Source organism: Ictidomys tridecemlineatus, chromosome 9 (genome assembly GCF_052094955.1).
Source record: "Ictidomys tridecemlineatus isolate mIctTri1 chromosome 9, mIctTri1.hap1, whole genome shotgun sequence".
In the NCBI taxonomy this organism is placed as follows: domain Eukaryota; kingdom Metazoa; phylum Chordata; class Mammalia; order Rodentia; family Sciuridae; genus Ictidomys; species Ictidomys tridecemlineatus.
This window is the reverse complement of record NC_135485.1, coordinates 101,511,114-102,087,829: the sequence shown is the minus strand read 5'-3', so window position 1 is coordinate 102,087,829 and position 576,716 is coordinate 101,511,114. Positions and strand designations below refer to the sequence as shown.

Here is a 576,716-nt window from a genome sequence, read left to right as displayed (position 1 = left end):
TTGTCACCACCTAGAAGCCAGATAAAAATGCAGAATCTTGGGCTCCATCCCAGACCTCCTGGATCAGCATTTGCATTTAATGAGATCCACAAGTGAACAATAACTTAAGAGTTTAAGAAGTTCTCAGATGTATTATTTCTACAACAAGCCCGAGACAGAGGAAATCTTTGTAAGACTTTCTACAATCTCATCTGCCTAGGCCTTTGGACAAGCTTTCAATCCAGATGCCTCTCTGGGAATCTACCTAGTAACAGATCCCAGAGTCTTCTTGTTAAGAATTATCAAGCCTCCTATTCTCATGACCTATCTCCCATCCCATCTTCTCTTTACAACCCACAGGATTCTTGTTGGGTTTTTCTTTTTTTTTTTCTCTCCTAGTCTGGGTGGACTTTAGGTCCTGTGTACCCTTGGTCCTGTACATTTCATCTGTCCTTACTTAGGTCCACTAAGAACCTACTAAGAGCTTAATCCAAAGAGATTAGTAAACTACCTCCAACTTCTACTTTGCCTCAACCTTTAACTGAAGAAATTAAATAGAAGGACTTCTATATTTGAATTAGGAAAAAAGAAAGAAGCAAATGGCAGGTGGGGTGGGAAGGAGAAAACATTGATGAACTACCAAAAAAAAAAAAATTCCACAGCTCTTCTGTATAATGCAAATGTTTGAAGTGCATTTTCAGTAGCATGTTTCTGTTCATGTCACGTAGTGTGTAGATTACAAGAAATGAGGGCCTCGATTTGCTTTATCTTGTTCCCACATAGATGTTAGAAATACTTGTGGATAATTGTAATGGACTTAAAGCATCTCTGGCTTTGAGAGTCATCAACAAGAAAACAAGCTCATTCTTGTCCTCTAAGTAGAGGGGGGCGGCAGTCCAGCCTAACAGAGAGGGCTAACATGAAACTCTAGCACTTATCGACTGGGTGGCTCTGGAAAAGATCCTTAATTTCTCAACTCTTCTTCTTGTGAGTGAACATAATATCGATTAAGTGAGAAGATGAATGTAAACGTGAATTCAGTATAGGACATAGGATATACTGAATAAAGATGAGCTTCTGTTATTATTTCTGCATTACACTCACCTAGGCAACTGAAAAACTATGAGAGATTTTGATCTAGACATCTAGGATAGTAAATTTTATAAAAACTTAAATGGAACCATGAGTAATATTAATAATTTTTTCAGCAATTTTTGAGCATGAATTATATGCTACTTTCTCATACATTATCATCTATATTCCTCGTCACTTTTGTGGCTGTTTTTGTCTGTCTCTTTTACCTAATCACCAAGCCTGTTTTCTCTTTTCCCAAGAACACAGAGAGAGACCAGATGGGTAGCCACCCTTGCACATGGGTGGGACTATAGAACAGAGTGGAGTGGAATGTGTGAGTAACATGGCCTCCTCCATGGGCACCCGAGGACAGTATCTTAGAGATGCAGGAGCTCAAAGATGGAAAGAGCTGAGGATCTTCATCTCCTCCCCCAGGAAAGTCTCAAAGCAGACTAGGAATGACCATTTTCAGTCTGATATTGGTAGGAAATAAAACTCTCCTATGTTCAGTTTCTGGCTTGTATTTGCTACAGTCACTAATCTGATCATGATTAATTCATGTAAGAGGTTAAACAGTTTACCTAAGGACACACAGTCTATGACTGGGGACCAGGTATTCTAGGTTCCCACAGCCTGTGTTCTCATTCATTAAACACTACTGGAATCAAGATTCCCTGTAAGAAAACCAGAGAATGTCTTGGTGTTAGCCACCTAAAAAAAATTATGCAGAACAATAAATAGTAGCAGGGGATGAGTCTCAAACCTAGAAATACCTAAACTGGATTGTATTAGGAAGCAAGTGCATGATCAGACCAGTCACCAACCCTGGGTGTTCCCCACAGCTGTCGTCAGCTGCTCTTGGGAAGTGGTAATTTATTCGCAAAACAATTTTGCCTCCAGAACTTGTCATTGATTTTTTTTTTTGAAATCTGTTGTCAGTTTTACTTCTCTCTTCATGGGGTATTGAACCAGTGAATTGTGTGTTTGGAGCCTCTAATGAGGTTGGAAATGGTCCTGTGAAGTCACCATGGAGCTCTCACACCTCTAATTTGAGAATCAAGTTTGAGACGGGGCAGAGATCAGGAAATATTCTCAAAGTGCATGCTCACACTGGCAGCTGTTTGCCCAAAAGGCTCATAGGGCCTTTTCCTGACCAGAACCTTCAAGAATTAGGGCACATCTGTCTCCACTGGATTGAACAGATACTCTATACTCAAGTAAAATACAATACCTATGGTAACAGTGAACACTTGCATGCTACATTTCAGATAACAAAGTACTTTCCAGTGTATAGTTTTAGTGTCCCTGGAATGAAGGCATTTTATTGGTGTGATTCCTAAGAATCAGTGAAGTGATTTGGCAAGAGCAGAATAAAACAATGTATGAGCATTGGCCTCTGCACTCCAAAGCCATCATCAAACTATCGCAGCTCTCTGGGCCCAAATTCTCAAAGATCCTTGTCATCTCACAGCAATACAAATCAATGGGGCTGACTGTCACATTTTCAAATGATGGAAGCTGACCTATAAACAGAAAAATTACAGCCTCTGAGTGAAGGGGCTTTTTTTCACCATCATCTCTGCTCTCCTTCCAGTCCACTCAGGAGCAGTGTGCCAGGCTTGGCCCCTTCATATCTGCCAGGTGCCACTGCTTTGTCTTCATAATTCTGTGGTTTAGGTAGTGGTCGACATGGCTTGTGTAATTGATTTTTTTGTTGTTTTTTCAGCTTCCAAGTCAAGAAGCAGAGTTCTGCAGGCTCTGAGCTTTTCCTTCTGCTCAAATCTCAGCCTGGCAAAAGCCAAGTGAAATAACCCGAGCAGAGGGCAAGATGGTTTGCTCTGCTTTGCAACCCTCTCCCGGGCAATTCTCAAGAATATTTACACATGCAAAGGGGAGCATTCAGTTTATTATTTTCAAAAGACTCATTACTGCCAGTTCCATCTCCTCAGAGCTGAACTGTGAATGTGTCTTCCCACCTTACCACAGTATACGATTAAAAAAAAAAAATCCAAAAATGGGCTAAAAATATCTGAGCCAACTTTAGTGCTTCTGTGAGCACACCGGTGACATCCATGGTGAAGGCAGTGCCAACATTAAACCCCAACGTCATGCCTTGATGAGTTAATTGCCCTAATTGAACATTAAGTGCAATGGAGGAAAAGGGTATGTTAATGCACGAGGCTTTATTTGTTCACACATAAAATAAAAATGGCAAATGGAGATTTAACATCTCATGAAAATTTGTGCAAAGATAACGTTTAAGGAGAAATAAGAAGATTTGCAGATGGGGATGTCTCAAAAATATTCATGTTTCATCAGTTTTAAAAGAAAAAAAAAGAGGTAGGAAATAGAACTCTTAGCACAGTTCCATGTCTTTCCCACTCAGCCTGGGTTAGTGGAAAGAGTAGGAGTCCTAGAATCAGGAAGACCTGAATTTTAAATTCCTCTGCCCCTCTTATTGGTTATATGGTGATGGCCAAGACTTAATTTCTGTTTCAATTTCCATATAATGTAGTGTTGAGAATAATGCCTGTTTCTCTTGGGATATTTCAAAAATTAAATAAAATTCACACACATACACACACACACACAGGGCCTGGAGTCATTCTTAGTAAACAACAGGTGTTTAATAAATGTCACTTTCTCCCTTCACAGTGCACTGCATTGGAATACAATATTCCAATATTCTGCTTATTAGTATAATCAAAAAGTGGATAGAATTAAGTGGAAAGAAAATAGACAGTAGGTGGGCTGGGGATATAGCTCAGTTGGTAGAGTTTGTATTGCATGCACAAGGCCCTGGGTTCAATCCCCAAAACCATAAATAAAAGAAAATAGACACTAGAATTTGATAGGAAGGTATTGTAAAAGCTGGCCAAAGGTCAGTGTGCAGGTTAATCTAAAAGTGACAGGACAGAAATAGTGGGTTTCAGAGCCAGCTCCCAAGCAGAGGAAAATCCCCTGACACCTGCATTGTCCCCACCACAAATGGATGCTAATGAAATGAGAGACTATAGAGATTAGACCTTTGTTATTGCTGGGGAAAGATAATAAAACAGTGGCAACCTACCCAACTCAAGGTGGGCACAGCTGCTGCTTCTATAAATTTCATCTTAGGTCTCAGAGAAGTTGACTACCAGACTTTCCACTACTCAGCAGCATAGCACCAAGGGTGTCCAGAAAGCACTCATATACCACTCACCTAGACACCTACAACTCCACCTCCTCCTGGGAACAGAGGGATGATTGGCCTTGTTCAAGATTCATATGAGGCTGACCTCATTCTTTACATAAAAAGCATAGAATATTAACACAGCCCTGGACATATACTGGCAGAGGGGAGCAAAGTGTGCTGGCTCTACGGCCACCTCTATAAAGAAGGAGCCCGAAGGAGGGACCTTGTGTCATTCCTTATTTCTACACACTTCATCCAAATTTCTTTAACTAAAATGAAACTTTTACAGAAACTATTTTACTGTCAAAATTCGATGTAAGATCTTCAACAGTGGATGCAACAGAGCAATGTAAGTTTCCAGAACAAGAAGGGGAACTTTTCATTACGACAGTCATTGCGACTGCTCTTCACTTACCCTCTGACCTCAGCAACTCTCAGCCCTCACTTCCACTTCCCACAATGCCTTTTGCCTCCAGTGATTTACAGTGTTTATATACAAAGGAGTATTTTTGGTTTATAGAGAGAGTTTTTAAACCAATACCTCATGCTGTTTTATGTATCTAGCCTTTCAGTGACATTTTAGTATTTCTTTTCATGAGCTCCTAAAATATGCAGAATGCTAGATCTCTCCCCACTCCAATATTTCCACCCACTGGAGGACCCACCTTGTCTAATAATCCACTTGCCTTGATGTGGGCAAAACCTATGATGTGATGGAATAGTCACTCCTTGGTTCTGTTACATTATTCCCACATTTAATTATAGCAGGGGAGAGAGATTCTCCTATGGGTTTTGAAGAAAAATAAGAATATTTAGGGTAAGCAATGCAAGCTTCTGTTTTTAATTTTTAATGCATTTACTTTACGGTTTGGATGCAATAGGTCCTCGAAAGTTTCATGTGTTGGCAGCTTGCTGCCCAGAATAGTGATGTGGTAGCCGATGGAAACTTTTAAGATGTGGGCCCCAGTGGGACATCATTGGGCGCTACCTTCACTAGGGAATGCTGGTTTCCTGGACTGAGTTCTCTCAAGAGCAAGTTGTTACAATAGCCTGAACTAAACCCCCGAGTCACTCTCTGTTCTCTTCCTTGTGATATGAGCTCATCTGCCCACAAACACTCCCATTATTCTGATCCGCCACCAGGCCTTCATGACAGCCCAGCTGATACCAGCATCAGGCCCTGGATCTCCAGAACTATGTGCTAAATCAAGCTTTTTCCTAAAGTTAGCTTGCCTTGGTGCCTCATTATCATGATGAAAAGTTGACAACTACATTTTCCTAGAATATTTCACAACTGAGAACCTAGAGTTTGTTTTCCCATTTATAGAGGCAAGCAGACATGCCATGTTGGATGTTTAGTACAGCAAATGTCAAAGTATGTGTCTCAAGTGGGTCATCAGTGTTGGAAGCAAGTTTTGTAGAACATTTCAACAATTTATTTAATATCTCTGAGTTTCCATTTCACACTTTAAAAACTGAGATAATAATAATGATGGTGACAATGATGTTGATGCCTAGATGACATATTTGTTTTCAGAATTAAATGCAGTAATGCCTATTGATTGCCACATAGCCCTGTACCTCAAGGACAGGCAGTCCAGTAAGCCAGCTAAACTTGTTCCAGATATTTTTCTTTTTCATGGGAGAGAAGACCCATGCCAGACAAACTGGTGCAATGCAATACGATTCTGGAAATTGTAGTTCAAAGTTATGGAAGGACTCTTTGACATGCAGTGGTAGAGAAGGATGCTTTATTAAGACCTGCTACATGGCAGGGACAATACTTGATTTTTATTGTATAGGTTGGGAAATTTTAACATTATTATTCCTATTCTACAGATGAGGAAACCAAACCTGAAAGACATTAATGTCTTATAGCTAATGAGTGGAAGTTCTAGTGTTTATATCCACATCTATCTTATTTTATGTAGAATTCTGTTTACACAAAGAGGGCTTACATACAACTTGTAATTCACTATAAATTGGGCTATAACCTAATTAATCATTTATTACTTACTAATAAATATCTATGCCAACCATAGTTATAAGTGCATATGTTATTTAAAATTGAGTTAATTTTATTTTTTTGCTAGATTCCCCCAGCCATAGCAACTTCCTTTTCTGTTATGAGTTGAATTGTATTCTGTCAAAAAGATAAGTTGAAATTCTAACCCACAGCACTTTAGAACATATCCTTACTTGGAGAGAGGGTTTTTACATAGGAAATCAAGTTAAAATGAGGTCATTACGGTGGACCCCAGTCCAACATGACTGATAACCTTATAAGAGAGGGAAATTTGGACACAGACCCATGTAAAGAGAAGATAATGTGAAAAGACACAGAAAGATGACCATCTGCCAGCCAAGGAAAGAGACCAGGAACAGATTTTTTTTTTCCCTCATGGCTCTCAGAAGAAACCAAAATCACCTAGATATCAGACATCTACCCTCTAAAACTGAGGGAGAATAAACTCCTATTGTGTAAGTCATTTAGTTCGTGGGACTCTGTTAAGGCAGCTCAAACAAACCAAGCATCCTGTGTTAGCCAGCTTTCCATCACTACAAAGAAATATCTGAGATAACTGACTAGCAGAGAGAAAAGGGTTTTTTGTGGTTCATTGGAGGTTTCCAGTCCATGGTCAGCTGGCCTTGTTCCTTTGGGCCTGTGGTGAGGCAGCACATCATGGTGGGAGCATGTGGTCGAGAAAAGTGGCTCACATCTCATCACTAGGAAGCAAAAGTGAGGAATGGGCTGAGGTCTCACAGCCTCCTCCAAGATCATGGTTCTGATGACCTCAAAACCTTTTATGATATCCCCTCTTTTAATCGTTTTATTACCTCCCAATAAGCACCACGCTGGGAACCAAGATTTTAACACATGGCCTTTGGGGAAAATTTAATATCCAAATTATACCAACCCCCAACTTTTTCTCTGCATATTCTTTGTCCAAGTCATTGTATTCACTCAGCGGGCCTCCGTATCCACATTTTTCCTAAGTGATTATAGCTTTAGCCTTCTCTGTATGGGAAATTTTATTCTTTCTCTCTTTATGCATTTTGAAGCTTATTTATCTTCTGTGTTATCATTCAATGGCTCTATCACTAAAACACTTGCAGAAACAAGACTTAAACATCATCTTGAAATATATTTTATGAAGACAAGAAAAAACAATAAGTAAAGATGTATGTTTTCATGTGTTAGACAAATTGAGGATTGGTGAGAAACCTAGTCTGAATTGATTAGAGTTCATCCTCCAAAGAAATAAGCTACAAAAAAATCTATGTGAACATATTTTAAGAGAACTTTAGGAAAATCTGAATTTTATCCTGCAGCCATGAGAAGTAATCAAAAAGATTTCCAAGTTGTTGTTCTCTTTTGTTTAACAGGAGTATTATAATGGATGCAGTCTTTTGGAAAAATGCATTTGGTCATAGTATAAAAAGATTGATTAGAAAAAAGGACCACCATCATGGAGATCAGATGGGAGGTTATAAATAGTCATGGGCTGAAATATTAAGGCCTGGAATGATAATGATGCAATAGAAATGGGAAGAAAAAACATGTATATGAAAATCTTATTTACAAATAATCAATAACTCTTATAAGTCTTACTAGAATATAGGATGACCTTGAGTTCTCTGGGTAGAAGATGCAAACTTAATTTGCCTGCTAGTGAAAAGAAAAAAACAACAAATAACAATTAGCTTTCTCTGTATAACATATGCTATTTTCACAGGCCTGCTTGGTGAATAAAAAATATATTAATAGTTATTAATAAAACATTTCTGTTTTCTAGGTATAGGTTAGAAATCTTTTCTCAAATATAGCATGTGGAGTGTTTAAGTGTTGAATTGCACTTGCTTTTTAAAATCACATGCAAAGTATTTAACCTCTATTTTGAGGCAAGAGATTTATTCTTTTCTTCAGAAAGTGAAGGGAAATGTCATTTTTATTTATTAAGAGAAAAACCTGATTATGTTTACCTTGTGTTCACTGAACAAGTGTTCCTCTAGGCAAGTCAACATGTGAGTGTGTTCTGGTGCATACACACACACACACACACACACACACACACACACACGCACCCATTTACACCTGATCATACAAGATATACTAGAACTATATTATAAAAAGACTCACTTCTTCAGCACTTTTCAGGTACCATGAAGCTTAGCACATGCCAAATGATCATGTAAAGAAGAGCCAATCTCTTCTGTTATTTCTAAAGAATCCATTTTAATATTAGTTGGAGTACCTTACCCTGATCTGCATGAGCAACGGGGACAGGATAACAGTGGGAAGACTAAAAACATCTTATGTTTAAATCAATAATCTTAATTAAGGATATGTAATTCCTCAATCACTTTCTCCCTATCCCTTTCTTCCCTTGAATTCAAAGAAGAGAAGTTGACAACCAAAGAAAGCAAGAAAATGCTGCAGAAATGCCAAGGGCAATTGGGGATTTTGAAAAGGGGGAGCAGATTTTATGGATGGCAAACATTTGCTCATGGGAATGTCAATTTTAAGACTCTGGACATATTTAAAGTGCTGTCACTATCTGAAAAGTGACAAAACAATGTAAAACCCCCAAAGCCTTAAAGTCATCATTTGTTATTATATAACATCCCTAAATCTCAGATCATTGGATGTTACCTTCCCTGGACAAAAGTTCCAAGGTTTTGGCAAACTTTTTTTGCGAAATATTTGCTTAACTTCCTGTTTCAGCCTAGGCCAGGCAAGTACAGAACTTCCTCTAGTCTAGAAATGAAATTCTTTTCATTTCAGGGAAAAAGTATGAAAAGAAACAACCTTTGAAAAATGCTGATGAAATGTAACTTTTTCCCATAATAATCTTCTGGCATTTATGACAAAGATCTTCCGTTACTTACAACTTGCAGTGAATTTCATTCTTGGCGTAGTTGCAACCAAAGAACTGACAGCGGAGGGATATTAATATATCTCTGAGCAGTGAGGGAGCTGTTTTTCAAGTGAGACAGAAGCAATGAGTGTTTGGAACACCTCATACTTCAGTGAAATCCAATTTTCTCTTACAGGTTTCACGTAGTAGCAAGAAGGCCTGAATATTGCAATGCTTAGATTCTAACAGTGCATGAAACAGAAAAGACACTCTTCAGGGATGTTTTGTTTTTGTTACTTGTGAATGTAGTTTTATCTTGTCCAGTTCCAGTGAATTCTAACCACCAAGGTGAGACCTCGGATTTCTAATGATTTTAGAGAACTATATTTCCAGTAGTTTTACATATCCATCATGTTTCAACCATCTTGGTTTTGTAGACGCACACTTTCATGGATTTTCCGGTAAACTGGGTAATACTTTAAAGAAAATTCTTAGATGTTAGAAAAGGGGGGGGGTTCAATAAGATGACATGGCATATAAGAAAGGAACTATGTAAATTTTCTGGTAGGAAGACATTAAAAGGTTCAAAAAGCTTCAAGGATGGAATAAACACTTAATGGAATTAACACTTGTGTGTTAGCGCTGCAAATAGGCCCCTGCCTAGTCATGGGATCACCATAGGCTCACTGGGGCAATGTAACTTGGAAAGCCTGTATCCTCTATGTTAAATTTTTGATTCTAGGGGGAAAAAAATCAAACATAAAGAAGGTTGTTATGGCCAGTGAGGTATCTCAGTGGTCCTTTGTAAAATCTGCCATTATCAGTTAGATTTATAATCAAGGATTCAAATCTGAGAGGTAGCTCACAAAAGCATTTTTTGTCTTTTATGTGTGAGTTGTTGTTGTTTTAGCAATTGATAGAAAGTCACATTGTAAGTATGGCAAGAATTTGGGAGAACTTGAATCTCCCAAATGAATCTCTGTTCAGAAAAAATAATGTCTGTTAGTTGTAAGGAGATTAGAGGACCCTATTTTAAACTCCAGGTTTAAGATATATGTGAAGATAAGTCTTAGAAGGAAATGATCCACTTTCACGAGTATCTACAAATATGTGCTATATTTATTATGGTTCTAATGGCTGAAAATTAAAATCTGAACCAGCCCAAAGTGGGGTCTCAAATATTTTCTGAATTGCATCAAGAGCCCCCTAACTTTGAGGGGTGAACATCATCAGTAAATTCTTCAATTACTAGATAGGGTTCATATTAGTGATAGTATTATTTTATTGATAAAGAAATTAAAGCAGCCATGTCAATTATTATAGCAGTTCAATTCACAATAGCTAATTATGCAACCAACCTAGGTGTCCTTCAATAAATGAAATGATAAAGAAAATGTGGTATATGTATTCAATGGAATATTACTCAGCTTTAAAGAAGAATGAAATTACGGCATTTGCCAGTAAATGGATGGAGTTGGTGAATACCATGCTAAGTAAAATAAGCCAATTCCTAAAAACCAAAGGCCAAATGTTTTCTCTAATATGCAGATGCTAATTCACAATAAGGGGGGTGGGCACTAGAGAAGAATAGAGTTACCTTAGATTAGTTAGAGGGAAGTGAAGGGAGGGGAGGGGATAGGAAGGATAATAGAATGAAACAGATATTATTACTTTATGTATATATGTGAATGCATGACCAATATGATTCTACATCATATAAACTCAGAAAAATGGGAAATTATATCCCATCTATGTATGATATACCAAATGCATTCTACTGTCATGTATAACTAATTAATTTGAATTTAAAAAAATAAAAATAAAAAAAGCCTTGGCCAGATAGCTAGTTCATGATAAGGTGGGATTTGAACCTGGCAATGATGTATTAATAGCTGATTTTCCTCCTCTTGATATCAGATACCTTGCTACTCTATAACTAGTTGATTTGTTATTGGATACATCATCCTTGTTTAAAAAGGAAATTCTATAAAGATAGTGACATAAGATTTTCAGTGGCACCCTGTACTGGAAAATAAAATCCATTGAATCAAGGTGAGTCTAAAGAAAATTTTCCTAAAATTTGTGAATAATATCATAGCAATAGTTCAATCAACAGTTCACTAGGGCTAGGGATATAGCACAGTATAAAGCACTTGCCCAGCATGTGCAAGAACCCTGGATTTGATCCCCAACATCACAAGAACAAAAGAGAAAAATAAGAGTCAAACAAAATACACCATCTTTCAATACATGGACCTTGTTGCATGGTACAGGATGGAATAACCATTTTTCATCCTGAGTACATCAGAAACAATAATGAGTATCAGCAGAAATATTTTGGGGTATAATTATGCTCAGAGAAATAATAATTATTAATTTTGCAAAAAGACTTAGATATTGTTTGAGATAATGAACCATTTGCTATTCTGTTTGTTGTGTTGGCTGTTGAGTCTTGATTTTATCAAGAGAAGACATGTTGATGATGGCACTTAAAATGAGCAGAAGTCTGAAGTTTAATTAATGGTAGGATGTGTGTATTTTTTTTGTTTTAATTTTGCTATTCTGACCTATCAGCATTTCTGGGAGGAGAAATTAAACAGGCTTTTCCTCTCCCAGTAATTTATTCTAGTCTCTTCCCCTTCCTCCTTCTTCTACCTCATCCCACCGCATCACTGAAGAGGATATCTGGTCCACTGGATCTAAATATACTGAACTCCAACCACATTGCTTCCAAAATTTCTAGTAAAACTGATCTGTAGCCATTAGAAACATCCAGAAATTTTGCTCTCAAGGAAATCATGTTTTCTTTGTTAAATCCCAAGATGCCTGTAGGAGAACAAAAGGAAACCTGGTGATACAGAAACCTAAATGTCCTACCTAGCAGATATGATAATGTATGCTTTTTCTTTTTTTTTTTTCTTTTTCCTCCAGAGTATGAACAATCCTTGTGAGTTTTCCTCCTACAGAACAGAATGATGTAGGTTTCAGGCTGCTTACCACCCGTTCCTTGAGTTGTTCGGGAATGTGCTATCTCCACTAAAGTGTGCATTATATAAAACAGAACTGATTGGCCTGACTGTGGTGGTGAGAGGAGTCTGTATCTTTGATTAATCAGTATGCATGTTGAGTTGAAGATTAGCCACTTTTCTATATTCTTTCTAGGGAATGTAGAAAAATCAATGCTCACAAAGATGCTCTGATCCTAAACCCCACTTCCATTTCTTCCTCTACCTTCACTCATTCACAACACCCTTTAAAGATATCAGACAACTGTGGAATTGGTGCTCTGAAGTCAAGCCCTCTCTGTATCTTTCTGTCTTCTACATACACCCCCCCCACACACACACACACAAATAGACATGTTTTCTGCAGCAATAACCTAAGCTGGACACCAATAAGAGCTTTCATAGTCAACCACTGAAAAGAATCTCCAGAGAATGAGAGGTAGTGGGAAAGTATAAATTGTCCTGAAGTTTCTGATCCCTCTCTAAGAGAGGAGTTATGCTCAGCCAATGGGCAGCTCCATGTTCTTCATCCCAGGATTCACTTTCCAAACCCTATGTTCTTTCTTCTTGACCACAGGAATATCAGTTATCATTACACACTCAGTCTGGGTGATATGGGAGACTTCCTTTGGCCAAACACTACAGCCATAAGTTTTCACCAAAGCCAGCCTGCTCATTTGTCCTTCCTTTTCACAGATACACAGAAAACTAGAGTCCATCCAAGGAACTTGGAATGAGAAAAGAGATCAATTAATGTTGCAGAGACTTTGATGAGAATCTTGTAGTTTTTCTGGCTTTGCATGATCTCATAGATGCCTGGAAACCCTGATGAGAACTTCAGACGCAGAGATTTCTCCATCAAAGATCAAGTTTTGGCAATCATCCATTTTCCAACTCCACTGTACTTAGGTGGACCTCTTATATTTTAATTATACCAACTTTTACTTATTTAATAGTTTTTCACGCTCATTTGTTATAAACAAATATTTGCATTTCAAATACATAAAGGTAATACAGAGATTCTTAGATCATTCTAAATGAAATTTCTAGGTTTTTGTGATGCAAATTTATATGGTGGTCAAGCTTGATATTTTGGAAATGTCAATGTTTAATATGATCCTAACCTTTTTTTTTTTGTAGAGAAAAGCTCATCTTTTTCTACCCTCTCTAGACTTGCTGCTAGCCTTCCTTTCCCAAGGTTGAATTACAATCAGTTAAACATGAGGAAATTTTAAGTTGGGAATAGCCTGCCAATGAAACTCACATGGAATTTCAAATTCTGGTTTTAATCATTAGTTTTGACTTTTTCACTAAGTAAATCTTTATACCAGAATGCTCATGAGACAATCCTGAAGTATCATTAGCATAACTGTTGAGTCCTAGGGATTAGGAATAGCACAGGTCTGGGCTGACGTCCATCTGTGCCACTAACTAGCTGTGTGACCTCGAGCCAGTTTTTGTATTTACATGGAGCTCAGGTTGGAGCTCTCTATTTAGCTTTTGTGAGGATTAAATATACTAAGGCATGAAGAATGCATTATTTAATGCCTGGAACATGAACAGTACCCAATAAATATTACCTAATATTATTATATTATTAGTTATTCTTCTTCCCTCAAACATTAAAGAAACTGAACATACATCACTGAAAGAAAAATAGACTGGCACCAGAAATTTCATCAGAAAGATGAGGCTTACAGAAAGCAGAGCAATATTTTTCAAGTTTGAAGACAGTGAGATGTTTTTAATGAGTGGTAGTGGGAAAGTATAAATTGTCCTGAAGTTTCTGATCCCTCTCTAAGAGAGGAGTTATGCTCAGCCAATGGGCAGCTCCATGTTCTTCATCCCAGGATTCACTTTCCAAACCCTATATTCTTTCTTCTTGACCACAGTAATATCAGTTATCATTACACACTCAGTCTGGGTGAATTCTATATCCAGCCAGATTACAAATATGCCAGTGTCCACCAAAGACCACCAGGAACATACTTATAGTTGAACAAGATTGGGTTAATAGATCCTTACTGTAGTAAGGAAGACTTCAACTCATGGAGATCCCTGGGAAAATCTATATGAGAGTCTTAGGAGAGTTCTTGTTATAGGACTTAGGCTTGTTTTCAGAGATTTTGCATTGAGTTCAAGGAAACAGGAGCTTTGGTGCTGCCATCATGTAAGAATGATTGTACCAGTAGTTACCTTAACAATTTTTATCTCAGCATCAGATGAAAGGAAACAGAGAGGTCTAAAACTTAATTGTTATGGAAGTAACAGTCATCCATGTTAACTAAGAGAAGGAACATTGGATGTTTTTATGATTTTCTCAGTGTTCTTCTGTTATCTGTTCTTAGACATGCTTTTAGAGTGATTCTACTTTAATTTGCTTTATTATGATCAGACAGTGGATTGACTTTTGTAAGAAACTATATTCCCTGGGCACTCATCAGACCTCATTAACCTGTAGATCAACAAATTCAGAGACTTTGCACTGGACACTATAATGTCTGAATGAGGCTTCATGTACAGTCCAAGGCTTATTGAGGGAAAGCACTATCCATCCTATCCCTGCCCTCCCAGGGACTAAGGAGGTCTATGCTCAGAATGGACACTAGCCACTGTGCCTTTCTTTTCCCCTGAAGTTCTTTAGCAATCTACTCAACAATGGTGTTCAGGTTCTTCAAACCTGTCACTAATAAGGACATACAACGCAAAAAGGAAACAAAGGAGATGGCATCACCTACCTTAGGGGAATCTGAAAATGAGGGTGATAGATAACATTTTCCAAATAATTAATGTTTTAAAATTATTGATCTAAACTTTTATATCATAAAAGGATCAGAAAAAAAAGTGAAACAAAATAGGAGGCAAAAACTTTGAGAGAAAGGAAGGTGTGGAGAAAAAGAGAACACTTCTACACTGTCAGGGGGGAATGTAGATTGGTGCAGTCACTAGGAAAAACAGTATGGTAGTTTTTCCAAAAATAATTACCATATTACCCAGCAATCTCTTCGCTTGGTATGTAAACAAAGCAAGTGAAATCAGTATGTGGAAGACGCATCTGCACTGCCATGTTCATTGCAGTGTGAGTTACAAAAGTTAATTAATGGAAGTCACCTAAGTATTGCTCGAGGAATATACAAAGAGAATGTGAGGATATTGCATCAAGTACAAATATATGTACAAATATATATATATATATATATATATATAAACATGTGCATAGGCAGGATATTCATATACACAGACACACACACATACATATACATATGTGCCTTAAAAGGAGGTTATAATACCATTGTGACAACACGGATGTATACAGAGGATATTATACTAAGTGAAATAAGCCAGGCACTGAAATAAAAATACTATGTGATCTCAGTTAAATGTATAATATTGAAAAGAAAAAGTCAAACACAAAGAAACAGAGAATTGAATGGTGGTTTTAAGGACAGGGGAGGGAGGAAAAGGGGAGAGTCAGAAATAAGTTACAAACCAAAAGTTATGTAACATGAATAGGTTTACAGATCTAATGCACACCATAAAGACTAAAGTTACCAATATCATATTTCATACTGAAAATTTGCTAATAGAAGGTTTTAGGTGCTCTGTCCCATCATGAACACAAAACGTGGTGAACTATGAAAGGTGATGAATAGGTTGATTGACTTAACTGTATGAATCATTTCATTATGTATATGTACATCAAAACAGCATGTTGTGTCTCTCATACATATATAATAATTTTAAGAACCATAAATCAGAATAATTATGTTATAATATATCAAAAATATTTAATATTCTATTTTGAAATAATATAGCCAACTAAAATCAACTGTCATCTCAAATAAAACACAGACCTAATATAGAGTACAAAAATAAAGCCAGGCATGATGGTACACACCTATACTCTCAGTGACTCAGGAGGTGGAGGCAGGAGGATTGCAAATTTGAGGGCAAGTTCAAACCAGCCTCAGAAACTTAGGGAAGCCCTGTCTCAAAAAATTGATGGCTAGGGTTTTAGTTCAGGGTTCTAGCTCTAGTACTGAGAAAAAAATTTGAGTACAAAGATAAACATACTATCACTTTTATCATATTCTAAATATGAGAAATAGCTTCAGGATTTATGAATAAAGATTTGTGTCAACTTATTTAATTGCTGTGTTTGGGGAAAAGAAACCCACAAGATGAATTCTGAATCTGGGGAATAGGAGACAGTCCCCAAAAAATAACATTTGAAGACTGCATTTAACTGATTTGGATTGGCTTGAGACTTGGCTGGCAAGCTACAAAATGAATAGCAACAAACAGTGATGTGATGTTTTGAGCGCCTGATGAGGTGTCCCAGAAGAATTCATTCAATCTCGCTGAATGCACAGTTGAACAGCACCCTTTCTGAGGTCGAAACGATACAAATCTTCATAGAAACATTTTCAAAGTCCCTAGAGGATTTGGATTTTGAATTGAATGGGCTTTGGCACAACTTTCCTCTGTTTAGGGATTTTCTTTTATTTTTTACTTAAAAAAAAAAACAGGGGTGTAGGCAGCTCTCCAGTAAAATTAGTCAAATTTAACAAATGAAATTTCGTTCCTTTGCTTGTCTATTTCTATTTACAGATGAAATATAGGTATAAGAGAGAGAGAAAGCAAAGAAACTCTTCTATAAACTATGAAAGACATCCCAGAAGAGGGACATATGGGAGGCTCTGCCCAGGTGGCAGAGAGGCGAGTGAGGTCGATGCCCAAAGGTGAGTCCTGCCAGCTTCCCATTCTCTGCTGCAAGTCTTTAGGGAACTGAAAATTCACTTCTTCTGGTGAATTCTGTAGCCAATTAAATGTGAAAATTCTTTACACCTGTTCCTGTTCCTAAGGCGAAGAGATTCAACATAGGAGAGGACTACCACCATGTGAATCGCAAGTTGCATTCAGAAATTGATTTTATTCTGGTAAAATCATGCCATTAATCATGCAGTGCTTCAACTGCCCCATCTGTAAACATCAAAAATCTTTGCCTACACAGTCCTCACAGGATGGTATTAAGTCCAGAAAGTACTTTTCCATGGAGAAAGGAATTGCATGAACCCAAGATTTTTCCCAACCTAATGAAATACTGACTTTCCTTCAAATCTACGTGGGGATAGTATGATCTTCCAACATACCATCTACATTCCAAATATTATCATCAATATTGAAGTTCCTTGTATAACAGGGGTCTGAAAATTCTTCTTGATAATTCAGTCCCATATAATTATGTACCTGATCTAAAGAAAAATTAAAGGGTAGAAATCAGTAGGCAATTGAAGCATAATATGCACTCAACTAATTGTTTAGAGGTATAATTAACTAGTTTATATTACTGAGGTGAGGGGCATAAAAAAAGAATGAATAAAATAATCTCATTCCCAAATGAACAGTGTTACCCTACAGACCATATTTGCTTTGTTATTATGAGGTGTACTCAGTTTTTATTTGAACATGATGGTATTTTTCTGTGTGAACAAAAGATCTTTCTGCTCGAGCCAGTCTCTCTCTTCCTGATTTGTGTACAACAAGGATTTACCCTCCATGGTTCTGAACACTACCATGACCATGCACATGCCTTCCCTGTCCCCACCACCCCTATTCAGCACACACCAGAACCAGCATTTTTGCTGCTTTAAGTAAAGGACCCAACCAGAACAACTGTAGGAAGAAAAGTTTATTTGGGGACTCATGGTTTCAGAGTTCTCAACTGGTAGACAGCAGCCTCCATTCCCCAAGGCTCAAGTTGAAGCTGAACATTATGGCAAAAGAGTGTGGCAGAGGGAACCAGCTCACATGATGATCAGAAAGCAGAGAGACACTGTACTTCAGATATAAAATACATATACCCCATAGCCACGCCTCCAATGAACCACTTCCTCCACCTGCGTCAAGTTACCACTCAGTTAATCCCAGATGGAATTAATTCACTGATTAAGGTTAAAGCTATGACCAATCATTTCTCCTCCAAACCTGCCGAAGTCTGGCTAGGCACAATTCAGGAGCCACTTGTCAAAAGAAACTAACTTTATTTTTAGAACTACAAACGCCAAACAAAACAGCTCCTCAGGGAAAAAACCCTCAGAGCCCAACTGCCACCACTGGCTTCCACAAGCCTCTCACCCACACCAACCTCCACACCTCCCACCATCCTCCTGCTCTTGAGACTGATTGGCTGGGTCGCGTGGGCGGAGCCAAAGAAGTCCCCCAATGAGCAGTTCCATAGTCTGAAGGGCAGGGAAACAGCCCAATGAACATCACCACAGAGGAGCCAATCAGCTAGATGTTCCTGGGGCCGCTGTGAGCCAATCATCAGCTGGCATTCTGAAGGGCAGGGAAACAGCCCAATGAACATCACCGCAGAGGAGCCAATCAGCTAGATGTTGCTGGGGCCACTGTGAGCCAATCATCAGCCGGCAGCTGGAAGTTTGCTGGCAGCTGGAAGTTTGCTGGGGCCCCTGTGGCTGTGGCTCTCAACACAAACCTTCTTGCATTGTCTCACATGTGAGCTTTTGGGGGACATCTCCCATCCAAACCATAACAACTTGCAAGAGCAACCCTGGAAGCTAATGAGACCTTATGGTCAAGGTCAGAAGAACAGTTTCTGCTTAAACTCCCCTCCTGTTCTCTGGCTTTTATTCATTTATTCATTTTTTATTCATGTGCACTAAAACTTCCTAATCTTTTGAAGTCCTTGTTACATCAGCTCACTAATGTCACTAGTAATTGGTTATTAAAAGAAGACTCTAGTGCCTGACCTAACTTCCTGCCTCATCCTCGTCTAGGCTGCCCTGCTCCCTACCTTGGGTGTATCCATCAGTGTGAAACCCTTTCCTAGATTGCATGGCCAACCAATGCCTCCGCCAGACATCTAAGACCCCACCTAAAAGGCCCTAGGTTGATTGTTCCTATTACTTTACATTGATCCCCTGGATTCTTAGTTTTTAATAAAGTCAATTCCTTTTCATCCCTCAGAATTAACAAATTAGATCTTTTGTTTCTCCTGATGAGAGTCCTCTCCTTCAATAGAACTACTTTAAAAATCCTACCAATCTTTAAAATCTGGCCTAAATTTACTCGTTTTGTTTTCTTGTTTGTTTGTTGTTCTGTTTTTCATAGCAAACATTGTGATATCTAATAGTAGAAATACCCTGCATTTCCTTTTGAGTATCTCCCTATCATGGTTGTCATTGTCACCGTCATCTCCATCTTTGGACTACCTTAAAAGTTCTAAATTCAGGCTGGTACCACAAGTAGTATGTTTATTTCCAGTGCCCAACATCTATTAGATATCTATTAGATGCAAACTCCTTGGAGGCCAGAGCACAACTAGGAGTTGTGCATCATCTATATTAAGCCAGTCAATGACTGACACTCTCCTTCACTATTTTCTCATTCAGTCTGTAAATGACAAAATGAGAAGGAATGATGAGGGAGTACAGATGAAAAAAATCAGGGCATGCCAAAAATCAAAGTTCTACTGTCCTATTTTTCCCCTCATTTGCAAACTGATTCTATGCCTTTACAGCATGTTGTTTCATAGGAAAGAAAAGAATAAACTTGGGCAGGGCACTTTATGAAGAAAAATGAGGTGAACTGTGTAAGATTGCAAGAAAAAGGAAAGCCACTATTTTTTCTTGTTTTCTAGTTTCATGATTCATTCTTATCTCCATTTTCTACAGAAGACACTAGAAGAAGACAAAAGTATCTAAGTTTTAACAGATTAAGGGGGCGTCAAGTATGGCTCAGAATTCTTACCTAGCACACACACAGCCAGGGCTGGGCTCAGTCCCCATTACTGCATATACGTATATGGCAGATTTAATCCTGTCCTCTATCCCCGATGAGTTATTAGGAGATCAGTCAACCAGGAAGCAGGAATGGAGGGAAGTCCTGCTCCATCCTCCTAATATTTGTCTCTGTCCCTGAACTCACAACTGGTCAGGTGGGACCATGGTCCTTCTGGGATCTACTGGAACATACAATACCTTGCCATCAGGAAGACCCTCATGGATTCAAAAGAGAATCAAACAGATGACCACTGTTTTCCCAGAACTTTCACTCTTTAACATACTCATAGACTTCACATTAAATAATTAAATAGCTGGAAATGTACAAAATGTTATTTGCATATCACCCACAGGTGTCACAGTCAATCTTTTCCATTTAGAGGGGAAGAATCAACAGCATTGAGCACATATGTATTAAGCACTTACTAGTGGCATCACATGAAAGACTTTAGTATAATGCTTGTCACATATTAAATGTTGAATAAATGACAAAGAATTATAAATAGCCCCTTGTTAGGAAATTAGGTATTTCTCCTTCTAAAGTCTGCTTCTCATTTCACTCCAATTAGATTAAGGAATGTTGCAAAAGTCATTCCATCTTTACTGTGTTGATATACCATTCTTTTTTTAAAAAAGAGAGAGAGAGAGAATTTTTTAAAATTTATTTTTCAGATTTTGGTGGACACAACATCTTTATTTTATTTTATGTGGTGCTGAGGATTGAACCCAGTGCCCCATGCATGCCAGGCGAGTGCATTGCTGCTTGAGCCACATCCCCAGTCCCTGTTGATATACCATTCTTAAAAGCTTGATTTACAGACTAGGCCTGGTGATGTATGCCTACAATCCCAGTGACTCAGGAGTCAGAGGTAAGAGGATTTCAAGTTTGACTCCAGCCTCAGATAGTTAGTGAAGCTGCAAGCAACTTAGCAGGATCCTGTTTCTAAATAAGAAATAAAAAGGGTTGAGAATGTAGCTCAGTGGTAACACATCTCTGGGTTCAATTCTTTGTATGCAAATATGCACACACAAATAAAATAACCTTGATATTGTACAAAGTGTCAAGGGTCCTAAGTGATGATGGGAATCTCTTAAAGTTCCCTAGATTTGCAATTAAACTATACCAGTGATTGTACCACCTATATCTAAATCATCTGTGAAACAGAAATCATGGTACTAAGTACATATAACCTCTGTGAGCCTGAGGTGGGAGTGCAGACAGAGATATAGTCAGTTACTGGCAGGGAGAACTAAGGTATGTAAGTTGCTGCCTAGAAAAATACAAGACTCAATCCTTTATTTAGAGGCCTTAGATGCCCAAAAAAGTCATGAACTGATAGCACCTTCTTAAGCACTGATTCAAACCAGTGATTAACATTCTTCCAGGAAGCAGGTCATAGAAGAGGACAGGAGCTGCCTGCTTTCCACCTCTTAAATGCCCCAGTGGAGCTGCCCTTCCCACTTAGAGCTCAACTCAGATACAAAGGCACTCCAAGAGTGGACCTACTGTCACTGTTTCAACGACAGCCAAATGGCAGACCGCTGCTGCCTTTCTTTCAGTCTCATTCCAAACCCTCAACTTTATTACACCCTGCAGTCTCTAAATTGCTATGCAGGATTTTCTGAGGACTCGTCTGTGAGAACATCGTGGGCTGTTGGATGTGTGCACGCACTTACACAAATAAGTAATGGAGAGCTGGTTCAGGCAGGAGGACTTATATTTTTTTTCTCAAATGACATATTTGAACATTAAAAGCAATGTATTCTGTTCTCCTGCTAGCAAGAATAATGAAACCAGAGCATTGCCTTCCCAGCAGCTCTTGCCTTTGAATCGTGCAAACCAGAAATGATCCTCTGTTTGTAGGCAGTAACAGCCCCCAGAAGCTGCAGGAACATTGCCAAGATCTCTGAAAAAACCTCCACAGCTAATTGGGAACTGGCTTATTAGTGACACTTTTGAGAGTCAGGTTGTCATTGAAGAGAAACGAAGGGGAACACGGTGGGCGCTGTAGCCTGGAATTAGGCAGTGGGAGGAGGGCTGGTTCCTGCTCTTCACGGGAACATTGCTCTGTAATTTTCTCAAATGCTGTGCTCAGCTGCCTTGCAAAAGCATTGGATCTGGGGAGGCTGCAGGCAACACCTTAGCTTCCACTCTCCCTTGAACGGTGCATCCCAGGATCTGCAGTAGGAAAGCTCTGTGGCCATTTCAAAAGTGCCCTGAATTACTTACCACAACTGACAAAAACTAATCTCACCCTCTCAGTTGCCTTTGGACCATGTGCCTACATTCTTCGTGTAGTTAAGTGAAAGTATTCTATTACATAATCATTAGACAATTTCAGTAGCAAATAACCCCTAAGGCTTTATGTCCATAATAAAATCACAGTAAAAGGAGGAATGATTTGAAGAACTTTTAAAAAAAAGTTTTAATTAAGTCAAAATACCTGTCAGGTGAATAAATTAGGAAGCATTACAAAAAAATGCATATGGTTTCAATTAAAATCCTTGATTTATTTAAGAAGATTAAGGACACAGTGTCAGTTTTAGTCAAGCAGGTGCTGAACATATCTAAGTGTTGCCTCAAAGCTGCTGGTGAGATGTTGCTCTGATAATAAAGTGGGTCTTCACTGTTGCCTATTTACATCATGGTGCCTCATCTGGAAAACACTTCCTGATTTCTATGCTACTAGGCTATCCCTCACCCAAAAACATTTTTAAAGAATTGAACATAAGAAGACTCTATGACCTTCAGCATTAGCAAAAGAGCTTGTGTGGTAAGAACACACACAGCTTCTGTTAGTTGTACTCCCTACTGGGTGAAATGATGGGATATTGCTTCTGCCCTGTGAGAAAGAACAAAGCCTAGATGCTGGAATTAACTCCTGGAGATCCACACTGGGGTGGTGAACAACCCTGAGGAACTTTTTCTGATAGTACTCAAAGTCTACCTGAGCACAGAAAAATTGGAACGTGAAAAGCATAATTTGTAGCTACCTATTTTTTGTCTTACTCCATTAATCATCTATCTGATCACTTTCTGCAAATTCATTCTTTTCATAACCCACTCTAGCTTGTGCACATTCCATAATTCAGCTCAACTTGTGTGTGACATAGTAGATTCTCTCAATCTTAAGGTACTTTATTTCTCTCTCCAGCTCTTGCGCTGACCACCACATACACACACATGCATGCAGGTACACACACACATGCACACAATGCATTTTAGTAGAAGATCATATCGGGTTTGTTGACCATTTTCTTCTCTTTCTTCTTTGCTAGCAAAGCTTGCCTCCCACCAGAGAAGCTAAAATGTCAATTATCAACATTCATAGCTTTCAGAAATAATGATGTGTCACAGATTTAGGGTGGCCATGTGACAGTCATGACAGTTTGATACCGTTGTTGGATGAGGTGTGTCAGAATCCTGAAGCAGCAAAGTGAAGATGTGATACAATTCTAGAGCAACCATGTGATAAAGTTTATAGGTGACAAGTGACACAATTTGGGTTGGCTGTGTGAGACTGTTTGGGGTTAGCCATGTATCAAAGTACTTGGGTGGCAGTGTGACACAGATCTCTGGTGGCCATGGAACACAGACCTGGGATGGCAAAATGATGCAGTTGGGGGTGGGTAGGTGCAAAATTCTTGGGATGGCCATGTGATACAATTCTGGGATCTGTGTGACAGGAGATTGTGTGAAATGTCTTCGGTCACTGAAGTCTAAAGAATACTTGCTGGAGAACTTCTAGGAAAGACTCTAGAGCATGAGATGGAAAAAGACTTCACTGGGGCTGGCACTCCCACTTCTAACCTTTGAACAGACTGACAGAAGCACAGGATGATGGACAGTTGCAGCAGTCTTCAAGCTGCAACCATGGCTGACCTTTCATTCACTGGGGATGTAGACAATCGAAAGCTCCTGGAACCTTGATGGCATCCTGTGCAAGTGCAGCATCCACTGGCCTGTGTGTCCTTAGATTTCCTCTTGAGATAATAAACTCCTGGTATTCATGTCATTACACATGTGTGCACTGTTTAGTTATATCACCTGTATACCATTTCACTAAAATAGGAAATTGTAAGCATTTGCCTACAGAAATTAAATGTATTTTTTTTCTGGCAAAGACATGCTACTTTTTGATGAAAGTTCAGGACAAAATACCACTTTGAAACTTCATAGAGCATAATGTGAGTAATCTCCTGTAGTTATAAATAGGATGTAGGCAGAATCCCAGACCTAGAGTAAAGACACCAAGACTTTTTGCTTGAACAAGTAATGTGCTGAAGACTCTGTGGTAAGTAGGGCTATTCAATGAGCAACCAACTGGCACAGGAGGCCCAACGGCTTCTGGGAGATTAGAAGTCTCCCAATTCTTGCTCTCCACAGTTCAAAAACAGTGAAAACAACCAATTTGCCCCAGGGTATCTATACCTACAACAAAACCAACCAAAGAGGGGGTAGTCTCCCTAGGATTCAGTATAGATGAAGCTGAAAGCACTTTCCAATATCTATAATTTGTTAGTTTGCACAATAGTTGAGCATAAAGTCTAAATGCCTTAGTACTAACGGACAAGGTTGTGAACAAGCAAGTGTATAAAGAGCCAGTGGCCAAATTGTATCATCTGTGCAGGACATGGACATGAATAATGTCAACATTGGGATTACCAGATCGTTACTCCCTGGTTGGTTTTTGTAAATGCAAGTAGGCTGAATCCCTTATCCCAACTCACTTGGTACTATGAGCAAGTGGATGGTCTCCTGGACAAATTGAGAATGAGGAAATCTGAAGACAGAGTTAATGAAACTCTTACTAAAAGACTGGTAGAGGTCAAATAATTACCTCTAAATGAAAAAAAAAATGAAAGAATATCTCGGTTTTCTCACAGTATTGAATATAATAAATACATAAATATTTGCCTTGTCACATATGTGTCTACTTAAATATCCTTACGGAGAACTAAATGACAACTTTAAATTGCTCCAAAATAAAATAATCAATTGAGCACTTATTCTTTTCTAATATAAACTTTCTGATCTCTGCCAACTTGTCTTAAGAGAGGATTCTTTAACATTTAAATAACTATTCTTCAAGAAACTTTCTAAGGTCAAATACATGTACAAAATATTCCTTACATTTATACTGGTTGTTTGAAGCAAGCCTTCTGTAGCCTTGAAAATTCAGTATGAATATTCAAGATGATAAATAAATAGATATGACTCCTCTAATGTTATGTAAATACTGAGGCTTTCTTCAAAAACTAGTTTGTTACAGAACATGATTTGAGAAACACAGAGTTAGTCTTAAATATAATGCAAAGATAATAAATGTTTAATTTTTGTGTATATTTTTAAATTAAGGATTTAATTATTCTAAAGTTATTCTAATTATTTGGAATTTAACCTGTATCAACTGGATTATTACTCCTCAGAAGTCCCTTTTTGACATCACCACTTTGGAATTTTTAATGTCAATGCATGATCTTGATGGTTGGGGTAGTTTCTTCAAATAACTTTTCAAAATTTGTTCATGGATAATACATTTCCTAATTCCACCCAAATCTATGGCAATATTTTGCCTTTTGTTTTATTGCATTATATTCATCTTCGATGCATACAAAATCATTGGGTCCTCAGTCTTACTCTCATAATGCAACTTAAAATCTGTTATGTACTACTGTGTACAAGTTAGAAAAAAGTCTGGTTTTGTTCTTCTGTACATAACTATTGTTCAGGGAAAAGAGTGGGATTACACCTATGTTATATCCACAGCCTGTTTGTTTTGGTTTATATAATTTAATTTTTTGCTAGAATGTGTTCAATGTGGGCATCCAAAATAATTTCAAATTAAATTCGCAACATATTTTAAATCCATATGGTTCATTTACTGGAAGTCTCAGTTTGTTAAGGTATAGACATGAAAAGCATCTTTTTGATCCAATAATTGATACCTTCCCTTCACAGCAGTACTGGCCTTCCCTACTGTGTTTAGTTTCCTAATTGGCATCTAGGTTTGACTCAGTAAAATATTATATGTTCTAGAAAATCTCATTTTGGTTATTAAAAGATAAAATGCTTATTTTAACTTTGAATTTAGAAAATTCAAAGTTTACCCCCACTCACCCTATTTCTTCAGCTAGATTTGTGATTTTAGAGTTTGAGATGCAAGGGGTTGGAGAAAGTAGCTCTGTGAGCAACTCTTCTTCAGTAGAGATTTCCTTTAAAATTGAGGCACTGGAAAAACGGTTAAGAGGGAAAAAATTCTTACTATTGCTAACACTTGATTGGTAACTATTTCCTTGAATGCTTCCAAAACTTGTCCATGTTATATCATATATATATATACAAAAAAAATATTGTATTTGTGAAGAATACAGGGGGAAATCATGGGGGGGCAAAATTGGGGCCTCCATACAGCTCAGAAATAATAACTTTTTTTTTCAGTACTAGGAGTTGAACCCAGATGTGTTTTATTTTTTATTTTGAGATAGGGTCTCACTAAGTTGCTTAAGGCTTTGCTTAGTTGCTGAAGCCGGCTTTGAACTTGTGATCATCCTGCCTCAGCCTCCTGAAGTCAATGGAGTTACAGGCTTGTGCCACCAATCCTGGCTTAGAAAAATACTTTTATTGTAACACAACAAAATATTAGTACCATTGTTTCAAGGTATCCATGAGGGACTGATGCTAGCATTTCCTGTTGATGCCAAAACCTTTAGACATTCTAGTTCCATATCCAAAATGGAGGAATATTTGCATATACATTATGTATATCCTCTCCTATGCTTTAAATCAACTCTAGATTATTTGTAAAATCTAATATTCTATACATTCTATATAAATAGTTGTTATACTATAATGTTCAGAGAATAATGCCCCTCTCAAAAATCCCATCCATGTTTAGAAAAGACATAATTTTTTTCTGAATATTTTCTTTCTGTGGTTGAGTGAATTCATAGATACAGAACTCCCCCCACGGAGATGACTTTATTGGATATATGTTAAATATTGAATCTATTTATCCTTCCTCAATAAAACATTAATCATATTTTTAGTCAACTACTTGATTTTATCTAAAGAAAATGTTAGTACACCTTTAAAATTCTTCCCTCACATCCTTTTCCCCTTCCATTTCTATGCAACAACCTATGTATTTTCTGTCACTTTGCTTTGCTAGCCTTTTCTGAAATTTTATTAAAGTGTAGTCATATAATGTATGTTCTTTTTTTGTCCAACTTCTTTCATCTGCTCAGCTTTATCATTTTGAGATTTAGCCATGCTGTTGCATGTATCAATATTTAATTTTATTTACAAGAGTTATTATGTATAAATTAGCTTTACATTGATGTGACCAAAGTTCGTGATATGAACAACTTAGAGGAGGAAATATTTCTTTTGACTCACAGTTTCATAAGTTCTGTCCATGGTTGGCCAACTCCATTGCTTTGTCCATTGCTCTAATCCTAAAATGAGGCAGAATATCATGGCAGAGGGGCATAGCAGAGAAAAACGGCTCAGCTCATAATAAACAGGAATGAGAGAGAGAGAGAGAGAGAGAGAGAGAGAGAGAGAGAGAGAGAGAGAGAGGGAGGGAGGGAGAAAGGAGGAGGAGGAGGAGGAGGAGGAGGAGGAGGAGGAGAAGGAGGAGGGACAAGATATAGTTCAAGGACCTGCCCCGGTGATCTACTTCCTCCAGCCATGTCCAGTAATTGATTAAAATTATGAATCCCTAAAATGAATTAATCCACTAATGAGGTTACTGCTCTCACAATGTAATCATTTCACCTCTGAACATTCCTGTATTGCTTAACACATGAACTTTTGGGAGGACATTAAAGTTCCAAAATACAACATATTCTATTGTAGATTCACTGCTATTTGTTTGTGGATTCATCCATTAATGGTAAATTGGGGGTTTTCACTTTGGAGTTCTGTCTCTCTTTCTTCCCACCCACTGTTTTGCTCTTTGTTATGGTTTAGATATGAGGTATCTCCCAAAAGTAACACAATGTAGGAAAGTTTAGAAGTGAAAAGATTGGGTTAGGAGAGCTTTAACAGAATCTGAAAATTAATCCAGTGAATGGATTAACAGGGTAATAACTGTAAGCAGGTGGGGAGTGACTGGGAGAGATGGGTCAGAGGGGACATACCTTTGGGATTTACATTCTATTGCAGATGAATGGAGTACTTTCTGCTTCCAAATTGCCATCTTCTGGGCTGCTTTCCTCCTTCACAGTTTTCCACCATGATGGGCTGCCTTACTTTGGATCCAGAGCAATGGAGTCAGCTGTCTATAGATTAAGATCTCTGAAACCATGATTGTCAAATAAACTTTTCCTCCTCTAAAGTTTTTCTTATCAGATGCTTTGGTCACAAAGGTAAAAAGACGGACTAAAAGACTCTTCTTTTAGCTCTTCTTTTTCCCTTTTCTCTTCATGTTTTATAGATTTTTAAAATTAATTCTACAAATTTTATTGGCTAATTTTTCATCCTACATTACTATTACTCTTTCTTCTCTTTATTTGGTAGAGTCATGGTGATCATGCTTAATGCTTCTATCACATGCTCCTATATGGTTTGTTTTCAAGTTGTCATTGTTACTGGTGGTTATTCTTTCTGATTAAACAGTGCCAGGAATTGAACATAGCACTTTAAATATGTTGATTGGGTACTTTGATGCCAAGATATACCCCAAGTTGGGACACATAATAAAGTAAAAATAATTCTTTGAAAATATCCTCACAAGACTGTTTAAGAGATATCCATCCCAACAGATATATAAATTTCAATGTATAAGAACTGAAAACCTGAGAAAATAAGGTGATAAGACACCCCCAAAATTTTTAACCCCCCAGTAATTGAATACATATTTCTGAACTTGAAGGCAAGCTATACAAAGAACTCAAAAAGTTTATTTAAAACATGAATAATGAGAAATGAGCTAAGGAAGACAAAACAGATTATTTTTAAAAATGTCAATAAAGACACATAAATTCTAAAAAAGAACTAAAGAGAAATCTTGGAAATGAAAATGCAGGTAGTCAAATAAAAATTTAATGTACAGTTTTTACTAGTAGATTAGATTAAATGGAAGAATGCATATTAGGGTTTGAGATAAAGCAAATGAACCAGAACTTTCAGACAGTAATTTAAAAAACAAGAAACTATGAAGAGACTATGCAAGAGCTCTGAGGCAAGAAAGACAAAAAATTAAACACATCATGAGAAAGGAGGGGAGATACAAGATAATAAAATAGAAAAATTATTCAGTGAAAGAAAGCAGAAATTTTGCCTAATCTTGTAAGTGAGATGGATATGTAGGTACTGGAGGCATTTAAAACTCTAAATTGACATGACAAGAAAAGAGCTTCTAGGTTGGTTCCACAGTTTAGCTATTATGAATTGTGCTACTGTAAACATTGATGTGGCTGTGTCCCTGTAGTATGCTGTTTTTAAGTCCTTTGGGTATAGACTGAGGAGAGGGATAGCTGTGTCATTTTCCAAGAAATTTCCATACTGCTTTCCATATTGGCTGCAACAATTTGCAGTCCCACCAGCAGTGTATGGGTGTACCTTTTTCACCACATCCTCGCCATCAGTTATTGTTGTTTGTCTTCATAATAGCTGCCATTCTGACTGGAGTGAGATGAAATCTTAGAGTGGTTTTGATTTGCATTTCTCTAATTGCTAGTGAAGATGAACAATTTTTCATGTGTTTTTTGAGAAGTGTAGATGAATGGATAAAAAATGTGGCATATATACACAATGGAATATTACTCAGCAATAAAAGAGAATAAAATTATGGCATTTGCAGGTAAATGGAATGGAGTTAGAGAAGATAATGCTAAGCAAAGTTAGTGAATCCAAAAAAAAAAAAATGCCAAATGTTTTCTTTGATATAAGGAAGCTGATTCATAGGGATAGGGAAAGAGAGCAAAGGAGGAATAGACGAACTCTAGATAGGGCAGAGGGGTGGGAGGGGAAGGTAGGGAACATGGGGTAATTAATGATGGTTGAATGTGATGGTCATTATTATCCAAAGTACATATATGAAGACACGAATTGGTGTGAATATACTATGTATACAACCAGAGATACGAAAATTTGTGCTCTAGAATTTTAATGCATTCCACAGTTATATATAAATTTTTAAAATGTAGATGGGAGGGGCTGGGGTTGTGGCTCAGTGGCGAGTACTTGCCTAGCATGTGTGAGGCACTGGGTTCAATTCTCAGCACCACATATAAATAAATAAAATAAAGGTCTATCGACAACTATAAAAATAAAGAATTTTTTTTTAAGTCAAAAAAATGTGGTGTATATAACAGAATAGAGATTCAGTCATAAAGAAGACAATTTTGCCATTTGGATGAAACTAGAGAGCATCATACAAATTGGAATAAAGCAAACACAAACACATAAATACTATGTTTTATTTCATATGTGGACGCTAGATGAGGGGAAAAGAGCCTGTCATGAAAGTAAATTGAAGATCAGCAAACAGAAGAAGGGGTAAGGGGGAGAGAAAAGGGAAGAATAGGGAGAAAGTGAAATTAATCAAATTATTTTATTATTTTTTTGTAATTAGCAATATTGAAAGTCCTACACAACCAAATTTCATTCAAATTATATGAATGAATGACGATGCCACAATGAAACTCACTATTCCGTGTAATTCAAATGCAAAATAATAAAAATTTTATTTTTAAGTTTGTCACATTATTAATGTTGTAAACAGAATTATTTTTAAATTTCAGTTTGTAATTATTGCCACTATGTAGAAGCATAATTGAATTTGCATACTGACCTTATATCTTGAAAATTTGTCAAACTCACATTTTTGTCAATTACAGAAGATGCTCTACACTGATAATTATGTTATCTGCAAGTGAAGACAACTTTACTCTTGCCTTTCTAATCTAGATGACTTTCATTTATTATTCTTGTCCTATAGTGGTTTACAGAACTTCCTGTACAATGATGAATAGAAGCCATGACAGCACATATCTTCAATTTTCCAGAAGAATTTGTGCAGAATTGGTATCATCATTTTCTTAATTGTCTGATACAGTTTGTTAGTGAAACTACCAAGGCTTGGAGCTTTCTTTATGAAAAGATATTTTTACTAAAAATTAAATTTCACAAAGCAATACCATGAAGTCAGTAAAAGCCTCTGTTGGTTTACATCTCCACAAAATTTAGTGTGGTCATCTTGTTATTTTGTACATATTCTAATGGGTGACTAGTAATAGATAATTTTATTGTCATTTTCACTTGCTTTTCTCTAATTTATAATGAAGATGAGCATCTTTTATATATTTACTTTATATCTGTATATAAAATTGTTCAAATATTGGCCCATTTTAATTGAGTCTTTTGTCTTAATATTAAGTTAGAAGTGTTTGCAATATTTATTCTGAAAATAATAACTATAGTTTCCATGGGAGCAGAAAGAGAGATAAATGGGTGGAGAAAAGCAATGAAAGTATTGTGTACAATGTTTTAAAAGTGGATTCTTGTCATTGAATGTTGAAATCAGTAGAATGAAAGACACCAAGAGTGAACCCTGATATAAAAAAATGGACTTTTTGTGGTAATCATATGACATTATAGGTTTGTGAATATTAACAATTGTGCCATTTGGTGGGGGATGCTGAATATGCATGGGTGGGGTTGAAAATTATATGGGAAAACTGTACCTTCTTCTAAATTTTGTTTTGAACCTGGAACTGATAAGAAAAATATATAAATTATTCTAATTGTAGGAAAGTTTATTTTTAAAATTTATTTAATGTAGGATTATTGAGGTTATCTATTTCTTTTTTTCTATTTCTAATTTTTAATGTTTTAATTTTAAGGTGCATTACAGTTGTACATAATAGTGGGGTTCATTTTGACATATTCATAAATGCAAATACCGTAGTTTTCTCCATTTCAATCACCTCTACACCACCTTCCTCCTCTCCCAGTTCTCCTTCTTCTACTCTATTGGTGTTCCATGTATTTATTCTTTAATTGATGCATTATAGTTATATATAAAATTTCAATACATTGTGATATATTCACACATGCACCCAGTATAATTTTTTCAACTGAATTTCTCACTTCTTTCCCTTTCCCTCCCCTCCTTTCCTGACCCACTTGGTCCTATGCTTCTATTCTACTGCTCTCCCTTCTGCTTTCAGATCATTTATTTTTTAATTCTTTTTTTTCTCTTCATCTTTTGTGCATGACAGAAAACATCAGACTCTTTCTGATCTGGTTTATTTTATTTAGCATGATATTTTTCAGTTCCATCCATTCATTTACCAGCAAATGACAATCCATTTCTTATTGTATAGGTATTTAAAATTTTATCATGTTGTGTATTAAAATTTAAATATATGCAATATTACTTTTATTTTTTCTGATGATGATAATTTGTGTGTTCTCTGTTTTTATCTTGGTTTGAGGGCTATCTATTTACATACACACATGTAAATATATTATATATATTCATATATAAATATGTACAAATGAGATAGATCTAGATCTAGATATAGGTATAGATGATATCGATATAAACACAGATATAGATATGTAGGCAGTCCTTGGGAATTGAGTCCAGGGTTCAACATATGCTAGCAAGTGCTCTACCACTGAGCTACATCTCAAGTTCTATCAATTTTGTTAATTTTCTTATAGAAATGCCTTTGAGGAGTTGGGCATGGTGACTCACACCAGCTACTCCAGAGGCTGAGACTGGAGGATGGCAAGTTTGAGCCCAAGTGGGCATGACAGTGAGACTCCATCTCAAAGAAAAAATTAATGCTTTTGGCTGTTTTGGTTTTCTTTATGTTTTTCTATTTTCTATTTAGTTGTTTTCTGATAAGATGCTATTTTCTTTCTTTTATCTAATTTGAGTTTCACTTGGCCCTTTTTTTTTGTAGTTTGAGTGGAAATCAAAGTTATTTATTTAAAATCTTTTTTTTTCTTTCCAGTAAGCATTTTGAAGAATATACTTTTCCTTCTCAATACTTTAATCACATCCTACAAATTTTAATGTTGTATAATCATGTTGATTTATTTCTAAATATTTTAAAATCTATTGTGACTTCTTCTATAACTTGTAGGATTTTAAATTTATATTATTAAGTTTTCATGAGGTTGGGATTATAGCTCAGCAGTAGAGTGCTCGCCTAGTATGTGCGAGGCCCCAAGTTTGATCCTCAGCACCACATAAAAATAAATAAATTAAATAAAGATATTGTAAAAAAAAAGTTTTCAGACATTTGGATATTCCCTAGGTATCTTTCTAGTATTGGTTATAAATTTAATTCCAATGTAGTCAGCAAACATAATTATTAATTATTAATACAATTATTAATACAATCTATCTTGATAAGTTTAACACATCATGTACACTCAAAAGGATTTTTTATTTGATGGGTTTTGACAGAATCTTCTATAAATGTTATTTAGTTTAGTTATTTGTTGAAGTCATTTATATCATTACTGTTTAAATCTGTTATGTCATTACTGTTTTTCTGCCTACTGACTTCTATAAATTTATAAAACTATTAAAGTGTCTAACTACAATTATGGATAGGTCTATTTTTTCCTTGCAATCAGTCCTATCAGTACTTTTCCACATGTATTTTAAAGCTCTACTATTGGAAGCATGTATGTTTAGAATTATTATTTTCTTTTTATCAGTACATTTCCACATGTATTTTGAAGCTCTACTATTGGAAGCATGTATGTTTAGAATTGTTATTTTCTTTTGATGAATTGATTCCTTTGTTATAAGAAATAATCTTTTAAAAATCTTTGATAATATTCTATACTCTGAAATCTATTTCATGAGATATTACTATAAATATGCCAGTTTTCTTTTAATATTATCATAGTCTACATTTCCTATCCTTTTACTTCTCCTTTATTTGTAGCTTTATACTTTGAGTGATTTTCTAAAGATATGAGATAGAATTAAACTGCATTGAGATTTAACTTTATACAATGTGTATGCTTCAAATGGCTATGTGCAGTCTTGACTGAAACATGTTTTTTAATCTTGTTAACAGTCTCTTGCCTGCTCCTCCCTCCCTATGGCATCCACTCTCTTCCTGGTTCTGAATTGTCCCTCTTCTACTTCCAGGTCATCTTTTCTTTGTGTAAGATTCACATGAGATACTTGTCCTTGTGTGTATGATTTATTTTGCTCAACTTCATATCTTCCAATCCCATCCATTTTTCTGCATACAGGCTTTCTGGTACATGGTATAGCACATAATGTCAGGGTTTATTTTGATGTAATTATACAGGCACGGAATATAATTTTCTCTAAATTAGTTCCCAGTAATTTCCTCCTTCTATCCCCTGTTTCCTTTCTTCTGCTTTACTGGTCTGCCTTCTATTTATTTATAGTTTTTTTAATTAGTACTTTATGGATATACATAAAGGTAAAATTCACTGTGGTATGTTCACTTATGCACATATAGTTTGGTCAGTTTTATTCCACCATTCCTCCCATTTCCTCTTTCTCTTCCTTCTCCCTCAATATTTTTTTCTCCATTAATCTGTCTTCTATTTTCATGGGGTTCCCCCAACTTTTCCCCCACTTATTTTGGTCCAGTTTTCACATATGAGAGAAAACATTGACTTTCTGAGTTTGGTGAGTCTGAATTAATTTCATTTATCATTATGTGTTCCATTTCTATCCATTTATCATCAAGTGCCATAATTTCAATCTTCTTAATGGCTGAACAAAACTTTATTGTCTGTGGGTGTGTGTGTTTTCTTCATTCATCTGTTGGGTTTTGTGAACTGGGCTGCCAGAAACATTGATTTGACTGTAGCATTGTAGCATGCTGATTTTAGATTTTTTTTGACATATACCAAGGAGTGGGATAGCGGGGTCATATAGTGGTTTTATTCCTAATTTTGTGAGGACTCTGTACATTGATTTCCAGAGTGTTTGTATTAGTTTGCAGACCAACAAATAATGTATCAGTGTATATTTCCCCCCATCCTTTCCAGAATTTATTATTATTTGTGTTCTTGATAATTGTCATTCTGATTGCAGTAAGATGAAATTTTACACAGTTCTGATTTGCATTTCCCTGATTTCTAGAAATATTAACATTTTTCCTATATCTGTTGGCCATTCATGTTTCTTCTTTTGAGAAATGTCTGTTTAGTTCTTGTTCTTTTGCCCATTTACTAGTTTTTTTTGGTGTTAAGTCATTTGAGTCCTTTATATATCCTGGTTGTTAATCCCTTATCTAAGAAGAGGTGGCAAAGATTTTCTCCCATTCTACAGGATCTCTCTTCACATTATTAATCATTTCTTTTGCTTTGCAGAAGCTTTTTAGTTTGATGCCATCCCCTATTGATTCTTGGTTAAATTTCTTGCACTTTGAGACTCTTATTAATAAAGTTGATGCCTGTACCAAAATGTTGGAGTGTTTTCCCAGCAGTTACACAGTTTCTGATCTAATTCCTAAGTCTTTGATCACTTTCAGTTGACTCTGATGCAGCATGAGAGTTAAAGATCTAGTTTTATTCTTGTATATACAGATATATACTTTTCCCAAAGTTACTTGATGAAGGCTATCTTTTCTCCAACATGTTTTTGGCACCTTTTTCAAGTATCAGATGACTGTTCCTATGTGGATTTGTTTCTGTTTATTCTACTCTATTCCATTGATCTTCATGTCCGTTTGGGTTCCAATACCATGATGTTTGTGTTACTATAGCTCTGTAGTATAGTTTGAGGTTTAGTATTGTAATGTGTCTAGAATCATGTTTTTTTGCTCAGGATTGTTTTGTCCATTCTGGGACTCATATTATTCTAAATAAATTCTTTAAAGAATATCGTTAATATTTTGATGAGGGTTTGATGGAATTTGTATAACAATTTTGGTAGTGTGGTCATTTTGATAATATTAATTCTGCCCATCCAAGAATATGTGAGGTCTTTCCATCTTCTAAGCTCTTCTTAAATGTCTTTCTTCAGTGTTCTACTTAATTGTAGAAATCTTTAACCTCCTTGATTAGATTTAATCCCACATATATATGGAGGATTATTTTGAATGCAATAGTTTACCTAACTTCTTTCTCAGAAGATTCATTATTAGAGTATAGGAAAGTCATTAATCTTAGGTTTGTTGATATTCTATCTTGCTACTTTGCTAAATTTGTTTATCAGCTCTAAAAGTCTTCTGGTGAAGTTTTTCAGGTCTTCTAAACACAGAGATGAATGTCCTTAGCAAATAGATAATTTGACTTCTTTTCTATTTATATCCCTTTAATTTACTTCTCTTGCCTGATTGCTTTTGCTAGAATTTCAGGATTTTATTCAATAGGAGAGGTGAGAATGGAAATCTTTGGCTTCTTCCTGATTTTAGGGGAAATGCTTTGAGGGTGTTTTTTGTTTGTTTGTTTGTTTTTGTTGTTCTTGTTGTTCTTTTTCTGTTTAGTATGATATTGGCCTTGGTTTTGTCATAGATAGCCTTTACAATATTGATGTACATTATTTCTATTTCTACTTTCTTTAGTGTTTAAATATGAATGGATTATGGACTTTGCCTAATGCTTTTTCTGCATCCATTGAGGTAATCATGCTATTCTTGTCTTTAATTCTATTTATGACGTGTATTACCTTTATTTGTTTGCATATGTTGAACCAACCTTGCATTCCTGGGATGAAACACATTTGATCATGAGGTACTCTTGTCTTAATGTGTTTTTGAATGTGGTTTGCCTTTAGTAAGAATTTTCACATCTGTGTTCGTTAGGGATATTAATCTGTACTTTTCCTTCTTTCCTCTGTCTTTGGTATCAGGATGGTACTCATTTTGTAGATTGAATTTAGCAATGTTCTCTTCTTTTCCATTTAATGGAATAGTTTGAGGGGGATTAATATTAGTTCTTCTTTAAAGGTCTGAAAATCCATCAAGTCCTGGGCTTTTCTTTTTTGAAACGTTTTTAATTACTTTTTCAATTTCATAAATGGTCTGTTTACATTTTTTATATATTTATAATTCAATTTAGGTAGGTTATGTATGTCTAGAAAGTTGCTAATATCATCTAGATTGTCTAGTTTATTGGAGTATAAATTTTCATAATAGTTTTAACAATCCTCTGGATTTCAGAAGTGTCTGTGGTGATAGCTTCTTTTTTCTCTAATTTTGTTGATGGGTCTTATTTTTCTTTAGTTTGGGTCAGAATTTATCTATCTTGCTTTGCTTTTCAAAGAACAAATTCTTTATTTTTTGATTGATATTTAATAAAAATCCTTTTTCAAATTTTATCAACAAATTTTGCTTTCACCACTAGACAATAAAAGATCGATATCATTCTATTTTTAAAAGTTTAAATACTATTTATAGAGCTTAACAGTCTTTATTGTCAAATGCAACATGGAATTTTCTTGTGATTGATGAATGGTTTTGTTTGTTTATTTATTTAGGTACAGTGGATATCACCAGGGAAAACATCTCCAGACTTTTTTATTCTTCATTTTGAGACAGGATTTCACTAAGTTGTTAGGGCCTAAGTAGCTGAGGCTGGCCTTGAATTTGTAATCCTTCAGCTTCAACCTCCTGAGTTGCTGAGATTACAGACATGTGCCACCATGCCCAGCTGATGAATTGTTTTTAAAAACTTTTCTATATTAATTATCTCAAACTTGTATAAGAGCTTAAACTGTTCTGAGTAGATAGCTTATACCTAGTTTGAATACAACTGAAAGGCACATCTGTCTCAAATGAAAGAAAAATCAAATATATATAAAAGCAAAAATTCAGGGTGCTACCATTCTTGGTTTATACATCATCTTACTAGTATGTCTGAAACATTTACATATCTAGGAATTCCACTGTCTTCTTGGCCATAGTAGGTGGGGCCATGCCTTACATCTGGTTACTGAAGAAAATGTCCAGGTCTCCCTGGTAAAACCCAACACACAGTAGGTTGAGCATCAATTGCTGGCATCAAGTTATCTTGCTTGCTGATCTGAGCCCTAAGACCCTATTACACTTAAGCCATCTTCCCAAAATTTCTTTAACTAAAACACATATGGCTATAAGTGCCTAGACCATGTGCAATAATTACTCCAGGTTTTCCAAAGTCCCACTCTTTATTAATACCCATGTATTAAATATCCCTATACCTAGTTTCAAGGTGAAGAAAATACAGTTCAGCTTGACCTCTTAGGATGTACTCTTATAATGACACAATGTGTCACTTCACCCATTCTTATTGCTAAATTTTCCTTACCTGGAAGTGAGATACTTTTTCCTGAGAATTTCTAGATAATTGTCTATTTGCTTTTCAGATTGCTATACCAAAGTGTGGAAATGCAGACTACCCTACTCCCCTGAACTGATTCTTCAACTTTGCCATTTTTTACTAACCTCTTTATCAAAGTTTCAGCAATATAGCACAATTTTGTAACTTGGCTCTTACAGACAAGTAGCAGGGCAGGGAAAAATTTAGGCACTTTCAAATTTTTATTGAGTAGACATTGAACATATAAAATGAACCCTTCATTAAGCCTTGTTGGTTAGTGACTAGCCTCTGAAGCTGATATTGTTCTTGATGGCTCTTGTTCTTAGCTGAAGGTTTCAAAAAACCATTTCAGACAACCAAAAAAATGCCATTCAACATTTCATATTATCTTGTTATACCAGCATGCACTGATTTTCTCCTTTATCACAGGAAATTTTGTCTTTGTCTATTGATTCTATTCTAATTTTTTTTCTTAAGGAATACAACCAACTTCCGTAAGCCAGAGGTTTAACCTTTCTAGTTCATTCATTCAAATGTCCACTCCATAATGATTTATAAGTAGTTCCATGAATCATTCCAGGCATAAAAAAAACAAAAACAAACAAAAATAGACACTGAGGTAAGAAAAATATTCATGATCACTTTTCTCACCATTTTAAGAAGCAAAAATGATAGGTAATTAAAGACAATTCCAATTAAGTGTGATACAATAAAATATTTAGAGAGAGGATACACATAGGTTGCATCTATACCCTTTCCTAGTACAGGGCTTGTGATCACCCCAGTGTTTCACTGCATATTCCACTGAAATTCAGTTTCCAAAGTTTTTAACCAGGATTTCCTAATACGAGCATGATTAATTAAAGAACTGTCCATATGGTCTAACTCAGCTCTCCATTTTCTCCATCAAGTTGGGCAATCAGCTGATACAAGTAACTCAAAGCTCTAACCCTCTAATCCTGTGGTTGGTCTTTCTGGCATGGTCTATACCTGTCCTGAGTCACCTCATTAGCATAAACTATCAGGACTCACTATAAATATCACAGAGTTCTATCACTTAGGACATTCCAAGGATTTAGAGTATCCTCTCAAGAACCAAAGATAAAGATCAGATCAATTCTGTCATACCACTTTTCTCCAGGTGGAGATAGTTAAATATCTGATCTCTATCTAGGGATAGAGACAATGTGTTCCACTATTAATATATGGTTTTAGACAGCATTCATTTAATGTATTTTTTATATTAAGCATCTTTTTGTCCCCACTCCCTAATCCTATGATGAAAAATTCAATTACATTGAAATCAAATCCTCAGTGTACACTCCAAGATTTTCTTCCAAGACTCTTTAAAGATAACAAAGCCTATATGAGTAAAATGACAAGATGGAGGAATAGAACTCTTCATGAAAAGGCAGACATCTTGAATTTACACATCTGATATTCTTGTTTCTAGGCAGACATATATCCTTAGGCACTGAAATCAAGGTGAGCAATTAATATTCTACCCTTAACTGAGTAGAATATTTTATTTAAGGGTTTTCTCCATCCTGATGAATTGGCTTTATTTTTCTTTTTTTAGTATTTATTTTTTTAGTTGTAGTTGAACACAATACCTCTATTTCCTTTATTTATTTTTATGTGGTGCTGAGGATCAAACCCAGGCCCCTGCACGTTCGAGGTGAGCACTCTGCCGCTGAGCTACAACCCCAGCCCCAAATTGGCTTTATTTTTCATAGAAGATTTCCCTGAGGTTTTTGACAGTTGTCTTAATTGTCAGAAACGCTGCAGATTTTTTAATTTGAGTAAGAAGTAGGGGAAAACTGAGCAAGATGTGAACTAAACATCATTTCAAACTATGAACCCAAGAATATTTGTTTAAATTGCTTCTTTAAAAAGTGTTATAACACCTACTCATATCTCATTTTACTTTTTCAATCTATTAATTAAAAGTAGGGTCTGAGTTGTTATTCACTAGTAAAGTATACAGGGCAAAGTGGATTGATACAACTTTTTCACAAGAACATTCTTCTGCACCACATTGCTCTTGAATTCAGAAAAATCAAATCTGTACACAAGTACAGGCTCCCACTTCGTAAAACATTGTGGTTGATAATCTTAGACAAAAGACTTCTCATCCGATATATTTTAAAATTTGCCTTCTGTTTTTGTTTGTTTTATTAGAAATCTCAATTCAATGCTTATTTATAAATCTAGATCTGATCTCATGTAAAAAAATATAGTCACATACCAACCCTACGTCAACCTAATACTCTCCTTCTAGAATCTTATTAGCCATGTAACTTTCCCTGAAATTACCCAACAACTGGCATCATATTCTTTTCAGATTAACTCTCTGTAAGGTCACCAATTTTATGTCCCAGGAGGATGAATTTGCAGCTGTGCACTAAACAATTCATCAGGGTATGTGAAGCATGAACTGTTGAGTTTAAAGGTGAAAGATAATTTCAGTTATCACCATGAACTATCTGTATCTTATTTTTTAGGAAACCAACAGGGGGAAATATAATGCATAAAAATAATTTAAGCAACATCTGTTTTGGTCACTGTTAAAATTCTCTCTGAATCAACTGAAAGGACTATCATTTCTGTCATGTGTGAATACAGTGTTCTGTTCTAAATGGGTTAAGTACCTGCTGTAGAAGAACACACAGGAAAGGCAGATGGAAAAATAAAAATAGAAGATGGTTCAACTGTGAGTCTTACAGCCTGATTTCACACACACACACACACACACACACACACACACACACACACACACACACAAATTAATCCACAGAGAAACTTTCTCTGACAGGTTGTGATTAGGTCAACTAAGCATGCTAAGCATGAGTCTTTCAGTCGGTTCCCTGGGTAGCCAGTCACTGAAGTCTTTCTGCTTTACTTTTCTCAACTCATAATAATACTCATTCCAAGAATGTGGACTCTATAAAGGTAGGTACTTTATGTTCTTATTTCACGCCAATTTAAGCACAATAACTGCACAAACTTGACCCCTAATTAATAATCATTAAATCATTCACTCATCCATTTAATAAACATATAAACTGTTACAGGCAGCGTGGTGAGAGAAGTGTGACCTATGCGCCATCAGGGATATCACTTCTTTAATGAGAATGAGCACTAAAAAGAAGGAAACATGAGGTAAATATGTAGTACAACCTCTTATAATGGACATACATCCTAAAGGCCACAGGAGAAAGGATAGAACCATTAAGTTGCCTAAAATATTTTCAAAATATACCCAAAGAAGACCACATGAACTTGATCCTAGTGGACATCTGAAATATAACAAGTAGAGAAGAATGATAAAGATATAGCAAATGGAGGAAATAACGTGCTCAATAATCTTAAGTGAGAAAAGAGTTTCTCATGCTCCTGGGTCACTCAAAGTTCATTTGACAGCACAGAGAGATGCGGGGAGAATAACAGGAGAACACTCAGGTTTGGGAACTGAAAGCCGAATTGTAAAGGGATTTATATCTCACACCAAAGAAGTCTGGATGTCTCTTAGTTAAGAGCCATAGAAAGCTTTTAACAAGATCAAAATTATGGTATTGAACAAGGTTTAGTTTTGAATGTAGCTAAAGTAGAGGACTAAACAGAAAATTCTCACATCAATTCAGTCAAGAAATGATGGGAATATGTACCTAAGGCAAAAGTAGAAATGGAAAATAAATACAATTTAAGATATTTAAAGGGAAGAAGATTTAGTATTTGATGATTGAAAGATTATTTTTCAACTGTGTCCTGGACATGATTCTAAGCTCTGAGGATAAAACAAAGAACAAAGTTAACCAAGGAAGGCCCTCATTCCTGTGGAGCTCACAATCCAATGGAAGAGAGATAAGGGGGGGTTCTGTGGTGATCTGTTAGAGACATGGGTAGAAGGCCCATTAAACTGATCTCTGGCACTTGAGAGGTATCAGAGACATTCCCTGTAAGGACATGAACTGAGGTGATTTTGGCCAAACACCACTGGTGCATTGCAGAGAGCTAAAGACAGGATAACCATGACTAATCATTGGTTCAAGACAACACGTAAAAGTCAAGTGCCTTTTTAGTTACATTTAATATTCCTAACTTTCTGAAACTGGAGGACAAACAGAGCCAAATCCAGACCAGGTGCTGGATTCAAAGTATAGTTGAGCTTCAGTGAAGGGAACCTTCTCGATTCTGGACGTTCTGTTATCCCAAGGCGAGGGCTCTATTAGGCAAAGAGTATGACAGTAAACATGGAACAGGAATATCTATGGGAATACAGTGGGGAATCTTGAACAGCCATCCCCTGCTGAACCTTCTGGACCTGAAGCAGAAGCATGTCACTCTTCTCGGATAAAAAGTGGCCCTTCTTTACTTGAAGATCATGCAGAGGCAATTTACAAAACAATGTTTTTTTCCCCCCAGGATCTATTTCCCTGGCTCACAACTAGACAATAAGATGGGCCAAAACCTGGTACCAGGGAGCTAAGTCTACTGAGGAGGAAAAAAAGCTGCAAAATTTTGGCTAATTTGCATTGCCAAGAGCTGCATGCTGTACCCGGACCTGGACCCTGGGATGCTAGATGCTGAACATGAAACTGGATTGACAGTAAGGAGAGAGAGAGGAAATCAAATAACAGACCAGGTGGAAGCACTCAACAGTCAGAAGCATGGTGAGTACTGTTATCTCAACTAACAACAAGGTCAGAGAGTTAGCCAGGGTCCCTGACACCATGGTTTATACAACATCATTACCAGAGGCAAAAAGCACAGGAAGCCAATTATATATTGTGTAATTTATATAATCAAAAGAAATCCAAGTTTGATGGTTATAAGTCCAAAGATAATGACTCCAATAAGGAGTCATGATCCTTTGTCCAGTTTTTGGATAGAGCCAGTATTCTATCCCAGAACCCACTGACTAACAAAGAGGCTAACTCCCTATAATAAAAAAAAATATTATAGAAACACCACATTAAGCATATGAAATATTGATTCTCCTATTTTTTTTTAAACACCAAAGGGATTTATTCAGGAAACCATGAACTAGGAAAAGAGAAAAACTTGGACTTTTCAGGGATTGCTGAGCACAAGGTCTAAAGTAACTCTGATTCCTAAAGATGGAAAATACTGCTATGGTCCCCTATTAGAGTAGGGGACAAGAGGGGGTCATTAGTAAATGGAGTTCTGGTCAATAGTAAATGAGCAAGGCTTATAGTGGGACTATAGGATTCAAGTACAACACCCACAGTCTTATTCCTAGTCCCTGAATATATAATTGAGATGCTTTTTTCCCTCATCATCAACTCTCACACTGGCCTGTGCTACAAAACTTATTTTAATAGGAAAAGCTAAGTCAACACCTCTGCATACCTCCCCTAGGCACGAGAAAATATTTTAAAATTATTACTACATATATGGGGGATGGCAGAGATTAGTTGCAACCTCAAAACCTTGAGTCTAGGAATGCTGGTCAATATCAAGGCTATTAGGAGAAATTTCAAAGGAATCATGGGCATAAAAGCCTGACTTCAATGGATGCAAGAGAAAATGAGGATAAGCAACTTCTTTTAGGATGTTTGCTGCAAAAAAAACAAACAGGGGGGAAAAAACGGCTTTAAATGTAGATTGTAAGAGAAACGAAAAAGATAAAAATCTCTAGCTTTTTTGATTACGTATGTGTTTGCGTCATTAATTAAAACTAAAAATAGGCATAGGATTAGGATTAGGGATTTGAAAAAGGAAAATAATCCGTTTACTTTGAAGTCTATTTGGTTTGAATATTAAATTGCTCAATCTGGGTTAGCCACCATCAGGGACCATGGCTTTTAGAACAGGGCTGCCATCTCCAGGGCTAAGATGTGTAGAGAGAGGTGGGGGGTTTGCATAGCAGAGTGTGGGATCCAGGGGATGTGAAGTCTGATTTCCAATGAGAATAGGGCTGGCCTGTAGACAAGGGGAGCTAGGTCTGAGAAAAGTGATGTCAATATCTTGGGATAAGCATATTGGTGGTATCTTACGGCAGAGAGTTTCCAAAAAGCCCAGCGCAAGAGGAGATTGTGTTAAAAATAAAGCAAACAGCTAAGTCAATTTGAGAGCAACAACTGTGGTCATCACTTACAGAGTATTCCTCAGGAATGCCAATGGCTGGGCCACTGGAAAGATGGGATGCTTTTAAAGGCACAGACATTATTTCATGTTGCACAAATAGACTATCTCCACACACCTCCCACATCAGCTTTTCAGTCTATTCTTACTAATTTTGATCTGTTAGAAGTCCAATTCAAATAGCCCTTCTGTTTCTTTCATCAATATGATAAATACTGAGCTTTTACACGGGGAGAGAGATGAGATTGGTACAAATGATAACACGGAAAAAGAACAGATGCCTGAGGATCCAGAGATGCAGCTGGAGAGTCCTCACCTCTGTTATCTCAGAGAATTTAGAATTTGAGCAATTCTTTGGAAATATGATACAGTCTGTACAAGACACAATGAGTTTAAATACCTGGCTAAATGGATACGTAGGCTCAAAACCCAAGAGATACATTCAAAAGAACCAAAAGTGTTCTAGTACCAGAATCTGTCCAATTTGGCTCCTCTTTTCTTCCAATGGGGAAGAAGTCTTTCAGGTTTGTCCAGATTCTCCTTCAAGTCACAAAGCTGGTAACAATAAAGCCCAGAGAAGGCAACCAAGGAGATGGGGGTTAATCTACATCACAAGGAGCAACATCAGCGGGGGCTGAAGATTGAGGAGGAAAGGTCTTGAGAGCTCAGATTCAAGAACAGGAAATGGAAGCCTCAGAGAGCAATTGCTATCTGCTGCTGGATCCTCAAAGTTGCCAAAGTAGTGGCACCATTTTAACATCTGTTGTGCATGGAGAATGCTCCTAGTATATACATTTCACTGAGAGGGCCATTTAAAGTCTGAAGAATTTTATTACCTCAAGCCTAGTAATCATTATTTTTTTTTACTGCAATCTTTGCTAAACAGGTCTACAGAGTCTTTATTCTAATGAATATATATTAAATGTTTGCTTAAGCATACTGGATTGTTTGTAGCACCATCTCATGCCATATGTCATTCATGTGATTTTAATGTCCAATTTACTCTCATGTTATCACCAGGGAGTGTAACTTTAATTGTTATGGGGAAATTGTAAAGGAGGAAAAAATAAAGTAAAACTAAACCTGATGTATAATGTTAGATTTGTGCCAGGTAAGTACAAATGAAATAACAATGCTCCAATCAAATATAAGTTCTCCAGTAGTTTGAAAACAACAACAACAAAAAATTGAAAAAATGAGTTGCTGCATCATCCACGGTAATAAAGCAACATATCATGTAAAGGGCTCCTGTCTTAACAGTCCTCAATACATTTATCTTTCAGGTAGAGATACAACACTTTCATTCTAGTCATACAATCTACCCCATTAAATTGATTATGCTAATTTTAAATATATTATTTTAAGTTTGTCTAGGATTTACAAATTTATGGTGCTTTTAACATATGATTCATGTGTGAGCATGTTTTAGTAGCATTTTCATTAAAATGATTTAGGTTCATATGGGAAGAAAGACCTTTGCCTCTAAAAAGGAGCTCTTTATTACTTACTCTGAGAAATAACTGAATCACACCAAGCCACAATGTAAGACTAGATGAAAAAGTGTACTGAGACAGACACAGGCAATAGGAGGTAAATAGCAAAGATGTAGAAAGGAAGACAGAGAAGTATTAGAGAAAAGTAAAATGTTTTATAACTTTCTGACAAACCCACAGAAATTGTTATGCCCTTTGAATTCCAGATAATAGTATCTCAGAGTTTGAATTCAATAACATTCATTTATGTTTATGATTTTTTTCACCATTTCACACATTTATATAGCAGACCCAAATCGTAATTTTGTGTTTTGTCTAAGTGAGCACTACATTATCTAAATGTGAGAAGCATTTTGGTTCTCTTGGTAACCATAGTTTAAAATAATGTAGTTATATTATGAACAATGGGGCTGAAAAGTGACATAATAAGGTATTATCATGTTGTTATGGCAACTGGAACATTGCTGTTTAAACACCCATGAATTCATAATTTTAAATCACACCTAAGCAACAAAAACTGTATTGATAAGTAATCAATCTTTATTCAGTAATTTCTATTCATTTATAAGTTCTACTTGCTCCCTTTAACTCTTAATTTATCGCTTATGCAATGTGAATTTCTGAGTAATTACAGCATTCAGGTAATCACAGCATCCACATCTTCAGTCTGGGTGAAATTACAATAAGATTTTGTCCCTCTTCTTCTTGACTTATTCCTTGTCACTGTCCCTCCCCCTGTTCCAACTAAGCTGCAACCAAACTGAAATTCTTCTCTTCTCTGAACAGGCCATGAGCTCCCTACTCTTAAAAATGCCTCTCAAATGTTCACTCCATGAGTTCACGTCACTCCAAAGATTTCCCCCTAGATATCTTTCTGCTAAGATAGAAAAACCAGATTCAGCAAATAAAAATTTAAGAAACCAAATTAAATTTGAATTTCAGACAATAAGTTTTTCACCTATGCTCATATATTGCATAGGACATATTTACACTATATTTGTTATTTATCTGAAATTCAAATTTCACCAGTATCTATTATACTTAACAGCTCTGAAGCTAAAAGAACTCTCAGTGCTGTAGCTTTTAATTTGTTTTAAAGCACACCCTCTCCCTTTGGTAGGGCTAATAAAAGTAGAATCACTTATATAGAAAATTAAGACAATGGCCTAACACCTGATCCAGTCAGCCTTCAGCATAGCATCAAGCTCTTCCTCCCCGTGGATATCCTGAGTGTCTTTCCAAATTAATTGCCCAGTCTATGGTGCCATGTTGATTGGTTTTATTGTCTCTTTTTCTAAATTCTTCTTAGCTTTCTCACCTAGTCCTAGGCTCTGACTGATCACAACAAAACTTAAGCAACTATAGCCCTGTACTATCTCATCTGGATGGTACAGGAACGTGTTCCAGAAATTAGGTTAAAATTATCCTAGGTTGTGTAGTTTTGATTTATTGAGACTTGCTTTATAGCTCAGTATAGAATAAGATTGGGTAAATATTCTATGTACACTTGAAAAGAAACTGTATTCTACAGTTGTTGGATAGAGTGTTATATATGTTAATTAAATCAACATCATTTTAAAGTATTCTATATACTTCTCAATTTCTGTCTCTTGTTCCGTCAGTAGCCAGATGGAACAAATGTTGAAGATAGTATTAAAATCTTTCAAGAGTGGAAACTAATTTTGTGAGTATATTTTCCTATTTCTTAGCACAAAAGCCATATATATATATATATATATATATATATATATAAAATGCTTGTCTCTTAACATTACAATAAACAATAAACACAGGGGCAGAGCATCAGAGAAAATAAATTGCCAAGTTTGCCTAGAAAGGTCCATAAACAAACATGATACCTCTGATCACGTCTTTCAGCTCCATCTTGCAGCTAGCTGCTTGTGTACATCTCTTCTAAGGAAAAATAAGCAATATATGCATTCCTTGTTTTTTTTTCATTCAGACTGACGTCTCACATACTGTGCCCAGACTGAAAGATGGATATAGATGTACATGAATGTTCTAAGGGCATTCTTGAAAATTATCCTAGACTCTTCCCTCATGTTTCTGACCTGTTCTTAATCTCACTCCATCCTCCGTTCACCCTAAATTCTTGGCAGGCTGTGTCTTCTCCCCTCTGGCAATTTAGACTCAGTGCTTATAATTGGTCTCACTGGGGCTGTTCTCAGCCCTGTGTAAGAGATTTCAGTCCACATTCTAACTCTTTCCTGGACAGATTGTCTCAAATAGTATTGACCATCCTAATCTTATCCTCTCATGTCTTGGCTAATACCCCAGCCAAACTGGGACTGGAATGGAACACTATGTCTCTCAAAATCAGATTATTTCACAGAATTTGTATCTTTTCTGCTCTTCTTTGTGTACCATATAGGTAAACAAGAGCCCTGCATGGCTGAAGAAAATATGCTGAGAATAGTGCATAACTTCAGTGAAAAGCTAGTTGGAAAAATAAAATTTGGATTTTATTTAATTGTTGAAAATACATGGCTGACAAACAGCAACCGAGTTGACAGCTCTCCCGCTTCACGTTGCACTGTGTTTGTTTTATGACACTGTGCCATGTCTCACTTCTTCCAAACAAAGAAAATCACCAGGCCTTTCTGTTCTTGGTACCAATTTAACTGAGCACGTTCAGTACCATTATTACATGCAGAAAAGTGGGCCTACTGTTTTTGACAAAGATTTGGCTCCATTCTGTGACCACATGAACATATTCTGCAGCCACCTGTTATAAGAGCCAGCAAATTGGTCAGCAACTATTAACCTGACTTAACTCTATCAAAGTGCTTAAAATGAGATGGCAATTATGAACAGAAGAGTTGAACAACTCATTTCTCAAGTATTTTATCAACCATAAGCAATGTTACTGAATAGATCAAATGAGCATTCACAAACCCATTTCTTCTCTTTGCATAAATAGGTTCCAGGTTTAAAAAATTATTTACTATATGACATTTCCTCCTATATTGATATTCACCACAGCCTGTAAATATAGAGCAGTTGACGTTTTATATCATTTTATATCCACTCAAAAATGAGAATACAAAGACAAAATAATATTCAATAACCATTTGCCATCAGAAGCAAGGGATCCTTAGAGAAGAAGTAGACTATCCCATTGGGAATTGTCAGTGATCTAACTGGACAATTGACTTGGGCATGAACATATTTTGACTTTGAGCATGCAACTCAAACTCAGTAAAACAAAGCTTTTTCAGTAAAATAGGATAAAAACCTATATCATAAGATGTTGAAAATATTGAATAACAGCATATCAGCACATAAGAAGTTATAAATAGATGATAACTATTTCTACTGAACTTTGTTTTACTAAGTTTGTTTAGGGCCCATTCTACAGACATCAGTCTGAAGACGTAAGAATTAAAGTGGAAAAGGGGATACTTCAACCAATTGAGCAGGAAAGCAATGACAACCAAATTATAAGGTCACTGGGATTGGGAATTGAGTAGTACAATTTCTTGTGGAGGACTGGATGAATTGTTAATGATAGAGGCTAAGATGAGATTAATGATAGAGAAGAATCTGACGAAATGGTTTTGTGACTGACAATGTAACCAAGGATACTTCTCTGAAAGAATACCAGCTTCTTCTACAAATGCTGCCCCTGACTCAGAATCCTTTGGCTCTGTGGAATTTAAAGATGATTATGTAATTAAAAGGATTATCTACTTTGTGCCAAATTGTTCACACCCATAAACTTATTTAATTTTACAACTCTTGAAGCATTACTTCTTTTATAGAGATGATAAAAGTGAGCCTCATATAGATTAAATATCTTGTTTATGGTTTTATGGTTCATTAAAATCGGAGGCCAGGAAACCAAGGTCCATCTAACATGATAGCTGGATTTCATGCTCTGTAGATATAGGAATTATACTCATATTCTCTAATGTTGAGTGTGTTTCTGAGTTCTTTGCATAGAGCCATGAACTAAAAAGGGCTGACTCATCATTGAAACAAAGATTAGAAAAACTCTACCACTACACTAAGGATATCACATAAAAGTCAACTACCATAGAGAGTGGGTGGAAGATAAAACTGAGACATTCAAAACTCAGTCCTCAGTATGAAAGCTTAGAAATGTGAATTTGGGAAATCAATGCAAAATCTATTAAGTACTGGCAAAATCAGAGTTTGGAAAAAAGCAAACATAAAACTATCCCAAAGAGATGTCTTAGTATGAATACGAGCAGGTCTTCCATAGATATAATTTCTTCCAAAGAGGATTGACATTCAAACTTACAAAAAGACAGAAGGAGCAAACTACCACAAAGCATAGAAGCAATAAATATAAAACAATGGAAGAGATATTAAAACAAGTATATTTAAAGGGGTCAAATAAATAATAATAGAAATAGAAGTCTAAGCAAGAAGAAGATAATGTGGGGGAAAAAGCAGACACACTTTAGGTAGAACTAAAAGCAAATTCTTGAAATAAAAATATAGAAATCAAAAACCAATAAAAACAACTTAAATTTAGGTTAAGTAGCTTTACTAGATACAGATAAAAGAAGAATTACAGAAATGGAAGATTTGTAGAAATTATTTTGAATGCAGCACAGAAAGATAAAAAGATAGAAAATTTGAAGGAAATTAATAGACATGGAGAATAGAAAAGAATTCAGCAAGATACATCTAGTTCATCTTCCAGAAGAAAGTAACAGAAATAATGACATAAACACTGTCCAAAAAGATAAACTTTTTAGATTGGAATATTGGGAATGTCCAGTGAGTCTTGAGCAGAATTTGTTTAAAACAAACAAAATTCATACTTAGATTCTATCTAGAGAAACTTTAAAACCAGTGAAGAATGACTTGGATAATCATGGACAGGGTGTTGCAAACCTGGATGCTGAAATTATGATGGTCTGATGGATGAAGAAAATATGAATTTTTCACACATTCACTAAAAACACTCCTTTGAAATTAGGGTTAAATTGCAGTATTAAGAAAGTATTTATATTAGAAGATGAATTTTCAATGCTTATTTCTAATTATTTATCACGATGTCCCAGTCCACAAACTTCCATCTTAATGAAGCAGTATATATTAGGATTGTCTTGGGTTATTTGATCAAGATGGAAGCAAATGAAGACTCAATTTCTCATTTGCTTGCTTAAAAGGTCTCTTGGCTTTATGCAGAAATTCTTAATATAAAATGAACTTAAACTGAAGTTTTGACAAGTAAATTGAGGCAAATAAAGTTTATCTTGCATGTAGATTCTTACATTTCAAGTTCATGCAATATTTTCAATATGAACATCATTTTTAATTGAATCAAACTTCTGATATAAAAACTGTAATCAAGAAGAAGCTAAATATTGTATAATTTCATGAAATTTTTGATCATCAAAGCTAACCACTTCCAACAATTTAATATTTCTATAGATGCAGAGATAATAGAACACATTATACCTCTTCCCAATTTCTTTGGTCATCATTTTACTCTTATTAGACCCTTAATAAATCAATTTTAATATTATCATAGAGAAAGTAGTTTGACATTTTAAAGCACTTCTTTTTTTAATTTATTTGTATGTAGATACTCTTTTAATTAAGCATCTTTTTGGCACAGATAATCTCTAAAGGGCTCATCAGTTGTTTTTTTTTAACTTTCATTTAATTTTCTAAATATGAAACGCAGGACTCAGCAGATTTTTCACTTTCCTTTAATTTTCTAAAAATGAGATGTTTTAACTCAATTCTCTCAGAGGCAAATGAATGAAGTTAAGTGAAAATCATGTAGCTTCAAGAATTATAATTATAACTATAATTCCATTATCTTCAATGAATGCACAAATTGCCTTTTATTATCTCAACATTTCTCCTAATTGTCAGAATGCAAGCTTTCTCTTTATTTTACCACTTAAGGGCATCTATTCATTTCCCAAGTCAGAAATCTTGACTTTTACTCTTATTTTGCTTAGATAATTAAAGATAGAACTGTAAAAGTACTCTCAGAGTGTAATGTACAGCCGGGCATGGTGACACACGCCTGTAGTCCTAGCAGCTTAGGAGGCTGAGACAGGAGGATTGTGAGTTCAAAGCCAGCCTCAGCAAAAGTGAGGTGCTAAGAAACTCAGTGAGACACTGTCTCTAAATAAAAATACAAAATAGGGCTGGGATATAGCTCAATGGTTGAAAGCCCCTGAGTTCAAGCTCCAGTACTACCCCACAAAAGTGGTATGTACATAATTAATGTGAAGCATTAAATGCTGTTGAAAAAAAAAGAAAGAAAGAAAATAGTAATACTTTCATTTATACCTAGTTGTATTTAAGAAAAATACATAATGCATTTATTATGAGTGACACAGGCCCCTCACTCAGTTCAGAGGACAGAGTGAGAAGGAGTAGTACCTGGGATGGGGGATTGAGAATAGGGCCCTCACATATTCAATAGCAAGTGCTCAGTCAGGTACATTAACAGATCATGCCCAGTTCAAACTAAGTTAATGCTTGCTCAATAGGTAGTGCTTTAAAAAGATTCTTGCAAAGAAACTGTTGATTGAAAAAAATGCTAATACTGCATTTTTTTTTCAGTACCAGGGACTGAACCCAGGAGTACTTAACCATGGAGTAACATCTCCAGCCCTTTTTTGTATTTTTATTTAGAGAAAGGATCTAGCTAAGTTTCTGAGGGCCTCACTAAGTTGCTGAGGCTGGCTTTGAACTGTTGATCCACCTGCCTCAACTTCCTGAGCTGCTGAGATTACAAGCATGTGCCACTGCACCTGGCTAATACTGCATTTTTAATATGAACAAACTTCCTAATGTGAAACACATCACAACAATTTTAGCAATATTTAAAATCATGCAGCATCTTAATCCAGCAGTTTATTAATATCAACTAGCAATAATAGTATGTTTAAAATATACTATTTGAAATTGCTCATTTTCAAAGCATCTATACCATTTCAAACCTATATATTGTTGGGAAATATCTTTCTATTGTGCAAAAACTGACCAAGGCAATACAAACAAATCAATAATGTGACAAGGCAATATTTGTTTCTCTGTTAGCAAATACTATTTGAAGACACAAATAATTGCTAAAGATTAAAAGAAAAATGTATTAGAACCATTCAAGCTATGTGAGAAGTTATAGTGTCTAATCATATTGCAAATATTTCTCCAATGCTCCAGCTTATAGTACTTGCTATATCCTCTTTCAATAAAATAATATAAAATTACAATCTGTGATACATTAAATGATATATGTACTCCAAAATATATGTTCTCAAAAATAGTGCATAAACCCACTGATATAGTAGCCACTCAAGAATTCTAAAAAGGATCTTGGGAGAGGATCACAATAAGGCCAAACATGCAATTCAACATTGAATTTTGTTTGATAAGCCATTGTGACAGCCAACTGAAGAAACACACCAAAGTGCTAAGCTTGTCATTCAACAAATTAAATGTATATTTTAAAATTAGACCTTTGAATAGAAAGGTATCTTTACAACCGATGTAATAAAACATAGAATGACCATGGAAATTTTGTTCCATAGAAAGATTTCCTTGTAATCATGTAGTTCACACATAAGCATTACATAACTTCAAGTCAACTTTATATGTATATATATATATGTATATATATATATATATATACATATATATATATATATATATATATATATATAGAGAGAGAGAGAGAGAGAGAGAGAGAGAGAGAAAGTATTCTAGGTTTAGGTTTGCTTTCCTTCTGCTATTCAGAAAGGCACTATTGATATAATGTAGACATTAAAAAAATGTTTAATCCATCCATTATAAGTAAAGGTCACATTTTTACAGTGAATGAGAAAAATAAATGTTTTATTTTAAAAAGTGGAGCTACAGAGAGAACATTTGAAAATGGACATGTGAAATTATTTTCCTCATTATTTCTTTTTCTGAAAATGATGAACATCACATTAAAAGCACCATCCATATTTTTAAGAACTTGTTAACAGAATATTTCATGTGAAGTTTTGAAAAGTTTCAAATTAATTTGTAAAAAAAAAAACATAAGAATGCAACATCTCAGGCAATTAATTAATGGCAAAATGGCTAACATACACTGACATAGAAATTTACCAGAAGTTTAAAAAAATTTGCATAATCAATAATTAGAATTTATTGCTTTATTAAGCATAGTGAGTATATACCACTTGTATTTTAATTTTTATTCTTCCCTGCAGTAACGTTTTGAGGTATAAAGACCATATGAATTCTTATTGAAAATAACTTTAATTAAACTTAATCAAATCATTACTCTATCACTCTCTCTCTTAAGCCAGACATTTATATTTTGTTTTCAGTAGTGAAGAATATTACATCAGTCACATCATGCTCAAATTATTGTTTTCATGCAGTTAACACAATATTAATTTTAAATTAATGTTTATTCTCTATTTTATATTTAGAATGAATTTTATGTTTTATAATATATCATTAGAATTGGTACATAATATATAAGTATATAAATATGCATGTTTTGTGGGTGGGACCTTAAAAAATTTTCTAATGAAGGTCTGAAATCCATAAAGTTTGGTGATGACTTCTTCCTGTTCTTTACACATTGGGTGGGAGGGTGGGGTGGTACGGGGTGGTGTCCACCTCATGTTCTTTGGTGCATTCATGCTCTTAACCAACCAGTATCAATATCACAGAGCCGGGCTGCATTTTCCTTTGGGCAGAGAGGGACTGTTACCAAGCATAACAGTGAAAACCTGCCACTCCACTCTACAAATGGAAAAAATGGCAATGACTTGGTGAAAACACTCAAGGCTTTTGCAGGAGGTCATATTTCACTGGCAAAGATGACAGTGCGATTTTGCATTCCTAGGTAATTAAATGGGTTAGAAGAACGAACATCTTCTATTGGATTGTGGGAGGGGCCGAGGGAAAGGAGACATGGAAACACATTATTTTAAAGCCATCTGTTTTAGGCAGCTTTTCACTGCCATGACCCAAAGTCCTGACAAGGACAATTATAGAGGAGGAAAAGCTTATTTAGGGGCTCACAGTTTCAGAGGTCTCAGTCCACAGCCAGCCAGTTCCATTCCTTGAGGCTGGAGCAACTCACATGATGATCAGTAAGCAGAAAGAGACTCCACTCGTCAGATATAAAACATATACCACAAAGGCACGCCCCAATGACCCACCTCCTCCAGCCACACTACCTGCCTTCAGTTACCACTCAGTCAATTCCTATCAGGCTATCATAATCCAATCATTTCACCTCCAAATGTTCTTGCACTGTCTTACACACAAGGTTTTGAGGATCATCTTATATCCAATCCACAATGATCTGATTACTGAGGTTTGCTTAGAAAAGTGGAGTAAGCATGTGCTATGGAGCAGGATACATGGTTCCCAATTGCATTTGTAGTGACTTCATGCAACTAAAATAATAGCTTAATATCTATAAATTAATTTACCAGGTATATGTAAAGATGCCCAAATCACAAGATCATTGTCAGGATTACAGAAAGTAGTACAACATATGCAACATTCTGAAGCCTTTAACACATTGAATTTGCAAAACTTCAAACAATTTTTAAAAATCTTGAGTATCCGTATTACTTGCTTTTTCCTGCCTTGACTCAAGGGCGTTTCAGGAATGTGGGTTAAAGTCTGCAATAAGATGCATTGTAACATCCAGGGATCCCCCCTCCCTCTCTCCCTTTCTCTCTCTCCTCCTCTCTCATCTCTCTATTTATACCTACAGCTTCTCTGTGGTATAACTGACATGTAAAAATGGCACATAATTAAAGGGTGCAATCTTACGACCTTTGGGCTACATATATGCTCATAAAACCTTCACCACAATATTTAATGATGGTTTAGATATGAGATGTACCCCATAAGGTCATATGTGAGACAACAAAAGAATGTTCAGAGGTGAAATGATTAGAGTCTGAGAACTTTAACTATCAGTGGACTAATCCACTGATAAGGATTAACTGGATGGTAACTAGGCAGGTAGGGTGTGAATGGAGGAAGTAGGTTACTGGAATCATGCATTTGGGATTTATATTGTCCCTGGTGAACAGAGCTATTGCTTCCTGGTTGCCATACCTTGGCTTCTTCCTTCCACCATATCCTTCAGCCATGATGCTTTGCTACAGAGTTGGCTGACCATAGACTGAACTTCTGTAACCATAAGCTAAAATAAACTTTTCCAGCTCTAAGTTATTCTTGTTGGGTCCTTTGATCACAGCGATGCAAATCTGACTAAAACAGAAATTCACATAAAGGGTGGAGTCATTGCAGGGACTACACTGAACATGAGGTTCAGAAGACTTTGGCACTGGTCTGTGAGAGAAATTTTGAAAATTTTAGAGATGCAAGCTGAAAGAGTTTCATCATATTGTAAGTGGAACTTACTGGACAATTCTAGTGGGAACTCAGAAAACCATACTGCCAATCATGTAGACAGTAAAGACTAGGAGAAGAAGGACTATTTTGGAAACTGTACTAGAGGTCATTCATGTTAATTTGGGCAAAAATTTTGTTTATATTTGCCCATGTCCTGAGAATTTCTAGGAGGCTTAATTTAAAAGTGATGGATAAGCTGGGCACGGTGGCACATGCCTGTAATTCCAGTGGCTTAGGAGTCAGCCTCAACCACTCAGGAAGACTTTAAGCAAGTTAGTGAGACCCTGTCTTTAAATAAAATATAGAAAGGGCTGGGGATATTGCTCAGTGGTTATGTGCCCCTGAGTTCAATCCTTGGTATGTATGTGTATTGTGTGTGTGTGTGTGTGTGTGTGTGTGTATGTGTGTGTACATACTAATAAATTTGGTGGAGAAAATTCAAGACAGCACAGTATTCAGGTAGTGGCATGGAGATTGCTGGCAACTTTTAGCCAATTTTACTGTGATAAGCAAAAGCAGGAAGCAAAGCAGAAAATTTGAAAAACTTGCAGTTGGAAACAAAACAGAGGCTAGGGAAGTTGTGGTTGTTGAAGGTTAATATAGCCACCAAAGAGATGCTAAGTATTTCACCCAGAAACAATATGAAAGATAGCTCAAAGACATCTCAGGAATTAGCAAGACCACACCCATCTCAGGCTGAAGGGTCTAAAAGTAAAAATTCATCTCAGAAGAGACCATATGGGCACCCTGCTTGCACAATGGAGCTCAGAAAGCTGTTTCACTGTGCTCAGCCCAGGCACTCAGAAGTTGATGTAGACTTGGCTACTGCTTAAAACAGTGGCAGACCTTGGTATCTAACAGGTGATGCTGGTGCTATATGAATGCAGGATGCTAGAGTTAGAGAGTCATGGAGGCTTCCACCAAGATTTTAAAGGAAGGTCTGAGAGGCCAGGTAAAGTATAGCAGTCCCTGTGGGCCGCTGCGGAGAGAGGGATGCATGGAGACATGAGAAGGAATTGGAAGCTGCAGTAGTGACCCTAATTAAGAAATGCCACTAATGTGAAATGTATGCCAAGAAAAGCTTCAGGAGTTGAGCAGAGACAAACCAAGAGAGGCCATGTGGACTGCAACCATCAAGGCCATAGGGGTAGAGCTACACAAGCCCTTTGGAAAGAACATCAGAATACCATGTTCCCCAGATGATGGACATGCAGCTATAGACCTGTTTGCTTTCCTTTGATCCTATCCCCTCTTTCTATGCCCTTATTTCTCCCTTGTGAGATAGAAATGTTTCCTGTTCCAATATATATTGGATATACGTAACTTGCTTTTGATCGTGGCTCATGGAGAAGTTTGCCTTGGATATCAGATGCGAATTTGGACTAGGACTTTAGGGAATTCTGTAATTGTAAAGACCATGGGGATTCTTAGAAATGGACTAAATAGATTTTGAAATTTGAGATGGGCATAGACTTTTGAGGACTAGAAGCAGAACATTATGATTCAGATATATGGTGTCTCCCAAAAGCTAATGTGTGATACAATTCAAGAATGTTCAGAGGTAAAAAGATTAGATTGTGAGAACTTTAACCTAACCAGTGGATTGATTCAATGGTATGAATTAACTCGATGGTAACTCCAGCCAGGTAGGGTGTGATGAGGTGAAGAAAGTCACTGGGGACATGTGTTTGGGGTTTATATATTTTCCCTATCTCTCTGCTTCCTGGCTTTTATGTCCTGAGCTGCTTTCTTTCACCACATCCGTCTGCATGATGTTCTGCCTCACATTGGACCCAGTGGATTTGGTCAGCCATAACTGAACTTATGAAACCATGAGCCAAAATAAACTTTTTCTTCTCTAATTTATTTTTGACAGGTCCTTTGGTCACAGCAATATAAAGCTGACTAAAATACCATTCCTCCCAAAAGTTTCCTTATGCTCATTTGCAATACAGCCTTTCTGCCCCTTTTCAACCCTCTCCATCACCAGGCAAAAACTTGTTTGCTTTCTATACCTATAGACTATCTTATATTTTCTTAGAATTTTGTTTAAGTAGAATATATATCACTACTTTTTAAAAATCTGGCTTATTTTATCCAGTGTATTTTGAGATTCATACATCCTTTCTTCACTCATTTTCATTACTGAGTAGTATTCCACTATGTGGATATGTTACAATTTTCCCTTGACTCATCACTGGTCTTTGGAGTTAGCTATTACCAATAAAGATATTATGAATGTTCTTATAAAAATCTTTGTGTGGATTTCTGTTTCAATTTGATTGGGAAAAATGGTAGAAATAATATGTTCTATATTTTAAGAAATTGAAAACTATTTCCCAATGTGATTGTACAACTTTAGATTCCCAGAAGCAGTAGAAAATTTCTTCAACAACATTTGAAATGATTAGAATTTTCTGTTATACTCATGTTTAAACTTTTTAATTTTAGACTTTACAATCTTACATTGCATTTCTCTCAGAACTATTGTTATTGAGCACTCTGTTTATTAGCCATGCATGAATCTTCTTAGGTAACATTTCTATTCAACTACTTCACTAGTTCTTTACAGAACTGCTTATTACAAAATTTAAGTGTTCTGAAAGTCCTTCACCACATTTGCAATTTGTAGATCTTCTCTCACTGTGTTTAACTTGTTTGTCCAATTTCTTAATGGTATCTTTTAGAGAGGAACTGTTCTTTATTTTATAAAGTCCCACTTATCACATTTTTCTTCTAAGAACCAGACTTTTGGGGCTGGGATTGTGGCTCAGCGGTAGAGTGCTCACCTAGCATGTGTGAGACCAGGGTTCGATTCTCAGCACCACATAAAAATAACGGCATTGTGTTGTGTCCATCTACAAAAAAAAAAAAAAAAAAAAAAAAAAGATTCATGATTCATTCTCTCTCTCTCTCTCTCTTTCTGAAAAAAAAAAAAAAAAGAATTATACTTTTTACGTTGCCTCTAAGAAATCTTTGCCAAACCTAAGGTCACAAAGAATTTTCTCCTGTTTTCCACTAGCTGTTTGTTAGTTTTAGGATTTACATTTCATTCTGGGTCACACATGTTGTGTTAATTATTATATAATTTGTGAAAAGTAAGATAAACGAAATTTTGCTACAGGGGAGGGGTATATTTATATTCAACTTTTCCACATCATTTTTTTTTAATTACCAACTTTACCCCATGGAAGTACTTTTGTATCTTTCTATGAAATCAATTGGTCATATACGTGTAGGTCTATTCCTGGACCCTGTTCTGTTCCAATGACTGTTTATTTGTCCATCTTCACATAAATGGAATGTTGTCTTGATTATTTCAGCATTAAAGTAAATCTTGGGGCCAATATTATTAAGCGTTGCAACTTTGTGCTTCTTAAATTTATTTGGCTATTCTAGTACTTTTGCATTTCCATGTGAATTTTAGAATCAGCTTATATAAGGACATCATACAATGATTATTCTGGGACATGAATTATAATTGCAATCAATCTATAGATTGCTTGGGGAAAATTAGCATCATAACAATTACTGAGTCTTAGGATCCAGAGGCATAGGGTATCTCTTCATTTATTCAAGACTGCATTCATTTCTCTTAAAATATGTTATAGATTTTGCTGAGATCTTGTACCTGTTTTGTCACATTCATGTCTGTTTTATATTTTTATATTATAAATGATGTGTTTTAAAATTTGAATGTTCAGTTGTTCATTGCTAGTGTACAGAAGCACAATTGACTTTTGAATATTCATCTTGTACGCTGCAATGTTCTAAACTCATTTGTCAATCCTTGTTGTTTTTTTTTATAATCCCGTAGAACTATCTTTATTGATCATAGTGTCAATATATAAAGATCATTTAGTTTCTTCATGTCTAATATTAATAGTTTTTAATTTCTTCTACTTGCTTTTTTGGCTAGAACCTCAAGTGAAATATGAAACATATTGATTAGAGCAGAATACTTCAGATAGAAACACTCAACTGTCTTAACTGTTTAACATTAGATATAGATTTTTCTTAATTTACCTTATCAGATCAAGAAATTCCTAATCTAAATTTTGGTATTGCTTTTCTTACATCTATTGAAATTATCTCATGTGTGTTTCTGGGTTTGGTATGTGTGAGTGTGTGTGTGTGTGTCTCTGTTATGGTGAATAACACTGATTTTCAAATATTAAATTACCCTAGCATTTCTGGGATAAAATCTACTTGATTATAATGTGTTATACCTTTTATATATTGTTGGGTTTGTTTGGATAATATTTTTTGGGAAGTTTCTCTCCTTGTGAAATATTGTTTTTCACTATTCTTTTTTTATAATTTTAACTTTTATTCACATAAAAATTGACATATTAGAAACATACAGAACATTGTGCTCAACAGCAGTCTACATTCTTCTCAAGCACATGTGTTTTTCACTATTCTTAACATGCGTTTTCTGGATTTAGTATCATGGTAACATTGGATTCATAGAATCCATTAGTAAATATTGCTTCCTCTTCAGTTATCTGAAGATGTGTGTAAGTAGTCATTTTACACTTAAAGTTCCACAGAATTCATATTGAACACATCATGGTATAGAGTTTCCTTTCTATGTAGGATTTAAGGTAAACTTCAAATTAATAAGTGGACATTGAACATTTATATTATATGTGCATTCTTCAATAAGCCTTGGTATTTTGTAGCTTCCAAAGAATTTATCCATTTTATCCATGTTGTAGAATATATTGACATAAAGACGTTCATTTAATTCTCTGTTAGCCATCAAATACCACCAGAAAGTTAGTAGTGACTTCATTTTCTCGTTCATGATGTTGGTGATTTATATATTCTGTCTTTTTGCCTCAGTAGTCTGTCTAGGAGTTTATACATTTTTTCATTCTTTTCAAAGAGCCAGATTTTTATTTCATTGATTTTCTCTGCTATTATTCTGTTTTCTATTTTGTTGGTTTCTATTCCAATTTTTATGATCTGTTTTCTTTTTCCTGTTTTGGTTCCATTTGATCTTCTCTTACTACATTTTTAAGATGAAACCAAGGTTATTTATTTAAAAACATTTTCTTTCCTAAGTATAAGGATACAGTGCTACGAATTTCCCACTAAGTAATACTATACTGTGAATATATTCATCTGATATGTTTTTAATTTTCACTCCTTTCAAAATGCTTCAATTTTCATTTTGATTTCTTCTTTGAGCCACAGTTTGCTTACATAGTCCATTCAGCCATCAGTTGATTAATCCACTGAAGAGGTCAGAGCCTTCATAATTTAAGCACTTCCCCAAAGCCCCACCTCTGCAAATTGCTGCATTGGGAAGCAAGTCCTCAAATACATACATGAGCTTTTGTGAAGAGGCATGGTGGTGCCTGACTGTAATCCCAGTCTGATGCAGGATTAGACCAGTTTGAGGTCAGCCTTAGCAACTTAATGAGAACCTGAGTAACTTAGTGAGACAGCATAAATAAATAAATAAAATAGGCATGGGGATGTGGCTCAGTAGTAAAGCATCTCAATCTCTAGTACCAAAAATAAATAAATAAAAATAAATATGTGAGCTTTTGGGTGACAGTAGAGATCCAGATCATATAATATATACATACATATTATGATACTTGAGGTAATTCTTTTTTTAGTGATTTATTTTGGATAATGCTATTTATGTTTCTTCAAGTTCACTCATCTTTTCCTTAGTATTGTCTAATTTTCCATTCATTCCATCAAGGCACATTCAATCCTCATTGTTTGCAGATACCTATTTATCTGTGGTTAAAATTTATTTGTAACCCCCAAATCATTACATCAGTACCTACTATGTTTTCATAGTCATTTTCAATCAACAAAAAAAGAAAAAAAAAGATAAAAAAAAAACAAGAACAAGTTACACAACATATGTATTCCAAGTTGAGGTCAAGCAATATGAAGTTATAAAGCTCTGTCTTGCTATTTAGACACCCATACTATAAATAGATATCCTTTCTGAGATTTATTTATTGTCACTTTTTAAAATTTTTATTTTTTGCAGTGCTGGTCATTGAACCCAGGGCCTTGTGCATGCGAGGCAAGCACTCTACCAACTGAGCTATATCCCTAGCCCCTGTTGTCAAAATTTTTACATTTTTTATTTTTGTTGATAATCTTACTATTCAAAATAGTCTGCAGGCATAGTGCCAAAGTGCTGCTTAGTGTTCCTAAGCTGCTTTGTGCCTTACGGAGAAGATATGAGTACCAGAGAATCTTCATTCAATCATTTAATGCTGTTTAGCCATTAAATGAATATTAATGAATCAACTATGTATATAAAATAGCATGTCTTTAAACAGAAACACAAATAAAATATATTGATTGATTGATGAAAACTTTTGAGACCAGAAGCATGTAAAAACCTCCATCTATTCTCTATTTTGAATGTTTGCCCCTCCAACCTCAATTCGCATGTTGGAACTTATGACCCAATGCGACAGTAGGATGAGGTGGATGGAGTCTTCCGGATGTGATAGGCCATGAGGGTCTCACACTTATGGATGGGATTAGTTTCCTTATAAAAAGGACTGGAATAAGTTCATCCCCTTTGGCATTTCCTATGTCTTCCACCATGTGAAAACACAGTGCTGAGCCTGCAACTTGGTAGCAGAATGGGGCTCTTATCCTACACAAAAACTGCTGGTCCCTTGAGTTTGAGCTTCTCAACCCATAGAACCATGAGGAAATAGATTTTTGGACTTTATAAATTATGTAGGCTCAGGCATTTTGTTATAGAAGCCACAAGTTATTATTAAAGGGTAAGGAAAGAGTCCTCGTATTGATGTACAATGCCTATTTTCTTTCTATAAACATTCCTTTCACTTAATTGTGAATGTCTCTGTTCTATACTAGTGGGCTGAACATCTTCCTAAGTGATGCCAAGTGGACCTGTTAGGGTCCCAACAGGAGGTAGACAGAGTGAAAAAATTTAGAGAAGAAAGAGGCAAAGACATTCAAAGAAACCAGCCTCCTGGAACACACAGGGAAGAGGCTAACTAGACCATGTGCCTGGTGGAGCAAGAAGAAATAGTACACCTGATATCCTTTTATATAAGCATATAAAAAGAATTTGTGGCCACAGAAATGTCAAGAATATTGAAATTATCAATTAATCATTTGAGGATAGTTTTAAAAAAGTTTTAAAAACCATCTCTACTTTTTTTTATAAACCCAATTATTTTTAGGCTGAAAAAGAAATTATAATCATAATTTCCATTAAGAAAATATAGCTAATGAAGGAAAATGACAAGATTCAAAATACATTTCTATTCCTGAGAGACCTAACATTTTTTTCACATTCACTAGAAGGACCTTTTAACATATTACAAAGTGTCTTTCTTGATGGATTAAAAATCAATTCTGAGTGTCATGATTGAGCACTCAGCGCAATTTACCTAAATTTTATCATTCAGTCCTAAAAATTCCACTGTCATATTTGTTTGAAATATCACATTGAGGAAATATAACATGTACAGATGACTGAGTAGAACTCTATGTAGTCTTTTGGATACTTCATTTGACATAAACCAAAGGTTGTTTTCACACTTTGACTTGGTTTACTATTTGTGGCACCAAGATGATCAAGTGGAATCATTTACCTTTCCTCCTACCTAATCTCAGGTAGGAGGAGAGGTAACTTAACACTTGTTATGTATACTTTACAATGCTCATCACAGAGTAGTACACTCAGGTTTTTCACCGTAAAATTGTTGCAGAAGAAACACACACACACACACACACACACACACACACACACACAATCTCCTGTCTGTTAATTACTTATCTCATGGAGTCTTTTAAAATGGTTATATCACAATGAATTATGTTGGCAATAAAAAGATGGCTCATTTATAAAGTTCATATAAATGATGCATTGGGAAGGAGGTTTTGTTCTGGTTGATAAAAGTTAATCAAATGCAAGATAGCATAAAGCAATTCAGCATAAATCTTCCACAGAGCACTGCTTACGCCTCCCATCTCCCAGGTAGGGAGAACATTTATCTGACTATTTCTAAACTGTCCCAATAAATCTTTGATTAAGAGAACCATATCAAAGTAGCTGAATAATGACTTGTTTTTTAGAACTGTTCTAGTAAATATATTATAAATGGCATCTCAGTTTTTTCAATAGCCTGAAAGCAGAGACTTAAATTTGTGAGAACCACAAGTGAATGAAATAGGGAAAGCCTTTGTCCTAAATGCTGAGCTTATCCTTAATATGAGAGAACTTGCCACAAGGCAAAGAGGAACATGGCAAGATCAGGTTCTCTGACGCTTCCAAACCATTAGATTTTGTCTCCTTTCATTCCCAGAGTGAATATCAGATTCATGGGTAGTGGTGTTTGTAAGCCCAATGGCAAAAATTCTATTACTCTTCATTTCAGATACTGTCCAAAGACTGAGACAATAATTTCAAAAGATAACTTCTGCCTTTACTTAGGATGCTGAAAAGGAAAACAGAGCTCACTGAGTAGATATAGCTTAATGAATAGGAGAAAATGGCTATAGTTTGAAGACACATGAATCTAACCCATAAAATTGTTTGTTACCAAGTTTGTCTGATGTATCCTTTTGTGCATGGAAACATTATGCCATATTATTCAGGTTTTAAAAATTGTTTAAATGAGCATTTCACATGGGACTGATTGGTTTGAAGTATGATATTGAGAGAAAATATTTTATATATATCTTAACATTTTATTTTCAGATTAGAAACATATATGACTTCTGGTTATCACAAGCCTGGCAACCATTTTCCTTCTATTCTCACTAATCAGATACTAGGTCTTCATACTCTATTTGCTGATTATAATAACTAGAAGTTACAAAGGATTTTTCTATGCACCAAACTATACTTAGGACTTTCCATCTATTATTGCATTTAAGCCACAAGAGTCTTTGGGTTATGCAACCCCAAATCACAGAATGACATTCTTCTCCTGTGCACAGTGCCACTCCACAATTGCAATTGTTTATTTGTTTGTTGAATATGAGAGATAAAAGATAACAAAACATGAAATCCTCTTAGCTGTACTTCATTTTTAAAGCCAACTTTCTTTGAATATAATATACAAAATAAACAAAAGAAGTGCTTACTTTTGGAAGACTAACTACAAAAGAAAGGGGATAAAAATTCATAATAATAAAAACTTGCTCATATTGCATGGCATTTATAGTGGCTCCATGTTATCTTTGAAAAGCAAGAAACATGTCTCCTCTTTTCTCTCTCCTGTTGCATTTAATTAAAATGTGATCTTTTCTAAATTGCCTGAGTCACTTGGCTCTGCTGTGTATATTGCAGGCTCCACATATAAATTCTTTACCAGATTTTCCATTTGGGGAGGATTAACCATTTTGCAATCTAATTTCCTTCCAGCAGCATGTCTCTTGTCCTTTGTCAATATTCAGGAGGAAAAAAAAATTGAGATCTCCAAGGGCCTAACTCTTTCTGTACAAATGAACTCTCAGGTTAATCTTGGTGATTACTTTCTCTTTCTGCACCCTCAGGAGAGTTTGCATATGGACAATTTCTTCTCAAATGGATAAGGATTGAATCCTATCATCCCCCATGTGTTCTGCCTTTACCACACATGGCTTGTGGCAGATTTCATCAAACAAATTCAAGCCTCTAGGCCAGAACTGTAGTCCCAGAGATTTTTCTCTTGGATAAGAATCTGGGCTTTGATTTGGAACTTCCATCTTCTTGCTCTAGAGTTCTTTGACTATTAGTGTCCTCTGAAAATCACCAGGGTCACTTTCCTCATTCTTCAATTAAAGAATAAGAAATCCAGATGGTGAAATAAAACTGATGCATAGGATTTAATGGAAAAACCTGAACCATAACCTTTGTAATACGTGTCCACTGCTTTTTCTGCAAAACAGTTCTGCCTCATACACATGACTTTTTTATAATTTTTAAAAATTGTTGATATTAACTTTTAATCTATTGAAATATATCTAAGCAAATACTTCTATATTTCATCATCACTAGAAACAGTTTTCCACTTTTAACTTCTGTATAATAAGGATGAATCTAAGAAATAATGGTATCCTATTATTGCTTTAAGCAAGGCACAGTGAAGATATAAATGCAATTACCTATTCATGCACAATCTTTTTTGGTATTCTGTGAGCATAATTGAACAACTACAACCCCTTGACATTTGGCTGTAAAATCTCTTTAAGAACTTTTGAAGAATTAATATGTCTTAGCTGCTGAGTTTAATTAACTTTCTATCATATGATCAAAAAAAGATCCAGTATCAAAACTTGCAAAATGGGCATCATCCGTGTCCTGAAAGAATATATCAAAACAACAATGAAGAACAGCTACATTGTCATCACTCTTTCACTCTTGATAATACAGAGAATGAAATTGTTGGAAAATGCAGGCACCAGACACCAAGTCAAAAAATTATTCAAAACAGAATCTCTGAAGAAGTTTAAGGAATATCTTAACAAATGCATTTAGCTTATATATTCCATTTGTATGTGTACAGGAGTACTATATAATTAAAATCCCAATAAATTTAATTCTAAATTATATTCAAGTTTCAGGTTTATTGATACATCCAGCAATGTATCTTGCCATCAAATGATGGCAATTTGGATTTATCAAAATAGTATACATGCTTAGTTTTGAGTATATTATTGACTGGAGAAAAGGTCTAAGTCATATTCTCAGCCTGTAAGAAATCTAATTAAAAAAGAAAAACACAAACCAAGAAATTCTCAGCAATTAAGACACAACGTAATCAAGAATTAAATTTTATGATGGCAATCCTGTACTTGCTATTCATCAAAGAAAGCCGATCCACAAACCTTGTTTTGGAAGAGAATAAATAAGATATCCTCACCAGCCAAGTCAATAACATTGTCTCTGGGATAACAGGTTGAATAGGGCTACTATACACCATGAGTGCTCTACAGAGGCACCTGGCTGAGGGAAGGAATGGATGAAGGCTAGAATCTCACTCTTAGTAGGCCATCAAACCAAGGATCCTAGCAGGGACATAATATGGTTTGGGGAAAGCTATATTTTTACATGATTGACCCATACAGTGGCAACATGCTTTGCAATTCCCACTAAGGTGCCAGATGGGCTGTTAGAAGCCAAAGATGACAATACAGTCAATCTCCTTCTCATCCATTTGGAGATTAAAAGAGAGTTGCAAGGGAGGGTAGAAAGAGCATGACCAAAGGCTGATAGTGGAAAAGATGCATTGCAAATTCAGAAGAAGGTAAAGAGATTCTTGTTGAGGAATAGAGGGGACTAAGATTGAATAGAAGAATAGAGATTAGAGAGGGTCTTCAAGGACAAATCTCTGAGAAAACTAGACTGAAATGTGAAATCAGAGGATCTTATTTTTCCTAGGAATAGTTAATTGAACTGTAAATAAAGAACATATATTAGATTTTGTCTGCTAAATCTGAAAGGGTTCATCTGAGAAAAGACTGAGCAACTCTTATCCATTTGAACTTAATTCTAGTTAAAAGTAAGGAAAAATTTTCAGCTGTGAATATGGGGATAATGTAACAAAACAATGCTCATGGGAGAAGAAGATCATAGCATGCAGCCAGGACGGTGGTGAAGAAAGAGGCAAACTTGAGTCTGGAAGATCATCAGGGATGCACTTAGGAGTACTTGACCAGGTAACAGCAATAAAGGACAATGACACCCATGTCCCATGTTGGGTGACAAATCAGTGCAAATAATTGTAAATTTAGGAAAGCAAGATCAATAAGGGATGCTGAGAAGTGACAAGAGACTGTTTACTAAACTAGAGAAGCCTCATTAGTGTTTCAAAGGTCTATCAAATATAATCCTTTCATCTCTAGATAAACTCTTTTTTTTTCTTAAAACAAGAAGTAATAAGCCTAATAAAAGAAACCATCAGGCTCAGAATGTACATAGAAAACGTTGCTGATTAGCCTAAATGAAGACAATCTTCCATAAATGTTAAAGAAATGAGAAGTAAATATGTTAAACATTGATTTGCTTTACCTGCTCTACATTATTCTAAAGCCTTGATTGTACTATTCATTTTTCTCTCAGTGGGATGTACTGAAACCTCATTTTATGTTGAGGACAAATCTAATGTTCTTTTAAAGTCATGACAAATTGCACTGCACTTCAAGGAAGGCAGGTAGGATTGGGGTGGTGTAAGCATGCTGCAAGGGACCTGGAACAGGATTCCACCTGTAAAATAGCACAGATAGAGAGGCAAAAGGGAGGAGTGAGGAAAGGAGATTGAGCTGTCAGTGCTGGGAGAAAGGCTAGCACAATTAATACAACACAGTAAACAAGAGAAAGACAATAAAAACGCAGCTTCCATAAGTCAAATGTCAATTCTGAAAACTATGACATCAGCACATTCAGCAGCATGTAAAATTCCAGACACAGACAGCCAGCATCAGAACACCTGTTAGCAGGTGGAAAATGCTTGAGTTCCTTCAGGTAAATAAGGCAATGCAAAACCCAACCCTGAGCCAAAGTATAGGGATCATGTAGGCTACTGAATCTCAGACACACAGACAAAACAGGGCTTTGAGAATGGGAGCACCTGAGAAGCCTGACCTTCTGAAATAAGGCAGCTATAAAACTAGAATGGAAAGCACCAGAATTGAATGTACAACAGAGAGATTTCCACTGTCTTCAAGGAACCTATCCCACAGTGAAAACTGCTACCCAACACTGCAAAGTTCTTTAATTTCCCCAAGCCTCCATTCCCTCCTTCTTCATGCTAATGCTAAGCTATGTTGTGAAGTGAAAAAGAAAAACATATATGAGGCATACAGTCGCATAGAGGATCTGAAAGGTAAAACATTCCACCATCATTAGAAGAGGAGGGACACTTCCAGTTTTAGCATAATTTTTTTTCTTTAAATATTTTATAAAGTGTATGCATTAACATATTACTTTTCAGAGAAAATACATTTTAAATTATCTAACTCAGAGGATTGCCATGAGATCTCAACAAAAGTAATGCTTATCTCGAAAATGTGCAGTATGGAAAGGGTCACACAGTTACACTCCACGGAAGACAGTGCTGTTGTGATTTTATCACTATTGCTACTGCTAACAGAGAAGGAAAGGCAAGCACCCACATGGTTCATATGAGCACAGCGAAAGGAAAATAAAGGCAAAGACACAGTTAGGAGCATAAACAGCTATATTTAGATACAAGTGCTGAGAAGACTGACATGATTTAAGTTGAGTGGAATCCACCTAGGAAGGTCCCAGGGTGATGACATAGACTGAACAGAACTGAGCATGGGAAGGTATGGCTTATAGACAAAAGCTTGAGAATTACAAAAGTAGTTTAAGAGCTAGAGATTTAGTGATGACAACACAGGTAAGTCCATTTTCTGTTTAGAACAAGTCAAAGCATTTGTCCTCTGTGACCGGAAGATCCAGCAAGCCATGGGAGAGAGCCTCCAAGATCCTCCAGGAGAAAGGCATGAGGAAGGAAGCAAAATGTGGATTATTTATAGAGATGGACCCACTAACAGGAGGGGAGTGCTTCCCCTGCTACAATGCTGTATACAAAACACCCCACTCACAGAGCTTGACGCAGTGGTCAGAATGGTTCATCCAGCTACTCCTCACTCCCATCGGCCTCATGGAGGTGGCAGCAACGTCAGGCCAGGCTGCTCCAACCATGTGCAGAGTTCACCGGTATGGACAAGGAAGACCACTACTTTCTCAGTGTGGTTCCCCTGATATGGTGAGTACAAACTTTAGCTCTTGACACAAAGTGCTTTGTGTTTACACCATTTTCAGGACCATAGACAGGGCTTTTAGATATACCCCTTATTTTATTTTTTAAATTTTATTATTATTATTATTACTATTATTATTTTGGTACTGGGTACTTAACCACTGAGCCAGATCCCCAGCCCTTTTCATATTTTATTTAGCGACAGGGTCATGCTTAGTTGCTTAGGGCCTCACTAAGTTGCAGAGGCTGGATTTGAACTGGCAATCCTCTTGCCTTAGCTTCCTGAGCCACTGGGATTACAGTGCAAGTGCTGGGCCTACCACTTATGACATCTGGCTGGACCTACCACTTATAACACCAGCAGAGCCATTAACATGTGGATGACAAAAATTTCCAGATTTTCTTAAGTACTCCAATATGTTGTTCCCTTTCTTGGTCATCAGAGTGCTCTACCAAGTGATGAATTCATGTGACTCCCTGTTCACACTTTCTCCCATGGAGCACAGTCTAGGCCTTAGCTTTCTCTTCTCACACTCCTCTATCTTACCCTCTTGACTCCCTACTTTACAGTGTTCAGGTCCCCAGCAGCTTTATTTTCCTCTGTCAGCACATCAAGATACTCATCTGCATCTTAGGGGCAACCATCAGTCAAGAGATCCCTACAGGTTTTACCCAGTGCCTGATACTGGGTGTGTTCCTCAATACACTGAGCCTTCTTTTGGTCAGTACGAACCTAGACCCTGGGAGTTCATACCAGCAGGTTTCTCAACATGCTTTGAAGTCATCCTTTAACTTTGTGTATTTCAAAATAGAAACTCACATCAAGCCCCCATTTATGGTTTGGTGCCGCGACCCCTCGCCAGCAAGGAGGACATGACACAGGATTCTTCTTTCAGCAGTTTATTCAGGCCTTTACTTATGTGTCTCTGGAAGCTTCTCTCTCTAACCCGCACCCCCCAGCCTAATAAAGCATATCAAGCCCCAATGCAAAGCTGCCACGTGGATCTTTCTCATAGGGTGTTTTACAGCTACGTGCCATCTCTCCCAAAATAAGGAGTTGTTTATCACAGGCCACGGCGCTTATCAGCGCCATCTTGTAATGGCGACCACGGTCCGCTGACAGGGCTCACCACAGTTTGGGATGGAAATGAGATGCAAGGTGGCATAATGCCTATAAAACAACAGGTTCTACAATCCCATCTCAGGTTATGCAAACCCAAACTTTCAGCACAATTTTGTTTTTTTGTTTTTCGAGAGAGAGAGAGAGGAGAGAGAATTTTTAATATTTATTTTTTAGTTCTTGGCGGACACAACATCTTTGTTTGTATGTGGTGCTGAGGATCAAACCAGGGCCGCACGCATGCCAGACAAGCGCACTACTGCTTGAGCCACATCCCCAGCCCTCAGCACAATTTTGTGAAGTAGGAAAACATCAGTATCAGAATACTCCATTGAGGTTTGATGCAGACATGCTACAGAATAACAACATGGGAAGGACATGTGGATGGACTAAGTACTGATTTACAGATAAACTTGGGGACCAAACTAACTGGACTTGAGTGAGAAGACAGGTGATTGAGGTATAGTAGTCCTACAACATTATATCCTAGTTATCAGAAATTAGTTTAGTATTTTTCCCATTGGCCATCTCAAGCCTCAAGCTGAGGAATAAGTGATCATCCCTGTGGCAGGAGGCTCACGCTGTCATAATCAAATACCATGAACTAGAAAATTTAAATAACACAAACGTACTTCCTCACAGTTCTGGAGCCTGGAAGTCTAAGATCAAGGCACAGCCAAATTAAGTTCTATCCGGAGGCATCTCCTCTTGGCTTACAGACAGTTGTCATCTCACTGGGCACTCACCTGGCCTTTCTTTAGTCTGTGTACCAGTAGAACAAGAGAAAGAAGTCTGATATCTCTCTTTAAAAGGACAATGATCCTTTTAGATACAGGCCTCACTTTAATGACTTCATTCAACCTTAGGTAGTTCCTTAGGGGCTCCATCTGCACAGATAGCTTCCCTGGGAGTTAGAGTTTCAATACATGAATTTCAAGGGAGTATCAACATTCAGAACCTAAGAACCTATAAATAGAATGAGGTATAAGTAATATTTAAGAAGGCCCGTGGGAAATTTAGAAATATAACTTGACTATTAGCATAACATGAAATATTTGTTTTATAATTAGATGAGATGCTTTCCAAAGGAATACCAGGGAGGAGAAGGAAGATCATCTGGTTGGGCTATTTTTCCTAAAAAAAAAAAAAAAAAAAAAAAAGGTGTTGGTACCATAGGGACTAGATAATACATATTATGCAAGAAAGGGAAGCAAAAGGATTGCTGTGGTTAGGATCTAGAATGTTCCTTAAAGAACCATGTGTTCAAGGGTGGGGTAGTCGGGAATTGATTGAATCATGTGGACACCATCCTCACCAATGGATTAATAATGGATGGCTGAATGGACTAAGAGGAGAAGGAACCTAGTTAGAGGAAATAGGTCACTGGGAGTGTACCCCAGATGGTTTCTCTTTTCTCTGTCTCTTCACTTCCTGGCTGCCATGAGCTGAGCGGCTTTCCTCAGCTATGCCCTTCCACCATGTTGTCCTGCCCCATCTCGGGACCATAGCTACCCAGTTGGAGGACTATGGACTTGAAACTCTGAAACCATGAGCCAAAATAAATAATTCCTCCTTTAAGTTGTTCATATCAGGTGTATTTGTCATGGTCACACACACACACACACACACACACACACACACACACACACACACACAAGAAAAAACTGACTAACATAAGGAATAAGTGTTAGAAATAAGAACTTTGGAGAAAATGGACAGAAGTGGAGCTGGCAAGTTGAAAGAAAGCCATGCAATAACCAATATCATTTCACCCTATACCCTTAATTCACAAGATCATAAGTCTCTTCAGACCTCATTTAACACAGTGAAGAGACTAAGCTGACAATTATTTAAAACTAGGGTAATGTCACCCTAATAGGAGGTAGGGAGCATTTGGAAATGTGTGACAATGTTTTATATTGTCATGATAACTTCAGAGCACCATTTGCATGCTTGATATCTGCAATGCAAGGGACAGTCCTCTAGACTGAAGAGTAGTTTCATCTACATGTCAGTGGACACAGTCTAGATTTCTCTAAGTCTTAAGAAATACCTAAGACCTAGGGTTACATTATTTTTCTATTCATTCATACATACATTTGACATTAATTACGTTTCTGTGAAATATAAAGCAACTTGAATGGCCCAACATTAAGTAAGACATGGAGCTTAATTCAAAGAATCCATAATGTATAGAAGCAGACTTCATGATACTTTCTGTAGTAATTGAACAGATAAATAAGGAAGTGATTAATTAAAACTAGGTGAGAAGAATGGAGCACATCAGAGTAATCATATTTGAGCTGAGATGGAATGAATTAGAATACCAGCAAGTTACCATTGTGGTAAAAAGAGAGAAAGCCAGTCAGGCAGAAGGAACAAGAGCAAAGATATGAGAGTGTGTGTCATATGGCATAGGATATAAAAGATAGTTTGTGTAGGTGAGATTGGCAAGGCAGGTTGAGACCAGATTGTGAAAATATTTATAGGTCATTCTAGGAAACTCATATTTCAATTTGTAGAAAATTGAGACCTATTAAACGATTTGATGCAAGGAAGTAACATAATTAGTTATGAATTTAAGAGAAGGGAAGGACTACTTCAGGATACTGTTATTATTACAGAGAAGATGAGAACATTAGCAAAGGAGAAGAAGAGACTCAAGTATTTCAGATCTAAAATCAGCATATACTCTGTACATTGAGAAAGTTTATTTCAAAAAAATAATAGTGTTGAGTTTTCCAGAATATAGTAAAACCAGTTGAAGGTTAAAAAAAAAAAATTGGTGATACAAATATCTCCAACATTGAGGTTACTCAAGAACATGTAAAAGTCCCAGTGAAGGAAAAGTGACATGTAGCAATTTATTATGACAAAACTGCATGGTTTATGGCTTTTTTTAGGTTAAATCAAGCTTTACTACTGAATTTTTATCTTTTGTATAACAAGCTTTAACTTTATTTTTTATTTTCTTTTTAGGTATACATGACAGTAGAGTATATTTTGATTTAGTATACATATATGGAGTACAACTTATTCTAATTAGGATCTCATTCTTGTGGTTGTAGATGATGTGGAGTTTCACTGGTGGATTTATGTTAATTAGGAGTAAGACTATGTTTATTTTAACAGTTTCAAGTTCACTCATCTATGTTTCCTTCAAGGATTGATTGGGTTAAATCAGTTGTTATATTTCTAAAATACCAATGGATTCTAGAGAAAAAGTCTCTCAAAGTAATGATTTTTTTTTTTTTAACATGGGTTGTTTCTCTACCAACTTGGCTGTCAACTGAGTTGTTATTTTTTTCTCAGACCTTCAGGACATAGTCCATCTGTTCAGTAATTCCTTAGCCTAAACAATATGAATAGGATGAATAACAAAGAAAAAAGCCAGCAATATGGAGTGGTGGCTATCTTTAATCTTTACAATGCTTAAATATGAGCATTTTGTGTTTCTACCAGCCATAACACACAAAACAATATATCAGTCTTTTCCCAGAGAGAAACAATGTTGTTTTCCATTCTTCGTAAGCACCAGTGTTAATTTCAAGATTTGGTAAAAGTAATTAGAGTTCTGGATTGGCTCTGTTTTCATTAATTTCCAACAATGCTGACCAGATTCTTAAAATATATTCAGCTATTAGAAATACTATGGCGGGGCTGGGGGGGGGGTACCTAGTAATTCTGCTTGAGGAATCTAGGCAAGAGATTTCCACACTGGTTGAATTATAGACTCTGGCAACCAGTGGAACCATTTGTTCCCCTGTTTCTTTTTTGATTTCCAATTATTTCTAAACTCTCAGAAAGGAAGTTTTAAGTGTCAAACATGTTTGGTATTGATCATACTATTTTCATATAATCTTACTGTTTAATTATTTAAATATAGTGCTTATATATTAAAAAGGAAAATAAACATGTAAGACACAAATCAACTGTAGTCACACAGTCTTATTTAGGATGTGAGCTGATAACACAGAAGAGGTTCAAACTCAATAAACAAAAAGTATGATCATTATATACTATGTATTGTCATTCTAGAATTTCACCCCAGGATTTTGTCTCCTTCGGTCTTAAAGTATCGCTTGCCTATTCAAGTAACTCACATGCATTAAACACCCAATGTCCTTGAATACTTAGCTAGTCTAGGGCTATAAGACAATCAGAAATCTTTACAATGACACACACAGAAAAATCATAAAAGAATTATACTAAAAATGTTTTAACTGGTGGGATTCACATGGTTTCAACTGTATTTTCTTACTTTCTATTTTGAAATAATCTTAAATTTAAATGAAAAAAACTTCATAGAGTTCTCATATACTCTTGATCGTGTTTACTTTAATGCTGTTATCTTATATAATTCAAGTATAATTTGAAACTAATATAAGTTAAGTTATGGATCTTATTCAAGTTTCACCAATTTGTTCACTAATGTCCTTATCTGATCTAGCATACACACAAATATCCCACTTTACACTAATTGCTGTATCTCCTTGGTTTCCTCTAATCTCACAGTTACCCAATCTTTCCATGTCTCGAATGACTATAGCACCATTGAGAATTACTGGTTGATTTAGAATATTTGTAATTTGGGCTTAACTATTGTTTTCTCAACTTTAGTCTGAGGTTATACATTTTTTGGTAAGAATACCATAGACATGATATCTTCTCTATGAAATTACAGTTTGCCTGATGTAGATATATTTTAATTACAATGATGTTGATATTGAAAATTTTAAGTTGGTGTTTCTTAACTTTCTGTATTGTAAAGTATACTGAGTAAAATTCATTAGGACTTATACAAACTTATACAAATCTCCTTATTTCCTGGAATAAAAAGATGTTATACATGGTTCTTGCATTTTCCCTAATCCAGCTTCATAATCAACATATCTTCAGAGACATGGATAATCCAAAATCAAGGGGGCATTAGGTCTGCTCATTCCTACTGTACTCTCCTCTCCTCTAAGCCCTCTCAGTGGATGACAAGAAAAATACAAAATACAAGTGTATATATATTAGCTCACATATGCATATACATTTCTGTTTATCTCTGAATCTATCTACATGACTGTATTGAACATAAATTCACACTGGTGCCTGTAATATCAATCCAACATCACAGAGATTATTCTGGGCTTTTCCTATTCCTTATTTGGAAAATTTTCTTCAACTATAAGAAATATTGATCTTATTATCTAAAATACATTTTACTTATGTATATAATCATAGTATATATAAAAATCAGTTTCAGAATTAATACATATCACTATGAGAAAAAATGTACTGACTAGAATATACTATCTTGTATAGTATAATTTTTTTTGGTCTGACCTCATAGATACTGCTTTCTAAAATTTTTGTTATTTTCTTTCCTATCTCTACTTTTCTTTTTTATTAACTATATATTTTGATATCTGATAATATACATACATCATTGTGTGTGAAAGCATTCCTTATCAAAGACCACATTCTCAGAGGTCTCACATTGGCAGTAGGATAGGAATTACATGAGTGAAATAAAGTACAGTCAGCTCTTTGTATTCATCATCTTTCCATCTATAGATTCCATCAATGGAGAATGGAAAATATTTGAAAAAAATGCATTATATTGAAGATGTATGGAAATTTTTGCTTGTCATCATTTCATAGACAATAACTAGTCAGTATTATATACACTAAATCAGGTATCATAAGTGTTGTAGAGATGATTTAAGGTGTACAGTGTGGGTAATGTACAAATAGAATGACATTTTATATAAAGGCCTTGAACATCTGCAGATTTTGATATTGGAAGGGGACCTAGAACCAATCTCCTATGCAAAATAGGCAGGACTATGTTAAGGTGAGGTGCAATATAGGGTTCTTATGTTATTTTTTAAAATCTTATATCAATAACGTTTTTGTTGTGCTTAGCTTGTGTTTTCTGGTATCTCTAGATGAAGTCTCAAGGCTGCTTTGCAGTTTTAGCCAAATCCCTTTCCTGTTTCTTCCCAGCTTACTCATATTTGCCAGCACAGAAAATGGTCACATAATTTCATATCTGGGAAAAGTGTGGACATATCTGGACATTTCATAATCATAGAAGATAGTGTAATCAAGGATGTATGCTTTTCAATAGAAATTAAAAGTCAACAACATCTTCGTGTCCTTTGTAAAAAGTATATTCCAGGAAGATTTGGGACACATCATGACCTGCGAAGGTTTGTGTTGATAAATTTGCTCCCTCACAAACAAAATGATACATACTTGTTTTTTCTTATCCAAGTGTGACCTTGTGACGCCCAAGAAGATGGGAAACATCCAATTAACTAACCCTTCCTTTTACCACAAAGAAAAGTAACACTTGGTCATTCATTATATACGACAACCCAGACTTTTAACTCAAAACCTTCAATTAAAAAAAAAAAGAAAAAAAAAAACAAATAACTCATTGAAAGTTTTATTCCAAAATTACTGGCAATTGATTATAACAATTATATTTTACAAGACCAGTTTGTATTTTCTAATGAGGAAATTAATATAGAGACACCATTTTGTTTTAATCGTTACTTACTTGTCTTCAAACCAAAAAAAAAAAAAATCTGTGTACCAATATGCTCCCATTTTCCCTGATGACTGACTGCACAGAGCCCCATCATTTATCCTCTCTGGCAATAGTCAATGTGGCCAGTTTCCCTCCTGGCAGAGAACAGGAAGTTTGGTCTCTAGGAACTTCCTGAATCTAAATGGGGGACTTGCCAGCATTTTCAATTCATCACAATTCCAATTTTATTTTATTTGCATTTCAATTTCATCCCAATGCATTCCTGAAAATCATGTTAAAAGAAAGTAATATTTTGCCTTAGATGTCTGAGGCTTTCTTGCACAGTATCCAGATAAATCATATATATGCCCAACAATATGCCACAGAAGCAACAATAAAACAACAAAAAGCCCTTTATCAAAATGTACTTGTCAAGTGTATGTCACAGACCCCAGTGTACTAAAGAACACATAGGAAATGAAACTTTAGTGGAACTATAAAAGAGAAACAAAACTAAGATTAGTATACTGCATTGTCTGTAGCCCTAGTCATATGTATAATTAGCACTCATTTGGTTGACTTAAAGTTTAGAGGATTTGGAATGAGAAAAGTAGAGATTATGGTAGTGAAAAGAATTCAGATGTATACTAAATGACTCCACATCCATGAAGCTGAGAACATGCAAAAGTAACATACGCTGTTAGAAATTGAAGAAACTGACTTTTTAACAGAGGTATTAAACAGAAAGGGACAGAACAGTGACCCAGGAGAAATTTTCAAACCTATTTCAACATGAAACAATGAGCTAAATCTCATCTACTTATAGAGAAGGTACAAGGAATGGAACACTAAGTAGGTGGATCAGTGCCACAGAACTGGATGAAGAGAGGTGTTAAAACACCAGGCATATGCTCATTCCCTATAGCTGGCTGATCCATCAATCCTAATACTGCAATTCAAAGACATAAAACAATCAACAAGCATTCTTTTGGGTATCAGTTTTTACTGAAACCAGAAAAACAGATGTTTCAGAAAAACAGATGCTAACATTTCCAGGGGTCCTTTCTTTTGCTCTCCCACAAACTAATGCTCAAGTTCAGCCATTCTAAACCTAGTCTTATGTTAATTCAGTTCTACTGAATGGCTTTTCCATAATCCAGGGGCAGGGACCCTGTCAAAAATCTTTGCTCAGTACAATCCCTGACATTCAGTTGAGAATGTATCCTAAAATTAAAAACATTAAAACACAAGGAAAATATATACCTCTTGCAATTTGCAAATCTACAGAGCTTCAGCCATGATACACGCTTGATTCAGAAACAATGACAAGAACAATTGGATTCAACAAATTCACAAAACTCCACTAAGCTGCAGGAAAATGATACTTATTAGTCCAGTTCTCCTATTGAAATAAAATAAGCTAAGTAGGATAATGAACTGTTCTTAATGTTTATCTTATATAGTGAAGGTTGGTGTCTTAGTATCTACCTAAAAGCAAACCTTTTTTGAAGGTGAAAGAGATTAAAAGTGTGTGTGTGCAGGGTGTACTGTGTGTATGTCTTGGTATGTGTTTGAGAATGTTAAAAAGCATTGATAAGTAGGCTAATTGAGGAAGAAACAGTAATAAAGTACTTTGTACTGAAAAGATTATTTGTATAATTAATGAAATGAGTTCCACCTTTAGCTCTTTATTCCCACTACAAGAGAAACTACTCATATAATGAGAATTAATAAACATTCCCAAAAGGTACAAAGTTGTTAATCTCTTTTTCCCCCCCTTTGGAAAGCAGCCAACATCTAGTTCCAATCCTCGAGTCAGGAGGACAAATCATACTTTTTCAGAAAAATAAAAAGCTCTGACCCATATTTCACAGAAACACCTGTCAAAAAGCTTCAGGACAAGAGGGATTTTCCTCAAATTCAGTGTTCTTCTAAATACCTCCTTTTTACAATGTCTGGGTAAGATGCTGCAGTATGCACCCAGCATCAGCATCACCTGAGAAGTTAAAAACTCAAATTATTTCTCTCTGCCTAGGCCCCAACTCTAGGGAGAGAATCAGGTAATCTGGGTTTTAACAAGCCCACTTACTGACTATGAGGTGTGTTCAAGTCTGCGTTGTTTCAAATCAGTTCCACATTCTTCACCATCCATCTGCCAAAAGCAACTCTTTGCAAGTTGCTGCAAGTTCTCTTCCTACTCCTTTATTTTTTTTTAAGATAATTATTCTTCAAGGTAGAATCATTTGTCCCACTTTCCACGGTTGATGATATTATTTAAGCAGAATATCCTCTCCCACTAGCAATCATTAAAATATAAGAAAAATTTGTCTATCACAAAATGTCATCAGCATCTGTTAAATCACATCAGGTCTATTGAAAACACAGTAGATATCTACAACCCAATCCTAAGCATGTTTCCAAATGTTCCATAGGACCAACACCTCACCTCCAACACACTGTGCTCCCACAGAGATGGAAAATTAGCATGTAAGACTTCCCTGGGAGACACTCTGGCCATCTTACTGATTTCTACATAATAATACGGAGGAACTAGTTAGTGTGTTACATACCTGGAATGAGACCTTTAAAAAACAAACAGGTGTAACTCTTTTCCGCCTACCCTCTGGGAACAAATGATGTGAGTGATGTAAACCTGGAGCAGTGCTTCTGAAATTTTACCATGCCTCACGATCGCATGAGGGCCCTTAAAATTGCTGCTTGCTGGATCCTACCCCAGTTTCTAGTTCTGTTGACCTAGGGTGGCTTGAGAATTTGCATTCTATTAAGATCCTAGGTGACGCTGCTACCCCTGGGTCTGGTATCATACTAGGAGAACCACTGGCCAAAGCCATTAGCTTAGAGTGTGGTAAAGCTCAAAGAAGAAAACTGCTTCCCCGAGAGACCATGGAGAGGGAATGGCAGTTAACCAGGAACACTTGAACAATAAATAAAAAACTCCTACTGGTTTTGAACCAACGTGCTTTTGAGGGGCTATTGGGTTTTTAAATTGTTTTTTTAATCACAGTTTACTCTTAGCAATGAAATTCCCTAGAAAATTTTGACATCTTTTTAAAAAGGCTTTAATTTGTGCATTATAATTATACGTAATAGTGTGATTCTTTATGCCAATATTCCTACATGCATAAAACAGACTTTGCTCTAATTCCTTCCCAGTGTCTTCCCTTTCCTTCCCCTCCTGGCTCCCCCAATCCACTTTCTCTACTGTACTGTCTCCCTTCTATCATTATATTCTTCTTCATCATCATCATCATCATCTTATTCATCATATTAATTAGTGCATTATCATTATATATTATATTTACATATATGTCATTAAATATTATTATATTTACATATATACATATATGATTCTTTGTGGATATTTGGACATGAACGTAGCATAATTTGGTATATTTTGTTCCCCCGTATGTTCCCATGTGCTCCATTCCTCCCTCTTTTTTGATCCCCTTCTGCTACTGTATTAGCATTCCTTCTATTTTTGTAAGATCTTTCCTTTTTTAAAATTCATTTTAAAAAATTCTTTTTCTCTAGCTTCCACATATGAGAGAAAATATTTGATCCTTGATTTTCTGGGTCTCACTTATTACACTTAGCATGATGTTTCATCCTTTTAGCAGCAAATGATACAATTTCATTCTTTATTACAGCTGAGAAAAACTCATTTTCTTTATCCATTTGTCTGATGACAGCTACCTAGGCTGGTTTCATAACTTGGCTATTGTGAATTGAGCTGCTTTAAACATTGGTATGAATAGACCACTGGTGGGTATGAATTTATCACTGATTTTAGTATGCTGATCTAGGGGTTTTTTTGTTTGTTTGTTTTTTACAAATACCAAAGAGTGAGATAGGTAGGTCATATGGTGGTTCCACTCCTCGTATTTGGAGGAGTCTTTGTTCTTCTTTTAGAAGTGGATATACTAATTTTCAAACCCACCAGCAATGTACTAGTGGACCACTTTCTACACAACATCACCAGCATTTACTGTTATTTGCATTCTTGATGATTGCCTTTCTAACTGGAGTATGATCAAATCTCAGTGTAGTTTTGATTTGTATTTCTCTAATTGCTTAGAACATTGAACATTTTTCAAAGACCTAGAAATTAGACCAGAAAAACTGCAACTGCTACAAGAAAATTCAGGGTTAATGTTGCAGCATACTAAAGCAGTCACAGACTTCCTTAATAAAACATGTAACTCAAGAAATAAAACCAAAAATCAATAAGTGGCACACCATAAAATTAAAAAGCTTCTGCATAGCAAAGGAAACAATTATGAACATAAAGACCAAAGCCTACAGAAAGGGAGAAAATCTTTGCCAGCTCCTCTTCCAATTTAAGCATCTTTGAGAACTTACATAAGCAATATATTTAAAATATTCACTGATATGAAACAGTAGAGACACTACAAAACATACAAACTACACAATGACATTTTGTACTTCATAATGAGAAATCATTGATTTCTAATTTTTTAATCTTTTTGGTATAGATTTTTTTTTGTGTGTGTGCCTATCTCCCCTACAATTTCAACAAGATACTTATGAGTTAATTTTCCTTTTTGCAATAAAGTATTGTGTTCTGGCTAGTTTTTTTTCCCATCAACTAATATCTTTCATTGATAATAGCAGGACAATTTCTTTACTTTCTTGATGGTTAGCACAGTGCCTTGGCACATGTTTAAATCCAAAAAAAAAATAATTCATGAGATGAATGACAACAAATAAGTAGATGTGAAAAAATGAATAGATGAAGTTTGTAAGACTTGGCTTTTTGACTACCAGAGTTTAGGTTCCATTAAGTCCAATAAGTGCATTCAACTTATACTTCCTCCGTGTGTTCCAGGCACTGTTGCAATGGTGAGTAACAAAATAGTGAGTACAACATTAAGGTCTCTTCTCTCACATAGTTCAATCCCAGTGGAAATAGAACAAGCAAACTTTTATTAAATGCAATAGAGTCAAAAGGAAATAAATCAGAATAAGCAGAGTAAGTTGGTCGATTCACTCAGAAAATTTAAATAGGAGGGTGTTATCTAAGATACTTGACATAGACAAAAGTGCCAAGCAAACTTTATTTAACATAGAAAATGGAAAAATCTCTATCATGTTGGAAATACTTAATAGGTCCCTATACTAATATCTTTCACTTCACTAATGTTGAAGGAAAAAAGTTTTAAATCCATTTGATTTTGACAGAGCGTTTATTGATTCTCACAATTCCACACAGCAAAAATTTTGCTTCTGTTTTGCAATTTGCTATACCTTTGTCATTTCATCGTCAGCTTCTTTTTTAAATACTCTGACCAGCAATTGCTTGATTGAGAATAATGCCTGGGCTAAGAGCTTCAGCACGGGGGTAAAGGAAGACCTAGTTCAAGTCATTTAACTTTTGGCATCAAATAAGTGTGTTCTCGAAAAATATTTCATTTTTCATTAAATAAAGAAATGACAATAGTAATGGCTATTTCATACAATTTAGGGGAAAAATTCAATGAGATTATCATATAGACAAAATTTACATTTAAACTGTCATTAAAGTTGTGTGATTATAATGAGGACCTAAAAAATAAAAATGTGTTCACTAAGAGTGAAAAAGTAAGGCATTCATATGAAGAGTATCACAATTTGTGACCACAGTGGTAAAACCATTCTGGATTTTGGAGTTTTAAGATGAGGTCATTGTGGTGAGTGATTGGAATGAAGTGAGATAGAATAGAGTGTATAAGTCTAGAAAGGAGGATGATGGTATGAGCCAAGTGCCAAAGTTCTTAAGAATGTGGAAATAAGAAATCAGCAGTTGACTTTCAAAAAATAAGTGCTCTTCAATTACATTCCTCTATTACATGATCTAATGTTTTTCGACAGTCAACTAAACTGCAATTGATTAATTTATTAATGCCTATCTTCCTTCAAAATGCTAAGTTTCTTGAATGTTGGAACCAAGTATATCTTGTTCCAAAGCGCCCATATTTGTTTGTAAAATAAAGAGATGGATGGATATGGTCTATAAATGAATATGACATAGTACTAAAAATAAACAGCATCAAGATCAAGAGAGAGGAGAACTTTCAGGATAAAGTAAATAAGATGATTATGTGCAAAACAAAATTATCCTAAGAATACAGGATTTCTTAGTGATAGGTTACTCATTTCTTCCCTGTTTAATTTCTATGTCTTCTTTTCCAGATTCATAAACCACATCTTTATAAATCTGATCATTCATAACTAATTATCCTTTAAACAATACTAAGGATGCCCTCAGAATCTCTTAGCATCATTTAGCAGTGTGACAATACATATTATAATTTTAAATGATTGTGGCTTTGAACCAACAATACTATATCTAGAAATTTAATCCTACATATATATTCATTCATGTAAGTATGATATGCATATACAGATTCCTTTGCAAGGCTCTTTATAGTACCAAAAGACAAGAATGACTCTAATGGCAAAAATAGGGACTTTGTTAAATAAATAAAATAGCATATTCTTAAAATTGAATTTTACGCACCATTTGAAATATCCTGACTCCTAACTATATCCATGATGCACTGTTAAATAAAAATATGTATAGAATAATCAGTATAGAATGAACCCATTTTTAAACTGTGTTTGCAAAACAGAAAAATGCAGAAATAGGAAAACAAACAGTGAAAGAGTGAGAAGGTTCTGGATCATACCATATTCTTCTCTCTTTCTTCCCTCCAACCCCACACCCCCATCCTGTCAGTTCTATTGATGAGTAGTCATCTTTGGTGAGATTGACAATTTCATAGCATAACACATAAATGTTTGCTAAGATATTAGCCCCCCCCACAAAAAAAAGAATGGTTTGGCTTGTGAATATTTCCCTCTGAAGTCTGTGAGGCTCTGCAGTGACCCCAGCTCTGTACCACTCAGAAATGAAGGAGCTGATCCTATCCTTCACCAGGTGGTTCACAAGTGCTTCAGCATTGATATTTTTGGTGAAAGGTAGATAACAGAGATGAGCAAGCACTTGTGAAGGAAGAGAAAGAGGATCCCAGAGTGAGAACAGACAGGATCACTGGAATTAACTCCACCATGGGATTCATATGATGAGTGACATGAAGTAAATGCAAAGAAATGTTTTGCATCTCCCTCTGGACTTCAGAGACAAGCATGAATACTGGTCCACTCTTTCAGGTGCCCTTGGTGTAACAGAGTGTAAGATTCATGTGTTTACATACATGATCACACATGCAGTAAAAACATCTATGAAAATACACACTCTTATCAGTAATTATTTTTCTGGAAAGGTTAGTTGAGCTGCAGTGAAGATGGAGAAGCATTTGTGGGCTGCAGATTATAAAGAAATGAAGACACAAAAGGGGGGATTTTATTAACTTCTGTATTATTTGCATGATTTATAATGATCATAATAGCTCCATAATTTTTAAAAGGGGATTTTTAAAGCAAGCAAGCAAACTTCAACTCACCTGCTCAATTAGTGGGCCTGAGCAGGAGAAATGAGCTGTTTGTTTCACTTTCTTAACGATGGTCCACTCTGCCATTAGAGTTGTCCCCATGTTTGGAATGAAATGGTTCTGAACCTTTACCAAAAAAACAAATATTTGCTCCTTGTGAAAATTTTCATTCATCTGTGCAAATAAATGAAGTACATATGTTATAAATTTTCATAATCAAGTGGGAAAAAAGATTAGATTATGCCATATGTTCTCAGACATCTCATAGATCTCACACTATACTGATTAGCTATATTTTTTCATTGACAGAGCACCAGAATTTGTATTTTCTATTACCATCTAATTTAACTATCTTGAATTCTTTTAAGGTAAGAAATTTAGTGATTACCTATGGTATTCAAAGGCTCAACAATATAGTGAGCAAACTAAACAAATTAAACTTTTCACATAAATGGACTACCAGGATTTTAGAAGTTAAAGACACAATTAGCACTTAATAACTCATTGATTCTAGCTACAAACTGTACATTTCTATTTCTACATTAGATTGTGAGTGCTTAGAAGGCCAATGTAATCTTTTTTCTTTTCCTTACAACAGCTCCAAATGCAGTGTTGCGTCAAAAGTATACACCTCCTTGAATCAGCAGACTGAATTCATCACACACAAGAGATACACAACTGCTCTTCCTAACTTTTTCTGACCATAATTACTTGGTTTATCTACTGATAAAGTATAATGTTTTAATTCTTCTGTTCATCATTCTTTTTGTAAGTTTAATTCATTTGGCTGTTTACTATAATTTGGAAAAGCAAAGAAGAGGTAAAAATTTAACTAATAGATTTGGCACTGAAAATAACTTGAAAGAAAGATTAGTTGGGGGTTAGATTTTTAAATCAAGGCCAAGCAATCACAGCGCCTTAGACTATTGTTAACCACGACTTGGCGACAGTTAGGATCTAATTAGACCTCTTTCTTATTTCACCTGGAAATGCCCCTGCTGTTGATCCAACAAATGAGCAAGTGCCTAACCACAAAGTCATGGAAAATGTACCTCATGAGTATCATTTGCTCTTATAAATATTGGAAAAACTCTTATCGGATAATGGGTTTTTTAAAATATACTTTTAAAAGATTGGAATGAACATTCCTGTTCATTTTGACATGTGTTTGCATACCGTTTTTCATGTAAAACAGCTTCCCCATACTTCAGCTGCAGAGCCTGACTCCAAAATGCAAAACTCGTGACTGGGTGTGGGAGGGAAAAGACTAAAATTAGAGAAACCAACAAGCTCTAATATTAGGTATTTATTTTGAAAATGTCACTTCTAATGAAAACTAACAAGGAAATTCTTTAAAAATGAATTTGCTCCTTTTTTTTGTTTGTTTGTTTTTTATGTTGAAGTTTTACCCTACCCTAAATAAAAGAAATGGCTTCCTGTATGCATTATTTTTAGAGATACACAGTTAAATTTTAGAAAAAAAAATACATTGTCAACTTAGTCATGGAGAGGAAGAAAATATTTGGTCTAAATGGAGAAGAAACTGACCAGGAAGTAGGTGAAGCAAAAGTTAAAAAAAAAAAAAAACAAAAAAAAAAACCTAGAGTGATATTCTTCAATTTGTCTGAACCTTATAAGCTGCTCCCCATTTTCAGCCAAATAGTTAACACAAAAATTAGACATCACATACCGCATTTAGAAGGGGTACTGCATCTCCATGGTAACTGGTTTTGCTTAAACATAGCTCTGTATGTACGTACAGTCCAAATTAGCTACAGAAAAGAGACACACACACTCCATATTCCTGGAACTTAAAAAATACCAGCCTGTTGTGTTTTTCTTAAAAAATATCAGCCTGTTGTGTTTTTCTTAAGTGAGGTATTTGAGATCGTGCTTGTAAATGCTTTTTCTGAAAACTTTTCCTTTCTAGGTGTTTGTCTCTGATCACTTCAACTGTTATAATCCTGGAAATGATATTACAGATTAAATTTCAAATGATAACATGTGAAAGGGGTAATTTCTTTTTGCTTCTGGCTTTTGTCAGTAAGTTCCTAGTGCACGGAATCTGAATTGTATAACCTACCACTCTAACTTCCTACCTTTCAAATGCTATTTTCTTTGGCTTATCTTTGTGGAGTATTTTGGATCATTTTTCTTGAAAGATTAGCCCCAAATAGCATTTCCACCCCCACGGACTCCTCCTTATGATAAAATTGCTAAGAAAACAACTTAATGCAAATTAACAGAACTTTGAGAAAGAAAGGAAATTGCCACATTATGGTATCCAAACCAAGAAATGTCTCCAGCATTCTTCTAATAATTTTTGGTTGAGGAGTTATCTGAAAGAAAAGAAAAAAAGAACTTACAGTTTGAACTCCATTACATGACTCTGGGGAAAACGTGATTCTTTGTGCTTTTCAAGCCTCTTGTTTTTTCTGACCTTTTTTCTTTTGTTTTCTGAGAAGAGAATTTAAATGTGATACAGTTGGGAGAGATTACATCATTTGCTATTTTATAATTTTCAGGACCACCCTGGTTTTTTGGCACTAAAACGGCATAATTTCCGTAGTGTTAGTTAATATTTAACTTTTTAAAAAAGGAAAATTAATCATATTTCTTCTGCTGAATACTAGTGAAATTATCCTTCTGCCTTTGGCTACAGGATGGATTCACAAAGTTTGCCCAATGTCCATATCTATCTCCTTTCAATTTACAGGAAAATTGCTACCATTTAATTGAGCCCTAATTATGTGCCAGGCACTTTGTGGAAAATTAATATGCTGTGCTTATGAATTTTCACAAAATGTTGTAAAATTAGTCACTGCAGAAAAGGAAACCCATGCTCAGAAAGGTTGTCTTCCCTGTTCATAAATCGCAGAATTTAGATGCAAATGTAATTCAAGAACATAATTTCTCAACCCATTTCTAATGGTTCAACTAACTATGTACCAAGTATCAGCATATAAGGGCTTATCTATAGAGCACATTGTATTCTGGGTGTGCTATTGCTGATGCTGTTTAAGCATTAAAACTCACGCTTCTGTTGGAGGATCATAGTGGTGATCCACCAGAAGGTCTGAATCAAAAGTGAATACATCATCCATGTTTTCTTCTTCTGACAACCAAGACTCCATCGTGAAGAAATATTTCTTGAAAATTATTTAAGGACATGAATGTCTTGACCTCTGTATGGACTGAGAAGAATAAAGACAGATATGTGATTAATGGCAGTGTCGGAAGAAATGAAGCAATGGCCATGGAGAGACCCATGCTCTGAACTTCCTTAGAAAAGTTATTCGAGATAGTGGCAGCATCATCTGATTGGGTGAGATGGGATGAAGAGCTACAGTCTGTCCCAGGTAAAGAGACAAGGACACCCTGCTGTGACACCAAGTGACTGGCATAGGGGAGGGAAATCCTTGGGCATTTGAATGCCAGAGCTAGAGATGACCTTCAAGAATACTCAGTCCACGGGTTGCCACACAACATCCTGGAGAGGGTGTTATGCCCAAAGTCAACAAAGAGAGTTTCCCTTGGAGACTTTGGCTGAGGCAGTGCATCCCAACTGTGTTTTTCAGTCCATGTTTCCATTTTTATCTATTTTGGAGTTTCTGTACAGATTATTAGACAAAAACAATCTTAAGTTTTAAAACATTGGAAAAGTCCTTCTTGTATAAATGAAGACATTGAATTGTAGACATAATTCACCATTTTATATTTATTGTTTCATTAATGAGCAAATTTTTGGACATACTCCTTTTGATAGTAAATACGTGAATGACCAAGATATTGTACAGTGTCATGATTCATCTTTAGTAACCTGCTAAGAACAATGAACATCTGAGAAAAGAACAATGTACATCTGAGCTGAAGGTCGAGGCCTCAACTCTTCTCAAGTGTTTCACCATTATGTGCTTTGAGACTAATCAGTGACAGACACCTGCCTTTATTTTCTCTCAAGATAAAAAGTGCAATATTAGCCTTCTTTACTAGAAATAGACTCAAAAGGCTGAGCTGGAAGGTTGTTGTATCAAGAAGGGAGCAAGGTTAAAAGAAACAAAATTATATGTCAAGCAGAGCAATTTTTTGTATTATTAACTCAAAGCAGGAAGCTCTAATTCAGCCAGAGGATGGAAAAAAAAATACTGGACTCAAGTGTGAACTAACCCCAGGATTCTTTATTTGAAGAAACAAAAACAAAACAAAAGTAATTAATTAATTAATTAAGTTATCCCTGAGAAAAGTCTCCATAATTTAGAGCAAGAGAATGATTTGGAAAAACAGTTTTAGACCCAGACTTCCCTAGGTGTGAATCTAGCATGGCCGGGTCCCAGTTGTGTGCCCTGGACAAAGTTGTTCAGCCTCTGAGGACCTCAAGTTGCTCTTTATAAATGCCTGCAGGACTATGGAAGGATTACAGAGAACATGTAAAGGGCCCAGCACAGTGCCTGTCATTATTATTACTGTGCATTGTTGTTGTGGTTCTTGTGATTGGATCTAAAAACAAAAGTTCAGACTTAGAGGGAAGCAGCTATTATAACTTTCTCACAGTAAACATTTTTCTGACTTCACCCATTTTATTCAGCAGGGAAATTCTAATTATTTGGTAATGGATGTTTTGAGCACTATGGGGAAAATTCTGAAGCTTCTTAGCAAGAAAAAATGATAATACATGAGAGAATGGAGATGCTGCAAGAGTGGTAGCACAAAAGTTAGACATATGTGTGTGTCTCTGTGCTAAGAAAAGGAAACACGTGTTGAGCTCCAACTTTGTGTCCGATGTATTACTGATTATTCATGGAGGAGATTGGAGAAAACCATCAAAAACTGCAATGTTTTTGGCTGGTACGGAAATGGATGTTTGTAGAGCTTCAATGCAAATCCCAGTTTGCTATGGTAGACCTTCAGGAGATATGGAGGAAAAGCCATCAACTTAATGAGCAGGACTGGAGATCAGTGAGAAATTGAGAAGGAAGAATCTAGGTTAGAAAGGTAGAGTGTATCTTGACAGATGTCACCTGGTATGCTCAGCATTTGTTCAATCAGGAAAACGCCATTTCACCTCTTGAAGGTTTATGAGGTTTCTCAGTACCACTGTAAACTCATGAAAAAAAAAAACAACAACTTTGCATTAGGATAAAAGCAGGTTGAAGGTTAAACTAACAAGAAAAATATTATCTGGACAACTTTTCTCAATGAACCGCAGAGGTCTGGAGTCAGTGCTTTTAACTAGTGCTTGTGGTTTGAGGCTTAGAATAATGTCTGAGTCAAGAGACGCTCTGTTAGGGAAAAGAGTGGCATTGAGCATGATTGGGGAGGGTTTCCCCCAAAGTGACCTTGGTCACAGAGCATGAAATTAGAAACTTATGCATTTTGAGGGATTTCTAGAATAATGGACAAAATAATACAGAAAAATAGTACCTCATGCAGGTATAAGTTTTTTTTCTCTACAAATTGTTATATTTTTTGGAAAAATAACATCATTGTTTCTCACGTCAAGAGTCGATCAGGTTGACTAGCCACCTTTTAGTGGGTAGAATTAGAGTTTTAAAAATCTAAGCTGTATGGTTTATGCTGTGTGTGGAGGCCGGCAAGGTTGACCACATAGACTGAACAATGTAGGTTTTCTGTCATCTTGCACACAATGTGTCAGCTAGACCCTCCAGTTCTCCCAGGACAAGTTACTAATGTAATCTTTGTGGCTTCTGTTCTAAAGCTGTGCTACTTACTTTGGCCTTTTTTGGATGTAATTACATGCTAAAGGGAAGCATTTTTCTTTTGCAAGCAAATAGCTTAGGCTGAGTATATGAAACCACTCCATTTGAATAAAGGATTCATTTAATATCTTGAATTAAACAGGGTTAATGACTTGGTTCCTTCTGTGTGGTCCCTGAACATACCCAGGAGGGATGCATGCTGCTGATGCATTCCACAAGGATGGTACCTGGGGCAAGAGCATCCTGCAGCTTGGATGTGAAATCTTGGAGAAGCAACGTGCTGAGCATTCCAAACCACACTGGAAACTCAAGGTTACTTTGATCTCTGTGGATGATATTCTCCAGCACGCTGAATTAGCCATATCCTTTACAGAGTTAGAGTTCGCCTCTGTTTCCTGTGTTCCCCTGTCTCTCCAGGCTGCATCATCAACTGGAGTTTTTCAATGTACACTCTGTATTTTCTCTTACCTTAGCCCTTGGGTGGATTATGGAATCTCTCTTTTCTTTTCAGACTTCCAGTCTTGGGAATCTCACTCAGTATCTAATCAATGTGTCATGGACACTTTCAGCTATTTGGTTCTGCCTTTGGTCCATTCGTTGGCTCTATATTTTTATCCCTATCTATATTTGTGCTGCCAAGGCCATTCAATTCATCAAGACCTCATAAAGACAACTCATGACTACTGCCACTGGCCTGGACACTGTAAGCAGCCGTTGTCCAGCAAAGCCATGCTACACCAAAACCACCAGGAGTTTGAAGCCCTTACCCTTTAATCCTCTAATACTAGGGTTGTCATATTTAGCAATTGAACATATAAATGAACAATGTTGTATTTTTGATATGGAGTATCCCCCAAAAGCCCATCTGTAAGATGATACAAGAAAGTTTTGAGGTGAAATGATTGTGTTGCAAGCCTTAACCCAATCAGTGCATTAATCCCCTGATAGGGATTAACCAAGTGATTACTGAAGAAAGGAAGGGTGTGGCTGGAAGAGGAGGGTGCCTAGAGGTATGTATGCCTTTGGCACCTGTATTTTATCCTTGTTGAACAGAGCTCTCTCTGTGTGTGGTGCTGGGGATCAAGGACCTTGTGCATGCTAGGTATGCCCTCTACCACTGACTATACTCCCATCCCTGGATATAGCTTTTTTGAATGAACCATAGGGAACTCTACTCCACACTAAATACAATATTTAAAAACCCTTACTATCTTAAAATCATTCACGTAGACAGAGTGATGTGTATGTTTCTCCATGAACAGAAACTCACTTTCCTTTCATCTGGTTGCCTTATGAAACATGCATATGAAGCATATGTTGGAACCAAGGATGGAACTTCCTCTAAGTAGAATCTAAAAAGGATAGAGCAGAGAAGTCTCCTAACTGTGTCTCTACTGTATTTGACATGCATATTTTATGCTGTCCTTTTTTTTTTTTATTCAGTCTGTTCCTGAAAACCAAAGTGACTTGACTTATTTTTTACAAAAGTATTTAGTAACTTCAAGCTAAAGGAAACTTTTGGTATCTTGTGTGTTAAGAAATGTAATCTGAACACTCTGGCTAGGACCTTTCAACTTTCAGTTATATTTAGAAGGGAGCTTAGGTTCAGAAAAGAATCTTTCTACTGTAAGGATTCCTCATTTGTTGACTGTTTCTACCTTAAGCAGGTCATCTGCATTAAAAGATGATCTGGGAGTTAACTCTCCTTTCCAATAAGGAGACTTGGGTGGCCAGATGGCATATTTTGATTCAAAATACATTAGAACATGAGTTGCAAATGAGTTTCTAGTTACTTCCTGGAGCACCGTGTTAGGGAGACTTCTCAGGCCCCCTTCTGGCTCTGGAAACAGTTTCCTGATTGATCAGCCATATTTTCCATGGTTTCATGTTTGGAGAGAAGTGAACACGGGTCTTGTATTTAATGTTTCTATATTAGAAGCATAAGGTAACCACATGAGACTGGAAATTAACTTCATATTGCTGGGATAAGAGAGCATTATCTGTAACTGGCAAAGGCAGCTGCATCTCTTCCTCAAATTAATGAGCTAGGACATTTGCTTAGCAGAGAAGCACAGCTGCCTTTCCTTTATACTTTGCCATGTTCATTTGCAAAAACTTGTGCTATGACCAAATGCTGTGTCCCTCCTCTCAAATTCATATGTTGAAATTCTAGTTCCCTAGTCCCCACCTTTTTGAAGTGAGTAAGTCATAACGGTGAAGCTTTCACGAACTGGATAAGTAAAAGAAAACACTAGAGAGATCCTTGCTCCTTTCACCATGTGAGGACATAGTGAGAAGGCACTATTCATGAACCAGAAGTGAGCCCTCAGAAACTGAATCTACTGGTGCATTGATCTTGGAATTCCCACCTCCGAAATAGTGAGAAACAAATTTCTGTTGTTTATAAGCTACACAGTGCATGGCACTCTGCTGCCATAGCCTGAACATACTAAGACAACGTACAAAGCACACAGTTGCACATAGGCTTGCACATCATCTGCATATAATCTTAGCTCAGGGAAACGTGAATATATGTCATTAACACAGGTGGTGAACTCAATGCCTTTTTCCTCTCCATGTTCTATTCTATCAAAAGAGCCATGTCTATGTTGCTTGAACTATTGTCCTAAATTTATAAAGTTTTTAGGGAAATACTCTTTAAATTCTATTTCTGCCTAGCATCAGACATTGTTTTATCCAAGATCAATTTAGTTAATGGCAAATCAAACTCAGATCACCACTGTCACGTATGTAACAACAACTTTCTTTATTAAAGAACCCAAGCCCTGGGGTGTGCATTTTTCCCTATGTATTAGTTTTCCTGGGAAACCCCTCTGTCCTCATGCAAGCAGACTTGTGTGACTTATTAAGAAATGGACTGATTGATGCTAATTGCACCACATCCGTCTTGGGATTCCTGGGCAGAATTTCCATAATAAACTGGGTGAGGTTCAAAATGGGCAATTGATTGGTCATCTGAGAAACCCTTTGGCATGCAGGAATTACTTAGCTAGGAAATTTCCAAGCAATTTATTTTTCATCCATGAAGATTACCAGAAGTAAACCTGGGTAATTTCCAGTCCATATGATTCCATAGATAAGACAACTCTGCACTTTCACAGTACCATATATGATGAAGAGGATGTAAAGACTATTCATGAGTGACCCTCTGGACCTAGAAGCGTCAAGGGATTACTGAACTTGAAAATAAGTGCATCTTTCTCCCCTTTACTTTTACAGTAGCCTAAGAGGCTAAGATGATTTACGGACTAAGAACTTTACTGTTACATCAAGACTCACACAGCACTTGCAGTTAGTTGAGGGTGCCCTGTATAATAGCACTGGGAAGTGGGTAAATGGAGGTTGAGAGGCATCCTGGATCTCACTTACCAAGCCTTGTGCCCAGCTCAAGTCTTCATCAACCCAAGGAAGAGAAGTTTTCCATTAGCTAGTTGCAGCTCAGTTAAGTCACTAGTTCTCTGAATCTTCTGGATAAATACATATCCTTTGAGCAGATCCCAAACCAGATGGACAACTTAGCTTTTGAACAGTATTGATCCATCACTTTGGAAACCAAAGGGAGGTAAGATGGAAAATTAGGCCCATATGTCTGAAACACACTATTTTTCCTACATTTGTATTTCCCCTTGATAATAATAGAGCTGTCTGGAGTAAAGAAGGGGTCAGGATTAAAAGCACTATTTGGAAGGTCTCACTTTGCTGAGAGCTGCTGTGGTGTACTACAAAAGCACTCAGCACAAAAGACCCAAACCAAGGTTCCACTCTGCCACCCACGGCCTCCCTGAGTTTCATGGGAGAATAAAACAGAGGCTCTCTCTATATTTAAGAAACACTTAAAATTAACTTTTGCCTGTCAGTGTTTTAAATGTTAAGCTTTGTAAGCACATGCAGTATGATGAATACACTCTAAAAGTAAATTAAAAATCTGTACGTTCATATTTCTATGTTCCGGTTTTTAAATTTTGTGATCCTGATTTTAATTTTTTAAATATTTTAACTGGTACACAAAAACAGAAACATATGAATGGAGGTCCCATGTATTTGATATATGGAGACATCATGTAAAGTTTAAATAAGATTAAACATATTTATCTCCTCCAGCATTTATCATTTCTTTGTGATGAAAACTTTCAAAATGCTTTATGGTTCTAATCAGTTTAGCATTTTTTATCATGAAGGGACATTGAATTTTAATAAATGCCTTTTATTGATCCATTGATATGACCATATGATTTTCCTCTTTCATTCTGTTAATATGGCGCATTAGGTTTATTCATTTGTGTATATTGAGCCAACCTTGTACCTCTGGGATGCATCCCACTAGATCGTGGTGAGTAACTTTTTAATGGGCTGTTATATTCTGTTTGCTAGGATTTTAGTGAGGATTGTTGTTGAGGATATTCATGGGTAGTGTTCTTTTATGTTGTGTTCTTATCTGGGTTTGGCATCAAGGTGATGCTTTCCTCATAGAATGTATTTGGAAGAATGACTTCTTCCTCTGTGTTTTGGAGTAACTTAAGGAAAATTGTGAAGTTCTTCTTTAAATCTTTGGTAGGATTGAGCAGTGAAGCCATCTGGTGTTGAGCTTTTCATCCATGAGAGGCTTTTTATTAATGATTTAATCTTGTTACTTGTTATTAGTTTTCTATTGCTTTATCATTCCATGTTGGAAAGATGAACATGCCCAGGGATTCACCCCTTTCTTCTAGATTATCCAGTTTGTTTGTGCATGGTTCATAATAAATTATCTTTTGTGCTTCTTCTGTGTCATTTATAATATTTCCCTTTTCTCCCTTAATTTCTTTTTTGATTCTTCTTTTTCCTTTTCTTAGTGTACTTAAGAGTTTGGCTTAAAAAATATTTTTTATTATTATTTATTTATTTTTTAACATTATTTTGATGTTAACATGGATTGCTATAAACTCCCATCAGTACTTCATAGGTTTTGGTGTGTTGTATCTCCATTTTAATTTGTTTCATAATTTTTAAAAATCTTCTTGATATATTCCTTATTCCATCAAGTCTCCAAATGTAAGTTGCAACTTAACAACAACAACAAAAAAAAAATGAGACAATCAGTAAATTGGAAAAAAAAAAACTTCTGAAGAGAAGAAAAACAAATGGCCAAAAAAAAAGAAAAGAAAGGAAAAAAGAAAAAAAATGTTCAACAACCCCAGCAATCAGGAAAATGCAAATCAAAAGTACATTATTTCATCTCCAGTTAGAATGACAATAATCAAAAATATAAATAACAATAAATTCTGGCAAGGAAGAAAAGGTACACTCATGCATTGTTGGTAGACTACACATTAGTACTACCACTTTGGAAAGCAATATGGAGATTACTGAAAAGACTAGGAATGGAGCCACCATCAGATCCAGCTATCCTATTTCCTATTGTTGGTTTAATTTATTTATTTATTTTTAAATCAGCATACTATAGTGATACAGGTACTTCAATGTTTATGGCAGTGCAATTCACAACAGCCAAGTTATGGAACCAGTTTGGGTGCCTGCCAACAGATGCAATTAAGAAAAGATGGATTTGGGGTTGGGGATGTGGCTCAAGCAGTAGCGCGATCGCCTGGAATGCGTGCGGCCCGGGTTCGATCCTCAGCACCACATACAAACAAAGATGTTGTATCTGCCAAATACTAATAAAAATAAACATTAAAAAGAATTCTCCCTTTCTCTCACTCTCTCTCACTCTCTCTTTAAAAAAAAAGAAAAGATGGATTAATAAAACATGGTATATATACACAATGGAGTTTTAGCCATAAGGAAGAATAAAATTATGGCATATTCTGGTAAATGAATGGAACTGGAGAATATTACGTTAAGTGAAATAAGCCTGATTCAGAAAATCAAGGGTCCAGTGCTTTCTCTCAGATGCAGAAGTTAGAGCACCATAAGGGATCTCTCCCCCAAAAGATGTCACAAAAATAGGACATTGGTGGAGTAGAGGAAGGAGTCTGAGGAGGAGGGAAGAAGGATGAGAAAAGGAAAGAAATGTGGAATGAAAATGACCAAATTACCCTACGTACATATATAAATATATATGGGAATCTCACCGTTTTGTGCATCTATAAAGCACCAATTTAAAGAAACAATAAGTACATAGAAGGACAACCGGTAGAGTAGAGGAAGGGGAGAAGTGGGAGGGAGAAAAGGAGAAAAAGGAAGCACTGGGAAATAAAATGAAGCAAATCATATTCCATGCTTGTATGATTTTATTAAAATGAACCACAGTACTATGCATAACTATAAAGCACTAATAAAATTATTAAAAAAGATATGAGAAAAAAGAAAAACTGTACCTTGGGAAGTTAAAAACAAAAAGAAACAACAAATTGCCTATTTTCCATTATTTTTATTGTTTCCAAAGCTTATCTTTTATTGATTTCCTGCTTTAATGCATTTGTATTATGATCAGAAAGATACTTGGTATGATTGCAATGTTGCAAAATTGGTTGAGACTTGTTTTGTGGCCTATCATATGATATATCCAGGAGAATGCTCTATATGTTCATAAGAAAAACATGTACTCATCAGTTATTGGATATTTAAACAGCTGTAGATGTCTTTTATGTTCATTTGTCTAGGTGCAACTTAACTCTAATGTTTCCTTTGTTGGTTTATTGTCTGCATGATCTGTCCATTGCTAAAAGTGGCACATTCAAGTCCCTAACTATTACTGTATTGCCCTTTGGGTCTATTAATACCTGCTGAATATATTTGAGTGCTCCAATATTGAGCACATGTATATTTAAAATTGTTATTTTTCTCTTCCTAAATTCACTGCTTTATCATTGCATAAAGACCTTCTGTGTCTCTTTACTGGTTTTGATGTAAAGTCTATTTTATCTGATAGTAGCATGATTGTTTCTGCTTTCTTTCCACTTCCATTTGCATAAAATATTTTATTCCATTCTTGCACTTTTCATATGCACATGTCCTTAGAGATGAAATGAGATCCTTGTAAGAAATACATAGTTAGGTCCATTCAGTTCCTCTATGTCATTTAATTGGATAATTTAATTCATTGTATTTAACATGATTATCAATACATAAGGTCTTATTACAGATATTATGTAGTTTATTTACTAATTTTTTGTAGCTCCTAGGTTCTAGAAGCTCAGTCCATAGGTGGGACTATAAGAAAGTTCTTTTTCTCTTATGTTCTTCCTTGGTGATTAAGTGAATTACTCTAGTCATTTGTTTTGTTTACTTGCACATCATTTTTTTGTTTTTCTATTACAGATTTTTGGTTCATGTTTACCATAATGCTTATCAAATATAATTTGATTATAAGGAGAATTTTTGGAATGTTAGCAACTTAACACGATCATAGTATAAGAAAATAAACAAGAGAAAATATCATTGTAAGATGACTCCCCAGAGGTATTTCGTTCTTTTCCAATTTTTGATTTTTTTATATTCCATTTTATACCTTTGTATATTGCTTAACACTGAACATATTAGTGTAGTTACTGTTTTGGTTTTTAGCCTTTATGCTAAAGCTACGAAGGGTTTATGCCCCATGCTGACAACATTAGAGTGGTTTGAGTTTTCTGTATTACTTATCAGTGAGATTTTTACATCCTATGTCGTTTTTTTTTCCCCTGCATTCACATCTCTTTCTTCAGTTTTGAAGAGCTTCCTTTAGCACTTCTTGGTCTGGTAGAGATATATTCTTTCAGAGATGTTGTTTTAATCCACTTTTCTCACTGCTGTGACCCAAAGAACAATTTTTTGAAGAGGAAAAGTGTATTTGGAGCTCACAGTTTCAGTCCGTAGATGGCCAACTCCATTCCTCATGGCCTGGAATGAGGAAGAACATCATGGCAAAAGAGTGATAGAGAAAAGCCCCTGAGACATGACACCAGGAAGGAAAGAGAGAGAGAGAGAGCACTGCTCAACAAGGACAAAATATAAACCCCAAAGGCACACCTCCAGGGACCCACCTCCCCCAGCCACACCCCACCTGCCTATGGTTACCATCCAGTCAATCCTTATTCAAGGATTAACTCACTGATAAGGTTAAGAACCCCCCCTTTTAACCCAATCATTTCTCCACTAAACCTTCTTGTATTCTTTCACACATGAAATTTTGGGAAGCACCTAATATTTAAACCATAACAAATATGTTTTCTCTCAGTTTTGATTGTCTCAGAAAATCTTTATTCACCCTCATTTCTAAGGTAAACTTCGCTGGATACAGTTATCACAGTTGACAACCCCACCACCACCACCTGGCTTCAATATACTGAATATCTCATCTCACTCTCTCTTCTACTGAGAAGCTGATGTTAGGCAAATTGGGACACCCCAAGGGTCATTTGTTACTTTTCTCTTGCAGCCTTGAGAATTTTTTCTTCTTCTTTCACATGTGACGGCTTGATTGTAAGATGTCTTAGGGTAGACTTGGTTAACTGGTGGTCTTTAACCTTTAACTCTCCTGTACTTGGATCTGTGTATCTCTCTCTAGGTTTGGAGAGTTTTCTCTTATTTTTTCACCTCAAGAATTTTTCTGTGATTTTTAAAAATTGTTTCCATTTCTTTATTAGGTTTACTTGTTAGAGTACTGAGCCACTTCTGAGTATTTTTCTTAAAGCTCATTGAGTTTCCTTAAAACAGCTGTTTTCAATTCTTAGAGAGTTTTTTTTTTTTCCATACTGATTACTGTCTGGTCAGTTTCCAGAACTTCATTTTGAGTACAAGGTGAGGTCATATTTTCCTGAAAGTTTTTAATGCTTGTTGGTATGAGACATTATCATACCAACAAGCATTAACAACAATCAGGTATTTATTCTAGTCTGCTTAATATGGCTTGCTTTATGTCTGACTTTCTAGAAATTATAAGCGGTCTGCTTTTTTTCCCCTCTGAACCTATAATCAGTTCCATTCTTTCAGCACTAGATGGTGCCCAGGTCCCAATTTGCCACAAGTCTGCTGTTGGTGACTTGTCACTGTTTCAATACTATAAGGCAGTCCAAGCCCAGGTTTGTCCACATTATTTTGTTGGTATATTGTTAAGCAAGAAATAGAAGAGTAACTAGAGAGGGGAGTCTCTCCCTGGGGCCAGGATAGGCCGCATTAGTTCTCTCCCTGGGGCCAGGAGAGGCTGCATTCCTTGTCCATAATTACTGGCCTGTGGTCAGGCACTGCAAAATTCTTCCCTGGGCAGAAGTTACTATGGTTGGACTAGCCCCTGGCTCCTATGTCACATCTGTGGCCACTGAGGCCACCAAGCTGTGTCACACCCTGAGTCCAGCCACCAAGACTAATATAACACTGGGAAAAGACCAAGGCCTGTACTCCAATGGGCTGCCTGGGGCTGAGCAACATATTTAGACCCAGGGCCAAAACTGCTGTGGTAAGCCATAGGGCTGCTAGCTGAAATAGAAGTCCAACCGACTGGAGATGCAGGTCTTCCCCCAGCACTGGAGCTACTCCGAGGCTTTGTCCACAGGTGGGCCTGGGCATGGGCCTTCATGATTTTCCCAGTGTTAGGTTTCACAGTTCAGCCTTACATTTCATGGCAAAATCTTCTACTCTTTTCTACTCCTAGCAAATGGGGTCTTTCACCATGCTATGCTGCCCCTGGTCAGGGTCATATTGATGAAGGCTGACCCTGATCACCAGGGCTGCTGCTAAGCTGGGTCATATGTGAGTCTCCCAGCTGCAAGCATAGTCTCAATACACAAAGCCCATGCCACACATCACTGGTAGTGATGCAAGCTGAAACACAAGTGAGTCTGCGCCTCTTGGCACATTTACTCCTGAATCAAATATTTTGAGTTCTTGAACACAAAGAATACCATAATGTTGTGCAGAAAACTAGTGGGAGTGATGGCCCAAAATCATGGATACAAGTAATATATAGTAACAGATATAGATGAGTCCTAAGAATGTAGGGGAAAATTTTTTTGAAGGTGTAAACAAAGCATGCTGCAAGAATGGGAATAAAAGCCAAATGTCCTTAGTGAAATGACATCTGTGCTAAAGTGAAAACAGTAAAAGGAGTTGACCAGGTAAAAGGGCAAAGGGTGGGTACTGAAGAGGAAGTTTAAAAAACATGTCAGGTAAACATCATGTGTAAAGGCCCTGAGGCAAGAGCAAATAATTAAAATAAGAAATGATGTGATCCGTTTTAGAGAGCAAGACAGAGGCAAGAAAACAGAAGCATTCTTACTTGACATATTTTTATATGCATTTTCTAAGTATTTAAATGAAAAAAATATAAAGAATAATAAGAGGAACTCAGAGATATGAGGCAATGAGGTAACATTTGCCCAAAAACCTAAATGAAGTGAGGGAAGGAAGCATGTGGATGGTGAGGAGAGGGCTTTCCAATAGAGAAATCAAGAAGTTATCTGAAGTGAGAGCTGCTTGGTATGATTTAGGAAAAGAAAAGATACCACTCGGGCCACTATGGGGCAAGCATGTATTAATCTTCACAGAAAGTCCACCAGGGTTCTTTCGTTACCCTTGAATTTCAGTCATGTGACTAAATATAAAATTCTGTTGTCAGTTCTGCATTCATTTTGCTCAGAGATCTGCAGATTTCAGTTTTTCTTCTTTTCAGGAAATAATTTCATTATTCATATCAATAGACATTTCTTTTGCTATCATTCGCCATATGCTGACCTCTTTTTCTCTATATATATTTTTATCCTTTGTCGTTCACATTTTTTTTTCTGACATTGCTTCTAACTCTGTGGGTTTTCTTTTTTATTTTTGCAATTTCCAGAAGCCTACCCACAGAGTTCTTCTCTTTCCACTTGTGTTTAATTCAAATTGTTTCAATGTATGTTTAATGTTTGGGAAAAGGGCTTTCCCTCTCCCTCTCAATTCTTTCTCCCTGAGCTCCAGACTTTAGATCATTTCCAGCTCAGTCTTGTGGCTTCTTATTTTCTCTCCCTAATTACTCTGTATGTCCGTTGCACAGATTTAAACAACATCTATTTTCCCATTACAACTAAACTTAAATTTCCAGTCCAGCCCTATCCCTAACGACCAATATTCAACTTTCTAACAAATTCATTTCAAAGTGCACTGGCCTCTCAAACACTAGATTTTTCTCTCTCTCTCACTAGCTTTTTTCCCCATCTCTTTTCATTCCATAAATGGTACCACTCTCCCCCCCCAGCTGCTCCCACTAAAACCAGTATTTATCACAGGTGTCTATCTTCAAACACTTGCTATCATTCAGAGAATTTTGCATTCTGAGATCTGGAGAAAAGTCACCTCTGAGCCGCTAGGGACCATATTTCTAGTGGAATAAATGATCTGTCCCTTAAAAGGGTAAACGGCAATTTGCTTGGGATGAATAACAATGGTTTAGAGAAGGAAAAGTCATTTAGTTAGTGGCGAAAGTGGCTCTAATCCTGGATAAATTGAGAAGTCAAGTTAGAAATTATAAAGTGATCCATATTTAGTACTTTTGCATTAGAGTAAGAAAACTGGCTGGGAATATAGCTCAGTGGTAGAGTGCCTGCTTAGCAAATATGGTGGCGTTGGGTTGTAACCCCACTACCTCCCCCCAAAAAGTTATAATAAATTATCTTTATATCTTTTTTATTTAATATGTCCATAATGTTTAAGTGATTTTGGTGTGTTTGAGTTATAAGAGCAATTTAAAATATGTAATTAATCATTTATATATGTGATTTTTTAAGTTGAAAGTATAATAATATTTTAGGACATATTTAAGATATACCATATTTATAAATCTACATTATTAGAATCATAATAAAGGATTTCTTAAGTATTTTGTAAGTTTTTGGTTTTTGTTAGATAAATCATTGAAATGTTTAAAAGAAATATGTTAAAGGTCTAAATGAAATTTGAAATATTGAAGTCCTTAAAAGTGGTTATTTTCACTTTATCAAATCCATAAATAGAAAAATGGGACTTTAGGGAAAAAAACAGTGTTTTTAATCTGACTAAGTGGGAGTGCAGAAGGGACACAAAGCCCTGACTCAGTGCTACTTTTAACTGCCTGCTGCAAAGTATTTTTTTGACAAATATTTATTGAATGAAATATTGAGATTGACTTTGTCTTATAGAAATTTATAATCCTTTGTAGATCTAAGCATACAATATGACAATTTATTTAACAAAGATATAAACAAAGTTTTGGGGAAGTGAGAATTAAGAAACTGATTTATTTCATTAACCTTCACAGCAACCATGTACTTAACTATCTTTTCTTTTACATTATTGTTAACTTGTTCTTTATAGATACACATGACAGTAGAGCATATTTTGACACATTATACATTCATGGAGTATAACATTCTTGTGGTTGTACATGATGTGGAATTGCACTGGTCATGTATTCATATATAAATACAGAAAAGTTACGTCTGATTCATTTTACTGTCTTTTCTGTTCCCATCCCTCCTCTCTTCTTTTCATTATCCTTTGTCTAATTTAATGAATTTCTATTCTTCCACCATGTCTTTATTACGCTTTAGCATCTGCATATCAGAAAAAAAATTGGCCTTTGGTTTTGGGGTATTCACTTATTTCACTTAACATGACAGTCTCTAATTCCATCCATGCCATCAAATGCCAAAATTTCATTCTTCCTTATGGCTGATTAATATTCCACTCTGTATATATACCACATTTTCTTTATCCATTCATCTCTTGAGAGGAACCTAGGTTGGTTCCATAGCTTAGCTATTGTAAATTGAGCTGCTATAAACATTGATGTGGAGGCATCACTATAGTATGCTGATTTTAAATTCTTTGGATATAAACCAGGAGTGGGATAACTGTGTCAAGTGGTGGGTCCATTCCAAGTTTTCTAAAAACTAGAATAAGACAAGGATGCAGTCTTTTACCACTTTTATTCAACATAGTTTTTGATAGTCTAGCCGGAGCAGTTAATCAAAAGAAAGAAATTAAGGAACACAAATAACAAAAGAAGATCTCAAATCATCACTACCTGCCAATGACATGATCCATTTAGAAGACCCCAAAATATCCAACAGAAAACTTCTAGAACTCAAAAATGAATTCAGCAAAGTAGCACAAATAAAATTAACACCCATAGATCAATTGTGTTTCTTTATATTAGTGATCAATCAACTGAAAAAGAAATTAGGAAAGCTATTCCATTCTCAGTGGCCTCAAAAAATTATTTGGGAATCAATCTAACAAAACAGGTGAAAGACCTCAATGATGAAAACTACAGAACACTAAAGAAATTGAAGAAGACCTTATAATATGGAAAGATCTCCTATGTTCTTGGATAGGCAGAATTAATATTGTCAAAATAGCCATATTACCAAAAGCCCTATACATATTTAATACAATTCTATTAAAATTCCAATAACATTCTTCACAGAAATAGAAAAGGCAGTCATAAAATATATTTTGAAAAATAATAGGCCCAGAATAGTCAAAGCAATCCTTTGTGAGGAAAAAATGAAGCAGGAGGCATCACAATACCAGACCTTAAATTATACTACCGAGCTATAGTAACAAAAATGGCATGGTATTGGCACAAAAAACAGACATGAAGACCAATGATACAGAATAGAAGACACAGAGACAAACCCACATAAATACAGTTACCTCATACTAGACAAAGGCATCATAAGCATACTTTAATAACCTCTCCAACAAATGGTGCTGGGAAAACCGGAAATCCATGTGTAGTAGAATTAAATTGAACCCCTATCTCTCACTTTGCACAAAATTCAAAATGATGAAGGATCCAGGTTAATACTAGGAGCCTTGTCCATACTAGAAAAAAACACAGGTCCACTCTCCATCATGTCAGCTTAGAAACCAACTTCCTCAACAAGGCTCCTAAAGCACAAGAAGTAAAATCAAGAATCCATATTCTTGATTCTAAAAATCTTCACAGTAAAGAAAAGAATCAAGAATATGAAAAGAGATCCTACAGAATGGGAGAAAATCTTGGCGACCTGCACCTCAGATAGAGCATTAATCTCCAGGGTATATAAAGAACTCAAAAAACTTAACACCAAAATATATATATATATATATATATATATATATATATATATATATCACAATCAATAAATGGGCAAGCAATTGAACAGGCACTTCACAGAAGAAAAAATTAGTCAACAATTCTATGAAAAAAAATTTTCAACATCTAGCCATTAGAGAAATGCAAATTAAAACTACACTAAGATTCCATCTCACTCCAGTCAGAATGGCAATTATCAAGAATACAAGCAACAATAAGTTTTGGTGAGGATGTGGGGAGAAAGGCACACTCATACATTGCTGGTGGGACTGCAAATTGGTGTGACCACTTTGGAAAGCAAGTATGGAGATTCCTCAGAAAACTTGGAATGGAACTTAACTACTTCTTGGTGCTGCTGAGATGAAGCATCTGCATGGTCCCTCCTCCCGGGCTTGTTTCCTGGACTTTGTTCAGACAAAGGAATAGGAATTTTATGGCAGTGTTTCCTGCTCTGAGGAAGCTGGACACCTCATGGCATGGACCAACACTCTTGGATTTTATTTCTGAAACTGCCAGAGAGAAGCTGTTTCAAATTTGACGTGCATGTTTGATCTGGGACTACAGAAACCTTTCTCAAAAGCCCATTTCCATGTTAGCAGCATATTCAGAAGAGTAGATTGTTAATTTGATCAAATGTGTGAAAAATTCAACGTTTAAGCTTGGTGAAATTTCAGACTAGACCATGTTACCTCTATCCAGAAGAACCTTGCAGAAAAACAGCTTTGGCTTGTCTCCATTTCTATTTAAAAATAAACACATCTATTCCTCAAGTTGTAGACCAAGAGCTGAAATGGTCCATCATCAGATGCTCATCTAAGGGCACTATAGGAATTTTTCCAGAGCCCAACCATTGTATCCACTCCCCAACACCAATTTTACACATTGAAACCATTTGTAGAGTAAAAATACCAAATCTTCTCCATGCCAGACCTGACTCTCTTCCTTTGGTAATCTGTGTTTCTATGTGTAAACTTTGTGGATGCATCTGTTTTAAGTTACAAAAATATACCAAAAAAGTATTTTTTAGCAGGAAAATTTATGCATTTCATATTCTCACAGCTTGAAAATGGCCAAGTTTATTCTCTTGAATAGATGCTCTGTGGAAAAAACCAAAAGAACAACTCCAAAGCAATATTTTGAGAATTTTTGCCAGTCTTGGAGAATAAGGCGGCACATAAAAATAGACACATGTATATAACACATATGTTCATATTCTGGTAGTTCTGCTGAGATAGGGGAGATACTACAGATAATTCCAAATTGTCTGATGATTCAAAATGTTCTATTTTGGCTTGACATATGTTTCTATTCTAATATTTATGTTTTGGATATAGGTGTGTTTAATATTCTTGTATATAAAAAAATTCAAAGAAAATAAGGGAGACAGTAAGGTACCCATTGTGGCCATACAGAAGAAAAGGTTTTGTGCAGCACTGGTATGACTACTAGAAGGATCTCACCATCAAGATAGCATCATTGAGATTGCCATCTCCCACAGGTGCAGGAGGTAGGAAGAGTTGGATCTCTATGCAAGTGTCTTTCTTACCTCCTTCCATAGGAAAATGTGCCTCTGTGCTGGAACCCCAATAACCACACTCTTCCCTTGGCCTCAGATAGCTGAAACAGAAGATGGTTCTAGTCAAGACTAAGGACAAGCGAGTAGTGAGTCTCGGAGATGCATTTCCTGGAAGGGACAACAGAGATGATTGAGGAGTCCTTGATAGAGAGCTACTGTGTGCCTTAGGAAGTCCCTTACGATTTCCCAGCACAAACCCATAATCTCAGATAGTAATTGGTTTCCACTCACACTTCATAATGCCTGGTATTCTCTGTTAGTTCCTGCCCTGGGACTATACAGAAGCTTTCATGTAGCTTTAGGGCAACTCTGCCCACCTGTTCCTGTGAATATGCCCCACTCAGCATGAGTTAAAATTACACTGGGAAGACCAGCTAGCAAAAAGTCAGAAAGCTGTTCAATTTCCTGATTTTGTCTTTTTTACAACTTATCCTACCTGTCTGTGCATGCTTTCTTTCACTGATCCTTTAGAAATCTCTCCTTGAACCACACGATTACTTTTTATGCTGGCTACATTTTAAAATCCACTTTTTTCCTCTTTTTCTCTCATTTCCCATTAGTAAGCCAAGTATAAATCCAGCCCTAACTTATAAACATAGAAAAGAGATGAACCTCTATCAAGAAAACAAAAACATTTTTTATAAAATTGGGCATAATAAAGAATTGGCAGTCTGAAAATATAAATTCCTTTAACAGCTTAAGCACTTCCTTAACAAATTCCCACAATACTTTACATTTCTGTTACTACTTTTAATTTTTCTCAAGAATCTATATTTAATAATAAAAAATAAGTCAAAATTTATTATTCATTTTAAATCATGGCAAACCATGTTTTCTACACTATTTTTGTTGCAAATGTATAAAATTGTCAGATTGTGAATTTAATTAGTTTTGGAATGCTGATCTTGCCAAGCAGTAGTAGTTTGTAATGTTATATCAAAGAAAATCATATCCTAATATAAAATATCCTAATATCAAAATATCAAAAAATTTCAAGTACAATCATTTTACCCTGAAGTGTGCCCAATTACAAGTTTTAAAAATATATCATTTACGTGTCCAAGTTTCCCAATAATGTAAGTTTTTAAATTTTTCCCTTTCATTTTATCATCTATGGGGTAAACAAAATATAGTGTGAATTCTGTATTTGCCTTCATACTTAATAGAGAGCTACTGTGTGCTTTAGGCCCCAGAAATCCCTTACAATTTTCTAGTCAGGGAAGGCCACCTGAATACGTTTCAACTTTCTTGCACTGTGATTGACAGGGATATACAACAGCTAACTGCTCTGATTTCAGCCCCTAAGAATTCACTTCACATTAGTAGAAAAGCAGTCATTTTCATGTGCCTGGGTTTCAGAACTTGTCATGGCACATTTTGGTAAAATATAATTTAATCTAAGACTGTCATGAAAATCTACAACTATATACCTCTGAAACTAAAATTTTTATGTGCATAAAAAATATGTCCCAGAAGTTTTGCCAATGATTTTTCATTGACTGAGCAGAACTTGCTTCTTCAAATCCCTGGGGATTAAGTGTCCATATATAGCTACGTGGCAATTGAGCTCTGCTTGCACAGTGTAAAGCTTCCACGGAGTTTGGAAGTACTATAAAAGTAGACATGGTTTTCTTTAATTATTAAAATATCTGAAGAATACCATTTTCATGGCTCACCAGATAAATAGTTGAGATAAATTTTGTATTTAGGCATTCAGCAGTTTTATTAGGCCTTATAGCTAACTAATTTTTCTCAAATGGTCTATGCCTTGATGATTTCATCCTTAATTAATCTTGGTTTGTGAAGAACTAAGTTTAATTTCCAGAAAGATTATTCCAAAATTACTTTCACCAACTTTCTATTTTCACCAAACTTCTCAACTTTCTTCAATCTAAACACCAGGTCATTCTTTGAAAGTTCATTTTATTTAAAATAAACAAAATAAAACTGCACCTTCAGAAAAAAGTAAAATTTTACCCAAATCCTAATACAACTCACTAACTCAACAAATATCTGACTGCCTACTCTTTTCTAGATACCTAATCCAGATAAAGGAATAAATTGGTTATTGAGCCACCCAATTTGATAATATTTTCATTTAGCTAATATTTATTAAATTTGTCCTATGTTCTAAGTGTTGGTAATAGATGTACAAAAAAAAGATGGTTTTGTTTTGTTTTAAGCCTCAGCCCTTGAAAGTAGAAAAAATATAAACACAAAGAAATAAATGTCAGCCAGGTGCGGTAGCGCATGCCTGTAATCTCAGCAACTCTGGAAGCTGAGACAGGAGGATCACGAGGTCAAAGCCTGCCTCAGCAAAGAGAAGGCGTTAAGCAACTCAGTGAGACCCTGTCTTTAAATAAAAATACAAAAATAAGGCTGGGGATGTGGCTCTGTGGTCAAGTTCCCCTGAGTTTAATCCCTGGTACCCCCTCCCACAAAATAAGAAATGCACAATAGAAGTGCTGTATAAGTCTAGGAAAAAAAAAAAAAACGAAGAGGTGGGAGTCTAATTCATATGTGAGGCAATGACATCAGGGAATCTTCTCACAAGAGGCAAGCATTCAAGCTGACTCAGGCTTGAATGATCACTGGGAATTTTCCAGAGAGAAGAGTAGAGATGGGTGCTCCAGACAGATACACAGTATGTATGAATGTACAAAAATGAGAGAGTGAAGTATTTCAGTGAATGAAACAGAATGAAGAGTGTATATTGATTGGGAGTCATAAGATGTAAAGAAAGTCCTGAAATTCGAACCTGCTCAGGGATTCTATCCCTGGAAAATTGTCATATGATTTACCTGGTCTCCTAGTAAATACTGAGAATGGTTGGGTGGTATTTTTTTTTTTGCCTCTGTTATTTGCTAATAAAGAGAAAGTCCCAGGGCTAAGGTACCTAGAAGAGTAAGGGGTTAAGAGTGGTCTACACATGATTTGGAGGAAACAAAATTTTTCAAAAAGACAAAGAAGAGTTCTCGCCCCCACTTGACTCTTCGCTCATCAACAGAATGAGCCTCAGCTATACATTTCAAGAGGGCATCTGGAAGCCTGCCTGGGACTGCTTTGTGCAACTACCTCATGTTTTTTTTTTTTTTAATTATTTTTAATCAAAGGCATGACTTTTAATTGAGTATCAGTTAGTTTCTTTCTGCAGTAATAACCATGCACTCCATGGCCCCATCCAAAACTTTGATTTTTATTTATGGGAGTTATAAGTCATCAGTTTTAATGATGGGAGTTAAAATTCATCCCACAAGTGCATTTAAGGTAAGTGCAAAAAAGACTGAAACAGAGAGAGTTTTTAGCTGATTGTAGTGTTAATTAGATAGTAGAAGAGTAAGGGGTGGTACAGGGAATGGAAAGAAAAGATTTGGAGATACGTTGTCTAGACAGAATTTAGTAATTTAACAGATGGATGTAAGAGGTGGGAGAAAGCAATGAAAATCTCTGGGGATTTCTACTTACAAGTACGGAGATTAGCCAGTCTCAAACAAAATCCACACTGATCACTAATGTAATTAAATATTACCAAAGTAAAAGGAGAAATATATAAATCTCTACACATCTCCCATAACTGTGCAAATAAGACAAAAAAAGGAAAAAAAAGTAAAAAGAAAAAAAGGGCATATAAAAGATGTGAACAATATATTTTAAAAATTAATCTAATTGTCCTATATAGAATGCTGCACTCACAATGTCAGGATAGACTTTTCAAGTGCATTTGAAACATTTATCAAAATTGATAATAAGCTGGGAAATTGTCAGTTCTCTATAAACATTCCAAAGATTGTAAAAGTGTCAAAATATCTTTTTTATTTTATTTTTATTTTTATTTATTTTTTTTACTTTTTTGCTGGGCTTGAATACAAGGTCTTGCCCCACTAACAACACCTACAGGTTCCAGAATCTCTTTAAACCATAGTGGAATTAAACTAGAAAACAATAATATATCTATAAAATTTTTAAATGTTAAAAATTTTAACGTACTATTTTTAACAACCCATCAATCAGAACAGCAGTTACAATGGAAATTACAAAGTATCTTAAGCATCATCCAGGTAAGAATATAACATAATGCTTGCTCTGGTCTGCAGAAAAAGGGATATGCTAAGGCCTAAGAAATAGAAATGCTAAGGCCTTACCAGATATTTTTAAAAAGAAGAAGATGAGAAGATCACTGATCTAAGTACTTTTTAAAAAACTTTTTAAAAACCAAAATCATCCAAAGAAGTTAATCTAAAGAAAATAATCAAGATAAAAGAATTACTTAAAGAGACACAAATATAAAACAGAGAAGATCAATGAATAGAAATATTGGTCTATTAGAAATATTGATAAAACTGATAAGACTTCAGGAAAATTGATCAATATAAAAGTCATAAATTAATACCAAGAATCTAAAAGTCATTGTGAAGTTAGTAAGCTTTTACAAATAACATGATGCCAAACATTTTCAAATAGACATTTAAATTGATTAGGTTCCAGAAAAACAATCTATACCACATTGACACCAGACAAAATTAACAAAACAAAAAACTGTTATTCCAAGTCAGGCTAATTCTGCATTGTATATCCAGAATATACTCACAAACTTTATAATTTTTTTTTTAAACACAGAAAACCAATGGAAAGAGAAGCAAGTAACTTAAATAGAAACTTCTTGGGGGCTGGGGTTGTGGCTCAGTGGTAGAGCATCCCCCTACCATGGGTGAGGCTCTGGGTTTGATCCCCCCCAGCACCACATATAAAGAAAGAAAGAAAGAAAAAAAAAAAAACTAACTGTTGGCCTGGGATTGTTGCTCAGCGGTAGAGCACTTGCCTAGCATATGTGAGGCCTTAGGTTCGATCCTCAGCACCACATAAACAAATAAACTAATAAAATAAATTTTTTTTTAAAAAAACTTCTTAAGAGTGGACATTCAAATGCCAATAAATATATGTAAAAAAGTGATCAAATATTATTTTTTCTTTTAAAAAATGTTATTCTTTTTAGTTATACACTACACCAGTATACACCTTGACATTATTACAAAAGCATGGAACACAACCCATTCCAATCTGTCCCCACCATTCCCCTGTTCTCCCTCCCTTCCCCTAGCCTCCACTCCACAGATCCCTCTTCAATCCATTTACAGTTTACTTTCTTGTTGTTTATAATTAGTGTCCTGTGGTTGTGCCTGATGCTGAGACCCACCATGGCACATCCATGGATACATTTATGGGAAGTTTGGTCAGATTCATTTCATTTTTCTTTTGTTTTCCTCTCCCATCTTCCTCCTCCTCAATTCTCTTTGTCTACTCTACTGCTTTTTCCTCTATTTTGATGAAATTCCCTCTCCCTTTTTTTCCCCTTTCTTTCTCTCTCTCTTTTAAATCTCCCTCCTCCCATTTTGAATCAGCTTCCACATAGCAGAGAAACCATTCAACCTTTGACTTTTGGAGACTGGCTTATTGCACTTGGAATGAGATACTCCAGTTTGCCAATTTAAATCTTAATGAGATAGCAATAAAAATATTTGAACATAGCTAAAATTAAATAGACTGGAAGAATATAGACAATATGTCTATATTATTTAATATTAGCAAGGGGCTGGCATGGTGGTGCATGCCTTTAATCCCAGTGGCTCTGGAGGCTGAGATAAGAGGATCATGAGTTCAAAGCCAGCTTCAGCAACTTAGTGAGGCTGTAAGCAACCTAGTGAGACACTGTCTCAAAATAAAAATGGCTGGGGATGTGGTTCAATCACTGGTGTAATACACACACACACACACACACACACACACACACACACACACACACACACATATATATATCATTTTATTCATTCAAAATTTACAAGCAAGCTAAACCAACCTGTGACAGTAGAAGTAAGGAGAGAGAGAGTGTCTTCAAGAAGGGAGTTAGTGACTGAGAGAAGATTTCAGGAAGTCTTTTAAGATTCTGGAAATATTCTAGTCTCCTGAGGCTCTGGAAATATTCTATTTCTTTTCTTGGTGATGCACACAGGAATCTTCAGTTGGTGATAATTTACCAAATTATAGTACACTTTTACAGATGCACTGATTAAATTTTTGCTACTGGCCAAAGAAAAAGCAACATAATATTCTGCGCTGTTCTATGGTTTCATAATTCATTTGGTTTTCTTTTGAGTTTTTCCAAACGAATCTACCTTTTGAGATACAAGGGTTAAAATTTGGTTAATAAAATAGTCATTGGTTCCAGATAAAACATTAGACATGTTCATGAATTATTTAGTTCTATAATTTCAGGTTACTTTGCCAGAACAAATATGTGTGCCAGAACAAATACCCAGCTAGGTTAATGCCAGCTAGATTTCTTTTTTAAATTCTCACTTCAGAGTGCCGAACACTGCAACAGGACTGAATCAGTTAATTTTAGTAAATTCAAGTGGCCCTGCTGACTAGTTGTCTTGTTTGGATAAAGATTAAAATACAGGAGAGCAGATTCAGCTGATGGATCTTCTGTAGCTCTGACCCAGGGACCTTCCATTGTTCTCTGTCCTTCCAACCTGCTGCTAATGACATAGGAGGCAATAATGAATCCTCCCTTTTACAATAGAGATTAACAGGTGCTACAGAGTTTATCATTACCTAACTGGAAGTAAACAGAGTGGTATCATCAGAATATGAAGAAGGAATACATTTGAGTCATTCTGGGATAGTTAGATATATTATTTATTATTTTCTGAAGCAAGGAGTACTTCTAAACATATCTATTCAAAATTTATTCTTGACACTGTGAAGGCTGTTATATTTATATGTTCCAAATGACTCTATTTTCATTGTTATAATAAAATAGCTAATCCTGGGTCATGTATAAACAAAAGAGGTTTTGGGCAACCCACTGATTCAGTTCCTGGTAAGGGATTAATAGTGGATGGCATCATGGCAGGATATCCAGTGAGATGATGAGGGAATAAGCCAGAGTGGGAAGGGGCTGGTGTTGCTTTCCTTTTTCAGTAACAACTCTCTTTGAGAAATAACTAGGGTCTCATGAGAGCTACATTAATTTCTTCTGAGACCAGTGCTCCCAATGACCCAATTACTTCCCACTGGGATCCATCTCTTATGGATTCTGTCATCTCCCACATTGCTACATTGGGGACCAAGCTTCCAACACACGTATCTACCTTGGGAAAGCCACATCCAAACCACAGCAAAACATACATATTGATTCTTTATTTTTTTTTCTTACCCCTAGGAAATACAATTACTTAGGGAAATTTTATTGCTAGAGAAAAATTCAGAAGTGACACCTTGGGCCTCTTAACTGTGAGGGAGATGGGTGAAGAGGGAGCACAGAGTAGACACATCTAGACTCCTGGATTGAGGGTGGGGTTCTTTTTTCACACTTTCAATGGTCCTCCATCATCTTGGTCTCAGTCATTCAGAGACACCAAGACAAAGGAAGTCTTTATTTTCCCTTTGGAGAGAAAAATACTTATGATTTTTTAAACTGTGTTTCTTGCATGATACACCTAGTTTTTCTCTTCACTATGTACCCATCCCATTTTAAAGAAAATGCCTAGGTCCAGCAAAGGTGAATAAGGAGGTTCTGTTTTTATCCATGTCCATACTAGCCACTTCAGATCCTGGCAGGGCTAAAAAGGTAAAGAGGAGACACTGAATTTTCTGAAAAAAATGGAACCTCCTTCTCCTGTTTAATCTCCTTGGAATCAGTGTGCCTCTTTGACAGCAGCTGACTACACCCTGGTGATAAGTGGTGTGAGGGATATAAGGCATCTCCTAATGGCTCGACCACACAGACAGCTACTCTGTCTGGTGACAATTCTAAAATCCTCTTTCCAAATTGTAAAGTGTCTTTAAAATCTGGAACCGTTCTAACTCCTTGATAGGTCCAACTGACACCTGGGATTAAGGTCAGATACATCACGGGGCCCCTTTGTCTAAAGCTGTGATGACTTTTTGAACTGAAATAATGGACTGAAGGCACTGAGGCAGAACACAGCTCTCTGCAAACCCCCAGTGACATATTTACAGAACCAGGTCTGGCTGGAAACAAGGTGAAGGAAACAGTAACTTTAATTGCAGCCAGCAAAATGCAAAGGCTGGTTGGCTGAAAACCGGCCAAACTCTTACCATTAAAAAATACTGCAGTATTTTGCTGCCAGAAGGGGTGTTGGGACAAATTGCCAGAGGTAACTGTTACATAAGCCAGAACTCGCCCTGCCAATTAGCCAGAAACCATTGCTACATCTCTTCTGTCCAGAGTTACTCTGATAGGTCGTTTGCAAGTTGTTTAGCGGTTTAAGGACTATACCAGAAGAAATCGATACTTCAGTGGGACAAGAGAAATATACCTCCAGGACAAGCAGTTCTGTGGGTTTAGTTCTTCAGGGAGTGGTGATTCCTTCCCACTGGTTGGTGGTTTCAGTAAGAAAGCAAGATAAGCTCAGAGAACTCAGGCAAATGACTTTTTAAAAATTGCTGTAGGTCTCAGTGGAGCAAAGGTAGTAAAGCAAAGAAATGTGCCTTGGCTTGTAAAAAGGACGGAAGGAAAGGAAAAAGCCCATTGAATTACCTCCTTTTCTTCATTAAAAGATGCTTGCACTCTGATTAGCTCTGAGCTCTGCAGCAGTTCCTTTAGGACTTTTCTCCACAAGCAAATTAAAGGAAAGCACAGGGGATGATTGTCGAGGTAATACAGATGAAGCCTTCCCTTCATGTTGCAGCACTGGAAGAGGCGGGCGTGAGGGTGATACCTCCCACGCTCATCAGGAGGCACTAGCTACGGAGCCCTGCCACCACCTTCAGCTTTCTGATTCCAGCATAGGGTCCCTCTAAGAAATCTATTTCCTTTTTCCAGCATCCTGCCCCTTCCCACCCCACCCACACATACACTGACAATGGCACATCCGCAGTTTGTCCATTCACTGGCCACCTATCAAAGCCTCATTTTAATATATAAATTCTGCCTTGGCATCCACCTGCACAAATCCCTCAGGAACATTCTACTGCCTTTGATATTAAGCCTGAGCATGACACAGCAAACTCCACCTACTTTACAACCATTTTCTCTACCTATTCCCCCTAAACTCTGTATTTTAAGTAGAGGACAGTTTACAAGGCTCTGTGTGGCACATTCTAATGACCAAGGGAGTGTCTGTAAATCCCAATGTCCAACTCAAACCCTCTACCAATTATATCCAAATTCCGGGGGATGCAACTCAGCCATCAGTATCATTGAATATTTTCCTACGTTCCCAAGTTTGAGAACCAGTGCTTTAGGCCAGCTCTTACTCTTGCATTTTCCTAGATGAGAAGTGTGTTAGTTTACATTGTTGTCAAAATGTCTCCTGATCTTCTTGTGGGACATAAGTGTCTGCTCCTTCAACCCATCAGTTAGTGAACTCCCTTAGATTTCCTACAGCAACCGAGGCACACTTGCATCCCAGTTCATAAGGTTTTTTTTATCTTTTCCTCTCTAACTGGCTGAGGAAATCTTTCTGAGCAGGAATTGTTTCCTTTGTCTCTGTCTCCACAGTGCCTATTGAGGGAGGACAACAGTGCAATACATATGCACTCCAAGACTCACTGACTTCATCCTCCAGACTTTCCTTCCAACTTCTGGAAAGCGAAAATCTTTTGTTTAAAAAAAAAAAAAAGCAACTTCACAGGCTTCCTAATTTTAGGACATAATAGAGAAGAAAGACATGTGGAGGTTAAGAGCATCACAGTAACTTCAAGACTACCATTGTGCACCTGAGGTTTTGTTACTCTTGTTTGGGTGGGGGGCCATCTCCTTCTAACTTGCAGATCAAAATATTTAAGAATGGAATTCTCTAGTACTCAGTCAAGAATGTGAAGTCTCATAAACTGTTTGATTTCATGGCCTTTGCCCAAATGGATTTCATTCTTTTTTTTGGCAAGGCATGGTCCAAGATACATGAAAGCAGGAAGAAATTTAGATGAATGTAGATTGGGGTCTTGGGTTTCCATTAAGAGGAAATTCAGATCACTTCCAAAACCAGAAAAGGCTCCTGGACAAGATGCAAGAAGAACATTGTGAGAAAAGATCCAGTTTTAACAAAAAGAATACAAACATGGAAGCAATTCCTTGCTGGAAAGACATTTTAAAATTCTGAAGTCTGCAGACCAGGGCCTGCCATTGGAACTGGCAAAGAAAGAAGAAACAACTGACTTTCATTTTGGCTTTTGCCCCAGATGCGATTCCTTTGTGATTCCTGCCCAAAGTCTCTGAATGAGATGCCTCGTGTGTATTCCAAAGACTCTGTGTTTTGAGGCAAGCACGAAAGAAGACACCGCACGCTCTTCTCCTGTTCCTTCCAATGGAAAGAGTTTTAGAAACTGAGCTGCTTTGAACGATATGTTGATCATGTCGTTTGTTGTGCAACATAGGCAGCAACCTGATTATCCCTGCTTAGGAAAATCACAAGGATACGTAAAGGCAAAGTATAAAGTACAAAAACACAAATAAAGAGCAGTGTGTTTTCTTTGCTTTTCCTTTGTCCTTTTTGGAATTGTAAGAATGCTCATGAGCAAAAAATTCACACTTTTAGCAATATTGAGCTGTTTATGTTAAGGAGTTTCTGTTTTCAGGAATAAATATAGAAAGGCACAGAAACTGTTTCCCAAAGAAACTAATATTTGAATGCAAACATAGCTTTCAGTAATATCCTAAGCCTTACGACAGGTGTGTGGGCAATTAAAGATATGGGATAGAATACATATGAAGTGTTTTGTACAGCATGGATATGTGGTCAAATTTTTAATCATCAGTTTAGTACTTTATTTCTACTTATTCTTTGGACACAGTAAAATTAGCTTAAACTATATAAAACTACTTTTTGTATAAATCAAAAACTGTTGATATCAGCAATTACTTTAACTTACTGTCATAACAAATTGAGTTTGAGGTAACACAGACATTAGGTCCCAGAGATAAACGCAATCCTTTTGAATTTTGTCTTTGCATTTCAATATTTATCAACTTTAAAAATATATGGTTATTGCCATTTTACAGATGAAAGAACTAAGGGTTATAAAAGCTAAGTGAGTTTTCTAACAGCTTGTTAGAGGCAGAGATCCGGAAGTCAAAACAGTTGTGATTGAAACACCCAGGTCCTGCTTTATACCTATGGCTTGCTTTGCACTTCATATAGGAGCCAGTCAGGCTATTTCCAAGGACCTATTTGTAAGAGGTGCTAAAACATAAGAAATAATAGGAAATGAACTAAACCTATCAGAATTCTTCTCAGGATGAGTACTGTGGTTGGGAAACATACTTTGTTAGGCTGCATTGCTGGAGGGATTGGTGGTGAAGGGCTACAGTCCACAGAATGTGTGTGCCCTCAACTGCCAGCTGTCAATCACTCACTCACTTGCCCAGTGTGACTATACCAGAATAGTGCCTACTTGCCTACAGCTCACGTGGTGTGAAGTGAGTGTGGTATCCAGTTGATTGTCTCCCTTTTATTTACACTTTCAGAAGTTCTTCCAAATGAATCCCTCAATTCCCTGGTCTTCCAAAGGCTTTTGAATCAATATCAAATCTTAGGGTATGAAAAATGGCCCCATAAATGCCTTGCCCAGTGTAGATAGTTTGCTGTGTTTTGCTTTTTTGTATCCTGCAAATTCCAAATAGTTGGTCTAGTCAAACAGATACTTTATGCAAATTCGTCAATGGAAAAAAAAAACACATTTTGGTGATCAAATAACTAAAAGCATATTGAGGCAAAAGATTCAAAAACATAAAAATGTCCCTAAAGCCTTTCCCAGCTAGTCTTATTTTTCCACTGTTTTTAAGCCACTAACTCTTCTTCTAAGTAGCGTGAGAGTGTAAGCAACTTTCCAACTCAAAAACTACAATTGCTTCCCAGAGCACAAACATGCAAACTTTTAGCAGGAAACAGCACGCAAAAGGCAGCCTGGTCTCTAAAATCATTCATTAAGGCCAATCCTCAGAACTTTTGATCTTAATTAGCTAGACATGTTCCTAGGGCTTATTAGCAGGGCCATTTCAATTAATTTGACTTAATCACATTTCTTTTTTCTGGGATCTAGTTTTAGTCATAGTAACTTAAGAAGATGACTACAATCTTTAAAAAATACTTTATCACATGAAAATATTACTCTAAGCTATAAACACCATTTCCTGTGATCTGTGACTAAAAGTACCCAGTATGCTATACATGGTAAGCTTCAATTTCAGCATCTCATTTGATTCCTATGATCCTACATTTAAAAAACACAGTAATCAAAACACACTGACAACAACCAATCAGAATAGACTTTTGCCTTTAATAACTGGTCTCTGCTTATGTCTTTGTAATCCTTGATATTTAAGGTTGACAAGATTGAATAAGAAAGGCATAAACACTGCAAGCAAACTTCAGAACTTTCTTTTAAATTTAATAGTTAATTTCAAAACAAAATGGGTTGAATGCTTAGGCATTTGCATATAGCTTTTCCTTCTGTTCAAGCTTAGATTTGCAAAGAAATTACTGTGTAGAAGAATATGTATAGAACCACATAATTCTATGGGGTAAGTAACTTTTTTGCTTGTATTTATTTTCACATTCTGCGTTGATTTTAGAGGTTAATTCTCATAAATCTTCTGAAGATATGAGTTAATGGGCCCTCAAAGGATTGGAAAATCATTCAGATTGAACCACAACTAGTTAGGCTATAGTAACTTTTCTTCATAATTAATCTTTGTTAGAATGTGATTTTCTATCCTCATTTATGTGACAGTCATTAAGAATACAAATTCCTCTTGAAAACAGTTGAAAAATCTTTTTTTTTTCTATGATAATTCTTGCCTTCCTTTTGTCATGTTTTTACCTGGTAAATAGCATCAGGGGCCAAGACTTTTTGGCCCCTGAAATTCAGAACTTACCTCCAGTGTATTTGAGAGAGTCCTGGGTGAGGAGGGCAGAGTACTTCTCACTTTGTCTTTTCCCTAACTTTGGATCGGAATGAGACCAAATTATCTCTGGGGTCAGAATAAACCAGTAGCTTCCTCATTTTTATTTTCGTTCTCACCCTCTTTCACATACCTGGCCCAACTCAGGGAGGATGTGAAAATGCTGAGTACCAGACTGATGAGAATGATTTCCACCAACTCCAAGAAGGCAGCACAGTGATGGGCAAGTCTGCTCAGCCTTTTCCATGAAACACGCTTGGGCAGAGGATAAGCCTCTGGCACCCTAGAGGTACAGGGATGTCACACACTAGAAGGTATACAGGGAAAGGCTTTCAATGTGCCATATTTTATCATTAAAAATTTATACGGTTATTTTTTTAACATTCTACTTTAAAATCTCTGCCTGTTTAAATACAAACATATTTTAGATTATTTCCTAAGGAATCAAGTTGACTTACTCTGGAATTGAATTACTAACCATGAAATCATGTTCCAAGGATACACTCCAACTATTTCTATAAAATCCTGTGTCCTCTGGCATACCAGTTTGAGAATCTCAGATATAGATAAAGGGGAATTGGTAGAGAATAAGACCTACATTTGAACTCTGGTTCTGTCCGTAATATGCAATCTTGGTTATTTCATTTACTATCTATTCTCTATCCCTCCTTTTGATGAATGGAAATATTTTAACATATGTCAACTCTAAAATTCTATGAAAATTTTATTTTACAATTTTGTACATACTATCTTTAAAATAAATTAAATCACATTAAAAATCCCTCTAAAATTTAATGTTTCTAGGAATAAATGAATGGAGTAGTTGTGAAAACCCAAAGATTTCTTAGCAGTACTAAGAGTTTGTTAAAGTCAGGGAGTCTGATATAAAGCACAGAAATTGGTACCAGTGACTGATGATTCTGAGCTTCAAGATTTCTACTATTCTCTACTTTTTGCATTTCAGGTGATCAAGAAAAAAATATTTAGTAAAATTAAATATACATTTATTTTTTCCTATGGCAAAGACACTTCAAAGTATCTATCCTTAAAATATTCTGGCAAAAACACAAGGATGGCACTATTTGCAATATCAAAAGACTAGAAATAATCCACAAACTCATCACTGAATTACAGGTTGATTAAATAACGCCTTGTCCACATGATGGGGTACCATAGGGCTACAGTCACGACAGGGAAAGGATGTCCACATAGGTTGACTTTCACAGTATATCAAATGAAGGAACGATATGGGGGAAATCGTGCATAGTATAGTTCACATAAGAAAGGAATGAATAGAAACACACACATATGTACATAATCTTTAAATGGAAGGAAAACCCAAAACTTTTATTAGAAATAGTATCTGTGGAGGAAGGAGGAAGTTTGGTGGAGAGAACAAGCATAGACAAACTTCTTTGAATATATTTTTACTTTGCAAATATGACTGGAAATTTTACATAATTTTAGCATAAAAATTTTCAAAAACAGTGGTAAAAAGCAAATGCAACATTGGTTTAAAAAAGAAACAGAAAAAAAAAACCTTAAGTGTTTACCAAGTGGGTAGCTTAACTTCAAGGGAGAGATTATTTCAAGGAACTTTATAGCACGGTAAATTGATTACATATTCCTGGTGGTATATATAATCAGACGAAAAGGACTACATCAAAACAACAACACAAAAACTTAAGTTATTTTCAGTAACCACATTGTTGGAGACAGTGTTGGTATTCTTATTCTCAAATTACTGCACATGGATTGTGGCATAAATCAGATGGGTGATTATGTTGATTCATTAGGAACTCAGATTTTCTCTGTGGAAGAAAAGAGGAATGGATGAAAGATAAAGTCAAGTAAAAGCATTGCAGTCCTGGACTTAAATCAGAAATCTTAGTATACACTTATATGTACATTATCTTTGAAAAGAAGCTCTAGGTCTATCCCTGGATTAGTCTAGAGGCAAAAGTACTGAAGTGCTTCCATGATGCTTAGGTTCTGTATATTCCATTAACAGAAAACAAAGTGGCTCAGAGAAATGGCTGAATCCAGACCCGAAACAGGAAATGTACAAAACAAGCCAGGGATCTCCTGTTATATCAGGAAGTACTCAAAGACATGAATGTTATACCAACAAATTTCAGGAGCAGTGGCGTGCTGGAGCCAGGACACAGACTCATCAGAGTTCCTTGATGTTATGCTACACAATGGGTAAAAATTAAGTTTTTTCTGTTTCTTTTTAAACCAATATTCAGACTATTCTGACTCTGTTGTTAAAATATTATGGCTTCTTCTTTTTGTTTTCTTTTTTGAGAGAGAGAGAAAGGAGAGAGAGAGGGGGAGTCTGTTTGCTAGTAAGAACAGCTAGATAGGACCTAAATTGAGAAGGGAGCCACGAACAAACATTTGATCCTCAATAAGGAGACTATAGTGGAGGGAAACTCATCAAGTATAATTAAGTCTATGTGTTCGCAATGCTGTTCCCTCACACTAAAAAAAACCAAACCAAACCAAACAAGAGCAGCTCACTTGAAAATTAGTAAAGAAAAAGGTTCACATTTATTTTTTTTTTCCTGGAAAAAAATTATATAGGGTAGATAAAGGCCTGATAAGGAAAGATGGTCCTTATAAATATTTGCCAGCTAATAAATGATAAAGAAATGATGGAGTGTCACCATTGAACAACTCTAATTATTTAATGAGTTGGAGCAATAATCAATAATAGCATCCAACATGAAAAAGAGAATCAGATATTTACTTATCTAATAAATTCCATTCATGTAATAGTTTTTCTTCCTACACTCCCAAGTCTCTGCCCTATTCCTTGAAATTTAACCTCTGTAGCTATGGCAGTGTGTGGTGGGAGAAGGTCCCCACCAATCTGGTATCCTAAAATCCAGTGATGATATTAGCTCTCTGGAGTTTGCATGGACTCTGCAGCAGTGTCCCCTCTTTCAGGCACAGGTAAGTAGTAGGTACCCAAGTCATCCACATCTCTAACTTGGCTACAAATCAGGGTCCCCATGACTTCTTTCTCAAGTTTGGTAGTTTTCTGTGATGGCACAAAACTCAAGGAGACATCTTTACTTGTTTGTTATAAAGGATGATAAAGGATACAGATGAATAGCCAGATGAAGAGGTGCATAAAGCAAGGACCAAATATGTCCTGGGTACAAGAGTTTCTGTCCCCATCAAGTTGGGGTATGCCACCTTCCCGACACATGAGTTGGTTCGCCAAACCAGAAGTTCTTTGTATCTCATCTTTAACAAAATTTTCTTGAAGTCTGTTATCAAAGCCGGCATGTTTGATTATTACCCCAGCTCCAGCCCCTTTCCTGTCTCTGGAGGGTGGAGGTGGGGCTGAAAGTGCCCCTCTTCTAATTGTGCCTTAATTTTGTTTTGGTGACTGTTTCCCGGTCCTGAGACTCTCCAGGGGTCCACCAAGATTTGCCTCATGAGAAGGAAAGACACCAAGGAAATTCCAAGGTATTTGTGACCTAAGTGTCAGGACTGGAGTGAAAGACACTAGAACAAAAGATGTTGTAGCATTCTGAACTCTGGAAATTACAAGATTCTTAGCAGCTCTGTGCCAGGAACAGTACATATCAAAATAGCTCCATGTTTACAGGAATTACAAGGAACCAAGGGCCATACCAATTAAAACCACATAATCAGGAAATGTTAGACTGTTGTAAAAAGTAGTCTACAGGACAAATTTTTCAATATATTCAAAAACCGATTTTAAAAAAGTATAAAGAAAAGAGTGAAACAGTGTGCCTTCAAAACAGATGCTACAGAATAAATAAATTTTTAAAAGCAGTAACTGATTGATTGCAACAAACAATTGTAACATTAACTAATTGCAATGGGTGGACTTTATTTCACCTAATTCAAACAAGTAGAAGAGACTAAACAATTGGGAGACAACGAGGGAAATGGAAATAATGGCTATACATTGAATGTATTGAGAAATTATTAATTTCCAAAGTAAAAGAATAGAATTGTGGCTATGTTTTTAAAATTAATTCATATTTTAGTGATATGTGTTGAAATATTTAAAATAAAATGATACGATATACGGAGTTCACTTCAAAATAAAGAGTGAGCCAGGGTAGAAATAGGTAGGGGTATATAGGTTTGCTACTCCGAAAGTGATCCACCAGCTAGTAGGAGTCAATCATCTAGAATATAAGAAATGGAGAGTCTCACATCAAACATAGAAAATGCATTTTAACATTCAGAGTTGCTTCATATGTTTTTTGAAGTTTTCGAAGTTCTAGTACAACAAACATAATAGACCATTTTAAGCTGAGTGCCAGATATATTAGGATATTATATTTTCTATATTTGTATGTATCTGAAATGTTCCATCATTAGAAAAAAAAAACTTTTAGAAAGAAAGCCAAATTAGAAAGAAAGGAAGGTAGTTAGAGCCTGAATATTCCCAAAGTATTTTATTTCCCTCTTTTACTGTCTTAATTTCCCTTAGCCCCCTAGGTCTTCTACTTAACCAATAGCACATTCCCTAATTCACCAAGATATCATCACAGGGCACACTCCAAATCCCTTGAATTCTAAGGTCATTCTTCTGTGTTATCAAGGCTAAAAATCCAAGATCTGAAAGTAGTTTTTAATGTCTCTGATTCTAGAGCCATCTGCAACTTCCCACATTATAGTCCTTTCCAGGGGAGTTAACAGTGGGTGATGCCTTCCGCCAGGCATGATTTATGAAGCTTACAAGGGGACAGTGTTTTCCAGCTGTTTCCATGTGATGGCCCAAGTGCACTTGTCACAATGACCATTGTTCTTTCTTTAGTGATTTTTAAAAATATTTTAGCACCATCATAAAAACAATTAAAGGGAGGGGAAAATTCATCATTTTATTCCATGGTGTCCAAATACAAAAGAAAATGGGTTCAGAGGATCAGCCAGAGTAGAGAATAAGGAAAGGGAGCATCGTTTATTTATTTACATTTTCCACCATCTGTTTTAAGCAAGTTTATTTTAATAAATAAATGCATTTTCAAAGAGATTCAAAACAACAAAACAATTCACTTCATGTATACATTGTCCCAGATGATTAGTTTTCTCTCTTTCCCACCAATTTTATAAATAATTGCCAAATAATATATAAATCCAAGGTTTTTAGGGAATTGCCCTGTCCCTGTCCAGAAATTTTATAAGCAAACCCCTCAGTGAGTGTTAACCAATTCCATGCTTGTGTGTGTGTGTGTGTGTGTGTGTGTGTGTGTGTTGTTTTGTTTTGTTTTTTAGAATTCCTAATTTTTATTGGAGATCAAGCCTCTCTGAACCTGCAACTTTGCTCTTCACAGAATCAGGCCCCAAATATGTCTGGAACCCTGGCCTTTTCAGGTCTAGGCAAGTTCCTGCACTTGACTGGAGAAGAGACAGCACCTAAGCTCCATTCCTGATCAATCAGCCTGCAGAAAGCCCACTGCGCAGGAGGGAGAGTCTATTCCTAGGGGACAGGCTGGTGGAAAGGGAGCTGGTATCCAAGGGAGAAGCCCTGCCTTGCTGTGTGCAGCTGTCATTCCCACTGCTGGCACTTATGCAGGGCCTGGCAGCAGGCCCAACTGCCTGCAGCCAGGGCCCAGCTACAGACATTCTCCTTCGGCAGTAGCAGCAGCAGCCTCTCCTCCCCAAGTGGGCTCAGAAGGCCTGCTACACCTAGCATCCGCACCCTCCTGCCCCTACATCCTGTAAACATTGGCTCTGAAAAATAGCTACAATTAGGATGGTCACTGTGACCACCAACAGTGCTGCCTGACCAGCCACAGAGCAGCCTTCAGGGCCAAGGTGTTCACCAGCCACTGCCAACACCATGACCCCGCCCAGGAGTAGGTTAGCAGAGGAGCATTCCCGTGTCGCCAGTGGAAGTCGAAGGCTGATGACTGTGGTCACCCAGGCTCCAGTGAGACAGTTTAAACATGTGCCAGGCCCTGGGACCAGCATGGAGACAGCAGCCAAAGCCTGGAGCAGGAAACCAGCAGCAGCCCCTCAACTTGACTGCGCAGAACTCACCGCTCCATGGAGAAACCATTCCCAGCACCGGGGGAACAGGTCGGTGCTCCACTCACCCCGGAGCTTGGGGACCATAGGAGACGGGAGAGAGTTTCAACTTGGTGTGGAAGAACAGAAGCAGAGGTCTTGGAACCCTAAGGGCAGCTCTGCAGGAATCCCAGGTTCCAGGGTCCCATGACTAGATCAAGGGATAGGTACAGTCCTAAACTTTCCAGAGTCCAGAGGCCACTGGGAACACCTGTGCAGAAGGAGTAATTCGATTGGAAAAGGCGGGAACAAAGCTTGGGAGCGGGGCAGGGCAGGTGTGAGCTCAAGAGGGCTCTGGACCAGAGAGACTGAAGGCGGGGACACGCAGGCCTTTGGGGAGGCCTGGACCTGTCCTAGCGCTCAGGGAAGCGCTGTCCTGACCTGGAAGGATCCGGCCATTCACAGTTCCTAGAGGCAGTAAGCCAGAGGCCTGGGGAAGGCCCACGGTGGTCAGCCCTGCAGCCTCTGGTGGCCTCTGGTGGTCCAGGCGAAGGGGGCCCAGCCTCCATCCTGTATTCATAACAGCAGCAACACTCTTTTAACCACTTGGAAGAAGTAGATTTTACTAGTTTAGCTTCTTGCACATTGAGTTTGTAATTTTAATCAAATTTAGATTGATGCAACCACTGTTTCTTTACTTTTTTTTTCTTTTTTCTTTTTTACTGTTCACCCCTACTCTGTACTTTCTTTTTGAACTTTTAATTTTATATATATATATATATATATATATATATATGTGTATGTGTGTGTGTGTGTGTGTGTGTGTGTGTGTGTGTGTGTGTATTTTTGAGCCTCTTGCATCATCTACCACTCACAGATATTCCTTTTGTTTTCTTTTTTGAATTGTTTCATTTTGGGTAGATTCTGTTATTATGAATTCAATATAACTAATATTTTTCTTCTACACTATAACGTAACCTTCCCCTAATCCCGTTCAGTATACTTTTTCATCTCAATATTATAGTCTCTATTTCTAAAACGTTCATTCATCTTTTCTTTTTTAAAAATATATATATCTTCCATGTCTCTATTTAACTTTTGAACTTTTGAACATTTTGGCACTCTAGGTGTGCTTCTGCCTGCCTGGCTTCCATCAATATTCTTTAGCAATTGTTTGGAGATGTGTTTGATTTAGTTGGGTACCATACGATGCTTTTTTTTTTTTTTTTTTTTTTTTTTTTTTTTTTAGGATATGCTACATACATTAGAGCAGGGCTCAGTCTTAAGCCAGTGGTTTGACATTCCTGAATCAAGATCCTTCTGTGCCTACTACCCAGTGCATATGAATCCTGAGATTTTTTTCTATACTGCACCCTGTTCTTCCCTGGCCTCAGATAGTTTCCTCACACGCATGCAAGAGCAGATACTCAATCAAATACTTGCCAGGGACCCTTTGAAGATTTCTAGAGTTCTCTGTCTGAGCAGCTCTGTCCTCTGTGGCACTGCCTTATGAAATTGAAGCATTTGCTCTCCTGGATGAGAGAACTCTAACTTCACAACTCCAGGTGTCTGTCAGACTCCATGCTGGTCTCCTATCCCTGTGCCATGACCTGGACAGTCTCTTGAGGAAGTAAGCAAGGGCAGCTGTAGGATCCAACTATATTTTCTTCCCTTTCTAAAGGATCATGGTCCCCTTTTGTTTCATGTACAATGTCTTATGAATGGCTATTTTATATATTTTATTCTTTTTATTATTCTAGGCAGGAGAATAAATTCAGTTTCTGTTACTCCATTTGATTGAAAATAAAATCTCAATAACCTCTATTTAAACTATAATTGAAAGTGTATCACTTTTCTTTGAGCTATTCCACTTCTATTAGGTTATCTCACCAAGATTTATCCACAGATGGGCCTGGATGTATGTAACAAGATGTTCCTTACAGTAAAAATTATAATGGGGAAAATTAGAAACCACCAAATGTCCAAAATTAAGGGATTTAAATTATTTATAACAATGTTATTTAAAAATATAAGATATTAATCAGAAAGCAATCTATTAACATATTTGTTAGGAAAAAAAAGGAAGATCATAAAACTTTTGAGAGGAAAAAGTACCTTATGTAAAGATTAGCACATATAATATATAACATTTTTTTTTAAGGTTACATAACATACTTGTTTTCTATTGGAAAAGTCTAAGAGGTTATAGCAAAATCTGTTTATTTGCATGGTGAAATTTCTTTATTTTTTTATCTAACTTATACTTTCATCCCATTTTCATCAATTATATATTTTTATATACTTATATGTCATGCTACATTTTCTGAAGTTTAACTTTGAGACACAGAACTTACAGAAAACGTAGAACAATGGACTCTACCAAATAGCTTTTACCTTAAGTCTCAGTTAACATTTTTTGCACAAAAATTTAAGTTGCAAACATTATCGTGAAATATTTTCATCATATAGGCACATATAAAAAAGACTTTCAAACGCCTATGAATTTGGTTTTGGGGCACTGACTGTCACCTTCATTTAGATCACTTCAAGACAAATCCTTCTACCTGTCAAAACATACCTAGCCAGGTATGAAATGATACAAGCACACCCAACACCGTTACTCAGAGAAAAACAGCATTATCCTATACTAGTGGATGGGTGAGAACACACTATTCAAATACAAATAAAAGCATAACTAGAGATAATTTCGTCCTTCCTTACTCCTGTGGCAAAAACCTATGCTATCTACCTGATTGTCTCTGTCTGTAGCTTCTTACCTATTTCATTCCTCATGGTATCAATTCATCTTTAAACAACGTTGAGCCATGGGACCATGGGGTTAAGCACAGAGAAAAGAAATTCAAGAATACCAAAATATTTGATACTTGATTTGGATGACTCTGGGATATTTCCCAATTTGGCAAAAATAAGTATGGGGATATATGATTAGCTAGTTGTTATCCCCAAACCCATTTTATATGATCAGTTGAGCAGATAGATTTGCATTATACTATTTTGTTTTTCCTCGCTTAGATTTGAATCCTGTGTTGGCTCTGCATCAGGAAAAGCAGTCCTAAAATGCCATCTGCAGTTAATGCATTGGTTCTGTCACGTCCCCTCTACCCCTGTCTTTCTGTTTCAGTGCAGGTGCAGGGAACAATTCCTTTGTTTGCACATTCTTCTTAGTGTCTAGCCCCAAAGGGAAGATCTTTATGCAATCTTCCCTTATCCTAGAACCAGCAGGAGCTCTTGTGGCCCACATGCAAAGCACAGGGCAGGATCTGGGAGAGTTTACATGCAGACTTGAACCAATGGGAATAGCTGGATAAATATTCCTATCTCCTGGCTTTTGAAGATGCAGTTATGGGCATTTTTCACTTTTAAATTACATTAGCAGCTCTTTCCCAGGCTCTGCTTTTGAGAAACCCAAGCTGGAATTCCTTTCCCTCCTTTTATATATTTAATGCCTGGTTTACTAAAGGTAACTAGGTTTAACTTTACTTTCTTTATCAAATGCCCACAAGAACAAGAACTATGCCTGTTTTTGTTTTATCCACCACCACTCTTTTTTTTTATCTTCCAGCATATGAACTTGAGCAAAGAAATCCTAGTTTTTACACAACCAAACCAGCTGAAAGCAGTAACACAAACTGGTAATCTCAGCTACTCAGGACGCTGGGGCAGGAGGATTGCAAGTTCCAGGGCAGCCTGGGCAACTTATTGAGATCCCATCTCAAAATAAAAAATAAAGAGGGATGGGGATACAGCTCAGTGGTGGAATGCCCCTGGGTTTTGTCCTCCATATGAGAAGAAGGAGAAAAGCCTCAAAGCAACAAATTTAAGTGAAACAAAAGGAAACTGATTCATGATTTAAAAACATAATATGCACTTTTCTCAGAATTTCATAAACTTTACTCAGGAATTTTTTATTCGCCTTGTTAATTTCATAATAACTATGCTGTAGGCTCAAAAATCCAATAGCCAGGAGAAATTTGACCAGTTATCAGGATCTAATAAAATCCTTTGAAATTCAAAGCTTCCCTCATATTCAGACCATCTTTCTATATTTTAACATAGAAATGGTACAGAGCCATCCTTGGATTGGGAGAAGTTCTCTTACTTTGAGATCACTCGTGTCTTGTTCTATCAGAACACCCACCACCACATGCATTTCACATTTTGTTATTACTATGCTTGTTGTCTCTGTTGTCTGCTAAATTGCATGTACTATGCTTGTTGTATCCACCACCCCAGATATACACTTGGTTGGAACCAAGTGTATTATCTGTAGCCAGGATAGCCTAACTCAGTTCCTAGAGCTCAGTGGATCTTGATAGCTGATCACCAAATCAATAAAAGTGTCTTTTTCTTCCATTGAATCATTTGCTGTGCTCAGAATTAAGGATAACACAAGATAGGAAAGAGGAAGATGCAAGAAGAGAAAAGAAGGGAAGGGTTGTTAGGAAAAGGAAGGAGAGAAAAAAGAATGGGAGAGGAAAGGAAGGGAGAAAACAGGAGTCAAGTGGAGAGGAGTTCCTCATTAAGTAGCTTCACCAATTGCTGTTGAGTCTGAGAGACAATAGAAAGAAGAAAAAGTAAGGGCATTGCTATCCCAACCAAACAAAACAGTATGTAGAAGATAGCTAGACCATATTTAGAATGAAGTCTTAATACAAACTTAACCAACGCCTTTTTGTTCCTACTTCCTGAACATTTAGCAAGTACAGTTAGTATGTTTCCATGAACTTCTCACTTGTATTTATGAATATATATAGAAAGAGACATTACTTGTTCTTTTTCCATTTCACACTTTAAGAATGTAAAAAAGCACATTTTCACTTTGGTTCTGAAGAGATAATTTTGATAAAACAATTGTTGACTGTTTTGTTAAGCAATCTTCAAATCTATCATGGGAATAACTACTAGTTAGTCCATACCTAGACCATGTCATCTTCCATGTCTAACATGGTTTCTTCCCAACCATTGATTAAATGCACCACTTCCCCATCCTTCCAGTTTCCTTTCACCTAAAGAGTATTTGCCATTCTTATTGCTTCAATTCAGTGTGAGAATCAGATAAATCCTACAGATTCTTCTCTTTTCTCAAGTATCAAAAGACTGGAGATTCAAGTCTGCCTATTTTTAATTGAACTCAGAAGATAACTTCTGTGCAACTTTCCTTGTAAAATAATGAACACCTTCTAAAGTGGGTCAAATTTCAACAAGTGATTTAAATTTGGCCTCTGAGAATCAAATATTCTTTCTCAGTTTGTTATCTTCCATTCCTTAATGGACGACTTGGAGCGTGATTATTACTTTCTTTCCCAATAAAATGTAAGGATTATAGACAGCTTTCCTCATGGATACCAACATTGTACCCCCTTTTCCTTCTTGGATGGCTGTTGTATGTGTCTGGGTGGGGGAATGTGAGGTGAAAGTAGTGAAGCACAAGTTAAGGAGAGTTTTCAGAGTCTAGCACCCCATCATGTGTCTGTTCCCCAGATGCTGATGGCTCCCGATGACTTTTGCAAGCTGAGAATTCATCTATAAATTATACCCTCATGTCACAGTAAGGCTACTGGTGATCTGGATTTGTCAGCTGCTCATGTGTTATTGGTTACCATTCTGAGCGCCAGATAAGCTCTCCTTCGTTTCAGTTTATTATCTATTTTGGAGTCTTCTTCTTTTTTAATCAGATTCTATATTTCCTCTCATAATTCCTGACCTGTTGTCAATCTTATCCAGTATTGGTTTTTTTCTTCATTTTTAAAAATGTGTAGTAAGCAGGCTAGCATTGGCTTCCTGGACAGAGGCCTCTCATCTGCTAAAAGAGTCTCCTTCATGTATTACATGGTAAGCTGTATACATACTTAGGATTCTAGGAAATAAACTATAGATTCATTATGGTACATCATATATCTCCCATAAGACACTAAAGACTATTTGTGATTTATTCATTCATTCCTTAGATAGGTCTTGAGCACCTTGTTTGAGAACTGCTGAGATATTCTTTAAATAGCTTAGATGTTCATGTGTATATTGAAATCTGTTTTGAGAACACAGGGGCAAATGTGAGAACTCTTAGTGGCTAAATAAAAAAGGCACATTTATATCTATTGGAATAGAAGAGTGTCTGTAAAGAAAATTGTTCAATGGTTCAGTTGGAAAGGTACAAGTGACACAACTCTTTTTGAAATGCAATGGGCCAACTGGAGAAGCGCTCTGTCATAGAAGGACCTTGAGAGACCCTGAGAAGGCAGGAAGAAGGTCTGTGATGCAGGTTACAGGTGAGAGTGAGAGAAGATGGTGGAGCACATTGACCATGACAGACATCAGGTTCTTTTTGAATAGAATGGAACTTTGAAATCATTTATAAATGTTGAAGAGGCAGGAAGACAGATGAACCAAACTAACTGTGTTTAGAAACTATAGTGACTTATTCCTCCAAAGTCCAGAATTAGCAACACTATTTAAGAGAAAGAACTGTTAGTTTTGACTGTAGATTTTTCCTAGAATTTTTGCTAAGAATTCACCAGTCTTTCAAGTTTAATTTCTAAAGAAGAATTCTAGTTCACTGCCAAGATGTGCTTGTTTCAGCCTCTCCTTCAAAGCAATGACGCATGAAGACAAAGTCTTAGACCTGGAGTCCCATTTTCATTATTTTTTTTGTGTGCATTCGCAAAAGTGATCTACCAAACTTTTCTCATAATTAAATCATGACAAAGATATACTGGGCCATATGAGCAATTCTGCCTTCTAAATTATTTGAGTTATTTGTGTTTTAATAGTACACAAATTTGTGAGAGCCAAAAATTTGTGCTGTGTTAATAGCAATATATATATTTAAATACATATAAATATATTTATATAAAATATATAAATATATTTGCTCTTAAAATTTATATATGTATATATATATGTATATAAATCAACAAACACATGAAAAAATGTTCATCATCACTAGCAATTAGAGAAATGCAAATCAAAACCACTTTAAGATTTCATCTCACTCCAGTCAGAATGGCAGCTATTATGAAGACAAACGATAATTGTTGGTGAGGATATGGGGGAAAGGCACACTCATACACTGCTGGTGGAACTGCAAATTGGTCCAGCTAATATGGAAAGCAGTATGGAGATTCCTTGGAAAATTGGAAATGGAACTGCCATTTGACCCAGCTTTCCCTCTCCTCAAACTATACCCAAAGGATTTAAAAACATCATACTACAGGGACACAGCCACATCAATGTTTATAGCAGCACAATTCACAATAGCTAAGTTGTAGAACCAACCTAGATGCCCTTCAATAGATGAATAAATAAAAAATGTGGCATATGTATGCAATGGAATATTACTCAGCAATAAAAGAGAATAAAATCATAGCCTTTGTAGGTAAGTAGATAGAGTTAGAGAAGATAATGCTAAGTGAAGTTAGCCAATCCTAAAAAACCAAATGCTGAATGTTTTCTTTGATATAAGGAGGCTGATTCATACTGGGATAGGGAGTGGGAGCATGGGAGGAATAGACGAACTCTAGATAGGGCAGGGGTGGGAGGGAAAGGGAGAGAGCAGGGGGTAATTAATGATGGTTGAATGTGATGATCATTATTATCCAAAGTACATGTATGAGGACATAAATTGGTGTTAGTATACTATGTATAGAACCAGAGTTATGAAAAGTTGAGCTTTATATATGTAATAAGAATTTTAATGCATTCTGCTATTATATATAAATAAAAATAAATATTTTTTAAAAAAACGAACCAAAAATTGGATGTCAAAAGAAAACAATATTATGCCCAAAACTTAAGGCTCTAAACAGATGAAATACAGAGAGTGAGAATCTGGTGTGTACATCATTTGTAAGGATTGAATGTGGCAGAATTATGATTGCAAGCAACTCCAACAAACTGACTGCAACAGAAAACCAAGAGAAAAATAGAAATGTTGGAAGACTTGAGAAGCATCTGGAAGCAAGAACAATTAACCCAGTGTTTTCAGGGGACTTCCTTATGTAGAAAAATTAATTTTTCTCTGTTCTTTTTTTCAAGAACCAAATGCTTAAGGAAATTACTTTAATCGGTATGGTTGCAAAATAAGTTACAGATGAGATGTTAGACTTATGTGCTAAATTAAACACAGCTATGTTCCATCTTTTTTTTTTCACCTCCTATATTTATTGATTGAAGTGGCTTAATTTACATATATTTCCTACAAAAATGCCTTGGAAATAGGAAGTCAACAACATTTGTGATGAAATTAATTAACCAGATTCTAAGCCAGTTCCCGAAAGCATCAGCTCTGCCTTAGGACATAGTCTGAGAAAGTTTAAAGTGCCAATGTTCCTCACAAGAGAAAAAGAATATTGGAAAAGAAATTAAAACTCAGGGTAGATGGCCTGGTTTGTGATGGGAAAAGAGGTCAGGTGTAACATAGCATTCCATTTCATTTCTAAAGTGAAAAATGCCTACATATTGGCAGGAAAACCTGGTCTTCTGATTCAGCCAAGGAGGTCAGGTCAAAACTTTATTTTTTAAAAGAAATAGATCATGTAATCGGTTGCTTGAAAGTAATTGAAGGTTGGCACAATGGGCAAACCATTCCCCTTGAAGACTCACTCCTCTCAAATTGAGCAAATGTCAGAACCAGACATCAAAACCTAAGGTTTGTCTTCTAATTCTCAAAGACTTTATTGTGTGTGTTTTCACATGGACTTGTGTACGTGAACTTTCCTGGGCTTGTGTAAATGGTTCAGACCAGGCTGCCTCTGATCACTGAGCACTTAAATGGAAGCAGAAATCGTAGGAGAACTAGACTAGAAGGAATGCTTAGAACAGCAATTTGTAAACCTTTAGAATCTAATGTTTCATAATAAACCTTCTTTGCTTGGTGGTATTTGATTTTTGTTAGGTCTTTTCCTCCCTCCCTCCCTCCTTCCCTCCCTCCTCCCTCTTCCTCCCTCCCTCTTTTTTTCTCCTCCTTTCCTTCCTTCCTTTCCTCCTTCCTTCCTTCCCTCTTTTCTTCCTTTCCTCCTTCCTTCCTTCCCTCTTTTCTTCCTTTCCTCCTTCCTTCCTTCCCTCTTTCTTTCTTCCTTTCTTCTTTCTTTTACTGTAACTCAGGAGGGATTTACCATTGAGCCCCAGTCCTTTTTTATTATTTATTTTGAGACAGGGTCTCACGAAGTTGCTGAGAATCTTGCTAAGTTGCTGAGGCTGGCCTCAAATTTGTCATCCTTTTTCCTCAACTTGCCAAGTTGCTGGGATTATAGGCATGTGCCACAGTGCCAGGCTGATTTTTGTGTTTTTTAATATTCTAATTTACTTTCAATACTTAATATTAGCTCTCATTTGATGTTCAGTTCTGTGTTTTAATACTTATATAAATGCACATAACCAGAGAAATCTGTTCACAGAATAGTTCTATAACATCCAGAATTTCCCTTATCCTGACTGACTCTTTGACCCTTGTCCCTGCCCTAACCCCAGAGAACCATTGATCTATGTAGCCTGTCACAATAGCTTTGCCTTTGCCAACATGACATATAAGTGCAATCACTTGCATGAAATCTTTTGAGACTGGCATCTGTTGTGGGGCAAATCTCCATTGTTTCTCTGCAAATCTTGTGACAGCTTTTGTTGCCGGGCTAGAGGAACCCATTAAAATATGCAGCTCACTGCTGTTGGTGCTGCACTTTGCTGTACCTTTGTCTCTGACATAGGAGTGCTTGGTCTTCAGTCAGCATCTATTATACTATAATACTGTTACTTTTTAAGCAGGCAAAACCTCATACTTTCCACAATTCTTGATACTTTCTCCCCCATTTTGATTCTTATGTTAGTGTACATTCCAATAATGTATTAGTTTCTGCTGGCTGCTGTAACAAAGCACCACAAACTGGGTGGCTTAAAACAACAACAAAAATGTATTGTCTTACAGCACTGGGGGCTTCAAGTCTGAAGAAAAAGGTGGCACACTTCTTCTAAAACCCTAAGGGAATCCTTTCTTGCTTCTTCCTAGCTTTTGGTGGTTTTAAAAACTCATTTGTTGGCATGGGCCTGCAGCTGCATAACCCCAGTCTCCATTTTTATAGTCACATGATGTTCTTCCTATGGTGTCAGTTTTTATACAGCTATCCTTTCTTTTATAAGGACACTAGGCAAATTGAATTAGGGGTCCACCCACTTCAACTAATCACATCTACAATTGCCCTATTTACAAATAAGAGTAACATTCTGAGATACTAGGGGTGGGGACCCTGATCTATCTTTTTTTGGGAGGGACGGGTACCAGGGAATGATCTCGGGGCACTTGACCACTAAGTCACATCCCCAGCCCTATTTTGTACTTTTATTTAGAGACAGGGTCTCACTGAGTTACTTAGTGCCTCCCTTTTGCTGGGGCTGGATTTGGACTCATGATCCGCCTGCTTCAGTCTCCCGAATCACTGGGATTTACAAGCATGCACCACTGTGCCTGGCTTTGTGACCTATATTTTTTAGTGGAACACAATTCAATCCTTAACATGTAGTCTGTTTCTTTTTGTTGCTAAATACTATTTCATTAAATCGTTTGTACACTTTTTGTTTATATACAATTTGTCCATCAAAGGGCATTAGCATTATTTCCAGGTTGTGATAATTAAGGATAAAGTAGCTATAAACATTCATATACAAGGTTCTGTGTAAATACAAGTATTCTACAGTAAATACCTAAGAGTAGAATTACTTGGTTATAAGGTAATTTTTTTCTGAAACTGCTTAACCTTCTAAGAAACTGGTTTCTAGGTTGGTTGGTTATATTATTTTTGGATCTCCAACAGGAATGCATCCAAGTTCCAGTTGCTCTGCGTCTTTATAAGCATTTGATGTTGTCAGATTTTTTTTTTGTCCTGTGTGAGGGTCCACCCCCCCCCCACATTGAAATAGGCGTGTAGAGTTATGTCATTGTGGCTTTCATTTGTATTTCCTCAGTGAGTAATGATGTTGAGCATCTTTTTATATGCTTATCATCATCTAAATGTCATGTTTAAGGTGTTTTTTGCAATGTTTAGCTCATTTTAAAATTCATTTGCTTGTTTGTTGCTGAATTTAGACAGATTTGCACATATTCTACATACAAGTCCTTTGATATAGCTGGGATCTGAACACATTTCCTCCCAGACTATTATGTTTTATCATTTTCTTAACAATGCCCTTTATAAAGCAAAACATGGGAATTGTGATGGAATCCAATTTGTCACCAACTTTCTTTTATAGCTTATGCTTTGGGTGTCATAAATGTCAACTGTTTGCCTAGTGAAGGTCACAAATATATTGTTCTATGCTTTAATTTTTGGGTGAGGTAAAAGGTAGGGATTTCTGACAATGGATCTCTAATTGTTCCAGCATAATGTGCTGATAAATTATCTGCATTGAAATGTTTTTGCATATTTCTCCACTGACCACTTGTATGAGTCTACTTTTGGACTGTACTCTGTTTTATAAATTTATGTCTCTATCCTTTCAATAATACTATACTCTTTGGAGTCATATATATTTAGAGTAAATGTAAACATTGAGTAATGTGAGTCTTTCAACAATGTTCAACTTTGTCAAAAACTGTTTTGGGTATTTCACCTCTATATTTTCAATATAGATTTTAGAATCAGCTCTTCTATAAGAAAATCATGCTAGGATTTTGGATGGAGTTGCACTAAATCTATTGATTCACTTGAGATGAATTGACATCTAACTATATTAAATTTTCAACTCCATGATCTCAGTATGTCTCTACTTCTAGGTCTTTTTGATTTCATTCAACAACAAAATTTCGTAAGTTTTTGCTTCAGTTGTCATAAATATCTTAAAAGAATTTGAGAGAGAAACAAAGTCTATTATTCTTAACTAGATATTTACTGTCATCTCTTCAAAATATGCTTAGTAGTCATCCCTGTGCTATTTCTTCTGATTTTAAACTGTACATTCATAAACTTTCTCCAGCCCTTATTAGATGCCTGCTCAGAACAACCAATCAGAACCAAACAAAATGCTATAAATATTTTGCTTTTGCCTTCCACTCTCTAGATTTACTACACCTCTGCCAAGGTAGTGGTTACATTACTGCAGTAAGCAATAAATTCACCTTTGCTTTATTTATAGGTTATTTTGGTGTTATTTTCCAGTAATCAAACTGTGTTGTGTGAATAACTGATTCCAGGAGCTGTGAGAGGTTTTCTGTTTTTTTTTTCTTTCATTCTTTTTCCTTTTCTTTTCTTTTTTCTTTTTTGCAATAGAAACCAACAGAAGAATATTGTGAGGATGCAAAGAGGCTAGGTCCTTCATCATACTACTGATATACCAAATTAATCCTATGACCTAGTCTGTAGTCCCAGATGTCCTTGTCACCTAACTGTAAATATCCTTGTGGTTGGAGCATAGTCAGATATTTGATTGCTTGTGGCTGGCTTTCTGATACATGTAACTGAGGGGATGGCACCCTAGCTTATCATTCTCATCTCTCACTCCCCTCATTGCCATGCTTTAGCCAAGATGAATGACATATCTCCTCCTTTGCTCTTAACTTTTTCTCTCAGGCTGAAAGTACCCTCCATACTAGCCCCATCCCTAGCTTGCCCAACTTCTTTTTCATTACCAAGTCATCTTCCTAGGAAGGGTCAATCCAAATGCCATTTCTTTTAGTAAGTTTTCCTGACTACACATATACTCTCAGCCCCTGCCGTACACACAATCTTCAACTACAGAATATTTATATTAAGCATTCATGTATCTCAGCATGCTGTTGAACACCACAATAATAACTAAAGGTTATTGAATGTTTATTTTGTGCCAGGCATGATGCCAAGTACTTCATTTACATTGTCTTCTTTAATTGCCATGAAAAAAATTATGAAATGACTACTCTTTAAAACAATTCCTAAGTTTCTCAAGGCCACATAGTAGCAGAGCTAGAAAAATTCCAACTCTGGTTTAATTCTGGATCAGAATCAGTATGGAGTACATCACACAAAAGTGAGCATGTGTGGCAAAAACATTGATTTATTTTCACTGCTATTGCATATTGCAAGATTTAAGATTGTTTCTCAAATTTCATTGTATTGTGTTCTCTACTGGGCACTAGCAGGTGCCCAGTACAGAATTAATGAACAGTTAATGAACAGTTAATGAACAATTAATGAACAGTTGGTCCTTCCTCTGACCTCTAGTACTCCCATCCCTCCTCCTCAAGCTCCAGTAGGGACATCTTTATTAGCATTTGACCAGCCCTGTCAGAATGGTGATAAATTATTTCTTACTAAGATTTTAGTAGCTGACAATGACTTATAGTTTCCTTCTATAATATTAATAGATATTAAATTTTTTGAAGGTAAGTTATGTTCAATATACATTCAAAAAGCAAGAGTCAGATGGCAAATTGCCTCACATCCTGAAGAAGTTGACATATTATAGATCAATTAGAACTATTGTGAGGAAACCTAGACATCCCCAGAATTTGATAAAAAATTTTTGAAAGTAGAGGTTGAGCATCCATAATCTTAAAAATATAAAATCTGAAACTTTTTGAGTGTTTATAAGACTTGAGATGTTTGGATTTTGGAGAATTTCATATTTTCAGATGGGGGATGCTCACTGGTAAATTTTAAGTAACTGTTTCCAAATCTGAGACACTTCTGGCCCTAAGCATTTGGATAAGAGATACTCAACCCGTGTAACTTGACAAGAATATCTTAAGACTGGAGTTTAAGTCAACTTCGTGATATAATTCATTATATATAATTGTCAACTTAAAGCTTTGCTGTTCTAATGGAAACTTCTCAATTGATATCTTATATAGATGCTTAGTATGGAAAATCCATAAAAGAGCTACTGTAGCTGAGGCGCAGAGCTCAGCCCCCCTGTTAGTATTCCTGTGAACACAGGCAGCCAGGGCACAGGTTGCTTATCAAAATTCTGTTCTTCAAAAAATTGAGTAGTTGAATAGATATTTAGAATCTTATTGGTGAAGAGTAATTTAAATATGATCTAATTCAATCTCTTTGAAGACAGCCCTTTCTACCATGTCTAGTATGTGGCTCCTTCCATGCAGCATCTGTCAGGAGGTATTTGTGGCGCTGACTTAAATTGGCCTGGGTTTTAACTCTTCCTAAACAGGCAAAGCACTCACACTGTTTATTCTTTGAGTAAGCAACCTTTCTTTGCTACTGTTACTTCATAAGTAGACATTTTTTCTGACTTAGTACTATGTCTTTTGGAATAAGCACTCAATATCAGAGCTGTCAGGACTCCTGTTGTTCACCTTTATAAGTTTCTTCAGTTTTTCCTTGAAACACACTCTTTCTCCTGCTGGGTGTCTAAGTCTCCCACAGCCATTTGAATTTGTTGATGCTGCCTCTTGAAAATGCAGGCACAAGAAGCAGGTACATTGCCTCATTACTATGCATGGATTTTTTTGGTTGAAAAACTGAATTTAACATTAAGCGGGCTTTTCTGGTTAAACATTACCGTATAATATATCCAAAAGGAATATTCATGAAATAGAGGGAACAGCAGCTCAGTGTTAAGCCAGAAACTGACTCACTGCTGGATGCACTGTTGACATTTAACATTATCATGAAAACTCATATGTTGTTACAGTTGCCAGATGTTGTGTATGTTGTTACAGTTGCCAGATGTTGTGTGTAAGTGTGTCTGTGTGTAAAATAAGACTTCAGAACAGTGAGAGGAACACTGAGAATCTCAATGTTCATGGAATGCATATAGAGTGCATAGTCACAGAACAAAGAAAATGTTTAGGAGATCTCTCAATTGTTCAGTTCAAGGGCTTCCAGTCTTAAGGAAATGCTGATACCCATGTAGGGCGAACTGAAAGGTCTATGCTAGAAGGATCCGGTGAGAGAAGGAAGCAGTCAAATGAAAGTATGAGACACTAAGTAAGATCATATGCACTGTCCCAATTGTGGTGCTGAATTCATGTTGGGAGCCCTGGTTTCTGCCCAGGAGGTGGGTAAAGGGCAGCAGACTGGAGGGTGATTTTGTGTGTGTGTGTGTGTGTGTGTGTGTGTGTGTGTCCAAAGGTTCACTGGCATAAAGAATTCCAGAATTCAATAGTTTTTTTTTTTTCAAAAGTTAAGTGAGCTAAATCTAATCACTAAAACCTGGTGTGGAAGTATTGTACTTTTTGAAGAAATAACTTCAGCTCTGTAATGATTTCTTTGATAGACCAAAAGCTTAAGCAACAATATAGAATATTACTTTCCTAACCACTGACCAGAAAGACCAAGCAATACTCACATCAACTGCTTAGTTTAATGTCAAATGTTTATTTCTATGCCATAGTTGCCTTAGCACAATTTGTAAAAGAAAGGAATCAAAAAAAAAAAAAAGATTTTTTTTTCTTTTTGTCAGGATATTTTCTCCGCAACTGAAAGAAAGAAAATAAACACCTTGGTACCAGAATTACCATTTCTTTCACATAATTCTAGTAAGTTGCATCTAAATATTTTTCTTGGATATCATTTTTCTTTTTTAGAAGGGGAAAACATCCACAGGAAAAAATGTTTGGATTCAGTAGAATAAAGATGGATTGTCTTTGTCAGAGAATATATCTGGAACATCTTTGTTTTGGTACACTGTATTACTAATCACCATATTCTTATTATTTCATATAACAGGCATACTTTATTACATAAAACAAAGTGCACTGAACATGAACAATGTTAGAAACAAACTGAAATCTGGTGTGTCTTAAATCTTTCGGTGATTTGATATTAGTTGAAGCACAGGAAGGAATACAAATTTCATATCCATACAAATGCAACTCTCCCTTGATGAAAATGCACTTAGTAGCCTAGTTCCTTCTGCTTTAGGAGACAGGGCAGCCGATACAACTGAAACAACCTGATAACAAATAGATGTATTTTTTTTTTCAATAAAAAGGAATACTCTGGCTTCTTGACTGGTTCCCACATTCGAGAGAGCCAGAAGGTGGCATTTGCTTGTTAAACAGACTTCTCTCATCTGATTTGAGACACAAATCCACCAAGATTCTTACAGCAGAAGTAGGCACCACACCTCAAGGTCACGAGGCCCTTAGAAAGCAGCCTATTCAGGTAACTCTGCGCCCAGTTGGTGGTGGCCCAGCACCTGGAAGACGCCCTGGTGGCTGTGCACATAAATCCCTTCAGCAGACTCAGTCAAAGGGTGAGAGTTCTTTAAGTTCATGCACATTTTATTGAGTAGTAATATAAAATGCTTTTTCTTTTTCATTGTTACAAGTGCATGCTTTGATTGCCAACATTTCAGAAGTCAAATTACAAAGGCCAGGCTTTAGGCTGTAGTGAATTACTTGGGCACTTATACAATTGTTAAAAAATATGAATGGACTTTTGTTGTTGTTATTGTTGTTGTTTTCAGAATGAACCAGTTGTAACCCGTAACTGATATACAAAGGGGAAAAAAAGTGAAAAAAGTACATATTTTTGTGGCACATGACAGAACGGAACGAAATAACTAAACCGTTATGACGTTAACAGTTACCATGCATTAGAGTTTCACATGTAACTACAAACTTATTTAAATTTCACAAGGTTTGCTAAACATGCTAACCATCTATATGTGCACTGACAAGCTTATGTTAAAAACTTTTAAGAATACTCTCCCCTTTAGATTTTTTCAAAGCTTTTTGATTACAAAATTTCAAAGGCATTAAGCATTTTAGAGAATATAAAGTACGCCAGTATACATACATTTCCAGTATATATCAGACCACTAAGCGCATTACAGTCCCATACAGGCCGATACAGCCATTTTTTTTTTCTTAAAAAACATGCATAGGCAGATTTTTTTTTTTTTACAGAATATAGATGCTTTATCACTGTACTTAATATGGTGTCTTGTTCACTATTACTTAAAAATGCACCACTCATAAATATTTAATTCAGCAAGCCACAACCAAGACTTGATTTATCAACAAAACCCCTAATATAAACAGCAAAAAAGATAGGTGTAATTATTCCAGTTTTTTTTTAAACTTAAAGAAAAGATATTCATTGCCAAATTAATAAGATAAGTGTTATATGGAAAGAAGGGCATTCAAGCACACTAAAGAAACCTGAGGTAAGCATAATCTGTACAAAATTAAACTGTCCTTTTTGGCATTTTAACAAATTTGCAACATTCTTTTTTTTTTTTCTTTTTCTGTTTTTTTTTTCTAAGACTGCCTAATTCAGTTGATAGCCATTGTGACAAGAGTAGCAAAACATTATCAATAAATAGTCCTTATTTAGTTTGTACATCATTTTTGTTAAAAATGTTTGATGTCATCCATTTTTAGTTCTGCGACTGTAAACGTACAATAGAGTAAGAAATTAGACAAAATTTTCATGTCCAGTAACAGAATAAAAGGCCGTTCATTTACCTATCTATAAGTCCCCAATGAAGTAGGAAAACATGTTCATTCCCCTAACATTGCAGTATATACTAGCATTAGCTTCCTTTGAAAATTTTTTCCCTATAAGCATTTTTAAAAGGCATATCCAAAAGAGGTGTTTAATCACCACCCTCACCAAAATATAGTTTCTCTCTCTCCCTCTTTTTAATGATAGTGTAAACTGAATCCAATTCCTGGCCCCCAGAGCAAACAAGCTACCATCAGAGGCAAGAACATCCAACTGCTGATAGGCAGCAATCTCCCTCATGCCCTGCAGCTCAAAAAAAAAAAAAATTGTGAACAGGAAGTGGTCACTGAATATTGCTGCTATTACTGCCATTGCTGTCCGTGCCGTTAGTCTCTGAGGCGAGAGCTTTGTTGATGGAGTTAAGGTTGGCATCAGAGGGCATGGCATCTCTGCGAGGCGGCATCCTCTCGTTAATTCGGTCTAAGCCCTTGGCCTCCTCGAAGCTAGTGATCTTATGTTGTGGCGAAAATCCTTTGATAGCTAAACAGAAAATCATTAAAAAAAAGAGAAACAGGGTTAGCCAGAGACAGAAGAAGGGCACAGGAGGCGCATCAGGTGATGTTAGAGACTTCGCGGTGAGTGGGAATCCTTTAGTGGAGAACAACGTGACGGGACCTGAACACAAACACAACAGACTCCTTACCATACTTGGAGATAACCAAAGGTTTGAAAACAGCCAATGTCTCTTGCCAACCAAAATGTCCTCTTGAAGTTATTAAGATATATGCATTTCTCTTGTCTTCATGAAAGTTTAGATCAAAGAAACCCAAAGTGGATATGTAAAGAGGAAAGTGGCTTCCAGGGACAGGCCTCTGGAACCAGCATCAATTGGCCACATCCTTAGCATGGTTACCCACAGGGCCCGGATCTAGACAGACATGTCCCCCCTGTGACTCTCCCATGTGCTCTCCATGGCAAATTCAACAGAATCACTGTGTCTTCTATGCCTCAAAGTCCAACAATGGACTTATAGCAGACTGTAAAAGGAGCCAGAAAAGAAATCGACTTGGGTATGTCCATGCCATCTCAGAATCCCACAAAGCAAACAACTCAATGGTGTCGTTGAAAAAAATGAAGAAATTATAAACTCTTATTTTTGCACTCAACTTTGGAAGCATATAGAGTGGGTGACAAGTTAAGATAAACTCAGAAAAATCCATATCAGGTCACTATGTAGAGAGGCTTTGTCTGCCCTTCATCAGTGAACAGGTCAAACTGATGTTCATCTGGTGTCCAAAGCAAAGCTCTTTCTTAGTAGATCAATGTAGACATAAGTGGTGATTAAAGAAGAAAAGGGGGGAAACCCTCTTTTTTACACTTTTTAGCAAAAATGAATTGGACTGGTTTAGATCCTATTAGCAATTAAAACACAGAATTCTCAAAGTGGGCACAGTGATATTTGAGTTGTTTTCTAGTAACCCTCAGTACACTACAGATATAGGTAGGAATTTGTATAAGGAACTTAATGATTTTCTTCCAAGGATGCATCAACCAGTGAGCTGTAAATAAAATACCCAAATGTGGAACCAATGACATCAGTTTGCTTTACTCCCTGTGAAGTGCAAGACAGGTACTTAAGGGCCAATCACCAGTGCTGAATGAGGCTGCATCTCCATTGTGGATTAAGGACAATTTCAGAGTACCTTTATCCTCCCCACCTTATTTAGGAAAAAACGGAAAGCAGTTTCCAGCTCAAACTCTGCCAGCCACTCCTACATGAGTGCCTTTCATCAGTATGGATGGGATTCTTAAAAGAAAGATATACAAAGCTCATTACAATAACGATGAGAAATAGATTATTCCTTCTCTGTATTTTAAAGGTTAGCATAATGGTGATTAGTCAACCGTGAGAGGAAGTAGATGGGGTAATGGGGAGAGACCAAGGCCCAAAGCAAAGCTTCTTAATTTTTCTGTAATTCGGTAATAAATTGTGAAATAATAGAGCTGTTTAATGAGCACCCACCCTGAAAACTAACTCAATTATTTTGAAGAACAATATAACATCACAAAGTGGTACCCTACTCTTTTTCTAAACTACTTTAAATATCATTTCATCATCGTGAATGAGTATAAAACATTTGTCGCTATAATTTATGAAGCGATTTTATTAATTGACACGGCAAAAGTGGAATCTCTAGGTTGTAAAAGCCAATAAAGAGGGAGCGTAGAAGTAAAAATCTAGCTAGAACAATGGATGTTTCTGGGATGGGGCTCCATTCTAATCATTTTTGTCTATGCTGGATGGAGGAATGTGCTCTGCTGTAGTTGCTGGTCAGACAATGGGTATTAGCAATTTACATTGGTAGTATACTTAACACAACACAGAGTCACAGAAACCACAGAAAACAGCCAAACTATCAACAAGAATGCACACTGCAGATTAGAATTTGCCAAGAGGAATAGAGAATTCCCACATAAATAGCAGTTTGTTCACTGCTATTTAGGAAGCAGTTGTATTTTCTCTTACAGTGCTGTCATTTTCCCCTACCATATCCAAATCACGTACAAATTGTAAGTCTAAAGTGGCACGCTTTTACATCATATCAAAAGGACCATATGCAGACAATTTTGGGAAAAATAAGAAGTTATCTTGCAAGAACAAAATACAACTGAAGAATTTTGTTTTAAAGGGGAACTTCAAATTATACTTTATCAAATTGTCAGAAGATATGGCATAGATAATATTAAAATCTATTTTGATATGCAGTTCTCTCATAACCAGAGACTTAAAAAAATTTGCTCAAAACAGTTACATAGGGGTCAACTCTACTGTCCTTGAGCAGAGTTAGGACAGTTAGAGATGGTACATTCTGGATTTCCCCTCCAGCTCCTAGCACGGTGCCTGGCACAAAGCAGACACTCAGTGAAAGTTAATTAACGGAGCAATCGCTTGATACTCACTATTCTTATAATCGGCCACTTCCACAGGTGTCTAAGTGCATTTAGACACCTTATAATATTTTACTACTGTTAACTGTCCTATAAGTCTCAGTAGGTTAAAGTTGATAAGGCTAAACAAACCTTTTATCTCATACACATCTGTCTCGTCTTGGAATAATTTTAGAGACACGGAGTAACGCTGAACTATAACAAAGCACTATTCAAATGAACTGTTTTGGGCTACAAACTTCTGAAAGACTGGAAATTAATAAACTATCTTTACTCTTCCTTTTCAGTGCTGCCTGAAAGTGATTTGAGGGAGGGACATGGTTCAGCTCCAAGAATACTGTTTATGTGTCATTTGTCAAAACAGCTGCCATAACCCCCACCCCACATCATTCAAAATATATAAATTCCTTTTGTTTTCTGTGATTATACTAGGTTCATTGTATACAGAAGTCAAACATAGCTTTAAGGGAAAAAACAAACAAACAAACCATAGAAGGACATTTTCCCCTTTAAAGCAAGAACATTTTGGTTAATACTGAGCCACAACTGTTAGCCCAACACCCACACACTCTGTACAAGCTACAGCAAAAAAAAAAAAAAAAAAAAAAAATGAATACACCCAGCAGAGCCCTTATCTGTTGCAGGTACAACAGAAAGGGGACTGGCCAATTTACCTTCATCAGCCTCAATAGCCTCAACAGTAGCTGAAGAGAAGAAAGGGGGTGCAAAATGAATGAGAAAAATGAGCAGAGGATTTTTTTTTTTTTAACTCTAAGAACAAATCAGTGACGATCAAAGGAGCTAAGAGAACTAATGATCCTGTAAGTGCTGGATTCTGGCACAGACAACAAAACAGAAATGCTAAAAAGAAAGGAAAAAAAAAACACCACCAAAAAATGATAAGTTTAAGTTTAAGATTTGGCTACATCTATCTGAGTGAACTGCTTGGTTTTTGCTCAGTAATTAAATGACAAAAAAATTTAACCCTTTATGAAAAGACTTAGAAAAGTTTTATTTTACTTGGATTGAATTCATAAGGGATTATGTCATCTAAAATGTGCTTCTGTCTCACAGAACACTTTAAAATCTTTTCTGGATTTGGTGATTGATTTACTACTTAAAAAGACCAGACAAAATGGTAGAACTTGAAGCAGAGCCATGATATCAGTGAGACAAATCATACTATTTAATATTAAATGGTACTATTTATTTCCTACTGCCATGCAAAGACAGGGGATGCAAATTTAAAGAAAGATAAAATCAATGTGTTCATGTTCAAGAACATGTGATTCTTTAAATATAAACATTTGGGGGTAGGGATTGGCAAGAGGGTGAGGGAGAATGGAGAAAGGAAGAAATGATTGTCTGGACTTCTTTTGCCAGGAAGAACAATTTAAAATCAGTTTTCTTTTCCATATGGGAATATCAGTTTTGGAAATGAAACTCTCCAAGTGTTAAAAACCCAAGTGGTAACATGGCAGCAGCAGCAAGAATTCTTTCTATCTGCATTTGAAAGAAGAGGCAGCCTACATATTGAAACCTCATCTAGGAGGCGTCTTAAAAATACACTGAAACAGCATATTTCAGAGTCAGAACTTTTATAGTCCGTTGCTTTATGAGCAATTTTTATGATAAGGTCTGGGTCTATACTTTCACAGGGATATGGGTCCTTCCGAGTTATTAAGGCTAGTTGGTATTTCCCTAATTAAATGCTAAAATGCAAAATGTCTCCGTAACCCTTAAATGTTTAATATTAAAATTTTACCCCTTAACTTTAATTTGCATTTTTCTTATATTTTAAGATTTTACAAGTGGAGCAACTGCCAAATCTGCACTCTAACTTCCTTCTGGTACATTCTAGATTCCTTATGGCAAAAATAGAGGATGATTGCCACCAAGGAGAAGAGCTGAAGACCAAAGCACTGAGAAAGACCCCTTTGAGACAAGCAGAAGGGTGTCAGATGATGGGTTTTCAAGTTTTATTAATGTATGTGGTTTACAGTACATATTAAGTTTTCCAAATCTGGGGACAAACAAGTTTCCAATCCACATGTCTTTTGCCTGTCTGGAGTGTGTGTGTGTGTGTGTGTGTGTGTGTGTGTGTGTGTTTAACACAGGATAACACAAACCAATGGTTTTAAAATAAAGGAAAAGAAAATGCAATGACTGAAGTTAAAAATGCAGGTGGAAATCTAGAAAAGAAACAAAGAATTATAACAACTTAAGTAACTTAAGTTTCAAAAGTAAAGCAAAAATCTGGAACCACACCAGCACTGACATATTAGAAATATGTACTGCCCGCTATTAAATGCATCCTTCTAAGCAAATGAGGCCCCGAGTTTCTGATAATACACTTGCTGTGTCTTAAAATGTGCTTACCAGAAACTGTAGATTTCAATCAATTAGGTAGAAGTGCATTTTTTGCACATCTGATTTATCTATGCTAACGTTTTAGTGAGCTTTGGTGGAAAAATTTTTGTGTTTGTATAAATCTATTAAAATAAATAATGTCCAGCTATAAATTTAAGAGAGAATTTACTTTAGTACTTTGTATTGTCTTATCCTAATTTAAAATTCTTTGAATTTCTGTGGAAATTCGGAGTGATTTTGGAATAAATTCATCTGATAATAAAGAGAATTACTGTGATGCTGCTAGGATGTGATCATTTAGCAATACCGTATTCATGAAGTTGATCATTAGCCTTCATGTAGCATTGTCTAAATAATGTAACTGTAAAAATACCTGAATCTTCTAAGATGAAGGACAGGGATGGAAAAGAAAATATGAGAAAGATTCAGGGAAAGACACAGGAAAATATGAGGCTGAAATTATTTAAAAATGTTATAGTGTATTTTTCTTTTAATTTTTTTCTGTGGAAGTCAAATCTAATACCAAAATTTCCACATTTTAAAATTTTATTCTAAGTAATGATAATAATTAAAATTGATAACCAGACATTAAAAAGAGTGTGTAGCACCATGCTGTCTAACATGGTTGCCACTAGCCATATGTAGCTATTTAAATTAAATTTAATGAAAATTAGATAAAATTTAAAAATAAGTTTTTCAGTTGTATTAGCTGTATGTCAAGTGCTTGACAGTTATAAGCTACCAGTGACTTTTGCACAGATGAAGAAATTTCGATCATCACAAAATTTCTATGGTACAACACTGGTCTAAAGAACTGTGGTTTTCATATAGACTCTCTTAAAGGAAATACTGTAATTTCTTTCAAAAATAAAATTAGTGTCTTCTTTTTATTTTGGAAAGATAAACCAAAGGACACATAAGACTTCTAATATCTATTTAAGTGGATAGTGAAATCAACCTTTATATATTCTTAGATTGTTCAATAAAATCTAGTTATGGATGTGTATTTGGGTGTGCATATGTTTATTTCATCAATCAAAAAGATAACCAGATATCTATTTAAAATATGTAATTAAAAACTTATTTCAGCAATTGATTGGCTCTTGGTAGTCAAACCTGTTGTTCGAGTCTGCAAGCTGAATGAGTCTGCATATAGCTCAGCCTGCAAATGTAGATTCCTATGTTGATGAGGGAATGGGTGTAAGGGTTGTACTGCAGTAAGTGGGGGTGCTATTATCATGGACATGACTGACCAAACTGATGTGGGGGTTTCAGCCCTTCTTCCAGCCAAGAAGAACTGAAGACCAAGACAGAGCTTGAATGAATGGGTAAATCAGGGCTCTGGTGGCTCAGCTGGCTGTGATGCTCCAGGGTCAAGGTCATACCACTGGCCTGCTTACCGCTTTGCAGAGTTTGCTTCCCTCCAGAAAGCACTCCGCTGGGGAGCATGCCGGTGGGGGTTAAGCCTTTCAGTGTCAGCACACTCTCACTCTCTTCTCTGGAAGGCACAAACAAAGAGCAGGTGTTAGTTTGGAAGGAAAACATTGCATGTAAGAACCCACATTGGCCCTTGTGTTGGCTCTCTGGGATTTTTGTTCATTTGTTCATTTGTTTTACTTAAAATATACCATATTTTTTATACATTTACATAGAAGAGATGCTACACAAATGATGACGTTACAGTGTGCAATTGTGGAAATATAACCTCTTCTGAGTACTGAAGATACAGAAAATAATTCCAATTTTGTTATCGGATATCATATTACAAAGTGTTTGTTGTGTATCCCCCAGGATAACAGTAAACATGTTCAGAGAGAATTGTGCAGAATGCAGATGCAAATTTTTCAGCCAAGGCTCAGCAACAGTAAGTAGAACTGACTGGAAGGGAAAACCAGAATATATGGTAAATTGAGAAAAAAAAAAATTGAACTATGGATTAGATAGCCAGGGTTTACTTCCAGGGATCACTAAGGAATTTTGACAATACTTGGGGAAAACAAAAGAATAGCAACTAGTCAATAAAGCAAATGGCAAAATGTCTTATTAGCTTTTCCTTTTCAGCCACTTTCCCCACTGATTTGCTTATATAAAATTATTTTATTATCCACTAGGACAATTATTTTGCAATAATTTTAAGTACTTCAGTACTTTAATTATATTTATTCATCTTTAACACTATTAATCACTCTGATTTACTCATAGATTTCCATGATTACATTAGCATAAAATAAGAATAACCTTACATCTTTTCACTGCAATCCTCCATAAGCAGAAAATACTCCATAAGTTTTTTTTTAATTTATTTTTTAGTTTTTTAGGTGGATACAATATCTTTATTTTTAAATTTTTATGTGGTGCTGAAGATTGAACCCAGTGCCTCCTGCATGCTAGGTGAGCACTCTACCACTGAGCCACAACCCCAGCCCCTCCATAAGGTTTTATACATATACATTTGTGATGTTTGATATATATATAACTACTCAAAATTTTTACAGAGATTTCTAAATCTCAAAACTCCTCCCCAAATCTGCTACTTTCATATCAGTAGCCAACTCAGACATTGAAAATTTCATCTTTTAGCTCTTTGAACTTAAAGTATCACCCTGCAACTTCTTTCATCCTAATACTCTACCAATAAATCCTGATGGCTGTACCCTCAACATATTTCCAGTGCTGTACCACTTCTCAGAAGCTTACTCTCTCATTCCTTTGGTAAACAGCTTCATTGAGATACAATTAATGTAGCACTATCTGCAGTGTGTGATTCATTCAGTAGTGTTTTGCTTATTCAGAGAGCAGTACAACTACCACCATTATCAATTTTAGAACATTTCATCACTTACAAAAGAAGCCCTATACCCACATTAGCTGTCACTCCCCATTTCCTCCAGCGCTGTGTAACTCCTCGTCTACTTTCTACAGGTTCATTTACTCTGGACATTCAGACAAATGGCATCATACACATGTGATCTTCTGTGACAGTGTCTCTTGCCTGCTGAGAGCAGCCTCCCAATGGTTTTTTTGCTCTACCCTTGTCACATGCCTGCCCCTCCTCCAATAGCTATTCCAGCACAACAACCCCAAGGAGTCTTTTAATACCAAAGCCAGATCCTGTCACTCCTCTACTCAAAACCTCTAATGGCTTCTCTGAGAAAGGGTGAAAGGTAAAACATTAGCAAGTTCCATATGGGCCTTTAAAACACTAGACATCTAGTATTTTAAGCCCATGCTCTCCCTTCTCATTTGTCTCTCAGACTACATTTCCTATCCTGTCCACTTAGGGTCCCTCAAACACACCCAGTACACTCACCTCAGGGCACTGCACTTGCATGGAATCTGACCCCGGGTGTCTGTGTGGCTCACACCCTCTATCTCTTTTAAAAGTATTAGGGTTGAGCCAGTCAATCAATCATTGTGTACTTTCATGCAGGAATTTCACCCTTTGCAGGACTCTGCAATCAAATCACTAGAGGTCACACAAAGAAGAAATATCCTGAATGCTAAGTGGATTTGGAAAAATTAAAGAGGACTGCACAGAAATGTACTCATATTTATTTTCTTTTATATTTCAGATTCAAAATAAGGCCTTAGCCTCATGACTGTTTATTATTCATACTTAAATAACTTTGGTATCAAATCCTATATTAAAAAAAAATAGGACAGCTCCAACAATAAAAACCTACATTGCTCAGAAGATAAACTGAATTACTAGCTTCATACCTATAAAAGGTTTCTGTTAGTCTGGAGTGATTTTTTTCTCAATGTTCAAAATTTTGACTTTTGTGGCCAAAAGTAGAAAGGCTTCTTCTTCTTCTTCTTCTTCTTTTTTTTTTTTAATCATACCTTTGGGCTTAGACACCCTCAGGTTAAAATCCTGTCCTATGAGGTCAGGATGTTGTTTAACTATTTTGGGTTTCAGTTTCCTTATCTATCAAACCATATCCATAATTATAGGATTTCTTTGAGGATTAAGTGTTATACTTTATGTGAAAGCCCTGGTACCCAAGGTGGTCATTTTCTTTCCTTCCTTCCTCCCTCACCAGCTTTGCCTTTGACATTCAACTACATTCCTTACTTTCCTCACTTGTGACTCCCATTCCTGCCTCACAGGGAAGCCGCACCTCAGGTTTCTGGAGGCTTCATCATTTCTGAATTCCAATAATCTCTGCTGCATTCTTATTCTTACTGCTTTCTTTGCAGCATTTCCCACTGATGCCCGTGCCCCCTGTCTGGAAAGGCTTCTCATATCCAGGTTTTATAACACTTTATTTCTTCTTCTTCTTCTTCTCTATTATCCTTCTCAGTCCCTTGGCTGATTTTTGCCATCTCCAGCCCATGCCACACAAGGCTCTTAACCCTTAGAAACAAGGCTAGTGTGAGCTGAGATGTGCTGTAAGTGTAAATCACAGGTAGATTCCTAAGACTCGGTGAAAAAAATGGGCATGGAAAAATAGCTCCTTAATAGGTGGAACACTGATTCTATGTTAAAATGACTAAATTCTGAATCTCTGTGTTAAATATTTTGTACTCCTTTCACTGTGATTTCTAGAACATTTAAGATGACAGATGTGGCTCAGCTTACATTTCTATTGAAAAGGACTGGTCTGAGGATTAGTTTCCTGCTTCTGCCTTTCACTATTCGCTTTAGCAAGACCATCCTGTATACTGCTGTAGTGTTTTCTCCTCTCATTCAATCCTCTGTCTGCATTTCTAACCCTCCACAGTCTCTCTGAAGCTCCAAGGCAAAATTTCTAACTGCCTCTGCATGAATGTTCTGCCAAATCTAACTCATCTTTTAGATATTCAAATATTCAAATACTTGTTCTTTCTTCTATAGCAGCATCCTATAGATGCTGCTATAACCACATAGGCTATAACCTCTATAGAAAACCGTCAGAATATTTTCTCTCTCTTATCACCCCTTAAATAGGTAAAGGGTTTTATACAAACAACAGAATCTGCTCTATTTTTTTTTTTTTTGGTACTAGGGATTGAACTCAGGGGCACTCGTACACTGAGCCACATCCCTAGCCTTATTTTGTATTTCATTTAGAGACGAGGTCTCTCTGCTTAGCACCTCACTTTTTGCTGAGGCTGGTTTTGAACTTGTGATCCTCCTGTCTCAGCCTCCCAAGCTGCTGGGATTACAAGCATGTGCCACCATGCTGGGCAGAATATGCTCTAATTTTAACAGTAAAGAGATGGCTAAAAGGCTATTAGAAAACTCTCAGATCCAGAGAAGTAGACTTGTATGTTCTGTACCAGTGCAAATACCAGGACCCATCTACATTATGGGGTCAGCTCCATAAAATGCTCCCACGGATGCTGACAGCCAACACCTAGGCTCTCACTAATGCTGTGCAGTTATTCCCCAAAATACTGAGACAGAGCTTTTACATGGCTGGCTTTTCAGATTCCACACCTCACAGAGCAGTTACCTTCTCCACTGGCTGCTTCCTTATGGTGTTCAATGAGAAACAGAAACGTTATGTGTGTTCATCTAATTGGCAGATCCTAGACAACTTGCCTATACCTTATCTGCAAAGGCTGCTGAAAGACAGTTTTCTGGTTCCCCTATAATGTTGCAAATTTCTGAAACATGAGGTATGTGTTTAGTAGCTATATCGAACCATTCTGGACTACTGCCCGTGTTCATTCATCATGTTCTAGGCTTATAAAATCTTTTCAAATTCCTTTATAGATATATCCCTTCCTTTGCATTCCTTCTCCCACAGCTGATCTAACCTTTTGCTTGGATTACTTCAGTAGCTTCCTCAAACTGTTTCCTGCTGCCAATAAATCACCTTGCTAGCCAATCTTCACACTTCTATTAACACACACACACACACACACACACACACACACACACACATCTAATCATGACTTACAGCATGCCTCTCACCCTGGGAAAACCATTCCAGGACTCCTCCTTGCCTAACACACAGGGAAATCAACACACTTTATCACGGTTTCCAAGGCCTGTAAAGATCTGGGCTTTCATGCATTTTCAGCCTCATTTTTTACAAGATTCCTCCCTATCTTCACATCCTGTAAACTGGCCCTTCTATGTGCTTAGAATTCATCACCACGCTGCTGGTAGCACTTGGAATCACACGCGACCACCCAGTTCACTTTGGAGTAAGATTCCGCTCCACTCATGTGGAGTGCTGCCGGGGACAGGTGGTCAGCCTTTCCCAATTTCCTCCCTAAAGGCAGGTCACCGCAACCTTGTAAGCTTGCTGTGTAGGTTGCGGTTCAACGTTCATAACATGGGGCACAGCACCTGGCATTTAGCAAGCACCTCACAGGAGGATGCCACTGACACTGCTCTGAGGACGTGCTTTCGCCTCTTTCAGGAGCGCCTTTACCACAGGAACCCCACGTCCTGGAATCCAGCCTCTCCTTCACAGCACTCCTCCAATGTCAACCTCTTCATGAACATTCCCATTCAGGAAACAGAAAGGCTCCCTCCCGTCCAATACCACAGCAGAGCATCTGTTCACATATTTAGCAAACACTTCATAGTCTCCTATTAACCTACATGTCTGCCATTCCAATTTCGACTGCTAACTCAAAATGATTCCTGTTTACTGATCAACCATTACTTACTAAGCTCAGTTTACTTTTTTCTAGATATGATCCCCCTGCATACCACTACAGATGCTTTTATTACAGGAAAGCAGTACCATGCACCTTATTCTACATCCAATTGACATTTGTAATCTTTTAAGTCTTTGATCATCACTGGGTTCAAACAGTCCATTCCTTAATTAGGAATAATCATATCTTGTACACTGATATTCAAGGGACTGAGGGATCCTCCAATAGTAAGACCTATAGGATTCTATAGCATTGCTTCTACTACCATCATGGATATAAAAAAACTCACAATTTTTTTTAATATTAAGCAAGAATTCTCCCATTTTCCTAAGTGCAGTTTCATATGGAAATGATGAAGCCATAGAGACTTCGGATAGAAAAAGAAGAAAGAGCATTTATTGGTAGACCTAAGGCACAATAGGTGAGCAAGTATTGATGATGAGGTGTCATTTGACCTTCTGCTCTTCATAAAGCTGTTGAAGCCCATGTCTTCTTGCTGGTCCTCAAAACTGCTAGAGTTGTTCCACTTAAGGGTCTCTGCACTTGCTGTTCCCTTTACCCTGAACTGCTTTAACCTGTTCCTTCATGAAGGTCAGCCACACGGGCTCCAAGCCTCTCCTCAAGAGAATTCCATGTTGGCCGTACACTCAAGTCAGTGCCTTCTCTCCCACTTGCTGTACCCCTATATCACTTTATTTTTTTTCTATGATATATAATCAGTGTTTTAAATTTTATTATATTTATTTGTTGCCTGAATGAATGAGTCTGTTTAGTTAAAAATGAAGAGATGAGAGCAATGGTGGTCTCTATCTTTAAGGTGTAGGGAGTAAGGACACCCTTGATCTCAGCTCAACAGGCCTTTTGTGATTCCACTGGCTGTTGAGTTATTGCTGACTCGTTTTGGGTGTGTTTGAAAAAGGATGGTAATGATTTCATCCTTCTTGTGGCTTCCTGCTTTTTGCATCAAGTCACATAGTTAAGATAGAAATGGCAAGAGGAGAAACAAAAAGACCCTGCATAGCTTTTTTTTTTTTTATGAGAATTTTTGGAAAATCTTGACAAAAATTAGAACTTGAAATTATACAATATGAAGGTGCAGTATTTCCCAAAGCATTTCTGTTTTTCCTAGTGTATGTGAAGAAATGTGAACTGACTGTACTCCAAATAAACACACAATATTTTACAATAATCTTCTAAAAAAGAAATATAGTTACCACATATGATCTAGAAATAGTTGAATTTAAATAAAGTGAATTCCATTTAAGAAAATATTTGTTTTCAAAACTCAAGCTTAATAATAACAGCATGATTCATGACCCACTTTAAACAAACAAACTAGTATATGGGAACTAAAACATTAAATAACTTTTTTTTTCCTTTTAGTGATTAATGAGAATAATATGGGTTCACATGAACAGCTCATGGGTTGATGCTCATTTCCTAGAAATCTAGTGATATGCTCTGGATAAATTCATCTTTTACCGCAAAGCCAGAGTGAAAAATAAAAAGGATTATAATAGCTTTCCCTGTTTCACAAGATGCCCAACCTATTGTGAAATAAATGTTTTAAAATCCTGCAGCAAATAGAGGGATAAAATGTGATGCAATTGATTAACAGACAATTTCTTCAGAGAAATAATTTAGCAGATTGCAATGTAACTAAAGCAGTGAAGGATTCACACTATCATTTAAAAGGGGCAAAATAAAGAAGAGCAAATATATATTAGTAAAATGTTTAAATTACCAGATTAAAGTGTTAAAATAGTTATTCAGTGACACATGGTAAAATTCAAAACAGAAATAGAGGAAAAATGATCCCACCTGAGAACCGAGAACACTCTGGCCATCTTGCCTATTGCTCGGATCTTGTTCCTAATCACCTCCTTCCGGGCTGCAGCTGTTGCTCCTGTATTTTAAAAGAGAGTTTAGTAGTCAATGACGTTTATCTAAATGCAATTATTTTGTAAATTTATATAAGTAACAGAGTATAGTAAGCAAAATAAGCTTTGCTTTGTTTTTCCTTAAGAGGATTCATCTTTATGTCAAATTTGAAAATCTTTGCTTTGGGCCATGTGATTCTTGAGAAGTTCCCCAAATATAAAGGAGTAACTTTTGAGAATTCCAAAGGATCTGGAGTGAGGAAAGAGAGAGTATCTCAATTCAAAATAGCCAAGCTATGGAGCCAAACTTAACTGTCCTTCAACAGATGAGTGGATAAAGAAAATGTGGTATATATACACAATGGAATATTACTCAGCCTTAAAGAAGAATGAAATTGTGGCATTTGTTGCTCAGAGGATGGGACTGGAGAACATCAGGTTAAGTGAAATAAGCCAGTACCAGAAAACCAAAATCCAAATGTTTTCTCTGATATGTGGATACTAACACATAACAAGGATGGGTAGGGAGGTAAAGTATAGAAGTTCAGTGAATTAGACAAAGGGGAATGAAGGGAAAGGGGGAGATGGGAATAGGAAAGACAGTAGAATCAGACATAACTTCCCTATGCTCATATATGAATATATTATGCCAGTGTAAATCCACATCATGTACAACCACAAGAATGGGACCCTAATTGGAATGGGTTGTATTCCATGTATGTATAATATGTCAAAATACACTCTACTGTCATGTATACCTAAAACCCAAACAAAACAGAACAAAAAGATAGCTGAAAAAAATATCCTGAGAAGATAAGAGTAGGCTCTCATCCTTCTCTTTTATTCCCCTCTTCTGCCTGCAGTGCAACTTTTCTGCCAGGAAGAGTTGAGTCCCCAACACCTGTCACTCATTCCAGACTCCTGCTGGGAAAGCTACTTAGTAAACTGTTTTTTTTTTTTTTTTTTTTTTTTAAAGAAAATCTCCCTTGAGGTGATCAGACTGGGATGGCTCTGAACTTCCCATGTTCCTTGGAAGATGGTTTATAGTATTTACTGGTCATAAAACATTTGTTTTAGCACTTGATACTCCTTCATCTTCTGGCTGGTTCAAGAGCTCTTAGAGTAAGAAGTAGAAAGCTGAACTGGATTTAGCTGAGAGACAGAGGCACTATCTATGTTAAAAAGTTATGCATGAGTCTGTCCAGGTTAAGTTTTCCAACTTATTCCATTCTCTAAATTAAAAAGAAAATAAATCTATGTAGGCTATTGTTGTTAAAAGCATTTTCTTTTTTTAAACATGTTTTCTTAATATATGTTCTTTAATTCAACCATTTTGTATTTTTCTTAAGTTCTCAAAATATGTTTGGATTAAGAAACAGAAAAATACTTAAGACTTTATAATACAAAGTAGAAAAGGATAAAAAGTCCTTTGAATACCTTATATAGGACTTTATAGGAAGTGTTAATACAAGGAGATAGCCTTTCTTTCTACTGCCTCTAACAGATACACAATAAAACATTCTTTTCAAATAATATCATGATGTTCCTAATCTGGAAGAACAGTTGAATCACATAATTTGCTGAGACTGGAGTTTATAGATGAACACTGGTGTTATCTTTTGGTCTTTCAATCCATGAGAAGAAAAAATTTTCTGACCTTTCTTGAAGAAAAGATTTCTGCTATTCCTTTTGGCAGTTTTTATGAATGCAATTTGGAAACATTTTTATTCTTTAATAAGAGCCAAACAATTAATCCCCATGCTAACATTTATACAAGAAAGAAAACTTGCAACAACACGTTCAATTTTTAAATGGTTAGAGAAAAGGCCTCTGCTATTCTCTCCACTCCAAGAAAATGGAAACATAATGCCCCACTTTCTTTGCCTGGGTGGGTGAATTTCTGAAGGTGAAGCTGACATCTATCCATTCCACAGGTATGGAGGGGTATTCCCCAGAAGGTACGTAACAGCTAGGGAGTCGGCATTTCTCCAGCTTCCTTCCCTTAGACTTCAAAGAAACTCATATTTTTGTCCATTTCGTTCTCTCCTGTTGAAATAGTAGCATGACACCTATGCCTTACCTCCCAACATACCCAATAAATGGCACTTACTCTTGCCAGCTATTCTGCTGGCAACTGGGTGGAAAAAATTTAAATCCATGTGGGAGAAAGCAATTCTCCTACTCAGTCCCTGTGGCAATCAAGAACCATGGCTTTACTGGGTGCGTGGTGCACGCCTGTAATCCCAGTAGCTCTAGAGGCTGAGGATTGTGAGTTCAAAACCAGCCTCAGCAACAGCGAGGCACTAAGCAATTACTCAGTGAGACCCTGTCTCTAATAAAATACAAAATTGGGCTGGGGATATGGGTCAGTGGTTAGTGCCCCTGAGTTCAATCCCAGGCACCCTCCCCAAAAGAACCATGGCTTCTCATTCACTATGAGTTCACAGACTCATATCTACTAGTGGTGTGTGTAAGATTTCTACTTTAAAATTATGCTGAGAATTAAACAATATTTATTATCTATGGTTTGACATTAAGATTCTTTGAACAATAAATTTTGCCCTGGAGGTCATCTAAGAGGCTGAGTTCATTGTACCTGGATTTAATATAATGATCAATGATGAAGAAACTTGTAATGGATAACTTTAAGAAAAAAAAAGTGAGAAGGAAGTAATTTCCTTATGGTGATCTCCATATATATATTTAGTTATTCAGGTTGATGTTGTTTTCAGTCTAACATTGTGGTGTCACTATTTTTTTTTAGCTTAATATTTCCCACCCCTGCTGACCCAATCCACTTAGAGATTGTGATGCACCAAGCAAGGGAAGAAGAGATCTTGGCTATTTCAAAAACACTCTGTGGCCAGATTGTGAAATCAATCCAACAGACACAAGAAATGGAAAATGTGGGGGAAACTCCAAAAAGGGTGACTATATTTAGAAGTACAACCAGAAAAGCAGCAAGGAATGGTTAAAGTGTCTGGAAATAAGATTGCATATATTTAAGAGAAATGAGAAGGGAAAAACATAAATTTAAACAAATGAAAAGTATATGAGAAGAAGAATCTCACCAAGAATTTTCCAATGAGGGACTTACAGAAACCATAGAGCAATGGAAAGTAAGAATCTAAGTTGAAAAGAAGGTAAATGGAGAGAACTCTGCTTCCCAGCTCAGAGAGAGCTGATGCTCAGAAAAATGATCAAATAAATACTATATTTCAAGTGCAAAATGAGCATTCTGACAGAGTCATTATACTATTGCTTATATTGTCAGCTCAAATAGAGAGTATATAACAATATTAATATTTTATTATCTATCCATAGTTATATTTTCCCCCAAAATGGTGAATAATAAATTATAGAACTTTTCTTAATGAAAAAAAGCACTTTAAAATTTACCAATAACTCAGGTAAAATATTTTATTATCCATTTTATAAAATTAGACTATATTTACTCAAAAGGTCAAAAAATGTTAACATGGTCTATAAGAAGAGACATTAAGACAAGTCTCTTAATGTTTTATCCTGGGATCACCTTTAATATTTTCCAAATAATCCAAATCTAAATTAAACTCCTACTAAACACTTGCAACTTCACAAAAATATAAAATATGCAAATAAAATGTGTAGATTAATACATACTTGAATTTCAAGGAATAAATGTAATGGGATAGAATGGAGTTCAGATATAAATGTCCTGGTATACTTAGTATTGCTATTCCTAGTTTTGGTATTTTCCAGAGATCATGGCAAGTCCTCACAGCCCAAAATTGAATGGAAAGACCAAAAAGAAGAGCATGTTTTTTGGATTTTATAATCAACATGTAACTATAATGTCATATTATCATGTAAACATTCTTGGTACTGTTCTGATAAAGTTGTGGCAAGGTGCCACTGTAGCACAAATTAAAATTCAGTATATTAAGTACTGACAACACATAAAATATCTTTGAAAGAAAAACTGGGGTGACTTATTTTTTTCAGTGAAAAAAATATAATCTCTTATTTTCACTTGGAAGTTCAAATCAAAAGGCAGTATTTCATATGTTGAGAAAAGAATAATTGTAAGTAAAATTTCATTTTGTGTTTTCATTCATACAATTATCACTCTTTTTTTTTTTTTTTTTAAGTTTCTCCTTTCAACTTTTAAGTTCTGATCCTTTTATGCCTGGGGCCTGATACTACTCTTTTCAGAATCTAAGCAATCCTGCATAGTCAATTTTTCTCAACGTGGGGAAGGCTAATATACAGACCAAGGGAATCTTTAAAGATTTTCTTTAAAGTGTGTCCCTCCTGGCCTTAACGCTGCACCTTGCTGGCTTCTCCTGAAGGTTTAAAGGTTTCTGTGCCAAGTGGCCTCCTGAGTGAGTACTGCATCCCCACAGGGTGGGTTTCAGTCTCTGAAGGGAACAGGAAAGAAGACTGCAGACAGGAGGGACCAAGTGCTGTGGTGAGAGAGACTCACAACACGGGTATCTGCTACACATTACAGATGCTGGCTCTGTCACCCTGCTCACATTTACTACTGTGAGCTACTACTATGAATTCCTTAGTTTAAACTGAACTAAGAGTCTGAAGAAAATGCTATGTTGGATACAAATTCTTATCCAAGTCAATCATTCATTCATTCATCAAGTATTCATGGAATCCCATAACATACAGCGGGCATGGCTAGCAACAGAAATGTGAATAGGGCATGGACTCAGCTTTAGGAGATCAGGGGAAAGACAATAATAGACATTGACAAATGTTCCAGAGGAAGCAGCAGCAATGCGTTGGACCTGACAAGAAGTCAGCAGAAGATACTGAGTACAGCTCTTCTAAGCTCCACATTCCCTAACTTCATGTGGGGAGTTTGATAGCAGCCTGGGGGAGAATTTATATCATGGAAATCTGCAAATGCTATAAACCAGGCCATTTTCCCCTGGGAAGATGGGTTGTTAGACATTGAACAGTATGCCACAGGACGCAGGTGCACAAAAGAACTCTCACAGAAACAGTGACCGTCAAGAGATCTTGAAGGATCTTATTGAAGGATAAATAAACATCAAAAATACGGAGAATGAACATTCTCTAGAGAGAATTCTTAAACACATGGAGGCAGAAAAAAACCGTGTATGTTCAAACAATGGTTGAGAAGCCTGGTGTAAGCAAAGTTTAGGCACACAGGGTTAGTGTTTGATGAGAGGGAAATAGGAACTGGCCTGGGACTAACTTGTAAAGGCTTCAGCTGAGAACTACGGGCAAATAAAGAAATCGAGACACTGGCATATGCACAATGTGTGTACAATAAAATTTTGTCAGGCACCAAAACAGAAACAGTTGGATTGATGGATGGGTAGAGAGATAGATATACAAATAAGCAAATAGAGTCAAGTGTTAGTTGTAGAGAATAAATGGCGTACCTTGGCACTGACTGTAAAGTTCTTTCAACCTATCCATACTTATGCAACATTTTGCAATAAATGTGGAAATATTAAACTATAATTGGAAGAGACTTGGTTTTGAGGCAAGACACACACATACAGAGAGAGAGGAGAAAGAGAGAGAAGAGGGGGGATAGAGGGAGGAGAGGAGAAAAGAGAGGTCTCAATGTCCAGCCCTTCTTTCAGGTGATTGGGATAATGCACAAGCTTGCTGATAGAGGCAATGACAAAGTTTCTGCAGTCACCCTCTCACCACCCTCTTCTCCTGCTGAGAACCAAACTGGGAAGGTTTTGTTTTATAAATACAATACAATGGATTCTAACTAGTTTCAATACATCTTTACAACTGTAAGAAATGAAGCTGACCAGGTATATGAAAATTTATATTCAAATATCTTATGAAATAGAAATATCTTTTCTTATTACTAAAATATAAAATGTTGCTTTAAAAATTATCATTGCCATTTAATTATTTTCTTTTTCAAGAAAAGACTACAAAAACTTTTGCATTTCATTATTATATTGGCCTCAAATCTTTGGTTATTATGTAGGCTTCTTCTTAAAGTGTTTTTGTTGTTGGTATTGAGGATTGAGCCCAGGGGTACTGAATCACATCCTCAGCCCCTCTCCTCTTCATTTTTATTTTGAGAGAGGGTCTCACTAAGTTGCTTAGGGCCTCGATAAATTGCCTCAAATTTGTGATCTTTCTGCCTCAAACCTTTTGAGCTGCTGGGTTTACAGGTAGGCATTACTATGCTTGACTCTAATAATTTAAAATATTTTTAACGAATTCAATTATATCCATAGCATGTATATTTAAATAAAATGTTATATAAAACATGTGCTATGGTAATATTTCATACTTTTTCAGAGGAGAGAGAGATTTTGAAGTCTGCATTTGCTGGTAGACTTCAAATTTCTTTACATTTTTAATTCAAATTCTAAGAAAAAAATATATTTTTACCATTTACTGCTTTTCCAAATTCATTAAAAGTTAAAATTCATTTCAGTGGGAAACTATTATACTGGAAAGTAAAATTTTATCATGGATCATTATGAGTAAACCAAGTTTAGAACTATCTTCATATTTTATTCTTCAACAAATACAGCAAATACTGAATGTGAATAAAGAGTACTGATGGAATGAAGCACCAAGTGTTGAGATAAGAAATATGTTTTGTTATGTTACATTAAAGACAATTATGGGTTTGGTTTCTATCCAAAATTAATACCTCTAAAATATAAAGCAAAGGACACAACGTGACTTAAGATACATCTAAGAAACTTAAATAATAACTTCACTCCGCATCTTTCTATAGAAGATGATGAAAATTATAAATGCACAGGCTGTCCTTTTTGGGAAATTGTTCGTCCTACATTTGAGGTAAACCATGTGCTATATAATCCCTAAGTCTTAGCTCTCATGTCCTCTCATTCTTGACCTGGTTCAACAATAGCACACGTTGGGCTTCTATATTCAACAAAGGAATACTTTCCAGAAGTTATCTGGACATCCAGTTGTTTTTTCCCTTGGCTATGAGTTGTGACGTGTGCTTCACAACATTTTCCTACATCACCAGGCTCCTGAGTCATGAGTTTAGGGAGAGCACCATAAGCTCTGGGTAACTGAGTTGGCTCTCATAGAACAGCTTAAAAACTGTAGCCATTAGAATTTTTACTCAGGTAGTGCCAAAAGAATATTCTTTTACAAACATTCTACTCAGCCCCAATTTTAAATAGGCATAAAAATATCATATTGTAAACACTGTAACTTGAAAATGAAATAACTACACTGTTAATAATGATATATTTTAATTTTAGCAATGCATAGTCATCCATTTAAAGAAAAATTCATGAATGAGAACTTCAATGTTATTTACAAATCTCATATTATCCCTTTCTTCTTTGAAATTGTACTTCTACTTGTATTTCTCCAATTTAGTATACTACATATTTAAACTTTAAAATGTTTTTAGCACTATATGATTATTTTCTGTGAAAAATATGTTTAGAAATTTAAAGATGGTTTTAAAAATTTCCTGAGACAATAAAAGGATCTCAATGTTCAAAATTTTCTATGGAATAAATAGCTGAGTTATTATTTAGTTCCCAATTGAACTAGATGGCACAAATCTCTAAAACATGTTTACAAACTTTTAACAGGCAGAGCAATCATGTTTCATTGGAATGTATCTCTTAATGATAAAGATGAGGGGAAATTACAATGACTTAATTGAGGAGGCTTCCTAGATACTAAGTTTCTCCAACATCTCTGTTTAGTACTTTGAAGGTAGTTGCACCTCAAGGTAATGTTCACAGTGATTCTGTCCAGGGATACCTATGCCTTCCTCCTAAAATGGGAGAAGAAACAATGAGAAAAAGGTGATGGGAAAGGAAGCTGTGCTGAGGCCTCCAGCCTCTACCTCAGGCACATTTAAGAAGGACAATAGGAGATTGAATATGCCATGACGGAGCCCTTAAAGCTCTTCTTGAAATGTCCTGGGGTTATCCCAGAAGTACAAGTGTTCCAGCCCCCCAAACTGAAATTCTATTAAGAATTACATTACTCAGTTGCTAGAGGTGAAAGATGTCAAAAAATCTCTGACTAAACTTGGAAATCCTGAGCTACCATCTACGAAGAGTCAGTGCTGGTTAAATCTCATCCAAAGAGATTGTTCAGTATTGTCACAAGCAGCTGCCTCGGCACATGTGTAGGTACAGGAAAAACACCTTTAGGACAATAAAAATTTTAAAAAAAATTCATCATTTTTGAGGATCACTTCCTAAAATATTTAGAAGACTTTCTTGATTTGGATTCTAACTCTACTATTTATTCACCCATAGGTAATAAAATTGCAATAATGGCTGCTCACTTCAAGCCACTCCAAACCACACATATTGAATGTCTTCCATGTGTTTTTTCAATCAACTAAAATCTCAGGATGTCATAGAGCTCACAAGGGTGTGATATTTGGCATAAGGCTATTCTGTCTTATATTCCATTTTGAAAGCAGCAGAAGATTCTGTAGAATATATATTTTAAAAATAAGAATTCTCTTCTGTGTAATGGAATTCTTTTCTGTGTAATGAATTCTCTTCTGTGTAATCTGACCGAGATAGGTCAGATTTTTTTTTTTCCCCATCTTTCTGGTCATGAGCTATAATGAAATTCTTTAGATGGAAAGTTTTAAAAAATGTACAGACTACTCATGTGTCCAATCCTGTCATTATTTGAATAATTTCTACTTGGTTAAAAGCTACTTTCATTTACAAACTCTAGTTTGACATGCCTGCACTATTGTTCTCTGAGATGTTGTCCCTATTTGACTCTTTAGTAGAGTTGCAGATATTGACTATATATATATATATATATATATATATATATATATATATATATATATTCTGACTTGGTTGAAAATTAGACTCTACAATAGACTAGGAATCTTCTGTTGACTTTTCAAGAAGTAGTCACATTCAGCCTGTGCCTTACAAAGGACATTTCAGATTCTTTATATTTACAAAGGGAGAAGCTAATAGCAGAAAGTCACTGATTTTATAAAATGACAAAATAAAAACAGAACAAATAATAATTATCAAGTTAAAACTGTAGATTTATTTTCTAAGAGAGAAACAATCATAATGCCTGTCTAACCTATCAAGGACAGTTGTGGATATAGATGAGGCTGTAATAGGTTAAAAAGGTATTTATTGTAAACCTAATTGTCCTGGACAACTGTATGCAGACTAGAACTTAATTCTGAACTTGTGTAGATTTATAATTTACCCCATACAATGATATTTAAATGCCATCTCTGAAATTATACAAAAAGGGATGAATATACAGACATAGTAAAATAGTGTGCTTGTCTCAGGCTCTTTTCCCTTGATATTAAGCTAATCAGGCACCACAGGACTGTGCACTGATCCTATGCAGGGGTGAAGGAAAAAATGCAATTACTTCATCTGGAAGCAAAGAATGGCCCAGGCACTGACAAGTACTCAGCCTACCCTAAACAAAGTCATCTTCTGATGCTGTTTACAACCCAGGCAGGTTGTTTTACTAACACACATAAATTGCAATGAAGCTGTGTAGAAAGAGGAGAACTAGGGAAATGAGCAAGAGGTTCTGTTCAAAGATCAGTGCACAGGCATGCAGAGGCAACTTAAAGAGGCAGAAGAGACTTCAACATCACTTAAATATACAACTCTCTTTAAAGAAAGGGATGTGTCAGTCAAAAACCTGTCAGTTAGTCACTGAGGCAAACATTTGAAATGTGCAGGGACATTTGTCTAGGGAGGTACTGTCTAGAATCAATGGCCTTCAAGTCTTCTGGCCCTTCTATAAAGCGTCACACTGTACATAATTGAACTCATCACTTTTTTAAAAATTTTCAGTACCAGGGATTGAACTCAGGGGTACTTGACCACTGAGCTACATCCCCAGCCCAATTTTGCGTTTTATTTAGAGACAGAGTGTCACTGAGTTGCTAAGCGCCTCGCCTTTGCTGAGGCTAGCTTTGAACTTGGGATCCTCCTGTCTGAGCCTCCCAAGCCACTGGGATTATAAGTGTGCGCCACTGTGCCCAGCCTTCATCCACTTCTTTTAACATACCTAAGTACACTGGCATGTGAGATCCAGAAGAGCATATTGAAGAAAATCTGCCCTGCAGTTAAAAAAAACCTAGGTTTGAACCCCATCTCTCTCATTACTAGCTGAGCTATTTGTGGCAAATTACTAAGCTTCATTAAGGCTCACTCCCTTACCTGTAAAGTGAAGAATGTTTTACATATTTTATTTGAATTATATCATATAATCCTCAGAACAGAATCTATGAAGATGGTACTGACTCTTCATTTTACAAAGGGTAATTGTAAGGGACAGAAATGGCAAGTTATTCCCCCAGGGTCATCAGCTAGAAAAATGTGACCAGATCTAGAATTCAGTGAGGCAGCAGACCAAATGGTCTATTTCATGGGTGGCTGGAAGAATTAAATAAATGGTGTATTCTTATTCTCATCCTCCAGCAGACACCTGTGTCAGGTACTGTGCTACTTACTAAGGCACTTAAGCATTAGGCTTTAGTATATGGTAAGTACTCAAAAGGCTTGCTATTATTAAGAAGAAAAAAAATGCTTGTGAAGATATGAAAATTTCAGTTCTTCTAATAATTATGTTTCTCTCTGCAAATTAAATGATTGAGTATATGATCTCGGTGAATATCAAGCTGCCGTGAGTTATAGCCTGATTTGTGTTTTGTGCCAAGCATGGAGTCCAGATAATGGCAAATTACTAAGGGAGAATGTCAGCAGCCAGGATGCTGCTGACTGTGCCTTCAGAACCAAATGGACTACCCCAAAGAGATGCACTGGTGAAAAAGAATCAAGAATCAAGATTTCTATTTTTATAGAGTTCTGAGAAAAAAAATGGGAAAACAGTTTTATAACTTCTCATGAGCTAAGAATAAAGATGCAGAAATAAGATAGCTTTTTTTTTGAAGAGTGGAAATAGAATATCTCATAGAAAAATACTTTTAAAATTGAAGTTTCCTGAACATTGATTAAACTTTTCAGTGTAGCATTTAAATATGCCATCAAATCAAGCAATTACTCTGAAGAGAATGTTTTATAAGCCTAGAATCACAACTCTTTTGCAGTTGTCCAATTGGTATTGATTGGACAAAAAAAAATTGACATTTTTCATAAAAGTATAACTTTCAGGTTAAAACCTGGACGTTTAGTATGTTTACTATGATGAGAATGATGAACGTGCTGCCAGAAAAATGGGAAGTATGGATCTTTTTTGGGAACGGTACCAGTTTTCAGAAACTGACATTATCCACTAAAATTTCTCCTGGGAAGAATTCTATGTGCTCAATTATCTCACCTCTGCTTTTGAGAAGTGAAGTTGTCCTAAACCATAGAGAAATACATACAAACAAAGCCTTTACCTTCACTGAGAATAATACCTCTAGGTTTTGATGTCTTTCAAATAAATAATGCATTAAGGTTTATAAAACACATACTTATTTTCCTTATTATACAATCTGTTCTGTTATCTCAAATAAATATTATAAATAAATTTATGCTTAGATAATCAATAGCTCATATTTAGTGTGTTGGCTAATGCCATCATTAGTTGAAGAAAGGTTCTAATGCTAAGAAAGTCAATTGATTTTAAAAGTGTAAGATTATCATACATTACATTGTATATGTATATCATACCATGTATAGAAATACAGCATAAAACACAGAGAACTTTCAAAGCATTTTTTAAATGTGGGAATAATATTCTTACCCAGTGAATATAATATAATCAACTAACTGCAACAGGGGTATGGCTGTTTTCTAATACGGAGCTTATTCTGCAAAGTCTGAGCTTCCATGCAATGTGAAAATTATGCCAGGTAATTAAGAAACACATTTGTGCAAAGTCATGGCAGCATAATACATAGAGAAAGCAGTGCTTTGGATACCTACATTACTGAAACAAAATGACAGGCCAGATTTGGAACTGATTAAAATATGATGGCAGGTACATTGTTTGATAGTCAAGGCTGAAAACATCAGTAATTGTAAATGTGATGGGAATCATACATCTCTGCCATTCAAAGCCCATGCATTTTTTTTAGGTGTAAGTGTAATTAAAAAAAGTAGTCATCTCTCCTATTTACTTCCTACATGAAGCAATGAAATACCAGGCAACTGAAAAAAAATCAGCAATAAACTGGGAAGATAATTAACAAAAGACTTAAAAAAATGCTACCTTTTACAAAATATTAAATCTTTCTTTTTATATTTTCTTTTAACCCTTCCCCAGTTATATAATGAAAACTCAGTTTTTACAAAAAGGTGAGAAAATTTATATACATCCTTGTGTATAATTTTTTGGAAAAATCATATGATCTAAATTTCTCACATATTCATATATTTTAAAATGGAAAAATACATAAAAATATTTTTTCTTGAACTTATCAAGTAGATAAATACTAGAAAGATGTCCTCCATCTTCTTCTTTTAGGTATCAAATACTTTATTCTGATTTTACCATAATCACTCCCTAAATCTTCTAAATCTTCTGTATGTCTAGCATGTTTAAAATTGGTCTAATTCTTGTTCCACTAAACTCTTCACCAGATGAAGGCAGGGATACATGTGTTTTTATTCACTACTGAATACATAGAAAAAAAGATATTCTGTGAATATTTTTAAATAAATAAATGGAAAGAAAAATATAATATGTAAAATAAAAAATGTGATGTTAAAATTGAGGCATTCTGAATTGTATTTATTCATTTTATTGTTTCTGATTATTTCAATTATTTTGGGGCTTTCATAATAATACGATAAATTTTACTATTTGCCTGTTTTCAACAATCTGATGTCTGATAACCTCAGTCACTGTCTTTATATTTCCTTTTCTGGTCAGACTTATAGATCAGATTCATTTTTCTGTATTGGGTACACATTTTTAAGTAGCTTCCACCTTAGTTTTTGCATTTTCCTGATTCTTGTGCCTTCTCTCTGATCAGTCCTATTTTCTCCTTCACCCGCTTATCTTTTTTCCCCTCAATTTTTGGATATTTCCTACCACATTCACAATTTTGGAGGCCTATTCACCTTTAATAGATTCAGTTATGATTTAATTCCAAGGCTCTGTCACCCACCCAGATTTTTCCCCATTTCCAAGACTCCATTTCCAAATGCAGTCTGAGCACTTCCAGAGTTACATGTACGTCTATTCTACCCAAACTCATGTCCCTAAGAACTCATCTTTCTCCTGAAACTGATGAGTTTTTCCATAAATGCTATCCTAGGCACCTAGGTTTGAACCATCAAAATCAGCTCTCGTTTCCATTAACCTTTGTCTAAGTCCTGTGGATTTCATGCTGTGAAGTGATTAGAAAGTGCTTTTGAAAAGCTCCTTTTTAATTTCTTTTGCACCTCCTTCTTTGTTCAGTTCTAGGCACCTCCACTTGGAGATATTTTATTGAGTTCCTAAATTATACTCCTATTCATCCTTTGTTCAATGGAAATTGAACAAATCATTTGAACAAAGCATTTTTCTAGGCAGCATTTTCTCAAATACTGATTTTATTATGCTACTTGTCTCCTGAACAACCTTAGGTTAGACATCAATATGAACTGAATAAGGACCAGATCACCATTGCGCTGCTCAGGGGAGCTTTTTTTTAATTGTTATGTTGTGTTTATATCTCTATTTTAATTTCTACACTAAAATTTATCACATTCTGGGCTGGGGTGTAGGTCAGTGGTAAAGTGCTTATCTACCAGGTACACAGTTCTGGGATTGATCCCCAATTGTCAATTACCATTGGGATAATATCTTTTTTTTTTTTTTTCCAAGACCAGGAACCTGAAATACAGGATGCTAAAATGAGTTTCTCTAAGAAATCAGTAATTACAGCTACAAGAAGAGCTCTAAACTAATAGCTCTTTGTACTTCCAGATGCACAAAGCAGAGGGAAATTTCCAGAATGAAATTTTCACCTTTAATTCATTCACTCCACTTATATTTTTAAACTAACCAGTCACATTTAGATGTTGTCGATATTTGCCAAAGATAATCATTTGACTTTGGCAAGAATTCCTTTACTTTTAGCGTCCCAATGTATTTCTGCATGAGAGTTATTGATGCTAAGTGCCTTTTTAGTAGGTCAAACATTTGTCATGGCAGGCAAATAAATATAGTTTTTGTAGAAAATAATATGACCAAATCCCTACAGAGGCACTTATCATGGACCAATAAGATGCCATGTTAGTCCCACTAATTCTCAACACTGCACTTTAAAAAGTTCTATAAGACTTTTTAAAGCTAGACAGAACCAAATGATGAGACACTCTGGAATCTGTGATTTAGATATGAAGAATTACCTAATAACCTAAAGCAAGATAATTTTCTTGTATACAATTTAGATGGCTTTGCAAAAGGCTTACAAAAATCGGCTCCCATCCCATATTCAATAACTTCCCTGTGGTTAACATGAGGAAAAGACAAAAATGTGGACAAAGGATAAGAGCTCTACCATGTGGTTTTGCTCTTTAGTTGAAAGCAGAGACATAAATTCTAATTCAATATTGTCTTTCCAGTGCAGCCTGAATTATATTTGGCTTGCAATATATTGCTTTTATTTTTTTTTCTTTCCTTTCTTATTCTGCAGGATTTCAGTTTCACCTCTACTACTTTTCCTGGTTAGTGAGACTTATCATATATCAAAGTTTCAAACATAATTTATGTTTTAAAAATATGGTCTCAGAGTCTATGACTTTAAGGAACCTAAAAGAAAGTCCCAGATAAATACATATTCCTATCTCACCAAATCATCTCTAGGATTCTAAGGCTTACTACTAATTCAGGTTTCTTAACTATAATAATAAACAAGAAAAGAAAGCTTTTTGATGAAGATGGCTTCAATCCTGTCTTCTTTCCCCCTACTTTGGGATCTCTTCCTATTTCTTGGTTTAAAATGAATCTTCTTCATTAATGAGGATTAACTACCAAATGAGATTCATCTACTTGGGTTTCTTTCTTCTCTAAAATGTTCTAGTGAACAACAACTCTAAATTGAAACCAGACTGTCATTTTATCATCCAAAATCAGAAGTGGAAACAGGAAACAAAGACCCCAATACATATAAATTTGATCAGCAGAAGACATTCATTGGCATTAAACTGCTTCCATACTTTACAAGATAACAGAAGTTTTGTGTTTTATTTTCAACATAAAAAATATAAAACCAACCACAGGCCAATTTGAAACAGCAACTCTTCTCAAGATTGGCTATCAAATTCCTTCATTTGTAAGGCAGAAACTAATGAGAGAATCATGATGTGGTTTCAATACAGCAGAAAACTGTGTGAGCCAGAAGACTTTCTGTCTGCTCAGACATACCTAAATTTTTAACATGATGAAACACTTCACTTTGTAGACTAGGCTGAGGTTGAACAAGTAGAATAAACCTATTTCATTTGCACAGAGTTTCATGTGCAGGAATAGTGTGAAATCCATTTCTTTAAAAATGTTACATGATATTTTACAAAACTTTTAACAAAACAGACTAAAAAGTATATTATGTTTAATTACTAGTTTACTAGTTTATTTATTTTTTCCCATCCTGTTGGTTTTTTTGTAGTCTCAGGCATTGGAAAGATCAAGAGTCTGAGAACCAGGCAGATGTTAGTTTGAATTCCATCTGTTACTTTACCAGCTCTATGAACTTAGGCTTTAAATTTGCTGAGTCTCAATCACTTCAGATGTAAAATAGGGACAATAATAGTACTTATATAAAAAAGCTGCTTTGAAGATTATAGTTAATATGTTACCTAATAAATTATCTAAGACTTAAACAACTTATAATGATGCCCAACACGTAAGTGTTAAATTCTGTCATCTTTACATATCATCCCCATGAAATGCTAAAGGGAAGTTGACAGATGCTGAAGGGAATAAGGAGAATCCCTATTTGCTATAGCTCTACAGACAGTAAGAAGTCAACCTCATCAAATAAAAAAATGATGGACTGTAAAGGCATTATTACCTTGGACTTTTTAGTTGACATCAGATATGGGACAAATTTTGAGAAGGGCCTGATAGATGACTCACCAGGAGGTGGCCCCACTTAAAATGAACAGGAACTTAAGGAAGAGCATTAATTAAGTCCTTTGATGGCTGCTGACTCCTGGTTGCATCTATGCAGGCAATAGGAGGACCCTGGCAGGCAGACACAGAGGGCCAGCTCCCAGGGACAGGCTGCAGACTGCTTGTAGGAAGGGCAGGGTGGAAGAACTGGAACTTTATCCCAAGGTTGGAAATAATGCCACAAAAAGACAACTTCAAAACATGTGCTCAACAAATCGTATTTCCAAAGGGGGGAGTCAGATTTGTGGGGGGCTCAAGGTGTTCTTGGAGCACTCTGGAAGTAACTGATGGTTTTTATGTCATGTTGAATAAAGTGTTACGTCTCTTCCTCATTGCTCACATCAAAATGTGCAATGTACTAAGCTGAATATACTTCTAACTAAAAAAAATAGTTATTAGTTCCCCCTTTAATGGGCAAATTTATAAGACTTAAGCTAAAATATCAATGTCATTTAGAGGTCAAATCTTTGAAATAGGAGGGCAGCATCTGCTGGCCTTGACTTCAGCCCATTTCAGATTCTGGATCTGGAAATCCTTAACAGTTTAACTGGAGATGATCTTTAAACTGCCATCTATTTAAATGCTGGCAGACAAGACTGTACTAATGCTAGGAAATTCTGGATGTTCTTTATATGTTTTACGTATAATAGTTTCCAAATTTCATAGAGAGCCATCTTGGGTTTTATTATCACCTTATTTAGAGAGGATAAAACTATTCACAAAAGGCTAAAATAGAGCCTAAGATTTTTTCCCCATAGAACCAGCTTCTTCTTAATCAAAACCTATTTTTAGATGCATATAGAGCCTGTCCTTGTTAAACATAGTTTTTCTTCTTTACTTCCTTGAGGTTCTTTTTCTGGGAAACTTGAATCCAGTGTTTCTAATGGAAACCAGGATCTATAGTGCTAGTAGGTGCTGGAGTGTCCCATCAGCCAGAGGGACCCTCTCTTTTCAACTGCCTATCTCTTTCCTCCTGCCCAATATAACGTCTACACTAAAGACATAAAGCAAGAGATCAAGTAAATGTGTCTCTTTAGCCTGTTTACAGGAGACAAACCAACAAATTTTGAATAAGAGAATAAAAGACGGGGGAAAAAATTTCCATACTACTTGTGAAGCAAAATATATTATGTCCAAGAGACAGGATACCAAGGAAATGCCATCTACCTCCCCTAAAAAGTCTGTCTCCTTCTTCTCATCCGCAAACTGATAACAATTATATATAGAAAAGTAGAACTTTTAATGTATCTTAAACACTTCTAAGTATTCTGTTTTAATAATGCTTCAAAATTTTAAACATTAGTTGTATTCTATATGCCGACAAGGAAGATGACCTGTATTAAAGCAGAAGAAACTGTTCAGAAAAAGGAAGAACTGACTGATATTTAAGTTGACAGAAATGGACCAATGAAGAAAGCTGGAAAAAAGTAAAGAACACAGTTCTCATGTGTGCCAGTTGGCAAGACAGGGTTAGATCATCAGGACCATTTACCACCCTGCACTTGGATGGGGAAGAGTCATATTTCTCTGCAGGACTGACCTCAGACTTCAGGGTAGTGGAGTGTGCTCAGAAAGAAACAATTCTTTCAAGGGTCTTGAAAAAGGAAATGCACTCCCATAAGTGGAATTAACAGGCTTCAAGCCAGTTGCTGATGAGCACGGCACATTGATTGGAGGTAATTATTTGAAAGCAGAGGAAGTCAAAATATATCCTTACATGTAAGTGATTGAAGGGGTGTGTAAGGAGAGATGACTGGAAGTGAAGTAGACACAGAGTTAGTCTTGGTAATGTTTATCTGCAGGAATAACCTGTGCCATTAAAATGTGCAGGCACTTTTGGCCGCAGTACCCGACACATAATAGACACTCAGTACATATTTGCTGAGTGAATGGGTTCATAAATAATTACAAACATATGTATGCCTCCATAGTTCTATTCTACATTATTATTCTTATATTCTTATTTTTTACTCATACGTATTCTGTATACATAAATATTATATATTATATTCTTATATATTATATTATTATATAGTCTTATATTCTTATTCTACATATATATGTATTCTTATTCTACATTATTATTGCATATATTTATAAATATTGGCTATTGGCTAATGGACTTGATTAAAATAGAAATTTGTTAACAGGGAAGTATTCCTGTATTAATGGTTAATAATTTTGAGGATTTCAGTGTTCATACCACACCCCGAAGTGTAACAACTTGGCATGCTAAACACTTTGAACTGAGAGACATTCGGTTCAAAGCCTCAGAATCAAGGTCTTTCTGACCTTCTCCCATCCTGCTCTCTCTCATCCCTTTCTTCTCCCCTGAAGTATATAAAACAGAATTGCCCTTCCCCAAAGCAAGCCATAAAACCTAGCAAAGTTACTGTCTCCTTTATACTTTGAAGACCCTCATTCCACAGGGGTCTTGCCCTGTATGCAGGAGAAAGGAATCTAAAGGAAGTCAGGAACAATCTGAACAGGCCAACTCTGTTGGGCTTTTCCCCTCAGTCATTACCATTTGATCAAATCCTTTTGTCCAGTCACACTTTTATATGCTGCCCATGCCTCACTGGACCCCATAATAAAAACAGACATTATTTTTCCTTGTCTTTCTGGGTCTTTATTTCTGTTGTTTCCCATGCAACACAAAACTTTGCTTAAATAAATACGTTATGCTTTTCTTTTATGGACCTGACTTTTGTCATAGGATTGTCCATTGTGACCCTGATGATGGGTGAGCAGGGCTATCACACCTGTCCACCTTTACAAGGGTAAAAGGAATAGTGAGAAGCAGCTACTAGAAAATGTTGATGTTAGTGTACTTCCCTTAGGAAAGAAGTTTCTTCCATTGTGAATATATTATCTTTTAAGTGATAACACTATCCAAGAAAAAGTTAAAAAAAGAACAATCTGTATTTGGGGTAAAAATGGGAGTTCATAACCCACTTGAATCTAATGTATGAAATACGATATGTCAAGAGCTTTGTAATGTTTTGAACAACCAATAAAAAAAAGAACAAATAAAAAAATTTTTACAAAGATAACTATAGCAAACTTGGCTATATCATGAAGCATCTAGAATCTTGATGAAATGCAAAATGTCCATTGATTTTCTGCAAATTTCAAAACATATCAACAGATTTGCTTAAGTTCTCATGACTAAAACTTTATTCATTATCTCCATTTTCTCTTTCCTTCCCTATATTGCACATCCCCATACCCTTGAAATGTGGTATATGCTTCAAAAATAATATACAGGAACACATAATGAAGACAAGAGAAGTTACAGAAAGGAGGGTAAGCATAAGATGTTGGGAAAAAATTGAGAAATTTATATTTATTTATGTATATAAACTGTATATAACTGCATGACTTTTATTTATTTATTTATGCTCTATTTATATAACTGCATGGGTTTTATTTTATTTTTGCCTGAAGCTTTGGTATTTTGTATTTAAAGCTTTGACTGGCATCAAGATCAAGTAAATATTAAATCAGGCCACTCAGATACTAAATTTTAGAAAGGGCCTCATTCTCTTTTCATTTTACCCAAGTGCAGTTGTTAATGACATGTTAACGACTTAAATTCACCATAACATCTAGTTTCCCTCTGCCACCTTCACTTTATTTGTCTTAGTTTATAAACATTATCTGTTTACACATCCGTAACCAGACTGCAATCTCTTTAACAAATGGGTCTCGAAGGCTTCTTGGAACCTGAAGTGACCTATGCAGAGGAGGAACTTACTAAATGTCTGTGAAAATGAAATTCACTCTAGCACATGCCAACTCTACATTGTTGTTTATTTCCATTCATTTAGGTGTACTTTTGTAAGACCCAGAGAAATTTTTTTCCCTTCATTTTAACCTCACGGGATCTTTGTCTTTTGTAGAAAAAGTACTCTTTCAGGATAACTGAATACCAAATTTAAAAAAAAAAAATCACAACAACAGAAAACCTCTCATAGCTTATTCATACTTATTACTACAGATATAAAAAACTATTGGGGCTGACATAAGTACTAATAGATAAATGCCTTCTTTTATCTTAAACATCAAAATATTAATAACTGACAGGAACAACCCCACTAACGGACACATTCAAAAACCGCTCAATTGATGGTAATATGTGCCAGAGATAAAGGATGATATCTTTTTTAAGGATGTCAAAAAAACTCATTAGCAATTTGAGCTACAGAGATATGGTTCTTATCAGTACTGGGGATTAAACCCAGGGTTTACCAATAAGCTCCATCCCAGGTCCTTTTTCTTTTTTAATGTTTTACTTTGAGACAGAGTCTCATGACATTGTGAGAGGCTGACCTCAAACTCATGAGCCTCCTGTCTCCTGAGAAGCTAGGATTACAGATGTGCCAGCTGAAAGATGGTTTTTAAGGGAGTTTACTATTTAAACAATATCTTCAAAGCAATGGAGCAATTCTTTCATGGTTTTTGTTTCTTATGTTTTTTAAGAAAATAGAAAATAAAATTATGTTTTTCAATATCAATAGTATGTTGAGATTTAAACATAACCCAAATCTCAGAAATGTATGCTTAGGGTGAGCACTGAATTGCCAAGTTATTTACCTGGGAAATAGCATTAGTACAAAGACCCAGGACTCTTACCATCAAATCCATCTTCTTCCGACCCCAGTTCATCATCTGAGCAGATGTTGAGGACATTTACCAGCATCTCAGTCACTGGACAGGAAAGAAAATAAAATCCAGATTTTGTTATAACCTTAATTACTATTCTGATATTGTAAATCAACAAGTTTAGTACAGGAGATTCTCAGTGTACAGAATCACTTGCAAAGCAGTCTATATAAAATCCACATCATAAAAGACACAGACTTTCTGATTTTATGTAGACTCTATGTTTATCAAATTATTATCTCATCCCTATGAAATGTACTGCTAATATCTATCAGCTGAAGGTCAATAGAAAATGGATAAGTCAAGTATATGAATATGAATATCATATAAATCTGTGAAGATGCAAGTAGTTATTTTTTAATTTTTTATTTATTTGCAAAATGATTCTGCATGATCTAGATTAGACTACAAACTTGTGTTCAGTAGGGACTAAGTAAATTCAGATTTCATTTTTAATTTTTTTTTTACTCCTCCAGAGAGCCCAGCACAATGACAGGTATGTGGCCTTGTACTTAATAAAAATTTTAGATTGATGAATTAATACATTTGAAGTTGTTTTGAAAACATGAATCTTCAAGAAGAATGTTAGAAATTTTCCAAAAATGGCTTTAAAATAACTTAGTTATAGTTTAATCAGAAATTTAGTTAAGTATATTACAATAGGCTTACAAAAATAAAAGTATTATACACATACTCAGGAAATTAGTGCTGTATTATTCTTACACTAATGTAAATGGTATTACATTTAATATTTTTTGAAATTAGGTTGAGTTACTTTCTTTCTTTTCTATTTATTTATTTTATTGGGGATGAGCTCAGGGTGCTTTATCATTAAGCTACATCCTCAGACTATCTCCCCAACCCTGCTTTTTGAGACAGTGTCTTCCTAAATTGTCCAGCCTGATCTCCAATTTGTAATCTTCCTGCCTCAGTCTCTCTAGTCACTGGGATTACATGTGTGTGTGCCACCAGTCGGGCACAGTTGAGTTTTATCATACATATGAAGAGAAAGTTGCACACTAATTCTTTAAAAGGTACTTTTAAAAATAATATGAGGGCTGGGGCTTTGGCTCAGTAGTAGAGCTCTCATCTTGCAAGTGTGAGGCCCTGGGTTTGATCCTCAGCATCACATGTATAAAAAAAAATAAAATATGATATTTTAAAAAATGTTCTTGAAGATAAAGTAAAACCTCAGTGGAGCCAAAATTAATGCAGAGGTTCAGTTTCATAATAAAAAAATGAACTATCTTTACTAATATATTAGTGTGTTGTTTTATAATACATGGTCAAAGTTTGAATAATTCATGGAAGCCATTCAACTCAAGTGTGTTCAAGAGCATCCAATAGTTATCAGGATTCAAGCTGCTTTGTTTTCCGGAGGATCCAAGAGACAATTTTACCAGGTGCTGCAATTTGAGCAATGCAAGAAAGCATCCAATGTAGCACTGGCAGGACATTATGAAAATGTACTTGTGACTTATTTTGGTTTCCAAAGGGAAGAATTTTTCACTGACCACTCAAAATTTGGTTTGTGATATATATAAACTCAAATATTATGGGGCTTCAGAAAGATGTGTAGCTCTTCTCTAAAGCTCTCCACAGCACACCCTGTTTTTCTGAAACACGTGGAAACTCTTATCTTTATTACAAACCCACTTGTGTCCTTGTGAGGTACATGAGAAGATGCATTAGGAATGATCTGTCTGTCACTGAAAGGCCTCATGACTAAAGGTTCATGGGTTTTTTCTGAGGTTTAGGAATATATAAAAGTAAAACAAAAAAGAAAAGAAGGAAGGAATGAAGAAAGGAAGAAAGGGAGATAGGAAGGACAGGAGCCAGAGAGGAGAATAAAGGAGAGAGAAAAAGGGAGGAAAAAAAAAAGAAGGAAAAGCCAATTTCTGAAAAATTGGGTCAAGTTAATACACAAGGTTTCAAATGTAAATTTGTCTCCCTGTTCCTACCTTGTAACACACTAATGCTCAATATATTTTCAATGAATTACTCTTTTAATTGTTTTATGAGCTATTTTTCAAAATATGGTGGCCATTAAGGGCTACCAGTACCATGACCATTACTCACATTAGAAATGTAACAAAAGTACGCTGAAACCAGCTAAAGCTATATTTCTGCTATTTTTAAATTAGATTATTCTAATAAGACTTTATGAGTTCTCCTAATATTCTAATGAATTCTCCTGATGAATTCTTATAAATTCTCCTAATATATTCCTCATTTCCTGTTAACCCATTCATTGTATACTGTTAATATATACACAGTGACACACTTTTGAATCTCTTCTCTCATGGCCCAGCTTGTCATTTTACTGGTTAGACCAAAGGATTTCTCTTTCTGAATACTTCCTATTAAAACAGAACAAATCTCCTCTCCTCCCATTATATGCCATCTGGTTAAGGACCTCTCAAGATTGTACAACACACCTTTTTCCCCAACAAATGGCAGGGACCAAGTGAAAACATCCATGAAATTTGGAAGCCAGTATGGATGGGGAGAGCAGTTGAATTGCCTGATATTCATAACGTTGTTCTCATACTTCAATACTGCAGCTAAAAACAACAGAAAACAAACAGAAAGAAGCATGTTAGATTCACAGCACGTTTCTGCTTCTATACATGGTTTAGTTGATAACGAAAACTCAATTATTTGACTTAAGTTCCAAAACATCAAACCAAATTGCTTTATCAGTCCTGAGTGCTTAAACTACTTATGGACTTAAGGTGTACCCACTGTAATGTGTTTCTGCACAATATGTGAATAGTAAATATGAAGCAGCATCCTAATTGGGCAAATATTTATATAAAACAGTTAATCAAATGTCTGTTGAGAATTTTATCAGGCTGCTCTTGCAGCCAAGAACATTCCACTCTTATTTAATACCCGATGACAAGAATAAAGGTGGCATGGCTAAGTTAGTTAGAAATAATTTAATAATCTCCTCAAATATTTGAATTGAATTTCTGTTAAAAAAAAAGCAAACCTTTTGTTCTGTAGAACTCAAAATAGTTGTACAAAATAGTTTAGATTAGATTGCTTTTCTGACTTAATCAAATATTTGGATTGCATCCTACATAAAATGATATGCCGCTGACCCTATCCTTGACTTTTGAGAAAAGGCACAGAATGGATGACTTACAAAATCAGACCTGCATGTTTCACTCTGCTTCCAGAAACACTTGATTTATACCCCTATGTTGCATTTATCACTTGGCTTTAATCACAGGTATCCTGTGAACACATGTTCTTTCTCCCACTGTCTTTAAAGACAAGTACCACACAACAAGCTTTATAGCCTTTGTTTCCCACATATCACCTCACTCAGTGCCAGTGCTCAGAGGGTAGAGACAAATCTTGATATGTCCCTTACATTTTTTTTCAAGCAAACTATTCTAAATTTCCCTGAACTTCAACAAGAAGTGTGAGATCATTTCTTGGTACTTTTCATCACCCTGTTCATCTCTGATCTAGAGGCAGGCCAGACTGGCAATGCCTCTGTGTAATTGTGGCTTAGTGTGCACACAATCCTTCAGGTGGTCTGGATCTACATGGAGTATAGAAAAGATATATAGTTTTCTGTGAGTTGGTTATTATGTGTATCACACTGATGACAATGTTGATGTTTTCAGCAGTTTCCAATCGACTAAGCTCCTACTTACCCACAATAAGGGCTTTGCTTTGAATTAAATTCCTGGTGCATGGCAGTGGTTCCAGGGAACAAAAGAATCACAAACTTTGGGAATAAGACATTCGGCTACTACAGTCAACATCAATATAGAGGGAGTCATCCTCTTTTTCTTGTGGAACCTTGAATCCTGCATATATTTCTGGAATGAATTCTCTTTTACCTTATTCTATAATTTATATGCTATACGTCATTTGGCCTAGGAATACATTGATATATGGTATTAAAAACAAGCAAAATAAAAAAAATCATGGCAATGATTTTATTATATTGAAATCATCATATCAATACTTCTGATTTGGGGGATGAGAAAGGCAAAGTATTTGTAATGTCTGCCAAGTTCTACCTTCCCATGTAAAAGTTCTTTACTATTTTTGAATATTACACATTTACAGCAGGTATATATATCCTCTTATATTCAAAATAATCTTTCAAGGCTCTAAGTTGTATTTTCAAAGAGTAATTTCACATTTAGGTTTCCCCTGTTTTTATTAACATTAGGGTGGTGATGAACAGGAAGAAAAGAAAAGAAGTATAGTCATTCCTCTGTGTCCAGAGTTCTGCATCCATGGATTTAACCAGACTTGTATGAAAAATATTTGAAAAAAGGAAAAATGTGTCTACATCGCATATGTATGGACTTAAATTTTTCTTGTCATTAGTTCCTAAAAAATTCAGTATAAGAAATCTTTACACAGCACTTACATTATATTAAATATTATCAATGATATAGATGATTTAAAGTACAAAGGAGGATATATGCAAATATATGCCATTTTATATAAGGCACTTGAACATCTGTGGATTTGAGTATCCACAGAGGGTCCTAGAACCAGTCACTAGTGGGTAATGAGGCATGACTATATTATTATGAATACTGCCCTGCAGAACAGAGAAAGGCTTTATAGTGAACTGTCATTTAATCCTCGAGGTAAATCTGAAAAGCAGTGATGCCTGACTCTAATATTACGGATAAAGGAAGTGGTGTGGACAAATGAAACTTGCTCAAGATCATGCAACCAATACCTGGCAGATCTCACCCACACTCCAACTCCGCTTTTCCTGACACTACATCCAGTCCCCTTCCACCATTTCCTGCTGTTTTCCATAAATTATAAATGCATGAATTCTAGTTGGACCAGTTATTCTAATTTCATTTTGAATGTGGAATTTATAATTAAAGAGGTTTTAGCTTTTCCAGATTCCATGTTTGAGTGAAATGGGGTGCAAATTCAGAAATGAAGGTGGGGCTTGTCTTAAGAGATTAAACAGAAGTACTGTTTGGTAGCTGGTGAGATAAAAGTGATTATTCATTCTACATCGGCTCTACACAACTGAGTATCTACTGATAAAGTAAATACTATTATTACATTTTATTTTTGCTCATCAATAACAGAAAAAACATTTTTTAGCAGTAGCTACATTTACTGAGCATCTACTATATACAAAGTGCTGTGTTTGGCCCTTTACAAACATGATCACAAATCTTCACAATATTTCTCAAAACTGGTTATCATTTGCATTTTGAAAATAAGCAAAAACAGAGATCACATTATTTTTCCAAATTCACTGGAATTAGCAAAACTCAGTTTTGGCCTGAATCTAAAATTGCTGCTTTTTCTAGTATATATGTACCCACTCTAACAACATAAATCATTTAATGTCTATCAAGTTTTGAACACAGATTATTTCTCCTTTCCTGTTTAGTCTCTTTATAAAAGAGCACTGAACTGGAAGACCAGGAGTGTAGGTTACTAGATGGATTCTAATTACTTACCCAGTCACTTTTAAGGTCTCTAAGTTAGGTCTTAGTTCTCTCATATGAATATAAGGGATAATATTTTATTTTTATAATATTTCGAAATTTATATAATCTCTTTCCCATTTGAATGATACTAAAAAACTTCTAGAAGAAAAACCTCATCATTAACACAATGACAGATTAATATTCTCAGTAATTTTACATGTTATTAGTAGAACTTTTTCTTACTTTCCCTAAGTTTAAAAAAAGAAAAACTTTTTCTTAAAAATTCAAATACACCAAAATATATATATTTTTTCTTGGCAATATAATCTATTTATGCAAAAATACTCTTTGAATAACCTTACATTAATAAGTTATTCACTAATTTTTATATTTTTGTATAAATCACCAAAATACATGAAAAAAATTAAACCAAATTAGTTCCAGATATCTGCAGTCACGAAATTCACAGTTAACATTTCATGTTCCACCTCCTACATCCTCCGCCCCTGCCACCTGCCTCCGACTGTCATTGGGATTACAAAACCCAACTGGAGCCCTAATAGTGTACTTTTCTCTGAAGTACTTGAAAGATGTCCATCCCTAGTGCAATACAAATAATACAATTGGTTGTACTTTGAGAACTACTTGTGACCACCTCCTGAAACCTTCTTGGAGAAATAAAGAGAGAAAAAAAGAACAAAAGTCTACTAACAAGGAGCTCTTGTATGTTGCTGGCAACTTCACATGACCTCATGCTATTAACACTTGTATCAGAGGTCTGGAGAGAGACTGTGACATACATATGGGCCTTATGCTATTAAATGTAATTTAAAGCACACCAGACAGCAGCACAGAAACAAATACTTTTCTGTTGCACCTGCAGGTGTGAAGAACAGCTGGAAGAAAAATTGTTGTAATGGAACGAATACTAATTCCATGAATCTGGAGGCCTGACTGGTAGTTCTTTTCCTCATGTCTGAATCAACATCTGAAAATTATGCAATTACTTGACCCATTCAGGTACCTGTAGAACTCTGTCTTCAAAGCCATGCTTCTTTAGATTTAAAATCAGTAAACAGCCCATTCCTACTTGGGTGAATGGGGAAGGAACACTGCATCTGCCCTGTTTTGAATAACAACACTAGGGTTCTGTATTCAGTGAAGTTCAAGGAACAGAATGCATACCTTATTCCATTGCTCTATCTAATAAGCCATGCACTAAATTGCTAGACCACAACTAAATCTGGAAAAAAAAAGTGGGGGGGGCTCTTATTTGACAATATGAAAATTTCATGAGGCATAAAAACTTTTATTTCATAAGAACTTGGTAGCATGTATCAAATCTTTCCATAATCGTTACCACCCAGGGAAGCTGATGACAAAGCAATAAATGTCAAGAAAAGAAAGATCAAACTAAAGCATCAAAGTTAAAAGAAGTCATTAAAATATTGCTACTAAGAAGCACTGACTAGTTCACCAAAACTTTTGAAGTGGGTTACAAGAGGAACACATGAAAAACATCAAGGTTTCCACATTTCAATTAAACCCTGGTGAAGATTGAATGCTCCCACCACACACAGACCTTCCCAACACTGCTAATCTTGTTTTAAGATAGGGGACCGTAGAGGTCAAAAGACAGAGAAGACTTCAATGTCAGTCCTTCTTTCACATTTTGCTAACCTGTAATTGGCCATTCACTCTCATCTTCAAGAGATGGTAAAGTGGGACAGAAAAGAAACAAAAATGAGAGGAAACCAAATAGGGACATTCCAGAATCACATTATATTCATCCAGAAATAGTAAAAAAAAAATGTGTAATAGATCTAAGATATGTTTTCTTTCCCATCCTTCTACCTACAGATGCACTCGCAGAAAAAAAAACAAAAACCTAGCACCTATATGTTTGGGCAAAGTCCTACCATTAGAATGAGGTGTAAAGGCTTGGTAGATATAGTTCTTGAGGTAGGATGCATATACTCATATTCTATGCTGGTATGTTGCATGAAAGGGGTGTGAATTCTGGGAAACAAGCTATACAGTTTTTTAAAATCTTCTTTTTCTCAAAATGATTCCTTTGGTGGTATAATTTTCATTTAAGATTATGAGGATATATATATTCCCACTTGGGTGAATGGGGAAGGAAAGTACAACCATTTGTGTGTGTGTGTGTGTGTGTATATATATATATATATATATATATATATATATATGTATATATATATAGGCATACTTTATGTACATATAAACACAGCCTTTATGATTCCTTGTATTATTGTTATTATCCACTTAGATAAAAGGCAATTTACTAATTCATGATGGTTACTGTATTTGGTGAGCAAGGATTGCCCTTATAACTCATTTTTACTGTATACCTCATAGGATTAGCCATAAAGCATGTGTTTATATCATTTATCAATATAGATCTCCGCTTTTCAATTTGTAGTAATTTGGCCATAATGATATTCTTCATATGAGGAATTTAACAATTACACTACATGATTTAGTACCTAATACAGAGTTCGTCATAGGCAAATTCTAAGTAAGTTCCATATCATGACTAAATTTCAAACAACATAAACATTTATTATTAGTGGATACCCACAATATATATATAACTTGAAACTGCAAGATAATGAATTTCTAACAATAAATTTTACTGTGTATATTTAAGGTCTATAGCACGTTGTTATATGATACCCATAAAAAGTACCACATTAACTATAATGAAACAAATTAACATTTTCAACATCTCACATAACTACTGCTGCTTGTTTTTGTGATCAGAGCAGCTATATTTCTACTCATTTGTATGTGCCAAAGGCACACTTGTGTCACCACATATCATACTTTTATGACTACATGTAGCCTTAGCCCCGTTCCTCTTACTTCATCCAGTGGGAAAGTCTTCTCAACCTTTATATATCTTTTATCCTTATATATGTCAGCTTCATGGTGCCTACAATAACTGCTTTAGCTTTTTTTATAAGCTTCTTTCATAAAATTTGGTTAATTTATCTTATCTATACCAAGGAGGGGGATACACTAAATATTTCTGTGAAATAACTTGAGTCGAACTTATACTTACACGTGTTGGTGTGTTCAAGCATATCCCATGCACATTTAAGAACATGTGCTTCCCTTCTTAATATAGCATTAGCAAATTACAGACCAGATTATTATTCAAATACAGAAATGTGAGTAAAGTGGTCAAAGGAAGAGGAGGGAAGAGATGAAGAGGCATAAATCCCTTTGATGCTTTTACAGTGTTATATACTAAATCTGCCATATAGTTGATGGTCAATTGTGTTGGTTGAAGATAAGATCAAGAAAAGGAAAGAGAAAGCAAGGACAAGAGGGAGAGGAGAAGAAGAAAGAAAAAAAAAACAGCAGGAACAAAGACAAAGAAGTTTTCAGAAACATAGAATATGATCTTACCAGAATACTAATCACATAACTAACCCTGTATGAACAGAAGTCTGAGGGGAACATGAAGGAATTTAGAAAACAAAGGCACTGTGTCACCTCGGAGGCCACACTCTTTGTTTTCAAATTGCAGGGGTATGTAATAGAAATCAAGTAATATTGGCTCTGTCATAGCAATTACATGAACATTATTTTCTCCTTATTTCAGCTTTACCTTCCCAACTTGTAAAATGGAAATGATAATAACTTGATTTCCTACTTTTCATGTACAAGGATTGAATCTAATATATGATCAATATACACGATAACACATATGATCAGATGAAATACTTGTCACCTGAGAAATGTGAAGTGCCATGTGTCAGTTTCAAATTCCTTAAGGAGGAGTTGTCAGTCTGTTTTGATAGCTCGCCATTTTATAATTCCACATTATGGGTCACATCTATATAGTGGGATGCAGAGAATCTGGGGCCAAAAAGTGATCCTGGGATTTAACTCAAATCAAGTCAAACAGTGCGAATCACTACTACCACCAAAATCACACAGAAAATTGAATTTCTTCCAGTACATGTATTTTGTTAACAAGAAAGAATTACTGATGAGTTCTTTACCACTTTCAGCTTAAAAACTGTTTTATGTTCTAATAATTATTATAATGCTCAAAGGAGGCCAATGTAAGTCCAAACTAACAAATTAGAGCTTTGGCAGGAACTTTAAGATTCAAGGAGGAGATGTAAGGTCACAGTAAGCACTGTGCCCCTGGCCTGCTGTCATTCAGTGCAGGTGATACTTACATATCCAAATGTAAAGTAAGGGTAAGTGTGTCCTGATGGGAGGCACCTGGAAACCACAGATCCATAACAGAACCACCTCTCAATCTTGTAGTTGGTATGAAGCCTTGAGCTATAGCTTACATTGGTTTTAGATTGGTATCTCTTAAGATATTCCTGGTACTGAGTTGGGGTTAGTCCAGACACTTGCTATCAACATTGTTTCCCATGAAAATAATGGACTTTGGTAGGTCTAGAATTTCTGTATAATGAATATAAAGTGACAGTCTATTAATTCAAGTCTTTAACATTACTTATATTGTACTGTCCCTCTTCCCAATAAATGCTTTGTAGTGAATTAGATTTCTAGAATAGTAGTTTCAATCCATTGTAAGAATCTTTTGACCATCAGAGCTATCAGAAAAAAAGGATTTCAATGTCTCAAGACGCATTTCTTGGTTGTTCCTGATCAAGGGACAAAAGGACATCTGAATCTTTGTGAAAATGTATGGAAGCTTCATTCAGCTTGAAGGTAGGGCCTTTGTTTCTGTTAAGATCCCACATAATTGTGAGATCTGAAATCCAGTAATTCTATAGACAAACCCCTGTGAAAAATAAATATTTTACTCACATTATCACTTTGTTGAAGGTCCACAGTTACTTTACCAAGAAGGTTATTTATTATTATTATTTATTAGAGCAAAGGTACATAGATTACTTGTAGATTAATGAAGTAGAAATATACACTGAGAATAATTCTTAAACATTAAATCTTAATGGCTAGTTTTCTACTTTACCATTATTTCCATTAATTCAATGTTTAAATGAAAGCAAGAGCATACTGGCCTAAAACCAACCTACATAAAAAGTGGCCTGCGGCAGTGACACTTACGCATTGGAACTGAATAAATAAAGGCACAAGTGTAAGTGCTTGAGGGGCTACAGTTTAAAGGGAGAGATGAATTATTTATTTTAAAAAATGCAAAGAGTATTCTTACTACATTTTTTTAAAATAATGGAAATATTTGGATACCTAGCACTTCACATAATTTTGAAGTGATAATAAATGACTTTTCGTTTCAAAAGCTTTTCTTTTCACATTGAAGAACAGTTAGAGTCACCTAAACACAACAGAGCCATGATTTGAAGAGCTTTTCCCTGTGAAAATTGCCCTGAGATCTTTCATACAACAAAGCTAAGGACAGAGGTTAATAGGTTGACTCTGGAGGCAGCAGGCTGAATTTCCATCTCAGTGCTCTCTGTTGACCAGCTTCTGTGAACCCTGGGGAAAATGTGCAATCCCTCTGTGCCCTAGCTTTTCAACTATCTAATCAAGATTATAAGGTATTTCATAGGGCTGTCGAGAGAGTAAATACATTTACACATAGAAAACACTTTCAGCAGTGTCTGCATATGGTAAGTCCTAAAACAATGCTGTTACTGGTATTATTGGCTATTCGTAGGAATAAAGTAAATAGCATATGCATAGTATGCTATCAAAATCAAGGGAAATACTAACATTTACAAGACACATTACCAACTTCAGATTCTAAAGAAATATATTCAGCTGTATCATTCACAGTGACAACAAAAATGACAATGGAAAAGAAAAGGTAACAATCACAGAGGGACAAATTGCACATGTTTAGGGGCCTTGGATTTGAAGTCAGTGAATAGAGGCTCTCTGCTGAAACCTCTCCAATGATTGTTATCTGTCCTTCTCAGATAAAACTGATCAAAACTTCCTAATCTCAAATGCTGTTCAGTCTTAAATGTCTACATCAATTTCTTTTCTTTTCTATGAACTTATATTCATAATAAAAGAATTAACATTGAGTTTTTGCCCATAGTTTCTGTTTGGCCCCTCATAAATTCTTATATTCTACACTTTTTCTTGGTAGATTCTCTTAGTTTTAATAGTTATTAAGAAGAAATTACCTGTATAGTGAGTACAATTGTAAGATACTCCTAGGGCTAAAGAATAACAATGTTTATTGAATAAATCCAAAAAAATGAATTTTTTGAGGAAAAGTATCTAATATATTGTTTTGCTTAAGATTAAAAAAAACCCACAAAAGCAAAACAAAACAGAAAGTGAAGAACTAAGCCTACACTTTGTCAGCAAACATCAAATAACAAAATACTGCCATGAATATACGTTTACAATTTTTAAATATTAAAATAAGCGATCTAAGGTAAAGAGTCATGCAAAACCAATTAAGAAGATTTTTAGAGATGGTGGGGAAAAAATCAAGAGCTGGCAAAACTGCAGCCATGGGAAAAACAACAACAACAACAACAAAAAACCCTCTGAATCAATTTTATCCAAAGTGTAAACAACTAGCAATCCTATTTACACTTGTAGTTTTAAGGACACAAAAAATTCTTGAAAAATGTTTGTGTCAATGATAAATGTTACAACCAAACTTGACAGTCTTTGGACTCTGTAAAAATGGAATTTTGTTGTAAAACATGGTTCAACTTTGTAGGAAAGTGATTTTTGTGACATGTGTAAAGTAAGAGGTGCAACTCAGGGTGATATGTGACCTGGGGGTACCTGGGCCCAGTTGCACTCTCCTTTCAGAAATCCCTCATCTCATTCTGGCACCCAGGATAAGGATGTAATCTAGTTGGTTATGAATTTGGCTCCTACACCAGGATGACACCAGATATCAAGAACCTAGTGGAAAAACACATGGTGCAGTAAGGAATGAGCTTCTCAGGTCCGCCATTCGACACCATATAGATCCCCTGCTAGAAGTCGGGGACCAAGGCAAGCTGGCTTCTAATGTGGTGCATTTGTTCCCAGATGTTCACATCAGGATCATTAATAAGATTCTTATCTTGGTTCATGATATCAGCACTTATTATAATGGCATTTTTCTGCCAAATAAGAATTTCTTTTTATTTATCAATGTTATCTTCTTGGAAAATATTTGAGGTTATTGACAATGTCATATTTTGGTAACACACACAAAAATGCTTTTTATTAATCAGCAATTCTATTAAGTTGTATAATTAAAAAAATCTAAATATCCCAACAGATTTTTCCCAGGCCTGGTGATGCATGTCTATAGTTTTAGCGACTCAGAAGGCTAAGGCAGGAGGATCTTGAGTTTAAAGTCAGCCTCAGCAAAAGCAAGGCACCTAGCACCTCAGTGAGACCCTGTCTCTAAGTAAAATACAAAAAATAGGGTTGGGGATGTGGCTCAGTGGTTCAGTGCTCCTGAGTTCAAACTCCAGTACCCCTCTAAAAAATGGTAGACTTAGCTGTGCACAATGGTGAATTCCTGTAATTCCAGTGACTCAGCAGGCTGTGGCAGGAGGATCACAGGAGGAGGATTCAAAGTTAGCCTCAGCAACTTAGAGAGACTCTGAGCAAATTAGTGAGACCTTGTCTCAAAATTGAAAAAATAAAAAGAGCTGTGGCTGTGGCTTAGTGGTTAAGTGCCCCTGGGTTCAATCACTGATACCAAAGGGGGGGGGGAGACTTTTGCATCTTAAAATTATAGTAAATGATATTCTTCTTTTCCATCTTCTCAATCCAATTTTCCATCTCTCTCTTCCCAAGTATTTTAATATTAAATTCATTTATTCCCTTGGCTGTCATTTTAATCTCTGGTCTTGATTGCTATATTAGTTTGGTTGCTATTTCTATTTTCCTCTCAACCCAAAATATGTTTCATTTAATAAATTTCCTTAATTTTACTGACAGTACCTGAAATAGTTTTAAACCTCTGGTATATATGATTACATTTATCTAAATATATCCTATATATCTATTAGCTCACCCACTCACCCACCCACCCAAGAACTCATATGAATTATAGAAAACTTGACCCACATGGAAATCCTATGCAATCTAACTTAGATTCCTTTGAAGCACAGGTGTTTCTGTAGAGAAAAAGGACCTGCTCTTTTTTTTAATCAGGTGTAAAACACAGTTTTCCAGAGGTTCATTAGAGTATTTGTACAAACTAAAAATTTTAAAGCAGTGTTTACATCTGCCACAGTATTTCTGAATTCTAAGTGATTGTACTCTTAAATTTCACTTTCTCAGTTAAGCTCTTCTGTTCCCATAGACTAATTTCCAAATACTACTCTTTTCTTTGTAGCATTTTCCAAATATTCTTTAATTTTTATTGGTTGAATTATTTACTGATTATCTATCACATTGCAAGATTATAAAGCACACTGGGGCAAAGACCATGTCTGCCTTGTTTAAATTATATCCCCAACACCTAGCATGGTGCTTGATGTATACCAAGTTTTTGGTAAAAGTTTGTTGTATTGGTGTATGGATATGGTGGAAGCCATTTTTCCAGGAGGCAAATTATGAAGAAAAAAATGAAAACTATGTTTCATTACTTCATTTTTCATCTGATATATTTAAAGAATCAGGAAATAACTTTTCCTTTAGGGATCAGATTCACAGAAGAAAAACAATTCAAATGCACAAAGTGCTTTGCAAATGTTTAACTCCAATTTGGAAAGGGCATTGGCACTGATTACGGCAATAATTTCAAGTGAGATAAAAAAAAAATCTCTGGGTCAATATTGATAGGGTACTTATTGGGCACTGTCTTCTATTAATTCCTAGAAGAAAAATGCTCCAATTGATTCATGTATCGACTGCCTACCAGGTACAATGTATGCAGTCTGGCTTCACAATATGAATGTACCATGTACAATGTTAATTCAAAAGCTTCATATTTCAAATAAAAAATAAATAAATGATCGGCATGTAACTGAAATTTATGGGAAAGCTAACTAAAAATATATGATATGTATAAGAAAAAATGACTGGCACTGAAAACATTCAAAGGGGGTCTTCATGGAAACAGAGATGGAAAGGGTCTAATCTACCTAGATGGGCAGGGTGCAAGTCAAGCATTTTAGATGGAGAGAAGTATGTGGGCCAAGGTGTGGAGAGATGGAAAGTCAAAAGTTGTTGAGGGAAATGAGCAGAACAAGTTGGCTACAGAAAAGGGTTCATTCAGAAGTGAAGAGGGAGGTCATAAGGTAGGTAAAATAATATATAGTGAAATGATAAGTAAAAAGCTGAAGAGAAGCATCCTTTTCCTGCCAGCTTTTGTGAAGCCCTGAACTAACATGTGGCATAATAATAACCTAACATATTCAATGACGATAATATCTTAATATTGCACAGCACTTTGTTTCAAAGCAATTCCATGTATTAGTCACAAAAGAACATTTTTCCCTCATTTTACAGAGATAGCACTGCACATCCAATAAATCTAACTAAGTTATTTGTTTAATGTGATTCAAACCTACATCTTTTGCCCTGGCATCTTGCAGTGGTCAGAGTGAGGAAACAGAAGCAGGGAGACCAGTGAGAAAACTATTATGTTACGGCAGACTGCAAAGGATAAGAGCTGACAGAATTAATGTGGGCTTCACCAAGAGATGGAACACTCAGTCCTCACTTTCCAAGCATTTCTTATTAGCTATAAGCCACTAAGGACCACTAATCAGAACTATTGGATATATAAATACACATCTGATCACAACTATTACTCTTTTTAATTAAGATGGAAGAACAAACATACTTTTATTTTTTCAGAGAGAGTCACTGGTGTCTTAATCTGCAGGAGCTTTACAAATCAAACCATAACATAACTATTGGGTTATAATTCCAGAATCCTTTATGGTCATCCATCTCTAAGAATCAGATGTTTAACTCAGAGATTCTTCAGTGTTATTTTTCTATTAATTGTATTTTGGAGGATCTCACAACCCAATTTCATTGCACTGCTTTTTAATATTCTAGTTAACACTGATTTTATTCAAAAAGAATAATCTTCACTTTAGCTGTGAATAATTGACTCCCACTCCCAGATACTGTACACACTGTTAGCATAATAGCTTTAAAGTGCTTCAGAAAATTTACACAAAAGTCTTTTGAAATTATGTTCTAACTGAAGAATATGTCTTTCTTTTTCCTATCAGTTTATCCTTTTCTCTTGGGAGAATTTCTTGTTTTATGAAAAGGTTCCCAAAATGAAACACTTTTATCTCCTTCCAAAAAGACTGCTCTACCCTAAGGCAAGAGGAAAGAATAAAAGAACAACACAGTCTCAAAGATAGCTGTGGCCTGATACCTGTGTGTGTGTGTGTGTGTGTGTGTTTAAAAACACATGTGTTTTTAAGTTCCTACCTTGTTATCTCAGAACCATATACAAAGAAGCAACATACACCATATGTGACAAGTGGTTTTGGTCTTAACAAAAATCATATTACCTACAATTAGAAATAACAAAAAGAGGCAAGACCATTCTTATGGAATAAAATCCCATTTTAATTTTTATTATTCTATTTTTGTTTAATTGCTAGAAACCTTGTTTGTATGTGCAACTTAGCAATCAGTCTCTGAAAAGAACATAACTTTTTGGGTGTTCCTTTCCCTAGGTTTAATAGAACAAAGTTTAAATGACATAGAATAATAAAAACTTGTGTTCATATTTTACACACCTAAGATAAATTATAGGTTCCTGATGGGATGTGTAATACGACCTACTGAGTTCTTAAACTGCTTGGTGCTACTTCAGGTGCCCTCTATAGAGCAAGACTGAAAACCCTGGGAATTGATTTTATACACAAAGTATTTGCTGCTTTAAAAAAAAATCACTTGTTTTGACTTTGTGTTTTCCTCTTTCTCACCAAACACTGGCCAATATTTATGATTCAGGTCATATTTTATCTCAAACAAGGACTTCTCTGACCATTCCAGAAAACTACCCCTTGTCAAATGTATTTCATATTGAGTCCCTTGATTTCAGCTAAATCACGTTATGTCTTATATTTTTAGTAAGCCACTAAAATCTTGCTTTGTCAACTGCCTTACAAACACATGGCATGCAGAGGACACATGTTATTTGACTTTGCAAACTTCTTGCCACAAGAGGCAGCACCTCATTTCTAGAATTGTCTTGTGCTCCCTGCCCCCCTCAAGTGTGACAGAAACTGCATTGTGTCTACTGATAATTATGCTCCCGAGTACAGAAAAGGGGACCATAACTGTCAATATAGTCATGAAAAAGATTGCACAGTGATGGAAAACTCCATCCAGCAGATGTCTCTCTCTGGGCTCTTGGGAAGGGAGTGGGAGGGTTGTAGGCTCCATCTGTAGGAAAGAGCAAGTGTGTGGAGGGAGAAGTAAGGAACAGAAGGAGAGGTGGGGCAGCACTGTGATTACACCAGATTTGCCTTTTGTGGGAAGATCCCTGAGAGCTCCCAAATATATGAAGGTCAAGGTCTATCTCTGAGAAGGAGGAAGTGGGAAGTACTAGACAGGGAAAGTGGAACACCAGAAACCGAGGCAACAACCTATTAAAGACAGAACACTCAGCAGGCACTTGGGAATACTGGAGGTGAAAGCCCCTATTAGGCATCGTGGACACACGGCAGAAAGACATCCATCATACCTGACTTATGCATGGGAATGACTCCTAGTTTTCAGACTGACTCAGAAACCAGACTGCCTTTTTCTGCTTTTCCTGGACTATGGGTTGATTGAGTTTTCCCTTCTGGTCTCCAATTCTCTTAATCTCTGAAAGTTCTACTCAGACTTGATACTCATGTAATGTGCAGGCCAATATCAACTAGAGGTCATGTCACTTCTGCATTTGATCACCTATCCTGACATACCTATAATACCATGATTTCCAAATTAAGAAACTACCTTTATGAAAGAGGGTACTAATGGATCCCTTGCTTTTTCTTTTTTTATCCACAGTGAGTAAATAATGTCCTCTTGTTTCCCAGTTCCCCCTCACCACCTCCAGGCATACTGAATATGGAATTTCAGAAAGCAAGTACAGGTCACTGAACTTGATGGTTAGGTTTCATCCCAGTTCATTACTTCCTAAATGAGTGACCTCAGGCAAGGCAATTAACCACAGGGATTGATTCTGCAAATCAAAAAGGGGAAGATTTGGCTATAATATTTACCCTTGGAGCTTACTTTTGCTTATTTTTAATTTTTTTTTTAAGAAATGAAGCCATACTTGCCTAGAAAGAAGACTCTTGGTAGGTGCTCAATAAATACAATTTGAACTTGAATTTCAAGCTATAGTTTCTTTAAGCTGCACACTTTTTTTGCTGATCAGTTATACACAGGATCTCACTACTCTCATTCAAATACACATCCTTTTTAGGGATCATGATATTAGATTACCTCTCATTGTTTTTTTAAAATATCTTTAACTGCCAGAGCAGCAGCTGATATTCTTTACAGACTTTAGAAATGTCTTGAAAAATATTTTAAAGGTACCAGTGCCTGGACCCCACCACTAGTCAAATGTGTTTCCATGTGTAATCACAAAATTGGCATCAAACAAAAATTGAAAAAGTAAGAGAAAAATAAATGGTTAAAAATCCTTAAATCCAAACCAAAATAAGGCAAGTTAAAGATTAATTGCACATATTATACAAGACCGCAAGAAGAGTTTAAAAAGGTCTTACCTTTGTTATTGTATACATCTAAATAATTTGGTGCTGAAAAAATTGTAATTAGAGAAGGGAAGCCTGTTGTTTGGCTTTTCCTGTACATGCGATACCTAAAAACAACAAATATGAGTTAAAAAAAGGGTTAGTGTGCAAAAAGGGTGATAATTCATTACAGATTTGGAAATAGAAATTTAAATGAATTAAGTTCTATCTTTCAAAAAGGATTCAGTTACATAATACTAAATAAAATTTTCTCTCTGAAGTCTCTTATAATCCATTTCAGGATTGACAATGAAAACATACAATCGTGTATAATTTTCAAACAGATATGTTCTAAATTCAGCAAACCTCAGGGGAAGACAGGATTTTGTGGAAAACCACAGTTTATTTGCTTACTTAAAAATGTGTTGTGTGAATCAATTAATATCAACAGGACTTTTTATTGAAAACGAGCAATTGATGAATCTCTCCTTGGGGAAATTGTGAATATGTCATCCAGTTTTTTGTTTCTTATTGTTGTCAAGTACACACAGCCAGCTTCAGTATAGAAAGTCAAGGTGCTAGGATTAAGAGTGTTGCTACTGTCTTTCACACTGATCTTTTTCCCCTTGACAAAGCTCAGTTCCATAAACAAAATGCTTCTAGAATATTTCAAGAAGATTTTACTAGTTGTTTTCTTCAGAGAAAAGTAGTATACCTGAACAATTTCAAAAAGAAAAAAATCCAAATCTTTTTAAATTTATAAATTTTAAAATGGCTACCTATCTATCAAAAGCTACTATTTGAACTACTTTAAGAACCAAGCTATATAAGGCACAGTTCATCTACCAGAAATAACAAATGTAAGACACCAATAAAATGATAAAATTTTGTTTTCTAGCCATGCTTCTAAGTGGGTATTCCTTAAATCTATTTCATAGAATTCATGAGATTCTTTTTTTGCCCTGATGGAAAAGATGCCCTGATTATTTGAGAAGTAGAGTGCTGTTTTATAAATTAGTTTTGTTTTAGTAGAAAAATGTGACTGGATTGCTGGTTTATTTCCAAAGTTCTTGTAGCTGGTCTGTTTTAGTACTGATTGATTAAATATTACCCTGCTGAGACAATAATCTTTAACTTGCAGACACCAGCAAAGCTTGGTAATAAATAAAATTCTAAAATGGAAACAGTCTACAGATGTCCAAAAATTTAATCAGATATAAATTTCCAAAAATTTAATCAGATATTCTTTGAAAAGAAATCACTCAGTCCAAGCAAAATGCTTATATATAACCTTCATATAATACTGAAGACTTATAGAAAAAATGGCCTGGTTATAAGTGGCAAGTCTTTGTATATTGCTCTATTTATTGGACCACTTTATGTCAAAAATATTGGCAACTTTCTGAAAGTATAATGGTTATCAAGATAATTGATTGATCTTCTCTCTATTGATGAAACGCTTCAAAAATAGCTAACTTTGAAAGGAACTTAAGTTTCTGCCTTGTTCCTGGAGCATACTTGATGGGGGCCTTCAATGTAGGTATCCTATGTTGTCAATTTCAGAAAAGTTGTAAAATCCAATATTGAAAATATGAATGAATGCATTTAATAATTTAAAGGCAAACAATGCCTTTCAGTGGAGCATAATGGAAAAGGATATTCAAAGTCAAATCCTAAATTTGTTATGCTAATTTCTTCCTCATGTAGATTTAATGAACTGCTGAAGTGAACATATTTGACATTTCTTAGTTTTCTAAACTCTGAAAATTGATCTATGGTTTAAAAATTTACCAATCAATACAAAATCAATTTTATGTAATTATTTGCTTAGAACATATGAGTTTTTCCTTTGTTTAAATGTCCCTATATGTTTTTTTTCCTTTAGAGCTCTACAGTGATCAGGAATAGCATTCTTTAAAACAAAAATATAACATGCAATATATTTTAAATATATACATGAGATTCTCATTCATCTTGCCAACCAAGACTGAAACGTAGCTGGTCATTTACTCAATTAGAAGACAGTGGTCAAAGTAGGAACTGGAAGAAATAAGGGAGGAGGTTGCCTTACAGTACTTTAGAAAAGCTGAAAATTGACTTGTTTAAGCTAAAGACTGAAGAACTTTAAAAGGGGCTTTACCACCAGGGACTCTGCCCTACCTGCCTTGTTAGTGACCATTTAAGACCTAATTCTGTCTGGGAATCCACAGGGCCTGAGCACAGGAGGAAGTTTTCAGAAAGGGGCAATGCACAGTTTTCCCAAATCCTCAAGTCTGCTTACCCTGCATCTTGGGCTTCATGGGCTCGGAGTATAGATAACAAGTTATTGTGCTGCAAGAATTCACAAACAGCTGGGTAACTGTCAGAGACAAAAAAAAAAAAGAGAAGTATCTGTTATCAAGTCATCAGGAGTCCCATATTCACCTCTGATATCCAGACCAGTTTGATAGGGCATAATCAAACATACACCATTCCTGAAACAAGCTTCTTGGCTCTAAGGACAGTTTGTCTCTATGGCAGAAAAGGCACCTACAGCAGTAATCATGATCAAACAGGGATGTATGTGAATTGCAAACAAAACCAACCAGGCCATTATACAATAACAGTGGAGTGTTCACTCTCAGTCATGATCAATTTTTATAAATTTCCATTTAAATACAAAGTAAACAGAAACATAAATATATCACGAGAATGAAACCTCAATATTCCCAAACATGACACCGTTTGTACATGTGCTTGCATGCACAAGTGTGCAACAGAAAAGTGAGCTAGGAAATGCAGGAGAGTAAGTGTACTAGGAAATCAAATTCGCCTGATCTAATATTGTGGGTACATTAAGCTGACTGTATTGTGGCAACATCTAAATAAAATTATAGACATTCACAAGATTTTTAAATTGTACATTATATATTATCAAGAGCAGTTCATCTCAAAACTTATTTATCTTGACTTAGTAAATATATCCAATATACAATTATTATGTTTGCCTTAAAAGTTTCAAACTCGAAGGACTCCATTGTAAGTGAAATTGAAACTACAAATTAGAATTTTAGAAACCTTTTTTACAATCACAATATCTCTGCTGTACAAGTTTTTAATGAGATAAATGTGCGTTATAAAAATGAATTTTGACAATTCAAGACCAATACTCATAAACAAACTGCAGATATTTACTAAAACCTACTCTATACATACGATAGACAGCATTCATCAATTATAAAATAGCACTTTGTGGTAATATTTTAGCTGTTTATACTACTAAAATAATTTATCATAAAAATGATGAATGTAGTTTCTATGCTACATTTGTATAACTTCTCTCATCAATAGGAAAAAAATACCACTAAGATGGCACAGAGTTATACATCAATTGATTGTAAGAAAGTTTCAGTTCTTTAACAAAAATGGGATCAAATGCTGAAAATGATTTCTGTGCACATCTGTGTGTGTGTGTGTGTGTGTGTGTGTGTGTGTGTGTGTTGCAAGACAGAGAAAAAAAGGAGATATGCATGAGGCCCCCACTTCCTAGCTGTCCCAGGTCCATCTGGTCAATAAGCATCCACCTAATTAGTCAGGAGTATGTCTGAGAGACTGGTGAAGATGGCCTATGCCTCTCTGTGGGAATGTGCCCATCTGGTATCTAAGACCAGGAACTGATTAACCCATGTCTTCAAAGTCTGTTCTACTTAATGAAAAGGTGAGTCTCTACCCTTTTCATCTAAGTTGGGAAAATAAATCTTTATTTCAGAGACAATGGCTGGCCTTTCAAAAACAGCAGGTTTGTTTGGTACATATTTAGCTATAAATGCCCAGCTAAGGAGTGTCATTGAGTATGTTCTAAATGAATGTTCCTCCCCGTCTCTTGAGCGCTTTATAGTCCTGCTGCCTTTGAGGCTTTATAAGACAGTGTATTGTCTTGTTACATTGTTGGATGGGGACTGCTTGCCTGGTTTGTCACTTGCCTTTGTGTAAAATGGCTTGGTTATGCTCTCCCCCACTCCTGCCTTTTGAAACAATTTATACTCCTCTGATGAAAATATAATTGCAATATATTTTATTCATGCTAATTTTGATACCATAATATGTTTAGACTGTGTTTTTCCTCATGAAAAAAATATGACTTTGAATGGAAACCTGACAAAAATAAAATTAACTAAGCAGCAATTTGTTGATTAATAGTATTATATAAGGTACACTTCTATTATTTACATGGAAAAAACTCGTTTTGAAGAAAAAAAAACCATAAATTTAAAAACATGCATAATTAAATACTCAAGCTTTTAAAGAATTATCCTAAATAATTTTTAGAAAATAATCAAGTATCCCCTAGATTCCCATTACTGATGAAATACTTGCCAAGGGTGCATTAAAATCTTAAATAGTATTTGAAAAACAACCAAAACATTCTACAACATTTCTATGCTTTTTTAAAGAAAATGATCACAAAACAAAAGATTCAAGCTGAAAATCCATATATTTATATGTAATAAAATATATGGCTTTTCATAAATATATATGTATATATATATGTGTGTGTGTGTGTGAGAGTGTGTGTCAGATAAAGATAAAATAGCACAAGTTTTATAAAACCATTATGAAGCAAGAAAGCATTTGATTCTGCAGTTAATTAGGGAACTGTTCATGAAAAATCTCTTTTATGTGAGATCTTCAAGGAAATGATCTTTGTGAATGAGTAGATGGGAAAGGGGTAGAATCTTATCCAGAAGGGGTAGACAGAATGTGGACTAAGTAAGAACAAAGGTGAAGAAGGCAGAAAAGAGAAAAATGTGAGAAAAATAGTAGGAAAACCCAGTTGGTACTAAGCAAATAGCTCCATTATATTAGCTTTGTTCTGTTTGTTCTCCTCTTTTTCTTTCTACAGCATATTAAACTATAGTTTTGATGTTGAATTAATCCTCTCAGATTGAAGACTTTATGATTTTACCCAGCAGGTATTATTAGGATGTGGCTTTATGGTTATATCTTTGTAGACACTCCATGCGCATTTTTTTTTCTCCTTGAAAGGTGAATTCTTTGTTGAAATGATGCTTTTCACTAGAGAAGACTTCACCAAAAGCCCCCACACCCCAATCCCAATCAGTGCAGAACGGCTGCATCTTCTGCTTTTATAATGCACAGATCTAAGGTATCACTTATGTTGTGATGGAAAATATATTCACATATCTGCCCTCAGCAATAGTGAGTGTCTTAAGAGAGGGATGAACTGTTTTTCCCACTCTTCCCACCTAAACAGTTGGCAACAATCTGTCAGCTTACTAGAGCTCAAGTAGAGTTGGGGAGGTAGCCTCAAGAGAGGCACTTAAGCAAGTGAGAGGTGCAAAGGGTTTCTCCCCTGCCTGATGCTTCAGCAAAGCAGAGGCAGGAAGGCTGCAATCACTTTCCAAGGTACCTCATTGGCAGCCTCTACCTCCTAAGTGCCCTCAACCTGTCCCAGCCCTACTGCATTCTCACCTGCTTCTTGATATCTATTGTAGGTGGGCACTCAGCCCTGGATGATCTGAGTCTTCCAAGACACTGTCAGGCCTATCTTTTTCTAGTGCTTGCTGTATTTCTTCTTTGCCCCAGGGTTCTCCAACTAATTTGATTTTACCCACCAGGGCTCCAACTTTTCCTGCCAGGCTTCTGCAGAGCTTAAGTCCTTGCTTATACTTGGCTGCGGGCGGCCTCAGGAGTGGCAAGCAATCTTTATTGAAGGTAAACTTTTTATTTTATTTTGTGATGTTAGGGATTCAATCTAGGGTTCGTGTTTGCTGGGTAAGCACTCTACCACTTAGCTTCATCTGCAGCCCTACGGCAAACTTTTTATTGAAGTAAAAAACCAAAACAGAAAAGGGCACAAATCAAAAGATTACAACTTGATAACCTTCCACAGAGTGGACACCCTGTTAACTAATATTCAGATGAAGACAGGGAACATAACCCGAACCCAAGAAACTCATCGCTCCTTCATAATCATTCCCTTACTAAGTATCTGGCTTTTAACATTATAGATTAGCTTTCTCAGATGCTGAGCTCATTTGGATGGAATCATATAACATGTATGATTAGTAAATAGTACCTGGTCTCTTTTGCTCATAATTATACTTGTGCCACTCATCCATGTTGCTATGTGCAGTCTAATATAAATATTAAAGTTTATTATTCATGCTGTAACTTGGTACACATATGTACATATGTTTACTATGTGTAAAAATAGAACAGCTTAGTCATATGAATGCTCAGCTTCAGTGAACAACAAAGCAGCTAAATGTAATTTGGGAATAGAAGTGAAGTAAAACAACTCAAGTGGCCATGTTTTTTAAATTTAATTTATTTTTTAGGTGTAGATGGACACAACACAATGCCTTTATTTTTAATGTGGTGCTGAGGATTGAACCCGGGTCCTGCACATGCTAGGCAAGTGTTCTACCGCTGAGCCACAATCTCAGCCCCTCAAGTGGCCATTTTTGCAGAACTCCCCCACATTCTTTGCCTGTAAGAGCCTCCCCTCCATGACTGGATGGATATGTTCTCTTCATCCTTTCAAACTCTGGTAACACCTGGACCTAAAGTCCTAGTCCACCTTGTCTTTGGGTTAAGACTCCTAACTCCGTATTTGCATGCATGGGTGTAATGGCCTGCACACCTGTGACGGCACTATGTATCTTGCACTTGGTATGTTTTTGCTTTTTGCTCTCTGCTATTAGACTATCATTCCCTTAAAGGCAGAGACTCTGAGCATCTATACAACTTAGCAGAGGGCATACACGATAGGTGCTCAGCCAATGTTTGTTAAATAACTGAATAAGTGAGTGGATTATCATAAAGGATGCCCATGAGTGGAAGTGTAGAAATAAGGAAGGGAAGGGGAAGAGAGGATACTGATAAAATTGGGAGCAGAGAGCTCTGGTGTGATTTCAACAGATTACAACTGCCCAAATTTTCAACTTAGAATGGGAGGGAAAGAAGGCAGGATGGTTTAGTTATTGGTGATATTATAAACAAAGTTTTAATAAGACATGATGACTGATTGGTGCTAATTTCAATATAAGAAGAAAAGGCAAATGTACCTGCTAGTCTGTGTAACAGGGAGAATGAAATGCTATTAAAACTAAACAATCAAAACCTCCAAAAAACCAGGAGGCATCTCCATGGGGATTAAGCAAGTGGGAAGTGTATACCCCCTTCAAACAAGTTAAGTCTGCACTAGACAGAAAATTTCAGCAGACAAATAGACATAGGGGATTGGAGCCCAAGAAGATAAAGAGATGAAGGGCAAGACACAGATTAAATAAGCAAACCACGGAGTTTAGAGTTTACAGTGGACCTGGGCAAGTGAGCCAGGTTCCTAGAAGAGAACATGAATAAAAAAAAAAAAGTATAAAGAAGACAAAGAAAGAGGCAGCACGTGCTGCTAAATTAGAGGAAAATAAGTTGTGAGTAGGAAGGAGGAATCCAAGGATTTCAAAATGGAAGGGAATGAAATTAAGCAGCAGAGAAATTAAGCAGCATGTAAAGAGATGGAAATTTGTGATCAAGAGATCAGAAGTGATTAGAGTGAGATGTAATTGCAGCCTTCAATACTAACAGTGTCTGTTAATATGTCCTTCAAGACTCACTGCTTAGAGGAACTGAACTCACTCATTTTGAAGCAGGAAAACTCAAAATAAGAAGCTGACATGATTCATTCAAGGCAGAGCTATAAATTGACAACCTAAGCACCAAATCCTGCCAACAGTTTTCCTTTGTTTATAAGAAAGTGAATACTTTACCTCCTATGTCATCTTCAGTCTAACACTTGGCCTGCTCAAGTAGCTCAATTACCTGCTTGAACATTACAGGCATTTGAGTATGCAAACTCTGTTCTAAGATTATAAAAATAAATGTAGCACGGGGGCAAAGACAGAATTCCCATGGATTTTTTCCTCTCCATCACTTTGCCTGTCTAATAAGTCTCATGGACAGCATTAAAAAATTCCTTCTGATGTATTTTTCTGTATAACTTTTGTTTGAACGTCAATCATAACCAAGACAATATGTTAGATAGCGATAGGGTTGCATGTTAAGTTATATATGCAAACTATACATGAACATGAAAAATAAATCTGGACATGGTGTATGTAAATTACTCCAATTAATTGAACAGGTAATTATTGCTAAGTTTCTCTACTAATTTCATGGCTTGCTTGTGTCCATCTAGATGAACTGTAGAAACCATCACCTTAGAAAAGGCCTCAATATCTTCAAGATGTTGCTAAAGGCAAAAGGACCAAAAAGCTCCAGGAGAACAGGAAAGACATTTTTATCTTTCTAAGACAAAACATAATTTAGACTTTTCTGCAAATAGTTGGAATCTGTGAGCTGCAGATTTAAATACTCAACCTCACAATAATTTTTTTATGGTTAAAATATTAATATCTGAAAGAACCTCCTATGAAATGATTTAATCATTTTGTGGAGAATAAAATCTGAAAACATGCTTAATTCTCAACTTATCTAGTTGATAGATTTTATTCCTCATCTACACACATTTTTGAGTATATGTTCACAAAGTAAAAATACTACACTTTATGTATACTTCAGTATGGGTCTTGGTTCAGAATGATTTATATGGATAGTTAATGCAGAAAACTCATGGCAGTATGCCATAATATGAATTAATGAATAGAATTCTATTAAAATCAAGAGTTTGATACTATGATAATGAAGAACAACTCAGTGGTATCACACAGGTAATTTAAACATCTAGTATGATTGGGGATTTAATACCAGGTTTGGAAAATTGAACACTTGGCTTTTATACTTCAATCATACTTAACTTTTCTCTAGAAATAACATCTTTAATAAAGGATCATTCCTAAATTAACTACTGCAAAGAATCTTCAGGATTTTTTCATAAATATTATACATGTTTCTTCATTTTGTCCAAAATAGCTCCTTAGACTTGGTGCCCAAATTTTCAAAACATAGAGGTGGATTATAACTTTTGGATAAAAAAGTTTAGAATAAACCTCTCTATTACTATGTATAAAAAAAGATTTTTTTAATCCTTCACAGTGTATGATTTTCTACCTACAATCTATAATTTCTCAATCACATCAACAGAAGAATAACAACACTTTTCCCTCATAGTAAAATTATATATATTTATATATAAATATAAATAATGTAAAACAAAATGTTCTACCAGGGAAAAGATTGATCAAAGTTATACAAAGGATATCTGCTTAATTCACAGATAGAAGGTATGCAACTGGATGTGTTTTACAGAATTCTTCCAGCTCTGCAATTACCTTAACTGCCTGCCTGGAATTGAGCCCTAACTTTGGGGAAATGCCAGATTTGGTTTTAGAAAAGAAAGAAAGAAAGTAAAGTGGTGGGGGAGGGAGAGGAGAAGGGGAAAAGGGAAGGGAAAGAGAAGGGGAAGGGGAAGGGAGGGAAGAAGGAAGGAAGGAAGGAAGAAGGGAGGGAGGGAGGTAGAGAAGGAAGAAAGGGAAAGAAAGAAATAGAGGAGGAAGGAGGAGAGAGGCAAGGAGGGAGGAAGAGAGAGGGAGTGAGAGAGAGAGAGGAAGGAAGGAAGGAAGGAAGGAAGGAAGGAAGGAAGGAAGGAAGGAAGGAAAGCAGATGGAAAGAAAGTGTAAGTTAGTTAGTGGGTAGGTAGATAGATATACTCTAGAATTTAAATTCTCAACTTTTCATAACCTGTTTCCTTCTTTAAACTTTCATGTAAGCCACAAATCTAAGACAGGAGATCCTAGTGAAACTGAAGATCAGACAGATACACTAAGCTAAAATTGGGGTGACATGTCAAGAAAACAGTGAGCACATGCAGAAACCCAATTATTTGGTAGATTTCTTTGTAAAGTGTTCTGAAATGTTATGGAATGAATAAATCCCCAGAGATCTGCAAATGTAAAAATATTTTAACTTGGTTATCAAGGTGCTAAAAATAAATTTAATTTATACAGGAAGCTTGACAAACTTAAAAAAATATATGTGTGTGTGTGTGTCTCTCTCTCTCTCTCTCTATATATATATATATATGAATGGCTTAAATGTAATTTAATTAACCAACAGAAAGTTATTTTTTTGATTGAAGTCATGAGAACTGGTAAAAATTTTTAAATGTGATTGCATATTTAATGAAAACTCAAGGTCGGTCATGGAATTTTTTCCCTTGTAGAAGAGTTTTTCTACTTAATCCTACCATCTTCTTCAGCAGCCTCTCCACTCTCACATCACATGATCTTTTCTGCCTTTTCTATTCTTCACAGAAATTGTGTATTTATGTAAGTGTGTATATATATATTTCACATCAATTTATTCACTCATTTATTTATATTTTCATTGTGAGAATGCTAAGAACCTATTTGAGCCAAACTATCAAAGTGAACCTTTCGCTTATCCTGGTTACCTAAAGGAGTTACACAAATGTCATTAATGAGTCCAATGGCTGCTACATTCCAGCATTTTTGAGGCAAACCTGTCCCAACCGGCGAGCCCTGGGTCCTCACCTGTAGAAGTATGAACATCCCCTGACTGTGTTGTGAGTGAAATGTTCCTGAGTCTTCTCATTTCCAAAATCCTCCAGGGGGTCTGACCACAGGATATCACACATGGGTCCATAAGCAGGTGGTTCTTTGAATCGGTCTAACTAAGAAAAATAGAAGACAGAGCAAAATACTAATCTTTGGAAACTTGGAATTCAAAAACCAGAGGAAACCACGTCCACCTGCCTCTCCCCAATAGGTGAACTCCACTGCTCACTTCTCCTCCGCTTTCCTTCTTTCCTTCCCATCTTGCTACTCTTCATCACCAAGTCCGACTCCTTCCTTCTTTCTCCAGATGAGCTTATTTCTTTTTGGTCTTTATCACTATCTTTATCTTTCTCCTGCCTCAGTAGTCCCCAAAGTTTCTTTTTCCCTTTCTCCTCTCCTCTTTTAATTTTTAACTCTCTTTACTTATTTTATTTATCCAAGTGTTTTAGCCACTACCAATTAATGGGACTCCATCTGTGTTTCATTTGTGAAAGGAGAAGCGTTAATTATCTTTGGGCGGTTCCTCCTATTTCCTCCATTAGATTTTTATATCAACAACAGGATTTTGAGAACAGAAGGCTTATGCTTGGAGAGGAGCTACTTGCTATATAACATTATGGATATTAATTAATTAGGGTCCAGCTAGGTGTCTAACAAAAGCACAGTCTTCCATACAACTATGGAAGGGGGAAATAAAAGAAAGGATAAGGAATCAAATCATTCTACAATTTTGGGGTCATTCTTTAGCTTACATTCTAAACATTACAGTTTTACCTGAATCCTTTATATAAAATCCACTTTTCGGTGATAAATGTTTATCAAAGTCATATTTCAATTTAAAAAGGTGCACTTAGGAAGCATGAACAACATAACTGGAAATAACAGCCCACCAACAATCTGATAAGACTGTTACTTGAGTTTATCATAATTTAATTGCAATGAAAAATTGCACAAAAGTATTATGAAAATCCATTAATAATGGATGTACTTCAGAGTCAATACTTGACTATTTGGAAAAATCCAGTAGAGACAGCTGAAATATGAGGCTGACAAGCAGTGGAATTCTCTATTTCACCTGGGACATACAAGATGATGAAGTAATGGTTTTTCTATATTCTGGTGTTTAATATTATCTAAAGAAAATAAGGAAATATTTCACATTTTCAACAACCAATGAAAATATTCAATAAGACACCTCTATATTTCAACCATTATATGAGCCATATTTATTATAAATGTACACTTGTTTGAGAAATTTAAATAACTTATGTCTTTGAAACAATTCATCCAAGAAAAATATTGCTTGTCCATGCAAATACATAATTTCTTACAGAGAAATAAGAATTTATTACTAGAGGTAGAACAGTGGAGGAAGGAAGGTTTTTAGACTAATATGAATTTTCAATCATAGGTTGGGAAAGCAACCCTAATATAGAATTTACTCTGGAAAAATTATAAAGTCAGTCTAGAGGTTCACATCATCTACACTAAAATATGTAAATACAAAATGAAATAAAGTTAAGTGTAGTAAAAACTCTGACATATAGTGAAATGCAAACCTCAAAATCATTTTATGGCAAAGCTTAGAATCTGATGATATATATAAAATTATATAGAATATCTGAAATACGCCAAAAAGTAAATTCTGGGGATTGCAGGTATTTTTTTTTTTAACTATTCAATGTACCATGAAACCTTTAGTGACTGATTTCAAGAGTCCATCAGGTTGTAGAAGAATTTGGCCAACTTCATATATAAAGGAACTTTCTATACACGAACTCCATGATTACCTTTCAACAACATATCTGGATAGCACTTTAAATAGAAAGCAAAGACAGATTGCTCAGAGGACCAGAAGCAAATGTGTAATGGTGTCTTAAAAATTAATCATGTAAAGTACAAAACAGAGGTTTATTTAATGTACCCGTGTTTGATTTTAAAAATAACAATCATGTAATTCCTTTCTCGGAGGAAAGTAAGTCCGGTATAATTTACAATTTATCTACAACACTATTTTAACACCTGCTCACTTGAACCTTAAGGATGCAAATCTCCTGATAGAAAAAAAAATTGTATGCTTTGCTACCCTAAATATAATTTTTCTATAAAAATCAATAAGATTTTTAAAGAATACTGAGTTCCTGGCAGTAGAGATTTATGATATCTAAATATGTTCATGATTTAATAAGTTATTTCCTCAACATCATGAGTTTCATGAAGAAAAATTACTCAAGAAACACAACAAATGAGAATCACGTAGAAATGATTTTTTGTGTGGGTTTTAGAGGTTTGTAGATTATATTTTTACCCATGATTGTATCTTTAACAAAATAGCCCAATAGCCATATCTTTTTTATTTATTCTTTGTGGTGCAGAACTTTAGACAGCTATACATCAGCTGTGTTCAGATAATGAAAGGGCTATATATTGAGTGAATTTTTCACTCATCCTCCCTGTTAGGATACTTGGCAAGTTTCTCATCCAAGTAAGTCCATAGAACTGGATAAAGTCAACTAAAACATAAATGCACATCCCTGAAGCCCATTACAGAACAACTACAGCTATTTATACTCTGACCTATTCCATTTTTCATTCTGTACTTATTGTAGTAACTGACTATAAGGTTACTAACATGCGAAAAGCTTACATGACTCTTTGGTTTCCTTCTCTACTAAACGCTATGGGAAAATACTATTTACTAATTTAATATTAAGGCAATTGATGAAATTAACTGATAAATATTATTCAATATATAGATTTCTGAGATTAAGCACTGAAATTTTCAAACACAGGGAAATGTAAAAAACAATTAGGTGGCAATGATTCCAACAAGTGACACCAAGGGATCTTTGTACAAATACCACTTAAGTAATAATAAGCAAGGGTTGGAATTTGAGTTGTGTCCACTATCAATCTTAAGTAAATCTATATTCAAGCAAAAAATTCTGTACTCATTGAAATTAGGCCCTCACTTGTTTGAGCTACAGTCTACTTATAACACATAAGGCTTAATCAAATAAATATTAAATTACACATATATTCATAACAAAACTCAGCAAATCCCTGATTCAGTTAGAGTAATTTAAAAAAATGTGACCAAATTATTCTGGCAAAAATTACTGGGAAGAGTAATAAAAAAAATTAGAATTATTTTCACGTTTCTTTTCTTCTTTGATATAAGTACAAGGAAAGTTTCTTAGGTCTCTAAAAGTAGAGGGTGGAAGTTTTGACAATAGATACGGTTGTCAAATATTCAGAATTCTTGAAGAGAAATCTTAGTTTAGACTTCCTAAATGGAAGCTTGGTAGTGAACAAAGTCTTCTTATCACATATAAAATGCCATATATATTAGAGTAAACAAATACCTTAAAATAATTCCAGGTAATATTATTTTAAGATAATATAAGAAGATATGTATTGCTTTCTGTCTTTGGGGATTTGGGAATCAAGAAACATGTGTGGAGTTTTTTGATTATTTTTTTCTCATACTGTTATATAATGTTCAAAAGCTAAATAAAGAAATAAAAGAGAGATTCTTATGCTATGTAAAACTATGTTATATTACTACATTTTCTCATGAAATAAACATAGCATACTTCCACATTCAATATAAATAATCTTCCTTTCTGGCTAAAACAATAGTAATAGACAATGCTAAATTAAGTTGTTTTTTTTTTAAAAAAAAAACTTCTTAAAAGTCCATTTTTTTTTCTCATAGCTAGCTCACAATACAATTAACAGAAAATTATCTTTGCCTTTGTTAGTCTGTTACAATATAGTAACAAAGAGTAGAGATGGATACATTTTAAAGGGATACATTTCAAAGGCCAACTTTGTGATATTTTCCCAAAGACAAAGCACCATTTCTAGCCTAATACATCATGAATATCCAATGATTGTTTGAAAAAATCTAAAGGACAATGTTTTATATTTCTAATGATACATGCCACATGGACAGAGAAACCCTGAGGATTTAGAGATGAAAAATCTTCTAGGTACAAATATAACTTCCTTCTAAGAACAAAACTTTAATACAAAGAGGAGACTGATGACTACCTTCAATCATTTTAATTCAAAAAGATAAAATTAGTGATGAATGTAGGGAAAGTGATACCTTTATTTATTACAGAAGCACACAAAAGTATCACATTTGGAAAATAAAAGAACTTACTTTTCTGATGTCGTCTAGAGTGTTGATCTCTGGAGACAAACCGCCATGTACACACAGGAACTGCTGGTTCATCAGGGCAGCCAGGGGAAGGCAGTCGAAGGCATCCATGCAGGCGTCATACACACGCTCCGAGTACTTTATTTTACCTTTCAAACATGGTAAAAAGCAAATGTTTACTCTCATGGTTTCATCATTAGTATCAATGCATTGAAATAGTTTTGTTTCTTTTTAACATTTTCTTGCCAATATGACATGACAAGCATAAAATTACACTTTGCAAAATTTTGAAACAGAATCAAACACAACTTTTAAAGATTTATATGTTAATCTTAATATGGTATTTTATATTTTTAACACTCAAGCATATTTTATAATTTTAAGACTTTTTTATAGCAAAGAAGAGACTTTTTACATATATTCTGGCTAATTATCTGTAGACCTATCACCACAAAAATATACACTTAACTGGAGACCAAAAGAATGATGGCCATAAAACTGGCTGATATTCCTGAATGATTTTATAGAAAAGCCGATGGCAAGAAGTTTTCTAAAGTTGTTCATATCTCACTCACAGCATATTGCCTTTCCCCTATTGATTTGTATCTAATGTTTTGAGAGAAGTCTTCATGCTCCATTGAATACATGAACACATGACAGAAATTGAGGCTTCAGTGGAAAATGGGGAAAATTGAGAGGAAGAAAATGAAATTACATGGTGTACTACATGCTCCTAGTCTTGATATCTAAAGAAGAAAGCCATCTCTTTAATTTTGTAAAGTAGAACAGAGGTTAGTATACATCAGATTCAAAAACAGAGGAACGAGGTTCTTTCTGTCTGACCTCCATCTGCTTTTCTTGAGTGATGTGAGATTTAAGAGTAGAATTACTGTCTCAAACAGTTGTATACTTAACTGGTTTAAAAAGGAAACTTACTTGCCTCTTAAGATCAACTATACCAAATATCAATTTGAATTCTCAAATATACTCAAATATTAATCTGAATATTAATTGAAAAATTTTTAACTTGAAAATAAATTTTGAATTCCTATAACTGTTCAAGCTTAGAAAGAAATGGGCAACAACATGAAACAGTGTCACTTGAAATTTTTGACTGTTAGGCAATGGATCATATTATAATGTGATCTTAGTGATTGATTAAAATGACAATTTACTACATATAGTATTAAAGGAAGAAGCTTAAAGCATACTTACATTCTTGTTTAAATGTGAAATACTCTGTTAGATGTCTACATTCATGATTTCCACGAAGTAAAAACAGTGTTTTGGGGTAAAGAATTTTCAAGGCCCACAAATACAGCACACACTGAGAAAAATAAAAAAATAACATGAACATCAACATTCTTCATTATACTTATTCATTCCATTGCTTACATATCAGGAAGACATGAATCAAATGTATTCTCATGATCAAAGATCCGCAGCCTAGATTTTATTAGGAAGGATACTGACAATCATAACAAACACCCAGCTGGTACAAAGCCAAGATTCACCTGTGCTTGAAATACATGTGCACCAAGGATCACAGGCCACAGGAAACAACAGGGTGAGCAGGTCAACAGAAAGAAACTCATGTGGCCTGTGGGAAGTGAGGGAGGGGTATGTAGAAACACAGGGAAAGAGGAAGAGGCCTAAATCAAAGTACACTAGAAAGAAAATATACTGCCTAACAGTACGAGAAGGATTATGATGACCCAGAAGGTTCCTGTGTGCCTCTTTCCAGTCAGTATCTTCTGAACATGTAATCTAAAATTTGACCTTTAGATTAGTTTTGCCTGTAACAAGTTATCTTAAAGCAAAGCTTTAATCTCTTCATTTTAAATCTTGACTACATTTTTTTTTTTAAACTCAAATACTCTAGAGAAATCACATTTTAGAACCCACATTTTCTTTTGGGCCATCTGTTAAAGATCTTGTTTTGACATTAGCATGTGGCTTTATAACTTTATCACCTCTAGTCGTAATTACTTCTTACTGAAGCACTTTCCTAATTGAGCAAAGAGAGGTACAAAATTGCTCTGCTAAATATTCTTAATCATGTCTGTTTACGGCTTTCCAGTGATGCAATACACATTTAATTTCCCTTATTATTTAATGAATGCACAGTACCTATGGTAGGAAATCAAGAAATGCTGACTCTGTTTCTGCGAATGAAAAGGAAGGAAGGAAGAAGAATAAAGAGAGGGAGGAAAGAAGAAAGGAAAGAGAAAGTAAGAAAGCAAGCAAAAAAAAAAAAAAAAGGATAATAACTCAATTTCCAAATGGTTGGCTTTAAATATTCCAAAAATGAAAGTTCTCTTTTCACATTTCATTTCCTCCTTCTCTGTGGCAAGAATAAAGTGTCTTCCCAAACACTGACTTAAACCACAAATGCAGCAATATGGTAGAAAAAGCATGGCAAATGAAAGGGCAAGGGTGGACTGGGGAGTGGAGTCCTGCCAGCCCTCGCCCTCCACATCTGGTGGACAGAGCTGCCAAGCACAACACTGTCTGGCTAGCAACTGTTTTGCCATTTAAAGTTCCAATATTCTGCACATTAGTTTTTGAAAGAAAAAAATGAAGAAAGAACTACAGTCTCTTGTAAAAGGAAATTATCATAATCAATGAAGATACATAAAAATTAGTTAAATCATGGTTATTTTTGTCCATGTGGTATCAGATGGTAAACTGAACACAATTTTCACTGAGTTAATTGCTCAGGTAGAAACAGCACAATGTTAACTAGCTTTTCTACACAGTGAGATGTAAATGAGTTGTACCAGTCATATCAACTGAACTGAGTCTTTTCATTCTTACCCTTAATTAAACAAATATTTACAATTTAAAGTAGACTGAGTCACTCAATATGAAAGATGAAACATCCTTTATCTTTGGGTTATTTTTCTGTCACAGACATCGCTTTCTCCTAATTCTGTATTTTCTCCAGCAAAGCAATCCTAAGGATATCATTTTCTTCATTAAGTTGTTGCTTTGACAAATAACATTGCAATGGTTTGCTTTTTAATTTATGCTTTTTAATATTATTCTTAAAAAAAACTGCATAGGACAGAAAAGGAAAATGTGAAGGAGGAAACAAGAAGATAAAAAAGAAAACACACAGCTTTAGCTATATATTAATCAGCTCCCTCAACTCATTTATTATCTGAGCTGTGAAATGTTCCAATCAAAAGTGCTCCCCCTCCATCACTGGACAATAATGAATCCAAAGATGTGCATTGTTTGGGACAAGATCCAAACTCATGAAATGTTAAGTGAGCTTCTCTAAGACATCGGTTGCCTGGTCTGACATGCATAGAGAGAAGTACCAGGGGTACCAGGGGAACAGCAATGCCTCATAAGATGAGACAGCCAGAACATTTCTTCCTCATGTCTGTGGCAATCCTCTGTTGTGCTGCTTGCTCATTATTCTCAGGCAGAAACACGGAGCATTGCCTGGCTTGCTGAGGATCATTCTAGTTTATGAGTTCACAGTTAATAAATAGGATAACTTTTCACCCTTAAATATGCTTGAGACCTGGGTTAGGATCTGAATGTAAGTGGAACAGGCTGGGCCAGCTTTTGCTGCAAAGCCCAAAGCACTGTATCCCATAAGGCATAGAAAGAGAGTCTAATGAATGACAGGGAAGGAAACAGCTGTGTGTGCCTCTGTTTGCAATTCTGAATTTTTCCCTGTGTTCTCAGAGAAACACACTCAGCCGGTGGACCTATATATACACATATGCTTGATCAAAGAGATTAGGTGGTGTAATGCAATCATCAAAAAGAGGAATATTTGATGTAAGGCAAATTATTACTCAAAACAAAATTACCTCTTTCATCACTACTCAAAAGCTTGCTTGTTTGGGGGCTAACTTTGTGGGAAATGATTTCTAATCTTGGCAAAGAGAGAAAATTGGGGAGGCAGGGGGAGAGCACATAAAATGAGCTATATGTGCTCCTCAGAGTATATTATCTCCATCCAGTCTGTAAATACACCAAACAGAAACTACTAGAAATTCGAACCTACCCTTCAAAGCTGATTTGGTAAAAATTAAATTAAGTGGTCCTTTTTACTCAAAAGACAGCCAAACAATGACTGCAGTGTAGCCCTACATTATTGAGATGAATCAAGAACCTTTTGAAACCTGTAAGGATAACACACCCTGTAAAACTAAGCTCTTATTTTAGGATTTTTCTTAAACCAACAATACCATTCTCATAGAGAATATCTTCTATTTAATGCTTTGCCCTTCAGATTATATATGTGTGAATGTTAGTACATTCATGGGTAAGTGCAACAATGTGTATCCCTTTCTGCATTACTGATGTGTGCATTTTTTGTGTTACACTGTGGTACATCCGGTGAATATGTTATGACCAGGGTGTAGGATAGTAGAAAGAGGACAAGTTTTGAATCCTAGCATTGGCATTTACCTTGTGTGTGGCCCTTTCTAAACCTCAGTTGAGACACTTCTGAAAGGAGTTTAGGCATTTACATGTAACTTTCAAAACTTGAGGAATAAATGAGATAATTTACACCATGAAAACAGCAGCATTTATAGCCTGTGAACAGTGTCAGCTTCCTTAATCCACAATAAATATCCCTGAAGTATTTTTGGTAAGTATACTTTATATAAATGTCTGTTCTATTTTAATATGATGTTGATATCATTGCACCATTCTCAAGTGCCCTAAAAAGTCACATCTAATCAACAAGGATCATTTTACTTTGATACATTTTGTCATTTTGTGTGTATGTAGCAAGTCCCTTGGGCTGTACTCTCAGACCCTTGGAGTTTAATTAAAGAAGTGTTTGATGATGGAGGCTCTGGTATATGCATCTCAGAACTTTTAAATGTCCTGATTTCTCCATTTGATATGTCACTAACATTTGTTTGATCTCTTGATCTTTTGTTTGAATATTAAAAGAAATGCACCTATACAAAATATTGCAAATACTTTTGTGATTCAAATATCTATATTAACTATAGACTAATCTACTGAGGAAACAAGTTAATAATTATTGCTTTTTTTTCAAATTAAAAAACAAACACAGAACAGAGCTAAAAAAAAAAGCTTTAATTAAGAAAAGCTTAGGACATTTCAAGTGGTTTGAGGCAAGAGATTCAGAACCCTACATTTTTCAATTAAAAAAAAAAGTCAAAGGTAAATAAAGATCCATGAAAGTTAAGAAATATTAAAATCCAAAGACAGTTGATGAGATAAGAAAGTCCAGTTGTGCTGTTTTTCAAGCAACACAAGATTTAGTGCTTTTTCTTTATTACCAATTTAGTAAGAAACTTTATTGTAAGTTTTATATTTAAAAAAGATACAAACTGAGGTGTTAAAATCCACAAATATTATGATAATAAAATTTTTTTTTTCAGCCAGGCACCATGGCACACACCTGTAGACACTTGGGAGGCTAAGGCAGGAGAATTCAATGTTCCAGGCCAGCCTGGACAACTTAGCAAGACCCTGTCTCAAAATAAAAAATAAAACAGGCTGGGGCTATAGTTCAGTGCTAGAGCAGCCCTAGGTTTAATCCATAGTAAAGAAAAACAGAAGTTCCAGCATAGTACTCTATTATTTGACTGATAAAAATAGTCACTATTAAGAGAAAAGTGTTAGGATTTCCTCACTTAGAAGGTGAGCTTTGAAATATGGGGACCACCTATTTCATTTATCTTTGGAATCTTTCTTAGAAGCAATATAAATATTAAATTAGTAAGATTACTTTAAGAACTACTAAAATCCTTTTATTATTTTACTATTTACTTATATTCTATGAAGCCCTATTTGAAGGGGAATGGCAGAAACCTTAATCTCTCCTTGCTCTTTTGTGTGTCTCACTGTTTCCCTCAAACCTGGAATCACCAGTGGTCATATCAGCAAATTCCCATCCATCAGAAACAAGTTGAGGTATATGTGCCACTTTAGGGAAACATCCTTAAACAAGACTGAAAACCCTTCTCGTATTTTCTTTTTATTCTTGCTGAATGTACTGTAGAGACAGAAGAATTGAAGCTACTCTAGCTGTCTTCGGTCATAGAGGTTTACTTTGAAATGAGGCCATGCACATCAGGGAAACAAGGCAGAGGGGATAGCACAAGTCCTGGTGCGTCCATATGGGCTTCTCCTAGAGAAATAGACTTCTATATTGTTCAAATGACCATTAGGTGGGGGCTTTGTTTTGTTTTTGTTGTTGTCTCTCCTTGAAGATATTTACCTTAATGTGAGATAAAAGTTTTACAAAATTTGTACTCAATCACCCTTCCCTGCTGGTTATGTTGATCAAGTAGCCCAAGAACATGACCAAGACTTACGAGGTTAACCTAGGTCTTCTCTGTACTTTGCTCACCTCAATCTCCCTGCCAGCTAAAATCTTACTTGTTCTCTGATTCAGTTCCTCAGTGAGCTACATTCCCATTATTCTCTCATTTTTCTATATCCTAACAACACTTATTTTCTGTTCCTCCTTTATCATAAAATTTTTAATAAACCATTCAAATAACTGAACCATGAATGATGACCTATTCTAGGCTTTGGATTCTATATAGATTTTTGTACGTACATATTCCTGTATATATTTATGTTTATAGAGATCAAGGATATATGCCACATTTCTCTGTATTCTTCTTAGTTCCAATACCATGTATGAATTTTTTACATATGTACATATATGTGTGTCTATACATATATATTTATACACCTAATGGTGATGGATATAAAGAGAATTAATGACTTTAGGTTAATCAAATAATCAAGAAACAATTGCTATGATTTTAAAGTAGAAGCTGTTTGAGGGTGATGTTTTTCAACATTAAATACTTTTTCAGTAAATCAATATGATAATAAAATTTTAAAAACAGAATCATTTTTATATGATTGTGAATATATGATGTTTGTGAGGCCTCCACACAGTTGATTTATCTTTTGGAATAGATGTTTTCTTTTTTACTATTTTTTTAAGGACACATAATGTCATTTAGTATACTCTGATCTTTAAAGCTATATTTATATATCAAACCATTTCTTTCAATAACCATTTGTTGAGGTTTTACTGTGTATGAGACACCATCTTAGGGTACTAGGAAGAATAAACATTAAAGAAACGAGGTACTCTTTGCCTTTATTTTAATGTCATTTCTATTCATGTAAAGCAGATGCAGATGAGAGGCTGAAGAAGAACTTCTACTCAAAGGTTATCTGTTTTGTTTTATTTAATTAGTTTGACAAATTACTGTAGTCAGATGACAAGTGCCAAGAAAGATAAAACAGAGCATTCTCACATATGCACACAAATACACATTCCAAGCACAGACCGGTATGCACTTTGTTACGGATTTACAAAGGTAACACTGTCTCTCAGTTATAAGCCATAAACATGCTAATACATCTCTTGTTTACCAACTTTGATTAGTTCTTTTAATGGGAAATAGAATTACCTACTGTAAAGTAAGGTAATTTTTTTTTTCAAATTTCCAAGTATAAAAATGTACAAAAGGCAAAACCTTATTCCTAATCAGTTTTTTTAACATTAAAAAGCACATGAGGGGGGGGGGGCTGGGGTTATGGCTCAGTGGTAGAGTGCTTGCCTTGCATGTGCAAGGCCCTGGGTTCAATCCTCAGCACCACATTAAAAAAAAAAAAAAAAAAAAAGCACATGGGGGCGTCGACTGAAAGTAGGATTTGTAATGTTCTATCCACTAAGTGTACTAAAATTCCTTTGTTATAGACTAGAAATTTCTATAAGGCAACTACAATTATTGCTCTTATTTCATAAAGATATTCTTGGACCATAACTGAGTGGCTAAAAAGAAATGACATTTCTTTATTTTTTTTGTGGTGCTGGGGATTGAACTCAGGGCCTTGTGCATACCAACTGAGCTATATCCCTAGCCCTTGTGGCATATATACACAGTGGAATATTGCTCAGCAGTAAAAGAGAATAAAATCATGGTATTTGCAGGTAAATGAATGGAGTTAGAGAAGATAATGCTAAGTGAAGTTAGCCAAACCCCAAAATGAAATTCTGAATGTTTTCTCTGATATAAGGAGGCTGATTCATAGTGGGGTAGGAAGGGGAAGCAGAAGATGAATAGACAAACTCTAGACAGGGTAGAAAGGTGGAGGAGAATGGAGGGGGGAGAAAGGAGGGGGCATGGAGTTAGAAATGATGGTGGAATGTGATGGACATTATTATCCAAAGTGCATGTATGAAGACATGAATTGGTGTGAATATACTTTGTATACAACCAGAGATATAAAAAATTTGTGCTCTATATGTGGAATAAGAATTGTAATGCATTCCGCTGATATATATAAATTTAAAATATTAATGATAAAAATAAAAAAGAAATGCCATGGACTTACTTCAATACTGAAGTACCCTCTGTCAACATAGTCCCCCAAAAAGAGGTAGCGAGTGTTGGCAGGAGATCCTCCCACTTCAAAGAGCTTCATCAAATCAAAGAATTGTCCATGGATGTCCCCACAAACTGAAAGACAGAAGTAATATTTATTTTATGGTCATATTCGGTTACGAATCAGAATTAGATCATAAAATTGTAGATCCATAATTAACTTACAGCTAATTTTTAAGCCAAAACATTATTTTGCAGAACAGGAGAATGAGACAGAAAAGCTAAGTACATTGTTCAAGATTCACAAGTTAGTTAGTGGCAATCCTGGCTCTACCATTGAAGTCTACTATTTAATAAATTAACTGGAAAAATATGTATAATAATAATAATAATAACTATTACTGTTATGCATTTAACAATTTTATAGAAACACTGTCAAGAACTTCATTAACATTTTCTAGTTCAATTCAACAATGTTTTCATATGCAATTAAGAGATGGAGAAAAATGTTTTGAGAATTTGGCATAATCTGAAAATGAGGTCTGACTGCATAGCCAGTACACACTGCCTCTTAAAGAAAAGAAGATCTTGAAATGTATCGTAAAATCAATATTTTTTGAATATAAAATGTAATCAATTACAACATACATTATTTTATGCATAACTAAGAAAAAAGCATTAAACTCAAGTTATAAAATAGTATTTTTATAAAATACATCCTACTATCATATGTTTATATAAAGGCAAATTGTGTATTAGAAAATATTAAAAACAGTACAAAAATTAGTGGGAATTGATACTTCTTTAATTTCTTACCTCTTTTTTTTAATATATATATATATATATTTTTTAGTTTTTGGCGGACAAAACATCTTTGTTTGTATGTGATGCTGAGGATTGAACCCGGGCCACACGCATGCCAGGGGAATGCACTACCGCTTGAGCCACATCCCCAGCCCCATAATTTCTTACCTCTTTTAAACACAAATTCTTGAAAGAACATTTAGTCTCTCCTTTTTAAAATCATTTACTCAGGACTTATTATTTCATTTGCTACTTTCAGAGCCTTCAAAAATCAATATTATAATAATATTACAACTGAGAAAACAGTGTACCTTAGAAAGATTATGTAGCTTGGCAATATGAGCATTAAAGTGAAAGGAGGGGAAGGCAAGGGATGTGGGGATAAGAAAGATAGTAGAATCAAACAGACATTATTACTTTATGTACGTATGTGTCTGTATGACCAATGTGATTCTACAATTCTACAATATGTATACTCAGAAAAATGAGAAATTATATCCCATCTATGTATGATATATCAAAGTATATAAGTGCATTCTACTGTCATGTATAGCTAATTAAAACAAATAAAAAATTAAAAAATAATGTATGATCCAGTGCCTAAATTTAGATTTATTTCATTCAAAGCTTTTCTTTTTAACCATCACAGTGTAACATCTTCAATATGTGTATTACATATATATACATATATATATATGTATATATATGTTATACACATAATATTTTATGTATGAATGATGAACATGATGTGGTGGTTTATGCAACACCAAGAGGCTCATGGAATGAACGTATTAGCAAATAAGAAATCAGAAAGCCAAAGGATGATATCTCAGATACTACAATCACAAGAAAGTCACTAAAATGTTTTAACCTCATTTTTTTTTTGCCTGATAGAAGTGGACAGTAATAAGAATGAGCCCAAAGAGTCCATGGTTGAAACAACCGTAAAACAGTAAATGAAATAAAATGTGCAAATTCCTGTTTTTACCACTTAGGAACAGCTAATAAGGACCACAACTCTCTAAGCCTGCAACAGGTACAGATGGGCTCTATTTTTGAGTGTGTTTCTTCAAAATCTTAGTCCACTAAAACATAAGCTGTAACTACTAATGAACCCCTTTTGTGGATAACAATCACATTGCTTCTTCCCTTCCTTGAGCATGAGGTATACTGTAGAAATATCAGAAACATTTTCTTCCCTTTTAAAAATAATATCGCAGGGCTGGGGCTGGGGCTCAGTGGTAGAACACGCGCCTAGCACATGCGAGGCACTGGGTTCAGATCCTCAGCACCACATTAAAAATAAATAAAATAAAGGTACTGTGTCCAACTACAACTAAAAAAATAATATCACAGGTTAGAAGATTATATTTATAAATGTATACATTTGTTTTATTCTTAGAGTTGAGCATTTTGCAAATGGATCCTTATCCTGAAGGATAGTGAGGAATACGATTTCTGAGATACAATACATCAAGTCTTTTCTTGTCATATCCTAAGTAAGGGGACAGTATAAAGAGCATTATGATTCAAAATTTGCCAGGCATAAATGCCAGTGCCCCCTCTGGAGGAGACTTTCATCACTACATTTGGAGTTACAAAAACAAAAAGAAAAAAAAAATCTTAAAACTTAAAGTAAAAACAATAAATATCTATTTTTAAAAACTGCATTAGGTTACCTTTTTCTATGATTTTTAAAGAGATAAAACTAAACCTTATTAGCTAACAAATAATAAAATAGCTCATCTGGTTTATTCTTTAAAAGGACAAATTGGTACAGTTTACTTATCACAAGCACTGATTTCTCTCAAGCTGTGGGAATTTTGATACCAGTCGTGTATGTTTCAAACTAAAAATTACAAAAGAAAGAAGGTGTTTGGCTGGAAACCTTTTTTTTTTCCCCCCATGTCCTCCAGTAAGTTAAGAGTGAGAAGGAAGGACCTTCCAGGAAGAAAAGCATGAAGTAGTCACTTTCTCAGACTGCTCTGGCCTGTCTTACCACTGAACCTCTTCCTACAGTGGATCCCTATAATAGGGATGAGGGCCAATTTAAGGGGCAAGGCTCAAAGAAACTATGAAGCCAGGTGACAAAGTGAGACACAGGCTTCAAACATTATTTGTAATATTTATGATGGCTTTTGGCTGAATAATCACATTTTACACTACTATTAAAATATTCACAAGTGAAAATGGTTCTATCAAAATCTTTGAGGCAGTATGATGTAGTATTTAGACCTGGACTCTGAAACCAGATCATTCAGCTTCCAATCTCTATGCACCACTTACTAAGTGATGATCTTTTCTCTAAGCTGCAACATATTTATTTTATAAAATAGGGTGATATTGGGGTCTTACCTTACTAGGCTATCTGTGAGGATTTAATAAGCTAATATAGTAACCAGATTAGAAGGGTTCCTGGAATTTGATAAGAAACTGATAAAGGTTACATCCACTGGCATTTCAAGAGAGACACATATAAAATGTCCAGATCTCAGAAAGAATGGTATTCTACTGCTTGTGGTTGGAAAGAATATGAGATAGAAGGTATTCTCAAGACATTTTAAAGCATCCCTTCCTATACACCCCCCTTGGTGTGTGCTGTGTGTGTGTGCGTCTTTCTGTCTGTCTGTCTCTCTCTCTTTTTATTTTGAATCAGGGATTTAGCCCGTGGTCCCACTGAGTCACATCCACAGTCCTTTTAATTATTTTGATACAGGGTCTCACTGAGTTGCTTAGGGCCTCACTAAGTTGCTGAGAATGAACTTGAACTTGTGATCCCTCCAGTGTTAGCCTCCTGAGTCCCTGGAGTTATAGGCTCTTTCATTTCAATTGCTGTCCATAGCTGAAAACTCATGATAATTACTTTTTATTTCTCCAGGTCAGTGACATAAATACCAGGACATCCATTCAGGTTATAGAATGCAGTTTAGGAATTAAAAGATTTTAGCAATTGACAACATAGCATAATTGGGTAGCCAGAAAAAATAAACAAATAGGTTCTAGACCATGAAAATATTATAATATTAATTTTAGTTGGAACATAGAAGTACGTTATCATTAATATAGTTTTGTAAAATCAGAAAATTGAGCTCTTTTTCTATCTTATAATAACTTTGTGATAAGAGATCTCAATGATTTACAAGATGACTGCAATTATTGGATCTTGGCTTGATGACATAAAACAGCAAAGAGCAATTAATGCAAACCAGGCATGGAAAACAAATAGCCTACAATCCAGTTACTTGTATAATTGTCATATTATCACAGACTTAACCACAGAACAGCCACAGAGTTCTAAAATCATGCTTTTATAGTAAGAACCACTTTTAATAATGTTCAGCAAAGGAAAATAATTTGCACATATAATTATTTTTAAAAATTGAAGACCAACTCAAGGAAACAAAAACTCAAAACTTGCCTGAAAAATAAGGATTTTCAAGATCAACTTATGATCATTTTTAAGACAAATCACATTGTTTTGTCTTACACCTTTTTCACACGACTTACCATTATCAGAAATTACTTAGATGATTTATTTTCATGCCTGTTTCTCCCCTGTCTCTTCCCATTGGAGAATAACCTCCACTAGGGTGGGTAACTTGCAGTGTTGTTCACTTTACCCCAGCACTACAATGTCTGAGGATTCCTTCACTCAGCCCAATGCCAAGCTTACTTTGAAAACTCATTTAGTAGGAAATTAGAGATTTTGAGGGGCTCTTGAGATTGCTAGAGATGAGGACAAGTTTGTGGAATTTGCTTTGGTGGAAGCCAGAGGCCTTCAACTTAGAATCTGAGATAGGAGCTATTTTAAGTCTTTCAATTGCAGGAATTAACAATATACATACAGTAAGACTGGGGACTAGTGCAGGACACCCATGCATTTTATGGTAGTTTCCTCACTTGGTTCTACATCAGAATACCCTTGGGCAAGTTTTGAAACTAAAAATTCCTGGGCCCTGAATCAGTATCTCTAAGGATTCATATTTATTACCAAGCTCTTAGATGATTAGTTCGAATGACTAAACACACCTGGACTTTTGAGCATCTGTCAAAGCACACATAGGTCTCATTCTGCCTTTTTGCATGGTTCTGCTCATAGGTTAGATGTGGAAGAGATATACATCAGAAAGGCAAACTCTTTCCATGTTCATTCCTGGTTAGTGTGAGATCAGGATTTTTACTATTATGTGAAATGATCATAATGAAGTGATTATTTGATAGAGTCTATGGGGGAAGAATTTAACATAAAAAAGGATTACAAATATTTTTTTGCAGCATTTGATTGTAGTTATTGCTTGGACCTTGTGTATTTTAATTATAAATTAAGAGACTTATTATAACATTCTGAAATTTAAGTCACTCTTTGGATATTAAACTTCAGAAAGAAAATGACCACTATACATTGGTACTCAAGAGGATGGAAAGTGCGATCCAGAGGACAGGCTGCCTGACTCTGTTTTCTACTTACCATGGCCCCACCCTCCATCCTGTAGGGGTACTGAACACAGTGATATCCAAAGAAATACAGCATGCCCAGTACCTGCTGATGAGGCAAGCTGTCTGCTCCCAGTTGCCCACAAAGCTAAGTTCTACAATCTTCTATTTCATTTAGTTTTGACAGCATCTCTAGGTCAAACAAGTTATGATAAGTTCTGTTATGCCTTCAAAGCAAGCTCACACTTCATCAACATATTCTGGTTTACCACATTCCCATGATTCCCATTATTTGCTTCTCATTCCCAATGAAACACTGCTAGCAGGCAAGGTTCAACAGATATTGTGCCTATTTCTTGCAGAAAAGTTAAGAGTCATGACATTTAAAAAATTAACACGGTAAAGACATTGAAATAAAAAGTTTTTTTCCCTTAGCCATTGCTAATTATGTACATTATCAACCTAGGATACCACAATATAATGATTATTTTCCCTGAGAGAACTTTTCCCTTTGCCTTTGATAGAAGAAGTAAGAACTAACAAACACACTGAAGAGATGAATCTATTTGAAGAGGAGGTGGCAAAGTGGTCAGTAATATCTTGGTGCATCCCCTGGGTGACTCAGTAGTTCTGAGTATGGCTAATGTAACATACTGTATATACTGAATGGGGTATGGGTAGCCAGCATCCTACAATGCTTTTACACTCTCTCTTCCAATCAGGAAATACACACATACTGCCTAAATACTCAACTGCTAAATATGACTTAAGCAATCATTACTTTGGCATAATTGTCTTTTAATATGATTTCCCTTATTCCATGATTCCTGGACCAGTTTAAATAAAACTTTACTGGAAACAATTTCACACAGGAATGAGGTGAACAACTTTTGACTTAAGTGAATTTATCTTTTGAATTTTAAAGCATGAAACAGAAAAATAACATTCAGAAAATATGGGTTTTTATTTCTTACAGAAGGCAAAAGTCTCCTGCCCCCCATATCATTGGTAGAAAGCTAGTTTTAAAGCTTTGAAATCATTCGCTTAGGGGGTTTACGTATAAACAGAAACATAGACATAAACGTGTCTGTGTATGTGTTTTTAATATAGCTACTCACCACAAATGAGGATTTAGAAAATAGGGGGTAGTGTACTTATCAAGGAGTCATTAATCAGAATTTCACAACTTTTACAGACTACAGCAAAGTAGTGCTAAAGAAAAACAGGAAACAGAGAGGGAGTAACAAGGGGGATCTCGTAGTCAGCTAAGTAAGCTCTTGTGATAGACAATGAATCACAGGGCAAGTCTGAGTCTCTAAAACCAGCCACTATGAAGTAGAGAAAATAATGACTAGCTTGTTGAAGACAAAGAGACCCTTAAGAAGAGGATCTCAGGCAAAGGAGGAATGAGAAGTTGGAATGCTAACCATACCTAGGACAAAATGTTTGCCTTGCATATCCTGACCAGAGAATTATGTATGGTCATTGAGAAGAAATGGTCAATACCAGAATATGAATTATATTATATGTTTCCTAGGTATACTAACTTAGTAAATATGCAAATAAGAATATCTATAGTATAACAATATTTTTCAAAGAATTCTACTGCTTCTATGTTCCTATTAGCAATTAAATTATTCAAATAGAAAATATAAGCCAAAATACAGAGGGTTAAGGACCCTACGATGAGGTCCCAGTAAAATTGCTACATACTTGATAACTTGCTCCGATAACACTGTCATCCTGAATAGAAGGGAATAAAAACTAAAATGTGAAATATATGCTTTCATATGAAAGCATTCACAATAACTTGTACTCAGTGTACAGACTTACATATTTGGTCCTGTTTACTTGCTTATATGAAAGGAAATCTACCAAAGAACAGCATTAATTTAACTTGTTTTTGACAATAAGCAAAAATTTTATGATGTCATATAATTCCAGAAAATTATTAAAAAGAAATTGAAAAAAAGAAAGCCCCCAAATGATCAAACAATAAAAAATAAATTATACATAAAAATAGATTTTTAATGGACCAGCATTAAAAATTGCTTGGCAAGATGGTATCAGAACCATGACTTAGAATTCAACTGCTTTTAATTTTTGACTCATTATTTATTTTTCTGTAAAGACCTTTTAGTTCCTCCAAAATACTGGTTTTATCATCTTGGAAGTCTTGCATGAGGTAGAATAACTTCCTGTACAAGTTATTCCAGTTCATACTAAACTAAGAGATTACAGATTTTGCTTTAGAAAAGACGTTCCTGAGTTGCTAAGGAATTTTTACTATTGAGTTTCACTCCACATTTAGCTTCATTGACTTTAACCCCATATTTTTTCGCTAATAGTCACATATTCCCTGGACAATAAAATCCTTAATGTCCAGGAACTAACATTATGTCTATTTCTCAGCATAAGGGGATCAGCCTATTGAATCTATTGGTTTGATTTTTGAATACTCTATCTACCATAACTTTTTCTTTACTCAAATCTGCAATTTTTCACGGAGAGATTCTGTGTGCAGATATTGTGTTGGAGGTTAACCACAGAGGGTACTAAAATACCCTTCCATTTCTTCCTGCTGGCAATCCCCCTCAAGCAACCTTCAGGGTATGATAAATTCAAGTACAAACCACGGAACCAGTATGTGCAGTTCATTAACAGAATGTGTGACTTCTAAAGTCAAGTAATTACTGAGATAAAGGTTACACAGGAATCAAAATATAGTTTGTTATAACTAGAAGTCTCCATCAACTGTATACTAAAACAGAACAAAAGAATAAGGTTTTAATTCACTAAAGAAGTGTACTTCAAAATGATTACTATTTTCCCATAATAAATGTTATTTTTCAGTTGTTAAAACATGTACTATATAAATTCTTAAATAGGTCACTCAGGTTTGATGATGTAGGAAAATATTGAAAAGTATTCAAATTAAATTAAAATGTACTAAAAATAATTTTAAGAATAAGGCTATGAAATTAAATATATAATATTAGCATCAGTTCAGATCAGTAGTAATTTTAAATCTCATCATTTTTGTATTTATAAATCTGTTTAACAAAAATAAATAAATTATCTATTAGCCAGTATTAATAAGAAATAATACAGGGTAATCGAAAAATGACTGGAATATACTATAGATTACCATAGATAATAACAATTTACAACAATCTGGTACTAAATACTTCATTATTACCTTAAATATCAGTTTGTAACCATAATTATAAAGAAAGAAATTAGGATAGTCTGTATTTTTTAAGTATTTAATAAAAGGAGCAAGAATTTACGATACCATGGTTACTACCACAGTGTAGTCTAATCAATGGAAAGCAAATTATTGAAACTTATGTTTATGCTATTTTTTTTGTTAGAGATAAGTATTCTTGCTATTGAGATTGTTTTTGTAGTTAACTTTTCCTTCATAGACTGGATGAATTAGAAGATTTTATTCACCAGGGTAACTTGATTTATTGAACAATAATGCATTTGTTTCAACTGTTATCACTATTTTTCCATTTAAGCAAAGTCACATTATAATAAAGATGCATAATTATTACAGGTTCAAATGCCATTGAGGAATTATATAAGTCACATTATGGTTGTGATAAATAATAAATAAATATAGACAATGCTAATACATTATTTATAATTAAATTTGTTCATCATTCTCCATTTATCTAAATTCGACCATTCCTAAAAACTACTGGTTCTTTCATAAATAGATTTATTTATATTATGCTGATCACTAAACTTGTGATTGTCATCTTTAATGAAGAGCGTTCGATGAACATTATGAGTTGATACAATTTTAACCAAACATACATCAATTTGCTAGTATGTAGAAGCTACTTAAGTTATTATCAATAAATTGATTATATTCTTCATTCTTGTAAAATACTAACCTTAAGTTTCAGATCCCCAAGAACACCCACCAGGACCCTAAAGAAGATCTCATTCCTGCTATGAGATATGAGGTGTTCATCTGTATTTTAGTGTTCTGAATTTGGGCCTTTCAAGGCTATATTTCTAAGGCCTTGTTTGTTTGGCAATGGTATTCTCTCAGTTCTAGCTTTTGCTTTGTCCTAGGTGTGTTATGTCATCTGGGGGAGAGTCAATATGGATGTAATAGTTAAGAATAGGGACTCAGATGCTGGGTAGTCTGGTCCTCCAAACTAAGCTCCAGCACTCAACCAGCCCAGTGACCCTGGAGAAGTTAGTCAACTTCTCTGAATTTGTTTTCTCTTTTGCAAACATAAATAGGAAAACAGCACCTTCCTCTAAGAATTAAAGCTAAACCAATTAATATCAGTTAAGTACTTAAAATACACCTGACTCATAGGAAATGTTATAACAAAGTTTTGCTATCATCCATCTACCTCTTAAGTCAGAAATTTTTGCAACATTTGCATAAATCAGTTTTTTTTTTGTTTTGGGTGTATATTCCTCTTGTTTTGCCTTAAACAATAAGCTGTAGTTTCTCTCTTAATTAATTTCCTATTCATTCTTGCTGAAGCAGCTGTCACTATCTAAGGAATGCTTGGGCTCTTCCAAATTGCTTTTCCCAACCCTCTCTTTTGCATATTCACGCTTTATTCTTTTTTAGTACATTTTTTAGGCTTGGACCATCTTGCTGTGTAAATTAGCACTTGTGTAACTGGGACAATATATTTATTCTTCATGGGAGGCCCTCAACTGCTTCGTCTATAAGGGGCCTCATAACAAAACTTATGTTATAGAATTTTTTGTAAAAAAATAAAATAAGGGAGAAAAAGTTTTAGTGCATGCAATGTAGTGGTACAATATGAACTGTTAGGTGTAGCAGTCATCTCACAGATTATCTGCCTAAGAAAGATTTTGAATATTCTGCAAGTTTTAGATACAGGAGCTATAAATCCGTACTCAATGTAGCCATAAGGAAAACACATAAAATTTGTTCTGTTTTGAATTGTTTGCTTTACTTTTTATCCTAACATATGTTATTTTATGTATTAAAAACTGTTAAGGCTAAAATCAAATGGACTAGGTCTTATGCTCTATAATTTCCATTTTCTAGGAGTAAATATTTCCAAATGGCTTTAGCGATATTACCCATCTTTTAGTGGGTGGCCCATGATGAGATTCCAGTTAGTCTCATTTTCTTTTCTAGCAAAGCTCATTAACAAGACCACTCTGGTTCATGACTGTGTAATGGTAGAAATGTTCTAAAAGCTGGAAGTAACATAGTAAGTAGAAGAAATGTAAGACATTTCACACACACACAAAAAATAAATGAATGAATAAATAAAATACATTTCTTAAATTTCTGGAAAACTCCATTAAGTAAAATCTTCTGGGTAAGATAAAAATAATCTCTTTTTCTTTTCATGACATTCCTCAATTTTGACAATTTAAATAACTACATTGTTTTTAATATTTTAAAAACTCAAGGCAAGTAAATTAATGATATTAAATTCTAAAGATCACATATACATTATTAATTTGGCAATTATAGGCAGTGGGAATATTAGTCAAAGGTGACTTTAGCTAAAGGTGACTTTCAAGTAGTCAGTTCTTTATGCCTACTTGTATATAAGCAAAGCTAGTAAGTGCTATGCTAAAACTTGTAAGTCCTAATAGGATGCAAGATTAAAGTGATTATAGCTACCACTTCTTCAGTACAAATGTATAGGCTTCCTTGTCATATGTAGCATTTAGAAATTGAATTCTTAATTCTGAATTGACAAGTTATTTAATGTATATGACATTATACCCCATAAATATGTATAATTATTAGGGATCAATTTAAAATTAATAATAAATAAATTAAATAGGCAATAAAAAACATGAACAACTCGGACGTGTTAATCTGAAAAGTAGTTAGAGAAAAGTATTACCTTAAAAACTGAATCTGACAAAAATAATACCTTGTTTCTTAATTCTAATTTTCTTTAATCTTTCCTTTCCTTTTCTAAATCCTAATAAATAGATATTCCAGAAATATTTAGCTTGTTAAATATGTTAAAATAAAAAGAAAAATCATTGAAACATGAAACTTCTGGGCACTGGCTCACAGTTAGAAATTATGGATTCAAGCCTTGGGTCTTTTGTTAGTCTTTTGTGGGCAAGTCATTTCTTTGAGTGTTTGTCATCCATCCAATTTCTTAATAGAGGCATCATACACACACACACACACACACACACACACACTCTTTTTAAATAATTTTTAAATTATAAATATAGTTAATTTTTGTAATTTTTAATTTTTTAAAATTAAAATTTGGGAACCTGTATTAGATTATCTCAAATATCCATGTCTGGACTAATATTCACTCAATTGAAGAAGGCACATTATTTTTGGAGCTTAGTATATGTTACAGTGATATGAATCATTTTTGTTTATGTCTATGAAACAAAGCTGGGTCACAATTTCCTAACTTGATATTAATACTTATATCTATAAATTTATACATTTTTTTTACATTTAGATATTTGCTTGTCTCAAATTTAAGCATATATCAGGTTTTATGCAACTTACTTCTTTACATACAGCAAACATCTAATTAAATTATTCAAAAACCATGTTTGTCTAACATGTCATACAGAGCATTACACTGAGTAATCATGGCAAATTAATGTAGGTGTTTAGAAAATATAAAATAGCTGCTGATAACTCATCATAACTTGTGATTCATTAGCAATCATAATTTCAAATTTAGTTTAAGTTTTATAAATTAAAAATGATGAATGTTTGTTATACATTTGAATTGCTGAAAAGGCAAATCAAAATTGTCAATCAACTCTTATCCCATCCCTTAACAAAATAAATATTAAAAAACATGTTCATAATGCATGTTTGATAACTGATTAAATTGCTCTTTATAAGGAAAAAGTTTGTTTCATAACACCCTATAATTTCAAGTCACCCTTCCTCATAGATTCACTTCACTGAATTTGCAGAAATTTTTGCATCTTGCATATTCACTGTTTAATATATGACAAATAACATTTCTGAATGTTCTTAATACATATAAGACTATCTTTTAAAACAGTATTTCTTTGTTACTAGTCATGTATATGAAATATAATTTTTAAAAAAATACTTGATTTATTTTAGGCCATGATATTTTATATATTTCATGACAGAGTAAAAAACATTTCTATAATCTTAAGTAATAACTACGAATTAGAATATTTTATTCAGTTTTAAGGGTAGGTAGTTGTTATATTATCTCCTATATGATTGGTGTTATAAATGTTTAAAAAGTCATTATGTTTGCAAATTCATAAAAAGACAAATCTATATGAATATAAAATAATTTTAAAATATGTAATTTTATAACAATGGGATACAAATGCAACAAATTCCCTTCAGAAATACAGAGCATGCTTAGTATATACCATCTTAAATACATGGATAGGGACCAAATGGGACTTCCAACTAATGCTGTTAATCTGATCTTTCATTAAGGAGACACTGACATTGACCACATAGTTGTTCCCTGAGGCCCATCCACAGACATGTGAAATGTGGATGACTAGGGAAGTGTAAGAGGTGTCTAGTCTAGAGGCTTCTTAGCACTTAAAGTGTCTCAACTAGAGGAAGAGAGAAAATCAGACTCTACTCCTTAGGGCCCCCCAAATGATTCCTAGCAAGTGACAGAAGTGAAAAACATGGGGCTTTTCTGGGCATGGTGGTGCAGGGCAGTAATCTCAGCAGCTCAGGAGGCTGGGGCCTTAAGCAACTTAATGAGACCCTGTCTCAAAATAAAAAGGGATAGGGATGTGGCTCAGTGGTGGAGCGCCTCTGGGTTTAATCCTGGGTACAAAAGGACAGAAACAAATAAACAAACAAAAACCTGGAGCTTAATTGTTTGCTGGAGTAGCCATGGCAAGTGTGATGCTTTTCCTGTTTCTGAGTAAGCAATTTTCCTCTCTGTGCAGTCATCTTGATTGTTTGTAACCTACCCCTTGCTTATTAACAGCAAGACCAAGCAAAGGCCAATGTGGCTACAGTTCCACAATGGCTGCAAATGTCTTCTGCAGGCCTGGAGGTACATGAGAAGTGTTAGGGGTCACTACTATAGGAAGCTCTACTTCTTTCTTTTTTCTTTTTTGTACTTTAGTTTCATGCAAGATTTCTTTCTGTGTACATGCGAATGTACATATGTGTGTGAGGGGTGTGGTGGGAGTAGATTGTGCTGCTTAGAACTCGTTTTGGAATACTGCTCATATAGAGAAAATCTTACACAAAATCAGAAATTAAGGAAATGAAGTTTGGCTATCATCATCAAGGTCACTTAATGAAAGAAAACTGACTTGCTGTGCTGATAAACTTATAATAAACTGAGAGTGAAAGGAAGAGACCTCTAGGTAGAAAAGTGAAAATGAACCAACATAACTGGATTGCAATTTTTTTTTAAAAAATGATTGATTATAAGGTCTATGTGAAACAGCAGGACATAAATTAGAACAGAAAGGTGACATTAGATTACGAGGGGTCTTAGATTCTAGCACAAGTTGTTTCAAGAAGAACCATCTCAACAATGTTCAAGAAGATAAATCTTGGAGCTCTATGGAGCATCCAGTGGTGCTTTTGATTGGAGGTTCACTGAATTAATACAGTCCTAAGGCAATAAATTATAAGGTGTCACTGTGAAAAAGTAACAGAGGCCAAACAGAATGTTCTTAGACATCCATATGATAATTATAAATTAACAATGTCATTCATTTGTACCTTAACTTTATAAATATTAGGTACCTATGACATTCTTACAATATCCCATTTTATATTAGATCCCAGGAATGGAACAGAACAATTTAGACACAATCTAAATTGATAAAATAATATCTGAATATAAAGAGTAATAATACTGGATAAACTATATAAAAGCAGAGATTTTCTTCTCTCTCTCCTTTTACTGCTAGATCTCTAGTGCCTAGGATTGTGCTTGACACACATGAAATCCTCAATAAGTATTTGCTGAATATCTGAATGCATAAACAATACGATGGGCAGGGTGGACTTAGAGAAGTTTCCTAAAGGGTGTGGTACTAGAGCTGAAACCCACAGAGTGAAAAGGAGTTAGTCACAGAATGGCAGGGACATGAAAATTGTTCACAGCATAAGACAAGAGTGGCATGTTAGGAAGTAAAACTAAGATCTGTAAATTTGGAGTCTAGGTGAGGAATGAAAAGAGATGTGGCTGTAAAGATTAACAAGGGACAGATAATAAGGATCTTGTCATTCAACCTGGGAAGTATGAACTCTATCCAAAGAGGAACCATGGAAGGAATCTGGGCAAGAGAAACATTCTGTCTTGCCTCTGGCAAGTCACTCTTGCTTCTCTAAGCCTCAAATTCCTAACATGGGGAATAAGGACCATAACACCTACCAGGCGAAGTGGTTGTGAAGATTAAATCCAATAAAGCTGTCCTAATTGGCACAGGTTAGGAAATCAACACAAGCACACCTCAGCTCCACTTGACTGGAACTGCCCCCTTACAAATGATTACCAACATATTTCAATGTTTAAAATCTCACTAGTATCAATCTATGCTTTTAATAAATTTTGCATATCATATTTTACATTTTTTCCTTCTTTTCTTTAATGTTAGGTGATAAGATGCCAATGGTCCAATTCTACAACTGTATGTGCAAAGTGCAAGACATTCTTATTCATCTCTTTTCACACAGTGTATTTATATCAGGAAAAAAAAACTGTAGAAACACTTAAAGTAGAAACTACACATGAATAAATTATGCCGAAATTACTAGTCTGGTGTTGGGTAACACATTTTTTATTACCATGTTTTCAAACTGCAGAGTTCCTTAATTGATATTTATTATTAAAGAACAAATAGCTAAACATCTACAGTTTTCTGAATTATTAATTGATGCACACAATTCTTTTCACTGTTTGCAAATACTAGCAAAGAGTTTCAAAGTGTATTAAAATACAGTGATTGAATTCATCAAAGCCTCGGCATGAAACAGAGAAGTATAAATTTTTATTAGTGTGTAGGTGGAGGGATATAAGGTATCTCAACCTGAAGCCACAGGCAGTATCTGCTCCCAAGATCTTTGCAAATCTTGCAATTCAGAAATATTAATGAGCACTTTTTCTTCCATAAAATGCAGAACAACATGTGCACTAGCTTCAGGCACAAATGGATCTGAGATTAAAGAAACCTCCCTAACTTTCCACTCTCTTATCAGCTTCCTTCTGCACATTGGTCTTATTTTCAGACCATGCAGAGTGAAAGTATTTCAGACTTAACTACAAGTATCCTTCATATCACATCCTGTCACTTTACTGACTTAAGAAGTGCCCCCCTTCGCCCAATTCCAATTGCAGGAAATCTTAGCCATGAAACAGCTGTGATTGGTCCCTTAACAGTCCCCTGCTCAACCGTACATCAATCCCTGGGTTAGGGAATGGCCTATTCTGCCAATCTGGAAACGCACACCCACTCCCACTTCTTGTTGGGAGGGAGACAAAGTCTTTTAACAAAAATATAAGGAATGGGGGAAATAAATATTCTAGGCAACAATTTCAGAGATTTGTGCATTGAAAAAAATAGTGCAATTCTTCTTCGTGTGTTTATCATTTTCTTCTGATTATCATTTTATCACTTCCAATGGCGTTGAATTTCTTTTTATAGACATCTTTTTTTTCCTCCCAGAGGAAATACATACACATACCACACAGTGGTGGGAGGAGAGGGAGACAGATGTACAGGTAAATATATACACAATGCTTTTTAGAAAAATGATAATGAAATTCAGATGCTGAGGGGTCCACTATCCTAATGTGTGAGTTAAATTAATACATGTAATGAACTACTGTGAAAGGTCAGAGCTTAGAATGTAAAAACTGTGGATGCCAAGAGACTACTCTTCTACCATATCCTGTGATGTCTAAAATATGGTGAAAACATTTTAAGTACCATGACTCATGTCTCTGAATATGGCAACAGTTTTCATACAAAGATCAAGTGTTAGAAAGGCATGGAAAACTGGAAAAGAAACAACTATATAAAAACCCACTTAGGGAATGATCTAATCTTTGTTGATTCAAATTCCTGTAAGGATTAGAAAAATTCTACGTTAAGTACACTTTCCATATTTCTCTTTCCACAGTTGTCATTAATACAGTATTTACATGAGAGTTTCTGACTAAGACACAAAAGAGATGAGTTTATTAATATTTTAGCTATTTATTGCTTATTATCTGTAGCCATAGTCCTCTATTTGGGGAATCATGACTGGTTAATCTGGAAATATTGAGATGCAGACACATAGATTATTGTAGTAAACCTCTATTTTGTGATGTGCCTTTTATTCATGTTATTTATACATTTATTTACTTATCTATCTATTTTTGGTATCAGAGATTAAACCCAGAGGTGCCTAACCTCTGAGGCATATCCCCAGCCCTTTTTATATTTTATTTTGAAACAGAGTCTGGCTAAATTGCTTAAGGCCTAACTAAATTGCTGAGGTTGGCTTTGAACTTTCAGTAATCCTGATTCAGCCTCCCAAGCCACGGGGATTACAGGTCTGCACCACCTCTCCCAGATCATAGTATTTTTAAACATGTTAAAAACTAAAAATCTCATATCCACCAATAACACTCTCAAGAACAGACAATACCTAATGGCTACCCACAGCAAATCAGTTAAGTTCTTCAACCTGAAGAAAAACATATTGTCATTCTTAGGAGACTTTAAAATCTCCTTACGCAAGAGATATCTATCTGTGTTGGAAATTGGTCAGACAACTTAAACCTAAATGCTGTTTTTATGAAGGTTTTTAAAAACTATCTTAATACTCCAAATCTGTCAAGATCTTATTTATTCCATGTGGAGGAAAGGTACTTCCAAAAGTGAACAGGCTCCTTGGTGCCAGTAGTAGGTCTATAGCTTATTTCTCAGAAAACTATTTAGTATTGCAGTTATTCTAGGCTTTAGATTCAAGCCCCAAATGACCCCCTGCCCCCATGGGACTAAAATATTGCTTTCCTTTATTAGAGACTGAGTTGGGGCTATATTACTCATTCTAATAAATGTCTAGAGCTACTTAGCAGATAAGTCTCAAAATATCACCTTTTCTTAGATCTCAATCTTCCAAGCCCATTAGAGAAAACATCAGTTTGTCTATTTTGAATGTCCATGTTCTCAGAATTATATGGGTTGAGCTGCAGTTCAAAAGACATCTTGATGTTCTATCCTCTTATAGCAATGAATGTGACTTTATTTGGTAATAGGGTCTTTGCAGATGCAACCAGGTCACACTTCATTGGGATACATCCTAATGCAATACATCTGATGTCCTTGTACAAAGAGAAAAAAAATTGAACACAAAGACACAGAGGTCATGTAAAGATGGGAGGCAGAGATTGGGTTTTGCTGTCATAAGCCAAGGAATGTCTGCCATTCTAAGGAGCTAGAAGTTGCGAAGGAAAGATACACTACCTCCAGAGTTTCTGGAGGCAAGATGGCCCCACCAACATTCTGCTTTCAGACTTCTAGCTTCAGAACTGTGAGACAATAAATTTCTGTTGTTTTAAGCAACCTAGTTTGCAATTCTTTGTTATGAAAGCCCTAGGAACCAGATATACCAGATTTATTCTTCAAGTATTTGAGTTTTAGTGACATATACATAACAAAAATTTGAGTTCTTACAAAATATCAAGTAGTGTTTCTAAGCATTTTAGATGCACTAGTTCAATTAACTTTTTAATAACCACAGAAAGTAAGTACTTATTATTTATCATTACTTTCTAGACAAGAGAATATAATTGTCTAAGCTGGATAAGTAGCAGAACTGGAATTCAAACTCAGATAGTCTTATCCCTATGCCTACACTCCACACACAGGACCTTTAGCCATCACAAGTATCTGGGTCTTTATGGTAAAACATTCTCTATATTCATAAATCTAGGCCATAAAGTCTTCCAGTGTACCCTATATTCTAGTAAGAGTTTGGCTATTAGTTGGCCCAAGAGCTGACATGAAAATCCTTCTCAAAAAAGAAAAAGAAAAAAGAAAGAAAGAAAGAAAAGAAAGAAAAACCAGGACAAGGGGATGGGGGAACCTGAGTTCAAAAGTAGTATCTTGTAAAGGCCATGGAAGTTTCAACTGAGGGCAAATTGTGTCATATTCATGCTGAAACCCCTAATGCAACAGTTTATTCTGGACTCTGCATTTTTAAAAACATACCAACAAAACAGAATATACTCAGGAAGTAGGATTAACATTATTTGAGTCTTGAAAGCCTTTTTTTTATAAATAAAAACTATTGGGTCTGGAAAACAAAATAGATGGAAGCAACATTGTACTCAAGTACAGAGAAGCTTTCATGGATGAGGCTTCAGGAGTATTTTGTTTATTTGGTTTTTTTAGAGGGCAAAATAAAGGCAAATGAAGTTAAAAGAAAGCCCTCCTTAGTCCAATTTTTTTTTTTTAAAAAAGACTCATTTTTAACAAGAAAATCATTCAGAGGAATAGCTGGCACTGTGGTATAATGAGCTAACCCACAAGTACAAATATTTAAGCTCAGTGTGAAACATCAAGTTGTTATTTCATCATACCCCTGTGTCTTCCTTCAATCCTTTTTCTTTTTCATTTTTTTTTATTAATGATTCTCTTCATTTGCCACAAAACAGCTTGAACTCTGGTTCAAATGGCAGCACAACCACTATAAGGAATTGAGTTAGTCACTTAAATGTCCCCATTTGAAAGACTGAAATAATAATGTCACACCTTTTGGGACTGTAGGAGGAATACTGCATTATGATTGTCACTATTATATTATTCCTCCTCCTCCTCCTCCTCCTCCTCCTCCTCCTCCTCCTCCTCTTTTTTATACCAGGGGTTTCAATAAGTTGCTTAGGGCTTCACAAAGATGCTGAGGCTGACCTTGAACTTGTGATCTTCCTGCTTCAGCCTACTGAGCTGTTGGGTAGAATTACAGTTGTACACCACCATGCCTGGCTCACTATCACATTTCAATGACCTGAAGATACCACTAGATTGTGAGATACATGATCAGTTAATCTACAAGTAAACATTAAACAATAAACAGTTTTCTTATCACTTAAACTGTTTATTACACATTATGAACAAAACATGGATTAATATATTTCTAAAACTCCGTACCATTGAATTTGATTCATCAGAATCATTTTTCACATCGGTATTATTGCTGCTGCTTTTTTCACCAAAATATCATCTGTGCTCCTGATCATCAAAAGTGCTCCTGATCCCATGTTTCTTAAAGTAGTACTCCAGTACTATAACAAGGTTTCGCTGATGTATTTTGTGATTTGACATATGATAGGCAACTCTCTGCTTATGTGTTAGTAAGAAAACATAATGCTTTTCATCAACTTAACTGTAATCTTTATATCTGAGGTTCTTCCTGTAAAGCACTTGGTTTTTGCTTTGTGTGAAAACTGGAAATTGCATGCAGCCCATCAATAAGGAATATTTTCTTTACTAATATTAAATTATACCTCACTGTCCTATTTCTGTGCCTTTCTGTTCCTCAACATTTAGTTTCTTGAAGACTCTGTAAACAGCAATTAAAGTCAACACTTGTGGTTCCAACAATGCACGTAACTCAGACTCAAAAATATAAATAGCTTTGTCCAAGTCTGTACATGAGAGCTGGCAATGGTAACCACATCATGATTGTTGCAATGTGAACCACAGGCGATTTTTAGAGGAATTAATACAAGAAAAAAATGCATCTGAGAAGTGGTGAAATATGGTTATTATTTGATTTTTATAATTTTCCTCAACTATAAGAGAAGCATCATTCTAAATATGTACCCCCTTATTTATATAAAAGGGTAAATATTTGTTTACATAAATAAATAAACATTTGTTTCATAAACATTTCTTTAATAGAGTGAATTCTGGAAGGTATACCAGAGAGTGTAGTTTCTGCTATTAATTGGAGTAGAAGATTATTCCATTACTTTCTGATACTGTGATTCTTTCATCCCAAAGCAATTTAAAAGGCAAGAGGGGTGAAAGTACTGTAGCTCTGATCAAGATCATGCCTTGAAATGCAACTAATTAGGAATCACAGAGTTGTCTGTGTATCTGAGGAACGGTTTGCAGTTCCCCAGCATCATGCCCAGTTGGTGTGAGAAGTCACATAAACATGACCGAGCTTTCCTGGGTGTGCTAGTGGGAGACATGTCATTTCAACAGCTCCTCTGTGGACTGCCTAGATACCACCCTCCCTTCCCTGCCCACTCAAAGAAAAGTCTAGGTCATGTGGGAGAAGGGGCAGACTTGTGTCTCCTAGAGAAGCAGGATTCCCACCGGCTTTGGTCTAGATGCCTGTCCATATGCTATTTTTTCTTTATATCGTTGGTGATCTCATTCTTTTCAGAGTCTCATTATCCCACATGAGTTTTAATTGGTCAGTGCAGTGCTGCCCTCCTCCTCCAACATTTCCTCCTAATCTAAATGTGTCATTAAAATGAGAGCAATTTACTACTGTCCAAGAGCTGAGAGTAAGCATGTATAAATTTGGTAAGCTCATTATAACTTGTAGCTGTCAGTCCTCAAAGGAAAAAAAAAAATAACATAATACCCTTCCACAAAACAAACAAAAGCAAGCAAGGACTGTGTCTTTACTTTTTGTTTGTGATAAAAAAATGTTCATTAATGTTGAGTGATTGTAGTTGAGTGATTGTAGCCTGTAAAGTTGACATCTTGCTCATCTTCTTTTTAAAAAATAATTAATTAATTTTTTTATGATGGTAGAATGCAATTCATTTCATATTACACACATATAGTACAATCTTTTAAGTCACTGGTTGTATACAAAGTATTTTCTCACCATTCATGTCTTCATACATGTACTTAGGGTAATGATGTCTAAGGCATTCTACCATCCTTCCTACCCCAAAGACTCCCCCATTGTCCTCCCTCCCCTTTGCCCTACCTAAAGTTCCTCCATTCCTCCCATGCTCCCCCCCTCCTCCATTGCCATTATGAATCAGCATCCTCATATCAAAGAAATGGCTTTTGGTTTTGGGGGATAGACTTATTTCAATTAGCATTATATTCTCCAACTCCATCCATTTACCTGTACATGCCATGATTTTATTCTCTTTTAATGCTGAGTAATATTCCATTGTGTATATATATCAAAGTTTCCCTATCCATTCAAGTACTGAAGGGCATCTGGGCTGGCTCCACAACTTAGCTATTGTAAATTGTGCTGCTATAAACATTGATGTGGCTGTCTTCCTGTGGTATGCTGTTTTTAAGTTCTTTGGATATAAACTTAGGAGTGGGATAGCTGGGTCAAATGGTGGTTCCATTCCAAGTTTTCCAAGGAATTTCCATACTGCTTTCCAGATTGGCTGTACCAATTTGCAGTCCCAGCAGCAATGTATGAGTGTGCCTTTTCCCCCACATCCTTGCCAACACTTATTGTTGTTTGTATTATTAACAGTTACAATTCTGACTGGAGTGAGATGAAATTTTACAGGAGTTTTGATTTGCATTTCTCTAATTGCTAGAGATGTTGAACATTTTTTCATATATTTGTTGATTGATCGTATATCCTCTTCTGAGAAGTGTCTGTTCAGTTCCTTGGCCCATTCTAAAACCAGATGAAGACACATCAAAGAAAGAAAATTTCAAACCAATATCTCTAATGAACAAAGATTAAAAATTCTCAATAAAATTCTGGCAAATCAAATACAAAAACACATCAAAAATATTGTGCACCATGATCAAGTAGAGTTCATCCCAGGGATGCAAGGTTGGTTCAACAATATGGAAATCAATAAATGTAATTCATCCCATCAACAGATTTGAAGATAAAAACCATATGATCATCTCAATAGATGCAGAAAAAGCATCTGACAAAACATCCTTTCATGTTCAAAACACTAGAAAAACTAGGGATACCAGGAACAAATATCAACATTGTAAAAGCTATCTATGCTAAGCCCCAGGTCAACATCATTCTCAATGTAGAAAAATTGAAAGCATACCCTCTACAAACTGGTACCAGACAGGGATGCCCTCTATACTACTTCTATTTAACATAGTTGTTGAAACTGTAGCCATAGTAATTAGACAGACGAAGGAAATTAAAGGGATTTGGGTAGGAAAAGAAGAACTCAAATTATCACTATTTGCTGATGATAAGATTCTATACCTAGAAGACCCCAAAAATTCCACCAGAAATCTTCTAGAACTAATAAATGAATTCAGCAAAGTAGCAGGATATAAGATCAACACCCATTAATCAAATGCATTTCTGTACATCAGTGACAAATCTTCAAAGAGAGAAACTAGAAAAACTACCCCATTTACAATAGTCTCAAAAAATATAAAATACTTGGGAATCAACTTAACGAAAGAGGTGAAAGACCTCTACAATGAAAACTACAGAAACACTAAAGAAAGAAATTAAAGAAGGCCTTAGAAGATGGAAAGATCTACCTTGTTCTTGGATAGGCAGAATTAATATTGTCAAAATGACCATACTACCAAAAGCACTATACAGATTCAATGCAATCCCAATCAAAATCCCAATGACATTCCTCATAGAAATAGAAAAAGCAATCATGAAATTCATCTGGAAAAATAAGAGACCCAGAATAGCCAAAGGAATCCTTAACAAGAAGAGTGAAGCAACTGGCATCACTATATCAGACCTTAAACTATACTACAGAGCAACAGTAACAAAAACAGCATGGTATTGGCACTAAAACAGACCTGTAGATCAATGGTACAGAATAGAGGACACAGAGACATACCCACATAATTACAGTTACTCATATTAGAGAAAGGTGCCAAAAACATATACTGGAGAAAAGATAGCCTCTTCAACAAATGGTGCTGGGAAAACTGAAACTCCACATGTAAGAAAATAAAATTAAACCTCTCTCTCTCACCATGCACAAAACTCAACTCAAAGTGTATCAAGGATCTAGGAATTAAGCCAAAGTAGCAAAGTAGCAGGATATTTTCTCCTAGTGGAAGAAAAAGTTAACGCAAATCTCCATCATGTCAGATTAGGCCCCAGCTTTCTTAATAAGACTCCTATAGTGCAATAATTAAAACCAAGAATCAATAAATGTGATGGATTCAAACTAAAAAGCTTCTTCTCATCAAAAGAAATAATCAGCGAGGTGAATAGAGAGCCTACATAATGGGAGAAAATCTTTACCAAAAGCACATCAGATAGAGCACAAATCTCTAGGATATATAACGCACTCAAAAATCTTACTCATCTTCTTAAAGTATTGATTTTACCATAACACTTCTCTGAGCATAAATAGTGGCTATTTTTTGTTTAAATGACAAAATCCAAATTTCCCATCAAGGCAATGCATATTTTTCCTCTCATTCAATCCAGTCCTGTCCCACCTCTCCAGCCTTATCCCCAGTGAGCCTTTTTGGAGAAGCAGTTGATACTGTGAATAAGTGCATGAGCTTTATTGTTCACTTAGCTGACTCAAATCTGGGCTTTACTTCCATTAAGTGCACAATTTTTGGACAAATAAATAAACCCAGATGAGCTTCAGAGTACTCATGTCTAAAATGGGACTAATACATCTAATAATTGGCTTATTATATGATATCCTATTTAATCACCAAACTCATTATCTGACCCATGGTAAGTTAATATAAATGGTAGGTATAGAGTAACAGAAGCATTCCACTCTGTACTCTTGTCTGAAATATTAATAAGCTGGTGTCACTACTCATTCTATACTTACAATAAATTCACATCTATTTGTATATGGTTACATTTAAGGTTATGCATGTGACCTTATGGTTCTATGATACACATACATAAGGTTACATCTAGACCTTTATGTAACTTTAATTATAGTTAATACTTTCATATTATAATATTATATGAAATGAAAATGACATGAATGATATAAATGTTATAAAATGATGTATATAAAGAAAACTTTCATAAATAATCTTCAAAATAATAGCAAGCAAACGGAGTATTTTAGTTTGCTAAATAAAAATGTGGAAACTAAATCTCAGATTCAGGATCACCTATTAAAGTGATTGGGCAGATTAGTGATAGGCTCAGGCTGAGGATTCTTTTAAGCCTGGTGCAGTGATGTTCACCATCCCAAATTTATGTATGTTAACTAGAGGGCCAAGAAAACCTTTTTCGTGTTCTCTACGGTGACTAATACTATACCTGGCATTTGCACATTGTTGAAGCTCAAAAATATTTTATTTAATCCCTAAATGAATAGGGCATATGTATAAAAATGCTTTAGATACACACCAGGAAAGAGTAAAATCTAAATAAGAGTCATGTTATATTGACAAAATGAAATGGATCTTTTACCCAAAGTGAGGTTTGCTTTGTTTGCTTATTTGCTTGGTTATTTTTGTCCTATAGCTGTGGGACAAATAACAAAGGGCTTTGAGTATTCATTCTGTTTTCTATTGGCTTTAAGTGTACATCTCTTCCAATACTACTATTATTTGAAAAAACACACTGAAATAAACAGGATGAGGTAATTCGGTCCCCTAAAGTCTATAACAATAATTTCTCTTATGGAATTTTTAAGCCACCAGGCAATAGAGTGTTACCGTGTAATTACAGATTTTGGCCACTAGTTGTCTTCTGCATTGCTTTTCCAATGAATCTTTCATAGTACTTACTTTCCTATTTTACTAAGCTTGTTTGCTTTCTAGAAGTGAAGAATTAAGAATAAGAATTCCCCATTCCAAGCTATTAATTAATTAATATGAGTTTTGTAAAGGTTAATGATCATTTCCAAATATCATTCTATCTCAGTTTACTGAAGGAGATTACCTGCATAAAATGTGTATCTGTCCTCAGGAAAGTGGAACTTATACTGTATTTCTCTTTACAATTTACTTTTTTGAATTAAGTTAGATTTTAGCATGTATCCATGCTGAGTTATGAATGCAAAATTCAGCATTAAAGCCTTAATAATATTCTCATTTCCATAACACTGCCCTTTTAACACATAAATCTCAACAGACAAATACATGTGCCCTATGCAATACTTCATCATGCTAATGTCAGGGAAGCCCTAGGAAACTTGAACAACTCTCTTCAGTGGCACTTGGAAGGTGAATCAAGCATTACTGGTCCCTGAGGACACTCTCCTTTTCTATCTTCTCTCCTTCTTCAGTGTTATCCTCTCTGGATAAGATGTATTAACTATGTGCTTCAGAATAACATGAAAAAAAAAATGTATTCTGCCAGGCGTAGTGGTACGCACCTGAAATCACAGTAACTCAGGAGGCTGAGGCAGGAGGATCACCAAGTTCAATACTAATCTCAGGTACCTTAGTAAGACCCTCAGGTCCTCAGCCAGATCCTCTCTCAAAATACTACTACTAATAATAACAATAATAATTTTTAAAAAGGGCTGGAGATATAACTCAGTGGTAAAGTGCCGCTATGTTTAAATCCCTGGTGCCAAAAAAGAAAAAAGAAATAAAAGAAGTGGTGTTCTAACTCATATTTTTATTTAGGAAGAAATAGTTTGCCCTTTTCTTTTGAAACCATTTTTGGTAAAAATCAAATACATCCATGACCAGGTCATAAATATTACATTATGGGCAACGAGAAATAACATCAGGATGATCATACAATGTTCCAAAAACATTCCAATTAAGTGTACAACACTGGAATTATGGGCCTGGCTATCTCTGTGTCCACAGACACATAAATTTCTTTTTAAGTACATGATTAAATTAAACAGAAATAATATTATCTGTTTCTAGTATTCTATCCACACGAAACAAATAAAAGTAGGTAGAGAATTTAAGCTTAAATTATCCATAACATTCACCAGTAGGATATTTTCATAGAATACTAATTTGGGTTAGTTGTTCATAATTCAATAAACAGCCTAAACCATAGTGGAAACAAAAATAATATAATTTTAAAATGTCAAAAGACCAATATTTCACTTCCCTGCTCAAAACCCTTTAATGGCCTCCTATTTGAATTGAGTAAGTCAAGTCCCCTATACTGTAACCTCAATTTTCCTCTCGCCTAGACACTAACTTTGCTTCAGCCACAGTGGCCTTGATTTCCCAGGGTTACCAAACCAGCACCCGCCTCAGGGCCTTTGCACTCCTCTGCCTACAGAATTCTTGCCCTAAACATGTACTCTGATCTTACCTGGCTCTACTCAGGACAGTGCTCAAGTGTTATCTTCTCAGAGAGGCCTTACTTCCCTTCTTCTCTCCCCTACACTCTCTACCCTGCATCTTCCATCCCTCATCCTTCTTCAGTCTTCTTTAAAGCACTTGTTATAACCCTAGATTAAGTATTTTTGAAATTTACCTGTCTCTATAGAACGCAATATCAAGAGAACAAAGCTGTGGTTTCGCTCATTTCAGAATCCCAACACAATATCAGTGACAGTCTCAAAGAGCTTGCTGAATGAGTGGCTGAATGTGAGGTTGGGTGATGTAAAGGCTGAATTTGTACAGTGAATGTCACCTCGCAGACCCCACCTAGTGTGGTGCAAGAATCCTGACCCTAGCATGCCGGTGGAGGAGGACTGAGAAACGTGCCAATTATCAGGAGAAAACCAGGACTGACAAAAGAAAAACAGAAGCTGTGGTTGATTACATGTTATCTGGTCAGATTGAGAAAATTGATAATATACTTAAGACACCAATAAAAAAAACTGGTATGTAAGCAAAACTATGTTAGAAAGGGGAGATTTCATGATTCTGGATATGTTCATAAATATCTATGGAGAAGCAGGCATCTGATAAATACTAAATTGGGCGTGCTGTAAATTTCTCCCCAAAAAGAAACAGTGAGGATTACTACTTGTCTATATCTGACTTCTATGCACAGAAAAGACCTGGTGTATGTACTGGAGGTGACCCCAAGTTAGTGGAATCAGCTAACACTGGAGATGGAGAGGAAGGAGAAATAACAAACTCCAGACCCACATTATAGACTTTCAGAATGAAAAATAGTGGTAAGGACCGTGATGTCCATCACTGACCATCCATCACAGGGTCTGTGCTGCACAAAGTGCTGTGCACTCAACTTTCTTCCACCCTTTTCAAAGACTAATAAATATACAAGAAAAAACATCCATCAGACATTCAGGTAAGGGAACTGACAATGGGAAGAACTCAGAGGTCATCCATTTTCCCAAAGAAAAGCAGCAAGGGATCCCAGGAGGCTGAGCATCATGTTGATACTTGACGATCATGGGTGTCACATCACATAGGGCAAGGAGGAGGATGCTGCTTTCCCTGAATACACCTGGCCACGTGTCTGGATCCCAGACCTGATCTTGCTAAGCTTTTTACCATGCCTGGGTCACCTCTCTTTCCTGTCACCTTTTCAGGTTTCTATGTCAACTCTAGGTTCTGTGTTAAGACTTCACACTCAGTAATCTTTACCACACCAGTAAAAGGAGAAAGGCTGGGATCCACATTCTCTGTGACCTGGTTCCCCACTCCCTACCTCACCCTTTCGTCTTCACTCATACGGTTTTCTTCCCCTCTGATCTCAGCTGGTCTTTACTCCTACCTGAGGCTAACGAATCTGCTCACCATCTTGCTCTTATTTCCTCGGGGATCATGCTCCATCATCTGATATTTATTCCCTCTTTTGTATTTCTAACTTCTTTTTCTAATTATTTGTTTCAAAATATATTACTTCCAAATACTTACGGTATCTTCCATAGTCAAAATCTTCCTGGTCCCTCTAGTCCTCTTTAGCTACTAACATACATTTCTCAGTCAAGCTACCTGAAGGAGAGGGGTACTCTCAGTGCCTGCCTTTCTTCAGTTCCCGGTTACTCTCCTTATTTGAAATGCTTTGGGACCAGAAGTATTTTGGATTTTGGAATATCTGCATATCTATAATACGGTATCTTGGGGATGGACGCAAGTCAGACATGTTATCCTTTTGTTTCTTATATACCTCATACACATGGCCTGCAGGAAATGTTGCATTTTGACTGCAACCTATCACATAAAGTCAGATACAAAATTTCCCACTTGTGGCATCATATTAACACTCAGGGCATTTCAGATTTGGGGGCATGTCAGACTTCATAATTTTGAAATAGGGATACTCAACTTGTATTTACTAAGTCTGTGCTTGTAAATCCTAAGTATATAAATATTCAATAAGTATTTCTGAGTTAAATAGAAGAATGAACACTCTATTTAGTCCACTCTACTCTTCTCAATATTCTCTGAGGTTGACAATTCACGCTTCAGGAACTCTCTTTCATGGTTTCTACTATGCCTTTATCTCTGAAGAAGAGGAATTTTATACAAGGTTCTGTGTCATAGGCAGTGTTTTCCAAATTATCTGCTCACAGACTAAGGTTAGAAATATGTTTAAATCATACAAGCTATATAAAAATACATCTACACAAACACAAAAATATGGCTACTTCCCTTATTTTGTATTATGAAATTATATTTTCTTTAACATTCTAGTTTTTTCATTAAATAAAAAAAATTAGATACAAAAAATTGTTTTCATGATTCATAGATTGTGATGCTACATTTTTAAAAACACTGCTACATGGCTCTGTGTGGTGCCACATATCTATAATTCCAGCAGCTTGGGAGGCTAAGGCAAGAGGACAGTGAGTTCCAAGCCAGCCTTAGCAACTTAGAGAGACCCTATCTCTAAATAAAATATAAAAAGGGCTGGGGATGTGACTCAGTGTTTAAGCACCCCTGGATTCAATTCCCAGTACCAAAAGAGAAATGAAAAGAAAGATTAATATTAAAAATAAATAAATAAAAATCAAAACACCACTGTATATTTAATGTTTGCAGAAAATAGCTTAAGGAACTTAACATTTTGGATTAGTTATGCCTTTTTCTTCCAAATATTTAACCATATTTGTTATTTGAAAGCAGTTAAAGTTGGTCCAAACTGTGGGAAAATCCATGTAAATGAGTGGAAAAAAATTATAGGACATTTTTAAAGAAAGAATATGTTATTTCTTTGAAGTTCACACTTTACTGTAAACTATAAAGAACTGAAGGTCTTGGCTTTAATTAATATATAAAAAAAGGTTTTGTATAAAAGCTGAGCTAAAAGTCATTAGCAACAATGTTAAATGCTAATCATCCCCTTTGAGCTATATTTCACATTTAATTTAGCTAAAAAACATAAAATCCATTCACAAACATTTTCATTGCAAACTTCAGCCTTGTCCAGAGCTAAGTAAGAGGAACCTAAATTTAGAAGTGCTTAAGTTAATGAAATTTTCTCCATTCCTACAACTAGAATAGTCTCACCTGTATTTGTCTTTTCTGTGATTCAGTCTCTGCTAGTCTACAAAGTTCCCAATGGATATTCCTTATTCTCTGTTTCATTCAAATGCACTCAAAGAACAGCAGAGATTAGGTAGGGGCTTTGCAGTAAAGCTACCATTCCCCAAGCACTAATGTAAATAAGGCAACACTTGGTGAGGAATATTGCTGGGCTCTTCTGATGTCATTCATAATTCTCACAAGAATCCCGAAAGTCAACATTGTCTTCTGTTTACAAAGGGTATAGTAAGTAAGGTGACTCAGGATATACAGTTAGGATACACAGTATCAAAACTTGAGAAAGAACCAGAATGTGCTGTATATTTACCATCTACCAGACATTGTGCTTTACATGCAGTATTTAATATGTACAACATCCCTCTGAGATAAGTACTATTTTTATCCCCACTTTTCCAGATTAACAACCTGAAATAGAGAAAGATTAAGGGTATAGAACACACAGAAAGTAGTTAAGGTAAGGTTTAAACTCAGATTTGCCTCAAAGTCTATAGACTCTTTCCATTGGATTTTCCGTTGCCAGATGTATTAGACTAAATTATCAAGGACTTAGAATTCAGAGTTTTTCTTTTTTGGTGAATCATTTCCAATTTTTAAAAATTCTTCTCTAGAACATACAATTAAATCCAGGCTTAATTTTCCTTTAAGTTTTGTAAAAAGCCATTGCATTGTTAAACAATTTAAAACAAATTTGGAGACTCTTTTTTTCAGACACTCCATGAGTGAGAGTTTGATAGCTAGCTGTAGTATATGATGAAAGAATTCAGAAGGATGCCTTTTATCTGAGCATATCAAAGGCCACTAACTAAAAAAAGACACAGAGTTCCTATTACAGTGAAGGGAAAAAAAATAAGCTGAGTCCATTGAAATAGAATACAAGAATGTTGGCATACAGGTAATTCACAGATATTATTACTTTGCTGTTTGAAATGGGACCAGTCTGGATTCTCTCCAAAAGCTATTCTTTTAAAAGCATAATATACTCCATTAATTTGCCAAAATTTCCACTTTTTTTCCTTACCACTCTCCCATACTTCATTCCCACCTTTACACCCATATGGATGCGTGTGCACATACGCACCCACACATAAACACACACACACACATACACACACACACACACAAATCAGACATCATGCAGCTCTCTCCATGACTCACAATAGCCTGTACTGAAAATATCTAGCATCTATCATTTTAGAAACTAAATTTTTAAATAACTGGGTTATCAATTCGCCTAGGACAATTATTATTTCCAAAATCTAATTAAAAAACTTGGCTTCTTTAAACTAAGATCCATTTTTTCTGCCTGAAATAGACACAATCAGGTAGTTTCACTGGTTCTGGGCATACAGTACACACAAAAAAAACCCATCTTAAAATGTTTGTTTCAATTCTTGCCTAAAATGTAATTAAGAACCTTTTTCTCTCAGATACACCAAAAGTAGCATTATTACTAAAATACACTTAAAATTAAATTTCATCGTGGTATCAAATATGTCAAGTCTTATAGAATTTTTAAAATGTTGTTGAAAAAATATTCCCATTGAGCTACATATGAAATAAAAATAAGTTAGGAAAGGTGAGTGTGACTTATCACACGACTTCCTTAAATTACATATATAGTTTTTATTAATTACATCAAGGTAAGTACTCCCATTAAAATCTGTGACATTTTATTGCTCCTCAATATGACTTTTTCATGTAGAATTATTTCTAAACATTTAGTGCTCCAGTTAGCCTGTTTATTAATATATTAAAAGTCTTGATCGTGAAGGCTAATTTATCTTTCTAAATTCAGAAATTACAGATGCCATGGAAAGAAACATTACCATAATTTATGTTTTATACTTATAAACAGTGGATTCCTGAATGATATTAATGACTTGCTATCCTGTTCAGAATGCAGAATTAATAATTTAGAGTTGTTGACTGAATTCCCAATTGAATCAGCACACATATTTTAAAAGTAACAAGCAGATGAACTGACACCTGTTTGGATTCCAATAGCATTTTATCTATCTATCTATCTATCTATCTATCTATCTATCTATCCATTCATCCATCCATCCATCTATTCATCCATCCATCCATCCATCCATCCTCCATCTATCTATCCAGCCATCCCAGGGATTGAACCCAGGGGCACCTTGTCACTTATCCACATCCCCAGGCTTTTTTCTCTTTCATTTAGAGACAGGGTCTCACTGAGTAGCTTAGGACTAAGGAGCTGAGGCTGGCTTTGAATTTGCATTCATCCTGACTCAGCCTCCTGAGCTTCGACAGCACTTTACAAGATGGTGAGTTCTTGGGGGCCTGAGCCTGTCTTGTATCTCAGATGGTAAGTGCATCATCAGACCCATGAAAGGACAGGGGAACAGAGACTCTGAAGCAAGGTTAAGAATGGACAGTTCTCTCAAGGGCATCATCATATCTGTCAGAATTTATATATTTAATGGTTAAAAGGTGTAAAGCAGGCAAGTCTCTCAGGGTATCCTATTGCCAGATTCAAAATTAGCAAAAAAAAAAAAATTTAAAGCACAATATATTCATATATTTTAAAAAACAACATATCACAACAATAGTTTGTATTTCACTAGTATATCACATTAATGAATAAAGCTCAATTTAAATATTTTTGTATTGTGTTGAGGTTTCTTGTTATATTCTCAAAAGCAACAGAAATTGGTACTTTTTAAAATGCTGCTGTTGAAAATGCCATGATTTTGTTATCTTTGAAAGCAGGAACTCGTGTGAAATAAATTGTTAAATTCTTTAAAAGGTATTTAAGGCAGAAATAGATAAAATTAAATTAGAAATAATTATAAAATTATTGAGCACTTACAGGTATGAGGCACTATCTTTCCTTAATATGAACTGCATCATGTAATCTTCACAGCCATACCAGTAGCTAAAAAAAAAGTTGTATGTGATACCAGCAAGACATGGCTTGGGTCTCACACGCTTTCTTATGTAATTCGTGTGTTAGGAAAGATTGTTTTCACAGATATAACCCATGTTAAAAATCAATGAATGCATTAATCAGAAGGTAAGGAAAGAAATTGCTTTCTAGTTCACAAAACTGAAAAATCACCTTTGAGAGTCTGTATTAATTCAACCCCAGGCAAAGAAGAAAATCAAACATGAGTAGAAATGGAAGAATTCTGGTGAAGGTTACACATTTGGTATCAGGACAAAAAAAAATGAAAATGTTTGCTTGTTTTGTCTTCATTGATGCTTCTCACACTGCTTAAGTATTAGATGTTGAAAATTCAGACAATAATGCGTTCTGTATCACAAAGGACATGATTTTCCCTGACCAATAGTGGTGAGCTAAGCAGGGCAACCCCAAGCCTAACATTTGCATTCCTCAAATATTTATCAAACACTGAAAAATTGTCAAGTACAATCATTACATTATAATTGAGATCTTAAGTGAGAGGTGACGTGATGGTAGTATCAGCAGTACTCCCAGGGTTCAACCATCTCATTTGGTCATTACACCAGCAATGACTAGGTTACTGAGAGAGAACAATGAGTAAAACCAGGTGGTAAAGTCCTTAAAAACTCTCTTCCCTATATACCACCCATTCCAGTTTAATGGTGAGCAATCTAAGGGTAAGAGAGTTAGTATGGTTGTTCCAGAGTAACATGAATTCACATTCATGATAAATGAAGCCAGGATTTGAAGCCAGGCCATCTAATTCTGTCTGTTCTTGATACCCAGACTATACTGCCCTATAGTAGACCTTCTACTCTCTGTACAAAGACTGAAAAAAAGGAATAAATAATTAGAATTTTAAAGGAAATTAAAAGATTCATAATATGCTCATCACCATGAAAATACACTCTATTTGGCATGTGCATCTTTTAAAAAAAATACAAAAAAATCAAAAGGCCAAAATACTTTATGCTCATCCCTCAGCATACATGAAGGATTGCTTCTAGGACTTATTCTGGATACCAAACTCCATAGATGCTTAAGTCCTTATATATAAAACTTGCATATATATGGACATCCTCCAATGTGCTTTAAATCATCTCTAAATTGCAAAAAAAAAAAAATACCTAATACATTGTCAAACTGCTACACTTTGCTATTTAGGAAATAATGACAAGACCAAAAAAAAGCCTTACTTTTTTTATAACAGATTTAACTTTTTAAAAATATTTTTTTGATCTAGCATTCTTTGAATCTGTGTATGCTGAACTAGCAGATACAGTAGAGTGACTATACTCTGCAGCTTATTCTAGAGTTCTTGTATTTTGGGGTCAGATCAGTGATTCTTCCACATTCTGTGCTTGTACTACTGCTGACTCTTGAGTTTTCTCAGTGCTTTGGAACTATGATAGTTCCTAGGCAGCATTGAGCAGCATGAAGAGAACTCACCATGGAGACAGAAGACTTCAGCATAGCAGGTTTAGCACTTTATAACCTAATTCTTAAAAGTTTTATGTTACTCATCCATTAAACAAATTAACGTTTGCCTTTCTTGCCTCAGTTATTGAGAGAACATGTATTAAATTGCTTTGAGCATAAAGCCCTTTATGGAACTACTGTTATCACTGTTAGAATATTAAAAAACAGAGTGATAGCATAGTTATGATCCATCATTATTTCCATTAACTCACTGGAACCAAAGTATTTTTTGACTTATGTCAAAATATTGCTATAATAAAGCATTATATATGACATTCTGTGCAGAATAAATAAAGTACTAAAGAAGCAAAATAAAGACTAAATGCTTTAGAGTATTTTCTGAGTCTATAAATTCATACAAATGGCTTTGTCCTTGGCATTCATACACTAGATTGTTTTTCATTTAACTTTTGGATTTTGTCAAGGCATACAGCATATTATTTGGGGAAACAAACACAGAATCCCAGTCCTAAGGGAGACCCACATGACCTTTTCCCTGTGTGTATCTTCTAGGCTTACTTATTCTTCTATGCTATAAACTCTACACAGTCAACAAGTTAGTTTAAAATGAAATAAAGATTGTGTGACCAAATTGTACAATGACTATAACTATTTATAATACCTCAAAATTAAATTAAAACATTATCCATAAGATATTCCCTTTAACATTACCAGTTCATGCTGGAGAACTATTTTATTGCATGCTCAGGGAACACAGCCACAGACCTTTGGTCAGGATTTAAATATAATAGTTGAACAATCATTGTTCTGAACAAATAGTCATCTGTTTACATTTTATCTTGATGAGTTTCAACAGATTTACATTTTTCTTTTTTTTTTCTCTTTTTGGTACTGAGGATTGAACCCAAGGGTGCGTAAGCATCAAGCCACATTCTCGTCCTTTTTATATTTTATTTAGAGACAAGGTCTTACTGAGTTGCTATGTGCCTTGCTACATTGCTGAGGCTGGCTTTGAACTCACAATCCTCCTACCTCAGCCTCCCAAGCTTCTGGGATTACTCTGATTTTTCTTTCTTTTCTTTTCTTTTTTTAACCTAGGAAGGGATACAGATTATACCCAAACTTAAGCCAAAATTTTCAATTGCTTTATATGTATTCAAATACTCTTATATTCTGGAAATAAAATATAGACAAACCTCATTATTTCAGCATAATTGGAAAGATGATGTATATGTGAACTGCTGAAATTCAGAACTTAAGAATATTTTTCAAATATTTCAAGATAAGACAGCAAATATAGTATTTTAAGGTTTTTTTCCTAAATATTCACAATTTAGTATTAAAGACCTTTTAAATTAATTATTTTTTTCAGTAAAAATGTACTGACTGGATACATCAGTGATTAAATATATAGAAAAATCCACTTTTAATGCCTGGAAATACCTTGAAACTTTGTCCTTGAATGTAACAATCAAGGCTTTTATGAAACCTGATAAGAAACAGATAATAACTGAGTATAATGAAAGCTAAGTAAAATAATGCCTTTTGGATATTTGAAGATTTTTTCTTTTCATGAGTTATCTTGAAAACTTGTCAATTCAAACTGTCTAATCACATTCTGATATGAGTACTCAATGAAGATGTTTGATTTTATAAGGTTATAGAATATTATTCCTTTATCCATTAAAGTAAGAAATAGGCAATTGTTAGAAATTGTTAAAAATGCAATAAAATGCAATAATGTAACTCAAGAGTTAATTTTGCTAGAAACAGATTTCTCCATCATGAGGTTAGGCTCTTGCGCAACTTTTTCTTCTTATCAATCAGTCAATCAGCAAATATTTAAGATAACCTACCATGAAGCAAGCAAAATATTACACAATGGAGAGAGAAGAAGAGAGAAAGACATGGTCCTTGTAAGAAATAAACAGCCTAGAAAGAAATACAGATAATGTAGATCACAGAGAGTTTGATTAAAAGCAAATTTAAGTGCACTGGTCTCACTAAAAGGAAGAGTGTGTAGGCAGCAGATTGCAAACATTTATGGATAAGATTTCTTGCAGGAGTGACATTTAAGTTGAGACTCAAAGGGTAAATAAGATTTATCTGGGTTAAAGGGGAACTTAACAAATTCCATGAAAGGTTAGTATCCAGTAAGACCAGAGTCTGTAGTGTCAGGGGAAAGGACACAGAAAAGCCTGGAGAAGAAAGCCATCCTTAGCTTTCCAGCTGTGGTAGAGCCTGGATTCTGTCCAAAGGGCAAAGAGGAGTTATTAAGGGGTTTTATGCAGGGGCAGTGACCTGACTTGTACATGCAGAAAGGACTCTGTGTGTGGGTCTGAATGAGGCAGGCAGTATGTGGAAAAAAGAATTCAGGCTTTTCTCAGCATGGAACCTAAACAAAGCATGATATTATACCAAGGAAAGGAGCATCCCTTGTTAAGTTCAACTATTAGCAAAAAATACATTATCATGTTTATTTCATCTTCTTTTTTTATAATATTCATTTCAACAGCACATACTGCAGTTCAAGATTTCTGGAGATATACTGATGACAAAAGAGAACTGTATTTTGGGCACATGGAATATAAAATTCTAGTCATCGCTACACATGTGTTTGTTTAGCCACTAAAAGATCTTTGAACAAAGAATCAGGTCAACAGAAAGGGTGTCAAAATATCAACAGAACAAGATTCTGTCAGAGCTTAATTAGGGCTGCCAATTAGAATAGGAAACTAAGTATCCTATTAGCACTCAGCTGGGCTTCCTCCTCAGTGAGGGGGCCCCCATATCTTATCTACTGAGAAGAAAAGGAGTTTTATGAGGACCTCTTCCTGGTGGGCTTAAGTTAACAATGACAAGGAGCAGGAAAATCCCACTCTCGGAAATGCACTAAAGAGTCACATTCCAGTAATGTCACCACATCTGTCACAGCTTACTTTTATTACAAGAACAGACCCAAAACTACTCAAGGCCTTGTCTGTTGTTCTTTGATAAAAGTTATTAGAGAAAGCCCATGGCCACATTTGAGACAAAAAAAAAAAAAAATCTGTAATTCAGAAAGAGCGAATATTCTATCAATGAACCAAATTGTTTTTTTTCAGGAAGTACCACGTTCATTTTCATATCATCCATAGGATAAATACTGCTTGTTTGCCTCCCTATTTTCCTCATCTATAAATTAGGTTTTATTTTTGTAGTTGTAGGTGGACAGAATGTCTTTATTTTGTTTATGTATTTGTTTTTGTGTATTTCTGAGGATTGAACCTAGTGGCTCACGTATGCTAGGCAAGTGCTATACCACTGAGCCCCAGCCCTATAAGTTATTTCTTATTCAGAATGTTTTAAGAACCATGAAGGGTCCTATTAGTTAATAAGAAAGTTTGTAGTGCAGATGTTCTGTACAGACTTCAGAGACTACCAGCGAGTAAACAAGAGAAAATATTCAAATCCAAAGTAGCATACCCAGTAACAATTTTGACTAGCAAACCTACAAACAGTATCAAAATTTAAATTAGTTCCAACTACTGAGCAGCATATACCTTATTCTACACAGAAATTTGGAAATGGTTCTTTCCCTAGGCAGGTGAGATGAGTGGTAAAAAATATTCTGTGCTTTGGGGCAATAAAAATGTTTTCAATACATCTAAAATTCATAAAACCTTCTACTTGTAACATAAATTCCAACATCTTATCACAAAGGTAATACAAAGTGACTGGATTTTGGAAATTGCTGGTTACAGCCTACCCTAGAGTTGCTTAATCATTGCGACTCCAACTATGACTGGGTTTCTTCACCTCAATAAGAAAATCTCCAGCTACTCAAGTGCTTCCATTTTATGAATTTTAAATTGCACTGAATTCCATTTCTTCCACTTGGCATGGAGCTTAGCAAATGTAAATCTGTTGCAGAACATATTCATTCCCAGAAGAAATATTTTAAGATTTAATTCAACTCACTATGCTAAAACACACAAACAAAAACCTCCCTAACCTCAAAGCAGAGGAATCAATCTCATTCTTTCCTTTTGTTGTATCCAGTACCTAGTATACTGCTTGTCACCTGTTGTACACTTAATAAATGGTTGATGAATTGAACAAAGAATTAAAGAGTGGGTAAATGCATAAATGAATGAAAGTAGATTCATACATGTGGAATGGTTTCCTTGAGCCCCCTTTCCATTGAAGAACTAAAGTAGGCATTTCTTTCTGCACCTGAGGCCTCAGATTGGCTCCCAGAAGGAGAAAATTTCCTCGCTGCTTTTATGCCTTAACCATACCTACTCAGGAGAAAGAAGCAGGACCTCCAAGATCAGGGAGGTGGCAATGCTTAGAGGATGGCTGGCCTTTATACTCCAACCTTTGTTAGGCCAGGAGAGAGAGTTTCTTTCTCCTGGGAATGAATCCATTTGGCCCCAGGCTTCTCAGAGAAGGGATAATTACATGACTAATATAAGGAATTGTTAAGCATAAATGATTCCTTTGTTGTAAGTTCCCACTTTGGGAAGCATATAACTACCTCAGTGAGCTAAAGGCCTCATTACTGCTTAAAGGTAGATGAATTTTTCTTCTAACATGAAATAGACTTCATTTTCAAAGCAGGAAATAACTTTGAACTCAACATCAAATGTGGTAGAGTACATGTTGAGAGACAAAATACCAAATTCATCGAAAAATATCTATAATACCAATACTATTACTACCAATAATGGTAGCAGATTATAATTATGGAGCTGACTACCATTCTTATCCTCACAACTACCCTACAGGTAGGGAGGCAGGCATCATTCTTATACCCATTTAGAGATAGGAAAGTACATTCAGGAGGAGGCAGAGGGAGGTTTCACATCCAATCTGATTCTTGTATCTGTTCTATGATTCAATTATGGCTTTTCACATTAAACTGGGAAACCAGCTTTGCTAAAGCAATAAGGTAGCAAAGATAAACAATTCTGAACTGACTTGAATGCTTCTTTTTAGTATGTGGTCAACCTCTCAGTCCTAATTCAATTACCTTTTTGTGTCAATAAGCATTAATAATGGAAGCAATGACATTTGCTTATGTCTTTGGAATCCTCTTTAAGGAACATGGAGTGCTTTGCATTTCAACTGCTAGGCCCTTTACAACCACTAAGGTCCTCAGGCCAAGCCCAGAGGACCTGAACACAGACAGGAAGACATTAAAGAAAGATTGCCAGATTTGAATGCTATTCTAAAGAAATTAGGAAAAAAGCACAGAAATAGGAAAATTATACTCCAGGGACAAAGAACAAACCGATTTAGCCAGGTCTGCAATGTTTATGAAGGAAAGCAGGGGATAGATGGGTGTGAGGCAGACTGTGGGAGGCCTGAAAACCAGCTTCATCGTGGCCTTTGAACTGATTTCTAGAACTAATGGTGAATCACCGCGGATTTTTAAACAAGGCATGAGGAATGCAAAATGGTATTTTAGCAAAAATTAATCTAGCAGATTAAAAAAAATGAATTAGAAGAGAAAGAGACTAACTACAGGCAAAACAGGCAGGAAATACCACAGCCCCTTAGCAATCAGACTTAACATTCACAATTTCAGCTTTTCCCAAGTGATCTCCAAATGTTCTCATTTCTCATTTTTCTAGGGCACAGAGTTATAAGGTCGGTATGTGAAAGAAGGCAAGCTGTTAGCCAGCACCACGCTTCTGCTTCTCTGTGAGGTTGTTTTCCCCTCCCAGGTCCTGTACTCAATCTGGCTTTACTAAATGATGAAAAATGTTTCTTTATACAAAGTGCCCCCAAGTAAACTCCAACTGCAGGTGCACAAATAAACAATGAGTTTGGAAAGTAATAGGATTGGTGATTTAAATGTTAAAGCTCTACAGATGAGTTCCTTGGGAATGTCAAGGCCTTTTGTACTTTCCACACTCAATGCCTTTATGTTAGCAAGAAGGAAGTGGAAATAGTTCAGGAGGAAACAGAAACAAGAAGGCATCAAAAGTGAATAGGGGCAGGCATGGTAGCTCAGTGGTAGGGCACTGGCCTGGCACACAGGAGGCACTGGGTTTGATCCCCAGCACCATAGGAAAAATAAACAAATAAAAAGATAAAGGTATTGTGTCCATCTACAACTAAAAAAATGTTTTGTTTTGCTTGAAAGTAACATAGGAGTCAGTAGGTGATGAGAGAAGTGGATGAAGGGAAAATAAGAAACGAAGAAGTTCTCAAAAATTTCAAGCCTGAGAGACAAGACGCATGCCAGGGTCTTGAGTAAAATAAATCTTAGAGAGGACCCTGCACAAGAAAAAGGATCTGGTGTCTGTGAGCACAAAGGTTGACTTAAGTGAACCCTTGTCAGGACAAAGAGAACTGATCTGTGTAATTTGGGCCAACACTCTTTTAATGTTGAGGACTTTGGAGCACTCTAATTGCTTAGTTTACAAATCAAAATTGTATAACTCTGCCTCTTATTTCAGAAAAGGGTCATGAATCCCGAAAGGTTCCCTGACAGGCACAATAAAAACTCCCAGTTTTCAGGATCTAATTCCAATTAGTATCCAAAGTGGTATAATGCTTCAACTTTCCTGTATTCAAATCCGTCCTATTGACATGCATCATAACTGAGAGAGAAAGGCCACTGTGGAAGTAATTTTACTATGTTAATTTTTTGTCTTTGTTTTGAAGGAAAAGCTTCCCAGTGACAAATGTTCTGTGAAACAATTAAAGCTAGAAAATCACCAACTAGGTGAGAAAGAAAGAATAACCCACCAGAAACCTGAGACTTCAGACCCGGAAAATTACTCACAATGACAAAAAGTCATTTTCTTGAGTTCCCTGCCTGTTCCTGGTAGCAAGGCAGCTTCATCTGTGCTCCCCAGGGAGGCAGCAGCTCCAGGGGAGATGCGCAGTGAACAGAGAATGTGTTATGTGGAAATAGTTTTCAGATATATCACAAATGGGAGCCTGGTGAGGAGAGGAAAGCTGAAGCAATGTACAACAAGAAAAACCAGTACTTAAGCCGAGAGGGATTTTGTTTCATATAAACAGATGTTTTTGCAATTCAGATGAAAAATAGAGTCATTGAGGGGTCTCTTTTTTCAGTTTTCATGTTTAAGACTTTGGACCTTTGCACCCTATCTTATTGAAATGTTTGAGGAGAAACAATGGGACCAGTTAAAACTTGGTACCATATCCTGGGTCAAGGTTTTCTGGGCCTCAGTGACATCAATTGTGGTCTGTGCTATGACAGACAGCTGGCACTCAATAATCAGTATCTGTAAGAAATCAGCCAATTGCAATATTCAATCATGAGACAGAAATCTTATATGCACCATGAAGAGAATACAATTTACTAAACACAGTCAAAGCTTTGTGTTCACATTTGATGCAATGGCTAATGAAGTTTACCTAGAGTATTTTAATCATCTTAAAGTTAATGTGTATCTCAGTAGCATTTACCAAATACTTTTAATCCATATCATTCATCTTATTTAATCTTCACACTGCTCATGATACTCCATTTTGTGAATGAGAAAAACCAAGCCTCAACATGTTTAAACAACTTAAACCATGAAAACAGTAGCAGGCTTAGCAGACTCCAGGGTTTGGCTCACAGGTCAGGTCTCCAGAGTTCCCTAAGGTTGGTAGCATTATTGTCTATCTTCTGCAAATGAGAAACTGAGTCTCAGAGAGTTTTAGGTAAATGGCCCAAATTCTGAAGATAGCAAGTCACACATTCTGCCAAAATGTGAATCACTCCTGGCAGTATGGCCCAGGGCCCACAGGGAGCTCATCCGGAGGGGGAAGTTGGATCTAGAAAAGGGGCAGATTCTAAAAGCCAGTGCTTGGCAGCCACTGTTCCTCCACATCAGGTGGTGCTGATCTAAGCAGGTCCTCAGCAGTTACCTCCCTTGCTCTCCTCACTCCACTTGCCCACTGACCCAACCCTTCTACTCCTGCCTCCTGACAGGAACAGTGGCCAGCCCCAGATTTCATCTTAATTTCTGTTATCTCAGGAAGACAGCAGGGATTTGACAGTAACCCAACCTTTCCACTCAAAAGCAGGTTTAGACTTGCAATCAGTTCTTACCTTAGGTTTTTTTTCAATTAGGTAAAATGGATTGGCCTTTCTGGTGTCCATAGGAAGAAAGCTTTGTTTATTAGTGGTTAATATTGGTCTAATTGGTCATAAGTTTGCTAAATAAAACCCATTCAGAAGCCCTCGTAATGTTCCTAGCCTTGAATTTATACTTATACAATGTGCTGTATTCTCATTACTTTAAAAATTCACAAAAAATAATCTTATTGAAGCACTGAATAATTCCAGAAAGAAATCTTTCAACAATATACATTTATGGATGTAGGGCTAATTCTAAAATAGATATCAACCAGGACTACGTCTTTCTGCTTGCTCCAGATACCTGAAATACATACATCAAAACCATCTGTACACAGAAATGGGGCCACTGCTAGGGGCAGTATTATTCTTAGAGTTACAAAAATTGAAGCTATGGATATTATATTCTGTGTGATTCTTACTGAAAATTGCCTAATCAAAAATATTAACGTGCACATCATTATAATAATCATGAAGGGAGAAGGCAGCAACTACCTTGGGAAATTAAAGAAGGAAAATGTAATATAAAATAGAAAGTAGAATAGAAAAGTGTGGCTGCTACATTCCAGACTATTTTGAACTGTGATGTGTCATATAATTTAATTGTGTTATAGGTAAAAACTTTCCTAGTGACTACAATGATGAAGTAGCAATACTGATTTTTTTTTTTATCATGGCAAATCCAATGACAAGGACTGTTGATCATAAATAATTCTAATCCTTACTAATAAGGTTTGGGTGGCTTTGGGCAAGCAATTGATCCCTTCTGCCCCAATCCTTTCATTTTAAGAAGCAGGGAAGGGGCTAATGTAATTTCTTTAGTTTCTTCCAACTTTAATGTCCATCAACCCCCTGAAAAAATAATAACCTCAAATTTATGTCTAAATCAAATATGAGGTAGTCCAATCATGATAAATGCACAAAAAGATCTCAGTACAGGATAACTATGGTGCATTCTTAGGAGGCAAAGTACACTCTGTGAGATTATTAATAGTACCCTCATTGGTTTCTGTGAAGTAAAATTTTCATTTGAATTGCTTAAAACAGGCCCAACCAGCTCTCTCACTCAAGCAGCAAACACCTTTCAATGATTGTACTTCAGAAAAAGATGTTGGTGTGCTTTCGATTTTTACAAGCCAGCAAGTCAATTGTGTGTTTTAGATATCAGAATGTATTTATTCTTTTAAATAATATTTTTTAAGTCAGATGAATGAAGATCTTGTTTAGAATATGTGTGAGAGCAAAAGTATCCAAATAGATAATAAGGGGTCAGATTTTAGAAACAGAAAAAAATGAGCCCAGGAACTTAGATCTGCTAATGTCAAAGAAAATCTGAATGATTGTTGAGATTCAAAGTGACAGCTCAGGATTTAAGGGTTTCCTTGTCTCTACAAAAATAAAAAGATAATAAATCAATAAATGTTTATTGATTACTTTTAAAAACTTCTCCCTTCATCACAATTAATTCAATCACCCATAAATCATTTCACTAGGTGCTATAATATGGTATGGCACATTATACATTTTCTCAGACTATAATTTTTGTATTTAGTGAAACTAAACAGATTGCCTTAGTGTTGCTATGGGAACATTTATCAGATGGCAAGAGGTTCACAGTAAGCTATCTGCTGCCAAATGGGAGAGGATTCATAGCTCTAAAAGACTGGCAGTCCCAAGAATCATTTAAATTCAGACATTAAGAAAAAAAATATTTAGTTGACAATTATGATTTTACACAATCCAAAAATGTCTTTCAACACATACAGGTGAGTATAGTATAGATCTTACAAAACAAATTCAAGTACAGGTGCAAATTTCTGAAAGATACAGGAAAAGGAACAGATGCAATTGATATGTAAGAGAAAATTCATTTGTTCCCAAAGAATAGGAAAGGCCACTGTCTTCGCCAGCATCCCATAATAGGCATTGTCCTAAATCAGGCATATTCATATTTTTTTCATCAACAACAATCTGTACATAACTTGGGTATACATACATTCATATATTCTATAGGGAAGCTGATAGTGCACATTTCTTTTTTTAAGATAAAATATACAAATATATTAATTACATATCAAATTGACTTCTGTTTCTTTGATGCCCTGTGGAAAATGTGACTTTTGTCCAGCCCTTGAAAATGAATTTCTTAGCCAAAGGAGTAGAGTTCACAGACACATGTAAACATACACAAATTATATGTAGTTTACAATATCTTGTCCCTGGGTTTAAATTTCTTACTAGCAAATTTGATTCTCATTCTCTCCATTTAAGAACCTTGGGTTTCACTTCACTTAGAAAATAGGTAAGGCTTTGACAAATCTTCATTGTTAGTTAGCATTCATTACCACACTCTTACATACTCTCCCTGTTTAACAGGGGCTGGGAGTCTAAGAACTACATTTCCCAGATTTCCTTGCTTCATGTTTCAAGATATGGCTTAGGTTCTTCCAGGGAGATTTACGTATGTGATGCTTGAAGGTCAAGCGAGGTGGAAGTTATCCTTTCTCTAGTACTCCACCTGGCTGTGGTTGGAGGGCTTTGGTAAATACTTTTCAATGATTGGAAATTCCATGTTCCAATATGAGTCCCCAGTTTAGGGGCTATTGAGTAGATATAGTCTGAGCATGGGTTTCCTGCACCATGGATAGCCTCAGTAGTCTCTTAGACTCCAGTTTATACCACCATAGTGAACCAAAACAACAACAAAAAACCTTGACTGATAGATACTCCTCCATGTGTTCCAACAATCTGAATTAAATATGAATTAAATATGATTCATTACTTTAAACTTCTTTTCAGTTTTAAATGTCTAGTTTTACTATTTCTTGTCCTGAGCTTTTTATCCAAGAGAAACCAGTGTCTTAATCTGCCACATTTCCAGAGGTGCCAGTGCACAAGTCAAGGTTACAGTCTGGAAGTCCACACAAAAACACAGAGCATAAGCAAATATGGTCTCTGCCACTGTCTGGTGGAGGCTTTGAAGAAGATGGAGCTAGCATCCTCTCATCCGTTCCATCTCACGCCCTCAGGAAAAGGTGCATACTCCCTCTTCTCTCTACTCCTTGCACTTGGCAAAAGCCTGAGGTGGATTCTAGAGAAAATAGCACTTGACAATGAGGGTAGCCATTGTGTTCAACATTCTCTTCTTTTTTCTGGCTTGTCTATGGGATGGTAGGTTATAGTTTAAATATTTTGGCTAAATTCAGATGTAGAAAAAGGTAGAGCAGACCTTGTACAGTTTTTGAGTCTAGTGAAGAGAAAACGAATAGAGTATTCCATTTCTTTCCGCTTAGCTTCTCAGGTTCTATGTTGAGGTTTAGTGCCAGAGGCTGAGCTAGTAGTCATTTATCATAAATAAATGCATTTCTATCATGACCTTAGGTGAAAGATGGTAGATGAAAGGATTTTAGTATTTGTAATTCTACATCTAGGCCTTCATTATTTGTACTTATAAATAACTACTGGAACCCACTGGCCATGAGTTTAAGAAAATATTCATAAAAACTGTTGTGCATTTATGTGCAGCATATTATATAATTTAACCTAATTCAGGATTAATAAATACTTAAGTTTCATTTTACCAAAACAAATAAATTAATTAAAAGCAATGCAAACATATAGGAATTTATACATACAAAGTATTTTCTTTATTTATTCCCATTGAATATGATCTAGTGATTAGCATTGACTTTGTGGGAGTCAAAGTCCTCCTTGAAGTATGAAGGATTGGAAGATTTTGTCCAGTAATCTATTGGGTAGAGTAATACCTGAAGAGTGATCCCTGCATCTGTTCTGCAGAATTTTCAGTTAAGCAAAACAATAATAACAAAGTCAACAAAAGAAAAACTAGCTTATTTCAGGCCAGATGACGCTCCATATAGAAAACACTTTTTTGCACTCCTTTTGAGGGTTAAGGTATGATGTATATGATTTAAAAACAAGAGTAATCAAAGAAACACAGACACTGCACATTTATCATTGCATAAGGAGAGTCTTTCAAACATGTGAGTAAAATAATGCCCTTTTAATTAATGGAATACACATTAGCTCTTTAAAGTGCTGCATACAGCTCCTTTTCTATTTAATCAGGGATGTTCTTAACATTTAAATTTTAAGATTAAACCCTTTTCCTTGTTGCTTTACCAAAGAAGAAAAGTTTACTAGCATCTAAACTTTTTCTCTTCATTAATGTTTAAGCTGTCCAAATATTATACAACTTAGGAGTACACATCAACAAAACTTATCTCAAAAGACCTAGACAAACACAAGTACAGATCAATCTTTTATGAGTCATGGGGAAAAAAAATTTCTCAAATAATATTATTGAAGCCTATACAATATACTGTCTTGTTATAGTTTGGATCCCAAAGGCTCATGTGTTGAAGGATTGGTCCCCAATGCAGCAATATTCAGAGGTGGGGCTCTTGTAAATGACTGGATCATAAAGGATACAACCTCATCTAATGATTGATCTATGGACAATTCATAGCTGAATGGACCTTTAACAGGTAGTAAGAGATGGGACTTAACTAGAAAAAGCAGGAAACAGGGAATGCTCTGGAAAGGCACATCCTGTCCTTAGACCCTTCTCTCTCTCTCTCTCTCTCTCTCTCCCTCTCCCTCTCCTACCTCCCACTCTCCTTCCCTCCCTCCACCTCCAGCAGCCTTGAAATGAGAACTTTTTTCTGCCACATGTTCTGCCATGATGTCTCTGTCTTGCAACTAGGCTGAAAGTAGCAAAGCCAGCTTACCAATAACTGAAATGTCTGAGGCCATGTAGCAAAATATTTCTTTCCCCTTCTAACTTTTATTTTTCTCAGGTGTTTTGTCAAAGTGACAAAAGCGCTGACTAACACACTGGCATTAGCTTTACTGGTAAGGAGACGAAGGCCAGAGATACATAAAAATTTCAAAATAACAGCAAAAATTATTTTTATGTTAGAGGAACACATTTCGCCTCATTAATTTTATAAAGGCAGGATGACAGAGTGAGGGAATGAGCAAAGTTTGAAGATTGCAGGCTTGCTAAATTAGTGAAGTAAAATTTCAAATTATAGTGAGGTAATAAAAATACAGTCAGTAGTCGCTGCAATACAAATTTCCTTAGCAAATTTCAAAAAGATAAATTTGAATTTGCACTTACATTATGACCCCAAATCATTTTAGGAGGAGACATATACAACAACTATTTGCATCACTTAACAAAGTATTTCTAAGCAAAGAAATTTTCCTTGTTAAAGGCAATTAACACTAAAGTTAATGCCTTCCAGATGCTGTGAGGTTCAAATGGTAAGATTTTCCTTTCTCTTCAACCAATTGTTACTGCAAGTTTTCTCAGGTACACAATTCTGTGATGTTTGATGACTTATTTCTGTGCAAAAGTATTATAGGACTGCCCTTCTAGAGCAGTGCAATGGACAGTTCCTTCACATCCAACCAAGTGCATTTTTAATTTGCAATAATCAATTTTGGGTCTGGGATTGTAGCTCACTGATAGAGCGCTTACCTCGAACATATGAGGCACTGGGTTTGATCCTCAGCACTACATAAAAATAAATAAAATAAAAGTATAAAAATATCATTTTCAATACAGACATCTCATATTTATTCATTTTAACCAATTCCTTTTCAATCTTTAGAATATTTTTTCCTGAACACTTTCTTGACCCCAAAGAAAATTTTTTTTAAAGGTTTGGGAAAAGAAGAAGCCCACATTTCCTGAATTTAATTTCTCATTGCCTAGGTCACCTCTGCCAGCAGTGGCATGCCCTGACACACAGACTTCACCTAGTATAATTAATTTCTGAGGAGACTAAACTGTTGTTATTTTGGATTTTAATCAACATTATTACCTTCTATAAAAATAATCATTCAAAAAGTAGCTAGTTCATTATTTAAAATATGAATAATAGAGTTTCTGCCTCCAGGGATTCCAGTACTCCTGGTCGTCACATGCAAGCAGAATCATCTGGAGCAGCCAATACTGCAGCCCAAAGTACAGACCTCCAGAAATCTCAGCCTCTTGTGTCTGCAGCACCCATCCCTGGGCTTCTCTTTGTTTTACTGTAGCTATGGCAGCTACAGCACCCTAAGGATTCCAAGTGAGTCCCACCTGGCTCTCAGCACTCTTTGTCTTTGAGGGGAGCTAAAGTTGGTTTCTACCTCTCAGATTTCAAAACTAAGGATTTCAATAACGTGAACACACTTATTGGTTGCTACTTATACTGTTCATTTTATAACATTAATATGTATGAAAGCTGCCTATACTGAGTTCAAGCCAAAATACTAATTTCTTCACCTTGTACTTTTGGTGTTACCAAGAACTAGATTATTAGGAAACAATGACACAATAAGAACAACAACAACAACAACAAACCCTGATATAATAGCACATGGCCAGTCTCTCTTTCTTGCTTCCTCTTTTTAATTCTACTTGCAAGTGAACATTATGACCTGAATTCAGGAGAAAAGTAGGTGAGCAATGATTTGCCTTAAGTCAAAATTCAAACTTTCATGCTTCCAAATGAATGCATTTGTGTCATTAATTGTAAGAAATGGGACAAATAAAAACATTTTTTTTAGGTAATAGATTCTGTAAATGTCTGTTATTGTGCCAGACTGAGAAGCCACAGCCATTAAAGAGTAATAATGGTGATGATTCCTAGCATTTCTGCAGAGGCTCTTGGTTAAGATCCCTTAAGAACAAATTGTTTCGCGATGCATACAAAACAGCATGTCTTTCTGGTTGAATCCAAGCCACATGGTTATCAGAAAATCTTCAGCTAGAGGGCTTCAATATGAAGCTCCAAAGAAGGGATTAGTCAATATTTAAAACATTATTAACTGAATGAACATGTGTTTACCAAGTGCTTAAGTTATATCAACTATTATTCTAAACAATAAGAAGAGAGCAATAGGAAAAAAGAAAAAGAAACAGGAAAAATTAAACATCCCTTTCCTTTACATTCTAATGAGGAGGACAGATAATAAGTAGATTAAAAGCTGAGCTATAAATTGCATCATTGGATGATAAGTGCAATCAAAGAATATAAACGAAGTATGCCTGAGAGAAAAACCCAAGAAATGGTCAGTATTAGGGGAAGAGGAGCTAAAAATTCATATAGAGCAGTCCATGAGGCAAACTGGGTAACTTACTTTTGAGCAAAGACATGAAGGAGGTCAAACCATGTGGGTGAAAAGTGATCTGGGTAGAAAGAATAACAAGGGCAGAACATGTATGAGGAACAGAAAGGAGGCCAGAGTGACTGAGATGAATAAATAAGAGTGACAGAAGAAACAGATGAAATTAGAGAAAACTGGAAACAGAAAGAGAGAAGTGTTAGGGACAGGTAGGTCTTAGATGAATCCAAGGACTTGCTATCTTGACCTCTCTACCAAGAAGGGAAGTCATTGGCGTACAAAAGTTGTATGATTCTACTTAGGATGACTCTACATGATTCTACATGTAGCCATCTCTACATCAGTCAATGTGATCCTAAGTAGAATCCCACAATTCTACTGATTCCAAATGAATCATGCAATTCTACCTAAGTAAGGGAGGGGCTGGAACACACTTTAAGTAGAGGCCACTGCAATCATCTAGGTGAGGTGGCATGGGTCAGGTCAGAAGTGGCAGAGATGACAAATGTTCAAATTTGTTTGATTTGTTCTAAACACAGTCCTAAGAATTTTCAGAAAGGATGTGAAAGAAAAAGCAATGTCAGGAACTCAGTTGTAATATTCTAAGATGGGAGAAGAGTGGGAGGATCAGATTTATGAAGGAATTTCAGGAGTGGGGCTGTGCACATCTTTGAATCTACGATGTCTCCTAGCCAAGGCAAATGAAGTGAGCAGTTAGAAATAAGACTGGATTTAAAGGGAAGGACTGGGCTGGAGACACAGGTGTTTACGAAGCATCCAATAAAAGACAGTTTTGTAGAAGAACAGGCGAGATGTCCAAAGGGAGCTCGTATAGACAGAGGAGGGAAGGTGTCTCAGCACTACACCTCTGAAGATTCTTGGAGGAGGAAGAGCTTCCAAGGACACTAAGTAAAAATGGCCATGAGCTAAGGGAAATGCAGGAAAGCATCATATCTTGAAAATCAAGTAGACAAAGTATTGTAAGGAGGAGGGAAAGTCAACTTGTCAAGAGGCCCCAAAAGTAAAGGACTCAAAATCTGATGGATAAAAAAAAGACTGGCACAGTAAAAAGTGACCATGAACACTAGTCCTTGAAAATGAGTATTTAGAAGCATTCATCATATCCACATGTCTAGTAAGTTGGACCTCATTATTACATTAGATAGTCTAAGTCTGCTGCATTGGATACATCTGCTTATACACAGGTGTTGCTGCTACATGTCCTGAAAAAGCAATGGTAAACCCTTGGAACTACTTTTTGATAATGCTATCTTCCCTTTATTCAGAGGATGATCAATATGTACTAAATTAAACAATGATAAAGCTTCTTCATGGATTTTAATAACAAATGCAAACAGGAAATTGAGATGCTCTCTTTTCCACAAGGGCAATTAATCACAATAAAGAACTACAGATAAGCAGTTCAGCAATTATTTATTTGCAAGGGTCAACAAGTAGGCCTGCCTGTTCACTGAATCTCAAATGAGTGTCTAGATGGGAATCACGTGTAGGTAAGTTATGAAACTGAATATTGCCTAATCCTAATGAAAGCACCTAGATGAAATTCACCTGCACCTCCTCCATGGATTTAACTGGGCACCTAGAGAAGATGATGAGTAAGAGTGAAATGGAGAAGGAGCAGTGAGCATGCACAGAGCTGCTTCAAGGACCAAACATGCTGTGCCCTTTGCCACCCCAGAGGGCACTGTTCATTAGGCCCCAGGACATAGGACCAGGAGCCAGACCTCTCTCACCACATGGGCAGCTCCAGGGAACATTACTCAACCTCTAATCCTAAAATGAAAAGCAATCATAGTAATGTCACATGTTAAATATCCTTTGAGATCAACAGAAAATAAGCAAAAAGGAAAAGGTGGTTACTAAATGCTTACGTTATAGTTTAAGATCTGAGGTGTCCCCCAAAAGCTCATGTGTGAGACAATGCAAAAAAAGTTTAAAATGAAATGATTGGATTGGAAGAGTATTAACCTAATCAGTGCATCAATCTCCTGATAGGGATTAACTGAGTGCTAACTGCAGGCAGGTAGGGTGTGGCTGGAGGAGGTGGGTCATTGGGCATGTGCCTTTGGGGTTTATATTTTGTTCTCTCTCTCTCTCTCTCTCTCTCTGTTTCCTGATCATCATGTCCTGAGCCACTTTCTCCTACCACACACTCCTGCCATGATGTTCTGACTCATCTCAGGCCCCAAAGAATGGAGTCGGCTGTCTATAAACTAAGACTTCAGAAATCATGAGTCCCCAAATAAACTTTTCCCCCTCTAATATTTCTTGTCAGGTCTTTTGGTCACAGCAGCAAAAAAGCTGACTAAAACAGTCTACATGTGGGTTTAATGATTTTTTCTTTGCTACACCTATGTTCTTAGTATTTGATTATAAACTGCAAAAAAGGCAGGAATTGATCACACAAATGCTATGTATAAGAAGCTGTTAATACCTTTCTTAATGCTATCTTTCATAGATACAATACTTAGAAACCTTATAGCAATCTGTAAAGAGAGGCTTCAAGAAATGCTGATTCAGAAGTCATTTATTTATTTTTAGTTTTAGTTTTTTAGAGTGGAAAGTTGAAGCTTTATGAAAGGACAGTAGAAAAGACTTCTCCCTGGAGGAAGAAGGGGACCCAAGAGGTGTAGTTCCCAGAAGTCATTCATAATCCAGGTTTTTAAGACAGGCTGGTGATTTTTATCCTCTTCAACTTTGGGAGTCCATGAAGATTCCAAAGAGAAAATATTTCATTTTACAGTGAGTATCATGTGGTATAGTTTAAATTTGGGAAGTGAATTATCAGGCAGGACCATGTTCTTTGGCTTTGCCATCAATTATAGAAATTTTCCTATTTCTATGATTCCCAATGTAGAATTCAGTATTTACTGAATTTGCTAGTATTTTCTGATCTGCATCACCCTCAGTGGAGTTACAAATCATAACACAGGATACAAAAGTGACTTTCAGTAACCCTCATGTAATAATTTAACATTTCTGGATTGCTTCTTGAAATTATAAAATGATAGTGACCATAAAAAAATCATGAAAAATCTACCATTTGAACTATCAAGAAATTATTTTTTCCAGAAGTATATTAAAACATACAGAAAAAATCCTGCTTATTTTGAAAATCACCAACAGAGACTAGGCATGGTGGTACACACTTTCAATCCCAGCAATTTGGAAGGCTGAGGCAGAAGGATCATAAATTTGAGAATATTCTTCAGCAACTTAGACTTTGTCTTAGGAAAAAAAATTTAAATGAAAAGGAATGGACAAGGATAATGGAATGAGATGGTCATCATTATACAAAGTACATATATAAAGACTTGAATTGGGTGTCAACATACCTTATATTCAAACAGAAATATGAAAAATTGTGGTTAAAAAAGAAAGAAAGAAAAAGAATGGAGATATAGTTGAGTGGTAAAGTGCCCCTGAGTTCAATTTCCTGTACCCCCCCAAAAAAAGTAAATAAATAAAAGAAAGAAAAGAAAAAAGAAGGAAAAAACAAATAAAAAAAGAAAACTGTCAAAGGAGAGCAAATATCAGAATATACTGCAAAGTACCTGAGATGTTTGGCTTTATCTCCTGGATCCTCAAGGCTACAACAGAGTCTGCAGGAATTCCTAAATATTTATTTGTTTTGCTTACTGATCACATATTTCCAACCAGCTATCAATATTCACTCAAAGGCAGGCAGGCATACAGAGCAAAGTTCACTGGGCAGTTTGTCAGTACTCACACTCTTGCCCTTCTGTGTGTGTAAACTCCTTCATGGGTCACTGAAGCTCCTCACTCTTACCCTTGAGGTTTGCATCAGAGTGATCCATGAAGATTTTGAAAGGTAGAGCTCAATTCTAACTGAATAAGAATCTTCTACAAGGGGACTTTAGAGATGTGTATTATTTAAAACTCTCCAGTTGGTTCTGACGCACACTTCATCCAGCTTAAGAACAGTTCTTTGAATAAACTTTTCTAATAAGGCTAATAGGTGAATACTACAGGTTACAGAAAATTTCTTGAGAATTTCTACTACATGGTAGTTGTACTAAAAATAATAATGACTAAGTCTTACTGCACACCATGTCTTGCCCTGTTCTAAACTGTTTCCCAGTGTTCTTCCCTTAGCCCTTATAAAATTAATATTTTCTCTAATCTGCAGGAAAATGGAACACAGAGAGGCTTAGTGAGTTGTGTAAAGTACCGAAGCCAGGAAACACAGGGCTGGGTTCTGATCCCTGGTATGAGGATGCTCAGCTGCTGTGCTCAGTCACTATTTTGCAAAGGAATTTATACTAACTATCCATTAATTCACTAATTAGTTTGGTAAATAGGAACAGGTATAAAAGACACAAATGATTCTCCATTTATCCTTTGGTACTCATCACAAATATAAAAAGTTGTGTAATGAGTTTAATATCTATTTCTGTTAGGATAAAAAATGCATGAGAAAATGAGCATGTATCTTATTTACATGAGCACACTGTATTTAACACAGTGCCTAACAGCACTCAATAAATATATGTTTGGCTGACTGAATGTATGACAGTATGGAGACCACAGATGTGTATTTTCTACTGGAAAAGTCATACTTGTGAACAGAATTAATATAGAGTGTTTATACTCTATCAAAATACCTATAGAGAGCAGTGCGAAACAAGAACAAACTGAAAACCATCACAGTTGATTCTGTACTACTTGATTTTCACAACAAACCCAAATGGGCAGGACAGATATTTTTGCCATGTTTTGTAGGCAAAAACCCCCAACGTAAGTGTGCTGTATTCTCCAAAGTGGAGCTACAAAAGTGAAAAGATCTGTGTTCAAATCCCATTTCCAACACTCCTTTCCCACACCCTTGTGCAAGTTCTAACCTCCTTGAGTTGTGGCTATTTCATTTATGAAAAGAGACACACCACTATCTTGCTGGTTATTCATTGATATATTCCAACCACTTAGAAGAGTGGCTGGCATATAGTTGGTGCTAAAGTAATTACTGAATTGTGGGGCTCTTAAGGGCTTTAAATACGAAAACATGCATAAATTAGTGAGGACTGTGACTAACTATATGTTAGTCATTTAGTCCCCTTGTGACTAAATATGCCTAAAATGTTATCTCCACTTCCCTCTCCCTTTAAAATCTTAAAAGGAACTATTTGTAAACCTTCCCCATTTCAGATTCCTTCCCCATTTCAGATTCCTTCTGAGTACACGTGGCCCCTTCCACAGTGAATCTTAGGAGGGCTAGACCTATTTCCATGAAATTACCTAGTTCACTAAGGTGGAGGTGGGGACAGAATCTAATCTTTAAATCAGGACAGGCTGTAACTTACACTTGGAGTTCATTTGCTTTCTCATTCCCAAAAGACATATTAAACATAAGTACCTAAGCTCTCATTTCTAAAACCTGTAGCATCTCTTTAATACATTTTATAATGATCCTATTAAAATAAACAGTTTACAAAATTATAACACCACTTTATTTTCTTTCCATGATAAAAATCATTGCCCGGATATTTAAATTTCATATTCCTGGATTTATGATAGTCCATATAGATGCCGAGTTCCATAAGCCCACCTCCCTGCTCACTCTCCTCTCTCACCATTGCCTCTTAGTGGAGGGCTAGAGACATCTGCCCAGAGTAACAGTGAGGCCATGATTTTGAAGATAGATTCTGGGCACTGAAAATGGCTTTTAGGGACTAATGGACCATTAATGGGTGGTGGCCTAGGCTATAAGTGAAAATGTCCTGTAGGCTCAGCTAGATCCCTATGAGCAGGGGATTGTATGTGGAGGCCAGGACATTTAGTCTTGTGCCAGGAGGGAAAATATAGCACTTGAATGTTTAAGAGTATGCCAACCTGGTGGTTTCCAACTTGAGTGTAAATGAAAAAAAAATCCTAATTTAAGAGGGCCTATGGTTTTAGTACTAAAATGAAACCTTAGGTGACTTCTACAGTTATAGACAGCTGTAGCCACAGTCATTTTTATTGACAGGTAAAAAAGAACACTATTGTATTTACACCACACCTATATTCTTCTGCAGTAGGAAAGGCTGTGGTGTCAGGATTTACACAGACAGAGATAAAAGTGCAGATACAGGTACAGACTCAGAGATGGTTAAGTTTCAATAACAGTTCTGTGAAGATATTTTCTTTTTAAAAAATTTTTAGATGTCAATGGACCTTTATTTTATTTATTTATTTGTATACGGTGCTTAGAATCGAACCCAGTTCCTCTCACATGCCAGGCAAGGGCTCTACCACTGAGCTACAGCCCCAACCTCTGTGAAGATATTTTCTATCCAAATTATTTTAATTTTTTCAATCAAAATGATGTGTTTGATAATAGCTAAATTAATGTTATGATATTAGTAATTATCGTGTCAATACTAATGATAGATAACATTGAAATGATAGCATGACTTAAAAAAAAAAAAAACTCAGTTACACGCTTCCAGTGTCATTCCTATTTTACAGATAAGATAATCTTATGGGCTAACTAAAGTGCAGAGATGTTAAGTTGCTTAGGTAACAAAACAGGCAGATTCAGAATTTGAATCTAGATCAACCCATAACAAAGCACCAGCTCTTTCATACACATGTAATCTTCCAAATAATCCTCAATAACTATAACAATAATTTCATGGCACAAAAGTGGAATTAAGTATAGAAATTATGCTTACATAGAATTAAAGCAACTGATTTCTACTCCAACTTCAGCTTTTCACTAGTCAAACAGCCTTGTAATGAAAGAGAACTCTTTGAGCCTCAGTGTTTTCAGATTAGAATGAGAAATAAAGCAGAGCACCTGTTTCCCAAATCTGTTTCTTATGTGATTTTTTTCTTTATTCTGCTGGTGACTAGGGCCTCCCATTTCACGTTTAAAGTCTTGCACAATACTTAATTTGAAGAAAAACCTGAGTTGTTAATAAATAGTTTGGAAGTCACTACAGTCAATAACTTTAACCTTATCAAACTTCTAGATAGTCTATAATCTATTCAATATTTATGTTTTTATCAGTTTGTCCTTTTTAATAGTAATTAGTGCGCTCGCTCGCTCTCTCTCTCTCTCTCTCTATATATATATATATATATTTATATATATATATATTAGATGGACACATAATCTTTATTTATTTTTATGTTATGCTGAGGATCAAACCCCATGCCTTATGCGTGCGAGGCAAGTACTCTAATACTGAGCTATAACCCCAGCCCATAATTAGCTCTTTTTAAAGTATAAACCTGAAAGGTTTATTTCCAAGGAAGTGAAAAAAATGAAAGTATTCAGTGGATTGATCTTCTCCTCTAAGATTTCACAAAATTTCAGGAAGCTGAGGCCGGAGGATGCAAGTTCAAAACCAGCCTCAGCAACCTAGGAAGGCCCTAAGTAACTTGGTGAGAACCTGTTTCAAAAAAAAAGCTGGGAATGTTGTTCAGTGGTTAAGTACCTTGGGTTCAATCCCTGATACAAAAAAAAAATATATATATATATATATATATATATATATATATATATCACAAAATTCGGGATTGGGGGATAATTTACCAAAATCCATATTTCAAATACGTTTTTCCCCCCCCAAAGGGAACTTAAGTCATCTTGTATTTATGAATTCTTGTAATCTGGCTTAAAGATTTTCTAAAAAATCCTGAATTGAGTGAAACATTTCCTCTAATAATGTATGGGAGCTTTATGAACTCTGAGAATGACTTTTAGGACAACAGGAATCTAGAGTAGATGTGTGTGAGCCTAAATATGAGATTGTGTAAAATTTGAAGTACCTAAGTAGGCACCATCATATGTGTAGTCCTTGATCTAAAAGAACATAAAAGGTCATGAATTCTGAGTCTGAGTCAGATGAAACCCTCAGTTGGCTATACAAACTAGCAAGGTGGAGAAAGGAACAGAGCCTGCAGTAGTGACAGTAAAGCTAGGGCTCACACAGTGTGTGCTGTGTGCCACATGCCACTCCAAAAGCTTCATAGATATTAACTCACTTAATCCCTACAATGACTTTCAGGGACACACCGACACACCGACAGTGCAAGTAACTTGAATAGTCACAGAACCAGGAAATGACAGGCTGGGATTTCAGTCTATGCACTGTGACTCCAGGCCATGTAGTCACAAAGGGGTACACTTTGTGCAGCGCGAGCTCCGGGGACAGCCGGAGGACTAGGGCAAGACTTAACATCCTGGAAAATATCTGGAGACATGACAAAGATCTAAGATAATTCTTCTGGTTGAAGAAAAGGAGATGTGAATGCCCTGAAAGCCGATGTTAAAGACTAAAGAAAGGAAACAAAAGAATTTCCAGGACAAGCTGGAATAAAACTAGGCTTATTTTTGAAGCCACAGAAATCAAAAGGATCCTGTAAAAGAGGAAGGTCTTACTTTTGAGAAATTAAAGAGACCATGAAAGGTGAAAGCTTCAGTGGGGACATAGGGACCCACTGTGGGAGGTTCGAGGAGTGAATGAAACCAAAGACAAGGCATGGGTGGGTGATTCCTGCACCACTGGGCTGCCTCCTTTTATTGATGAGAAAACAGGAGGAGTGAGTTGAACTGATGTGCACCAAGCCTCGTCCAGCTGGTCAGTGGCAGCTTCCCATTCCTTCCCTCTGCTACTTGAGTTGGTTTTTGTGTGGTTTCTTCCAGATATGAGGCTTTTTTTTTTCTGATTTTATCTTAATGTTCACTCAAGAAGGAGCATTTTAATGAAACAAAAGGAGTTAAAGCTCTATAATATATACACTTTGATTTTTTTTAATTGTGCAGCCCTGTGTAATATTAAGAACATGCATATTTGAATCTGTTCTCCATGCTTGATGAGAAAGCAGCAGCTCAGAAATGATGATCTTTGGGTATGAAATGCTTTCTATTTTCAAATTGAGAGGGGAGGACCAGAAAGAAAACTCAGCAAAGAGTGGGGCAGAATGTTGTTTGCTTTTTAGGGATAAATGAACAAATAAAAGTTGGTTCTATCACATGGAGGAGTGAGTTTGAAAAACTTAAACCACTCTATTTTCCACAGGAAATAGAGAATGGAGACCTGTGGTACACTCCCATTAGCATTATGTGGTCTCCACCAAACCTTACTTTCTCAAGGCTGAAGACCTTTAAAGGTAATTATGGGGAAAATGAGGGAAACTTTCCCAGCACTTAAATAGGAATGGCCATGGAATGGACACACATCAGGCTTCTCAGGTCATTACCTCTGTCTTGCTGCCAAATGTGATGTAAGAAGCAGAAGTGGTGTTAGGTCAAGGACAAAATGAGAAGTACCTTAAGGGATTACTTTATTTAAAGGTTAGTGGGGAAGACTGAGTTAGTGTGTGTTTTCAGGCTTTAATTGAACATAAATATATTATATTCTAATAAAGCCAAGATAAATTGAGAAAGTAACACCAACATGCTAAAGAAGTAAAATCACTGATGTTCTCCCTTTTTTGTTCACAGAGCAAAGAAGGGCAGTGGAACATAATGTGGAGCCTTCAGGGCATAGAAGAGACTCAAGTTCTTAGCCCTAGCTTAGCATCAACCAACTGCACATGACAGGGCCAGACCACTCAACTCCCATTTCATCAGACCTTCGAATCTGTAGCTACCGTGACCAGCAAGTCTCTTCTAAAAGCAAAATTAGGTGACAATGCAAAGCAGGAAAATAATCACAGTAAATAATTCAATGCAGAGGGACAAATGATTAACTCTTAAGAACAATCAAAAGATAGAGGAAAAATGGCACTGTTCATTAAATTAATTACCATTACTTACTTACTACCTCTATAAAATACTTTTCCTTTAAAAAAAAATTTAAAAAATACAGTGAAACATGGCCAACATCCAATAAAACCTCAGAAATTATGTGATACATTAGAATATTTTACTTAAAATTCATAAATCTACTTTCTTATCATTATGCTTTTTCTCTTTAGCCATACAGAAAAATAATTCAAATTAAAATACAACTGATTCACTTATTATTATGTGAGAAGAATATGAAAGAACATGTACTTAAAGAAGAAAAACATTTTGGTGAAAAAGAACTCTTCTAAAAAAATCCATAGGGATGGAAAGCCTCTGCTATAATAATACAGATTGTGTTAATCACATAGTCATTATGGATATGGAAGAACTCAAAAAAATATAGAAATGGTTCTGAAATGTTCAGGAAACCATGATGTGGTGGGAAGCAACCAAAGTTGAGGGTGTCCTTTACTTTGACATAGAAGTGTTTTAAGGAATGACAAAAGGAAATCCTGATTAGGCTAATCAAATTTCTAATGAAGATTAGTCACTTTGAAGCTATGTAATACATACTCTGAGTAAGAAATACATTTAGAGACTCAAATTTGTCTCTTACAGAAGGCTTGGGTGTATACATATATACCTGTATGTATATGTGTACATATATATATTAATTTTACTAATAATAAATGATAACTTTTATTCATTGGTTCCTACTACAATAATTATTGAGAGAGAAACTTTTCAAACCTTCTTTCAAGTCTTAACATACTGTAGGGTAGAAATTATAATCATGTGCCACATGATGACACATCAATGACAGACTGCATCTACAATGGTGGTTCCAATAAGATTCTATTGCATAATGAGGACACAGCTGTCAGAGACAGTTGTAAGTACAATTGATGGTGTTCGCCTAAGGACAGAACCACCTAATGACCAGCGCTGGGAATTTGTCCCATTGCTAAGCAATGCTTGACTGCATCAGACACATGCACAGAGGTGTAAGTGCACAGGAGCATGTCAGGCAACTTGTTAGACTGAATTAAAACCTATTTTTGCTTAATTCTTAAGCCAGTGATCTTTCCACTTGGTGACAGGGTTACTCTTATGACATTCCAATTACATATACAATAGAAAGCAGATGTGACATAATGAAAGAAATCACACAGGATTGAATACATCCATGCTCCAGTTTTACTTTCTATACAAGTGTTCATATTTTTCTACTTAGCAATCACATGATGAATACTGAACAAACCAGTAGACTTTGATTAAATAAACAGAAAATCAAATTCTGCTCAAAAAACTTGCTTTTATATTTTAATAATTTATTTGAAATCATGTTCGTTACTGATCCTTAAAATAATCTACTCTATCCAGAAAAGACAGGCACAATGTCCCCTTTTCCCTCAACTAGTCAGACTATGTCTTCTTTTCCAAGTCTGGCATTTCTCAGAGTCCTCTGATTAAATGAAATGCTTAATTAACTACAGCCCTTCCTATCTCCCTTTCTACCTCTCCAAACTGGACAATTACGTACAGTGAGTCAACCCCCAAACCTATCGCAGTCTATCCTCAAAAAAGATCATGTCTATATCCGTGCTAATGTTACCATCAGTGCCTTTCTAGGAATGAGCATTTGTCCATACATTTACCTAGTGGTGTCTAAATCCAACATAAAACCTTCATGCTGGTAAGGGAGCCCAGTCATTCCTCATAAGAACAGAAGTGTCCCTATTGTCCCTCCTGACTATTTACTCAGATATGACCCAATCACACTTGAGTTGTGTCTGATGAATCCTCTCCTCATCCTCAAAATGGGCATTCTTTGGTCACTGTCAGCCACCGGATAATTATTTCTTTCACCCATGGCTAGTTTCCAGTGACTTTTGCTTTCTCTATGGATCCTGAGCCTTTTTGGCCAACTGGACCAGATCCTAAACAATCTTATGAATGCTTTCATCATGTTTGATCCAACCTTCCCTCAATTTTCTTCCCTTTCTTGCACTCTCTAAAACTGTGTGCCAGTCTATATTGTTCATTTCTCCTATCCATTTCTGCATGCATTGAGGAACATTATAAAGCATTCTTGTTTTGTTATATCTGACTATTATATCAGTTATATCTGACTGTCCTACTCTACCAACACTATCCTAAATTTCTAATGCTTCATTTCCTCTGATTCATCTCATGCCAGAAGTATCCAGAAAAATCACAGGTCCCCTTATAAGTTGTTTAACTTCTTGTAAAGTATATTTAGAATTAAAACAAACAAACAAAAATACATATCTAGGCCTAAATTCCATCTATGATCCATCTATGATCTCACTCCATTTGGGGATAAGATTCCTAGTTTTGGATATTGTCTCAAGAAATTCTCCATCTGGCTGAAGTAGTTCCGTCAACAACGGAACTCATTCATTGCTATAACCACTCACCTTGTCCCTAAGCAAATCACCACTGGCCTCAATTAGGTGAATTGCCAATGACAAGGAACCAAGAGCACTGTCCTATGTAACCATTCCACCCTGCGTAAGATTCTGCCTACAGAACGGGGCATGCACACCTTGGGCAGAAGTGACTGCTGCTACTTTTTCATCATAATCTACCTGTTTCTGCAAAACCCTGCAATGTCAGAGGTAAAGAAAGCTTTCTCAGGGATGCCATTCTGCTGACATTGACAAGTTGCTAAGAGCCGCTGAACACCTCTATAGGTATGTACTCAGCACAGCACCTATTTCAGGGTAAATGCTCAAAAAATGAAAACCATAAAAATATTTGGATCAGCTCAGTGTGTCAATCTATATTGTTCATTTGTCCTATGCATTGTCCTATTCCTTGTGTGTATAAGAACATTATAAAACCAGCACTTTTGCTTTGTTATAATTTTTGACATTTGATTGGCTTACCCAACCATCACCATCTTGAATTTCTAATGTCTCACGTTATCATTTCCTGGAAAATCACTCGCATCTACATTTAAATATAAACATATGCAATTCATACAAATTATTGATATGAAGATCACCCACACCTTGTTAGTGCAGATCATCCTAATATGTGCCTGTGGTATACTGTTCTGTGGTCAGCCACAAATGATAAGACTATGATTAATGTACCCAAAGTTATACATTCAGCTTGCCCATTATTGAGACCACATGATCATATCTGGTGGACTTGACAGGATAGAATAGGGGCCTTGAAGTGTGCTCAGTTCCAGGAACAATTTAAGCTGTTTTGTCTGGGGATGGTCCTAAACTAAGTGTGTTGTGCTGCTGTAATTACTAACACCATACCTTTTGGTTTCCTAAATAGAAAAAGTTATACTCTATTTATGTATAATCTGCCAAAATGCATTCTACTGTCATGTATAACTGAAAAGAACAAATAAAAAAAGTGCAATGGTTTGAAACCTAAATTATTCTCTACATTGGCCATTTTGAAAAGCCTACTTGCTTATGTATTATGTAAAAATCTTATCTATGTCTTCACTAATTCCAGAAGTTGGCCTTCTCTGGGACTACTTCCAAATATTTATTTGAAAGACAAAATTAGCACTCTATCTTACAATAATAATCTCCAACATCAATAATAATAATATGTCATAATGAACTCAACTACAATGTTCTTATACTGGGAGTTTAAAAGCACAACCAAATCAAGTGGTAAATAAAATTTGCGGAGCAATTTCATGTTGGAATAAATATTGCTCCAATAGCTCTGGTTTAATATTTCAGAATGTGGACTGAAAATAATGCAATTTTTCCCTTACTAGCTATGGATGAGAATCTTTTCAAACTGATGCAATATCACTAATTTATAGTCACATATTAAAAGAAAAGAATAACACAGGAGGTATATCTGCTTTTAACACTTCTACTAGGTATATTATGGGCCCTTATACATATGTTGATGATCACTAAATAGAAGAAATTAAACATCAGAAGAAATAATAAATACTCCAAAACCCTGAGAATACTTTGTAAAACAAGTCCACAAAACTACCATACAAAGCTCAAAGAAAATAATGTAACCCAAAATAAATGAAATTTTTATACCTTAGAATCAAAAAGTAAGAAAAAACTCTATAAAATTATTTCAGTAACAATAAAGGGGATAATCCTGTTATACAAATTATTTTTCTGATTTTCAATATTCCTCAAGTAACTATAATCTGGTATGTAAAAGAATCTGATGAAAACACACAGAGGAAGGCCCATCACATTTTCAGGCAGACTGCTCAAAAATCACATTTGACATATAAAATAGAAAAATGCTAAGAAGTGGCTTTTTGATATATAAGAAAAGAAATACATTACCATGAAAGGATTAGATTAGATAGAGTCTCTTACAATTCAATGATTCTATCAAAGTTTAGCAATTATGAGTTTACCCATGAGAGGCACAAACGTAAGTTGTCAAATCTTTACATAAGAAATTATGAGAAGACATATATAAAGTGACAAGCTAAAGAGCACAATACAGATGTTATGAAATGCAATTGTGACAATCAGTAAGCCTGTCAAGTCAAAATAAAATAAGTGTTGACAATAGTTTATGTCGCATGTAAAAAAAAAAAAAAGTATTTATTCCAGGTGTGGTGGTGCACACCTGTAATTCCAATGGCTTGGGAGGCTGAAGCAGGAGGATCACAGGTTCAAAGCCAGCTTCAGCCATTTAGTGATTCCTTAAGCAACTCAGAGAGATCATCTCAAAATAAAAAACAAAAAGGGATGGGGATGTGACTCAGGGTTACGTGCCCCTGGTTCAATTCCTGGTACAAAAAGAAAAACAAAAGGTCTGATTTCGCCTGACCAATGTCACATGTAAGTCATCACAAGGAGCTATGCTGTGATCTACTCTATTTTCAAGACAATGTAACTGGAAGAAGAATGAAAAGTAGCCCTGGTTTTTTCAGACAAAAATAATGTATATAAATATCTCTAAAGCCTCGAAATTTTCATGATGATAAAGTAACATTTTATTAATATTAAACAAAAATCAATTATTTATTAAGTACATAATACAGGCAGGCATTGGGATAAATATTAAGGTTGCTTTTGAGAAATTTTAGCTACCATAATTTCCCCCAGGGAACTTGCAATCTAATTGAGAGACAAGATACAAGACAAACGTTCAACAACAAGCATAAGTAATAAAATGCTATATGAACAGGGGAGGAAAAAGCACTTCCTATCTTATGGGTCAAGGAAATCTTTTCAGAGGACACAAGACTTGGTCTTCTCTTGAAAAAAAAATATATATATATTCACATCAATGGGAAAAGAAAAATTCCAGAGAAGCTATACCTCAGATAAATGGAGTATCCCAAATGTACCTCAAAATAGAGAAACAAAAATAATCAAGGTTCATTAAAAGAACAATATATTAGCTTCTCTTTGGAAAATAATAGTGTTTATGGCAGGGCTTCATATTAGCTATGTAATAATGTAATAATAGAGAGTTAAATAATCTGTAGGGGAGACATGAATGGATATAGAATCAGAATTAGAATACAAATTATAATAAAGATGCATATGGAATAATGTCTTAAATATGAGAAAACAATGGCTTAAGTATGAGAAAATACTTCTTTGAATGTGAATAATTTAAGCTAATGTGGCTAGTACACAGAATTGGGAGCCAAGGACCCTTCTAAATTGGTACTTTGCCCTATTCAACATATGATTTCCCTCTCATGGAAGATAGCATTTTCAGCTTCTGTCATGCTAAGTATATTGGCAAGAAGGTCAAAGCAAAATGAGGAGGGCATTACATTTCTTCTTGGCTGCATGATCTAGAAGTGACCTACCACTTTTGCTCAGACCCCCTGGATCAGAACTTAGTCAGCTATATATAGCTACAAGAGAGGCTAGGAAATTCAGTATTCAGATGAGCAGACATGTGAACCACTTACGAAAGGTAAGAACTGGAAGAATATAACAGGGAGACAGCAGATCTAATTGACTCAGTTCTATAGAACATGCTTTACAATGTTTCCTATGGAACACTCTCAAAATCTTCTGCCTTTTATTCTACCTGATATCCTAAAATATATGAATGTCATCATTAAACATAATCAAAACATGCATGAGGCCCTGGGTTTGATCCTCAGCACTACATTAAAAATAAATAAATGAAAAGAAAGATATTGAGTCCATCTACAACTAAAAGAATATTTAAAAATGTATATCATGGACACATATGAAAGAAATTATAAAAAAAATGTAATCATATACATTGCACATTATAAAAATTTGCGTGGTGTTAAAGAGCATGAAGATGTGAAAAAAAAGAAATAGTATATACACCCATTTAATTAATATAACAGCCCTTCTAAACTATTTAAAATTATGTAAGTATGATTTTGTGTTCTCTCTTACTTAGGAGGCTTTTATTTTGATTGTTATCCTAAGAGTAAGTTTTTCTATTTGACAAATTGCCAAGTTGGTCACTTTCTGTATCAAGTCTATTGAATTCTCGATTTTTCTACATCCTTGCTTCAGTATGCCATTATATTACCCCACCTGGTTCCTTAAATATTGCAATACACTTACCTGTGAACACTGCTCCATGCTGATTTGGAATTATTACTATGAGGAATGGGTAATCAGAGATGCTTTCTAAGCAATGGAGTGGTAATCGAAACACTACTGAAATTAATATGGTAGCTTTTTGCAAGATCATTTGGGAGTATAAAACAAAGTATGTTGGAGTGGACAGACCAGAAGAATTAGAAACAGAATATAGCTTTTGCCAAATGGAAATAGCAAACAGTGCACAGTGTAGAGTTATGAGCTAACAACTATGGGAAGACAGAAATAGCTAAATTAGAATAAAATAGACAAGTGACTCCCATAGACTTCCACTGGTGTGTGATTTGACATCCATTACCCCCCCCCAAAAAAAAGTGATCAAAGACTACAGAACATAATATCTCAGGTTCAACTGAAACAGAAAGAAATAGGTAGAGAACAGAAACTGACCATTCCAGTTAGAGGAGATGCAGGCAATTAAAGCCACTGAACAGTGTGGCAAGGATAGCACTGTAAATTAAAAGAAGAAACCAGCTATCTAGCTCTTGAGATAGAATAGAGCACTTTCTGAGAGCTTCTAGCTCAGTCTCAGTTACCTGAATGTGAGTCTAGGCTGATGCGTTAGATTACCAAGACTACATATCATAAGCATGTTATTTGTGTAAGCTTTATCTAAAACTATTCTGTCCAATATTGCTCCCACTATTGGCTATTGATCACTTTGAAATACAGTTCATCAGAATAAAATGTGCCATGGGTATCAAATAAATGTAATAATTCAGAGTTTTTAAGAGGAGAACATGAAATAATTTATTAATAATTTTATATTGACTATGGATTAAAATAGTATTTTAGATTACAAAAAGCTAAACAAAATTTTTTTTTGTTAGGGGGGTACCTGGGATTAAACTCAAGGGAACTGGAACATTGAGCTACATCCCCAGCCCTATTTTTTACTTTGTTTAGAGACAGGGTCTCAATGAGTTGCTTAGCACCTCACTTTTGCTGAAGCTGGCTTTGAATTCATGATCTGCCTGCCTCAGCCTCCGGAGCCACTGGGATTACAGGCATACACCCCTATGCTAGATAAACCAAATATTTTTAAAATTAATTTCACCTGTCTCAAAAAATTTAAGTTGTTATTAGAAAATTTAAAACCACAAATGTGGCTTATATGATAGATTTCCAGGAAAGAGTCCCTGTCTAAAGTAGGATATAACAACAGTACCTACCTCACCAAGTGGCATAACACAGGCCATACAGCCTGGATGCATTGTTAGGTGTGTAGTAAGAGTTCAAAGAATGTTAATTACCATTCTTTACCTCTTGGAGTTGGAAAAGACCTAAGGGAGGAGCTTCTTTCCAGGGAGAGTCAAGGGCATGTGGCCTGGACACCCCAGCACCAGGCAAGGATCAGAGTCAAGGGGAAACTGCAGCAGGTCTATAAAAATGGAAGAAGCAGCTGGAAGCAGAAGGGTAGAAGCTGTTAAGGCCCCAAATATATTTTGAAATAGAAACCAAACTGTTGAGAGCCACAGCCAAAGCGGCCCAAGCAAACTTCCAGCTGACTGGCTCACAGCAGCCCCAGCAAACTTCCAGCTGTTTGGCTCAAGGGCCCCAGCAAACTTCCTGCAAGCCTCTCAAGCCCTACTCCTCCAGCTTTTCAGGCGATTGGCTGGGTCGTGTGGGCGGAGCCAAAAGCATCCCCCAATGAGCAGCTCAGTGGTCTAAAAGGGTGGGGAACCAGCCCAGCCCAATGAGCATCACTGCAGAGGAGCCAATCAGCAGGCAGATGGAAGTTTGCTGGTGCCACAGTGAGCCAATCAGCTGGAAGTTTGCTGGTGCTCCTGTGAGCCAATCAGCTGGAAGTTTGCTGGGGCCGCTTTGGCTGTGGCTCTCAACACCAAACATCATCATTAAATTTCCTTTGGTCCTAGTACTTGCATGTCATTTTTCCTGAAAAAAAGGTTCAATTTTAGAGAAAAAGTGATAAGATAAATAATAAAATTATTAAATAATAAGATTTTGTTATTTTTATCAAGGTTTTGCAACAAATACTATTTAATGGAAACTTCAGAGGAGGGGGCAAACAACAAAATTTATTTTGGAGTTCATCCTTCACTAAAGAGACAATAGGAACTGAGGGCTTATATAAACTGAATTTCATTGAGTGGTATTAAAAGGACTTCAGGTCTTCCAGCATATTTTAATTCTTGCTTCACCTCACTAACTGTACTTCCTTTCACTATAATTTGCATAACATGGAGGGCATAATTTGGATGATTATAAACACAAGTATCATTAGATACTTGCTTCAAAGCATTAGTTAAGAATATCAGAGAATTTCCTGTTCAAGAATATTTTAATGAACTGTCTATGGGGCAACCACCCTGCCTCACTGGGCTCTGAAGCTGATTTTTATGGCTTTGTATAATATTATGATGGAAAGATCAGAGCCCTCTAGATTATGGATTTTCCACGTCTGTGACCCTGGGAAAGCTCTGTAAATCCCTCCATGTCTCAATTTTCTCATATATAAAAATAGGCATTTAAGAGTATCTACCTCCCAGAGTTCCTGTAGAATCATTCACTGCTTGAACTGGAACCTGAAACATTTGGCTAACTATCCCAAAAATGGCTTACATTCATCTATTGTACATGAGAGAATAAAGGTATGTTTGAAACCAATCAATATATATCCAATGTATATTGTTTTGACACATAACCTCTTAACCTACAATTTCTTCTTTTCTCTAAATTTCATATTTGCCTAGTGTTATCTTACTCAAAGAATTATTGACATATCTTGAAACATACTAAGAAATCATTATAAGGGTAGCCTAAGCCTAGAAACTGTTGCAAGACTTTGACAAAATGGTATACAACAAAATACTCCCAAATGGATTCGTCACCAGTGGGAGGGGGGAAAAAATCACTGCAAATCCCTGCACCAATTTTCTGCTTAAATGTGAGAAAGCAAACTATGGTTGCATATTACTTGAGAAACTCAAAATCCAGATAATGTACACTTTGTTGGTAGTTCCATGAACTGTTATTTAAAACATCAATCACAAACATTAGAAATGAAAGGGTATTGGTGCAGAGGAATTGTCATCAATGAAAAGAATCATTATTTTCAACACTCTCCCTCAGTTTATTACTTCTAATTAAAAAAATCTTTAAGTTCATATTTCATTGTACTCTTATTTCTTATTTTCTTCTTTATCATTGATGTACTGAATTATGAAAAAAACTTCATGAAAACAAAATTATTTTCTTTAACTAAAATTAATGTGCATCTGGGCTGGGGTTGTAGCTCAGTGGTAGAGCACTTGCTTTGTATACATAAGGCACTGGGTTCAATCCTCAGCACAACATAAAAATAAAGATATTAAAAAAATTAATGCTCATTTCCCACTAGTGAAACTCCGTATCACACACATCACACACAACCACAAGAATGGGCTCCTAATTAGAATAAGTTATACTTCATGTATGTATAATATATCAAAATACACTCTACTGCCAGGTGTGGTGGCACATGACTATAATTCCAGCAGCTAGGAGGCTGAGGCAGGAAGATCGTGAGTTCAAAGCCAGCCTCAGCAAAAGTGAGGGGCTAAGCAACTTTGTGAGACCCTGTCTCTAAATAAAATATAAAATAGGGCTTGGGGATGTGGCTCAGTGGCTGAGTGCCCCTGAGTTCAATCCCTGGTACCTGCTGCCCTTCCCACCAAATACACTCTATTGTCATGTATATCTAAAAAGAAAAAAAATAAAAATTAAAAAATAAATTAATGCTCATTTGGAATTAAGAAAGGATGGACAGAGGAGAGCTACAGGCCTGGGGAACTGTCAGCTCCTTTTTCCACTCCAGAGCCCTGAGAGTTTTACCCCTGCATAGTTCTGCTATTTTGTTCAAACTGATAGAGATACAAGGTCTCTGTTCTAAATACCAAGCAAAGGAACAGAACCAAAGCGGCATTAAGACTAACAGCTACAGCAAACACTTACTAGAATAATATACCAACACAGTTACTACTTGGGACACTTACTTTACTAGATTTATAGTTGCAGCATTGAACTACATCTGAGCCACAGTTGTGAGAACAACACTAGTGAACAGATGAGAAAGCTGAGGGTCAAACAATGATATACAACTAGGAGGTAGCTGACCCAGAATGCTAATCGATGTTTTTTATCCAGACACCATAAATTAAGTCCCTACTGTTATTACATGATATACCTCAAGTGACTTGTAGAGCAGGCATTATATCACACTTTCTATTCTCATCCCTTTTTATTCTAATCACTTTATTTATTTATTTTTTAGGAGAAACTGGCTGGACCAGAAGTCTGAGTAAAAGCTGAGATGCTAAACAGGTTATAGCAGGGAAAGAATCTATACATTGGCTCAATGTCACATGCCCTTAATAAACTAAACTAACCAGCCATGATTTATTAAGTGGACTGGACACTTTATATAACAATGCAAACAACTTACTAACTTTTGCCTAGCTTTGATATATATTTAATAATCATTACCAACTTTCTTTTAAGAAGACAAAGAAAGAAGTACTTAAGATTAAGCTAAAGTTCACATTAAAAGGAGGTGGACTTTAATGTTTAAAACATGACAAAAAGCATTTCAAATGAGCAATTTCTTTTCACGTTTGTGGTTATCTGATAATCTCTTATTTACCATATGATAGCTAAATACCCAAATTTTATCTTCCAAAAACTAAATGAAAGACATATGCAATTAAGTTTTGACAGGTGATTCTAAATATCTATGAATTTTTAGGAGCAAAATTGAGTCCCTAAAATTGGAGCCTGATTATAATGTTTTTCCCTAAAGAATCAAATTACTATGCTAATAAGGCAAAGCAAATATGCTTACTATTTTGAGAAAACACAAAGGAAGATATAAAGTATCTGTTGTTTGACATGTAAACACATGTCCTCACCTGTCATTTAAAAAACATTCTTCATTAGTAATAAAGGACATACAACTCTGATGGCAGTTAAAAAGTACAGCTAGATGTATCAAATGCATACCACCAGATGGCATCTTAAATCAGGCAACACATTTGGAAATCCTGAGCATTAACAACTGTTTCTGAATCAGGTTCAAGAATTCCAAATAGATTTTTTAATATCAAAATGTCTGACACTAATCATGAAATCCAAAGGACTCAATCATAATACTTTCCTTTTAAAAATACTCTTTTGAATATAACAAAACATGAATCTGAAAATGAGCACAGTATAAATAAAATGGTAAACTTGACATTAATTTTGTGAAGGAAAAAAAGAATTCATTACAAATGGAGCCAGAAGAGAAAAAGGATGCTCAGCTAATCATTTTAGATAAATTTTTTTCATTTTTGTCTTTGTTTTGTGGTGCTGGGGATTGAACCCAGGGCCTTGTACATGCGAGGCAAACATTCTAAGACCTGAGATATATCCCAGCCTAAAAATGGTATTTTTATGTACAATTTTCCTTCCCACTAATCTTTTTTTTATTCTTACACAGAGGTTTGCTTATTGTAAATAAATTAATTAACTTTTTTAAAAAGTATAGAAGCACAGAGAATTAAGAAACTAAAGAGATAAGTTTACAGAAAGAATAAAACAGGCCAGGTTTACTTCACCGACATATTTAACTAGCGACTATGAAATTCAAAAGCCATGCTGTCCAGACCTTGAGATCTCCAGGAACACAACGAAATAAAGCCACTTACTCAGATAAGTGGACACACCAACTGCCAAACCAAATAAGAATAGAAATTAATTGCAGAAAAACATTATATGATACCATAAATTAGAATCAGAAAATAACCACTTGAGCAGACATGGAAATGTTCAGAATTTTAAAATAGGATGTGGTTTCATCAAGATCTCTGAAAAACAACAACAAAATACCTGAATAAAGACCCCTGAAAATGGGATTTTCTGTAGTTTCTCCACCATCATATAATCAGTACAATCCTATTTTAACAAAGTACATTTTGCTATAAATGCTATTTTCCCTATGATAAAAACAACTTAAAGAGAAAATTATTACCACTTTGTTATTTCTCCCTACATATTAATGTACACACACACACACACACACACACACACACACACGTAAGTAGATATACACAATGCAATAACATAAACCTTTTAGGATTTCATATGAGGAAAACAACACTGGATTTGAAAGCTATTTCTCCTCCTCTTCAACAGATTGACCTAGTTCTTAAGCCATTCCATGGACTTCCATGTTACTTGATGAGAAAAGGGTCACTCAATGATGCTGCTGGCAATCTGTACAAGATTCAGGCGAAGGATGAGCTTTTGCCCTCCAAGACAGAAGCAAAGACAGGAATAAACTGCCTACAAGCCTCCTCTCAGGTAATAAATCTTTCCATTAGCAAGATGTTTATAAAAGCAATTAATGTTCTTAAATAATACATTTTACATACCAAGAAACTAATTTCAAGTACTATACTAGTAAAGCATTTACCTCAAAATTTAACACATTCTTTCTCTTATTCTTCAACTAGTTAAACCACAAATTCTTCTAGGAGAAAAGACTTCTGACAAATTTGAGTATTTTATTTATCCAGTATCTCAGGGTAAAACACTGCACTAAGATCAAAATCAATACATTCTGGAAAAATCAACAATTTCAGAAAAAGAGAACAATAAAAAGATAATTGCTATTTAAATGATTCTCTCTCTCTCTCTCTCTCTCTCTCTCTCTCTCTCTCTCTCTCTCTCACACACACACACACACACACACACACACACATAAACTCAGAGGTTTCCATTATATTATTATTATGATGCACTCTGTGCAAATCAGCAGTGCATTTACATTAAAACTATTCTGAAATAGAAGAACAGCCCAAAATGAAAATAAAAGATATGTGTCCTATATATTTAACATTTAGTGGAACAATAAAAAGAAACAACAATAATAACAACAAAAAACAGTTCAGGACAATAGAGCTAAATGGTCACTCCAGACTTAATGATTTCATGGACTTGCAAAATTAACCTCTATCACCAAATAAAATGCAAAATCACACAGCCAAACTGCCTGAGTTCTCACCCCAGTGCTGGCACTTGCTACCTGGCTAACTGTCCTAAGGATACTCCATTTCACTGTGCTTCAATTTCATCACTCCTAAAATGGGGGTGAGAACAATAATTTTTTCATAGAGCTGTGTGAACTCTAAGGGTTGAAAAGAACAGTGTTTGTAACAGTGACTGATGATAAAGAGTTCAACAAATATGAGTGAGCCCTACAACAATAACAGGTCATTATTTTTTCCACCAAAAAGCCATAAAAAAGAATTACCATCCACTGCCACCATAGTTTTTTATACAAAAAGAAAGTAGTCTCACTAAAATAGGAAAGATAATTTCACTCTGGCTCAGTAAAAACTTCATCATGGATCAGTACCAGTCCACAACCCATGTTTAGGACTTTCCGTTATAGCCCATAAGTGTTACTGGCTCAAGAAGGAGGCAATGGGAATCTAGAACATGAATCAGATTGAAAACACGGATACAATCTGGATAGATAAAAGCAAACACCTACATTTTCCCTTTAAAGTACCTAAGAGACTTTCTTTACCTGTAGGTATTTCAGCATTATTTGAAACACCATTATTTGAAATACTTTTTCTCTGAAAAGCCACAGTAGTACTAATTTTCATACATCTAACCTTCTTCAAAAGAACCAGAGTAGTTATTACTCCAAGTGATCCTTTTCAGATTTAAAAGAATTTGGGGGAATGTTCATGTTTCTATGAAAACAATTACAGGAGTTGCATTACTAAAGCACTCAAACACTTCTCTATTTGTGAAAAGTAACAACTGACCAAAAACTGAGAAAGGCATGGAATGCTGAGTTTTAAAGTAAAAAATATCTGTGTTTGTAACTACAGTATAATTGTGATAATCATCAGATATGTTCTGTGAGTGGTGGTCCATGTTTATTGAGGTCAGTAGATTATTACTGACTTATGCACACAAACACTGAATTTCTGTGGCTGAGCCACAAAAGTGGTGTTCGTCACCCCCAGTTCACTTAAACATGCTTTTGATTCTTTCTTTCCTTTACAAATTATAGTGCTTCCTATACTCAACTGTGGGATAGGATGTAAAGATAAGTCCTGTGAATGTTTTTTACTGGAAAAACTAAATAGATAATACTCTATGCCCCCAAATGCTAAGCAATATTGTTTTGCCTTGCTTGTATTATAGTAACACACTTTAATGTAGAATGCAATAAATATAATCAGCAGGCAAAATTATTTATCCCTTACGTTTCTTGAGAACCTTTAGATTCAGCATTCTTCATATTTTCTTTATTCAAAAAAAATGAATAAGAAAGAAATTCTCATCAAATGAACTGAAAGCATGTGACTCCAATTCTTTAATATCCAGGTTGAACAGTGTATATACAACATAGTATAACTAAGAATGAGTTAAGTAGATGATGTCTGACCAAAGCAAGGTCTTTACCTTACTACCTATGAAAGGGCAGTCCAAGTACTTAAACCAGTGGTTTCCATAGTTTGGTGCCTGATCAAGAGCATCATTATGACTGGGGAATTTGTTAGATATTCAAATTGGCAGGTCCTACTCCAGACCTAAGGAATCAGAAACTCTGAAGGCCATGTAGGAGATGTAGAAGGGCTTAGGCAGCCAGGACAAGATGGTGAGTGAGGGCCAGAAAAAAAGGAGCATAGAGAGAGTCTTCTGATGAGGTCAACTTCCTGCTTGACAAAAGCACTCATGGACATAAGTGGTGAACCCAATTAGACAGACACTTCCTTACTTGCGCTCCTCAGTGGAGGATCCAACAGAAAAAACTAAAACAGATTACATGGATAGAGGGGCACCAATCAATAATAGTGAGGAGAGCGTGGACAGGGGAGGAGAAAAGAAAAAAAAGAAATTCCAGAGATCATAAAAAGATTAGGCCAAAACTCCCACACCAGATTCCCAGCTCTGGGGCCCCTTCTTTCCACAGAAGTTTCTCTCTGTTGCTTTTGCAATAAACCTGCTACTTGCATGCTCTCTCTGTGTCCTGTCCTTCAATTCTTTGCTAAACAGAGATGACAAACCCAGAAACCCTGTCTGTAACAGACAGACCAAGCAACCTATGTTTTACAAAGCCCTCCAGGTAATTCTAATCCATGCTCAAGGTTGGAGATATCATTGTGGTGGAGTTGCCCTTTTCTCATTTGTAGAATGGGCTTCCTAAAAACATCCAAGACCAGAGAGGTGAATGGATGAGTAAAAAGGATTTTGGCTCACATGCAGTGACCTATTATCATCATTATCTCAAAAAATTAAAGAGAATAAGGACAACAAGATGATGTGCTGTTGCCACAGGCTAGGACAGAAAAATGCTGACTTGCCAGCAGTGGGCCAGATACCAAAATAGGCCTCTGGCTGCAGAGCAGGCCCCAAAGATTCGGCCACTGAAGTTCCAAGTGGGCAACATGCCCCCAAAGCTATATTTTATCCCCATATAAACTAAGATCACACCGCCTCATAATGACAAGTGATAGTACGAGAAGAATAAACACTGATCTTTTAGGTCACAATCGGATTCCAATCCCCACTGAACTCTCCCCAGAGCACAGGCAAGGGGAATTCTCCTAATTGACATCAGCTGCTGTAAGGGAAGGAATGCCATGACCTTAAACTTGGCCACCAGTCCACTCTCACATCCAGGAACAAAGCCAAAGGGTTCTCCTGGCAACTGCCTGACATGCTAAATGGCAGGCCCGGCCACCGAGGGAATCCTTTTCTGCCCTAGAGACAAATCCCCCACTGCAGGAAACAGACAAACCGGAGAGATTAGCAGTTTGCCCAGCGGATGCTGGCCTATCCCCTCAGCCCAGAGAGCAGAAAATGAGTTCTAAATCACTATTCAGCTCCTGGTCTGCCTTCGCTTTACAAATAAGCAGAATGTTCCCTGCTAAGCCAAAGGGAAAACAGGAAAATATGAGAAATTCAAGAAGAAATGTAGCAAATTGGATCCCTACCTAAACCCTTTTACCATAGTCAAAAGTCTCTAATAGATGTTGATATTTAAAATACAAACTAAACAGATGTTTTAAAATCAACTTTGACAGTCATTTATTTAAAAGGCCATGTAATAAAAGTTGAATCCAATCCCTCGACCCTGCCAAAGTCATCCTGGCTCCCCTAATGGAGTATAAAAGGTTCCTAATCAACCTCTCTCCCAAGAGTTCCTCTGCCCCACCCCACTTTATCTCATCCAGGATGCTCTCCTAGGCACACACTTCATTATGTAACTGCCCTGCTCAAAGACCCAGGAAAACATGGACTCCCCACTACTTACAGAGCTTTAGAATGTGACCCTGGCCTTCCAACCAGGTCCACTCACTGGCCCCTCTACCTCTCACACCCTCTGAAACCCTTTCTTTCCACAACAATCCTCCAAGAACAAGCCTTGCCACTTCACAAAACAACACCAGAGTAATCAATATATCAATATGCTCTTGTCTTAATCTAGAATACCCTTCCCCCAGCATTTTATTTTTCTTTTTTGGGAGGATACTGGGGATAGAAGCCATGAGTGCTATACCATTGAGCGACATCCCCAGGCTTTTTATTTTTTTTTTTTTTTGTTTTGAAACAGGGTCCCACTAAGTTGACCAAGTTGGCCCTGAACTTGGGATCCTCCTGCTTGAGCCTTCAGAGTTGCAGGGATTACAGGTGTGAACCACCATACCCTGTCCCTAGCATTTTTACAAAGTAAAATTTTACTCATAATACGTGGTTCAATTTAACATTTTCATGGCTCTCTACATTCCTTTCTCTGACTGCCACACCAGTTCTTAGATACCTTCAATACAGATCTTTAAAAATTATATAGTGGCCGGGTGCAGTGGCACATGCCTGTAATCCCAAGTGACTCAGGAGGCTGAGGCAAGAGGATCACAAATTCAAACCCAGCCTCAGCAACTTAGCGAGGCCCTAAGCAGCTCAGCGAGACCCTATCTCTAATGAAATACAAAAAGGAGCTGGGGATGTGGCTCAGTGGTTAAGCGCCCCTGGGTTTAATCCCTGGTAAATATATATAAATATATCTTATATAGTAATTATCTGTTTATGTGTCTGACTCTGCAATTAGACCTTGAATATTCTAGTCAAGGACTACATCTCATACATCATGCATGGTACTAACCTTCTAAAACAGATCTCAATCATCTTCAGGTCAGTTAGAATCTCAGCTATTTAGCAGTTTCTTAAACTCAAAAACAGAATATAATCATCATTGAGTACTGTTAAAGAAACCTCAGACACTTAAATGACAGAAAACCTTTTTAACCTATTAATTAGCTATATTTATTTGGATGCTTCTTAATTTGTTTGAGAAGAATCTAGGCCTTTAATCTAATCAATACTCTGATAGACTTATCTTTGGACAAGTAACAGTTTCGGGTTTTCCTGTTACATTCTGAGCCTTGGAGGACAGGAACCTGGTCTTATTCCCATGTGTATAATCCATACCTCCTGTACCAGGCAGATGCCCAGTAAATGCTTGCAAAATTGAATTTCTAAAATGAGTGGCCACACTGATATGTGAAGCTTTTTTTGAATCTTTCATATGTACACTTGCAAGGGAACTGAGATAAATTCAACTCAATTTTTCAAAGAAAGTCAAAGAGTGATGCTTATTTTCTTCACAAGATGCCTCCAACTCAGAAATACACACTTCAAATTCAATCTCGGAAACAGCTGCCACTTGAACCAGGAAAGTCAGCTTAGAGGAAAGAAGAGAACTTGTGGTGTACCCCTCTTGTTTTGACAGGGAACTCAGAGAAGATGGCTAGTCGGCTTCCACGTCCACACTCACACTGCTTCATCACTCTCTTCCAAGGGACAGGTGCAGGAAACACCCTGGTCTGTCTGTCTTCTCCAAAGTAAAACATACAGAATTTTAGGGGGGAAATTCTAAATGAATAGAAAATTTGCATTCCTTTATGTACACATGAAGGAGGAAGCCTTGTGCCCTTAAACATTAAAGAAATGCTAATGCCAAGAAGTGCAATCCATAGTTCCAATATCTAGGACATATATTCCCAGGCTTCTTTTGAATGTGAGTAAACCATGGCAGATGTTAGCATGACTCCTCCCTAAACAATTAAAAATAAAATATTTTTATCAACAAAATAGGAGGGAACGATAAAGAGAAATCTGAGAAGCAACTTCATGTATAATTAGAACATATTTGATACATCCTTTTGAGAGTTTATATTCTACTCAAAAAGTTACTGGGTTTTTATTTTCTACCTTAACCCACCACCTTAGCAATTTTAGGAACTTGACATATCCTGGGGGAGATATTATATCGCATATCACTGAAAACCACTAGAAGGTCAGGGTTCAGGCTTTTACCCTCCCTAATAAGAAGTCCTTGCTTCTTTCTCTTAATCTTTCTTCACAGGTTCTCATTTGTAACTATACTATTTTCCTTCTCCCCACCTCACCCCTCCCTTCTTCTTATTATTATTCTTTCTTTTCTAAATTTTTAGATTCTCTATCTTCTAAAGTATGGAGTCCTGAATTGCATAAAGAGTACTTTATCTTGAAGATTTTTAAGAGTAGACTTTGCCTTTTACTGCACAACCTAATATTGAAGACTTTACTGATTCAACTGCCCAAAGAATAAATTCTATATCTAAAAATAAATACTATCCTGTTTGTTCAGCTGTCCAGATAAAATGAAATCTTAGAATACAATCAGGTATCGTAAAATTTCAATGATAAATTATAAGAAGTACAAGTTGAGTATCTGTTATCCAAAATGCTTGGGATCAGAAGTGTTTCAAATTTTGTAGTTTGTACATTTAGGAATATTTGCATCTAAAAATCTGAAATGCTAAGAAATTTGGAAATTTTGAAAAGACACCTGATGCTCAAAAAATTTCAAATTTCAGAGCATTCCAGTTTTCAGATTAGCTTAAATTTTATCTCAAAATACAAAGAGATTGTCATTTTATCTGATGAATGTACCGTTTTTCTTGGAATGCACCCCATGTTTCAGTTTTTGCTTAGAAAAACCATAAACTGGAATATATATCCTAACTCAGTTGCTATTGTCTGGATGTTTCCCTGGAATTCCTACGTTAAAATCTAATCAACAAGGGGCAGGTATCTGGAGGTGGGGACTTGGAGAGGTGATTAAGATCAGGGGGGGCAGAACTGATTAAAATCAGTGTCCTTATAAAAGAGACTTCCAAAATCCTCCCTGTGTGATCCTTCAGGACAGAGCCTAATCAAATAATAGATAACTAAGCCATTCCAGAAAACATTTTACCTTGAATATCTATTTTACACATTTCCTTTTAGCTATAATTATCACTTCCATTAACACCTACAAGGCTCATTAGTGAATTCAACATGAATTCTTCATTGGAAGTGAAGAAAAAGTAAAGTATATAAAATATCATGCTATTTATTCTAATCAAAATTAATGATGAAGATATAATGCTTATATTAATAACATATAGGTGTGAATTCACTGCAATGGATTTTTTTTTTTATTCTTTTCACCAGTACTAGGGTTGAACCCAGGGCCTGGCACATGCTAGACAAGTATTCTATCACTGAGCTACATCCCCAGACCCCAATATGGATTCTTAAGTAATAGATACTTTAAAATTTTAGTAGTTTGGTATGCAAGAGAGAAAGCATGTGTTGTCCTTGTATTTTTACAATCCTGAGAGCTGGAGATAACACATAACTCAACTGTATAATATGTTCACAGTGCCGGGCCCAGGGTTAGCTCTTGATTTTGTTGCCCATCGCCCATTGATAGGTTAAAACTACTAGAGCAGACTCCTCCTGCTGCCAGCCTCTACCCATGGTCATTTTTTTTCTATGTTAAAAGCAAGAAAAATAGTCTTGCTAATCAAAACTAATATGTGAATAAGGCCAGTTTCTTTGGAATAGGAATTATTAGAAATGTTTTGATAAAGAATGGCCTAGTCTGATATTCAAGACATCTTATTTTCCTTCTAACAGACACACTCAAATATGAATATGAAAGACAATAAAAGTACATGAAAATTTAAAAGAAAGGAACTCTTCATAGTGTACATGAGATATTTTCAAATGACCCCTTTCTTTCAAAAAGAACAATATTCTGTGTCTAAATGTTTTCCCCTTGCCAAAATAAAAATATTTCCAGGAAAAATAATCATTTTTAGTTTCTCTAAAAATGAAAACTTTCAAGTACAGCAGACTCCACAAAGAGTCAATCAAAATTCCATGGGTATTAGGTGCTCTGTTTTTCTGATAAGATTTAATGGTTATGGCCTAAAAGAAGCAAACTTATACAAAATATGTGTCTGTCCACAAGAAGTAACAGAACCAAAAAATTTAATAAATAAAGACTTATCTTCCAGGTTTGGGGTTGTAGTTCAGTGGTAGAGCTCTTGTCTAGTGTTTGTGAGGGTTTGATTCTCAGCACCACATATAAATAAATAAATAAAAGTAAAGGTCCACTGACAACTAAAAAAATATAAAAAAAAAAAAAAACCTCATCTTCTAGGCAGAAAATGCCATAGGAAAGAGAGAAATTCAGACTTCCTCTAAAATCCAGTGCTTCTCAGTACATTAGAACCCAGAGGACCACACAACTAGAGGACCTGATAGAACACAGGTTGTTGGGCCTCCCCCCAGTGAATCAGATTTGCCTGATTCAGTAGTCAGAGAGTAGGCCCTGAGAGTTTACATTATACAGGTTTCCAGGTGATAGCAATGATGATGTCAGTCTGGGAATCACACTTTGGGAACCACTGCTTTAACTTGGTGACTTTGTCAACACTGTAGAAGGCTTACAATACTCAGCCTAATCTTTCCCAGTGAATAAATCTGTATGCTTTATGGCAATTCATGTTTCCCCTGGCAGACAGTATCAATTCTTAATTATATCAGAATATTTTCACTACATCTACATTGCACACCACTTTTAGAACATGGCAATTTTATAGGTACTTAGTACAGGAAAATAAAAAAATATTTTTGTAGACATTCTATCCTTAGTCCTTCAGTGGAGATTCAACAGTAAAGAGTAAGATGGTGAAGTATTTGAAGACTCAGTGTAGGCACAAGTGGGCAGACTCCATTCACAGGACTTACCTGTGACTGGTGCATCGATATCCAGCAAGTTTTTTTCCTGTCGAAGAATGGAAGCACCCTCTGTTATTATTCTCAATGCAACGCTCTCTTCCAGCCTGCCCTCCTTCATGAGATGTGCTTTTAAGATATCCACACGAGGTTTTCCATCATTATCAAACACTTCTTTTGCTGTGAGCCGGTGACTTGGAGGAAATGGAACAGCTGAAAGAGAAAAAGTCAAATTATTACATTAACCGAAATTCAACAACAAAAGATTTAGTCATAACCACCAAATATCCATCCCTGTCTCTAACCACCTAGAGACATATTTTTAAAAGTTCCCACATTAAAATATGATCATGCATTATCAAGAATTGAAGACATCTTTCTCCCTTTGATTCTAGATGTAATGTGATTGCTGGAAGGAAATTTGCAGTTTGTTATTCATTCAGTACTCTCTCCGACACATAAAAGATCCTGTTTGAGTTTTGTTTTGTTTTCTTAAGGAATGAAAACTGTCCTGTTAGGCAATAACTCATTCCACAAAACACAATAATTCCTAAACATCCAACCATAACTGACCAAGGCAAAGATAATTATCCACTGTGAATCAGGCTCTTCTGCTAGGATTAAGGAAACAGAAAACAGCTGCCCCACCAGATTCACTGCTCCAACTGGAGCTCAGCACTGAGCTACTGATTGTCTGTTTAAGGAGAGAAGGGACTCAGCAGAAAGGTGCAAATGCACCAAAAACTAAACAGGAAAAACCAAGATTTGCATGTGAAAGTGTGTGCCCTTGAACTGAAAGGGTATCTTGAAGATCAAGGGAAATGATACAATAGAAAGGAGATACAGATAATTAGGAAAATGATACAAAGACAAACACTACTTATTCCTTGGATTCAGAACCAAACAGCCTTTCTTCTACCCACCCCACCCCTTCTTTACTGTGAGAAGTTCCCTTATAGCTACAGTCATCCTAATGTCTGTGAGCCACTCAGTCATTCATTCAGCCACAGCCTGTTCACCAAACTCCAGTACAGTGCCAGGACATCCGACATATGTCAGAGATGGTATCACAAAGGTTAAATAACTGATAAAAGGTCAATGAGCCACACAAAAACTCACCATTTCTCTATTTTACACACTGGGTGACAACTCGGATCTATGAGCACTATCTGGCAATGAGCACAAACGTGGATTCAGGTTACTTTCAAGTGCCATATGCAATGCCCCACATGCAATGGGAGCCTATCCATGAAGGTTCTTTTCTCAGGAAGAAACATTAAATTAAGGAATACAGCTGACCCTCCCACTTTCTAAAAGGGTCTCTCAAGAGCAAGACTGAAGCTGGATGTGTGCCAAGAAATTCTGTGCAATCTAATAGCACAAATTTGTTATCCGAGTGAACTTGTAACTACTTTATAAAAATATCAGGAAATAAACCTTTATGGATGGATGCAAGCATGATTTTCCTAACAATCCAACCATGTCTATGGAACTACGGCGCCACAATAAAGTGGCAGTGATAGACTCACTGGGTAAGCAGGAGGCTTTCATGGTTAAAGGAACCTGGGTGCAAACCTTGGCAGTGCACACTACCCAGCTCAGTGACCTTGGGCAAATTCAATAACCTCCTTTGGCTTTAGTTACCTCATCATAAAGTGAGGATTATGTCTACCAGATGACTGTTTTAATAAATAAAGTAAATAGTAATGGCAGTAGCTAATAGTTATAGAGCATTTATTTTCTGCCAGGTGTTGTTTGGTTAATAAAATTGGACACAGCAATAATGCTGAGTAAGGTATATGTACATGTGTTTATGTATAAACTCATTTAGTTCCCATAACATTGCTGTGGGGGAGAAACTTGAGGCTCAAAAATATAAACACCTTCCCAAGATAATCACCTGGTGATTTGTGTAGACACATTGAGTTGCAACTCAGGCAGTTGGATGCCAGAATACCTGTGTTAGCAACTAAACTGCTTTCCAGAAAGTATTTAATAATTAAAAAGTGATTACCAACTCACTATTTTGGAATTGAAATTCTAATAAATACTGAGAGATGTTTCTTATAAATAGAAAAAGTTTCAATTAAAAATCTTTAGTTTCAAGATTTGGGGCTGCTTTATAAAATAAAAGCAAAATGTATAATGTTAAAGCATCGTGCTCAACAGAAGAAAACTCAAGCTTTAAGTAAGGAGGTAAGAATAGAAGGAAATTAGGTCATTAAACGTGGGAGTTATTTTGTCCACTTTATTTTGTTGCCACCCCCACAATTTCTTGCAGTGATGACTAATGTGGATAATAAGAAAACATGGGGGGGGGAGAAAAGAAAATATGGAGACATTTCAGAGACCACATTATTACTGTTTTTTAACTGAGTTCTTTATGTATGTTTAGAGGTTAACAAATATCTTACCTAGCATTGCTTCAAAAGCATTCAGGCTATAGGATATAAACCAAGATGGAGGATAGAGAGGGGGTATGTTCAAAAACATACTTGGGGCCAGGGCAAGAGCTGATTTAAAAATTTAAAAAAAAAAAAAAAAAAGATTGCCAAGATGTGAGTTAGACAACTGCAAAGGTTTAAATGGCTCTGCAAGATTTTCAAACAAGAATCACAGGAGCACAGACAGTAAGGGGGATGATTTACTGTCAGGCAGATAAAAGTAGTGGGCTTCTGCCACATTGCTCTTGATGGTCTTATTCAACTTCACACAGATCAAAGGATTAAACCTGAAAGTGCTGCAACATTTAAGATGAGAGGCAAAGAATGAGCACCATAGGGAGAGCCTCACCTTTGAGAATTAGACTTTCTCCAAGTCCCTAGACTCTCCAAGCCAAGATCACTGCAATAACAGATGCTCCACCCTTCAATGCAGATTTTATTCCTTCCAATAATTGCTAATCCTAAAGTAACTGGCTAAGGTAAAAAGCCAACTGCACTGAGATGCTGGAGTTGGTTGCAAATAAACCGGGTGAGAACGAAGAGGAAAATGGCCAATCAGAGGGCAGTGTTTCCAACTGGATGATAGGGATTCTGATAAGATCGGGCCCTTTACCAGTTAGACAGATGGCAAGGCCTCAGGGAACCAAGATGAGCAGCAGTGAAGCCAAGGATCGAACCCAGAGAAACCGACAGCCAAAGAGAAGTTTTCTGGGACAAAAATAAGAGTGGGCTAATATTTGTGTGTTTGTGCACCTTTTGGCTTCATAAAGAAAATAACAGCTTTATAAAGGTCACATTTATTTGCTTTCTCTGTTCATCTAGTGTCCCACATGTAGGTCTGTGCCAAACACTGAACAAGAACTATTTGGACCAAAGAATCCAATGTGCTTGGAAAGCATTTTTTTTATTTTATTTCATTAACTCATTGTGAAAGTGTATATGCTTCATATAATAAAATTAGATTTCTCCTCCACTCCTTTGCTTTAAGTATTATAACAAGTTGCTTTCCTTGATATAGACCAGAACTAGAGAAATTAAGTTTGTGCGTGCTGCTTCAAAGTCTCAAATAGCTGTTGATATTTGGGTTGGCTCTTTCCAAAATAATTTTCTTAAAATTGCCTGTTAAGTACAGAATATATTGTTGTAAGACTTCTTAGAAGCATCCTATAAATAGATAAAAATTCTCTCAGCTTTCTCTATAATTCCCAATTGATGCCACTTTTTTTTCCCTCAAATTAATAAAACAGTAAATTAGCTATAATTTGGGACATGTAAGTCCTTGACTGATTCCTAACAGGAAACATCACAGATGGCTTTAAAAAGCAAACAACACAGTGGACTAGGATTGTGTTCTTCTGTCACGAATGAGATATCTGGCAGATCTTCATTTCCAATGGTCAAGAATGTGGCTTTGCTGCTTTTCTATTTCCTGGTACACCAGATTTCATCTATCTGACGTGGAGAAAAGTTACCAGATTATGTACCCAAATCACATATATCCAATATTGGCATCTATACAACTAATATTGAAGCTGTTATCAGTTATACAGGCACCAGAAAGAGAAGCATTCCAGTTTAGAAACACCTGTAGTCAGAGGATGTGTCTGATGATGGCAAACACACCTCTAAAAGAACAGGGGTCTCTTCCTGAGTTTTGGGTTAAATGAGTTTTAAACAACTACTATGTGGCAAAGTAACTATTAGTGTTCTCTTACCATCCTGGGGTAGATCCAGGTATGGAATATCTGTTTTTCAAATCTGAGCTGCTTCAACCACTATTGAAGAGATTCCCAATATTTTATAGGAAACATCTGAGTCATTGTCATGGTAACACCTTCCTCACAAGGAAGAACAGGATTCCTGCTGCCTGACCTCTGCCTGGAGTAGTAGCATAAATGCTGACAAGAAGGAATAATGGACTTAAAAGAACATTTAACAAAGTGTTATTTTTTTTTAAACCTTTGCTTTTATTCCTCTAACAATATCATACCTGGAAACTCAAGCATATCCAGAGTAGAAAGGAGCCTAAAACTATTGGCTCACCTTGCTTTTCTCTGCTGATGGCTTCCAAGGCGTGCTAACCAAATCCTAGGGCTTTTATTGTCTTGTTTTTGTGTTTCATTTATTTATTTTGACAGAACTGAGGATGAATCCTGGGCCTTGTGCATGCTAACCCATACTCTATCACTGAACTTGCCCTATTACCTACTCCTGCATTGTTCAATATGGTACTGACTAGCTAACATGGCTCTTTAGCACTTGAAAATAACTATTCCAAGCCAAGATATGCCACCAATCTACAATAAGCCCTGGATTTAGAAGAGTTGATATAATTTGTTCCTGAAGTTAAATTCTAGCCTTTGTCCTGGTCAGCCTGGCAACCAGGGAGCCAGTTGGCCGACTAATCCCCAGGAGAAGTGTTGACAGAGGTGGAATGGGCAGACTGGAGCGTCGGCTGGGAGCATGGGCAGCAACAGCACAGAGCCTGCCATCATCCCCTCACAAGTCTGAGGCATGGTGAGCTAAGGTATAGTGACCAGCAGCCCAGCAATGGCCTGGCCCAGGCAAATGAGCAGCAAAGGAAAAGGAGTTTGGGATGGGCCCAAATGGTGACTGCAGGAACTTTCAGACTCAAGGGCTAACTAATAGTGTTCAAACTTTTCTAAGACTTGATTAGCATAAATGTGGACCAATGATGGCATTAGCCCAAGAGCTGTTATCAACCACTAGACTAGCAGCAACCTGCAATCAGGTGACCTCTAGCCCTGGGAGAGTTCTCTCTCTTTCTTTCTCACTTGAATAAATTTTACTCCTTTCACTCTTTCACTCTTGCCTTCCGTTATTGCCCATGGATTTCATTCTTTGAATTTGCAAGACAAGAACCCAGAAAAAATTGGCGGTGAGCTGCTGGAAGGCATAGCCCACCATTAAGAGCTGCAACACGCCACTCAATAATAGTAGAGAAGAATCCAACTTTTCCAGCTGTGACCCTCAGAGTTGATGCCAGCAGGCATCACCTGCTGTGATTAGCTGCTAACACTAAAATGGGCTTTCTCAGCTGCAGAGTCCCACAATTTACACAAACCCCACCTGCAGACAGAAGCAGAGAATTGAGTTTCATCTCAAACTCTGGATTCTGAGTTAATTCCACCTATTTTTGTTACTTTTTAAAAATATGGCTACATGAGCATTTAAAATGACATGCAATCCTTTTACTAGAATACTATGTGACATATACTTCCTATTACTGGACAATGGTGTTCTAGATTCTGCATTCCTTCTCAGTAAATGAGAAAAAGGTGAATGGAAATTATATTCCTTAGCCTTTCTTTTAACTTTCATTTGATTCCTACAAAACTTCAAACTACTTCAAAACTGACTGTACATTTTGCCCATTCCCTACCTTTAGAGATTTCTGATTTAATTAGTTTAGGGTAAAACCAAGTCATTGGTATTATTTTAAAGGGGTACCAGACAATATTAAAGCATGGGCATATTTTTAAAGAATCCCAGATAATACCAATGTGAAGTCCAATTTGAGATCCACAAGCTATACTGCAAGCAAAGGCATACAAATGCCAAGCCATTTAATCTTCCCCCAAACAGGCTTCAGGCCAGTCAATCAACCACAGCAGATGCAATGTCTTTGCAAGTCCAGACACGTTTATTTATCCCTTTCTGTAATCAGGACATGCACAGGAAGAGCTCTTGTCCCATATTTTATGTGGCTATTCTGCACAAGGGCTGTCAAAGATACTTGTGTCAGCACATGTTAAGAAAACAGCTTAAGGATATCACATGTCAGACACAAAACACATTCTGGCCTGACCTCAGATTGGCACTCCATCCATTCCCTTCTGGAAATCTGTATATGTTACCAACCTCTATTCTAATCAAACCATATCAATTAATCAATCCATCATGAAGCACCTCTGAAGTATTTATGAACCACATTACATACTAGGCAATGAGAAGGGCTGGGGAAATTGGGTAATAGAAAATAATCATAAGCAGACACAGATACTTGAAGAGTTCCCTGTGTCCTACAATTATTAGTTGCTTTAGAAAGTTTGGCAAAATGATAGACTATAAGGTTGAAGAATTAATTTAAAGATAATAAAACAAAATGTAAGCAGTAAGGGGGAGGAAAAAGTATCTTTATCCACAAAAAAATCTTTATACATCCAATGGTTAAATCTAGGTTCCTAGAAATACTTTGATCTAGATGAATAGTTCTCTTCAAGTGTTTAATAAATACATAAACTTTAGATGACTCTAGAAGACAAGATTCTATTGTAAAGGGACATAATGAACTGTTTAGTTCAGCTATTCTAAAATACAATATACCAATTAAAATATACAAAAGTAACTCCACCATCAGTCATCAACATATGTGAAATCTGACTCTACTTCTGAAGAAAATGAAGAAATATGTAAAAGGAAGAAAAAGACTTTTTGCCAATTTTTAAAGAACTTTTACTTTTATATATATCTGCATTCTTATTTTTATGTGGTGCTGAGAATCGAACCCAGTGTGTTATGCATGCTAGGCGAGTGTGCTACCTACCACTTGAGCCACATCCCCAGCCCCCCAAATTTTTATTTGTGCTTTAATATTGAGCAATTTGGTTTAATTTATACAGAGTTCAGAAATTTTTTTTTAATTCTATCAGTACGGAGATAAAAGTTGATCCACACACAGCGTATCTGTATGCAAAGTATGCAAAACATGCCTGGAAAATAGAGCTAAATTGCAGCTATTCTCTAAGAAGATCCAACCATAAGAACACATTTATACTCCTGCAGATAGTCATCACTTGCTTGTTTGGAAGTCTAGTTTTTATTGTAGCTATTAATGCCTGTCAAATTAAAATATGCATGCCTACCTCAAGTGTGGTTGACTAGCTTGTAAACAGAAACATCCAGTCCCACTTAAGATTAAAAAATGATTATTCATAGATCTATAAGTAAAATTCTGATTTACTAATTTGCCGGTGTTTTTCCTACTGCTGTGATGACGACTTCCATCCTTAGCACAGATCACCTTACCTAGCTCCTTTAAATGCTACTGTAGAAGTCTTAAGCCTTAAAATATATTCAATTAACAAACACAGTATGTGTCCTGATAATTTCACTAGCAAATTAAATACTCCCTTTGGTTTTCCTGAATGTTCACATGCAAATACAGGACAAATCATATTTTATGTAATATCCCAAAAGTGATAATAAAAGGGTACGTTACGAATGGACTCCAGGCTTTCATTGAAATAGCAATTTTGTTTTACTCTCTGACTTATGGACTATATATCATTCATAGTATGTATCAAACTTAACTGTGTTATATGCTATAAGCAATTATTCAATAAATATAAGACAACAACTTACTACAGGGATTAATGATTAATTAGAGAAAATGAGTACCTGAATAGTATAGTCACAGCTTCTTTTATTAACTGAATTTTAAAATAGTTTTCATTTAAATATGCTTATTTGTATACAGTAGTTCTTTTTGTTCCCACATATAGCTTATCTTATTCTCCTGCCACCATGCATTCTTATCTATAAGGACCTAAGAACAAAGGAACGGGTAATAGTTCACAACCCCCTCCACACATAGTCTTGGGAAATTCTATCACAAAACTATTTTAATTTTTGATATTTTGGGTAATTCGTTCCATTACAATGTAAAATAGCTTATATAATGAATTATGTAATAGTGACTCAACATGAAAGGTTATTTGACAAAAGTTTTATTTTAAGAATTTCAAAATATTTCAGCATTGCTCAAAAAAATATTTTTAATTTGTAAAATGCAAACGTTATATCCAAAGTCTAGTAATTTACATGGTGGTCACTGTTTCATATATGGACATGAGCAAAACAAAAGTATATCATCTGATTTTGAAATACTATTGAATGTTTAGATTAAATTAATAATTTTAATTAAACATTAAATGTTTTAATTCAAATATTTAAGTAAAAATACTTTAAAATTTTTAAATATATAATTGAGGAGCTATTGTTTTATAGATCTGCAATTTTTTTTTACTTTAACTTAAAACCTATGTATTTAGTTACATTAGGAAGTACTTCAGCTACATTGAAAAATCTCAATACTGTGTGAAATGACTATACCAATATTTTCAGCAAAGAGTTTTTACAGTAATCTCCAGAACAAAACTTACAGTAATGCATAAAATTCTCTCATTGGGATGACTTTCAACCGATGAGTTTCTATTTATTTATTTATATGCTCTACTTTATTTATTTGATTTTTAAAATTATTTTTATTTTTTGGTTTGGACATTTTCTCTAGAGAAATACATCATAGGAGATTAAAATCAAGAAACAAATAATGATAGATACTTCACACAATTATAATTTATATCCCAAGTGAGCAAGCCCTTTAAACATGATAATTGCCCTGCAGAAATGAAGACTTCCCAGGGATTCTAAAACTTTAGTGAAGCCAAGGCACAAGGACCCCTCAGAAGTCCTCTATTCAACAGTGTAAAACATAAAGTAAGCAAAAGCTTTACCTATATTGGAGCTGAACTACTTTCTTAGACATTCTGTGATAAATAAGAACTTTAGAAACCTCTGTATTAAAAATAACAACCCTGCAAAATGGAATACTGACTTCTTTGTCCTCAGTGAGCAACTTGTAAATGGATATGCAAAAAATCCATCTATGCCCACATACAACTCTTTCCTTTCACATTCACAATTCAACTCTAGATGGTCACCTGTTTTCCATGCCCATCTGTGCCCAACACAGTCCCTATCATCTGTGATTAAAACATATATAGATACATGAATCATTTTTTTAATGAATAAACTTTCTCCTTTGAAAGGGTCTCCATAAAAGGGCAAGTCTCTGTCCCAAATAACATCAAATAATGTAAGCCTATGTGGCTATGTGGGGATGTTTACCATGCTGCTGCTTTGGTCTATGAAGGGTGATCATTTAACAGAAAAAGAAAAAAAAAAAAACTATTATACAGCATTTTGTATCTTTGCACCACAGTGAAGCAAAGATTGAGATATTTGGCCTCAGAGGAGTCACCCCCCTGAGAAAGGGGCAGGAGTGAAATCTCCAGGTTTGCTTTAATTCCCTGGAGCCCTGCCTCTGTCTTCCCTTCTCCCAGTAGGCACCAGAGCAGTTTGCAGTAACATGAGGCCCAGTGGGCCTCTCCAGGCTTCAGTAGTGCTTAAGCTGTTTGCCTTATTCTGATGACCAGACTTGTTAATTGCTTTGAATGGTCCTTGATAAAGAAACACTTGCTCATGTGAATAATACAGCACACAAGAGACCCCAATCCCTACTTCCCCCAATGTGTAGGACCCAAATCACAATATTTCACTTCTCTGTATTTAAAAAGTGGAATGTTTTAATGAGTATCACCTACAATCAGGTCCTCTCAAACTTTATTTTCATTTTTTTGTATTTAGCCTTAAAATGAAATTGCCAATTCTCATTTAAAATCAAACACTAATTTTCTTAATCAAAAAATTAGAAAATGGGCAGTTTCACAGTAAATCATCAAGAGACTACAATTCATTCCCTTTAAAAGAGTCATTATTAAAAAATAGTTTACACTCCTATGTAGAGCATATCTTGAACATCATTAAAAAATTTTCAAATGATGAAGGAAACATTTTTGGAATTATAATTCCAATTGAAAATTTACAGGTAATCCTAAACCTCACATTAAACAATGACTCAATCATCACTAATCAAAAAAACAAAAATAATTACATACAACAATTAATAATCAAGTTCCATTGAGCTCAGTGACCTGGTATTGGGTAGATATTTGACCAATGTGTGTTTCAATGAATAAAAACTTCCTACTTGCTCACAATTTGGGAAAAGTTTCAGTGGTAGAAGAAAGAAAGAAAGAAGAAGAAGTATTCTAAGAAAAGGGAATAGAAAACTGACTTTCTTCAGATCTAAAAGTATATAATTATAAAAATGAGACCTATTGTCATAATAACTCACAAACTAAAACTTTCTTTTTTAAATGTCATTTAAAGTACCTGTTCAGGAAAGAGACCACAGATACCACATGGTGGGATGGGAGCTGGGGCCACTCCCAAGATGACTCACAGACAGACACAGTAAAAAAATGAGCAACTTCTAGACAGAACACTGCAAAAAGAGAAGAAGTCACTTCAAAAGTTTTCATGTGCTATGTGATTCTGGTCCCATATATGAATGTAGGATCACAGATAAAATCTACTGTTACTTATGACAAAAACTAATGCAATAATAATAAAAATAATGATAAATCAAGACCACAGGGCTTCAGTGATTTTAAGCTCCTAAAGTACTATCCCATTAAGTTTCAAAGAACAGTTCAAATATTTCCTTTAGACAAAATGTTCTCCAAGTTTATAGGAATTCTATTAATAAACATTTTATGAAGTGTGCATCAATAGAAAATAACTTTTAGTGTTAAACTTAAAACAAACATCTGAGATTTTATGAAACTCACTTTCTCAGCACCTTTATATTATAAGAAATCCAGGAGGAGAAAAGCCCCCTGTCCCCTCTTTTAAGTACCTGCAGGACAAGTTATCTGCAACCAATCAGACTAAGTCCAAATCTTACTAGTAGACACAAATGGAAATTTTTTTGTGAAATGCATCTGTCAAGAATAGCTAAAACCGAGATTTATCTTGCTCATTCTAAGCACATATTAAATGATAAACAGGACAACAAAATTCTCATGATATATGACTTTGGGTTATGGTTCCTGAGAGCACTCAAAAAAGGATCAGTCCCATAAATTGTTAATCATTCAAGTTTAAAACATTCCAGACGTGATGGTGAGCCATTTAGGAATCACTGTCAGTGGTATTTTTAAATTAATAAAATTAAATTTTAGTCTTTATTACATGTACAGAACTCAGAGCTGGTAGAATGGACATTTACTATTTTTTTTAATTACCTTGTTATTTAAAATCATTCACTGCCTTAAAATCCCCACTTAAGAAGTCAGTAATTACTAAATGTAGAGATATTGAAAGGCTAATACAAATGTAAGATATGTTCACTGAAAAGTAATCACACACAAATATAAAATCAGATGGAGTAACAATATGCACTACTCCAAAAACTGGGCTGTGTTTCACGTTGCAATCCCTTGACACATAATGCTGCTCCACTTATTCAGAGCTGTGCCTGCCATCATCCTCACCAACCACAGGGCCATTCCACACTCAGAATAGGGCCTTGCCACAAAATCTATGCCCATTATTCCACAGGAAGCAAATAGAGTCATTCTCACCACCCTAAATAGAAAGAGGTGAGCTCCTGGCACGATTGACATCTGCATAGAATTCTAAATTTCCTAATTCCCTGAGGGATGTCAGGGCATATCCACAGTGTCCATGATGATATATATTTCACACTTCATGATTATCTCTTATAACAGATCACTCACTAAACAATGCACTCTGCTTCAAAGAAAGGGAAAGGTATACACTATCATTATGCAGAATTTTAAATGACTTACTGTTTTTAAGAGCTGTCCTAGTTATGTGATAATTTCATCTTCAGCAAAATACCTCCTTTCCTGATTCCGGTGGCACTTAAAAAAATGTTTAAATACCTTGCCAATCCTTTTATTTTTGGTATATGACTCAAATCAGGAAAAGGTATTTATTCCCCAAAAATGTGGGAATTCATTATGAAGTTCAAAATATTCTTCAATTTGTTAATACTCAATGTATCAGGTGTATTTTTTAAAATGACAAGTAGGGTACACTCATTCATTAAATATTAGAGAAAAAAATCTACCCATTATCTAAGTATAAAAAAAACTAACTTAAATCAATTTTCCTTATAAGCCTAAAATCTAAGAAAATATCAAAACCTACAAAACTGCTTTTCTGATATGCTTCTTTTCCCAAAATAACTGTCAATAACATTATTGTTGGGGGAATATTTACCATTATGAGATAATTTATACATTCATAAAGGGGACTGTGGAGTGTAGTAAACACTCAGGGCTAAATTTTTTTAAATAATAAGAAAAAATTGATTACTTTTATGTCCTGAGGAAGAAAAATTCACGTTCAGCTTACTAAATTGCCAAGTTACTTTGTATTTAAGGAGGAAAAAAGAAAGAAAAAGAAAAGAGAAAGAAAGAGAGAGACGGATGGACAACCCTAAGTAGCATGTGAGTTTTACTAGACAATTTCTCATAGCCATTTGCAATAGTGACTCCCCACATAGTCAAGTGGGACTCAATTATTACGCTCACACCAAATGATAAACACGACAAACAATAATCACTGGCCTAAACTCTTCTGAACTCCCATGCCACTAGACTCTAATTACCCTGAGGGTTTCCATGCTCAGGAGACAGAAAAAGTATGACCTGAAAGAAAAGGCAGAATCTCAAGTTCTGATTCTCTACAAGAGGACTTTTAAGGTGCATTTGGAAACAGGACTGATGTCTTCCTTTTAATGCAAATATTTTTTCCATCCCAGATATAGCTATTCAAATAATGAGCATCTGTGAATAAACATTGAATGCTGTGGCTCACAGTGGAGACTATCCATTGACCACAAGGTCTGCCACCACTTTTGTACTCATGCAACAAAGAAATGGAAATATGGATAATTTCCCTACAAGCATTTCTATATATACATTTATACATTTGGATACAAAGATGAGTAAGTCATCAAGAACCTCTCGAGTTTCCAGCAGCTCAGGAGGCTAAGAAAGTAGGTTCAAAGCCAGCCTCAGCAATGGTGAGGCACTAAGCAACTAAGTGAGACCCTGTCTCTAAATAAAATACAAAATAGGACTGGGGATGTGGCTCCATGGCTGAGTGCCCCTGATTTCAATCCACAATACCAGGAGAAAAAAAAAAATCCTGCCAAGCTTATATTTTGAAAGTTACTGATCAAAGAATGGGTACCTAACAAAAAAAAAAAAAAGTGAAATTTTAAAAAAAAGTTGTAGTTGAACACAATATCTTTATTTTTTTTATTTGTTTTTATGTGGTGCTGAGGATTGAACCCGTGGCTCATGAGTGGGAGACAAGCACTCTACCACTGCACCACAACCCAAGGCCAAAAGTGAAATATTTTAAAACACAATTACTATAAGAAAACACATTAGAACACAAAACAAATACCAAGTAAAGGAAAATTGTAGACTTTTCTGAAAACACACAATTAATACAAAAGAGGAAAAAGGCAAGCTAGATAAAGCATCAAATAAGTAATGGGTTTATGATATTTTTGCAATTTCATTGCAATTTTGTTTATCACACAAATATCTGGGAAGAAACTCCGTAGTTTAACTGAGTATCAAGAGTGCATGACCCAATGAAGCTTAAAGTCCACTTCACCATGCTTTCTTCACCATTACCATGGTAACCATCTAGTCTAGTTCCACAGTAGATTGTTGTCTGGGTTATTCCAATAATGGCCAAACTATTTCTCCACATTCCCAGGTACCTATTCTTGATTCATCTTATCCTCATACCCTATAGTCTACTTATTCCCAAGAACTCACTCCTCCAATTTAAATGTCATATATTTCTTCAAACTTTTCAGAGATGATAAGTGAAAGAGGTAAAAGCACAAATCCAGAAGCCAGAATGCTTACGTAAACTACATCATCTTAATCAAGTTATTTAACTGCTTCTATGCTACAATTTTCTATTGGTAAGTTAAACACTAGACAAATATTTGTAAAATGCCTACAACATTATTAAAAATAAGTATGTCATATGCATTCCTCATTATTAACAAATATTTTGCTTACCTCCTTCATCATATGACCTCCTAATCATCCCTATTCAAATGTATTCAAATGTTACAACCTCTGAAAAGGGCAGAAGCCTGCTTTCTACCTAAATCCTCCACACATGTGGATACAGAATGCCTATAAAATGTCCCTTGGTCACCAAACGGTTTTCTTTACTTCATGTTTATCTCTGTCTTTAAAACACAAAATACTCACTGCCTATAATAATTTTCATACTCTCACATATAAGACGCTCCACAAGCCACTAGATGGCTTCCATGATGAATTTAAAAAAATGTATTCAAATCTGAAGTCATGTTATTTCAGATTATTCAATTTAACCTCCAAATTTTCTACTAGGAAAAAAAAATTAGTTTCAGAGTAAGAGGAATAGTAATAGCAATAATGAAAATACTAATCATTAGCACTTGTACAGAACTGAACACATGTCTGATACTCTTCTAAATACTTTATATGTGCTAATTTACTGAACCTTCCAAAGACTATGATATGGGTATATTATTCTGTTTTTCTATATGCTAGACATCGGGCACAAAAAAACTGAAATGACTATATCAAGTTCACAAAGCAAATAATTAGAGAAAGCCAGGGCTAACAGCAGGGCTCCTGGTTGCTGCTTTGTGCTTTTACCCCTTGCTATACTACCTCTGTGGATAAGAGCTGATTCATCCAAGGATCCAAAGATAATGAAGGGCAAAGCCAAAAGTACTTAGTTCTCCAGATTCCCTTTCCTTGTGAATTCAACAATTTTTACCTAGTATGATAAACATAGAAGCCTTCCAAACTCATTTTTCTAATTAGTTATAATGTATGATTCACATCTCAACACAATTTTCTAAATGTGATATTATTTATCCTGCATGCACACTTTGCTCCTTGAACATCTTATTTGGTTCCTTTATTTTATTATTTAATCTCTTTCATTATTGAAAGAAACCAAAATATTTCAACGACCAAATAGTTCGGTATTCAGCTTGCAAATGGTAGAAGTTTTTTTGTTTTAATTTGGCTTCGGATGGGTAAATCTAGAGGCAAAAGAATCCTGCATAGTATTTCCACTGATCTTGGGTCACACCCAAAATCCAAAATTTTTCCATCAATGCTAGCTGCTACCTCTCAGACAGGCTTGGAATTTTGTTTAAAGTGCTCCTCCCCTACCTTTACTCCTTAAAAAGCTTTCTGGACAACCTACTGTTGACAATTTCCAGCAACATGGAGCAGAATCTGAGCTCTAAATGTAGTAAAGTGTAGTGGTTATTAGTTCTAAATTAGCAAATTGCCTATCATCACATTCTCTTTTAATAGCTCTGGGTCCTTGAGAAAATCCTTATGAAACTAGTTCCTTTACCTGTAAAATGAACACAATATTTACCTCAAAAAAACTGTTGAAAGGATTACATAAGATCATACTTGAATAAGTACTTAGCACAGTACTTAGTGTGAGGTAAGTACTCACATTTGTTAAGTGCACACACACACACACACAAACAAACACACATTTATTGCTATTGTACTCCAGTGAATTCCCACAAGATTTCCTTTGTTCAGAATGCCTATTATTTTGTAATATCCTTGAAAACCCTCACTATACTTGGCATATTTATTACTCAAAACCCTGCATATTATGTAAATGATTATACCATCTAACTGGCTTAACAGGAAAGAACTTATCTGCCAGTTGGTATTAGGGATGGCCCCATGATGGCTATCTAATCAAAAATTTATTTGTCCTCATTGGCAAATTTGAAAATTCTGACTATCAGTATAATATGACCTTAGTGGAAGGCTCAAAGGGGCAACTCACAAAGAAGCCCGATGATGAGTAGGCCTTCGAAGAACATCAGATTTTATGCATACAGAAGCTTCTCCCAACTATAGTGCTAGGATAAATAGATGCTTTATTACTAAAAAAAAAAAGAAGAAAGAAAGAAAGAAAAAAGAAAAAACAGTTTTCAAGGGGAAATGAGCTTCAGAATATCTATGTTAAATGAGGTTAAATGGTTTTATTTGGGGCAAGTTTTCTTAGGGATTTGAATGGGTTATGTGTCTTGTGACATCTGGGAGGATGATCAAAAACTTAAAATAATGCCAAACAAGGACCAAGAGTTCAATCAATGTTTACTGTTATATGATGAGTGAAATGAGAGCAAAGGTAGAAAAATTTGACAGCTTCCTGTGTAGGGACTTACTAAGAAAAATATCAAGAATTATTATAGGTCAGCATTGAGAGGTGACCACCTCTCATACAGTAAGATATGTTGGTCTTTAGTTATTGATAAAGTGTCTCCAGGGAAGAAGATCTGCTCCTACATATTCCGTAAGCAAAATTAAAATCTCAAAACTGTAGAGTGTAACTCTTCCCATAGCAGGGTACCGTGACAGTTTCCTTTCTCAGGTTGATGCATTTTGAAGTCACTCATATAGGTTTATTGTTATGACTAGCTACCAAAATCACCTGGGAAATCTCATTGAAATAAGCAGTGATCAAAAGCAAAGATCCAAATTTTGTAATGAAAAAGTCTCTCTCATTTCGATAATGTCTGACTGAAGAGAAATCCAAAAATCACTGACACACTAATCAGTCATGTGCCTACAATCTACCATATCAACTTTCTTCACAGTCGTTTCTCTCATTTTCATTTACATTAAAATAGTTCTTTAGCCAGCATGCAAGAGACAAATGTTAAAAGCACACAATCTATTCCCCCTAGTAGAATAATCGAGAATTTTCATTCTCATGGTCAAACAGTATAATTGTGGACACTTTCCTAATACAACTCTTCTGTCCTTTCTTAGTATTTTGTCCTCTATATATTCACTGGATTAAGTGTGCACTAAGGAAACTCATTTTACCAAACGTGATTATTTATAATAATGATATTTATAATTCATAACATAATAGTATGCAATATATTATTACATTTATCAAATGTAATGTTCTTTCAAGCCAAGAAGAGAAATTTATGTCAAATTTATTTAAATACATACAAATCACCATATAACTGAAACAAAATTATTCAGTTAATCAAAAGTGTTTAAGCAAAATATAAGAGAATATAAATAAACCTCTCTTGCTAAGAAATACTTATATGTAACAGAACAAGGCTGTCAAAAAGTACACAGAATATTTTAATCAATATGAATTATGTTGATTTATTCCAAATTCATCATTTATAATACTAGAAAAGGAATAAAAAAAGTTGTCTCTATTTTCTTTTCTACCTACTAACCAACCAGTTAATTATTAAGCAAAGTATAATGTTTCAACTTGTTACAGTGCAAGCATTTTCTTTCCTTTGTTGGAGAAAGGTAAACTATAAGAGGAGAAAAAAATTAAATTATGTATGCCAGAGGACAAGAACTTGATTACAGTTCTAATCCTTATTCCCCTTCTAAGGATTAGAATCCTTATTCCCCTTCTAAGGATTAGAATGGTAAATAAGTAATGGCTAAGTAAAACCAACTTGTTGATTTCATTTAATTATTTTAAATGAAAAATTCAATAATTCAACAAAGCTAATGCAATTTATTCTATAAGAGACCTCATATTCTTGATATACTGTTGATTCTAAAACAACAGAAGAAGGTATAATGTATTTTACTATATGAAATCAAAATAAATGCCATCTAGCAAAGATTTTAAAATGTTCACTTTAAGGTTAATGCTCTAAGTATCACCAGAGTTCAATAAAAGGAACATAAAGAGGTGGAGAAATAAAAGATGCATTCAGTAGATGAGAGACTGCATAAAAACCAATATAGAACATCTTTCATTAAACAACTATTTGACTAAACTAAAGAGAAAAAAAAAATCCTTGGTCTTCAAACTTTGTGTCAAAAATGATTAATAGAAGAATCTAATAATTATGCTGCTTATTGGGGTGATTTTTTTGTCTGACCTACATATTAATGCAGAGGAAAGACACTTCACTATCAATAAACTGCATAGCACTACACCAGACTTCTCATCTGAAAATATTTTTTAGCCGTGTAAGGAAAAATGTAATATGGTACCCCCAAAACTGTAATTAGATGAACTATTTTCTTCTCATTTTAATGATGAATTAAGGAACTAGTGGTGATAACAAATGAGCAGAATTACACTTTTTGATTCCTGAATTTTCTTTAGTGTTTTCAATCACAGTACAATGAATTATACTTCACCAAGGCATCACCAGATTGGGGTCTTGCATGACAAAACCACATAAGTCCTTCAAAACCACTTCTTAGAAGTGATACATTCCATTAAAAGTGTCCCATGGATTATAATAATCTACTTCTTAAAATATAAAATAACCACATACATCTATGGTAAGTCATATGAGAAATCATTTTGAAAGACAGGCTACTAAAAAAATCCCTTTGCTAAAGTCATATACAAATATTAATAATGTACCTTCAATGATGAGGGAAAATAAAAATGTTCCAAAAATTATATAAGAATGCTATCTGAGATTACAAATGAATTGCATGGGGCTATCTTTTAGTTACTTTTCTAAAATTCATTTAAGAAATCAGCTACAGTAAGGTCAGACATTCTCTGTGGGTTTCATTTATCCCTGAGCACTCTACTATGGTATCTAGAGTTTTAAATACTTGGATTTCAGACCTGGCTCTACTATGATCATATAAAGTGTTTATTTTTCCAATTTGACAGATTAAGGAAAAGAGGTTAAATACCTTGTATAGGTTCACTAATATTAAGTGGCAGGGTTTGGATGTACACCCAGGGACATCTGGTTTTAATTCTATATACTATGCACACTAAACTACCTAATCTATGAAATAAAATTGGTATTCTAAATAACTTTCAGAAATGTATTTGATTTTTAGACTAACAAAAACAATTTTATTTATGGGCTGAGTGAGTGATACAATGTGGTGTAATATTTACTGGTCCTCAATTTAGCAGAAAGAAAGATTACGGTAAGGATCTGCCATTCACTGCCTACATAAACTTGCCCTTTCATTTCATTTCTCAATCACTTAGTTCTTTTGTTGAATGAGGAGCGAAGAGTTCCAACAATCTCCAGATCCATTCCATTTTCAAAATGAGAACCACACAAGGGTGTGGTATGCATGTATGTACCTCTGATAGCCATCTCAATATTTAACAAAACCTAGGGGGTTATTCCCCAAACTACAATTTTAGGGGAACATTTTTAAAAACAAAAATCAGGAAAAAAGTGCAGTCAGTTGTATAAAATGGATGTTGTACAAAGGGATAAGGTAGAAACTACAGAACCAAAATCCTAGCATCACTGGAGGAATCAAACACTGGGGCTTTTTTACTTCCTGCACTGGGTAGACTCACACCCGACACAGGCCAATTCCAAGCCCAGAGTGATGCTAAAGGGATCTACACCTTAATAAAGGATTGGTTTGTCTGTGGGGGGGGGCGGGGGGTGACAATGGTTCCATTACTCCTCTCTGCTTTCTGAAGCTTGAGAGTGAACCTCACTTGGAATAGCACACCAATAAGTGAATTCTTCATTAAACTTGATGCAAAGAAAATGGGAGGAAAGAGAAACACAAAGAGAAAGAGGAAAAAGTAGAGAAGTTGGAAGAGAAAGAAAAAGAAAGAGAAAAAGTTATTAAGTGGACTTATAAAGAACATACCCAAGTTTTCCTTCTCAAAACTGAGTAGAAAAGAGACTTAGTACACTCTTCCCAAAGAATAGGATTATATACTCATCCAATTCCAAGTTAAACAAAAAAGCAATTTGTTTTTACTCTCATATATTTCATAGCTAACATTTACTATGGTAAAGGAGGAAATGCATTATATTATATTATCAAATAATTTTTTCCCCTTTGGAGTTGGAATGTGGAAAAACAAGCACATTATGCCATCCATGTGGAAGAATTTTTCCCCTCATTTAAAATTTTTTTGTTACACCCAAATTTTCCCATAGCACTCAATTCTAAGGTCAACTTCTATTTTCACAAACACTAGGAAGGCTGAATAATAATCACTAAAAGTTTAAATTCCTTTCTAGAAACAATTCATTTAGAGAAAACAAAGGGAAAAAATCATGGACACAATGGAAAGTACAGTACATTCAACATCCTGATAAGGTAGGAACACAAATAATAAAATATTTCAGTGATGAAGATAACTGAAAAACAAACTACTCTCTGAGAAAAACGAATAAGACTTAATGAAGTAAAGGATATGAAGGGAAAACTGACACATTTTGATGACTGAAATGAGCAGACACAAATTTAAAAAAAAATAGTCTTGTATCAAACATAAGCAATCAGCAACCAATAGAAGAATCTCTCTGCTCTATGTGTCCTCTATATTTTTACTGGATATCTAAAAGCTCCCTCGTAATACAAATAAACACTTAAGTCCCCTTGAGAACATCTGTTGAAAATTTGAGTGTGTCCATTCATTTACACAGCCTGTTCAAAGTGCCCACTGTGTCAGACACTGAGCTAGGTGTTGTAGGAATAGTCAATGTTCACATGACATCTCTTTGCCCCAAGAGCATGAGAATGGTCTTGGAAAGACATGGCTGAGGTCCTCAGCTTCACTGCCAGAAGTCTGATGTGTTGCATTTTACGGTATTGTACTCAAAAGTTTCCTATTTCCTCATTACATCTAGGAAGTATGATATTCAAACAACTGTTTAAAATGTGGGCTCACAGAATAAGGAGAAAATAAATGAGAAAAAAATTCCACAGTAAGAATAAAATTACAAATGCACCAACTTCAGGACAAATACAATAGTCACAACTTAGTGCTTAATAGAAATACTTGAGATACCAAAAGAGTATTTAAAGAAAATCTAAATGTAGTAATGAAATTACATACAGTAGAGTATTACTGGCATTTCCATTAATATACTAGTACAATTTCCTCAGTAAGACTCATTAAACATATGGGGGACATTTCCAACACATACTTACTTCCTTAATGACATCACTAAATTTAGAGCCTGATTCTTCCTCTACTTTTCATTGAAGAGACTAGCCTACCACGAGTGACACACGTACAAAATTTTAATAAAATATTCTCTCCTCTCCCAAAGTATTTTCCAGAACTGTGAATATTGCAGATATATATTAAGCTAAAAGTAAAGATCCAGAATATTATTTTCCCAAGTAAGCTTCTGAATCAGATTTTGAAAATTAAATTAAGAACTAGCATGAAAACAAAGACAAAAGGGAATTAATTTCTTCTTTAAAAATAATTAGATTGTGATAATAAAATCTCACCATTAAGCTCAGTACACATGTTCTGTTTCATCTACCTTTCAGTAGACCAGCCCATAAGAAAAGGTCACTTATAAGTTATTTCCAAAGAGAAATTAAATCATTTTATTCTGAACCTTCAGTGGTGAAAAATAAAAACTTTATTCCCAGAAGTTCCATTTTCCTTCAATTAAAGCAACCTTAAAAGTAGTCAACGCCTACAACGAAATGAATATTCAAAACATGTTACAGCCTTCAGTACTGTCACTTAGGAGAGGCTGCTTAACAAATTATATTCCATGTAACAATGCAGACTGATTTTCTAAATGTATTCTTTAAACTGCAAAACGAATAAGTCAAACTCAAAATCAACAGTCCCACATTTCCTTCATTAACAAGATATACAAATGCATGACTTCATAGCATTAAGAATGAAACTAACTTCACATGTAATGTAGCCAAATGAATGTTATTGAACATCCATAATGATCATTTTCCATGAAGTTAAATACTTAATCACAAGGTTTGATTAACATGCTCTAGTTTCTTTTATGCCATGTCATCATTATAATCAGAAAACTGGAAGAAATTTTCTTCAATTAAGTATAAAACAGATGATCACACTCAGGAAAAAAAGTATGTCTCGTTTCCAGTTACAAAGTTATGCTACAAATACATATGAATATTCACACCTAAAGGAAAGCAGATGATTCAATGGCCTAATGTTTACAACAGACTTGAATATTTTCAAATCCTCTTGGAAAGGTTTAGAGAATAGATTTATAAAATAATTTTATGAGTATCCAATGCTTTGTTTTGCCTGATTATTCAGTACTGGGGATTGAATCCAGGGGCACTTAAACACTGAGCCACATCCCCACTCCTTTTCGATTTGTTTTTTTTTTTTTTTTTTTTTTTTTTTGGAGACAGGGTCTTACTAACTTGCTTCAGGCCTCGCTGATTTGCTGAGGCTGCCCTTGATCTTGCAATCCTCCTACTTCAGCCTCCCAAACTGCTGGGATTACAGGCTGGCACCTCTATGCCCAGCCTGATGTTTTGTTTTTTACAATTTCATAACAGCATGTTTGGGGATTTTGGTACTTTAATTTGTTTGTTTGTTTGTTTGTTTTCTTTTTGCCTTGTTTCCTTTAATTAACAGTGAAAACTATAGTCAAGTGAGAGATGTGAAATTAACATATTCCTTTCTCACAGAAACATTTCAACTTCTATTTTAATCTATTTCTTTATAAACAAACTAAAATATAATCTAACAAATATATGTTATGGATACTTGTTTTATTTAACATAATTACTGAAGCTTTCAGCTGGTGATCAACAGGTTTGAATTTAAAAGAACTAGTTTTTATGATGTTCAAAGTAGAATATACTTATCTGGATACAATCAGAATTATGGAATCCCCTTTTTTCTAGTTTAATTATTCTTTTTACCTATTACGTGACAAGGAAATATTTCTGTTATTTTTCCAAATTCCCATTTTGCCTAAGGATAGCATCTGTTGACCAATGGCTCTCTTACACAATCTCTGTCAATAATTCACTTACACAGTCACACACATATATAATAATTCATATTAAATTATGGCAGGTATGAAACAGATTGTCCTCCTTGAACTAAACCATGAGAAGTCCAAGTATTCTGTTTTAAATCACTCTACATCAGTCTTATAACAGAAATTCCATTGACCAGGAAATTTCTGATGATCAAAAATAACATCAAGGAAAGACAGTAGAATGAATTGGACATAACTTTCCTATGTTCATATATGAATATAGTACCAGTGAACTTCACATCATGTAAAGCTGTAAGAATAGGATCCTAATGAGAATAAGTTATACTCCATATATGCACAATATGTCAAAATACACTGTAGTGCCATGCACATCTAGAAGAACAAATAAAAATCTTGAAAAAATAATAACATCAAGAATTGAGCAAGTAAGTAAAATTCATTCATGGTACAATTTGTTAAGAGACAGGTTTCCAAATTCCTCTTATATGATGACTTGCTTCTATAGATTCCAAGTTTCACATACATTTTCCATTAGTTGTGAGAGTTAGCAAACATTGATCACAATTTTACATTCTATGAAATCTGAAGTGTTGCAATAGAAAATTATCTAAAGACCATAAAAAAACCAGATATCGCAGTGCGACTTTCAAGGGATTCACATAAAATGACATGAAATACACAGCAGCCTCTGTAGCTCTTATATGTTACAGAACTAAATCAGTCTGTTCATATAACTTGGTTTAGTAAAATGATATCTTATATAACTATTGAAGATTTGCAATTCTATCAGATCTGATGTATTCTAGGTCACATTGCTTGAAAGTTTGTTTCAAAGAAAAAACACATTTTGAGAATTAAAAGGCATTCTTGTTTGCTTCCCTTCACAGATGAAAAAAATATAGACATTTTCAAATTGGAATTTAAGTCTCATGATCATTTTACTGAAAAACAATAATATAAAAAATTATGTCAAGCATCTTGCTTTAATGAAAACCACATTAAAAAATCAAACCCAACCATCAGCAATAAGTACGTGGATAGAAATGTAAGGACTTTCCTAGTTCCCAAATGTCAAGTGTTAAGGATGACTGCCTGTCACCAGAGTGGACACATCATAGTACATAATAACATATGCAACTCCAGAACATATGGATTGTACAAAAATAATACAGAATAGAATCAGCCCCAGTTACTTTTAAACAACTGCTTTATGAACAAAACACACTTCCCTTGGACAAAAATACATGTCCTAGTCACTACTGATGACTGAAAGCTCACATATGTTTTCTCTCCTAGACTGTGCTCTTAACACTGTCTAAACACATTTTAAAATAGAAGCTATCCAACCAACAGGAGACATCCAAATAATCCTTAATTTGTTTTTATTTTCTTATGAGATGTGTCTTATTGGATTTTTCTCCTTTTTTCTTACAAATATAAAATATCCTATATTTAAATTTAGGGGTCTAGATGATGAGTGAATTCTGAAAATACTTTAAGTCATCATAATTACTTATCATATTTTTAAAACCATTTGGGAAGTCATTTCTGTGCTGATGTATGTTACTTGAAGAATTACATGAAGCGGCAGTGGGACCTCTATAACAAGCACATTGCCACATACCATAGGATGTTTCACTCGCAATGCCAAACAAGAAAGGAGGAGTTGGCACTTGCAGGTTCAGGAGTTGGACACAGCTGGGTTCTCCAGTCATGACAACTGGAGAATATTTTATCATTAAAATATTACTCAAAAAGGGGAATAAGATCATGGCATTTTCAGGTAAATAGGTGGGAGTTAGGGAAGATAATGCTAAGTGAAGTTAGCCAATCCCAAAAAACCAAATGCCAAACGTTTTCTCTGATATAAGGTGACTGATTCATAGTGGGATAGGGAGAGGGAGCATGAGAGGAATAGACAAACTCTAGAGAGGGCAGAGAGGTGGGAGACAAGAGATGGTGTGAATATATTTTGTATACTATCAGAGATATGAAAAATGTGTGCTCTATATGTGAATATGAATTGTAATGCATTCTGCTGTCATATATAAATAAAAAATTAATAAAAAATAAATTAAATAAATAGTATGTGGGAAAAAAACTCTTTCTAAATAATAGAATAGGACAGATACTTGAAAATGACAATCTACACCCAAACTAAGAGAGATCTAGTCTTAGAGGAGTGTTTTCTGGACAGTGCAGGGCAAAAGTACTCACATCTTTGAATTGTCTTCTTTGATATTGAACATCAGTTGAGAAAATAATAAAGTAAAGCAAATTCTGAAATTTTCTGTATTTTAAAATATACAAAGTGCTTAATATTTTAAATATGTTTTGCTTTTAATTTTCTCAATTCAATACATTTTTCAGACAATGCTCTTTTACAATTAAGGATATATGACTTATCTTTTTGGTTCAATGATACATAATAGGAAGAAACAAAAACTTTATCTATTGAGGTGTTCACTGTTAAAAATCTCTATTTCCTCATTCTTATATATCATATTTAAAGGTAAATCCATTCTTTTTCAAGACAACTGCCAGCAGTACCCCAGAACTAAGAAGGGCGAGAACTAATACATCAAACAAGAAACCATGAATCCAAGAACCAGGGCTGGTCAGGAACTTCTGTTCATTTTCTTTTTTTTTTCTTTCCTCCTCCTCCTCTTCCTCCTCCTCCTTCTTTCCCTTTCATTTTTTCTTTTTCTGTAGCATTGGAGATATATATTTCTCATTATAATAAATGGATAGAATTCATTTTCACTCAGAAATGGTATCCCAATTTATAAAACTTGGCTACTGTTTCAGAATAGTATCCCATTCCTGATCTTGTCTCAAACACACATTAAAAACACATTCAGTAACAGTGTTAAACCCATGACTGTTCTGTTTGGCCATTGCTTTTCTAGTCCTCAAAAAAAAAAAAAAAAAAAAAAAGATCACACAATAGGTTAACTTTATTTTTCTTTCATTCCTGTGTGCTTAAGTAAGTGTGCAAGAGAGGAAGGGCACACCTCATACCATTCACATTGCCCAACATCACATATGGAAATGTGATCATTTTTCCCAATGTTTCTCTACTTCAAGGTCATGACTATCTGTTGGCAGGTATCCAGGAATGGACAATTTGTTACACTGATAAAAATGTAGTTCATAAAACTATCCTTTGTATCAAAGATAGGCCGATTGTACAAGGATAGAATATGGATCTGCTCTTAATCAAATAATAAAAATATGAATGAACTTTCATTTTAAAAGAATATTTTTAAACTATTTAAACACAGTTATTTTTATTCCAAAATCTCTAAGGATAAAGCTAAGCAATATCCTATACGACACATGGTTACCAAGCTAGATTAGCTGTAAAGACACAGTTAAAATTTAATTATGCATGCCAATTGTGCAGGAAACTGAGTATCATAAACAAAAGGATACATATATGAAAGATAGACATTTGGGTATCTCTGACAGTCTATTAATGCAGATTATTTTCAATGAAAAAATGAAGTCATTCTGAAAGATCTATTTAAATCTATTTACCAAGACTTCCCAACCTGTCAAACTATTCACATTTAACTCCTGCATTCCCCCATGCAAGGGATGGATTAAATAGTCTCCCAGACTAATGAAAAGATTGGCTTAAGTTTGACCTTGGCTCTCTCTTTATAATTAGCTGATTTACTCCCTAGAGGAAAGAGGTAATTAACTTACTGGTTCAGAACTTCCTTAAGAAAGAAATGTAACTGTCTCTCTTAAAAGGGCTTTCCTTATTGCAAATTTGATGCAATCTCAGATTTAAATAGAAATTATTATTTATAAAAGTTTTCTAAACATATTAGCTTCGAAGCTTCACACACTAGCCTAATAACTTAGTTTGGGCCAGAAGCCCTAAGGGACAGATGGGTCTAAACCATCATGGAACTTAAAAAAGAAAACAAAACTAGAATCCAGGTTTCCTGACTCTCAACTTAGTTCTCGTCATCTGATTCCACAATTACATGTCCATAGATTGTTACAGAAATATTTACAATATAGGGATGTTTCAAAAAGCAAAACTATACATACTTTTGAAAGCATTCATTCCAGAAAATTACCATTAAAATAAAATTTTCATCTTTCTCTCCTTCTACAAACCAAAACTCTAATGCTTTTATACAATACACAAATAAAACCACAATTTTATGTGCAATTATATAATACAATAACAACAGCATCACTCTAGAAACCAAATGTAACTTTTAAATCTAAAATAGTATCTTACTCAACAGGCAGAAATGATAGAGAAAATAAAAATCAATGTTCAGTAGCCCTTAAAATTTTTTTTTAAAAAGGTATATTCTTCAGAACTGCCTAGAAAGTGAATAATCTCTCATCTCTAAAGAGAAGTCTGTGAAACCATTACCATAGGGGAAAAAAATAAAGAGAAAACAAAGTTATGGAATTAATATTACCTCAACTCAAACAAAAATCATGAAGACACCCAAATTTGAAATGACTAAAAAGTATGAAAGGTGTGAAGCACAATTATGGAACCATATGTTAAGTAACCACAAATTTATCATCTAAACCAGGACACTTTGGAGAATGAAAAGGATACTATTAATAATTACTGGGACAACAAGCATAAATTGGGATTGTCCTGGAGGAAAAAGGAAAGCAGGACATATGGACACTAATTCTATGTCTTCACCAAGTGGATTTTTTTCAAGGATTCCCAAGCATTTCAGTTTTGGGGTTTCCTGATAGCTTGTCTGTCTTTAAGGTCAGAATTTTTTCTTCTTTAATTCCTTTTGACCCTTATTTCTCTTTCCCACTCTAGGAAAATATTGGTCAAGTCCCTTAACTTTTTTTCTGTGCATGTTCTCTTTTGTGTATTCAACTGAAGCAAGAAATGTTTATTAGTCTAAAAACTTCCTTTAAAAGCTATTACTTTGACAATTTCACTCTATTACCCCAATGTTTCCATTTCAAAATGTCACTGAAAAGCCCTAAGGAGAAAAACAGCAGTCTGGTTTCTTCCTACATTAATACACTGTTCTAGACTTGAAATCACCTGAAACAGGACTATGAAGAAACTGCTGTAGCCAACTTGAGCAATGACTGTTACAAATATAAAGTCTTCCAAAATTCAGTATTCTGAATAAATAAGAAAATTTTTGTGGAAGCTAGTCAGTACATATTACAAATATGTTTCAAAGAAACTCTAGGGTTACAGTTTCTAAAGAAATTTTCAATTACATTTCTTGCTTAAGGCTTTCCAGTAGCTTCTCAGAGTAAAGCCAATGCCCTCATAGGGCTACATGACATCGTGGATTCCCACATGGGACACCTCTTTTGACTTCTTCCTCTCCTCAGCCCCCACCTCATTCACTCTGTTCCAGCTAATCCAAGTCCTTGGAGTCCCCTCAGAGAGGCAGGATTTGCTGTGGCTTGAGCCTTACTCCACAAGAGGAAGCTAATCCCTCATCTCCTCTAGGTCTTCCTACATGTGTCACCTCCTTCCACCTACTCTAATCACCCTATTTTTAAACTGAACACTTCCTTACACTCTCGATCTTTCTTTCCAGCTTCATAAAATCACTATTTGATATATCAAATTTTTAACTTTTTCTGTTATGACCCCATTGGAATGCAACTTTTTAAATACTTTTTTAGTTGTAAATGGACACAACACCCTTATTTATTTATTTTTTTGTGGTGCTGAAACTCGAACCCAGTGCCCCATACATGCCAGGCAAGCACTCTGCAACTGAGTGGCAGCCCCAGATCAAGAATGCAAATTTTATGAGGACAAAAATATGTGTGTTAAATGTGCTTACTACTGTATCATCAGTAGCTAGGAAAACAACTATCATTTTAAAAAGAGATCCATAAATATTTGTTGAATACATACACTAACAGTGTAAGAAATATAACCCTTAACTGAACCAATATCACACAGAAAGCGTAGTTAGCTAATGATAACCTAAAATTCACAGATAAAATGGCCATTTTGCATATAACCCTTTGGGAACCTTTGAACTACAGAACTTTTTTTTTTAATTTTAAAGAATTTATTCATTCCAGAATTCTTTTATCAGTAACAGGAATAGCAAATTAGAGTTTCCTTATGTGTTTAGCAATGTTTGTAAAAGTAATGTTAAATGTATACTTTTTTTTTTTTTTTTTTTGGTACCAGGGATTGAACTCAGGGGCACTGGACCACTGAGCCACATCCCCAGCCCTATTTTGTATTTTATTTAGAGTCAAGGTCTCAACACGTTGCTTAGGGCCTTGCTTTTGCTGAGGCTGGCTTTGAACTTGTAATCCTCCTGCCTCAGCCTCATAAACTGCTGGGATTACAGGCATGCACCACTGCGCCAGGCAATATACACATATTTGACAATTAAAAGGCATTTAAAATAGAAACAATAAAGACAATTTTATATATTATGAGCAAAATACTTATATGAAAACAATGACTCCTTTCAGTTTTCTTAAACATCTGTGAGACATGTAGACTTAACAGGATCTTCTCTGTGCCAACTACATAAAAATGAAAATATCAACACTTGAAACAATGCCAATCAAGCTTCCACTCCTGTCCTCAAGATGAACATTTGTGTTTGAGTATAGGCAATAAAAAATGTGGGTGAGCATTAAAAAAAAAAAAAGACCTATATTTGCTTCAAATAGAAAATATTTACGGAAAATAAATTGTATTACATCCTACAGTCATGATATTGAGGTTAAAATAGTTGAAATGTTGAAATTCTAATATTAAAATAATATTACTCTGTTGTTTTATATGATAAAACCTTACAGATCTAGGACCTACGCTTTGAAGGACTTGAATATAAATGGTTAAGGGAACTGTGTTGAGCAAGTTTTGCCATGTCTGCAGTATATCTGTGAACTTTTTGAGGTTCCAAGCTTCTTTCAGTGTTCTCTAGTTCCAAGTTACACACACACACTCTCTCTCTCTCTCTCTCTCTCTCTCTCTCTCACACACACACACACACACACACACACACACACATACACACACACACACCACACACATCTGTCTCCATTCTTTTCTTTGCCCTTATTGTTACCAAACCCAACACCTAGGCAAAATTTCCCAACTTAGGATCACAAGATACTGTCTTGGGAAAGTCTGTACTTGGGAAAGGCATGTATTTCAATGACCCAGGCTTCCTTGTGATTAATGGGGCACATTTATAATATGAATGACCAAACTCAGAGAATGAGGACAACTGATACATTGAAGAGTTTTGCTAGGTAATTGAGTCAAGGACTTTCAAAAACAAAACAAGTTCTAACTCAGTGAAAGCACCAGTTCAAAGTATCACTAAATTAAAATACCAAACATGCAGCCTGGACTGCGATGTGGCTTCTTAAAACTCAGCATGGCTTGCCTAGGCTCAGTTTTGTTTTTTTTTTTTTCAGAGATTTTACAGAAAAAGATCACTATTTGTATTAAACAAACAAACAAACAAGCATATATTTGGAGGAGAACAATGCTGTTATGGTTCAGATACAAGGTGTCCCCCAAAAGCTCCTGTGTTGATGCAGGAATGTTCAGAGGTGAAACGACTGGACTGTGAAAGCGATAACCTAACCTGTCCATCCTAACTTGAAGGAACTGACTGGGTGTTAACTACAGGCAGGTAGGGCATAATTAGAGGAGGTGGGTCTCTAGGTGTGTACCTTAGTAGGGTACATCTTCCCCATGTATCCTCCCCCTTCTCTCTGCTTTCTGGTCACCAAGAGTGGAACAGCTTCCCTCCCTCAGGCCCTTCCACCATGATGTTCTGCCTCTTCTTGGGCCCAGAGTAATGGAGTCAGTCGACCACAGACTGAACCTCTGAAACTGTGAACCAAAAGGAATTTTTCCTCCCTTAAGTTGTTCTTGTGAGGTATTTTGGTCACAGTGATGAAAAGCTGAATAACACAGATGCTTAAAAGATTTTTTTTTTCATGTACAGACTGAGCTTTCAAAATATGTTCCCAATTAGGAAGGTCTCTCAGAGCTATTTTTCCCATGTAAGAAGATGATCATGCATCCAAGCAATCATGTTATCTTCTGGTACAAATGTTTGGGAAATATTGAAATCATGAAATATCATCACTTCAAAGTGAAGTAAAATGAAACATTATCACTTTAAGCAGAAAAAAGAAAATATACTTACTACCATAAGCCTGTCCATGGTTCAAGCAGATTATTCATTACATGAAACACAACACATAAACTGCAGATACTGTACAAATGTCTCTTATAGTAAGAAAGGGTCTATTTCAAATAAGCATTCTAAAACATAAAATAAATGCAGTCCTGTTAATAAATTCAATGTTGAAAATACAGATGTCCATAGGGTCGTGATATATTGATTTGTACATTCATACATACACACACGAACGTAAATGATATCATTTAATAGAGATAACACATGATAAAAAAGGAAACAGGCCCTAATTAAATTCCTCTTAGGAAAATGAATGCTCATCAATTTCTTAACAGATACATTGTGTGATACATAATTTAAAATTAACACCATCTTTCTTCTTTGACACCTGCTTTTTCTCATATCTCTTCTCTCTTCTTATTTTACATGTAGGATTACGTAGGACTATCATATATTATAGTACAACAGTTCAAGCTGTCTCTTGTTCTATAAGGTAAGAAATACAAGAAACACATTTTTGCATGTGTCACTAAATCTTCATCCTAATACTTTGGCAAACTGAAGGTCACTCATTAAGTTGGATGCACTAAGGGAATAAAGAAAAAAATAAACAAGTGCATAAATTTTAACTTCCCTGCCTCATGTTTCAGTTGCACTGTGGCTTCTTCACGCAGAGAAAAGAAAATATATTTACTACCATAAACCTGTCCATGGTTTAAGGAGAGCGAGCAGACATTCATTCTGCAGCGCATCATTAGGAGGGGCTTCTCTCAGCAGTTTTTCAAGGTGAATTTGATTTGATAAAATTAAGTTGTGTAGTGCATAAAATGTAATGTGAAAATCATTTTAAATAAACACAAACTCCTTTTCCTAGTTAGAGAACAAATAGTTAAAATACTTGTGCTTCAAAGGAGTCAGAACACAGTGTCTCTTTTTCATGATATGAATCTGTTAGCCACCTAAATAGGGAGTGCTCTTAGAAACCATCATGAGACAATCTCTCAGGGCCTCCAGAGACTGAGCAGAATTATAAGACTCTCCATTCTCAGAGAAAATTACTGAAATGTTAATATGGGAAGAATCTAATGAGAGTTAAATCACAATTCAAAATATGAGAAGAACATCCACAGCATTTGCCAAAAGCCTTACAAAGTAATAAAATTTAATTTATATATAAACCATTTCATTCTGAGATATGGAAACTAAAAACCACACAAATAACATTAAAAAGACTTGATTAAAGGCAATATGCAAAAAAGGATTTTACATTTTTATCTTCTCAAATTGTTCTAATTTGGGACTCTTTCATTTAGTTCCTCAGAAATAAAAACAAAATCTCTCCACAAACATCTGGAAAAAAAATCTTTCATGGCAAAGGAGTTTTTTTGATTTTTTAAGATGCTTTTGTGATTGCAAAGCACTTACTGAAATGCACAAAAAGTCAACTATCAAAGACTTAAACTCTCGCAAAAGAATAGGGCCAGCCAACCCTAACAGAGGATCTATCCCTACTGAAACACACTTCTTTATTAGTTACAAGTACTACTGAGAATGGAATCATTCAATTAGAAAAAAAGATCTGGAAATACAAAAACTCTAAAAAGACAACTTCTTTAGAGTGTAGTCAGTGCTGTGCCATTAGATAATCAGTTTTGATTTTCCAATTAACAAAATGCAAGGGTCTGTTTAGAGAATTTATTTTTGATTGGCCAATCAGCATTTACATTCTTGCCACTCCACTTAACAATAAGCCATTTCTGCTGGGCTAATATGAATTTGCAAAAAAAAAAAGTAATATAAAAAGAGAATGATTACATGAGTCTAATAAATAACTCTTTGCCTTCAAAGCACTGCAGAGTGGTACAAAACATACAAAAAAATTTTTTTAGGAACCAAACAAGAAATAATTCAGCCTGAAGCATAACTTCTAAGGAAAAGCAACCTCTTAAAGTACCAAAAGGGTAACAATTTTTCAGAATAAAGATTTTTTATTAATTACTTTACAAATAAACATACATAAAAGCAATAAATTTTGGAGAAAATATTTTGCAGTTTTGAATGAAACTGCAAATGCTCAACTGCAGAGCTAAGAAAGCTGGAGCTTCTAGGCTAGATCTAGGAAGTCAGTTATGTATTCAGTTATGTATTTCTACTGCTGATTTCTCTGTGTAAAGAAAATTACTGTTCTTCAGGATTCAGATACCAAGAATATAAGAAACAGATAAGAATTTTGCAAAAAAAAAAGTGTCATTTTGTGATAACCTCTTCTTTGGCACCTTTTAAAAACTGTACTTGGTTGCTACTTGATCTATTCATTTGTTGACAAAGCAAAGCTTGAATACACAGCTAGGGAGGTTGGCAGTATGCTATGAGGTGAAGAAAGTGAATCTGAAGGCAACATTAATATAAATTGAGCCCTAAGGAGTTAGTCACAAGTTACTCAGTCTCCATGCTAATCCCTTGGCCAGATACTGAGCTAATTGCTCCCTTCTGTATTGTATATTATTCCCAGTGTTGTCCACAGGGCAGAGAGTTAAAAAGGACAGAAGGCAAAGGGAGAAGCAGAAAAAAGGGGGATAAATAGAGGTACACTAGATTAGGCAGAGGGAGGTGAAGGGAGGGGAGGGGATATAGGGGTAGGAAGGATAGGGTAATAATGTCCGATTAATTCCACTATGTACCTATATGACTACGCGACCAGTGTGATTCTAAATCATGCACAACCATAAGAATGAAAAGTTATACTCCATTTATGTATGGTGTAACAAAATGCATTCTATTATCATATATAACTACTTAGAACAAATAAAAAAAATTTAAAATGGCACATAGTGCTCTCTAAGTGGTAGCTGTTTTAAGACAAAAACTGAGAATTAGGAAAAAACAGGAGAAAAATCTCAGGTAATGAGATAAAAGGAGAAAAGGCTGCATTTGAAGCTATTACTGGTCTTGAGATATATACAGATAGGTAGATTGAATTCTTTCTTCATTATAATAAATTCTTATTAAAAATTCTTACTAAAATTTTCATCACTCAAATCAGTATGATTTAATGAAGATGAATTTCATTATACATCCTAACAAATATTAAACATTGTTATAAAAATCTTCAGAAGCCTTTAATTATAAGTCAGGCGCACACAGGCACGCACACACAATCAGCATGTCAGCCAGATTTTTCTTCTCTTAGATTCTTTCTATCGCCACTTGCAGGTCCTACTTTAAGACCAATATCGCAGCTGCCTGAATTATGATTTTTTTGTAGACTTAAAAGTATATCATTTTATTTATCTATACAAAAGAAATAAACTGTCAATTATTTTATAACTTGCCACCAATCATAAGATATATCTCATTTCAGAAATGAGTAGAAAGAATGTTCATCCCTTAATGTATGAAGTCTCCCACCTGTCTGCCTCCTGTCTTACCTACCAGTTACACCCCACTACAGTTCTTACCCATGGGTAAAAATACTCAACAGCTAAAAGGCCAGGGTCTCCCTTCTGCCCATATCAATGAAATCTAAATCACATACTGACAGCATGCAAATTGTTTCACACAAAAGACCCCCATGAGTTCTTTTGTCTTGCCTCCACTTACACAAAATAACTCTACTCTGAAGTCAGAGGGAGAATTTTTCCTTTCCATGAATCTATTCTCCACTCTTTTCAAGGCTTCTGTGTATTCTATAAACTATTTCTTTGATCTCCCTTCCTGACCTTCCTCATCTAGAAAAACCTTATACTCCATACCCTGTGCTTCATGTAGTTTTTTCAAAACACAAAGTCACCCCAGGAGCATATGTACATAGACAACTTTTTAAAAAACAATTTCTACATATTCATTTTCCAAATCTCCTCTTCTATAAAATTATTTCCTACAGAATACTTCTGGTTGTCCATAAATTCTTTTCCATTCCAGTCTTCTTTTTTAGGAATGTTGTTCTCCATTTTTTCAAATCTTACAACGTTGTGTTGCCCAGAGTTTAAAAACCTCCTAAGCTCCAAGCAACTAAGATGACACAGACCTCTAGTCTAAAGGGAGTATCCTATAAGAGCAAAACAATAAATGTCAAAGTCAGCAGAGTTTTAATTTATCAGGCCACTACATTCCACACCTTGATCGATCTGTAAGTTGGAAAGTTATCAGGCCATTCAATTTAGCATTAGAGATCAAGAATGAGATGCTTAGGATAAGTTTACTTATATTTAAAAAAATGAATTTATACTTTTCCTTACCAAATATGTTAAGTCTGATTTGGCTTTTTAGATTGATGATAGATGAAAACTAGCTTTAGTCATGAGATAAGGTGGTAGAGATTTTCCAGTTCTAACTGTTCTAACTAAATCCAGGGTTGGTGGCTTTGACCAAATGAATATAGATGTTAAACACACAAATGTAACATAAACAAGGAACTACATCCCATTTAGTATGACAGTTACCATATCTTATTACTAATACTAGTGATATGTCTGTCTCCTTCCATTGAAATGTGATTTACTTTAAAAAAATGTAAGCTGCATGTTAAGACAGCTCTTATTCTCTTAAACATGAAACATATTGTAGATGTTCTATAAATTTTTGTTCAGCTATTGCATCAAAACCATAATTCAATCTTCTACTTAAAAATTCCTACTAGAGTCAAAAACAGTGGCGCATGACTGCAATCCCAGTGGCTTGGGAGGCTGAGGCAGGAGGATCATGAGTTCAAAACCAGCCTCAGTAACTTAGAGAGACCCTGAGCAACTTAGCGAAACCCTGTCTCAGAATAAAAAAATAAAAAGGGCTGGGGAAGAGGCTCAGTGGTTAAGTGACCCTGGGTTCAATCCCTGGTGGAAAAAAAAAAATCTTACTGGAGCATAGTGTTAATTAAATATATATTTTTAAATTTTTTAATTGATTTTTTAAAAAATAAATGATAGTGGAATGCAATACAATTCTTATTACACATATACAGCACAACTTTTTCACATCTCTGGTTGTACACAAAGTATGTTCACACCAATTCGTGTCTTCACACATGCACTTTGGATAATGATGTCCGTCACATTCCACCATCCTTGCTAACTCCCTGTCCCCTCCCTTCTCCTTCCACCCCTTTGCCCTAAGAGTTCATCTATTCCTCCCATGCTCCCCCTTCCTACCTGACTATGAATCATTCTCCTTATATCAGAGAAAACATTCGGCATTTGTTTTGGGGGGATTGGCTAACTTCACTTAGCATTATCTTCTCTATCTGAAACCATTTACCTATAAATGTCATGATTTTTTTCTCTTTTATTGTTGAGTAATAGTCCATTGTTTGTGTGTACACACACACACACACACACACACACACACACACATATGCACATATTTTTTATCCATTCATCTACTGAAGGGCATCTAGGTTGGTTCCACAGTTTAGCTATTGTGAATTGTGCCGCTATAAACATTGATGTGGCTGTGTCCCTGTAATATGCTGTTTTTAAGTCCTTTGAATATAGACCCAGGAGAAGGATATGCCTCCATCTTGGATAACCTTTCTCACCATATTTGGTGGGAGCAGCTCCCAGATAGGATCTCCATCTGGCCAGGTAACAGGTTTCCAACTCAGCGCCACCCCCCCTCCAGCAGCAATAACACAGTAACCACCCAACACAAAAACAGCTCTCAGTTGGGCAGGTGTGCAGTGGGGCTAGAGCGTCACCCACCTGCTGTGAGCCTTGGTGTGAGAGGTCCCACAGATGGGAACTGCTAAGGGAGAGGGAGACAGGGCTAAAGTTTGGAGCCTAACAGAGAGACTAGGAATTGGGAAATCTCCAGGCAAGATAGGGAGATAGTACCCAGTACTCAAGTCATAGGAGCCATCCTAAAAAGAGACTCATGAGGTGCAGTGTCCCTGCAGGACTGGTGGGTGGCACTCCCCACTTCCAGGAGCCCTGCATCAGGATCAGTCTTCCCACCCTGGCTACCGCCACCATCCGGAGGGCAGAGACACCAGCTAACAACAGTCAATCCCACCTATTGGATGAGAAGAGAAGCAGGAAAGAAAGAGATCTCTAATACTAGTAACAAACCTGGTTTCTTCCTTCGAGTATTTTCTTTTTTTCTCTTTCTCTTCTACACTTCTATCCTCCAGCCCTCACATCCCCAACCTATGTGAAACCAAGAACTTTGCATGAAATAATTGATCAAAGAAGAGAAGCCCTCCTTGTAAGTACTTGAGTGTTCACTCCCACCTCTGAACTCTCACTTCATATTACCTGTAACTCAGATCTCAGTACTGAAGAAATGACTTCATTATATTTCCTATTCTCTATAAAATCAAAAGCTCCCCCAAAATGAAGACCTCCATCAAACTGACCTCTGCCATCACCTCCTCACCTAAAAGGTGGTAAGCCCTAACCTGACATTTGGGGATGACTTATTTTAAATAAACTTATCAGCCTTTGCTCTCTGGGATGCTGATACTTAATATAGTCTCACTGCTCTGAATTTTGGCTCAGGATGGAGAGGGTAATTCCTAAAAAGAAAAAAAGTGCTGTCAGTATATGAACATGATGCCACTGACTCACCACAAGCAGGGCAGGCGCGCTGAGTTATTTTTTTCCAGTAGAGTAATGATGAATTGCGCTGACTGAGCCATTTGGTTCCTCCTAGGACTAATGGCACACATTTTTTTATATACTCTGCCAGAATTTAAGAAACAATTTTAATTTTGGGGCACTGAACAAACATGAAAAGGTTGTTCTAAAAAATAATTAATAAAGTATCTATTTCACTCAAAGTGATAATACTATGGCCCAAAAATAAAATACACAAGAACATGTACTGCTTTATGTCTATTTGGGAGTACTTCAAGTGGATCATCTCTGATTCCATCACTCATGAGTCAGTTGCTGGTCTCAATATCTTATGACGGATCACATGTAAACCCCAAATTTATGAGTTCAATTTCACATGTTTGCCTTTCAATTTGCTCAGTGTTCACAACACAGGTCACCTTCACAAAGAAAGGAATATTATATTATATTCCAAATTCTATAGAAAACCTGCTTGCTAAAACACTTGAATTCTACATTAGCTGCATGCCTTAAATTTAAAAATACTATTTTTTGTTAATTTATTCTAAAAAGTCAACTTTTAAATATATTTAATAATATATATTCTGATATTTCAACAATAGAAAAAGATATAATCAATAATAAATGAAGGGGCTGAGTATGTGACTCAGTGGTAGAGTGTTTGCCTCTCATGTTCAAGGTCCTGGATTCCATCCCTAAGTACCACAAAATGATAGTAGAAGTAGTAACAAGAGAGGACCATCATGCACAATGACTATATTTATTAAAATACTATTCAATTATAAAGCTTACCTGAAATAAAACCTATTTTATAAATACAGGCTGTTTCTTTCACCTTCAGTTAAAGGATTTCTGGGCAGGCTCATATTTAACTCCCGTGCAATGTAATCAATATGACATTTGCTGATATTCCTCGAACAAATTATTCAATTTCACATGAACTACAAAAATGAGAGTTGGGTTTTGCTGGGGTTTTTTTTTTTTCATTTGTAATTATTTTTAAAGAAAAGTCTACCTAACTAATAGGATTACATTAAGTATAAAATAATTTCTAAAAACTTCATATTAGAAAGTATTTTTAGATATACAGCTACAAGAATAACTATGTAGAAACCTGAATGGAACAGTGCTGTTTAGACATACTTTGTCTATCAAAGTGGTAAACATGCTGGTTTACCAAAGATGGAGGAAGAATTTCTTTGCTCAATTTAGGAAATTCAGTGCAAAACCCAGAAAAGTTGGTTCTAGGCAAACTGAGAACCATTGCTAGCCCTACTTGAACACAGCAAACTGAAACTTGATCTTCAGTTACTGTTTATATAACAGTAAACTAAAAGTAAGTCATAAACATTTTTAAAGGAATGAATTGATTTCTTATATAACTCAGGATAATTTCTACTTCATTTCCATATCTTAAGTAAAATGCAAATAAACCCTAAAAGGTTTTTGAGAATCCACTATGTAGAAAATTAAGCCTATAATTTTTATTTTTCACTTTTTATTATAAAGCTAAATGGCCTTGTGAATTTAAAAGTCAAGTAAAATAAATAAAATGAGCAAACATTATATATTTTACACAAATGAAAACTTTAGTAAGTCCAAATCTAGGATTTTTCGGGCATTTTTAAATAAATTCTTTCATTAAGTAGCCACCTTTTTTGTTTGTTTGTTTGCTTCTTTGTTCTCAGTAAGTGAAAATAAATTACTTTAAAATGAATAAAAGTTACAGAAAGCCCATCCTTTTAACATGAGGTAAGGTTAAAGCAGTGAGAAATTTACATGTTCAAAGTGAAAGATATACAGAGATAAATGTTATCAGGACATGACTTCCTTTTACTTAGTCATTAACTTTTTGCCTAAAAACCAAGATCTTTACTCTTTTATTTTCTTAACATAAACTAACAAGAGTTTGGATAGTATTTTAAAGTTATTATGAAAGGGAAGAACTTATATGCCTAGAAGAGATATGAAAAATGAATAAATATTGGGAATAGGTTGTATTTAGAAGTTTTTTTAATACATATATTACCATATATATACACACATATATATACATATATATATATATATATATATATTACTGAATGTAACAAAAAGAGTGGGTGTTTTATGATGTAAATTATTAATGCATGGAAAATAATGTTTGAGACATTACTTCAAAATTATAAATTTTTTCAAAAAGATATATCTGATTTTAAACTTTCCAAATTATACATAGTTTAGACAATTTAAGGAACTATATACTTTGTATAACAAGTTATATCCCTCATTTGGGTTGAGGTTAAATTACCTTAGGAATAAATGTAACTGAAAATGGTTTTTTAAGGTATCCCATTTGGACCTCAAAGAATAGTACAGAGGTTGACCATTTTTCCAGACAAGCAATCTTCAATGCATGCCACTACAAACTTTTGAATGGTTCACTAGACATATGTGTACATAATTAACACATCAGAATAGACACATACAGATACACACACCCCAATATGAATATATAATATATGTACTGGCTTCAGTGTTAGTACTGGCATCAATGAAAAATGATGTGCAATGAAAAATGATGTGCAATGGAAAATGATTGCTAATACAATTCTTCCCTTATGACAGAATAAGTTTCAAGAGGGCAAAAACTAATTTGTCCATATCCACAATCTATACATATGCTTGGGTATAAAATAGATGCACAGTAAACATGTTTAATTAATAAAACATGTTAAGGCCATTGACATCTGGATTTTAGAATAATAATGTATAATAAATACTTTAGTGCTTTTCCCAACAATTAGTTGAAAGAATCTGAATTTAAGTACCATTTTCTCACATAACTAACATTTACCCCAAACAACACCGTATAATCATTTGATGGTCAGCCCTCAGATTATTTCACCTCACATTTAGCTTCCTTCACTGATGTCAGAGAGGGTAATGTGCAAATTTCTTACAAAATGATTATAAGTTCTTTTAACAGTAATAAGCCTTTGTACTGTGTAGCGCCCACTTTTCAATAAAACTGACAATTTTTTTCTATATTTAAATTTAAATTTGATTCTATATTTACAGGGCCTAAAAAGGAAAGCAAGGAAAATTGTCAGATTTACCATGGCTTGACTGGAAGAACCATTATATTACCACAGCTGATGATTCATTCAAATGATACAGAACATGAGTTCTGACAGGCTTTGGGCCAAACTTTGAGAAAAAAGGCAATAAGATAAACACCAGCCCTGTTCTCACAGAGTTTGTAGTATACTACAGTGCCTAGGTAACAACAACCAAACGAATAAACAAAGGAATCACAAATTATAGTGAGCCCTGTGAAGACATGGTTATGAACCAGAGAGGAAAAGGGGAAACCAACTTCAACAAGATAGTCAGAACAGACTCTGCTGAGGAAGGGATATTTGAGTCAAGATCTGAAGGATGATTAAAAACTCCGTCATGTGAAAAGCAGAAGGAAGCACATTCTAGGCATAGACAACAGCCAGTGTGAAAGTCTGTGTAGGAAAAACCTTATTAGCATTTAGAAGAACTGAAAGGAAGCATGTTGACTTGAGCAAATTTGAAGGGTGGGGTGGGACCCAATCTGCAGTTGGACAAGTAGGCACCAGAGAAAAGAAGGTATATTCAAGTGCAATGAGAAGCTATGAAAAGGTTCAGATGCAGGAGCAACAGGAACCAGCAGAAGTTCTCTCTTTGCCATGTGGAGACGGAGAGGGGGAAAGCAAGAATCTGAGCTGATGACAGTCAGCACTTTGCCTCAATCATTGATGAAATTTTAGCATCTATAGGAAGCAAGAGGGTACATTTTAAAGTGATTTCTTTCCCCTGAATTTCTGATCACTTATGTTTTACATCACCTGATTTTTGCACTAGCAACACATTCTTTCAAATACACATTATAATATGTCCCTAGGAAAATCTCTGCACTCAGAATATCAACTTTTAACCTTGGCTCTTCTGTGTACTAGTTTTGGGAAGATTCTACTTTCAGTGTTCTCACCCCTATAAAAGGGGATAATAACAGAACTTATTTTATAGAGATATTATAAAAATTATATGATATAATCTGTGTCAAATTCTTAGAATAGCAGGCTAATCACGATTAAAGTAATCTATATAAAAATATTTGCAGCTAAATTCTTATAATCAGAAGTAGTAGCTATCATTATTTTATTTTGAAAGTCTCCCTTTATTGGCTACACTTTTTACAGTATTTTGAAAATATGATTTCTCCTGGAACCTCAAGTCCAGCAAAACATATCATAGCTGGATGTGTGACTTCCCAATTAACAAGATCTAATGTATATATACTAATACTTTTCTAAGCAAGTGAGTGAATATAACATCATCATTTTGCCAACTGAATCATATGAATTACATTTATTCAGCATTCTGGGGAGTAAAGAGTTGTATATGCTGATGCAGATGCTGAATAGCTAAATAATGTAAAAAATATATAATGCATGATAAGCTTATAGTAGAGAAAACAAATCAGCAATGAACTTGCATAAGAGTTAATTTGATTAGCAAATATATATTATTTTATATATAGATAACATTTAATGTTAAGTTTGAAACAAAAATAAAATTTTACCTGAAAAGATTTATTACCTTGGCCTTCACTGGATCATAAACCAGTTGAAAGGTAATGACATTAGTTCCATAATATTCTCAAGAAAATTACTTTCATTTTTATGGAGAAAATAATGTATGGTATAAAACAAAAATAAATATTTGGGATTTGTTCATTCCTTTTAAACTTGTCTGTTTAACTACTGTTTCTATAAGAATGAACTTAATATATACTTAAAGGCAAAAATGTTTTAATTCAAGAAAAAAAATCCCTTTAAGACAAAGTAATACATTTTTGATTTAAAAAGCAGTTCATAAACCCTTTGGTGTAACATTAATTATTGAATGTATAAGATAAGATTTTTTTTTCCTTAAAGATGAAAAACTAAGGAAAAAATTCTAAAAATGGATGTGCAGGAAAGACATTCAAACTTACTTTCCTCCAAATAAAGTACTGAACTCCCCTAGGGCTGATTAGAGTCCAAAAGTGCATAACTTAAAGAGCTGGGATTCAAAAATCATATTTTCTCTACTTTAAAAATCAATATTTATCTCAGACCACAACTAGATCTTAATTGTTTGTGGGAAGCTCTTCAATTTTAATGGATATATAAAGAGAATCTCCTCTGCTCACCAGAGACTAGAATCATGTTCTCAATATACTCTATCACCTATCCCTCAACCAGCCTTCTCAGAGACTTAATTCTCTCTCTGACCTAAGATGTTTTGAATGTCTTACACAATTATTGCTTTACTGGCACTTTGATGACTCATAATTATTTTTAGGATCAAAAATCTAACATAACCATCCTCCTGTTTGCCAGTACTCCCAAGTATAACTGAAACACGCACACCTATCACCAACAATTAAATCAACCTCCACCTTCCACAAACACCATTATTCAAAGAAAGTTTATTGAAGGTCAGGAAACAGATTGTGGGGAGTTGTGAACCCCTGGAGCAGAACTTCAAACAAAAGCATTTCTGCCAATAATAGCAACGAGACTGCTTAAGGTCCTTAGAGTATGCTGCCTGACATCTTATTATATGCACATTTAAACATCTCACTCTGTCAGAAGCAAACAAATAAATTGTTTTTTAAAAAAATGTTACGATCTCACTGACGTACTTTTCAACAAAATTTTAACATTTTGTTTAATTTTATTCGCCAAAGCACTAAGGTGCTTTGATGCCACTCAATTACACCCTTCTTCTTCTCAATAATCTTAAAAAAAAAAAAACAACCACAATTCCTCTTCAAATGTAGGGGAAGAGCAAAGAAGAAATTAGAATATTTTATAATTATAGTTGAAAAGCAAAAAGAATTTATGGGAGGAGGTGGGGGAGAACAGAGAGTAAACCTGAAGTAATAGTTAATACAAACTCACAAGTAACTAGTAACAACGCTAAAATGATGATCCTCTTAATGACTTTCTCTGCTTTTTGCAACTCGCATCTGAGAAAATATGAAGACATATTAAGGCTGCCCTGGGCCATCTACACTGAACAAGTAGTAAAATAATAAAAGGTTACAGCCCATCACTAACTAAAACTGACTCCTCAAAGTCATTATCCCTTTAGGGAATCAATTACATCAAGGATTACACAAGCATGCCAAGGCAGTCAAAAAATCTCACTCCTCAGACATAATAATAATTAAAATGCAACTTCCCTATGGTGGTGGGCTCAAACACATTTTACTGTACACTAACATCAGCCAGATCTTAATTAAATACAATCTAGACTGGGTGGCTTAAGGAGGTTTAGGGTAAAAGTAGACTACAATGACTGCTTTTTAGGGTAGCCACTGGAACACAGAACAACCAGTTTATACATCATTTTACTCTACAGTTCTGCACAATCTTATGTTCAGAAATACGGTAGACAAAAGCATTTTTAAGAAGGAGGGTATACACAGGATTAATGCAACAGTTAAGATTGTGAATGCTGTGAAAATCTTGGGCCTTTAAAGTTTATATACACAATAGAGTTCTCTTCTCTTCAGAGGACATCACTACACAATACCAAGAGGGACCAACATGCTTCAGCAGCAGCTACTGGGAATTACCAAATTACATAAAATTAATGGGATGTAGCTCTTTGCAATGAATACATTTATAACTAAATGATGAGTGCATTACACTTTTTATTCCACTGGGTGAGCTGCTAGAGTAATCAATTCAATCAGGTCTATTAGAAAGACCCACTACATGTTTTACGGACAGCTTTCCTTTCTTTTCCCCACCCTTCCTTATTCAGATTTCTGTTTGTGTGTAAGGAAAAATAAACAGATTAGTCTTTGAATTTAAAATCTGGGATGCAGGGAAGTCAGATAAGCAGATGGCAAAAAATAAGGGAAAGTAGGATTTGCATTATACAAAGATAAAAGAGAATAAAAAGAAACATGAGAAATAAGTAAAACACTTTGTGGACAAATCAAATCATTTTCATTTTTAAAATGTAAAATATGGTAAAATATTCATAAAAAAGTTTTTTAAAAAAGTTTTTAAAAGCAAAAACCTTAGGATGGAATTAGTGATCCAACCTTACAAGAATCCAAAGCAAATTGAAGCCTTAACCTAAGTCCAAGTGATCCACAAATAAATCTGCAGAGGCAACAATCCCATGAGACTTCTTCCAAAGAGGAGATGTGTGGTAAAGGGATAAAAGGCCTAGTCTTTAATTCTTACAATGAGGTACACCTGCGCATCCCTAAGAACAGTTGCTCCAAGTACAGTAAGAGACAATATAAACGATAGTGTTTCTAATATTATTAAGTGCACAACAAATTTTTGCTGAGTAAACAAATGAAAGTTTTAAAATGTTTTAAAAATCTGAGAACAAATTATTCCAATTATTTTATGTTATACTAATTATGTTAACAATAATATAATCTGAACTATTCTAGTTCTCTATAATAATAGCTGTTATTAATCTAGTTTGTACCATTTGCCAGGCCCCGTTGTAAAAAAAAAAAAAAGAAAAAAAGAAAACAAAATATCAATCTGACAGCAACTTGATGAAGTAAAATCTACTATTACAATCTTCTTCATCTATAAATCCTTATTTATAAATGGAAATCACTTAAATATAGAGCTCAAAAATACACCAAAAATCATACTGTAACTAGATTACTTAAAATTCAAACATAAAACCTCTGCCTCCAACAACAGGGCTTTTAAACAAAATAAACTCACCAACACATGTACTCAATAACAAACTGGCAAATACAGAGATAGATAGATAGGTAGATTGATAACACATAATGAAAGTGGGATTTTCATATAAAATTGATAAATTCATTCAGAATCATTATACATTGTATAAACTGTGCTTTGCAGTCACTACTCTTTAAGACTCTAGAGCTATCAGATATCAATTATACAGCATCCTACCAATACATGACCTGTATCACTATTCTGTCTTCCAAATACATCCTTCCCCTATCTTCAAATACACTCATAGAGCTGGGGTGTAGTTCAGTGGTGGAGCACTTGCCTGGTGTACATGAGGCCCTAGCTTCCATCCTCAGCACCAAAATACACACACACACACACACACACACACACACACACACACTCACACTCATAAATGTACTTCATGTTTTTTTTTTAATAGATGTGATAATGCTTAACATTAAACAAAGAATCATGGTAGAAACACCTACATTATATAAATGTTTATAGACAGTTGCCAGTTCATCAACAACTTATTTACTACTGATGGCAATAGCATTATATTAGGAACTGAATAGGAACAGACAAGCAATTAAAGTTGTTAACCACTTAGTCTTTCTTAAAACAGTTATTTTTAAAATCTAATTAAGATATAAACACGTGAGATGGCCTGGAAACTATTTTTTTTAATCCACTCATCTCCAACAGAAAACTCATAAGCTACTAGTTGAAAACACAAGTACTGAAGAGAAATAGGAAGAATCAACTGTGGGGATGCACAGTGCCACAACACAGAAGTCAAGTTTAATAACTGCATGTGCTTCAGATGGTTCAGTGAGAAAAACATAATTTTAATAAAAAAAAATAGTAAGATTGGATTTTTCCACCCATTTCATGCCTCATAGAATCACAAGACTTGCAGGCTGTCCTGTATGTGTCACTTTCAAAAATCTGTTTACATTATGAAATCTGTTTCATAAGTGAACCCGTTGCTTCATGACTTGTCCTTGAACGAAGGCTCAAGGTGCCACTGACTCTGTGTTTTATTACCCACTAGCATGGCAGCAGCCCTACAGTGGAATATTACTATGTTCAAGTGAGCAGAGAGGTTAAGGGTGACCATAATCGTGGCTCCAAGCCAAGAGTGCTTCCATATCCTGAGGACATGTTTGGGACAAAACTATTTCCCTTATACCCACTCCTCATAACCTACAAACTTGCTGAAACCTCTGCTTATTTTCTATTCAACTTCTTCAAACTGCCTGACCCCCACCTTTGTCAATCAGTTTTCGGAAGTTCCCCGACTTCTATATGCAGTACATGTGAGCACGCATGAGCAGAAGCACACATGCACATGTGCACACCCACCAGCAACACACAACCTCCCTGATGCTCTCATCTGTGTCCCTAAGGATACAAAAAAACATCACCCATTGTGCACCATCTGTATAAGAAATACCATACGAACGGACAGAAGTGGCTGTGAAAATGAGTACCGGGTTAAGGCTTCTTGGCTGGGAGTTGCATGTCCTAAGTTCAAGTACCAGCTCTTCTTACCTGCCTGCATGGTCTTGGGTGGTTATTTCATCTTTCTGATCCTCGCTTGGAAAATACATGAACTCCTAAACAAAGATGTTCCTAATATACACCCTACTTTGAAACTATTAATTCTTAAAAGAATAAAAGTTAATTTTAAAAGAATAGTTTTAACTTATATGATAAGGTTTAGTATATTTTTTATGAGACCAAAATGTTCCATCTCATGATGACTGGGACCAGAGTCTCTTACTGAGTTGGATGTTGGTTTCCCAGGACCGAAGGCGAGGTTGCAATATTTTCCAAATATTACTAATACTTGAGACATGAGAGGAATATATCAGTCACTCTGTCTCTAAATCAACTCAATTTTAGTTTCAAAGTATCATTTTAAAACATGCTTCCTTATACAGATTTGTTCCTTAAAATATCTTTTACCAAAAAAAAATCACTCTAGGACCAACTTCCAATAATATGGATATCTTTAGTCTTTACCAATGTCTATTCTTTACCATACAAACATAAGTTAGTGCACACATATGACTTCCTATTGTTGTTGTTTAAACATTTCTGTAATATTAATAAGAGTAAATCAGCGTGTCTAGATAATTGACCTCTTTAATCTGCAAGCTGAACAACCCAAAAACAACATACAAAAAAGTCAGCAATGAAATATGCTATTAAGGAGCTGAGGTTGAGGCTCAGTGGTAGCGCGCTTGCCTAGCATGTGTGACTCACTGGGTTCGATGCTCAGCACCATATACAAATAAATAAAATAAAGGTCCATCAAAAACTAAAAACTATTTTTTAAAAAAAGAAAAGAAATATGTTATTGAGAGCACATGACATGCTGATTTCAATCAAGTCGATGGAATAGAAGGAAGTGAGAAATAATTTCCTTGGAACATCCCAAAAGACAGCTGAATAACAGCACCATTAAGGTGATGCTGTCCCTTTGCAGACAAAAGAAAAGCCAACAGATCACATACATGGACTCCCACTAAAGCTGCACAGGAAAACAAAAGACTCAGAACAGAACTGGTTAGTTGATGTGACAAACACTTTCTAGATTTTAGAAAACTTCAAACTGCTTTGACACCTTTTCCTTGATGATGTCACACATGCTGCAGTGAAGTATGGAACTAGTTAATATGGAATTTATACCTAAGCCCTCGGCTCTGTGGCACCCAATACCTGACTCTGAAATGTTTAAAGGTGCCAAATGTGGCTCTGTGAGAAACTGCTTTATAGGAGACTATTTAAAGTCATTTTCAAGCTATGTCATAATTTTATATGCATCACTGACAAAAAAAGAAAGGAGAAAAATGGACTCCGCCTATGAAATTGAGCCATCATCTCTATCATCACCATCAGCCCACATATTTAAAAAAAAATCTACAGAAATTAAATGAAATTGGTCAGTAGCTTCTCCATACTCACTTCAATGGATATTTTTTTAAAAAATCGCTTCCCATCACGGCTTTTAAAAGATAAAGAGAAGCAATCTGATTATACAAAAGAGAAGGCTCACAGACTGCACAGGAAGATTTCCAACCTTGAACCTTCCGCCATCCCCTCCTCCCACCACCCAACTGCACTTGCTTATCACATGTTTAACTCACCATGTTCTCTCATATACACCAGCTCTTCCCTGCTACCTCAGTCTTATTACTGATGCCACCAAATTTGCAATCTTCTAGAACAGAGCTATCTAGGTCTTATTTCTGTTTTTTTTCCACCCTTTTATCCTTATTAGTACAAATAAAAAATGCATTCAGCCACTAAACCAAGCACTTTACCATCATTTTATTTAATGCACCATATCAACACATTCTGTAGGGTTTTCATTTGATTAACTAACTTCTTGAAAGTATCTCTTATCCTTCAACGTCGACGCTGCTGCCACCCTGAGCAAGCTGCAGCCTTCCTCTGCAGTATTTCAAGAGCTTCTATTCTTTCTCTATTTATCCAGTTTATCTTAAGAAGATTTATCTTCCTAAAACACTATGGCATGGTGATCCTCTAAAACCTACATTGATGCCATCAATCTCCTTTGAAATATTTTCCAAAATGTATTTTGTTGTCAAAAGCAGATAAAACAAACCACACACACAGAGACACACACACACACAAACAAACAACAACAACAAAAACACTTATAGCCAACTAGTTTTAACATATTCTGTTTGCCATGGTACCTTCTTAAAATTTCACCATGGACATTGACATATTAAAATCTCTGAAGTCTTGAGGTATAGAAATCTGTAACCTTCCTTTGGCCTACCATATTCTACACCTATATGAAGAAGAGACCACCCAAAGCATGCATTAATGTAGCAATTTGGGAAACACTATTATCATGTTTTATTCTAAACCCTTTTCTATCTCTTGATTCCCTCTTTAGTCCTGTGGACAAGTGGGCACCCAGCCATCCTTATTGCCTATCACTTTCCCTTATCTCTAATCTCTCCAAATGCACTCATCTCTTTCTCAGCTCAGTTGGGTATATTTTGACTCTACCCATCTCTGCCTCCCCTTTTATGCACAGTTTTACATTGTGCTAGTCTCCAGAAACTGGTGCAAGTCACAGTTCATCTACAAAATCTTCCCAACCACCTCGTCCTACTTAGGCCTCTATCTTTCCCAATTGAAGAAGAAACTCTGTAAAGGAAGCACCTATGTCTTATGTCAGTGTTTTCACTTCCAGAAAAAATGTGCATATCTTGGGGTCTAAATGAGTCTGCTTTGACGATCATATTACTGATGACCTGAGACAAAGAAATGCCCAATTGAAGTAAGATAGCAACTGGGACATATACACTAGAACGCTGTTTTTGAGAAGAGGACAAAGAGATGCTTTTCATTTATTGTGATCATCTTTAACCAGTGAAGTCATATAAAGAAATATGATAGCCCAAAGTGACTTGAAAACAAAGCTTTGGCCACTTTTGTGGCCTTAAAACAAAAAGAACAAGCAAGAGCACTACAAAAAAGATTTGGGAAGAGAAGCAGCAAGACATCTATTTTTAACGCATACCTAATAAAACCTTAATTAGTAATAAATTACATGTAATTTGGGTTATTTGGAGTTAAAATTTTCCTTTTACTCTGACTTTATAAATACAAGAAAATAATCTAATATATAAGTGTTACAGAAGAGACCATGTCTTAACTGCAAGCTAAATTAGTTTACACACAAAATACACAGGTAAGTAGATGTCTATGGTCATTTTGAGGACTACTTTATATGTAGACTTAAAGAGCTCTGTCACTGTGATTTATAATCAGTTTAGTTAAATTATAATGCTAATGAATCAAAGGTGAAAAGGGTTAGTCTTTCTGAGCCAGATGGGTAAACTTTGAGTTTGTAGCCTTATCCTGTAACCTCCACCTTGATCTTCCAGCTGTCCCATAAAATGAAAGCATGAGAAAAATTTACCAGTCTTATGAGAAGAGCAAAGTATGTACAATAAGTAGAGCATAAGCAATTCCTTCAAAACAGAGAATTCATTTGCAATCAAATGCAAATAACACAGAAACTTGCTAACTAGAACAGAACATTCCTTTGTCATAAAACAAACTTTGTGGAATTCTGGATATTAAATATTTTTAAAGTTGCATGGAATAGAGATACAGTAATGTTCTCCCCTTCTATTCAGGAAAAGATGTTCTGCCATTTTAATAAATGTCTGCCTCCATGCATTCATTGAAGATCTTTCCCTACCAGCCCTTTCTATGCCATGTCACATTATTCTGCCCTTTGTACTAAACACAACATGTGCATCATTTCTATAATTATTTTAAGCAAAGAATTCACAAAATTTAAGTGATCTAACTTAATGTGTTTTCCCCACATATATTTAATATTTTTCACTCTGCTTGTGATTTTTTTTGTATTAGAATATACTCAGGAAATTCAAAACCACAGTAGATATTTCAACAGGAGAAATTTAATATTGGAAATCAGTTAACAGTTGTTGGAGGACTGAAAGACTAAAACAGCAACTCTGAAGTAACACAGAAACAAAACAGAAGAAATAACCTTAATATTTAGTGAATGCTACTAGGCATGTGTCACTTGACTGGGCACTACTCAAAGGAAAGGAACCCTTCTTTGTCTCCTAGAAACTTAACATTAGAGAGAGATGAAGAATTGAGTGATATAAGCAATGTGTTAGAAAAGTATGTGTTCAGTTGCTCTTGAATGGTACTGGTAAGGAGGTCAGATATGGCAAATTCAGGGATTAGATGACTAAAGTTCAATCTGGACACTATATATTTCTTATATGCAAGTCCATAAACTTCTTCTGGCTCTCCCAAAAACAGAGTACTAAAGATTTTCACTAGATGACCAATAAGATTCCCTCTATCTCTAATATTCTAGGGTCCTTTACAATGAAAATTGCAGGAAAAAAGTCTTAAAAGGTAGTATGAGGTAAAAAGAACTTGAGCTATAGAGCCAGATGGACCTAAGTACATTCGATTTATAGATTAGAATTCCTTCCTGTGTTATTCTTGTTACAAGTAGAGATGCTACATTAAAGGCATACAGAATAAAGTTGGTGCAGAATAAATGGCAATTGTTGAATTAAAAGGAAGCCACTATTCTAAGAAAGTCAGCTGTATCATCTCTCAAAAGTTTAAATGTATACATGTATCATCACTTTTACCAAACAGTAAACTTCAACTTCCACAGTACATGCAATCGCTCTGGGGAAGGGGTTTTACCTTTCCCACTGACACCAGCTGATGGACACATAATCAACTCAATGCTGGTTGGGTTATCTTTTTGCACTTCAAATCCTCTTTCCCCAAAGATATGAATGATGCAGATCAAGATGCCCAAAAGCAATACACTGACAAAATTGTCTGATTTGTAATTAGTGGAGTTCTATTAATTTTCTCTGTCTGCTCCTTATTAGCACTCATCTTTATATTTAAAGGGTTTTTAAGCCATCTATCAAAGATTCTTAAATGTTAAATAACAGTTAAAAAGAAAAAAATTCTAAATTATTGCTTTGGGGGATTTTTAAATTTGTTAAAAGAATGCAGCTATTACTACAAAGATGATTTAAATTTCCTCTTTTGCATTTCATTTACATTGAACATCACTTTAATACACAATTAGCAAAGGTAACACAAATAAGTTTCGCTTTAGTTTTACATTTTTTGGCATATAAAATTAAGTGTTCCTTAATGTCTTTACTTATCATTTGTCCTTATACTAATACATTAAAAGAACAACATGTTTTCTTGGAAGAAGTTACTAGAAACTTTTCATTGCCTGCAAGAGGAAAGATGAGTGTGTATGTGTGTGTCTATGTGTGTAAATGTATTCATTCCTCATGAAATAGTAAAGTTCAGCACAAGAAGAAAAAAAAACAAGTACACAAGAAGCTATTATTCTGTGAGAAGGCAAAATATTTCTTGATATTCTCACATCAGTTATTAGAACTAATTAGGTTTTAAGAACATGACGGAGAACCTAAAGTAAACATTAGCTTTCAATTTCATTTTACACATTTTAAAAATATTTACATGTATTTTTTTTATTTTCAAAGTAGGACAAATGACAACATCATATTGTCAAGATTTTGCGTGTAGTCGCCCATGTCATGTTTTGTATGACAAAGCTAATTGCCAAAAATATAAGTTTACTATTTTTATATTGTATCACATTTTAAAGAGGGTCTCATCAATGCATCTGGAACATAAAAAAATATGGACAAATTTGTTTTCTAATTAATTTTTTATAAATTATATGCAACTAACCTTTTGTATAATTTTCCCAGAGCTAAAGCACAACTGAATATCCATCAAATATTAGCTTTTGGATGACTACACACTTTGATGCTGAAATGCTATACAAGATATCAAGGTAATAATTTATTGGAAGTGTTATTTAATATGTAACCTCTGTATTATTTTATGATATCCATTTCAAACCAGGAGAAAAAAATGAGTTCTTAGAACTTGAGAACCAATGAGATTTCTGATATAGATCAATCTAAACCTTCCGATAGATTAGGAGACTGTTCCCTAGATAAGTTAAGCCCCTTAGCTAAGGTCACACAGTTTATGGGGCATAGTGAAAAAGCCAAGGATTAATAATCAGACAGACTTTGATTCCAGGGCAAGCTCTGCTTCTTACTCTATCATATTTTACATATGACTACATCCTTCAAAGTCTTAGTTTTTGCATCTCTGAAAAGGAAATAGTGAAAAGTATTTCATACGTTGCAATGAGAAACAAATTTAACAGAATATTATGGTACATAGATGGATGTTAAACTTTTGTGAGCTGCCATCATTATAAAAAATAAATAAATAACTATAATTAATATAGTTTTCTGGCCTTCTTATCTACACCTGACAGAGAAGATACCGTGCTAGCTTAATTTGCTAGTAGCTTTTAATTCAAAATACACATTTTTCCCATATACTTTTGAAACTAATTCCAATTACCTGAATCTCATAAATTCAAAACTGTTCCTTCTGCCACCTAAATATTAAATTAGCATAATTGGCTAATCTTAAGTGACTTTTTAAAAAAGCTTTCCATTCTACTAATTAGCCTCAGCTTTTTTCCCTTAAGTGAGATTAATTTTTTTCCAACTGCAAAATCTTAATAGGGTTAATGAGTGAGTGTATTTCCCTTTGTAAATACAAAAGATTTCTAATATTTATGTTAATGAAAAATAAAAATTTTAAAGGCAAATAAAATGTCTCAACTGTGGTTGCCAACTGGCCTTTCTCCTGAAAAATTAGTTTGGTATGATGATTAAAAAAGTAAAAAAAGAAAGTGTTGTTCCTTTTTTTGAAATAAGATATCTTTATAGCCTATAAGGAAAGAGTGCTTTCAATTTTATTAGAAAAACTGCACTTCTATTTAACCCAAAGAAAATTCTCACATCTCTTATTTAACTTCTCCATTATGAATTAATATTAACATATGAAAAACTGGCAATAATTCCCTTTGCTCTCAAAGAGTCAGAAAATTTTGTCTATATGGATATAAATATGGAATGGTGAGAACAATATGACAGGGGAAATCTCAAGAAAGTCCTTTGAGGTTTCATTTATCAAAAATACAGTTTTATTTATCAGAAAAAGGTATGCAACATATATACCTATTACACAGATATATGTAAATATATATGTATATATATTTTTCTCAGTGTTCTTGCAATAATGAATAAATTTCCTTTAGTATAATATGAGAGCTATAAATGACAGGTACCTATAAACATCTCTGCTTATAGTTTGCTAATTATAAAGTGTAACACCAGCAGGGGCACACACCTGTAATTCTAGATACTCTGGAGGCTCAGATAGGAGAATCCCAACTTTGAGGCTAGCCAGTACAACAACAGAAGACCCTGTCTCAAAACACATTTTTTAAAAGACACAGGGATGTAGTTTGGTGGTAAATTACTTGCCTACCATTTGTGAGGCCTGGGTCATTCCGCAGTACCACACACACACACACACACACACACACACACACACACACACACAAGTTTCAACCCCAGAGGTTTTGCTACTGTGTAAAAATATGAATAACACACAGTATTCCTAGCTGCTAAAAGTTAATGGAAACATCTACATAAATTTTATAGGGAAAAAAATTAAGCTGTATCTTATCTAACAATGAATGACTAGCTCTTTGGAATACAGAACTATGAAATTTCACCCTTTAGAATCAAGGACTATTTGTTAAATGTTCTATAATTGTTAACCACAGGGATTTTCTACAGTGCTTCTGAATAATAGAAAAAAAAAGTGTGGAAATTAAATGTAACATTCAAGCATAAAGGTGTACAATAACAAATTGCTGCTTCATTAAAGTATATTCTAATGTCCTCTTTCTTTCCTTTCTCAAGAGTTAAAAGATGAAGGGCCCACTGATTTTCACCAGCAGGAAGAGATTTTTGCCATTTCCAAAAGAAAAGAGTAAAACAGGGTCTTCAGCTCCACCTTTAAGCAAGCACACATAAATGCCAAAATCTGTCAGGGTAATGAGACTCACAGGACAGTCACAAGCCAGAATCCTAAACCAACTTCTGGACCAAAGACTTCAACAGAAATTTCTACAGAAACTCAGAAACATCCACTCAACAAAAATAACATTATTTCTTACATTTTTTTTCTGTTTTCTATGTCATTTCTCCCAAGTTGGTATTAACTCAACAACATAAACTAAGACACACTACAGTGGAACAGATAAAGAAGGGTCTGGTGGGAAATCTCTGTATCTAAATTTGTAATTCCATGGTAACGGCTTTCAACTATATAAAAAAAGAAAGAAAAAAGACAAAGACAGACTTCATGGAATTTTGAAGTTCCCAGAACTTCTGAAGCCCATATATTGAACCCACATAGGTCCAAGTATAATTCTGCTTCATGGATACCTGATAATAATAACAATAACTTTCTCTGTACTAACATTATTCTTTATACCTTTGCAGCCTGACTCCAAAGCTCAATACCTACTATCTCTTTTCCCTCAAATAAAGCAGTCCTGATCTATCTCCCTTTTCTGACAGACTACTGCTCTCCTACTAGTTCACTCTACCATGAAGCCCACGCAAAACACCTGAGGGAGGAGAACAGAGTGAATTCTATGGCTATTATGATTTGGATATGAACTATCCCCCAGAGACTCTTATGATGAAGGCTTGGTCACCAATGCAACAATGATTTAGAAATGGGGCTTTTAGAAGTGACTGGATCATGAGGACTCAGACCTCATCAGTGGATTAATCCACTGAGAGCTAAATGGACTACTGGGAAGAAGTGGACGCCATAGGTACATGGGACTTATTTGGAGGAAGGAGGTCACTGGGTGGATGCCCTGGAAGGGTAATCATGTTCCCAGGCCTCTCCTCTCCACACCTCTCTCTGCTTTCCAGCTGCCCTGAGCTGACAGGCTTTTGTTGGTGAGGACTTTCTAAATGATGCCCCTCAAGGCAGCTGACCATGGACTGAAACTTCATCGGCATGAGCTAAAATAGATCTTTCCTCCTTTGGTTGTTTATGTCAGGTATTTTGGTCACAACAATGAAATCATGACCAACACCAATGGCCGTCCACCTGCTGCTGATCCAGGGGTTTGCCACTTGTTAAAGACACATGCTTCCCACGTAGGGGGAAAGGATTGACAAGCCTAATACCAGGGGCAGCTCCGAGGGACCACAAAGCCAACTCCAGTGTATATTCACAAGGCACTGTAATAAACAGCAAAAAGATAAGCGGAGTAAAGAGAAGGGAGGAGGGAAAGAGGAAGTACTGGGGGCTGAAGTAGATCGAATTATATTCCATGCTTTTATAATTATGTCAAAATGAATCCTAATATTCTCTATAACTAAAATGAACTAATAAAAAACTAAACTAAAAAAAAAAGCCTGAGTAAGCTACTTGGGTCTATTTTTCCAATAATAGGGTGGCAGATTTGTTTGTGATCAATTCTGACATAAATTTCACTCAGGAACCTCTAATGCTATATTGCATATAATCTATAAAAATCAAGTGTTTTTAACCAAACTCTCTCCTTCCATTAAACATTGAGGGGAAAGTGCACGCTTGCTACAATTTCAGAGTTAAGAGACTTTTAATATGTCAAGATATTTGGTAAACTCAATCAGTCATTAATATACTTTCAAAAATTCCTGGACACTCAGCAAGAGTTGACCAAAACCAATGATGACAATGTGGATACATGCAAATAACAGACAAAGCAACACACTAAGACAGCTTATGAAGCATTTCTGCTTATGTTTCTTTGATGAAGTTATTCATATTGAAATACAATCATCCCAAATGGCACAGCTTCCCTGACCAATAACCACAAAATGGAAGATCCCTGCTATATTATTTTTTAGACACATTCTTACAAGTTATATATGTGAGAAGCAGATGGTGAACATCAACTTGAACCATTCCACCATCTGTTCTTTATACAGCTCGTCAAATTCAGAACATTAGTCAAAGATTAAAGAAAGGCAATGATATTGTTGAAACCCAAAGTCCCTGTCTTTCTTGAACTCTCAACAATTGTAATATATATGCAAAGCATTTTTCAAGCACAACAAGTTATTGATAAATGTTTTTGAATTCCACTTTATTTAATAATACATAAATATAAACATATACAATATCCCACAGATACTTTCTGGACAAAAAAAAAAAAAGAGAAAGGAATTAAGAAAATGTATGCTAAAATGGGGGGGGGACACAGAAAATAAATTGCATTTACAATAGGATACACAATGAGAAACACAGCAATCATAAATACTCTGGCACAGTTTGTGTTCATTTGCATTAGAGAAGTGGTAAGGTTTGATCTGAAAAGTCTCCAGAAGGTCATGTGCTAAAAGCTTGGTTACCATTCTGTGGTGCTATCAGGAGTGGGGGGCAACCTTCAGGACCTGTGAAGAAGAGGTAAGTCATTGGGAGCAGGACTTTGAAGGGTATATTTTGTTCCTGACCCCTCTTGTGTGCAGGTACACTCTCTACCCCTTTTTCTATATCCCTCTCTCCCTCCTTTCTGGCCAGCATGAGGTGAGCAGCTTCTCCACCACAGTGTGCTCCCTGCCATGATGTGCTTCCTCACCAAAGGCCTAAGCAATGGGTCCAAGTAACCATAAACCAAAAACTCTGAAACTGTGAGCCAAAATAAATATTTACTCCTTTAAGTGGACTTTCTCAAGTATTTTATCATAGTGATGAAAAGTTAAATAATACATAGAGCATAAAGTATGTTAATGAGGGAAATCTTCTGTGATATGCTGGTTTCATATTGGATTTTAACAAAAAGTGGGCTTAGAATAACATTTTCTACCACCATATAACTTTTATTTTTAAAATAGTTTTTTTATAATTAATGAAGTGGGAAATTCAAAAGTAAAATAACTTTAAAATAGTTACTAGATCTCATGAATTTATAACAAATTAGAGGCTGTCCCTCATTTTAAAATGACCTATATCCAACCAAACACAATATTATTCATGATAACATGTACAAAGAAATTATGCTAATAAATCACCTCTTTTTTATAAAATCACTCTTTATAAAAAATATAATATTATGATATTATATTTTTATAATATTATATTGTTTTTCATAAAAATATAAAAATTTTAAAAATATTTTTAAACTATAATATATAATTATATTTTATAATACTTTTAATTATAAAAGTATTATAATTATATTATACTACTTACTAGTTATTTGTAAGTATTATAATACAAATATTATAATAATTATATATATATAATACAGTTGTAATACTTACAAATAACTAGCACTTGGGACTTAACTAGATGATAGGCTAGACATGTGCATTTGCCAGATAGTTATAATGGCACACATTTCTACAACACTTGCTGTATGCCAGCATAGCTCTAGTTGTTTACAACTCTTAGCTCTGCAATCCGGAAAGCACCTTATCCAGGCTTGACTTCATAATCCGCAGTACCCAATGCTAAGTGGAATATGAGGTCCCTTATTAAAACTGCAGGAAGAAAAGCAACCTATTTTCTCCATGATATCATGACACATAATCAGGGCAAAGGCAAAACCTCACAGTACAAGCCCCCTCCTGTCCCTAGAACTCAACACAGGCACCAGTGTTGAGTTGACTCCCCGACCCCATGTCCAGACTCCAGGTAGAGGTAGAGGGAATGGAGTAACCAGGAGAAGCTGCCTCCTGAACACCCTCCTGGGAAGTGAGGAGGCAGTACCCAGTGGGACCACATGGAGCTGAGGCTCCATGCTTCATTATCCTACATGACTTCACTAAAAAACAGAGCTTCACAGGTAAAGCTGTTAAGAAGGCAGTCAGCTTGTCACTGCTGGGACCAGATACCTGCCATAATCTACTTCGATGGGGAAATGTTTTATTTTGAGGTTTCAGTTCATGGTCATCGGCTCCACTGCTCTGAGTCTGCAGAGAGTCAGAGCATCATGGCAGAAAGGCATACCAGAGAAAAACTGCTCAGACAGCTTATGGAAGGTGGAAAGCTGAAGGAGAGGGAAGAAGGGGCCAAGACAAAATATAGTCCCCAAGAGCACACCCTCAGTAACCCACTTCCTCCAACCATGCCCTACCTGCCCACAGTTTGTACCTCCATGAGGATTCCATTCACCTATCAAATGGATAAGACTACTCATGAGCTTAATGCCCCAGAATCCAATCACTTCCCCCAAAGCCCCAGCTCTGGACATTGCTGCACTGGGAAAATGTCTTCAATACCTGAGCTTTTGAAGGACATTCTTGATTCAATCTACAACAAATGACAAGCTGAACACCTAAATACCGAACACAGGGCTACACTTGAGCACCAGACCATGTGCAATGTCACTGGCTGCAGTGATGGTGAAGTTGGCCCTGAGTGCAAATACGAACACCACTATTATATCCAATTCACAGAAAATAATACTTTCCCCAAAGTCACCCAGTATTTATGTATCACAGCCAGCATTCAAACTCAGCATTCGAATGTAATCCGAACTCTAGCATCTACATTCTTTACACTACACTCAAAGGAAATTGAAAGAAATACTTCTGTAATTTCTAATTATCTGGTCTATAATTTCTAAATGACAGTCTCTAGGCTCTGCATGTTTAGAGGTCATAGATAAAATTGTTACAGACAAAGACAAAAGTACCAGAAAATATTCCAGGCCTTCCTCATTCATGTAAAAAGGACCCAGATGTAGAAAGGCAATAATTTGCTGATTTTAATTTCCAGAAAAGAAAGAAGGGAAGGACTATGTTACACACATTAACAGTGTATATATGCCTTTGATAGAAAGATCTGCACATGGGGCTGGGGATGTGGCTCAAGCAGTAGTGCGTTCGCCTGGCATGCATGCAGCCTGGGTTCGATCCTCAGCACCACATACAAACAAAGATGTTGTGTCCGCTGAAAACTAAAAAATGAATATTAAAATTCTCTCTCTCTCTTTTTGAAAAGAAAAAAAAGAAAGATCTGCACATTAAAAGATCTGACTCCCCAAGTACCATTTACATGAGTACCTGAGTCTTAGAAACCTAAAGTAGCATTCCAAATGTGACTTTATGGGTTTCAAAAACAACAATGATTGTCAGTACTTGAGCCCAAGATGTGACATCTGTCTGGCATTTTCACATCTCTTTTCTGAACACCTTTCCTCTTTCTTGGCCATTTTTTTCCTCTGACCTCTCACACCTGGAATCCATCACCTTATCTAATCATGCAAAAAGAGTTTACTTAATTTTCCCATTACTTATACAAGTACAGAATTCCAAGGTCCCTAACAGTGTGATCTTTTTTTCCAAGTAAATATTTATTAAGCAAATCTGATTTTCTCTTTAGACTTTAAATTTCCTATTTGCAGGTTATCTGATTAACACATTACAATAGGTTAAAATAATGTATGGCATAAATAAGAACTTACCATTTCCCACTCCACTCAAGACTATTCTTGGTCTTCCACTGAATGAGATAGTCTCAGAAATGTGTTCATATATGAAAGGAAGAGGGGAAAGTAGCACCTCTTTCTTAGACCCACTCTTAGAAAAAGAAAAATCAATCCCAGTTTCCTCTGTGGAGATGTGGTAAAGAACATATCCTAGAAAACTGATTCAATCCCCACCAATTCCTAGTAGTTTGTTCTTCCAGGTACAATTGCTAGATATATTAGTTTACTTATCTGCTTGATGTTCTAAACCTATGAGATCAAGGGTGAGGCCCATTAATCATGTTTGCATTCAGCAGGAAAACCTTGTATATATTAACCTCTTAATGAATAATGAAAGAATTATCAGATATAATTCACAGGTTCATTTCCATTTATATACTGATTCTACACACATGATCAGCAAATAAACTATATAATTCTGTAAGTAGAGGAAGTTTCCATATTAAAATACTTGTCTTGCATTTTGGATTTTTAAAGCTGCAAGATATCATTAATTACTGATTCCTCTATCATTTTCTTCTAACTCCAAAATGCTGATTATTACAACAACTAAATGATAGTTTTTTGGCAATGTCAATAAATAAAAATAATATATTTTGTATTTAAGAAGAAAGTTATAACTCCATATCATTACAAAAATGGAATTGTATTCCCTGACATCATTCATACAGAAATGATCAATGAGAGGACATTGTCTAAATGAACTTGGTAGACCAACTTCATTTGAAAAATTTAATGTAAGCATCATGTGGCTGTTCCCTCAATTATTCTAAATATTAAACTTTGAGTCTTTGCAAGCTTTGTACTTATAGCCACTATGATTGCTATAAATTGTTTCAGTGACTCAATCAGCCAATGGCTTGATTCTCCCTGTAAACTACAAAGTTCTTGAAAGCAAACCATGTATTCAATTAATCTTTGCCTCTTCCATTTTACATAATCCTGAGCCTTCTGTCATTGACAGGAAATGAGTAGTATGTGAAAGAGTGAATCTTCTACTGTCCCACAATACTGAATGTGAAATAAGATGTAAAGTAATTAGTAAAATGTTTATTTCACTTCTCTTTTTAACAAACCAGGAATCTTCAAATTTTACAACTGAAATCACTGAACTGGGAAAGCCTATCACTTCTGACTTCCAATTTTGTTCTTCTGCCTGGGGAATTACAGCCCTAACTCATAGCAAAGCCAAAGCCAGAGGCCTATCCTTTAATCTCTCTTACAACAAACCTCTTTGGACTTCCTTCTCTTTATCTCAGATCATAACATCCATTTCTCCATGTGGTTATATCACATCTAAAAAGTAAGAGCCACTTCATATCACACTACAATTTTTAAATAACCAGTAACCCCAAGGACCTTTAAAGGTTTATTAACCCTGATGAATTTTTGAGGCAGAATATCGAAGAAGGAAGGAAGGAAGGAAGGAAGGAAGGAAGGAAGGAAGGAAGGAAGGAAGGAAGGAAGGAAGGAAGGAAGGAAGGAAGGAAGGAAGGGAGGGATGGGAAGGGAAGGGGGAGGAGGAGGAGGAGGGAAATGGAGGAAAGAAAGGGACTAAGGGGAAGAAGGAGAGGAAGAGGAAGAAAGAAGGAGAGAAAAGCAGGAGAGAGAGGGAGGAAAACCAGAAGGGAGCAAGGAAGAGTCAACACACTGCCATAGAAAAACTCAGCGCTCCACATTTACACCTAAATCCCACCTTCACACAGACTTTTCCTCTCTTCCTGTCCTCCTCCCCAACTCAGTTATTATTTTTTGTGTTTCACCAGAAAGGAGTTCTCTAATTTCATTTTATTTTAAAAGAAATAATGGTAAAGACATAATGTCTTCAAGTTATATTGGTTACTTACAAGTACAAGTTACACTTTTAATTTTTTTTTTTTTTACTTATTACTTTATCCTGTTTACATGGATAGTTCAGCTAGCACTTAACAAACACAAAGTTCTGCAAGAGTAGCACAGAAAGGCTAAAAAAATAAAGATACAGACTCTCCTCTCCAATGTTTCACCACATTTATCACATTAACCATGATCAATTGCTTTCTTCAAATCAGAAATAAAACAATTGTGATATCTTCCTATCACCCAAAAGAAAATGAACTCTACAAATGTAAAAGCAGTCTATTATTTGTTAGTCATCTGAAGATAAGAGTAAAATTTCTCAAAGTTAAATAAAGATTTATTGAATGGTTTTTACATCTACTTCTGTATGGTGCTACATGTACTTAATTACTTTGTTCAGAAGTGTTCTAAAAACATTCTCAGCCTCTTTATCTTGCCCTTCTGTTTCATGACTTACTTGCTGCTGGCATTGCGTTGATGCTAGTTTTTCATAAGGAAGCCATTAACTAATCTTCAAATCTACTGTTTACCTTACCCCTACCTCCTATTTTTTAAGTAGGATAATGAATAATGTTAAATCATTTTTCTCTCTTTATCTACACTCTAGTCATTAGATGGCCAAAGTAACTGGTGAATTACCAATATGGTTAACAATTTGTATTCTTTTCTGCCCTTGGACATGGTACTGATCTTCTATTTTCCACTGTTGCATATCAAAATTTTTACTGTAAACATATATTTCAAAATGGAATAAAAGTATGCTATAGAGATCATTAAAAGGAATCTGTCACTAGCTCAACATCAACACTGTATTATCATCTGCTGTCAAATTAGAGTCCACAGTGCAGTTGGAAACTGTTCTAAAATCATTTAATGCCAGAATAGACTCCTAGGAGAAAGTGTTATCTTTCAGGTTACAGTATTAAAGCTAGGGATGCATAATCTCAGCTATTGTTCATTCTGGCAAATCACCGCTTGAATGATTTACAACAGGTTGCTAATTATAAAATGGGGTGCAAGCTCGTGCGCGTGCACACACACACACACACACACACACACACACACACACACACACTGCTACAAATTGCAAACGCCCACCTGCTAGAAGTGTAATACATGTGCTTTCAAAGTACAGCAATCATGATCACCGGCCAACACTGAAGGCAAATATTTGTCTAGCAAAGCTGCCTGCTCACTAGTGTTAGTACTCACTGATATCAAATAAACCATATCTACAACAGAAATTTCCATTTAAATGATCATTAAGAAGTCTGATGCAGTTAAACTGAGTTATGATGATTGCAGAATTTTAATGATGAAAGGAGTCAATAGGCCTGTTATGAAACAGCTGTGTGTTTTGGGAATGTTTGCCAGGAGGATTGCCTGGTCCCAAGAGTAGCATCAAAATCTCACGGTTGTTTTTCTAGGGTAGCAGATTAAGTCACAGGGACTAAGAAAAACAATGAGGACAAAGAAAAACTGGCATTTATTATGGCAACTATGATACAAAATTCTGAACTAGACACCATCAAATATATTACTTTATTTAGTATTCTCATTAAAGTAAGAAAGTAAAGTAAGTGTTGTTGATGCCTTGTTTTTTGTACTTTGAAAGATTAACTTTGCTAGGGTCACTCAAGCAGGAAGGGGTGGGATTTGAATCTAGATATTTGTGATCACAGAACCCATCCCAGCCATGCTATGTGCGCTTGAACCTCTCTCGCTTGATCTATCTGAGATTCACAGCTTCCATATCTTACCATGAGCTCTAAAGACACTTCCATGTTACTATTTATTCCTGGTTCTTTAATTCTGTTGTCTTCCTGCTTATTCCTGTATGAATGCATAGTGAAAGGTAGCTGAATTCAGGTAAGGTAAACCAACACTCCCAAGGGAAAAAGCACCAGGCAATGGGTTGACTGGTTGCCTCCACCTGGTTAGAGAGATAAAGGTTTCCAACTGCACTGACAATTCCATTTTCAAGTGACAGAATCCAATGGGCACATCCTGAGGCATTTTATTTGACATTTACGAACTGCTATGCATTTGCTGTGAGGTCCACAGATATCTATTGTTTGTGGGTTCTGTTAAACTTATCTAGTGTGTGAAAATCAGCGACAAATGGTTTACTATATTAGCAGTATTTAACAAACAGAAGTGTTCTGATGATTAAAAGAATGAGTATATACAAAATACATAGAATAGTGTCTGGCAGGCAAACCTGCTCTATATAATCCTACCTATTTTTAACTTATATTATGATGGATGATGGAGATCTTCATTCATGAAACCTTCAGAATATGACATAATACTACTGTCCAATACATTATAGAAAATATCAATAGCTGTGTAAAAGCATTCATTCTTACCATAACCATACTATTTACTTTACTCAAGAAAATGAGATTCTGATTATGCATTATTTGTGTTTAGAATGTATCCAAGAAATTTTCAATTAGTTTCTCTATCATCTGTCTAGAAAATTCAGAATGTCTTTTCAGTTTCCAAAAAGTAGCCAAAAATATTTTTTCTTAAAACCTTGTTAACAAATAAAACTATCTGAAACAAATTTACTAAAATTGTGTCCTACTGCTCCAAAGGCAGAAAAACATAAATTTTCATCCAAGCTGTAGGTATTCAATAAATATTTGCTAAAAAAAAGAAGTTAATGTATAAATAAATAATAAAACTTTAAAAGGAAGGCATGTTTCCAGTTGTGATATTAGCATTCAAAGCAATACTAAGCCAGGTAGGGGAAAAAAACTTTAACCAAGAAGACAGTATCTGAAACATAATTACAAAGCTCTCATAGATAATTTATGGAAAAATACCTATAAAGTAATGGAGTTAAGACTTTATGAAGAAAATGAACCTCATAGAGGAACCTCAAGGAACTATCCACATGGATTTTCTCTCTGAAGTGAAGGAACTATGGCCCATAGTCAGTTTCCCGAATTTTCTGCTGAATCAATGACCCAAGGATCAAGCAAAAGATAAAAAATGAAAAAGATAGAAGAGGATTCCACCTCTGTCTTCCTCTTGGATGAGAAGGTAATCTAATATTCCTTCAAATATCTCAGGATTCCAAAGACTGAAATCCCAATAAATACCATCTAAATCACAGTTAGCTGATTAATTAATTAGATCTGCTCTGGTGGGAAGGTGTAACTTGAACACAAAACCATAAATACTTCTCTACCTAGGGAATGTTTTGGTCTCTGAACTTCTTTCTTTCTTGTTCACCTTCTGTTGAGTTAAACCACTTCTCTATCACCACCTATTTCCTGGTTTCGTTGTCCTCATTTCTCCCCAAAGAGTCAGGGTGAGTCTTCCTGAGATGCAACTCAGAAAGAAGAAATGGTGAAAAATGGTAAGCTTGGCTTTTCTCTCCAGTTTGGCAATGAAATCTGCCATTTACCCCCTTGGGGGAAAGAAATCATTGGGATATTATATTTCAAAAATCATTGGAAAACTATCTTTGAGAAGTAATCAGACAAGTACATGGTTGATTCCAGAAACCTCAAAACCACTCTAATGAAGATTTGCACCCAAGTCTTCCTAGTGCTAAAAGGAGCATGTAGCATATTCCCAGAGTCAGAAAAGCTTGTTTCTATTTTTAAATCTTCAACTGACTCCATCTAGACAGCAGATTACACCGCTTCATCTCTGTGCTGGGTTTCCCCATTTACCAAAAACGAGAACCAAAGAGTTTCTTCAGTTTATATTTAAATACTTTTATTACTACAGACACTTCCTTCTCTCCACTCAGAGGAAAACAACACTGCAAGTATGTTCCTCTCTTCTGTCACTGTACTCTACCACCTCACATGCTAACTGCTTCCTCTCATGTGTCCTTAAGATAAAAGCAACTTTGGAAACTGGTCAAAAGGCAGGTTGTGAACCCAGCTGATGTGAATCTGATGGCTGGGCCATTTTCTTTTTGCTTTTACCAATTCCTTCTTCCTGTTCAGTTGACAAGTAGACAGTTATTCAGTCAACAAATATCCACAAGGAGCAGGGATGCCATACTGACCAAGATCATCAGGGAGATCAATAAATCTCAGTAACTTGAAACACCCCACCCCATGCCCACAGGTCAGTTTCCACAGTGGGGCCCTATCCCTTTGCACAAGGGATTGCTGGTTATACCAAGTAAGAATTGTCTTCCATGAGAGCTAAAACAAGGCATCCTTAGTAGTACCTTTACAAATGCACTCGTGCTAGAGTATATCTGGCAAAATGTAAAAGTAACCTGGTTAAAAAAGTATAAAGCACAGCATTATTAATGCCAGAGTTATTTCACACTGCTACACACAATCTTTGTATTCAGAAAAATTTACAAATTCTGAAAAGTATTTTAGGGTCCTTGTATAGAAAACCACAACGTCGTCCTAAAAGATGCTAACCTTTAGAGCAGTAGATCTGCAAGTTAAAATAAGTATGCAAATCTTCTTTCATATGCCCCCTTCTCTCAGACTGGTGTATTCTGTATATACTTTTGTGAGCCCCATGCTCCTGTGAGCCTCTATGTAATCCACGCAACCTGTTTCAAAAGTGTGTACTAACAAAATGCTCAAGGCCGAGAACATAAGAAACTTCCTGACCAATTTTAATACTAATTACTTCATCCTTTCAAGGCAGAAACTGCTGTTTTCAGCCTCAGCCAATTTTAGCTAGCTGACCAGTTTAGAAAGCATTATTATAAAATGCAGTTTTTCTTAATGACTCATCTTCAGCTGCACAGGCATCTGAAGACAGGACAAATCATACCAAGAAGAAAGGTGAAAACTGCTAGTGCAGTAAAGATCTGGTTTTGCTGGATTTCATACTGTCTCTTCATTTCATTTTCCTTAGATAATTCTCAGCCAGCAAAATACTCTGTGTGTCTATGTATGTGTGTGATTATAAATGTAAAAACTTAAAACTTTCTTAACATCCCAGCTTACTTTCCAGTCTCACAGAACACTTCATAATCCCCAAAAAAAGAGAATTCAAAGTCTACCACATGAATTAAATGTCCTGATAAAATCATTCCTCAAAATAGCATATCTGATTTCTCAAGAAAACTTTTACTTTCCTAGTATGTATGGTAATACCTATGATCTTTCTAGAGTGATACTATGCCATCCAAATAAGCCTTCATATTAGAAGGTCTTTCATTAATAAAACAACCCTGACAAGTCAAAATGGTTAACTCAAGACAGGATGCCAATGACACACTATCATTTTCCACTTTCCCTAATATTTAAATCCACACTGTCTTCCCCTTCTCCTAAAGCAACAACTTCCATTCATCTAAAGTAATTCATTCCATAAACTTCCCCCTGACAACTTCGGAGTCACTTCTCAATTATTATCATCAGGTAAGTTATCCTACAAAAGATGCTAATTTCTGTTTCTAGTCAGTATCAGCACCTACTTTCTCATTACTTCTATCTGGAATGAGCTAGACGGGAAGATCCATTAAAGTTAAGAAAACCCCTTAACTGCTTTCACTGTCCCAGGGAATGCTTGTGATCTAGGGAAGGAGAAGGACTGAAAACAGACACAGCACACACCAATGGCAAAAGAAAAATTATAGCACATAAGCAAAATAACATTATCATTAACTTTTACTGAATATTTAAGTATACAGCAGTCCCTAGATAGACATCATATATGTATATAGTTTTGCCTAATTCTCATAAAACTATGAGGTAGGTACCATCAATATCTCCATTTTTAGATCATGAAGCTGAGGTTTGGCAACGTAAGTCACTTAACCAAGATTAAAACAGGTGGTAGGTCAAGGCTCTGATGATGTTTCAGTGGTAGACTTGATTTAACTCCCTCAAGACTTCACTCAGTTTTGAATCCAAGGGAAGGATACTGCAAAAAATTCTACAGAACAATGCAACAAATACCTCTAGCCTTGAGCATTTCAGAATCAAATGCTTGAATCTGAAGCCAAAGAATTTCTTTACTCTTTAGTATTTATAGGAAGACATTCTATCTAATTTAATATTATTTTCCACATTGTTTACACCTGTTTCAGATTGTTGAAAGGCATGTCCCCAAACAACTACATTTTTCCCAAAGCATTTACAAACACTACATTGCAATTTTTAATATATCTAGCTGAAAAAATATAAAAACATGCACCACGATTTATAAATTACTGATGTAGTATAACTCACTTAAAATAATCAGAATTTTATTTTGTGCAAAACATCAGTGATCCCATTACAAAGCATGTGTTGTGTCAGAGATTTACATTGCACATTAGTTTAGAAAAATCAACATTACACATCATCCTACCTAATCATTAGCTCTGCAAATTCCCAAATTAATATTTAGAAAACCATCATGAATTTTCATATGAATTCTAATCATCATCAATTTTCTTACAAACATCTCCTTTTAAAAATACTGATATTTTATGTATATGTCATTAGCTTCCCCCTCCAAAAGCTATCAAAAGAAAGAATAAAGCATTAATTCTTATTCTCTCCACAACTCTTCAAGTTAAGCAATTCTACTTGTATCTATCAATAGGATTTAAATATGAAATATTCAGAAGGTAATTAACCTTCCTACATAACAACAAAAAATTACTTTCAAAGATTTTTATGAAATCATCATAGTTATACATGGCAGCTGAGTTCATTTTGACAAAATGGTATATGCATGGAATTTGATTTACTCCATTTCAGTCCTTGTTTTCCCCCAGGCCTCCCTCATTCTCCTTCCTTTACTCTACTGATTTTCTTTTCACTCATTTATTTATTTTTGCATCCATAAAGCTGGAATCCCTATAGTACCTTTATATATGCACGCAGCATGATTTAGTTAAATTAATTCCCCATTTTTTCCCCATTTCCTGCCCCATCTCCCTTCCTCTAGATCTCTTTCTACTCCACTGGTCTTCTCCTATCTCAAAGATTTTTAAGAATTGTTCACTGAGTTAAATATTAACCAGGAACTAAGATAGAATGCAAAGACTTATTTTTAACATATTCTGTATTGCTTACTTTTTTAAGAAAAAAAGGAATCTGCCAATCTCCTCCATATTTTACTAATAATCACTCTGCAAATAGGCAAAGATAGTTTTTCTGTACTCTATAGAAGCATTTTAAGCGAAATCATAAGAGTATATCCAAATATCCAGTCTTCCCCTAATCTAAGATTATAGATATTTCTAGACTAGTGTGATCTGAATTCATAATATAAAATACTCCCAAAACTCCAAAACTAAGTGTATGTATGAAACTATCTAAAAATTTTTATTTTTTATTCACTTGTTAGATGGATTTTTTTTTAATTTGGGAAATATTATTTGGCAACAAGAAGATATTAAGCCCTCTTAAACTAAAATAATAAAGTAGCATTTCAAATTGTAAGGACTAGAAGGAAACAGTAATTACTTAGCTCAAGCTTCTCATTTTACAAAGAGGTGAATAAAGACAAGTGAATAAGTATCTCAGGAAATTAGGAAACCTCCATGCATGAGACTGCAATGTAGGGCTCACAATGTTCAGTTTGATTTTCCTGGGCCTATACATGTTCTGTCACTTTCAACTGGACACAATGCCTTCTAAGAATAATTAGGAAAACACAAATCATGCTAATGTTGACTCTGATAGCTTTCTACCTGACCCCTTACTTTTTTAATTAGTGGACTTAGCTGAGAAGAAAGTCTGCACTAAAATCTTTACCCATGATTGACTGAGGGGGTCCTAGTATCTCCTCTTGGGCAGTGGGGGCTCAGAGGAACCCAAATAAGAGGGGTGCAGAAGAATAAGCAACTGCGGAGAATCAAAGCTGAGACTGCACCACCATAATTGACAGCAGACACCAACATATTTAGCTTATGGTGCACAACACACTGTAACTGTGAAAATACAAGTAAACAGAAGAGGAACCTAATATTCTTCAGGATATTTTCATTGTTTTCAGCTCTCATTCTTATCAAGGTGGCACCCAAGCCCAACACATACAACTAGTAGTTATTGCTTAGTATATGGGAATGTGTACTCTTTCTTCCATCTCAAAAACCTTAGATATACAATGACTTAAATAGTGCAGTGGTCCTTAACCCTGATTGAATATTTAAATTCCCTGAAGAGCTTATACTAAACACTAATTCCTTCACCACATCTCAGATTAACTAAGTCAGAATTTGTAAGAGTAAGGTCAAGACAACAGTGCCATTCTTGTGCCTCCCACTGAAAAATGTGAGTTATATCTCAATCAATGGGAAAAAAAGTCTTAGAATATCTCTTTAATAAAGTGCAATATGAGAGGGGCCTCAAAGAAGAAAAAGGATGGGTTCCTTAATTTCAAGGAAGGGTGCTTTCTAAAATTTGGGTTTTTTTCCATGGACAGCTTCACATCTTTATTTTCATATTATCCAGTGAGTTCTTTTTTTTTTCTTATTTTTGCCATGATTGATGGCAAAATATCAATACCCACCCCCATAAACACACAAAGGTCAGAGCTGCTTCATCACCACTAGAAGCATCTCTCTAGACTGATAGGAACCATTAGTTAAATTGTTCATTTCTTTGTTCAAACAGGGAATAATCTATTTAACCACATTATCATCTGCCCCACATAAACCTTATATTATGTCTATTAAAGTACCATCCCAAAGTTTTATGTAAGTAGAAGAGAAACCTAGAAATGCTGTGCGAATTATCTTCCTGGGGTCATTCTTCACACTTTACCAAGTTCAGTTTGGTGGTCAGGAGAATATTTTAATTGGTATAATACAAAAATAATTGGAATTATCTCCGTGCAGAGCTATGTTTAGAAGATTATCTCGATTTACAGATACTTAAAGTAATTAGCAATTTTGCCTTTACATAGACTTCAAAAGGAGGAAAGAATAAATATTCATATGAAGTATTTTTCACATCCTAAATCAAATAAAGCATGAATCCTTTCCATATTTTTTTTGTCTATACAACAGAGTTCTGCAAAGGAGGTAGTGTTTGTTTCTGTCTCTCCCTCTTTCTCTCTCAGTGATTCAGCACTTAATTAGTAAATGAGAAGGTACTATCATTTATTGCTGCCTTTGAACTGTGAGAGTTTGAATTTGAACAGAAATTAAGTCTTTCTGAAAATCTTTGAAACAAAAACTGAAGTGACTTCTAAGTCCTATGTAGAAAAAAAATTAATTTCTCTTGAATGTTCTTCACATTCCAGATTATATCAACTAGTAAATAACTGCTATGCAACATAGAAAAATGTGCAATGAACAAATGCACATGAATCCAGTTTATTACGTTGATCTCTGTCACTCAGTCTCTATGTTCATCAAGATGCTATATGCCCAGGTGCACAATCCCACAGGCCAGTGACCCTCCATTTCTCACAGTGGTTTGTTCATTTCAAATAATCATTAAACCCATATCTTATTTAATCGCTCAAGAAAGTATAATAGACCCATATGCCTATAGAAGCCATGGAGGCAAAGGAACTGTGGAGGAAAGAGGGGGCAGAGGAGGCAAGATGGGTTCTGCCAACATATGCCCTTATAAAAGAATGTAGCCAGCAAGTCAAGTTCCAATGTGAAATCTGAATCCTCCATGATGGAAACTAAGGCAAACCATTTCAGTCTCTTTGCAGATCAAACAATTCTCTCTGAACTGGAGGTAGCCAATCACCTTCAATCTAGATGATTTTTAAAAAGACAATTCAGAAGAGGAACAAAAAATTGTACTGGTTTTCCTAGTCTCTGACTGGATTTAGTTTTCTTGTAGGCCACTGTATGTCAGCCATATGCAATAATGCATTACAGTCGACCTTGTTCAAGACATTCAAAGATAGTTAGTCTTGAGTTTTTCATATTAATTTGGCCTGAATGCCAAAGAACAGTAAGATTCCTCACACATAAGAGGATGGGGCATAAAGAAAATGTAGTTGCTTGTGATAAATAGTGATTCAGGGAATATACCTAAACATGAATCACCTGGAGACATGAATAAATAATATTTATTTATTCATGTCTCCATGAATAAATAAATATTATTTTTTTCCCTCTCCACTCCCTCTGTTTTTGTCAACATTTTGAGAGAGAAGTTGAATGAAAGACAAGGAGTGGCTAAATTCCAAAGTTCAGTGATAAACCAAATAAAAACCACACATGACCATTTGACAAATGCCATTGGTCATTTGCTCACCAACTAAAGAAAGACCTAATTGTGCAGTATGTAATTGTAGGTGAACAAAACAGGAAGAGCAACACTGATGAATGTTTCTAAGGTAAGGTAGAGTTCACGTGTTCTACTAAGAAAAACACAAGACTGTACTTTCTAAACTGCATCTGGGATATCACAGGAGAGGAAATCTGGAATTTCACATTACCTGTACCTGAAATGACTTGAGGTATATTTTATAAATTCAAGTAACCAGTAAAATAACTCTATTCCCTCAGCTGGTTTACCTTCTTATCAAGTGCCTTGGATATAATAACGATAATTTCAGCTTGTTTTTAAAAATGCCACCATTTATTATACTTTTCACCAAAATTCTGGAGTATCATCATCAGTCTCTATGCTCTTGTTCTTTAAACTGTCAAAAGATGTAAAGCCACTAATGATGAAAAGGAAGAGTAGAAAAACTTATGTCCAATACTTTTGTGATTTATATTCGGTATCAGAACTATAAAAAAGTATGCAGCATTATAAAACAGATACTTTTTTTTTTTTGTACTAGGGATTAAACCCAGGGCCACTTAACCACTAAGACACATTCCTTGCCATTTTCTTATTTTTTTGTTTTAATTTTGTCAGGGGGTCTTGCTAAATTGCTTAAGTCCTTGATAAGTTGCTGAGGCTGGCTTAGAACTTGAGATCCTCTGTCTCAGTCTCCAGAGCCACTGGGATTACAGGCCTGTGCCACTATGCCCTTTAAACAAATGCATTTTGAATGAAATTACTGAATTCAAATATAGTCCTGGTTTTGTGATAGTTACTGTTACTAGTGCATTATAAAAATTAGTTCTATATTGTACACTGAGTGACTATCTAATCTTCCTCATTTAAGGTCAGAGTGTTATTAACTCAGTCTCTACCAACTCCAACTTAAGAATAAAACTAAAAACCTATGACTAAGAATGGCCTAATAAAAATCTCAAGGAAAAGTCAAGGTTGGGACTAACACGAAGTTGCTATATCCAGCTTCCCAGAAGTGTCTTTAAGTATAAAAGAAGAGAATAAATATAAATGGTCAATAAGTGTTGATTACTAATGTTGCCCTCTCTCATATACAGAATCTGCCTGATCAACTCTTGTCTTCAATAAACCAAACGTTATGACACTGCAGACTACCATCCCTAGGTATTCCTATTTGGACCACGTGATAGGACTATGATATGAAATCCAAAAAGACATTTTACCAATCTTCTTCAGCGGTGGGGCTTCTTTGGTTACTTAGGATTGAAATAATATGGAATGTGCAGATTTACACACCCTCATACACAGTGGGAGGACAATATAAATGGAAGTGTGCTGCTTTTCTGTTAGAAAAACAAATAGTAGTAGACAATTCCTGTATTGCACAGAATATGCATTAGAAATAGGATGAGTTAAAGGTTTCCAGTCAATGTAGTCCATAACATATATAAATTACCTTTAAATATGAATAAAGACTTCTTTGACCATATTTATTCAGGGTTTATGGTATGCTAGGAAGAACATCTTATACTTGGGATTATACTGCCCCTATGATCCAGGTACTCATAATCTCTTGTGAAAGACACTCAACAGTCAAATAATCACAGGACAGTACTGGTGCTTTGACTTCTGCTTTGAAGAACTTAAGAATGAAGTTTACTAATACAAATGCATGAAGCCAATACTAGACTGAGACCAGAAGAGGAAGGATGTGACAGAATTTGGCAATGGTTTCTAAAGGAGGAGACATCTATTTTGACAAAGAAAGTAGATGTTTTCCAGACAGAGAAAAGACCATGTGAAAACCTCTGAAACAACAGGGAGCCTGGTGGAGAAGCAAATAGGAACCCAGGGATGAAGGCAGCTCAGACTTTAAGTAAAGCAAAATCAAAGAGATTTTGATAAAAGGAATAACATGCAAGCCTACTTCTACATGGCAGGCTTTGGCCACAAAACTGCCCCAAAGTATGTCTTTTCTTAACACTAAATACCAGCCAAACAGTTGAATCCACCTAACATCTAAAATTCTTCTCCAATTAATCTTTTCAAATCTTACTCTCATTTCTTATTAGGCAATAAATTGACTCAACAAATATTTTCTGAAGATGATGTGCTTTGAAGAAAAAAAAATAAGGACTTAGAGAACTGGGGTGGGAGGAGGCATTCAAGATGAACAAAAGTACAGAAACAGAGATATGGAAAGGGAGAGCAACCCATTGCAACACTGTCTAAGTATGGCAGGAATTCAGTGTCAGAAAATAAGGCAAAGAATGAAAAGATGCAAAGGGGAGTTAAATGCCTTTGATTTAATTTAGAAGTTAAAAAAAAAATTCCCCATGTCTGCAGATAGAATCCAGGGTAAACTAGGGTAGGGAGAGCCTGAACTGGGAATATCAGAGAAAGGTACTGTGAATAGTCAAGAGACAATTTGGGCTTGAATGAGAAAAATTCTTGAAATGAAAAAAAGGCAAGTGAATCTTTAGAAGCAAAGGATTCCAACGAAATCATCATGATTAAAGAAGGAAAGCGGGTAAAGAAAACTTAAGAAGACAGGTAAAGGGTAGAAGTCCAGAATTCATCCCAGGACTACAGGGAGTAAGTTCAATGTCATCTTCTGGAGGTGTCCACTAATAACTCTTTCTGAATTCCTTCTTATTTTTTTCATTTGCATCTTTATAATGGAATTTTCTTCAGGGTAAGAATTCTGTATTATTTTTATCCCAACCCTTAGCTCTGTGTCCAGAAGACATTAAAAACACTAACTCTATGGTATCTTAATTAAGTTAATAAATACAAAAGCACTTGAGGTAGTACCTGACTACAGTAAGCAATCAATAAGCATTAGCTAATAGTGTTATCAACTCTCTGGGTACTAAAATACTATGATTCTGAGATAATACCCATTACTCTTCATATCTAACAGCAGCAATAAAGTATACTTCATTGCACACAAATAATTCACATGTCTAATCATTTAACACACAATATTGTTCTTGTGTTTACCTTTAAAAATTTTCAAACTCTTCTAAAAATAGCTAATTAAAAGATAATCTAATACAGTGAATAATAAGATTTACATTATGTTCATAGAAATAAATCTTTACTCCTTAATAAAACTTTTTGAGGGTTCATTTTTAGTACTACTAATAATAATTTACCAGAATATAATAGTTTATGTGTCAATTCATGATTCTAAAAGAAAAATTAACATATGTAAAAATATAATTATGTCTCCTGAATCTTCATTTTAATGATAATATACACTATTGTAAAAAGAAAAATTTAGTTACTATACTGCTAGCAAAAGTGAATTTCAAATTGACAAAAATTATTTAAAATGTTCAATAACTTGAATCCAAGATGTGATTTTTATCATATAGGAATATATAATCATAGTTTATACACTGCTGTTTACTCCACTATTAATATACTGTTTATGTTACTGTTAACTTATACCAGAGGATTTTTTAATTTTTATTTTATTTATTCTAATCTGTTATGACAGAATGCAATTCAATTTATATTACACAAATAGAGCATAATTTTTCATATCTCTGTTTGAACACAAAGTAGAGGCACACCATTCATATTTTCATACATGTACTTAGGGTAATGATGTACTTCCATTTGCATCTCATTTCACCATCTTACCTACCCTCAAGTACCCTCCCTTCCCCTTTGTCCTATCTAAAGTACATTTATTCCTCCAATGCTACCCCCCCATCCCCATTATGAATCAGCATCCTTATATCAAAGATAATATTTGATATTTGGTTTTGGGCTTGGCTTGTTTCACTCAGCATTATATTCTCCAACTCCATCCATTTACCTGCAAATGCCATGATTTTACTCTCATTTATTGCTGAGTAATATTCCATTGTGTATACATACCACATTTTCTTTATCCATCCATCTACTGAAGGGCATCTAAGTTGCTTCCACAGTTTAGCCATTGTGAATTATGCTGCTATAAACACTGATGTGGCTGTGTCCCTGTAGTAAGCTATTTTTAAGTCCTTTGGGTATAAATTAAGGAGTGGGATAGCTGGGTCAAATGATGATTCCATTCCCAGAATTCCAAGGATTCTCCATACTGCGTTCCAAATTGGTTGCAATGTAAGAGTGTGCCCTTTTTCCCACATCCTTGCCAACACTTATTGTTGTTTTTATTCTCAATTGTGCCATTCTGACTGAAGTGAGATGAAATCTTAGAATAGTTTTGATTTGCATTTCTCTAATTGCTAGAGATGCTGACCATTTTTTCATATATTTGTTGATTGATTGTATATCATCATCTGGGAAGTGTCTGTTCAGTTCCTTGCCCACTTATTGGTTGGATTATTTGTTTTTGTTTTTGTTTTTTGGTGTTAAGATTTTTGAGTTTGTATATATCCTAGAGATTAGTGCTCTATCTAATTATACCAGAAGATGTTTAATTGTTTTTAAAGTTTTTTTTTAAATTAAAACAAGTAATTTGTTCATTTTTTCAGAAATGCACTCACTGGCCTGAATTAAAATCATTACACAGAAAAACAAAATGTCTATAAATTCTCATTAGTCTCTTTTCAACTAAATTAAAGGGAAAGAGACAGTACTCCTTTTCTACAAAAGTACCTGCCCACAGTTAATCAGTGAGGGAAATTTGAAAACAGAAAACAAACCTGTCCCATCTCAGTGATGAGGTGCACAGTGATAAATGAGCCTTCAGCACCTAGGAGGAGAATTCTGATCTTTCAAGTTATCAACTTGAACTCCATGGTGTTATGGGATCACAAGCTAAAACAAACTCAGACACACAAACCATCTTCAACTATAACAGTACCCTAGATTTGTCAACATCACCATAAAAAGCTGCCAAATGAACAGAAAGCAACGCACAGAGTAACACTATATTTAACTATTCATGAACTAAAGATAAAATTTCACCTTTATCTTACCTATATACCTAGAGGAACCTAAAGACTCAGATCCCATAATAATTCTGACAATGAATCATTAACATTTGCTGAACCATATTAGGCTTCAAATATTAGCCAGACATTTAAGGAACAAGTCTATGAACCAAATGTCCAAGACTTATGTGCATTTGAGATATCTTCCTTAACCAGCTATGGGAAAAAAGCCAAGGACAACAGCATGATTTGATTTTGATGTTATGTTCATGAATGCAGTCTTGGCATTTGATTCTTTTAACTGAACTGGCCCTTGGGACTTCCTGATAAATATTAGCTGCTCAAAGTTCATAAACTTTTGTTCAGCCCGGGAGAAAACTACTGAGGATTACAAAAGAACAGTCACCAACTTCACTGATGATGCCACCAAGTTGGTCAATGTTGTTCATTTTTATTGTTACTTTTGAGCCATGGTAAACCTACCTTCAAAGCCTTCCCAAGAAGATGGAGGCCCTGGACTACGAGATTCCATGGTTCTTACCTCCTCTTTCCTTTAGAGGCTCATTCTGAGTTCTAAGTATTCCTGCTCTTTGTCAAGGCAAATCTTCCCCTTTCTCCTTTGAAACTGCCTCAATGCCCACTCAAGTCTACTGTCTTATCAATTATGTACACTATTTCTCTTCTATTTGCAGATTCTCCTGTGGACTGTCTCCTTTCTCCCTTCCTACAAAAACTCTCAGTCTCCTCCGTGTTTTTTGTATTAAGTAAGGACAAAAAAAGAAAAATCTTTTCCCCGGTCTATACCACCTCAACACAGTATCTTTTGTGACATGCAGAGGGAAGGAAAGCAAAAGTGAAGGCAGTTTACGTTGACTCTAACTGGGCACTTCCCACCCATCACCTCATCTCCTGGTTTCCCTGTTGAGCCATCTCTACTCTGATTAGATTGATCTCCCAACTCCCAGAATTCTTATTTTTGTCCTCAAGCTCACTATTCTTTCCACTCAAGCTAGAAATGCTGGGACACCCCAGAACTTGTCCTGTTCTCTCGCCCCATGAATATAGTTTCTAAGTCATAATTAGTAAATATTTCCAATTTTTATCTCAGTTATATCTCCCAGTGCTAGTATATGAGTTTGGGTACTTATTACTTCTGCTTAGAAAATGGTGATACTTATTTGGTCTATCAGTCAATCCACTGCCTAGAATAGGCTATTATAAATCATACTCTAAATAAATTATAGTCTAAGTGGGAAGTATACAGTGGTCAAAATAACTTTCTTTATGCCCTAATAAGAATATACTTCAGAAGCTTGGCAACAGTCATGCCACTATCACCACAATCTTCACTGGCTTCATATTCTTGCCATGTAAAAGCAGTGTGGTGATAATCCACTTTGTTTCACAGCTATGAAATACAGAAAGTGGAGGTAGGGATGTTGCTCAGTGGTTGAGAGCTTTCCTAGTGTACATCAAGCCATATGTTCAATCCCCAGTACTGTAAGAACACAGACACAACACACACACACACACACACACACACACACAGAGAGAGAGAGAGAGAGAGAGAGAGAGAGAGAGAGAGAGAGAGAGAGAGAATACTACTGGCATAATTAAGCACCAAAACATGAACAACATGAGGAAGATAACACAAGTTTTTATATGGTAAGAGTCCAAATATGGCAGCACTCCAGAAATATAACATCAGAAAGATGTTAGAAGAAAAGCTTTTACTTAGGCAGCCTCTATGAGCTCGTCCTAGTTTTCTGTGAACATGTGACCATTTCATAAACTTTCCTTGTTTCCATGGTAATGTCTGTGACTGAGTTTTCTCCCGAGGATTCCATTCAATGTTAGGAGGAATTCCTACAAATGGAGTTAAGAGCACATAACACGTGATATGGTAATGAAGAAACACTTCACATGCTTCTGGGTATGATACATGGCAATCAAGCTCTTTGGAAATATTGCACAAAGAGAACAATTTGCAAGAGGCCACAATGAAAAAGAAGGTGTTCAGTTTGTAGGATTTTTATTTCATATCTGTGTTACTAAAAGTGTCTAAATTATTGCTACCAAAATATCCATGAGAGACATGAATAAATTCAAGCATGTGCATGGCACCTACAAAACCCAAAGTACCCTTTGAAAGTAAAATCTTCAACAATTGTTGTAAATATGTATCTCAATCTATTGTTTTATCACGAGGCACAATATATCAGGTAAATAGATAAGCACATTCAAACTAAGTTCCCGTCCAACACTGACTGCAAAGGAATATCCAGCCCACTGCATAATGTCATAAGTTCCTAAAAATATGTTTAGAAACACAAAGCAACTGCCTACCAATTATCTGGCATATGCTAAACTATAAAACTTAGATACAAAAAGTTGTTTCTTGGTGTACCTCCTAGAAATGGCACAGTTTCATATTGGTAAAAGGACTGGTTCAATTTCTTTTACACTTTGTTTAAGTTGAAATGGTTTTATTTCTCAATTTACAAGCTGGTTGGACCAGTCACTGATTCTCTGCATATGCCTTAATAATTTACTAAGATCTATTTTTAATTATACTATTTTATCATTGGCATTCTAATAAGTCATGGGATAAAAATTCTTTTGGTAAGTTTATACTCCAAAATATGTTAAATATAGTGTGACTATATGGATTTTTTAAAGAATAGTTCCACAAGCTATATGTAAAAATCAATTATAATAATTTTTAGTTGGATCTCTGTATTATATAAGCTGCCAAGTTCTTGCTTTTTCCAAAACAGGAAAGACCTATTATCCTATTAAATTTACTATAAAAGTTACTCATTTTACATATATCAAGCTTCATTCTTCCCCCAAATTATTCTGTGAGTAAATGTATATAATAAATGCAATATAATATACATTATATAATCTGAAAAATGGAAGGAGTTCTTTATTTGAAGAGGGTACAAATAGGGTGATTCCACCAGAATTAGGGATAGCAGTTCATTTAGGTCACTGGCAACCCTTTTTGTCACCTCATGCAGGTCCTCCTCAAGGTCTCACTATGTCACACAGAGACACCATGCTCCAAATATCAGCACTTACAGCATCTTCTGACATCTGTGTCTCCCTTTACAGGATTATGTCCTTTCAAAACTTCAATAATTAAAAAGCAGCATTTAATCCTCAAATAAACTCAGGACAAATAATACTAAGAATTCATGCACTTAGCTAGAAAGTTATATCTCATATAACTGAAATATGTTTACAGTTCTTTCATTCAACCCCATGAATATTTTGGTGACTAACATGATTGGTAAGTTAAATTATTCATTTTCCACGTACATATCACCTACCAGAAGTTCAGCATAATGCTGTTTGTGTATACTTGATAGTCTTCTTGCACCCTCTAAGTAAAGAAAGGAAATGCAATTTTAAAAGGCAGAAAGAATTAGAAATTTCTTTCTCCTAGGTAAGGCAATGGGGCAAGAATATAAATAAAAATTCAATAAATAAGGACAAAAACTTCTAACTCACAGTTTCTTATCCATCTCATAAATTCTTTATAATTTTGCCCTTAATTTTTCCCTGGGTGGGAAGAGAAGGATCTTACCCTTCCCCTCCCATCTTCAGGAATCATTTGTCTTCCTGTTGCTAGTGAGTCAGCACCACCGGAAGTGGACAGCTTCCTGCTGTTCATTAAGAGGAAAGTCTTCTCCCCCAGGACTGACACAGTGTAGCTAAACCATAAACAAAAGTAAAACAGATCCAAAAGTGTGGTGGAAAGAATTGACATACCCACACATACAGAAACACAAAACACAAACAAGAAAAATTCTAAGCAAATGTTTATGTTGTTCATCGACCCAACTTACCTTTTAAAATAAAATTTTAAATACAATGCTATTGTCTCAGTGATAACAAGATTATGATTATTAACTCAATTTGAGGAAAAAGTGTAATTTTGTTTATTATTAGTTAGGCTTGCCTGATCCGACTCCCTATACCTCAAGGTAGGTGAGTATCTTGCCACTTTCCTGTGGATCTCTTAGTAGGTAACATAAGACTGTCCTTAGTAGGTAACATAAGACTGAAACTCTGTTTTTCAGTCACAGCTTTTCCACCACAGGACTTCTAGCTCAATCATTTAATTATAACACTTAATAATACTACGTGCCACTTACTGCATAGTTTCAATATACTTGTCCTGTTACCCACATTTAATCCCATAACTATCTTATGAAGTCTATTAGTTCCATTTTATATTTAAAGACATGACCTAGAATTATAAGTAATTATAACTCAATGGCAGTCAGAATTTAAACCCATATCTGTTAAGCACCAAAGCCTGGGTAACTACCAGAGATATTATGCCTCATCCTATAATGTACAGAATATGCAGTATACAGTATAGAATAAGACCATCAAGTAAACTGATCTATTTCAATAAAACTTATCCAAGAAGAGGATGCTTTCAACATTACTAACCATTACATGTTTTCCTTTAGCACTGATCCTTCTGTTAGGCTTGGAGAAGTGGCACTACTGGACTAAGGATTATATTATCAGATAATCTGGGCTCTGATCCCAGTTCTCCCACTTTCCTGCTCTGTGCCTCAGTTTCCTCATTTGTAAAATGTGTGTAATAAGCCTATCCTATAAAACTAGATGACTCAGTATTTGTACAGACTAAAATAAATTAAAATAAGAAATCATCCTGGGTCAACAATTAAGAGCAACTGTCTATTAAAATTAATGCTTTAAGTAAATAAATTAAATACCTGGAATAAAACTGAGCCTAACTTTCCTATGCTCATATATGAATATTTCTAGTATAATACACAACACATTCAACCACAAGAAATGTAATAGACTGCACCCCATGTATGTATAATATGTCAAAATATACCCTACTGTCATGTATTTCTAAAAACAACAAACAAATTTTTTAAAAGTATATAAGTCATTTAATTAAAAAAAAGGATACCTGGAAAAAAGAAAACCATTCAATAAAGAAATTTCAGAATAAATCTCTAAATAGCATGGAACAGATTAAAAGAAAACATGATAGATGGGCAATGTGTTTAGATCTCAATTCTATTTTGCAGTCTTTACTCAAAACTGAAGGACATCCCAGCTATTATTTTGCTACTATTTCCAAAATTAACTAATCTTTAATTATTTCAGTCCAACTAATTAGATCAAAGATTTACTGAATCATTTAGTAATTTAGGGCAAAGTAGTCTTCAAAAAGAATACTAACCAACTCTACATCTAATTTCCCAATTTCTTCTTTTAAAATGAGATTCTTACAGAGTTTACAAATATTCCCCACTTCTTTTCCTTTTAATCCTTTCCTTAGTATTCTGTACTACATTACAGCATAAAAGTCATGAATTCTACAAAAAAGAATACTTGACACATTTTACCCACATTAGTAGAATTGTGGAGAGTTTTTCTGCTTTAAAATCTCCCACAGGACTAGGGTGTTGCTCAGTGGTACAGCGCCAGCCTAGCATGTACAAAGCCCCGGGTTCAATGCCCAGCACAACGAACAAGCAAACTTCCACAAATCTATCCCCAGAAACACAGTCTATATAATTCATTTAATATTTCACTTCATAAGATACCAATAATCAAGCTAAAGTGAAATTTTGTTTATATTATTATAAATCTAACAGTGCTTGATTATAATCCAAGTCATTTTAAGCAATAGAAAAATTTATGCGAGATAAGGTGTGTAAACAATACCACTTCAAGTCTGCAGCAATTAATAATTAATATCTAATTTTTATTTCTTAATCACAAGATGTTCAAAAGTTCAAAAATAAAACAATCATTTTCAGTGATTGGGCTCCAAAGTTTAATGACTTAACATGACTTAGAAGCCTTTCATCTGATCCTGTTTGCTGAGTAGCCTCATTATTTCCTCATGACCCTCACATTTAATGGTATATACTCCAGCCACAAAGAACATCTTTATGTTCTTCTATCTCGGCAGCCTTAACCACAGCCTCTTCCCAGGCTACTCCTGTACTTTCTTGACAGGCTCCTCTCTTACCTGCTCCTCATTTGGCTAACTGCCACCAACCCCTCAGGTCTTGCTTGGTTCAGTTGCCACTTCTCATCAGACACCTTCCCAACGCCTCAGGACTACAGATAAGCATCTTCCCTATCCCCACAGTGTCTTGTTCTTTTTAAAAATAACCTATGGAACATTACATCTTCTTTAATATCCAATTCTGAAGAATCACAGTTGGTGTATTAGCTTTCTGTTGCCATGACAAACAGCTAAAATAAATCAACTTACAAAGAGAGAATTTATTTTAAATCATATTTTGGAAGATTCAGTCCATGACCAATTAGCCCCATTGCTCTGGGCCTATGGCAAGACAGCACATCATAGCAGGAGTGCGTGTGGGAGCCAAACTGCTCACCTCAAGGAAGGGACGCAAAAGAGGAAAGGGTCTGGGTTCCACTATCCCCTTCAAAGGTACAGTCCCTGCAATGATCTGAAGACCTGCAAGGAGGCCCCACCTCTTAAAGGTTCCACCTCCTCCCAATAGTGCCAAGCTGGGGAATCAGGCCTTCAACATGTGGGCCTCTCGGGGACATTCCAGATCCAAACTATGACAGTTGGCAACATGTTATAACCTTTGACCTCCTATGTTCCTGTAGACTACCACAAAGAAGATACAAATCTGAGAAAAATAGACTTCTATCAAAGATAACTCATTAGAAAATTATTTTCTTAATTATTTCCAAACACAAGAGGCCTATTGGAGAAAAACAGCAATTCATCTTCAACATATTTGCACTTAATATTGTTGAAAGCAAAACTAAAGAACTAAGATCATTCCAAAATATACCCAGGATTTAACAAAGTAAGTTACGTTAAAGTCTCCAAACTGCAAAGTACTATGCAAATGTTAGTCCACCTAGCCCTCTCTGCCTTTCAGCCTTATTTGCTGAAATCTTGTTATGAAGAGAAGTCACATTTCCATCTCATCAGGGTTTTGTATCAAGGTCGTGGAAACCTGACCATCCTAAGCAATGAAGAAAACAACACCTCCAGAGAAGGGCCCCTTCTGAGAGTCAGTATAACCCGAAACCTGGAGAACGCACAAGGTAAAAGGAGCAGTAAGTTGAGTCAAGAGGGCATCGCTAATTCACACAGTCTATCCAGAAAGCACGTGTATGCATTTTCATGGAAAGGAGAATATCACAGTTATTTCTAAACTTTTTAAAATCGTTTCCGTCTTTAATTCAAATTCTTCTTATGCTTTTTCAAATGTTTTCACTGAATTTGCTTCAAGATCACAATATTTGCCATTTTTCTTTATTAGCGTGTTTCTCCACATTTGTGAGTTCATGATTTACATGGCATTATCACATACACTGTCACCAGGCTCATGTCTTCAACCATCCCATCATGTACTGATTTTCCACGTTCTTCTCTGATGTCCATTGTATGCCAGGAAATGGGGTTTTCTCTTGGGGGTTTATATAGTAATATTTAATTACATATATTCAAATTAAAATTATATATACCCACTACATATATATGAGAGAGAAAGAATGTGTGTGTGTGTGCGTGCACATTACAACAATTTTAGGTTTACAAAAAATTTGAACAATGTAGCATTCCCTTATACCCCCTATATCCACACAGAATTTCCTGTAATATCAACATATTACATGAGTGGTACATTTGTTATACCTCATAAGCCAATGTCAATATATTACTATTGATTGAAGTCCGTGGTTTACATCGCAATTCAGTCTTAGTTTTGTACATTCCATGGATTTTGACCAATATATAAAGTATCTACCCACCATTACATTTATCATAAAGAATAGTTTCAGTGCCCTAAAACTATCTCTTATTCCATCCATTATTCTTCCTGCTCTGCAGATGCCACCCATCCCCTCCCCATCTTCCCACCCCTGATCCCCAGGAACCACTGATCTTTTTATTGTTGCCACAGGTCAACCTTTTCCAGAACATGATGTTATTGAAATCACACACGGTGTAGCCATTCAGATTTGCCTCTTTTACTTGGCAATAGGCATGGATCCACTTCCTTACATGGCTTAATAGCTCCTTTCTTTTCATCTCTGAATAATATCTCATCATATGGATAGAACATCCTTTTGTTCATCCATTCACTTATTAAAGGACATCTTGGTTATGTCCACATTTTGGCAATTATAAATAAAGCAGCTATAAATATTCATATGGAGGTTTTTGTGTGGACCTAAGTGTCCAACTCATTTGAGTAAATATTAGAGAGTATATTTTTTAATGACAAAGCTAAAGCTCTGTTTGTTAAAAATATTCTACCTGAGAAGACTCTGTCGTTGGCATTTAGTTGTCAATATTTAGATAACTTGATATACAAGAGTTTCTAAGGGTATTTATTTCCTCAGGAGCCCATCCATTATCTAGGATAAAATGGAGCAGACACTCAGCTCACCCGTGCATGCAATTCCTGTTAGAGAGTAAGAGAGAAAAGAAAAAGGAGTCACCCATCTTTTCTGTGAGGGAGCGGTACACAACTTTGCTAAAATGCTCACCAATATATGTCCATGTGACCTAAGGGGTCTTGAACTGTGATTCCTGAGTCTCTCACTCTGGAATCACCACATGAGACTTAGGAGCATAACATTCCTAAAAAATGAATGACAAGCCAATCACCTTCTCACCAAAAAATTAAACAGACCGGTAAATGTGCAACTGCCTTCATCATGTTCTAGTAACAACACTTAGCTAAAGCAGGTTGACGGTATTTAGAAAGTACCTACTATGGGCAAATCACTGCAAACAAGTTCTCTATTTTCTATGTTCCAGTGATTTGAGTGCTCTGAATTGTATGTATCAGTGATTCATAATGTTCTTAAAAAGAAATTTCCATGAAAACCAAAGCAATGAATCATTACATTAAGACGGTGACTATATTATAGTCTTGTAAGTCTTTTCCTTAATCTTCCTAGGATTGTCTTGATTTTTCTTAAATCCTACATAAATCCAGATATTTTCTCCCAGTCACAATGTTGAACTGGCTAATACATAAAAACCCATTTTTTATATGAATAGAGATCTACTTCTTTATTTTAACAGCAAACATAAAAAATGAATAAGAGGTAAAAACCATTGCTAAAAAAAAATTAAGAACAGTTTTTTTAACTATAGCTTTAAATTTCAATGTTTTAGAATACATATAAGACTCTGTTTAATCTTATATAATTTTTAAATTATAAGTTTAGACTGAGGGAAGCATGTTTTAATATATTTTAAGATTATTTTATAATTACCAACTTGATTATTACATATTGAGTACATACACTGAATTATCACATTGTACCTCATAAGTACATACAACTAAAATAAATAAATAAATTAGAAGATTATTCTATTAAAACTCTCCCTAGCATTTGTCAGTCCTACACTATTATCACATTATTCCAAATTTTGCCTGAGAACTAAGTCCATTAATTGCCAAAAAGACACTGATGTCCTCTATGCCCTAACAGCCTGCCATGTTTTAGAAACAGTGCCTGCTCAGAAACAGAGTTGTCCATTGTGACCTAAGGGGTCTTGAACTGTGGTTCCTGAGTCTCTCACTCTGGAATCACCACATGAGACTTAGGTGCATAACATTCCTAAAAAATGAATGACAAGCCAATCACCTTCTCACCAAGAAAAGTTGGTTCAGTGTTCTAAAGTCAACATAACAATTGTGGCAGGAGATCCAGATTAAGAGTAAAGATGACCACGTAGAATCCAATTCGATCTAAAAAACATTTAACCACAAGAACACACAATGCTATTTCAGTTTACAGAGAGAAAGGCCAAAAAAAGAAAAAAAAAATGGATCCAGGAGCAAAAAATGGATGAGTAAGTGTAAGGCAGAGTTTCAAGGTGGGAAATGGATTGTGGGTAGCTTAATTAAAAATCTGGGGGATGACATTTAGAAAGCAATGAAGTAACAAGTAACAAAAATGCTTGAGGCAGTACTAAAGGGGTAAGAGTCTATAAGCAGATGACCAGCAGCACCAGACACCTGACTGTGCTGTGCTCGTATGAGCAGCCAGCAACCATTTCAAACTTCCATTAGTGAAGAGCTAAAAAATCATTCCTGGGACTTGCATGTAATTCCTGTCATATAGTTGACACGCTGTATAAATTGTGTCCTTTGGTGTCAAAATAAGTCTGGCCAGTCTGGCCAGGCAAAAGAGCTCGCAGAGTCATTCACCAGCCTCAACCAAGCAGCCTGATTGAAACCAGCTGAGCCAGTGACATCACCACAGGCTTTTTACTATAAAAAGGGCAAGCTCTGTGAGGTCAGGAAGCAGAACTAAGCTCTGTGAACAGAAGCCAAGCGGGGAGACAGACAGAAGAGCCAAGTGAAGTTCAGAGGAGGAGAAAACTCATTCCAAGAAGCAGCTAGACTGAGCAATTTGTTCAGAGACAGCTGCAGAAGTAAAAGGCACACAACGGAAATTTCCCTTAGGAGTTAGGGACTGCTGTTTTCTCCCAAAGAAATAAGGAATCTAAAGTGAAGCCTCAAAGGGGAACTGAAATGAAGCACCTTCATATGTTCTATTGGTGAAACTGAATGAAAGTGCAGCATCACCACAGAAATTCTGTAGTCTTCCGCTCAATGTACATTAACTGAGCTCCTACTACATATCAGGCTCTGTTGTAGGAAGGAGGACTACCTTAGTGAACAAAATGAACAAAAATCATTACTGTTTTAGAGCATATATTCTTGGAATGTAAGATGGCCAATGTACAAATAGAACACATGTCGAATAAGCAGTATAGAAAAAGTGAAGAAGAAAATGTGGGTGGCCTGAGAGTGCTGCTATCCGAGTAAAGGCTTAAGGAGGTGGGGAGTCAAGCCACGTGGGTATCTGGGAGAAGAGCGTGGCAGGCATGCGAAGGCATGGGCTGGAGCATGTGTACTGTGTTGGAGGGAGCTTTGAGAACACTAGTGCTGCTCCTCAGAACATGGGGAAGCAGGAGTCTGAGTAGGAACAAGTTAATGTAGAGATGGGCAAGTGAAACTGCCAACAGGCATTTGGAAATAAGAGAGCAGTGGCTCTGGGGAAAGATTCAAACTAAAGATAAAACATTAGGAACCTGGGCACATCCATGATAGCAAAATGGAAGAGATTGCTCCATGAGTGTGTTGCACAGAAAAGAGAAGAACAGCGTCCCCATGGTTAGAGGCTGGAGAGATGAAGACTATCCAGGGAAAATGGCCCATGAGGCAGGGGAAAACAGAGAGTGATTCCCTGGTACCCCAACCCACAGAAAGAGAAGCTGGCCAAAGTGATAAATGCTGTTCCTAATGCAAGTCTCATGGGCCCACCACTGGACTTAAGGGCCTAGGGGTTACTTAAATAGTTAAAACTCTTTAATGAAACTATCTATGATTGAAAAGACTGTGAAAGAACTTGCCAAAACTTTCTGAAATTCTTAGTTTAGACTACAGTACAGCTGGTTTTTTAAACTGTGGTGAAACACACCTGATCCAAGTCAGGTAGGAAAACAAACTACGGTTTAAGTTTATTTTCCTTTTCCCTTCCTTTCATAATTTCATTTTCACTTTACTTAGTGCAAAAATAATCTTCCCTAAATTCATAAAAGTTCTTGTCTTTACAGAGCAAAGGCAAGCTTGCTAGTTCTTCAAGGTGCTGTTTGCCTTCTGTATTAGGTTTCCAAAATGCAAAACCTAGGGAGGCAAGGCAGAAGAATCTGCACTCAGCATACATTCAATCAGACCCTAGGGAGTCTATGAGTTCACATTCATAGGGCTTTCCAATATCTATAACTGAAAATTAACTTTGCTATTTCCTGCTCTATCTTCTCAGGAAAACAGCTAGTCCTTATATCTTCTTCCCACTCATGACATGTTTAAAAGGATCTTGCAGTTATTCTATATTAACAGAGATAATCCACTTGCAAAATCATTTCAATCTAGCTTAACTGCTAAAACTGACTTTGAGTAGGAAGGTTTTTGACAGTCTGAGCCCTGATAACCACTTCATACCTTCCTGGTGACAGCTATAACCAGAGCTATAACCAGAGCTTCCTGGACACAGAAAAAGCTTCAGTCTCTCCAATCTGTGAAATCCAAAAGGATGCTGAGGGATTCTAATGGGAGAAACAATGGGCACACCTCACCAGAGTCGAAGGGAGGACTTAATTCTGTAAAATATGGGTCTTACAGTCCTCCTGGATGATCAGTTCAATTTCATAGAAGACATAGAAAATCAGGCCTGAATTCCCCACATTAATAACAAAAAACAAATTCCTTTGGTGGGTCGGTACTAAAAATTGAACCCAGGGGTGTTCAACCACTGAGTCACATCCCCAGCTCTTTTTATTTTTTAATTTCAGACAGGGTCTTACTAAGTTGCTTAGAGCCTTGCTAACTCATTGAGGCTGTCCTTGAACTCCTGCCTCAATCCTCCTGCCTCAGCCTCCCAAGCCACTGGGATTACAGATGTGCCCCTCCATACCCGACACAAAACAAACTATTAAGAATCGAAGCCTACACTACTAAGTTTAATCACAAATTTTTAGCATTATCATTGTGCAAAATAAAACAACAACAATAAGAATAATTTACAGGACAAGACCCAAATTTCAAAAGGATGTCTTTTCTTTTTTTAAAATTTAAATTGGTTCTTTTTCATTTTATATGACAGTAGAATCCATTTTGTTATCATTATACAAGCATAGAATATATCTTATTCTATTTGTCTTTTCAAACAGTTTTAACATTTAGCTGGTCAACAACATAGTTCTAGATGAAAGCATGCCTCTGTCCCTAACCTAACAATTGATTTTCTGTGTGAAGGTAGAACAATCTCTAGGCCTTGGTTTTTCTCATGCCTAATAGGAGAACTGCTTGTTCAAATGACTCCTATTATTCGTTATAGCTGTCATATTCTGACTTATTTCTATGCAATGTTAGAATGTTAATCTCCCAGGTTAATGAACTTTTACTCAACAAAGAGTAGAATTATTTTACCTTTGCAATAAAAAGCTAAGTCATGCAAAATACAAGTATATTAGCAAATAAAAGTAGTTTAAACTTAGAAAATCAGTGCTTGCAGGGAACAAAGATTCCCTTTAAGTAATGTGATAGATAACTCTGGAAATTGCTCCTGGGCTCAAACTTCCTTCTGCCCTGGAAACTGTCATGGAGTGCTCCTACATAGATATAGCAAATCTGCAACCCAATAGTTGTTTGATTTGTGCACAGACACCAGATTCATGCAGATACAAAAAATTTTTTTTCTCCCTGTAATTATTGTTTTCAGCTGGTAAACACTGATTGGGTATCACTAATAAGTAAGTTATAGGAACAGCAGCTCTGAAGAGCCCACCACTCCGGCTTCTGTAATCCTAGGTCCTTGTGCCTCCTTCCTATTCTCAGGACTGAGATTCCTACAGTTCCATTAAATACTAAAAACTATATAAATTTAGGCTAATTAAAACTTAAAAAAAAAAAATAGAACCCAGTTCTTCAGCTGGGCCAGCCACATTTCAAGCACTCAGTCGCTAATGCCTACTAGTTATCAGGCTGGAAGCCAGACATGCCGGCTATTTCCACCACTAAGAAATTTCTAGTGGACAATGCTGCCCAGACCCCTCTGATAAAATTCTATGTCCTTAAACTGATGGGCTCAGGATTTGTTTGGTTTTGTGTGTGTATATTTTTCTTTGACTTGTTTTTGATTTGCATCCATAAGCATCTCAATCAGAAGGAATAATGACATCTCCTTGGAAATCTTGTAAAAGATGCCTAGACACACCCAAAGAGTTTTAAGTCATGGAGTTAATTCATTTTAAAACTTAAAAGTGATTCCCATCACTCCTGGACTCCTTCTGGGTCACAGAAACATAGAATGTTAAAGCTTAAGAAAACCTGAGCAAATACCTAATTCAATTTCCTGTTGTTGTTGTTGTTGTTGTTGTTGTTTTGCACAGAAGATATTAAGAACCAGAAAGTTCATAACTAGCTTTTGTTTCTGCACTTAACTTTGGTTTAATAGGTTATTTAACACAAGATAAATAGGATATCAACTAAAATGTAATATACCACATAACTCTACAAATCCCATGATTACACAAGTAACAAGGCATGAAGTTTAAATATTTATTTACTCATCGAGCTGTTTCTACACTGAATCCTTCCCACTCCCCACCCCCAACACTCTTTTTTTCTATTTGTTTTGTAAGATGCATTTGCTGTGGTTACCATTGAGTTCAGTATCATAATTCCTCATATCTAAAAGGCACAGAAAACATTCTGTACTTTCAAATCAGGGAGCATACAAATGCATTTGTTATTGTAATTTTTATTTTTTACTAGAACCTTTATGTTCAAACCTTCCACATGATTAGTCATCAGTGCCGATCAGAATCTGGGTAGCTGGAGATTTTTTATTCAGTTGCTTTTGAACAAATAGTAACCAAACATCATTTAAAAACGTGTGGATTAAAATGTCATACCTATTCATCAATAGACTTAAACTAGCTACAGCAAGTTCCTTCAGCATCTTTATAAAGCAATATGCGATTCCTAATGAAAGGAAGGAAGGAAGGAAACCACATGTGCCCACAAACCCCAAAAACTGACAGGAAGAAGGATCTCACACCTAACTATGGTGAAATCTGTAATCATCCCCTCAGCACAGAGAACTTAAAAGGTTTCCTTCAGGTAAATATAGAATTCAAAATTTATGCAATACCAATTTTGACATAAAGGTTTCCTCTTAAACTACTCTTATATTTCTTGCTTTCCTAAAGTCAAATGTTGTCAAGTGCTTGGAATTTATAACATCCCAAAACACCCCCTTCCATTACAGATAAATTACTTACACTTCCCCCCCCCATATAGATTTGCATCTGTTATGGCTAGTCTATGAATAAATGGAGTATAAGAGTTGTGGCCCCTGCACAGAACAAACCACTGAAGACCCATCTCTTTGTACGGGTATTCTTTCGTAAGGGTAAGCAAGCAAAGACTGCCCCTGGCTTTATCACATCACGCAAACCAATGTTCCATATCTTCTGAAACAAGGATACACACGTCAAAGAATTAACAAAGACTACTTTCTTTTTCCTTCCCTTTCAATCACCGGGGTGTTTCTATTTATACATTTATTTGTTTCACAGAATTTCTACCCACGTAGGTGCTGGGCCTTTCCTATCTCCGGGAAACACCTCTCCCAAGACGGTCAAGCATGACCCACAAAGTCAGCAAGAGGAGGTTCTGAACTTATCAGTTCTGTCACTCTGAGCCATGCCATTAGTCAATGCCAGAATAAACCTTCACAAATCAGGCTCATGGAATGCAGCCCAAGAACCTGCTGTAGTCTTTCCACAGAAAGTTTTGGCCAAAAGCTTACACAACAAAAACAAAGAAGCAAAACAGCAGAATTGCCAGTACCTAAATTGCATTGCAAAAGCCTGTGTTCTTTAGAGAAAATGTGTAAAAGCCAATAAATATATCTCGAGGCAAACGAATACAAATGCCAACCACAATCTTGGAATGGCTTCTGCTCAGACACCTGACTCTTTTAAAAAATACTTGCACACACCATGGAGGGGGTCACAGATTATTTAGATCATAATATTTTGCACCTGGAAATATTTACAATAGTGAAAAGTTACCTAGAAGGTAGAAAAATCATGCCATCTTAGAATGAAATTTATGGAGTTCATTATTTTGGTAAAATTCAAACCATTGATTTAAAAACAAATCTTTCTTACATAGTTGAAGGAACTCATGACTGAACTTGGCATCTGTTGGACCTATTTGCATTTCAACATAGAACTCTAAATACTACTACAGGCTACTGTATGTGTCAGAAATTTGCCCAAGGTTCATTTTAACCATTATTCCAAAACTGATTAGTTACGGTAAAGCTACAAAAAATTAAGTGTTAGGGATTTGGCTCCAGCAGACACAGCTGGTCATGACAAGCCATCATGGAGGAATATAAAGACCTACAAAAGGAGCCTGGTCCTTTAACAAGGTCTGAGAAAGTGGGTCAGCTGTCACCTGTGATGGGGTTCAGACTCTCACAAGAGAGTGGTGAGCTGCAGCAGCCCAGGATCAGTTTTCGACAGCTGGGACTTGAACCTCCAGGCTTTGAAAAGTCCTCGTAAACTTTTTTCCTAGTGGAAAATACATATTTTTTCCCCCAACAGGTTTTAGGTTGTATAACAGGGGAAAAAAATATATGTGCATGTGTGTATAATAATATTTTTCTCTTAAGAAAAAAAAATGAGCACTTTAAAGCTATCTACTCAGCATTTAATGTTTAAACATTAAATAAAAAGCTCATTCTCAAATCCATATTTCATTTCTCAAACCCAGTTACTGACAAAGTAGCTACTAGCAGAAATACCTTAGCTAATTTATCTTGTTTGAGCAGAGTCTAAAATATTCCAAATAGTCACTAGTTTTATATTTTTGTTTATTTTAAGCATATTTTAAGCATGAGAGTAACAACTGAAAAAAAATCTCGTTCATATTTACATATACTTTTAACTTTTTAATATGTACATTTAATACTGTACCACCATAAGAGCCAGAGTTAAGAAGAGCTGTTGGAAAGAGTGATGTTTACCTTTCTTCTTAACAGAGTTCTTGTTTTGAAAATATTGAGCATGGAAATAGAATCTCTGATCAAACAGTAGCAAAGCACTTTAATTTATATATATGGGGATGGGGCAACTATCAGCATGGAGTACAGAGTTCAGGTACCCTAAAGAGCCTATCTTCTCTTATTCAAGGGTACTGAGTATCTAGGCTTTAAGGATCCACCATCTTCCCACATCCAGAGAAAGGGAGATGCTTGCCATTTCAATCAGCACACACGGAATTATTTTTCTGCCTTCCAAAATGGCTGGCTTGCATGGCATAAAAAAAGAAAGAAAGAAAGAAACGTAATGGTAACTTGTTTTCTATGAATTTTAGCTCTTTTCTATTTCTGCCCTCCTTTGCCCCAATTGTGGAAGTCAGGACAGGTTGAAGATACTGTCACCTTTAAGAAAGCCCTTTGTCCTGCCAGATTAAAGTCATGCCAGCAACCAAAGTAGAATCTGCTATAAAAATAGGAGTCTAAGGAATCCAGGAAGGCAAAGCTCATTGGGAGGCCAAGGGTTTACACCGCCTGCAGCTCTTAGTGATAGAAATGCAAGGCTCCCTCCATCTCAAGGAGCTATAGCACTAATCTTCTCTGCCAAATTAATCAGTTAAATTAATAAATCACTAAAATGGCCAGGTATCTGGATGAAAAACCAAAATCAGTGATTGTTTATAATATACATATGTGTGTGTGCTGTAGAGTCCCAGGTGAAGAACATTAATCTTCTGCCCTTTTACAATTCTTAAGCTTATACATAAGGTCCATTTACTTTACTGAAGTAAAATAATAGTTACCCATGCAAAAAGAGAAAAAGTGCACGGCGATCACCTACAAACCTAATGGAAAACTATATACAAAATTAATTAATTCCTCCCAGGTCATCGGAACGCTCAGGTACCCTAGGTTCAAAGAATTCATGGATAACAATGATTTTTAAAGGTAAGAAAGGAACTGGCAGCAATACAGTGCTACCAAACGCAGGAATAAGTATGCTAGTTACAGAGACATGACTATGTCTGTGAGGTGGTAAAAATATTATCTGTATATTTTTTTAAAATAAAGGAAGCAGCTGTCTAAATATTTTAGCTTTTTTTCCAAAAAAAAAAAATGTTTACACACTGTTCTGAGGATATAAATAACCCAAGTTAAGGCAATGCTTTAACCCATTAGAATACAACACCACACACACACACACAAACATACACACACACATACACACAAACATACACACACACACAAACACACACACACACAAACACACACACACACACACACACACACACACACACGGCAAGGCCTTGTTTCCCTTCATCTTTCTCCTTTCTCCTTTCTCCTTTCTGATTTGAGGCACTTCCTCCAGACTTGGTTGCAAGATGGAAATCCTGAAAGTGAGGGCCATCAACAATATCTACCACTCTCCAACATTGTGGGAGAAAAAAAAATTTCAGTTTTTACTTTCTTGTTTTAATAAAAAAAAAAAGCACTTTTATAAACCCATTATAAATATAATGCAAATCCTCTTATTTAAAGATATATCTACACTAAACACATTATTAAAATTTACAACATAAAGGGCTTCAAACCTAAAATATGCTTTTTATTTTGCAGATTTCCTTTATCTCTGTCTATCAGAATAATATTAGTTGCATGGTTGAAGTCATGTTTACTTAAAGTTCTTTCCTCCATATTTTCATTTGATACATCACCATAAACATTTCTATATGCACATTTTTGTGGTTAGAGTCACCAAGAATTCCATAATATTCCACAAATTTAATAAGCTATATATTCATTTGCTTGTTTAAACCCTTCTGAGAATATGGGTAGAAGGTGGAGTCACTCTTATTTGAAGGGGACTATCATGCTTTCTGTTGTTCTATTGTTGAATATCTAGGATGACTGCAAGCTTTTCCCTACTTTTGTAACTAAACCTGCAATGATCAACTTCATGTACTATAACTCCTTTACGTGGTTGAATTACATCTTTGTGATTAATTCTCAGATGGATCAATAAGTCAATGGTTGTAAACATTTTCACCAGCTAGCATGTGGCATGGCTTTATAAAATGTTCATACCGGCTTATAAAACCAGGATAGCAAAGTAAAACAAAAAGCCCAGTATTTACTTCAGTATCAAGACAACTATTTGGTCAATTTTTTAATTCTCTTAATATTTTTTCACTTCTTGGAATAAAAAAAAAGTGAATGCTTCCAGATAAACTTCAAAGATATATCTCCCAGAGTACAGAATAAAATCAATATTCTTCTGATTGCAAAAATCCATTCTCTTATATGACCACTTTAACAATTTGGTATATTCTTTTATATACACAAGCTTATGTGTATGTATGCAATTTCTGACACTTTCATTTTACAAAAGTAAATCTCTCCTTGTTATCAACCGTGAGTTCATTATACAATTTCTAGAAATCTGTCTCATTCAAATATCACTTGATTCCAATTATGCATTCAATTTAGCAACATCACTAGGTATTCTGACAATTTTAGATTAACCGCCTTTCACAGATACACTAAAGCAGAAGATAATTCCTGTGTGTGTGTGTGTGTGTGTGTGTGTGTGTATGCATGCATATGTGTATATCGGATTACTTTCCTAATGATGCTTAAGACTAATAATAAAATGGCTTGTGTACCCTAAGATCATGCTCCTGAAGTGGAGTACAACAAGGTGTTAGGAAGGAAGCTAGCGTGACATCAAAAATATGCCACCCTGGTGTGGACAACCAAGACTGAACAATACCAATACTGCATGGAGAAGCAATGCGGAAACCAAAAGTCACTTTTGGTTTTAAGAGATGAGTGACATAAAGTTAAAAGTCAACAGAAATTCCTGAGACGTGCCAGAAATGGTGCTTTTTCTAAAGGACATATCTGTGTTTCTAATTTGATTAAGCCATAAGCTCCCTCTATGAGGAAGATGTTTTCTGTCTTCTCTCCATTTGATCTTTCTGGGGCGGTCCCAGGAATCTTTTTCCATAACCCATACCCCTCCTGTTAACAGCTGTAGAACTGTAGCAGAATTGCCACCCCAACTGAATCACCCCCGTATTTGCTTTCCTCCTCACCTTGTTTTATTTTCAACATATATCTATACCTGGCATTTGCTCACTTACTTAATATATGTACTCCTATGTGTTAATATAAGCATAAGGAAGGAATTACCTCTTTATTCTTACTTCATGACAACAGATATTGAACACCTCCGTATTCTGGACAAAGGGAAGGGAATAGTAAACAAAATAGACTAAACTGTGCTCCCTTGGAAAGCTCTCATTCCAACAGAGACAGGCACACTATCCACTACACAAGCAAAACACAGTATGTTAGAAGGTAGTGAGTGTTGTAGAGAAGAATTAAACAAAGGAAGAGTGCCAGGTGAAGGTGAAGGTGAAGGTGAAGGTGTGTGGCTGCAATTTATACACCCTCTCCAATACCTGGAAGAGGGCCTGGGGCAGTCAAGAAACAGTAGCTCATGGCATGGGCTAAAGCCAAACAGCACATCCAATTCCTTGAGCACAGTGATTGATTTTGAGATATACAAATAAAATCAGAACCATTAAAATATAAGAGCCTGGGAACAGGCAAGCTCCACCAAATGTAGTGTTGGGAACACAAAACAAGGCTTGGAGCTGCCATAGCCATTTTGCTATCATGAGCACAAAGCCACGGAAGCTCAGAATGAAGGTGGGCTGAGCCCAGGAGAGCTAAGTGACCAGCACTGGGTACATCATTTGATCCTGTGGTTCACCAATTCCTGAATTTTTTGAACCTTGACGATGCATGTAGCTACTTAAGGCAGTAAGATTCTCCAAGTCAACTAAGTCAGTTCTCCAGAGGTTGAGACAACTTCCTCCTTTGCTTCCACTAACAGTTCTCGTAGGGGCCATTTCTTTTTTGGAAAAGTTAAGAGTTGCTGTGCGACATTGTTTAATCCTCTCTAAGCTAGGTTTCCTGTTACTTGCAATCTAATGAGTCTACACTGACATGCATTCTAATTTATTATATTAAGTTAATGCAGATTATGTTCCTAGCTCCTCATGCTTTGGAATATTCCCTCTTCTCTCCACTCCCAGTCTCAGCCAAGGGAAGGCCTGCCCTCCTGACTACCAGTCCACATCCATAGCACCATCTCGTTCTCAAAGCTTCCACCTATTAATCCATGCATTATTTATTCAGTCATTAATTCTAACCAGTGTTTATCAGGCATTGTCAAGGTACTGAGAATAAGATTAATAGGGCATAGTCTTTGTTCTCCAGGACATTTCAAAAGAGAAAAGAAACAATGGAATAAATATCTGAAATAGTAAATGCAGTATAATGGTTGCTTGAACAAAGGTAACAGTAGTGTGAAGGAAGAGAGGACCAAATATTCCTTTGGAATGGTCTAGGACTTTCCTTGCCTTCTCTCTCCACACTGATGGCATCAACTTAATGCACATAGCTCTCAAAGTGCAAGGCATTTCTGCCCTAACGTGTTGTCAAATCTTTGAGGGCAGAACTGTCCAATCCTTTTAGAGCTTCCAAAAATTCTAGCATGTAAAGTCTCCAATAAATGTTTATTAGATTCAGATATGAGTGTTTCATATTCAAACTTTTGAAAAGATTACAAATGCCCTTTATTTGTCATCTTAGTTAAGTTTCATTGTGTTTCTACAAAATACCAATTTTATCTCTTTGAATAGCTTAAAGCTTATCAGAAGAGCTAATCCTAAAGTATCAGCACTTGCATCACCCAGGTCATTTCCTCCTGGCCTTGAAGTCAGCCCAGTTTTTGTAGGTCCAAATAACTTCCTGCTTTGTTCTCACTCATAGGAGTTCTAGTAGGAGCCAAGAGGATAATTCCCTTACAAAGTTGCCCTTTCAAGCACCATATACAGAAGACATTAAAGCTGTGGCAATGAACTAGATACTATTTATTGCCACAATACTCCTTAAGCAAGATGTTATCTCAGTTTAAGGAAAAAAAAAACAACTAAAAGACAGACGGACTAAGTAGAACTAAGTACAGCTTTTAGTCCTCAGGTTATTCCAAACAAGAAACAACAACCATAAAAATATAAAACAGGATATAGGGGGTCGTCACAATATGTTCCTGAAGGAAATTTTACAAATTCTCAAGAGTTGATATGATTTAAAGAGGAAAAAAAAATGTGTTTCAAATACAGTGACTACTGAATCTATTTTGCATTGAAGTGCTTTGCTGTTAGTATAATCTAATATACAATACCATGTTATGCAAATATTTTAAATATCTTTCTAAATCTATGTGGATATTTACAGGGCTATGACAATTTGAAAAAAAAAAAAAAGGAACTTGCTAGCCATCTTGTCCAAATCTCATCTACTCTTTCAACACGTTATGTTGAAATTTTGGTACTATCATAATGCTGACGCTACAGTCAAAATGCACGAGAAGCAGGCCTAGACGTGCTCCTCACTTACAATGCAGTCCACGGGCCAGTGCACTCCAAGGCGCAGGGCAGAAAGGGCGAGAAGCTCAGAAACAGGTCCCCTTCCTTTTCACTCTGTTAATCCTACCACCCTTTCAATTCCTCCTCCCTCACCTCCTACCTCCATTCCATACAATATCATAAGCCCCTTAAGTCCTTTCTCCACACTTTCCCATAACAGAAGTTACTGACTGCCCAGAGCCCAGGACAGGGGAGGAGGCAAGCTCAGGAAAACAATAACCCTCAGGCCTCCAAGGAACACCTCTCTTTTGCTCCATGAGGGCAGGGTCAGTGGCTGTACCTCTTCTGACACTAGCACTGGGCCAGGTAGACAGCAGCCCAGCCAGGGCTTCTGTTTCCTTAAGGAAGGAAGGAATGCTGGTCACATTCTCTTAGCTGTTCCCTACTCTAAAGCATTCCCTCCTTTTCACCACCTAGATGATGCTGCTGTCCCCACCTACATGTCTGATGGCATGGAGTGGGACACCAGAAAGAACTGCGTTCAGAGGTCTAAGCCCTGCTTTCTTTTCTATCAGCATCATGCACTGAGGTGACCTTGGGCAAGTTACTTCTTCAGTCTCAGCTGAACCAAGGGACTCTTCAGTGATTCTATCCCCATGTTCTAAGCATTCCTACAGCTTTGCTTTTATTGTGTTTGTTGATCTGTTTTCTTCTCTAGCTCTCTGCGGCTCTGTGAGGGTAGGGACACTGTCTGTATCCTCAGACACCAGCACTGGGCCTGGCAGACACCTCGGGGGCATTAGTGAGGAGAATCAAAGTACAAACATTACTTCAACACTTTAAAAGCTAGCCTATCAAAGCAACAGGGATACAAGCTGCTTTTTTAGTGGAGCAGTCAGTTGTCAATTAACCATGTTACCTTGGGAACCTCATCATCTTTACACTTATGGAAACTGAGTGAGATAATAAAAAGAACTCCCTAGGTCCTGTCTTCGTGTTCCAAGACTGGTGTAAGACTCCAAGCATTCCTTTTTGAGAAAGGTATCTCCTCAAATAACTCTAGTGCACTGATGTCTACCAGCACATCACTCCAATTATGAGCCACCAAATTAGAGGGTCCTTGTAGCTCTAGCCATAACTGTAGGACACACACTAAATTTCATCATATCTATTCTTTTACCCATGTATATTTCAGCATTATAATTTGATATCCACATGTCAAGTAAACTCTATAATATTTGTCCTTTATGTAGATAACTGGGTAATTTGTCTCACTGAAGGATACATTTATACCTCTAATATTGCTGTATTCTAAGAGTATGCTTTGTGAATTTTAAAGATTAAAGAGAAGGTGGCCCGCAGTTTCTTCAGAACCTCAGGTTACCATGCAGAGGGCAGACTGGACAATGACTCTGTTTCCAGAAAAAGGAACCCACTGGGTAACCAGCCCTGGGAAAGGGTCAACCAAGCCAACCACCACACACAGAGACAGCTGCTGACACAGACATCCCTTCTGTCATGACAGAAGCCTCTGAAGACTTGTCCCCGACTATCCTGTGCAGGAACAGTGGTCTAGGTAATAAGAATCCCCTGCATTAAGTCACAGATGCTGAAGGTCTGCCGCATATTGTGTATATCATTTTTAAATGAAACCATGAGGTTGGCTTTGTGTATTTTTTCATGCCTTTTCCTAATGTTACTGCCCCTTTTGCAGCTCAGCTGTTTGTACGTTTCTCTCAACTGTTTCAGGAGTGAGAACACATGATACAAAGCAACAGGCCCAGGAATCAGGGAACCAGCTCTTAAACTAACTGGCTCTATTCGTATTTCATCAAATCCCACTAGGCTTTCTCCAAAGGTTCCTCTCAGTTTCAAAGATCAAGAATTCTAGTACTTCCCCCCCAAAACACCCCACCATCAGCACAAGTCAGTGGGTCTAACAGCTCCTTCTATGATAGAATTACAGAAAGGTCCACCCTAAAACAAAAGTCCCTAAGGCACAGCCCAATGTCATTCAGAACCAAAGACTCAGACAACCTTTTAAAGTAAACTAAAGTGAGTAATTTTTTTTTTTATTTGAGGTCATAAGGTCACCTCTAATAACTGGTTGTCAGTACCACACCTAGCAAGAATCTTCTGATAGATACAGATATAAATATACTTATGAATAAATGTTTATCCTCTCTAAAATGTGAAAAAACAAATGCTTGATTTTTTTTTAATCTTAATAATCCACTAAAGCAAACATGTAACTGGTGCTGACTCAATGTATTTATAATTTCCATTACAAAACATTAAGCTTTTTTTCATCAGGTCCTAATCATTAGTAGGTAAACATATATTTACACTGTCCTCCTTATGATGAAGGATTCAAATCTTACAAAGTCCTAGAGTTATTCTAAAAGGAATTCTTTCAACACACTTTTTAGTGAATACTTCTGTGTGCCCAACTCTGTTTGGCACAGAGTTTGCAAAGCTGATTAAGATAATGGTCTCTGCCCTGGAGAAACACAGTCTCCTAGGGAGGAATGAAAAAAAAAAAAAAGTAAACAGACTAATAACAGACTAACACACAGTCTATTTCAGAGAGACAAATAATTTGGGTCATAAGGACAAATAAGCTAACATATCATCAACTTTATTTAACAGATACAAACTAATAAGATTAGTACACATACATACTAAACATTTCAAGCTGTTAAGTCAAACTACCTGTAAACACTTTGTATCCAGGAAATGTGAATCACAGTAGCATTATAAAACACCATGAGAAACATTATAAAACATTAGTCAGAAAACTTATTTGGATCATATTGTCAAAGTCAAAGTCACACATATTGGCTTGGGCTTTGGTGATACATAAAAGACAAAGATCAAGTCAGAAACATAAACTGTGATGATAATCTACTAGTGAGATGGCATTAGTGTTGTTACCATAGTGATGAAGCAACATTTGCCATGACTTCTTTTTTTTATTAATTGCTCAAGACAATACAATGATCTTGATATATCATACATTTGATTCAAATGGGGTATGAATTCTTATTTTTCCACATGTACAGGTTGCTAGTATTGCTGTATGTATAAATGTGGCTGCCATGACTTTTTAAATTAACTTTTCAAATCACTTTATGTCACATAACACTTTATATGGTGGTCATAAATGTTATTCCAGATTGAATGGTATCTCCACTCCCCAAAAGTAATTTATCAGAATAATTCTGGCTCCTCTCCATACTCGGATTGTATCATGGATTTTTTAAAATCACTATTTATGTAATTTGTTGAAGGAAATATAAAAAATAGAAAAAGTACTAAACTAAAACTTTATCAATCTTTTAGGAAACAATTCAAGATATAAAATTTTACTTTTAAGGCTTTTCAAAGATCCTTAACAGAAATCATAATTCAATGTATTTACACATTGAACAACCTTTTTAAAAAGTACATACATACATTTATATATAAAATGTCTCATTTATATAAATACATGTACCAACATGCTCTATTGACATATAAGGCAGCATTGAAGTCTTTAAATTTCCAAGTGTTATCAAAATGATATTTATTATCAAAAAAGAACATGATCCTCACTACTTGCTAAATGAGGCCCTTTCTATGCAAATGTTTCCAAAGGAGTTAGTGTTACCAATCACCCAGTTTACTAGATCATTCTTGACCTAAATAGTGCAACTATGCTCACTCCTGAGAAAAGTAATCCTACTTGAGGAATTTAAAGAATGGTTTACATATTTCAGGTGAGCTTTTTTGTACTTCTGTATATACTTAACATAAACTTTACTCCAATTGTTTCTCTTTTAAAAGCAATTGTATATACACACATATATTTTTAAATCATATATGTGATCAACAGAAACCACCAAATAATGATGTAATTAAAATAAAGCATGCAAACAAGTGAATGTTTGTATTTGTTTTCTACAAAAATGGGTCCATCTAATTCACTTTATGGAATATCATAAAGAAATTTCAGTTGCAAGAAAAAAGTAAAAATAAAAAAAAAAAGCTACCCAGCTTCTTAAAAGGGTACTCTCTTTCTCTTAGACTACCTGGATTTATGAAAATTTGTTATTCATAGGATAATAGGGAATAGTAAAATATATAAATGCTACAGAAAGAGTCCTAGATTTAGAGTAAGGAAATGAATTTGTTTCATTTATTTGTGCCAGAAACACTCCCTGGCATGTTGTTCAAATGAAGTCCCATCTCTGTCATTAAACATCTATGCAACTATGGACAACTAAGTCTCTCTGTTTTCCTTATGTTTCAGGGCCCTTCTAGCTATAACACCATAAGAAGATCAAGCTGCAATGATACACTATTATAAACCTCTTTGTGTTACATATTGAAAAAGTGAGATTAAACTTTCCTAAATTGGTATGCTATCAGAGAGTATTTAAAAATTCCTGATCTGTAATAGTTTGTTATAGTATCCTCTAATAAGACTAACATATCTAAGACTGTCATTGCAATGAACTGATATACGGGATACTCAATAATCTACAACAGTAACTAGCTAATTCTCAATATTATCATTCCCATTTCAGAAAAGGAGAAACTGAGTTTCCGTGCCCTGAGAGTAACTGGCTCTGTCAGCAAGACGAAGCTCAACATGACAAGATGAGAGTCACTGGCACTCGGCCACCGCTTTTGGAGGCCTCCCTAGTCACTCTAAGGCAGAATTACAAAGCACAGGAATCAAGTTGAAAACTTGAGAGCCAAATGTAGACCTCACTCATAAACTGGGAGTGAACACTAAATATACTTTCAGTACATTCAGTGGTATTCAAAGCTAAACCACAATTCAAATTCACATCTTCATCCCAAAACCCCAGATGGACTTTCATCAAGATAGACTTTGATCTCCACAGTGAGCATGTCAAAATGGATGCAAATACAACGGCAGAATTTATATTTCACATCCATGATAAATTCAGCAATAATGTCTTCATAAAATGTATAACTCTGCCTTATTTTTAAATAATATGTTTCCTTAAGGTAAAAGAGAAAGAATTTCTACTTGAAATGTTATCTATACTTTCAAAATCATAAATTTAATACTTGTACTTATTTTACCTCCACCACTCCAATTATTCTCCTAACCTAAAAAAGAAAAATATCCATTTTGTCCACATATGCACAAAAATACATGAATATACACATTATATTAGATAATTGGTTTTTGTTAAAATGTGAAATGAAATACACGACTATGTTTATATGTATATGCATATATATGCATGCCTGTAACCTTCTTTGTTTACTTGCATTCAACTATTTTAAAAATAGCTGCATGATATTCTATAGTTTGTATGTACCAAAATCTATTCCAATTTTTCCCATTAGTTTTTAGTCAAGAAAAATACACTTTTTAAACAATTAGTTTATATTAACAACACACAATGTGTTATCAATAAACATCCTTTTATATTAGTATTTTATGTAGGCTAGATTTCTAGAATTGAGAGAGGATTACCACAACAAAGAGTAAGGATATTTTACCTATAAAATATTCACATAAATGGTATATAAAAATATCAACTATTTAAATAACCTTACTACCATCAGCTATCATAAGTCCTTTTAAGTTTTCCAATCTGAAAGAATAGAAATAAGACTTTTTAAAACTTTTCCTGACCACTTATAATATTGAAAACATTTATAAATCTTCACTGGCCATATTTGTAGTTTGTCTACTGGTCATGCCTTTCAAAACAGTTTTTATTTCCTTTTTGTTGATGTCCCGAGACTCTTTATTAGTTGCCTACCATACTTGATGCCAATATTTTCTGTAGGTTTTTCTTTATTTCTATTTATTTATTGATTTATTTAGGTGTTTCTGGTAAAGATGAATGCTTACTTTTTATGTAACTAAATCTGTTAATCTTTGTTCTACAAAGATTATCTTTCTTCTTTGTTTTATTACAGATTAAAGTTTCTCAGCACATTTACAAAGACACCTCATGAAGATATTTTACTAATGGTCAACTGGTTTCTGCCAATATTTTTTACTTAGATTGTCTTTTGAGTTATATTTATCCTGTTACTGCATTTAAAGTAATTTTTTTAATTATGGCTAGAAGCTATGCCATATTATATGCTGAAAATTCCACATTTTTTTTCTATTTAACCGAAATGTTGTTTTATCATTTCAGTAAATTTCTCTATGTCCTGGAACCTGCTTCTGAATTGTGCCTGACAATGCTGGTTTCTATACCAATACAGCCCTTTTGTTTGTAAATTTTGATTTCTGATATAAGGACAACATTCCCCTGTAGTCTCATTTCTATAAATTTTTTTTCTTTATGGCTTTAAAAATGAATGCAATAAAAATCTGAACACAGATCACTGTGCAAAGTGTTCACATTTGGTCATGTAGATAAAGAAGACACAAAACAACTGCTTCAATCCCTTCATGTTAAGATTTTAAATAGAATTATATTCAAAGAGGATTAAAAACATACATGTTCACATAGCTAACAGGTTTTAACTACTAAGTTAGTTTACAGATTCTATACTCTTTATTCAATTAGTTAATTTTACCAACCCAAGTAACTAAAAACTATGGACAAAAAATTTCTCACATGACTATTCCTTTTTTTTAATAGCAAAGCAAATTCAAAAATCTCTAAAAAAAATGTTCTTTATTTTATATGCAACAATTTATGAGACTGCCTAACTTTAAACAGGCCAGTCGGTCTGGCCCAATTTAAGGAAAAACATTGAGGCCATTGAAAATTAACTGAAATGTCAACCCACTTTAGAAGAAAGCTATTAGTAAAACAAGGGTGAAGTTACAAGCACTTGTGAAAAGCATAATAAATAAACAATGAGGCCCATTCAAGGATGCTAAGGAGACATTTGGCTTTGCAGGCCTAAAACAAGAGACAGAAGAACCAGTTCTCATGTGGGCACCAGTTTGTTTATTTTATTTTGCTTATCTGAAATCAGAGCAAATGATCCCAGTGGGTTGGAATGGTTTGAAAATGTTTCTGGGCATGTGGGGAAGGAAAAAGTGCCTTGTTTTCAACCAGGGTAACTGTTTCGCTTATGACAATGAACTTTAAAGCTCTTGACTGAAAACTAAAATATCAAAGGCCATAAAAGGCATTATTCTTTCTTATTCTCATCCTCTAACCTTTTTCAGAAAAGATATAGTAAATATTTTCTACATAGCTCTGGGAGGACTGCACAGTGTGACCCATGAGTTACTGTTTATGGAAAGGTACTTGCAGAATTACTATGTTTCAGGCCTCAGTGCAAAATACTAAATTAATTTAGATGGCTACTTTTAATCATAATTGAAGTTTTCTAGAAAACCAACAAATATTTAAGACATAGTATGAATGTATGTCTTAATGATTTCCTTTGGGGCAAGGTTAGTTGATGAATAAGCCTACAACATATTTCTATGAGAACACAAACATGGGGAAATTATAACAATCACCCTTTTCCCACATAAAACGTAAGAGCTAAGGGGTTCAAGCTGTGGCTCAGTAGCAGAGCATTTGCCTAGTACGTGTGGGGCACTGGGTTCTATCCTCAGCACTGCATATAAAAATAAGCAAATAAAATAAAGGCATGTAGTCCATCTACAACTATAAAATATATATACATAGAAGCAAGAGCTAATTGTAACTGTAACCTCTGAATAGAACAAAGTGAAATTTGGATTATCAAAACTCTCTATTCAAGAGTAATTTTAAAATAAAATCATTTGTCATAATATACCTACTTGAAAGACAGAAAACAGGTCATCAAAGGTTGGGGGAAGGTTAGAACCAACCATAAATTTTGTAAAAAGCCCCTAAGTTCTTCTAGCATCTAACAGTGTAAAAATGTTTTAACAACATCAAGATACATGTAGCCTAATAAATAGTTTCTTAAGTCATTTATTCCAATGGTCACTTGTTTAGTGAATCTGAAATGATGGAAATAAAATGCTCTTCAGTACTTGAGAATGTTACCAGCCATTAAACTAATTAATTTCAAAGCTTTAAACAATGCTTTACAAGGATAGGATTTGCTGGAAAGGTAGACTTGAGTAACAGATTATTTATTTATTTTTGCAATCAGACATCCAAAGGAGGAAAAAGTTTGAATTTTTACCTGCTGATAAGGAGAGCACACTTGACTCTCATAAGACAAAAGGCAGTCCACCACAAACATAACAGGCAAGGCTATAAATTCCTCCGTGCAAGAAAACTAGCTTTTTGTCATATCCATGGAACATCTATTGTTTGGTTAGCTGACTGTGGAAGGGATTTCTAAATTGGTTGGCTGTCATTAATTTAATTGTATATTGGAGCAGCTAATTAGGGAAGGCACTTTTCTGCATGCGAAATACTGCCTCGGGTGAGGGTTGAGTTAGTAGCCAACTTTCACCCCACACCCCTACTTGCTTCTGAATCAGTGCTCTGTCTTGAACACCTACCAGTACACTTCTGGAATGTGCCCTGCCTCCTCCACCTGACCACCAAGGTGTCCCCTCTGGAAAGATACAAATGACAGTGCTCATTAGCAGCCAACAGAAGGCAGCACTTGGAGGCAGAGCCAAGGGGAGAGTGAAAGAAACATTCCCACCAAGAAACTACTAATACACATAGGAGCTACAGAAAAAAGTAAATAAATATTTTTTTTTAAAGTAAGTAAATATGTGCTGTCCATCCATCACCATCCTCACTATTTAATCTTCCTAATAGAGCACAAAAACTCATTCTGACCTAAAAGGAAAAACATTCAGCAGAAGCAACCAAAAAATAAACAAGCTGAGCTACACATTCTATTTGCTTTGCTTTTACTGTAATTCTGAAATTGATACATCAAGTATTATAGAATGACTGATGAAAAGAACCTAATTCTACTCCATGGAGCTTGGTAGACTCTGTGAAGGTATACTCTGATTTTTTTCCTTTCTTTACTTACTGGCATCTCTATTAGTTAAGATGTGAGAATTAGCACAGATAAGCCAGACAGCCACAGAAAACCCCAGTTCTGGGAAGTAGACCAGGACAGAGATGAGTACATGCTCTTTCCCCTCCTGCTACAGGGCTGCTCAGGGAGCATCCTTGAGGGTGTTGGTGAATGCACATCATCACTGCTTCTCTCAAGCACTGAAGCGAATGGTGGTAATGCAGGTATCAGCTCTGCAAACACTCAGTGATGTTTCCCAGCAAAATGCATTAAACTTACATCACCGTGTGCACATGAAGAACCTAAAATGGAATAAAAAGAACCTGATGCCCTAATTTCATTTTAAATCAAAACAGCAAATGCCACTGACATACTGTACTGTATTTATACAAATGACCCCAGTTTTGTTGAAAGTCTGAAGTCTGATGGTAGAACTCTACCAAATAAAACTTTCGTCTCTACCCATGTGCTGTGATCACAGCTTCAGTTTTCCTGATCCACAAGAACTTAAAACAGAATATGTTGAAACAAGAATGAATAATTGACTTATGTCCAGTGTTTAGGGGCTTTTACCTCTGTGAAAGAAATCTGAAAATGCGGTTTTGGCAACACAAACCCAGGGAACCAGACAGATGATCATGGTTGGCTAATAAATCAGCTTGAAAAAGATCTCACCTGTCAAAGTTTAATACATACAAGGCAGAGAAGCTAACTCTCTAAAACAGTTTTCTGCTAACAATTTACTCTTCTTGATTATGTAACAAATGGTATACATCTTGGCTTTAAAATGCAGCTATAACTGGTCATATACCCAACATTTTAAAAGTCCATACATTGTCAATTACAAAATATTCCCCTTAACGGAAATGTTCTTCCACTTCCAAACCTACTAGATGAACTTGGATGCTTGCTGGCTCCCAGGTGAAGCCTTCTCCAGAGCAAATACTATGTTCAGTGATTTTTCACCAGCCAAAGTAACCCAAAAGGTTAAAATCCGACTATTCACTGCTTTTTGAAGGATAAACTTCTTTTTTAAAAAATTATTTTTGTATTTCAGTTCTATGGTAAACAGCCACTTTAGGATAGGAATCCTTCCTTATTATGAAACTACTGAATCTATTATCCAAACATAATGAATGATAAAGAACGCACAATGGTAACTGAGTAATCATGGGAGAATTTCCTAATTATATCTCACATGTTTTTTAGCTTTTTCATCTATTGGGCGTGTCCCCAAACAATTTAACAATACATCTTGTAATGACTCACGTCTACCTATTGAAGGGACTGTAGTTTGTGCTCTTAAAGATTCATACACCAAAAAATCTGGCCTGGAATGTGAAATCAAAAGCAATTTATGGAGATTTTTTGGTGGTTTTCACACGCAAATATCTTCATGCTGTGAAGCTGAACTTTTTAAGTTATTTTCTTCCAAGAAAAATATTCCTGAGCCAAAATAATGCTACATTTTAAAACTGGAAAGGAAAAACTTCCCTATGACAGCTTAATATTTTTGTTATTACCACTCTATAAAATGTACCCCAGCCCCACCTTCCTCTGTTATTCCCTTTCTGTGCTCTGAGAACAAGGCCTTTGTCATCTATGATTTATAAAGCTGCAGGAACAGAAAGGGAGAAAAGATCCTACACATCAGGTGTTAGCCTCATACTTCCTGTGGCTTCCAGTTGTAAGGGGCTTTATTCCCGGGGATATTATAGAATAACAAAGCTCCCTACTTGACAATGACCCATAAATAATAGAATATAAGAAATATAATCCTTCTGAAACAGGGGCAATCAGGCTTCTGAAGCAGTTATGTTGTGATGTAGGTGTCTTACAAACATTTGAACCCTAAAAGGTGAAGCAGGAGGGGGACATCACGGTCCCATAAAATCATTTGTCAGGGAAGACATTCTTTTATTTTATTTTATTTTATTTATCTTTATATATTTATTTATTTATTTATTTATTTTGGCACTGAGGATTTAACCCAAGGGTGCTTAACCATTGAGCCACACATTCCTATCCCTTTTTTAAATATATATTTTACTAGAGACAGTGTCTCCCTGAGTCGCTGAGACTGGCTTTGAACTCTCAGTCCAACATGACCAACAGGAGCAGTAATTAGCAAGAAACAAATATGGCCCTGTCTGAAAATAGACCAGTTAAAATAAAAAGAGGAAATGGAGGGAGGGTGAGGGTTGTGGATGGACGGGTGAAAGGGAGAAAATTGAAGAAGAAAGGGGGGAAACACACGCACATGCACTGCTAGGTAAGGACCAAGGAAAATTCTAACTGTACTTTTTTTTTTTTTAAATCCAGATTCTGCTGATTTTTTTTGTAATCTACGATCAACAGTCAGAATTTACCTGGAAAGACTCTGTCTTCTAAGGTGTAATGCATTGAAGCATTTCTATAGAATATTTCTATGCTGTCTAAATGATATATATATATATATATATATATATATATATATATATATATATTTAAAAATATGCTACATATGACCCTATTTTTAAAAGAAAGCATGTATTTATTGATTTGTTCTAATGAGTCAAACTCTTATTCTTTGTTCCATGTCCTAACAAACTTGATATAATATTTCATATGAAAATATCAGTACACAAATCAACCAATTATCTAACAACTACTTTTTTAACTTTTTAAAGTTGTAAATGGACACAATAGCTTTATTTTATTTATTTACTTTTAGGTGGTGCTGAGGATCAGAACCACAGCCTCACACATGCTAGGCGAGTGCTCTACCATGGAGCTGCAGCCCCAGCTGCTAACAACTACTTCTGTTGAAATAAAATGTGCCAATTGTACTAGTTAACTCTAATGTTTTGTTTTGGTTTTGGTGTGCTAGAGATTAAATCCAGAAGCACTTTACCACTCTGCTACATCTCAGTCCTTTTATTTTTTATTTTGAGGTACTTTGCCCAAGCTAGCCTTGAACTTTTGATCCTCTTGACTCAGCTTCCCAAGTAGCTAGAATTAAAGGCATAAGACAACACACCAACTCTACTAATTCTTAACAAAAAAAAAAAGATTTTTTTTTTAGTTGTTGATAGACCTTATTATATTTATTTTTATGGGGTGCTGAGAATCGAACCCAGTGCCTCACACATGCCAAGCAAGTGCACTACCGCTGAGCCACAGCCCCAACCCCTCTAATAATTCTTAGTATATTTAAATCAGTGAAAAGAAAAGCTTCCCATGATTAATTTCCTGTTGTTCTACATAGAAGTTTATTTTCACAGCCGGCAATGTTTAAAAATATATCATTATTAGTACAATGCTACAAAAATGTAAATATGACCTAAATTTAAAAAAAAAAAAAAAACTTGATTTGGGCTGGGATTGTGGCTCAGCGGTAGAACATTCGCCTAGCACATGCAAAGCCTTGGGTTCGATCCTCAGCATCATATAATAAATAAATAAATAAAGGTATTAAAGAAATAATTTCTCAGTAGCCAATACTAATGATCATTATGCTTTTTTTTTGCGGGGGGGGGGGTTGTACCAGGATTGAACTCAGGGCACTTGACCACTGAGGAGCCGCATCCCTAGTCCTACTTTGTATTTTGTTACAGATGGGGTCTCACCGAGTTGCTCAGTGCCTCCCTGCGTTGCTAATTCTAGCTTTGAATTACTCCGTCTCCAAAGCAGCTGGGATTACAAGCATGCTCGACCAGCCCATTATGCTTTCTTTTAATATTGATTTGCCAGGTTCATTGGAATTACTAATACAGTTACAACCCTCAAACTTTTTCAAAAAGAGTTATACCTATTCCTGCAAAGAACAGAGAAGGAAATTATATAAACTGCATTTTAAAAGAAAGCATTCATTTCAGTTGAAAAACTAATAATATGTTGTACTTCCACAAGAAAAACTTCTTGGGAATAATGTATGAAATTAAAGACAAAATTTAGTAGAGTGAAAGTATAAACATTTTTGATTTAAGGACTTATTCAACTTTTTAAAAAAACAATTATAGATTTACATTGTTAAGATAAAGTTAAATTAATGTATCTAAAATGGAAGTAGCAAGTTATTTGAAATTCTTCATCCTAAAGAAATGAGTAGAAAGTTTAAGTAACACTAAGTGAATAATGAAAAATATTAAAATCTGTTTTTAAACAAAGATTAAAATTACAAAAAATGCTTTATGAGGAAGACTAATTTTAAAATCAATAAGTAGTCAATTCTCACTTGTTAATAAGTCACAGCAAGGAAACAGATAATTCATTATTTCTTATTTGCTTGTGAACCCAAATAGAACTTACATTTCAAGATCAGTTTATGTTTTTTACAAGTTATAAAAACATAATGCCAGATGTTTAATTATTTTTTTGCACTATATTCCTACTATTTCTTTGTCCCTAGAGAAAAACAAAATTAGTTGAGTACTTAGTATGTGACAAGGCACTATGCCTAGTTCATTTTATTATCTAATTTAATTTTTACGGCTATGCACTTGAAAGTCTGCATCCTATTACCTAATGAGGTATCTAAAAATCATAAAAATGGAATAAGTTACTAAAGTCCATGGAACTCTCCACTGGGTGTTCTGCCCCAATTCACGGTCCATGTATGAGTCACAGGTCAGCCTATGACCTGCAACAGATACCATGTCTCCACACAGGACTCCCACCTCTCTGTTGGGGAAGCCCAGGTTCTGAATACATAAATGCAGGCACACCTTGCCCAAGCCAGCCACTGAAGTATTTCTCTATTTATCTTTTTCCACTTCAGGTAGGCATGATGATATGCAGAAAAGCCACTTACAAGTTATGCAGACTCTGTTGTCTGCCATTTTCCTTTGTATCCTTCAACACACTGTGCAATTATTAAGACAAAAATGATATGACATTTAATGAATGTCTACTCTTTCCTAAATACTTTTCTAGGTGAAATAGAGAAGTATTCCTTTCACTATTAAGTAGTTGAGAAAGACAGTAAGGAATAAAAAAGCATTTTATAAAGGGTAAGAAGATTACTTCTGATTTGAACTGAGCATGAGATATTAGCATACTTACTGTGCAATGCTTTCATTGAACTGCAATTATATAAAATGGATCATTACAATACCTTTAAGTTCATTTTCATTGTAAGTATGTAAGTTACAACTTGGATTTTTTGGTATAAGACATACATAGAAAGCTAGAACATTATTTTTGTAATTCAATAGTTACTAGAAGAATTCAAATGGAAGAAGAGATTTTATATAAGAATCAAAAAGCCAGTTTTAAGCAGCAAATAAAAATATTTAGAATCCTACTTATGGAACTAACATTCATGAATTTCTTTCTTAAGTTGGTTGAAAAGACATTTGTTATGTTAAAGTACAGGTTAGGTGGACAATGAAAAAGTTAATCAAAATATCTCCTCTAGTAAAAGTCACTTGGAAAAGCTAAGCTGTACAATAATTAGCGGAAGAAATTTCAAATAATGATTATTAATTTTTTAAAAAAGAAAACATACAGATTAGTGCTCTATGGGACAAATATCCAGCAAAGGACAGAATGTACAGAAGACAATCAGAATGTAAAAGGAAAGTGTGCAGCGCTTTCCACTAGCCACCCAACCAGACAAGCCACAGGTTGCAGGTGAAATCAGAGTCGTTGACATCCTAAACTGCAGTCTATACAAAAGGAACACATAAAAAGTACATGAAAATGTATACCATAATATAAGACTTTTAAGTTATTCAGAAAAGCATTCTGACAAATTTCCAAAAGCTTATTTCTTTTTCCCTTTCTTCTTCCAATCTAAGCAAATCCTTCACCTGGATCTTTTAAACGATTCCATTTTCTTTAATCTCCATCTTCCATCATTACTAAAGAGCCCACCAGTGGGAATGCATTTTTCTATGACAAATATCTCTATTTCATTTTATTTTATTCTATTTCTTTTTGAGGTACTAGGGTTTGCACCACTAAGCATTTTCATTTTGAGACAGGGTCTCCCTAATTACTGAGGATGGCCTCCAACTTGCAATCCTCCTGCCTCAGTGTCCCAGAGTCGCCATAAATACAGGCATGTGCCACTGCACTTGGCTGTTTCTTATTTGTTAGTAGCAAGAAATTCTGAGTTCTTGAAGGATATACTATATATAATTAACCTCTGGGACAATTCACTGACATTTTGACTTAGAGCAAATGAGGAGTCATCCTCACATCAAGATATGATTTTTTACAAGCTTCAATTTTCTTGAAAGTTAACATTAACATTCCATTTGTATAGATGACATGCAAAACAACACAGACATCGGGATTTAATATAACTTTCTCTTCATTTCAGTTTATGATCCATGTTGAATTAGGAGGAAAAAAAAAAAAAAAAAAACCTTGTCCCGAGTTTCCCCAACAGTCTCCTGATCAGCACTTCATGTTGGTAATACTTGGAATATAAAACGTTTTCAGAAACAATTCAGACGGCACAGCTGTCTGTGCAGAAGTCCCATTAAACTGACTCAAAATTCCTAGAGGAAGGCATGATTTATTATAAGCAAATGGACACTCTGGATTTTTTAGTAGCAGGATTTTAAATGAAAATAAGATGATATAAGATACATGTTGTTTGGATGCTTTAAAACTCCATTAGACCTAATTTTATAATGGTAGTGAAAGTGAGGTTGAAATAATTAAATGTCAACTCCAGCTGATGAATGAACACATGAAAAATAAAATGAGAGAACTGATCCCAAAAACTATTCTGTGAGGAGTACTGCAATCGAGAGACAAACACTAGAAAAACATAGTCATCCCCACACAGCAGGAAACACTAGTCTGTCAATCAATAGGAAAGAAAATTGAGCACATTTGCAATGTTTAAATGCATTTAATGCCCAGCAATTTCATCACCTATCCTACATTTCAGACTGGGAGGCAATCCAGAAACTAAAGGGAATTAGAAATTTGTAAAAATATGTTTGCACTATGCTATCTGACACTTACTTGTATTGGCAACATTACCATAGATATTTCAACATATGTTAATTTTAAAGACTAAGTTCTGGAGTTAGGCTTCTAATTTATCATATTTTAATTAAAGAGATGTTACCAGTCAAGTTGCCAAAAGATTTCATTTTCAAAACAGTAACTCTTACATTTCTGGCTGCTCTGTGAAAACTGCAAATAACAGCAATATAATACCTCTCACCATAAGCCATCTGAAATAATGTAATGGAAAAAAAAACTAACTCTATATATTTTAAAAGAATAAAAGTCATCTCTATCAGAGAGTTTTTAGGTATTTTCATTTGAACCCACAGAGGGAAATTGAAACAAAGTCCAAAAATCTCTCCAATCTGTTTCTCCCAGATATCTGAATGCCCGCCTTCCTTCAGTATAAGCATCATTGCATATTCCCTTCCCTTATGAGAAATGCTGTGTGGACCAACAATAGATTTCACTTGTGTTTTTCTCAAAGCACACTTACAAACTGCATGCTCTTGCTTTAGTGGATTTCTTTCATGTAAGTACAATAATCCCACATAATGAGAGAAATCTTAATTACATCATTACTGTAAGTTTCTCCATAAATAAGACCCTGAAACATAAATACCAGGCCCTGAAAACTCCATTTTCATTTCAGGTTGCACTGAATTCCTTCAATTACCTTTTTATCTTCTGTGACCTCCTATAACAGTTCTCTGGTGAAAGGCCTCTTACCTTGCATAAGTTTTCCTCTATTTTTTCTGCCAGTACCCTTAACGTGTTCCATTTTCTAGCGTCTTTATTCTCTCTATGCCATTAAAGGAAAATGAAATTTGATAGGATCTCAGATCCTATAACATAAGGAAAAAACAGGAATTAACAAATATAAACATTGAGCATCCTCCTGACTGTTGGGTCAAGTATTTATAGTTGTCCCTTGTCATCCATGATCCATTGAGTATACCAAAATCTGCAGATGCTCAAGTTACATAAATGATGTATTGCACATAGCCCATGCACATCCTCTTGTTAACTCTAAATCATCTCTAGGTGACATACTAACACAATGTAAATACTGAGTAAATAACTGTTGTACTGTTTAGGAGATAAGGCATAAAAAAATGTCAGAACAAATTCAACACAGATCGAATTCTTTTCAAATATTTTCAATCTGCAGTTAGCAAATCAAGAGGTGAAACCCATGGATACAGAGGGCCAACTCTATAGTTTGTTCAATAATAATTAGAAAACACAAAGATATGGTCTGAATGTATGTGTCCCCAGAATTCACAATATCCTTGGTACAAGAAGTGATACCTTTGGGAGAGAATCAGGCCATGAAAGTGGAGCACTCATTTGGGATCAATGCCTTATAAAAGGTCTTAATGGAGCTTATATGGCCCTTCCAACACATGACATTATGATAAGTCACGGCCATCTCTGAAGAGGACCTTCACCAGAACTCAACCATACTGGCAACCTGACCAAGATTTTCTTGCCTCCAGAACTGTAAGAAATAAGCTTCTGTGGTGTACAGGCCACCCAGCCTGAGGAAACTAAAACACACTAACACTGGTTTTACAGAAAACTGAGACTTAGGTTAAACCCATTCCCAAGTCTGTATAACCAGTGGAATTCAAAATCAAATTCATGTGCTTTCCCCTCTGAGTATTTTTCCATGTCCCTTTATTTACTGACATTTACATGTGAGAGTTTGACTCACTCATTAGGATACAGAAATATGACCATGAGCATAAATCACACAAGAACAATCCTATTCATTGACCTTTATGGATGAGAAGGGAATTGTATCTGTTAGAATAACAATGGCTTAAATAAGAAGTTTAGCTTCCACAGAAAATAAGTCAAAGTGGGTAATCCAGCCTTGGTATAGCAATTTCACCAAGATCCTGAGTCCTTTTATCAGACTCCTCTATATAGAGAGTGTCTTTCTTACTCTCATAGTCCAAAATCGCTGCCAGAGCTCCAGTCATCGTATCTGTGTTGCACGAAGTAGAATGAGGGAATCGGGAGCAGTGTGTTACTCCTTCCTTTTAAGGATATGTCCCAGAAGGAACACTCACCATTTCAGTTTCCCCCCTAGATGGAACCTATCACAAGCATTCATTTGGTTATGAAGTAGGTCAGGAAATATAGGCTTACTGGCTGGGAAGAAATGTGCTAAGCTAAAAAATTTACTATCACTAAAACAGAAGCTGGAATGGACATTTAGAGGCAACCAGATGAACCTGTCATAGGAATTTGTATATATTCCTAATTTATTCACAATATTATCAATTTATCCAACAAATCAGAGGTAACTGAGACGGACAGATTCAGTGGTATTTCTTAGAATACCTTACCCCAAGGGATTTATCTCATTACAGGCAACCCAAAGAATAAATGTTACTTTTGAGGAAGTTATTTTCAACATTCATATTATTTTAAAAAATGCCTATCAGACAAAATCAGGTGGGACTGGTTTTACCAATGGCAATCTTTTTTTTTTTTTAATAGTTGAAGATGGACAGCATGCCTTTATTTACTTATTTGGTTTTTTATGCGGTGCTAAGGATTGAACCTAGTGCCTCACACATGCTAGACAAGGGCTCTGCCGCTGAGCAACAGCCCCAGCCCACCAATGGCCATCTTATTGCAGAGTTAGACTGCATGGCTTTCGATCAGGTAATCATAAAGAGTCCTACCAATGGATGTGCCACTGGGCTTGGGGGACTATTAGCCATCTGAAAACCTCTGACCTAACTTGAAAAGGTCATAACCCAAGAATGAAATAGAGAACACAGGAGAAAATGCAAACATTGATAAGGATTAAATATGAAAGAAGCCTCAGTAATTAATCTTTACCCCAGTATTTAGGTACATTTACAACTGTCCATAACCATCCTCAGCAAAGGGAACCACGTCATACTTTGTCCCTTAAACACAGCTCAGAGCCCCTCAACTCAGTTTTCTCCTAATATGAGTAGGTACATGCTTGTTGGTGTACGTACACACACACACACACACACACACACACACACACACCCTTAAATGTCTCCAGAGGTAAAGTGATGCCATTTCCACTAATTCAATCCATAATCAAGATAGTAAAATTCATATATTTGTTAAAAGTTATCAGGTAAGTGAATTTCCTTATCTCCTCACAACCCTAAGTGCTAGACTAAACATTCCAAGTCTTTTCAAACTCTTTTTTCATGTGTTTCTGTTTCATATGTTTTAGTATATTTCGTCACTCTTTAGATTTTAGACAGATTTCCAAGGATCGTGATTAAACTAAAAGCCTCAAAATCAAACACAGAAACAATGAGGGTTTTATTCCCCAGGGCCATTTTGGGGGAGGTGGTGGAACCTTTCAAAAATGGAGTCTGGTGGGAGGTCCCTAGGTCACTGGGGGCATGCTCTCAGAAGGTACTTCTCATTTGACCCCTTAAGTTCTCCTGGAGGGATGTTTTAGAAAGAGTCAGTTCCACCCAGTTCTCTCTGCTCCTGATTCCAGATATAATCTTGGTCCTGTGGGCATGGACATTCCTGTCTTTACTATTCACCGTGAGGTGACACAGCCATAGAGGCTGCACTATGCCATTTGGACTTTGAAATTCCAGAACTGTGAACCTCTTTTCTTCATAAGTAGCTTGTGTCAGGCATTTCATTACAGTAATAAAGAGCTGATGAACTCTAGATAGGGCAAGGGAGTGGGAGGGGGGAGGGAGGGGCCATGGGGCTAGGAAAGACGGTGGAATGAGATGGACATTGTTACCCTAAGTATACGTATGGAGACATGCATGGTGTGAATATACTTTGCATACAACCAGAGAGATAAGAAATTGTGCTCTATATGTGTAATATGAATTATAATGCATTCTGCTGTCATATATAACAAATTAGAATAAAAAAATTTAAAAGCTGAGTAATATACTGATAATAATGTTTGTACACTTTTTCCAGTATTAAGAACACTGTTTAATAAGCTGGATGTTTTGTGGACTTGGGTCTACTTGATGATCCACTGATGACAGCCCCAGCAATCTTTCACTCTCTTCAGAGACATGTTGTCTAGTGGCATTTAATATTAGGCTCTAAAACTCATCACTGGCTGGGAATCCCATCATCACTACTTACAAACCATGTGACCTTGGTCAAGTTATTTACCCTGTGATTTAGTCTCTTCATCTATAACATGTGGCCAATAATACTTCTTAAGAGTTATTATAGGCAGTAAATATTAATTGGAAAACAGGTGAAAAATATGCTGGAATACTACCTGATACACATAACACAACTGAAACAGTATTGCCTATTTTTTTTTATTTTTGAGAAAAAAAAGAAGTTGAAATGTAGTAAATAACATATCAAAGCAATCTGGGAATGTAAACAGCTTACTAAAAAATGATAGCACACATGCTTTTGAATATTGGATTTGTGTGTGTATGTGTGTGTAATGTTGGGAACTGAACCCAGCCCTTCTGCCTGCCAAGCACACCACTCATTACCACTGAGCTTCATCCCAAGCTCATAAATTCATATTTTAAAAAATAGATTCAGAAAAACTATCGAATAGCATTAAAAAAAATCACGACTAAAATAACCAACTAACATTTGTTCATAAAAGGCCTGGACTCTGAAAAGTCCTATACCAATTAAACTGTTCCTCCTAAATATGCACTTCCTCACTGAGCTCTACCCTAACCCTAACTTCCCTCTAAACTAAATTTACAGTATACTTCATTAAAGGAACTACAATGATTAAATTTCCTTCTAATTTTTTTTAAAAAAATTGACTTTCCCAAGAGTAAAAACAGAGAAATATTCACTTTTCCTTGAATAATGAAATATTTTAGAAAGAAACCACAGAAGTGATAACAGGCTTCACTGTGATAAGAACAGCAAGATGAGAGAACTTCAGAAGCAGACAGGCTTCATTAACAATATGCTGAGACTCCAGATAAACTGCTAAGAGGTTGGCTTGATACTCACGTGGCCAATTAAACCATTAATCTAGGTGCCATGGTATCTTACTAAAATTACATTTGAGGATTCTGTACATACATAGAACTATAATAATTGTTCTGCAATATATCCAGTAAGCCTGGAAGTATGTAATAGCTACTAAGAACAGAAATATAATGGACATGTTCCAGCAACAGGTATTAAAATATCCAATTGTAGCTAACGATGAAAGAGGTTCAGATATCACAGGTTCCTAAAGTTGGGGTCAAAAACCTTGTGTTGGATTCTAACTCGGCAGCCAGCATTCCTTTTCCAGTACAAACATCAAACCCACTACAAATTCAAGAGAAGACTGCTAGTCCATTATGACTCACAAGTCCCTGAGCATAAAAGGATCTGGAATCTAGGAAATGTGCAGAGATGACTGGTTTAACAATTCTCACTTTTTCTAAACCTTTAGGTTCATAAATCATTTTACACAGGTTCCACCCTCTCAAAGCAGACTAGTCGGCTTTTGCTGAACAAGCAACCCTTTAAGTAAAAATTCTAAAACTTTTAAATTGGCAGCAAATGAGAACCTAATGAAGAGGAAAAAATGACTTTAAAAGCAGACACCCACTGAAAGATTTTCTTAAAATCTACTGAGCATTTAAAGGAATTCTCTTCCAGAATGATATCAGGCTCGCAAATGCCTGTTTAAAAAAGGAAGAACAGAAAAGAAAGAAATGATTTTAAAAAGGAAGAACAGAAAAGAAAGTTTTCTCATCTTCCTTCAATAATGTGCACCTCCAAAAATGAGAAACAAATTACATTATCACTTTTCAAAAATTAGGAGTACACTATTTGAAAAGTGACGACGATTATATCTTTATTTCTGGCTGTCTGGCATGTCACTATGGAAAAGACTACATTATCAATGGAGGGTCTTGATTTAAGGTTCACTTCATTCATAACCCAAAGATCAGTGCTAATTAATTTCAATAAATTTCTAAGACTCTAAGTTCTATGAGTGAGTCCTACTCAAGATCACACAAAACTTTCAAATTACAAGTCATGTTACTTCACTGATGAAAATGAAACTCTCCTTTATGAAAGAATCATCCGTTTTAAATGACAGTACCTTAAGTGATGACATGAAATTGACAGCAGTTCCATAAAAGTTCATCTCTTTCATCAAGGAGCAAGTCAAAGGAAGAAAAAGTTTCTCAAATTAGTTGAATAACTTGAGTTTAGAATCCATTCAGGGATATTTAGAGGAGGTTTTGGTACAGAAGTGTAATAATGTCAATTACTAAAAGTTGTTGGACATTGACAGAATAAGCTTACACCAATCAACTTATTTGAAATAAAAATGAATAGCCTACTAAGGTCAGACAACAGACCCAGCAAAAACTGTCAGTACACTTGTCTTTGTGAGATCATATGTATTGAACAACTGGGTTCATATAGCTCCTGCACTTCTTTTTCTTCACTTTAAGTGAAAAAAAAAGAATATATTTTGAACAATACATAAGACACTGAGTATCTGAATCTCCTCCACCCAATCCTCAGTTTCCATGGGAGTCAGTGAACTCAGGGACAACAAGCCCAAAAAACTAAGAAGAATCATTAAATCTAAGAAGAAGATGAGGGAATACCCTTCCACCATACACCCTTCTACTCTACTACTAAGACTTCACGCACACACACACAATTTCTTGTAATTTTTTCTAATAAATAAATGAATACCAGAAATAGCCTTTCCCAAATTGTAATGTTAAAAGTTTACATTAGAGATCATGCATTAGCATTAGGGAGGCATTCTATATAAGCTACCCCACATGGCTATCCTAAAATGTGATCAAACTACATTGCTCACCTAAGTATTACAATATTTTAAAAACAACACACATGCAAAAGGAAGATAGTATTTTTTAAACCTATCGGCAGTCACGGGATAGCCTGAGTGGCATATTCTGACAGTCCCTGACTGAAAGCTATTTGACTTGGAAGTCTTCAACTTTACTAAAACATGAAAGCCACACACATTCAGTAAAGATGTCGATGCTTCAAATTTTAAGTTATCTTTGCCCAGGAAAGCGATGTACAGCAGGATACTCTCTCAAGTGATGCTGAGCAGTGGCAGCAAGATCCAGCTCCCAGCCAGCCAGGCAATCCTGGGGGAGCAATAGACTCTGCTGTCACAGTTAGCCAAGCATGATGCTTTCAAGTATATGACAGTTTGACTTTATGATGCGTTTATGGTGGGGGGAGCAGGATCTTACTATAAATTGGGGAATATCTATTCTGTGTGTATGTACATGCATGTACAGACTTATTATTTCAGGGTGTTTCCTACAGTGCAGGGGGCTTAGATTCCAGATGATGAACTATGGTGCTTAGGAAGAAATAATCAACTAGAAAAGGACAAATCCTAAAGCCACCAGTGTCTGACCAATGCTTAAAATAACCATAGGAGCTCCTTCACTGCACTTTAGCTCAACAATATTCTGATTTGTAATTAGGCTGTCATGAGTTTGTAAATAGGTGGGTCTAACAGACCTGGATTTATTCATCCAAAATGGGCCTGTGATCCACTTGGGATCCTCAGGGCAGAGCATATGGATTTTCATGAATATATCAGGCTTATTCTGAGATCTCTATGAAAAGCCCACGGCAGCCTGGCTCTCTTATTGAGCATCACTGCTACAATATGGAAAACCTTGCAGGGCTGTGATGCCAACAGCAGGAAGTCTTCACAGAGGGGTAAAGGGGAAGAGAAGAGTGTCATGCCAGAGTGCTTAAACCATGTCGCTCCCATGCTGTTCCAGTTGTAAGCACGGAATTTTTGCTGAGATTTGTATTATTTTCTATCAAAATACTGTTACCTAATACAATAGACACATTTGTGCTTTTATATTCACCAGTGCTCTGTGTGATCCAAAACTGTAATTCAGTTCTCACTTATATTTCACAGATGATAATACTTATAAACAAACTCCAGGAGAGCAAATTTAGATAAACTTGTCCATACGTGTTTATTTTTTATGCATCTTTAACTCCAATCCAAAAAGTAGGGGATGGTACAACTGACTTACAAAGTTACATTACTAAAGGAAAAGACATAGTTGAGAAACCACACACATTTATTTAAAGAAATACAAGAGCATTCAGGGCTGGATGCTACCTTAGCATGCAGTATCACATCAATAAAACAAGAAAAAGCAATCCTTGCCCCAAAGGCTTAAAAGTATTAGCAGAGACCAAAAGTCTATCCAATGAGGACATGTGTCACTCCACCTTCAGTGCTGACAATAAGGTCTTTGTCTTTCGTTTTCTGCCTTTATATTTTCTTCCAAAGAAAGCTGTGTGTGAAAGGACTAAGGAGCAGAATTCATTTGCTTTCTTCTGGCATGAAATAAGGAATCCTTCCAAGCATATGAAGTACCAGTGAACCAGCCTCCAAGATGGGGATAATGAAACGAAAACAAAGCTTCATACCAAGGCGGCACCAAGCCTCCAATGTGAGAGAAGGGAATTTGACTTGTGTACAGAAGCAAGAGAAAATCAAGAGTCAGATGATAGCGCAGCAATACTGGAAGAAGGAGGAAGAGAGCCATCACAAGGTGATTGTGGCAGCAGAGAAGGTGGCTACCAAGACCATTCACAGTGTTTTCCTCAGCAAAAGCCTGGCCCTTCCCTTCCACCCCAGTTAAGAGAGGGGAAAAGAAAAAAAGAAAAAAAAAAACCTCGTCTCATATCCTCTAAGACTTCTCCCCCAGGCTCCTTGGTAAATGAGCTCTTTTGAACATATTTAGGCTTTCTGGTTAAATGTTAAGTAAATAATAGTCACTCTCTTCACAAAGCATTTTTTTCTGTGCCAATGAAAACATGCCCAATCTTGCCCATGAAGAAAAAAAAAAAATGGATTCCACAGTCTATTCCAAAATGCATGCAAAGCTCTAGTGCTGTGGTCTACAAAACTTGTGTCTCCCTGAAATTCATACATGGAATTCCTCATCTTCAAGGTGATAACATTAGAAGGGGAGATCAGTGAATGCCCAAAAAGAGATTCAGACATCCCTCACTCCTTCCACCTGTGAGGGCACAGGGAGAAAGTGGATCCTCACCAGACACTCAACTGACACCCTGATCTTAAACTTCTCAGACTCCAAAACCATGAGAAACAAACTTCTGTTGTTTATAAGCCATCCAGTTTATGGTATTTTGTTAGAGCAGCTGAACAAACTAAGACATCTACGATAAAGAGATGAACTATTTAGTTGAGGGAAAAAACATCAGAATGATATAACTTATTAAAAAGAATGTTCAATGTTGCTGTCACAATACTTTTTATATATTAAGCTTACGTATATGCATATATGAGCATAAATGTATTTATCTAAAGCATCAAAAAGTAAAAATAGCATTAAAGCATTAAAATATTGACATTTTAGCCACAATTTTTCCTTCTGGAAAGTAAAGGCAATGAACCAAATGTTTGAACTCATATTTAATGATTCAAATAGTCCCTTGTTCACCACCACACCTGTCTGCACCATTTTTCCTCCATGCCTAAACTGAAACACCTGTAACTATTCCTGAAACCAAACCAAACTATACAATAGTACTCATCAGATGAAGGACCTTAAGAAAACTCCACCATGTTATGGGGAAGGCAATGATTTTAAAAGACTAAAATTTGGATTACTTCATTGCCTCTTGGGTGAGGAATAGAAAGCACTTCAAGAAACCATGTCTAATTATATTTGTGTTATAAGCATGTTAGCCCCCTCTTCACTCATGGCTTAGAATAATTCCTGGCACAAAGTGAATGTTACAAAATACTCAATATAATTTTATAATATAATGATATTTTTCCAATTAAATATGCCACACATCAAAAGAAAACATGGTCGATATATGAAAGCACAGATTTTTAGCCTAAAAGTTGAGTGATTTTTCAGTGGGTTTAAAACAGGATTTTTGTTAAGGAAGTGAGATCTGTAGTGCCTCACGTATTCAGATGGGGATTCTGGCTCCACTTATTTCTTACTGCATCTACTTTGTGCCACGCAATCGTCTGATTGCTTTTCACATGTAGTGCTTCATTTTTTTTTCCTTATTCCAACTCTACAGATAGACACTGTTATTATTTCTGTTTTAAGATAAGGAAACTGAAGCACATATTTTTTTTTTTTACCATTGTCACACAGCAAGGACTCAATACTGCTAATTTGGTTCGAAACATTCCACTATAGACAGCTCAGGGCAAGCAGCACATTAATACTCCATTTGCCTCCACTACTCCATTCCCTCCTGCACCTTCTTTCAATTACGTCACTGAGCACTCACAGTAACTGCAGCTGAATGCACAAAGTACAGACTTGAAACTGACTTAAAGAAAATCAAATAACTATGTGTACATTAAAAAAAAAAGAAAAAAGGGACAAAAATTAAAAATATTTAGAATCCTATGAAGTGTAATGATGTGAATTTACTTAAAACTCTTGGCCTGGTGTTTGTCTATACCGTATTTCATAATACTCCTTCGTCCCTCAGCATAACTTTTAATCTAAAGGAACACATGACATAAAAAAACAAACAATAAATTCTGGTCATACTTTCACTCCATAACGTCAAGGGAGGATAAGAACAGTGAAGCTCAATCCTGCATAAAAAGGCAATCAATTTCTGTACTATCACCAGTCAGTGACCTACAAAAAGACTTAAGTGCAAGTCTGGAATTTCTTTCATCTCCAACTACTATGCAGCATCATTTGCAGTGTATGATTTACAAAATGAAGTGCTTTGTTCAGAGTTAAGTAAATGAAATAGAATAGAAAGACTGTAGTCCTATTAAACCCATGCACTTTAAAGTCTGGCCACATTTAAGAATTACCTGTGAGATTCTTTCTTAAAAAAGTCATTGTTGGGATATTATAGAAATGATCATTTGAGGGGGCAAAAAGAAGATGCTGGGGTCTCACCTGGTAAGTCCACTTCAATTGGCTAGGGACAAGGATAGGCACTGGTGAAAGTTTTCCAAATGATTATAATGTGCAGCTGTGGTGAGGCACTGTTTAATTACTACCTGCACTTCTCAAACTTTTAATATACATAAAAATCAACTAGGAATCTCATTAAAAATGCAAATTCTGATTCTAAACATGTGATATGGCCTGAGAGTCTGTATTTCTAATGTACTCCCAGATAATGCCCACCCTACAGGTTATATAAACCACATTCTTGAGCAGCAACATTCTGTCTCCCCATCAATAAATTATTCTAATCAATATTAAAAGTGAAAAAGACATTGAAATTCGAGGCCATATGGAATATTCCTATTTTTATATTCAAAATATGACCAATTTTTGAGAAGCAACTTAAAATACACAAATTATTATACAATATGGGGTTATTGTGAACTAAATGAATACACATTAAGCATGAGGGACTGTTCTGATCCTAGACTTAACACTCTGTGACTTATTTCATCACTAATTTTTTTAAAATTTTGAGGTCCTAGGAATTGAACCCAGGACTTCACGCACTCTTGGCAAGTGCTCTACCACGGAGCTACATCCTCTGCCCTCATTACTACTTTATTAATCACTGGATGGCAGATAATGAGTAAGTTATCAAGAAAATTGAATCCAGATATATAATTTGATTTACTGAAAAATAAGTTTTTTCTATATGGCATGCTCTCCTATACTCTGACCATTTCATTTAAAGACAAAACATCAACCCCATAGAGAAAGTTTATGCATTTGATAACATGATGCCTGGGATTTGTTTTTAAATACTTTAATAAAGAAGGAGGAAGGAGGAGGAAGGAGGGAGAGAGAGAGATGAAGGAGAAGAAAAGAAAAAAAAAGAACAAAGGAAATGTAGTAAAATCTCCATAGTTACTCTGTGGAATAGGCTAAATGTCCTCTTCTTCTATCTACTAAGTATACTTAAAATTTTTCAAAATAAATTCAGTTCTGGTTTTGAATCTGAACTTCACCACTGAACAGCTCTGTGATCATGAGCAAATCATTGAACTAACTTACTCTCAGACTTCAGAATGAGTTCCCATCTTAACAACCTCAGGGGATTGTCTTGAGGTTGAAAAGAAAAATGTGGAAAAGCCTGACACCAAACAGATCACATCATAGAGATAAACTTAGTTTGAATCCAAATCAGTCCAATGTAAGAGAAGAACAAGGAGTGCTTCCAAAATAGGAGTAGATGAGTCCTGAATGAAGACAATGCGAAATGATAAGGCCTTTACAGTTCTTCCTGTTACCTCTTTCGTAATGTTCTGGACCAGATTCCATCAGAAATAGCAATAAGTAACACTTAAAGAACACCCAGAATGCCATGTCTTGACAGCATGCGTGAGAAGTCTAGTGGCCTGACACCATGATCAATGCGGGTGCCCTGCAATTAAGCATCTCTGCTAACTTCTGTATATGACAATGTCGTCTGAGAGTAACATAGATTCTCCTCCCGTTCACTCTCTTCCATTTGCCAAAATCCCTGAGCAGTAGCTGGGGATGACATTTGGGGGGAAAGTAATACCTTGAATACAGGCCAAATCATCAAAAGCAAAATATCACCTTTGGAGGAATCTCTTCATAGGCCAGAATCCAAATAAGAACAGATGGTACTCTTTATTATCTGCAGCATAATTACATAATCATTTAAAAATATACATTATTGGTGAAAATTTCATCATTCTGGAAATAAATCATTCACAAAACCTCACAGCTGAAAACCTTGATAAGAAAGGACACAATTCTAACAATACATAATACCAATACATAGCTAAGCATAAGAGTCACAATACATAGCTTAGCACAAGAGTGAAAAGCATCATTAAAAATAGTGAATAAACACAACACAATTTATGTACATTTTCTCTTTTTAATTTGTACAAGGATACGCATAAGAACTTTACTTCTGTTCATCTCAATTGAATTCTTATGAAACACAGTGACTGAATGGGATGCTAGCATGCCTTTCCCATAAGAAAATCTCAGAAGCCTGGAATGTACAAATATTCAACCTCCCTCATGAGGTCAAGAAAGAGCAAAAACAGTAAAGTATTGACCTGTGGAATTCTCAAAAAAAAATTTAAAAAGTGCTCTTTAAGTTAATCTCCAAATTCAATTTTCACTCACAAGACACAGATTTAATCTACATTTTAAAAAACAGTATTCACATTTGTGTCTTACATATTTTCATACTTTCTTCATATATGCATCCATTGGTATGTTTAAGCCTTGGTTATTTTACTTAGATATTCCTATTTGGATATAGTCTTAGCTGATATTTGCTATACTTATACCATTCAAATTATCTATGTATGCAATAATAAACACTGGGCATAATCATATGTCAAAAATCAATGCCCTTATAAGGTAAAGCTTATTTCAGGCAAAGTCTGGCTTCAGTATTAAAATAAACACACATAGCAGGAAAGGTGTAATGTATATTTTGGTTTTTCAGGCCATGAAAAACCTTACATTTCAATAAATATTAGTTCACAAAACAAGAACCTTCAATAAAACATCCTAGCTGTACTCCTATTTAAAAACAAAGTTATTTGAATTTTTTCATGTACATGTTAACAAACACATTTATAAACAACAACCAAAAAAAAAAAAGGAAAGAAAGATAAGAAGTCATATTGAAGTCCCAGGTTCACAAAAATGTCACAGGGAGAAAAAGGGAAGAAAAAGAAAATAGGAATCCATGCTGATTCCTGCAGGGAATAAATCTTCCCACATGCAGAGGCATTCATCAGGAAGCAAGGGAAAGTAAGATGCCCCAGTATGAAATTTCAGCTCCCTGAATTGAAAGACCCAGAGAATCAAGCAGGGTGCTAAATCTCCCCTTACACCTACAGGTAGGACCTGCAACTACTCAACCACAGGATTTCTCAAAAGTCAGTCAAACCAGGTTCATCTAATTCAGAAATATGTTTATCAATCATGCACAAAATACAAATTTCTCTAATCACCTGCCATGGAAGACCCGCCAAGGAAGGAGCATTAAAATTCTGAATCACCACCCTTTTCTTGTAAAGCATTTCTTTTACTCAGTTTAAAATTTCAACTGGGCTAGCTTTAAACGTTTATCATGTTACAGAGTAGTTAAAAGCAGTATATAAAAAATTCTGATCTCAAAACAATTCACATTTGCATCTAAGATGTTACAATGAAACCACATAACTCTTTTCTCAAAATGTTTCATGTGAGGACTCCTTGAAGTGGCTTTCACTTTAGCTATGTGTGGCTTCCTTTATTTGCTTTAGTGACAAAAATATGAAAATGAATATAAAAAAATCAGTCTCTACAGAGAAGGCCAGAGGCATGCGATAACTAGCACTAGATTTATTTTTCATAGTTTTAACCTAGAGGCAAAATTTAAGGTCCAGTAAAAATGACTCCTTCATGTAATTCATAGCACTTCTTCTTATGTTTCGGATTAGTTTGTGTTGTGACTCCAAGGTAAGGTCAGTTGATGTCAAGTAAAGCCTTGTTTATAGTCTAGTCTCACTATGTATAAGCCTCAGCTACATATTTTAAAAGAGACAAAAATACTTGCCCACTACATTACTAGATTTTTTTCCCAATGATGTTCCACAAAATTATTTCCAGCAGCTGGTGTTTTATACAAAAACAAATTCCTAATACAGTCTCTTTTTCTATCAATTCACAGGAATGAATCTTCCCACACTGTTCAATGAATCTGTCTCAACTTCCCCTCAAATTAATATTATTGCAGTCAAAGCCAGGGTTTGAGGTCAAAACTACTAGAATCCAAATGCCCATTTCACCACTTACTCATGAGGTGACCTTGAACAAGGCACTTAAAAGTGAAGAAATGCTTATGCTAGGCACATATATTATTATTATTATTATTATTATTATTATTATTATTATTATTATTGTTAGAATAGAAAGTTCAAAAGATGTAAAAGCTCTTTATTATTCATGTATTTACTTTAAGCAAGATCCTACAAAAAAGTAAAGTAGCCTACAAATTAATAAAGAGTTTTCTTCACAAGTGAGTGTGAAGCTGGGTGCAGTGGTACACACCTGTAATCCCAGCAATTTGAGAGGCTGAGGTAGGAAGATTGCAAGTTCAAAGCCAATCTTAGTACCTAAGCAAGGCCCTAAGCAACTTAGGGAGAACCCATCTCAAAATAAAAAAAAATAAAAAAGGGCTGGAGATATGTCTCAGAGGTTAAGAATCCATGGGTTCAATTCCTGGTACCAAAAGGTAAAAAAGCATATGTGAAATAAAATACATTACAAATCATATGCCAATAAAAACTAACAAACTCTCTAATCATTGTCCCTGGAATATACATTTCTTCCAACTCTGTGAAGTCACAAAAAATCAAAATAAAGCACAAGGTAGGCAAAGAAATTGGACCTTTTTAAAAATTTTATAATTCCAAACTATAGCCATAGAGAAATATTAAAGATATACCAAGGGCAACAATTGCTCAAGTGCCTCTTTGAATTTTTATTTTTATAGAAGCCATAAACTTTTAACTAAAACATGTGGTAATTTGTCCTGTGTTACATATGCAGAACCTAAAATAAAAATTTGTGAATTCACTAATCCAAATTTTCTCCAAAAATTAATTTGGTAGGCAGGTTTAGGTAAATGCCTAGACAAATCTATTGACATATATGAGAGCAAATAACTAAAATAAATAGATAGAAGAAACTAAATTTTTTTTTAAAAAAAATCAAAAAAAAAACAAGAATCGGAGGATAAAGATAGCATTGAATGAAACTGAGGTATTAAGGTTTTGCATTTAGAATTATAAAATACTTAACAAACTTCACCATAAAGAAGACCTGGCTTATGAATTCTTCACATGAAAATGACCTGGCAAGGGGAATGAGAAGGGAAGGTATTTTTTTTAAATCAAGGGTATTTAATAAAGTGACTCAACTTGGGCTGTATTAATTTGAAAGTATCATACTGAAAGAAAATGGTACCAATATTATTATATTTTTGTGAGATACAGTAGTATCTTCTCTAATTTATCATTAAAAAAAAACAGAATTATGTGCCAAGCATCAGGCTAAGCACTAGGGAAATCAAGTGGATAAGACCTTGCCCTCAATATTTCAGTTAAGGAAGAAAAACATGTGCAAACATTGGTGATGCACTGTGTACAAAATACAGGAGGTAGCACAGAGAGCTGTGCCTAATGGATTCATAAAAGTTTCACACTGGAGATTAAAAAAAAAGTTGCATGGAAGGTCTGATTTGGATTTTTAAGTTTAGTTCATTTCAATCAACTTCTATTGTAGATTAAACACAGATAAACATTCAGAACACATATAGGAATAAAAATCTCCTTTAGACTCTCATTGACTTATAATCTAATAAACTGGAGACTTAAATGCAGTACAAAGTGACACATGCTTTATAATAAATGTTTTCAGAATTCGTACCTAGGGTCAAATATATGAAGAATCCCTATCCCTACAAGTCAGTAAGAAAAACATGGGACAACTGAAAGCAAATTTTAAAAGCACTGTTGTAACAATGCACGAAAATGAGTGCCTGCAAACAGATAAGGTCGAAAGAGAATGCAGTGGGGAAGCTGCTGTATAAGTAAAGTATTTCAAAGGCCTGAACTGAGTGGCATGTTTAACTGATAGGACAGATGGCGGTAACATCACCCACGGTAGAAAAGAGGGAACCCCACTTCATTTTCATCATATTCATCTACAGCAACTGTGGTGGGGTTTGAGAGACAGTTCCCGAGAAAAAAACTAGGTTGCAACTATAGATGTGCTAGTCATCAGTTTACAAGTAGCAATCAACCCCATAAGACAAATAATGCCTGGAAGAACTCATAAAGGAATAGAAGAATATCAGCCCTTAGGATCTGGCAAACAAGCCAAAGAAAGATAAAAACTCATCAAAGCTAGTAAAGACGATGTTTCAAAAAGGAGGAAGTGGCCAATCATATCAAAGATCACAGAACCAGAAACTGGACAGCCACTGCTAACATTTGCCAACTGTCACAGTGAAATGGCAAAAGGCCCCAAAATACAGTGGATTTGACAGTGGACAGGAAATGAGGAAGTGTATACTTTAAGGCAAATTACTTCTAGAAGTAATTTTGAAAGCTTGACTTTCAAAGGAGCTGTCCAACAATAAAATAACATCAAACATATTCTGGGCTCTTAACACCAGACTAGGCATTTTACCTACCATTCCTCTCATTGCTACAAAGTTGCAATATGAGCATTATCCTTTCTAATTTTCAGTAAGACAAATGGTTCAAGGTAGTTACATGATTTGTCCATGGACACACAAGTTGGCATATACAGAATGCAGGATTTAAATGTGAGTTTTATCCAGCAGTAAACTAATGCTCTTTCCACATTCTGATGCTGCCTTCCTACCACTGGAATTTTTTTTTTTTTTTTGAGGAGGATGGGTGGGGATAAGTGGCTTCCAACCATCTAATAGGAACATAATTTTTAAAAGATAATTTAACTAGTTGACATTTATAGTCACTTCCACCCTCGACAGCCTGATTCTATTTCACTATATGCTACTCAAAGATCCCTTACCATAGCTTCAGAATTCCAGATACAGAAACACCCATCAGTTCTTTGCAACACCCTCCATGCTACCTCTATTATAAAATAAGCTCCATGTCGTAACATCTATCTATATACAGTACACCAGAGAATATTAATATTGGTTAAATATATTTTTGTCAAAAATGAAAGGAAAGTCTATGAAAAGTTAATCAGTCTCATTACCGCCCTTCCACAGCATGTTGTACCTTCTGCTAGTGAAGTAATTACAACTTATATTGCCATGTTAAAGTCACTTTTGCCTCCCACACTGGGCAGTCATGTTCAGAGATTGCTTACTTTTTATTGGGTCCAAGAACATAGTACAAATCCTAGGCAAACAGCAGGCACTAAAACTTTGATGCACACATGAACAGATGGATGGATGGATGGATGGATGAGAAGATGGATGTTTTGATAAGGGAAAATGTTTTAAGTCATTTTATACTTAATAAGTGAATCTATTCACCAAATGAGATAATTTTATTATACTGGAGATGGAGGGAAGGCAGTTTGGAAGACTGAGTGATAATTATAAAAAATATGTCATGAGAGTTTAAAAATGAAGCATGACAGTTCATACTCTTAAAAATCTCCAGAAATACAAGATTGTTCCTAGTTTCAACAATACCAAAGGGAAGAAAATTTAAACTAATCAACACACTAAACTATGTTTTTTAAAAAACGAGTTACTTTTGAAACTTTTATCCAAAAGAGCCAATTTTCTCTCAAAGAACCGATAATAGAATTTCAGACATAGTAGTCCCCAGGAGATGTTTAAGGAGGGAAGCTTCAGAGAACATTCTGAAGTCACCCAAGGCGCCTAGCTGAATGTGTCAATATCTACTCAATTTACAGACCTGACTAGCAACAGTACATTCTCCCATTACAGGCCACAGACTTCTTCCCAGGGAGGCACGTGACATGAAATTCACCTGCACATAACATTAGCATGGGTGAATCCATGTTTTAATAAATTATCATCAAAAAAGGTTCAGGAATATACAAGAAAGTATAAAATCCACAAAGATTTAAGGGATCTTCTTAAAAGCAAGGAGACAGCAGCTTATGCATGATGCCCACCCTGACAGATACAGCTCCATCCTCTTCATGACAGAATGAAAGTGAAATTAATATTTTGAGGTTGAACTCAAATCCACTCTAGCTTATATGGATATATTTTTAAATTAGGTTAGGCATTTGCAAACTTTGTATGTTGTTATCAGCAGTTAACACCTCAGAGCTGAGTTTAACACAGAAATGCTATGACACCACAGCAGGTTGCCACTGGCCTCCTTCAAGTCGCAGTGAAACTTAAACTTATTATCAAATTACAAAGGAATCCATAGGTTAATGAAATTCAATGACTGTAGAAGCTCTGTATCAACAACCATCAAAGACCAGGCACAAGTGAGAGCAGGCAGAAGAGGCAGGTTTTGCTCTGGTCAAGGCTGACTTGCCTTCGTGGTGTGATGTGATCTGAAAAGTAAACAGGCAAGAGTGTCCTCTCAATTATCCCTACTGACACCATCTTGGCGCCATGCTAGCATCCTGTTTTTTATTACTTGCCTATTATAAATAAAATGTGAAAAACTCTACCTTAGAAAGTGATGTTAAAATGCAAGAGCTACCCATGTTTTCTTGGATCCTCCTACTAATAGGGATTAGGTATTTGACACCTTGAAGCCGCAGGGTCTGGGAGAAAATAAAGGGAATTTCAATAGAAAAGGCACGAGATTGAAGAATATCGTGGCAGTGGCAATCCTTGTGCAGCCAAGGGACATTATGGGACGCAGGGCTGGGCCCACCTTTTGAGATTTCTGAATCCTAGACAGCTTTAAAGTTAGCATGAAGACACAGATGGGCAAGGTATGAGAAACTGGCCAAGAAGAACCTCTGTCTACTTTTCCATTTTCAAGGGATCCAAACAACCTGACTTGGATTTAAAGGAAGGCCTCTACAATACAAGATGACCAAGAAATTACCCTGCAGGGGGAGACACTTAGAAGACTTAAGAATAAGAACAGTTTTTAATTATTAAATGAGCTCTCAGAGGAAAATTGATGAGCCTCATTCTCTGGAACCCTATAAGGCAATTCTAAGAACAACAAGTGTGTATCCAGAGAGTCCGATTGTATTCAAGCATAAGGAAACATTGCTTGTAAGCAGAGATGTCTATGATAAGCAAAAGGTCTTAAGGAGACTTCTCCCTCTCACTAGAAATGTAACATGTAGTGGCTAGATTGCCCTGTCCAGGAGGCTAGACACAGGGGCCCACATGGGGAGTGGCCTGTGCTAAAATTCTGGTGCACCTTTCAATTCTATGAGTTGTATTTTTCATACACAGGCTCAGACATAAGCAGGTATAACAAATAAAAGTTTTCCCTTATCCCTTTCAATACTCCTCCCCAGCACAAAAAGGACTGGTTGTGGGCCACATGGTCAAATTAGGTTTCCAAAGTTCCTTGCAGTTTTGAAAATCTCATAATGTTAGAATTAGACTATGCCTTAGCAAACAGGTTCCCAGTTAGAACTAAAATAAATGAGAATCATCCATTCTCTCCATTCACAAGATCCCCATAATCCATTCGACTGTTAAATGTTGCTACCTGGTTAAAATTTTTTAAATATGCCACCCAATTTTCTGATGCTTCCAAATTCTGCTTTCTCTTCTTCAGTGACAGGAATGGTGAACAACATCTGAATGTGAACTACTACAAAAAGAGGGCCTCTAACTTTCAGAACCTTAGTTAAATCACCACTCACCCTTTTCAGATTCAGCCTGTATAATCTTTCAGTTCCTATTACAATTTAAAGTTCTTTAATCATCAAAGAGACATTTAAAAAAAAAAACATACTCCAAAACTTTACCCTTGCACTTCTAGAAGGGCATGTGAGATGAAACAGAATATTCAGGAATAATTCTAACCAGAGGTGAAAGCCACAGATTCATTCCCAATTGGTGAATGCAGATAGAAGTTTAAAAAGATTTTATGTTTGAAACTGTACTTTGCTCAGTCTTCCACACCTTGAATAGAAAATAATCCTGTGCTAGGGAGATAAAGTCAGTCCCAGACCATCTGAGACTATAAGTATTGTTTCAGAATGAAAATCAAAAGGAGCTCAGAAACTCCAACCTGCCCAGCTAATTTAAACAGAAGCCAGTGGACAAATCTTGGATAGTAAAGGTTCAGTGATCATCTGTAAGGACAGAACTGAGAATAGGTGCCTCGTATGCTGCCTCCTCATGGGTGTAAATTCTGGAGCTGAGCTTTTCTAGACATCAGTCACTGGGTAGATGGGGGAGAACTATGAGTAGTCTGTACTCATGCCCGGGCTGAAGATTTATTGTTGGCATATACACACTCAGTCACCTCCTATCTGGGTGTGCAATGTGTTTTACATCTCTAATTCCCAAACTTATTAACTTTTATTCATTTGCATTTACACATTGTAAAGTATAATCTAGACTTCCTAATTGCTTGTCACCTAGCCCTCCCCCAAATTAGTATAATCACTAGTCTTCCTGAGAAGTAAGCCATCATCTATCTTGGAGAAAATTAGCCTATACACCTTTTGACCTACACAAATCCACTAAAAACTGCTCAATCCTCTGGGAAAGGCACTCCTACCAATTATGCTTGTACATTCTGGCTATTGGGCAAAAACTATAAAAGCCCAGTTAATAAAACAGAGCATTTTAAAAACACATGAAAACACACTTTTACAGGATTGAGGCTTACAAATCAAGAGATTCATTAGATGTCTGTGAGCTGACCATGACAAGATCCATAAATTTTCAAACTAGAACTCTATATAATTTAAAAACTTTGCCAGGCACAGTGGTGCATGCCTGTAATCCCAGTGGTTCCAGAAGCTGAGGCAGAAGGATCAACAAACACAAAGCCTGCCTCAGCAATTTCGTGAGATCCTGTCTCAAAACAAAACAAAACAAAAACAAAACAAAAAAAAAACAAAAAAAAAAAAAAAAAAATATATATATATATATATATATATATATATATATATATATATGGGTTGGGGATGTGGCTCAGTGGTTAAAACTGCTCTGGGTTTAAAAAAAAAAAAAGAAAACTTTTATGTCTATCTTATCCTTTGCCTGTTACTTCATTCATTTAACAACCAGGTATCAAAAGCCTGTTCTATAGCAGGCTCTGTGCTAGACCTTAAGGTATGAACATAAGTTGGCTGCTCTCTCCAAGGCCTTTCACTTCCTAGGGAAGAGAGGCAGACAAGTAAACAAATCATCAGAGCAACTTGCTCTTATCAAAGTGAATTGAAGAGGCTGACTCCCTTTTCCCCAACTAAAGATGTCAGGAGGGGCAAATTCCAGAGTAGATGACAAATGAACAGAACTGAATGAAAAGGACAACTACTGTTATCACAATAATTAAGCCCACACAGAAAAGGTATGTGTGTACTTTAATAGCATTAATGATACATAAATAACCAACAATACAAGACTGTATCATTTTTTAAAAATTTAATTTCCTTGTTAATAAGCAGACCAAAAAAATAACACATACTTGAAATCCTGACTCAGGACCTATCCTTTTTAAGAGAATGTATTATGCTTTTAACTTAATTTCATAAAATGGAATAGCTTACAAGATGTTTAAAAACAAATGTCACTAGATGGCTCAAAGCCCACTAAGGAGAAAATAAAAAGTCAGCAGAGTTGGTGACACTTTAAAAAAAAAAAAAAAAAAAAAAAAAAAAACTTCTCATAGCCCATAAATCTTTCCCTTGGGTAGGATCCAATGACATTTTGGGGGCCAGAGGAAGGCAGGAGATTATATGGGAAAAGGCAACATTTCTATATTACAAAGAAATGTTTTTTTCTTCTTCTTCTTCTTCTTTTTTTTTTTTTAATTTGGGGTTTTCTGGATTTTGTTTTGGGTGAGTTGTTGTTGTTTTCTATCAAATATGCCAGGTCATTTTCTCTTCAAGTCCAGGTTTGGGAAATAATTAAAATATATAACTCACCCAATAAATCCAACACTGAGTGATTAACATATCTTTTCTCACTTGTCAAAAATTGATTAGCCTAAGGGGAAATACAACAAAAACTGAAAGAAAGCTTTCAAGTTCAAGCTAATAAGCTAAGGTGAAAAGAATTCAGCCTTTTAAATTTAGCAAGAATAAAGTCAGTTCAAATGACCAACAAAATTGCCCTCAACCTAACTGTGTCACCTTATTAATGCCTTCTCCTCACCTCATGCTCCCTTCCATGATTGGCTGGAGATGGAAGCACTCCATTCACCAGTCACCAAGCAGAACCATTTACAAGGAATCAGAACTTGACATAATGACTCAAAATAAATATATAATTTATCTCCATTTATTGTTTCAGAAGGTAACTCTGCAATGTCCAAATTATTCAACAAAAATTTATTCAGTGCATAAAAAGCAAGGCATTGAGCTAGATACCACCATTCCAATGACCACATTTCCAAACTATAACTTTAAATATGCTTAGTAACAAATCATTTTAAGCATTTCCAAGAATACACAGCAACCTGACAGACATAGTTTAAAAACAGACATAGAATTTACAAAATATTCTAATGTTACATAAAAAATATCCAAACATTTAAAATAAGAACTAGGAATTCCTTCTGTCCCATACACAAAACTCACCCCCTCCCCCACCACCAAAAAAGAAGAAAAACACTGGGGCAATACAGATAGAGACTCTCTTTAAGTCTTAAACTTTTAGAGTTGATGTTATTTTCTTAATTTAGTTTCATATAAATAAAACTCTCTGAAGGCCAAACATCCTTCTTCTGGTTTCATAACTGCAGAAAGTACCTGAAATTAACAAACATTGTAAGGTGGTATATCATAAATTAGAGGCAATTTTTATAAATCCCTGATGTCTCCCTGTTTGTTGTACTCTTTTTTACAGACACATGCAACATTCCCAGTTGTAACACAGAGTTTGACAGAAAACCCAACTGACCATCTTTAAAAGCAGATTATTTTGCTGTGAATCAAAATCATGGCTTAGGGAAATAAAAAGAAGAAATGTGTAAAGTTCTATCCCTCTCTATGATAGTTTCAATAAACCCTCCTTAACTCCAAAAATGCAGCATTTTAATAATTTGTTGCCATTTCCTCAGTCAGCATTTTTGTTTTTTTTAATATCTAAGGTTTCTGCTACTGAAGTGCACATCTGCAAAAATGAATTTGAGATCTTAGCAGTGGATCTAGGTCTTCAAGCTGACAGTACATCTGATTTAAGCCATTATTCAGAAAATTCAACCATAGAAGAATGTGGAATTTTAAAATTTTATTTCTTATATGAAATATAATTGATAGCTTCATATAGGAGGCAAAAACTATTAGAAAATAAATTAAAATTGCTGAAAACATCAAAAGTACTAGAGACTAAATTTATAAACTGAAATCCTATCTTGGTGCCTATATCATTCCCACCTAAAGACTGGATTTTAAAAAGGAGTGAAATACCTAAGAAGCACTGGTTGATATTTTTGCCCAACTGATCTCCACAAATTAACAAAATCCTCAGACCAGAGCAACAGTGTTGGTCATTATCTGAGGTACAGGCTAAGAGGCTTACAACAGCACTCTTCAAAATAAAAGTAAGTAAATATGCTGTTTCTACTTCTGTGTCTATTTTTTAGGGGGGGGGGGGTAACAATGTTTAACAGTATTTCTTCAATGACTCTCATGTCAAAATCAAACCAAATTATTATATTCATCACAGGAATGTTATAATTCTGCTGGTGTAGAAATGTATCAAATTATTTTACATGGTTAGTAATTTAGTAAAACAAAATAGAAAACAAAGTGTGATGACAACTTAAAATACATCCAAAAAGGAGGTATCAATTTTCAAAAATATTTTCAAGAAGAGCCTCTTTGTTCAAGGAAAAATTTGCTTCCACTTACCTGTAGTCTAGTCCTACCTGTCCCATTCTATCTATTCTGTCTCCATTTCTTTAAACATACAAATAAGCGTCATCATAAGCTACTGTTGTAGACCCAAGGCATTCATGGTTTTCAATATTACTGGTTCTTACTATTCTCGAGTGACCTGAAAATACATAACATGTTGTCATTTGTAATTCTGTCTTAGCAGTCACTGAATCACCATTCCCAAAAGGAAAGACCAACTATAACCATTCAAACTCCCATATCTCATTCAATGATTCTCTAGTCCTCAGAGTGGTAGGTATAATCATTGTCCTTTACATATGGGAAAAGGAGCCTGATGAGTTATAATACATAACCTAAAAAGACACTAAAGTGGGACTCAAAACCTCACCATATCCTTAAATAGCACAAGAATACAATACCAGAAAGTTGCTGAAAAAGTTGATTTAAAGTAAATTTTTAGTAATTATCCCAATTCCATATCATGAATCATCACCTTTCTTCATATTTCTGGAGGTGTCCAATACAATTTCACAAAGCGTTCAAAATGGTAATTTAACTGGATTTGATAAAAGGAGAATATCTCTAGAACAATGCTATTTTCCAATGAGGTCACTCTAAATGGATTCTTTATTTGGTTTTATAATTAGTTTCAACTTTACACATGCTGACACAAAAAAGATAAGGAAAAGCATAAGAGGCCAATTATAAAAGTTATGTATGCACAGTATATCCAAGTCATACTTCATATCTCTAAAATTATAAATCAAAACAGGTCATAAACAAATAGATTTTTAAAAGGCATATTTTTCAACTAACATAAACAATGACAGAGTAAACCTCATTAGCTAGATTCTAAGGTGCTAATTTTTCACATTTTAAATGAGTGTCTTAAAATATATTGTCCATTAAAGTAAGGATTCTTCCCCACACTTCAATAAAAACTGTTCTTCTTATGTTTTATTGATAACACTTAGAACCACTGGAATTTTCTTAAACTCTAAGGTGTTGCCTTAAGCCTTAAGATTACAAGATGTTTTAAAAGCTATGAATTTGTGGTATATTTACCTTACACAAGTCCAGAAAGGAAATATTAATGAATCAACCTGATCTGTAACTAACAACATGAATTTTCATGCTGTTCACTAAGTCCTGAAAAGGATTTGTTCTCTAAAGTATATTATCCCTGACAGCACTATGAGTTAATTAGATTAGCAGAACCTTTTCTTCACATCCAGTACTGATGCAAAACTTACCTACCAAACACTGATGCTTAATCATAATAAATTTAAATTAATGATACTGAATTAATAAGGTTTCATTATACTCAAATGGGAAACCAGACACATGAAACTCAACTGGTTGTAACAAAATTCAGTAAAATAAAGTCACAATGAGCTTTTCTTGCTGTATCACTAAGAAAAGCACATTGGCTACTTACTCCCCCATTTCCAGAACCACACATGATAGTTATAACTGATGGACCATATTCTTGTTTTCATTTTAAGTAGTTTTACTAGTCTCTCAGCTAGAAATACTGGCTAGCCTGAATCCTCATGTAATATTAATTTACTTTACTTACAACTTCTTGCTTGAATGGTCTTTGATACCTTTCCAGAATTGTCCTATGAGTGTCTGTTTACACCAAGAGTATATAAGCTGGCAGTATACAAGAAAAAAAGCTCGTTCCCCGTGGCCAATAGTAACCTTACACAAAGCACAACAGTGCACTGCCTAGAGTTTCTGAGATTCTCAGGAAATCTACCCAGAAGTTATCCTTCAGCTGCATCCCAGGGTATCTGAGATTTCTACCATTAAAATCAATTAGGGTAAAGGGCCTATAACAAAATACCTGAAGACGTGAAGAGATACATAAAAAAAGTAACACACTTATCATCACATAGAACTTAATTTTCTCTATGTATTTTTAACTGTCATACAGCAAAGGTCTATGGCCACAAGAGAATGTTAGGGCTACACAAATCATTCCAGGCAGGAATAAGTACAAAGCGATGAAGAGAAGCCAAAGTTTAGAACAAGGCCTGTGGAGTACCACTGCAAAGAAAGGCAGATTATAGAGTATATTGAAGGTAAGGAAAAGGAGATGGTTTACCCTTCTATTTATAACCCTCAATCTTTTGTCTTATAGCTATGAAATAGTCCCTTAAAATATAATGTAAAACGGTAAATAATCAAATTGTTCTGCTTTCCAATAAATACCTTTCCAAGATGTTTTCTCTGAATTCTTATACTTTTTTATTGTTTCTAAGAACAACAGTCAAAATAAAATAACATCTGTTTTACTAATTGAAATAATTTTTCTGTTTTGAGGTAATCTAAATAAATACTTCTCACTCCCACTTCTATCTTCCCTTTCATAAGGTTTAGAAAATGGATTAGGGACTTTGAATACACTTTGGTAGACTCTACAAACCTCAAAAATGACACAGTTGACACTCAGACTCAACCTACCTTTCTAAAGTTGCATTCTGGAAGTGCAAATCAAAAGAGGTATCAACAAATCACCACAGAAAAATCCACAAGCACAGCTTTATTTGTACACAGCAATTTGCTACACAACAAAAGTCAGATCATAGCAATAAAGATAACTGTAAGCAAATATCAGGATATGCCAAGGTAATAATGAGCTGAATGTTTCTCATTTCTGTATGTATACATAGCAAATACTACAATAAATTCTTTGGAAAAGGAGAGAAGACCTAAGTAGCACAAATATTTCCTCAAGGATAATCCTGTGTTGAAGACTTGACAACTGAAATGAAATTCTAGCAATATTTTGGTGTAAATACTGGTTTAATAAACTATATATTACCTACTTTTTACTATATATTACTATATATTACTCTACTGAGTAATATATAGTAATATATAGTATTACTATATATTATTATAAACTATATATTACTATACTGAGTGGAAAACAAATTATTAATCACTTAATAATTTGTTTTCCACTCAGTAAATATATACTTTCCCCTTACTGAGCATATGTATTCACATTCAAGAGGATCAAAATAGATTTTCTCAAATAACTAATCACAAAAAATTCACGTATGACAAATGTTGACTACAATCTTGAAGAATGCCTTTTAAGCCAACAATATAATCAACAAGAAAGTATAACAGAAATAGCATCAGTGTGCCCACCTTAAAATCAGATTTATCAATAAAAGTTTTTTCTATAAACAAAATCCCTTATTTAAGATTTACGTCAGAATCCCTATCAAAACAAATGCAAGATTAACTTTTCATCTTTTGAGTCTATTGTCGCACATTTCCATTTCACTTGTGTAAAAATATGTAGATCAAATTTCTGGAATTATTGAGAACTGTGTACTTCTAATGAAAAATCATAACAACATAGCATGGGGGAAAAGGTAAAATAGCTATGGAGTGGTTAAATGGTTACCATATTAACTGGCAAAGACACCAAGGCAGAATTATGAACAATTATTTTCACATTGCTCACTTGATAACAACTTTATGTTTACATTAGGAATCCATATTTCGTGATTTAAAAAAAAAAGAAATGTGACCGTAAGTGTGCATGATTGTTTTTTAATTGCCCACACATTGACTGCAATTAACGGAACTGTAAATTTACCTTAATTGTTTTGAGAATAAATAATCTTAACCTACAGAATGAAGCTAACCTAAACTTTACACATTAGGGAGATCTTGGTCATTTTCTGATATTTCAGTAAAAGGTCTTCATTTTTGAAAATGTCAACAGAAATCTTTAATACAAAACAGTTCTTTCGAATGAATTTGATTTGACTGTTTACATAAGGATCCATGCCTGCAGAAAAAAAAAATCATAGTTGTGCATCTAACTGTAGTCGTATTTTGAATCATTTTTGCAAAACTATTTCCTCCTTATTTTGATGGGTCTGTGAATCTTGCACAGAAGCAGGAATTATTCCAATATAATCAAAACAAAAGAAGACATTTTATTTCTCTTTCTCAAAAAAAAAAAGAACACAAGTTCCCCCTTGAGTCCCCGGCCACCCATTCACCACACATACACACTCACACTCACTCACACACACACACACACACACACACACACACACACACACACTTCACACACACAATTACTTTAAAACTGAAAGGCACAGGATCTTTTCTGAAACCCCAGGGAGACTTATGTAGTCTTTAGGCTGCTGTGTTACTTAGCCTAAGTGGTCCTGGTGCAAATGACTTTATTGCCTTGCACTCTAGTTGCATGCTCTGGCCCCATCAGATAACATCTCTACACATAACACAACACCACACACACACACCCCACAACACCGGCCAAGTTTCCAATTTCAGAGGCCCGTTCCGCACACAGTCCATGTTCATCTCGGTTATGTTCCATGTCCTGACCCCACAATTAAGGGACACTACTTAACCCTGGTGGATCTGCTCTGTTGCCTCATTCTTGCAAGAGTCCTACGAAGGTTCCTCCCCCACACCACCTTGGAACGTGATGAAGACGGTGGGATCTCTCTCTCCAGTGCAATAGAGAGGGCGACCACAGTTTGTCCCCTTCCTCACCCCTGGCATCTCGCCTTCTCTTCACCAGCAATCAGAGAACCATCCCTGCACCGAGTGTATACATAAAATCCAAGGGTGGAGAATTAAATAGCCCGTTACAAAGGGTGCCAGGGGCATGAAGAAAATAAGCGGGATGAGGTTCCCAAGGGGTGCAAGCGAGGGGAACCCTTCAAGAGCAATGACAGGGCGACAGAAGGATGTCAGCGGTGGTGAGAGAGGTTGGAGAATGGCTTTTCACGTTGTTCTCAGGCGTTTGGGGGAATCCCGGGGCGGCGGCGGCATTGATAGGGGCTCTCCGGTCGTTCCCAGCCTCATGATCCCCCACGATCCCCCTTGGCCACCTTCCCTCGGACCGCCACCCCAGCCCCGCGCGGAAGGAAACGCCAGGCTCCCCCCACGCTCTCCCGCTCTCTCGCGAGTCCTGTGCAGGCCCTTAAGTGGGAGGGGGAAGGGGCGCGGAGGGAATTGCTGCAATAGAGCACCGAGAGAACCCTGCCCCAGCGAGGTAGTCCGTGGAAAGCCACGGCCACATAAAAATGCCATATTAATTTTTTAAAAGCCATAAATCACCCCCTCCCTCTGCAAAAGAAAACCATAAACCCGATCCCATGCAAGCCTGCGAGCAGCCACCCACTTCCTATTTCTGTCATAGCAGCTACACCCTGCCAGCAACCACCCCCGGGGCGCCCCCTCCCGCCACCGCCACCGCCACCCCCGCCGCCGCCTCCCCGCGGCTCAGCCATTTGCCAACTGACACCCCCGTCAATAAAAATGCCCCAAGTGGAGCTGAGAGGGAGGCGTGGGGGAAGGGCGCCGCGGGGGAGGGGGTTCGCGGGTTGCACAATATCCTAGAAGGTCCGTGGCTGGAGCTGGGTGAGGAGAACCCTGGGCGGGGGGGAGGGGAGGCGAGGCGAGCCGCCCGGGCGCCTGCGGCACACCGTGCACCCGAGCGACCGTGGCGCTCCGCTTACCTTTCACCACCCTGTCGGTCGTCGACAACTTGGGATCAATTGCCTTGGGCTCGGACATCTCCAGCCGCCGGGGGACAGCGACGCGCTGCTTGTCCGTCCGACTGCACACCCCCACCGGACCGGCGGGCCAGACACTCAACGCCGCCGCCGCCGCCGCGCTGCAAACCGCTCGGCTGGAGGTCTGGGCTCTGAGCTGGCTTTAAAGTTACTGCCTTCTCCGCGCGTCCCTCCTCCGCTGCCGCCGCCTTCACTCCTCCTCCACTGCCGCCGCCAGCCCCGCCGACTCGCTCCGGGCTGCGCGTGTGTGGTGGTTATTTATTTATTTTCTGAGCACGCCTCCCGGTTCTTCTTTTATTCTTGGGGGAAGGGGGATGGGGAGGAGAAGCGCACACACGAGTACCCACCCCGGCACGGAGACCGGGCACCGCGGAATGGAGACCCACGCGCGCACACGGCCGGGATTAAGACCGATCACATGGGGAGGGCCGGGGGCGAGGGAGAAGAGGCAGGGCCGCAGATGTCAGTGCCACCAGCAGCGCCTCGGCGTCCCCGGTGGCGTTGAGACGACCGCTGCTGTTGCTGCTGCTGCTGCTGCTGCCGCCGCCGCTGCTTCCCCACACCGAGCGCCGCCGATGCAGCTGCCGGTGCCGCGGCCGCGGTAGACGTCCCGCTGCCGTGCTCGCCCGCGCTCGCCTCTGCCTCCCGGCACCGCTCCTTTACTCACACAGGCACAGCCGCGGAGCTCGGCACACACAGTCCCGGGCACAACCTACCCTCCTCCGCCGCCTCCGCCACCGCCTCCGCCGGCCACCGCCACCGCGCCCGCCTCCGCCTCCTCCCCTTCCTCCTCCCGGCCCCCGCCTCTAGCGCCGGGGTAGCCTCCGCCTCCCCGCGGGGCCCGCCCCCGGCCTCCCGCCCCGACGTCGCAGCCCCGTGCACTCATTGGCTAGGACGTGTGTCCCTCACTGCCAGGTGGCGGCCTCCGGATTCGTCCCGCCCCCCGTTCCTCCTGGCTGTCCCCGCCCCTCGCTCTGTTTTCCACCAGCTGCCAGTCCAGCGGGCCTGCCGCCTCCACCGCCCAGTCCTTGCTCAGGTGTCACTGTTGCTGGCAGGCCAGGATTAGGAAAGGAGAATGGGCAGGGGGTGGTGGCTGGGAGGAGAGGGGCTCTACCATGCCACCCCCACCCCCCCCACTTGGCTTCCTACCCTGGAATCCGCATACACCCCCGCGCCTCCTTGGCACCCGCGCCTTGGCGACTGGGTTAAGCTGCAGTGTGAGTAGCCAAGAACGGACGGTGTCTCCGGGTGTGTGCGTGGCCTGCGAGAGGGCACGGAGAAGGCGGGGAGAGGAGCGAAGCGGGTGGGGGCAACCGAGAGAGGGCGGAGGAAGGAAGAGCGCGAGGAGCTTGGGGCCCACGGCGCAGCTGCTGTCGCTGCCGCAGCTGTCCAGGGAGAATCGCCAAAACTACGACAAATAAACAACTTACCTTGCGGAGATGGGCTCCGCCTGTGATGGGGTGTACGGTTGTATTTTGTAGTGGGCTTTTGTGTTGGCGGTATGGTGGCTGTTACTGTTTCCCACCCATGCATGCACACCTTAAGAGGAGGGGTCCCCTGTCAAAAGTCGTGGACCAGGGACCTGGCTGAGTGTGTCTGGCGCTGCGGGACACAGGACCAGGCTTTCCTGGGAGGGTGGGGACAGGAGTCCAAGCGACCCCGGGCGATTCAGCCATCCTAGGCTGCCCTGTTGCACTCTATGGAGAAATGTGGGAGCGGGAGAAACGTGGAAGTCGCCTTTTGACTGTTCACACAAGGACACTCAGCCACTGTTTGGGACAGGCAACACCAAATCTGCCTCTCATCCACTTGGTACTCTGGATGTCCGCAGGACCTTGGAGCTGTAGGCAGTTGCCCGCCCTGGTATCTCAGGTTGGAAGGAAAGTTAAGGCGAGAATGCTAGACGCTGGGGGGCAGAGTGTTAGTAGCAGAAATGCTCCTTTCAGACCAGAGGAATCTTAGAAGTGGTTCTCCCTCTGCCAGGTGTCATCTCAGCCTCTCCTCGATCAACCTCAGCTCCAAGGACCCTCAAGAAAGTTGGAATTCTGGAGGGAATTATGAAGAAAGTTAAACAAGTTTTTCACCCTCAGTCCTTCCTGTTTTATTTGCAAATTCCAAATGGGTTTTTCCTATTTCCTGAATTGAACTACAGACCCAATAAATGGGCTAGAAAAAGGTTTAGGAAGGCAGGAGATGGAGCCAGCAGAACTGTTTTGACGACAGGGATTAGATCAAGCTCAAACTTGAAAACTAAGTTTTAATAACTTATTTTTCGGGCTGGTGGTGCTGGAACACAAGGGGTAGTATGAGCTGCGAGAAGTAGGAACACACACTAGAAAGTAGTCAGCCTCCAAGCTAAGGGACAGGATATGAGGTGTGTCCCACCAGCAAAAAGAGGATGCCATGGGCCCAAAGGGTGAGATTCTGCTGGCCAGTTTACAACCCCAGAATTGTATGTGGTAATTAGGCAGACAATTTATTCAATAAGTATGTATTGTGCTCCTTTTATTCATATGTCAGACACTGTGGTAGGTAATTTATGACTCTGCATGTAGGGTTATGGTGCTTTAAAAATGGTCCTCTCTGTCAGTAAAGCGTAGAGTCCAGCATAGCTTTCAGAAAACATAAAATCATGTGCTCCTAGAGGTCACCATAATCTCCTCAGAAAGGGTTTGTTGCAAACAGCCTCCTGGACACAAGCAGAGCTAGTTGCTGAGGCAGATTTGGGAAGTTGGTCCCAGGCCAGATGGCACACAGAGAGGGAAGGATGCCAAGACCTGTGGGTGAAGAGGGCCTGCTTCAGGAAAGACCAGGAAACCATGTCCAGGGATGCTCACTTCCAAGGGCAAAACATTCTCACACACATGTGGCAAACAGATATAGTTCCCACTGTTATTTGGACTTAACTTTCTCCAAATACAGGAAAATGCCATTGAACCAACATCAGAAGGCTTAGAATGTCATCAGCATAGAGAAGTTTTATGATAGAGATAGGAAATAAAGGCACACCTTTCAGTCACACCCTTCAGTCCGCTACAGGTCTAGGACACCTCCTAGCTGAGGTATGTGTGGGAAAAAAAAAGTTATGAATCATAATCACTTCACAACATATCTTATTATCATCAGGCATTTTTAAAGCATGTGTATAGTTCCACAACTGTTGCAACATAGACACTTCTTAAACAAATTGGACCCTGCTCCAAAGAAAACTAACAGCAGCTTAATAACTGGGGACTAGTTAATATCCATAAACTTGGCTTACTGAACCTGATAGCCAAATTATCTTTTTTACTCAGATATTCATTTAGACGTCCAACTGTCTGCAACTGCCATTCTTTTTTTTTTAATCCTGTTAGACTGTCCGAGCTATTCTTGATTATATTACCACTTCATAGAATTACCTTACCTTTGGCATTTACATTTTCAAAAAGTTATTTCAATTTCCATGAGCTGACTTTGGAAATGTCCTCTGCTTGCGAAGAAAAAATTAAGAAAATAAAAAGTTAACCCCCCCCAAAAAAAAATGCACTTTCCTTTCCGTAATCTATCTCTCTAGCATCTGCCCAGCTAGGGAGTCCATTTCCCAGCCTGACCCTGGATCCAGGCTAAAGTGTTCTGTCACTTGCTGGCCAAGGTAGTTAAGGAACAGATACACATTCTCCAGTCTATCAGCTCCCATCCTTTAGTTGCATACAGAGGCTTCTAAGACTCAGGGGCCCACAGAACATCATGTGGTTAGAGCTGAGTCTTTAACTAAAGGAATGCCGTTACCTATGCAGAAAATCTGCATTATACTTTACCTTATAAAGAAATAATCTTCTGTTGAGATATTCCACTATTTGAAGATATGTTTGTTAGGGTAGGTAGTAGTACTATATCAACATACAAAACTCATTTATTTTATTAACTGGAAGAATAAAATCCTTAGTTAAATCCCAAAGGCTTGTGTAACTGTTATATAATAGAACAACCCAAAGACTAAAAATATTCCCTCTTTTAATACATGAACATCAAATCTTAATTTTCTGTGAATGAATTATTCATTTACCAGTTGTGTTTTGAACACCTGTTCTGTACAAAGTACGATGTTAGATGATGCATAAAAATATAGAATGAAGAATGATTCAACGATTTTGTTTCTCCACTCAAGGATCTCAAAGTCTTACTTTATAACTGTTACATACATATTATCTTTACAAACAATTAAGCATAAGAAGCTGCTTTCTCTTGCTATTGGAGAAAACAAACTAGTTTGCTATTAGTTTCATCAAAAATAATAATAAAGATAAATATGAGGGAAAGTAATGTGTACTTGGAATCATGTGCATTTAAATGCTTTATACAGTTTGGATGCAAATTATAGGAAATGAAAAATATTTTGGTTTGCTTACTAAGTGATCTGCTATATCCAGAGAAAAAAAGAACGAAGAAAAGAGGAAAGAAAGACATTGTTTTTTATATCTTATTTTGAGAATAACTTTTAAAATATTGGACTTTGATTCTGGGGTGGATTTACTATCATTTGGATATTAGACTTGAATAATAACTTCTGGACATAGCTCTTCTGAGTTAGATATCAGTATGTTCTATCTACATTCTCACTTAAGATGGTGGGATACAAAGTTGAAGGATCTGTAAATAGACACTTAGGCCTGGAACAGCCATGAATGTGTGTGAATTTGATGTATGTTCTTAAATCAAGTTCCCACACCATTCCCTTCTATTTGTATGGAGTTCTTTCTTGTTTACTTTAGATGCTCTATGAAATACACTAGTCTACATGGATTTTATTTGAGGTTCAAACTAAAAGGGCTTTATATTGTTGATCTTTTGGATTTGTCTTGAAATTTTCTTGAGCCTTGGTTTTGTCAGGAGGTAGTTTAATTCATTTAGACAATTCTGAACATTAAGCATTTTTATAGCAAGTATATATAGGAATACATATAATTTTTCCACTACGGATTAAATGAAAATCTTTGAAATTGTATACCAAGTTCAATATGGAGAAATACTTTACATAAAATTTGGCAAGAATATTTGATCAATGTTCATTTGGATTTAATAACCAAATATTCATTTTATTTATATTTGTATCCTCATTTCATATCCAAGTTCTTGGCACAATGTAGGTGCTCAACAAATTTTGTTGAATGAGTTTTAAAATAATGTGTTGGTATTCACAGTATGAGATAGATGTTAGGCTAAGTACCAGGGTCTCTATTCTCAAGGAGATATCAGTATAACCAAAACTCACAAACACACATATGAGAGAGAAGTGTCATTAACTCTTTCTCCTAGACAGTTTTAACTTTAATTTAATTCCAGACTTTGAAATTATGAATAGATTGTGCCAAGTCATAAATGTTTCCATTAATAAGAACTATACATTTGCCATTCTATTTTAAAAATCCAAGAAACAAATATGCTGTAAAATTTTATGTATTTTGGCTTTTCTAAACTCAAAAAATCAGAATATTTGACCTAAAATGAGCTGAAATTTACATTTGAAGTGCTTTGAGAACACTTCAATAATAATAGCAAAGAACTCACTAATCAAACTACAACAACATTTTAGGAGACTTGATAGATCAATTTAGAAGAACTTTTTCTGGTCCTTTAAAGGCAGATTTACATATGTAAAACCAGTAAATAATTAGAAATGAGTTTTATCCTTTAAAGCAGGCAGAGATTTACCCTTACTAGAACAACAGTGTGCCCATTACTGATTAAAAGTTCATGAATTTGCAAGTAAATATTCTGTTCTTAATTTGAATTTGGCACTCAGACCAGCCACCCTTTCCTTTGGGTGGCATATATTCAATAGATAGTTATTGAATATCTATACCTATCAATCACTGTGAATGTAATATGGAAAAAACAAAGTCTCTACCCTCATAAAACTTACATTCTAGTCAAGAGAGACAGATGATAGCACTTGCACATACACACAGGCCATGGCAGTGGACTGAGGGATGACCATGATCATAACACACAGTGGCTAGGGCACTGAAGGAAGTGACACAAACTGCTGTGTAGCCATGGCATACCGAGAAGGGGGTCTCTGAAAAGCTGATATTTGAACAGAGATTCTCAAGATGATGGAGATGGCTCTGCAGCCACACAGAAGAAGTGAGTTCCAGACAAAAAGGAACTATAGATGCAAAGGCCCTGAGGGCAGAGTCTGGTTGGCATCTTTACCAACTGTCAAAGGAGGCCAGTGTTGCTGGAGTGAACTGCAAAGAGTGGTATAAGGTAAAGTCAGAGAGATCGTGTAAACTCAGCTTATATAAAGCCTTTATATAACAGGAAAGACTCTGAATTTTATTTTAGATGAAATGAGAGGGATTTTATCATCTAGGCTTAGAGAAAACAAGCAAAGTGATGGAAAATGAGAAAGGGTGGAAGTGGAAAGACCAGTTGAGAGACTCTTACTAGAAATAAGTTGGTTAGTATTATATAGTTTAGAAGGGAGTGGTAAGAAGCATCCATTTCCAAGTATATGTAAAATGTTGACCTAAGAGGATTTGCTGATGGATTGAATACAGGATATGGGAAAATTAAAAAGAGGTCAAGGAAAACTTCAAGCTTTTGGGTGTGAGCAAATGGAAGGTAGAAGTTACTATTTACTGAGAAAGGAAAGATTAGAAAGGAGGAATCTGTTTCATGAAGAAGAACTAAACTTAGATATGTCAATGTTGAGTTGTATGTTAAACATAGAAGTGGAGATGGCATGCAGACATGTAGGTCCTGGACTTGAGAGGCCTTCACATCTCTGGCATTTGAAGTAGGAAGTCATGGCAGAGTCATGCTTTATTTCAGTTCAAGGGTAAAAAGAAAAAGGGGACCAGCAAAGCCCATGGAAAGGGATAGCTTATAGAAGGATTATATCTCTAAAACCAGGCAAATGAAGTAAATTGTGTCAAGGATGCTGACAGATTGAGTAAGATGACAACTGAGAGTTGTCTATTGGTCTTGACAGAAGGGGAGATTATTGTTGAGCTGCACAAAGAAGTCTTGTGTACCTACTTCAAATAGTACCACATTGCTCTCTGCCTCTCTATATCGATTCAGTTCCTTTTAGTATTTTAGACTAGTAAACATTATGAGTGGGGTGTATGGCTACTCATAACTAGATAAATAAGAACCTTGAGAACAGGACTGGTCTGTTTTGTTCCTGAATCCACAGTGTCTGCAGTACACTTGGCACACACACTAGGTCACTAATAAATGTTTGTTGAAAAAGTGAATATTCTATTATAATGCAAGTCTGAGTTAGTTTTTCTGATTTTTTCCATAGTTTAAATAAACAGTTCAAAGTATTTGTAAGAAAAAAAATAAATTTCATGTTTAGTGGGGTTTTTCTAAGTCATAAAACTAACCCTTCATAGAATAAAGACAGTTGACTTGGGCCCTCAGGAAGAGAAATGAAATGGGAATTTAGGCATTCAGTTGTTAGCATGAGGTGTCTCTCACTGTAAGAGTAGTTACTTGTGTAGATCCAGTGAGAGCACAGTATTACTCATATTTCCTCTTTCTCCAGATACACAAAGAGTTCTATTGTTTGCAACATCTAAACTATTCCCTGGTGATAAGTTAGGCCAGACATCAGCAATTTTCAGGGAGGAAGTAAGTAGAATTGGGGTTGTGTTTTGTTAAAAGCAGTCCCTCAAAAGAGTTTCCTTCTCTCTTTTGGGGTGTCCCTGATTGCCCAGGCCAAAGAAATACTGTTGGTTGGGGAAAGTGTTCTAGATATGTGTCAGGGTATCTGTCCTGTGAAAAGTACCCCATGAATTGAATATGCTTTCAATTCTTACACTTATGACAGACCATGTTTTGATTAAATCACAATTTACCAGCACCAGCACACTTATTTTTAAGAAAAAGACCCAGTGACCTTACCTGCTGAGTGATCATTTGGGTCATAAGTTCAACCACTGGCCTGGGAGTGTGTGTGGGGGGAGTTGGACCTGGGTACATAAACATTTTACTTGAGGTCACCTAAAGGTTGGTGACCTTTAAATTCCTTGAGCTATTTTACAAAAGAAACTTTAGCCTAGTCAGATGCCCTCTGTGAAGAGTTTGACCTTAAAATTCACAGGAAAGTTTGAATGAACTAAGGTGGCCATGGGGACAGGGCTCATGTGCAAGGAGTATAAACAGATGATGCCATTCTTGACAGAGAAGCCATGGGTCAGAGTCAGCAGAGGCAGAGAGAGCAGAGGAAGAGAAGCTACGAACTCTGTGTTCCTTTTTGTCCTTCATGCTGCTTGGTTGTTTAACTTTTTCCTGGATATATTAGGCCTTTCAGTACCCTTACAATAAGGGTTGTTTTCCAGAGCTGGTCTGAGTGTTTTATGTTCCTTACTAACTCCCCTACTATATGTTTGGTAAGAGCCCTCCGTAAATCAAGTTGTAAGATAAAAAGAGCAGCTAAGATGTTTATAGCATGCCCTCTGTTCACTTTCAAGGGTTGACACCTTTCAATTCTAGTGGTTACGAAAATCCATTTCTTCATTAAGAAAATGACTACCTTGTGATCCCATCCTTGCCCATCCCAGTTGTCTCTATAGCATACCCAGTGCCAAAAATAAAATGAATTAATCAGTATGCATGGAGAAAGGAAGAAAGACAGAGAGTCTAAGCAACAGATAGTCTCTAACTGGGGAGTCTTGGTAAGCTCTGAAGCTATTAATTAGATAGCTAGTTTCCATGTCACCACCGGGAAGATTTAGACAATGCTGCAGTAAAAAATTGAAGATCTCAGGAGCTTAACAGAAGTTTGAAGTCCTCTGCAGGTTTGGGCAGCCTGCCAGGGCAGCTGTCCTCCCTGTGCTGACTCAGCATCCCAGTGCCACAATCAGCGCAGACATCAACAGGTGCTTCACTGTCACCCTGCAGGAGGAGAAGAGAGGGCTGGAGAGGTGAGGCCCAACAATCAAAAACCTCTGCCTGCATGGCATTCATGAATGACTACACTCACACTTCATTGTCCTGATCTCATTACTTAATTTCAAGGAGGGCAAAGGTACATAATCTTCCTACCTTTCCAAAATTAGAGGGAAACCAAATATTTATAAAAGGAAGTCAAAGCCAAGTAGATTTTTAAATAATCTATCCTGCGGGACCTCCGGGCTACTGTATGACTAGGGATGTGTCTTATCTGTTTTACATGCCAAGATAGTCTTGGAATGACCATGACTCCTGTCCTGCTTCCTGAATCAAACCTTCTATCCCTCTTGCATGGCCTCTTACTGGTGTAAATCAGATACACTCCGTTGGGACTGGTTTGGTATTAAGACATCTGCCCTGGGGCCCCATGAGCCTATACCAGATTCCTGGTAATACTACTATTTGTGGTCTTCTTCCCAGCTCCATCTCCCTCACTCTTCTTATTCCAGTGCCTTTGCAGGTAGGCAGTGTTGGAAAAATAGTTGACAATCTGGATTGGGAAAAATGCCCACTTAATGTGTCTTCACTATAAGTAAAAACACAAAATTCCTTTCTATTTTTTGAAAGTCATGAGCCGATTATCTAAAAATATGAATATACATATTTACGTATGTGTGTGCATACATGATTGTTTATTTTTGTGAGTCACAACCTTTTGTAAGAAGTTAATATGACTAATTTAATAATATGCAGATTTATTATTATGCAGCATCAATGCCAAGCAGTTTCTCTGAAGGTCATGTTGGTGCTGTTTTGACATGGCAAAACATATTGTGTCTCTTCTAATTTCCTTAGTCCTACAGTGTTATGGCTTTTCTTCCAAGTCAACTTGGCTAGGCTATAATTCAGTTATTTAATCAATCACTAATCAAGATCTTACTATGAAGATAGTTCATACATGTGGCTAATACCTATAATCAATTGACTTTAAGTAGACTACCCTCAATAATGTGGGAGGGCCTCATCCAATCATTTTAAGGACTTAACAAAATAGAGGTTTCCAGAAAGAGAAGGAATTCTTCTTCAACAGCACAGCATCAATGCCTGCCTGGGTTTCCAGCCTGTTGGCCTGCCTTGAACAAGTCTCTCCCCTTCCCCCACCTCCCGTCCCCCTTACCCTCCCCCCCATACACACGACATATCACACAGTCATGAAAAGATTAAGCTCCTTACTTTGCTTTCTTTTCTTGTGGTCTGAGCTAAGAATTTCTGTTCACCTAAATACCCACTTCCAAGGTAATTATAATACATAGATACCTAAGGGTTGGGGTCACCAAATGTTCACCCTGAGAGGAAAATTCATATAAAAGTGATGTAGACAAGATTTTCCAAGGAAAAAAAAATAGTAAGAAAATTAGGAATGTGTCAGGGAAGCAAAGAAAGTTCGGCAAGGATTAGATATCAAGCAAAGACCCACAGATGAGGAAACTTTGGTGCAATCCTGCAAGGAGGTTTATAAGTCACCTTAGAGCAGACTCAAAGAGCTAAGTCAATATACCCAACAGTCAATGCAGAAAATTGCCTGGGGCTAATGCCAGGCAAGTCTAAGCGCAATGCTCCCAACAAAGACACAGGTAGAAGCACATAGGGAGCTGTTTGCATAGAGAGGGGAAACTTTGAGGGCTACAGACAGGACACTGAAGCCATCAACTAGTCAGGATTGAAAACCATTTGGATAGAGGGAGAATGAAGGAAAGTAACCACACCACTTCATTTAAGAAAGAGAGTTAAAAAAGTCATATCTCTTCTCATACAATATCAAATTTTCCTCCTTTGCAGTTTCACTCGCAGATGGCTTCACTCCTTCCCCATTTCCAATCCTCAACTAATGTCCCTTTTCAATGCCTGAAATTCTCAAGTCACAGAATATAGCATTTAACCCATTTATGGTTAAAACGAAAATATTCTTAAGACAGGAAATGCATTGAGTCAACTCAGAGCCTAGGCCTCTCCCAGGTGTTTGTGGCCAGGGCCCCTTCCCAGCCTGGGAGGGCCTTGGGTGGGTGCTGAGTGTTTTATCTGTTCAGAAGCCTCATTTCAAACATGACTCATCATATGATTGTTCATGACAGCATCTCAACACTATAGGTTGGTTCTCCTTGCTTTATTTTTGCCATGATATAGTGGCATATCATTGTACATATGCCAAAATTATGTTTTCACCTAGTATTTCCTTGATTTGCAATGATATTATAGAACTTTTTATACGTTTAATGACCATTTTGATATCTGTTTTTTTGTGAAAGATTATTTTAAGTCCATTTCCATATTTCTATTGGTTTGTCTTTTTCTAGCTGATTTTTAGCACTTCTTTATAAATTCTCTTCTAGAATTTACCATTTTATTCTAATAGTGTTATCTTTTATATATATAAAGATATATCTTTATATATACACACACATATATTGTAGTTGGACACAATATCTTTATTTTATTTATTTATTTTGTTTTTATATGGTGCTGAGGATCAAACCCAGTACCTCACAGTGCCAGGCGAGTACTCTACCGCTGAGCCACAGCCCCAGTGCCTAGTGTTATCTTTTGATAAGGAAATATTTTGAGAATTTTAATGTGATCCAGTTTGTCAGTCTTTTCTCTCATAGTCAGAACTTTTTATATTTTAAGATATATTTGTAAACTCCACATTTATAAATACATTCTGTTATCTTTTTAAGGCTTTATTATTTTATTTTTTATATTTGATTCTGCAATCTACCTGGCTTTATCTTTATTTATTATTAAGGTTATTAATTGTTAAGGTCGGTTTTTCCATATGGCTATTCAATTAATCTAACACTTAACTGACTGCAGAGACTGTCCTTTTGCCACTGTTCTGCAGTGCCACATGGGGAATTAACCACATATTCATGAACACTCAGGTCCTTTTCACAACGGTGTGATTGTGTGCTTGTCCCACTAACTGAGTGGAGAGGAAATATTTATTTCTATATTCCTAGCACCGCCTGTAAAGTAGGTATGCACTGCTTTCAAATGAATGAAGAAATTAGAGAATAAGTGGACTGTGAGAATTCACTTTTTTTAGTTATAGTAAAATGTATGATGAGTTTTTTTGCTGAGTGAATCTGTCAGGAGAGACATTCTTTCTTTTCAGCTACCTGTGTTTTTCTCTTGAGCCTCACTTTAATGTGGGGTCCATGTATTTCTAGTGGATAATACAGGCGTATTCAAGAAAGAATACTAAATCATTGTTTTGGGGGACTGGGTTAAAACTATAGAAATCCTCTCCTCTAAATTCTCAACTTGCAAATGAGCAAAGCGAGGTGCGGAGACCTAAATTCAAGTCACAAAGGAGGCAATTTCCAAGACACTCTGGCCCCTAAGGTGCTTCTGTTGACTAGGTCGCCTACTGAAGACAGGCAGCAATGGCCTGAGCTTAAGCAGCAAATGCATCTGTGATTTGTATGTGGTGCTGAGGATTGAACACAAGTCCTTGCACATGCAGGGCAAGGGCACTACTGCTGAGCCACACCCCAAGCCCTCATTTTTAAAAATTTAATTATTTTCTTAGTTGTAGATGGACATAAATACATTTATATATTTATTTGTTTGTTTATTTATTTGTTTATGTGGTGCTGAGGATCAAACCTAGTGCCTCACACATGCTAGGCAAGCTCTCTACCACTGAGCTACAAACCCAGCCCCACAATAGCCATTTTTAGCCTACATAATTTAAGAAAAATAATTATACCTCACAAGTGTTGATTATTACTATGTTAGGCATCACACGGGAAGTTCTGCACTTCTGATCCCATTCATTCATTCAAACTCTCCCAAGAGGAGAGCATTGTAATATTCTCACAGAGATTAAAGAAGTAACCCAGGTTTACAAACACCAACAGTGGTTTGAAATCATAAAACCTTGACTCTAGACCCTTCCACCCTAACACTAATACTGAGGTGGCTTGTTCCAACTGTAACCATCAATGAAATTTCTGATAGAAGGTTAAAATTTCTGTTGCTTAGCAAATAACTCATTACAAACAAGAAGTTTTGGGTCCAACTTTCTTTTCCCACCACAAAGGGCATAATATAATTCAAGACATGTGTATATCAGCAAGGAATTTAAGAAAAACAAATATCATGCACAAAACATAATCAATAAAATTTTTCTATTTAATAACAAGAAAACCATACTTTCATATTGTTCAGTTCATATTATTTTAAATCAAAGCAATGTTATTCTGTAACTCTACCATATTTATTTTCTAAAATAAAACTTTTAAATTTTAAATAAAAAAGAATTCTTTTTAATGACTAGTTCACCAGAAGAATATAAGAAGGCAATGAATGTGTTTAAATGAAAATTATCAACAACATACATGCTTAATGTTGAAATATTTTAAATCCAAAGAGTAAACAATGTTTAATTTTTTTTTTGAGAGAGAGAGAGAGAGAGAATTTTAATATTTATTTTTTAGTTTTTGGCGGTAACAACATCTTTGTTTGTATGTGGTGCTGAGGATCGAACCCGGGCCGCACGCATGCCAGGTGAGCATGCTACCACTTGAGCCACATCCCCAGCCCAAACAATGTTTAATTTTAAAAATCTGCAAAAGTATCAGATACTTTTTCTACAGATTATTGCCCTGACTAGGAGTTACTTAAGTATTGATGCCTACATTTGCTAAAAGGAAGAGACAAAATACATATCAACTTCCCAAAAGTTATCAATCTACTTTCTCTATATATCTAACTGTAAAGATGAAACTTATATGTAAATTTGACTTTAATCCACCTTTCTAAGAAAATGCTACCATTTTTCTTCCATTAAGTCATAAGCAGTCTATACACACACTTTATATGTCATTTGAATTTTGTTGCTCTGAATCAACTTTCCTGGCAGCAAACACTGCATTTCAGTTTCACTTACAATCTGTATTGAAAGGAATGGGAAAAGGACAGCCTGTTTAAAATATGTTTTAATGTGGTAGAGTTGTCAACAGTGGTGTCTCATGTCCTTTGGAAATTTGAATGAATGTGGTCTGGTTTCCACTTCTAGGGGTAGTGGCTGTTCACAGAGCTCTCTGTAAAATCCGTCTTTCCTTACCATGTTTCCTCCTGTTTCCTCATGTGACTTTGAGCTCCTAATCTCCATGGGCTATTTTAGTTCTTGGCCATATTACACTCTCATGTGTATATCCCCCACCATCACTGTTTCCTTAAAATTTCACTCTTTATCGGCATTTCATGAATTAATGAATATATTGAATATTTTTGAAGGGTTTTAAGGAAGGACCATTTCACATAATCTACAGCATGTGCCTTCTTGTTAACTCCTTTGTTCCTCCTTTTCATTCTGGTATATCCCAAAGATGGGACTCCCTCCATTTGTTCTTCCCTTCCATATTATATCCCCTTCTCCAACGGACTTTCTCAAGTGTACCAGCCCTGCCAAGTAGAAATGCCTTTCTAACCTCCAACCTCCACCTAGAATTCTAGTAAATGTTATCAGTTTCTTAAATACAGTTGTCCTTCCTATCATTGGATTCAACTAACATAGATAACAAATAATCAGAAAGCAATTATGACTGTACTGAATATGTACAAGCTTTTTTTCTCATCATCATTCTCTGAACAAGACAGTATAAACTCCTTACTTAGTATGTATATAGAATCAGCCATCATAAGAAATCTAGACAATCTGTACACTCAGAAAAATGAGAAATTATACCCCATCTGATTCAAATGTATGATATGTCAAGATCATTGTACTGTCATGTGTAACTAATTAAAACAAATTTTAAAAAATCATAACATGCCAAAAATAAATAAAATATATATTAAAAAAGAAATCTAGAGATTATTGAAAGAATTACAAGAGGACATGCATGGGTTATATGCAAATACCACACAATTATATATGAGGGACTTGAGCCTCCTCATATTTTTGTGTAGGGGGAAGCCCTCAAATTGATCCCCCAGGGATACTAAGGGACTATTTTTTAAAATTTGTTCTTTTTAGTTATACACAACAGTAGAATATATAACCATCATTCTTGTGGTTGTACATGATGCAGAGTTATACTGGTCATGTATTCATATATGAACATAGGAAAGTTATGTCCAGTTCATTCTACTGTACCAAGGGACTACTGTATAAGGAATAAATCCTTTATCTTTTCAATAAATGACCTTTACTTTTTACTCAAAGTAATTCCAAAATAAGATAAAACCCAAGTAAAGAAAAATATATTACATGGGTTCAAAGATGTGTGATAATACAAAAGTTACTGAGATAGTATTTTCTAATTTTAAGCAAGAGTTCAGTCTTAACCATAAAATATCCAAAAACTAGTTAATATTACATAAAAAGAAAGAAAAATATTTGAATCAAGAGGGGAGGGATTTAAAGTTTGGATGATGCATTGATATGTGGAATAGGTGAAGATAAGGAACTATTTTTGTGGACAGATGGAATTAAATATACTTTGCAAGATCAGATTTGTGTTTTCAGCAATTAAGAAATAAACTTGGAACTTTAAACTTTCCGACTAAAGAGTTTGTCAGTTTCAGTTCAGGTTTCTGTATCCTGGTGTTGTTTCCAATGGAGAAGACAGAAACTGAAATGAGACCTATATCTGACATATTTTTTGCCTCCACGATTTGCCAGGTTAGAAGCCTCTCTCCATATTCCAAGAAGATGAATGTAACAGATGCAGAGTGGAAGGGGAGCAAGATGGAAAGTGACTAAGAGGTCATGAAAGTACGCAAAGCTTTAGACAGTCTGTGGACCTTGGGATGAGGAAGGAGAAAAATTAAAGCATGGAGTGTTCCACATAGAAAGCATCTCAGTAAAAACTCTGCCTTTTATTGAATGACTGGAGGAGTGATGGCTAACTAAAATGTATTGGGATAACAGAACAAGCACCCGTGCATCTGTACCAAACATAGGAAATAAAACTATTGCAAATATTATCCGAGCCTCTTGTGAACTCTCTCTCATTGCATTCCCCTGAAGTTGGCATCACTCTTCTGGACGTTTTATATTTCTAATACATATGTATGAATTCCATAAATATATGTGGTGTTATTTTGCATATTTTAAAAATTATAGAAATGCTATTATGCTCTCTATATTTTTTTAGCAACTTGCTTTTTCAACATTGTCTTTGAGATTTATTCATATTTATATATTTAGCTCTTATTATTTCATTTTAACCATTGCATAAGTTTTATTTTATGAATAAGTAGATGTTTATCCAGAGCCCTATTAGCAGGCATTTAATTTTCTTTTGAAGCTTTATTCATTTATTTAGCTATTAAAACCAATGCTGCTATAAATATTTTGGTAAACTTCTCTTTGTGTACATGTGTGAACCAAGCATATCTAACAGAAGAATCTTTGCCTTGAATGCTGTGTATATTTTCAATGTTGTTTAATATTTCAAATTGCTTTGTAACTCAACTGAACCAATTTACACTCTGCCAGGAATATTTGATCCCCATTAACAGTTTTTATTTCATCCAATCAGATGCATGCGAAATCATATCTTATGTTTTCAAATAACGTTGTTTTTTTTTTTTCAGAATAAATGTGCACTTTGGCATCTTTTATTATGTTTACTGGCCATTTAGTTTCCTTCCGAGTAAACCACTTGTCATATCTCTGGTGGTTTGGTACTATTTCAACATGGCCAGGTTAGAACTATGCTTACCAGAATCCCCTTCCCCACACGATTTCCATTAGTCATCCAAAACAGAAAATCATATGAGACTAGGAAGGGAGAAGTAAAGCAATTGTCATTTTTCTTTGGAGCGTATCATGACTAGAAAAGGTAAGAGACAGACACTGATATATTGGTAGCTTCCAGCATGTGCTTTCTTTACCCTCCTACGTGTAGCTCTTCTTCCTGATCATAGGACTTGCCCCATGAGATCCAGAAGCAGCAGCATTCCACAGAGCCCGTCTACCTATGCACTGCAGTTCCAGCCGCTGGAAGAACCTGTCTTCAGGAGGACTGGGCAGTGATTTTTCTGTATTATCTAATTTTCCCCTTTGGAACCCAAGTTCCCTAGTTACTCCTACAATTATGTAAGTTTTTATTTTGGTATAAGCTCCTCAGAAAACAAAATAAAACAACATAAAACGAGAAAACCTGGAAACTTGTGAACAGCAAACACAGAAGCAGGAACCCCACAGGCTAAGATCTGGGAGAGAAGACAGGAACTGAAATAAACCCAGTATCTGATACAATCTTTGTTTCCAAGCATTTGCCAGATGATAAGCCTCTCTCCATATTCTAAGAAGATGAGTGTAATGGAAGCAGAGTGGAGGAGAAGCCAGGTGGAAAATGACTAAGAGGTCATGAAACTGAGCAAAGCTTTTGGCAGTCTGTGGACCTTGGGATGAAGAGGGAGAAACATTAAAGCAAGGCTTGCTCCACGGTGAAGAGACCCTGGCCTTTATTGAACGACTGAAGGAATACACTAGGGGACTGATTGCTCACCAGAAATGGAATAGAACTTACAAAACTGGAACCCAGTATTGTTTAAATAAAAATAAAAATTATCATCGATGGAAATATATAATGTTGCAATAATATAAATGCAAAGGGTAAAGAATGTTTAATTTGAGGCTGTGGTTGGAGCACTTGCCTAGCACATATAGGGCAGGGTTCTAGCCTCAGCACCACATAAAAAATAAAAAAATAAAAAATAAAGAAAGAAATAAAAAGTTTAGTTTTTTTAAAAAAAGAATATTTAATTTGAAAATCTGCAAAAGTATTACATTCTTTATCTATAGATAAATCTATAGATTGTTGCCTTGATTAGGAGATATGTAAGTATTGATGTCTACATTTCCTAAAGGAAAAAGGAAATATATATGTCTGTTTGCCAAAAGTCATCTCACCATCCTCTGTTCACATCTAGCTGCAAAACTACGTATCAAAAAATTCAAACATACTGCATCAAGCCAATTTATTTATGACTTTTTTAAAAGGATAGATTTCTAGTTCTTAGTTGTGCATGTATAAGAAGATTAAAAGTCTTCACTCTATCCTAACAAGTAAAAAGCTCAACAAACTGAAAATTCAATACATCTTTCTGGATTCATAAGAGAAATGAAAACACCAGACAAACTGGTGCCCCAAATTTTGAGAGATAATCGGGAATAGAGAAAATTACAAAATAGTGAAGCTGTGAAGCCTCCATGGGAAGCAGCATCAGAACAGGGAAACCGGAACTGTAATCTACAAATGTCTTGAATATGAGAGTTTAAAATCCCAGACAGACCCCTAGCAGGCTCAGATGGGTTCACTGGTGAAATGTTCCAACCATTTAAGGAAGTAATTATATCAATTATCTAAAATGTCTTTCAGAAGACACAAGTAGAAGGAATATTTCCTAACTTATCCTGTGAGGACCATATGACCCTAGTGCCAAAACTAGATAAAGATATTATAAGAAAACTGCAAAACAATGTCTGTCTTTAATATGGATATAAAAATCTAATGTAATTTGCAAATCAAATTCAATAATGTATAAAAAGAATTATATACCACAGCCAAGTGGGATTTATCTCATTTATGCAAAACTATTTTGACATTCAAAAATCATTTAATGTAATCTATCACATCAAAGGGCTAAATAGGAACAATCATATGATCATGTCAATAGATGAAGAAGAAGCATTTACATACTCTAATACCCTTCATGATAAAAAGAGAATAGAAACTCTTAGGGAACTATGAACAGTATAAATCTTCCTTACCTTAATCAGGAATATCTACAAAGACCTGCAGCTGACATCATTTAGTTGTGAGGAACTCAAGACTTTTTCACCAATATCAGGAATAAAGCAGGACTATCCCCTCTTGTCACATCTTTTCAACATTGTCCTGGGAGCTTTACACAACACACTAAGATAAGAACAGAAAATAAAGGTATACAAACAACAATGGGAGAAATACAACAATCTTTGTTCATAGGTAACATTTCTTATGTAGAAAATATAAAAGAATGAAAAACAAAACCCTCATGGTATTAAAATCAATTATAGCAGGCTTCAGGATATCAGATTAGTATATAGAAGTCCATCACTTTCCTACACATCAGCAATGAATAAGTGAAATTTGATATTTAAAAACATAACACCAGGGGTTAGGAATATAGCTCAGGGGAACAGTATTTGTCTAGCATGCATAAGGCCCTAGATTTAGTCCATATAATTGCAAAAACAAACACACAACAGCACAATGTCACATTTATTAGCACTCACAAAAATGAAATACTTTTGTGTAAATGGAAGAAAATTTATACAACATTTGAATGAAAAAACCCACAAAACTGTGATGAAAGAATTCAGAGAACTAAATAAATTGAGAGCTATATCTTGCTCATGGATAGGAAGAGTCAATATGTCAAGATACTAATTCTTAAAAAGTTGATCTTTGAGTCAATGAAATCTCAATGAAAATACAAGTTGTATTGTGGATATTGACAAACTGATTCTATAGTTATATTGCATAGAAAAAGGCCCAGATTAGTCAACGCACTATTAAAGAAGAATAAAGTCAGGTAACTGACACCACTAAACTAACACCACTTACAATAAAGCTAGAATCACCAAGTCAATGTGGGGTTAGAGAAAGAGTAAATAAGATCAATGAGTGGAGAAGAGAGAAAATAGACTCCCCTTAAATGTAGTCAGTGAATCTTTGACAAAGGAGAAAAGACAATAACCAAAGAAAATATTTTCAACAAATGATGCTGCAAGAATGAATATACTAATTAGAACAAATTAAAAATAAAAATAAACAAGAATGAATATACATATTCAAATGAAACAAAAAAACATGGACTTTGCACTCCTTGCAAAAATAAATTAAACTGTCTCATGGCCCTATATGTTAAATGGAAAACTATAAAACTTCTCATAGCTAACGTAGAAGAAAATCTAGATGGCCTTCACCTTGAATTTGGTCATGATCTTTTAGATGTAAGAACTTAGGTACAATTCACCATGTCCAAGAATAAGCTGGATTTCAGTGAAATTAAACATTTCTGCTCTGCAAAAATCACTGTCAAGGCAATGAAAAGACAAGACACAGACTGGGAGAAAATATTTTTTAAAACTTATAAAGAACTGTTTTCCAACATATATGAATCTCTTAAATTCAACCATCAGCAACAACAAATTCTATTTTAAAACAGGTCAAAGATTTTGACAGATATGTCACATAACAAGATATACACATGGCAAGTAAGTATATAAAAAAGATGATGATGATGATGATGTCATTAAAAATTTAAGTTGAAACAACACTGTATACCACTGTGTATTTATTAGAATGGCTAAAATACAGAACAACTGTATTCAGCTACTAGTGGGAATGTAAAATAGCATGGCTACTTTAAAAAATATTTTAACTGGATATGATGACTGATTACCTGAGAAATAATTGATGAAATATCAAGAAAAAAAATATTTTAACAGTTTCTTTTTTTTCCACTGTTGGGGATCAAACTCCGTGCCTTGCACATGATAGGCGAGAACTACCACTGAGCCCTTAGTTTAGAAGTTTTTTACAAAGCTGACCATGTACTTACCATGCAATCTTGCAATCATGCTTCTGAGTATTTACCAAAGGAGTTAGAAACTTACGTCCGCACAACTTAGAAGCAACCAGACAGTTCTTCAGTAAGTGAATGAAGTATGTTACCTACAGACAATTGAATATGATATGGTACAAAACACAAATGAACTATCAAGTCATAAAAAAACTTGGAAGAAACTTAAATGATATTATTAAGAGGAAGAAGCCAATCAGAAAAGGCTACAAAGTATTTATTCCAACTATATGAAATTTGGGAAAAGACAAAATATGGAGCTGGTGAAAAACATAAGTAGTTTCAGGGGTTAGTGGAGATGGAATGATGACTAGACTGAACACAAAAATTTTTAGGGCAGTGAAAATACTCTGCATAGTACTTTAGGGACAGATGCAGTCCATTATACATTTGTCTAAACCTATAGAATGTACATTGCCAAGAGCAAGCACTAAAAAGTAAACTATGGACTTTGAATGATAATGATGTTTCAATGTAGGTTTATCAAATGTAGGTTTATCAATTTATCAATATGGTGGGGGTTCTTGCTGTGGAGGATAGCTATGCCTCTGTGGAAACCAGACACATATGGGATATCACTGTACTTTCCTTTCAATTTATCTTTGAAATAAATTAAAACTTAAAATTTTAATGTAGAGGAAATTATTTAGCTAAAATATACAATTTTTAAATTTTAGAGCTTGGTAGAAAATAACACAGATGAAGATTAATCAGCTGAAACACCAAGGAAAAAAATATTGAAAAACACAGAAAAGACTTATGAAAACATAGAGAATGTTTTAACATATAAGGAATTTGTGGTCTAGAAAGAAAGAGAGAAAATTAGAAAAGCAGCAATGTTTGTAGAGATAATGGATGAAAAGTTCTCAAAACTGGTGACAACTCTATAGCAATATATTTATCAAGCACAATAAACACGAAGCAAGATAAATACATGGAACATAACATGTAGAAACATCATAATAAACTTCTCAAAAATCAAAGGAAAAAGTTCTTAAAAATTTAGCCAATTTTTTTCTCTTTTTTCCCCTCTTTTCTTTCTTTCTGTTTTTTGTTTGTTTGTTTTGTTTTGTTTGGTAGTGTTGGGAATGGAACCCAGGGTCTTTTATATACCAGACAAGTGTTCTACTACTGAGATACACCCCAGTCCTCCAGAAAATATTTTAAAATGAATCTTGTAAGTAGAATCTAATATTTTATACAAGTTCAAAGGTCCCTACATAGCCAAGACATTCTTGACAGGGATTACAAAGTAGAAGGATTCATATTATTGGATATCAAGACTTAGAAAGCTATAGTGATTTAGACAGTGAATAGTCCATTTAAGAAGAGTCAAATCATCAAGTAGAATAGATGAGAAAGTCCATAAAATAACTTTCAAGTGTTTATACATTTGAATTCCTTCAAACACAACACCAAAGAGATAGGTAGAAAGAATGTCTTTTCAATAAATAGTATTAGATCGACTGAATATGTGTATGGCGTGGGGGAAGAACTTTGATGCTTATATCACAATAGATAGAAAAATCAATTCTATATGGTTTTCAGATATAAATGAGCAAGAAACAGTAATCTTTGAAGATTATAGTAAAATCTCTTGAGGTCTGTGAGAGTAGAAAATCATTTCAATCTTGATAAGCAGCACAACATTAAAATTTTGTTTATTGATAGATACTATTTTTAAAGACTGACAAAGAGTAGCATTGGATATGTGGTACAAATGTAGCTAGTAAAATTCAAATTGTCATTATGAGATTCCTCTACACTTAATAAGATGGTGTGAAATCATCAAGTCACATAATACTGTAATAGCATGTGGAGTGAACCACAGAACCAAAAAGGATTGATATAAGGACTCCTCAGAATTTCCTACTAAAGTTTAATGACACATTCCTGAAAACCAGCAATTTCACATGTAAGTTTCTGTTCAAAAGAACCATGTGCACTTGTGCACTCAAAGACCTAACCAAACACATTTTTTTTGACTGCCTTATCTTGCATTTGTCAATGAAAACAACTCAAATATCCTTTAAACATAGAATCAGCAAAATCTTATAGATTCATCCACCAGAATACAGCAATAAACATTAATGAACACGCATGGAAACAACTTTAAAACGTAAAGTATTTATGGACAGCCTTTCTGCTTACCTCTGAAATCCAACCCCAGTTCAGAGTTGAACTGAGAATCACCCAGCTGACAATCAAGCATGGCTTTGCTAAAAAGTGGAGCGCACAGGAGGAGACTTTTGTTTCTAGTAAGGAGGTAGAAAGTGGAAAAGAGTGTTGCTTTCATCCTAACACCAAGGAAAGGTCAGATGAACTACATCATGGTAATGTTCTCAAACTTGTCATAGAGCTTGGATTTTAGGATAGTCAAGTGACCTGAAGTCCATGGAAAGACAGATCCCTCAAGCAGAGCCATCAGGAGAGCAGAGATTTTCTGATTTAGATCTAGATGGTGCATAGAGACCACTGGGGAGTTCTCTCAGGCAAAAAGTCATATAAATGCTAATTTTCCCCAGGTGAGTTTCCTTATTTCAAATGTTGATATTGCTCTAAATTTTCCTATTTTTCATCTCTCTTCAGAAGCTGGTTTTTTTTTAAAAAAATTAAGAAGTTATAATTGTAATTGTTATAAGCCAAAGGATTAGTCTCATACAAGCAATTTTATTATTATTGGAAACTTGTGATTAAATTTTATCTTGATCTTATATGAAGCAACTTTACTAAGCTTTCTTGTTGTTCTAGTAATTTTTTAACATGGTTGGTAAAAATGTGTAATGCATACCATCTGAGAATGAGGATAATTGCAGTTCCTTTTTAATCTGTATGCCTTCGTTCTTAATTTTTTTCTTCTACTACTTTAGCTACAACCTCTGGGAAAAAAAGTGGAAATAGAATCACTAAAAGCAGATGTTCTTTTCTTGTTTCTGATTATAAAAATATTGCTAAATTTATACCATGAAATATTACGTATGCTGTGGAATTTTCTAGATACTCTCTGTTAAGTTATGGAAATTTCCTCTATTTCTAGTTTGTTAAGAGATTTTTTAAAAATATGTTTTCACATATTGAGTATGTGTTGAACTTTATCAAATGGTTCCTCTTCACCTATTGGGATATTTATATAATGTTTCTTCCCTGAAAATATTCCAGAAAATTATTATTATATGAATTGATTATTGGAATTATCAAATGCCAGTCCACATATCTAAACTCAAAGCCATCTTCATGACCAAATATTTTGGTCATTTTTTTGTTTTACTGTTTCATGTGTGCTTAAAAATATGATAAGTGGATGCTAATCCATAAGGGGGGACATGGGATTAATGGAGGAACTTTGGATGGGGCAAAGGGGAGGGGGAAGGGGGAAGGAGATAGGAAAGATGGTGGAATTAGATGGACATCATTACACTAGGTACATGTATGATTGCACAAATGGTGTGACTCTACTTCCTGTACAACCAGATAAGTGAAAAATTCCGCTCCATTTGTATACAATGAATCAAAGAGCTTTCTACTGTCATGCATAACTGATTAGAATTAATAAAAAATAGCATTTTCTTGATTTTGATTGACTATATATCTTCATTAAATCAGACTTGTTATTCTCTTTGATAACAGACATGACTTTTATTTTCATCTGTCTATGTATATTTTAAAATACATTTTCCTACATCTTCATTGTTATATCTTTCTGTTGAGTTTTCTTTAATTCATAATGTAGAGGCAGTGTTTATTTATTTATTTTTATTTTTTAAAGAGGAAGATTCTCTTTTTTAAAAAAGAGAAAGAGAAAGAGAGAGAGAGAGAGAGAGAGAGAGAGAGAGAGAGAGAGAGAGAGAGAGAATTTTTAAAAATATTTATTTAGTTTTCAATGGACACAACATCTTTATTTTTATGTGGTGCTAAGAATCGAACTCAGTGCCCTGCACATGCCAGACGAGCTCAATACCGTTGAGCCACAACCCCAGCCCAGGCAGTGTTTATTTTTAAAATGCTTTTTGAGTGAATGTGTATTTTTGTCTGGTCTTAATATTGCTTTTGTAGTTTTCCTTTTAGGACTGGCTTTATATTTTAAAAATGTCTTTAATGTTCATCTTTTCTGCCTTTATATTTTTAAGTATTTGTTAAATTTATTGTGATGTGTTATGTTATGATTTATTTGTATTATTTTACTTTATGCCTACCTCCTAATACTTCACTATAATTTATCTCAATTTCCTTTGGAATTATATATTCTATTGCTGTTCTTTAATTTGCTTATCCTTTAAATGCTGCTATAAAGAGATAAATGAGTCTAGATTCCTCAACAGTTAAAGGGCTTCTGAATTGTTTAACTGAGTTTATCCTTGCATTCTAACATTTTTAAAAACTTCATTATTTACTTATTGCTAAATATATTTATACTACATGTTTAGATAAGGCAATGCCTGTTAAAATTCATAATTACAAATTATTTCTTTCTATTCTTTATTTTTCAGTTCTTAAGTTTGTATTCAATTTTCTTTATCTTTAAAGGTTTGTTTATGCTAAAGTCTTCAACTTTTTGGAAAATGTCGTTTTATCCCTTTTTGACAGTTTAGATGGATATAAAATAAAGGAAGTTATTTGAAAACATTATTGTGCTATTTCACAGCTTCAATGTTACAGTGGTAAAAACCTATTAAATTTTTTATTGTCATGTGTTTATGGAGAATCTATTATTTTTTATCCTCAATTTTTTTCTGTCATCACTTTCATTAGAAGATATTTAGATTGTATAATAAATTTGATTTTATAATCCCACATTTACAATCATTATGCTTTTTGAACTTGAGAAATCATGACTTTCATTGTTTCTAGAAAATTATTGGAAATGGATCTCTATAGATGTTGCCTTTTTTCATTGTTTTTTCTCTTATAACTAATTAGATGCAGAAAGGTTTTTCCATTTTAAATTTCATGTCACTTTTTATACATTTTTTTTCTATTTATTTTTCCTTATTATGGTACATTCTGAATAATTTCTCCAGGTATATAATGGTATATACTCTAACTCAATAGGTTCTTTTCAATTCGTTTTTGAACCTAATTCTTGCCTCTACTTAAAAAAAATCATTTATTACATTATTTTATTTCTTGCAACTCACTTAATCATTCTAAACTGCCTGATCTTTTTAGAGAGTATTTTATTTCCCTTTTGTTTAAACAATTGCTTCTTTCATCCCATCTATCATTTCAAATAGTATTTTGTGCCACATATTATACGTCTATAACATGAGTGAATTAGGAGTATATTCCTGCCATTAGTTTTCTGTTAGTTTTGGCTCATTGTGGATATTTTCCTCAAGGGTTTTGTCATTTTAGACTGTGAAATCGTGTTCAGTTGGCTTTATCTGTTAGAAACCTGGGAGGATGACTTGATGATTTATCTCTACAGAAAAGTTTTAGATTTGCATCTTCCAAATTTCTTAGAAATCTTACCACTTTTGGGAAATGCTTTTTTGTACTAATTTTCCAGACCATGAAAACTATATAAATTTAAAACACACATTTAGATACAGTTTCAGTAGATTGTTCCATCTATGGGCAAATATTAAAATTTCCTTGTCATATTCATATCCAAGTGTACAGATTTAAATGAAGTTCACACTTCCCATCATGGATGACATTCTTCAAGGATTTGAAATTGTGTTAGTCATCTTAATTACCAATCATCGACTCATGGCTTCATGTGCCCTTTAAAAGACACACCTCCTGATTAACTTAGCCCAGCAAAACTTCTGTGACTACAAGCTTGCTGGTGCCTGATTATAACACCAGCCCTCAATTTCTGTGTTCTGAGAGATAGTAGGGATTTCCTTTGGTTACCAGCAAATGCAACATTTGTACAAAAGAAGTTTATACGGGATTTTTATATATTTGTCTCAAGAGGGGTGTGTGTGGAGATGGAGAGGTATGTGTTTCCATCATTGAATACAAAAGTGTTCCTGGAAAGAAAGATTGTCTTTTTTCACAACTCTTCAGTATAAAGCCATAAATTAGGTTTTTCAGTAGCTGATGATAACTGCTAAGAAAGACAAAGTATTGCTCAATTAAGAAACTTAATTGACTTAATTAATCTCAACTATGCTAAAGTCTATTGTTTTCATTTAATAATATTAAAGAATAGCAAAATATAATTTATAAAGAAACTACACTGTTTAAAATTATTGAGGACTCCTAAAACCTTTTACTTTAATGGGTTTAGTTACCACTGTTTACCATTTTATAAACTAAAACGGAGAAATTTTAAGTTTCTATTCAGCAATTTATTGAATGGTAGCCATAATAATCCCATTACATTTTACCATGAAAATGTTTTCATGAAAATTAAATATATTTTCCATAATAAATGAATAAACAAATAAACATCAAGAAGGGTGTGTCTGTTTTATTTTTTCACTTATCTTGTTAACATCAAGCTTAATGGAAAAGAACTGGATTCTCATGTTTCTACATTTAATGCAATATTTGGTTGACTTACATAAAGACATGCTGTTTCACAGAGGAATGTAATTAAAAAATTAAGGAGTATTTTAATAGTATTTTAAGAAAATCATGTTTATTCTTTTTGATTCTGTACCTTTCTAGGAAGAAAAATTTAAGAAGTCATAATCAAGCCCTTGGCTATCTACCTGCCTGTGCTACATGGAATGGGAGAAAGAGAGCCGGAATACCATGGTACTATGTGTCCCTGTGGCCAAGGATGCAATGCGTTCCCAAATCTCCTCTCAACCCTAAATAGACTTTTCTTTTCCTTTAGTTATTTTCATTTTCTTATCTTTCCTCCTCTTTACAATTTCTAAAATATCAAATAGTAAAAGTTCAGTGGCATCTAGAAAAGAGAGAAGGAGTTTGAATGGAACGTGGGAGATGAAAGAAATCGGAATAGAAATGAGAGTGACAAAAGAGGCTTAAAATAAGATAAAATAATGTATAATGTGGGGGGGAGAGGGGACAGAGCGGGAAGATAAGCAGTAGATTGTAGATAAAGGCAGAAATACACAAATGACAGGAGCAGAGGACTGAAGCAGATACAAAGAGAATTTCTTATCAGGAAGAGAGCTACTTTACAGAACTGTAAGAACAATGATACAAGAAAATGTTTTGTATGGTATATTGCAGACTAATATTTTGTCAGTAAAAATGGCTCTAGGAAAATGTAGTAGTTATCAACGACTGCCGGGCTCTCCCCTTCATTTCAAAGGTGGTATTAAACCTAACCCTTATTTTTTCCTAATATGTAACAACCATCATAGTGGTATCAAACACCTTTAGAATTTTTTTAAAGCTTAGATTCTAACTCCCAGGTTAAAATAGTAGATCATTTATTTCCCCATTGTGTAAAATAACTTTTTTTTCCCAATTATTTGTTTATCTGTTTCACATTTCAAAGTCTGCACTCTCATGCCAGAGTCTCATTTTTGTAGTTGGAAATGTTGTATCTTTTGGTTCTAATCTAATTCAACATTCTGCTACATATGTAATAGTTTCTGATTACTAGTATAGGAGTTCATTTCTATTTTGTCTTTGCTTATGACTTTGTGCAATATCCAAACAAGTTTTTTTTTTTTAATTCTCTCAACAATAACCAGCTTTTGCCTGTTTTCCTTGAGGTATCTCAGAGGACCAATGTTCTTAGGAAAGACTTTATAAGGAATGCTTAGGCCTTTATCTGGATAGTTGCTGGTTCCAAGTTCCTGCTAAGTCATAAGTAAAGTTTGGATAATCCTTCCATAAGCAACTTTCTTTCTGGGCTTTGTTATATAGAAACTCATTTGCCATTTTTATGCCCTCTCATACCAAAAGAAATTTCTGCAGTTTATCTCTGTTAGCTTATGATTTCACTGCAATAAAAAGTTTACGCCATTTATAGACTTGAAATTTGGCTCTAGACTGCTTCCTCCAAATTATTTATAAATCTATAAAAGAACACTTCAGAGATGAGTTTATTTATCATTATCCTGCACTATTTGCTCAAAACCATTGTAAAACCACAGTTCTAATCACTCTGATCACTTGGTGACTAAATTATGTTAATAGTGTTTGATGCAGAAAATTAACTGAAAATCTTGATAGTTTATAACTATTGATTCTCATTTTCCCTATATTCTTTCAAATAAGTTCCAGTTCTCCTGAAACCATTTATATATGGTATGTTTGTGTGTGTATTCAAATCATCTTATTTTTCTATGCTTTAATATTTTGTTTCAATTTGTTCTAAATTTTAACAACCTCTGAAATGGAAGAGAAGTTTGCAATCATTATTTCTCCGTGTTTCTGCTGGAACCCTTTTTGTAAGTGCTTATCGCATTGGAAAAATCACCAGCTGTCTTAAATATTCTGGGAAATATTCCACAACTGAACACCTTGAATTTTTCCAATTGTATAGGTCAGTGACATTCAGGTAAATCATTTATATTGTATTTGTTATTAGGTCTGGAATAACAAATGGTTTTATTTTTATAAATTTCAAAATTCAAAAATATCAATTTCTAAAGCAATTTGGGAATGCAAGTTTTCCATTCCCTAACCTCTCCCCAATTAAGGTCCTGACAAATAATTTATGACCCCCTAGCTGCTCCTTTTTTAACTTCAAATTCTTCCTTTATATCATGATCCTTCAGTAATTTAATAGATTTCCTACCAGAATGTTCCTCTTTAGCACAATAGTGTTAATTTTGAAGGTTCTATATAAAGAGAAATTTTAAAGTATATTTTGCTCTACCTGGTTTTTAATTGTGAGCATTTCAGTTAAATATGGTAGTAAAATTATCCTATGAAACCTACATATTGGAAGAAACAATTGTCTATATACCAGGGTGAGGGCAGGAATCTCAGACATGCATCCCTTACTCTCAAACCTATGCTGACTGTCATCAGCCTGCAATTGATTCTTAGATTCCAGCTTCACTGGGGTGGTGGTGGTAAACCTGTAGTTAAGATTTCACAAGGTTCTATCACAATTTTGAGTACAAAAGAGGAGAGAATCCAGGGGGAATTGAAAAAGTAGTTCTCAAAGTGTCAGTCTACCTCAGCAGCCTTGGCACCACCTGGGGACTTGTTAGAAATGCAAATTTTGAGGTCCACTGTACCCCAGACCTGCTGAATCAGAGGCTCTTCCAGTGGGATCCTGAAGTCTGTGTTTGAACAAACACTCCCAGTGGTTCCAATGTCCACTAGAGTTTAAACCCACAGTGTTGGAAACTTAATTCCAACCATCAAAGGACAGGGAATGTCCTGCAGCTTGGCTTCTCAAATGTGGGGCATCTAGGAATTGCAGGTCTCCGATGACTCTTAAGACTATATGTTTCTGAGAAGCTTCTGGCTGCTGTTGCTGCTTTGTGAGCTGTATTGATTGCAAGGCCACTGCTCACATCTCAGAAGAGAACGTACCAGGAGGTGCCAGGAAAAACAAGCTCCATGGGGTGACCTTGACAAGTTTGGCCCAACACTGAGGGAGATCAACTAACTTGGCTTGATTAGGAATCTTGATGGCTGACACAAAGAAAGGCCTTATCCTGAGTCCAGGATTTTAAGAAAGGTGATCTGACATGAAAGGTCAGTAAATAAAGAAAAGAGAGTATGTAAGCTTTAAGCTAATACCAGGTTGATTATATGGTTTGAGACTCCAGGTTATACCATAGTACAGGTCTCTATAGAAATCTATGGAAGAAATAGCTGTGGACATGAACTTTCCAGAAGCTATTCTAAGTAGGCATAAGGACTCAGACTATATTCATAGAAGCAGGGGAAGCCTAGGTTGCGTCAATGCATCTTAGCTTAGAAAACCTGCCATTTGGGACTGCTGTGGGACCTTGGCCAAGGTACTTATTATATCTGTTCATAGGTTTTCTCATATTTAAAATGTGGATAAAAATATAATGTATTTTACTGGATTCTGTTGAACACTAAATGAGTAAAGATTTCCAAGGCACTCAGAAGAATTCCTAACACACAATAAAACATAATAAACTATTTTTTTTGGTCTGCATCTTGGTCTTCCCTTTCTTGTTATTATCATTACATCTGCCACACTGCCACATCCATCCTTCCCACTAGATGTAGAAACAATGAGGCAGAGGAAATTATGGGCACATCAGAATAATAAAAAGTCAAACAGTAGAGAACAAATTAAGATGGTTGAGAAAGGACTCTGAGTAAGAAGAAAATTTACCAGAATAATGAATACTTACATCAAATATTTTCATATAAAGAAACTAAAATTCCTTTATTTTTTGACTGAGTTCCAAAGGATAAGTAACCTAAAGCTATCCTTTCCAGAGTCATTTTAGAAATGTCAAGGTGTTTTAGTAATATTTAAGAAACCTAGTATAACTTAAAATTTATTCACTTTTTCTGGGCCTAGTGGCAGATGCCTGTAATCCCAGAGACTGGGAGGCTGAGGCAGGTGGATCTCAAATACGTCATCCTCAGCAACTTAGTGAGACCCTCAGTAACTTAATGAGACTCTGTCTCAAAATTAAAAAAAAAAAATGAGCTGGGGATATAGCTCAGTGGTAAAGTGCCTTTGAGTTAAGTCTCCAGAACCTTCCTTCTCCCTCCTCCCCAAATTAATTCATTTTCTTTTGGCTTTTTAAAAAATTTTATTCATAGGCAAGATTTGTCTCCAATCAATCTTTTGATATAGTGAGCTGCTAACAAAATGAAGATTCTCTCTGAGGAGCACCTCTCTGGAGTTTTTTCCTTTTCATTCCTTTAAAGAGAGTCATCGATATATCGATGTGTGTTGCAGAAAAAAGAAAAACAGATAAAAATTGTTTCTGAAACCCCTACCAGAATATGGATTGTAAGAGGCAAAAAAAAGAAGGATTTTTGCACTGAAGTTGTGGCTCAGTGGTTGAACACTTGCCTGGCATGTGTGAGGGCCTGGTTCAATCCTCAGCACCACATATATAGAAATAAACAAAATTAAAAATCCATTGACAACTAAAAAATATTTTTTAAAAACTTTTTTTTTCTGAAAATTTGTACAGATTATTTAATATATCCCCCTTATTACTTGTTATTGGAATTACTTGATTTCCTTTTCAAGAACATAAATTTATATTATCACAAAATAAAACTTGGGTTTTATCTTGTTTTAATGCATTTATCACATTTTTTTCTATTCAGAAAAGAATGCTTATAGTTTAAAAATGACAACTTAATTTAAAATACCTTAATAAACAACCCCCCCCACATACACACACACATATGTGCGTGAACACACACACAGAGTCATACACCTATGCATATATTTCTAATGAAATCTTTGGGTTTAATGAATGTTCAGGTATTTCCAAAACACTACACATTTAAAATCTCAGTGAAATAAAACAAAACTAAAACCCCCTGTGAAAATATAAATCCACTGGGATTTTTTCAGATTTTTCCAAGTTCTCAAAAAAAAATGGGGCTTTAAAAATGATTTTCAGCATTTGATGTTTTTTGAAATATGCAGGTTTGATCACTGTTAGCGAGTTTCCTTGCTGCCCTCCATGAAAGCAGTGCACAGTAATAATGTACATAAATCTTTTCTACCCAGGCAGAACTGTTGTCTCACCCAGTGGTTCAAACAGCCAGTAATATTTAACTTGTATGCTTCATGTAGCAATAAAACAAACAAATGGCCCTCTCAAAAGTTACATCCTGCATTATATAAATATTCCTCTTGAGCACATTGTAACCTGCCTTGCCTCAAAGGCAAGATCACTGTCTTCTGACCACAAAGTATTCTCCTTATTGAAGTCTAGACATTTTCATTGATTTTTCTCATATCACAATGAGATTGTCTGTGCCAATAAATGAAGTAACAATATTTAATTAAAATACCCAATTCATGTTATTATCAATTAGCATCTAACATTACCAATAGTAGCAAATGTAGAGGATCTTCCTAAATGAATTAATTATTTTGTACTTTAAAAGTTATATGGAGATGGATTGGTGATTAAAGAATCTATAGATCTGAATTGATCTGGTTGATGCACAAAGCTAGTCAAGTTTGGCAGAGGGATTTTAAGACTTACAATGAACTGGCTGTGAGAGACAGAATGTATTCTACCCCTGGTTGGTTATGCTACAGTATAAGCAGAAGCCTGAGCCCATGAAGATAAAAACCAAGAAACTGGTCCTTTTTTTTTTTTCTTTCTTTCTTTCTAAAAGGAAGCTGATGAAAGTGGAAGTGTTCAGGAAAGTTTCTCGTGGGTGTGAAATAATGACAATGTAATGTGAAGAGAAAAAGGTGGAGGGGTGGTGGATAATACCCTGCTTGAAATTTGAGTATTTTACAAATCACTTAATTTTCCAAACTTTTGCATTTTTGAATAACATTGTGTTTGTTCTTAATATTTTAGAATACAACATTATTCCTAAACACACACAGTTTTATTCACCTACAATAAGATCTGATGATTATACTTTCAAGAAATCATGGCAGATGGGAGAATGATTGACAGTAAAGCTGGTGTCTTTCTTGGGGGCAGTGACTGGGAAGTTTTGCTTTCATCTCCCTTGTAAAAGTTTGGTGTGCCCTAAGCTGGAGATTGCTCTGGTGAGATTGCATCCATTGCCTGTGTGCTTCCTCGCAGGCTATTCTTTGTCACTGCATGGGGTGCGGCAAGTAGCATGTGTGTGGCATGCTGCTCCCTGAGTGATTCTTCTTCTCACCTGGAATCTCTTGCTAACATGTTAATTTTCAGGAAGGGAACAATCTCTGAACCTTCAGTTTATGACAATATATACAATGTCTATATGATTCTTTGTTTTAACCTTTTTGAAAAATTATTATTATTATTACCTGACCAAATAATGCTCCTAATCTCAGCAAATAATGAGTGTTCTTCCAGTACTTTCTGTGGTGGTGTGAATTCTTGCTGTTCTTCCCCAGAGCCCAAAAGCTTCTTCCTTTATTAGGAGTGAGAAAGCATTCAGAATATTGATCCCCCATTTGATGATGTAGTTTGGGATAGGTCATTTAGTTGTTTAAAGTACTTGTTTGTTAGCTTCTATCCAATTCTCCACTCCTGAATCCCCAACTTCAAATACTTTTCCAAAATCAGGTAATAAAACCAACATCACTGAGTATGAGATGTCCCCTAAAATGGTTCGTGTGTAAATATAAGAATGTTCAGAGGCAGAATAGTGAGATTTTGAAGCTGTAATCTAGTCAGTGGATTAATCCATTTGATGGATTAATACTTTGAATGATTTACTAGTTGGCAACTCTAGGCAGGTGGGGCATGGTTGGAGGAAGCAGGTCACTGGGGACACACCCTTGGGCATTCTATTTTGTCCCTGGCTCCTTCCTCTCTCTCTGCTTCCTGGTTGCCATAAACTGAGCAGCTGTCTTCCACCACACCCTTCCACTCACCTCACAGCCAGAGCAGGCAAGTTGGCTCACCGTGGACTGAATCTCTGAAACTGGGAGGGAAAGTCAACTTTTCCTCCTCTAAGTTATTCTGCTCAGGTATTTTGGTCATAGCCATGAAAAACTAACACTAGTGCCCGCCACATGGCAGGGTAAAGTGTTAGGTAATTTATCTTCTAAATTTGAGATTATTTTTTTATCTTCACAGAGTTTAATACTTTCATGTATGGTGTAAGTTTTAGGTCAATGAAGATAAGACATTTCAGAGAAAACAAAGGAATATGAATAAAGTACATATTTTGAAATTTCTCAGCTGAATTATGTTCTAGAGGATTTTAGTTATTTCCTGAGGGAAATAAAAGTTAAAATAAATGCAAGTAGGGTATATTTTTATGTGTTAGAAAGTGTATTTTTATTTTATTTTATTTTAAATTTGGGGGGTACTCAGCCCTATTTTGTATTTTATTTAGAGACAGGATCTCACTGAGTTGCTTAGCACCTCACTTTTGCTGAGACTGGCTTTGAACTCATGATCCTCCTGACTCAGCCTCCCTAGCTGCTGGGATGATGTGTGTGCACCACCACAACTGGGAAAAAATGCATTTTTATTGTCATGTGAAGACACATTTTGGCTTTCCTTTGACATCTCGTAACTTACCTATACCTCAAACACTTTTGAAAGGTATTGTGAAAAAAAAAAAAGAGAAGGCTAGGTTTATAGTTATTTTGGGGGGAATATAAATGTGAAAACATTCTTTCTTCTTGTGTCATATATTTATTTCATTTCCTTTCATCTCCATTTTTCCCCCTGTCTGCTGTCATTTTTGACCAACTTTTTCTGATTATATCTTCTGAAGTATTCACATTTCTTCTATCTCTGAAAAATATTATCCAGTTTTTCTAGAAAATTTTAGCCTGATTTTATTTCTCTTACTTTTCCTTGTCTGCTACCTAATTTTCTCAGAAGCATTCGCATGACACAGGAAACACAGGGAATTTTTTTTTTCATGTGACTATGAGTGTGTTATAGCAAAATAGGTAGACCGTCTGAGTTTTCATGAATGGAATTGATTTGACTTCTGGAAGTGGTACGTGTCTGAGCATAACTCCATTAGTCCAGGAAAGACAAGCCCAGCTTCAAATTATGCCAAAAGATGGATATGTTGAAATTATTGAAAAGAATCTTCTGAGGTTGAAATTGAAGGGGAAACAAGAAAAGAGAAAATAATGAGAGAAGAAGGAAAAAGCAGGGGCTCTGGTGAGGAACCAAAGGCAATCATGAGTGGTATCTGGGAATCTGTGTTAGGTAAGACAAACATTGAAAACCCACAGGTGTTCTATAGAAGGAACAAGGTCTGGCTCATCTCAACACAATGGTCCCTATGCAGGGCTTTGCCATGCCAGTTGCCATTTTGGCTTTTTGTTATTCATCCTTTAGGCTCCATGAATAGAACTTTGCTCAGTGAACATTTATTTTTTTTTTACCTACTTTATTATTTCTCCTGATTTTTCCTTTATGTGTCACCCAAAGCCTTTCTATCCAGTTTCCTGCCTCCTGTCACCAAGTTTCCTAGCTCTAATAGAGGCAACCATTGCCAAAGTTAAGCATGACATAGTGACTGAATTTCAGCTCTCAACTAGTCTGTAATATTATTGCTTCAGTTTGTCTCTCTGGGTTATTCAAATACAATGATTTCAGTAGTTCTTTCCAGATACCATACTCCATGATGTGAAGCTGGTAAAGATGACATAATTTGTAAACCATGTCCTCCTTTATCTAAAACTACCACTCCTTTGGAATTTAATACATAATGTTCAGATAAAATATTCAAGTATTAGATGTGTCAGGCTGGTATTTATATTTTTTATAATAATTTTATTGACCAACAATTTATATCTCATGAAATTTCCCATTTTAAACATACATACAAAATTGTGCAATCATCACCACCACATAGTATGAGAAGTTTTCATCACTGCACACCCCAAAGTAAACCTGCATCCATTAGCCATCACTTCCTAGTCCCTTCTCTGTCCCCTGCTGTCTTTACAGTAACTGAGCTGATTTCAGTCCTTATGGATCTGAATATTCTGGACATTTCATATAAATGGAATAACAAAATGTGTAGTTCTTTGTTTCTGGCTTCTTTTGCTTAGTACTGTTGTCAAGGCTCAGCCATATTAGAGCATGTATCAGCAATCTGTTCTTTTCATTAGTGAATAATATTTCATTATATAAACATACCACATTTGTTTATCTAGTCATTCACTGATAGGAATTTGGGGTATTCTATGTGACTATTATGATTAAAAATATAAACATTCATGTTTTATGTTTGGTGTGTTATTTTAAATATGCACCAAGGTGCCAAATTGGTGGGTCTTGTGGTGAATTAGATTCCTATAGTTGCGGTACAAATTTGCTGCAAACTTGGCTGCTTAAAGGAGCAAAAATTTGTTAGTTTACAGTTTTGGACATCAGAAGTTCAGGAGGTCAGGGTAGCATTCTTTCTGGAAGCTCTAGAGAATCTTTTCCCTGTGAAATTTCTAGCTTTAAAAGGTTGTGTAATAAGAATTGTAATGCATTCTGCTGTCATATATAAATTTAAAAAAAAAATTTAAATAAAGGTCTCCTGAATTCCTGGGCTCAAAACCCATCCCCTGTCTTCAAAGACAGCAGTAGAGCATCTTTCCATTGTTTGCTTCCTGCAGCTTCTGCTTCCACCAACACACCCATGGGACTAACTCTCTTGCAACTCTCATTTCTTTATAAGGACTGTGATTACAGTAGCCTGCCAGGTGATCCAGGACTATCTCCCCTTCTCATGATCTTACCTGATCATATTTGCAAAGTATTATTATTTGTATATATTATTTATCACAAAGTATATATTATTTGTAACATATTTATAGATTCTGATGATTAGGACATGAGCAGCTTCAGGGGTTGTTATTCTGTCTACCTTATGCAGCAATCCTGTTGTGTTGAACATCATGAGGAAGTGCCAAACTGTTTATCAAAGAGGGTGCTCTGTTATGTACCCACCACCCATATGTGTTTCTTGTTTTCCCACATACCCTGCAATATTGTTGTTTTAAAAATAAGCTTAATCGTTTAGAGTAGTTTAAATTCCCAGCAAAAGTAGAGAAGAAAGCACAAAGGGCTTACAAAAACACCCTGTCCCCTACATGTACAACCTTCCACATTATAACCATAGCATACACAGTGCAGTGATAAATTTGGTATGATCAGGGGGGCATAAATGGATGTCATTATCATGCAACGTCCAATGTTTAGGGTTCATTCTTGGTGTTGTGGTTTCTATGGGCTTTGGGAAAATATGACATCTACCCTGCGTAGTCGTATGGTACAGAATGATCTCATGGCCCTACAATCCCTTTGCTCTCAGCCTCTTTGTTGCTCCCTTTCTTTAACCTCTGGCAAATCACTCACCCTTTTTTGTCTTCATAGTTTTTCTTGGTCTGAAATGTTGGAAGCGTATGGCACATAGCCTTGTCATATTGGCTTCTTTCACTTAATAATATGCTGTGAAATTTCTTATATGTCTTTTTGTGGTTTGGTAGCTCTTCTTTTCATGCCAAATATCTCATTTGTCTGGATATTATACTTTTATTTATTTATTTACCTACTGAGGGATATCTTGATTGATTTCTAGTCTTGTCAGTTATAAAAAAAGCTGCTACTAGAACATCAGAAGGCAGTTATTTTGTGTGTGGATATATTTCTTTTCTTCTCTCTCTCTCTCTCTCTCTCTCTCTTTTCTTTTGGGCAAATAATAAGGAGGAGTACTGAATTTCATGGAAAAAAATATGTTTAGTTTTATAAGAAATTGCCAAAGTATATTTCAAAGTGCCTTTTTTTTTGCATTACTCCCAGTAATGAATGTTCATGTTTTTCTGTATCTTTACCAATGTTTACAGTAGTTAATGTTTTGCTTTTGACCACTCTAATGGTTGTGTGGTTATTTCACTTTATTTTGCAACTAATGACACATTTTCATGTGATCATTTTCCAGTGGAATCCCTTATTTGATAAAATGTCTGCTAAAGTCTTTTGTCCATTTAAATCAGGTTGTCAGTTTTCTTATTATGAAGTTGCAAGCATTCTTTCTGTATTTTAGAAAACAGTTCTTTAACATGTGTGTCTTTTGAAACTGTTTTCTCCAACTCTGGCTTGTATTCTTATTCTCTTGACAGTGCACAACTTTTAATTCCATGAAGTCCAACTTATCAATTATTTCTTGATGCTACTTCTTTTTTGCGGGGAGGATTGGAACCAGGCGCACTCAACTACTGAGCCACATCCCCAGTCCTATTTTGTATTTTATTTAGATGCAGAGTCTCACTGAGTTGCTTAGCTCCTTGCTCTTGCTGAAGTTGGCTTTGAACTCACAATTTTTTTTTCTCATCCCTCAGCCTCTAGAACCACTGGGATTACAGACACGTGCCACTACACTCGGCTTGATACTACTTCTTCTTTTTTTTTCTTTTTTAAATTATTTACTTTAATTAGGAATATTTAACAGCAGAATGCATTTTTATTCATTGTACACAATTTTAGCACAACTTTTCATTTCTCTGATTGTATACAAAGTAACATCGCACCATATGTGTACCTAGGGTAATAATGTACCTAGGATAATACATGTACCTAAGATAATAATGCCCATCTCATTCCACTATCTTTCCTTCTCCCTCATCCCCCTTTTGCCTAATTAAAGTTCCTCCATTTTTCCCATGCCCTCTCCCATATGGATCAACATCCACTTATCAGAGAACACATTTGGCCTTTGGTTTTTTGGAATTGGCTAACTTCGCTTAGCATGATATTCTCTAACTCCATCCATTTATCTTCAAATGCCATAATTTTATTCTCTTTTAATGCTGAGTAATATTCCTTTGTGCATATATACTACAGTTTCTTTATCCACTCATCTATTGAAGGGCATCTATGTTGTTCCACAGTTTATCTACTGTGAATTATGCTGCTATAAACATTGATGTGGCTGTGTCCCTGTAGTATGCTGTTTTTAAATCCTTTGGGGATAGACCAAGGAGTGTGGAAGCTGAGTCAAATGGTGGTTCCATTCCTAGTTTTCTAAGGAATCTCCATACTGCTTTCCAGAGTGGTTGCACCAATTTGCAGTCCCACAGCAATATATGGGTGTGCCTTTCCCCCACAACCTCATCAATGCTTAATGTATGTATTCTTGATAACTGCCATTATGATTTGTGTAAGATGAAATCTTAGAATAGTTTGATTTGCATTTCTCTAATTAGTAGAGATGTTGAACATTTTTTTTATATATTTGTTGATTGTATGTCTTTTTTTCTGAGAAGTTCAGCTCCATAGCCCATTTATTGATTGGGTTGTTTGTTTTTTTGTTGTTAAGTTTTTTAAGTTCTTTATATATCCTAGAGATTAGTGCTCTATCTAATGTGCGTGTGGCAAAAATTTGCTCCCAAAATGTAGGCTCTCTCTTCACCTCATTGATTGTTTTTTTTTTCCTGAGAAGAAGATTTTTAATATGAATCCATCCAGTTTTATTTATTTTACTTTAGAAGTCTTGTTAAGGAAGTCAGGGCCTAATCTGACGAGACAAAGACTTGGGTCTACTTTTTCCTCTATTAAGGCGCAGGGTCTCTAGTCTAATTCCTAGGTCGTTGATCCACTGTGAGTTGAGTTTTGTGTGTGGTGAGAGATAGGGGTTTAGTTTCATTTTGCTGTATATGGATTTCTAGTTCTCCCAGAAACATTTGCTGAAGAGGTTGTCTTTTCTCCAATGTATGTTTTTGGCACCTTTGTCTAGTATGAGATAACTGTATTTATGTGGTTTTGTCTCTGTGTCTTCTATCTTGTACCATTGGTCTACATGCCTGTTTTGGTGCCAAAACCATGCTGATTTTGTTACTATAGCTTTGTAATATAGTTTAAGATCTGGTGTTGTGTTGCCTCCTGCTTCACTCTTCTTGCTAAAGATTGCTTTGGCTATTCTGGGTCTCTTGTTTTCCCAAATGAATTTCATGATTGCTTTTTCTATTTCTAAAAGGAATGACATTGGTATTTTAATTGTAATCATGTTGAATTTGCATAGCACTTTGGGTAGTATGGCGGTTTTGACAATATTAATTTTGCCTATCCAAGAGCATGGGAGATCTTTCCATCTTCTAAGGTCTTCTTCAATTTCTTTCTTTAGTGTTTTGTAGTTTACATTGTAGAGGTCTTTCACCTCTTATTGATTCCCAAATATTTTATTTTTTTCTGAGACTATTGTGAATGGGGTAGTTTTCCTAATTTCTCTTTCAGAGGATTCATCACTGTTATATAGAAGTGCATTTGATTTATGGGTATTGATTTTATATTCTGCTACTTTGCTGAATTTATTTATTAATTTTAGAAGTTTTCTACGAAGTATTTTTGGAGGCTATAAGTATAGAATCATGTCGTCAGCAAACAATGGTAGTTTGAGTTCCTCTTTTCCTATCTGTATCCTTTTAATTTCCTTTGTCCATCTAATTGCTCAGACTGGAGTTTCAAGGACTATGTTGAATAGAAGTGGTGAAACAGGACATCCTTGTCATGCTCCAGTTTTTAAAGGGAATGCTTCAATTTTTTCTCTGTTTAGAATGATGTTGGCCATGGGTTTAGCATAGATAACTTTTAAAATGTTGAGGTATGTTCCTACTATCCCTAGTTTTTCTAGTGTTTTGAACATGAAAGCAAGCTGCATTTTAAATGCTTTCTCTGCATCAATTGATATAATCATATGATTCTTATCTTCTATTCTTGTCTGTTGATGTGATGAATTATATTTGTTGATTTCTATATGTTGAACTAAACTTGCATCCCTGGAATGAACCCCACTTGATCAATGTGCACTATTTTAAAATGTGTTTTTATATACAATTTGTCAGAATTTTGTTGAGAATTTTTTAATCAATGTTCTTCAGGGATATTGGTCTAAAATTTTCTTTCCTTGATGTGCCTCTGCCTGGATTTGGTATCAGGATAATACTAGCTTCATAGAATGAGTTTGGAGGGTTCCCTCCTTTTCTATGTTATGGAATAATTTGAGGAGTATTGGTATCAATTCTTCTTTGTTTGTCTTGTAGAACTCAGCTGCAAATCTGTCTGGTCTCAAGCTTTTCTTTGTTAGTAGGCTTTTGATGGCATCTTCTATTTCCTTGCTTAAAGTTGATCTGTTTAAATTGTGTATGTTCTCTTGATTCAGTTTGGGCTGATCATATGCCTCTAGATATTTGTTGGTGTCTTTGAGGTTTTCTATTTTATTGAAATATAAATTTTCAAAATAATTTCTAAATTGTCTTCTATATTTCAATAGTGTGTGCCCTGATATTTTCTTTTCATCACAAACTTTAGTAATTTGAGTTTTCTCTCTCCTTATTTTTGTTAGGGTGGCTAAGCGTTATCAATTCTATTTATTTTTTCAAAGAACCAGCTTTTTGTTTTGATAATTTTTTGAATTGTTTCTTTTATTTCAATTTCATTGATTTCTGCCTTGATTTTAATTATTTCCCATCTTCTACTACTTTTGAGGTTGGTTTGTTCTTCTTTTTCTAGGGCTTTGAGATGTAATGTCAGATTGTTTATTTGTTTACTTTTTCTTCCTTTAATGAATGAGTTTAATGCAATGAACTTTCTTCTTAGCACTGTCTTCATAGTGTCCCAGAGATTTCAATAAGTTGTATCAGTGTTCTCATTTACCTCTAAGATTTTTTTTTAATCTTCTCTCTGATGTATTCTGTTATCCATGCATCATTCAATGGCATATTGTTTAGTCTCCAGGTGTTGGAGTAGCTTCTATTTTTTATTTTATCATTGATTTCTAATTTCATTCCATTATGGTAGATAGAATGCAAGGTAGTATCTCTGTCTTTTGTTTTTATAAGATTTACTTTGTGGCATAACATATTGTCTATTTTGTAGAAGGATCCATGTGCTGCTGAGAAGAAAGTATATTTGCTCGTTGATAGATGGAATAATCTATATATGTTGGTTAAGTCCAAATTATTGATTGTTTTTATTGACTTCTGTAGTTTCTTTGTTTAGTTTTTGTTTGGAAGATCTATCCAGAGAGAGGTATATTAAAGTCACCCAGTATTATTGTGTTGTGGTCTATTTGGTTCTTGTAGTTGAGAAAGGTTTGTTTGACATAATAGATGCCCCACTATTTGGGGCATATATATTTATGATTGTTATATCTTGTTGATGTATGAATCCCTTAAGCAGTATGAAATATCCTTCTTTATCTCTTTTCACTAGCTTTGGCTTGAAGTCCACTTTATTCTGATATGAGGATGGAAACCCCTGCTTGTATATGTGGTCCATGTGAATGGTACTTTATTTCCTACCCTTTTACCTTTAGTCTGTGATATCTTTTTCTGTTTGATGATTCTCTAGAAGACAGCATATTGTTGGTTCTTTTTAAAATTCAAACTGTCAGTCTATCTTTTAATTGATGAGTTTAGGCCATTTACATTCAGGGTTATTATTGAAATATGATTTGGATTCCCAGACATTTTGGTTTATATTTGGTTTTTAACTTGACTTGTTTTCTCTTTTGATTGGCCTTTTCTTTAGTGTAGTCGCTCCCTTTGCTGATTTTCATTTCCTCCTCCTGAAATATTTTGCTGAGAATACTTTGTAATGCAGGATTTCTCACTGTAAATTCTTTAATCTTTTGTTTATCATGAAAGGTTCTTATTTTGTTATCAAATCTGAAACTGAATTTTGCTGGATATAAGATTCTTGATTTCTTCTATTTTCTTTCAGAGATTGGTATATTTTGTTCTAGGATCTGCTGGCTTTGAGGGTCTGGGTTGAAAAAATCTGCTGAGATCCAAATTGATCTTCCCTTACATGAGATTTGATTCCTCTCTCTTGCAGCCTTTAGGATTCTATTCTTATTCTGTGTGCTAGACAGTTTCATTATAATATGCCTTAGTGTAGATCTATTGTAATTTTGTACATTTGGTGTTTGGTAAGCCTCTTGTATTTGATTTTCCAATTCATTCTTCATGTATGGGAAATTTTCAGACATCTCATTGAAGAGATTGTGCATTCTTTTGGTTTGAGTCTCTGTGCCTTCCTCTATCCCAATAAATCTTAGATTTGGTTTTTTAATGGTATCCCATAATTCTTGAATGTTCTGTTAATGGTTTCTTGCCATCTTCACTGTGTGGTCAACTTTATTTTCAAGATTGTATATTTTGTCTTCATTATCTGATATTCTGTGTCTTACAAGTAATCTAGTTTGTTGGTGATACTTTCTATTGTATTTTTTGTTTCATTTACTGTTTTCTTCATTTCAAGAATTTCTGATTTTTTTTCAGAATCTCTCTTTCTTGAAGTAATCTTTTTCTGCCTGTATTTGCTCCCTTATCTCTCTGTTGGAGTTATCAATTTTTGTTTGTATTTGCTCACTTAGGTCATTCTTTAATTCATAGATCATTTTAATTATGTACGTTCTGAACTCCTACAACATTTTATCAACTGGGCTATATATGGATTCTATTATTGTAGTAACTTTGTTTGGGGTACTTTCTTCCCTTATTTTTTCATGTTGTCTATATATCTTCCTTTCTTGCAGTGCAGATCTGAGGTATTACAGTTTATACCCTATAATCTTGTAGTGTCCCTGCAGATTACTTGTACCCTACCTTGATATTTGGCTTCCTGTCACCAGATGGTGTCCCATGGTAGATTCTACTACAACTAAAGGTGGCAATAGCAGAGGTAACTCAAGATAGCAGTGTGTCCCAAAATGAATGCAACAGCTTTCAGGAGCGACTACCTGAAAAGTTGGGCTGACTGTTTGGAGATGCATCTGCCTCCAAGCCCTATGTGTTGTCCAAAAGTAGAGGCTACTGCATGGGGGGGGGGGGACCATGGAGATGGCTTCAGTGTCCCAAAATGGAGGTGTGCTAGGCCTGGGCTCCAGTGTGGGTGTGCTGGTTGGTTTTGGGCCTAATCTAATTGATACTACTTCTTTTTTTTTTTTTAAGAGAGACAGAGAGAGAGAGAGAGAGAGAGAGAGAGAGAGAGAGAGAGAGAGAGAGAGAGAGAGAGGGAATTTTTTTTAATATTTATTTTTTAGTATTTGGCGGACACAACATCTTTGTTTGTATGTGGTGCTGAGGATTGAACCCAGGCCACAAGCATGCCAGGTGAGCCACATCTCCAGCCCCTGATACTACTTCTTGATTCATGCTTTTGTTGTTGTATGTAAAAGTCATCACCATACCCAAGATGACCTGGGTTTTACCCTGTGCTGACTTCTAGGAATTTCATAGATTTGCATTTTACATTCAGATCTATTTTGAGTTAATTTTTGAAGGGTATAAGGAATGTGTCTATATTTGTTTTCTTACATGTGGATATTCAATTTCTCCAGCACAATTTTTTGTGAAGACAATCTTTACTCATATTGCCTTTGCTCTTTTGTGAAATATCAAGTGACTGTATTTATGTAAATCTTTTTTGTCCAACTGATTTTTCTATTTAACAATGCCATGCTGTTGATACTATAGCATATACTAAGTCTTGGAATTGGTTAGTATCTATCAATCTGATTTTTTTCTTCTTCAACAGTGAGTAGTTACTCTGGGTATTTTCTACGCCATACTTTAGAATCAGTTTATCAATATTCATAAAATAACTTGCTGAGATTTTGATTTGTATTCTATTGAGGCTATAGGTCAATTTGAGAACTGAGCTTGTGTAATATTGAGTCTTCTTATTCTGGAGCATAGAATATCTCTCCATTTATTTAGTTTTTTCTTTGATATAATTTATCTGAGTTTTGGAGTTCTCCTCTTAGACATCATATATATTTTGCTCCATTTATACTTAAATATTTCATTTTGGGAGACTAATAAAAATGTTATTATGTTTTAAATTTTAAATTTTACTTTATTGGTGGTTCATGGGGAAAAATGACTGTTATATATTGTTCCATTAAGTCCTAAGTTTTTAATACTGCAAATATTTCAATAACATTGTCATAGGTGCATTAAATAGATCAGAAATCATTATCTAGATCTTATATATCCTTTACCTATATGCTTTATATATTTTTCCAAATGCTCTATTCTTTTTGCTATCGCTCTCCTCAAAAGACTGGAACTCTAAAAATATAACATTTATTTCAAAAGTTACCATAAGTGATATGTTGCTCAATTTAAGATTTTATATGTGTCCCATATCTGAGATGATTGCACTTAGGTTAACCTTTGTGATCCTAGATTGTTCAATTTGTTAAGCTTCTCATTTGTTAGAATGGTGATATGGTCTGAATGTGTTTTCCTCAAATTCACATGGTGGAAGCTGAGTCCCAAGTGTGAAGTAATAAGACCTTTGGTTGGAAGATGATTGGGTCATAAAATTCTGCCACTATGAATAGAATAATCCATTTGTGTTCATCAGCTTTTGCATTGCTCTGATCCAAATACCCAACAAGAACAATTTAGTGGAGGAAAAGTTTATTTTGGCTCGTAGTTCAGAAATTTAGTCCATGGTGGGCTGACTCTGTTGCTCTGAGGCTGAGATGAACAAAGTCATTATGGCCGAAGGCTTGTGGATGTTCTCTGCTTCCTTCATGGCAGTCAGGAAGCAGAGAGAGAGAGAGTGGGCCAGGGAGCACAGGGAAGATGAGACCTTCTGGAGTATTCTCCATTTGCCCACCTCCTCCCTCACCTGCCTACAGTTACCACCCAGTCAGTTCACTCAAACTAGACTGAACTGATTAGGATATCTCTCTCACAATCCAACTCCTTCACCTCTGAACATATCTGCATTAACATAGGAACTTCTGGGGCTCACTTCCTCTGTCTCACTATGAGATACCCTCATCATATTGTAATACAAGAGCAAGACGGCTCTTGCTAGATGCTGAATGAATGTTAGCACTGTACTCTCAGATCATCTACCCTGCAGAAATAGAAGCAAAATAAACTTACTTTGTATATAAATTGCCTGGTATCGGGTATTTATTATAGCAACAGAAAATGAACTCAAACAGATGGAGTAAGGATTTCTCTCTACTTATTGAATTGGAAACTAGAAGTCGATGACACTTTTTACTATTTATCATTTAAAATTTTACCTGTCCTAGTAGGTATGAGGTAGGATTGATTTGCATTTCCTTAATGACTAATGACCAATTATGTTGTTCATCATGCATATAATTTTAAACACCACTTACATGCTATTTTATTATAATTATAATTTCCGTGTTTTAGAATAAGCAGATGGAGCCTTTTGACAATGGTATTATGTCACATTGTGAGCCAGCTTTCATTTAGGTATTGTTTGGAGACTCTTTCCTCACTGGGTCTGTTTAGATTTCTAGAATGAACCTTTCTTTGGACGACATGTAACATAAAGAATGGACAAAAATCGCCTTTGTATGCATTTGATGTAATTGATACTCATTTTAGCCTGGCATGTGTTGAGGTCACTGGTCATATGCTTTTCAGATGTGCTCAACAGCTCTTCCTCAGAGAAACTGCCCCTCTGATAGTTTAGTCTTTATGAGTTTTGTGTTCATACCTACTCTTCATCCACCTATAGACTTTCCTCCCCAAGCCATAGGGATATGCACAGAGCACGTCACCTTGACTTGGCTTATATCATAGTGTCTTCCGAACATCTTTTCCATCACATTTTCTTGTCACCCTCTCTTCTCCATTTTGGTGTACAGCTTTTACTTCAATGCTTTCAAGATCTTTGAGGTAAAATGTTGACTCTCTAGGAGAACAATAAAAGCAAACTAGTACATTTGGTATGATTTTAGGGATACCACAAGTACTTCTCAATTAGCACACCTGTACACACACAAACACACACATATCTCCTATTAAATCATGGCTTTGTTCCTCCTCAGATGAGCTGCTCAATTGTGAAGATATAGACTGGAGGGAGATTGATAAAATATTGTCTGAGAAGTGATATTTGCTTTTACTCACCCACATGCTGTAGAGACAATCCAACTTCATTTATTTGTGATATGTATCACTTTTTCTTATCTGTCCCATAGTGACAGAAGCTAGTGTGAATTTAAGGTTTACTTTGATATGCACAAGTGTGCATGTTGAATCAACCATGTCATCTCAAATAATTGTATAACAATGGTGATTTAAAAAATATCCAGAGTTATGCAGATGTATAAAGTCTGTAGGAAAATGAGATATGTGCCTTCTTGTTTCCTTGATGATGGAGAAAGACTTCAGTGAGGTAATCACATTTTGATGATCTCCTGTGAAGTCAGATTGCTAAAAGGCAGTTTAACAAAGGGAATTGACATGTATGGACTACCTTTCCTTAGTGCATCCAAGTACCTGGTTTCATTTTGTCTGTCAAAGAACCTACTGGGGAAAGTATTGTGCTACTATTTGTATAGACTAGTAAACTGAGATTCGAAGATATTTAATAAATTAATTCATCTTTTCCCCTTTTAGCTTGGCAAGTTGGTACCTGCCTATGAATACCAGTGACTGGGAGGCTGAGGCAGAAGGATTGCAAGTTTGAGGCCAACCTCAGCAAATTAGTGAGATCTTGCTTCAAAATAAATAATAAAAGAGACTCTGGATGTAGGTCAGTGGTAAAGCACCCCTGGATTCAATCCCCACTTTTTGTCCTTCTATTAATGTTTCCCCCAAATCAATTTGTGAACAGGTGCAGGGTTGGCTGCATGCTATCATCCTGTTGAAATTGTTTAAAATATAAATTCTAGTCTCCCATACCTGAACATTCTAGTTTGGTAAGTCTGGCTTAAACCCAGAGTTTATTTGTATGTACTAAAGTAATTTGGCTATATAGCCAGGTTTAAAACATCTATTTTACCACATGACCTCCGTCTAGTTTGGGGAGTTAATTAAGTTTCATCTTTCAATCCTATTTAAATTTATTGACAAAGGCTGCTCAGAGTCCTGTTATTAAGATAAGCTGATGGAGAAGTATCCTGTGATCCATTAGTGATGGCTGCAATGGGTCCAGATAGAGGGAGGAGAATCCCATTGTCAAATATTGGCCAACTGTGATCTCAATCATGACAGTTGGTAGGTGTGTGAGAAAGAAAAAAAAAGAAAATCAGATAATAATACTTATATATTTATGAAAAATTTCCCAAGAATACACTTAATATTTTATTCAGCTAAATGCAAACCTCTTAACTATCATAAACCCAAAATTAGCTCTAGGAAAAATAGTAGTGATAACTACTATAGAAAGTCAAACAAAGCAGAAAAATCCAGGTGTCCTTGCAGATCTCCAAGGAGCTGAATTCTGTCCATCATCCCAGCCCCGTGGAAATACCTGTGCCAGGAATTCTGTGTGAGAGTGGCTGCCGTGTGCCCATGTTCTCTATTTTGCAGTCTTATTTCTTACGGTAGAAAAAAAAATAGTGACTGTATGTATTTTAGTAATAGATCACATATTTCTTATTACTTCAAAACCTTTAGGGAGAGAGCAAACATGTTTTATAGTTTTAAATTGTGTGTGTCCTAGGATTCTGACATTATTAAATTTTAATTTTAGATGTGTATCTTCTATTTGGAGAAATAATTTACAATACAGGCCTGATTTTTTATAAGTCATACTTAAATAGATACAATGCAGTCATTATTTAATGTAGTCATAGAAAGAATAGAAAATATTGTGTCATTCATCATAAAACGATGTCTACATTTTATGTCTGAATTTTCCAGAACATAACAAGGAGAACCCCACACTTGGGATTTATTTAATCTAGAATAACTCATGTGCAGCTTCGTAACATCAACAATCAGGGATCCTGAAATCTTCATTATTTTAGTGTCAGCTGGTAACCTGGAACAGATTGAAGAGACTCCTAGGTTCCTTAAACCCTTATTTCCTAGCTTCCACTCTTGGTGCAGATATTGTTACTTCCTTCTGTCCACATGGAAGGTAATGATACACAAGATTATTTGCCACAGTTAGGAGTTAGGCTCAAGAATGACTTTTTCTTCCCCTCACCTTTTATTTTTTATTTTTTTGTAGCAGGGATTAAACCCAGGGTGCTTTCTCACTGAGCTACATCCCCAGGCGTTTGGCTCTTTTTATTTTATTTTGAAACAGACTTTTGCTAAGTTATTTAGGGTATTGCTGACTTACTGAAGCTGTCCTCAAAATCGAGATACACTTGCCTCAGCCTCCTGAGTCTCTGGGATTACAGGCACCACCATACCCAGCTAGGAATGACTTTCTAAGTGTTTGGTTATCGTCTTACCTGTAGAAGAGTTGTGAAAGATATAGCAAATATAAAGAGAGAAATGTGGTTTACTAGTGGTACCCATTATGGAACCAGAATGGGGCAGTGACACCACAGAGCTAGTATAGTTATCATTTTTAATTCAGATCAGCAACAGTAGCTATGTGGGTGAGGAAAAAAAATAAAAATATCATGTATGCTGTAATCATAAGTATGAAGACATAAAAATGAAAGAAGAGGACAAGAGGTATGGAATGAAGTGTCAGGGTATAATTTCCCAAAACCCAAATGGAATCCTCACAAATCTCCGCAGTGCTAGACTGTTGGAAATGAAAATACAACAAAACTCCAAAGCCAACTCTCTGGATACAACTGCTAAATACATTTAAAAAAAATCTAATTGACTTTGAATTATACATGTGTTTCTGTTAATAACAGTGTTCCTCATTTCAAAATTCTTAACATGTGAGTTCTTAGGGAAAATATGCTATAAAAATACTTTATTACTTTGCCATTCATTCAGCAGAGCCTTGAAATTGGTCAGTAGATTGGTTTAAAATCTGGAGCTCTGGTATTTCTCCTCAGTTTTACCATTGTAACAATTGAGGCTCAGGGTTCTAGTGATAAACACAGTGACAGTACAAGCTAACTGAAAAGTGCCAAATAATTGTCATTGCCTCAGAGATTAGATGATACAGTGATATTTTTCTGCTAGCATTACAATTGAGATGATTTTTTGGAAGAAGGTAAAGAGTAAAGAATTACTGACAAGTACTTATGAGAGGGACTTTTGTGTTTGTAAACAAAATGTGACTTTATGAAAGCAAATGCAAAGTGATTATTCTACCTTCTGTTGCAATTTTTAATGCAATTCTGACATATTCTAGGGTTGTGGGGTTGGTTTAGTATAACAGACTGAGGAAAGTATGGCATTTGTCAGACCAAGGGCAACTAAAGGAGCCAGGCCAGACAATAAAAATATATACTTTGCACAGTGATGCAGAGGGATTTTTAAATAGAGTTCCCGTTTGCTCCAAACTCCAGGAAACATGTTCAACTCTCAGTGTTTCCCCAAAGAAATAAAAGCTTTCTTTTTATGTTCTTGTCTCTGTGAGAAGATTACCTTTAAGACAATGACCGAATCAAGGAAACCCTATAAACAAGTGGTTAGAAATACAAGCTGAAGCTAAGACACATGTTGAAATTAGAGGACACCAATTACCATGGCTTTATTTCTGCTTTTCTCATTACTTGTAGTGCACGTGTTTCCTGTTGTGCTTTAGTAAAAATTATATCTTTTATCAGTTCACATTTCCTACAAATACAACCAAGATCAAATTTAGCAGCTTGCAAATTAACTTTTACATATGCTCGCGCATGTTTTAATAGGTAAGGAATAGGTATTTGATAACTGTGCTGGATAATGAACTCACTCCACATCATATTAAACATGATAAATGAAAAAGGGATGAAAAAAGTAATAGAAGAAAGAGAAGAGAAAGGATGGGAAAGAAAGAGAGGGAGGAAGGGAGGAAAGAAGGAAGAAGGAAAAGGCAGTAAATTTAAGAATTGTCAGAGATGATGCTAAAAATGGGCTAGGATTGTGGCACAGGGGCAGAGTGATTGCCTTACATATGTGAGGCACTGGGTTCAATCCTCAGCACCACATAAAAATAAATAAATAAAAAACAAATAAGTAAAAGTATTGTGTCCATCTACAACTAAAAAAAATATTTTAAAAAGTTAATATAAGGAAACAATGCAAATATCCAATTATAAGAGATTGTATCATGTAGTGAACAAGTTTGTAGTGCCAGCATTCAGAAAGCCTTCAAAGCAATTTTGATGCATGCTAAAGTTTGAGAGTCATTGATGTAATGAAATGTTACACAGAGTGTTTTTAAAGAAAACTTAACATGGAAAAACACAATACAATACTAAGTGAATTAAGGAATAAAATTCTTGATATTTAATATCATCCTATGTTAATTTTGTATAATGTGATTTCAATTTTATAAATATACCCATGCATATATTTATAAGATTAACATCATTCTTACATATGTATACATACATACACACATAAATACATGCAAGCAGGAAAAAATACTAGGAAAAAAATATAGTGGGAGTCATTTTGAATTACTTATTTTTACATTGATGTTCTTTTTCAAATTCTCTTCTATGATGGCATATTAGCTTTTCATCACTGTGACCAAAATACCTGAAGAGAAAATTCAGAGGAGGAAAAGTTTAATTTGGGTTGTTGTTTCAGTCCATGGTTAATGGACTCCTTTGCTCTGGGGCCAAGATAAAACAGAACAACATGGCAGAAGGACTTGGCCAAAGAAAGCTTCTCAGCTCATGACAGCCAGGAAACGAGGTAGAGGAAGAGGCCAGGGACAAATAGATTCCAAGAGTACATGGCTTACCTCTTCTAGCCAAGCCCCACTTGCATATAGTTACTATCCACTAGTTCATCCAATTGTCAATCAGTTAACCTAGTAAATAGATTAATCCACTAATTATGTTAGAGCCCTCAATTTTTCCTAAGAGTCTCACCTCTGAACTCTGCTCATCAGTGATCATAATTTCAATAGAAGAACTTTTCTGAGGACATTCCAGATGCAAACCACAGCAGATGACATTTTCCTTATATTCAATAAAATATCTTGGGCACAAACAATTTCGTGTATATGAAATACTTAGGAAGTTTCAATACCCCAAGTTTCCTATGGCCCTGAATGTTTATTCACCTGTAATGTAAACACTGATTTATGGCAAGGAGGACCCTTCTTCAATATCAGATGATGTTTTATCATTCAAGAAAACAGTAAGATGTGGTAGTTGGGTTGATCTAGCCACAGGCAGGATGTGGCTACCAGAAAGTACTATAAGCCTTTGAGTAGAAGGAGCCACATCCTCCTCCCACCAGCTCTTTTTTTAGCTGATAGCAACTCCTAGGATTCTGACATTAACCAAAGTTCACATATTCTTTGTATTGCTCTCATACCTAATTTCTCACAAGCAATTCTTAGAATAGTACAGAGCACAGGTGTGCAATTTAAGGAAATATTAGGCATAAGGGATTTCAAATGACCAAGTTCATTTAGCCAAACTGGTCAAATAAGGGGAGCCATGAAAAAGCAGTGATCAAACAACATTTGTTTATTTTATGTTCTAAATGATCTGTGCTTTATTATCTCAAAACCATTAAAATTTGTTTTCTTGTTGACTTTTTTTTTTTTTTTTTTTTTGCAACTATCTGGGTACCATGAAGGTTCAACCTGTTCTAATAGTACTTGGACAATGTAGTAAACATAATATTGTTTACAATCATCTTGAAAAGCCCTCTGGCATTGGTAGCATTTTATATGTCATAGAAAATAAATATTGTGGCAGGTGTGACTTATCTACATCACTGGGACAAGATAACTTCCTTTTTGCCTGTTGTTCACAGTAGATAGATAACAAGATCAGAGGCTAGCCTCACCTGCTCCAAATTGACCACTGCCCTCAATTATGGTTTTTAAAGTCTAATAAGAGGCATAATTCACTTCCATACTATGATATCCATCAGCTGCCAGAGATCATGTTGGAAAGATCTGAGGACAGAAATACGGTTCCATTCCCAAAGCAAATTCAGAAATTGCATTGATTTGGAGGAATAGTGATACGTTACAGAACAGTGGCAAGTTGAAAAGTCCAAAATTCTCATAGAAAATGAGGAAGAAAGAATATAACTTTGTGCAGTGATCTCGAAAACTAAATCTACTTTTCCAGTTACTCATAAACAAAAAAATCTTAGTTTTTTGATATCGGTTATCCCAAACGTATAGATACATGAGTAGGAACACAGATGGATTTTGGAAAGCTAGATGCTACCATCTGACTGTTATGGCCATGCCCTCAGGTTTATTACCAAGGCTGTTTTTATGATTTCCTACAAATGTCCTTTGTATCGCTGAGATATACTTATAAATATTTTACTATGTTTGGAAATACTCAGAAGAGTTTCAAAAGAAGCCTACAGGAAAAATATGGAAGTTAATTGGGATATGTAAATGTTTCAGATAAGGTGATCTTAGAGAAAAATAGGACAGAGTTAAATAAAGCAAAAATCAGGATTGGAAACTCAGTCAAAAAAAACGAGAATCTTAAAGTGCCTGTGTTTTGTCAACAGTGGCTTGGCAGTTAGAATAGGAAGGACAGAGGAAGTTAAACCCATGCTGGTTTCCAGAAGTCAGATACAAAAAAAAAAAAAAAAAAAAAAAATGAACCTCTAGGACCAGATGGTTTTATGGCTTTAGTAAACAATACATTTGCATAATGCTTCCTCAATAATCCTGTCAGGAAGAGTGTTGAGCTAGGAAACAATGTAGGATTGTGCGTTTTTTTTTAAATGACTAGGTCTCTAAATGGCCAACTGGTAATGAAGGAGAAACTGAAATGCTGGGAAGGAGACAGTATATAAAGGACAGCTCTTAGACCATCTTGACAAACAGGTAGTCATAAATGCCAATATGTTTTCGAATACTAGGTCTCCCCTGGTGGCCTCATGGTAAACTGATTATCAAAGGGTAATGAGGGCTTCTCTTGTTCCAGGCACCACCTCCGTGGGGTTTCCTTGTTTGTTCTGATTTGTAGAGCCCTTTGACTTTTGTTTCTCCGGCTTGGGTGACTGCCATTGGGTTTCTCTTCAAGAAGAATCAACAAACCACTTGCTGTAGAATTCTAGTATACACAGGCAGGACTGCTCCCTATTGATTTCAGGATGTGGGATTTCAGGATGTTATGTTGAACATAATCCTCAGTTTCAGCCAGTGGCTGGGAACCCTCATCTAATTCATTCATTGAATGGATGTCATTGGCAACAATCATTTGTCCTGCGTGTGTTTTTTTTTTTTTTTTGCCACATGCAAGCACACATTTCTACTTTGTGATGCCTGTTACTAAAATCTCCCTTTTCTATCCCCCAAACATGGCAACAATTCTCTCCCCGCACCCCCACATTGAATGCTGAAGCAAAGATCTTAAAGGGAAGGGGGCAAATTCCAAAGCTTACCAGGATTATTATAGCGACAACATATCTACACAGAGCCCTGGGTTGAAGGTAGTAAAGACTAACCATAGAGAATGCTGGGGACTGTAGTGAAGGGGCAAGCCTGGGTTAAAAATCCTCAGCAGTTCCTCCAGACAACAGTGTCAGGAAACAAAGCAACGCAAGAAATACATATCTCCGGAATTTCCAAGAAAAGTCAAATTAACTTTTTGAATATCTCCACTTTATGAAAATACTGATAATTTTTTCAAATTCTGCAACTGAGTTTACCTTTTAATAATACTGCAGGGGACAAACAAAATACTTCCATCAGCAGTATTTATCTCACAGAGCATCAGGCTGTGATCAACCACCTTAGTTTCTATGACAGTGCTGCCAATAGAAATACAGCATGGGTCACATATGTAACTTAAAATTTTCCAGGATCGATGTGAACAAGTGAAATGAAACATGAAATTAATTTTATAACAAATATTATTTAATCCAGCTATTCAAAATATTAGTATATCAATGTGTAATCATTATAAAAATGATTCACTAGATATATTTTACACTTTTGTTATAAGTCTGATGTGCAGTATATACTTTACATATATGTTAAATTTCAATTTTTATTAGCCACCTTTCAAAGTCTTAGTAAGCCATACATGGCTAGTGGCTCTATATTGAACAGCACAGCTCCTGGTTTTAGGGTGCTTTCTGTAATACACACATAAACAGTGATCAAGTCTTTGACTGCTTAGGGCATTTTGACCATCAGGTACAGGGATCTCCTCTGTCCTGCCCCTTGGGCTCTTGCCATTGCTGCAACATTCAGCTTCGACTGCCCAAGTGAATGCAGAAGGTGGACAGGAGGAACATATTCATGGGATATGCTTTCCCTAGGAATACTATAAGGAATTTTGGATATTTCTTAAAATTGGTGAAACATAACCTTAGACATCTCTTGGGAAGTCATTTAGTGAATATGATCTTCCATAACATTGTGAAAAATGATGATTCATCCTCTGCTTGTATATTTCTAGCTGTAGGAGCCTACTACCTCATGAATTAACTTTTGTTATACTGGATTATTCTAATTTATAGAAACTTTTGTGTCAGATGAAAGAAGGTTTTACCTGATTCTAAATGTGAGACAAAATTCAAGTGGAGAAAATAATGAGGAAACATTAATTCAAAAATGAAGCAAATCCATCCCAACAAAACAGGAAAAGGAGTAACTTTCCAATCCTGAACTGTTCAAAGACTGAATGGGATTCCCTTGAGTTCCTTATATCTGAAAGTATCTCAGCAATGATTGTACAAATAATTGTGAGCTTTCTGTAGCAAAGGAAATGCATAATTATAATTTTTCTGCTTTGAACTTTATCATAGATTTAATAGAAATACCATATTTCAAAGCATAATCAATGTCACCACATTAGTGTATAATCACAAATATTCTGTGCATCCTAATCTTGCACCAAAGACAGGTTAGTTATTACTAATGATTTATTAGGAATAGTGGCACAAGTTTTTAAAAAATGTTATGTAATAGGCACATCCCTCTTTTCTACAAAAAAGTTTGGTACAGAATCTGCAATTATTACCTAGTGAAATATGGCTCATATGTTTCTAATACACATACAGACACATAGTTCCAAAATAAACAAACATATTTTATGTATTATTTTTAAATTAAAAATGCTATCATGCTATTTTAATTTGTATTTTCCTATTACCGGAGAAAATAAGCATATGTATGTGGTTGTAGCAAAAAAGATTTTCCCTTTTGTGAATTGCTTGTTCATGTTTTTTCCCATTTAGATATTTTTCCATTTTGATTTTTATATATTTGGTATACATGAAAATAAATAAGGGTAGTGGTACCATGTGGAGGCTGTGGAGCTGAACTCTGCAGCACAATGGGCTGGGTTGAATGAATCCTGGGACCCGCCAGGGCACAATCAGGGCAGGCCTGGCATCTAGACTGAGGCTGTGAGACGGGCAATTCTTAGCTACTGCTCACTGGCTTCCCAGGGCCTCTCATGGTGCAGAGTCGAAGTGCAGTAAGATGTTCACAAGGATCACCTTGGTAACCATGAATGAAAAAGACCATCAAGCTGTTTGGGGCTTTAAAAATAAAGTTGATCTTAGAAGTAGTCATGTTTTATATTGGCTCAGAGAATTCAGGGAAGATTTTATGGATTTTAGTTTGAGAATTATTTTCATCTTTATATAAATCAGTTATACATGACAGTGGAGTGTATTTTGACATGTCATGCATACAAGGAGTGTGGCTTCCCATTCTTGTGGTTGTGCATGATTGGGAGTTTCACCATTTGTGTGTATATATATGAACATGGGAAAGTTATGTCAGGTTCATTCTACTGTCTTTCCCATTCCTATCTCCCCATTCCTCCCTGTCAAGTCCTGTGAAATCTCCCCCTACCCATTGTGAGTCAGCATTCACATATCAGAGAGAACATTAGCATGATAGTATCAGTTCCGTCCATTTACTAGCAAATGCCATCCTTCCATTCTTCTTTGTAGATGAGTAATATTCCATGTACCACATTTTCTTTATCTATTCATCTGTTGAGGGGCACTTAGTTTCGTTGTATAGCTTAACTATTGTGAATTGAGCTGCTATGAACATTGATGTGTCCATTTCACTATAGTATGTTGGCTTTAAGTCCTTTGGGTAAATGTCAAGGAGTGGAATAACTGGGTCAAATGATGGTTCCATTCTAGGTTTTCTGAGGAATCTCCATACTGCTTTCTAGAGTGGTTGCACCAGTTAGCAGTCCCACCAGCAATGTATGAATGTACCTTCTTTCCTGCATCTTCACCAACATTTACTGTTGCATATATTCTTGATGATTGCCATTCTGACTTGAGTAAAATGGAATCTCAATGTAGCTTTAATTTGCATTTCTCTAATTGCTAGAGATATGTTGATCTATCGTATTTCTTCTGTGAAATATCTTTTTAGTTCCTTTGTGCATTTGTTGCTTGGGTTGTTTGTTCTTTTAGTATTGAGTTTTTTGGGTTCTTTGTAAATCTTGGAGATTAGTTCTCTAAGATTAGTGAAGGTCGTGGAGATTTTTTTCTCATTTTGTAGGCTTTCTCTTCGTGTTCTTGATTGTTTCCTCTGCTGTGAGGAAGCTTTTTAGTTTGATACCAACCCATTTGTTGATTCTTGATTTTACTTCTTGGCACTTTGGAGTCTTGTTGAGAAGTTTGTTTTCTAGGAGGACATTTTTTTGTTTCCTAGTGGGGAAGGCTCTCTGGTCCTAGGTCCTTGATCCACTTAAGAGTATAACCATTGTTTAGACAGTCAATACCGTTATGACTGCACTGACTGCATAGCAGATTTTAGAATGTACATCTTGGAAATGAATAGACCTAGAAGCACTCCTCATTTGCCTTCTACTCTTAGACTTACCCAGAGGATAATTTTAAACTAGGCAAGCATTTTTGTTGTGGAAGGCATTTGAGGCTATTTTTTATAACCCTTTATCTCCAATTCTTTGTCTCCCCTTCCCTTACCTAACCCTTACTTATCCTAAGCCTGCCAGTGTTACCCATGGCATTTATTAGCTTTGCTCATTGAGTAGATTTAGGAGTTTATTTTTTCTTCTGTTAAGTCATCAAAAGTCATTGAAGATACATAATGATGAAGAACCTTGCACATACCACACACATCTCGCATGAGATGGACAACAAGAAGTCACCTCCAGAACTGGGCACTCTGGACTGCAGTGTGGAAACTTCATAGCTTCCGGTGCAGATGAGCAGCCACACATCGGAAACAACTGTTGAAAACTATCGGCAAGGGGAACTCTGCAAAACTGAAATTGGCCTGATACATCCTTACAGGCAGAGAGGTTGCAATGAAAATAATTCACAAAACTCAGTTCAATCTAACAAGTCTATAAAAGCTCTTCAGAGAAGTAAGAATAATGAAGATTTTATATCATCCAAACATAGTGAAGTTGTTTGAAGTCATTGAAACTAAAAAAAAAAAAAAACACTCTACTTAATCATGGAGTGTGCACGTGGAGGTGAAGTATTGACTATTTGGTTGCACATGGAAGAATGAAGAATGAAGAAACAAGAGCGAAAAAACAAGAGCTAAGTCAAGACGTCTGGTGTCTGCAGTACAGTACTGCCACCCAAAGTAGATAATTCACAGGGACCTCAAGGCTGAAAATCTGTTGTTAGATGCGGATTTGAAAGTTAAAATAGCAGATTTTGGTTTTAGCAATGAGTTTCCTCTTGGCAGTAAACTACACACCTTTTGTGGTGGTCCTCCATATGCAGTCCCAGAGATCTCCCAGGGCCAGAAGTCGGATGGGCCCGGAAGTCCACGTACAGAGTCTCGGAGTTATCCTGATCCTGTACACCCAGGTCAGCAGGTCGCTTCCCTTTGAAGGGCAAAATCTGAAGGAACTTAGAGAGTGTTACGAGGGAAATACAGAATCCCTTTCTACATGTCCACAGGCTGTGAAAACCTTCTCAAACGCGTCATGGCGCTCAAACCAATTACCCAAGGCACTCTAGAGCAAATCATGAAGGGCAGGTGGATCAACGCAGGCGTGAGGAGGATGAACTTGAACCCTTTGTTGAACCAGAGCTAGACATCTCAGACCAGAAGAGAATAGATATTATGGTAGGGATGGGTTATTCATAAGAAGAAATTCAAGAATCTCTCAGTAAAAAGAAATATGATGAAATCACAGCTACCTACTGGCTGGGGAGAAAATCTTCAGAAGATGCAGCCAAGCAGCGACCTCAGCCACAGCACCGGCCAGTCTTCTCACTGCAAAGTATTTCTTCAAGCCAGGAGCCCAGACGGTGCAGTGACCATGCTGGACCAGCTATTCCTTTAGTGGTGGCATATCCGAAGAGGAGTCAGAGCAGCACTGCAGATAGTGACCTCAAAGAAGATGGAATGCCCTCCTGGAAATCAGGTGGCAGTGTGGCGGGAGGAAAGGGAATTGCTCCAGTCAATCCCATGCGTGAGAACACAAGTAATCCCAACAAGGCAGATATCCCTGAACCCTAGAAAAGCCCCGCTGTCCCCAGCAGCAGCACTGCATCTAGAGGGATGTCACCGCGGAGTACCACAGCGGACAGACATTCAGCGATCCGGAATGGCAAGGAGAACAGCACCCTTCCGGATTAGACAACTCCAGTTGTCCAACCCACTGGGTTAGCAGTGTCGCCCACCCTGGGCAGAATCCTTCTCCTAAGGGACACTTTTCACCGCCTGGCGGAACGGCGAACCGCAGCATCCAACGGCCCTCCTGCCTCGCGCAGCCTGTCCCACGAAGCTACGCCACTGACCCAGACTCGAAGCACAGGCTCCACTAATCTTTTTAGTAAATTAACTTCAAAATTCACAAGAAGTAGCGATGTCTCGGTTGAGCAAAAGGACACGAACAAAAAGCACAACCTCACTTCCTGCGTTTCACCTGGAGCATGAAAACCATGAGTTCCACGGATCCCAGGGACACGACGCGGGGAAATCCGCAAAGTACTGGACCCCAACAGCTGCGACTCCGAGGGGAGGGAGGGATCGCTTCCGGCTCTTCTGCGTTCTTGGCGACCCGAAGGCACCAAACCTGGTGCAGTGGGAGATGGAGGTGTGTAAATGGCCAAGACTCTGGCAACCCGGTCCGGTTCAAGCAGGAATCAGGGACATCCAGAGCTTTCAAAACTATTGCTTCCAAAGTTGGTCTTTTCCACAGAAGCACTACATTAAAGTCCTGTGACCCTGAAGAAAAAGAAAAAAGAAAAGAAAAGAAAGACCCATTTTAGACATGTACATTTCTAACAGTTTAGTGCTCCATCAGTGGCTTTCAGTTCAGAGGTAATCTATCTCTCCTAACAGGTTCCCCATTTAATATAGTGTGAACTACCATGTACTGATTGCTACCCCTGTAATTAAATGCTTTTATAATTAAATTGCTGTTGAATGGATTTCTTTATCTTTCCTAGGCAGTTTCCTGCTGTATGTTTCAAATTGTTGGAGTATACTGTCTTAGAAATGTGAATTGTGTGGTGTGGCAGGGGGAAATATAATTTTGTCAAATAAAAATAAATAGATTACATGTGTTGTGCTTGTTTTCCCACTTTGCCTTTTCACTCTTTTTAGTAAAAAGAGTGAAAATAAAGTTCTTAATGTTTAAATTATCAAGCTTTCTATTTTATGCTTATTGCTTTTGTACTTAGGAAATTTTTCTCTGCCCAGCAGGGCTGAAGTTATATCCTGTGTTCATATTCTATTTGTTTATTTACTTACATATTTGATATAATGTCTTTTCTACTTCTGGAATTGACACATGTGGTGAGGATATAGAAATGACACAGGAGACATTTGTTGTTTGGGTCTGAGCTCTTACACTAGGCCCCAACAGGCCTAATCAAAATGTAGTCACACATGCTAGGTCATCAAAGTGAAGCTGAAAGGAAACAGAAAAATCCCCCCAAATTCCAGTTTGTTTTTTTTCCTTCTTCCCCAAAATGGAGATTCACTGCAACCAATTGGAAAGGGCCCAACCAACACCATAAGGAAGTCCTCTCTGCTTGAAAGAGGAAAGTAATCTGAAGGAACAGGATGTCAACCAGTCTCCTTTAGGTATTATTTTGTTTTCTTGTTCCTACTCAAGCTACCTCACCAAAATCAACTGTTCTCCCATGCTAATGAAGTTCCTTCTAGTATTTTATAGGATACTGTCGGATCTATAAGTTGCTAAAGCCAATTACATTTTTAAACTAAATTTATTGAAAAAATTTAAACAGATACAATTGTGCTTTCCTAAATGGATAGCAAGTTGTCACTGTGTCATTTACCATTTTTTTCTCCACTGTCTAGGAAATGTCTCCTTGTACATGTACTCTGAAATGGCAGGTTTTTTTTTTCATGTATTTGTTGATCCTTGCTTCAGTTCTACACTGTATCAATTTTTATGTTTATTGAAATCTAGGCTTCTCCCTCTTGTTTCTTTCTCCTGGGTGTCTTGACTATCTTTCTTCCTTATCCTTTTCATGTACATTTTTGAATCAGATTGTTAAAGTCCATAGTGGGGGTAAATATTGGAGAATGGGTCTTGGGAGTTGGACATGGATCAAATTGAATATGTAGATCAATCTAAAGGGATTTAACAACATTATTTACAGCAGCAAAATTCACAATAGCTAAATTGTGGGACCAACCTAAATGCCCTTCAACAGATGAATGAATAAAGAAACTGTGGTATATACACAATGGAATACTACTTGGCATTATAAGAGTATAAAATTATGGAATTTGCAGGTGAATGGATGGAGTTGGAGACTTATCATACTAAGTGAAGTAAGCCAATCCCCAAAAACCAAAGGCTGAATGTTCTGTCTGATAAGTGGATGCTGATCCATAATGGGGGGAAGTGGTAATGGGATAATGGGATAAGTGGAGGAACTTTGGATGGGGTAAAAGTGGGGATAATAGGGGGTAGGAAATATGGTGGAATGAGATGGACAACATTACCCTAGGTACATGTATGATTGCACGAATGGTGTGACTCTACTTCATGTCCAACTAGAGAAGTGAAAAATTCATACCATTTGTGTACAATGAATTGAAGAGCTTTCTGCTGTCATGTATAACTGATTAGAACTAATTAAAAAAACTTTATATAAATTAAGTCTCCCAATCCACGTTCATGACATATCTCCACTTATATAGCACCTTGCAAATATATCTCAGTAAAAAATTCACCATTTAGGTTTTGTACTTCTCTTATGAAATGTTTTCTTAAATATTGCATATATTTAATGATAAATGTTATCTTTTAAACTTTCATTTTCTAATCCCGTTTTACTGGTGTAGAAACAGTTGGTATTACATGTAATTTTTTCTTTCAAATATGGTAAGGTGTTAGTAAGCTAAATATATATATCTGTGGATTATTTGGAGGTTTTAGTTTATATATACAGATTTGTTCTTGTGATTGGGTTGCATAGTGATAAAACTACTTTAAGTTGAAAATATCCTAAGTTGAAGCTGTAACCTACTAAACATCATAATTTATCAACACAGTACACTGTAGAGTATGGGTTGTTCACCCTGGTGATCATGTGGCTGACTAGGAGATGAGGCTCTGTGTTGCCTGGCATTGCAGGAGAATGTCAGGCTGCATATTGCACCCTTGGGAAAAACATAAAAATTCGAAATTTGAACTACAGTTTTTACTGAATTGGCATCACTTTCACTTCACTAGAAATTTCATACACACACACACACACACACACACACACACACACTTGAAATAGACAGTTTTTGCTTTTGATTCTAATTTTTAAATCCTTTGTTTTAGTACTATTAACACTAGCAGGGTATTAGTAATTTCATTGAATAAGCTCAGTGTTTTTATACAGGAGAGTACTACTTGCATATGATATAGAAATCACTCGAGTAGTCATGCTTTTCTTGTTCCTAATTTCAAAGGAAAACCTTCTGATATTTCATCATTATCTCTGATGATTGCTCTAGGTTGTTGTAAACTCTCTTTATCAGATCAAGTTCTCCCTTTATTCTTAGCTTGCTGAATATTGATGTAAAGAAAGAAGTTGAATTTTATCTTTTTGTTATTTAGTGATAAGATTGTTTGATTTTTCTCTGGCTTGCATTAGTTGATTTTTAAATATTAACCCTTGACTCATGGGATCTATGCACTTTATTCATGATTCATTTTCTTTTCTATATTTATAAATTCCATTTGTTAACAATTCTTTTTTTCAGAAAGTTTTTCACCTGAATTCATGAGTTGGTCTGTCATTTTCCTTTGACTTCCTGCCATTTCTAAAATTTGAGATTGAAATTATGCTAACATTGAAATATGAAGTATGACTAACAATAGGAGGGTGTTAACTCTTAGTCTGTCTTTTCAGATGAGTTTATGCAAATTTGGACTTCTCTTTTAGAAGCAGTTTATTTTGAAATACTTTCAGGCTTACAAAAAAATTTCCAGAATAGAATGAAAGAAATTCTGAATATACTTCATTCAGTTTTAGTTTCATTCATTGTTAGTATATTATCATAGTAGATTTTTCTTTTTTTCCTTGAATTATATGAGACTAAATTTCAAATTCCATGCCCTTTATTCCTAAAAATTTAATCACATTTTCTATAAGAAGAAGGGAATTTTTTGATACTAAAATACAATTACCAAAATTAGGAAAATATAAATTTATATAATTCTGTTGTCTAATATATAGTTCAAAATCAAAGTAAGTTAATTGTCAGAATAATGTCCTTTATCTTCATATTCAACAACTTCTTTGCTCTTGTTTTCTTTTTGAATTTCAGACTTTCCATGTGGGAATTTATTTTGTTTAAAATACATCTTTAAGAATTTTCTTTTGAGAATTTTTATTTTATCATCTTATTTGAAAGGTACCTTTACTGGGTGTAGAATTCTAGATTGACTGTTACTTCATCCCCTTGAAGAAACTGTTATACTTTGCTGTAGTTTTCCTTAGAGAAGCAATTATAATGGAACTTCTGGTCAGCATCACATTTTGATATGCATATACATACTGAAATGATCATTATAGTCAAGCAAATTAACCCATCTATCATTTTCCACAATTATCTTTTTCTTTGTGTGTAATAAGAACACCTAAAATCTACTTGTGGGAAATTTTCATATTTCTGGTATTTCTATTCTCTGATAACCACTATTCTATTTATTGTCTCTTTCTATATATTTTACTTTATTTTTTTGATTCCACATGTAGATGAGGTCATGTGGTATATTTCTTTCTGTGTCTGGCTTATTTCAGTTAGTTTAATGTCCTCCTGGTGCATTGTGATTATGTGCCACAATTTAATTACCTATTCATCTATCTAACAATTAGTGAACTTGAACACCTTTTCCTACACCTATTGGCCAGTTTTATGTCTCCTTTGGGAATATGTCTGTTCAGATACTTTGCCCATTTAAAAAAATAAGTTATTTGTTTTAAATTAAGATTTTTATTATTTGTTTTGATTTGATGTTGAACTGTATGAGTTCTTTAGTTCCTTAAATTCTTTGGTTATTAACTCCTCATCAAATATATGATTTGCAAATATTTTCTCCCAATCTATAGGGTGCATTTTCATTTTTTTATTATTCTTTTTCTATGTAGAAGAATTTTAGGTGACACAGTCCCACTTTTTTGATCCTTTCTTTTTTTCTGTCTAATATTTTAATATGATATCCAAAAATTCATTATGAAGACCAATGTCAATGAGTTGCCCCTTATGCTTTTTTTTTTTAAAGGAACTTCAGCTTTCTTATGCTCTCATGTTGCAGTTTAGCATCTTTTCATTTCAACTTGGAGAACCCCCCTTCAGCTTGTCTTGTAAAACAGGTTTATTGATGATAAATTTTCTCAATTTTTGTTTGAGAAAATATTTATTTGTCATTTATTTTTGAAGGAATTATTTGTGGGTGTAGTATTATTTGTTGGTAGTTTTTTTTCCAACACATTAACCATGTCATCTATTCTCTCTGGAAGCAAAATATCTGCTACAAATTTTGCTTATAGTGTTCTGGAAGTCCCCTTTATGTAACAATCACTTGTCTCTTGCTTTATTCAGAATTCCCATTGTATCTTTAACACTTTGATTATAATATGTTTCAGTGTGGGTTTCTGAGTATATCTCATTTAGCATACTTTGTGCTATCTGGATCTGAATTTCTATTTCATTCCTCTCCTGGAACTCGGATGATGCACATATTGTTTCACTTGATGGCACCAATGAGTCCCTTAAGCTTTCTTCACTATTATTCATTCATTCTCTTCTTTCCTCTTCAGGTTCTGTGCTTTCTAATGGCCTGCCGTGGAGCTCCCTGCTCAATCTAGTCCACTGGTACACCTTCTACTGAACTTTTCAATTCAGTTTTTTTATTCTTCACCTCTATGATTTATATTTGATATTTTCAATATGTTCTTGCTTCGTGTTGAAATTCTAAGTTTGTTTATGCATTGCTTTCCTGGCCTTAGTAAGAGTCTTTGTGTTTTTCTTTTGAATACTTGTTTGGTTAAATTATGTATCTATATTTCATTAAGATCAGTTTCTAAAAAAAACGTATCTTTTTCTGTAGTTGGAATATATTACTCACTCCCCATAAATATTTGGTGGACACGTTTCTCATCTGATAAATGGTTTTGTACTGATCCTTCTACACATCGTAAATACTTGACCCTCTTCATGGAAAACAAACCTACATTTCATCATGTATTTTTATCTACCTCAAAATCCAGGACAACTAGATGATAGGCAGTAATCCCTGTATCAGGTTCAGTTCATCTCCTCAGTGTCCACTCTATAATACAGATGATGAAGATTTCTTATAATCAGTTGGGTCAGCTGTAGAGTTCTGACACATTGCCTGGGAAGAGTTTTCCCTTTTCTTAGTCTTATAATGAGGTTATCTTATTTCTACAATGTAAACATATTATTTATTGCAAGTACTGAAAACCTATGAAATTATTTTCTATACTGCTTCCCCAAGTAATTTATGAATAAATTCAATTGATTTTAGGTTAATAAAATAAAGTTAAATAAAGTCATAATTCCTTAAAGATAATTGTAAAATCCAAAATCCACCCCTGCCAAATATCCAAAATTCAGAGTTTTTTCATCTTTAGTACAGATTCATTTGAAATTATTCTGGACTAAAATAAAGATATTTATAGTTCTTTTAAATATACTTATCCCACTTTATGTGAATATTCATGTATATCACTGCAGATATATTGATCTGTTTGAATATGGACTGCCTCACTGCAGTGTTACCTAATATATACATGTGTCCTGTATTAGCCTTCTAAATTTGGAAAAATTTTAAATTGCAAAAAACATGTTGCAGTAAAATTTTAAGATAAGGGATTATGGATCTGTATTTACATATCTTTTGGTTAGGTTTTTGACTTGGCAAGTATTTGACACTGGAACAAAGTATTTACATTCTAAACAGGGCCTTTAAAGTTTCAATGCTGATTTGATCTTTTAGTCTACAAACTTTCAATTTCTGTTATCTTTACAAAGTCAATTCATTGTTAGGAAATGTGACCAGTAAGTTACATAGTGTTCTCTCTTTGAAAAAAGAGATATTTATTCCTGGTATTTAAGTAGGAAAAGCTGTTACTCCTGCAGATTTAGCTTTGTACACATTTCTTTGTTCATTCCAAGAAGTCCTTAGCCATATTTGGTCCTAAGAGTATAGCAAAGAATTTTGTAATGGACTCATTTACTTATTTCTTACTTCTTTGCTTTTTCATTCTGTTTTCTCCTTTGAATTTACTTTGTCTTGATTTAGTGCAATTTCTTGTTTTCTTGCTTCAATGGTAGAAATAGGTTAGATACATAGATAAACAAAAATAAACTTGAAACGTTTAGGAACAATGTGGCTAAATTCTTAGAGAAAGGAACTCTCTGGATGTACATGACCATGTCTTAGTATATTATTCTTTCATAACTCACATCTTATAAATTATTATTTTATTAACATCCTTAAATTATCATGCTTTATTGTGTCTCCTATTGCCTGCCAGCATCCTCACTGGTAAAGTACTAGAAGTAGTTCCAGAAAATAAACTGTCAAAGTGGTATATAAGATGAGTTGCCCATAAAATTAAGTAGTGTTCAGATAACTTTACTGACAAGAGAAATGAATCACATATAAATCTATAGTATATAGAAATATCACCATTTTTAAAACTACCTTTCTCAAGCTTTAAGGTCTATATAGACTACTGCAGATTCTTGTTAAAATATGCTTTTACTAATACAAGTCTGTGATGGTTCTAAGAGGCTGCATTTTCAACTAGCTTTCAGGTAACATTTATAAAATTGACATGAGACCACATATTTAGTAGTAAGGATAAGGAGGATGTAGCACTTCTTTTCTAGAGCAACAATAGGAATAATAGAGATGGAGGAGTCAACTGACTCCTTCCTACATTTCTAGATTAGTAACTAGGGTAAAAAGGGACAGTGTGAGCTATACATATACATTTAGAAACAAACGAGGAGAGCATCAGGCCTGCTCTGGGAGTCCCCAGTTCTCTCTCATCCTTACAGGTATAGGGCAGATGCGGCTCAGATTCAAGCTTGAGGTCTATCTCATAATAAAGATTACAGAGTTGTAGAAATAATTAAATGCTATTCACAAAAGTATTTAAAAGTAAAGTCACATGTGGGAGAAAGTAAGTGGGACTTACTCCCCAAGATAAGGTCAGGACATGGCAGCAATCATGGGAGAAGCTGAGATCATCAAACCCTCACTTTCTCCTAGTTATATCCATGTAGACAGAGAAAGACCTTTCCTATCATCTGAGGAACAAACTGAAGAATCTTTTAATTACTCTGGGGGGGGGGCCTTTTTCACATGCTGATACCAGTTCTCTTCCTGGCTTCCGTTTATCTACTCCCATTGCCTTGAGAGTTAAATTCCAAGAGAGCCTAGATCAAGAGGTACAAAATCTGCTCGAGGAGATCATAAATTACATGTCAAAAATTACAGGACATCATTCATTTTGTTTTATCAGAAAGAGCCCAGACAACATGTATGCATTGTTTAAATCATCTGATAATAGTAACATGGTGAAAATTACCAAGATCTCTCTCATCTCTCTAATTTATTACTGTGGTAAAGAGCAACATAAAATGTATAACATAACATTTTTAAAATAGGCAATCCAGAATCATTCAAAAATTCATATGGTTGTGAAACATATCTACAGAACTTTTCCATTTAGCAAAAATGAAACTCTATACATGATGAACAGTATACATTTTTCTCCTCATCTCAGCTCCTGATAAATATAATTCTGTCTTCTTTTTCTGTGCATTTGGTCTCTTTACATATATCACCTAAGTAGAATCACACCCATGGTCCAGGCACCTCTTGACATGGCATGTCGTTCTTCAGAGGAAAAAACCTAAGCATTAGAAACCTGTAAATACAGTGGTAGATTTATATAGATTTAATACCCACCTCCCTGGAGGACTCTCTTCTCTCAAAAAATATCAGTAAGAGGACACTACCAACTTTGATGGGCCTTATGGTGGTGAACCTGTAAAGGCCCAGGGTAAGGCTGGATATATATCATTGCAACTAAGTTTCTTGATTTCACTGGAAATACATGGTTCTGAAAATGTTAGATGCTCTATTTCAATGCTGAATCCTGTAGCCTGTGTAGGCCCCATTAACATGATAAGCCAGAGATCAAATTTAGACAATGTTTTGACCCACAGAAAGCTGTGGCCTAAGCTAATGATCATTTTATATATCAATAAATGTTTATTATATATTCTATAGAAATAAAGTATTGGTAATCTAAGAAGATAATTCTGCAAAAGAACCTCTAGTTCTGCTAGGCAGAGAAATAACTTGTTTCACTGTGTGAGGATTATGTTCTATAGTTTCATGTCCTATTTCTAGAACTATGCCCTTTCACAGATCCAGACAGCTTTGATTGAGACAGATAGGCTAGAACACATGAGGTAAAGGAATCTGCAATGTGACTACAGGTGTAGAAAATGAATCCTGACCCATGATTTTGTTAGAGGGTCTCATACATGAATCTAAATGACTTGGGAGCTGGATAAAATAAAAAATCTAGAATTTATTGGGCTTATTAGATACTGACTCTAAATTTGATCAGGAAAACTCAAGTGTAACTATAAACTATGAACCCAGTAGGGGTTTGAAGCACGTCAAGTGATACATGGAATTAGGGCTTTATTCCATCTCACAGTATGTCAAGACAGACTACAGAACTGTCCTGTTATTAGCCCTTTTTTGTCACAGAATGTCTGATGGTAATACCTGTATTAGTATCTGCCAAAATCATCATGGTGGATCCTTGAATTATGGAGTGAGGGTTATTATAATAGGAAGAACTAAGAGGAAATCCCTGCAACTATCTCCAACAATCCTCATGAAAATATGGTATCAAAAGTAATATTGCATCCACATGGAAATAACAGAGGTTATTCCCATCTTCAAAGTCTTGTGATATATATAAGCAGTGATAACTACCACCTCCTACTTACAACTTCATAGTTGCACTGTTAACTGAACATTGAATTGAAAATTAGATAATCTGTGGAACCCAGAGTAGATTACCACATGCATAATCAGGTAACTACAGGGCCTCAGCTGAAATTTCAAATGTGTTGTCTTTACTACAGCAAATGAAACAGTATTTGGAACTTGATATATACTTATTGACTTGGAAAATGCTCTCTAGTCAATTCCCTTCAACTGATAAAATCAGAAGAAGGTTGCATTTACATGGCAGAGACAACAATACAATTTTACTGATTTGCCCCATGACACCAAATTTTGTGTTTTCTCTTAATATGGTAATATAGATCAGAGGGTCTTTGGTCATCTTGGTAACCAACAGAATATTACAGAGATTGACTTCACTGATGGCAGTATACTAACTACACTTGGCAAGAATAAAGTAGCAAACACCTAAGATGCCTTAGTTATGTCTGATCTATGCTAGTGGTGGGAAATATTCATTTCAAAATATCAAAAGTCTGCTATGCTTGTGAGTTTTTCTCTCTTTTTTTTCCCCCTTTGGTATTCTGGGTTATATCCTTGTTTCCTTTATATGGAAAATGTCTAAAGTGGCATATTTTTTTTAAAAAATTTTTAAGCACCTATCATAAATAATGAGGCACAGCACTTTATGGACTTTTTTTGGATTTTAGAGACAACATATGACATATTCAAACTTTTTTTTTCCTCTGTATTTATTTACAGTGTTTGGTTTCAGGTGTGACATGGAGATAGATAGGGGTCTACAGTAGTCCCAGGCAGTGGGGCAGGCTGCCCTGCAGCATACTTCTTATGACCTAAGTGATGTCAATTTTGTTAGAAATGTTGGAAATAAAAAACGATATTGTATAAAGTCAATACACAGTGCTGAAGATAATTACATTGCATGCCTGTAGGGTTTTCCAGAGTAAATCTATGCTTACTTTGGTGAGTAACCATTTTCCATTTGAAAAGTAGCTCCTCCTGGATTGCTACTGAGTCTTGTTAGAGAGAGAACACATGATTGGGAACAAACAACCCTGTGCCCATATGAATTGGGTATCAGCTGATCACACTATAATATAAAACTGTATACACAGCAGCATTTCATAATGAAATGGAAGTAGTGTGTATGACTTTGCTTATACAAGTCTAATAGTAAACTGCATGAACATATGGCTCAGACTCTGTAGCTGTTCCTTTACTGTCTTTTTTTGAGTCCACACCTACGGCTTCACAGGGAGTTCCCTGTTTCCAGTTAATGAAAGAAAGGAATTATTGGACTTGTTTATGGGTAGAGCTACACAGTGTGCCATTGTCACATGGAAGGGAGTGTCACATGGAAGAATGGCCCCGAAAGAGTGAAGACAAATTTTTCAAGTCAACAAAACCAGAACATCTAGTTGTGTACATTTTATGGGAGGAGAAAGGGTTTGATGTGTGTTTGTATGTTGGTTTATGGGCATCAGCTATTGTTTGCCCCGTTGGTTTAGTGACTGGAATCAAGAACATTGGAAAATTGCTGGCCAGAAAGTGTAGGAGAAATATATATGGTCACACTGTTTGCAATGAAAAAAATGCATAAATATCCATGTACCCTATGTTTACTAGAATTATTTACAGTAAAAGATGTTAAGATCACAGAATGGCTTTACTTCTTGATGTCACTTTGTTAGATATAATGAGGTATCTGCAGGAAATTAAACATATTCTCTAATAAGGGTGGGTAGGCAAACCTTTACTTCTGGCTAATAAGCAGCCTAGGCAGGCAGTCCACTTGCTTATATCCTTAACAGTGCTGGCCTTCACTCCGATTGGAGGAGTTTGGTGTTACTATCTATGTGATTGGCTAATTTTAGAATTAGGGTGGCCAAAAGGAAGGGATACATTTAGATCCAAATAAGGCTGATTATTCTGAAAATGGACACCAGACTTTCTATCTCTCACAACTTCCTCCCTTCCTATTATTGAATAGTGATCCATGAACATCCCATATGGCAGGGATGGAGCCTACATCCAGGTTCAACTAGGTGGTCTTCTTATCAAATGTGATTTTACTGCAGCCATCATTGTTAAGGACCCAAATGTACAGCAATAGAGACCAATGCTACTTTCTCAATATGTGAGCATTTCTCGGATGTGACAGCTGGACATTAGCCACTGATTACATTTGATTCTTCTCCTCATGGAAATACACTTTTCCATATTTACACTGGCCTTCCTTGACTTCATCCTTTGCTCAACACTTCAATTTGTGAACTGGCAAAATGCCATTATATCCTGTACAAACATCCCTCTGATTAAGGAACATATATTGCAACATACACATGGCAATAATGGACTTAAGCCCTGTGAAACTCACTGGTCTTACCATGTACTACAACATCAAAAAAAAAAAAAAACCAGTTGGCTCAATAGAATGGTGGAATGGCTCACTGAAGGCTCATTTATGCTCCTGCTACTGGTAAAATCTTGCCAACTTATTGTACACACTTAATCTAGCAGGCCATTTATCATGCAATCTCTCCTAGCCAGAAATAAGATTTGACAATAAAGTAGCCATACTCATGATGATATCTAACAACTAGTTTTAAGAAATTTTACTTCCTGCCATTATGACCTTAATCATGGTTGATGTAGAGTAACTAGTACTTAAGAAAATAATGATTTTGAAGATCAGAAGCTTCTGGCCCTTACAGTAATAGACATATAGGTATGATGATGCAGGAATTTGATCACAATTATTGGGATAAATTTAGTGGTTGGTATCCATTGGAAAAAGTGGGACTATATCTGGAACCTTGAGGTTTCAGTATGATACCTCACTTTAGTCCTTTGCGTAGTAAGTAGTTCATGTCAATAAAAAACCTGCATTATCTCAATAAAGACAAGAGAGCCAAGGACTAGATTCTACTAAATAATGAAAATTTGAATTACTCTTCCCAGCAAAGAAATCCATCAAGCCAAGATACTTGACTTGTGCTTGGAAATGAGAATACTGGTAGAAATACACACTTTTAATAATCAGTTATATCTTATGGAGATAAGAACATTTGTTTTATTTTACCTATATGATAAGAGCATTTGTGATTATTACTTAGCTCTTTTTTTTATTCTTTTCTATCTCTTATATTAAGAACATAGAAGACTTAAAATTTTGTTTCATGCTAATTCACTGTAAGTGGTGGCTAGGGAAGAATGGAGGTACTTTGGGTTAGACAGAGGGAAGTGAAGAGAGGGGAGGGGCTACTGGAGTAGGAAGGATGGTAGAATGAATTGGACATTATTACCCTGTGTGCATATAGGATTACATGACCGGTGTGATTCTACATCATCCACAACCAGAAGAAGGAGAAGTTATGCTCCATTTTTTATATGATGTGTCAAAATGCATACTACTATGATGTATAACTAATTAGAACAAATTAAAAAATTGCTTCACTGAGGGCACACGACAAAATTAGCATCATTCAATAATAATATAGTAATTGATAGGGATTTTGTATGGGCCTTGAATTGCTGACACAATCTTCACGCTGGTAAAAAGGATAAGGAGATGATCTTCCTTCTGTCTTTCCATAGCCCTTGTGTAGTAGCTTCCGTCTGCTTTATGCCTACAGAGTCTGGCATCCATGAATTACATAATCAAACTTCCTTGCCCTCTGGATTCCAGTTAGCTCCAGAAGAGGGTCCAGAGGAGGACTAATGAGTGTTATGGAGCTAGTTTGTCTGGATTCTCTCTGTGAGGTCATCCTATGTGCACAGACAGGCACATCTCTTTTCCGGCTCCTCTCTTACACAGTGCTTTCTTCTTCCAGGTTCTTCAGATAGCTCCATCTCCCAAACTTGGGAATTAGGAGGAGTTATGGCTACCTTGTTACCAGTCACCATATCCTCAATTATTTCCTTTGGTTTCCCTATACTGTCTTCACATTGTTGTAAATTTTTATTGAAAATCCCTCAATTTATCATTATTCAAATTTGTCTTTTGTTTCCTTCTGGTTTCTGGGCCATATTAATTTTCAATATTTGAACTACCAGTGTCACTACTACTGGGAATTGGGACAATTATTAAAATAAAGTTTATGTGAGAATAAGCTTTATGAAAAGCAATAGTCTGTCTGATAATCAAGCTGGCTACGAAGTGGCTAACAGATGGGTACTGCATTCAGAATAGGAGGGATATACTGAACAAGGCCAGGCTGGGATGAAGCAGCAGCAGATTTCATCCAGTTACTCACAATGGTACACTATTTACAACCTATGAATTGTTTGTTGCTGGAATTTCCCACTTAATATTTTTGAATTGTGGATGACTTCAGGTAACTGAAAACACGTAAAGCCAAACTGCAGATAAAGGGGAGATTACCATTTATGCTTTTGATAGCAAATTTACTTCTACTGCAATTGTTCCATTTTGTATTCCTACTAGTAATATATGTATGGGACATTCTGTTTGTCTATTACCTCACATTACTGTATATTATTAAACTTTTCAAATGCCAGAGAGAATAAAAAAGGATCTGAATTTTTAAACCTTTTTAAAATATGTTTAAGATTTTTATTTTCATGTTTTTTTTCATTTATATTTTTATATTTTCTTTTTATATGTTTAAGATTCACAGGGAACTTGCCTCATGCAAATTATTCTATTTTTGTATCATTTGCCTGTATTTACCCATTGTTTTTTTTCCTCTTATCGGTCAGCAGAGCTTTTCATATATTAGTTTTATATGTGAAATTCAAATTTATATATTAGTTTGACACATGAAACATGAGTTGCAGATCTTTTCTCCTGTTGTCAGTTGCTTCAGAATAATTGTAAGCTTTTTGGTTGTGTTTTTGTACTTTTTTTTCTATGCAGTATTATTTTTTTAAACAATTAAAAATTTTTGTGAACTTAAATTGGTCAGCATTACACTGTATACTCTGGTTTCTTTTTAAAGACTTTCACTTAGTATTCACACATTTTGAAATGTTTATATATTTGAAAGTCTGTGTCCCTCAAAATTACATCTGTATGCAATTGTCTATTAGCTTTCTATTGTCCTCACTGAAAAATTAGAGCATTTTCTCCTCATTCCTCTAATTTTTCTTCATGATTTAATATTAGATGATAGTTTTGTTGACATTTACTTTTGAAAAGAGGTATGTTTGTGTATCCGTTTCTTGATCAATCTACTTCATTTTAACTGTTTGATTCCAAGTGATTACAAGCAATTTATTTTACCAACTTTGTCACCTTCTTTTACCTTCTCCACCCAAACATTTGTTCATTTTACCCTTTTGCATTGATGGGACAAATACCGTTCTGTCTAGCCATCCTGATTCCTGTTTATTTTGGTCTCAGGACACAGTTCAACACCAGTTCTCTTTGGCAGTGTCTGCTTCCTCAGGTATCTCTTCACTGGCTGAATTTCAGCCTCTACTGGTCTACTCAAAGGGACTCATTGAAACAATATTCCCTTAATTCACTGCATGTTCAAGCTGTTTCTATGGCCTATAAAGGACACTTTGAATGGGACTGAAATTGTCATTGCACCACTTACTAATGTTGAAGGTGGTTGTGGAGAAATCTAAGGCAGACCAAATCATTTTTTTTTTCCGATGTAGGAGACTTAGAGGATTTGCTAATGTTTAAAGTTCAATGACTTTACAAGAAAAAATCTCAGAGTATGGTCTCGTGACTTTCCCTAGTATTGGTCCTTGATAGAAGAAATCGTTAGGACTATTTATTCTGGCACAATGTTTTGAGTTTTCTTCCATGGAGATGAATTATGCACACGTATTTCATAAGTAGCATATTTTATTCTTTTAGCTTTAACTTTTCTAAGTCTTTTAAACTTAAAAAAATTAGTTTTGTTTTTGTTTATTTTATTATTGTATTCACTGATTATACATAGCATTATCTCTTAGATTACTTCCATTTTTTCTCTTTTCTATTCTTTTCCTGAATTTACTAGTTCATATTGTATGGACATGTGCATTCTCTACTTTAGGGACAGAGTTTTATGTACCAAACAATTTAAGTTTTCTTATAGTATATTTAAATTGTATATGTTATATCTTATTTTTTGTTTGATGTTTCTTCAATTCTGAAAGATGTGTACTAAAATACATGGTGATTGCTTTGTCATCTCCCTTTGTAGGAGTACTTTTTTACTTTTATACGAATTTTTTTACCTTTTTCTCTTGGGTTACAAAGACTCAATTATAAGGGATATATATAGATATATAGATATTTGTTTATATATAAATAAATTATATATTATATTTGTGTATATATATATATATTTTTCTAGGTTAAATGCTTTCATTTTTCATTTGTTTTTGTTCTAAGCCCTGCTTCAAGAAATGTTAATCGGGTTGTTTCCATTTCTTATTAGCATTTGTTCAAAATTTTCTTGATCACCTTATATTTATTTTTCTTTGTATACTATATTAGGAGTGTTTCTTGTAAGTAGTAAATAGCTGTATTTTTCCTTTGAAATAAATTGAAAGTTTGTATTTTGAAAGAAAAGGCCAAACCCATAATTTGATTACATTAACTAATCCCCATTTTTTTAAACCTTACCTCATGGATACAATTATGGAATTTTATTGTTTGCATCTCACCTACTTTCCTTATTTGATTCTTTTTCCTACTTTGTATTTCTTCATTAAATTTCATTGGAACTTTTAAAGAAATGGTCAGAATATACATGCTTTTGTTCACTATCAATTATTGGAAAGATTTGAAAGCAATTAAAAGTGGCATGAAATCTATGACCTAATTCTTTATATGTACCTAGAAAATTACTGGCATTTATCAATCAATAACCATTTCTGTTAACAAGAGTTTTTTCAATGTGTTGGAACTTAGGGTGATTTTTACTTTTGAAAAATACATTTCTCCATCAACTATTTAAAATTTATAATGATGCTTATAGTCCTCAGGGGAAACAAAAAAGCACTACATTTTGTCTTTTAGAATGCTTGGATTCCTTTTATTCAGGAGATGTATTTTGCTTTAGCTCAGTGATTCAGACCATGTCCTCAACCTGTTTTTTGATATTGTCACTGACTATCCATGTTTCCTGGTTTCTTCCTCAATTAACTTTTTATTCCCTTACTCTGGATGGTATTATTCTTTGGGTATATGTTATATTAAACATATATGGGTTAAAGCAGGAAACCATCTGCTACCAAGTAGTTTTGAAGGTGTATGTAATCCAAATTCTTTGTCTGCTCTAAATGCATTTTACAACAGAGTTTCTCCCTAAGTGCAAGATTTTTCTATTGAGTAAATGCAATCAAAAGTATTCAAGGAACCAGACTCATTGGAGCATACCTGTCATCCCAATGACTTGGGAGCCAGAGGCAGGAGGATTGTAAGTCTGAAGCCAATCTCAGCAATTTAGCCAGACACTATGTCAAAATAAAAAATAAATAGGACTGGGGATATTGGCTCAGTGGTAAATCACTCCTGGGGTCAATCACTAGTACTGGGAACGGGGAAGGGAGGAGCAGGGGAGCACTATTGGCTATTCAAGGGTTTGTGTTCCAAAATAAATATTATTGGTATGACATAGACACTCAAAGAGGATTTAATGATATTTTCTAGGATAAGTAAAAGCATAGATTGCTAAGATACTAATGTAACCTTACTTTATTCATAAAAGTCATTACTTTTATTTAGAGACTACTTATTTGAATATTAATGAAGTCTGTCAATTTTTTGACTTGTAATTAGGATTCTCAGTTCTAAGCTAAAAAAGAAAAATAATGTCTAAAAGCTGACATCTCCGTTGCTGCAGTGTGTGTTAAGGCCAAAGCAGCTCCTCCAGCCCCAGGAAGCCCAGCTAACAACTGCAGAAAACCATCCCTGCTTCTAGGGCTACCACCGAAGTTCCAATTGCTCTGTCACTACTCATGCCAGAAAAAGTGGAAGTTGCACAAACAGATTAATTCCTCCCTTGGCTCACTTTCAAATTAAATTCTCAAATGGGTGTGTCTGATTCATGGAGTCAAATATAGATTCCCAGCTTCAAGGGAGTGTCTGGGAATTTGAGTTCAGATTGTATTTGGGAGGGAGCATCGAAACACAGGTCCGTGCCCTAAAGCAGAAGGAATATTTAGATGGTTTCAATTCTGAGGCAACCTCTTTCTCATCAGAAGACTACTGACATTCCTGCGGTTGTTCTTTTATGGAACTATGTCTTTTCTCTCAACTGATTTTTAAGATTTTTTTCTATATTCTTCATGTTCTACAATTTTACTATGATAAACCTAGGTGTGAAAGAAAATCCTGCTCAGCTCTCATTTCTATTAGGCTAAGGATTGCTCCATTATTTTTCATTGGAAAAATTATCAGCTAATATTTCTTTCAAAGATTTCCTAAATATTACTTTTTAGGAACTCCTAAAAGCTCATTCAATTTAATTCATTTATTTCCAGTATCAATTTATTTTTCACATTTTTCTATTCTTCATATTTTCCTGCTTTGCTTTGGATGACTTCTTCAGTTCAAATTTCAATGACACTAATTCCCTATTTAATTAGACTACCTTTTCTTTCCAAGATTCCCAAAGGCTAGCTTTCAATACTTCCTCTCATTAAAGAAAATCATTTCCTATTTTTATTTCAAAGGTATCATTTCCTCAATTATCTCTAAATATTCTAAATATACTTATTTTACAATCCTTTTCAGTTTATTTCATCATTTTATTTCTGTTGGTGTGAATTCTTCCATTTGAGGTATTTCCTGACAGCTGCTCAAGGTGTTGGATTTCTTTGTGTGTGTTGTAATTTCTCCCCTCTCTCCCTCCCTTCTTCAGTTCCTCCCTTCCCCTTCTCTCCCTCCCCCCTTCCTTCCTTCCTTCCTCTCTCCCTCCCTTCTTTCCTTCCTTCCCTGTTGTAAATTTGCATCTGGGAATTGCTGACCTAGCGCCTCTCAGTCAACTGATTACCACAGCGCTCTGGCTATCTGTGACCTCAGGGGCCCATTTTCCACTCCATTCACCAGAAAAAAAATGTTGCATTTGCAGTATAAATGTTCAGAAATTGCTATCAGTAGACATTTGTTCAGAAACTATTCAATGTTTAAAAAATGTTTTTTTTTTTTGTCTTGCAGAATGAGAAACAAAGAGGTCCTATACCCTTCATTTGTTATTTATATCCATTTCTAATAGTGTTATTTAAAAGTAATTTTATTTAAAATATCATTTATTTCATAAAAGTCACATCTTCATGAGAGTGCTGTCTTTGCAGGCTCTGCCTTGCTATTCTCAAACTCTCCTGGGCCTTGAAAAGACTAGTCATGTTTGCAGCTTAGTTATTTTTAAATGATCACCTGTGATTACTCACCTATGATGCCTACTCACTCCATTATAATTAGTAAGAATCCTAATGATAAAGCTTGTCTTGTGCCTTGTGGAAGGCAGTTTTTACGATCATATTAGTTACTTGCACTGAAGATTTAGGTTGATGTGGTTAGAAGTATAGGAAACCTATCTGAGCTTTCTGCAGCTGGCTGGACCCTCTCTTTCAACTAGCAGAACCCTGACCCACACACAGTCATTCAAAATCTCCCAGTCTAACACTGCTTATTATGTTCTTTTTAAATATACACGATAATAGAATGTATTTTGACATTCTATAAATGCTTGCTTTCTTTTACTTTAAAAATAGTTCCTTCTGCTATGATCTGAAGTTCCTCCAAAGATTCATATGTTGAAATGAAATTGCCAATGTCATAGAATTAAAGAGTTGGGACTTTAAAGGTGATTAAGGCATGAGGTTCTGACTGAGAATACCCTAGACTAATAGGTTTAAAAACCAAACTTTTATTTCTCATAGTTCTAGAAACTGGGAAGTCCAAGACCAAGACATGGTCAGATTCAGGGTCTAGTGAGAGCCCGTTTCCTAGTTCATAGATGGTTCCTTCTTGCTGTGTCCTCACATAGCAGAGAGAAGCTAGCTCTCAAAACACTTATGAGGACACTTGATCCTATTCAGAAGGGCTACAGTCTTCTTGATTGCATTTAATCCTTATAAACTCTTAACAGCATTACATTAGGAGACAGTATTTTGACATATGAATTTCAGAATGACACAAGAATTCATCCACAATGCTGTTTCCTAACTTATAAAATGACCCAGACAGGCCCAAACTTCCTGAGATTTTTTCCCAGCAAGCCCAATTCTGTGCTGCTTGGGAGAATTTCCACTTGTTGCTGCTAACTTAACCCTGAAGTTGTAAAACTCTGATGCTGTGTTTCTTTTATGTTGGTGATAGACAAATCAACGTTGGTTCTAACTAGAGAAAATCCATGCTTAAATGACTCCCATTTTAAAGAATGACATTTAAAAATAAAAATTTTTATTATCTAAGAAAAAAAAAGGCATGAGGTTAAAGTCCTCATAAATAGTATGAAGGCCCTTATCAAAGACTTTGTGCAACATTTGTCTGTCTTTTTTTGGGGGGGGGGCTCTTATGTGAGAACACAGAGTTCATCTTTTTTTGGCCTTCTGTGTCTTCTGCCTTGTGAGAGCATAGCACTCAAAGCACCATCTTGGAAGGGGAGAACTGGCTTCAGTAGACATGGTACCTGGTGATACCTCGATCTTGAATTTCTTAGTCTCTGAAACTGTGAGAAAATAAATTTCTGTTATTTATAAGTTATCTAATCTCAGGCATTTTAAATAGTATAACAAGTGTCCTTAAGGCATGTTTCCTTTGCTTCATTGAAGGAAACCTTTCACTTCTATAAGATACATGAGCCAGCAAAAGCTTTTGCACAATGACCCATCTGAATCCTCTGCAGGAGTACTAGCATATGGAGTTTGTTAGATGAGGGCAAGACACAAAAGTTAGTGCCGCTTGCCTAATGCTTAACAAAGCCCTGCTCATAGTGAATTATTGATTTACGTGTGCAAAGTAGTCATTTAACATAAGGTCTAGGAAGTAAAAATGCCAGAATGAATAAATTCTCTATGAATTTTGGCTGAACAGCCATGAGTTAAAGGCAATAAATGAGCATCATTACACCACAATTATAAGAAAAGAATATTCTTTTAGAGGCTATTTCGATTTTGATAATTGAACCTAGTGGCATTTGTTGGATGCTAACATTTTCTAATAAAAATGTAATTATTTTGTAAGTACTACATACTGTGTTAGAAGTAATAATAATTTGAACTGAGATGGAAAGCAGATTGAACCATGTAAAATTAATCCAATTTATAAATTCTTCTAAAATTAACTTCCTAACAGTTAAATTTATAGGAAGTCCACAAAAAGATTGCTAACATTGGTATATAATCAGGCAATTATAAGTGACAGTTCACAAATTGTACTTATAAGACAATTTTATTGTACAAAATTCTCATTTTGGTTTTCAATGTTATAAGCAATAGGGTCTTTGACTACATTGCTTTTTCTGTATAGTAGGTAATGAAGAAATTTAACTTTTTGGCTTATATTTACATTCAAGGTGTGATTATCATGCATAAAAAGATGGGATGCATAAAATCATGTGGCAATGATTCTTTAAATTTCAGGTTATATTTCTAGTTCTAGGTAAGCAGAAAATACTTTTTTTTTTTTTTAAGAGAGAGAGAATTTTTTTTTTTTTTTTTTTTTTTTTTTAGTTTTCGGCAGACACAACATCTTTGTATGTGGCATGGAGGATTGAACACGGTCTGCACGCATGCCAGGTGAGTGCGCTACCGCTTGAGCCACATCCCCAACCCCCAGAAAATACTTTTTGATAGCTATTCTGAATATTTTGCTCTTGATATAGAGAGTAAGAAAATAATTATTTTTCTAACAGAGATGGTGGGGATCAAGTAAAGAGAAAATAAAAGAGATTTAAAAATATAACTTGAAAAAATATTGTATTTGAATATATAAAGAAAGTTAAAACAGAGTGTTACTTATTTGGAGTTCTACAAAGAAGTCTGCTTCCATGTTATCAGTTATTTAGGGAAAATCAGAGGGTATTTGTGTTTGCTGTCCTATAGTGGCTTAATGGTTGTTACTTTTTAAATGTGGTATTCCCCATAAGCTCATGTGTGAGACAATGCAAAAAGGTTTGGAGGAGAAATGATTGGGTTACAGCCTTAACTACATCAGTGAATTAATCCCTGATGGGATAAACTGAGCTTTAACTGGAGGCAGGTGGGGTGTGGCTGGAGGAAGTCATTCATTGGGGGCAGGGCTAAGATAATATATGTATATTATCTGAAGCTGCAGGTCTCTGTCTGCTTTTTGCTCCTCATGTGAGCTGCATCTCTCCTCCACGCCCTTCCAACATGATATTCAGCCTCCCCTCAATTCCCAGGAAACTGAGCCAGCTGTCTGTGGATTGAGACCTCTGAAACCGTGAGTCCCCAAATGACCTGTTCTCCTCTACAATTGTTCTAGTAGGGTCAATTGTTATTCTATTGCTGCTGGGATGGGACAATGTTTATTTGCTCCTTTTTTTCTTATTTGCTTCCATCCCCAATTATGGCTTCTTTATGTCTCAGCTGGGGCTAAGGATGAGATGAGCATAAAGGCAGAGGGATGGATGGTTAAAGGGAAATATGAAGGTTCTTATTTTGAATATACACACAGGGGGTGGTCTACCCTCTCTGATTCTAGTGGAAATTTGAAACTGATTCTTTTCTGGAGTAGATTTATGGGTTATATGAAAATCCTCTTCTATTTATGGATATCTCTTATTTGAAATCCCTCAAACTTTACTATTTTATGTTTTATTATTTTATTCTCTCTATAGCTCCAAAGAATTTGCTCCTCAAAACTTTTCCCTCACCAACCCCTCTTATTGCTTTTATTCATCATTTCACTATAAATGAAAGTCTAATAATTAAGTTATTTTTCAAAGTTAAACTGCTTTATGAATTTGGTGTTTTGCCAATGCCTTCTTTACAATATACAACATTTATACATACTATCTTGGTTCCCCAGCTTAATCCATTGCTCCCATCATGAAAACACATTGTAAACTTCATGGAAGGAAGACCTTTTTTTGTAATTATTAGAAAGCTTTGAGTAGATACATTCCATAATTTCACCAAGGAACACAAAGCTTCTTCTTAGTTTTACCTTGGGGCCTGGTAGAATTTTAAAAGAACTTTACTTTCTGTTGTCTAGAAAGTGACTTAGGTCTCAATTATGTTTATTCATTTCCTTGACACTTTCTGCTGAAGGGGGTGGAGGGGGTGGAGCACAGTGGAGTTTAGGAGTTGCATTTATTATTATTATTATTATTATTATTATTATTATTATTATTATTTTGTGGTTCTAGAGACTGAACTTAGAGGATCCTACCTGCTAAGCATGAACCCCAATACTGGGCTACACTTCCAGCTTGCCATTTATTTTACCACACAAGGGTATTTTATATTCAACTGTTGAAAACAAAAATATGACCAATTCTCAAATACTATAATAAAGTCTCTATAATTACAATATTTTCAATTAAATATTTTTTATTATCTGTAATTAACTCATGATTTTATTGTTTTACTTAGAACTGGTTCTCTAAGTAATTTGTTTCCCGCTCATATCTTTTATATTGCCCAAGAAATTGTATTCCCTCAAACCCTTCAATCATTCAGACTTTTGGTATTCTAGACTGTATTCTGGCTCATGAGAATAGCAGACACAAAAAACAAGCCAACCGTAGCTTTTCAAATGGACTTTTGTTTTAAAAAGTGTCAAAATTACTTTCCCTCATAAGACTAGGATGCCAAACATAATATTCAAAAATTAAATTCTCATTGTATTGGTATATGTTAAGTTTTCTTTTTACTTTCCTAAGCAGAGATTTAAATTTATGGAGAATCACTTTTTTTTTTCCTTTTGGGGTCAGAGTTATTTTGTATTTATTCACCTTCTGTTTTCAGTTCAAAGACATAAGAAATAGCACATAAATCTCTGAAATAGAACCAAAAGTGTTGACTGCATAAGGATGGTTTCTACCAATTGTTTAGGGAGAGGTGCTGTCCATCAACTTTTCCATTTGTAACACCAATGATCTGGAGATGGGGAGAAGAAATTTTGTCAGCCTCATCTACATAAGTTCCCTGCCCCCAGATATTTCGAACTTTATTTTTACTGAAATATATTGGGAGGAGGGACTTTCTTCTTTTTCTCTTCCCTCCTCTTCCTTTTCCTTTCCTATTTGAACTCTTGCTTCTTCTCTTAGTATTAGTGCTTCAACTCCCTAATTTATAAAATGTGATAATAATATCAAACCTAGGCATAAGATAAAATGAATCAACCCATATGAAGAGCTTCTGTGGCACAATGCCTCACTTCACATTGCTTGACAGAGTTATGGAGGAAATTAGGACGTCAATTTTCCTTTTTTCCATCCTGGGAGGAATGTAGCATTCTTGACTATGACCCAGACCAAAATGCCAGGTTCTGTGAATACTGCTTAATTAATAAATAACAGTATTAAAGGTAGGCTGCAAATTGGACAAACCTTCCGAAATCAAGATTGCCCCCATCAGCTGATGTGAACAAGGAAGACTATTCCATGGTTCTGGCCACATGTCACTTGTGTTGCCTTTTAAACAATAATCTAAAGACTGCTAATGTTTTAATTATAAGAATGATTAAAGAGAATAAATTAAAATATGTCAGTAATCTACCACCCAGATTTTCTTTCTTTTTATTATTATTATTTAGTTATTCATGATTGTAGAATCCATTTTGACATAATTATAAAAGCATGGAATATATCTTGTTCTAATTCAGATCCCATATTTCTCCTACCACCCAGATTTAATAAATGGGAAGATTATACCACTTGTATTTCAAATCCTTAAAAAAATGCTTTAATAAGTAAAATTCTTTCCCTCTGTCCCATCTTCTCCTTCTACCCTAGAAGAAACTTATCTTTCTTAATCTATCATATTCTCATTATGGCTTTTAAAATTTGCATATGTGGGCTGGGGATGTGGCTCAAGTGGCAGCGTGCTCATCTGGCATGCACCAGGTGCTGGGTTTGATCTTTAGCACCACATAAAAATAAAATAAAGATGTTGTATCCTCTGAAAACTAATATATATATGTATATATATATATATATATATATACATGTATATATATATATAAATTCTCTCTCCTCTCTCATTAAAAAATGAAATAAAATAAAATTTGCATGTGTGATGTGACATTGTATATGCATCTTTGAATTATACTCTTGTTGCTTAGTAGTCAGGTTTATGCCTAATTATGCATTTAGATGTAAGTTACTCATTTTTCATTATTCACAAGAAGAATTGTATGCTGTGTGTGCATGTGTACATGTACATGTGTGTTGGATGTTTGAGTTCCTTCTTCTTTTTCATGACTACAAATAATGCTGGTCATGACAACCTTACACATACAAGTTTTCTAGGTATATATGCAAGAATGTATATTTCAATGTGGAATTCCTATGCTTAGGCCATGTGTTTAGTGTGTAGACTCTACTTGGTATGGGTTTAGACTAGTATTTTTCTACCATCTGGGCTACCATTCCAGACTGGAGGAAAAATCCTCTGGGGTAAACTGTACCTGGTATTTCATTCTGGCCAATAGTGAGGCATGAACCCTCTCCTCATTACCACATCCACAGCATATTCATTCCTAAAGTGCCCATAGAACTAGACATTATTAATATCCTGTGTGATTAACTTACTATGTAAGAATTTCTAGGTCTTGACTAGAAAAGAAATCTACTAGATTAAAAATAGTAATATCTGGTAGGCTTCAAGAAGTTAAAACACAATCTTTCATTTTCTTAGGGATTAAAAAATACATAAATAGCTCTAGGTTATTGTCCATGTAATGAATTTTGCTAAAGTCATGAAAGCACATTGTGTGTGTGTGTGTGTGTGTGTGTGTGTGTGTCTTTCAATGCAACTTTATTTACAAAAACAAGAAACAAGTAGGGTTTGCTCGGTGACCATAGTTCACTGATATCTGAAACAGACAAAATTAGAAAGTATACACTAGTTTCCACATGTATTGAAACTCTTTATAGACAAAAATCTACTTTATTGAGATTTCATTATGTAGTTTTAACATCTAATTGGTAGTTAAGATTCACTATATATAATAAAACTTGATCACAGCTAATCCCTCAACCATATGGATCTAAATACTAACTATTTATCAAGGGATAGCTTCTTGGAATGAAAGAGTACTTGAAATTTGTATACAAGCCAAAGAAATGCTCTATAAAAATGGTTGACTGGATTTTAGTTTGTTGTGACAGCTGAATGAGCATGATTAAAAAATTCTGCAATCTGTATTTGGGGTAAAAATGGGAGTTCATAACCAACTTGAATCTAATGTATGAAACATGATATGTCAATAGCTTTGTAATGTTTTGAACAACCAATAAAAAAAAAAAAAAAAAAACATTGAACTAGCAATGAAAGGTGAATAGATCAAACAGCCATGAATGTTTGTGAGTTAAGAAAGTACTTAGAAAATAAGCATTATTAGTTAAGAGATTAAACTGAATAAATGAATGACACAAAGACTTTTGCAGGACAAGTGTGATTTATCTTTGTATCTGGTATGACCTCAAGTGTATTGCCTTGTGCACAGAAAGTGCTGAACAGCTAGCTATCACTGAGGGGAAGAATGAATGACCGTTGAAGTGATAACAAGAGATGCATCCGTTTTCTTTCTTTTTTAATAGGAGTAAACTTAGGTGATAAGATATTAAAATGAGCAACTAATACTGGTGTTGAACATTGCTCTACTTTTAAAGACCTTTATTGTTATTTCATGTTTCTGTTGATTCAAATTTGTCTATCCCCAAACACTTAAAACCATTATCCCCACATAGCATTTATTCATTCAATTAAAATTTTTTTAGCAAAACACCTCTTGATATGCACAGCATTGTTTAAAATAATGTTCTATGAACTTAATTATAATTCTCTTCTAAGGTGTTTTGAACTTAACTAAAAGTATTGCCTGTTCTCTTGGGCTTTGCTACCACCATGTGCTAATATGTGATGCAAGATTGCAAAGCTGTGTCCAAGCAGACTGGTCACTTCAGGATCTGTTTGAACCACACAAAAAAGGAAACACAATTTAAGGAAGAATGTGAAAATGTGTAAACCATGGAATGAGTTTGTCACATTATGACTATGACAGTATTATTTAGTAATATAAAACAAACATTATCTGAATACATTGCACACAGTAAAGAAGAATTATTTTGGGAAATGTATAAATAGGTATTTGAGTACAGATTTGTGATGTAGATGTATTTCTTCACTTGATTTCAATAAAAAATATTTAAAATCCATTATCTTAAAGAGTGAAGAGGAATAGGAATCTATTTAAAATTGATGACAATAAGTAGACAAAGGCCCAAGAGAAGGTGGTAACATACAAACCAAATACAGAGGCCATTTTTAAGGAGGGAAAAGCTCATAGTACTGTTTGCTGGAGAGAGTGGAGAGAGAGATCAAGTAAGATAAGGTGGGAAAGTGCTACCTGGATTTTGCAGGAAGGAGGACATTCATTTCACTGATGAGTTGAGAGTTGGGTAGGTAAATGAGTCAGTGTTATTAAGGAAGTAAAGACAAATAATTAGACCATACTTTATAAACTTAATGGTGAAGGTAGCAGAACCAGGAATTAAGTAGAAATGCTTCAAAATTTTCTTACATATAAGATAGAGGAATATTTATATTGTATCAACATTTCACCACTATAATAAATACTTGAAATCAATTACTTATGGAAAAGGAGAAGTTCATTTAGCTTCCAGTTTTGGAGATTCAAAATCTAAAAGGCTACACATCCACAATTTTACATAATGCCCAATTAGTAATTGTTGTATTCTGCTATCTTTCCTATCCCCTACTATCCCCCCTCCCCTCCCCTCCCATCTTCTCTCTCTACCCCATCTACTGTAATTCATTACTCTCCTTGTTTATTTTCCCATTCCCCTCACAACCTCTTATATGTAATTTTGTGTAACCGACGTGATTCTGCAATCTGCATTTGGGGTAAAATTGGGAGTTCATAATCCACTTCAATCTAGTGTATGAAATATGATATGTCAAGAGCTTTGTAATGTTGTGAACAACCAATAAAAAAAATAAAAAATTTAAAAAAATGTGAACAGGAGAGCAAAATTTAAAAAAAAAAATCTAAAAGGCATGATGCAGATTCTCTGGCAATGGCTGCCCTTGACTGTATCACCTCAATGCACATAGCAGGCAGGTGATTATATCTCCAACTAGAGGCCTGAGAAGATGGGAGCCCAGGTTTGTTTCTTTTACAACAACCTTGTGGGGAGAAGCAATGTTTTACTGAAGAACTATCTTTTGCCATCAGTGACCTAAGGACTTATTACTAACCCCTCTTCTCAACTGTTTTACCATCTCCTAACAACGTTACAGGGGAGATCAACTCTTTAATCACAATGGACCCTTGGGGAACAGTCAAACCATATCCTTAGCATCTGTCAAAAATCCATGTGTAGTTTGGATATAAAACCAATATATTATATATGTATTTATATATAAAATAGGCAAAACACAATTCACAATTCCTGAGCAACTTTTGGTACTCAGTAAAGGTGAGCCCCTGACACTACCTCCACCACAACCATCATCATCAACATATTTTGAAGTCGGCATTTTTCCAGGAGGTTTTCATGCCTTGTCATCCTGCCAGTCACTGACAACACTAACTCTATTATTTTATCTACTACTTAAGAATTCTGGGTATAAAGTTGTACACAAATCTGGTGGGTGAGAAAGAGTGTGTGCATGGTATAAATGATCAGTTCAGAAGAGGACTATGCTACCCATTTATCCAAATTCCGTGTAAAGATTTATAGTTGCAGCTAACATAGGTTGAATGCTTGCTATGTGTTAGGCACACTTCTAAGCACTTTGTATTTATTAGTCCTCATCATCACCCTCATTTGATGAGACACAGAGAAGTACTGGGAAATTAAATACACACATAGCACATATTCTTTTATGGGAGCTGTAGTTTGGATCCTTAGGAAAATGTTAAAAACCAATAAACAGAAAAAGTGTCGGGGGAGGAGAGAAAACACATTTATGCCCTCCCTCTCCTATTTTCCATTCTTCCTCTGTTGAGGAGGAGGAGTAGGTGCGTGTGTTAGGTCTTAAGAATCAACCCACTGCTGTAGTGCTCCTCAAACATCCTTTTGTGTGTGTATTTATGTTGAAAGGGGTTGAACCCAGGGCTTTATGCATGGTAGGCAAAGTGTTCTACCATGGAGCTATGACCCCAGCCCTAGTCCCTTTTTGAACATTCTAAGGTAGGACGAGAACATTTGGTGAAGACTTTGCACAATCTCTTTGTCAACAGGACAAAGGAAAGAGCTGTTGCAGCACTGTTTCAAACTGGCAGAATCAGAAGTGGCTGCCTGACTTCCCCTTCCCTCTGCACAGTTAATAGAAATTGAAGTGATCACTGTAAATGATCAGAGTTAGATGCTATTGTGATGTTTGGGATAAGGAGAAGGAGTTGGGTAGAAGAACTATTGGCTGTGGAATTGGAAATACAATTTCACAGTGAAACATTTCCAAAGATACTGCAGGCTAAAATTTCAAACTATCTCCAGAGGATTTAGTTTTATTACTCACACTGATGTCAGTGGGAACTGGGCAGTTATAATCTTGGCTTCTCTCTGGAACTTTGCCTGACTACTCCTCTTTCAGCCATTAGAAATTATTTGCTTCAGTCTCTCTCTTTCTCCCTATCCAATAAAATAATCTCAAATATTTGATGGTAAGGTAATTGCCGAAAAGGAGCCGCAAAGAAGAGCTACTAGCTATGAACTGTTACTGTTGGCTGGAGAATACAGATGGACCTCCCTTGGTGAAGTAAGTATTGCCTAAGAAAGCAATCCTCTTCTCATGAAAGCTGACCTTCCTGTTGACCTCCATTATAAAATTGGAGGCTTCCCCAGGAAATCTCTGACAAAAATAATAGAAATATATTTAAAGGTAGAAAATTTAATAAAAAAATTAAAATTGGTTGATGAGATGTATAGAAAATTTGAGTTTGAAATAGAAGTGTTTTTGTCTTTTTAAGTTAGCTTAAATTTAAAAAGCAAAACAACTTAGTTCAAACGGAAGGAAAACACATTTGGCTAGTTTCCTCAACTTCTTTCAGTTTCCATTCCTTCCCATTCTGTAACAATATTGTGTATGGTTTAGTTTTATTAGACAGGGTAGGCTTCTAGGTACTTTTAGAAATCTCTTACTTTGTCATTATCATTTTTTTTTTTTTGGTGGTGGTGGGGTACTGGGGATTGAACTCAGAGGGATTCCATCACTGAGCCACATCCCCAGCCCTATATAAAATAATAATCATGTCTGTGTGGTTGAAGGGAAAGAGAAAATAGAGAAGCACAGAAGGAACGACAATTTAACTTATAAGAAACTGAACTAGCCATATTCATATTCCAGTTTCATGATCTCCAAAAACACTAAACACTGTATTAATTCCCTAGGGTTTTAATTTAATCCCAGTCAAGTCCCACTTTATGGATGAAGTTGTGCCATCTGGTTCCAAGGAGTTCAGACTCAGAATCAGTTTTCTTTGACTTATTTCCCTGAATTCATGTCATTTTGAGCATCTACTTTCTTGACTCCTTTTGATTCTCCTATATTATTCCACTTGCAAATTCTGATTTATAATTTAGTCAGTCAACAACCAAGCAGCTGTCCCTCAGTCCTTCACCAGTGGACGATATTGGCCAAATAACATTACCTATTGTTACTCAAGTTTCCTGATAAAAAGATGCTGGCCTTTGGAGAGCACTCAAGCTCCTATCTGCAATACTCCCTCATCACTGTCCCCTTATTTTGTTTTCTGAAGTGCTAAGAGGAATATTTTATGTTCAAGGATTGTAGTGAGCTAAAGAGAGCTGGGGGTTCTATTTTGGCTTCTGTTATTTCCTCTTGAGTCAAGGCCAAGTCTGTTAACTTCTTAACCAATAAATGAGCTGGAAGCTACCCTGTGCTTGTTCTAGGCCTTGCTGGCAGCTTCTGCTTTCAATTCAGATGCTGACCTGCTGTGAGATGCCCGAGTCACATGGAGAGGGTACGGGATGCCTGCAGGTCTCCTGGATATTGCCCATATTGGAGCTAGCCACGAGGGGGCCACCTTTGGTGTTCCAGTGCACTTGGGCTCTCAGATGACTGCAGACACAGCCAAAATCAAGTGGAGGAGAGCTGCCCACTGAGCCTCTTCAACCACAGAAGTAGGGAAGAAACTGACAATGGTGTTTCAAGCCATGAGATTTGGGGGCAGTTGGTTGCCCAGCAATAGATCCCATAAATGGGGATATTTGTTCAATTATGGTAGTCCAGGCTGATCTCATCAGGATGAGGAAAAAGGGAGTCCTGTCAGGAGGCCCTGTGAGTGCGGTTCTTTTCCAGGTGCAGGATTCACTTCTCTTTGTTAGGAAAAAGCACCAAGATTGCCTTCTTTTGGGGAATTGCTAACTGCCCTGCCTCCCTGACTCCCTCTGGAAATCAATTGTAGATAAAAGAACAATCCTTGTGCTTGCTGAGGCTGTGCAAAGGGAGCCTCCTGGAGTTGAATCTACTTCTAGGGTTCTGCACTGGGATTTGTTTGTCAGTGTTTCCAGAAAGGTTTTTTTCCTCATTGGATGATTTCCCTTCAGTTTAAATTTCCCTCAGGGAACTGGAGGAAGCTGACAGTGGCAGAATTGTATTTAGGGGTTCATGATGCTCAACTCTGGCTGTTTCTCATGTTCTTCTCATCTCATCACAGGCTTTTAAAATTGGACTTTTTTAGAGCAAAGTTCTAGGGTCTATGTGTCCGTTTCTCCCACTAGTCCTGCCGCTTCTAAGAGGGCAGTAAGCATGGCCAATTCATCTCTGCCACTAATTTCTGAAAAGAGTCACAGAACTTAGCAGAAATTTATGGACAGAATTTTGAGGAATATGCTCATCTTATTTGCATTCCAGCTTTAATTAGCTAGGAGCCTCTTTACGTTGTGGCCTCTAACTTGTGATATACTATTAATTCAGTAACCTGCACTGACCTTTATATCAGCATCTACTTTCCACCCCACACATCATCTGAGGCTTATGTATACATATATATTTTTTTGTATAGGAACAATTACTTGCAAAAGTAAGAACTACATATTTATAAATGTCTCTGTTAACGGTTTCAATGTTTTAACATCCCGACCACACCACCAATGATTTCTAGACTGATCTCTGCTGTTCAGTCAATGTTTTGATATTACTTCTTAAAGACAGATTTCAAAGCTTCATCATTTTGCAAACACTAAATCTGGTTAAACTGGATGTAAAATATTCTTATGGTTTGGTTTCTAATCAACATTGGGATTATTACAGTGTTCTCTGTTACTGCAGATTCAGGGCTGTCATTTGTTAATGTCTTGCTGTGCCTATTCTTACCAGTGTTATACATTCTCCTCCCTAGATTTGCATTTTATATCTTGTTTTGATTGCAATACAAAAAAAATGTCAATCCATATGGTAAAATCCTCATTCTTTTTAGTCATTGTTTCATCCTTGGAGCATTCTGTTTCTCATTTTTTTAATGTGCTTACCATTCTACATTCGCACACTGCCAATTACACTTTTTTCATGATATTGGTTGGTTGTGAACAATGCCCCCAAATAAATGATACACTAAGTGGAGTTGTTTTTGCCCAAATGTTCTCTTGACTTTCAGCAAACTGCTGAAGCAATTCTGAGGAGGTTTCTAATGGGCTGAGGTTGTGCTGGATATTCTCATTTGAGGCTTGGGATCCACTTTATGCTTTTGTTCTCGCTCTGTTCTGTGCACTTAGAGGCTGCCTTTTAAGGACTGAAGTAATGGTCCCATTTCCCTCTGGTTTTCAGCTGGGTTCAGTCTAAGGGAGGCCTTGGCAGGAAACCAGAGGATGGGAAAATAAAGAAGCCCTGGCGTATGCCCCCCTCTTCGCACTTCCCTCCATCTTTGCTTAATATGGTCCTGTGATGGCTTTGTTCCTCTCCAAAAGGCCATAGCTGTTAAAATGAAGTTCTGCCTGACAGGCAGGCCTCTAGCTAGTTTTGCGTGTCTTTCCTTCTCTAGGAATTGCAGTGGCTTTGCTCATTTTAATTCTGGGACTTTGCACCATACCTTCACGGTTTCTTTTAAACTTTCCTAGGCCTTGTAAATTGTTCCTTCACTAAATTGTCATTGATCACCCATGTTGTACCTCCTCTTTTCTGCCAGGGATCTTGAAGGATCAAGCTCAAGTATTTGTTCTGCAGTCCTCAATTTTTAGATTACAGAGAATCTTTGAAGTGTCTATTCCATAGGTGTCAGAGCCATACTGGGTGAATTTAGGCAAGACCGTAGGCATCCTGTGCGGCTAACAATAAATATCCCAAAGTCTTAAATTTATTTTTCTTCAAATCAATATTACTATAACCTCAGGGATATTCCCTTCTAGCAAGTTGTGGTTGAACCTAGCTCACCTGTTACTGACAAAAAAAAAAATCCCATATGTATGGCATAGAAAAATATGTTTACTGCTCTTTCTCTGATGTTTTCTCTTTTTACTGTTTGATTTATACTTTCCTCTGGCTTTTAGATGCCTGTGTTTAATGACAACCTTGAAGATTTCAGATGAGAAGACTACACAGTGGCAAATTTTAGCTCCCATCATCCCGCCATTTTTTCTTAATGCCCAAGAACTGGCTATAGACACATACCATAAGGACCAGCACCTGTTCAGTCATTCATATACGTAAGTTGCCCTGGGGCTCCTGAATTTCAGTAGTTATGATCCATGCTTGATGATTTATTCCTCCTATGCATTTGAGGTCAGAGCTTTTCTTCTTTCTCAGCATTTCAATGTACTTTCTGGTCAGCATGTATTTTGCTTTATTTCACTCTTTTGAAGATTGTCTTTCAGTTTTTTCCCCCTAGCTGTTAAGGGCTTTGTTATCATTTCCTATATCAAAAAATAGTATTTCTATCTCTTTTCTATTTTCAGAGTTGCATGTGTAGGACCTATTATTACAACTTATAAGTAGGAATATTATGGCATATTAAATATGTTACAAAATTACTTTCATCATCCATGGCAGAAGCAAAGCGACTTCATTTAACTCATAACAGTAAAATCAGTAAAATTTATCGAGTAGGAATTTTAAAGCCCAATCTATCTAGTTATTAAAAAAATAAATTACATACCATACGTTTTATATAATCTTGTAGGCTATTTCATTTATTCAAAACTCCAACTTTCCTATTTTGGTTATGATTTTAAAATCTATAGAATACTTGGAAAAAGAGAGTTAAATTTTGATGGAAACCTAATCATGCTGGGTGTTACCTTTAGGGTTTTTTAAAAATTAATTTTTGATTTCTTTTAATTAGTTATACATGAATGCATTTATGTACTTTGATATATCACACACAGATGGGATATAATTTCCATTTTTCTGAGTGTATATTGCAGAATGATATTGGTTATGTAGTCACATATATACATAAAGTAATAATGTCTGTTCCATTCTACTATGTTTCCTATCTGCACATCCCTCCCCCTCCCCTCCCATCACTTCCTCCTACCTAATCTAAGGTAATTATATTCTCCTCTAATGCCCCCTGACTTATTGTGAATTAGCATCCACATGTTAGAGAAAACATTCGGCCTTTGGTTTTGTGGGATTGGCTTATTTCGCTTAGCATGATATTCTCCAACTCCATACATTTACTGGCGAATGCCAATATTTCACTCTTCCATTGAGTATATATACCTTTTTCTTTATTCATTCATCCATTGAGGGACACCTAGGTTGTTTCCATATTTAGCTATTGTGAATTGAGCTGCTATGAACATTGATGTGGCTGCATCACTGTAGTATGCTGACTTTAAGTCCTTTGGGTATAAACCGAGGAGTGGGATAGCTGGCTTTTTTGATGCTCTTCTTTTTTGATCTTTTGATGCATTTCTCTACAGTCCTTACATCAGAAAAAAAGAGATGCCCTTTTCTCACACACACACACACACACACACACACACACACAAAGAAAAAAATGAAAGCTCTGATTTCTAATATCATCTTTACTACTGTCATTCTATTTGGTTTCAATAACTTTTAAGACTTGCATTCCTTGCCCTCATTAGGAGAAAAGAGAGATTTTGGATACCCTCAGGAAATGGAGAATATTTGATGACATGCTATCTTTATAGCATTCTAAATTCTTTGTGTGATAGTCACTTCTAAATATAAATGCTCGTATTGTTATTCTACCAGAATTGTAGAAAAAATTCTGCTACAAGTAACCATTTTTATAACTACTCTTCAAGTTAGAACTTTGAATAAGCAAATGAAAGACATTATATGAGTACCTTAAATCCATTTAAAAACCATGCTTTTCCCAGTATTTCAAGCTCCTGTTAGCATAACAGGCAAACACCAAAGGCATTCCTGGAAGAAAACTGTTTCTATGACACAAGTAGAAAAAACATTTTTTTCTATCCCAAGAACATAATGTCCATATATGTTCAATTTTAGAAAACTAACAATTGAATTAGTAGTCTTACATGAAGAATCTCCTTCTCTTCATTCCCTCCATCTACTATAGTTTGGGCATACATTATACAATCTCTGTCAAGAGATCATTATGTTAAAGACTTGGTCTTCAGGTTAGTAGTGGGCCTTTAAGAGGTAGGGCCCTGTGAGCAGTACTTAGTTCATTGGGGGGTGTCAGCTCTTAAAGGGATGCGGGACCCTGTCCAGTCTCAGTCTCTCTCTCTCTCTCTCTCTCTCTTCCAATTTGAGATATGACTGTTAGGTCTTACTTATGCTTTTGACATGCTTTGTCACCCTCTGCCACCCTCACTAGAAGTTAAACCACTGGGCTTCCTAATCTTAGAACTTTAACCTCCATAACTACAAGCTAAATAAATATTTTCACTTTATAAAGTTAACTGCCTCAGGTATTTCATTGTAGCAATGCAAAATAGATGAATACATCTTTCCTCTAATGAATTGTGTAAATTTTAATTTAGAATGTAAAAGGAATGTTCACGGATCGGATCATTTTACAAAGCACTTACCAGTTCTTATAGAAACAATTGCTCTGGATAATATGACTTTAGGTTACATTGACACAGCAGTGACACAGATTATGCAAATACCTTCCCTGAGGTCACAAGGTAAATAGAGGCCTAACAGAATTCTAAACCAAGATGATTAATTTCAAGATCAGTGCTATTTCCAGGCAATTTCAGCAGATTTTAATGAAAGATTGATCTTTTCAATAAATGTTTTATTCTCAGCAGGGATCCTAAAGGGAATAACCTTACTAATTAGGTGTGATGTATCATAATGGAATGACTAGGGTGAAGTATGATTATATTGGACTTTAGTGCAGACCTAGGAAGTCATATTTTTCTATTAAAATACATCTTTGGCAATTTCTAGAGAAGCAGTATTCAGCAGGTTCCTCCAGTGCTTCGCTGCCAGATTATGCTTCTGGTACATCCTGATACTCTGGAATACTTGATTGATCTTGTTGGTAATGTTGCAGTCTTTGGACATTGTTATAAGCCATATTTTCCTGTTTCTAGGTATTTATATATTTTGTCATTTATATGAGCCTGTGTTTTAGAATTAGAATGATGTTGGAATATGATCCTCAATCTAAATAATAACTGTTAATCTTTCCTCTGTTCTTTCTTCTTTAAATTTATACATTTTTATTATACAGAATAGTGATTTTTCATTGGGGCATATTTGTACATGCATATAATATAAATTGATCAATTTTACTCCCCAATAACCCCTTCCCCACCAGTCCTCCTTCCTACTTATCTCCTTCTACTACCCCAATGGTCTCCCTTCTATGTTTAGGACATCCTTTTTTCCCTCTCTAGCTTCATACATGAGAGAAAACGTGACACCTATATGTCTGAGACTGACTTATTTTGCTTAACACAGTGTTTTTTCAGACCCAGTCATTTTTCTGCAAATGGAAAAACTTTATTATTTTTTATGTCTTAATAAAATTACATTATATATGCGTGTGTGTGTATATATATATATATATATATATAATGTATATATATATATAATGTATATATCTCATATTTTCTTTATCCATTCATCTTTCATCCATAAGTTGGCTATTGTAAATTGTGCTGCTGTAAACATAGGTAGGCATCTCTAGAATATGCCGACTTTGGTTCCTTAGAATAAATATTGAGGAGTGGTATAGATGGGTCATTTGGTGGTTCCAATTTTAGTCTTTTGAGGAACCTTCGTATTTAAACCCATAGTGGCTCTACAAATTTACATTCCCACCAGCAGTGTATAAGAGTTCCTTTTCCTACAGATCCTCACCAGCATTTATTATTATTTGTATTCTTTATGGTTCCCATTCTGACTGGAATGAGAAAGAATCTTGTGTAGTTTTGACTTGCATTTCCTACATGGTCAAAGATTTTGAACATTTTAAAAATAAAATTGTTGGTCATTTATACTTTTTTTGAGAAGTTTCTGTTTTCTTTATTTGCCCATTTATTGAATGGTCTGTTTTTCAGTTTCAGAGCTTTTAGAGTTTTTTTTTTTTTTTTTACATATTCTGGACTTTAATCCTCTGTTAGAAGAGTAGCTGGCAAAGATTTTCTTCCATCCTGTAGGCTGTCTTTTCACTCTGTTAATTGTTTCATTTGCTATTCAGAAGCTCCTTAATTTGATCCCCCCGCCCCACACACCCCGTTTTCAATTCTTGATTTTGTTTCATGAGCTATAAGAGTTCTATTCCGGAAGTCACTGACTGTGCCTTTATGTTGGAGTGTCTCTCCTATGTTTTCTAATACCATTTGCAGCTTGTCTTATACCCATTTCTCTTTAACCTATTTTGAATTGACTCTTGGACAGTTTGGGAGATAGGAATCTACTTTGATTCTTGTATGTGTGACGTTTTCCTATCACCATTTGTTAAAGAAGCTGTGTTTTCAATACATGCTTTTGTCATCTTTATTGAGAATCAGACTCCTATATCTGTGTTGGTTAGTCTCTGTGTCTTCTATTCTATTTCATTGATCTACATATTTGTTTTTATGCCAGAACCATATTGTTTTGTAATTACAGCTCTACAGTATAGCTTGAAATTGGGTACTGTGATGCTGTTAGCATTTCTCATTTTACTCAGGATTCTTCTGGTTATTCTGAATCTTTTGTTCTTCCACATGAATTGTGGGGTTATCTTTCCTAGTTCTATGAAGAATGCCATTAGTATTTTGATCTGGATTGCATTAAATCTATAGATTGCTTTTGGTAATAGGGGCATTTTAACAATATTAATTCTGCCTATGCAGGAATATGGGAGGTCTTTCCTTCTAAAGTCTTTATGGGAGGTCTTTATTTCTTCAGTGTTCTATAATTTTTATTCCAGAGGTCTTTCACCTCTTTCATCAGATTAGTTTCTAGGAAATTTTTTGGAGGCTATTGTGAATGGAATTGTTTTCCTCATTTCCTATTCAGTGGACTTATTGTAGGTGTCTAAAAACGCTATTTTTTTTACATTTTTAAAAAATTTAATCTAATTTGTTATATATGACAGCAGAATGAGATTCAATCACACATATAGCACAATTTTTCATGTGTCTGGTTGTCACACCTTTCGTGTCTTTATACATGTACTTTGGGTAATGATGTCCCTCTCATTCCACCATCTTTTCTACTCCTATGTCTCCTTCCCTTTTACCCTGTCTAAAGTGTGTCTATTCCTCCCATGCTCCCCCACCATACCCATTATGAATCAACATGATCATGTCAGAGAAAACATTCAGCATCTGGTTTTTTGGGGTTGGCTAACTTCATTTACTGTTATATTCTCCAACTCCATCCATTTACCCGAAAATACCATGATTTTATTCTGTTTTAATGCTGAGTAATATTCCATTGTGTATATATAACACTTTCTTTATCCATTAATATACTGAAGGGCCTATAGGTTGTTTCCACAATTTAGCTATTGTGAATTGTGATGTGACTGATGTGACTGAGTCCCTGTCATATGCTGCTTTTAAGTAATTTGGATGTCAACTGAGTAGTAGGATAGCTGTGTCAAATGGTGGTTCCATTCCAAGTTTTCCAAGGAATCTTCATACTGCTTTCTATATTGGAGGCACCAATTTGCAGTCCTGTCAGCAATGTATGAGTGTTCCTTTTCCCCCTTATCCTTACCAACACTTATTGTTGTTTGTATTCTTAATATCTGCCATTCTGACTGGAGAGAGATGCAATGACAGTGTAGTTTTGATTTGCATTTCTCTAATTGCAAGAGATGCTGAACTTTTTTATATATTTGTTTCATATATTTGTTGATTGATTATCATCTTCTGAGAGGTGTCTGTTCAGTTCCTTGACTCATTTATTGATTGGGTTATTTGTTTTTTGGAGTTAGGAAATTTGGGTTCTTTATGTATCCTAGAGATTAGTTCTCTATCTGATGTATACGTGGTAAAAATTTGCTCTCATTCTGTAGGCTCTCTATTCACATCACTAATTGTTTCTTTTACTGAGAAGAAGCTTTTGAGTTTGAATCCATCCCATTTATTGATTCTTGATTTTAATTCTCATGCTAAAGGAGTTTTATTAAGGAAGTCAGGGCCTAATACGACATGATGGAGATTTGGGCCTTCTCTTTTGGTTTGAAGCTCTGTGCCTTCCTCTATCCCAGTAACTCTTAGATTTGGTCTTTTGATGCTGCTCCATAATTCTTGGATGTTCTGTTCATGGTTTCTTACCATCTTCACTGTGTGATCAACTTTATTTTCCAGGTTGTATACTTTGTCTTCATTATCTGACATTCTTTCTTCCAAGTGATCTAATCTGTTGGTGATGCTTTCTATTGAGTTTTTTCTTTCTTTATTTGATTTATTGTATCCTTTGTTTCAAGGATTTCTGTTTTTTTTCTCCAGAGTCTCTTGAAGTAATCTTTTGCTACCTGCATTTGCTCTCTTATCTCTTGTTGGAATGATCAATTTTTGCCTAAATTTGCTCATTTACGTCATTCTTTAATTCACAGATCATTTTAATTATGAACCTTCTGAACTCTTTTTCTGATATTTCATCAACTTTGCTGTGCATTGGTTCCGTTATTGTAGTATCCTGGTTTGTTTGGGGCACTTTCCTCCCATGTTTTTTCATGTTGTCTGTGTGTCTTTCTTTCTTGCAGTGTGGATCTGAGATATTCCAGTTTCTTCCCTATATTCTTATAGTACCCATGCAGATTGTCTGCACCTCACCTTGATGTTGGGCTTCCAGACCCTGCTGGTGTCCCTCAAAGTATGCTACTGTATCTAAAAGTGGTGGTGGCAATAACTGAGGTCACTCGAGATAATATTAAGGTGCCCCAAGATGGAAGCAATGTCTTACAGAGATGGGCTGAAAGGATGGGCCACACACTCCCTTTGGGATGCCTGCTCTGAGATGAAGCTGCATCTAGGCCCTGTGTGCTGTCAAAAAGTTAGGGGCTACTGTGTGGGGATGGCTATCTCGATGACTGCAGTGTCCCAAGATGGAAGTGGGTTAGGCTTAGGTTCCCTGGTAGTAGGGGGGACGAACTTGGACCTACCCTGAACCTGGTCCTGCACAAGTGATGTGGATGGATCTGGGCTGGGCCTGGGCTCCCACAGTAGTCTGCTGTTTAGAAGAGGCAGTCTGTGCCAGAGGCTAGGCTCTGGCGGATATCTGAACCACAGGTGGAGGGGTGAACCAGGGCCTGCTGTGAGCCTGGGTCCTGCTGGTGTGGGTGGATCTCAAGATCTGGGCCTATTTTTTCTTCTATTAAATGCAGGGTCTCTGGTTTAATTCCTATGTCCTTGATTCACTTTAAGTGTAGTTTTGTGTGTGATGAGAGATAGGGGCTTAATTTCATTTGTTGCATATGGATTTCCAGTTTTCTCAGAATCATTTATTGAAGAGGCTATCTTTTCTCCAATATATGTTTTTCGTGCCTTTGTCTAATATAAGATAATTGTAATTATGTGGGTTTGTTTCTGTGTCTTCTATTCTGTACCATTGATCTACAGGTCTGTTTTGGTGCCAATACCATGCTGTTTTTGTTACTATAGCTCTGTAGTGTAGTTTAAGGTCTGGTATAGTGATGCCACCTTCTTCACTCTTCTTGCTAAGGATTGCTTTAGCTATTCTGGATCTCTTATTTTTCCAGATGAATTTCAGGACTGCTTTTTCTATTTCTATAAGGAATGTCATTAGGATTTTGATTGGAATTGCATTAAAGCTGTATTTTGATTGGAATTGAAAAATTGTGCTCTATGTGTGTAATATAAATTGAATCTCATTCTGCTGTCATATATAACAAATTAGATTAAATAAAAAAAAGAAAAAGAAAATTAAAATGTTAAAAAAAAACAGGAGAGACACTCCAACATAAAGGCACAGTATGGTCATTTGACAATATTAATTCTGCCTATTCAAGAATAAGGAAGTTCTTTCCATTTTCTAAGATCTTCTTTAATTTCTTTTAGTGTTCTGTAGTTTTCATTGTAGAGGTCTTTCACCTCTTTCATTAAGTTGATTCCCACATATTTTATATTATTTTTTTGAGGCTATTGTAAATGGGGTAGTTTTCCTTGTTTCAGAGGATTTGTCACTGATATGCAGAAATGACTTTGATTCATGGGTGTTGATTTTATATCCTGCTACTTTGATGAATTCATTTACTAGTTCTAGAAATTTTCTGGTGAAATTTTTTGGGTCTTCTAGATATAGAATCATATCATTGGCAAATAGTGCTAATTTGATTTCTTCTTTTCTTATCCAGATCCATTTAATTTCTTTAATCTGTCTAATTGCTCTGGCTAGAGTTTTAAGAACTATGTTAAACAGAAGTGGTGAAGTAGAGCATCCCTGTCTTGTTCCAGTTTTTAGAGAGAATGCCTTCAGTTTTTCTCCATTTAGAATGATGTTGGCCTGGGGCTTAGCATAGATAGCTTTTACAAAGTTGAGATATGTTCCTGTTATCCCTAGTTTTACTAGTGTTTTGAACAAGTATGGGTGTCATATTTTGTCGAATGCTTTTTCTGCATCAATTGAGATGATCATATGATTCTTACTTTTAAGTCTACTGATGCGATGAATTATATTTCCATATGTTGAACCAACCTTGCATCCCTGGGATGAACCCCACTTGATTATAGTACACAATCTTGTTGATATGTTTTTGTATTCGATGTGCCAGAATTTTATTGGGAATTTTTGCATCTATGTTCATTAGAAATATTGGTCTAAAGCTTTATTTATTTAACATGTTTTTGTCTGATTTTGGAATCAGGGTGATAGTGGCCTCATAGAATGAGTTTAGAAGTTTCCCTGTTTTTTTATTTCATGAAATAATTTGAGGAGTATTGGTATTAGTTCTTCTTTGAATGTCTTGTAGAACTCAGCTGTGTATCTGTCTGGTCCTGAGCTTTTCTTGGTTGGTTGGGGCTTCTGATGGTGTCTTCTATTTTAGTGCTTGAAATTGATCTGTTTAAATTGTGTGTATCATCCTGATTCAGTTTGGACAAATCATATGACTCAAGAAATTTGTCGATGCCTTCAATATTTTCTGTTTTATTGGAGTACAAATTTTCAAAACAATTTTAATTATCTTCTGTATTTCTGAAGTGTCTGTCATGATATTCCTTTTTCATTATAGATATTAGAGAGTTTTCTCTCTTGTTCTCTTCATTAGCATGGCTAAGAGTTGGTCAATTTTATTTATTTTTTGAAGAACTAATTTTTGTTTTGTCAGTTTTTTCTTATGTTTCAATTTCATTGATTTCAGCTCTGATTTTAATTTTTCCTTTCTTCTACTGCTTTTGGTGTTGATTTTTTCTTCTTTTTCTAGGGCTTTGAGATGTAATGTTAGGTCATTTATTTGTTGACTTTTTCTTAACTTTTAAGAAATGAACTCTATGCAATGAACATTCCTCTTAGTACTGCCTTCATAGTGTACCAGAGCTTTAAATATGTTGTATCAGTGTTCTTATTTACCTCTAGGAATTTTTTAATCTCTTCTTTGATGTCTTTTGCAACCCATTGTTCATTCATAGCATATTATTTAGTCTCCATGTGTTGGAGTAGCTTCTATTTTTTATTTTATCATTGATTTCTAATTTCATTTCATTGTAATATGATAGAATGCAGGGTAGTATCTCTACTTTTTTGTTTTTGCTAAGAGTTGCTTTCTGGTATAATATATTGTCTGTTTTAGAGAAGGATACATGTGCTGCTGAAAAGAAAATGTATTAGCTCATTGATGGATGAAATAGTCTATATATGTCAGTTAAGTCTAAGTTATTGATTGTATTATTAAGTTCGGTGGTTTCTTTGTTCAGCTTTTATTTGGAAGATCTATCCAGTGGTCAAAGAGGTGTAATTAAAGTCACCCAGAATTATTGTGTTGTGGTCTAATTGACTCTTAAACCTGAGAGGAGTTTGTTTGATGAATGTAGATGCTTCATTGTTTGGGGCATATATATTTATAATTGTTGTGTCTTGTTGGTGTATGGTTGTGCAGTGTAAAAGGTCCTTATTTATCCCTTTTGATTAAATTAAGCTTGAAGTCTACTTTATTTTTATATGAGGATGGAGACCACTGCTTGTTTCTGCAGTTCATTTGAGTGGAATGTTTTTTCCCAACATTTCACCTTCAGTTTGTGGATGTCTTTTCCTATGAGACAAGTCTCATAGAGGCAGCATATTATTGGGTCTTTTAAAAAAATCCATTCTTGCAGGCTATGTCTTTTGATTTGGTGAGTTTAGGCCATTAATATTCAGGGTTATTATTGACCCATGATATGTATACCCAGCCTTTTTGTTTATTTCTGGTATTTAACTTGACTTGTTTTCTCATTTGATTAGTCTTTCCTTTAGTGCAATACCTCCCTCTGCTGATTTTCATTGTTGGTTGAATTGCTGATTTCATTTTTATTTATTCTTCATGGAATATTTTGCCAAGGATGTTCTGTAGTGCAGGCTTTTAGCTGTAAATTCTTTTAACTTTTGTTTATCCTGAAAGGTTATTGTTTCATAATCAAATCTAAAGCTTAACTTTGCTGAATATAAGATTCTTGGTTGGCATCCATTTTCTTTCAGAGCTTGGTACATGTTGTTCCAGGATCTTCTAGCTTTCAGGATATGGGTTGAAAAATCTGCATCTATTCTAATTGGTTTCCCCCTATATGTAATCTGATTCATTTCTCTGGTGGCTTTTAATATTCTCTCCTCATTCTGTATGCTAGGTATTTTCATTATAATATGCCTTGGTGTGACTCTGTTGTGATTTTTGTACATCTGTTGTCCTGTAAGCCTTGTTTTTGATTTTCCAATTCATTCTTCATGTTTGGAAATTTTTCTGCTATTATTTACATGAATAGATTGTTCATTCCTTTGGTTTTGAACTCTATGCCTTTCTCTATTTCAATAGCTCTTAAATTTGGTCATTTTATATTATCCCATATATTTTGAATGTTTTTCTCATGATTTCTTACCACGATCACTGTGTGATTGACATTCTTTTCAAGATTATATATTTTGTCTCCATTGTCTGATGTTCTGTCTTCCAAGTGGTCTCATCTGTAGGTAATGCTTTCTATTGAGTTTTTAATTTGGTTTATTATTTCTTTTATTTCGAGGATTTCTGTTTTTTTTTCTTTTCAGAACCTCTATTGAAGTAATCTTTTGCTTCCTGTATTTGCTTATGTAGTTTTTTATTGAAATAATCTTTTGCTACCTGTATTTGCTCTCCTTTAATTCACAGAACATTTTAATTATGTACATCCTGACCTCCTTCTCTGTAATTTTTTCTGTTTTGTTGGCCATGGTTTCTAATAATGTAGTATTTTTATTTGTTTGGGGTACTTTTTTCCATTGTTTTTTTCATGTTGTTCTTGTGTCTTCCCTTATAGATCCAAGGAATTACCATCTTTACCCTATAGGGTTATAGTACCCCTTCAAGGTTCCAATACCTCTCCTTTGAGGGGAAGAACAATTTTAACAGATCCCAATACAAACAATATACAACCTGAAACCAAATAGTTGCTGTTAAGGTGTTTAAAGTTTTGTACAATATACATAAATTGTAAGTTCAATTATTGTTTACAATATAAACAGTAGGTTTGCAAGAGGGTCTACAGTTTCTGATGGTGGATAAAGAACCAGGTGTGAGATGTAGGGTGAATGTTGAGGGGGTAGGAGGTGAGAATATAGAGTTATTAGATCTTAGGATATGTAAAAGAGGAATCTGAAGAAGATGGTTAGTAGCAGGAGAAAAGAGAGGAAGTGATTTTGGGCAGACAAGTAAGTGGGAAGACAGTAGCATACCTAAAACAAACCCACATAAACATTAAGAAAAATAAAAAATGTAAAATTGGGAGATAAAAGTATATACAACAGAGCTATAATATACTATTCAGACATCCCAGTCTTCTGTATACTAATTCATGATAAGTACTTGGTTTCACAAATCCTGGGCATGTGCAGTTGGGAGAAGAGAGAGAAAGAAAAAAAAATCTCAAATGAAGAAACAAGGACTGTTTTGGTTGGAAATCAGTATCTTTCCTGCTCCTCTTCTTAGGTGTGGTTGACTGTGTTTGCTGGAATCTCCACTGTCAGGATGGTGAAGGTTACCAAGGTGGGAGGGTTGGTCTTGTGTGCCAGGCACCTGAAAGTAGGGTATGGCACCAACCATTCCCTGATAGGAAACTGCACCCCAAGGATATCCTTTGGGAACCACTTGTGTAATGTAGGCACCTGACTTATCTCCTTATATCGCCTGTAGACCTCACAGTTCCTGGTCTCCAATTTAGTCTCTAAACTGTATCTCACTCAACCTTTCTCTTTCTACTTCCTAATTGGGGATCTTTCTCTCTGGAAGTCTTGTGGGTTGTGCTGTGGGGGTTGTGCATCTGTCTTGGAGAGCTGTTTTGCATTGGTCAGTCACTGTGTGGGGTTAGCAGCTGCAGGGGAGAGGGAGCGGTTGGGGACTATCAGTAGCTGCCCAGCTGGTGTTCCAAGATGGATGTTTCCCTAACTAAAGATGGTGACGAAGTTGTCCCAGATGGAGGCTGTTGTTTTCAGTGATGGAGTGTCCTGTTGGGGGTGGGTGCAGTGGTGTTGGACCATGTGTTCAAAGATGTGGTTCTCTGGCATGCAGTGTTGTGGCTGTCAGCTGTCTCTGCAGGTGTCCATGGGGCTGTCCTGGGCCATGGGTGTGGGCCAGGCTATCCTCAGTTATTGATTTTTTTTAAAAAAATGATTTTTGCCTTTAAAAAAATTTATTTATTTTTATGTGGTGCTGAGGATTGAACTCAGTACCTTGAATGTGAGAAGCAAGTGCTCTACTGCTGAACTATAGTCCCAGCCCCCTCAGCTATTGATTTCTATATGTTGATTTTCTATCCTGCTACTTTGCTGAATTTATGAGATCTAGGATTCTTCTGGTAGAGCCTTTAGGACTTTCTACATATAGGATCATATCATTCACAAACAGGGATAATGTCTTTCTCTCCTATTTGTACCCCTTTTTTTGTTTGTTTGTTTTGTTTTGTCCAATTGCTCTGGCTAAAATTTGAATAGAAGTGATGAGAGTGAACATCCTTACCTTATCTCTGATTTTAGATAAAATGCTCTCACCATTTCCCCATTTAGTATAATGTTGGCTCTTAGCTTGTTGTGTATTGCTTTTTTGATGCTTCTATCCTTGGTTTCTTCAGGGTTTTTACCATGAAAGAGTATTGGATTCTATCAAAGGCTATTCTGCTTTTATTGAGAACACATTACATAATGTGTTCTCTTCATTCTATTTAAGTGATGTATTACATTTATTGATTTGCAAATGTTGACCCATCCTTTCATCCCTGGAATGAAACTTGGATGTAATGTATGATCTGCTCAGCTCTTGGCAACCAGGAAACAAAGATTGAGAGAAAGAGGAAGGGGCTGGGAAAAGTACAGAATGATTTATTTTCTCCCAACTTTCTCCAACTAAGTCCCACCTTCTAATAGTTCACTCAGCTATTAGTAGAATAATCCATAAAATGGATTAATTTACCAGCAAGGTCAGAGTCCTTATGATCAAATCACTGCCTATAAGCTTCAAGCCTGAATCACACCGCACTGGGGACATGCTTTACACACACAAGCTTGCTGAGGATATTCCAGCTCCAAATCATAGCTAAAATATCTATCTATCTATCTATCTATCTATCTATCTATCTATCTATCTATCTATCATCTATTTATTGGTACCAGGGATTGAACACGAAAGTACTTAACCACTGAGCCACATCTCCAGCCCTTTTCATGTTTTCTTTTCTGATGTGGTCTTACTAGGTTGCTTACAGCCTCACTAAGTTGCTGAGGCTGGCGTTGAACTTGCAATCCTCCTGTCTCAGCCTCTCAACCTACTGTGATGACAGGCATGCGCCATCTCACCCAGATTCTCATAGATTCTTAATGTTGTGATTTTATTATCATTTGATTCTAAACTCTTTTAAATTTCTACCCTGATTTCCTCAGTGACCAACTCATTTAAATTGTATTATTTAGTCTCCATGAATTCCTATAGTTTTTATAATTTTTCTTGCTGTTGAAACTAATCTAATTCCATTATTATCTGATAAGAAGCAAGAAATTGGTTCAATATTGTTGTATTTGCTAATAATTCTTTGTGGCCTCACATATTATCTATTTTTGAGAAAGTTTTATGAGCAGCTGAAAAGAAAGTGCATTCAGCTTTCTGGGGATGAAATATTTTACAAATAACTATTAAGTCAATTTATTCTAAGGAATAGTTTAATATCTTTGCTGATTTTCTGTATGGATGGCATATCTATTGTTAAGAGTGGTGTTTCCAAACATCCACTATTATTATATTGGGCTATCTTACCCTTTATATCATTGTGAAATTATGCTGAATTTCATATTATGAATATTTACAATAATTATAACTTTGTTGGATTTTTCCTTTTTCCAGTATGTAGTTACCTTCTTTGTCTCTTCTGATTAATTTGGTATAAAGTCTACTTTGTTAGATATGAGAATAGCTAGACCTGCTTGCTTCATATTCCATTTTCATAGAATATCATTTTCCTTCCTTTCATTTTTAGCATGTGAATAACTTTGCCACTGAGTTGTGTTTCTTTCAGACAACATAGAATCTTCTTTTTAAATCCAATTTTCTGGTCTATGTCTTTTTTTCTCATTCTTTTTTAAAATTTATTTCTTACATACATGACAATAGTGGAGTGCATTACATTCATAATTATCCATTCACAGCACAATTTTTTGTAACTCTGTATATAAAGTATGTTCACACCAAATTATGCCATTATACATGAGCTCTCTTATTTTTTGCATACAATTCTTAATATACCTTTATTATCATATCTCAGTATATAAGGCATGTTGACACCAAATTCACATCTTCATACATGTAATTTGTGTAATGATGAGGGTCTCTTTCTACCATCCATGCTATTCCCCGTTTCCCTCCCTTTTTCTCCCACCCCTATTCCCCATCTAGAGGTAATTTTCCTCCCAATGCTCTCTCTCCCTACATCACTTTGAGTCACCCCCCTTATATCAAAGAAAACACTCAGCATTTGTTTTTTGAGGGTTGGCTAAATTCACTTAGCATGATCTTCTTTAATGCCATCCATTTACCTGCAAATGCCATGATCTTATTATTTTTTAGTGCTGAGTAATATTCCATTGTGTATAAATTCCACATTTTTTTTTTTATCCATTCATCCACTGAAAGACATCTAAGTTGGCTCCACAGGTTAGCTATTGTGAATTGTGCTGCTACTAACATCTTTAACAAATGGTGCTGACATTTGTTGCAAATCCATATGCAACAAAATGAAATTGAATCTCTCCCTCACCATGCACAAAAGTTAACTCAAAATGGATCAAGAATATAGGAATTAAACCAGAAACTCTGCGTTTAATAGAAGAAAAAGTAGGCCCTAATCTTCATCATGTGGGGCTAGGCCCCAACTTCCTTAATAAGATGCTTATAGCACAAGAATTAAAACCAAGAATCAACAAATGGGATGGATTCAAACTAAAATGTTTTTTCTCAGCAAAAGAAATACTCTGTGAAGTGAACAGGCAGCCTACATCCTGGGAGCAAATTTTTACCCCTCACACATCAGATAGAGCTCTAATCTTTAGGGTATATAAGGAGCTCAACAAGATAAGCACCAAAAAACAAATAATCCAATCAATAAATGGGCCAAGGACCTGAACAGATACTTCTCAGAAGAGGATATACAATCAATCAACAAATATATGAAAAAATGCTCACCATCTCTAGCAATCAGAGAAATGCAAATCAAAACTACTCTAAGATACCATCTCACCCCAGTAAGAATGGCAGCTATTATGAAGACAAACAACAACAAGTTTTGGCGAGGATTCGGGGGTGGGGGGAAGGTTCACTCATACACTGTTGGTGGGATGGCAAATTGGTGCAGCCAATTTGGAAAGCAATATGGAGATTCCTTGGAAAGCTGGGAATGGAACCACCATTTGACCCAGCTATTCCTCTTCTCGGACTACACCCAAAGGACCTAAAAACAGCATACTACTGGTCTATGCCTTTTAATTGAAGAATTAAGTCCATCCATATAATCCATATAGAGTTATGTATTATAAACTGTCATTTTATTTCTGATGTTTGATTTATTCATAAATATCATTTGCTTATCTACTTTCATAATGAGATTTATTCTTTCCTGTTCTCTCTTCTTAGTTTTAAATCTTCTTGTTTTCTGTGTATGGTTCCTTTGACTGTCTTCTGCAATGCTGGCTTAGTGGTCATGTAATCCTTTATACTTATCTAGGAAGTTTTTTTTTTTCTTCTTCTTTGATTCTGAAAGATACCATTACTGAATATAACCATCTTGGATGGCAGTTATTTTCTTCCAGGGATTGAAATACATCATTCCAAGCCTTCTTGGCCTTTAGAGTTTCTCCTGATAAATCTGCTTTTATTCTGATTGTTTTGTTTTTGTAAGTGACTTGGCATTTCTCTCATGCAGTTTTAAAAAAGTCTTTCCTTTTTCTGGATTGTTAGCATTTTATTACTAATGTATCATAGAGAGGTTCTTTCCTGGTTCTTGTTTATTTGGAGCTCTAAATATTTTCAGTATATGAATGTCTGTATTAATCTTGAGGTTTGATAAATTTTCTGCTAGTATTTTATTGAATATGTCTTTTTTCCATTAGTTTGTACTCTTCTCCCTTCTTGAGACATGTGAATGTTACTTTATGTCTCTTAATGTTGTCACAGAATTCTTGTATATTCTGATCTCGTTTCCTATTTTTTCTTTATTACTGTCTGAATATGCAAGTATAACCACCTGTTTTTAAGTCCTGAAATTTTTTCCTTCATTTGATCTGTTCTATTGGTGAGACACTCAACTAAGTTTTTAATTTGACTTGTTGGGCTTTTTATTTTCCAAAAATTCTGTGGTTGTTTTTAATAATCTCTTTTTATTGAATTTCTCATTCATATTTTGATTGTTTTCCTTAGTTTATTCAATTTTTAAAATTTGGATCACCTGAGTTGATTTGTCATTTTAACAATCAATTTTTTACTTTTTCTTGTTTTTTACTATTTCAGCTACTTTGACATCTATGGCTTTAGTTATTGGGGAATTATGAACTTTTAGGCATGACTTGTTGGCTTATGTAATCTTTGTTTAAAAAAATATTTTTAGTTGTAGATGGACACACTTATTTTATTTTTTTTAATGTGGTGCTGAGGATTGAACTCAGTACCTCATACATGCTAGGCAATCACCCTACCACTGAGCCACAACCCCAATCCCTTATTTACTCTTATTCTATGTTGAGATTTACTATCTGTTGGGATGCATTTCTTTCCCACTATGGTGTGAGTGTCTTTTTAGTAAGTAATTATCTCTACAATATACCTGGACTGGGGGACATAACATTAACACACCCTCTTGGTATAATCTGTTTCTAGGTTTAGCCACCAGCTTTACTTTAGGAGGGACTAATAACCACCAGTAACAGTGGTGGTACACCAGTTATAAATAGGTTGTGGGACATAATTCCCATTCATACTATTCAGACTATTCACAGTTCCAACCTAGGCAAGCCATACATGTTAGTGAACTCTGCCCCTCTTGGCCTGCCATTGAATGCTGAAGGAATATACATTGCAGAGCTAATTTCTCCCTCAATAGTTCTGTATTTTGTACCTGGGAATAGGAATGTGGCTATAGTAGGAGGCACTGAACCCTTTTGTCTACACCAATCACCCAGGTAAACTGTGTATCCATCTGGCTTGCCTGTGCCTCTATTCTGAAAGCCTCATTCTATGTGTCCTGAGGAGGAGGTGTGTAGGAAGTGACCAGGTCATGGTAGCAGATGCTGCAAACACCTATGGGCATAGAGGAGGTAGCCTGGTTTGTGTGAACTGCCTTGGGATGGGATGTTGCAGACATCAGCTTTCCAACTCACCCAGACATGTCCTAATTCTATGCCCTGCCAGCCCTGCTCCTTGTCACAGAATTCAGATCACCAATTTCAAAAGAAAACAATATTCACCTTTTCCTGCTTTACAGACCAGCAGACCAACAGCCACGCCTCTCCTTACCACACAGAGTTCTCAGCTGATCCATGCTACAATTTCACTCCTGAGGCCAGGTTGATGCACTATGCAGATGCCCACATACCTAGAGATAGTAAAGCAGAGGTGGCCATCAGGTCCTGGATACACACGGACACAAAAGTAAAGCAAAGCAAAGCAAAACAAAAAGGACAACTGCAGGGGTTTTTAATTTCCTGCACAGAAAACTTAAATAATGAGGCACTTTTTAAGTTGGTTCCCTTTCCCCATTTTCACTGAATTAGCTGGAAGTGCCTAGTGGCTTACCATGTAGTGTCCTAGTCTTTTTATGGAAGTTTTCCATTTTGTTTTCTTCACAGACTCAAGGCTTTTCTGTTGGCTCCTGTTTTATTGGTTCTAAGTAGTCTCATTATATTTAATCATAGTCTCAGGAGAAAGAGTGAAACCCTGTATATAATGCTACTTATAGGGGGTTATAATTCTCACCTCTTTATAAACCAAATTACAAGCTTTTTATTGAAACATGTTTATGCTATGTATTATTACTACAGCCATATAATACAACTTACTCTACATACCGGATTTTATTCTTCAAAACATAGTTGGGTATTAAACCACTTGGTTATTAAAGTCTTCAAAGTCCTCTCTCAGTCACCTTACCATCTACATTTTAAGGCTGATTTCAATTGTACTCAGTAGTATCTCAGCTTTCACCTAACAGTATTATATTGTCAACTCCCTTACAACATGCAGAGTTTTAGCTCCAATACTCACTGCTGAATTGCTAATTACTTCCTTTTGGTTGATTTCTTTGGCATCTAAGAGAATTTACCTTTTTCCTCTAACTTTACATGAGAACATAATTCTAAAATTAAATTTTAATAAAAACTAGTTCTGAGCTCTCAAGCATTCTGTTTCTGAATAGAAATATGCCCTAATATATTTCTGCTATAGACTCACCCTCCTCAGTTTTGTATGGCTAGAAACTGAGGTACTAATGTCTTAGTCCAACAATGTTGGTAGCTAGGCAGCTCTTGGGCCTTTAGATTTTTTTAAGTATATGACAGCAGGTGATAGCAAGTAATCTTCTTTGTGGTGATCTTTTTATTCTGGAATAAGGAATAAGGGCCATTTCTCCAATTTTCAAGCTCTGTTTCCCTTTATCCAACAATAAATCACATTCTTACATATTCCTCTAATAACAAACAAATATATCCTAAATTGACCAGAGATTCAATATTGATTTTAAAGGAGAAAATACATGTAAAAGTCAATGGACAATGATAAAGGTATCTCCCAGGCCTCCTACATTATACATAGAATTATACATAGAATAGGATTTATTTATTTATTTATTATTTAATTGATTTTATTTTTTAAATACACAATAGCAGAATGCATTACAATTCTTATTACACATATAGAGCACTATTTTTCATATCTTTGTAGATAAAGTGTGTTCATGCCAATTCATGTCTTTATACATGCACATTGCATTATAATTGCATTATAATTCTTTTTACATATATATACCACAATTTTTCATATCTCTGGTTCTATATAAAGTATATTGACACCCAATTCGTGTCTTCATACATGTACTTTGGATAATGATGTCCATCACATTCCACCATCCTTGCTAATCCCCTGCCTCCTCCCTTCCCCTCCCACCCCTCTTCCCTATCTAGAATTAGAATTTAATATACAATCTGAGATGGACTGTGGTCTGTCTGGCACTTCCAGCTGTGTTTTACTTCATAAATACTCAAAACTAAAAATACAAGGCAAAATTGAGAAAAGAATGAAGAGAGGACATATAGTAAAGTAGATGAGGAGAAAAGTTAAGTTCAGTATTACACATAAATTGTGTGCACCATCCCTTGCCTTGGAGAATTGAGCTTGACGAAAGTTTCAGTTCTCATTTTCCTTTTTTTTTTTTTTAAACTGAAATTTGACCTCATTTGTGTGTTTTTGCCAAGGTTAAGGCAAGCTTTTACTTCCAATTTGACTTTGCTTCATATTCTAGGGGTTGGTTTTTATCAGTGTTCCAAAGAGAAATTTATTTAACAAGATCTTTTGCTTCTAGGCATTTGTAACAACAATGAATATCCTATGAACACTCTCTGAAGATCTGTTCTGCATAGCAGTGGAGATTTCTTTAGTTTAAAGAAATTGAGTTAGATTTAAACATTGAGAAGACCTGTAGAACAAGAAGACAGACAATCTTAGATAATGTTTTAGCATGGGTTTAGAGCAATAATGTAACATGGTGCATGTCCTGAGGATAACGTATGATGGACAAACATGTTTGATATAAATATTGACTCTGCATCAACACTTAATAATGAGTTCTTTGATGGGACTGGACATGTGGTAAAAACTATGTGAATATCTGTTGATCTAATGCTCCCTTGCTTGTTGTGCTTCACGACAGAAACAGACTCTTCATCTTCTATTTTTATATGTATTTCCCATAAAGTCCTACAAATTGTAATAGTCTTATAAGTGGTAGGGACTCAAGGGATCTGAGATACTTGATAATTTCTACTTAGCTGAGCTAAGCAAAAGGAATTGTGTGTGGGTGAAAAGATTTTTTTCCTCTTCATTCTGGGCCCATAAATTTAGCTTGGCAATAGGCAAAATATATTTCCCAAAGTTTACCTTTAGGGATTGATTAATTCATGCCATTCCCTGCCTTGGAGAATTGAGCTTGACGAATGTTTCAGTCCTCAGTTTCCTTTTTTTTTTTTAAACTGAAATTTGTTAAATAAATTTCTCTAGTCTACATCTAGTCTACATGTTTCTTTTTAAAGTAAAAGCTTAGATTCATGAAGTCACATGTTTAATGCCTAATTTTAAAGGCATCTGAAATTCTTCTCTAAAATGGTTTGAATTTCTAGAATTTTATTACCTTATAGGATGTTTGAGTCTTATGAAATCTTGGATATTATTTATCTTAAGTAACTCATAATGTAAATGAAGAAATTGAGGCTCAGATTAATAAAGGGGGAAATAGAGAAATATCTATCGTAAATCAAATGCATGCTGGACATAGTCTATACTTAATGTAGGTGTTATCTATTTTATAATATCTATTTATAATTTTATAATTATCTCTAGCTTTTATAGTGTTCATCTATAAATTAACCCTCACTTTGTATATAGACATGTAATTAACTTTTACTGCTGGGGACAAGTAAATGCTTTAAAGCTAATTTGGCAAATTTCCATTGAGAATTATTTTTATCAAGAGGAATTAATGTACTTTAATGGAAGTCATGTAAAAATTAAGGGTGATTAAAGACCAATTTAAAGAGTCATATTTTGATTGATGTACTGTTCTTTTCCCAATTCCTTGATCTAAATGGTAGCCTTAATATCCTTTTGGTCATAAAACACAATGACATTTTAAAATTATCACATGGACAGGGATTCCTTTGTATATTCCATTGTCTTCTTCACTAGTAATAGAGTCCTTACTTAATTCCAGGTAGAAATATGTCCAACTAAAAAGATTATATTTTCTATGTTCTTTGTTAGCTAGGGATGAATGTTGGAGAAGGTGTTGGGCAAAAACGATCATTTTCCTCCTTTGTCCATCGTATTCTTCTCAGTCTGAGTCATAACTAAGATGACCAAGCTCCAGGACAGTGTGGTTTCCTGGTGGAGCAGGGGAGCTGCCATGGAGCTGTAGCTGCCCACTGCTGGACTTGTGGATGAGAGAATAAATCTGTATGTGTTTAAACCAGGCTTGTCAGGTTTCTATTACCAGCCACAACTCCCAACAGGTACACCCAAGATGACAGCTTTGGAAGAGCCCATTAGTATTTTAAACTGTGTTGCATGGTTTTGTGGTTTCTTGATGTTGTCCAAAGGGTCACATGAGAAGGGCTGGAGAGAGGGAAAGCATGAATTTCCCGTCCTCTGTTGCTGTAGAGTTAGAGATGAAAACATCTAATTCCATCTGTCTTATTATTTAGACATCTGTGTGGCATTTCATTTGAACCAAGATCCCATAGCTTAGAGTAATTTGAAAACTATATAGACCTAAGTTTTCATCATATAATTGCTAAAACAATGACAATGTTTCTTCTAAGCGCTCAACATATAATATATCATTGAACCCTCTCAATAACTCTGTGAGATAAATGGTCTTCGTATTTTCTTCCTAGTAGGAAAACAAAAGCACAGAAATATTAATTTCTGAAAGATAAGGTTGCTTGTAAATGGCAAAGCTGACACTCAAATCTGGCAGCTTGCTTCAGAATTCAGGCTTTGAAGAACCATACTTCCTCTGTACCTAATCAATCAATCTATACCCATGGAGTATAAGAGATATTATCAAGTTTGAATAGAGTTTATAGTTATGCTTCTGTCAAGATACAACCTTAAACTCATCATTTTTTTAAAAAATTGTCTATTGGTGTCTCACTAAGAAGACTCATTGAATTTAGCTAGCATGATCTTATTCTCCCTTCATTTCACCTCTCTCAGAATCTAATTTAAAGTAAGAAGAAGTAGTGATTTCTGATACATTGCTGGTGGGACTGAAAATTGGTGAAACCACTTTGGTCAGCAGTATGAAGATTCCTAAGAAAACTTAAAATGGAACCACCATTTGACTCAGTTATTCCACTAGTTGGTATATACTAAAATCAACATACTATACTGATGTGGTCACATCAATGTTTATATCATCTCAATTCACAATAACTAAGCTATGGTGCCCTTCAAGAGATGGATGGATAAATAAAATGTAGTATATATACACAATAGAATATTACTCAGTCGTAAAGAAGATTGAAATTATGGCATTTGCCAGTAAATGAATGGAGCTGGAGACTATCATGCTAAGTGAAATAAGCCAATCCCCCAAACCAAAGCCTGAATATTCTTTCTGATATGTGGATGCTAACACACAATAAAGAGCAATAAGGGAAGAATAGAAGTACTTTGTATTAGACAAAGGGGAATGAAGGGAAGGGAGGAGAGATAGGAATAGGAAAGAGATAGGAATAGGAAAGACAGAAGAATGAATTGGACACAACTTTCCTATGTTCGTATATGAATATACAACCAGTGTAACATCACATCATGTACAACCACAAGAATGGGAAATTATATTCCAGGTTTATATAGTGTCTACTGTCATGTGTAACTAAAAAAAATAAATTAAAAAGTTTAAAATGATAAAGATGTAATAGAGGATTACACAGAAACATATATCCAATTTTCACTACTTCTAATTTCTTTTTCTCTGTCCCAAAATGTGATGCAAAGAAATAGATTGTGTATGAGTTCCTAAAGAAGGTTTTGTCACCAAATATGACATCATGCCTATACCTTCAATTGCTATGAAAAAGAGATGTATATATAATTGCTGTGAGTCTAGTTGCAATATATGTTGCAACTTTGGCACTCTTGGAGTTTCCTGTAGAATTTTAGATAATGGCCAAATGATCACTGGTATTTGGAAATAATCAAATTTCCTGAAAAAAAGAAGTAATGATTAGATATCAGAGACTATGATAAAATAATCACATCCGGAATGAAAATGCTTTTTTCTCAATTGGAATTTCTATAAGTAGAATTGAAATTAAGCATGTAATGAGCACATGGGGAAGAAAATAATGAATAACATCTGCAGAAAGACTTGGAAATGACTGAAATCAGAAAGTGCTCCTTCTAGAAAAGAGGAGAATATATTTGAAATATATCCTCCTCTTTTCTAAGGGAAGCTGTATGCCTTAATAACATCATCCAGGAAGAATGTAAGGAAAACCAAAACGAAGAGTGAAGACCTGTGGAATTTTCTATTAGTTTATTTAACTTATATTATTTAATATACCTTAAACTAAAACTTTTACCATTATTTATTATTATTATATTTATATGACCATATATTTTGAAATATTATACATGTATAGAATAAGTATAACTTGTTTCATTTAGAATCCCAATATTGTGGTTGTACATGATGTGAAGTTACAGTGGTCATGTATTTACACATGAGGATAGGAAAGATATGTCTGATTCATTCAACTGTCTTTCCTTTTACCATTCCCCCTTCCTTCCCTTCATTCCCTTTGTCTAGTCCAATGAAATTTTAATCTGTCCTGCTCTTGTTGTGGGTGAGCATCCGTATATCAGAGAGAACATTCTGCCTTTGGTTTGGGGGGACTGGCTTACTTCACTTAGCATGATAGTTTCCAGTTCCATTCATTTATCTGCAAAAGTCATAATTTTATTCTCATTTATGGCTGAGTAATAGTCCATTGTGTGTGTATGTGTGTGTGTGTGTGTGTGTGTGTGTGTATGTATGTATCACCTTTTTTTTTACCCATTCATTTGTTGTAGGGCACCTAGGTTGCCTTGGCTACTATGAATTGAGCTTCTATAAACATTGAAGGGGCTGCATAACCATAGTATGCAGACTTGAAGTCCTTTGGATTTAAACCAAGGAGTTGAATAACTGGGTCAAATGGTGGTTCCATTCCAGGTGTTCTAAGGAATCTCCATACTGCTTTGCAGAGCGGTTGCACCAATTTGCAGTCCCACCAGCAATATATAAGTGAACCTCTTTTCCTACTTCCTCACCAACATTTATTGTTGCTTGTGTTCTTGATAAATGCCATTCTGACTTTATTGATTGGGTTATTTAGTCTATTTGGTAAGTTTTTTGAATTATTTGTATATCCTGGAGATTAATGTTCTCTGTCTGAAGTGCTGATGGTAAAGATTTTCACACATTGTGTAGGTTATTTCTTCATTCTTGATAATTTCCCTTGTAGTGAAGAAGCTTTTTAGTTTGATACCATCCCCTTGTTATTTCTTGATTTTATTTCTTGAGCTTTAGGAGCCTTGTTGAGGGAGTTGGTTCCTAAGCTGACATGGTGGGAGTTGGGCCTACATTTCTTTTCTAGTAGGCATGGAGTCTCTGGTCTAATGTCTAAGTTCTTGATCCACTTTGAGTTGAGTTTTTTGCAGGTAAGAGACAGAGGTTCAATTTCATTCTACCACATAAGGATTTCTAGGTTTCCCAGCACCATCTGTTTAAAAGGCTATCTTTTATTCAATGAATATTTAACTGCATTTATGTGGGTTTGACTCTGTGATTTCTAATTGGTTCCATTTGTTTCCGTGTCTGTTATTTATGCCAAAACCATGCTGTTTTTGTTACTATAGCTCTGAAATATAATTTAAGGTCTGAAATTGGGATGCCTTCTGTGTTCCTTTTCTCACTAAGTATTTCTTTGGTTTATTCTGGGCCTCTTATTTTTCCAAATAAATTTCATGACTGCTTTTTCTATTTCTATGAAAAACATCATTGGAATTTTGATAGGAATTGCAATAAATCTGTATTAGTGCTTTTGGTAGTATTGCCATTTTGACAATATTACTTCTGCCCATCCAAGAACATGGGAGATTTTTCCATCTTCTAAGGTCTTCTTCAATTTCTTTCTTTAGCATTCTTCAGTTTTTATTGCAGAACTGTTTTACCTCTTTGTTAGATTGATTCCCCTATATTTTGTTTTATTTTGAGGCTATTGAGAATGGAATAGTTTTTCTAGGCTCTCTTTCAGCTTATTTATTATTGTTATATAGGAACACAACTGATTCATGTGTATTAATTTCATATCCTGGTACTTTTCTGAATTCATTTTTGAGTTCTACAAGTTTTCTGGTAGAATTTTTTAGGTCTTCTAGATATACAATTATGTGGTCAACAAATAGGGATAGTTGGAGCTCTTCTTTACCTATTCATATCCCTTTAATTTCCTTCTTTTGTGTAATTGCTTTGGCTAGGGTTTCTAGGACAATGTTGAATAGGAGTAGTGAAACAGGGCATCCTTGTTTTGTTCCAGTTTTTAGAGAGAATGCTTGCTGGGACCTGCACCATATCAACAAAGGATCTTGAATACGTGTGACTGGAAATGCGGAAAAATGCAGACAAAGAAAACGTAGAGACATTTTCAAATAAAGCTTGGGCCAGATAGGACACTGCACACTGATGGAGGAACAGTGACCCAGAACTAGTTCCTAAATTTTATTATATAGGGCCTCATAATAAGGAAGTTAAACTATATGGGCATTGTAAATTGTTCAAGTCTTATGAATTATCAAGAGGTTTCTTTGTGCACTAAAATGTTACAGAGCCAAAAACATTTTTGCAGCTATCCTGCTGTTACAGGGCTAGGTACATCCTGCTATTATCCTGCTTTACCCAGGAAGCTCATTTTACTAGAATGTCTGAGAATTTTTAGCATAAGAGATGAGTGTCAAGTCTGTTAACATCCTTGCCTTGGGCAAAGAATATTTCCCAGGCTTAGCTTTGCTGACATCAACACTGCAGGATCAGCTGCTGACCAGGAACTCATCTGCTCTTCACAAATGCCTTCAATTTTTCTACATTTAGAATGATGTTGGACTTGGGTTTAGTGTATATAGCGTTTATAATGTTGAGGTATGTTCCTATGGCCCCTAGTTTTTCTAGTGCTTTGAACATGAAAGGGTGCTGTATTTTGTCAAATGCTTTCTCTGCATCACAATTGATATAATCATATGATGCTTATCTTTAATTCTATTGATATGATGGATTACATTTATTGAATTCTTTATTTTGGATATCTTATTATTTAAGCCTTGCATCCCTGGAATGAACCCCACTTGATCATGGTGCACTATCTTTCTAATATATTTTTGTATGCAATTTGCCAGTATTTTACTAAGGGTTTTGCATCTATGTTCATTGGGGATATTGTTCTGAAGTTTTCTTTCCTTGATACATCTTTCTATAATTTTGGTATCAGAGTGATATCAGCTTTATTGAATGAGTTTGGAAGGGTTTCTTACTTTATTTCAGGAGTATTGGTATAAGTTCTTCGAAGGTCCTGTAAAATTTGGATGAGAACCCATCTGGTCCTGGGCTTTTCTTTGTTGGTAGGCTTTTGATGGCATCTTCAATTTTATTGCTCAAGACTGATCTATTTAAATATTCTATGTCCTCCTGATTCAATTTGGGTAGGTCATATATCTCTAGAAGTTTGTCAGCCTTCATGATTTTCTATTTTATTGCAGTATAGATTTTCTTTTATTTTCTTGGGGTACAGTGATTGAACTTTGAGGCACTCGGCCACTAAGCCATATCCCCAGCCCTATTTTGTATTTTTATTTAGAGAGGGTCTCACTGAGTTGCTTAGTGACTTGCTTTTGCTGAGGCTGCATTTGAACTCTGATCTTCCTGCCTCAGCCTCCCAAGCCACTGGGATTACATGTGTGTGACACTGGGCTTGGCAGCATTATAGATTTTCAAAATAGTTTCTGATTATCTTCTGTATTTCAGTGGTGTCTGTGGTGATATTTCCTTTTTCATCTCATATTTTAGTGATCTGACATTTCTCTCTCTTTGTTAGCTTAGTTAAGGGGTAGTCAATTTTATTTATTTTTTTGAAGAACCAACTTTTGTTTTATCTATTTTTTTGGAAAATATTTTTGTTTCAATTTCACTATTTTCAGCTTGAATTTTAATTACTTCCTCTCTTCTACTGCTTTGGTGTTGATTTGTTCTTTTTTCTAGCATTTTGAGATGTAAAGTTACATTATTTAATTGGTGACTTTCTATTATTTTAAGGAATGATCTCAATGCAATGAACATCCCTCTTAGAATTGCCTTCATAGTTTCCCAGAGATTTTGGTAAGTTGTATCACTTTTCTCATTTAACTCAGAGTATTTTTTTATTTCATCCCTGATTTCTTTAGCTATCCATGGCTACTCAAAAGTGTTATTGTTTAGTCTGTAGATTAGTGCAGCTTCTATTTTTTTATTTTATCATTGATTTCTATTTTCATTTTATTATGACTGATAGAATGCAAGATATTATCTCTATTTTTCTCTCTCTCTTTCTCTCTTTTGGTATTTGCTAAGAGTTGCTTTGTGGTCTAGGATATGGTCTAATTTAGAGAAGGATTTATATGCTGCTGAGAAGAAAATGTATTCAGTTCTTGATGGATGAAATATTTTATATGTGACTGTTAAGTCTAAATTATAAGTTGTATTTTTATTTTGTAGCTTCTTTATTTAGTTTTTGTTTGGAAGACCTATTAAGAGGTGAGAGAGGAATGTTAAAGTCACCTGATATTGTGGTCTATTTGATTCTTGAAATTGTGAAGAGTTTGAATTAGTGTCTCCTTTGATTGACTTTTACTTTAGTGTAGTTTCTCCCTTTGCTGGTTTTCACTTTCATTTTTTACTTCATGAAATTTTTTTTGGATGAGAATTTTCTGAATTGCAGGGTTTTTGGTTATGAATTCTTTTATTTATTACGGAAGGTTTTAATTTCATTTTCAAATTTGGAGTTTAATTTTACAGAGTATAGTATTCTTGGTTGGCATCATTTTCTTTCAGAGCTTGGTGTACGTTATTCCATGACCACCTTACTCTAAGTGTTTGGATTGAGAAATTACATGAGATGGTACTGGTTTACCTCTAAAAGTAATTTATTGTTTTTCTCTGGCAGCCTTTAAAATCCTTAATCTGTAAGATAATTTTCATAATAATATGCCTTGGTGTAATTTTGTATACTTGGGTTCCCGTAAGCTTCCTGTATTTGGTTTTCCGATTTATTCTTAAGGTTTGGGAAACTTTCAGATATTATTTTATTGAAAAGATTGTACATTCCTTTGGTTTTCATCTCCAAGCCTTCTTCAATCCCCACAAATCTTTTGTTTGATCTTTTCATGATATCCCATAATTCTTGGAAGTTTTGTTCAAGTTCTTTTAACATCTTTTCTCCATGGTCAACTTTATTCTTAGAGTATACATTTGTCTTCATTGCCTGAAACTCTGTCTTCCACATGGTTTACTCTGCTGGTGATGCCTTCTAATGAATTTTTAATTTGGTTTATTGTTTACTTCATTTCTAGCATTTCTGTATTTTCTTCCCCCCTCCAAGAGTCTCTTTCTCTTTATTGAAGTGATCATTTGCTTCCTGTACTTTCTCCCTTACATCAGCTTTTACCTCACAGATGAGTTCTATGAACATTCTAAACTCCTACTTTGTCATTTATTCCAGTGTGGTGTTGAATTGTTACTGGACTATATTTATTTGTTTATTTCCCTTGCTATGTCATGTTATGTGTCTACCTATTTGACAGTATGGTTTTGAGGCTGTAGAATTTCCACCCTGTGAACTTACAGGGACTTAGAAGGTTTCCAGTAGCCCACAGTTCAGGGGGAGACAGATAATAACAGCAACCAATCCAAACAATTTACAGTATTGAACAAAATAATTTCTGATTTGGTATCTACTATGTTAATTATCACAATAAAGAGAGGTGATATATTTAGTTATTGCCATGGTCAATATAGTGAGTTTACTTGTATTTACAATTTTAAGTGGTGTACATGGATAGAAAAGAAGTAGTGTAAGATGTGATGTTTGTGAAAGAAGGAGAGAGATAAAAGAAGTAGAGGATGTGTGGTAGATCAGTAAAGGTTGGCTGTTAGCAGAGGAAAAGAGTTAAGGAGGATGAAGGGAAATAGAAAAGTGAGAGAAAAAAGTGTAGAGAGTAAAAATTAAAATAAAAATAGAAATAAAAGAGTACCAGAACAAAACTGCTATGTTCTAATTAAACATCGTAGCCCTCAAACTACTGATCTGCAAGAAATAACTGCCTGAGAAACATGTTACTAATAGGAAACAAACAAAAAAACCCAACCAATCAACCAACAACAAAACAAAAACAAAAACCTCCAAACAAGACAGGTCTGAATATGTCTAAGTGTCCATGAACCATTCAGGTCACAATGGAAGCATGAATAAAAAACATCAAATTTAAAAAGTGAGCCAGGTGTGGAGGTGCATGCCTGTAATCCCTGTGGCTCCAGAGGTTGAGGCAGGATTGCAATTTCAAAGCCAGCCTCAGCAACAGAGAGGTGCTGAGCAACTCAATGAGACCCTGTCTCTGAGTAAAATACAAAATAGGTTTTTGGATGTGGTTCAGTGGTCCAGTGCTTTCTGAGGTCAATTTCCAGTACCAAAAACAAAAACAAAAACCGAACAAACAAAAAACAGTAAAAATTAAAAAAAAATAAAAATAAGAAGAGGATTTCAATGAAAAATTAGGGCCGTGTTTCTATTGAAGTTCCAAGTATTCTTCTCAGGTGTGATAGCTGGGGTTGCTGGAGTGATGGGAGGTCCCACAGACGGGACTCTTGGGGGTGGGACTCTGTTATCTTCCATGCTCATCCTTGGATGGGTCTGGAGGTTTTAAATCACCATACCTCCCTGGCCAGGCCGGTGCTGGGCCAAGCTGGAAGATGGCCCCCTGCCTCAGGAGAACCCCCAGGTTTCACTCATTTGGAGTACGTGTGTGTAGGGGGGGCAATTCTTGTTCCACTCAGACAGCGTGAACTGCGTGTTTTTAAGACTCCTGGATTTAGACTCCAATCTCAATGAATTCCTCCCTGCCCTGTGGAATTCTAGGCTGTAACCATCTTTCTGGCCTTACTTTTAAGTAGCCAATCTTACAAGTGGCCATTCTGGAGAGGGTAGGGTGTGTTTTCCCACCCAGTTTTCCCCTGTAAGAACTCCCCTTCACTTTTGATTTTCTTGTGGTCTCTTAAACACACACTGTGCCATGTATTGTGGGTTTGCCAAACCTGTTTTTGGGGGAAAGGGGCAGCTTTTGAGGACTCTGGTCCTCAGCTGCCAGTCCCTGTGCTGGAGTTGCAAAATGTTTTTTTTTTTTTTTTCCTCCAATTTCCCTGGTATCCCAGGGAGATGTGAGATGTGCTTTCTTCCCTTTCCCTTCTGCACAATGTTGTTGCACAAGACACCCTTCACATTAGTTGTGTAGTGACTTTGAACTCTGATCTCTCTATACACACACCTCAGACCTCCCCAAATTGGTTCTTCTTTTAATTGCAGCACCATTTCACAATTTTAGCACAGATGGAGATATCTCACCTGCTGGTGCTGCTATGGGAGCACCCGCCTTAAAGATTTTTTTTTGTTGTTGTTGTTTGTTTTTTGTTCTAGCCAACTGTTTCCCTAATCTGTTTTTTTTTTTTTGTAACCAGGGATTGAACCCAGGTGCACTTAATCACTGAACCACGTCTTCAGCCCTTTTTTAGATATTTATTAGATACAGGGTCTTGCTGAGTTGCTTAGGACCTTGCTAAGATGCTGAGGCTGGGTGAAACTCACAATCCTCCTGCCTCAGCCTCCCAAGTTGCTGGAATTATAGGCTTGAGCCACCACCTCTGGTCTGATATGTTTTGAATATCCAGAGTTGTTTCCCAGAAAAGATCCATTTTCTCACCTAGTGAGAAGCTGTGTGTCTGATATCTTAGTTTCTTGCCGTGGAGCAACCAGGAAAGCAATCTTCGCTAATCTGCCATTTTTCCCTCTAAACATTTTTAAGTATGGTAAAGAACACAAAATACTTGCTTTCTTAACCAATTTTTTTCTGCATACAGTTCAGTAGTGTTAATATGTTCACATTATTATGGAACCAATCTTCAGAATACTTTTATCTTACAAAACTGAAAGTATATTCATTGAACAAATCTCCTTCTCTAGGTCCCACAGCCCCAGATGAGTTATATTTAAATAAAAAAAAATGTAGAGATTCCTTTAGCAGAGAAACCTGGGTAACTATCTCAGCCTCCTTCCCACTCTTCCAGGAATCTCCTGCTAATAGCTAGTTCAAGAGAGTTCCACTCTTTCAGAAATGAATTCTATGAAGGAATCAATCTAATTTCTAAATGATGAATGACATTATGAACAAATAGTATGTAGAATAGAAAAAAAATTCTTTACATATAAAGAAAATAGTTTTAAAAAGTACTGCCTGAAGGCAGAAGAACATAATAACCTAATTCTAACTTGAATTAGAGAAGTGTAATGAAGTAATTGCAGGAAACTGAAAACAATAATACAAGAATTCAGTGGAAGATATGGCCAGACAATGTGAACCAAAAGCCAGGAAACAGCAATCAAAATGATAACGGGAAGGATTCAGAAAAGAAATTGTATGAAAATAAGAAAGCCGTTTCAGGAATGGAGACTAAGTCAAGGTCCTAAGTGTGAATAAACACGACAGAATGCATATGCATAAAGAGTCAGATAGGTTAGTGGTAAAAAGCAAACAGAATGAGGCAGAAAACAAGTGATTTTAAAAGAGAAATTTCTACCATAGAAGATAGGCAAAAGAGATTTGATATTTACTTATTTGAAATCCCTGAAGAAGAAAAGATTTATAAACAGAATAAACATTTAAAAATACATATTTAAGTACCGGGTTTGGTGGCCCATGCCTGTAATCCCAGCAGTTTGGGAAACTAGGACAGGAGGATTGCTAGTTCACGCCAGCCTCAGCAATTTAGTGAGGCCCTAAGCAAATTAGTGAGACTCTGTCTCAAAATTAAAAAAAAAAAAAAGTGCTGGAGATATGCCTTAGTGGTAAAAGCCATGGATTAAGTTCTAGGCAAACCTCCCATCCCACCCCAGGGGGAAAAAAGTTTATATATATATATATATACACACACACACACACACACACACACATTTAAATTTTTAAAGATTCTGAAATAAAAGATCAATGAGAATTTACATATTTACATTGCTATTTACTTGTCCTGGTACAGGAAGTACTGGAAGGAGGCAATGGAACTGGAAGGAGGCAGGTGGGCACCAGCAGGGATTAACTGGGGAAGCAGGAGGATGAGGATAGTGACAGAAGTGGGAACAAGGTTTTCATTTGTATCTCTTTGTATGGCTTTGACATTGAACTCTTTGAACGTGTTACCTATCAAATATGGTAAAATACCTACCACATGTTACATCTCTTAGATTATAAACTATCCCACCTCCCTCCACCCCAAACCAATTAATTTTATTTATATGTTCCATTTAAAGTATAGGCATGAGATATCACACACACACACACACACACACACACACACACACACAATGTAAAAATAGTGTAAAACTCTTTCAAATAATGTAAAATAAAAATTAAGTGAAAAGTCAGCATTGGATCACAGTTTAGCAGGCAGTATATTCTCTTCTTGGGAATATATGGTGCATATTACTTTATTTTTTCATTTTAATTGTGCATTATAGTTATACCTACTGATGAGGTTTGTTGTTACATACTCGTACGTGCACATAATATAACAATATAATTTGGCCAATATCCTTCCCTAGCACTTCCCCCTCCTTCCTACCCCCAGTTCCTTTCCTTCAGTCTCTGCCTTTGATTTTCATGAGATCCTCACCCCCACTTTTCTTTTCCTTTTTCCTCTCTAGCTTCCACATATGAGAGAATAAACAATTTTTATAGGCTTAATTTTTTCCATGTTGGTTCATTTTTATACGAGAAGAGTTCTTTCTTGGCCTGGTCCCTGTGAAGTGAGGTTGTAGTTTGCCTGGCCCTTCCGATTATCCACGTGACGCTTGCTGGGATTCTCTCCTTCATTCACCAACCAGTCATTATCTCCCATGTGCCAGGTGTTCTTCTAGCCATTTGGATACAACAGTGACAACATAACAAAAAAAAATAATAATCTTTGTCCTTATGAGGCTTCTATTCCAGTTTCAGGGAGAGAGTATAGAGAATAAAATATACATAAATAAAATGTATAGTGTGCTACAATGATAGTAATTATTCTAGAAAAAATGTACAACAGAGGAGAGAATTGGGGCACAGTATGGAAGTGGTTGCAATTTTCAGAGGTCACCAGAAAGGGTCTCATGAAGAAAAGCTTCAAACTCATGGTCAGATTTGTGCTATTTGTGTGCATTTAATGAGAATATTTTAGGCAAAATGGTTTTATTTTGTAAACATTTTGATGAGGAATAAATTTTACTTTTTAAAATATTCTTAAGCTTTTTGTGATTCTTTTTCCTTATAAAAAATGGTGAATTGAAAATTGAACAAATCAAAAAGGCTCCTAAACAAACTAACCTGTACATTTCCCAAGTGGCCCATTCCACAGATCTTGGTCAGTCAGATTCCCACATGTAAGTGGCATTTAGCTCAAGTACCTCTTACTAGGAAATATTTCCAGAATTGGTGCCATAAAAAGTCATTAAAGGGAAAGATAATGGGGAGTGAAGATTTGACAGACCTGTTACTCTCTGGAAAGCAGCTTAGAGCCTCAGTTGGAGGCTCCTCTCAGATGCTCCTCCCCTGCTGATGAATAAAGGGAATTCCACCCAACATGTAGACCATCTCCTCCTGGGTTTTCCCTTCCCAAATTTCCCCACAAAGTTACTCCAACCTTTACTATCTGACTTCATAAAAATGGGGGATTGTGATCAACTTAGTTTCCAATGTTACTAAAATCTTAAATCTTAAAAAAAGATTTCATAACTATTTAAATAAGAATTTGAAGGTGCATGAATTAGGTATTGCTCATTTTCTGTCAAGAGAACCTGGAGGTCTTTATGTTTTATTTTTAGTTTAATATTATTCAAAGTATTTCATAAATACAGCTTTAAAAGCCAAGTAGTTCTTCAAGGTTTATATTGAGAAATGAGAACATTTTGCCCTGCTCAGCTTCTACCTGATCATTATATCATAGAGGAAACCATTTTCAATACTTTAGCTTTTTATTTTTCTTTTTCTCTCTGCACTTCTACATTAGAATCATATTGTGTTATTTTTTTTTTGACCTTTAGATTTCAAACATTATCCGTGGTGGATTCCTATTGTTTTGTCTTTTATGTGTGAGCTCATCAGTACATTTTTTTTTTTTTGGTTAAATTAATACGTAGTCCTTAAGTCATCTTGACTTTCCACACTGTGGTCCGGAGATCACTGTGTTTCCTAAGCCTCTCTCTCATCTGAGTTGTTTCCCAAATTTCATGTCTTGTTCATTCTATTTCTTGATTTGGTCGGGAACATCTTTCAATAATATAACAAATTGGTCATTGGAGTTTTTCTTAATTTTATCTTTCCCATCTATCTTTTTTTTTGTTTTGGCCTTGCTTACATTTTAAATTTCCATGATTCTATTGGAATATTATCATCTGTTTTTTTTAAATTCACAAATACAATAACTTAAAAAAAATACCTTTCTCAGAGGATGCTAATTGTATTCCCTTTGAATGTGTCTTCACCTCTTTGCCTTCCCCTTGGCTTTTCGTGAGTCTCCTTCTCCATGTTTCGCAGCTGGGTGCAGGGACCCACGTTCTACTGTTTCTCTTAATAGTAATTCATTCAGAGATGTTATTGCCTCCACTTCCACCTTCTCCTTCAGAGGCACCTGTGGTCTGGATTCTCCAAGGACCTTACGCAGCACTGGGGCTCCTTTCTTGGCTTCCCTCCCAGTGGAACTCAGTTTTTATCTTTGTATTGTGTGAATCACCTGCTCTCCAGGGTCTAAAATGGTGCTTTTTTATGTCCATGTTCATCTGTTCATTAGTCCCATTCCCTTTGTCCTTAAAAGTTAATGCCCTTACAGTTGGGGAGGTGATTGGATATCATTAAGATATAGGGGAGATCAGTGGAGCAAAAGTAGGGGAATGAGAGGGAGGGAGGGAGAGAGGAAGAGAAAGGGAAAGATATAGGCTGAATCTAACAGAACCATGGTGTATATATAACAAAGAGAATATCTCCTTTATGCATATGTAGAAGTACCAATCAAAAATAAATCAGTGCGGGCTGGGGATGTGGCTCAAGTGGTAGTGCGCTCACCTGGCATGCGCAGTGCACTGGGTTTGATCCTCACACCACATAAAAATAAAAATAAAGATGTTGTATCCACCGAAAACTAAAAAATAAATATTAAAAAAATTCTCTTTCTCTCTCTAAAAAAAAATCAGTGAAGGTGTGAAAGGAAAATCAGTAGAGGAGAGAGAAAGGAGAAGGAAGGAGTCAAGAGAAGGAGAGGGTGAATGGGGATCGAAATAAAAATGCTTGTATGTATAATTGAGTCAAAAGGAACCCATATACTATGTATAAATATAGTGTTTAATAAAAAAATTAATGCCTTAATCATCTGAATTACTGTCATTTTGAAAAGGAATGAAAATAAACAAGTATGTTCAACGGTGGTTTCCCTGGCGTTGTCTCTTGTAATGCTTAATACATTATTATTGCAGGTATATAGAAGATCTTTGATTTTGAAAATAATATTTTATAAAACAAACCTCACTAAATTCCTTTTCAAAATAATTTTAGCTGATTATCTCAGATATAATAGGTAGATAATGATTTTTCTCTTATACATTTAAAAATATTTCATTCACTCGTGTTTCTGAAATTATTGATACGTAATTTTAGTTATTTACTTTTTCTCGTTTACTTCACTAGATGGTACTAGGAAGCTAGTTTAAATAATCTTAGTTCCTTGGATATTTCTCAGTAGATGGCAATTTGGTTTCTTTATTTTACATTCAAAAATATTATTCTTTTCTTATTTTATTGGCTATCACTTTTAAAATGTTAAATAAATGCATGAGCATTGTTTTAGATCTCTTAATTATATAGTCATTAATTGTTTCCCTATATGTACAATTTGGTTATTGTTTTTATGTATATATTCGGTGTTATATTAATGAAATATTCTTCCATCCTTATTTTAATCCTGATTTTACTGCAGTTAGAAGTCAATATTTAATTTTTAAAAAATTCTACTTTGGCATTTACGTTTTATTTATGTAATTGTTCTTTATTCAGGAATGACTTATTTAATAGATTTCATTCTAAAGTAATATTTGTGTATCAATTTCTTTATTAGTGAATTTTGTTAAGGTAGGTCAGTATAGCTATTTCTGTTGGGTGAACCACTAAAACTTTATTAAGGAGTTTAAGATTTTTCTAGTAAACCCTCAGCATCCTATTTTTAACACTGCATTACTCTCTCAGAAATTAAAAAAAAATTAAATCAACTTAAATACCTGCTTTTAACACACCAATGATGTATTTCTTGAATTTTTAGGATATAATTATTCCCTTGTTCATTTTCCAGGGCTGATACCTTGTATCTTATTTATATATTTCTTTAATCATTGTCAGAATTTTAGAACAATTATGCTTACTACTGGTGGTTAAGATCCATCTGATGTCAAGTTTTGGCTAATCCATCTATTTCTATAATCTGCTTTAAATTCTTTAGGGGAATATGGATATAAGTCAGTAAGTACATTTTGTAAGAAGTTGAAATGATATTATGGGTTTGGGGAGCAGCCATATAAAGCTTGAGCATTGCAATAAGTATGTATTTCATAAGAAAGTGGAAAATGGCAAATGATGATGATGATACTTATCTAATATCAATATTCTGATAAATATACTAACATTTTCATAAACTTTCTGAAATGAGTCAATAAAAATACACATTATTTATATAGTCTGTCAAGTTTTTCATCTTCTCTCCAGTCCCATCTATAATACGGTAAAGCTATTATCAGGAAATAGTAGAGAAGAACTGTTATTACATTTTATAACTTTCATTTCCTTCTGTAAAAACTCTTATTCTAAGATATGTCCTAATACTTATGCAAAAGGAGCTACTTTCCTTGAATAAAAATTAATGCCAACTAAAAGATATTTTTAAGGCATATTACAGCTGCCTTGATACCATTTCTTACATCCAGGAGCTACCTGCCTGAGGAAGGGCAAGATGAATAATGGCAGAAAATTAGAGAATATTGCAATTTTGTTAAAAACTTAATGTTCTTCTTTCCTCTAAATTGAAGGGATGATTGCTGAGAAACTACACGATATTTTCTACTTTATTATTTTCTCAAAATGGGTCCCTTCTCAGAGAAATGTGAAAGATAAGCATTAGAATTAAGTATATATTTCTACTGGATATATTCCTTATGAGTGAACATTTACAGTTCCTGTAAGTATCCTGTAGGAACCATAAATAAACAAAGAAATTCTGTCACTCATTAGTCATATGAAATATTCGTGTTGCTTTGCTAGAAACTAGTGGACAGATCTGAATCCTGACAATTTGTGAAGTATAATTTTACAATTTGTTCTGCTTTAGCCTGTAATACCTTCTATCACTAGGCTCCTTTCATCCTCTATGAATTGCTCAAATGAGAAAATCAAAACACAGGAAAGAGAGAGAAAACACTGGAGGCAGAAACTGCTTTGTGCTCATATATTTTATCTTTTAGTAAGGAAATAAATTTTCCCGACTACTTTAAATGGAAACATATATTTTCCATCCATTCCCTCCTTCCCATTTTTCTTTTCTGTTTGCATATTACGCTGGTGATTTTCCATTTAGGAATGGACTGAGAAATGTACAGACAATGAATATAAGATAAGTCAACCTAGCCTAGTAAAGGAGGCTTTGCAATATCTTAGACTATTAGAGAAGACAGAGGGTAGTAGGACAGCATTAAATGTACTCTTGTATTTTGTAAAACTGGAATTGGCAGGTAGCAGGATACTTTGAACTCTTGAAATCACACATCCTCTGAGTGGCAGTGTACCCTCACCCACTTTGAGATGTGGGGTCACCAAGTAGGAAAGGAATTGAAGATCCTCTCTGGGATCAGCTGCTGTGTATCTTTTTTTTTCATTGAGCAGTTTGATACTGATATCCAGACATCATATTAGACATAAGCCCATAGGGATTCAAATAGCTACAGTGGTTAGGGGCAAAAACTCCAGACTTAGACTAGGTTGAAATCCTACTTCAACTACTCACTAACAAGTTTCATCTAGTCATTTGGTTTTTAGTTCCTTAGCTACAACATTGGTATAATAAGTGAGTCAAGACAAGTAAACATGCCTGGCTGGTGTTGGCTATTATTTCTGCCCTAAGTTTTTTAGACAGAATGGTAAATACAGATGTTTATGTATGAGATTGTGAATGAAAGTGAGCTTCTGTTAAGCACTGTGATTGCTCAGCAGCTTGGATAAAATTAATTTGGTTATTTAAGATGCTGCAAATGAGCAGAGAAGGCACAGCTGTTATCAAAGTTTAGAGACCTGAGTAATAAATACATCTAATGGGGTAATGAGGAAAACATTTGAAGAGAAGAAAAAAGCCAACACTTTCTAGTTTCAATGACTGACCAAGGAATTGATTCCACCAAAAGAGTTAAGTAGTTGTGAGTTCTTTATTCCATGGTGAAATTTTCCCTCGTAGGAGAAGGAACAGTGGTCCAATAAAAATAGAATACCACCACCACGTGGTTGTGGGGCACTTAGAGAGGGAATTTGGATGGTTGACCCCAAATATAAAGGTAACATTAGATTGCTTTTAAGAATGGAAACAGTTGGAATTATATTTG

At 35.6% G+C, this 576,716-nt stretch overlaps 1 protein-coding gene, 2 long non-coding RNA genes, 1 other non-coding gene and 2 pseudogenes across 6 annotated transcripts; 3 read left to right on the top strand and 3 right to left on the bottom strand.

Moving 5' to 3' along the window:
- Positions 1–97,558: 97,558 nt before the first annotated feature.
- On the bottom strand, positions 97,559–112,339 carry LOC144366534 (uncharacterized). Its single transcript, XR_013425590.1, has 3 exons — positions 112,213–112,339; positions 106,329–106,399; positions 97,559–98,589 (listed from the first exon to the last, which is right to left on the bottom strand). It is a non-coding gene; the product is annotated as an uncharacterized LOC144366534 (long non-coding RNA).
- An 11,311-nt stretch (positions 112,340–123,650) lies between these two features.
- LOC120892511 (transmembrane protein 276 pseudogene) lies at positions 123,651–126,530 on the bottom strand (annotated as a pseudogene).
- A 14,056-nt stretch (positions 126,531–140,586) lies between these two features.
- Positions 140,587–445,673, bottom strand: Ppp3ca (protein phosphatase 3 catalytic subunit alpha). 3 transcript variants are annotated; one of them, XM_078021875.1, is made up of 14 exons: positions 445,566–445,673; positions 299,044–299,244; positions 218,400–218,524; positions 211,239–211,350; positions 210,027–210,172; positions 205,832–205,971; positions 197,599–197,676; positions 195,351–195,445; positions 179,668–179,793; positions 177,200–177,274; positions 156,423–156,507; positions 149,402–149,499; positions 146,306–146,335; positions 140,587–143,222 (listed from the first exon to the last, which is right to left on the bottom strand). In XM_078021875.1, exons 2-14 carry the CDS (start codon positions 299,150–299,152, stop codon positions 143,026–143,028), a joined length of 1,416 nt encoding a protein of 471 aa, XP_077878001.1. In that variant the 5' UTR covers positions 299,153–299,244; positions 445,566–445,673; the 3' UTR covers positions 140,587–143,025. The 3 variants fall into 3 exon arrangements, with proteins under 3 accessions (XP_077878001.1, XP_077877999.1, XP_077878000.1); XM_078021873.1 differs by lacking the exon at positions 445,566–445,673 and adding an exon at positions 444,360–445,107; XM_078021874.1 differs by lacking the exons at positions 146,306–146,335; positions 445,566–445,673 and adding an exon at positions 444,360–445,106.
- On the top strand, positions 445,143–460,301 carry LOC144366888 (uncharacterized). The gene is made up of 2 exons (XR_013426051.1): positions 445,143–445,633; positions 459,997–460,301. It is a non-coding gene; the product is annotated as an uncharacterized LOC144366888 (long non-coding RNA).
- Positions 460,302–461,148: 847 nt separating this feature from the next.
- LOC101967475 (MAP/microtubule affinity-regulating kinase 3-like) lies at positions 461,149–504,495 on the top strand (annotated as a pseudogene).
- On the top strand, positions 464,758–464,839 carry LOC120892656 (small nucleolar RNA SNORD20). Its single transcript, XR_005737439.2, has one exon. It is a non-coding gene; the product is annotated as a small nucleolar RNA SNORD20 (small nucleolar RNA).
- Positions 504,496–576,716: the final 72,221 nt, after the last annotated feature.

What these genes read in the sequence shown, in the direction of transcription:
- Ppp3ca (XM_078021873.1), bottom strand. Translation starts at nt 444,417, where the DNA reads ATGTCCGAGCCCAAGGCAATTGATCCCAAGTTGTCGACGACCGACAGG. An exon ending in TTTCACATTTAAACAAGAAT is followed by an intron (nt 210,173 to 211,238) that starts GTAAGTATGCTT and finishes CATGTTTGAAAG; the next exon opens with GTAAAATAAAGTACTCGGAG. An exon ending in GAAGCAAACTCTGCAAAGCG is followed by an intron (nt 146,336 to 149,401) that starts GTAAGCAGGCCA and finishes TCTTCTCTTCAG; the next exon opens with CTACTGTTGAGGCTATTGAG.